At 36.6% G+C, this 576,716-nt stretch overlaps 3 protein-coding genes and 1 long non-coding RNA gene across 8 annotated transcripts; 3 read left to right on the top strand and 1 right to left on the bottom strand.

The window, feature by feature from the left end:
* Positions 1-324,268: 324,268 nt before the first annotated feature.
* G2E3 (G2/M-phase specific E3 ubiquitin protein ligase) lies at positions 324,269-375,841 on the top strand. 3 transcript variants are annotated; one of them, XM_010963019.3, is made up of 15 exons: positions 324,269-324,663; positions 337,758-337,798; positions 342,375-342,472; positions 344,806-344,907; positions 347,538-347,662; positions 348,709-348,874; positions 351,895-352,001; positions 352,695-352,811; positions 355,807-355,931; positions 356,037-356,166; positions 357,057-357,364; positions 359,136-359,317; positions 362,567-362,739; positions 369,874-370,064; positions 370,946-375,841. In XM_010963019.3, the coding sequence occupies exons 1-15, from the start codon at positions 324,593-324,595 to the stop codon at positions 371,200-371,202; spliced, it is 2,193 nt and encodes a 730-aa protein (XP_010961321.1). In that variant the 5' UTR covers positions 324,269-324,592; the 3' UTR covers positions 371,203-375,841. The 3 variants fall into 3 exon arrangements, with proteins under 3 accessions (XP_010961321.1, XP_045378624.1, XP_045378625.1); XM_045522668.2 differs by lacking the exon at positions 337,758-337,798 and having other exon boundaries at positions 324,272-324,663; XM_045522669.2 differs by lacking the exons at positions 342,375-342,472; positions 344,806-344,907 and having other exon boundaries at positions 324,272-324,663.
* Positions 375,842-376,636: 795 nt separating this feature from the next.
* Positions 376,637-464,738, top strand: SCFD1 (sec1 family domain containing 1). The gene is made up of 25 exons (XM_010963018.3): positions 376,637-376,732; positions 381,346-381,416; positions 383,935-384,023; positions 386,445-386,535; positions 390,517-390,639; positions 392,050-392,137; positions 396,420-396,509; positions 397,580-397,635; positions 398,586-398,671; positions 401,029-401,128; positions 408,079-408,218; positions 410,885-410,975; positions 411,567-411,640; positions 412,337-412,418; positions 428,154-428,250; positions 432,916-432,986; positions 435,613-435,692; positions 438,069-438,131; positions 439,857-439,932; positions 447,265-447,318; positions 450,791-450,843; positions 452,991-453,024; positions 453,524-453,589; positions 460,330-460,398; positions 464,520-464,738. Exons 1-25 carry the CDS (start codon positions 376,675-376,677, stop codon positions 464,541-464,543), a joined length of 1,926 nt encoding a protein of 641 aa, XP_010961320.1. The 5' UTR covers positions 376,637-376,674; the 3' UTR covers positions 464,544-464,738.
* Positions 454,981-562,619, bottom strand: LOC123619144 (uncharacterized). The gene is made up of 3 exons (XR_006727690.2): positions 562,479-562,619; positions 498,320-498,383; positions 454,981-455,405 (listed from the first exon to the last, which is right to left on the bottom strand). It is a non-coding gene; the product is annotated as an uncharacterized LOC123619144 (long non-coding RNA).
* Positions 562,494-576,493, top strand: COCH (cochlin). Of its 3 annotated transcripts, none has more exons than XM_045522671.2 (12): positions 562,494-562,623; positions 563,444-563,500; positions 563,589-563,636; positions 565,710-565,866; positions 566,737-566,870; positions 567,495-567,557; positions 568,235-568,279; positions 568,560-568,707; positions 571,192-571,295; positions 572,001-572,227; positions 572,399-572,915; positions 575,501-576,493. In XM_045522671.2, the coding sequence occupies exons 2-12, from the start codon at positions 563,467-563,469 to the stop codon at positions 575,674-575,676; spliced, it is 1,653 nt and encodes a 550-aa protein (XP_045378627.1). In that variant the 5' UTR covers positions 562,494-562,623; positions 563,444-563,466; the 3' UTR covers positions 575,677-576,493. The 3 variants fall into 3 exon arrangements, with proteins under 3 accessions (XP_045378627.1, XP_010961319.2, XP_045378626.1); XM_010963017.3 differs by lacking the exon at positions 562,494-562,623 and adding an exon at positions 562,633-563,094; XM_045522670.2 differs by lacking the exon at positions 562,494-562,623 and adding an exon at positions 563,168-563,347.
* The last annotated feature ends 223 nt before the right edge of the window (positions 576,494-576,716 follow it).

The raw sequence follows: 576,716 nt of genomic DNA, 5'->3' as shown, positions 1-576,716 counted from the left end.
AAAGAAACAAAGATAAAATCAAGGGAGAGATGGGTGGAATGTACAGCTAGAAAAATATAGATGGAAGAGTTAGCAAGAGAAGGGAAGGGGGTAGGGTGGGAACCAACTCTGGATCAGGGAATTGAATTTATGCAGCAGGAACAAATGGTAAAAAGAATGCAGTCCAAAGAAAAGAATTAGAAATTGTCATAGTTTCAAAAGGAAATTTTTCAGGAGTACAAAACCAACCTATGTGTACAACATTTAGACTGGTATTAAGTACAAGTGGGTGTTTAATAAATCCTGCTCAATATCAATGATTCTTGATTATATCTTAATGCATTTCCAGTACTTGTCTCTGCTTAGAGTTTCCTGTTAGATCTTACTGGGTTGTCAATGAGTTTGATTATGTCAAGCCCTGTTTCTTAGAGATTTGGTTTTAAGGTTCTGCTCCAATAATTTCAATGTAGGGGGAAGTTTTTTTCTCACACCACCAAGCAATTCTCAGACACCAGCTATGTAACCTACAATTCAACACAATTTTCACACTCTCTTCCTGGAGATAGAGTCAGATCCCACAGGTTAAGGTCTCAGTCGTACAAGACTGCTCCCTCCACCACTTCAGATGCCAGCCACAAGTCCAGGTTGTCACCTGTGCTTCTAACTGACTGACCATACATAGATCAAGGGTTCCACGTCACCCATGGCTTAGATTTAACTAATCTGCTAGAGAGGCTCACAAAACTCAGAGAAACATTTTACTCACCAGATTACCAGTTCATCATAAAAGGATACAACTCAAAAACATCCAGATGGAAGAGATGCATAAAGCAAGGTCTGTGGGGAGAGGCATGTACCTCCCTGCCCTCTCCAGGCGTGCCACTCTCCCCACACCTCCACGTGTTCACCACTAGGATGCTCTCAAAACCCTATCTCTCCCCTCCCCAGAGGTTGGGGAGTGGGGGTTGGGGACTGAAAGTTCCAACCTCTAATCAGCTGGTTGGCTCCCCCTGCAACTAGCCTCAATCCTTAGGAGAGCTAGGAGCATTCCAAAAGTCACCTCAATGACTTAACAACAGACACCTTTGTCTCTCTCATCGGTTAGGAAAGTCCAAGGAGCTCTGTGCTAGGAATGCCATAAAGACCAAGTACCTATTTTTATTATAAATCACAGTGTCACAGGCCTCCTTTTCCTAGTCCTCTAAAACAACACTTTGACACACAAAAAATGGGTACCCCAACAGAGGAATCTAGTTTGAAGTTCAAAAGGAAACTCATCAATACAGTTAGAACTTCTCCAAAAGGCACCAACGTTTCATGACTTGATTCTCAGCAAGGAGTTTCCTGGTAATAAATAAACCCAAGAATGCATTTGAAAATATCCCAGACTTCCACTAAAATTCACTTACCGAAATCCATTTACCACTGAAAAGGCAAAATTGTTTACAGCAGCTGTGAGCATAAACTGATAGTCATATTTTCAGCTTGGCATTCACATGACTAATTTTTATACCACCCAAGTTTTGAAACAAATGTAGTAGTCAACTCTCAGCGCCATGTACAGTGAGACCTTTCCCCCTTTATTTTACATTGTGCCAAACATATAAAAATGACTTGGTTGTAGAAGAATGACTTTTATAAATAAGATTTATTTAAAATTCTCATAGCTGAACTCACGCATATGCAGCAAATATTTTCATTTTAGAATTGATGCTGTCGCTCGCTCTGGGGTTTCATGATCACTTTGGAGAATGAAACCATGTTTCTATGACTCATCACAGTGGTATTTGGAAATGCACAGTATTTGAATTTTATTTATATAGTATTTGAATGTTATTGCCACTCAAATAAAAAGAGTTCCCAGGATAGAATCTTCCTCATACTTAATTTGTCCTTGAGAAAAGTGCACTCCATTTTTCAGGCCACTGAAAACAAGCTGTCAGCTACTGAGATCTAATTATTTATCATCTCAACTCCTTCCAAAGAGGGTGGGTCCCATTACAGGCAGGGCTTGTTTTACAGAGTGTGTTGGGTGTGGGTCTGAAAATTTTGGGGGGTAGGGTATGGACTGATTGGAGATGAATTCTCTGTAGAGCAGAATGGAGAGGAAATTAAGATTTCTGGTGGAAAATCCAGGAGAGAGGAGTTAGGATTCTGAATACCACAGGAAGTGTCAATGCAAATGAGAGCAACTAGAAAAAATGTTGAAAAGTAACTATTATTTTTTTGCACGGGTTGAGGAATTTGAACTCTAAACTCATTTCCTAAGACATGTGGTTTCATTTTGAATAAAAAAAAGATGGCTTTCATTGTTTTGTATATTCTGTTAAAGAAAAACACTGTATATTTTTTAATACTTAAGATAATTATTTTTAAAAGATGTTTTTAGTCAAAATAGAATCATAAACTTTCCCAAATGCAGAAATGTCTCATTCCTTCCAAGGAATGAAAGGCCTTGTACCTTATAATAAGAGTCATCATTTCCTTGTATTTACCTCTCAGAGAATAAGGCACACACTGAACTCTACTGCCTCGTTCACCAGCTAGAATTTGTCCTTGGCAAACAAAAGGTCTGAAAAAAATGAATCCTGCTTATGATACTAGAGTGGATTACATTTTAAGTAAAAAAAATTTCAGATATAATATTCTGTTCTTTTAGCAAGGTTCTGACATGTTTGCATAAACAAATGGATATTCTTGTTTACATAGTTCTATAAAACAGGGAGGAAAGGTAGACTTATCCTATAAGACCCCCAAAGGGGAAAGTGATCCATTTCAGCCACTTAGTCTTTAAACCTGCTTTGTAGCTATACCTAAGTTTCCCATTGCATCAAATTGGAATAATGCCTGCCTCTATAATATTCACAGGAATATTATGAAGATAGAAGATAAAGAGAACATTTGCAGTTCTGTTCATTCGTTGAAGGAACAACTTGCTAATTGCTTTGTCTTTTATAAATCTTTATTTTTTAACTACAGAGGTAATATTACAAAAGTCTCAGTGAAGAGGCATAACTTTTATGAGAAATTAAAAACCCATTGTACCTCCCCCTTACCCACCAAATTCTCCTCTGTTCTTCAGAAGTAATTACTTTCAATTATTAGAGATCCTTTTCTCTATCCTTCTGTTGTTAATTTCTAATTTTATTGCATTGTGATCAGAGCATGGGCCTGAACTATTTCAGTTTTTTGGAATATACTGAAATTGGAGGGGAGGGGAGCTCTATTAAGGTTCTTTTTTTGCATATGTTTCATGAAGGTTTGAAAAGGATGCAGATTTTCTGTATGTAGGTTACAAAGATAGAGGCCATTAAATCAAGCTTGTTGATTGTTTTTGAAATCTTATTTATTTTTACCTATCCTTTTGTCTAATTGATCTTTCAAATCCTGAGAAAAGTATATTAAGTTTCCAACTGTGGTTTCAGATAAGTTATTTTCTCTTTGTACTCTGCTAGCAGCTTTTTCCTTTATGGCTATTGTATCTTCTCTGAGCTGTTCCTATAAAATAATCGCTTTTTCAGTCAAATATTTTTGGCCTTACATCTACTTTTTGATGTCTTGCCTTCCATGCTTTAGTTTTCTTAGATTATCTTACATACGCAATTTTTGCAGCCTTTCTGTACCATTTTGTTTTACTGTTGTCTCTAAGCCATAACTAAATATTGTTGTTCACCCAATCTGAAAATCTCCTTTCTTTAATAGAGAAATTATACCCATTAATAAATAACTTACTAATAAATATAACTAAATAATATTAAAATTATTATTCATTTAAAATCACAACAAATACCACAAATAATGACTTCTTTGTTCTTATTCATACTACCTAGTTTATATTTTCTATGATGATGCTTTCTTGTTCTCTCTTTTGCCTTCCTTTGTCCCACCAAACTTTTTGAGCTATTATTCTTCTGTTTTATTCCTTTTCTTCTATTTGGAAGTTACAGAACTTATTAATTATTATTCAATGATTACTCCTACATTTTTGTCACACATATTTATACTTATATTTTTCAAACACATGTAAATTAGTATCTATTTTCTCTTGCTGTACAAGAGAAAACCTTAGCATTCTCTTAAGTTTGCTTGATGCATCACATGATGTGATCATCTAATAATTCAGTTGCAAACTAATTTATTTGTATTATGCAACAGTAATTATTTAACAACTGAAAGTTTTACTGGACTTCACTCACTGGAACTTCTTGTATCCCATATCTTCTTCTTTCTGCAAAATATCCTTGAGGTTCTATGGCCCACTTGAAGCTTTATGCCTGAAAATGTTTTAATTTTACCCTCACATTTGAATTATAGTTAGGCTGTGCATAGACTTGTAAATTAAAAGTTATTTTCAATCACAAAATAGTATGCAGCCTTAAACAAAGAAGGTGACCCTGTCACATACTACAACATGATGAACCTTGAGAATATGTTAAGTGAAATAAGCCTGTCACAAAAACACAACTATTGTATAATTTCACTCATATGAAGTACTGAAAGTAGTTAAAAATCACAGAAACAGAAAGTAAAAGGGTGGTTGCTGAGGGCTGGAGGAAGACGAGAGGAGGAATCCGGGTTTAACTGGTAGGGTTTCAGTTTTGCAAGATGAAAAAGTTCTAGAGATCTTTTGCATAATAATGTGAATATACTTAACAGTACTTAATTGTACACACAAAAATGATTAAGGTACTAAACTTAATGTTATGTGCTTTTTATCACAATAAAAATTATTTTTACTCACTAGTTTGAAGATACTGCTCAATTGTCTTCTTACATTCTGGGTGGTTGATTAGAAAAACAAGTCTGATGCGAATCTGTTTCTCCTTCCTTAGTAGTTAACAGTCTATTCCTTTATTCGAATTTTTGCCTTATCCTTGGTACTCTAATCTTACCGTGCTCTGTCTAAGTGGGTGTCTTTTTCATGCATCACGTTCAGGACTTGCTGCTTCTTTCAGTATGAGGAATAAGATCTTTCTTCAGTTCTGGGATATTCTCTCCTATTACTAATTTGAGTATTCATTCCCTCCCTCTAGAACTTCTTTGGACCTTCAATTTATTCCTTCATGTCTCTTAACTTTTCTCTTTTAGATACCATGTCTTTATAATGTTGGTCTCTATCATGGGCAATGCTCTTATCTTTATTTTCCAGACCATTAATTTGTTCTTTATGTATGCCCATTTTATGGTTCTGCCCATCTACAGGACTTCATTTTGCAAGGATACTTTTCATTTCTATACATTATTTTTTATTTTAAATTGTTCTTTTTCCATAGCAGCTTCTTCTTGATTTCTGAATGCCTTTTGAGTATCTCTAATGGTACTAAGATAATTTTTTAAATTCCTTTTTACGTTCTTAAACATTTCTTTTAAGTCTCATGTCACTGGATTTCACCACTCATTACTCCTTTATCATTGTTGTAATTATTGTCCTCCAGATCACCCAGTCTCATTTTAAATAAACATCTGGTTCATTGTCACTCTAGCCAACAGTCTTGTTTCCATATCTACAACAGTTTCCATGTCTACACGGATGAACTTCTCAAAGCCTTGCACTCCACCTTACCTCAGCCATCAACACTTCTAGTCATGCCTTAGACCTTGCTAACAATTTCAACTCCTCCATGATCTTGATTTAACATATTCCATTCTCAAACGAGCATTTTGGGGTCCTTTCTCTACTATCCCAACTCCAACAATACCTCATCCAACGTGGATCTCCAGTCCATTAACCCTGCCATATTTTTGCTTTCCTTCACTCCCATGGAAGCTTTTCTTCCCTCCTAAACCACCTTAAACTTCATAATCAATCATTATATTAACTCCTTGCATATGCTTTCAATTCTTTTGCCTCACTGTCACTTCATTATAGTCATTTGACCAAATATTAAAATGTATGAATCCAATTTTCTTCCTACTTCAAACCTACAGCTAGGCAATTGAACCTGGGTGAATGAGCTCACTGTCAATTTAAATGGGTCCTTAATAGCGCCCAGCAATCATACTATAGTTCCCTAGTCCATTTGTTCTCCTACGCACAGATAACTATCTCATTCTTCTCAAATATTTCAGCACATCCACCCACATCCTCACTCTCAGCTGATGACTCTGTCTCTTATCTCCCTGAGAAAACTTAAGCAATCATAAGAGAACTTCCACACATTCTCTTCCTACTTACCAGAATATTTCCACCAGCAGAACTTCCTAATTACCAATGCCTATACCATATACTTTGCTTTTCTACCTTTTACCATAAATAAATTATTCACATTCCTATTTAAAGCCATGCCTCCTCTTGGACAACACGTCTAATCTTTCAAGGACAAAATTCAGAACTCTCCCCGTCTCTTCTATATTGTGCCTTTATCATCAGCAGACAAACATATATTTGTCTCCCATCTTTCAAAACAAACGTATTTTTCTCTAGGAATTTGTTATGTGGCACTAGATAACTAATACATTGACAATATGTTCTACATAAATAAATGCTCCAGATTTATTGCAATAAATATTAACTTTCATTATTTTAACCATTTTAATGGATTACTTGAGAACTAGGAGAAAACAGAAGGGAATTTCAAACATAAAGTGTTTGCTTTCAAAAGACGTAAAAGTGGAAATAACATGAACACCAAAAGAGGGCTTTGAACTCACTGTTCTTGGAACAGTCAGAGCAGCCAACCTGGTGGGTAAGAATTAAGGCAGTAAACTGGTCCAAGGCATCTTGTGAAGCACATAAAAGCCTGAGGTGACAATCCCAGACTTCATCCACTATGAGACAGACGTCATCATGAATTTTTCCACATGGAAACTGGCATGATCAAAATGCTTGACAGGAAAGGTAACCTCAAGTTCAAGTGGAGACAGACTGCTGATTACAGAGCTAAGAAGGTATATTACTGAAGCAAAGGAATAACTAAGGATAATGTTACTGGACCAGAAAAGTAGAAAGAAAGGAAGAATCTTAAGCGATGGTGGAAGAGGGTAGAAAGAACAATCAATACATTCTATTGTAAGTTTTTGAGACACAGTTTAGACAATTTCTTTGTAATGATTATGTTATTTTGTGACGTAAGACCTGGATATGATTGGCTCAATTTGTATTTTCATTTCCTGAAAGATTTCCAAAATATTCCTTCAAAATTTGTGCATTTAATGAAGGCTCCAGTTCTCAGAGCCACCCATGGCTTTCAACTGCTTTCTCTGCTTGGTTGAGTCAGTTTATCAACTCTCTCTTCCACTTGTATGGTCTCTATTCATACCATATTGACATAGATATGGAACTTAGCCCCTTCCTTGGTTTCCTATCCTTCTAAAATACACTAAATATTTTATCCCCTTATATCAGGCTTTCAGGTGGCATAGACTTTACTAAAGTTTTAGGAGAGGTGACAATAGTTTATACCATAAAACATTAAACATTAGTTAGCCCTGTTCTTTAAAAAGTCACTCAGCTAATTTTATCCATTGGACTCCAGATTCTTGCCATATTACCTTGCTTCTTTTTTTTTTCTTTTCTTTCACCTCCTCTCCCTCTTGTTCCATCCCAAGCAATTTATCCTGGTATTTTCATAAACATAGATTGATCTCTGCCTCAGAGGAATTTTGGTGCCAGGTGTTAAGATAATTGGGTTTTACTTTGCTGCACTTGATTGGCTGATTGGTGTAAGAAATCAGTTACAGGTTTGTGTGGAAGATCATTACACAATTCCTTGATACAGAAGGGGTAACACATTAAAGGCTGAGAGTTTTTACGGCCAAAATGGAAGATGGAACATTATATTATGTAGCAAGGACACTGCAATAATACTAAATTCAAAAATAAATATGTACACTGGATACCACTGAAAGGAATTAGTATATCAATTCTTTGTTCTAAAATTTGCCAACAAATAATTAAGCATTATTTTGCCTTTCCTGTAAGAACTGTATTTCAGATAACCAAATTGCCATATTTGATGAGCAAAAGGTTTTGTTTTTTAAAGAATTCTAGCTAATAAATGTGCAATGAATGATAGAATTTTAAAAACCATTCTGTAATAGCTAATGAAATAACTGAAATCATTTGAAGAAAGGTTGATGAGGAACTTTAAATGGAAGTTCGAGTTATCATTATCTGAATCCTCAGTCTTAGTATCAGTCTTAGATCAGTCTTGATCAGTCTTAGTATCACTCAAACTGGCACAAACAGCCATTATGTACTTTCTGAGTTGGAGTATATAGGCCAGTATGAACATGATTTTGTTTGGGGAGGCATGAATTATTTCACACTCTAAACTCAAGACTATAAAATAATAAACATGCTGAGTTAGGTTTACTTTACTTTCTGAATGAATTCAAAATTATTCTTTCCATTCAAAAAATACTTACTGAGTATCTCTTATAGGCACTGTGCTAGGTTTTGTTTTTAAAAGAATTCTAGCTAATTCTTCAAAGGTAAAAGGCTCCAAACCCTATTTTCCAGGAGATTACAGTTTCATGAATGAACAAACTCTCCCAGTCAACATCATAAGAGGTAAATGTAACAGAGGAAGCTACACAAGTGGCCACTTGGTCCCCTGGGGCTAACAGAGCAGACTTCAGAGAGGAATGGATGCCAGATACCAGATACAAATAATTAGCATCTCACCAAGCTGACAACGGAGAAAATGCCATTACACAAGGAATAACAAGTATCAAAAATAAGAGCAGTAAGAACATGTAGCATATTCATGAAATGTCCAGTCATCTGGCTTGGCTAAAATAAAGGGTGCTTGATGTGGTGAGAAGGCAGTGGGTTTTCAGAAGATATGACTTGAAAATTATGTGGGGCTGAGGGTAGATTATGAAGTACTTTTTAGGTTATAAAAGATTTTTAATTTTATATGACAGATGTTGGGTTGCTACTGCCATTTTTTTAAGCAGAGGAATGACAGAGAATATCTGCTGATGATTGAGATCACCAAGAAGTCTTATGGAAGATGAATTGAAGAGACAGCAAGGCAACAAGAGTGGGGCCAAACAGGAAGGGGTGGATGGGAGGTTTAGAACAGAGAGAAGCTAATATCCAAATTTTAAACACAGATGACGGAGTGTGTCAGATTTTTTTTTTTAAATGTGTAGAGAAAACGTCTCTTCCCAGAGCTTTGTCATCTACTTGGTATGCAGCAATTAAACAATAAAGATTCCTAGAACATTATTGAAATATCATAGCTTAGAAATGTCATTCTCTCACAATAAAAAGTAGAACAGGAATCTAGCAGGATCTTCTCTGGTCTGAGAACCAAACTTTGTTTCAGAGTTTCTTTACAGACAGAATAAGATTGGGTTATTTACACTCATTCAGCATGAGGAAAGAAGAGAAGGAAACTGGATGACAAGGGATGTGTTGATATATGTTGGGATGAGCCCTGCATTCTAATGACATCTTTTAACAGAGTTCTTTTATAGCAGCACACTTGTACCAGCTGTTGAGTGGTTTTACTTATATTCATTTTAGCCTGTGCATTTAGATAACACATACCATCAAGTTTCCTATTTTTAGAACATTATTTGGGCCTGTAAGTTATACAATATTCTGAAGTACATTCTTCAACATCAAGTACAAAGACCAAATGGATGGAAACTATTTCTTGCACTCAATTATTAATTTAAGACTCCACCTGGGTCTTGAATGTGTATGTAGTATTTAAATCTGGATAATATAACAAAACCATAGCTGACTCTAAAACATATCCATGAGCTTAGGAAACAGGCAGTGTAATAGAAAGACCATACACACACCAGCATTTCCTATAGATAGCTTGACAACAAACATGGCTGTATTTCCCCAACTCTACCGATTCCTACCCCAAAATACATTTATGGCCCTGGAGAATGTCATTCTAAGTGAAGTAAGCCAAAAAGAGAAAGAAAAATACTATATAATATCACTTATATGCGGAATCTAAAAAAAAAAAAAAAGACAAACGAACTTATTTACAAAACAGAAACAGACTAATAGACATAGAAAACAAACTTATGGTTGCCAGGGCAGAAGAGGGTGGGAAAGGATAAATTGGGAGTTCGAGATTTGCAGACACTAACTAATATATATAAAATAGATAAACAACAAGTTTATATTGTATAGCACAGGGAACTATATTCAATGTATTATAGTAACTTATGGTGAAAAAGAATATGAAAACGAATATATGTATATTCCTGTATGACTGAAGCATTGTGTTGTATACCAGAAACTGACACAACACTGTAAACTGACTATATTTTAATAAAAATATACTTTTTAAATGTGTTTTCGTGTTTCTTCTTAGCACATTTCTTTGGAGTCGAATAGAACTAAGGGGTAGAGATGATAAGCAAGTGAAGAGAATGAGTGTTAGGCAGGAAAGACTAGCAGTAAAAGCACAAAGGAAGGTGGAGAAATAAAGAGAAGAGACTATGTATCTCCCCTTGAATATAAATGAGGGTGCTTGGAGGCCAAGGTCCACAATTTCTACATTTATCAAGAACAAAATTCCAAAGGAGAGACTTATCAATGAGTCACTAAACTGGAAAATAATTGTGGAAAGTCAGCCAGAGTGAACAAAATGGCCATTACCTTAAAAGGAGACGAACAAAATTAAATGAACTGCAAAGGACTTACTCTGTGTGGTGAAACTCCAGTACAGCATGAAAGACAAAGGTTTTGGGGCCACAGAGGCCTGGATTTCAAACTTCCACTCTGCCACTTTCCAGCCTCGTAACTTTAAGCAAGTCATCCTCTAAGCCCTGAGTTTACAAGGAAATAAGAATACCTAACTCAGGGCTGTGGTGAGAATTAGATGAAAAATGTTTGAGAAGCACTCGCTGTGCCCTTAGTTCACTACTAAATGGTAACTATCAAGCAATAGGCACAAATGGTGAGTGAGAGGCCCTAGTATACTCAATAAGACATGAGCAAGTTGCCTTTGCAGGAGCTGTTAGAAGACAGGCAGGGTAAACTGGAAAAACTAAAAGTAAAAGGCCATAAATGTTTATGATTGGGTGAAAACAAAAAGAAAATTGATGCTTTGGATAAAAAGGGGGAAGTATGACATCAGTTCATAAAAGCAAAATCAGTCTTCTTTCGTGGGAATAAATGATCATGATTCCTCTAAAGCTATGAAAAAAAAAAAAGGCTTTGGACCCAGTTGTTCAGGACAATGTTAGATGCTGATATTGATGGTTTCTTGATCGTGACCTGCTAGACATTTCTGGAGAAGTTAAACCACCCAAACCATTTTCACTCATCTATCTTTTTCCCTTATTCAATACATGTGTTAGATGAATGAATGAGTGAATCAACCAATCAATAGATCAATCAATTAATCAATCAATTCCTAGATTAGAAACCCAAAGTACCCACCTTAATGTATGGAATAAAGCCCAGTGTTACTGTATCAGTAAAATCACTGGCCAAAGATACCCACCTTAATTATGGAATAAAGCCCAGTGTTACTCTATCAATAAAATCACTGGACAAAGAAAGTCACAGCTATTAGACATCGCATTTTTCAACAACCTACTCTGAATTAAATGAGCTCTATTTTCCTTTGGCCCGTTATTTAAATATGCCATAAGCTCCAGCTGCAGAAATGTTCAAAAGGCAAGTAACTTTCACTCTGTGTCTAACGCTTACCATTCATTATCTAAAGCTATTCCAACAGCAAAGATAATAGCCCAGCTCTTGGTGACCTGGAAGCCCTCTGGGAATCAATCTGCACCAGCAAAGCTTTGCTCACCTCCCATTGTTTGCTTCTTCTCAAAGCCCCTCTACACTGCCCTGATTAGCAATCCATTTCTTTGGTATGAATCTGATCCCAACCCTCAAATTTCCTACACTCCCTCGCTGCAAAAGACATAAAGTGACTCTATCTGAAATACAGTAAAACATCATTAGGGGTTCTTCGCAATGCCAAATTTGGTTACACTGAATGTCAAGTCACAGTATGTCAGGGTAGGGAAAGCATTGCTTGGCATGCCATCCTGTCTCCTCCCATCCATATTTTACTGGGGCCACCGTCGAACGTGCTAATGATCCGAATGATCTTAAGATAGTTTCCTTTTGTCCAGAATTATCAAGACATTGTGTCATCTCAGGAGCAGGTGGCCTCTGTGTCTGATACCACGAAAGGCATTCCTAAACTCAGGCTCTCTACTGCCTAACACTAATCCACAATGTCCTAGAAGGCCTAGAACCAACCCTCACACTAATAGTTGAGTCAATGTAGTAAAGTTACTTGAGTTATTTGCCCTTCGGTTTCTTCATTTATAAAGTAGAGATAATAATGGCACCCATCTCTGAGGGTTGTATTGAGGACTAAGTGAGTTAATACATATAAAACCTTAAAACAGGGTTTGGCACATAGTAAGAATTCAGGAGGAAAACAGCTGAGAGGAATTTTGCATTCTATCTAACTGAAGAGCCACATAAGGATGTGGGGTTACTGCCACTCACATTTAATGAATTCTTTGGCTCTGAAGTGCAGCTTACTTAGAAAGTTGCATAAATCAAACCATGTCATCCATAGCCTAAAAAGAATGTGATAGGGTGGGAGACTTCTCCATCTCTGTTGAAGACAATCCAGCTTTCAAGTATGTATTCCTAGCAGAATCTGTAAGTATTTATTATCTGCAAGAAAGTTATATGCCACCAGGGAGCACTGACATTCTTTCTCTTCATTCACAGTGATGGAGCTTGAACTTCCACACCACAGGTCACCTTGTCCCTTGGTATTGATGTCTCAGCCCATTGCTGTGATAATGTTTATTCCTGATGATGGGCTTTGCATGAGTCTTAGCTATTAGCTCCCAAAGCCTCTGATCTGGCTAAATGAGAGTAACTGGCATTGCTTGTTAAACATATAGATCCTGAGGTCTATTTCTGAACATTTGGATTCAGAAAGTCTTCGGAGAGCACTTGGGAATCTGGGAATTCTGAGGCATAGGCTAGGTTTGGGAATTACCCCCTGCCAAACAAGATAACATTTTTTTCCTTCAAGAATAAATAGCCACTTTCTCTGAGAATATTTAACTTATTTTCTTCATCCAATTACACTAATGAGTCTTGGAGTTACTTAGTTTGTTGAGTCTCTTCATCATGTTTCAAAGGGACCACTCCAAACTCTTCATCCTCCTCAACCACATGTTGCATTTAACACAAGAAGTCTAGCTACCTTACAGACCACAGTGGATCGCCACAGCTTCCATTTTCTTCTTCCCTCTAACCTCATAGTCACAAATTGCGGCAGAATTGACCCATCTCCAGCTTCAGTGTTGTTGTGGGGAAGGTAATAAATGGGTCCAGCCAATCTTGTCCAGTCTCTCATTTTCTTGGCCACAAGGATGATATGAATTTAATTCAGGCAAATGTGATGAGGGATTCTTGGAGCCTTCTTAGAAAGGAGCTTTCTCTCTGTCTCTGTTTGTCTGTCTCTTTCTCGATGTCTCTATCTCTTATGGGAACTGCCAGATAAGAATTCTCTCTGTCCTACCAAAAATGAATAATGAAGTATTTAACATCAACCTGGGTGCTGTTGACAGGGGTTTTGAAACTATGAGGGAAGCCAGCTTTAGAATGAAACCCATATTGTGGAAAACCAAATACAGAGACAGAAAAAACTCACATACGAAGTGACATCATTCAGCAACCGGATCAAATCTCACCTAAAGCTCACCTTACCACTGAATGTTTTAGATATATAAACCAAAAGACCTCCTCCATTGTTGAAGCTAGTATGAGTAAACCAAAAGCATCTTACTGATTCATAGCCCATAACGAATAGTTAGAAGTTCATAATGTTGTTCTTGCTCTCAACATCACAATGAATCCAAAAGCCCTCGCTGTATTGAAGAACAGTATCCCACCCTATTCTTATAACTCATATTCAGGGTTGCACCTCTGATCTTCTCAACTCCTTAGGTAGGTCTCAGAGACAGTTAGGGTACCAAACTTTCTTAGTTTTCCTCCTACTTTACTGATTGCTCCTTCTCAGGCTTCTTTACCAATTCTTCCTCTTCTCTCTGACCACCTCCCCATTTAGTCAGTAGACCAATTTTCTCCTCTGTTTTCACTCACTTCCTCAATGATCTCATTCAATCCCATTTATGCGCTAACTACCAAACAAATAATTCCATTCTACTTTCCTGAACTCCACATTCATACACAAAATTGCTTACTTGACATATATGCTTAGATGTCTATTAGACACCTCAAACTCAATGTTATGAAACTATTCAACACCTGGTCTTCTCCCACCCCAATGTGGAAATCATCTCTACCTGAAGCTTTCTCCATCTCTGTTGATGACAATCCAGCATTTCAGGTTGCTCAGGTCAACAACTATACAGGCATCCTAGGCTTCAGTCTTTTTCTCATATTCTAACATCCAAAACTATCAGTGAGTTCTATCCGTCCTACCTCCAAAATATATACAGAATTCAACCACTTCTCACCACTTCCACTGCCATCACCCTGGAATGAGCCAATGGGGAATCCTATAGCTAGAGTTGCCAGTCAAAGGAGTCTGGTATCTTCTAAGAACAGGCCTATCAGGAAAAGATTCATTTTGTAATCCTGCACTACTCTTTTACTGTCTGGAAGTAGTCTGTCCAAAAAGTGGTTTCAGGGTGAATGTAGTGACAAGTTTTAGAATGTAGCGGCTGAGGCAGTCAGTGATGCTCCCTGTAGCCAGAGATTGGAGAAGTGCATTTTTTATGGCCACCACATCCTTTTGGTTTCAGTTTTTTGGTTTTTGGGTTTTGGGTTTTGGTTGTGTGTGTGTGTGTGTGTGTGTGTGTGTGTGTGTGTGTTTGCTTCTTCATTTGTACTAACATTACAGAATTACTGTCCTCTAAATTCCTTACCTGTTTTAATTGCCTTGATTATATATTAGCCTCAGGGGCCCGCTAACCTGGATAAGAACTTCCTTCTCTAATCTCAGTCCAGCCAAACCTCACTCCATGACCAGTGAAGAAAGGGGGTAAAGTTGAAAGCAACAAGGCATAACACTTCTACATATGAGGAAACAGGGGCACAGGATAGTGGGCAGAACACTGAACTAGATGATAGCAGACTTGCTCCAAATTTTACCTAACTGGCATAGTCCTGATCAATAATTTAGCCTATATAAGCCCCACTTTTCTCACCTGTAAAATGAAGATAATGCCTTTTTTAATAAAATAAGGATAATAAAATTACATTTACTTAAACAAATGGATTGCTACCAAGATCAAAACAGCCACTATAATAAACTGAAATATCTTACACAAATATAAGAAAAGCCCTATTCAAAAATACTATATAAATTTTAAAAAAGGACCCTTATCCTGATGATAAGGTTAAAATAATTTTTTAGGGTTCATATCTTCATTCCTAATGTCACTACCAAAATTATTTAATATCTTGTATTTTTATTTAAGCATATCTGAGAAAAATGATAAAATCACATAGTCATGTTTATCTGTTTCACTTTGGAGAGAATTTCATGTTCCTATGTTATGCCTACATCAATGTATGTATGTGCCACATGTTTATCTGAACTAAATTTAAACTGAAGATGTCTGCCTACAATTAAATTTTGCAAAGAATATTCACTATTATTTCTAAATTATTACCACCAAAGTCTATTAGTTGTTAGCTGTAGTATACATATGTGCAAGAAGGCATGCACATGTGAATTTCAGTCTGTCTAAGACAGCAGAGTATCTGCTATTTATAAAGCATAAAATCAGCCTTTTTTTGACATCAGCCATATAGTCCTTATCTTGTACGGATATTAATTCTTTAACACAAATTACAACTGTTCATATTTGGTGCCTTATTTTAAAATATGTATTTATATAATCAAATATGATAATTGAGATATTTTTGAGCCTTGATAAGGCACTGAGTGGACTCTCAGGATTTTGTATATGGGAGACGCAATCCTAAATGACTAACAAATGGTCATACTACCCTCTCTCCAGTTAGGTTTACCTTGTAACCGAGTAACTAAATCATCCATTTGAAAATACGGGAAGCATATTTTCCAGAAAATGAAAAGATATTTTATTTGTTAATTATTTATTTATAATTTGCCTTGTTCCAAAAAGTAATACGCGATGAATCTAAGCAATAGGATTACTGACTGTGCCCTTAGATTAATAAGTGTGGCACTTACACAAGATAATATTACAGCCTATGTGCAAATTATTTTGAGAGAAGAGATGAAATAATTTATGCTCTGAAAGAATTTATGTTACAAAATAAGTATTCTCAAATTCAAATTTCAACTATTTACGGAAAAAAATTTCCTTTCCACATAATTATGTAGAAATTGGTCAGATGCAGAATCAGAACGCTACTTTTGGAAAGTATATCTAATAGTCAGGGTTTAATTAGGAAAAGTGAAGACACCCTAGGCATTCTGATTAGACAGAAATTCAATACAGAGAATTATACACTTACTGAACTATTAAGAGGGCTGGAGGAATGAAGGTGAGAAGGTTATTTTCAGAAATTCTAGAAGTGAGATGATGGAAGAGAAGTTGCAGCCATAACCTGAGCTGTCTGCAGCACCAAAATCGGTGATTCTTAGGAGAAGCGCCAAAGCCAAAGAAAATCAGCATTGATAACCTTGGTTAACTACTCACAGCTCTCTACTGAGTTGAGCATAAACCACAACAGAAAGGAACTGCGAGGTGGCAGTAGGTGCACTTTAAGCCATTTTGCTTAGGAAATAAAATAGTAATGCTCACAGAATCCCTTCAAGTCGAGGAAATCACGCATTTTCTAGGATTGTGGCACCAGTTTCCGTGGATGCTTCTGGAAGTTCTACATCCTGTGGAAAACTGTACAACCTGATGTGACCTTGGTAATAAACAAGCTTGCATCGCATTAAGTGGAAAATCCAAAGTCTTAATCAGATCAGAGCCAGATGATCTTATTGTCTCACCAGGATCATTTGGATTCAATTTATTTGCCTCCTGTCAACATATACTCAGTATTTCCAGAGTGAGCCTATGTCAACTTCACTTCAGGATCCTTTCTTAATGTGTTTCCCCCACATCTTGTGATCACTTGAATATCCCTATCTCTGGACCTTTTTGCCTTACTACGAGCTTAACTTTGCTGTCTGTTCCAATGTGAGTAGGGATGAAAAAAATGCTGATGGCTCAATATTTTGTGTATGCTGTGCAAATTTATGTGTGACAAATCCATCAGGGACTGCAGGCAGGGGATGTGATAAAAATTCTCATTCCTTGAATGTACTAAAGCGGAAAAAGTACCAGAATGTGGCAAATAAGAGAAGCCGCAATAGTTAATTATCATGACACACAGCTCATCTGTAATTAATCCTTTTCTTCAGCAGGATTCTGCAACTGTAGCATAAAAAAAAAAAACAGGTCAGATGATGCTTTAATTAAGGCTGTACAGTGTTGCTGCTTCTACAGCAACAAGAACTGTTTTTTGTATATAGGTGTGTGTGAAGCACTACAAATATTTTCTTAACATCTTTACAGAGTGCTGTTTAAGCATCTTTGCTAGCATTATGTCTGGAGACAGACTGATTACAATTCAAAGGAGTTTTTCCGTTCTCCTCACACCCATCTTAGGAGCCACTAAAACAATCTAAATGTCATGCCAGTGGGAGGAGACACTCTCACCAAGGAGCTAGCAATGAAACATGAGGTGCCACTGCAATTGGGAATGGCACTGTCTTGAAATTCACGACCCTCTTAACCAGCTACCCAGGCTCAGATCAAGAGCCTGTGGGGCATGCTTACTTGACAAGATCTGACTGGTAGTGAATCCACCAGTGTCACCCTGAAATATTGATCCCCAGCTGTGATAGTGGTGGAATGTATATTGTGAGACGGTAAAAACAAAAGGAAAACTTTACAGTCACCCTATTGTGCCTGAAATTCTTTTACAAATTATTACATGAAATAAGGCTGGCAGTATACTCTAGCTAGATCTCATAACAACAGCAACAAAAGAGGCTTGTCCTCTGTCTATAATGACATTGCAATTGCCAAAGCAGAGAGCTGCACTGTGATAGACAGCAAGTGCTCACCTTATCTGTGCTCTTTTCTCTGGTGAATGATTGGTCACATGTCCCAGACCCACTGCCATTAGATAGGGTCATGTGTCTTGTTCTCACAATGACACCTGAGAAGAAGCAATATGTCACCTCTGTGCCAAGGCCGTTTAGAATGGTTGTACCTTCTTCATGTTCTCTTTCTTCTTTGTTAACTGATTTCAGAGAATCCAACGGAGTACTTCAAGGCCCTAGATGTAAGAACTTTGTGTGGAAGACCCCCACCTACTCCCCTGTCCTGCATTAAACTATGGCTTGAGAAGTAGAAGTAGTGAATCCTCACTGTGTTGAGCCAATGAGAGTTGGGTTTTTTGTTCTAGTGCTTCACCTATGCCGACTGATACATGTCCTGTATTACTACATATACAGTCAGCCCCTTGAATCTGTGGGTTCCACAGCCACCAATTCAACCAACCACAGATCAAAAATATTTAAAAAAAAATCCAGAAACTTCCAAAAAGCAAAACCTGAATTTGCCACATACCAGCAACTACTTACATATTATTTACACTGTATTTACAACTATTTACATAGCATTTACATTGTATTAGGTATTATAAATAATCTAAATAAAGAGGATTTGACATTTATCAGAGGATGTTCATAGGTTATATGCAAATACTTATGCCGTTTTATATAACAGACTTGAGCACCATTGGATTTTGGTTATCTGTGCTGGGTCGGGGAGGGGTTCTGGAACCAATCCCCCACAGATACCGAGGGACAACTACATTTGCATTAGTTCCCTAGTTCCTTCTGTGATTAGTAATACGTATTTGCAAGACACCTGGCTAAATACCAGGATCTGGCGAGACTTTTGTCCCATAATTTATGTGAATAGCATTTTTCTCTATACTTTAGCAAAATAATTACATTGGTCTTTAAAAACCTTCATTTTCCCTTGACCAAGGTAATCAACTTGAATAATTTAAGAAGTAACAAAGACCTGGCATTACACAGTCTAATTCTAAATCCTAGGAAAAATACCTAATTAACTCAGTACTATAGACTTCAGTACATTTACTGGTAAAATATGCTGCTCCATCCAGGATGGAGTAGCCAGAAAAAGTCCTCCCTTGTTTGGAAGATTCTGGAGGCAGTCACTGTAGGCCTGTCATCCTACATTGTCTACAGACAGTGGGCTGTCATTCTCGCACTGTAAACTGCATTATACATTTTAAAATGCACTTTGACTTCCACCTGCTTTATTTGCTGGAATGATGTATCTATAACCTGTAGAGCATTTGAAAGGCAGTGGAGGAGAGATTTTGGTTAGTGCAGCTTATAAGCAAAGGAATTTGCTTACTGCTTGCCCAAATAATATTATACTATTCTCCTTAGTGGAAATCCCTGAGGCTCTGATGAATGACTCTCTCAAACAGGTCTTGCTGCGTCTGTACACAAATACACTGTAAATATCAGCCTTCTGGGGAAACAGGTGGGGTGGGGCATGTGAGGCAGTGGAAAGACGGAAAGAATAAGGAATAAACATTAAAGGCTTGATCCTTTCCATTTCATCTCCCAAAAAAACTAAATTAAGCCAAGGTAGCTCTTGACAGATTATTTCCACTTTTGTACCCTTCTATAATACATGGTGATAAGCACTGCAATGTCTTTGCTTTCCTTCCAAAGCAACTGGACATAAAAAGTTAAGCCAGCCTCTTTCAGTTCTTTGCCTCAGATCTCATAATAGAGAGGCTGCACTGGCTTAGGAAATTATCGGAGAAGCAGAAACCCAGAGGCAGTCCTTCTCTTCTATACCAACTCTGCCCCTCCAGGCCCGGCACTAAAGTCCTGCTGAGGCTGGCGCAGGTATGTGGCAACTGCCTTCACCGCTGGAAGTAAATGAAGTTACATTTCATAGAAGACTTACTGCCTCTGTTCAGAAATCAGAGCCATTTGGCCATTCATCCCATGGCAGGTCTGTGGTCTGTGCAGTATGCACGGAACAGCAAGGGCCTTCCCTGTGACGTTGCCTCTTAGCCTTACAGCCCCATCTGAATGGACTCTGGAAGAGAGATATAAGTGGGATGTACAAACTAGAAGGCAAAGACCTGTTATTAGTGTTAAACTGTTTCAGGCCCTGGAAATTGACTTGACTGCCTTTGACTTTTTGCAAACGTATGTAAGGTCAGCAATGTTTTAGCGAAGCCCACATTTCTGCCAGGCTGAGCCATATGGGAAGTGTGCCCACGGTGCTCCGGCCGTCTGCTGTTGGTAAACAGAAGCCACATTACAGTACTTTCTATAGTGTGTGGACTGGCTCACGGAACTCCAGTGTTAGGGTAGTGTGAGGTTGGTGGTTGCTGAATGGAGACGTGGGAGCTGTTAGGAATATTTTTTCAGTTGTCATCGTGACCGAGACCAGCAGAACAGAACTGGCCCACTTGTGACATACACGCCTCTTCCCAACTCCTTCTATTTCCCTCCACCCATCACCTTTAGCAGTATAGAAAGAGAGAAAGAGAGACAGGGAGATGGAGGGAGGGAGAGAGAAAGAGAGCATTTAACTGGTTCCACCAATTATATAGTCTTGATTTTTTTTTCCCTCTCCTCCTTATTAGCAATAATAAAGCAAATTCCTAAACTTGGAATTAGTTATGCAAATATTCTTTACTTTCCTTGTTTGAACATTCTTAGCAGCTGCTACTAGGACAGCAGAAGCCAAGTAGCATCAGGTGTGTGTTATTATACCCAGCCAAACAGCTGCAGCACTTACATTTCATTCCATATGTTATACGTAACCCTTACCTCCCTGTAATAATGGCGGTTCTTTGTAAAGTTTTCATGAAGATCTCTCCAGGAGCCCTTGCCAATAGCAATAAAGAACGCACGGATAATTGAAAAACCATGGAGAACTTAAAAATTCTAGGCAACAATTTCTCAAATTCTCTTTCATCAAAGAGTAGACCAGGAGACCAGATTACCTTTTCTCTATCCTGTCCATTGATTGTTTGGTGGAAGTGTGTGGAGCTGTAAAATAGGTAAAGTGGTGGAGGAAGAAGAAAAAGCAAGAGATCCAAATGTGGCAGTCCACATTTTAGATAATTACTTCCTTGATAATAAAATCACCAATGCCATCCACCAATCAATAAACATTTTCATTGTAGAATATATAACAGAAAAAAAAACATGGTAAGGACCCTACACACGTACAGCTGGATATCTAGTTGGAGGAATGTTATTAATATTGAAGAAATCATTTCAGAATGTGTAACTCTAATGGCAGTCAGAGTTCACAAAGGCAAGAGATGGTTATGTACCTGCACAAAAATGAGAGTTTGTTATGGACTGGCATAGAAAATTTAAGCTAGGCCTTTGAAGGATAATTTTTATGTTAGTGTGAAGACTTAGAGTTCCTGAAAGTCTTGCTGTAAGTCATGTAGTTACTCAGTGGAACCATAAGGCTGGAGCCCAGAATTCAAAGTTCCCACAGTGGACATAAGAAAATGTTTCCTCACATTGGAAATATGTGCTGTTTGGGGCCATTTTGTTACTATGTGTTAGCTTTATTTGGAAAATAAAGTGAATTTTTTGTGAGGATGACAAAAAGAGGATTATATTATGGTTTCTAAAGTGAGAAGGAGAAAAGGCAAGGGCTAAGCCATTGTTTCTGCTCGATATGCCAGGGAGGAAGAGAAAGTCCATTTGTTGGACACCTGCTAAATGACAGGCCATATGCTAAACATCTGTCTTGAGATGCCTAGTTTCTCCCTCATCTACTATCTGAGGTAGTTACAGAGCTGGGATGTATCCGGGCCAGAATACCAAGCCCCAAAGCCTAGGCCCTTTTATTACCCTATGCTATCTTGCCTGGACCACATATTGATCTATCAACATTTGAGCTACCTGGTAAAACTAAACAGCAGACTAAATTAATTCAAGGCACAGTTTAGTCCAGCTTTCATTTGACCCAGCTGCAGATACTTGGAAATGTTAATAATATAAGTGAACAATTTGCCTAAAACCATACAATAATATTATTCCCATTAACTCCCTTAAACTGTGGAATATAAGGTTCAGCATCCATACATATGCACAGACACACACACACACACACACACACACACACACACACACACACACACTCATATACTCCACACCACACATACCACCATGCCACACCATACACACAAATACACACAATCCTTTGATTCTCACTCCTGTCCCTAAAACAGTCCAGCACCAGGCACATCACCAAAGGCAAAGCTGGTTATCCAGCAGTTGAGGTGGTTTAGCCCGAGTCACTTTAATGGATCTGGAGCCTTAAAGAGTCACTACTTAATGAGCCCTGCAGACCTTTTAATTCTATAGATGTGTTGCCTATATATAACTTATCAGGTTTTCCATGGCTGTTGTAACAAACACAAAATGATAAAACACAGGCAAACATCTCAAAGACTGAAAGAACCTAGGACACTGGACCCAGGTTGCAGGACTTCCCCTCACCCCCACTCTGGTTGCTGTGTCCTCTCCTGAGCAGAGTTTCCATGAGAACAGGTACTTCCCTGGACCTCTGGCTCTATCCCAGGGCTGAAAGCAGTAACAGAAGGGTTTGGAAGGATTTGATAGGAGGGCCATCAACCAATAAACGCGTAGGTGCTGATCAGACCTGAGACGGAACACACCCTTACCTGAAACCTCAGCCCAACCTGGCAGGACACTGACTGAGAATGTGGAATTGGGATTCTGCCCCTCCTCCCTTCGCCAGACCCCATTAGATTAAAAAAAATAATATACTTCTGGTTCCTTCAGACTTTTGATTTTTTTAATCTCTGGTCTCAAAAAACTTTTCATCGTTTACAAAAGCAGGAACTAAAGCTGAGTGTCAGCTTCAGGTGCAATCATTTTGCAGCCTAGTTATCTGCACTGTCGGGTTTAATCTGGCTTATTCTGTGGGAAACTCCCGGGTTTAATCTGGCTTATTCTGTGGGAAACTCCCTTTGCCTCTCTTCTGACTGCAGGTACACACTTGCTCTCTCTCTTTCAGCTTTGGGGACTCATTTACTGAAATGCTTTTGTCATCTGGTAGAATCTGAAACTTAAAAGGGTCCTGGAGATTTAAAGACACTTAGAAGCAGAAAAGAAAGAACTTGTACACCTCTTTCTGGGAACGAGCTATGTATGGGGATCCTGCATCCCTGCTCTGGGAACACCGACCCTCGGCCTGGATTTCTGTGTCTCTTTTCACTGACTTGGATCTCTGATCACTGTAGGATGTGGAAGTACTCCCACCTTCACGTGGCCATCCCTAAGCCTCAGGAGGAATTCTGAATCATTTTCTGTCAAAAATTGTAACACTAACATGGGAAGGGGAAAATTAACATTTAAAGTTTTCTCACCAGAAGATGAGAATGTTCCTTTTGGTGTTTCCAAATTTTCATTGACTCTAACTTTAATTATAAACTGAATAAAGAATGTTTTAGAATTTTCTACCCCTGAATAGTGAGTTTTTTCCTTCGTGCCCTCCTATGTATTCTATGTGTTTTGGTCAGGGGTGGGGCCTGTGGGATGGAGGTGGTAGGTAGGGGGAGTGGTGGTGTAAACGCTGAGTGAAAATTAAATTACCTAATGAATTACTCTTTATTAGTAATGTCTAAGGTCTCTGCCAGGGAATATCCATTTCCATAGAAATCTTCTGGAGGTGATGCCTTATCCAAAACAAACGATACCAGGGGGTGTACTATAGTAGGCTAGCAGGGGGAACATTTGTGGATTCTGTAGTGTACTTCAAATCCTACCATACAGGTAGCAACATATTGCCTATAGATAAGCCAAATGTGAACTTACACACACAGAAAGCAGAGGAGGGAAAAAACTTCATTGATCTCTATGCTGAAAGCTTGTTTTAAAAAAAAAATCACTGAGTATTTAAATGATTCATTCCACTGAATGCTGCGAGGAAATCAGCCTACTTTTTTATGGTCTTTGCTTCTGATTTACATCACAGGCTGTAAGTTTCAAGCCCACCAGCCTCTAACTGAAGCTATACCTGGCATTTGCTCATCTCTTGGGTAATGTGATCCAATTTGGGTTGTGGTTGTTTACAACTGGCCCTTTGTGACTAGCTAAAAAAGAGATGATGGACCTAGATCACTAAAATGGGCAATCAGCAGGCTCTGGGAATAAAGCAAAACAGCCTCTTTGTTGGTTTGAGTGCCCACACTGAAAAAGGATGATTTCACCTGGTGCAGCACCCACCCCCCCAGCAAGATAACATCTCTACCTCCATGCTTATGCGCCAGTGTCTGTAGATGGGATTAGACTGGAATGTGCCACCACAGAAAGGCATGACCACACAGAATTTACAGACTTAAGTAGGCAAAATGTTGTGAGAAGCAGGGAAACTGATATTATGCGATGACAAGCACTACCCTTCTAGACCTGACACTCTGGTTGGGGAAACATGACTCACTCACATGAAACAACTGGAGAACAATACAAGAAAACCTAAAAAGAACTGGTAGATCCTGTGGCAATGGACTGCACGCTATTGGAGAGATTTACAGAGAGCTTTGATTCATAGATAAGATTTGAGGTAAGTTTTGACCTTAAAATGGAGAGATCCTCTGGAAAGAGGCAGAAGGCTGGCTGGGCTAGACCAAGTGAGGCCAATAGATGCAGACTCCATTTTCATTCACTCCATTCATTCAACAAATAAACGAGAAACCACTAAATAGCAGACGGTCTGCAAAACACTAAGTATATTGTACAGAGCAAAATAGAAACCCTGGGGAAACAATGAGGGAAATGAGAGAAATTTAGGTGTAAAAAGTAAAGAAATGACATCTGGAAAACAAAACCCTTTCCAACACCAAAAGAAGTCTGTATGGCCATGTAATTTAAAAAAAAAAAAAAAAAAGATTGCTATTGAAAAGAGCATTTGTCCTAGCTATAAACAAGCAATAAAACAACAACAAACCAAGGTGGAACAGACTTCCTTAACGCCCTACTTTTTTTTTAATTCCACAGTTAGTAGAACACTTCTTTATTTCTAAACATCATTTACTAAATAATCACATAGCACTTTAATTCAAATCTTTGATTTAGATTTCATACATTTCTAAGATAAGAAATGCTTTCAAGAGGAGAAGAGCTTGAAATGGTATAAACTATGAAGCATTTTCTTTATAGTTGTATGGTATAGTGGAAAGAGTTCAAGAAGGGAAGTCAAAAGACTGGCTTCAAGTCCCATTAGTACCACTTACTGGCTATGATCTTAGCAAACTGCTAATTCCAAACTTCAGTTTCCTCACCTATAAAAAGATCCAAACTACAGGGTTATTGTGAGACCCAAATAAGATATTGTGTATATGTGTGTCATGAACTATAAACCATTATGCCAGTAGAATAACTATTATTATCAATCTCTTTGTAATAAAGAAGATGTATATTGTGTTACAACCTGTTTGGGGGTTTTGGGGGTTTTTTAGATCTCTTTCATTGGTACAATGCTTGGCACATACCAGATAATGTTTGTTGAATGAAAGAGTGAAAAAATAATGCTTCTGGCCATCCTGATAGAGTCTGTGCTCTGAATTACTTTTCCAGAATTGGTTAAGAATCTTTATTCCACTGGCTGGGTGAGGTTCACCATGTATGGCCTGGTTTTTGCTTCCTTCTCTGCAGCACGTCACCTGGCCCTTACTGGTTTCAAATCCATGTCCTTGGCATCTCAGACCTTGTCCTGACCAAGAAAATGGCACAGTCTAAATGACAGAGAAAAGATAACAGTGTGTGTGGAGTCCATTCCTATAGGCTAAGATGTCTGCAGGCTGAAGAGGCCCATTTTCTAAATGATGAGTGGAACTAAGAGAATGAAAAGGCATGATCTGTGTCCTTTTTAAAGAAAAACAGATCGAAGGTGCTCACACTTTCAGCATCAACCCATCAAAACAGCAAGTTAGGAAACCACAGAACAAGTGTCTCCTCGAATTCCCTGTAACCAGACTTTAAGACATTTCGTTCCCCTCACTTGCTCAGATTTTCACCCCTGTGCACTGCGTCCAGGCATATGGGCAAATCAATAACAAGCCTCAAAGAAGCTATAACCACCCAGTATGTACATTTTGCAACTCCTTCAATTTGCTTCCCATCCTACCCATCCCCTGCACAAATCAGGTTTGAATGCCCGAGCTTGTCGTCACCTGGTACACAAAAATGCAGTCTAACACTGTATTTATTAGCAAACCCTTTCCCTTATGTTTAATTTATTGTTACATTTTTTAAATGTACAAACAGTTATACCAGTTTTATACACAAAACCACAGGTACCGTTTTGTAGCTGTCAAAATTCCAGCAGCCTGTGGAGAGAGACAATTGAATAGATGTCCTCTGCTGCCATCTAGTGCTTTCACTAAGACATGGGCTTGTTCATTTTTCTGGAAATAAGGAAACAAAGGCAGCTTAAGGCGCCCAGATTCTGGAACAGCTACTGATATGCATTATTAAACAGATGTATTTATGACACTTGGACCATTTTCCCTGCAACCAAGCAACTTAACTTGTTTTCACACAACGGCAGCTTACATCCCCGCTCTTGACTGGCAAAGCTCTGGCCTTCTACCCTAGAGGCACCTGGTTTAAATCCAAACTGACTGGGCAACAAAATGCCCCTCTGAGCCTCTTTCCACAGCTCCCATCTGGCCAAGGTTCTGTTGGCATGTCTCACCCTCCAGGGGGAACGGCATGATCTGTATGCTTTGCCTATTACTTCAGTTTGGGGAGAAGATACAAAGAAGCCAGTCAGCTTTATTTATTTTTTAATCATTTATCTTTAACATTGTCTAAAATGGCAGCCATTTTCTTTTTAATGGCCCAAAGTGATGCTTCTGAATTTTTTCCTGCTCCTTGACTCACACGATTTGTATCACTAGTTAGATCTCATGTCTGATTTTGAATTCCTCCTTTTTATCTTTTCCCAGATCTCAAAAATATTTTTCTTCTCATTTAATCCATCGGCACATCTCTCTCCCGCGCACATGCTATACTAAAAGCACTGAGTTAGGCACTGGTTAGTAGGTGGATAAATAAAAAGAAGATAACCTTTCCATCTGTGTCTCTGATCACTTCCTGCCTCCGGCTTGTAGGAGGCTTTACCATCCTTCTCTCCCTAGACTCTTTAATACTTCTTTTTCTTGTCCTTTAATATGTACAAGCCTCTCTTCTAGTTAAAATAAATAGAGGGACTGGATCCTTCCGTACTTTCCTGCTACCAGCAAATTTCCACTTTCTGTGCTTGTAGCTTTTCATATTTTATCTCAGTGAAATGAAGAATTCATTGAGCAAGTATCCCAGTGTTCAAACATGGAATCAACTGCCTGACAAATTAGGGAGTGCCATTCTACCAAGGGAAGTGAACACCTGTTAGGGCTGCAGATCCTGAAAGTGATTCCTGAAATGGAGAAGTCGCAACAGATGACCTCTAGATTCCTTCCAACTTTGATTCTGCCCTTTTCAAACTTAGTTCTATCACAATCTCTACTTCTTCTCCAGCCACTCCCTATTTCACCCCGTCTGTAAACTCATTACTTCCCCAAAAGGAAGTTAGCCTCTCTAGGTCACATAGTTGAATTCTGTCTCCACTTTCTGAATTCACTGCTTCATCATGGCACCCTCACTGCACCACTTTCTTGAAACACTCTCCTCTCTTCTCTAATTTGTTTATTCTGTTTTTTTGAAATAACTCATTGTCTTCAATTTTTCATGGTTTTCTTGTCTCCCTCTCTGGGGACTTTATCATCCTTGGATTTTGTTCATAAGCATGGTCGTGAATTTACAAATACATTTACTCACCCCCACTATACCCTTACACAATGTTTCATGACGATGGCAATGGTGACGATGACAGTGATGACAATGATTTGCTCACATGAATTTAGCTACCACCTCTGCAATGATGGTCTCCAGTTCCTCCATTTCTACCATGATTTTTCAACCTCTTTTCAGACCCATTTTACTATTTACCTTTGCAGCAGTATAGTTCTTGGCTGTCCCATCAACACTATGTTAAGTAAGTAAACTCTGGGCTCTGACTTTCACCCCCAGACAGACATGTTTCCCAAGTCCCTCTATTATCATATCAATGGCGACAGTATTCCCCATCTTCAACTGGATTTATCCTTCCTTTACCCTCAATGTTTAATCTTGCCCAAGACTTGGAAATTCCTTCTTCTTGATTTCTTTCAAATATATACGTTCGTTTCCACTTCTGCAGCCACTGCACAATGAGTTTAAATCCTCACTGCCTTATACCTAGAGTAACTTGAGGGGCAGCTCTTTTGGCTTCTGATTCCACTCCTGTACCAGTTCATCTCACAAAAGAGATTTGGGGAGTCTTTCAATCACTATGCTGTCCAGTAACTCGCCTGTTAAAATACCATAATATGTTTTTATTGCCTCTCAGTACCACAGCAAGTTTCTGTAGCCTCACACACTCAGGCCCTTTCCCAATTCTATCCTACTCTCTTCAAACACACGCTCCCTGACATGTCCCAAGTTTCAGTCAAACTTATCTCTTTGGCATTCTTGAAAAAGGATTATTTTGCACACAACAGTTTCCCCCTGGAATGCCTTGTTCACTCCTTCCAAAAACCAGGTCTTATTAAAATCTCAAAATATGCTTGTCCCTGATCACAGTCTAAGATGGGTCATACCTATCTCTGTTCTAGTCTCTACTCTGAGATCCTCCCTGAGTGATCTTGCCTTCAGGGAAAGATGCTCACAAAAACCTTGCCAACAGGCCGTGGCCTGACAGCCTCAGCACACCTGTAGCTGCTCCCTGCTCTCTGACGCAGGTGCATGATGATATAACTCAGCAAGAGAGCCTCATGATGTCTGATCTGTGTGATCTGTTGCTGAGGCTGGATGCTCATACCATTTCCAGACTAAAGAGTTTCCTGGAATAGGCCTCCTCCATTATGTCCTGGATAAGCAGTGAAGAAATGAGGACAATCCAAGAACTTTTGACGATGTGATTTGATGCACTCACTTTGACATAATCATTTTGATGTAGCTGTTTTGACACCAAATGGCACTTTCAACATACAAAATTACTGTTTTCTTTGTTGTGTCATTAACGATTAACATGTGAAATCAACATCCTCGACTCTTACTACACCTTTAACTCTCACCATAATGCATATTTTAAAACACTGAAAGTCAGAAATTAAAATATTATGTCAAAGCTATGTTTCCATGTTGAAAAATTCCTGGCATCAAAATGGCTATGCCAAAGCAGCTGGGTCTCCATGTCAGGACACAACTGGCAACTTTGATGTGAGCTGGTGATCAGACAACAGAGTGACAACAGAGCTCCGAGGGAAAGGCTCTCACCTATTCATGGGTCTCAGGTTGGTAGAACAGATACCCTAGAGGAATCAAGGCCAGAAGCTGGGTTCCCAATGAAAAAGTCATTAGGGGCAGATGTATAAGTCACTGGTCCCTCTAGCAGGAAGTATTTGTCATGAGCATACAATGGACGGGTAATTGGGCCCTCAAGCAAGTGCTTAAGTTGCCTAATGGTCCTGCATCTCTCACAGGCCAAACCTGGGGCTGGGTGTTCACTAATTCCTCTTTCCTTCAGAACTAGAAGTGAAGCTGTAACAGGAGAGAGAACATGGTTTAGAGGGTCCCAAGAGCATGATCTGTAGTTTTGTCAAGAGTGCAGTTTATATTTTTTAAAAGGAAAGTTCTCTGCAGACAGCTAGTTTATTCTTCACCTTGTGGTGTTCCATCATGTCTGACTCTACTTCAGTATTCCGCACCCCATAACTGCTTAATGTTAACTGTTCACATATGAGTGACTTGACCCTGGCAATTCAAAAAAGGTTACTGTAGTTTGAAGAGATAAATCTCCTTTCTCTCTGACAGAAAAACGGTGTATATCCGTGGGGAGGGAACCTTGTGTATCAAAAGTGTCATTTTCTTGTCCATTTAGCTCTTCACTTGTTTCCTGTCCACCTCCCTGTACCTCACCACTCACTAGAATGTAGGTTCCCTGAGAACCGGAATATTGCTTCCATTCATTGATGTGGTCCCCTGCTTTTGTACAGTGATAGGCACATTGTAGATACTCAGCAAATATCTAATAAAGAAATTAGATTACTTTTTTCATTAGGAAAATAAGTTCCCAAAGAGGAGTGGTTTGGTCTGTTCCAAAACAGCTTTGTGATTAGCTATGTTTTTCTCTGGGCCTTTTACTGCTCAGAATCCCTGCCAGGAAAGAAATGCTAAAGCGCCCATCTTTTAAATATGTAGATCCCTGACATTTGGTTGCTTCATGAATTTTGCATTGCATAATGACAAGTGTTTAATTTTATAAACTGCTCCTGTAATAGATCATCTTCAAGGAGAAGCATAATCTGGAAATGCAGTGTAAAGTACTGCTGCTGAATTAGACAAATGTCTTCCCCGAGCCAGCGATCCCCTCCGTAGTAAATGTTTTCAAGCACTGACGGATTGGGAGCCATGGAAATAGTCTCAACACCCAGCTGGCTGACTGAGTCAGAAATGAGATGGTCCGTGGATCCTTCTTTCTTCCAGGCTGGTGTGTACCAACCCTCAGAATATCTCTGGAGTGAAGGGAACACAAACAACTGACTTGTTTTCTGAGGACCAAATGGCCTCACTAGGTTTGATTTTTACTTCTTTTTTCCTTTTCCACAAAAATGGAAGGGAGAGAGGTAGGGAGAAGAAACTATTATTTCTGGGTTCTAAAAAGGGAGTTTAGTGCTTTATGGTCTCCCTTAAGCAGATATCTAGGCAACGCCATCAGGCCTCTAGATCAGCTCGTGTTGGTCTGAGGTTTAACTGGAAGAGAAGCCACACTGATGTGTCAAGCTGTGGATAATCCATGCTTCATGCCCCACATATCTGTCACTGTTTGGCCTCAGGAAACTCACTGATCCTCTCTGATCCTTGTTTTCCTTGTCAAAAAATATCTCAATAGTGTTCCCTTTTAAACAGAATTCTGATTAAGAAAGTTGGGATTAGTCTTCAAAAGTGAGTTGTAAAAGATATATGGCCAGAAAAATGGGACTGGCTTCATAAATTACATACAAAGATTATTCATTACATATATTTCAAGCAAGATCATCCCTATCGTGAAGCCACTGTGCAAATTCAATGGGAACACTGAAAAAAAATTTGGTGGGTCAGGGTTAAGGATGCAAATTCATAAGAAACATGGGCCCAATAGATTTCATATGGTTTATAAAGAAAAGAGCTGCACCAAATGAGACATACAGTCAGTGACCCACAGTCAGTCCTCAAGGGGGTCTGTTAGTCAACAAGCCAGCTCCACATAGCAGACAGAACAGACAAGAATCAGGAGACCCGAGTCTGGAAAACGTTTATGGAGTGAATACTACAACTTGAGCACTGGATAAGTTTTATACAGGTTAAGAAACCTGTCCAAAGTCACACAGCTGGGATTCAGACCCCAAAAGTAAGATCCTGGTGCTACACTCTTAACAATTACCCACAGTGCCTCCTAGTAAAATAATCTCTGGCCAGTTACACTCAGTTCTCACATTTAAGTTTGGGTTGAACTAGATGAGCTCTACAGTCCTTTCCAGGTATAACATGATCCTAGATTGGGCAAGCTATTCTGCTTCTTTGACACACTATAAATCTGTGTGTGTGTGTGTATACACACACACACACACACACACATATATATATATCTCCTTAGCTTTCAAGGTCTGTCCTCCTCCTCCATTGAGAGCCCATCTGTGTAGCCTAAAGCCTTGCACAGCACTGATAAGTGCTCCATAAATGGAACTGACCAGTGACCCTTTGGGCTCATGCTCTCTGATGCCTTGCTAATTTTGTCAACAGCAAACTCATGCCATCCAGGTTTCACTAAGCAACTCTTAGTTTACATCTAAGCAACTCTTCTATTGTTCTGTTGATTCCCTGCCCCAATACCCATAGCAGTTGTTCCAAATATTATCCATTCCCTTCCAGCACCCAGCCCCATTTTTACATTCCTTCCCTGGCCCCTACACCCAGAAGATAATCTTTCTTCCAATGTTTCTGAGATTGCTGCTCCTAAAACCCCTATTCTTCAATTGACAGAATTTATTTAAATTTTCACTATTCTTTTTCTCCTCTCTAACTATTTAAAGGGAAGAATTATTGTCAATCTTTTTTTTTTTTTTTCAAAAACACTTCCTCTGCTGCTCTGTCTTATGGAAACTTGTTCTATAATTTCTCCCTTCTCTTATGTTTTCCACCTCTCAATCTCCTCCCCATTTGTCTAGAGACATCTTCAAGGCCTGGACATGAATTAGCATTGTTGAAGATCTATGTGCCAGACATTGTGTTAGACAATTTGCACATCATGTTTCCCTTAGTCCTCGCAGGAACCTCAAAAGGTTGATTTGATTGTTGGTGTGTTATATGATGGAAAATAATGCTTACAAACACAGAGTGACTTGGCCAAGGTCATGTAGAAAATAAATTGGTAATGCCAGGATTTAAGACAGGTTTAACTCCAACTTGGATGTTCTTTCTCCCATACCTTCTGTGGCTCCCTGCTGCCCAATAAGTAGGAATAAATTCATTAATTCATTAACTTGACCCTCAACAATCATAGGCCCACCTATGGAGTTGTTATAAAGATCAAATATATGGGTCAAAGATGTGATAACCATACTCTTTAGAGATATGCTACTATTAATATTATTATGTACTTTATACTTGGGCCAGTGTCTGTTCCCTGAACTCACCCCTGGCTTTATTTAGCCCATGTCATCCCTGTTCCTATAATGTCTTTCCTCCTCATTTCTAATTCTAAAATTCTACATTATATCTCTCAAGGCTTAATAATCATAAAAGCTACAGTGTGAAGAAAGCATTTTCTGACCTCTCAATGAAAATTTCCTCTGACTTCTCCGAACATCCAGAGAGCTTTACTTCCAACTCTGCCAATGCATATGTCACACACAGCAAGCCAAGTATCACAGAGAGCCGAATATATGTCATAGCTTCCCTGTCAACTGCACGGCAAAGACCACTCCATCTTAGAAGGTTTGTGTGACTAGCACAGTGTTTTATGTCAAGTAGGTACTCAAATCTCTGTTGAACAGACTATAAAATGGAGGTTATGTTACACTGAATTGAAATAATTTTAACAGAAACAAAGGTAGAAATTTTTCGTACATCCTTTGCTGGGACTTAAGGGAGGGCACGAGGATACAGAAGATACACATCTTTACAAAATGGCAGTGATCATTATGGAAAGAAGAAAAACCAAAAATGACCCAGCCCCAATTCTGTGCCTGCCCTTCCAATTCTAATTTTCCAGTACCAGTGAGCCACTGAAGAGCTTAAATGGCAATCATTAGATTTGACATCTTTCTCCTAGAAATTCAGAATTCAGAAATGGGGGGCTAATTTGAAAATCAAAATGAGTAGCTTAAAGTCTCAGCTAAAAGCACAAGTTTTTTATATTACTCTCTCTCAGTTCTCTCTCTCTCATTCCCTCTGTGCTGTTTATGTCAAGTAACTATGTCAAGTAGTTTAAGTGACACCTTATTATAAACAGTTAAGTCTAACGATGCTGCTAGAAGAAGGATGGGCCCAAGGAGATCTGGGACCATGGTCAAAACCAAAGGCCTCCTCTGTCTGGTGTTGTCCAGAGAGCTCAGTCTGGTTGGCCTCTCCAAAATCAGGCAGGAAGCCAAAGGCTTTCTGAACTCTGACTCATGTACACAGGGGACAAAGCCAAAGGCCTCCAGCCAGCAACAGGTGTACAGACTGCAGACATGCGTTCACCTCTCACTGATGCCCACCTGCCATTCCTATTGCCACAGCGGCACGGTATCTGCAGAGCAGGTAAGCCTTCTCCCTGCTGTCACTTGGAATTCACATGAGGACTGAAAAGGATGGCTGATCAGGCTAGGCAATGGGACCCTCAATTCTAGCCAGACTTTCTAGATTGATCTCAGCTTTTATTACCTTCTCATTTGCTCTCAGGGAATTCAAAACATTTCTCAGATGTCCCGATCCCACTTATTTTACTTCCTGGTAATCTCCAGCAAATCACTCATATCTATAAAATGTTCTCTTTTCCTCTGCAGAAACTGGTAAGAGGGTCAGGGATGGTGTGCAGTTCTCTTCTTTTTCTGTCCATATTTTTTAAAGTCAAATTAGACGTCAAAGATGGACATAACTGCACACCTGGGACCAGAGCCAATGTAAGGAAACAGAATGTTTGTCTAGGCTCCTTTTTGTTTACCTGGACTCCCATTTTCCATGCTCAAAAGAAAAAAAGTTCCCAATCAGCTTCTTGTCAGAACCCTAGTACAGGGCAGGAATCAGGACGTGAGCAGAGCCAGAGCCACTTTCTGGGCCCATGTTTGCAATCTGATGGCATTATTCCTGTCTTCCCAACAGGCAACAATTGCATACATAGACCTGTATTGTTGTGAAAGGCTTAAATGTTTGCCAGGCATGCAAGGGAGGAAACGGAAGCTCACTGAACCTAAGGTCACTGGTCCTAAAACTGATAGATTTGCCAACTTCCTGAGATCCCTACCGCCTAAAATGTCCTGGCCTAGACTGCTGGTCCCTGGGTCACACACACTTCTTCGGCCTCTGACGCTTCTGGGAACCCTGATATCAACTGTTCTACCTAAACCATGAAACCTCTGGGAATGGATATTAGAAGATTTGGCCTTAATATATATCCAATGTGACCAGCAGGCTTTTTTACCCTCCCCTACCCCAAGAAGGTGATCAAAACAACGAATGATCTGAACAAGAGCTGTTTTTTAAATATTTAGGCAGTTACTTATTAGCTGGTTTCTAGTTGAACTGGTTATCTATCTAGTTACCAACACTGCAGTCCTGAAGTCACCTATACATTATTTAAATGTATTTAGCTATTAAATGCACTCTCCACCAATAATAAAATAGACCTTTATGAAACTGTGTAGGAAAAAAAAAAAAAAAAACCCTGCCCCTGGAGACAGTAGTGACCATCCAGCTCTCTCTTCCATCAGCCAGCCCACTGCTCACTCTCCTCGGGGTTGTTCCAACCTAATGCAGGCATCAAGTGTCTGGCTCTGCCTCCTTTCTCTTGCTGGAGATTTTCCTTCTGTAAGGAACACCGAGCCATAAATCATGGAGACCAAGCAGCTCTAAGCTTCCTGTCATCTCTTTTTTAGAGAACTTATACAGTTGGAATTCATTCAAAATACCCTAAAACATTTCTTAAGACTTCTGGTATCCAACATGGGGAGGGGGAAAGACTGGAATTCACTCACTTGGGCTCAGAGCACCTTTTCCTCTTGGACATCTGAGTAGAATATCCTGTCACGATGACAGAAGCCCTGGTGCCCAGGGATGAGGTTTATGTCTGCCATGCAGCCTGGCAGCTCTAAGGTGCTCTGCCTTGGCTCTGTGTGAAATAACCCAGGTACTCCTGAGCATCCACAGAATGCTCTTCCTTGCTATTAATTTGCTTGTTTATAACTATTGCTATCTATTTTGAAAAGGATATGAGATAGACTCAAAAATACATATGTAAATCATGTTAAATAAGATGTGGGTGAAAAAAGAAAAAATAGAAAAATAAAATACAGCCAGAAGAAAGATTAGCACAAAGAAATGCAGGCTATAAAGTTTGCATTGCTCCTACAAGTGGGCTACAGATTTGACTGTGAGCTTGTGAGCAGCCAAACAGAAAACTATGATATGATTGGTAGTATTATGATATAAAAATAACACAGTTGTTATTAAAAAGCCAAACCTTTCTTAGTATTGAGACCAGAGAGGAGTATCTCTCTTGCATCCATAAAGAGAACACCGTATAATGCCATGGACTTTGGAGCAACACCACTGTGACAAACAGCAAGTTTCATGTGACCTTGTCTCCCAACTTCCCTCAACCTGGAATATGACACAACAGCAAACCACAGCTCAATAAAAGCCTCTATCCAAAAACATTCTTGAATAAGAGCAATAAACTAGTAAACAAAATTCTGAAAAAAATTACCTCCTGAGAGAGTGAAATTAAATGCTTAAACTACCCAGCTCTCTGGTGCTTTAAATTGATCCTAAAAGTAAATATTTAAATATCTGGAGAAATGAGTTATCTGGAAACCCTTCAAGCCATTCTGTATGACTACAATTTTTTTCCAGCTGAGAATTTGCTAAGAGCTGGGCAACAGAAAACTAGGGATTGTTTTCAGCACCAACCTAAAAAGCCAATAGCTGCAAATTAAGAGCAGAGCCATAGACTTTGGCTATCAACTAAGCAGGAAGAAGGATCAGATCACCTTGTTAAAAGAGGAAGAGGAGGAGGAAAAGAAGGAAAGCGGGGGGAGGGAATCTTTCCTAGGATACATGGTAGACCAGATGGCCATAATGAGGTGCCAAGGAAGAGTGGAGATAGAACCAAAATAATTGTGAATTTGATGTCTGTATCTTTAAACAATCTCCTTAAATCCAAAATCCTTGATTAATTCCAGCTCCAACCAAGAAGATAATACTTTTCATTTTCTATGTCTATGTTTTAAGAATGACTGTATTTTAATTATAGGCAAGATGATATTTCAGGACATTTAAGGAAAGATATCTACATCAATTCAAGAGAATTTCAAAGTATTTTAGGTTCCTTTAGTATGAAAGTATTGAAGGTGCTATGTAAATGTAGGTTATTATTATAATTTGATGACATTCTCCTCAGGCAAAAACTGCTAAAATCCACAAAGTACAGAATAAAGCACACATACTTCTTATTATGGGGGTAATTAATTAGCAAGCACATAAACAATTTACTCGGTCACAGGAAGATAGAGTCATACTATTAATCATGTGGGTCTAGATATCTAATTCTGATAGCTATCTTAAGTGCCTCATTGAGGAGGAAAAACTCCAGAACTGACCCATTTCCCCCCAGCTGCCTGCCAGGGATCCTGCCTCCCTCCGCACCCACAACAGACACACACACACACACATCACACACACCTCTAATAATAAAGTGCAGACTCTTTAGGAACCAACATTTTCCTCTAGAACAGCTACAAATAAAGTCCACATTGAACTATGAATTCAACCCTTCCAGAAACGTGCTTTTGTCTGTGAAAGTGCTGAAATAAAATCATACATGCTGCACACTGGCCACTATGCACCATCATTACTAACCATGCAAGAGGAGGGCAGACTGCAAATATGAAATAAAAAAAAATTAATTTGTCAACTTGTATTAGATTGGAATGCAGGAGTTTTAGAGTTTAGTTTAGAATTGTTTTATCCTAGGTACAGTATGTAACTAGAAAAGACAAACTGGAATTACAATGCACAGAGTGAAATAACCAGCCTTAGATTTGCCAGTTAATCTACATAGTAGATAATCAAACTTCGTAGAAAATGGAGAGCCACTTCTGTTTAAGAATCCATGCAAATAGACTTACCATATGACCCAGCAATCCCACTCTTGGGCATGTATCAGGAAGGAACCCTAATTTAAAAAGACATCAACACCCCAATGTTCACAGCAGCACTATATACGATAGCCAAGACATGGAAACAACCTAAATGTCCATCGACAGATGACTGGATAAAGAAGTAGTGGTATATTGATACAATGGAATATTATTCAGCCATAAAAAGGACAACATAATGCCATTTGCAGCAACATGGATGTCTCTGGAGAATGTCATTCTAAGTGAAGAAAGCCAGAAAGAGAAAGAAAAATACCATATGATATCACTTACATGTGGAATCTAAAAAAAAAAAAAGACAAATGAACTTAAATATAAAACAAAAACAGACTCATAGACATAGAATATGAACTTGTGGTTGCCAGGGGGTGGAGGGTTGGGAAAGGACAGACTAGGAGTTCAAGATTTGTGGATACTAACAGGTACATATAGAATAGATAAACAAGTTTATACTGTACAGCACAGGGAAATATATTCAAGATCTTGTAGTAGCTCACAGTGAAAAATAATATGAAAATGAATATTTGTATATTCATGTATGACTGAAAAACTGTGCTGTACACCAGAAACTGACACAACATTGTAAACTGACTATAACTCAACAACAAAAAACCCATGCAAAGTTACACAAAGACCTGCAATCATGCAGGTATAAATGGAAGTCAGTTATAGCTCCATTTGAGTTTGTCTCTAAAATTGTAATGTCTTTCTCCAAATCTAGTTTTTCCAAATGTGCTCATCACTGGTAACGTTTTCCCCCTCTATTTTGAATGTGTCTATAATAGCTGGAACTGGTTTAGTGGTCACCACACATTAATCCAAGAATGAAAAACAAAAAGAATGATTCATTTCCTATTCTATAATTTTAAATACAAATTAACAACAACAACAAAAAAGCTTCTCTAAATCTCCCTTATGGATTTTGATGGTTCAGAAATATGTAGAGCACTTGAAAGCAATAAAAGAAATAACCTAAGAAAATTAAGCAAAATGAATTTGCAATTAGTTTGTGAAATTGCGATAAATGCATTTTGAAAGCAAAGAGTAAAATGTAACTTTGTTCAGTATAATTTGAAATTGCCTTTTGTGCTTAATATAGTTCACTTATAATTAGATGAAGATTTTGTTCTGGTTTGAAACATTCAAAGTTCCATCTTGAGATTGCTATGTACTATGTACACAGAACTTTTCAGCAAGAAAGTCTGCTGCTGCTGCTGCTGGGTTTGCTTTGACAGCCTTTATCCTAGTTTTATAGAAATGAAAGAGTGAAAGAACACAGCTGGTTTGAACAATAGAGCATGTTCAACATTAGGCCAAACACTTTAGATATTGCAAAATATTGCAGGCTATATTTATAGCTCGTAGAAGGTTTCAGAAATTCATGCTGATACTGCCTTACTCCTGCTTATTGTACCAAATTTCCACTTAATGACTAAATTATCTTTTGGTTAAAATTTTTGCTTTCAAAGGCAATGACACTTAGACTAACCTCTTGGCAATATCAAAACAGTGATGACTTGAAACCCTTTCTAAAGTATTTCAAGAGGTCTTAAAAATTCAGTATCATTCTAGTTACTGAGAAGAGTTTAAGACTTTTGTTGATTTGACTTATTTTTTTCCCTAAAGAAAAAGAATATCCTGCCTTTGATAACCTCCCTTCCAGTCATGAAATTGTGCACTGACTCATATGCCAGCACCTTCCGGAAATCTGCCCAAGGTAAATCAGGAACAGGCCTTCAGGTAATTGCCGATACTCAATTTAAATTTCTGTGGCAGTTGTTTTTAATAGAACTCTCTTGTTTTTTAATAGAATCCTGTGACTTTGGAGGGTACAGCAGGGGCTCATATTCTTTTACGTTAATAGCACAAGAAGCACTAAAAAAGAAGTAGGCAGTGGTTACACGTTTAGTGACCATAAGCTGAGGCAGGTGGTGTTTTGCAGGACAATGTGATTTCTACAGATTTATCAGCTGCTGCAGAGTTGTAGGGGCCAAGGCCAATGCTACCCTATCTTTCCAGTCCAAACTGAATGTCCCCTAAATTCCCACAGCATCTGTTTGTTTAACTCATTGTCATTTATCATCGTTGCTGTTAGCAGATCTTTACGTTTGTGTGCTTTGCCTCCTAATCTAATGATAATGACAATAAGAATGACCATTTAATGAATATCTACCGTGTGCCAAGCAATATACTATATATTTTATATACATTTTCTAGAAAAGTGGTTAAAAGCAAGAACTTTGGTCTCTGTTTCAGTCATGTATTAGTATTATTATGTATTAATTTCACCAATGTAGTAATGCATAACAAACCACCCCAAAGCTCAGTGGCTTGTTATTTCCCACAATTTCTCAGTGGCTGGTGGATGGTTCTTCTACTGCTCTCTTCAGGGATCACTCATGTGCATGGAGTCATCTGACAGACTGACTAGGGCTGATGGATCTAAAATAGTCTCATTCACATGTACTGAACTAGTTAAAGAAGGGAAAATATGCAACAAATTTTGCAGGAAATTTGTGTAGGAAATCTTGTTTTTCTTGTTTTGTACAAATAAATTGCAAAAAGATATCAAAATGTTGATACTGCAGGACAGGGTTCTAGACTACAATCTGTGAAGGCTGAAAGGAGGAAGACTGAAAACACACATATTCATCTATATATTCATATATTGAAAAAAATTAATTGTTTTTAAAATCTAATTTAATTCACACTTATTCATTCCAAAACTAAGGTCTTTAAATATTATCAGGGTTTACTCCTCAGTACTGATGCTGTTGTTCACATAAGAGCATCATTACATCATTCACTCACTGCTTGAGGGAATAACTTAGTTGAATTATTTTCCCTGTTTCATTTAAGTGGGGGAAATTGTGCACACCATTTCTATTTACTTTATACTCACAGCATAATAATTTAGCAATCCTACAAACCATGAAATAGAAGTGTATTTTCAAAAGTGAATGTCCTTGGGAAAAGAAAAAAGATCCCTATGTGATAATCCATATTCAACACTACTGTCTTAAAAAGACACCCTTCTTTAAGAGATCAAAATACAGGAGAGATTCACTTTAATATCAACAAGCCGTTACAAATGCTGTTCCCATTACCTCAACTGTTTCTCAGCCACTTTCTGCCTTCAAGACCCAGACTAAATGCCATGTTTTCTGATAAATATTATCTGACTTTTACTCTCCACTCAAAAACAATTCATTGTTTTCTCAATGGTCCTGTGTCATATTTTCCATGCTTTTATTATAGAACTTCATTAATTAATGTATCCCTTTAGTCAACAAGCAGAAAGTGGCTTACCATTTGTCAGGCATCCCACTGGGCATCAGGAATATGGAGAGAAGCATGAGCTAGTTCATCCAATGGCGTCATTATCTCTCTCTGACTGTCCAATTACTCTATGTCCCTCCAATACTGTGAGCTCCCTGAGGTATGAAGGGTTTGTTTGATCAGTTGAGCAAGCCAAGGGCAGCAGATGACAAGACCACCAAAAGTATTGTGAAGCCCACAGCCCTTCCAATAAAGCCTCTGGCTTCTCTTCCTGGGTTCCTTTTTCTCCCTCTGCTTTAAAGTCAACATTTCCCCTCCCCCCACCCTCCTCTTTCACTGGTTCCTACTATACTTCGATCCTCCATGCATAAATTGATCCCATAACTTTCTTTACCCAAGCATCTACCATCTCCCAGATTCCCAAGATAGAAACCTGAGAGTCACCTTCAACGTCCCCCTTTCCCTGGCCTCCAACATGTAGAAAACAACTAAAAACTGGTGGTCCCATGCCCTAAATTACTATTACAGTCATCACCCTCTCCCTCTCAATCTTCACTTATCTTACTTTAGCTTCCTTTTCATCTTCTGTCTGGACCATTTCCATAGCATCTTAACTGGTTGCCACTTACTGTGGGCTATCCTTACACCAATTTGTTCTCTACTTTGTGCCAGAGTTTCCTCTCTAAAATACAAATCAGATCATTTCTTTCTCACCATCTCTCCTCTCATTAAAAGTTACTGATGCTTTTCACCACCTTCCTAATAAGGTGGTAAGAGGTCCAAGCCTTTCTCGTATAGCATACAAGACTCTCTGTGAGCTGTCTCGCTTTTTGCTGAGCTCTCTGAACTCACTGGGGCTCATCTCTCCACTCCAGAACACACACTAAGGTGACCATGGTTTCTCTTACAAAAACATGAATGTGAAATATAGAAAGCTAAACTCTCTCCCTCATCACATACTGTGCTGCTTAAGGAACTAGCATAGACGATAAGAACTTTATGAAGTTCTGTCCAAGGGAGAGCGACTCTGTTCCTCATAGACATGGATATTCCAATGTCTATATCAGGACAAGATAAATAATGAACATCACAAAGTAAGTTAGGGGATCTTCTGAAAACTTTGCTTCCTCCCAGGGCACTCAGCTCTTATGCAGAATGTTTCTAATACTTCTATGACTGAATCACAGAATTTTAAAACTAGAGGATATACTAGAATAATCTAATCCAATGTCACTTGACAGATGAGAAAACTCAAGCTGAGAACAATAAGACATTTGTCCAAGTTCACACAACTAGTAAATATCCATTCCCTTACCTCCTCCCAATAAAAAAGGAAATTTTATAATATTAAACAATAGGTTCATTTATGCATTTTTCTGAGGAGCAAACTCATTCACATGCCAGAGCCTCTGTTCCACTGTGGTTTCATCTTTAAAGCTCACTTCTTATTTTGCATTTTCAATTAGACACAAGGTGAAATGTCTCTTTATGGAAATCTTGACTCACTTTTACCTGTCGCTGTGGGTGTATTAAAGTATATGAAGTTATAAAAAGATGTGAAATATGAATATAATCTAGTTTAATTATTTCCATCCTCCAAAGGCTATGATTGCACTTAGATGTCAGTAAAATCTCCCGTGGTTGAACTTCCTGCTTAGAAAAATAGTGAGTAGAAAGGAAGGCTAGAAGCTGAGTGAAGAGTACCAAAAAAGAGCATGTTTCTCCACCAAAAGAGCCCATGATGGAAAACTGTAGCTTCGCATAGCATCAGTGAGTCAACAATGACAACACTTGGCAAAGATAAACCAAGCCAAGTTCAGTCAATTTATAGATCGCTGAGCTACTCTTTAAGTGAAAAATATGTGAAACATTTCTATTTGGTATCTTAATTGTACTTTCTGTCTGTTCCTTTTTATTAGCCAGGGGCTAAATCTCTTGGCAAATAACTCAGAACTGCACTTGAGGCAAACTGGCCACTGAGGTACAATTCTTTGAACAGGCTGCTGTCAGCTGCCGTCTCTAACTTTCAGGACGATTAATCTGCATTAATATAATTGGCACCTGAGTTTTAAACATCAGTCTTTGCACTCATCATTTTTATCATGCGGATATAATTTGATCCCTGGTTTTTGCATGCTGGAAGCCAAGACTCTTCAAAATTCTGAATGAGTCCATACTGTGGACAGGAAATTCTGCATCTCTCAGGTTGCTCTCAAGTTGGGTTTGACCTGGAAAGGAATAGAAGGCTTTTTGTCTATTTCCCCTGGCTGAACGTTGTTTCCCTGGCCAAACAATTCCCTTGACCAAATATTTCTGAAGAATCAACTTCAATGTCCTAAGGATCTCGTCTAGTTTCTATTTCCTGTGGTATTTCCCTTTCCTGTGCTGCATGCCTATTCATCCTTCTCTTTCGGCTGCGTCTCCTGGCCCTGAGAATTTTTCCATGCATCCACATACTCTTACCACCATCCTCACTCCCCTATGCAAAGCACATGCCTAAGAAGAAGGCCTTATTTGCCATCCCACATAGTCCTATCTGCTAAGACAAGTAGTTACTCACAGCACTGTCCCCAAGTCCTGACCAAGACAGAAACTTGGCAAGTAAGTATATCAATAACCAAAGTATACAACTGGGAAAGAGGAAGGAGGAGCTGAGCTATTATCTGAACTCCAAACTTTGAAGGGAGCATGATCTATCAAAACTTATTACTGCCTTGAGGAGCCAACTGACTGGGGGCAAATGAGGGAGTTTATCTACAGATATTATAATGACTTGAGCCTCAAATGCATACCCACAACTGACATACAACTCCTCTATCATCCCCAAGGCAAAATGATAGTACTTTCATATCTCCATTCCATATTCTTCCTCTTAAATGACTGACTATTTTGACTTCTTTTTTTCCCTGCAAGGCTTCCCTCCTTGTTTACTTTAGTCACTTCATGTGTATAAAAAAATGTTGATGGGTTGGCAATCCAGGAGCATAACCTTCCTGGATTGTGTACATTTCCATGGATGATCATGGCAAGTGGAATATCTAAACCGTCCCCCTCTGTATTCTTCCCTGGCACAATATGATACAGCTCCTCCAAGGGGAGCTGGATGAATGCAAACAGGGTCTAAATCCAGTCAGTGTGGCTTCAAGCCCTATGGCGTGTCAGGAAATGGAAAACTCAAGATAAAGAGTCAAGAGTATTTTTATTAAGTGTATAATCCATGTTTTAAATAAAAAAGGTAAATATGCTTCTGATTCCTCATTGCTGATTCCTTGTTTCTGAAACAAGGAAAATGGTATTTGCCTCACAGCACTGTTATAAATGTTAAATGAGATAATATATTTAAAGTGCTAGTGCTTAGCATTGAGCCCAGAATTTTAAAGATACTCATTAAATATCACGAATTATTATTGGATCCGAGATCTTGATGGTATTTGTTGTCTACATATAACACAAATAATGGATTTCCATGGTTTATGCTTAACACTTAGAATGGAACATTGATGACTTTTCATTGGGCATCAAAATAGCTAGAGGATTGACATAATTTTTCATTTTTCAATGAGTTGATATGGCATTATGCAGACCCAGCCTAAGTGGACCATTAATTCCAAAATAACTAAAGGATGTGCCCATACATTTGACCTGTTTCCAGCCTGTCCGTTGAGAGTGACAGCAGAGAGTTTAGAGTTGAGTTCCTTTGGCATTCAGGCACTCACAAACAGTAAAGAACTGTAACCGAATCACATCATTACTTATCAGTCTGTAAGTGAGTCTAGGGGATTATTAGCTCTGCTCTCAGTGACACAAAAGTTGTTTGGAAACTAAACGGCTGCAAATTCCCTCATTCTAATAGGGTTCAGATCCTTTATATTGTACAATGAAGCAGCTTATCTCACAGCGCTGTTTCTAAGGAGAATTTATTCTATAATAAAAGCTCTGCAAAGCAAAAACTATTAATATTCGATAATGAAAATGCTAAAGGCTAGCATAACACAAGTTGTACCTTCAGTGATACCAAAAAAGTTTGTATGACCTTGGGAAGACACTCCTCTTTCCTTCCTCCCTCCTTCCCTCCCTTCCCTTCTTCTTTCTCTCTCACTCTCTCTCTGTCTCTGTCTCTGTCTCTGACTCTCCGTCATGTAGAAAGATCAGGCTGGATCTGGATGGCAAATAGTCTTCACCTTGCTTATCAATTCTGATCAATTGGGAGTATCTTTCTGGAGGGTATCCATCAGGAAGGATTTCAAGATAGAAAAGTTTCATCAGGAAAGAATTCTATGATTGACTAGTGAGATATGACATGGAAGAAGAAATTAGCATCACTCTGAAGTCTTATTTGCTAGCCCTAGATTGGAAAATCTCCAGATTTCTTCAACTAAAAATACTCTATCAACCATTCTTATAAAGAGCCACCAAAATTGAGAAGCCCTGGCTCACAGAAGAACTTTAAATTTGATGTCTACTCAAGGGATTTCAAGGCAATACTAACAAAATTGCCCATGGAGGTTCCTAAAGTAGAAGGATAGTCTGCTGAAATTTGGACTTTTTTCCTAAGCTGTAATGAGGAGAGATACAGAAAAAGTCTCTTTTGTAATCCTTATGAGGCTAATTCACCTCTCAGTCACAAAATTTAGCTTTAGCCTCCCACCTTCAGAAATGATGAAAGTATGCAGGACCTGAACCCTCCTTGGGAACCTGGATGGTTAGCTTTGAAAGAAAGGGATATAAGGAGACTTTGGGACTTTCAAGAACTGAAAAGGAAGAATTACCCAACAGTAAGGGGACAGACCCACATAATGGACAGACAGGTATATCAGGCTGTTGGCAGGAGGGGCTGACTAGACTGTCTCTGACGCAGTGTGCCTGGGGTTGTGAGTGCCTTGGGGGAAATCTGTGTACTTGATTGAAAGAGCTGAGCTCTAAGAGCAATGACTCTGGGATGATCCAAGACAATCCTGGGCATTTTAAGCTTAGCCATTCTCCCTCCATCTTCCCTGCATCCTCTCTACACCCTGACCATCCTCCACTCCAGGACCATGGAGACTGATGAAAGGACTTAGCGAACAGGTATCAGCACCACGACAGTTTGTGTGGGATTTGCTAACAGCCATACCATGTAGCATCACAGGAACGAAATTCCAGATTTATCCTCATTGGACATAGAATTCAAACCTGTAACTTCATTATGCTATGTAAATTCCCAGAAGAGGACACAAAAGAGAAATGCAGGGCTTGCTGAAGAAAAAAGAGATATGGCCATTTTTGTCCCCAGAATTTTTGAAACAGCTTCTATGGCTTACACTAGAACCACAACTTAGGGATAGCTCCGGGTATATCTTATAGTACTGTTTCAACAATTACTGTGGAAAAGCAAACCTGAAGGCCAAAAGGGACATGGCTTTATGAGACACAGAAGGATATGGAGGTTCCACTTCATTTCCTTAGTTACCCCACATCAATGGATAAATTCATTCCTTCCCCTTCCTTCACTCTCCCCCTCCCCTTCACTCTCTCGCTCTTGTGCTCTCTTGCTCTCTCTTCTAAAATCCTTAAATTCTCCTAGCCTTGACTAAGTGCTTTCAACAAATCCAGTCTCCCTTCCTTCCTCCTTCTCTCCTGCTGTTGGCACCTCCACCTGCCCTCACTCCATCCCCTCCTCTCAGAATTTTCACCAGGTTCTATCAAAGCCTATACTTCAAATGAATCTGCTCAGCTCTCTCCTTTAAAGGTTTTCTTCATTCATAAGGCTTGACATGCTGACTCTCCCAAGGGTATCTGCATTTTCACAGGTGGCAAAATCTTAAGTAAAAAGGAATTAAAGGTGTAATGGTAAATTTTCAGTTACTGGAAAACTAATGGAGGGAGCTGTTGAGATATCAGAGGAGTCTTCCCAAAGCCCCTAAAAACAGCAGTATCTTCAATTCCGTAATACAGAGCACTTCTCAGTCTTCTAAGAGGTACCTGCTGGAATTTCTTGGCCCTGATTTGGATACTACCCTGTAATTTTTCTGTGGTGGTGTTTCTCATCAGAACCAGAGCCGCTGGTACCCAGGACTCAGTAGCAATAATTCTCCTGAACACTCAAAAACTTTAGAGCCTGGAATGTCTTGGGGATGAGGGAGTTAATGCTCTGAAGTGCCCATCAGGGCAGAGTTAATGGGTCTTAACAGAAACCTGAGCAGGAGACCAATCACCTGCATTCAGACTGACCACTTTTCTGTGGAATCCTAGGTGGTCTGTCAAGCAGGTTTCCCCATGCCCTGGGGGACCAGAGGATCTGAGAAGAATCCAGTTCAATAGTGAGTAAAAGAATGATTAATAGTGCTTCCAGCCCTCAGTTAGAGATGGGTGGGCAGCAGGGTGCTGGAAGAAGAGCAAACAGCTGAATATTAGATTGCAATGTGGACAGAAACCACTTAAATTCGATCCCATTCTGGTGATTGGGGAATGCAACCGAAGACCACTCAATGTGACAAAGAGTAAGGTGCTGTGCCATTTTTATTTATTTTTATTAATTTGTTCACTTATCATTAAAGACCCTTTTAAAACTCAGTAGCACTGTGTTCTTTATTTTCTGAAAATGTATAGTAATTATTTAGTACCACATTTACACTTGTAAGGAAAAAGGAAATTTCATGTGTGGGCCTTCTTACTGGGTGCATATTATATATGCATACATAGAATATATGTACATGTGTGCATATATGTGTGTGTGTGTGTGTGTGTATAAATAAAATATCCAGAGTATAAAACACTAATGAATTGATACCATGAAGTGAATTTGCACAGCCCTGTTTCTCAACATAGGGGTTTGGAATGGTGCAGAGTGTAACAACAGTGTGGGCTCTGTGGGAGGGACTGAGGGGGTGAGAAGAGATAGAGGACTGATGAGTGAGACTCAAAGTCATTCCTCTAGTTCCGCCTCCAGTGCCCTCCCATGAATCAGGGTTGCTTGTGACATTACAGTTGTCAGTTTAAACAGTCATAAAAGAAAACAGATGGAAGACAAAGTTGACATTCCAGAAGCAAAATTTAAACTGGAAATTAAATGTAAACACAACAATAACTCTCAGTACATATCCCGAGAGCACAAATCCTACCTAGGTCAGTGTTTGTGCTGGTTACCTGTGTATCTGTGCACACATATACATGCAACAGACATGTGTGAGAGACAGAATTCCTGAATTCAGATCTGGCTCTGCTGCTGACTAGTAAGTGAAGTAATCAGGCAACTCATGTCAACTCTAATTCTCTATCTGCTTATCAATAAAATGAAGGAGTTAGATATCTCGGGGTCCTTTACAACTTTAAGATTTCTAAACATTTATGTATAGAAGGTCATTATTAAGCAATCAGGTGAATATTAAGCAATCAGGTGAAACTCTCGTTCTTTGATCTGACCCCCAACCCCAAATTCACTGGAATGCAGTGAGTAGAAAAAAGCCACCCACAGGAAGGTAGAAGAGAGTTCAGGACCATTCTGACAAAGTGCAGGCATGTCCCTTACTAGAATCCCCTTTGGGGCATATAGTAGGTGGGGAGGCAGGGCCTTTCTCTCTCCCTGGCTCAAAAATGATGGTTAAAAGCATAGACTTCAAATCTGATGGGTTCGTGTTCATATCCAGCAATACTAGTCATGATCTATGTCTCTCTGGCAAGTTACTATACGGTTAACTCTCTATATCCAAGGATTCCGCATCTGCGAGGTTGGATGAAGCTGATGGTACTACACCATTTTATAAAAGGGGCTTGAGCATCATGGATTTAGTGTCTGTGGGGCGTTCTGTAACCTGAGGGATGATGGTACTATTCTAACCCTCAGTTCTTCTCCCCTGGAAAATGAAGATCATAATGTCCACCTCAGCAAGCTCTATTCAGGCTTAAGTGAGAATTTGGATGACATTTTTGGCATGATGCTCAGCATATAATAAATATTCAAAAAGATTGTGTGTGTTGATATACAATATGCATATCAATACATATTTCACATATTACATATTTATTATCAAATGTCTGGTAAGCTTGATTTATACCGATTTATGGATAAAAGATCATTGTTATTTGGCAGTGGGAAAATAGAAACTAATTATTCATGAAGGCTAAGGTTTTCATTTTCTATAGAAAAGAGTATTTGGAAGTCAGAAAAAAATAAGTATGATGAGAAGAAATGAATAGACAACTGAACACTACATTTTAGATACCTGGTCAGCCACTGAGAATTATTCCATGAACTTTTGTATACATGTCCCATTGACTGCCTGTAACATGGATGGCTGGAGCTGTCTCTTAATAATCCCAGTGCTAAAGCCTCAGAGATTAAACACTGTATCCACGTATTCATGTATTTACTAAATACTTCCTTAGGATTTTTCCAGAATGAAGGCCCCAGGAGAGCAGGGGCCATGCCTGTTTTGTCCAGTGCTGGATCTCAAAAGCCTACAACAATGCCTGGCACATGAAAGGTGTGCAAAAAATACCATATTATAGACATTTTATTTATTTGTTCTGTTCATTGTTTCCTATCTGTCTCCTCCTGCTAAAATGTAAGCTCTGCAAGGCAGTAAATATTGCTTTGTTCACTGATGTGTCCCATGTGCCTAGAACAGTGCCTGGCACATTATGGAGGCTTCCTAAATGTTTTTAGAATGATGACTGAAGGGAGTAGGGTGAATGATTTAGAAACAGTGAAGTCTCAATATCCTAGGCTGCATGAGGAGCTTCTTAAGCTTTAGTTTCAGATGGAGGTTTCAAGGAAAATGGCTTCCAATGCCCCTTAAACACGGAGCATTCAGCTAAATAACCAGACCTTTCAGGAGTTTCTGAGACAAGTTTCCCTGAAGACAAGGGAAAAAAGTCAGTTCCATATCCAAGGTTGCAAAAGCTGTTCCACATTCATCCAAACTCACGCTCTCCTACACTGGTTTGTCAAATCCTTTATTTAAATATCTCATTATCTAAGACAATTTTGTACTTACTGTCATGAAGGCTTATGAAACCTGCAAACCTGTCTTGCTGGAACAGGTACAATTTAAGCCAGTGATTGTTCAAAAGGGAAAGGAAAGGTGAAGAATGGCACCATTGTGAAGATTTAGAGCAAGAAGGTAGACAGCCCTAGGATCTAACCTCTGTTCTCCGGGGTGTTTGTTTAGGTTCCTTAGACAATGCATGTAGCCTAAAGATAGAGGGGGAAAAATTGTAAGTCTTTATGTATAATTTTTGTTGTTATCTCTAAACTGATAGTTGAGGGCTAGGAGCTGAAACAATATTTTATAGAAGTATCATGTTGAAGTTTTTGCAGGTTTCAAAATATTTAAATATGTAAATTTCAATGAAGAGATGTTCAGATTTTTTGATAGTCTAATGATTTTAAGCATCTCATTTCTAGTCACACACTGACAAAAGATGTTCAGATTGCAGTGTGAGATGGTTTCTATGGTTACAGTTGTTTCCTAGCATTTTAGTGACATCTTTTGTGAGCATTGGCTGCTTCACTTATTTGTCACTAATGTATGTGTAGAACTATAGTTAATAGCCTTGGGCGGACAAAAATTTTTTTTTCTGAATGGCTGTATTGTTTTTTAGCAGCATTTTTCAATAAGGTGACAATGCATTAGAATACTAATGGTATGTATGGTATTTTAAGATGTCAAGTTTTCAATAAAATGATAATGAAAATTTTGCATTTCATTTAATAGCTAAATATTCATGAATTTTCACAGCATGATGAACTGAGTGAAAAATAAAGAAACTGTATAATGTATAATACTAAACATCATAAATTAAGTTTCTTTTCATAGAAGCTATTCAAGAGTGTTTAATATATGGTTCTTCGTGGATTTAGACCAATCTGAGCTAAATTAAAGGCATCTGAAAAGGAAACTTGTTTAAACCAATTTAACATATTTTAACACAGCATGTTTACAATGTAACAATATAAAGGAAAATGACACATTACAAACAATATATACATTATATAAAAATGATGATGACTAAATGGGGGGAATATAATCATCAGGCAACAATATTTTAAAGAAAGTAATTTTGAAGTAGGAGATGGAGGAACGCATAGGAGTAGAGCCTTGTGCCATAACCATGAGTAACAGGATGAAATTAAGCAGTAGACATTAAGAATCTAAAAGTTTCATCCAACAGTGAGCTGTATCAGGCATCAGACTGATTTCTAGAGAACCTAGGCATGAACATCATGTCTTCCCTCTGGCCCTGGACTGATCCAGTTCTAATACAAATGTTAGAGTAAGGAAAAAACATTGCCCAATATTAAAACTTAAAAGACTTTTCGTCCAAATTGAAATATCATTTGTTTTGCAGCAGCATCCACTACAACTGCCTGTTATAAAGGATGCACCTATGGTGAGTATTTGGAGATGCTGTGTATAAAGTTGAGCTACCAGAGAGGAAGTGACTAATGGGATTCTCATTACTGATTGTTTTGATGTGGAAGACTGAAAAGAAGTCATCATTTGACTCCTTATCAGAGAGATATTGTCAATCACTGAACAACCCACGACCTCTTCTGCCAACCTCATGGCTAAGAATTATTCAGTTACACTCTCCTGACTGACCAGCCATTACACTGACCAACCCTATTAGGACTTAAGTTAGATGGGACTGAAAGAACCTTAAGACTGAAACACAGAAGGCAGACTTGGCTTCTGTTGATGAGCAAATCAAGAACAGAACCAAAATAAAGTAGACAGAAAATCACAGCCTGATAGGTGCTGCTGATCTGTCTGAGAATGTGGACTTAGAATGCAAAACTTTACATTATTGTAGGTGAAAAGCATCATTCGAGTATTGCTTTTCCCAGACTGGTGGTTACCTTGGTACTATACGTCTCTTGTAGGTATTATTGTCGCTAATTTCTTTAATGCCTAACATGCAAGTGTAATAATATTTACAGATACATACATTCAGATGGTAATCAAACAAAGTTCTTTTTAAAAGTGTTTTATACATGAGAATGTTATTGCAAATTCCATTATTTAACTAATTTAGCATTATCCTTGATCATGCTAAATGGGTAATCATTTTACTTACTAAGGAACTAAATTACCAATGAAAATAAAATAATTGACAAAAGTAAAAAACAGAAATTTCATACAAGGTTTCCTTAGTTTTAATAGACTGCCCAACTCTAGTTCATTTTAACAAAATGATTCTAGCTTATTAAATATCACCCAGGTAAATTTTGTTATTCAGTGTCCCAGCTCCACCACTTACTAACTGCACAACCCAGTGGAGGCAACCTCACCTTTTATGCTTCAGTTTCTTCATCTGTATAAGAGGATGACTGGAGTACCTACCTTGTGAAATGTTGTGCAGACTCAATGAGATCAACACATACATAACACTTAGCATTAAGCCTGTCAAGCAATAAGCACACAATAGATACTAGCTATCTTCAACATCATTCTAACTAATGTTAATTTATTTAGAGAAAGCATAATATAGGACCAGCAGAGAGATGGTAGGCAAAAGATGCTAAAGCACGTATGTCATGAAAGTGAATATAGGTACAAATAGAGTTTTAATGGAATATCTTAAACTGGATAAAATGTTGTAAGCTAGAAGTCAGCAGAGCAAATCAGCTAACTTTCTGGTAAACGGCTCCCTTATCCATGGAAGTAGGTTGGCATAATTCATCTCCTCCTGGTCTAAATTGTGATGACTGCATGACTTTATGAAAGTAGATGCTTAAAAAATTTATAATGCAAAAGGAAAGGACAAATACTGTATGATTCTACTATACGTGGTACCGAGACTAGTCAAATTCCTAGAGACAGAAAGTAGAATAGTGGTTATCAGAGTGGAAGAGAGAGAAGAATGGGAAGGTATTATCTAATGGATACAGAGTTTCAGTTTAGGGCAATGAAATTGTTCTGGAGATGCAGAGTTGATGGCTGCACAATAATGTGATGTACTTAAGGCCAAAGACCTGAACACTTAAAATGGTTAAAGTAGTAAATTTTACATGATGTATATTTTACCACAACAGAAAAAGACAAATAAATACGAATGGACAATAAACACTGGGGAGGGGGGACAAAAATAAAAACAAAAGAAATATATAGAGATAATCTAATTTACTAAGGTAAAAAAAATGACCGTTGTCCATAATTTCAGGCACTCAGTCAAATAACACATGATTCTAGTCTCAGTTTGCAGGATTCCCAAGATTCTAAGACTTTGATTTTAAATATTATCTTATCAAAAAGTCCCTCGTTAACTTTAGATAAACTCTTAGGCTTCAGACTTAAGAATAAAACAATTACATCACATCACTATCAAAAGTGTCCACTCTGGTGCCTCAGGAAGTCTAATGAGACCACTGTGATCAGCACTCCTAGCAAGGCGATCTTCTTTAGAATACATCAGTGTCTTGTATAGAACAAGTGACGAGAGCATTATCAAGAGAACTTGTGGCTAATGCATTCTCCCTTATGCATTTCTGGGCTGACGACCAGCCCCATTAAACATCACCCCAAATGGATTGGGAACGCTACTGAACAGGAAAAAGAAGACATTTTCCTCCTGCGTAAGTACAGCCAACAAAAACATCGCCCAACACGAGTGCTGCTTTGGCATTTCTTCTTCATTTTTAGGTGTTCCTTGTTTGTATGTCTCAGGAGATAGGAAACTAATATCCTGTCTGCAGAGATTCCAATCAAGCAAACGCTGATTATTATTAGCTAGGATGAGACTAATAGCAAATTTGATCTTTGGTTTCAAGGCCTTATCCTTTCACCTCAAAGTGCCCTTATTTCAAATAGCTCCATTTCTCTGTTTTATCACGAAGTAGCAACAATCTACTACCACCACTGTTATTATGGCATTTCAATCAACTCATTTCATTGTGGTTTGAGAAAACACTTTGTTGAAACCCAAAGGAAAATTTGCCACGTTTCCATTCAGACATATGGCAGAGGAAAAAAAGCTTAATAACCAGTAATCAGAGTCTGCCTTCTTGGGGTAGAATCCACTATGGACAAAAACAATTTATGCTGCATTGGGCGAAAATAGTTCATCGATGTCATTCTCCAAGAGATAGTAAAATAACACTTTCTCATCTGATATCCTAAAACTAAGGGGGAAAGAGTTCAGATAATGTCGGGATCGATAAAGTCACAAAAGCAGAGTCATGTAGGAAATACATCTTGAAATTACTGTCTTGTTCTTTTTATCACAGAACTAGCAAAGAATAGTCAGGGCCATTATGAAGGGTAGCATTACAATAAGTTTTAGTTCATGGAATCATTGAACTTAAAGACAACAAAGATATAATATGTATCTACCTAGAGTAGAGATTGCAATGATCAACAATCTGAAGTATTTTCCCCTTTCAGAAACTAGACCTCTGATTATTCTCCAAGGCTTAAAAAATTCAAAATAGTGAATCATCAAAATTTATCTTTTAATATATTTTGAACTGACATTTGAATATGGACATTTATTTTATAGAAGATTAATATAAACAAATTAACAGGGCCTCATTAAAGCCCAAACTCAGGTGAAAGAGAGAAATATCCCTTTTCTTCATTATGTATCAAAACCCTTTAACTCTTTTCCATGCTGAGAATAGTCTCGTTTTAGTCCATGCCTTGTGATAAACCCTCTCAGGCAAAAGTGCCCCTCTATACAAACTACCCTTTCTGCAACGGGCATGTGTTTTAATATCAAAGAGTTTCTCTGGCTGCACAGTGAATAGTGGGAGTTCTTACATCAATAAAACAAAAAGTAGGTAATACTTATTTTCATTGGCAACACAGTGATTCCTAAACTTTGTTGCATATTAGAATGGCCCATAAAGTCTTTTAAAAACCTGATGCTCAGCTCATATCCCATGCCAATGAAATCAAAATGTCTGGGAGTGGGAGACAGACATAGTATGTTCTAAAGATCCCCAGATAATTCCAATGTGCAGCAAAGTTTGGGAAACATTACAGTACAAAATGGAAGTCAAAGTTTGTTATTAACTATATGCCAAGAAATCATCACTTCACACCAATAATCAAGAATTTGCAATATATGCAGAAAACTAACATGGTTATCAAAAGGGAAAGGGTGATGGATAAATTAGGTGTTTGGGATTAGCAGATACACACTACTATATATAAAATAGATAAACAACAAAGACCTACTGTATCACACAGGGAAGTATATTCAATATCTTATAATAATCTATAACAGAAGATAATCTGAGAAAGAATAAATATATATATATGCATAAATGAATCACTTTGCAGTACACTAGAAAATAACACAACATTGTAAATCAACTCTACTTTAAAAAATTGCCATTGTTTTAATTTCTTAGCTTTATACAATCTTTAATAACCCTAGAAAAGTCAATCCAAAGTGAAGCTGTCAGGATAAATAATAAAAAGAAAAAATTTTTAATCATTATTAAATCAATACTATACTATGTTCTCACTAAACATTTTCTTCTTAAGTTTTTATTTTTATGGTTTTATTTCTACTATCATTTACTTAACAAGTTTGGCATAGACTCTACACATGGGGAAAGGTGTGTTCACTGCCTATAAGGGATAGATTTCTCCAGGAAGGCTGCACATCATAAATGTGGTTTGGTTTTCCAATACGGTTTAGGTTCTGTGATATAAGAGAGAAAGACTCAAGCCACACCTGTTGTAATCTCTTACTTTTTGTCCTCAGACTCCAAAGAACGTACTTCCACCTGGAAACATTGTGCTAAATCCTTATTTTGAAAACCTTCCATTTGTAGATAATTTGAAAATCTTGTCACTCAAAACCCTTGTTCTCCATATTTTCATTAATGATTTACATCAGCAGAAAATTTTAAAATCTATTTCCATCACCTACTAATTTTTCTAAGAAAAATAATTTCTATATTCTGATGGGAAAACTGAAGAAGTTACTAGATAATCCATGCTTATTTTGACCACTGTTTAACCAGACCATTGTCTTTGTCTAAATGCCACTGCGCATTTTAATGTATGAGTCCTCAGACATCTGACTCCTTCTTTTAGGCTTTTTAGACTAAGAAAAATCCCGGAAACAGTCAATTTCATTAAAAATATTTTTGTCTTCACAGACATAGAAAACAAACTACGGTTACTAAAAGGAAAAGGGGTGGAGGGAAGGAATAAATTATGAGTTTGGGATTAATATATATATATTACCACATATAAAATAGATAAACAACAAGGACCTGCTGTATAGCACCGGGAACTATATTAAATATCTTGTAATAACATATAATGGAAAAGAATCTGAAAAAGAATATACATATGTATATCTTTAATTGAATCACTTTGCTATACACCCAAAACTAACACAACATTGTAAATCAATTATACTTCAATAAAAAATGTATAGAGTCTAGATGGCTTTACTATCTGAATGTTTCCTTCTCTCTTCACTTTTTTTGCCTAATAATTGACATATTAACACATAGGAATACAAATGGAAGGAAAATTAAATAGCCCCGTTCAAAAATTCCTTTGGTGTCATACAGCTAATGAATAATAGATTTTTTTTTAATATTAAGACAACCCAGCGAATTCTTGCTCACACTCTGATTTCTGCGTATATTTATTAGTCTCCATAAGAGATTTTGGAAGTCTCCTTGAAGCTCAAAATATTATCATTTCTAAGTCTTTATACAATTCCTTATTTATGAACCTACCTAACATGATCCTAACTGGAGTTAACAATAATTCAACAAGTATTTGCTAAAGGCCTACTACATGCCTGGCACTGTGCAAGGCATTATAAAGAATATAGAAGGAAAGGAGCCAGAGAGTCACCCTGGGAATGTGTAAACCTGGTTCAGGAGGGGAGATGCTATTGGTTGCAAAACACAGCTATTTCCTGAAACACTAAGAAAGGAAAAACATGTACCTGATTAAATTTTGACATATGTCATCATGTACGTCAAGGAGCATTGACATTTTAAGATGTGTTCTGATTTTAGAGATGGAAAAATGCAAAAAATAAATTTTAAAAAGTGCATCTTAGAATCAAATGCAATAGGGTACATACTATAACAACCAGGAAATAATACACAACAACATTAAATACAGGAGAGGTTGTACATACAGTGATGGGCAGAGGGTTGCTGTAGGAGATATCATTGCAACCACTTGGACAGTTTGCACAATGACTAAAGCTAAATGGAAACAAAAAATCAAAAGCACTCATAAAGTTCCTGGAGTTTTCTATCACGTCAGGGTGGCTAATTTCTACTTACTTTTTTGAGAAAGGCACACTGAATACCATACTCACATCTGATCCATTGCCATGTCCTACTTATTCTATACCCCAAATCTTTCACATCTATCCCCTTTTTCTCCTTTCATACTTGCCACTACACTGTTTCCTCTCACTATTTTCTCTACCAAATCTCTCTAAGCAGTATGTAATTTAATCTTCCCTATCCACGTTTCTGAGCACAACGATCCTAATGCTGTGAAGATGGCAACAATGGCTAATCAATGACAACTAAACCACTTAGCTTGGCATTCAAGGCCCTAGCAGATCTGACCCCAGTATATGTTATCTCCTGTTTTTCCATTGCAAAAGCATTTCTCTTAAAACATTTCTATTTAATTGACTTGTCAGATCAATGCTCTCTATTCCCTGTGTAAAAATATGGCCTCTGTAAAACATGGATGATTAAACACTCCAGGCTAGCAAGTAATACAGTACATCTGTGCCCTTCTCCCACCAATTAGCTGTACGCTTGTCCAAACCTATTTATTGCCAGTCTTACTTGTAATTCTTTCAATTATGTGATTTAATTAAATATAAAAACTGATAAAATACAAGTATAGAAAGAAAACTGTTTCTATGAAAACTAAATTATATGCTTGATTTAAAAAATAGCAAGCCAATAAAAGAATGATGTCAAATTAAAAATGGGTGATACAGCTATAACAGACTGAGAAAGTAAATAATAAAAATCCAGAAAGATACTGGACTCAGATTGCTCTCAAGTGCCTCCCAGTTTTGCTCCACCCTAAATAAATCAAACTGGTTTATATCAAATCGGGCATAAAATGTTGTAGGGTCTCCTCCAATCAGCAGATTCATATTCCAAGAAAATATCTGGTTCCTCAGGAAAAGATTGGCAAATAAATGTATGCCTGTACATTTTATGTTAAAATAAAGGCCCTACATGTGTTGTTCTTTTAAATGACTCCACCACTTTTACTAAGCTTTCAATTTACAAACTAGCTATAGGTCCCAACTCAATAGAGAGAAGAAACTCTGCTCCTACCATGGGCTCCAACCAAACTTTAACACCTAGGCCCATATTATTTCTTCTTCAAAAACTGAGCTTTTCTCACATCTCTCATTTTTCAAATTTACCTAATCTTCAAGAATCTGTGCAAATGCCTCTAACCTTGTGAAGTATTTCCTGAAGCCTTCCTGCCAGAAATCAGAGTCAGCGTTACGCAAGGGTTCCAACATCGTCCCTACCATCTATTGTCGGGACCTAATCAAATGGATTAACCAGTAAATCTCAATGTCTTCATCTATAAAATGGAGACAATATCTACCACATAGGGTTGTAAAAGGATCTAACGTGTAAAACACTAAGCATGATACCTGTAATGAAGGTGGGTTCAAAAAATGAGACACCAATCTCCACCCACGTGGAGATCCTTCTTTTGGATGCTGACAGCCCCTTGCCCTGCTTTCGTGCTGCCTCTTCTTTTCTATCTTGTATAGTAATAGTTTCAGTACTGTCTCTTCCCCTCTACTAGATTATATATTCCTTAACTGCTAAGCAGTACAGCCAATACATTTTTGTGATCACCTGCCTTGCTCTTAAATAAATAAAGCATGAAATGAAAAACTGAATGATTGATGAATTTTTGTTCTGGTCAGATAAATAAATAGAGGTCTGGCAAAAGACGAAGACAAAGAGAAATAGTTCAGAGTATTTTATACGTTTTACATTTGACTTTCTATAAACCTTTACTCAATAGAATAGATAAAACGCTTAATTGTAGCAAATTACAGCAGCTTAAAGACAGGTGCTTCTATCTCTCTTTTTTCAATGGCTTCATCTTTTGTTTTCATGTGGATTCTGCCTCTCTCCTAAAAATGCTGAAAGGCTCGATTACACCTGACAGTAGTCTTGGCAGCCCCTGGAGAATTCCAATCTCTGCAGTGCAACATTCTTTGGGAGAAAACTTTTGCCTGTTTCCCCCTCAAAAGGATTGAAATTCTGCATTCTTTTTAGTTGACAATTGACTGGAACATTTTGCAAAAAAGTGCCAGGCCTCGATGAGGTGCAAAATACTGACTGTATTAGCTAGTTATTCAGAGACATGTGAAGATGCTCTTGCCAACATACATTCAATTTAGGCTTTGGATGCTTTGCATGATCTCCCAGGCAGCACTTGTTTGAAAATGTTGGAATTTAATTTTAAAGTTTTTATATTTTTTTTTTTGTTCTTATTTTTAAAAGCAGCAATAACTTTAGTTCTTTAGAGTAGACTCTAGGGTTGATCTTTATATATGTGTGTATATTTTATACATACATATGTAAAACTGAAAAAAAATTTGCTATGCTTTCTTATTCTTTTGCTCTCTTCTAATTTTTGTCACTGAATTTAAATGTTCTCAGTCTCAGAATACTGAAAATGGAACAGCAACACTGTTTCTCTATAAATGATCATTTTAGGTCCACACCCTTCTTGGGTTAACTATGTAAGTCCATATGTAATTTCATAGCCACAGGCTACAAGGTTGTTAAGGTGCAATGAAAGGTCTTTTATCTACCAACCACATGAGACATGTGACAGAACTCACTGAAGTCACATATGACCAAGAATCTCTCCTCAACCAGGAGAAACTATGTTCCTTGACAAAGCTCATTCTAAATTGTCAAATTAATTATAAATTATTATTTATAATAGTAACAATAATTTATTTTGTATATATAGAAAACATTCATCACCTCTGCTGTCCTAGTGGGAGGTTCAAACATGTCTGGACATGTTTAGCAAACTAGTAGGTTAGGCTTAACTAAGGCTTTGTCATACATGCCCAGGTTATGCACTTCACAGCTCTAGGGGAACCATTCGCACAGACTACTTCATTATGACAAGCAGGGAACCCTGTCCTAGGGTGAAACATAGGCTCTGGGTAGAGAAAAATATCAGAAACAGGATCAGAAGCTTGGGGAAGGGCAACAATAGAATCAGAAGTCCAGCTATAGTCTTCACCAAAAGAGCATGAAAAGAAAACTGTACTCAAGGCTGATCACAATCAAATAAGACTTCCCCTGGGGACTCCCAGAAATACTCGGAAGAGAGGGAGTTTTTGAAGGGCTATAGTTCCTACATGAGAAGGAAATGAGGTTCAAAAATATAAATGACTTGCCCAAGGTCATGTAGGTAGGCAAAGCAGGATCAGAAGTCACTGGGAGTTTTACAGTCATGTAGGACCACAAATAGTCTGTAAACCATGACTCTGTGAATGACATACTTTACATTCAATGGAAGACTGAAAGAAGGGCCACCTCTGAGAATGTGCAGTAATGTTATTAACATTATCCTTATAGGACTGGTCTGAGAATTGCTTAATAGCCATGTGCTTTGAGATATCAATAAACAAGGAAAAATACAGACTTGCATCCTGTCCTGATATAATTATTTCATTAAAAAATCCCTCTGTTATGGCAATGACTAAACACTGTCAGATGTAGTCTACAACCATCCACCTGATACCAAAAGCTGTAGGTAGAAAACAGCACTGAAAGTGAAGTTTCAGAACTATTTTTGATATTCCCCGGTGCAAACTGCTACAATGACTAATAGCTGTACTTAGGTCCCATGTTAGGAAGTTTTAAAATCTAATATTGCTACAGATGTCTTCTACTGTTTACTTACAATTGCATGGGTTTTGAAACCAACAGACCTGGCTGGGAGTTCCAACTTGACACTACAAACTGTGTGGCCTTGGATCAGTCATTGAGCCTTTCTGAAGACACTTCCTCATGTGTAAAATACGATTGTAACATCTATCTAGCATAACTATACTCAGGCATGGAGATGTTATCTGACATAGTATTTCACAGATGGTATCGGTACCTAATATTATTTTTGTTATCTAAATGACTAAAATCCTGTTAATGCTTAAAGATTGTTGAAACAGAAGTCCGTTTCTTTAGTCCTCAAGAACTAAAAATTTAGTACACTGTAACCAAATGAAGAACATAAGATCTTCACAAAGAAGATAAGATCATAAGATAAGATGATCTAGATCTGTTCACACACTGACATGTGTAAATCTGTTAGTATATCACAGGATATGGAACCAAATTAGCCTTCTTCATAATATTTATAAAATAATTATATTGAGTCTTAAAATTTTACCAGTGTAATACTTTTACAGAATAATTCAACCAATAATAAACAAAAAATTCAGTCTTCCACTTTCCCTCATTCAATCCCATTCCCCTGAGAAAATCAGCACTTCCTGTTTGATGAATGTCCTTCCTCGTATTACTCTATGATTATACCAATGTATACTGGTATCTAACTTGTCAATCTTATCACTATCACTCCAGCAACAAAGCACTTTAGAAATGTTAACTTTTGTCGTTCTCCTGTATGTGAGCACTCTCCCTCTCCATGCCTAAACTATGGCATGTCATGACTGGATAGAGGGCTTTCTACTAAGAAAAAATCTTAAATGTTCACAGGAGCCTGGTGGAGTCCTTGTGAATGGGAGCTCTGTTCACCCAAGAGACGGCTAATGCGGCCCGCTAATTAGGGTGATTTTTACTGTGCAAATCAGGATACCTGTGAGAGAGAAACGGCACCCTGTTAGTAGTTACAGCTAGGTAACAGGCCTAAACCAGGACTGGACACTAACTGGTATACACTGTGTCCTTACATTTAATTCCCACTCACTCCTCTGCCTTCTCAAACTCCCTCAAAGCATGGGTTTAATAATATATCCATGTCAAAATTCTTCAATGACACTCCACTTTCTAGAACAGTATTTCTAAAACTCTTTGTCTCAGGATTTTAATGCCCAGGGGCAGTTTTTTACCTCAGAAGTGCAAATTGGTGGCCTGCAGATGCCACTGCTCCCTACTGTCTTCACACTACACAACATTCACAGGACCAGCCTGGCCTCTGAAGGTATTTGAGCTTAGGATCCCTGCTAACTTAACAATCCCAAACTTATTTAATGACAAAGTCCTTCCTTCTCTCCCATACCCTGACCCTATCCCAGTGTGTATGACTTGTCTTACAACTAGGTTGTTAGCTCCCTATTATTTTTATGCTATGCTATATACTCAGAACAGATTCTCAATAAATACATACTGAGAGGAGGAAGGGAAGAAATATGGGGAGGGAGGGAGGGAGATTTACTTGACTAAGTCAATGGATCCTTTCCACATATTCTGCTTAATCTGTTTGCTTCCAGTGTTACTGAGACATAACTGACATACAATATCGTATGAGTTTAAGGTGTACATAATGACTTGATATGTGTATGTATTGTGAAATAATCACCACAGTAAATTTAGTAAACATCCATCACCTCACATAGTTACAAATATTTTTCCTTATGATGAGAACTTTTAAGATCTACTCTCTTCCTGAGAGTTCAAATATGCTGTACAACCCCATAACTTATTTATCTTATAACTGAAAATCTGTACCTTTTGACCACCTTTACCCAATATCCCCTTGCTACTTTCATCTGCTGTCTGGAGTCAGCCTGTCTTTTGGCAGCCCAGTGGATACTGCTGATATGAAGGGTACACAAATTTCTGTCTACCCCTATATATTGCCCTGCCACTGGAGTCACTAACGGGGAAAATGATAAAAGCCTGAGTCCTATCCTTAAAAAGTAACCTTGACTTGAGTAGGAAAGTACCGGCCCTGATCTGGGTAGGAAATCCTTTCGCTCTAACCCTTTTCCATGCAAACTAACCAGTTAGTTGTAAAACATAAGCAGAGAGTCCAAAGGATCCCCCAGAAAGTGGGCAAGCCCAGTGGCTGGGCAGCTGCACAGAAGTGTAAAGGGCACTATGAAATATAGGATTAAGGACTGAGTGATGGGACTCCTTGAAGAAACAACAAAGGTAGGACTAAGTTGCTTAAGACTAATTATTCTGAGTTGCTAATTTTGCCATAAAAATTTTCACTGGGACCAAAACATGTCACCAATTTCTTCAGATGTTTTAGGAAATATGGTTTGGGGACACATTAAATGCCAATCCTGCTGTTGACTGCTACTAAGCTGTTAATGGTAGGATGGGGTCCCTAAAAGACAGTTAGGAGTAGTCATCTTCCCTGCAGTCACCTCACTAAACATGCTAGGCAACCAAGAGGCAAGAGTGGGGAAGATAAAAGTAGTTTGTTGGAATAATGGTACAGTGAGATAGATGCTGTTACACATCGAGATCTGCTGGTCTTGAAGAAGGTATAATAGTCAGAGAAAAAGTGATGATGATGGTGGTGGTGGTGGCAACAATGATGACTGTAATGATGTGATGATGATTTTATGGGGTGAAAGGAGTACACAACCAAGAGTGAGAAAGCCTGTGTACCAGCTCAGCTCTATTCTATATCAGCTCCATGGCTCTGAACAAATCACTTAATTATTCTAAGACATTGCTTTCCCATCTCTATGATGGGAGGATTAAGACTTTTCTGTGTGCCTCTTAAGGCTGTTACATGGGCAAAGCAAGAAATAGGTGAAATCACTCTGTAATCAGCAACGTGCTTAAAGTAATTAGTGACATGGATTTGCTCGACTGCCTTTGCCACCAAGTTATCATGATGAGCTGCTAGCCAGGTTCCCTAGCTTTCAGATGGGATCATGTGAGGAGAAAAAGAAAAACCTACAGTGCAGAGGCTGTTGGACTTTGGGAGCTTTGTGTGAAAGACGCAACTAAATATGTGAAATTTTAATAAGTATAAGGAGTGCAGTCCTAATCCAATGTAACTTTTTTTATACAAATATTTTTGAATAACACATTTTTATGGCATGTATATTTTCAAACTGTCTTCTAAAATAGCTGACCCATAATAGAAAAGTAGTATTCTTAAAGATGAAAGAGAAAACACTACAGCTGAGAAGGAAGTGTTGGCCTGGCACTTAGAAAAATCTAAATTCTCGTCTACTATTATTGTAGGGCTCTGAGCAAGAACCTCAATTTCCCCATTTGTCAGTTGAGGATGAGGAACTGGATGATTTCCACTGTCCCTACTATCTCTAACATTCGATAATTTCTATGAAATTACCTACGCTTTCCCATGTTTCCAAATGGAGACGACACTGACTGAATGGCATTCTCTTTTGAGCCAGCCCTGCTGTCAACTCTGGAAGCATTGGTTCTCCTAATATCAATGGGATGTGACAAGCAAAGAAGGAATGGAAAAATGTGCCTTGAAAACCAAGTATGATATACATTTCTATCTCAAAATATCTATCTACACTTTGCATGCAATTTGTAGGCCATAAATAACAAAGCGAAAGTATGATAAAGTTAGCATACAAGTAGTTGGGTTAAACTGAAAACTAGACATGAAGTGAATGAACCACTAGTGAATTCACAGGCTGGATCTGAGCCCTCCAGGTCACAAATGGCTGAAGACAACCTATAAGGTGGGGGAGTCTTGGAAGTCAGCCCCTATTACTGAAGACCAACTAAATGTCCATAAAAATCTGGGCTTTCTTCAGTGCACAGTTTTCTGACCTGAGTGAATTACTGCGTCTAAAAGTTGCAAGGAAAGCACGATAGGATTTACTGTAAACAGTTCAGAAGCTTTAGAATTATTAACTAATTTTAGTCCCTTATGCCACAATCATTATCTTGACACTGAAATGCCCCTAAACAAGATTCCATAATGCTTGCCTGCCCCTAATATTTTGCAGTATTTTGCAATTGCATTCCACATAGTGTCATTCCCCTTCATTAATCTTTCCTACATCTTTTAGTTGGTTTTGGAAACAAAGAAAAATCCCAGACTTGAGGGAACTCTTGATTAGTTTCCTTACTTTCTATACCATTTCTTTCAGAGAAGGAAATCTCTTAATCTTCCCCTATAACTTCCTCTAAGGTCTCACAAGTTTTGTATCAGGAAATGCATTATATAAAAATGTGACTCTGTTTTGCCATGAAAGAACTTGACCTCTTAGTTCTGAATATTCTATTATCAATAAAGACCCCAAAAAGGTACTATTGAATAAGGCATTTGGCAGTTTTTGATTTCAATGTCTCTACCATACCTCCCAGCACTAATGACACCAGGTACTCCATCAGTGTCCCTTTTATGAATCTTAGCTCTTGCATCTGTCTTTATCTCCAACAGGAATGCTCACCTATCCAACCCACTCACCCCTTCCTCTAATTCATCCTTACTTATCCTATAATAGCTAATTCAAAAAGTCTCTTCTCCTGGAAGCTTTCTTTGACCAACACCACCTTTCATACAAGCATATACACATGCATGTGTGCATGCGCGCGCGCACACACACACACACACACACACACAGAGTTAGATATGCTCTTTATCTCAGCTCCCATAGCAACCTTTACTCAATTCCTACCTATTACCACAGCACACTGTAACTGTTGGCTTCCTTCCCACTCCTGACGTAGGTAATAACCCTTTTGCAGGCAGGGACTGTCTTATTCATGTCCGTATCTTTGTCACCTAGCATAGTACCTGGACTGCAGAAAGTTGTCAAGAAATATTCAGTAAATGAATAAATGTATCCATCTCAAGTACTGGTCCCTCCCACTACTTCTCTAAAGCAATCTTTTTTGCTTCCATATTAAAATTATGAAAATTTAACAAGCTCTTGATGACAATTTGGAAGCCTCACTAGGACCTCTCAGACGGCAGGCATTTCTCTTGTGTTTCAAAATGTGTCTGCTTTGCATGACAGTCCAGATGTCAGCCTTTCCACATTTCCCCAGAATTACCTTGAGTCGAATATGTGCCTCCCGTGTAGTTCCAAACCTTCTATCCGGGCAGGCAGCTCTGTTGTTAGCTAACTGTCGGTGTTATACTGCTGTATTCATAAAGGACTGTCAGCACGGTGCAGCATTACTATGCGAGATCATTTGCTCATGTAAAGACACATTAAACCTAGCAGTTGCTTTGTCTCTTGTCAAGGAAATTGTGCACCGTTACATTTGAGATGAGAGTTTGCAGTGTCAACCTGCTACTGCTGTTTTTGCTATCCACTTTGGGAGAATCAACAATTCATGCTCGTTTCCTTGTTTTTCTTCTCTGGTAACAACTTAGCCACTATCCAAACAGGAATCCTATCTGTGCCAGGAAAATAAAATCCCTCAGGGCAGGGGTCATTTCACGCAAGTTTCTCTATTGAGGGCTTGAGTCCTGTTCTCTATCCTCGGTCCAGGGTTGGGCACTGCCTCTCTTTGCTAAGAGACTTCCCACCACCTACCATATGAGCTTCCAAACTGGCATTCCGGATTTCCTATTGTCCCATTTTACCAGGCTGCGTATTGAATGCCCCTCCAGTACCGGCTTCTTATTGGAATTACCACCTGTTTGTTGCCCAAACTTTTAGAAACCTGCTCTGCTGGCTGGGCTAAATCATTACCTACACATGCAGCAAGGTGCCCCTCCAGAACCGCACAACCCCAGGAGTCCTGCTCCTCCCAGTCTGCCCCCTTCTATAGACATCAGTTGTACCCTATCTGTCATATCCTGAAACGTTACATAGGACAGGATTTGATATATTGTATATTTCCATTAAAAAAAGAAGAAAAGATTAGTGAAATAAACACAAAATGTAGCTTCCTGCCTGTTTCCCCAAGATTTTCTCCCCCCTTTCTTTTATTCCTTGTTTCCAGAATCCCTAGCAAAAAATGAAATAACTGGCAAAAACAGTAAGAAGCAAAAGTTTAAAGAACCAGAGGCTCTTGGGGAAAGCTGGAGTCTTTGTAAGTAGAAGGTGTTAATGTCAGCTTAATCATTGGCCAGGCCTACTTTTTCACAAGCTCACTTTGGTAGCTTCTGTTATGAAGAAACAGCACATTTTCAACACTGCATTTTGCCTCAGCAGGCTCTTTCAACAATATGTTACGGCTCTGTTATAGACTCACCAAATTGCATTAACTTTCTTCAAGATGCAGGCTGTAGCGGATAATACATTTTTAAGTTGACTTTGCTGTGAGAACTTTCTGACAATGGGGTAACCTGTAAAGAGCCATCCCTCTCTCTTCTGAGACCAACAATGCAATATATTCCCCTCTTCTTTTAACTGTCCCCTGCTTTTGGTTGTACACATCCTTAGCACTTTCTGGTCGTGTTCTTTGTCTCAGGTTCCTTAAGGATTCAGCCAGTATAATAATCTGTCTGACTAGCCATCTTTCTGTCTGTCTACATTTTAATGCATCAAATAAACAGTGCCACATAATTATTTTATTCCTTTTTGGTTAAACTCATGGAACGCTGAAATTTTACAAATAAGAAACTCTCGTTTTCACAAGGACGTGTCTGACAGCAAGTGGCTTTCAAAGAGAAAAAAATATGAAGTAGAGTGGGTCCTACCTTTGTCATTCCTCCAGAGTATGGCTCAGTTTAAAAAATCTTATGCAATATGTGTTCACTTTTAGAAATTAAAGTGTTATAAATGACTACATGCATCTCAATCTAATATTGAAGCACAAATTCACTTCAAATATCTATAGTCTATAAATGCTGTGGTTTTAATGAAATTCTAGGCACAAATTTATATTTTCTGAAGAATTTTTTAAATGTTTATTTAACAAAATTATTTTGAACATCTATTCCTTAAAGTTATTTTCCTTATCCCTTAAGTCCTCTTTTAAAAGGTCAGTTCTTCTCTTCCCAGAAGTACCATCATTTTTATGAGAAAAAGTCAACTTTAAATGGTCTATTCTTAATTTTCTCTTGTCAGTTTCCTTGCCCAAGTCCTGTGATCTTGGCTGATTATTGGATTGAATAATTAAAGCTTGCCGGTAGCATGGTACTTGGTTATATTCAGCCTGCAAAAGAATTCCAAAGGCAACGGGGACAGAAACAAAGCAGAAGTCTAGATAGATATGATGATAGAAAAAGTAAACAATGCATTACATTGCAAAATAAAAATGGAGAATTGTATGCAGTTTCTCTAAAACAGAGAGATTGTAGGCATGTAAGCCGTATTTCAACAGCTGATAACAAAAATGAGATTTAAACATAGTTGGCCCTCGGTGTCTACAGGGGACTGGTTCCAGGACATGGCACAGATACCAAAATCCACGCATGCTCAAGTCCCATAGTCAGCCCTCCATACTTGTGGTGTCTGATTCCAAACATTCAATCACCGTGTATTAAGTCTGTGATCAGATTAAGGTCCCTGGATACAGAAGGCAACTGTATGTATTTTGAAAAAAAAATCTGTGTATGAGTGGACCCTCAGAGTTCAAATCCATGTTGTTCAAAGATCAACTGAATACATTTTATTACTAAAAAAGTGAAATTGTTAAAGAAATGGACAAAAGTATAGAGAAAATCGTGCTTTTGTTTTCTGCACCTGGAAGTATTAACTGACAAAATGTATTAGAGGGCAATTTGAAAATACATGTTTAAGTTCAAATATTGCATGTCCTTTGACTCAGAAATTTCACCTTTTTTACTGAAGCATAATTGACATACAGTGTTAGTTTCAGGTGTAGAACATAGTGATTCAACATTTTTATACATTACAAGACAGTCACCAGAATAAGTATAGAGCCCATCTGTCACAATTTAAAGTTATTACAATATTATTGACTATATTCCCTATTCTGTATATTATATTCCCAAGATTTATTTATAACTGGAAGTTTGTGCCTCTTAAGTGCCTTCATCTACTTCACCCAACACCACCCTCCAACTCCCTGGAAACCACCAGTTTGTTCTCTGTATCTATGAGTCTCTTTCTGTTTTATTTGTTCATTTGTTTTGTGTTTTAGAGTCCATATATAAGTTCAATCATACAGTATTTGTCTTTCTCTGTCTGCTTATTTCACCTATCATAATACCCTAGAGGTCCATCCTTGTTGCAATGAATGGAAAGATTTCATTCCTTTTTACAACTGAGTAGTAATCCATTGTGTGTGTGTGTGTGTGTGTGTGCGCGCGCGCGCGCGCACATATCCCACATCTTCTTTTATCCATTCATCTGTTGATGGACACTTAGGTTGCTTTCATAAAAAAAAGCTATTATAAATAATGTAGCAATGAACATAGGGCTGCATATATATTTTTAAATTAGTGTTTTCATTTCCTTCAGGTAAATACCCAGAAGTAGAACTGCTAGATCATATGGCAGTTGTATTTTTAATTTTTTGAGGAACCTCCAAACTGTTTTCCATAGTGGCCGCACTAATTTACATTCCCACCAACAGCACATGAGAGTTCCCTTTTCCCCACATCTTTACCAACTCTTGTTATTTGTAGCCTTTTTGATAATAGTCACTCCGACAGGTTTGATGTGATATCTCATTGTGGTCCTGATTTGCATTTCTCTGATGATTAATGATATTGAGCATCTTTTCATGTGGCCATTGCCCTTCTACATGTCTTCTTCGGAAAAAAAAAAAAAAAGTCTGTTCAGGTCCTCTGACCATTTTTCAATCAGATTTTTTTCATATTAAGGTGTATGTGTTTTTTATATATTCTGGATATTAACTCCTTATTGGATACATGATTTCAAACATCTTCTCCCATTTAGTAAATTGCCTTATCATTTTGTTGATGGTTTTCATTTTCTTCACAGTGCAAAACCTTTTTAGTTTGATGTAGTCCCATTTGTTTATTTTCACTTTTGTTTTTCTTGTCTGAAGAGACAGATCCAAAAAAATATCTCAAAGATCAATGTCAAACAGCTGACTTCCTCTTTTTAAGGATTTTTAAGATTTCAGGTCTGACATTCAAGTCTTTAAGTCATTTTGACTTCCATTTTGTATATGTTATAAGACAGTGGTTCAGATTCATTCTTTTGCATTCAGCTCTGAAGTTTTCACAGCACCATTTCCCCTTTGTATATTCTTGCCTCCCATGTCATAGATCAATTGACCATATAAACATGGGTTTATTTCTGAGCTCTCTATTCTGTCCCATTGAGGTATGTGCCTGTTTTTATGCCAGTACCATACTGCTTTGATTACTATAGCTTTGCAGTATAGTTTGAAATCAGGCAGTGTGTGTCCTCCAGTTTTACTCTTCTTTCTCAATATTGCATTGGCTATTTGGCATTTTTTTCCCTGTGGTTCCATACAAATTTTAGGATTATTTGTTCCAGTTCTCTGACAAATGCCATTGGTATTTTGATAGGGGTTGCACTGAATCTGTAGACTGGTTTTGGTGGTATGAACATTTTAACAGTATTAATTCTTCCAGCCCATGAGTACAGTATATCTTTACATTTATCTGTATCATCTTTGATTTCTTTCATCAATTGTTACAGTTTTCAAAGTACGTATCTTTCACTTTTTTGTTTAAGTTTATTGCTAGGAATTTTATTCTCTTTGGTGCACTCATAAATGGGACTGTTTTCTTAATTTCTCTTTATGATAGTTTGTTCTTAGTGCCTAAAACTGCAACAGACTTCTGCAAGTTAATTTTGTATCCTGCAACTTCACTGAATTAATTTACTAGTTCTAATAGTCTTCTGGTAAAGTTTTTAATGCCTCCTACATATAATGTTACGTCACCTGCAAATAGTGACAGTTTTACTTCTTTCTTTCCAGGTTGTAGCCTTTTATTTCTTTTTCTTGTTTAACTGCTGTGACTAGGACTTCCAATATTATTTTGAATAAAAGTGGCAAGAGTGGGTATTTGTGGCTTATTTCTTACTTCAAAGAAAAGCTTTCCATTTTTCACCATTGAATATGTTATCTGTGGATTTGTCATATATGGCCCCTCTATTATGTTGAAGTACATTCTCTCTATACTCACTACACTGAGAGTTTTTATTGTAAATGAATGTTGAATTTTTGTCAAATGCCTTTTCTACACCTATTGAGATTTTTATCCTTCATTTTGTTAATGTGGTGTATCATACTGGTTGATTTCTGGATGTTAAACCATCCTTGCATTCCTGGAATAAATTCCACTTGATCGTGGTGTTTGATCATTTTAATGTATTGCTGAATTTGGCTTGTTAATATTTTGTTGAGAATTTTTGCATCTATGTTCATCAAAGATGTTGCCTTGTAATTTTCTTTTTTTGTGGTGGCGGGGGAGGGTGTCTTTGGTTTTGGTATTCAGGTAATGTTAGCCTCCTAGAATAAGTTTGGAAGCTTTCCTTCCTCTTCAATTTTTTGGGAAGTTTGAGAAAGAAAGGTATCAAGTCTTCTTTAAGTGTTTGGTAGAATTCACCTGTGAAGCTGTCTGACACTGGAGTTTTGTTTGTTGAAATTTTTTTGATCACTGATTCAATTTCATCACTAGTAATCAGTCTATTCAGATTTTCTCTTTCTTTCTGATTCAGTCTTGGAAGAGTGTATTTTTCTAGGGATTTATCCATTTCTTCAAGATTTTCCAATTTGTTGGTGTGTAATTGTTCACAGTAATCTCTTATGATCCTTTGTATCTCCGTGGTATCAGTTATAACTTCTCCTCTTTTATTTTTGATTTTATTTATTTGGGCCCTCCCTTATTTCTTGATGAGTCTGGCTAACAATTTGTCAATTTTATTTACCTTTTCAAAGGACAAGCTCTTAGTTTCATTAATCTTTCACTTTTTCTTAGTCTCTATTTCATTTAATTCCACTCTGATCTTTATTTTTTACTTCCTTCTACTAACTTCAGGCTTTGCTTGCTCTTCTTTTCCCAGTTCCTTTAGGTGTAAGCTTACATTGTTCATGTGCACTTTTCTTATTTCTTGAGGTAATCCTGTATAATCGTTATAAACTTCCCTCTTAAAACTACTTTTGCTGTGTCCCATAGATTTTAGAAGGTTGTGTTTCCATTTTAACTTGTCTCAAGATATTTTTTGATTTCCTCTTTGATTTCTTCATTGACCCGCTGGTTGTTCAGTAGCATGCTGCTTAGTCTCCATGTGTTCATGTTTTTTCATTTTCTTCTCATAGTTGATTCTTAGTTTCATATCATTGTGGTTGGTAAAGATGCTTGATATGATTTCTGTATTCTTTAATTTATTAAGACTCGTTTTGTGGCCTAATTTGATTTATCCCCGGGAATGTTCCATGTACACTTGGAAAGAATTTATATTCTACTATTTTGGGATGAAATGTTCTGTATTTATCTATTGAGTCTATTTGCCTAATGTGTCATTTTAGGCCAGTGTTTCCTTATTGATTTTCTGTCTGGATGATATATCCATTGCTGTAAATGGGGTGTTAAAATCCCCTATTATTATGCTATTACTGTCAATTTCTCTTTGTATGTCTGTTAATATTTGCTTTATATATTTAGGTGTTCCCAAGTTGGGTGCATAAATATTTACAAGCGTAATGTCGTCTTGTTGTGTTTATCCCTTTATCATTATGTAATGTCCTTCTTTGTCTTTTGTTACAGCCTTTGTTTTAAGTCTGTTTCATCTGATGTAAGTATTGCTACTCCAGCTTTATTTTCATTTCCATTTAAATGGGATATCTTTTTCCATCCCTTCACTTTCAGCCTGTGTCTTTAGATCTGAAATGAGTCTCTTATAGGCAGCATACAGATGGTTTCTTTATCCATTTAGCTATCCTATGTGTTTTGATTAGAGCATTTTGTCCACTTGAAGTAATTATTATAAGTGTGTGCTTACTGCCATTTTGCTCATTGTTTTCTAGTTGTTTTTATAGTTCTTTTCTGTTTTCTTCTTCTCTTGCTCTCTTCCTTTGTGATTTGATGACATTTTTAAATGTTATGTTTGATTCCTTTCTCTTTATTTCTTGTGTATCTATTACAGGTTTTTGGTTTGTGGTTATCATGAGGTTCATGTATAACAAACTATGTATATAGCAGTCTATTTTAATGGTCACTGAAGTTTAGATGCATTCTAAAAACACTACATTTTTACTCCCCTCATCTTTCTTTTGGTTGCCTGATCAAAAATGAGGACAAATCAAGGCTATTTGATGTCTTTGTGTTAACTTTACCTATGAAAAACTGAAAAAGTACAGAACACTTTCTCAAAATATAAACCAGATAAGAATACCATTATGAATTTGAAAGCTTGGGCCCCCCCTTTGAAGGGCTTTCTCAATCATCTTCTTCTGTCCATTCAAACAAAATCCTTTTTAGTCATTATTTAATAGCACTTCTTCTGCCTTAGCTATGGCAGCACTTGTCACAGGGGAGATAAAATGTCAAAGCTCAAGAAAGGTAAACGGCTGGAATGAAAAATCCAAGCACAGGGGATAAATAGGCAATACCAACCACAAAGAAAGTGAACTCTGAGCAGTGGTAGGAATTTAACTTAGTTGAATTTAGTTAACATAGTGGCAAATGTGAGCCTGGCACAATACATGAGATTTTTATGAGAACTGATATTTTCCCCCTAGAGTCTAGTCCATCTAAATTTAAGCAGGCAGAAGGGTGATTTATTCAACAATATATCTTTTACTTAATCCAGTCCCAGTTAAGTTTTTCCCCCTATTACCATGTTACACAAGGGCAACCCTACACTGGCAGTTGGTTGTTAATTACATTTGATGTGCCGTAACACAAGAGAGCTAATTAACTTGCATCAAAAAAGCTTTATTTACTGTGACAAATTAAACAAACACATAAAGTGTTCAGCCACAATGGCTCTCAATTATCATGCAGTCCAAGTAATGTGGTGCAAACATATTCCCAGGCCTCTCTCAGGTATCACTTCAGTCTTGCAGCCCTTCTGCACATGTATGATTATAAATGGATCTTTTTCATGAATAGAACTGCAAGTCAACTGCTCTTTGTTTTGCTGTTTTATGTATGTGTATGAATGTGTGTGTTGAGTGTGTATATGTTCTCAAAGGTACCGCTGGATACGTTGATCATATTCAATTTCTTAATCCTTGCTTACTTCACAGTTCAACAGAATTTTTCCTGGACTTTAATCAGAGAACTGCCATAAAGCAAAAAGGGAAAAATGTTTATTGCTCCAGAGCCCACACCCTGTGTTAACCATGACTGTCTAAAACTGGTCATCTTTAGACTCTTCTTCTAGATCGTGTTGACTCTTTACTAGAAGTAGCACTACTCCATGATGACTCACATACAGGAGGTATAAAACAGTGCCTTTCTGTTTTAGTAGAGTAAAAGGATCAGATTTGCTCCCTTAACCAACAGAAAACAACAAAAGTACTAAGTATCTTTGAAGCAAGTTTTCTTGCTTTGGAAAAACTAGTTATAATTTCTACCATTCTTTGCAAAACAGGGTCTAAAATTCATTACCTGTGATGTGTATTTAAGAAAATATATTCCCTTTCTTTCTATTTAGTTACTTTGTAAGGTAACGATCTGAGGTTGGTAGCACAGTAAAGTGGAAAAAACACTGAACTTGAAACCAGATGAAGAATAATAACAGTGACAGCTCATGCAGCTAATAAGAGGCAGAACCTGGACTATATAACTCTAAAGCTTGCTCTCAACTACTGTCAACAAACTTGCATTTCCTTATGGGCAAAATGTAGATAACATTTGAGAATGTTTTATAAATGGAACCCACAATAAACAAAACTGTAAATTGCTGATGTCATTATGAATATTTGTTGATTGGCTTCACCCAAAAATTTCATAATGAAAGTCTCCCAAATGCCATCTTTTAATAGTAGAGTTCTATACCTATGGGCCAATAAAGGGAAAAGAACTTTCTTGAAGGACAAAATGTTTCCTTATCTATATGACAACCAGTATCTCTTGACGAGATTGCTTTTCTGTGCACTCTGAGCAAAGAGGAGAAGCACTGAGAAACAGGAACAAGGTCTAAGGAAACTGCCTGCTCTTTAATAACCTCCCCCAGCATTTCTGAAAGTGAGCCATCCTTGAGTCCCTAATAGAACTTTCTATGAGAAATAAAGACAAAAGACTACCTTAGAATTGATTCTCTTTTAAAACTGAACCAGAGTGGCCTCTACAAATTTAGCCCAGGAGTCATGTTTGGTCATTTCCCGATATACTTCAATCCAAAAGGAATTCGTGCTTCCCAGAGATGGATAGGAAGGCACCTTCAAGACAGGATGTCTTTATGAATAAGCTGCTGTTTGTAGCTGAGGTCCAGAGTCACTCTGTTCCTGAAGGACTTTTATCCTCCTTCTACCTAATCAGTGTTTTTGTCTTCTGGACAGACATCAAGTTCAAGTAAAAAAGGCTCATCAATAATGCACTGTATTTGGCAATAGGTCACAGCAGGGTCTGGTAAAGAAATCACAGTAGGAAATGCAGCTGAGTGTGGGCATAACAAAATGTCCTTTATTTACAGGAGCATAACCTGTAATACGCAATTTCAACATTGAGGTACACCATAGTGAGTCTAAAAGACTGCTGATTCTCTAATGAAAAATTTGAGTGATTCCAAAGCTCTAGGGTCTTGTGCACTGAGTGATTATTAGGCACTAACAAGGCAATGTGATTATTCCGCCTCAGAATATTCATAAAAATCAATGGCACACTTCTACCTCTGCCAACATTTCCTGTCCAGGGCACTATGGTTCACAACTGTCACATAGATCTCCTAACTGAAAAGATGACAAAAGACTTAACAATTTTGTTTTTTACTTATTGGCTTCTTCATAAACTACATCTCACTTAAATGGCTTCCAAAAACCTATACTTCACAAGCAGAATCATTGGCCACCCATCCCCTAGGACAATTATGGGATAAAATGGAAACAAAGACTCAAAACAGAAATAAAGCCTGAAATAAATCATTTGTGCAAATGGAGAGATACAACTAGTGATGCTGAAAATCATATAGCCTAGTCTACAAGAAACAATCTAATAGTTCCCTATCCCATCAGGAAAGATAGGCACATAAGAGGCTGACCAATTTATTATAAACAGGCCTTTTTATGCTAGACTGATTGCAGAGATGCTACTATAATGGAGAATTCTGAAGAGGACATTAAAATACAGCTACAATGCCAAATGGAGTAGTTGATTTTTAGAGCTTTATTCAGACTGAACGTGACACTCCCTTCTGCGTATGGAGATGTCCATGGGTGGCCATTAAATCAAGCTGAGCATCTTACAAGCCTATTCATATTGACCAGAGTATGGTGGCTCATTTAACCAATTCTGCAAGTGCATATTGCAGTGAGCTAGAGGAGATGTAAAGACCCTTCTGACACTGCTCAGAGCTCTTTGATTACAGTGCTCCCTGTGGGACTACAGGAGTTACTTACCACTCCCCACCCTCCATTTTGAATGCTAAGAAATTCTGAACCAAGCAAGCGACAGTGCATTCCTTTCTGCTCAGATCATTTCAGGGAGATTCAAAGAAGTCAGTCAAATCACTACCAGTTTGAAATTTCCCCCTTGTATATTAGGGGAGGAAATTGCAAGAACCACAAATCTGATTCTGCCCTGCTTTTTGGCACAAAACTTGCTGACTCTATTGTGAAGATGTGCCTTAAGCTGCAGTGGACATCCTGACTTCTTAGGGTCAGGGACTTGAAAAGAACTCCATGATTTTGGCTTTTTTGACCATAAGAGTCTATAAGGCTTTCCACTGTTGATAAAACAGGAGGTGTCAATGTTCTTTCTCTTTCAAAATTTCAAATTCGGTAATTTTCCTAATCTGAAACATTCTTAAGGATGAGAATAGGGCTCTTATCTTCCTCTTTTTCTCATCTTAATGGGCTATGGTGTATTAATCTACAATTACAATTGTAATTGTACTTCAGGTGAAAAGTAGACAAGGAAATGGAATAGCTTGTTTACTTTTAGGACCTCCTAGAATTTAAAAGTTTAACGAAGTACTGGAATATAGTCTCTATCAGAGAACTACAGTGAGAGAATATAAACTCACTCTATGCCTGCAGTCACTACTGAATTCATTTTGGGAAATGCCTTTGAATATTTTCAGTGATACCCAAGTTTTCATACAGGACAAACTTTTAAACCAATTTTAATACACTGATTATCAATTTTAATGGATTAGATAATGAATTGATTGTCCTAGAGAATGTTATTTTTATTTGGAAAAAAAAGAGATGGGACTATAATATTCTAATGCTAATTTTATGAGGTTCTAGAACTGATTCTGAAAGCCATATTAAAACTTGCTTAAGAAAAAGTTATACATCATGCAAAATGTCTAGTTCTTTGAAAAATACTCATTCAAGGTCCTATATATTTATTAAAAATTGGTCAGTGACCAGACTGCAGAATAGTTTACAACAAACGGCCACTTGTTCGAGAGATATTGACTGAGCACCAACTACATGGCTGTCAGACATTGTGTTAGGCTGAGGATCCAAAGATGACAAATATATAATCCTCAAAAGGATTATAATATAGTAAGGAAAAAGCCATGGAAACAAACAATATCATAATGTGATAAGAGAGAGAGCTGAACAAAGTGTAGAGGCACGATTGGAAAGGGAGTGCTTAATAACAATAGCTAACATTTACATAATGTCTTCTATGTGCCCAGCTTATATTAAACTCATTTAATCCTCATAGCAACCTTATAAGGTCAGCACTATGTATCTGAAAGAGGCAAGACTTCTCTGAGGAGAAACATTCAAGCTGAGGCACGGTGATTTGTGTTAGTGAGATAAAATTGAGATTACAAGTAATGCATCACTAATGGTGAGTGAAGTACTGGGTAGAGGTGGAATGGGAGCCAGAATGAGGCTGTATATAGATACATATTTGAAGGCTCCAGGTCACTGAGGGCCTTAGGTGACATCCAGAGACTAGGATTATCCTACAGATGATGAGGAACTCTTAGAGAATTCTGAACACTTATTTGCACTAAATCTCACCTAATACAGTCAATCAACCAGAGGGGAGGCTTACTAGGACAAAGGTAAGAATTAAGTACTGAAAATGTCCTTCAAGACATCAGCAAAATGGAGTAAGCTGCAAGACCTCTGAACACAACTGTTTTGCCTAGAAAGGTGTAATGAGTATCTGAAGTCTTGGCTCTCCTGGTAACCTGAGATAGTCCATTTAATTCTCCTGAGAGGGCCAGGCAAGACTTAGCCTCGGCACTCCACAGAGGGCCGTGGCCTAAACATGGGAACTAATCTCAGTCAAAAGCTTGTGCAGTTAAATGAATGTGTTTAAACCTGGGTTCTGACTTCTTATCAGGCTGTGTTGCTAAAATACCAAAGAGTAATTATAATAGGATTTCTAGATAATGATTTTTTGTCTGCTATAACATTTAAATTAGACTAAATTCAGCTGTTTGAGTGCCCTCTGACAATATTTTTTCTCTCAGTTCCATGACTGTTTTATCACTCCATACACACTTGACCTAATCGGCACCATTCTGCACTCTAAAATGTTTATACTGTTAAATGAATTTTTAATCTAACTTTTACAGCATTCAATTTCAGTTTCATCAGCCATCCACAGTGTAATATCTAATGTTTTAAAATAATCTAGACAGTTAAAAAAAAAAAGCAGGGGGAGGGGAAAAGATTCCCCATGTTACGAAGCAAATGATTAATTAAAGCAAATGAGATTCTGGCAGCTCCTGCTATCATTATCATGTGTTCCCCGAGTCGACTAATAAATCTTTGTTGAGAACGTATGCTTTCACAAGGTTCAAGAGTCACCTGGGAAAAGGACATTACTGACTAATATTTTTGTGTTGCTGTTAGTTTTATATTCTATTATCCTGTGGAATAACGACTATTACTTTTCAGACATTTAGAGCGCATTCAAGAGTCTGGCTCTGCTCACTGTTTAGAGGCAGGTTTGAGAGAGGGGGAAACCCAGCAATTTCTGTATATGCTTGAGTAAATTACAATTAACCGATACAGCTAATATGTCGGCAAATGCTAGAGAATCTGAAATATGCACACCGCAAGCTTCCGCCGCCCAGTAACGTCCTCGCTGTGGCACAGCCCCGGGGTTTCAGCAGCTGTAAATGCTCTCTAAACTACACAGCGCAGCGCAGCGAGAACTGCACAGCTCTCCTCTGCTCCAGAGGTTTGTCTTCTTTCCTTTCCCGGTATCTGGCGCTTCCACATTGAGGAAAGTAACAATGCGGGGGTAAACAGCTCTCCAAACGCAACCAAACGCTGCTGCCACGCAACTGCAACTAGGCAGTCTTTGCGTTGTTTCTGAGGGCACAGAAGGGAGATATTGACCATTGTTTCAAGAAAGGGGCCACATACTCGCCTTTATTTAGACTGCTCCAAGTGTTCTCACCTCAATCAACCTTAAATAATTTTTTTCTACAATAAATTGTTGCATTTTTCAAACTCGTACTGTTTATCGCCTAATTCTTACGTTTGAGAGTCTCTTTCCTACAACTTCCCCGTTTGCTTTACCTCAAGCTTAGCCAGTTGCGTCCTTTTTGCCTAAATCCAGGCCGATGCCTGTGTAAGCTCAGCTCTCTGCAGTGTCTAGTCATCCCATGTCATACTGTCTTAAAACTTACCAGGAGAAAGCCCACGTTTATTTGAAGTCTGTGATATTGTGACAGAAAAAGAAAAAATCTTTTTATCACAATAATGTAAATACCAGGAATAAACTGTTCCCGAGAGTTGTTAAATCAGGGGGAGGACATAATCCCCAAAAGTGAAATTTTGCTTATAATAAATAACCACATGCTATTAAAATATTTGTACTGGTATCAAAATAGTATGGCCCATAAAACTCTGAGATACGGTCAAACGAATTAATATTGCTCCTCGCAATTCTGTATGTGTTTAACCTCTACTCCCTGCCACAGCTCTGTTCATTTTCATTCCTGAGTGGGGTATGACCATCAAAAAGTAACCATAATTTAAATATGTGCATTGTAAGTATTCCTTTTTTGTTCCTCTTAGCTGAAGATTATGAAGTAAGCTGTGACTACCCACCAAAGCAATTTCCTCTACCCACTCCCTCTCATCCTCCCACCCTCTGCATTTGAACACGTTTCTCTGTTTCTCTTTTCCTTGGGGCTCCTTTTCCTTTCTCAGCAGCACAGCTCCCCCGTGCCTTGGCCAGCCTAGAAAACAGCCCACCGTGCTGCTTAGTGTGGCAGCACAGCTCCACGGCCTGGGGTTTTTTTCAGACAGTTTCAAAATGATCTGGTATTGCATGAGTTAAAAAAAATTCCCCCTGGAAAAGCTAATTATTGCATGCAGATACTTCTTTGTGTGATCAAGGAGGGGACAATTTAATAGGCTCTGTAATACAACCAAGAACAAAATTGCTTTAAAGGAAGTCTCTTGTTGAGTGACAACTCTGTTGCCTGAGCCAATTAGGTCCCAATAAAGAGTGTTGAATTGGCTCCTGCTTTCTCATTAATTATGTTCTGTCACAGACATGGGGCTTGATTTAGCAATTTTGTATTACATTAAGATACTGAAAGGCCGGGAACAAATGGCTCACTCTGATAATAGGCATTCTCTACACGGTGTGACATTTACTATCCAGCTGTCCGTAAGGCAGCCTAGCACTTCAGTTCAGGGGTTTATTTGTCATTGCTTCAAAGGGACACTCAGCTTTTCACAAAAAAAGAAACAGAGAGGCTAATAGATAGGACAAAATGTACTGCTGATATGCTTTATTAGAGATAGGATGCTAGGGTTTTGCTAACAAGCTCATCCGTTGGGACTCAGCCGAGTTTGCTGCCAATCATCCTACACACAAAGGCACACTAGTTAACAAGGAGAAATGAATTACAGACACTTATTCTGCCGGTGGGATCACAAATACACCAATCTGTGAAAGAGGCACAAACTCTAGAGACAAACTACATATTTGTCAATAACCTCCTAGAAAGAACCCTAGTAATTCTTTGAAGACCTTTGATTTAGATTCCCTCTAAAATACATGTATAGGAAATGTTTTCATTACCATGACATTCTTTCTTTGTTATTTGTACAAATTTTCATCACATTAAAAACAGAAAACTGAGGAGGTCTGCAAATGTTTTAGTAGGTATCTATACACTACTTTTCATATCCCACCACAGGGAGCTGTTGCTTTGGTTATTTCATTAAGAACAACAGAAAATTAAACCTTTAAACTTTAGGTTTGAGCTGTAATCTACCAATGCAATAGGAAATAATCTATAACTCGGAATCTAACATATAACAAATTAAAAGAACAGGTGGGAAATGAAAACCAAATCCTTCTGGTTAAAGAATTAGATGCCTTGTTATCATAAATATGTATACATGTACCACTATATATACACACACAGATATGTCTATAAAATCTTTATATAATATACATATTTATACATACATATGTGATTTCATAACATAAACATGAACCTAAATCAATGTCTTTCTATATTAAATAGAGTAAAACATTTTATACACTGTTTATGAAACTGAGATCTCTGACCATGGTACTGATCAACATTTTTGCCACTTCTATTATTATTTAAACATTCTCCTGCAAACACATCACAGAGAAAGGCCTACTGTTGATTATAAAAAATGATAACCTTCAACTCAAGCTTACCTACTGACCACAAGAGATTAATCAAATCTGAATATGTCATTTGCAGGTTAATTACAAAACAGCTCTTCAAAATACTGTCCTAGAGACACTACACTGTTCATCTGATTGCAGTCTGCATCAATTTATTTAATTTACCTTTCCCACCATCTTGGATTATGGGATAAAAAGGATACAAGGAGATTTACCAGACTCCCTTTCCTTAGGCAGAAGCTCAGAGAATGTGAAGATCTGTTGGGTTCAGTTTCAACCTCAGGGAGAACAGTCCATCCCTCCATCGCTGCTGTTTTTACTCTTTCATGAGACTTAAAGTATCATCTACCAATCAGTAAAGGCATCAAGAGAGCAGCTTTTTAGGAAAAGCTTCTTTCATCTTTTCCTAGCATATTCCCCACATGATCCTTGGACTCCTCTATTCTCCTCTACTCTCTTTAATTCCTCTGAATCTCAGATCCTAAATAATTCTTTATCTTTGTTGACCTACTAATAATTTCAGGGAAAGGAGGCCATGAAGCTGAGATGTAGGATGGCTATATGTTCCAGTTGCATATATGATACATCCCTTTCTTCCTTTAGCCCTCATTAGCAGAAAGAAATGGGTAAAAATAATTTGTTTAGAGAAGCAGGTCTTAATGAATATAATCCCTAACCGTTTTTCCCAATTTCTAAGTATTAAAAAAATCATTTTTGATAAGGCATGCTCCAAATCATCTCCTTCACTTTAAAATAATGCCTTAAAAATGGAAGAGGAGGGAAAAAAAAATCATGCGGAAATACACTGTCAATTTTTCTTCCATCTCTCCACCCTCCCAAGGAAACATCGTATGCAAAAAAGCACTTGCACATTATTTCTCAACACCAATAATACCTGTGAATTATATATATTTTTAAAAGCATGTATTGAACACAGACCTGGCTGAAAGAGCTTACAACCTAAGAGAACCATGAAATACTTTACTTCCTCTCTAAAATTTGCCATGTTTCTATTTTAGAAATGCCTTTGCAATAAATAATATACATAATAGAGGCAAGAATCATTTTATCCTCCCTTAGCAGGAGCCTTATCTTCTCTATTCTGGTACTCCATAAGGCTGAAATCTTTCAAAAAGCCTGAGGCCCCCTCAGGCTGTAGCAAAGGTATTTATATAGACATTAAGTATTTATGCAGCAATTTATATTTTCAAAGCCCTTTGTAACCATTCATTAGTTCATCCAAATAACTTCTTTCTAAAGTATGTGAGTGCTTTGTTTCCCAGGCACAGAGAGCCAGGTTCAGGGAGGTGACTGACAGAGGGGACGAAGGACTTAGGTTGCACATAAAGAATGACTGAATCTCAGAATGGATTTCCTAAGGGTTTTGTGGAAACTTCACTTCTTCAAGTCTTTAAAAATAAGTTGGACCCCTTTTGAAACGCTTACTTATGACTTTGTTATGGTTTATCTGCAGGCAGAGGAACTGAGTAAGTGATACTGGATCTTGTAGTCCTAGCTCTTTACACTCCTAGGGTATTTATGCCCACAGGACAGCTCATTAGCAGGCTGCAAATCAGAGACTAAAACTACTATCCCCACCTAAGAAATCATGTATGCCAACATGAAATATTACGAAGGGATAGCTGGAAAAGCTGTGTCTTTGAAAAGATTTTCTTGAAAATCCACTCTATGGCTATACCAAGGCACTTATGGAGAACACACTCAATGTTTAAGACTGTGTTCATCCTGAAAGACCCTACTTCGTCAGACCCATTAGTTCCCTGCTAATATGGCTGATTCTATCTCAACTTCCTCACTTAACACTGTGGTAGCTTGATTTCAAAGATGGCCTCCACTATTACTTTCTTCCACCAATACTCATGTGGTCTCTAGAATCTGGGATGCTACAACTGCCTTGACTACCAGATATGGAATAAGTGATACTGTCCCTTTAGAAGAACTGGCAACTTCCTCCTCCTCTCTCTTGGAATGCTGACTCTTGGGGCACTCCCTTGTGGAGCCCCAAGCCTCTATGTAGGAAGATCAGGCTCCTCTGCTGGAGAGAGACCACATGGAAAAGCACTGAGGCACAAGATATGTAAGTAGATAAGAAGATATGTAAGTAAGATAAGATACGAAGATAAGAAGATATGTAAGTAAGATAAGATATGAAGAAACTACGTGGGATGTTCAGCTCTGTCAAACCTTCAAATGACTCCATCCCAGCCACCATCTTATGGCAATCACATGAGAGACACTCAAGTTAGACCCCAGCTGAGCCTAGTCAATTCCTAGAATGATGAGACCATAATAAATTGTTATTGTAAGCCACTAAATTTTGGAGTGGTTGGAAATAGATAAGCAGAATAACCACTATTAGTGTTGTCTTCTCCATTTCCCTGTGTCCTCACAGAGTTAAGACAGAAAGCTAGAGGCTGGGCTGATCTATGCTCAACTAGGATAGGGCTCTTGAGAACTGGCAGGATAGTATAGAGGACTAGAGTCAGTCTTGTGAAATCTTGGGCAAGTTGTTTAACCTCTTGGAGAATCAATCATATAAAAGGAATTACACAATATGTGGTCTTTTGTGACTAGTTTCTTTCTATTAGCATAATGTTTTCAAGGTTCATCTATGTTGTAACATGTTATCAGTACTTCATTTTTATTGATGAATAATATTCTATTGTATAGCTATTCCTCATTTTATTTATCTATTCATCAGTTGATGAATATTTGGTTTGTTTCTACTCTTTGCTATGAACATTCATGTACAAGTTCTTGTATGGATATGTTTTCATTTCTCTTCAGTATACACGAATACAATAGCTGAGTCATATGGTAACTCCATGTTTAACAACCAGACTGTTTTTCAAAGTAAAGGCACTATTTTATTTATTTTATTTTATTTTTATTTTATTTTATTGAAGTATTGTTGATTTACAATGTTGTGTTAGTTTCTAGTGTACAGCACAGTGATTTAGTTACACATATATACATTCTTTTTCATTATAGGTTATTATAGGCTATTGAATATAGTTCCTTATGCTATACAATAGAATCTTGTTGTTTATCTCACCATTTTATATTCACCCCAGCAGCATACATAGAAGGTTCCAATTTCTCCACATTCTCACCAATATTTGCTATTATTTGTTTGTTTAATTATAACCATTCCAGTGTGTGAGAAGTGGTATCTCACTAGGTTTTATTTGCATTTCCCTGGTGACTAATGATGTTGAGAATCTTCTTATGTGCTTATTGGCCATTTGTGTATCTTCTTTTGAGAAATGTCTATTCAGATCCTTTGTCTATTTTTTAATTGGGATGTTTGTCTTTTTGTTGTTGAATTGTAAGAATTCCTTTTATATTGTAGTTACATATCCCTTATCAGATACACGATTTGTAAATATCTTCTCCCAAACATTGGGTTGTATTCACTTTCTTGATGATGTCCTTTGAAGCAAAAAAAGTTTTAATTTTGATAAAGTCCAATTTATCTATTTTTTTGGTTGCTTGTTCTTTTTGTGTCATATCTAAGAAATCATTGCCAAAATCAAAGTCATGAAGATTTATCCCTGTTTTAACATTTTTATAGTTTTAGCTAATAAAACTTCCAGTCTTTGATCCAACTTGAATTAACTTTTTTATGTGAAGATAGGGATCCAACTTCATTCTTTTGCTTGTGGACATCTAGCTGTCTCAACGCCACTTGTTGAGAAGACTATTCTTTCTTATGTTGAATTGTATTGGCACCCTTGTCAAAAATCAACTGACCATAAATGTGTTTATTTCTGGACTCTTAATTCTGTTTCATCAATTTATAGATCTTCTTTATGCCAGTACCACACTATCTTGGTAACTGTAGTTTTATAGTAAGTTTTGAAATTGAGAAATATGAGTCCTGCAACACTCATCTTCTTTTTCAAGTGTTTGGCTTTTCCAGGTTTCTAGAATTTCCATATAAATTTTAGGATCAGTATGTCAATTTGTGCAAAGAAGTTAACTGGGATTTTGATAGGGACTGTGTCGAATCTATAAATCAATTTAGATAGTACTGCCATCATAACAGTATTAAATCTTCCAATCTATGAACATGGGATGTCTTTCCGTTTATTTAGGTCTTCTTTAATTTCTTTCACAATGCTTTGTGGTTTTCAGAATTTAGTTTTGCTTTTATTTTGTTAAATTTATTCCTAAGTATTCTTTTCTGATGCTATTGTAAATGGAATTATTTTGTTAATTTCATTTTCAGATTATTTATTACAAGTATATAAAAATACAACCAATTTATGTATACTGATCTTGTATACTACAACTTTACTGAGCTTGTTTATTAGTTCTAATAGTTTTCAGTAAATTCCTCATGATTTTCCACATATAGGATTATATCATCTAAAAATAGAGATAGTTTTACATTTTCCTTTCCAATCTGGAAGCCTTTTATTTCATTTTCTTGCCTAACTACCCTGGCTAGAACCTCCAGTAAAATACTAAATTGAAGTAATGAGAGCACTAGTCCTTGTCTTGTTCTTGGTCTTGGGGGAAAGCACTCAGTATTTCACAGTTAAGTATGATGTTAGCTGTTAGTTTCCACTGTCCTCTTGGTCACTAAATATTCCGGTCACATTTTTTAGATGTTGCTATCAAATCTTCATGTTTAAAAATACGACTAAACATAGTGCACTTTTTATGGAATCTTTAAAAAAAAAAAGTTAACATACCATATTCCACCATATTCATAGTGGTGAATGATGGATTCAATGATATAACAGCAGCAGTTTACACTGGGTTGTGAGAAGTATATTGGAGTCTCATAATACAGTCCTGGATGTTACCTTAAATCTTGGGCCTATTCTAAACCTCATTCTTCTACAAATTGAAGAAAACTGCCCTGGTTCCTACTACCTTTCTGAGAACCATGTGAGTAAATATGAGAAGTACTTTGGAAATGCAACACTTTTATGCAAAGAGATCATTGTTTAATCCTCCTAAATATATAAAGCTTTTCCTCATATATATCTACCAAATATTGTTAAACATATCAACTCATTTTCTCCCTTACTTGTATAATTGATGATTCTACATTGTGATTAATACAGAAAGTTTTTTTCAATTTCAAACTACATAAAAGAAATTTTTTTAAAAACTAACCTTATTTTAGGTATACTACATTTACAATATTATATTAGTTTCAGGTGTACAACACAGTGATTTAAAATTTTTATAAGTTATTCTCCATTTAAAGTTATCATAAAACATTAGCTACATTCCCTGTGCTGCACAATATATCCTTATAGCTTACTTATTTTATACATAGTAGTTTATAACTCAATCCCCTATTCCTATCTTGTCCCTCCCCTCTACATTCCCCACACTGGTAATGACTAGTTTGTTCTCTACATTTGTGAGTCTGTTTCTGTTTCATTATGTTCACTCACTTTATTTTTTATACTTCATATGTAAGTGATAACATACAATGTTTGCATTTCTCTAAGTCCATTTTTAATGTAGAACTAGAATTCAGACTCAATCTCTGAACATTTTTCTATAGATCTTAAAAGATGAAGCTTTTTACATAAATCAGGATTTATTTTTAAATGATTCACCAATTATTTTTTTCCTGATAGACTTGTGTTACTGCTACAAACATGTCAGTTAAAATATATGCCCCTCAGTTTCATCATTTGTAAACTGAGGGAATTAAAGAGCACAACTACAAAATTCCTTCCAATGATAAAATTCGTAACTCTCAGATTCTATGAAGAAGCCTACCTACATGAGGTTTTTAAGATGATGTTAAATTTTTCTAAGGACTAATTCAAGTAGCTGTTTGCTTTGTTATATTGTCTTTTTATTTCAAATACTTTTGATTCTCTATTAAACAGTGTTTTTTATTTTTTTCAGAAATCATCATCATTTTTTCCTTTGATGTTAAACAGATTACTTGCTTTCCAGCAATTAATTATCTTTATCATAAGAAAATTTTTTCATTTAGTGGAATTACTTAAATAATGATATATTAATGGAAAACATTATTCTCAAGATTAATTCCTAAAGGCCTCTGATATGTACTTACTTGCATTTACCATAATGCATGCTACTATCTTATGGTACTACAGTCTATAGAGCATTTATCAAAATGTGGATTTATGTTGTATATTTCCATAAATTAAGAAATGACAACATCACTCTCTCTGAGAAGTTTTCCCTGATTCATCAGGCTAGATCCAAACCCTCTGACACATGTTTACACAGCTGTATACTTTTCCTTCACAGTATTAAGTACCTAATGTCATACCTCTCTGAGTATTATAATTATTTGGATTAGTCTACCCACCAGAGGACCACTGCTTCTCCAGTGCTTGGTATGAATGAATCATTGAAGTAATGCATCATTGCTAGAGTGTATTTCTACTATAATTCCACTTATTTCCTTCTCTTTCATCAGTAAATAAAAATTTATAAGATCCTCAATGATTGAGGTTAGATGTTATTTTTCTTTAGGACCAACATAGCGCCTGGCATTTAAGGATGAAGGGAAGGGAGGAGGGAGAAATGGTTTTAGCTGAACAGTCTGTATCCTTGCCCAGCTCCACTGGAATAGGCTATTTAGAGCTGGGCAGAGTCAGCCAGGGAGTCCTGAGCCACTGCCACAAAAGGGTTCACCTCACTTCCAGATTCAGTGAAAGTTTTCACTTCCACTTATGTCCTCCTTCCTTGCTTCTATTTTGATTTCTAGGATCCAGGTCACCTGGGTTTGGCAACTTTTTAATGACATCTTTCCCCAGACTTTGGTTCCTCTCACCTCTCTACTTTTGACCCTTCTGTCCTATTAACTAGCCATTTTTCCATGGAAGAAGGTTTTCCCAAGCCTCCTAGGCTCTAATTCTCTGCTACCCCACCAGGTTTTAATTTTTTTTTTTTTTTTGAGTGATAGCCTCTCCATTTATTTATTTATTTTTAAATTTTATTGAAGTGGTCAGTTACAATGTGTCAATTTCTGGTACACAGTATAATGTCCTAGTCATGCATATATATATATTCATTTTCATATTCTTTTTCATTAAAGGTTATTACAAGATATTGAATATAGTTCCCTGTGCTATACAGAAGAAATTTCATTTTTTTATCTATTTTTATATATAGTGGTTAACCTTTGCAAATCTCAAACTCCCAAATTTATCCCTTCCTACCCCCTTTTCCCTGGTAACCATAAAATTGTTTACTATGCCTGAGAGTCTGTTTCTGTTTTGTAGATGAGTTCATTAGTGTCCTCTTTTTTCTTTCTCTCTCTCTTTTTTTTTAGATTCCACATATGTGATATCATGTGATATTTTTCTTCCTCTGGCTTACTTCACTTAGAATGACAATCTCTAGGTCCATCCATGTTACTGCAAATGACATTATTTTAGTCTTTTTTATTGCTGAGTAGTATTCTATTGTATAAACATACTACAACTTCTTTATCCAGTCATCTGTCAACAGACATTTACATTGCTTCCATGTTTTGGCTATTATAAGTAGTGTTGCTGTGAACATTGGGGTGTATGTATCTTTTTGAATTAGAGTTCCGTCCACATATATGGCCAGGAGTGGGATTGCTGGATCATATGGTAAGTCTATTTTCAGTTTTTTGAGGAATCTCCATACTATTTACCATAATGGCTGCACTAAACTATATTCCCATCAACAGTGTAGGAGGGTTCCCTTTTCTCCACACCCTAACCAGCATTTATCATTTGCAGACTCTTTAATGATGGCCATTCTGACTGGTATGAGGTGATACCTCATTGTAGCTTCTGATTTGGCTCAAGATAGAGTCAATGCTTCCAACTTGTTTGCATATATAAAAACCATATTTAACTCAAATTCTACATGTTATTTTTAGTCAGTTTAAGCAGAATAATAAGGGTTAGAAAGAGACCCATTGTGACTTTGAACCCACTGAATAGTCTAGATTTACAACGCAATCACTAAGATACTATTTCCTCCAGAGACTATTTTTCCTATCCAAGTAAAGGCATGCTGGCAATAGTCAATTAAGATAATATATGTCCATTGATGGATTTTGTGTCAGCCTAACTGGAGTCATAAAAATTAAAATGCACACTTTAAGTCTGAACACATTGTATTTGTCTGGGAAAAAGTTCTTTATTAAAATAACAGAATCCATATTACTGAAATGCAAATTACACATGTATATTATCATTTAATGTAAATTAAGAGATCACCAAAAATCAACAGTAGTTAATCTGGGGGAAAAAGATTATAGTTGGAAAATGGGAAGTAGGGACAGGCTGTCAATATGTAATTCGTATCATCCTGATCATTTTGAAATTTCTAAACATGCACATCTACAACTTTTATTTTTCTTAAATATCAGCAAGGGCCATCTAGGTAGAGAGATTATGGAGCATACTTTCTGGAGCATATTTTCAGTATCTTCTTTATAGTTTTATATTTAAGAAACTAATATTCCTTTTAATAAAGAAGGAACTCTCCTATACTGCTGGTGGGAATGCAGTTTGGTGCAGCCACTGTGAAAAACAGTATGGAGATTCCTTAAAAGATTAGGAATAGACTTACCATATGACCCAGGAATCCCGCTCCTGGGCATATATCCAGAAGGAACCCTACTTCAAAAAGACACCTGCACCCCAATGTTCATAGCAGCACTATTTACAATAGCCAAGACATGGAAACAGCCTAAATGTCCATCAACAGATGACTGGATAAAGACGAGGTGGTATATTTATACAATGGAATACTATTCAGCCATAAAAACTGACAACATAATGCCATTTGCAGCAACATGGATGTTCCTGGAATATGTCATTCTAAGTGAAGTAAACCAGAAAGAGAAAGAAAAATACCATATGAGATCACTCATATGTGGAATCAAAAAAAAAAAAAAAAGAACATAAATACAAAAGAGAAGCAGACTCATAGACAGAACACAAACTTGTGGTTGCCAAGGGGGCAGGGGGTGGGAAGGGACAGACTGAGATTTCAAAATGTAGAACAGATAAACAAGATTACATTGTATAGCACAGGGAAATATATACAAGATCTTGTGGTAGCTCACAGCAAAAAAAAAAAAAATGTGACAATGGATATATGTATATTCATGTATAACTGAAAAATTGTGCTCTACACTGGAATTTTACAAAACATTGTAAAATGACTATAACTCAGTAAAAAAAAGTTTAAAAAAAAAGAAGGCACAGATTTTTTTAAATTAAGAAAATAACATTTAAAGGAATAGCAAAGTAATAAAACTACCTAGGTATAGATCAGGTATGTCCCAGCCAATTTAAAATGTGTTTATTCATTGTCCAATGATCAAATATTGAAGACTTAGCTTACATGTCTTCCATCAAAATACTGCAAAGCAGACCTAGGCCTCATACAGGTCTCACTGAGAGGGACTTGACTCCTCTTGCTCCAGGGAAGCAGTTGTGTACCCAGAAGCAAGCACTGAGCTGGGGGTTTGTTATGTGCTATTTTTACAAATGTGATTCGGTGATAGTCATTGCCTCCAAGTTACCTACAGTCTAGTGGAGTAAGAGATATGTAAAACAAATAACTAAAATATTCTATGACAATTCTTTATCATTGAATACAATTAAAATATTCTAGGTACAACATGCCAAGGGTGCACAGAAGGAAGAGAGATGTTTCATTGAAAAGATGTTCAACATCCTATGATGAGGCTGGAAATCAAACCACTTGATCAGGAAACAGTTCAAAATGTGCTAGCATAAGAGCATGACACTCAAAATATTCCCCACACCAGTCCCAAGCTCTGTTGCCAACCTCATCTCCTACTGCATGTGCCCCTAATTACTATGTTCTCGCCATATGCAAAACCAAGGGTCACCCAATGTGCCACACATTTTCAGGGGATTCTTCTGCTGGTGCTCTTTCCTATGGGTTGACTGTCCTTATTTTTTCCAGTCTGTTAAAATCCTAATTATCCTTTAATTAATTTCATCTAAATGCCACCCTACCTGATACTGCTGATTAGAGTTTCTCCCTTCTTCCTCTAATATTTATTATATTTGCCACATGCCAGGCATTGTTCTAAATCCTTTACATGTATTGATGGATTTAATTCTCAAAACAATGATTTTAAAGAAGTATTAATATTGGTCCTATTCACCAATGATGTAACCGACATACAGCAAGTTTAAATAAATTGCTCAAGGTCATACAATAATGGCTACAGTTTGCTGAGAAGCAACTGCTTTACAGAGCTGGTTCATTTACTACCCCTAATAATTTTGTGAAAGAGTTTATTACTTTATCCTACTAAAGGTGAGGGAAGGAGGGTTAAAGAGGTTAATAATAAGTAAGCCCCCACTGCAATAAGTGTGTGGGGCCAGGATTCAAACTCAGTCAGTTTAACAATCTCAACCCCATCACCCACCTCAATCCCACCACTGCTGTGATACTCTTTTTTTTAATCCCACTTCCTAGTTAGGTTCAAAGGAACAATGGCCTCCTCATTATATGAAAGTGGAAACTGAGATCCAGAGACTTACTCAGGTCTCATTCACATAAATGAGTAAATAAGGCTTTTGCTAAGCCAATTTAAAATAGAGAATATGCCCAACACAATGAAAGAGATCAGAAGTTATCATCTGCATATGCCTCAGTTTCATGTGAGTTAAACTGCAAATCTTACTGATTCTGTCACCCTGTAAAAATCATTTTAATTTTTTACGCCTCCTTCCTCTAACATAATGCCTTATTTTTAAAATGGGTAGTTTTTAATGATTTCAAAAAAAGTATAGTTCATTGAATGTTATTTTATACATGTGAACGACTAAATGGAATACTAGTGTTAAACTCTCAGAAGATCTTCAAATCTCTTTTCATCAGACTTTGCATGAATTTATTGCACCTTATGATGCATAGGATGGTATTTCACTATTTGTCAGAGGTGTTGCTTGACACCTTAATATGTCCATGAACTTGTTTTAAAATGAACATATTTTGATAAAGTGAGAATGGTTGAATCTTAGTTCCTCAGATACTATCTAATATCACATTCCAGTTACACAAATAATATGAATATGTGGTTAGGAGAATAAATGTAAAATTTTATAGCATCTTAATTTTGCAAAGCACTTCACAGTTTATGAAATACTTTCATAAACATTATTTCAATTTGATTATCCCAACAAACCTATAAGGTACAGAAAATAGGATTCATATTCCAATGTAACATTATGTACGTGTGTGTATGTGTGTTTGTATAATGATTGCCTAGATTTACACAGCTAACAAAGTGGCAAAGCCACTTGAGACTGCTTTAAGCCAAATTTGTTTCCAGGTACTGTTTATCTTTCTAGTGGCCATGAGGATTTTTAGAAATTATCTAATCCAGTTCCCACAGGTTAAAGATGAAGGAACAACCCCCAAGAGGTATACTGATTAATACAAGGTTATTGATCAGTTAGTGGTAAAATTCTAGAAACCAAAGCCTCCCGCCTTTGAACATTTTTTTCACTAAGCCGTATTAACTCAAGTGGTGGGCATCCTACTCTGAGAGAAAGTAGAGTGCTGCTAACTTGGTTATGCATTGCCTTAGAGCTCCCCCCAGCCCCCCGGGACAAGTCTTCGGGTGTGACTACACTTCACACAGAGTCCTAGTCCTGTTGGGCTTCTCCTAATGGTGCTAAAGATCCAAGTATGTCAGGAGAGAAATAGCACTGCAACCAGCCTCTTCCACCCTGCACCACCACCCTTGTGAAATTCTAGGCCCCAGCCTCACCTCTACAGCACTACATTAATGCAGAAGGAGCCACCACTTAAAGAGGTACAGCAAGAAAAGGTATGGTAAGGCTGGAAGGTGGCTTTAAAAACTTAGGGAGAAAAAAAAAAAGCAATTGTCTTGGTTGTGCTTATGGACATGTCTCCACACAAACCTCACGTCTCCACATAAACCTAAATGCCCACGACGAGCCCCGCTCTTCAGCAAGTGTGCCTGGGCCCACCACCCCCACCACACTCCTCTGCTGCCCAGCTACATTTACACTCCTGTCCAGCACTGTGGGAATGAGATCATGGCCTGCCCTGTCCGACCAGATGGGTTGAAAGTCTCTGTCAACACCAATACTATTTTGTTCCACTGACTGAAATAATTTCCACATTATCCTTAGCAACTTTTTTTATTATAGAAGTAAAACTCTGAAAACTTAATAAACTGTTTCTTCAAAGTTATTGGCCTTTTCTCAAAGAGTCTTAACCACTATTCTATATAGCAGTCAAGAAAATGTGCTTTGGAGTTTGACAACCCTGGCTCTAAATCCTGTATCTTACATTTACCTGCTATGGGATCTTAGACAATTTACTGGACTTTGCTAAACTTTATCATCTGTGAAATAATATCTGCCTTTCAGGATTATTGTGAAGATTAAATAAGATTATATACTTAAAGCTATTAGCATAGTGCCTGTCACTGGATGAACACCAAATAAATAATAACTATTGCCTTTATTTTTCTATAAAAAGTATCAGGGTTCACAAAGATATAACGATTTTTGGTTTTACAAATGACTGAGGCAAAATATGCCCACTGGGTAGTTAACTGATGTTTATTTATTCTCTTATTTGGCAAGCACTTATTGAGAACCTGGCATGTACTAAATGTTGTATTCGCTACAATGACAGCCAAAACTCCCTCCAGTGACAAGGGGTTCAGAGACTAATGGATATTTAATTCAATTACATACATTGATAACAAATTCCTTGTGCATGGCTCATATGTGTTATAAATGTTGGCTTCCTTCCCTAATGCAAAGTTGCTGATGACAGAGACTATGTCTTAATCGCTAAGCATCACAGTACCTACTTAATACACTACCTGGCACTTATTCAGACCTCAAAAAATATGGGCTAAATTGACTTGAATGAAATGAAATCATTATTCCAAGAAGCATTTGTATTTATGATTAAAATATTTAGGTAATATTTTGGTTCCATATAACATTTTTAAGGTTCACCATCTTATTTCATTTATTCAAATAATTGTCTCTTTAGGAAAAATAGAAGTTGATATTATTATATTATATATAGCATATATATTCCTATATAAAATTAATAAATAAAATTAAATTAGCAAAGAAACTGAGATATTTAACTTGATAACACAGAAAAACATGAAACTTCATTGTAGGGTATTAGACTGTTCAAATATTGTAATGGCATACTGACCAACAACCAAATGGCACTCTGAACTGGGCATGACATCTGTCATCTACTGATGATCTAATTTGATTCTACTGACATAACTGACCAAAAAGAGCCCTTCATCCAGTCATACATGGATATCGTACTGCAATCTATGGACTCCATTGTAAGGGAAGACTTCCCCAAACAGGTGGATTATTCAACAAAGAACTACACCTGGCCATAAACTCTCCCCTCAATTCTCTTACAGGTCTTGGTCTTTAAAGGTCTCTTTCTCTTCTTCCATCAGTACTACCGTTTCACACAATTTCAGCCAAAAAAGCCTATGAATGAGAGACTATGAGATAATCTTCAGTTTTAAAGTTGAGTCAATAACGCAATTTCTAAGAAGGGGATTCACCTTCTATTATAAATGTTGCCTGGTTCACGACAGCCAGAGTTCACATACACACTCTACTATACAAATAAATTTTTTTTAATTAGAAATTAAAATCCACTGATAAAAGAATATAATTCCTCTAGATACTCAGACCCTCTAGCAATTGATTTCAAGTAGGTGCTGCCTGATTGCTTACCTTATTTATATGCAGAAATCTCAACTTCAACTTGTATTAGCAATCTTATTAGCACAACTGTCCATTCTACATTAGTGACTGTCTTCTCTACTCACTGTGCATTTAAGGCTAACTTCATAATCCACAAAGTGGAGCATGGGACTGAGGAAATGGTCCCACTGATTCTTGTAACATCCCAAATATTTGCCACTTTCATTGCAGAATGTGTGACAAACAGACATATACACATTTGGATTACCTGAAGAAATAGTTCCAGGAAGAAAATCCACAGCTGAATGTTAATTTTACAATAAGAGAAATGGGGAGATAGGATGAAGATCTGGGGCAAATCCCACAAAATGAAGCCTTATCTTTTGGAAGATTGGGCATCCTCTTCTAAACTGATTCCTGGTTCTCTGACATTTTCTATCTTTGTCCTAGACTGAGGGCTTAAATTGAACCTAAAGACTAGGGGCCCAGTAATGAGTTTGTAGGTGGTTCACTATGTTCATGGTGACACCTGAAGTAAAAACCTTTCTGTTTATTCAGTTTTATACCCAAACAAGTGTAAATACTTGTTGCACTGAACCCCTCTTTTTAAAAGTGTGTTTCAAGGGACTAGAAGATAGGAACAAGACTGTGGGTAAGCATTACAAAGCAAAGGAATAGAATACCTAAAACAAAGGACAAGTCAAATGCTTAATCCATCCTGTAGCTTTTCATAGAAGGGTTTCCAGCATGCTTTATTTGAAGTTTATGCAAAGGTGTAAAGTTTAGCAAGGTTTAACAAAAAACACAATAAACCACCCTTGTTTTTATATTCATAATTTTGAACTGCTAAATAACTCTGGTATGGAATTAAAAATCAAAACATGTTGAAGTTCAATATAAAGTAATGCTAAAAGTCTGCCTTAAACAGATATCAACTATACCATATTACAAACAATTTTGAATTTTTCAAAAAGTGCATTAAACATTTTAGTTTATCTGACTTGATTTGGAGGCTTGGGAATGAGTCTTTTACTGATTTCAGGTACATTAATTCTAATAAACATTAATTAAATACTGGACATTTCTTTGTTAGATGCTTCAAGACAAAGGATTATGACCTCCTTGAGAGCAAGAGCAGGTCCTTATTTATTGAGTTGAAGAATAAAAATAGTAGAGAAAGCAAATTATCATTCATGGTATATATAGTGGGAGAAATGTGGAAAACAAATTGTTATGCTGTTCAAAGCAGACGAAAACCATCACTATTTGTGTAGACCAAAATAGGCATCATTGAAGAAGCAGCATTTTTATGCGCCCTGATGGATAATGAGGATTTTGATGGGCGCAGAGGCATGGTTAGGAATTTGACAAGAGAAGCAAAGAACATAGTGACGAAGAGCATAGGATCTGCCAGGGTTCCAGTTCAGATTCTACTATCAGTTAGCTGGGTGATTTAGGGCAAATCACTTAAAACTCTCTTATCTTGATCTCCTTATTGAAAAATGGAGCTAGTGATAATACATACCTCTTAGGATAGTTGTAATAATTTAATAAATTACTAAAACAAAGTGCTTAGATTATAGTCTGGAATATAGTAAATCCTGTAAAAGACTTGGTTATTAACATTCTGTATAGAGCAAAGGCATGATAAAAGAAAATGTGTACATAATGATGAATAACTGGCTGGAGTGAAGGGCAAAAACTGGGTAGTAGTAGAAGGTAAAACTAGACAGATAAATTGATAGTCAATTGTAGAGAGCATCAAATACCAGAGAGTGTATTCCAAATTATGTAGGAAGTAGGGAGCCAACGAAGTTTTGCTTTTGTTTTTACTTTTTGTTCTTGCCTTTAACCTGGGTACCAGGTTAAATTAAAGTTGTACTTTAGGAGAATTAATCTGGCCTTGGTGCAAAGGATCGATTAATGGCAGGGCAGACAAGATGTGAGGAAAAGCTAATGCAAAAAAGCAGACCAGAGGTAACAACAGACTTAGCTAGGGTATCAGCAGTAGAAATAGAAAAGAGAAGACAGGTTCTAACATCTGTTTATGACAAAAATTAAACAACTTAGATATCAGGGAGAATTTTTAAAAGGTTACCAATGACTCTATTTTAAGTCTAGGAGACTTTGATATCATTAAATAAAATAGGAAATCAAGATAAGCAATTCTCATGCAGTGACAATGAGTAGCTTGCCTTTGGATATGTTGAGTCTAAGATGTGTGGAGGACCTCCTACTGGCACTTAAAACTCTGTATCGGGAGATAACTATCTGAGATCATCTGTGTAGAGATAATAGGTGAGAAATAAGAGCAGATGAAGACTTCTGGGAAAGAAGAGGAAAGAGAAATAACTCCAAGAATGAAACGTAAGAAATCCCATTGTATAAGGAGCACAAACAATTAGAAAGTAGACAGGGACCAATGGCATGAGAAGTGGACAAGATCACATCAGAGTCACCCAGGCCTAGTAAGTCCATGAGTTCTTTATCACTACCTTGTTTCCTAGGGAAACAATCCCACCTAATTGAAGGTCCACAGCTTTAAGAGAAAGAAATATTCTTCCTTCTGTTGCTATGCTTTGCATGACTTTTTCTCGCTATGGAGAAGTCATAAATACCCTCTCTGAATGCAAGACTTAACTTAGTCTTAAGTTCACACTCTGAACCTATGAAAATTAAATTTTAGAAGTATCTCTTGTGCTTATGGTTAAGGACATAGAGATTTCTCTCTTTGCTCTGACTTATGTTTATTACCAAATAATGATGATGATGATGATGATGGTGATGATGATATCTAGAGAGAATATATGCCTTGTATGTATCTCTTTTTACAGTCACTGCATATTAACCCTTTGAAAAGAAAATATTTCCTACACCTTAATCCTCTACCTTTTCAATAGGAGAAATGTTCTCATATCCCCAAAGTAGAGCCTGCAGAGTTAAGGGAACATGAAATTGACAAAAATCATTTTCTTCAATGAAATCAAATTGGATGTGTCAATTTCAAATTGGCGATGGTAATCCCTGCATTCTATCTCCCTCCTTCTACATATTCAGCTTTCTTCTTGACACCACATTGATGCCATTGCTTAGGCTTCTTATTAACCTCTCTTCATATCCCACCAATGTTTACCTGCCATTTCCAGCCCACTTGTTTTCATTGTCTCATTACCTCTAGCATCCCTGAAGCATTCAGCCCATAGCCCCAGAGTTTATGCTGAAAACAATCAAAACTGTTGTCTTTTTCCCTTCCCCTTTCTCGTTTTTACCACTAGGAAAAGAGTTTCCATTATAATATGTCCCTTGGATCATCTTATAAACTGAATCCTTGCTAAATCCCCACAACCTTTGATCAATTCCTATTTGTGTAATTTTTTAACTTACTTTTCTGTTTATTCTTTCATTTTTACTCAACTAGAATTTATTCAGCATCTATTGTAGTAGACATTTACTGTTTTTACATCAATTTATTCACTTTTGGGTCCCCTCATTTTGCTTTGAGAGAACTTCTTCATTCCCACTCTTAGTAAAGACAGTTTGGATTGGGTCCCAGGGGTGGAATATGTGACACGGGCATAAGGAACTCACAGCATTTCATAACCTGGAACCACAATCACTGGTAGAGGGATGAGTAAATAAACCAACTTAGGCCAATGAAAGTGGATCCAAAAACTTCTGCAAGAGCTAAAAGAGAGTCTTTTCTTAGGGGCTGAATGCTCTGATCATAGAAGCCTGACGTTTCTGGGGATTACTTCTGAAATTTCAGGTAAATCAACCAATACATCCCTTTAAAAATGAATCCAGTTTGAGTTGCTTTTCTGTCATCTTACATCCATTCCCACTTCTGTATCTACTATGGGTCAAGCTTTGTCTAAGATGCTAGAAAAATAGAAAAGACATAGACATATTTCTGCCCACAAAGAACTCACATCTAGTAGATTAAAAAGACATATGTAAAGATCACAAATCACCAAAAAGCAAGGACTAGAAGGCATCTTGGAATGTATGGTTTAAAGAATTCATTGAACAACTTTGTTTTCCAGATGAAGAGGTTAGGATATATACACATGCAAGAGTTTCTCTGATTAGTACCATCAAAAATCAATCACTCAATCCCCAAACTGGACAGGCGAATGAATAAACTGTAATATAGTCATAAAATGGACTATAATTCAACAGAGAATTCGTAACTATGTGAGTAATACTGAATGAAAAGTACATCACAGAAGAATGCATATACTATAATATCATTTATAGCAATGTTCAAAAACAAGCAAACTCTAAAAATAAGTTATGAATAAATACATATGTATTAAAATTATTTTTAAAGCACAATTCAGTATAGTGGTTACCAGGGTAAAGGACAGACGGCAGTCAGCGGTTTGCAAAGGACAATTGACCTAAAGGAAGCTTCAATAACACTGGTAATGTTCTGCTAAGTGTAATGGTGACCTCTTTGGTGTCCAGTTTTGTAACTGTGCTTTATATAACTTACACACAATATACATTGTTATGTAGTGAATACTTCTTTAAATATACTTTTAAAAACCATCTCCCAAATACGCTTCCTCCCTCATATTTACTTTTTCTTTTTCTTTGCTTTATTTTTATACAATTTTAAAGGTTATTTTCCATTTACAGTTATTACCAAGTATTGGCTTTATTTCCCATGTTGTACAATACAGCCTTTTTTTTTAATTGAAGTATAGGTGATTTACAATGTTGTATTACTTTCAGGTGTACAACAAAGTGATTCAGACATATATACCTATCTATTCTCTTTCATATTCTTTTCCATTATAGGTTATCAACTTTAATTTCTTTCGTCAGCATCTTACAGTTTTCAGAGTACAGGTATTTTGCCTCCTTGGGTAGGTTTATTCCTAGATATTTTTCTCTTTTTGATGTAACGGCAAATGGAATTATTTCCTTAATTTCTCTTTCTGATATTTCATTGTTAGTATATAGAAATGCAACTGATTTCTGTTTTAATTTTGTATCCTGTAACTTTACCATTCATTGATGAGCTCTTACAGTTTTTTGGTAGTGACTTCAGGATTTTCTATGTATAGTAACATGTCATCTTCAAACAGTGACAGTTTTACTACTTCTTTTCCAATTTAGAGTCCTTTTATTTTTTTTTCTTCTCTGATTGCTGTGGCCTCATATTTACTTTCAATGTTTATAATTTAAAAACCTATCACTAGACATGTTGACTCATATACCAGCAGGGTTTCAACAAGTCTTACTGTGATTAATTCTCTGAATTCCCTCTTGTAGATTTATGCAACTACAGTAGAGGATGAGTTTAATTTTAAATTAATATTTTTTGTGTGGTTCCATATTTCTACAGTGTGATTCATATTTTCAGGATGATTCCATTTTGAATGTTGAAAAGGAGATTCAGAAAATGACATTCACATCATTAATTCACATATACATATAAACTTCCCCAAAATACTTGTCCATGAGTTGTAAAATCCCTCCAATAAAAATAAAAGAATGATTTGATGACAGCCACAGATGCAGTTCTGTTGAATTCCTGGGTTTGTTGCATTTGAGTTTAATTATTTCTAATGAAACCTCTCTCTCTGTTTGGCCCTAACCAAGGTGTAGGATCATTTGAGCTGTGCCGGCAGGTCTTAGCCTGTAAGCACAAGTGGCCTCTTTAGCCCACAGGTGGTCTGCCTTACACCTGGTACAGGCAGACAGAGAGAGATTAGGGCCTGTGGGTGTAACTCAGTTGTGTCTGTCAACATCAGTCAACTCCAAGCCGCGGGGACAATTGTCAAAAATGTAGGATCAGGTCCTACGCATGAATTACCTTTTCATCCCATTATCATGTTACCAAGTACCTACCACAGACAAGGCACTCAACCAGGTGTCTGAAGTAATTAAAAGGATGAAACTCAATTCCTGCTTTGAGGAATTATTCCCAAGGTGTATGTTAAAGCAGTGGTTCTCAAACATTAACTTGTATCAGAAACACCTAGAGGATTTATAAACAGATTCCTGCACCCCACCATCATAGTTTCTGATTCAGTAGGTCTGGGATGGGACTCAAAAATTTGCATTTCTCACATATTCTCAAGTGATGCTGATGTAGCAGGTTCGGGGACCACATTATGAGTACTGTGACTGTTTCGGAGGTCCAGGAAGACTCTCAAGTTGTTGGCATACTTATTGAACATTGGAAAAATGATTTGAAAGAAATTTTCTTCCAAGTGTACAGCAAATACTTTTAAAATATTTTTAGCACTATTAATTTTTAAGTTAATGATTACTACCGACACTTAGAGAGTCTTTATTACATTCCAGGCAGTGCTAGCTGCTTTACATGCATTGCCTCAATGGATTCTCACAAAAACTCAGTTAGGCTGGTATCAAAGTCTCCATTTTACAGATGAAGAAACTAAGAATTAGAGATGTTAAGGAACTTGCCCTAGAGCAAGATTTCTCAACCTAAGCACTTGACATTTGGGCCTGAATTTTTTTTTTTTTTTTTTTTTTTTTTTTTTTTTTTTTTTTTGGTGGTGGGGTGGGAGGCACAGCACTGTCCTGTGCATTTTAGGATGTTTAGCAGCATTTCTGGCCTCTATCCATTAAATTCCAGTAGCACTCTTCCTCAGTGTGACAACCAAAAATGTCTCCAGACATTGTCAACTGTCCCTGCCTCTGGTTGAGAACTATTGCCTCAGACATTAAAGAAAGGCCTAACCATTTAGCATCCTCATCTATCAGACGTTCATATGTATTTTCACTGCAGAAGCATAGAATTTTAGAGCTGGAAAGAAAGTTAGAGATGATCTGAATGGATCTGCTCACTTTCAGAGAAGGAACACACGGTCCATAAAGTTATTACAGCACTCTACCAGGAACCTGGAGGAACTCAGATCAATACCCACTTCTTCAACCATGCACAAACTTTTTCTCATTTTGCTTCCCCATTTACTCTCAAGAAACATTCCCAGCCGATGCGTACTCATGACAAGTGTGTTTTACTCTATGCCAGCAAGTGTCCAAAAAGCAAGTGGCCTGGCTCCTTCCCATTGCATGCCACAGAATGGATGAGAAAATGTATTGGGATCGCTGGGGAAGGATCAAGGGTAGGTTCAAAGAGAACAAATTGAGGTGGGGGCCGAAGACACTTATGTAAACCTGCTTGGGTTTGCCTTTCAAATAGACAGCTCTGCCAGTGAAAAGATAGAGTTTGCCCAATATGTAGAAATCTGGTAATCATATACAATTACAAAACTTATAAATGTTAGCAAGTTGAGTCACTCATCCAAGTAGTTGTCCTTGTCCAGAGTGCAAATTGCCATAATTGGATGGAGACACCAGCACTATTTTAACCTGTCATGTTAAATCTCTGTATTTTGTAACTCATCTTGATAGCTAATTTTCATGGAAATATGTGTTAATTGAGCCAAAAAGACATCTTTAAGATGGTTATCATAATATAATCACACCCTAGGGCATTGTGAGGCAAGAGGTACTGCTCTGGATCTGTGATTCTCTAAGGATATGATTATCACATGATAGCTGCTATCCTCTGCACACCTCCTGAAGCGCTACCTCTCTGGGCTGCCTCCATCTGACTCAGGTGGCTGGTGTTGAGTCCCTCTGCTTCTCACAACATCACATTTATCTCTTTCCCAGAGACTGTGTGGTTTCTCAAAAATAATACCTTAAGGCAAGATACAGACAACAAAATAGTGCCCTCTAGAACAAGATGAACAAAGGGAAAGTCAAACTTTTTTGTGTGGAAAACACACATGCACACACATATTCAGATTAAGATCCTATTTCAGTGACCATTGTTTCCAAACCCCAAATGGACACTCTTCCTCTATGTACTTCCATTCCTCCTTAGCTTTTACCAGGTCATTGCTACCCTATCACCCCTCTGCTTATACAATATATGCCTTCTGTAATAAAAAAAATCTGTTTATTTTTATCTAGCCATGCATTGCCCACGTGACTAGCCAAGTATCAGGGTTTTATTTCCATCCAAACACTCTTGCTTAATACAGTGCATTCCTCCTGTTCTAGGAACATGATGCAAAAGACAATTTAATAAATCAAATCAAATATATCAATTTGCAGTACTGAAAATGACCTTTATTCAGTTATGACAATTAATTCCTACAACTAGCCAATCTGTATATAAGATTTCGAGGTGTTAGCAGGTTACTGGGTTATACACTCTGACAAGCAACAACAGATCTGTTCTACTGACAGTTACACCAGACTTAGGAGTTCTAAAATTAACATAAAAGCCATAGCAATATTTGTTAAAGGTGGTGCTACAGAAGCCAATATGGAATGAAAACTACATTTTCTTTATTTAAGCCTTTCATGTTTTCAAATGAAGAGTAGCTATTATTGTAATGTTTACTTTTGAATACATAAACTGTGAAATAATGGGGAAAACACTTGAAAAGTAGCCAAAAGATAAGAGAAGAAACTATCAACTGTATCCTAGATTTTTTTTTTAATGTGAAGTGCTGCAAGGCTGTTCTTTAAAACTCCAGTTAGAGAAAAGAAGGAGCCTGCCAATCTGCAGTAATGTATAAAGATTTGAGGTTCTGATGCATTTTCCTGCTTTGAGTGCATGAAGTAGTCTTTGTTTCAGGTTTCCTTGGCAACCCTTCTCAAAGTGTGTACAGGAAGAGCAGGTCCTAAATGGAGTCTGGTCTGAAGAGGGGCCATAAAAAAAAAGAGTCTAAGTTACCTATTTTTATTCCTTTAGAAGTGCATGTGTGTAATGAAGGATGTACAAGAAAGAAGAACACATGATTTTCCACAGTCATGGCTACCCATCTGAGAGTGAGATAACAATGATTTTTGAAAGCCTGTTTTGTTTTCCGGGCTATGAGACATCCAAGGAGACATGGACTTCCTAGAAAGTTTCTTTCAAAGACCATTTTCATCTCAGAGCTGCCTCAATAGCCAAGATGAGTAGGAGCTATTTACTTTTGGTGATGCTCTAAGTCCCAGTGATTTCTCTCCTTAAAAAGTTTCATGATATCATCCTTAAGGACAAAAGCTTATTGGGATTGTTAACAATTGACTTTCTCATTTATAAAAGTAATACCTTGCTTAATCCTTGTTTTTATCCGTGGCGTCTACTTCCTAACTACTCATTTAGACTTTACCTTTACTAGATTACTACTATTAGTACCACAACTTGCCCAGCACAAGACCCCATGAACTCTGCTGAGACCATACCCTATGCTATCTCCATTGATGTCCTTCTTAAAACTTTCCTCTTACTTGGCTTTGTGACTCTGCTGTTTTCTCTTTTTTCATTTTCTTATTTTTGCTGGCAGAGCTGAGACAAGGGTAAGGCAAGTGAGGCACTTGCCTTGGGCACAAAATTTAAGAGAGCACCAAAACACTTGGTAATAAAAATAAGTGATATTTGATGCAATTTTTTAAAATAATTATTACATGCCAAAATTAATGATGAACAAACGTCAAAATTATAAATAAAACAAGATCCTGGTGATTAGATTAAATCACTATTCATTAGAATGACTTTCCTTCCCTTTTTTTCCACCACACCATGCCAGGCCCCAATCCTAAAGTTTGCATTATTAGTCATATTACTTCTATTTCAAGAATCTTTATTTAGCACTTACATTATATGCTCCCATCATGCTACCATAATACACACACACACACACGTTTACACATATCATTTATCATCTTTTCTCATTCAATTATTCAATTATTTATTAGAGATTTTCTTGAATAATCTCCCCAGATATACTATGTAGATAATACATTCTCTGAATCCTTTTGCATCCTCAAATTTTTTCTCCCAAACAAGTAAGGAGTATCTTGGCTGGATGCAGAAATCTTGGATTGCCTTCTTTTCTCTTGGTACTCTCTGGATTTCACTCTCTCACCTTCTATTTTCCAGTGTTGTAGATAAGAGATCTAATTGCCAGTTTGAGCCTTATTTATTTTAAAAACAGTTTGTTCCTTCTCTCTGGGAATCTATACAGTTTCCTTTTTATCCTTTGCACTCAGAGAGATTCTTGCGCTATGCCTAGATTGCTTTTTTCTTGATAATCATGCCAGGAACTCAGTAAGCCCTTTGAATCTCTGGCTCATATCTTCCTTCAGTACAGGGAAATTGTCTTCTATTATTTGCCTAATTATTGCCTCTTCTGCATTGATTCCTACTTCTCCTTATGGGACTCCTATTTGTATCTTGAGTGCCCTATACCTGTCCTCCAAAATCATTTATCTTTTCCCTCCTGTTTTCTCTAGCTTCTCATTTCTATTCTGAGGTGTTTTTCATTTTCCTACTTAATTTTCCAGCCCACTGATTCAGAATTCAATGATGACTAACCTCTCCTCCAATTCATGTACTGATTTTTTTAATCCAAAAATTATAAATTTTTTAGTTCCAATCATTTGAGAGGTTTTATACTACATTTGAATCTCAAGTTCTCCTATCAATTTTTGTTCAAGTTGTTCTCAGTCTTCCCCAGCAGCTCTGGTTCTTTTAGGAGCTACATATTCTGCATGCTGTTCTTCTATCATTGCTGGATCCCCTAGTTTTCTTTGCCATCTTCTGACTCATTCTCAGACCTCACATCCAGAGTTTGGGGTGCCCTAAAGAGCATTCTGCCACCGACCTTCTCCAGCAATCAACTTGCCTGTGTGCTACCTGATCATTGGAAGGAAGCCCCTCATCTCCCCACTCTCCCCTGCAGTCAAGGCTGGGATTCCTCAAGCCTCCACAGTAAGGGGCCTACATTCACCTGATCCACTTCCCCTCAGCTCCTGGGAGCCAGTAAGGCCACTTCCTTAGGAGTGCTGCTATTCCACAGGACACACAGCATTCTGGTCCTCACACCTGAGTGTTCTGCTGCAGTTTGTAGGGGCTGTTCAGGCCCAGAAAACATAAGACTTTGTGCTTGCCCTTCCTCCGACCCTGGTAGAGGCCTTACTCACACCCTCCACATTCTGCGTGCAGCCAAGCAACTACTCAGTGTGGCAGGGGTGACTGGGACTTAGGGGTGGACCTGGACAAGTAACAAGTACATATTGATTCAAGTTCTATATTTCCAGAATTGAATAAGTATCCCATTTTTCCAACCCCTGAAACTTCCCTTTCTTTTCTTCCTTATTTCAGTTAGTCATTGGGAACGCATATTGTTCTGGTATAAAATAACAGTCATTTTTGATAACTCCTCTTCTTTATTACCCTCTTTCAATTGGCCTACAAATATTTTTTAATTGTAAACCCTACTTGAATCCACTTCCTCCTTTACATTTCCAGCTGCCATGTCATTTCTCAGGTCTTTATTACCTCCAGATTAAATTTATGCATTAACTTTGTAACTGACTTCTCTCTCTGTATTTAACTCTGTATACTGTTGGCAGGTACAACACTAAAACATACTTGCGACTGAATGATTCTTATTATAATATTATAATATTGTATTATTATATTATATTATATTATAAAATCAAATCATCCGAGGTTTTCTCCTGTGTATCTTCATGAATTTATCATACATATGCACTCACTCATGCACACGTGTGAGCACACACACACATCACACACATATACCCACATCTCTCCTCTTAAGACACTGTTGAATTATGGCCTAGCACTTTCCCAAGTCCAGGTTAGGCTCATCTTGTTATTTTCTTCTCTTTCACACTCCATCTCCTGTCCAACTCCTATTTATCCTCCAGGGCTCAGCTCAGATGTCTTTACCATGAAGTCTTCCCCTGTCCTTTGTTTGATTTAGTGAATTTAGAGGAATTCACTTTCATTCCCCTGAAACACTTTTTTCCGAACCTTTATTATAATTTGCATTTAAATCACTAGAAATCTGTAAACTCTTTGAATGCACTGGTTCCAACACTAGCCCTGATTGTGTCCTGCTATCCAGCACACATACCCAGGCAGTGATCAATGTTTCCTTCAGTCCCTTTAGACTGAGAAATTCAAGATGTCCTGGGTTAATTGCCAATCTCCCCATCATTTCCTATCTGCTACCCTGATTCACAATCTTTTGTCTAGATCTATGGCTGGTACCCAAGTGCACAGGATGCACCTATCTGCCGATCATCATTGCTCTAAGTTGGCAGGCCCACTGAGAGTCTGTATTGGTTCCTGATTCTGGCCCCATACTGCTAGCCAGACAAAATCGTGCATATATCGAGATGGACAGTCCAACACACATTTAGTTTCTGAGATCTCAGAAGAAAATCAGGACTTTGAAGAAGTAAGAGTCAGGACAAAATACCCTCTTGCTGATATCATCAGAGACAAACTATAGGCCTTGATAATACTTAGATCTGACCCAATAAAGAGTGTTATATTAGTGCTTTCCAAAAAGTAATAGCATGGAAATTCATAAACTCCTGCTTGAGAGGAGTTAATGATGTGCCAAGTTCTATACTACATGGTATGACTTAGAATCACTTCCTAATGAGCCATCTGATTTGGGGCAAAATATTTAATCTGTCTGGTTTCAGTCTTCCATTTGGTAAGAAGGAGGACTATAACTATTGTCCTTTAGCTATATAGAGTGATAGGCTGTGATTCTATAATATGTTCCAGAATTAGAAATTGCTAGTTAAACATGAATCTGCTGAAGACAATAGAAGAGAAGGACAAAGTCAAAATTCCATTTCAGAGACTTGAGAGGAAGTCAGTTTTGAGGCAGCTTGTTAATCACTCGTCAGTCACAGGAGACAGAATTCTGCATTCTTTTATTTGCCATCTACTGCCTAGTGCACCAGGCTATTTAGCTGAACATACATTGATTATTTCTCTAAATTCACTCAAGCAGACATGATTGACAACGATTCCATAAGTACCATAACTACATTTGTCAAGAAAGAAATGGGTTAATGTCAAGAAGCCACTGACTCTTTTGAATTTCAGTATCTAAATGGCTATTGTTCCTCTCAGCATAGAATTTTCTAGAAGGCAAAACACATACTAAAGCTCTAAAAAAAAAAAAATCCATTAAAAACACAAAAAGAATGGGGTGCCACTAATGTAATATGAAAATTCAACTTGCAAGTGAGATGCCAGAGTTGAACTGATTGCTGTGTACAACAGTGACAAGAATATAAAGACTCCCTAAGGTTAAATTGGGCTCCTGTATTGAAATTCTAATTAGAAATATGAGTGCCCCAACTCTGTGAAAGTACATGTGTGTTTAATCATTATTCTTTTTCACCTTATCTCTTCTATTATTTTATACCCTTTTCCCGCCTCCTTTCTTGCTGTTCTCAAGCAAGCCCTGCTCCTCACTTAATCTAAGTGTAGTGCCTTTCTTTAAGTTGGCATTAATTGACAAGCAGTGTTTAATTATTATTTTTCATGTCTGAAGAGGGCTAATGTTAACTCTCCATGGGCCTGAAGGCGACCTCGGCCCCCTTGTTTCTGGTGGCGCTGCTCTTTCATCACTGGCGTTTCTTTAGTCAGACAGACATGCCACATATTCTTCTTCCCCTTAATGGTATGTACCTTCATTTGTGCTAATTGAGGCTGCTGGTCACCTCACTTGTCTACCATTGCAATTGGCACTTTGGACAACTGAAGATTAAGTCATCTTTATGTGATATGAAAGGTATATGGAAAAAAACAGCCTCAAGGACTATGAGGCTGAAATCTTCTTAATGCCAGGAATGTGCCTTGTCAGAATGGCATCCTCAGTTGGCATCCAGCATCTAATATTGCTCTTTGTTTGACTGAACAGTAATTAATAACTCAAAGATATTGACTCTGTAAACCATATGCTTACACACTGGTGCTCTGTGCTAAGAGTGGGGACCTTGCATATTGCCATAATCATGATGATCTGATTTCCCTAAATACATCAGTCACACCAAAAATCTATCTAGTCCACTGGCATAATGATCAACTTTCTGAATTAAAGCTGGAGAAACACTTGTTAATATTTAGTGTAAGATAATCTGTGTTTCAAGAAGAAACATTCTATTCAGCTTTTCTTATCATTCTGTGTTGAGCTTGACCTCTTGGGTTAAAACAGAGCCTGAATGGCAGACAGGAAAGGTAAATGAAAATTACGTCAGTAAGCTACAGGTTAAATCCAGAAAGGACAGCTGAAGTAGAGAAGTATCAAGGATTAGGTACAAAGGAACAAGTAGGAATTCTAGGTCCAAGATCAATAGGTGCTAAGCCAGGAAATTCAGCTTAAAAGAGTGAAAAACCAGACTTAGGTTCAGTGATTGAGGCTTCCAGGCCCAGACTCTCAAGGTCCTAGGTAACACTTGGAAGTATCTCCAAGCCCAGACTCTCAAGGTCCTAGGTAACACTTGGAAGTATCATGACAAATGGAAAGGGCACAGGATCCAATCCTGACTCCACCATATACTGATTGTATGACCTTAGGCAGAGTGTTCTGCCTATAAACCTTTGTAGTTTAAAGGTTATTAACCTTTAAAGTTATTACAATGAAAATCCTTCTTATAGAATCGTTGTGAGGATTAAATGAGGCAATACATATGAAAGCACTTTGGACACTTTAAGTTGCTTTATAAATTTTAATTATTATTAACTTGAGACACGTATTTCCTTACAAGTAGTGGGAAACAAGACTTCAAGTGGTACTGTAGTTCAGCCATATATGGATTTAATAGGCATTTTTTTTTTCTAGTTAGTTATGCCATCGGTGGAACATTCAAAAAGAAACAACGAACTTTGGAAAACAAGCCATTCATAAACCAGGAACTGCCCATATACACTTTGTGACTAAAAGCCCTTGACTTACTAATGCCCATAAGGGGCAGAACTTGGAAGGAATCCTATGTTGAACATTCTTCTTCCAATCTAGATTTATTAACTTACTATATTAGTCATCAAGTAAATAAATCACAGACTCAACTGACCTCTTTCAGGCTCCACAAATACCAACTTGTGTGCTAATAACATCAAAGAAAACAGTAACTGTGTTTCCAAAAAAAAAAAATTCATCAGTGGTTCTCAACGTGTGATCCCAGAGCTGCAACAACAGTCTAACAAACCTGGAAACTTGCTAGAAACACCCTATTCTTGAGCCCCATCCAGACCTACCAAATCAGAACTTCTGGGGATGGGGTTCAGCAATCTGCATTTTAATAAGCCCTCCAAGTGATGTTGATGCTCTTTGGGAGTTTGAGAGCCACTACATTTGACTGAGAACAGAAGTAGCAACATAAGTACAGTGGCTTTATTTGTAGATTACTGAGGGACCTTAACTAGTTTTAACATGTTTCAAAATGGCTGAAGTTTTGATACAATATGTGCAATTAAAAATCACAACCAGTAAATGCATGACCAAGATAATACAGATCTTTAATTTGTATTTATAGGTTTATTATTTAACAAAGTTCATTTTTCCAACCTTAGTATCTTGGTCAAGTCTAATTTCCTGTGATACTTGAGCAATTCAAACACTCAAAAAAACTGAGCATATTTTTCTTTATTAAAGAATCTAATTAAGGTGGAAGCTCTTACAATTAGTCTTGGTAGTAGAAATGTATATTAAACTCGGTTCATTAATTCTAGCAATATCCCTGCTTGTTTGGCTCTTAATAGAATGTAGGTCTAGCTATTATGTTAATATCTTGCCTTGTAAAGCTTATGATATACTTTAATAATATAGACAATAAAATTTACAATTTTATATGGTAAGGCAAGAACAAAATAGATTTTCAGAAAAAAAAAAGAGGCTAGGATTTTTTCTCCTCTTATTCATTTTAACAAAGGAAGCAACACAAGTGTCAATAAGTCTATAAAAATCTCCTATGAACCAGTCAACCATTTCCTCTCTCATAAATACAATAATTTTTAAATATTATGTAAAAATAAAGTTTTATTGCACACATTACAACAATGTTCATTTTGCATCCTGTTAAGGCATGAGGGTAAGGACCCAGAGTTCTCTGCTTGAGAATTCCACCAGCCTCTGTTACACTTTTGGGTCACTGGAAACGGTGCCTAGGTAGCTACTGAGGAAGTACTATATAAGTCTTTGCAAATGACTTGGATTTTCCTGCAAATGCTTATCAACAATTACCAACGTTAAGCGCAATCTTCCTGCTGCAAACCGTAGTTTGTGGAATTAAAAATAAACGAAGACTAGAGCAATTATGTCCTTCACTTATTCTCACCCACCCTCTTTGTGATAGCTGGAACTAGCATCAGGGCTTTCTTCTGTTTCGTATTCTTCAGTGTGCCGTAGCATCCTCCTGGGAGAACCCAGCCACACCCACCAGCCCGAACATCATTTTGTCTCCAGTGAAACTGCAGTAGAATTTCTAGCCTTTCTCTGCTCCCTTTTATTTAAAACATTGCTCCACACAGCTTGGCATGACACTTCTTGCTTAAGAGAAAGTTCTGTCTCTTCGCAAATGAAAAGTGAAAACCACTGAATAAGATTTCTAGCCTGAGGGAGTCTACTGATGACAAAAATGGAGACCCAAAATTTAACACAAAAATCTTGGAATTATGGGAATGAGACAAGGGGAACAAGCTGCCAAATTTATGAGAACACCATATACCATGAATCAAGTAGGTATAAAACTTAACACATCTAAATATTTTTAAATAGCCCTTTATAATAGCATTTTATAATTACAGTGGGACCCTCTGGTGTGTGAATTATGGTGTATTCATGTTTAGTTGCACTGACTGCACCCAGCTTTTAGCCATGTGCCTAGCAACACACTGGGTATGAATTAATGTGCAGTAATTCATGGCCTGTTGTGTCTTATTAAATATAGCATTGATTCAATTTTAGAACTGCAACATAATGACTCAAATATTTTTCAGAATGCTAAGTGCCCTATACGATTTTTATTTGAGAGCCTGTCTTCACATTTGCAACCCTCACTTACAACAGTAACATTTTCCTACTGCAGAGAAATAAAATGCAATTGCCCACCAAAAAAAAAAAAAAAATACCATGAGGAATTACCTCCTGAATAACCCTGTTTACCCTAACAAATATGAGTCCCAAAAAATCTGCTTTAAATGGGAAAAAACACATTTTTGTCTTTCAGGCCATTTAAAAAACTACTTTAAAGGATTCAATTTCCTTGTTCTCCATTATTCTGTAATTCAAAGCAAAATAATAATATGTCACATTAAACAGGAAAGTACCTGCCTAACAGGAGAGCTGTAGCCCAGTTCTGATTCTGCTAATTTACTCTGCAATTACCAATAAGTCACGTATCACTCTGGACCTCAGTTTCCTCATCTGTAAAATAGGTTTGATGCTGCCTCTTTTCCTATTGCAGGTGTTGTGAGAATAAAACAACATAAATCTGTAAAAATGCTATATAGCTCTAAATTAGTAGAAGCATTGTGTCCAGCCCAACACCAGGTATACTTTGAGCTAGTTAAAGAGCTTTCCTATCCACTGTCTCATTGAAAACTCCCAACAATGCTGTGAGTGGATAGGTACTATTATTCCCATTTCACAGCTGAGCTTTGGCCATAGGATACTCTTCCTCTCAGTGGCAGATGCACATGAAGCAGTGAAAGATCTGAAGTGAATAAACCACGACTTCCAAAGTCACAGTTAGAGTGCCCTCACACCCACCAGACAGAGGAAAAAATAGGAAACTGACAAATGTAACTTAGTGGAAAAGTTATAACTCAAATCATGGTCTGCTGACTTTCAGGCAGACCAGATACGACCTTTATGATGAAAAGGCTGAGCAACTATCTCGCCTCATAATTTCTGCTTGAGCCAGTGAGACGCCTCTTGCCACAACCTCAGACAGCACTGGACACAACTAAATCACAGTTACAAATGCTAGTGTTCAGTCAATCCAAATCTCGTACTGTAATACTTTTCCAGTGGACATCCTTTCACATCTTCATGTTCAGAATTACATTTTTAGATAGATGACTTTTGACTTGTTTTAATCAAATTAGAAGGAGATTATGTAACTTTCCTTTTGTTATTAGCTACCATATTGTTTGCTGTATACCCTACTTCTTCCAGAATTCCCTTCATGCTAAACCTTGTGCTCACCCTTGTGCTCTCTTGCCTGCACTGAGTTATGCTAACTCTGCATTTTTGTAAAAGAATGTTGCCCCTAGCCTGAAATAGACCTGATAGCCCATTCTCAAGGCTCTCAAGTGTTAAAGGTTTAACACTATCCCATTCATATAGAGATAAAAAGTTGCAGAAGTTGTCTTGTTGGAAGTTTATAGGAACAGTGTGAACAGACCTACATGGACAGCTGCAAGAACAAAGGATTCCTGCACCAAGAAGTTTGCAGCAATTAGCAACACCCTCCTCCTCTCTTAGGATAAAAGAAGCCTGAATTCTATCTCAGGTAAGATGGTTCTTTGGGACACTAATCTACCATCTTCTAGGTCTGCTGGCTTTCCAAATAAACCTGCTATTCCTTGCTCCAATACTCTGTGTCTCAATTTATTGGCCTGTGGTGGAACAAGCAGTACAAGGCTGGACTCAGTCACAGTATCCCAAACCTAGCTCATGCGCATGCATCTGACAGCGCCATTTCTAGCATAAGGGCACCCCTGGTACCAATACTGCCAAAAAATAATGTAAAATTTTGGCCCAAGACAATTCATTTCTTTTGTGATATGAGGAAACCTGAGGAAAAATAGTTTGGTCTCAGAACTCTGACAAGCATCATATACTGTCCCCCAGTAAAGGACAGAATGTATTATACACTAGAGATAAGTGTGTCTTGGTACATCCATTCCATATATACAGACATGGAACATAGCAACATGGAGTTCTTTCAGAGTAAGTCAAACCCAGTTTCTAACTCCAGCTTCACCATTACTAACACGTGGCACTGGAGACTGATTTCATCTTGCTCAGCTCTTTATTTAATTGTAAATGGAGCAAACAACAGTTTCGATCTCATAAAGCATGAGAATTGAATGGAATATTCTATATAAGCCACAGACGGCTGGACCTGACACATAATAAGCACTCAAAAGTGCTAATGTTAGGTTAAAGCAATTATTGTGGGTCCATATCCTAATTAAGATTTGAACCCAATGCTAGTCATTATAGGCCAAACACATCTTAAGCTTCATCTTTGCTTCCATTTATAGGTCCATCATCACAGAATTTTATTAACTATATGAATACTCCTAGCACTTGCTTATATTATCACTACACATAATTCTCCCTGCACTCAGCAAGTAACTACATTGCAGTTCATTCTGCCTTATGCCAAAATTACTTGTACATTTATCTCCTTCCCTGCACAGTCAGCATGAGAGAGCAGGAAGCACAACTGGCTCTCTATCCTGTTCAAGGACTAAGACAGTGCCATGCATCTATCCAGCTGGAGTCCAATAAAAGTCAGTTGGACTGTCTTTATTCCATTGTATGTTCTTGCCTCCTTTGTCGAAGATTAATTGACCCAAAGTTTGTGGGTACATTTCTGGGCTATTTTGTTCCATTGGTCTATATGTCTGTTTTTGTACCAATACCATGCTGTTTTGATTACTGTAGCTCTGCAGTATTGTCTGAAGTCTGGAAGGGCTATTCCTCCAGCCTCTTTCTTTTTCTTCAGTGATGCTTTGGCAATTCTGGGTCTTTTATGATTCCATATAAATTTTATTATGATTTGTTCTAGTTCTGTGAAATATGTCCTGGGTGATTTGATATGTACTGCATTAAATCTGTAGATTGCCTTGGGCAGTGTGACCATTTTAACAACATTGATTCTTCCAATTCAGGAGCATGGGATATCTTTCCATTTTTTTAAGCCTTCTTTAATTTCCTTAATCAATGTTTTATAGTTCTCCATGTATAAGTCTCTCACCTCCTTGGTTAGATTTATTCCTAGGTATTTTATTACCCTGGGTGTTGTTTTAAAAGGGATTGTTTCTTTACTTTCTTTTCCTGTTGATTCATCATTAGTGTAAAGAAATGCAACTGATTTTTATACGTTAATCTTGTAACCTGCTACCTTGCTGAATTCTTTTATTAGTTCTAGTGGTTTTTGTGTGGAACTTTTTGGGTTTTCTATATATAGTATCATGTCATCTGCATATAGTGACAAGTTTACCTCTTCTTTTCCAATTTGGATCCCTTTTATTTCTTTCTGTTGACTGATTGCTGTGGCTAGGACTTCCAAGACTATGCTGAATAGAAGTGGTGACAATGGACAGCCTTGTCCCAGATTTTAGTGGGAAGTTTTTCAGTTTTTCACCATTGAGTACTATGCTGGCTGTAGGTTTGTCATATACAGTTTTTATTATGTTGAGATATGTTCCCTCTAAGTGAAGTAAGCCAGAAAGAGAAAGAAAAATACCATATGATATTGCTCATAAGTGGAATCTAAAAAAAAAAAAAAGAAGAAGAAGATCACAAATGAACTAAAATATATAAACAGAAACAGACTCATAGACATAGAATACAAACTTGTGGTTGCCAGGTGGGGAGAGGGGTGGGAAGGGACAGACTGGGAGTTCGAAATTTGTAGATACTGACAGGTATATATAGAATAGGTAAACAAGTTTATACTGTATAGCACAGGGAAATATATACAAGATCTTGTGGTAGCTCAGATGAAAAAGAATGTAACAATGAATATATGTGTGTTCATCTATGATTGAAAATTTGTGCTCTACACTGGAAATTGACACAACATTTTAAACTGACTATAACTCAATAAAATAAAATTTTTTTAAAAAGTCAGTTGAACTATACTGAAGAAACTAGTCTAAGTGAGGATTCTGTTGCAAGACTTGGCCACCACAGAGGAAGGCATTCACTTGCTCATCATATCAAAGCACATGCTGTTGGGGAATGCAATTACTGCTTTCTGTTAGGAGTAGTACCAGAGGCTCAAGTGAAGACTATCTATGAACAGAAGAAACGTAGGGAAAATTAGATGGCCATCCCAGTACAACCTCAAGTGAATAGTGAATGATATTTTGGGTCCGGCTTTATAGAATTCCAAAAGAGTCTTCTGCACACTGGAAGACAAAGAGTTATGATTCTGAAACACCAATGGCTTTTTTACTCTTCAATGTAAAATAAAAGCCCATTTAGACTTTCTCTTGCAATTATCACCTATTTGAATTCTGGTAACACTTAGTTAGCAATCTAGTTCTTTTCCCTGTTTAAAAAAAAAATAACTGAGTAGTTTTTTTCTTTCATACATTGATACGAGGAGACCATGATTTTGATCTTCCTTGATATGGGAGTAGAGACTTGTTTAGCTGCAGCAAGTCTTCCAAGGCCTGATCTTTCCTCTCTACAAGCTGACTGAGCAGAAGAAAAGAGAAGACAGTCAGATCTCTTGGCATCAGGACTAGGGTAGCAGGCCTTGCTTCTGAGAGCTCAGGTAGGTGGACTCCATCCTTCCTGCCCAGTCACAGTGAGAGAGACTAACAGTGTGGACAATTGTAGGAGGGGTGATATCAATCCCAGAACAAGTGGATACCCCTGGTTTCTCCTTTATTGGAACTCCCTACTATTCTTCTAGCCCTCTTTCTTACCAATCTTATCAACCTGCTGGTTTGATAACCACATCAAAATAGAACCACAAAGTTTTTTTTGTGGATCATGCTTAGATACTTTCAGAAGAAAGCAAGATGGACCAAGCTGTCAGTATTATTCCTGTCTCAGATATGCATGTAACATGGAAATTTGGCTGTCATCACCCTGCCTCCTTAGAAAAGTCTGTACCCTTCAAAGCACTGGAGCAAATATTAGGCAGAGCTAGTAGAGTTACTAAAACAGCCTGACGGGTGTAGACAGATACTACTGCTTCTCTACATCACACACACACACACACACACACACACACACCCCTCTTACCCCTTCAGAGATCTCTAATCATTGAAAAGATTTTCCAGTCTTCTCTGTCATCAAATCTCAGAGATCGTACTTCCACCTCCATTGCAACTTTACCATTCTCCTGACCTTCAACTGGACGCCAAAGCCAATACCATTTCATGTTTCTTTTTGAGGTTGTCCTATGGGCTACCAGAGGCAATGAAACATACAGGTTATGCATGTGGTCTCCACAGCCAGACAGCTAGATCCAAATCCTGGCTTAATCACTAACAAGCTATTTGTTTTAGAACAAGTTTCTTAATCTGTCAGTGCTACAGTTTCCTCATTTGGGATGATAGTTATAATGCCTATGTCAGGATACTGTAAATAAATATTAAATAAATTAATTCATGCTAAGTATTTAGAAAGTGCCTGGTACATAGTAAGTACTTAATAAATGTTCACTCTTAACAATGGTCTACCCTCCATCATCCCCATATACTACTTGATATGATTCTGTTCTTTGCTTATTACTAATCTTAATGTAAACTCTGAACTTCAGGTTTCTTTTCCCTGTTTGATATTTTTCTAAGAGGACTCCTCTTTTTTCTTTTCAGTTCAAGGTACTTAAGTTGTATAGACTTCTTAAGATGAAAACAGGAGAAAGAGAGACAAGTAAAATTGCCCTGAAACCTTGATTTTCAGACCTAATTCACATAATTATTATTTTGAGGATTAAACAGTACATGGTACATAACTGGCTTTCTAAAAGTGCTAAAATAAACAAACATATTTGCTCTCTTTTCTCATTGAGCACAAGGTGGCTAATCCCAGAAGGGGGAAAAACTCTCTTCTTTCTATCTTACTTTCCCCAGGCAATTTCTCCACCATAACTTTCAAGGAATACTCTAAACAGCCAAATGTGGGTGACTTATCTCCCCAAACAGGCTCAGGGACACAACAGCATGTTTTATAACTCTTTGGGTTATTTGAGTATTTCAGAGACTGTGAGACCTAATTCATTTGTTCAGCTCCAGACAGAGACGCTTTTTCCCTGTTTCTTGGAACAATGTTTCTTCTGGGCTCCTAGCCACCAAACTCTCCTGCTCTTCCTCCTACCTCCAAGCTATTCCTTTTCAGTCTCTTTTTCAGATCTTTCCTCCTCTATTCAAACCCTAAGTGATGATGTGCCCAAGAGCTTGGTCTTTGGCACTCTTAACTTCACATCCCTGCATGCTTCCTGCATGATCATCTCCCACCCCAGGGCTCCAAAGGCAGGCCACACCTCCAGGACGGGCCTCTTCCTTGAGATCTGGACTTCTATATTTAACGACCCTCTCATCCTCTCCAGTCAGATATCAAACACACAGTTTAAGCTCAACACCTCTGAAACACAAGTCCTTATTTCAAACTCAAACCTGCTCCTTCCTCAAGCTTCCCACTTAGTACATGGAAACACCATTCTCACAGTTACTTGGACTCAAAACTTAGGCCTCATTGCTGATTTCTCTCTCACACATACCCCACTACCACATCAATCAGCAAGTTCTGTTACCTCCACCTTCAGTATACATCACAAACCTAAACTCTCCTCACTGTCTCCTCTTCCAGCCTAGTCCAACCCACCACCAGATCTTACCCAAGCTGATGCGATTGGCTTTCTACCTGGTCGCTGCTGCCACCCTTCCCTTCTCCCACCCTAGCGGTCCATTCAATGCAGCAGCCACAGTGATATTTTTAAAACAAAAATCAGATCAGGTTACATCCCTGTTAAAACACCTTTTAGATTTTCCTACTTGAGTAGAAGCTCCATGAGGGCAAAGATTTTCCCTGTCCTGGTCCCTGCTTATCCCTGGCATAGTTGCACTTGGCACATGAAAGGTACTTAAACGTTTGTTGAATGAATACTAATTAAATATTCAACAAGAGTCTATTTTGTGCTTGATCATGTGCTGAGTTCTGGAAACATATCAAAAACATAACAAACACAGTTCATGTCCTCATGTCTAGTGAGGAATGCAAACATTCATATACATAAACATTTACAGATTGGACAGTGTTATGTGGATCTGATGGTTAAGTTTATGTGTCAACCTGGCTGGGCCACGGTACCCAGGTATTTGGTCAAACATTATTCTGGATGTTTCTGTAGGGATGTGCTTTGGATGAGATTAACATTTAAATTAGTGAACTTTTAGCAAAGCATATTACCCTCTGTAATTCAGATGGGTCTCATCCAATCCACTGAAAGCCTTAATAGAACAAAGACTGACTTCCCTCCAAGAATTAATTTTGCCAACAGGCAGCCTTTGGACTTGAACTGCAACAATGGCTCTTCCCTGGGTCTTCAGCCTGCCAGCAGCCCCATGAGATTTTGGATTCTCTAAGCCTCCATAATTGTATAAACCAACTCCATAAAGTCAATCTCTCTCTCTCTCAACCCCCACCAAATCCCAGTCCTGCCTCTCTTTTGCCATATAAATGGATATATGGATTTACACACACACACACACACACACACACACACACACACACACATACACACACATATCCTGTTGGTCCTATTTTTCTGGAGAACCCTAATGACTACAATAGGGAAGTGAACAGTGGTATGGGTGCATGTATCAGAGAGTCCTCCTAACTTAGTTTAAGAAATCAGTGAAAGCCTCCTGAAGAAACAACATTTAGGCCAAGATTTACACCATGGGCAGGTGTCAGACAGCACAGTATAAAGGGGGAGCCAGAACTATTTCAGCCAAAGGAAATAGCATTTTCAGTGGCCCTAGTGTAAAAGAAGTGCTTTCCAGGCACTAAGAAGAGCAGCATCGGTTGACTGTCCTTATATGAGAGGTACAACCTAGGTGCTTTATTTGGCAGGCCTCATGCTAAGGAAGTCAAGTGCACTGTCACACAGTCCCTCTCAGCAGAGGTCGCAGTCAGCCTGATCCAAAGAAAAACACCATACATATTCATCCCTCCTGTTGGCAAAGTTCATGCCCTCCCTCTCTGCACAGGGATATAATCAGTGAAGTCTGACGTGACTCCAGGCAGCAGACACCCAAGAAAACAGCAAAATCCTTATGAGGAGAGACCTAATTCAGCCTCAGAGCAGTCCAGTCAGCAGTCACTCCATTCTGAAACCTGTCAGACTGCGATGCTGCTCAAGGCTGTTGTTTTGACATTAGCTTGACACATTCACATGTCGCCCTCATTGTGTGAACTCCTACTCAGTGTTTTGTAATAACAGCAAAGGCATCAATATTTAAAAACAATCAAATGTATGTTTGGTTTAAATAGGCAGTTGAGCCACGATCGCTTACAAAAAGTCTTCTTTGTGTACTTGCTTGTGTATGTGTGTGTCTGTGTGTGGGTATATATATATATTAAGTTAACCTTTTGTATGGACAGTCTCTTACCTGCATTAACTACAAACGGTCAGTAATTTCATGGATCCTGGGTTCTACTCTCCTCTCTAAAATAAGATAATCTAAGTCCCTTTCCCACTTTACATCCTGTTTCCATCATCACTCTAAAGATGACATGAGATTCTATAGGTATATACTAGTAGATGAATGTCTTCAAAACCGTCTATAAGGTACAAACACCTTAACAGACATCTCCTTGATGGAGGCAAACTGCTGAACTCATTCATTTGTTTTCATTCTTCTATTTGGCAAATGTAGATGACAACTTACACCAGGTGCCTATGAAAGTGGCTGAAGTGACACTCTACATTTCATTATAATGGTATATTTCTTTTTGCTAAGAGATTGATAAATAAGGTCTTATCTGGGAGTTGTCCCATAGGCTGAATTAGCCCACGCAGCTCACTAACATTGGGTAGAACCTGTTTAATCCAATAGGGACCCCAAAAGGGAGTCAGCTAAACAATCAGTCTTGTGGGTTGCTTGAAAACAGCCATTGGCTCTTTAAAAAAAACTTCTGAAACAAAACTTCTGAACCAGAACATTTCTGAGGAGTAGGTGTATACCTCCATCATTCATCCTAAAATGTTGCTAAATTCCAAAAGCCCCAAAGTCTCCAAAAGCACGATATGGCTCTCCATAAATCAACTCTGGTAGACAGACCCCAGAAAGTTTTTCTATCCTGTTCTCCTAAATTTTGGCATTTTTCAAGGATTGAGTAAAGGCAGTAACAGACACCTGTGAATTATGTTTAGTATTTTGAAAACCTACTGGAAAACATACATATCACTAAAATAAACACAAATATACACACTAGGTTTTCTTTTGTTTTAATTTTCATGGCATTGTATCAAATCAATAACACGGGTTATCATATGTCAAGCAAAACCTCTGATTGGCAGTTATCCCTAGATCATCTAAATAAAGAAGAAAAATAAAGCAATTATTACTGGATCAATGCTATTTGGTAAATAAAATTGTCAAAGTGTGACGTCCTTGAGGGGGAAAAAAACATTTTTAAAAAGACCTTATTAATGACAAAAGGAGGAACCCTGGCCCTGACTGTACTTATGTCTCCAACTGTCTGCACAACCTCCCTGGATTCACTTCATTGGAAAAGATTCAGAGTCAAGCCAAGTGACTCTGAGTGAGGCACAGGCCAGCCTTGAATAAGACCTTCCTGGTCTCCACATGCGTCATCTCCACCACCCCTACAGCAGCCAAGCCTAGAGCTGAAGTGACCTAGACATCAGAAAAATAGATTTCAGAGAAGGACCACAGTGTTCCCTTCAGTCAAAATCACAGAAAGCCTTTGCAGCTCTCCTCTGAAACACACCTCCAGACAAGACCTGTGGCATCAGAGGTGGAAATGTATGACTTTCCTTTGAGAGGACACTGCTTATAATATGCAAATGAGAGGTAATCAGTTTCTGACTAAGGATTTCCATATCAATTTTTCAAAGGAGGTCTTGATTCAGACCCAGTGTTAGAAATGCCATACACCAAAGCAGAACACACACAGTGGCTGACTCAAATGAAAATGATCGGACCTAATTTTCCTTTCATTATTTGGTCTACATTAGCTACAGTTACCCAGCTCATTCCTGACTTCTCTTAAATTTTGCTAATAGTGAGAGTGAGCATGGCTATCTTAGAGTACAACTGTGAAGTCATCAAAGCTGGATGTGATACCCTCAACATTTTGCCCCTCCACTCCAGTCTTTTCCATGTCAGGAGAGCCATGTTCTCCAGCTCCTCTCCTACCCAGTGTGCTCCTAGAAAAGAATCTTAGAAACTTATACATGTGAAGGTATAAATGATAGATAGCACTTAATCTGTTTTTCATCCTAGGGGTGCTCTTCTTTGCACTGGAGCCTGGAACCAGATGCTTTGGGCAAATGGAGCTGGATGATCTTCTCCATTCTGCCAATGTTTATGTGCATGAGTACTATTCCTGGGGACTTCCTAGAGTCCCTGGGAGAAGTCAGATGAAGTCAATGCAAGGAATGACATGGTCTCTATTTTCACCTGCCTTCCTGCCCTATATACACAAAACCCAGCCTGATGGCCTGATTTTGAGATTCTCTAAGAGAGGAGTTACTATAAGATATGAGGTGATCTATTTATGAAAGACTGTGTGATGGAGACTACTATGCCAGTTCTGCCACAAATCATAGCCCGCATGGTCAAGACAGCCCCCCAGGGAAAGTTGTACTGGCAAGGCAGCATTCCTACAGAGGCCACCAGGACAGAGTCAATGTCAAGGCCCTTTTACAAGGAGACAAACATCCAAGGTGGCTCATTCTAGGGCACACAGGAAATACCAATTGGCCTGAGGACCCCAGAAATAACTAAAGCATTTGGGGGTGAGGGTAGGGTGAGGGTTAAAGCCTACTGAAGCTTAATTAAAATTATACCCAATGAACCTTCCCCCTTAATTGTGCAACTTAGGAGACATATTTGAGAGCCACTGGCTCATCTTGCAGCTTATGTTCAGCCCTTGTGGGCTGACACCTTCAGGAAATCTCCCTTCACTAATTGTGCCTTACAAATAAACTATGTGACTGGTGGCTATCATCATTAGTTAGCATTTAGAGTTTCATCTTATTTTTCATATCTTCTTTCTCTTTTTCAGCTACTAGATGGTATGGCAGTAAGTACCTTTGAAATTGGCATATCACTTTCCTTCTGCAGCATTTTAGTTGCCTGGCATCAAAGTCTGAATTTAAATAAAGTAACTATGACTGTACACTGGCCCTGTCCATTAATGCCAAATGAATGCACTGCTGTATCAGTAAATAGCAAATTCATTATGGAGTGTTACTCAAGCTCTTACAAATGAGCCACTTGAGTCAGATCGTTCCTCCATCTCTGTGCCTGCCTTTGCGTGTCATCCACCTAGGAAGGTGATGCTTTGAAATCGTGTTAAGAATTTTAATCAGAGATATTCTCTGTACACTGTGTAATATAGGAGAAAAAGGGGGGATCCTGCTTCCCCAGACTTCTGTTCAACCCCTGCAGTTTTCCTCACCTTGGATGAGGAGACTTTGATTCATTTTTCCATATTATAACCATCTCTTTCACAGCTGGAGTGAAGGGAAGGAGAGAGAGTGTTAGATAGCTACAGGACAAGTCATAATTCAAGGGTCAGAAACCTTTTAAAAGTGGTATACTGAGGTTTGGGGTTCTTTTCCTCTACTGTGTCCAAGAGAGCGAGCCCTTCGGTCCATCGTGCCAAGTAAAATCTGGCCATATGCTAGCATAGCTTGGCTAAAATTGAGCTGCTCACTCTGGCCTTAAAACCATCATTATTCATTCAAAAATTATTGAGTACTAATAGGAATTATTTCATTTAATTCTTTCAGCAGCACTAAGAAAAGCAGACACTATTATTAGTCCCTACTTTACACAGAAGAAAATGGGAGCTTGGAGAGCAAAAATAACCTCATCTATGGTCACATTGGCAATAGGCAGGAGACTTTCAGCCCTGAGTCTGTGTGCCTCCACGCCCAAGTGCTAAAACCTGTGCTGCTCAGTTGCCCAGCAGCTCTTGCAAGGGGAATGAAATCCAGGACCCTCCTCATCACTGGAGCATCAGGCTGATTGACTGTCCTGCAGGTCTAATTCTCCCCCAAAACTGGGGGCCTGTTTTGGATGTCTTCAGTTCACGTTTTTAAAGTAGCAGTCTCAGGACTTGTACTTGCCCAATAGATCAGCTCCCAAAACTTGAACCTTCATGTGGTGTTCCTGAAACCTACCATACCTCAGTCTCTCAAAAGAGGGTAATTTTTGAGCCATTCCTTTTCTCTCCTCCTGCGTATTCTTTATGAAAACCTATGTGTTACAGCTTTATAAGAGCAGGGATTTGCTGGTGGTAAAATGCTTTTCTAAGGGTTAAATCTATAGTAAATACAAAAATTATGACAACGGTTGTTACATAGATGTACTATTCCATTTAGCTAGAATAATACCCCCATACTCACTATGGTGAGTACCATTAGTGTCTGTATCAATAATACTCAAACTCTAGTCTACAAATTGCTAATGGTGTCAGTCCACAAATTATTACTGTTCTGCTACAAAAACTCCAGAAATTGAGAATAAATATTCAGAAGATTTAACAGCAATATGACAGAGTAATTTTATGTCTTGTGAACCCTAAGAATAAAAAAAATAATTCTAGGAATTCATTTTTATCGTATTATACGAAAGCATCAGTCTAAAGACAGACTGGAAATTTTTTTTAAATCTGGTCCTTCAGCACAGACAGTCTGAGAAACACTGGAATTTACTTCACAGCTATGAAAACCAAAGTTTAATTACAGAGCTGAAGTTAATTTCCCAAATATACACAGCCTAAGAAAAGGAGAGCCATACCCACCTTCCTCTTAAGCCCGGGGGACTGGAACTGCAGAACTCTGCTGTGGGTTTCTCTCTTTGAGAGTCTTGTCAGGGGCCTGGGACATAAAACTCTAGGTTGTTTTTTTTTAACATTTTTTTATTGATTTATAATCATTTTACAATGTTGTGTCAAATTCCAGTGTTCAGCACAATTTTTCAGTCATTCATGGACATATACACACTCACTGTCACATTTTTTTCTCTGTGAGTTATCATAACATTTTGTGTATATTCCCCTGTGCTATACAGTATAATCTTGTTTATCTATTCTACAATTTTGAAATCCCAGTCTATCCCTTCCCACCCTCCACCCCCCTGGCAACCACAAGTCTGTATTCTCTGTCTATGAGTCTATTTCTGTCCTGTATTTACGCTTTGTTTTGTTTGTTTGTTTGTTTTTGTTTTTGTTTTTCAGATCCACATATGAGCGATCTCATATGGTATTTTTCTTTCTCTTTCTGGCTTACTTCACTTAGAATGACATTCTCCAGGAACATCCATGTTGCTGCAAACGGCATTATGTTGTCGGTTTTTATGGCTGAGTAGTATTCCATTGTATAAATATACCACCTCTTCTTTATCCAGTCACCTGTTGATGGACATTTAGGCTGTTTCCATGTTTTGGCTATTGTAAATAGTGCTGCTATGAACATTGGGGTGCAAGTGTCATCCTGAAGTAGGGTTCCTTCTGGATACAAGCCCAGGAGTGGGATTCCTGGGTCATAAGGTAAGTCTATTCCTAGTATTTTGAGGAATCTCCACACTGTTTTCCATAGTGGCTGCACCAAACTGCATTCCCAGCAGTAGTGTAGGAGGGTTCCCCTTTCTCCACAGCCTCTCCAGCATTTGTCATTTGTGGATTTTTGCATGATGGTCATTCTGACTGGTGTGAAGTGATAACTCATTGTAATTTTGATTTGCATTTCTCTGATAATTAGTGATATTGAGCATTTTTTCATGTGCCTTTTGATCATTTGTATGTCTTCCTTGGAGAATTGCTTGTTTAGGTCTTCCGCCCATTTTTGGATTGGGTTGTTTATTTTTTTCTTATTGAGTCGTATGAGCTGCTTATATATTCTGGAGATCAAGCCTTTGTCGGTTTCATTTGCAAAAATTTTCTCCCATTCCGTAGGTTGTCTTCTTGTTTTACTTCTGGTTTCCTTTGCTGTACAGAAGCTTGTAAGTTTCATTTAGGTCCCATTTGTTTATTCTTGCTTTTATTTCTTCTAGGAGAAAATTTTTGAAATGTATGTCAGATAATGTTTTGCCTATGTTTTCCTCTAGGAGGTTTATTGTATCTTGTCTTATGTTTAAGTCTTTGATCCATTTTGAGTTGATTTTTGTATATGGTGTAAGGGAGTGTTTCTAGCTTTTAACTTGGCTACTTTGACTAGCTCAGGGCCAGGAGGTAAAGAACCAGCAGCCCAGTGTCGTATTTATGTCAGCATCCCCTCTGCAGTTCCCTCTCTCTGTCATAAGACCCCACGCACTCAGGGACAATTTCCATCTACCTTGGGGTCAGGGGTCATCACCTATGCAGGACTTCCAGTTATACTCCTTGAGTGGGAATTATTTCCAGCAGTTGGAAATCCATATGTCAATTAAGGGACAACTGAGGAAATCTCTACACAAGCCACATCAAAACTTTACAGGGCATGAGACAGAGGCCGTGCCATGGTGACACTGTCCCATCCCCTGCCTCACCAAGAGCAATTTATCAAGGGCAAAACAATCTTTCCTAATCAGATGGGATATGTTGCAAAGAGTCTGCATTCTAAGAGCATCCTAGTTCCAACCTCATCCCTGCTTTGACATTGTACTTTGACAAAGTACAAACATGGCTAATGTTATTCAACATCAGTAGAGCTATGTTTTAAGACTGGTACTTGTCCTCTTGATCTGAAAGTCCTTAGAGAAAATCTGCCTAGGAGAAACTTTACCACCAACAGAAATAAAACTTGCAGACAGACTTGTCTATCTTCAGAACCCCTACTCCCAAACACTGGGCAAAGCAGAGAGAACTGAACTATCAGGGTATAAACATGTCTATCTCCTGTCTACTCAGCTGACAGGATTAATGCTCTATGCATGAAAAGTGCCTTTTTATTTTTCACTTCTTAAACAGATTCACAGATCAAACCAAAGCAACACCTAGACTAGGGGAACCCAAATTGTGCAAACTGTGTTTCTGGGAACACTGGGGATTCTGGGAAGGTGTCATACGATCATGGGAGATGGAGGAGGGAAGGAAGGACAAGTTAGGTGGGTAAAGGGTAGGCCTCTCCCTTCTTTCTTCAACTAGAGTAACCTTGTTTCTGTCTATTTCTCATTTTAGACTTCTCTGTAAGATTCAATTCAAGGAAAAGATTCTACTCCTTTAATTTTTCTTCAAAACCACTTATTTAACTACAGTTTTGTTTCTAAACATTTTGGTTTGATTTAAATCAGCAAGTTTTAAGCCTATTTCAGAATTAAAATGGATTTTTTTGTAACTCCAAACTTTTATTTCAGAAATATTTGGCTGTAGAAATGAGTCAGACATCTCATTTAAACTGAGACATTTTTGCCAAGTAAATTGAAAAAAATATTCTCTCCCCTTGAAAGAGAGACGCTGCTACAGGTTCTGATTTTCTTCTTTGTAAGAATTTCTTGACGACTTCTTGGGGGAAAATTTAATGCTGAAATTTTTATTTGCATTTTAAAAGATGTATTTAAATATTTCACAACTGAAGCTATTCTCTAAGGTCTTGGTCTATAGTTAAGGAAAAACTTCTAACCATGGAAGCGACATTCCCTTGGGCTCTAGAATTAAGGAAGGCCTTAGGTTGGCAACACTAGGAATCTTATAAAATCCATTCAGAGATACAAGTGGGACAAACTAACCTATGATAATCTAGGTTTGCACCTAGAAACTAACCAATCCAAGTATAAAGGGGAATGGTATAGCTCAAGTGGTAGAGCACATGCTTGGCATGCCCGAGGTCCTAGGTTCCATCCCCAGCACCTCCATTAAATAAATAATAAAATAAATGAACCCAATTACCCTACACACACCCCAAAAAAAACAAGTGTAAAGGAGCCATGCCCAAGGATATTTGCCATCTTGAAAAATTGCCAAGTTGCCATTTAAAATTTTGTCAACTTTAAAATGCAAGTATTAGTACACATTAAGCTTAATATCATCTTTGTAGAACCATCTGGACCTAATTAAAAGGCCTTTATCCTCTAAGATTCCTTTCTATAATAATCATAATTATTGCTCTAAATTCTTTACGTATAGTACTTATAATATTCATGGTAATCTGGGAAGAGAAGTATTATTATACCCACTTTACAAAGAAGGAAGTCAGGACTCTACAAGTTAAATGACTTGGCTAGGACGATTATAGCCAAATAAATGGTAGAACATAGCTCCAACTCCTTCGAATATCTCACATTGCAGCCCATGAGATTGGAATCCATGTATCTACCTTGAGGGTATGAAGAACAGTATGTATGAGTTGGTATCACTTTTATTGGTGCTTACCATATGCCAGGCACTGGGTATATACACTACCTTCTTTAATCCTCACAATGCTGTAGCTACTATAATTATCTCCATTTTACAGATGAGAAAACTGAGGATTAACATGGTTAAGTAACCCAGGTCACACATCTGAAATATATATGAAGCCGGATCTAAAGCCCAGATCTGTTTTTAAAACACAAACAAGACCAAACTCATACTTTCAAATGGAGAATTCTTCTCAAGGAATTACATATCTAGTCTCTGATGCTTCCATTGTTTATAATTTGTCCAAAGCCCATCTTTTGAAATTGCCTTCTGAGAATGAGTTTGTAAGCCACTTGGGAAAAATTGCCCCCTTAAGTCCACTTTATAGGAACACTACATTCCAGATGACTTTTGGATTTTTTTTAAAAAATCAAATTTTCTCTCAACTAAGGAGTTGATATCACTGAGAATTTCCCCCTAAAAATGTGCTCCTGACTTCAAATTAACTCTAAGAATGTTCTGAATAATTATAGCATCATTGGATTAAGTTTATAGTTTCCCTGGGTACCTACTGTGAAGGAACAATGCTTCCTTGGGGACATAATTTCTATATGTTCTTTAAAAAAAAAAAATCAGTACCCCACAGTTCATGATTATCTCTCAGTCCCATTGTTCAACCAGCCTTCAGCCCTATTCCCACACTATGTCTATCCCCAAACATGTTTTCTATGCCTCCCCACACATAATGATTCATTGAAGAAAGTCAGACATCCCTATACGAAAGGGGAACCAACTTACAGAAAGGAATCGGGGCAGGGATTCTTGAGGAGAATTCCTAATCACCCAGAATTCTCTCCATGACAACTTAGAACCTTTCCCTTCCTTTTCCCAAAGATGAAAAGTCTAACCTGACAAAATGGTCCCACATTCCCCTGGAAACGACAGATCATTTTCAATATTTGACTCCATTTTGTGGAAACTCTCTCAAAGAGACAGATAAAGCCTGTATACCTGTAGCTATTGAGCATTTTGATTAAAATCAGTTTAACTTTGAAGTTCCAAATCACTTATAGAATACCAGTTTTGAGCTAAAATCCTACTAAGTTGGAGAGAGATTGGCATTTAAACAGATGTCACCAGTGTTTTGGGAAATGTAAATTGAGGTACAGATGGTGACTGCTAGGGAGTTAAGAGCATCTGTGTTCTATGAAAAAAAAACTATATTTGTGAAAATTTTTAAAATAATAACTGAAACTCCCAACTTGATTTTGAGAGAAGACAAGAAAATATCCTCGTTGGATGGCACTGTTTGATAAGTTTCTTATCATATCAAAGATGACTGAAATTTCTGGATATTAATAAGATTTGAGATGGGAAATTTTACCCTACATCTTAAGTAAGCCAAAATTAGAATATCTATCCAAAAGAACAAGTCTATAACCTTGGAAAAGACTGTTGATTCTTCTGTTACAGCCAGTTTTGTATCTCAATGTAAGTTCTAAGGAAAATATATCAGTTATCTGCCATACAGTGGTAAAGAACAGGGAATCTGGATTCAGAGCACCTGAGTTCAAATTCTGGCACTGCTGCTTTGTAGCTGTGTGACCTTAAGACACATTCCATAACTTCTCTAAGCCTTGGTTTCCTCATTTGTAAAATAAAGATAAAAATCATAGTACCTGCCTTCATAGAATTATTGTGAGGATTAGTGCTTAGAGCCGATCATAAACATCAGTAAATATTACCTATTATTATTATAGGCTTTATTCCTAATCCTGGAAGATCTATACAGGTCTGAGTATCACTGACCTACCATCTCCCCAGGTCCCACAATATCATCCCTGTCTTGACCTAGCATAAACAATGACCTAGAAATCTGGATGTCAATGAACTAGTAAACCCAAAGTTCATGCAAATCATCAATGGTCTAACAAAGGACCTTTGTTAGCCTTTCTAACAGGGCTCCAGACATTTCCCATCAAAGAATCAGCCACTCCAAATGCAGACACTTACAGTTTTTAGGATAGGCCCTTTCGCAAGATGCAGAAAGCTTTTCAGGTCACCAGAATAATTCAAAAAGTTAACATCCCCATTAATGTGATTAGCGTTCTAAAAACCTGAGTGTACTAAACAGTTTTCCACTAAAAACCTAATTTACAACCAGGAAGAGACTGAATCAACATCTCTCTATTCTGTGTATTTGTTTGTTTATTTGCCTTTAAGGATTCTTACGCTCAGTTTTTCAATGAGTTTCCTCCTCCCGTGAAAATCAAGAAACCAAAAGGTTAATCAATTCTGTCATATTAAGAAACCATGTAGGAACCATAAAGGAATCCAGACTCCCAGGTTAGAGTTTAATGTACTATACACCCTATCTGATTGGAATGAGTTTATGAATTAGATCCCATATACAAATGGATGCATTTAGCTTCGTTCACAGCACATCCGCAAACTCATTTACCAGATCCATAAGCACTTGTAAACATTGCTAATGGAGTTTGCTAAATGAATATTATAAACGTAATCCAAATGAGCTCTCCATGGAAATTGCAAATCATATGAAAAATATAGTGCATTTGGTTGTAGCACATTTCAGGAACGGTGTATTTTAGTTAATTGTGTTAGTATATCATACGTGGCTAAACGTCAGCACTAGCACCTAGAAAAAAATTAGTTCTTTGCACTGGCTTAAAACCATTCAACCTAGGATACTGAATATTGTAAAATTCATCAGTCAAAGGTTCTTTATTGCTAAAGCAAGTCATCCTGGTTCACGCTGTATCCTCAAAGGAAGCTAGGGCTCTTAAACTATGTAGGCTCCTTTGGCCTGTTGGAATATCAATAGCAACCTTCCAAAATGGTGCCCTAGTGGCCTGACTTTGTTACTACAACTTTCAAGACAGCCTTATTCACACTGGGACTTAACTCAAAAGTTATCCTCTTTAATTAATAAAAGAGGAAGTTTTAAACATAGGGTAATCTTTTTTCCTTATTTTTTAAAGTATGGTCATTTTTTTAAATTGAATTCTATAATTCAGAGTTTCCTTATTTGAATGAAAGTTCTGAATTCATGTCATTTCTTGCCCAGAGTATAAGCAAGGCATAATCTGAGACTCCCAAAGGTTTTCTTCTCTTAGTGATGATTTATTTTAGGCATTAGAAAACTAAAAACGCTATTCAAAAATGGAAGTCTGGGGAAGGGTATAGCTCAGTGGTAGAGTGTGTGTTTAGCATGCGTAAGGTTCTGGGTTCAATCCCTCGTACCTCCATTTAAAAATAGATAAATAAATATACCTAATTACCTCCCTCTGCAAAAATGAAATTTTTTTTAAAATGGAAGTCTGATGCTTTCAAGAGTTAAATCTTCTCAAAATCTGAACTTCATTTTTGTTTTATGGAGAGAGAGACTTGAATATACAAATGGACAAAGGCCAGACCATATATAAAAACAGAACTCTGGCCCACAACTTGAAGCAACTTGCCCAGAAAACCAACTCATTATCTATAATAGCTGGCCTCCTACAAATCAGACTTGTAGGAAATCAGGTTGTTATCTCTAGTAACAATCTAGGAAACCAAACAATAAGCCTTAGAACAGGCAGCCCCAAACATGCAGGTCTTAATAACTGACAGCTTCTCTAATTTTTGTCCCTGCTTCCATCTTAGAACTAACCAGAGGAAAACAAATACGTACCCCTAACCAATCACATAGGATGTCCCACATCTAGTTTGTCCATCTACAGCATCTCCATGCCAACAGCCTGCAATCAGAACACACCTGAAACCTTCCATTTTTTTCTACTATAAAGCTTTCCCATTCCTCTACCTGCCTTTGTATCTTTGCTAAAGCACACAGAAGTGGTTGACTCTCTCGCTATAGCATGCTCTGAATAAATGGCCTTTGCTTGCTCTCATTTGGCTGGTCTTTGTTATTTCTACAAGAGCAACCCAGATGATTTTTCAGAGACAAAAGAAGAATGCTGAAATACATTCCATCTAGTTTATGGAAAGGACTGTTGGGGGTTATACTGGGTAGAGATTATCCTTTGATGCATTAAAGAGTCTATGTCATTCTGGCAGAAACAATTCCCAAGATGTCACTCATCATATAAATAGACTTCCCAGGAAAAGAAATCATGAGCCAAGCTAGCGTAGACAATCATAACATTTCTTAAGTCAGCCTAACTTGGTTATTACTCTCACTACCAAATACTAGATTCAATTCTTTTTGAGTGTATCTTGCACATTATTTCTCAGTTCCTTCTCCAAAGCAAATTCTACCAGTCAGGGAGGGTGAGTACATACAAAGAAAATAATGGAGATACAAACCCTGACTCTCCAACATCCACCCGCATTCCCAAGTCCCCAGGCAACAAGAGAGAAGAGGGTCAGTACCTCACCTTTCTTTTTTTTTTTAGTATCATTCGTTGTTTCATCATTATTTCATTTTTACTGTTAACCTGGATGGAGTTGTCAAGCTAAATAGAGACTGGTAAGCAACTATAATAACTTATCTTTGGTGGCCAAGGGTGGAATGTGCTGAGTAAATAGATATTATAGTTAGTAAATTAATATACTGACCAAAAATCAATGCCCAAGTTTTAGGAAAATAGATCAAATTTTATTCATTCAGTTTTATTGAATAAAATTTGTTTGTGTGTTTTGTGTGTTTGTTAAGGGTTTTTTTCTGATTTTGAAAGTGTTTAAAGAATCATGCAGTGACTTGGAATTATCATTATCAACATCAATTATCACTAAAGATGTGAAGCACAGACAAGCATCAGATCTGGCCCAGATAAAAGAGTTTTTCCAAGGAGATGTTCTTTTTTTTCCCTAAAAGATGCCACCAACTTATACTACTCTCAGTGGACTCAAGACACTATTTGAGGATAAAAATGTCTTGATTACTCAAGTCTAGAAACTACAGTGCAAAATGTAAGTGCTTATTTTCTCTTTAATGGGCATACCTCAGATGCTATTGAGAGTCATAAATGCCTGTCTTTTATATCACTACAGGATTTTTGCAACAGGAGGTCTTTAAATGCAGCATAAAAATATTTCCTTCATAATGAAGCTTCTCCTAAATTTCTAATCAGTTTAGCTGGCCTTCAGAGCATTTTTCTGTTTCTTTCATTCCATTTTTATTACGAGGTGACAAAAACTCAACATAATATTCTAGACAAGACTGTCAATTTATATAATGGCACCTTAATATTTTCCACATTATTCTCACTCCTCTTCCAGTGCCTTATTTTTAGGACTGTTGCACATTGAGCAAAGCTCATGATCTTTTTCTTGGAAGGTTATGGCTAATTCAATATCCATCACTGTGTATGATTAGCTTAAATTGTTCTTTCAGGTGTGCATCACCTCACACTTGCCTGTTTCAAATTTCATCTTCATCATATTGTCCAATTACCTAGTTTTGTTAAGTCTTGCTGGAGTCCCTTGTGGTTCTTATTGGACTGAAAATGTAGGGTCATTGAATAATATCACTTCTTTATTCACCTCATCTTATAAGTGGTTAATAAATATATTCAACAACAAAAATCTTTTCTAGTACAGATCTCCAGGGCATTCTGCTATTAACCTCATTCTGCATCCACAACTGGACCCGACCTCCATTCTCCCAGGGTTCTTTCTGGTCTTTTTAGTCCCTGGTCTGACTTTTACCTCAAAGGCTAAGATGACAAAGTTTTGTCTTATCAGGTGCTTGGAAGGTAATTTATCAAAATGCCTGTACAGGTCAAAAAAGTGCACATGCACTCCCAGCAGTGTTCATGTGATCAAAATTTAAGTAGCAACCAAGGCATACAGTATTGTAGCCAAAGTTATGCTGATGAGTCATTTTGTATTCTGCTCACCTTATTCTTTTTTTTTTCCTGTTTTATGAATAAAATGCTTACTTTCTTTTAGTTATTTATAAGCCCTCTGGGCTCCTCTTATTACAGGTTTTATAGTCTTTGGACCTACCATCTGCCCACCTTATCTCCTTATCTGTTTAGAATTGTAACTGACTTGCAACTTACATGGCTTTGAATTGGTTTACAATTCATACAGAGTGCATTATTTACCTTCTTCTATGGAAGCTATACATCCTAAAGAAAAGAATAAAGTTTCAATGTCATATTGGGAATGATTCATACTCTTGAATGATTCAATATGAGAAGTCAATCCAAACTACATTCTTATATACACTGGTGAATCAAGGGGATAAAATGTCTCTTAAATAGTTGGTTATTCACTCTCAAGGCATAGTCTAACTTTATATATACATGTAAGTTTCTAGCAGGATACTCTTAACTACAGAGACCCAGGAGTATCTCTGTGGGTGTGTTTGGCTCTCTATAGATGTGAACTCTAAATTTAGATTCACTGGCATTACAACTTTGTCATCCTGACTGCAGAATTTAGCACTGTAGCCATATCTAGCATCACTCCCTCCTGAGTCCTTCTAGACAAATTCTAAAATGCCCTTCTGGTGCTCTAAAGTAAGCAGTATCTCATTTAATCACACAACTTTGTGATTTAAAATCACATAAATGAAGTAATAGATTCCATTTATCTTTTAGATTCTACCAGCAGTTAAAAGAACTGAGAGGAAGAAGCAGTTTTCTGGACAGGGTGTCCATTTCAAAATATGTATTACACTTTTAAAAATACTAAGATGGTTAATGATAAGTCATTTAGTTGCACAAACTCTCTTTCTCACAAAGGAATATTCCCTTCATCTCCCTAGTTTGTCATCCTGTGAAATAAAATGCATGGAAACAATGGAAGGTTGCCCTTTTAAATTATGAAAATAAAGCAGGGCAAGAGCAGATAAAATAATAATGCTTCATCAAGAAAAGGTACATTCCATGGTTCTCAAATCCCCATCCAAACCTAAAATTGAGAGTTCATTTCCATTTCTATTTAATGTGTAGATTCAGGCCAATGTGTGTCTGCTATTTCAAAGCTGTATTGTGTTGTGAAATCCTCCTTAATATCTTAATAAATACATTTGTGGGTGGTTTTGGAGAAATGGCCATTTAGCACAAGCATTGCCACTACTCGCATAAATCAAGTACTTCTGGATGGTCGCAAAGAGAGTGAAAAAAATCAAATCAAGCAAAGACATCAGACCACCAAAGGAAAGTGAATTTCTCAGAAGAGGATATTAACTTGAAGGAAGATACCACATCTTACATTTATTTTCTTCATTTCTCTGTAGCTCCAGGCAATTTCTCTGCTGTTTGGCTTAACAAACAGCTCCTTTGGTGAGTGAGACAAGCTTGTGTCCCAGCTTGGTCATTCATTTATTCATTCAACAAAGATTAATGACTGCCACTATATGGCCTTATTCATGAAGCTCAAGGGTCAACAGGTGTCAGAAGTGAATAAATGTCCACCCTTAGAGCCTACATTGTCTAGGTTTCTCACTCTAATTTTGCTTTGATGTTTCTATGATTTTTCTATGATTATATATCCTGAAGATTGTTATCTTACAGAGGACAGTGGTCAAATACTTTGTTTCCCCTTGTTGGATTTTCCCTTGCCTTCTCTACCTCTTTTATAGAGCATCTAGTTATGCTAACCAAACATAAAAATGCAACAGCATGGAGAACATGTTTTGGCTTTGGCTAAACCCCAAAAGCTTGAACAGCCATTGACGATATTCACACAAAAACCTGGCTGATGACACCCATGCTTGGCATCAGGATCCCTGAAATTATCAGTTCTAGTGAATTTCTACTTTCAAATCTATTTAGAGAAATGAAAAGTGTTTCACCATCAGTGCATTATTCTTTAATTTTAAGGTCCTACTGAGTTTCAGGTGTCATCTCAAAAAGATGGGGGAAGGGAAAGAAGCAAAATTCTAAGTTAATACTTTCCATGTTGCTGGAGAGCTAGGAATTAGGAGGTGAATCCATTTTCCCTTTGTGATGATATATTTTAGCATAAATGCTTCATTTTTTGTTTTTAATTTGAATTGACGGCATACAAAATAATTTGGATTATTGATCCTACTAAGCTATTTCTTTTCTGTGAAACATATGTTGTCATATTAAGGCCTTCAAAATTTTTTTCTGATTATTCCATAAATCTCTGGTACTTATAATGGAGTTCATGCCATTTATTCCCATTGCTAACAGATGTTTTGATTATATTTTGTCATGTTAATATATCAAACTATAGTATTTTATTTTTTATGAAAAAAAGTCCAACATTTTCCAAACATTAAGATGTATCACTACTCCCAAAGTCCTAAGTAAAATAGTTCCACGTACTGAAGCCACTATTTCTTCCCTGACTCAAAATCTAAGAGGGATTCACGAATTGTGCTTCTCTCATTTATCTCTTTCCTAATCTCTGGCCATACTTTTCACCTTCTTGCTCTTAAAAATTCACCTTACTGAGTTTTTTTAGCCCTTTCCAACTCAAGCAACCTGCATATTAGACAGAATAGGATAAGGGGAAATAAAGAGTACCTGCCAAAAAATGAGGAATGGGTAAAAAGGAAAAGAAGCAAGAACAGACAAAAAATTTTGAAAGCTTGTTTCTGGGGGCTTTGATGAGTACTTAAGAATACTGACTTTGCTCACAAACAATAACTGGTAGAGAGGGTGTGGAGAAAAGGGAAACTTCCTACACTGTTGGTGAATGCAGTTTGGTGCATCCATTATGGAAAACAGTACGGAGACTCCTCAAAAAAACTAAAAATAGACTTACCACATGATCCAGCAATCCCACTTCTGGGCATATATCCAGAGTGAACCTTAATTCAAACAGATACATGTACCCCAATGTGCACAGCAGCACTATTTACAATAGCCAAGACATGGAAGTAACCTAAATGTCCATTTACAGATGACTGGATAAAGAACTTGTGGTATATTGCTACAATGGAATACTACTCAGCCATTAAAAAGAATAAAATAATGCCATTTGCAGCCACGTGGATGGACCTGGAGATCATCATTCTAAATGAAGTAAACCAAAAAGAGAAAGAAAAATACTGTACGATATATCACTTAAATGTGGAACTAGAAAAAAGCTGACACAAATGAACTTATTTACAAAACAGAAACAGACTCACAGACATAGAAAACAAACATGGTTATCAGGGGAGAAAGGGGGTGGGAAGGGAAAAATTGGGAGTTAGAGATTTGCAGATACTAACTACTATATATCTATTGATAAGCAACAAGTTTCTTCTGTATAACACAGGGAACTATATTCAATATCTTGTAGTAACCTATAGTGAAAAATATGAAAATGAATATGTGTATATGTATGACTGAAACATGTTGTACACCAGAAATTGACACAACATTGTAAACTGATTATACTTCAATTAAAAAAAAATTTAGAAAGAATACTGACTTTGTGCTTCTGGATTTGTAGAGTTTCTTGACAAGAACAGGTGTAGTTCAGGAAGGAGCCACTGGGCCTCCAGTTCTCTGCTTATCTATTACTGTATATATGCAGAGTGCTGAAGCGATGTTATTGAACACTTAAAAATCTTCTTTCATTCTCCTCATCCTATTGCCTCAATTTTGAATCCGAAAAGGTAGGAGAAAGGAGAGACTAGGAAGTACAAAATGGGGGAAAAACGCATTAAATGGACCTTTACCATTTAAAATCATCATGAAGGGTTCTGCCTATGGTATCTTGAAGTCTGTTAATTATTCCTTCAGAAACTCATTTTCAAAAAAAAAAAAAAAGAAATTTATTTTCAAATAAAGATGTAAACCAGTAGAACATTCCGCTGGTTTCCTAGAACTTAGCACAAATCCTGGTACAATCTAATCCTGGGAAAAAAATAATATAAGGAAGCATATAAAGCTTCAAACATAATATGAAACTGTAATAATATAAACTATGTCAACAGGTTCTCCATGCTTAGTGATACAGAAATATATCATCCTTTTTCTAAAGCTCTGTGAAATTGAGATAAAATTCCTCCCCAAAACAACAGAAAAAGTAAATGATGACTAACTACAGTCATTTGCTCCCAATTTTCTGACCAGCCTGTACTGTGTTGGAGTCCCACCCCACCCCCACCTCAGGTGTTGGAATCAAGAATGACTCTGCAGGCAGCCGCTGTTCCCTAGAAACCACGTCAAGGTGTCAAGTGTCATAAAGCAAGCCAGCTTATATCCTTGCATTTGTCTCTCAAACATCCTCAGTTTTATCACCCATAGAAATCATCTCATGACAGCAAAGAGAAGAGAAGTATAGGGTTTTTTTCATCAGGCAGCACTGAATGAGCTAAATATTGAACAATTAAGCAGCAAAAGTCAATGATATGCATGATAAGAATTTTAAAAGCTGTGAAAAAAGTGTTTGTTAAATGATCCTACTCTAAATAACCCTACTCTAGTTGCAAGAAAATAATAAATAAAACAATTTGCAGTGTTTTCCTTTATCTCTAACACTGTCCAGAATGGATAAATTGTCCTCTTTTAAAGTTGGGTCACTTACTAAAGAAGCCAAAAGTCTAACTGTAGGCTTGATGGTAAGCACATGAAATAATGGGTTAACTGATACCTAGTAAAGACTTGGTGAGCTAAGCCATTAAGTTACCTTATATCAAAGACCCCTAAATATCTGGCCTATCCTGAAAAACAAATTTTTTTTTTCAGAAAAAGAAACTATTATAAAATATACACTGAATGTGAGTAAGTTTGACTAGGGAAAAACAAAAGTGACATTAATTAAGCCCATTAGCTCAGACATTCATCCACCTAACTAGAATTGTCTGAATTCACTTTTTTAATGAATCCAAGAGGCTTTCATTAAAGCTTCAAAACACCATCAAATACTTATTGTCTTTCAGATTTTTAGAAACTAATTTCTAACATGTTCTCCTCCTGAAATATTGTACATTTGAATTAAAATAAACAAAAAAATTTCAGTATATTATAAACTGGTTCGGTGAAGGTTATTTTAAGGCTCTGAAATTAATGATCATTTGCCTTGGCTATCAATGTGCTGACCCAGTGCCCGGATTTTGGTCATTATCTCACAAAAAGCCAATTTGGTTACTTGATTTAAAAAAAAAATTTCAACTACAGAGTCTGAATAGTAAATATTCCTATTCAAAGTGTGAACACAAACATACTTTCTTAACAGTTTACCTACTGGGAAATATTTTTAGAGATGGGTGATGCTGTTCTTGCTCTAAGTGCTCCTAGAGCAAAACTGTGTGTGATTTCTTTCAAAATTCAAGAAACAGCATTAATTAAAAAACCAGGTGCCAAAAACCTGACAAAATTAAACTGTGCCTCCAGTGAACTTTTTTCATTATGTTTTATCTTCCATGAGCTGTTCTGGCCTATGTTGAGTCCCTCAGGGCTCCGCCTGTTGTCCGTTGCTTTCACTGTATGTTACACCATACATAAGCCCACATCATTGTCCACTTAAGCCCAGAGCAATTTTAATTAGTGAAAAAAAGAGCACCCAAAAGTTGAAAATCAGACTTTAAAATGCACAGAGTAGTAATTCCAAAAGAAGCATCGTTTCCTTCTGTTGCTGGATGCCAGGTAAAGTAGAGCATTGTGGTTGTTGGTGATTTGAGACTTGGACAGTGAAAAGGTCAAAAATTAAAACATCTACAAGTCTCTGTTGAAAATGACAAGTAGGAGCCGGGGGGGAACCAGCCAAATGAATAAGTCTAAAAGCTGGGGTCTATCATGTTATTAAGAAAACTCTAAGGGAATCTAAAATCTGAATGGGAAAACCTTTAATGAAACAAAGAAATGTACCTCATTAGCTATAAACTTAAAATGAGCTTCTCAGGCCATAAATATAATTTCCTTATGACAGGGTTAGGGCTTGGAGCCACGCCAGACTAGGCCACACACATGTCCAGGTAGATAAAACAGAGAGGAGACACCCAGCGGCAAAGCAGGGCACGATGGCCACCTTAACAATTGCTGCACTGTGCTGCATGTTCAGCGCAGTGACTCCTTCCCTACAAAGGGGATAATAATAACTAACACTTTTTTTCTCAACTAAGTATAAGTATTTTTAAGGATTATGGCACTTTCAAAAATTTGCTAGGGTCAAGAGAATGTAGGAATTCCAAATATTTTAATATTTTTGTTCCTATTCCAGGAAGGAAGTACTGGCTGCACTTGCTCGATGTCGTTCAGTCGTCCCAGAGCTCTCCAGGGTAGGGGCTGTCTTACACAGTAACTGTCCTGTTCAAGGCCTGTCAGAAGCAGGTCCAGGACTAGGACCCAGATGTTTTTGCTTCTATAACTTAATATTACACTTCAGGCTATAAGTGCCAGAAGCAACAGGCTTCACAATTGTAGGAGAAAAGCTTAGTAAGAAAGCCTGCACGTACAGTTGCAGTAAAAATGGGAGCTCTAAATGTGGGTGTTTTTATCAAAGTACATTAAACAGGAGTTCTCTAATTTATTCATCATTTGATTCTGGGTGGACAGTATTTTCAGCCACCCAGTATTGTAACATAAAACTCGTCATCCTATTACCTATGTAATGCCAAACATGCCAAATCAATGAAATGAATTGAAATAAAAATCCATTTTAATCCTTCTTGGATGGATAGTGAGACAGATTTAGAGAAAAACAGGGCCACTTCAAGACCACTCTTTCCATCCTGAACCTAGCTACCACTGGCTCGTGGTACCAGCAAGAAGAACAGCATTATTTGTGGGAAGAACACAGTCAAACATTTCTACCATCTTTAAAATGTGCCATTTTGCTGATGGGCATCTGAGAGTTGAGTAATGTGTTAGGAACATAAAGTCATCTGCATTGTTTATTGGACTTGATATGGTCTTTAGTAATCCTTGTAATTTAATCAATTTTTAAAACATTTTTGAGTTATATGTTTGGCAAATTACTCCTTTTTCCCTAAAACATTACAGCTGGTATTCAGACAGTTCAAACTCAAATGGCCATGCCAGCTGTTTGCCACTGGCATCCATTCTGATTAGTCAGAATTAGTGCCTGAGTTGACCAGCTGGTGAATATTTTGATTATCAACCTCTGTGCCCAAAGTCAGTATCTATATTCACTTTTTCTATTATTTGTGTTCATTGTTGGACCAGATGGATCTGACAGGAAAGACAGACTTATCTTTTACTGCCTAGAGTTTAATCCTGGCTCCATCTCTTAATTAGCTATGTAACTGATTTCTGGACATCAGTTTCCCCATCTGTAAAATAGAGGCAATAATACATGTCATCATATATATGTATATACACAAATATATGTGTATATGTGTGTATATATATATATATCATAGGTTTATCAAGAAGATTAAATTAATTGTTGGGGAGTGCTTTGATCAGTGCTAGCTTATGGCAAAACATTCAATTATTGGCAGCTATTATTATTAGGCATTTAAAAGATAAACCTCTAGCTGCCTGCACTCTTCCCACACACTTTCAACTTTTCCCCTACTGATAAAATAAAGGAAGGGAGGATGTAAGACTAACTTCATGATAACCAGAGCAGATTATCTGGAACAGAAAAAGGGCACAGCGAAATATAATTTTAAGACAGCCTCTTGGGGCTCAGGACAGACTTCTTGTAGAGACACTCCCTGCCTGGAGATAATGTACAGATATCAAACATGAATTCAAGATGATATATACTGTGCTTTCAAGTTATTTCATTCTAAGAGCATTAGTTTGTATTCTGTGAGAAAATCTAGTCTCTCAATTTACTTACTTAGTATTTATATAATACAAGTCCTGGTAGAAATTTGTGAGCTAGTTCTTTCCTTCCTGTGATACATGTCCATCTAGGCTAAACTATAGTTAACATTTATTGAGTGCTTATGAAGAATCTGACACTATTTTGAGTGCTTTGTGTATATTAACTCACTTAATTCTCCCAACAAATTTATGAAGTATAGGTACTATAATTATTCCCATCTTACAGAAGACTAAGGTAAGCCACAGAAGATTTAAAATTCCACCATGGATTATATACATACCAATGATGGAACTGGGATGCAACCTAAACCATCTGGCCCTAGAGCTCTTGCATTAACAACTGTACTTATACAAACTCTCTTTGGGATATAATGTATGTGTAACTTCCAAAAATCTCATACAGGCCGAATTATTGTTTTTTGACATTCAGCTCTGAATTAACAATTGGAACCTATCATTTACCACTTCCTACATAGGCTGCCCCAAACAAGTGTTTTGAATTGAATTGAGTACAAAGGTCCTTGAAACTGGAAATGAGACAGCTGACCAAGTAAATTTAACAGGTAACACTCAAAAAGGAAGGGACACTGCTCAAGCAAGGTGTGCTTATTTGGTTTACTAATGGTATCCAAAAAGGACATAACAAATTACATTTCAGGTAGCTCTCCATAATGATACCTTAGAAAAAGTGATCTATGATCATCATAGAAAAATAGAAAATACAAAGGGCACAAAGGAGAAACTAAAAGTCACACATTATCCTACCTCCTTGAAATAATCATTCTACTTAGTTGGATTCTTTAAACTAACAACTTTCTAGGGAACAAAAACATTATTTCTTTGAATACTGTTATAATTAATTACATATAATAACATATTTTTAAATTGATAATCTTATTAACATTTTTGTTATTTTATAATTAGCTTAGAAGACCTGAATTTACATTAACAAATCAAGTATATAGGTTTAAGAAAGAACTACTGTATCCATAAATATACATATGCAAGAAAATATAAATAACATATAGGCATAATTAAGAGTATGGACTTTAGAATCATGAGTTCAAAGAGCTGGTTATGCTCCTCGCCAAACTGTGGAACTTTGGTCAAGATATATAAGCTCTCTATGCCTCAGATTCCTTGTGTGTAAAGTGGTAATCTATGTATTGTGGGCCTTTGGAGGGCATTACAAGCAGAGATATACGAAAAACTCCTAGAGCCATTCCTGACATATAAGGAGAACTTAAATTTATCTCCCCTTTTCCTCATTCTCTGCTATTGGTCTAGAAGCACAATCATGTCTTCAATAGTAGGTGACATTTATTTACATATTTACTTACTTATTTAGTAAGTAATAGTGAGTTTAGCAAATATTGACCTCAACTTAAGCATGAGTAATCTCTACCAAAGATTGATTTATGCTAACTTTGCTTCATTTCACAATCATTTATAATATCCAACTTTCATAATATGTTAGTAGGGACTTAAACCTGAACAACTCACAAGTGTATAACTGACGACTCTGGCTTCAATTACAATTATTGATCTAAGCCTTCTGTGTAAAACCCAGCAGTAGTCAGCTTTTTGCTAAGCATGTCAGCTGGTTAGGAAGGAGAAATTAGGTAATTAGGGAAAAATCATTTTGTTTTCTTCAAAATCTCAGGTGAACTGCAACTCAATTTCAGACAGGATTAATTTGATTCACAGGCCATATGTTGGACAGCCATGGTTTTAAAAAACTCGTGGCTGAGAATGGCCAGTTAATGTCTATCACGGCCCTGCTTTAAGCATTTTCTTTTTTGACCTGTTAGTCCTGTGAGGTCCTGAGTCCTCCTCCTCTGTTTCATCCTGGTTGGTTTTTGGTCAGTTTTTTTTTTATCAGAGCTGACTTTCTAATTGCAGAGTTCCCAGGTGCTCTGCCTGAAATTACTAAAATCTAGCATTAGGGCTTTCTACAACTGCACAGATTTGGTCGGCCATATTCCTATTGTTCTGACAATTTCTGATTCTATTTGCTGTTATACAACTTCCTGCAACAGTAAATTCTTGAAGCATGACACTCTTCAAGTGCAAACTTACCCTGTTAATTTTATATACAAAATCACTCCTTTTGCCAGTAAATGGAATCTGTAGATGAGAAAAATGTAATATTTCCCCTATCTTTAAGAAGGGAATGAAGGAGTGCCAAGCTGTGTTTTCTCGAAGATTTTTCTGTTGCTCCAAGTTTCCTCTAGAATTATTTGTTTTTGCTATCAAATATTTCCCCCTGCCCCCCAACCCGTTCAATGGTGGGGTTAAATCTTGTCCTTTTGCTACCTCATGAGAGTTTTCCATTTATTGTATGTATATGTATATATGCATATATACGTACATATATAAAGCACACATTACATAATTTGCATACTATATACATATATGTATATATTTACATATCATTAAATTTTACCATAAGAAACAGTGACACTTGTGGGAACTGAAATAATGGCAAAATTGGTTTTCTAATTAAGTCACTGCATGTTGTTTTTCTCAGCAGCTCTGCTCTCATATGAATCCTTTCCTCTCCTGAATCCCACGCACCATCCATAGCTTCCTTTTCTTCCCACTGTGCCATCCTTTATCAACAGGAGCAGTCAAATCAACCCTTGGAGTGTTCTTAAAAGCACCATATGCCCAACAGAAGAGCACTTGAATTACTCTGTATACCAGAACCTGCTGTACATCACAACAGATTAGTAGCAGAGACCAAAAACTAGGACATGATGTGATCTTGTAACCCATCAGAAACTGTCACCTAAGAGCACTCCTTGGCCCGTTTATTATATCTCCCAGAATCTCATTCCCACCAACTGTACTAGTCAGACATTTACAGGGTTCTTAAATGCAAATGACTTCTGACCTAAAGCCAGCCATCCTGCTTCTTTCTTTACAGGCACCGTATATTTTTTAAAGAGAGAGTACTTGTGAGAAACCTAGCTCCTCCATAATGAAAAAAAAGAAAGAAAGAAAGCAAAGAAACTTCTCTAAGTAACTTATTTGAGTGACTTTCTTTGTGGAGTTTCCTGACAAAGAAAGAGGTAGTAACAGAGTAGAGATAATTAGTTTAAGAACTTAAGCAAGTAACATAAATTTAATACAGAAGTACTCTTGAAAGATTTTTTTTTTCAGTTCTGATTTACCTTTTACATTCAAGGCTAACCCTGCCTTGTGAAAACTTTTCAAGTTGCCCCCACTGTATTTTTAAACTCTCCTAGGCTTAAAAATTGTATCTTTTTTCATGGGGGCCTAAAATAGCCTAAAGAAGGATGTATTTCATTTTCACATCAAATAGTTTAGGGTCAGAAGGACTGAGTAGCCTCCCTTCACACTTATCTGCCTTCAGAAGGAAGTCACTTTGAAAGAATGTAGGAATGATAAACCGCGTATCAATGTGCTTGCCCTACAGGCCAAGTATGTGATAAGCGAGATTAGACAGCAGAAACTACTAAAATGCAGTTGGATCTTACAAGATGTGGCAGGTGAGAAGAAACTGTACATGGTGATATCAAAGGCAGGATTGGAGGCAGGTATGTAGAGCAGCACTGAAAGGAATAGTTGCATATGGAATACAAACATGGGGATGAGCCTACTACAATGAGAGGTATGATTAAAAACATTCTAACTCCATGCTTTATACACATATATTCTTCCTACAAAAGACATATTTCCATAAGAATGAACAGTTGATCTAAAGTGGCTATTAAAATACCGTATCTAAACAGACATTATACTTCAAAATAGGTTAAAAACTCAAAAGATGCAAGAGTCATATAACTATCCCTCTGCCAGTTATATAAAATTGCAAAAGTTAAGCTAAATGCTTAATATTTAGCATATGTTAACCTATATTGTTATGGGGATTTGTCTTCAGCCACTTCATATTTTCTAAATGGACTGAAGATTTGGCTACAAATTATTAGTGTGTACTAACATTCCTCTAAGAAGAAGAGTATTGATCTTTCTTAGTGTAGCAGAAAAAAAATTTTATTGAGTTCAAAGGCCTGGGTTTGAGTTCCACTCTGCACCATGCCATGACTGAAACATGTTGTGACTATGCTGATCCTGTCACCTGTGCTTACAAGGATGCCTTGGTAATCAAAAACTCTGCAGGGCACCATACAAATGACAGATATCAGTACACAAACTTTGGGTATTCAAGAAAAGTTAGGTATTTTACCTACGTGGCCATAATGGATGGATTACAGAGTCACAATATTTTTCAATGCTGTGTTTTTACTTCTTTGCTTCCCACTGAATTAACTTTTTTTTTTTTCAGGATGGTACAGATGTTGCTCTCAACTTCAGATTAAGAGCACATTCATGCCTAGATATATAATATTTGGGTAATATATTCATATATATTTCCTTATTTTGCATTTTCTTTTTGCTCTAAGTTAAGTGGCATTAATTGAATTTTAGCAATAGTAAGCTGTTTCATGAAATATACAAAGTTAGTCCCTATTAATTCAGGTAATAATAGATTAAAGACAGGAAATATCCTCCTTTTTGTGAAAGATAAAAACAGGAATAGATGCAAAGATCTAAGTAATTTAGTGACATCAAGTTGCTCTAGAACTAAAATTAAATTCCTGTGCAAAATGATTTGCTAAGGAGAAAGGAGAAATTAAATATAAGAAGCTAGAATTATCATTACCTAGTAGAAGTCAGAGATCAAATCCCCTAGAGTCCTGGCATATCTTTTAAGAAAAGCCAGCTCCATAAATTTGCCTGTTATCCTGTGAACAAGTTCTGTATCTCCTCATAGTGAGACTCCAATAAGGACAGAGAGAGCAGGAAGGTTTCAACAAGGATATACTTTCCATGTATGTTCTGACTTTGTATGCCTTCCCAGACCAAAAACTACATCTCTCAGACTTCTTTGAAGCCAGAATTCTGCATACAAATTACATTTCTCCAAATTAAATCATTTATGTGCAATCTAAAAGGAGGCAAGCAAGGGCATAGTGGCAGGTTTTCTGCTTTGTGTCCAGAATTCAGTTCCCAGCTTCCTGGGTGTCAAGAGGCAGCTGCATGAGTGGTGGGAGCAGCCATATTCTGTGTTCCCCATCCAGTCAACTGCCTCCTGGGTGGCGCTGGAGGCTTCAAGATCCAGCTTTCTGATCCTTGGGTTGCAGCTACAGTAGTGTGCTCTGGAACTACAGAATTTCACCTCCAGCTTCCTGATTCCTTCCATTCCTAATAGCAACAGTAGAACTGGGAACGCAGCTCTGTAGAGGTCTGAGAGTCATTCCTGGAGATCAAGCCTCAAGTCAGCTCCTCTGGTCTTCCAGCAACTATGTAAGCACCTAATTCCCTGCATTACATCCCATTCAGCTGAAAATATTTAAAGCAGGTTCTATTTTATGAACTAACTGCTATGATGAAGGTTTTGACTCAAATGTCTACTTCAATTAATTGGTAATGGCTGCCCAGGGCAACGTGTTGAGAACTTTGAGATGGAAGTCCAAACTCTGGGAGACTTCTCTATACCTGGCATGGGAGCATTACACATTTGCCACCTCAATATACATCTGCCTCACTTAACAAATTACTCAGGAGCTGTGGGGGCAGGGGTATGAATAAACACAAAAGTTGAAAAGATAGATAAAATTTCAAAATTTCATTTTTATTCAAACAGAGATGCAGTGAAAATGAATTAGGCATACCAAATTAAACTAAGATTGCATAAAAGAAAATGTTAGATTTATTCACAGGAATGCTAATTGAACCATATATGACTTATAATTTATTATACTTGAAATAGCAAAAGTTACTTCAATACAATCCCACAAGTCTAAATCCAATCTTCAAGGATACAAAGGACTGGCCATTTTGTTCTCTGAACTTGCTGAATTGCTCACTGTTGGAAACGATTTTAAAGGATTAATTTTAAAGAAACTTCAAATTGAAAACCAAACTATTAGAAAAGAATATAACAACAAAAACAACAACAACAAAAAAACCCTCTGTTCCTGTTACTTTGTAGCCATTTGCCTTGGTAAGGTAGGTTAGTGAGGGTTTTTTTTCCCTCCATTCTGAAAGGCAATCATTTTTTTTCCTGAGAGTGTTAATACTTCAGTCATTTAAGCTCCCTAATTTGATGCTTTTTGGTTAAGAAGGAAACCTTAAGTGAGGAAAGGAAATGCTGAGAGGAAATTACTTGAACAGAACTTAATAGTTTTGTGATATGAAGCTGTGATCACATTTTTTTCACAGTATGAATCAGTCTTATAAATGTTTGGTTTACTTAGTTTCTGAATTTGATATAGACTATACTGGGCAAAACTCGTCAGCAAAATGTTATTTTTCATGAGTTAAACTATATTGATTTCATTATTAATATATCATCTCATATTTGTAAGTGAAACTGGTTTAAGTGGGCTTTTGGTCAGCATAAAGCTCATTTTTAAAAGTATGTTTTTAAATGATTCACTGGCCCATGCTATAATTTCAATAACCCTGCCTCCTACATGGGGATTTGAAGATCACGGTTATAGTTACTATTAGTGTCAACACAATGTAAGTAGGGTTCATTATGAAACTCTCTGGGGATTTCTAAAGTGATTACATTCTCTTTATAATCCACAAAAAGGAACTCTTCAAAAGATAACAATTCAATAAGATGAGATCAGAACCATCTGGTTCACTTATAAATCATATCCTTATCTTTTGTGGAATGTCATTGCTATTCTGTCCTGTTAGCATCAGAAAATGAAATTCAGGAAGGTTGGTTTTTATGATTTTTTATCCTACAAAAATGGAAAAGGGGTTGAACATCAACTATTAGAGTAGCCTCTTGTCCAATCTCTGGCAAAGGCCCCCATCAAACCCAATTCCTCAAACCACCTTTCTTCATGCCATCAGCTATGTTCCCTAATGGTTTTGTGTTATGAGCAAATCCCCAATATGAATTTTTTTCTTTTGAATTTTGTACCAATCTTTTCATGTTTTTATTACCCACATGTTTTCCTAAAGCATACAGAATAGGTGGTAACCAACCTGGTACCTGGAAGGCTCCAAGAACCAAGAATATCCCCTGACTCAAGTGCCATAATGATTGAAAGTCTACTATTACAACAAATTTAGCTCATGATAACAAATGCCAACTTATATTGCCCTGATTAGCTTCTCATCAATTTAAAAAACTAAGAAATCCAGAAGTTTGGGTTATGGCACCCTCTTTTTACATGTAAAACTCTTGGGAGGAGCAGCATATTGAGGCCCTACAGCTCAGAAGGAATTGGCTTAGTAAATCTCTTTCCAAGCAGGAACAGGACAACATATGATACAGGATCTCTAGGGTCCCTGAGGCCTTAGGAAAGAAGATAGAGCTTTACTTAAGTCTCAGACTTGATTCCCTGCTTCTAAACTAACTTTTCCCTCAGAGAAGTTAATTTCCTCTTTTCAAGTGTAAATCCATTTCTTCTTCCAAAGGAACATTTCCAATAGAATCCAATTCCCTGGTTCTCTGCCCTGCCTCTTCTGAGAATTCTCCTGCAAGTTTCTGTTCCAGCCCCCACCCCACCAGATCCCACGCCCAAGCCCACCAGCAGCATGCTACCTTATGGCTTGAAATTGTGTGGCACAGTAGGAAATGCCTGGGCTTCAGAGACAGATGGACCTGGACTGGAGTCTCAACCTTATCACACACTGTATGACCTGAAGCAAGTTATTAACTTCTCTGAGACTCAATTTATTCTTCTGTGACTCAATTTCTTCTTCTTTGTAATAGGGTTAATAGTATCTACCTTACAGAACTTGTGGTAGGCAGAATAGGGCCCTCAAAGACGTCCACATGCTAAGCCTGATAATCTGTAAATATGTTATTTTCCAGGTAAAAGAGACTGCAGGGTAGAAACTCTTTATCCTGGGAGATTATTCTGGGCCCAATCTAATTATGAGTTCTTCAACATAGAGACCCTTTCCAAGCTGTGTCACAAGATGTGACAGTGAAACAAGAAACAGAGAGATGGCAGCATGAGAAAGATTTGACCTGCCATTGCTGGCTTTGATGATGGTGGAAGGGGGCCACAAGCCAAGGAATACAGGAGGCTTTCAGGAGCTGGGAAAGGCAAGGAAACAAACTCTTCCTCAGAAACTCCAGAAAGAAACACAGCCTTGCTGACCTCTTGATTTTTGGCCCAGTGAGATGTATCAGATTTCCGACCTACAGAACCATAATACTAAAAATGTATATTGTTTTAAGCTACTATTTGTGTGATAATTTGTTCCAGTGGCAATAAAAAACTGCTACAGAGGTACTGTAAGAAAGCATGAGTACAGGGTCTACTCTACTGTGCCTGGCACAGATTAAGCCCTAAACAATTATCAGTTTCCTCCCACAATTTATCTAGGAAATTCTAATTCATTTATTCACAAAAAGAAAACAAAACAAACACATTCAACATGACAGACACCATTCTAGGAACTTGTGAAGGTTACAGCCTAATCAAAGGGAGCAAAATTGTTTCACATACTACAGTAATTTTTCACTTTCTACACATACCAGACTGAAGTAGGCATTTGTTTTTCTCAACCATTGTGTCACAAGCTCCCACACTTTCACACTCATACACAGCAGCAAGACCCACCAACGGACACACATCTCCTAGTCTTTGACCTGGTGAACTTGTTTCTTTGGAATTCCAAAAAAAAAAAAAAGTTTATGTTTTATTTTGCATTCAGAAAGCAGATGGAAACTGAATGTTACTGACAGGTTTGGTCTTAGCGTGCTTGTCTCTGATCATAGGACCACACAAAATCCAAAGACCCCGCCAAAAATACCACTGCAACCTCACAATGGCCACAATGCAGAGAGGCACAAATCAATTTATTTCGAGGGTCAGATGGGAGAGGGAGAGGGGAGGGGAAAAAATAGCATTGCTGCTATTCCCCTTATAGCTTTCATAGATGGAAACACTGAATTAAACATCTATTTTGGTAAGTTCAGATTCACACCATTGAGTGCAGGTGAGCCAAGGCATAAGCTGTTCTTCCAAAAGAGGGAGCACCACAGAAGAGTCTGCTTAGACCAGCAGAGCTGCCTGGCCTTGTCTGCCCCACTCCACCTTCCCCAGAGCACTTGCAATTTTATATAATGAACTCAAGGTGCTCAGACCCACAGTGGAGGTGATACAGTTCTCTGACCACTCCTTGAGACAAAATGCTTCTGGATGCAAGGGATTAAGAAGTCCTTCATTATCTTGCTCATATTGAAAGTTGCAGGGTCTTCTAACCCTGAACAACTCCTCCTGGTAGAACTAACATGATTCTGCTTCTAGATGTCAAAATTAAGATCCCCTTTCCAAAGGCAGGTATCCCAGCCCAGACTTGAGCAGCTGAGAGCTAGTACCCCCTGAGGAGCACTCAGAGAACACATTCTCACCTTGTGATGACCTTTATAGTTTTACTCTACTTCCAAGTGTCCTTTGTAGCTTTATTTGAATCCCAGTGACTACAGGAAGACCTACTAGGGAGGTGCAGGCTTTTATTAGAGCACGGTCCCTGGCTCCATAGGTTAGGATTTTCAGCAGGGGATTCGCCAGCCTCACAAAATGATGTTTGCCCTATAATTGCAGCATCTCACTGTCAGAGAAGGAATCTAATCATTCCACTCTGGAATGATTCTGGGAGTATGATGGATTGGTGGAGCTCTCCTTGTTGCTTCCCTTTCCTCTCTGTGTGTAAACGTTTGTGTCATTTTTTTTTAATGTTTTTATTGATGTCAAGACGTTGACACAAAAACAAGACAAACAGCGTATGTTTGGGCTCCTAGTTTCCCACATCTCCCCATCTCCTTGAGCAGCTGGCATAGCTGGAGGACTGTTTACTCTATGGCTTATTTCCCCTTTATCTTTGATGTCCCAGGATGTCAAAGGTTGTAAATTTAATATTGATTTTATAAAGTAGTTTTACTCTAACATGTCAGATATGATTAGCTTCAACCTGGAAGAAGCTCAGCCACTGATCTGGATTTGCACGCAATGTGGCTCCCCAGCTCTCAGACTCTCTGAGTGAATGCTTTATTTATTAGAGTGGCAACGGTTTGTAAAGGCCAGGACAGCCCCCAGCCCCCAGCCCTCAGCTCTCTCTGCTCTGAGCCTCCAGCACCTGGGCCCTTACATTAAGCTTGAAAATCTAAGTAGATCAGAGAGACGTATCATTTGCTGGCATGTCAACAGACAGAAGAGTTTATAGATCACATTATACCCCAGTGGCCATAACCAGAGAGAGAGGAATGAGAAGTCTTACTTGGGTTTTCCACCCCTCCCTTTCTTTAGTCCCCCAGTGCCCTCATGTTCCACTACCAGGGCGGGGGCTGTTGCCATAATAACAGTGATAAAAGCTGACATTTATTGAACACTTTCTATGTAATGATCACTTACTAAGTGTCAGGCACTGTACTAACAGTTTTCCATGCATCATCTCATTTAATGTTCACATGAGTCCCACGGTGTGAGTATATAGTATCATCATCATTGTTATTTAATACTGTTATTACTCTTATTGTACAGATAAAGGAACAAAAGAATGCCCAGGATCACACACTGTTGCAACTTTTGAGGTTGGAATTTAACTCCAAGCAGTATGACCACCCCTCCCCCAGAGTCCACATTCTCATCTCCAATACCATAATGAGTGATTTATCACAAAACTGGGAAAAGACACTTTTGCACCAATCATGCTGTGGCAACACCTTGGTTTAAGTTAAAGTTCTCTGTTCTTATCTTTTGATACAAAGCAATCTTGAAGCAAAATAGTAGAATTTATCCCCAAATTCCACTTCCCCTCTTAAAAAGAGGTAGGCAACTGGTGTGTTCATCCCGCTCCACTGACCCTCTCTCCCTCCTCACACCTTGGAAAAACTCCTCCTTGGAAGATGAAGCTAAGGATGCTCACCACTTTGTGGCCAAAAGCTCCTCCTGAAGCCATGTGGCCATGTTCCTGCACACCAGCTGCTCAGTGCAGGTGCCGCAAAGGGGCCACACAGCCTTCCATCTGTGAGTGGGACACCAATATACCAAAGGATTAATCCTTCATTAACAATGTGTAATCAGTTGGGAAGACTTGCAAGTAAAGGAACTGGATCACAGCATTCTCACCTTGGGAAATCGCCACTCATTGTATTTTAACATTTCAGAGGCTAGTTCACCAGGAAGCTGATAGAGGGCACTTGGACATTTTATCTCCCAAGTTAAATACACTGCTTGAGCTTACCTGTGTGCCGAAGTCCTCCATTCTTTCCCCAAGGCTGAGATGGTCTGGGCAAGAAGCCTTCTGAGACTGCTTTTCCCAATATTTTCCTTCTTCCCTCTTCCTTGATTTTAACAGTAGGGGAAAGAACACATTAAGGCAAATTAAAGATAGTACCAAATTCTTTGACATGACTCCCATTAAGAGGTAAGATCTCTACCCCAACCCTGTGACTCTGCGTGGGCTCTTAAGACTGCTCTGACCAACAAAATACAGTAGAAGTAATGCTGAGCCCATTTCTGGGCCCAGACCTTAAGAGACCGACCAGCAGCATCCACCTCCACTTACTTGTCACACATAAGTCCAACTACTCTGATGCAAAGATCATATGGCAAGGCCCTGAGACTGTGTGGAGGGGGAGAGGGACCAAATATGTAAGTAAAGTTGTCTTGAACGTTTCAGAGTAGCCCAGACACCAGCTGAATGTCATCAAGTGATGCCAATCAAAGAACAGAAGAAATGCCTGAATTCCTGACCCATAAAATTGTGAGATATAATAAAATGAAAGCTGTTTTACAGTAGTGGGTCAGGCAGCAGTAGAAAACAGGTACAGGCAGAGTTGCCAGAGAGGGATCACTTCAGCTTTTAAAGCTCCTGGACTTCCGGCACACACTCACAGATGGAAGACTGCTCCGTTCAGCCTGACTCAAATGCATTCAAGCATAGAGAAGAGCATATTGTCTTCTCCAAATAACTCTTAATTTATGACTTGAGACCATTTCTGCAAGATAACCACTGGTGTGCTGCCCTGTGGCACAAGTACTCCCAACTGATTACACATTGTTAATGAAGGATTAATCCTTTGGTATACTAATGTCCCATAATTCACGGACCAGTTGGAACCCAGGACTAAGCAAAGCACACGGAGACCACGCTTTGTTTTTCCCTTTAATTTCCTGTTACCACATCATTTTCAATAGTCAGAAGGTAAATCTCATCACTTCAGAAGAGGCACATAGAAAGCCCTGCTCCCAGGTAGCTAAAGAAACACATTCTTTGTTGCAAGGTCTAAGAATTATGATGAAAAACATAAAGGTAGGCTTTTTAGCTAATAGTTTCCAAATATAATTTCATTCTTCTATTTAATTATATGTGTTTCAATGTATACTCTACTTTAAATGACTGTGAGAAGACAGTATATTTTGGAAACATAATGCACTTTTTTGAGTATTCGGTCTATTTGTCAAATCATAATATACTTTAATGGAAATGAGACAAATAGAAAACAATCCCAGAAAGAGAAATAAGGGAGAATTGATAAGTAGTCGATTTGGTTTCATCCTCAAACTACACTGGCCCAAAGTCTTTTTTGAAGGGCAGCTACTGTGGATGTGCTTATTTTCTACACTAAAGTTTCTGTTGTTTGTTTGTTGTCCAACAGAAACAAAACACAAAAGCTGGAGAGAAAACGTCTTTCAAGAGAATTCTGTCCTTGAATTTGAGAGACAGATGTGCCAGCCCTTGACTACCCACACGCAGGTTATCACGGCTAGAAGTTTAGAGAAGAGACATTTACCTGCCTTTTATTTCAGACTTAACCTGACAATCACAGATCACAGAACTCAGAGATCTCTGCTGGCACTGAGAGATCAGTTTCTACATCAGTAAAATGAGGTTGATATGCTTTGTTTTAGGAATTAAATTAGATATAGGGAGGAAGAAGAGGAGTTACCCAAAAGACAAGGAAGGGAGAAGAACCACAAAAACACAATGTCACATCAAAGGCAGAGGAGAGAAAAACATTTTATCTGGGTGGTGGGATTTGGGGTGCTTTTTGTGTTCTTTGTACTTTTATATGGATTTTTTGTCTTTAACATGTGTCATCTTTTTTAAAAATAAAAAACTAGGAAGTCAGAAAAAGAATATATTTCAAAGAAGAAGTAGTCAAGGCAGGAAATCCCTCCATCCATCCCAAACCTTTGTATGGTGCATTGTTCTGTTGAGAGGAAACCTCCCAAGCACCAAAAAAAAAAAAAAAAAAAAAAAAAAGACTGGAAATACTGGTTCCTAGGAGTCCCCTCTAATAATTAATTGCTGAACTTTAAACCCATGGAGCTTCCTGATTTTCCCCCATTTTAAACAAATCTCTGTATTGAGAAACTTGCCCAATGTTGGAATATTCTGAATTCAGAACTGAAGCAGTTTAGGGTAGTGATGCTGATTCCTTTAAATGTAACTGGAATGTTTTCAAGATTTTTCTAAGCTATACTGGATAAAATCTACAGATAAAACCTTATACAATTTTTTTTCATGGTCAGTGAGTGCTAATCAATACGGAGTTAAGACTCATTTTAGCATATCATAATACAAACAGCCTAAGTGTACTAAGTGTAGCCTATCTTCACCTCATTTCACTTTATAAAATACTTAGTATTTCCTTCTTTATATTAAAAAATAAGGTTTCAAACTTAGGATGAACAAGCTTACATATTCTGCTTTATAAAGTGTGCAAGTTTTACCAAATTCCTTTAGGCTGTATATGAGAAAAAAATTAAGACCACTGGTTTAATGGAAGACACAGAAGTTTCAGAGGCATCAAAACCCGGTTTAACTGCCAAATTTGCCATGTATTATTAGGTGTGTGACTTGACGAAATTACTTCAACAGCATCCCCTGAAAAGTACAGAATGAACATCCTTTAAGTGGCAGACGCTGCGCTCACCACTGGGAATACAAAGAACACGGTACGAAAAGTCTCTCCCTTGTCGTCTCTCTGGGCCTGCCTGTCCCCTACGTCAAATACCTACCTCACAAGCCTGCCGCAAAGATGCACCAATACCTCTGATACTGTCACAACACAGAGTAAGAATCTGTCCGTTGCAGGAAAAACGAGGAAAGCAGGGGTTACTTTCTCTACCGGGGGCCTTACTTTCTCAGTCCACTTTTCACCTCAGCCACACCAGCGGCGGCAACTCCAGCAGCGTGGGTGGGGCGGGGCCACGCCTGCCCGCGGCACCGACTTCCGGTCTGCACCCGCGCACTCGCAGCCTGCTGACGATGACGCCGCCGCCGCGGAGGTTTGCCCTGAGCAGCCATTCCTGGCCAAGCGAGATGTGGGCCCAAGGATGAAAGCCCAAGGTTCACTCAGTAAGGCCCCTCAGACAAGAATCTGGTGGCCCACCCAGCCACCAACCCGGTGAAGTACGTTTGCATTGACTTTCCTGCCTTCTTGGTTTCCTTTCCCGGGTCTCACTCCTCGTCCCTGGATCACTTCCCCCATGGGCAGCAGGCATACGAGCCTTTGTCTGGGGCTTTGCTTTCGAGGGGAAACTACCTGTAGAAGAAAAATATTAACTAGGCAGAATTTTGTCATTGGAGTATGTAAAAGAAACCATACGATGAAATAGTATGCAACTATTAAAAAGAATGAGGTAAGTCATTCCAGTTAATGTGAGAAATTTCCATGACTTACTGTTTGGTAAAAGCAAGATGCAGAGCAGTTATGTAATACGAAATAAAACAACAACAACAACAAAAAAATAGCCTCCCCCAAATCCTCCAATCTATATGTAAATACAATTATTTGAAAATGCATCTGTATGCATTTATTTTTAAATTATACATAAGCTTTTTAAAGGATACATACTAGTTCATTAAATGTGATTGAGTGTAGGAATGGAAGGGAGGAGGTTAGTGAAATAAGGAAAAAGAGGTCCTCATTTTAAAAATCACCTGTAGGAGGTAATATTCCATTCAGGTAAAACCATACAAATATGAGTACGTGCCTATAATGGACAGAAAAATGACTGTCACCAGCGAGCTAAGGGTAATCATCTCTGGGATATCAAATTTCAGGTAGCATTTTACTTTCTTTCTCACACTTTTTTTTTGTTTTAAATTTTACAATAAACATAGATTAATTATATAATCAGAAAAACATTATAGTAATAAATACCAAAACAAAACAAAAAATGAAAAGGCAGTTTGACATATTGGTTAAGACTGCAGACTCTGGAGCCAGACAACTATATTCACATCTTGGCTCTGTCACTTATGATTGCATGACCTTGGGCAGGTTATTTCATTTCTTGGTGCTCCAGTTTCCCTATCTGTAAAATGCAGTACCTACTTCATTGGGCTGTTAAGAAAATTAAATCGGAAATACAGGTAAGGCTTTCACAGTGGTGCCTAGCATCTAGTAAATGCTATATAAAGTTACTATCCTTTCTTTATAATTGATTATAGAAAGAAAAGTAGCTGAGGTCTTAAATGTTATAGCCTTTAGTTAGGCAGGAGGAGATATGCTTCACTGTTGTCATGGCTGGGTGACCATTCACACACAGCCACTCCACTTCTGCAGCTAAGGAAGAAAGAAAAAAATAGAAGAGAGGAAGGAAAAAAAGGAGGGAGACAGAGAGGAAGAAGGAGAACAAGGACAAGGAAAGAAGAAAAAGGAAAGAGAGAAAATAGCCCCCATAGATTCCACTTGGATGCTGGTGGGACAGGGTAGGCCTGGCAAACTTTGTCCTTTTCCCAAGCTTGGCCTGAAGGATTCTCTCCACAGCTTCCTGGTCACCTCATTTCTTCCAAAAGGATGCAAGTTCATGTTGGTAATCTAGTTGTTTCTTAATTGAGATGCAACTGTTAGTATAGTACATTTTGCTGACATTTATGTCACACTTCCTAGATACCAGATAAAAAATACTTATAATTAGTTATAAATGAGAATGTATACACAACCATTCTGAAGCTGTTTTCATCAAAGTTTTCTCCCAAGTATGATACACGTGGCTTTAGTGCCAAGTCTTATTAACTGTGCAGTGCAGTGTTCTGACACCGATGACACATTTCCCCATATCCAGTCACAAAAATACTTCTAATTAGCCATAAATGAGAATGTACACACAACATTTCTAGTAGCCACTCTGTTCCTATCAAAGTTCACATCGGAGAAAACTTAAACTGTTGCCACTGAGCTGCCTTGCTCCAAATCCAGCAACTCCTATTTCAGAAATGCTTGGAAAATGGAATCTTTAGATCTTGCTGGGTAAACAGATCTGAGGTAGATTTATTTCAACCCAAGTTCTTTATTTGAGGTACGTGTGCTCCTGAACCCAACTAAAATGCATACCATAAGCCATTTCAAAGGCAGTGATAATATTACTTGGTTAAATATTTTGGCTAGATTTCCTGTTTCCAAAGGCCTGGGCTTTGTATTCTGCGGCTTCTGCCTTTGCACGTGGCAGTGGGGGTAGTATTAAGTGACACCACATCTGCCAACCTCCATAAGAGCCAGGCCCCATAGAGAAGGCCCCCAGGCACCCATCCACCACTGTAAGCCATACAGATTGAGAACTCCAAACATCAGTAACCGCCTTCAGATTCCTGGACCTTGAACTTTCTTCAGGAATCCAGGCTGTAAGCCTCTTAAGATGATCACAGGCCTTCACGTACCTCCCCCAGTTCAAAGTGTGGAGTCTATAAAATCACTTATAGTTATAATTGAGATATTTTCCAAACTCAAGGCTGTGAAACATTCTGATCTGCTGTTAGGTTTCTGTATAATCTCTCCATCATTTTATAACAGGCTTTGTCTTCGGTTGCTCTTTGCAAGTGGCAATCCTTTACAAGTCATAAGGCCATGATTTATGCATGGTACGTCACAGTGAAAGGGGGCTTTATGTGAGGGGAGGAAAAACAGTTCTGTTAAACTTTGCTTACTTTCACCACCTTTAAAAATTCACTAAATAGGATTCTGCCTTTTACTTGCCGAAGTGTTTAAAACCCTTTTTAATGAAAAATTCTAATCCTATATAATCACACCATAAGTACTTTCTGTTCAAAGAGGAAACAGTGTTAAATTTTAATGCATACCTCTGGCAGGCTATAATAAAAGTGTTCAGTCAGTTTTAAATCCGATTAGTGTAACTGTTACAGATTAGAGAAAAATCCCAAGTGATCGGAGCAAGTCCCAAACTCAAGGGAACTAATTTAGGGTCTGGGCCTGATCATGCCAGACTCCGAGAGAACATCAAGACTTGTATTCAATTTGCCCAAAATTTGTTCAGAAGCTAATAAAATAAGATCCTGTACCAGGTATTGCAGGGATATAAAAACAAGCTTTCACATAGGAGGCAAATGGGCCAGAATGCAACCCCTTGTCTGTTACCCAAATGACACTTACTGTATCCTGGTTTATATTCTTTTCTCATGAAAACATTTACCTCATGCTTCCTAATAGGTAGGTTCAGCTGTGTAGAGCAGGAATATCAAAAACATCTGAGAAGAAACACACACACACACACACACACACACACACACACACACACTTAAATTTGTATTTATGAGACTTCCTTTCTACCCACCTCACTTCACCCTCCTCCATAGTCTAAAACGTGTGGAGGAGGGCATCATTATCTAAAGCCTATGAGTACATGCCAGAATGTATGAAGGCACCTGCAATGAGCATTTTAAACTATTACCTCAGTATTTGTAATCCCCACTTCATTCCAGGTGAGAACCATTAAGTTGGCTGGACTCAAAAATCAAGTGATTTGACATCAGGTCCTAGCTTTGCCACTTCCTAGTTGTATGATCTTTGCCCTCTATAAGACTCAGTTTTTCATCTATAAGTTAAAAATCATTGTATCTACTTTTCCTGCATTTTAGGATTATTGTGAGCATCAAATTAATAAATCTGCAAAGTCTCATACAATGACATGGTATTAATATATCGGGATTAGAACTCTTTGAAAGCAATACTGTTCATCTTGCTTTTATATACGTATCTTAAGTGATTGCATAGTGGATATTTAATGATAAATGTTGATTCATATATGGATCCCTAAAACCTTGGGGAAATAACAACATAACCAACTAAGTTGTCAGGAAAAGTACTGAAATGTCCTCCACCTGAGATAACATTTGCCTACCAACTGCCTCCACTACCTGGACACATTTTAAAGACAATTCCTCTTGGAAAGGGCTGTGTGGGCTTTAATACCTCTGAAATGAGAGGCTTTGGGCTCCAGATGTGATTATTCACCAACTTTCTTCTTTCATGTTCTCTGATCTGTGCCTCCAAATCAAGATGCTCACCTATACTTCTTCAAAGTCAAGAAGATATAACTCTGCCTCAGATAAATTAATGATTACTTATGAATAGAGACTACTTTTCACCTTTCAAACAAATCTAATGACTGATAAGAAAATAATTGATTCCTCATTAAAAAAGGACCAGGAAGGGGAAATGAAAGCCAAACACAAAGCCCCCACAGTAAGAAAAAAGACAGCAAAAAAATAAAAACAAGGATTCATGAATGCAGAAAGAAATTAAAACAAACCTGCAAGCCCTCATAAATACAGCAATCAGGCAGCTCCATGCATGCATCCCATATTTGAATTTTTATTTTACATAAAGTATTTTTGTATCTGCTTTGCCTAAATTTGGCCTCTTACCAAAGCCTAATGACTCTACTTTATGTTAAGCTTTTCGAAAGATCTAAACTTAAAACTAGAAAAAAAAAACTGTTAATTTATCTTAGAGGAAAAGGTGTTATAATTTGAATGAAAAACAGCAAGCAGACAGATGAAAAGGAGCTGGCACAAAGCTCAGGCAATCAGTAACATTTTTTGTACCTGCAGGCTGAGAAATTGTCTCCAGTGTTGTACGATGTTATTACCATCGCCTATTTTCACTTGTACATTAGGTTCAGGCGTAATTGTGTGAAGATTTGAATGTTCTCCACAGATGTACTATTTTAATAAGCTCATAATGTTAAAACACTATATGTGTTGACAGTGGTACTTACACTGTATTAAGCAAACAAATTAAGTCATTTTCTTTAAAATGTTAAGCAGACTAATTTGACCTTTCTATAGGCCCTGGTCAGTTCTGAAATGTTCCCTTATAATAGTCTTCTCTCTGACCTTTCTCTATTTTATTCCATCCATCAACAAAGGTACTATCCTCACAGATCATATGACCTTATTTTTCCAGAAACTGCCCTTGTTGTTTTGAAGGCTATGGAGGAGAGTGGGACTACTGTGAGCTATACTCATGAATATTCATGGTAACCAAAAATATGCTCAGGTACCAGAAAGCATGTGTGATATCTAGTTCATAAATCTATTTTATGAAGTAAAATTCAGGGCTGAGTAGGATGTGGATGTATTAAAATAACAGGAGATATTAAATCCATGCACAAGTAAAAGGGAAAATTATTGGTATAAGTAATGCCAAGGTCAGAGGCACCTATAGGTTGACATTGAGTTCAGCATGGAAACAGAGGGTAGCATCTCCAATTTTAGCAGATCCTTTAGGTCTCTTTATTTTAAGAAATCATTAAATAGCATTTTAAAAAATCTGGGTTTGTTGTAAAAAAAAAATACAAGCATGAAGGAAAAAAAATCAATGATTCTGCTATCTCTCAGAAATGATTTTTTGTTATTGATTTTATATCTTATTATTCCAGGCTGCTTCTTTGCGTGTTTGAATGAGTTAATCTGGCACATACTGGTTTTTAAGTTTCTTTTTTTCACTTAATGTCTTATTAACATCTTTCCATGTGATTAAGTTTTCTCCAACTACAATAACACTTTAATAACAGTATAATATTGCATTAAGGAACACTGTGTTGCCTGTGATTGGACATTAAGGTTGCCTCTACAACCCAGTTACAGCAAATTCTTTTTGAATAACTAAGTCTATTCATCTAGACTCCTCACAAGACATTTTGCAGCTCTTAAAGCCTCTGACTCTTGTGAATTTAGTGACTCAGACTTTTCTGTTGACTTCTATTTAATTTTAAGAATATATTACACACATACACACCTTTAGCCTCAAAACCCCTCAAAATAATTGCATCTATATCAATTAACATTTTACTTCTGTAAGTCCATAATGTACACTTCATGTAATTTGTTTCTGGAACATCATCCTGAGAATAAATATATGAAATAATATACACATTTAAGAAACACTGCACAGTTACTTCCACCCAATCCAAAAACGTTTCATTTATTGATTGGTTCATTCAACAAGTACTTACTGAGCACCTACTATATAATTTGCACTATGCCGTATGCCATGGCAGAAATATTTAAGACTGGGTATGTCTTTATTTCAAAGCCAGAGCCATCAGGAAATGTTTATGTTTTTCCTGTATCTTCCTCAAATATCAGAAGCAATACTTAATTTATATTGTGTAAAGATGTCACTCTACTTTTGAGTGGCATAAGAACCTTTTCAGCTTGTTGGCCAATTAATTAATAACAAGAAATTTTAACAAATCTCTCTTGGCAAAAGTATACTCTGTACCAATCTGAGCCAAATCACAAGGATTTTCAGCAGTTCTATACTTCTGTGGGCCCTTAGATAACAGCCAGTAGGTATCAGTTATGCCTAGAGGCTAATCTTGATAAATGAGATGGGCAAACGATCAGTTATATTAACAATCTTTAAGAGTCTCGTCACCTCCCCTTGAAGTTTTAGGACCTGTCCATCAAGAGCATCCAATATGACTCTTGCATATCTTCATGCTAAACTGTCTTCCTTTCTTCCATCATTTCACTTTTTAGTATGTCTACCTTTATCTTCTCAGTTCTTCACTGATTCAGCTCTAAATCTAAGATTCCACCCATCCTATCTCCCAGCCTTCAGACAGCCTTCCAAATTCCCATCAGACTAAACAATGGCCCTCTCCCAGTGAATACTTCAAAGAACACTCAAAGCTGGCCACCTTCTCAAAATCATTCCTGACTGATTAGAATGAAAAGCAGCTTTCCAAAGAGTTCCATCTCAACAGCATGCCATTCCCCATGGAAAGTGTATTTGGCTATAGATAGTGTTGTTACATATGTATGAGAATATGTTTTACTTATTCACCTGCCTTTTTTCAGCCTGATTGTGAGCCCCTAAAGACTGAGAACATGTTTTTCCTGCGTTCTATAATAATCCCACCCCCACAGAGTCACACTGCTAAATGTTGGTGCTGCCTTTCTTCAAGGCAGCTATCAGTAATTAACAACATTTTAACTGGCTAGGTCTAAATACAGATTTTTAGAGGTGGGAGGCAACATTAGAGGTTACCTAGTCCATTACCTTCTTTTTTTCTTAAGGCACACATTTATTTAATATTTAGTACATGCCAGACACTGTGCTGAGCTCTTTATGTGAATTATCTCACATGATCCTCACAAAAGCTCGTGGGGTAGGAACTCCAAATATCCCTATTTTTTGTGTCCATATCAAAATCTTCCTTATGCCTTTTCACAATAAAGTATGCATAAATGAATGGATAATAATAGTTCAATTTAGAATCAGGACTAGAGTAGAACAGGAGAGGCACCTGGGAAACAAAATTTAAGGAAGCACTCTCAGGGTTTTATAAGCACCTCCTTAAATTTCTCACTCTAGGTGCCTGTCTTGTCTCACCCTAATATCAGCCCTAGCCAAAACCTTATTGCATGTTGATTTCTGCTCTAACTATATTTATATGTTTAATACTCACAATAGCTCTATGAGATAGGTAGTATTATCCTTATTTACAAATGAGGAAGCATAACTAATATGCCTAAGGCCTCACAGTTAGTCAGTTTGCGGGGATGGGATTCAAATCCAAGTAGCTTGGTTAGAGATAGATAGATAATTGAATAAATAAATGAATGAAAGAAGGAATGAATGACTATCAAGGCAACACTGAAAGTTCTAAGCAGACCTGATCCCTCAATCCTGATTTTCTGATCTTAGTCTAGTACAGTTATCCCATACCTCTGAACATCATCAACCCATCTTTGGTGGGTTATCAAATTAAATGTGAGCAATTATTGACTTTTCTCCAATTGTGCAAACGATAATTTTCATAAAACAGGTAATAAAAATAGTTGAATCAAATACATGTCTATAATTTCTAACATTAATGAAATTTTTTCTCCAAATTATTTAATCTCCACAGTTGGGTCAAAGTCAAATTTTCAAACTATTAAAAAAAATTATGAACTATATGTACAATTGTATGCTACCAAGCCCATTTTCTACCAAAAGTCATAGGTCCAGGTATCTGCTCAGATCCTTTCCTGGCCCACTTTCTAGGCTGTGGTAATATTTTAGCAGATTCATATCTCAGAGCAGTAGAGAATGTCTTCATCTAATGTTTCTAATGGGATCTAATGCTCCACAGAATATAAGGTTGTTGCCACATCTTCCATGGAATCTTTTTGCTGCACCTTAAAGCTTTCTGCTCTCAGTAAGAACATCCCTTCCCTGGCTTTCTATTACCCTTGCACATTGCAGGAATCCTATCCACATTCCTGGATAATGAAGTTTATAATACTTGTTTCTCCATAAAAATCAGGCAGTTAGATAAGTTCTCCTATACAAGTTATCATCAGTACTGGCTTAGATTTTTTAATTTCCTAATCTTTGACTCCTAGAAATGAATCTGATTGGCCCAGATCATTTTTCCATCCAGGCCAAAGTCACCTATGACTAGATGACTATGGACTTACTCCCCTTAAATTAAGGGTCCACCTCTTATCTAATCAAATGAGGCCAGGGACAGGGTACCATAAGTGAGAACTTGGCAATTTAGGGCAGCTTCATACCAAATGGTACAGATTAGGAAAGTGAAATATGTAAAGCAGAGTAAGGGATTTTTTTTTAATACTTTGGTGTGTTATTTCAGGAACATTTTGGTGGTAGAGGGAGCCTGTGTGAATGAATTAATAATAAGTTGATTTTTAAAAACTCCTCAGTGACTGTTACTCTTTAAACAAAAAACTAGATCAATGGATAGACTTAGAGATACCAGAAAAATATTGTCATCAGAAAAATGTGAAGAAGGCTTCTGTAGCACAACTGTCATAAATGGGTTAGAACACATGATATGCTGTGTATTATAGCACCTAGATACGAACACATGAAACTGACGTCAGTCCTAAGAGTACATCCAAGAAGTTCTTAGACAAATGTGTCAAAATTTCATAGTTAGATTGATCATTTAAAATATCAGCCATTTTATGTGAATGCATTTATATATGTTTCATGTCTTCTTCCTAGAATAACAGTGTCTGAAGACAATGCTTTGCTTTCCAAGGTTAGCCTTATATAGCATCTAACCCCACACATCAATCCAGACAGTAAATAAATGGAATACTATAAAATGTTAAGAAATACAAATATCTTTACTTTCCATGTTTACTTTTTATACTTTTATTTTTTAACACATTTCACTATTTCAGGCAATAAATAGTGAGCCAGTACAGTGAAATAGAACAAGTATGAATTTTGGAGCTAGACAGAACTGATTTTGAACAATACTCCTGTGTGGTCTTTAGAAATCACTTACCTGCTTTAATCTAAGTGATCTCATTTTTGTAAATTTTTATGAGGATTAGCCATATTGTAGGTAAAAATTATTCAATGACAGCATTTGTCACACACTCAGTGTGTAGTAACTTTTATGATTTTATCAGGAATATGTTTGGAACAGAATCATCATAGTGTAGAAATTATGACAACTTGATATAGCATCACAAATCTAATTAAAATGTGGCCAACTTAAACAAATCAAGTATTGAAGAGTCATGTATCAGCCAGGATAGGCTAAATTATGCTGAGGTAACAAATGAAAAACCCAGCTTGTGGAAGCTCAACTTCAGCTACTCAGGGATTGGGGCTGACAGAGGCACTACCTTCTAATATCTGCTCCTTCTGGAACATGCAAACTCCTTCGTCACCAGCAGGGTCAGAGAGCCCTAGGAGGTCTCAACATTGTTAAGAACATATTGGCAAAGGAAATGATATCCATCACTTTCACCTACAACCAGTTGCAAAAACTAGTCAGCCAGGCCCTCTCTAACTGCAAGATGGTAGAGAAATGTAATCCTCCCATTTACTTGGATGAAAAGGAGATTCAGACATTGTGAGCACTAAAAGGCTCTATCATAAGACATGTCTCTTTGTCTAGAAGTCTGTTAGAAAGTTCAGTTCTGCAGACAACTGAATGGCTATTTCCCCAAGCTGGTTTTATTCTCATTGTTAAAGAAACCATAGAAATAAGTTTATAATTAATTCTTTTTAAATTTTTAAAGAAATACATTTTATCCTCATTCTGACTTAGCCCAGGCTGATCTGGTACTTGGTCAGTTTGGGTGAGGAAAAGAATTACAAATAATCATTGCTGGAGTTGCCTTGAGTATGCCAAAATGAAAGAAATTGTCATCCGGAAAGAAACTTTGCACAACAAAGTGTTAAGTGAAATACTACCAGGCAAAATAAGGTAATGCTCTTTTGCTGTCTAGCACCACATAAGATGCTAACTGAAAGAGTAAATAAAAACACTCAACGTGCATTTAGCTTTCATAACTTACCTTCTGCAAGGTTGATTTAGAGTATGCAGAATATGCCACATTATTTAGGCTGTAAAAAGGAGCTGCTTTACACTACCTGCCATGTACAATTATAATAATCTGTCAGACAAATATAATTACAGAGTGTGATGTCTGTTTGAGTGTGAAGGCTTTGATTGTGTGGTATTGTCTGCACTACACAGTGGCACAGCATAAACAATTGTACTCTGTGGTAACTCTCAGCCAGGACTAATGCTCTGCATCAGGAACGCCCCATCTAACAGCACAGATGGTTGGGTTTGGGTTTAAGATTGTTGGCTTTGTTTGTTTGTTTTTTCCCCCAGGGCTTTTTCAAGGGCAAACTTGACCACAGTAAGCCTTATGCAATACAATGTGGTAGGTCTCTGAGATATTGTTAATAAATCATAAAAGTGAATAAGAATGGGAGACTAAGGCAGGGTATGGTCAATTAACAAGTACAAGCCATTTTAATGATGAAAAGTAGGTTGAGAAAGGAAAGCATGGATCACTTTGATGATTTAAAAATAATTAGGTGACACTCCATGGATTTAAAAGTTAAAGTTATTTTACAGAGTAAGTTGTGATTGTAATTTTTTATTAGGCTCTCAACACCAGCTGGTAAACTAGAAAAGGTAACCCATCATTAGAGTCTTACATAATGGTACTTATTAGTAAAAGAAATTTGAGGTATGTTCCATTTTAAATTAGTTAATGATCTCCTTGCCATACCATCTATACTAAGTTAGATCAGGCTCTCTTAAATTTATTTTTCAACTGATGATCTTCTGATCAGCATTACCTTATTACCCAGAGATTTTGCTGTGGAATTTGTCCACAGAGGACCTCTTTTGCTCTTTAAAATGAGACCTGCCTAGATGAGATTAAGAAGTATTCATTTACCAGATTCTGCTCTGTTGTAATTCATGTGGTAGAGAAGTTTAATATTGTAATCCAAAACAGCGCACCTAAATAAGTGGTCAGCCCAAAGGGACAATCTGAATTTGGCATCTTGTTTTCTTTGAAATTATAAATATGTAATGTTCTGATGATGTCTGAACCAGCTCAGAAAGATCAGCTTTGCACTAGGAGCATGAGTTTCTCTCATCTCTAGAAGAGTACTAATATTCTATCCCTTCTGGCAATATGGAAAAAGAATTCCAGACATTAGTTCTTATACAGCTCATAACCTTCATGCTATAGATGTGAAAGAATTTTCTTGATAAATCCATCATTGAAAAGGAATATTATTTTCATAATGTTTCAGTGTTTGAGCCTTCCAATATAGGTTCCATGGAATATAACAAATCTATCATAAAATAATCACAGAATCATGAAATCTTTGCAATTGAAAAGACCTCTCTCTCTGCCCAAGTAGAAAAGATTACTTCATCTCTTAGACCACACTGTACCCCGTATAGCATTTTCTCATGGTTGTTCCAAGGATAATATGCCTACCTCTGCTGGTCTACAAATTCTTTGAGACCAGAGATTAAACTCTGTTCCTCTTTGCCTTCATAATGCTTTAAATAGTACCTAGGATAGCATAAATAGCTGAACTGATAGATGGATAGATGAAAGAAGAAAATCCTATATTGTAATGGTGGATATTTGTTAGACCCTTTCCAGCATCCATTTCTTCTCTTCCTTTCTTTCTTCTCCAACAATTTTAATTTCTTTTTGAAGATTCAAGTGGAATATATAATTTGGGTTAAACCAATCAGCACTTTCCATCCAGCTAAAGCAAGTTTTTGGCTCTGCCTTAAGCACATGACCCAACTAAATATTTCCATTCAGGATGAATTTCAGGATTATTTCTGGGAAGGAATAGACAACGATGGCTTTTGCTGGGTGTAAATGTGGAAACGTGCAGTCCTGGCAGCCATCTCAGGACCAACAGGAGACCAAGTTTTAGGATGAAGCCAGCATTAAGAAAGATATAACAGAGACAGAAAGAAAACCTCTGGGTTTTTCACCTACAGAAAAAGAAACAAAGAAGAAGAAAAGAAAATTCCCTTTCATGTAATCTTGGATCAAATTTTCTGTTTCCTACAATACAGAACATCCTGATACAATCGGAAATATTATCATTGAACAAATGTGAGTTGAACAAACACAGGGTACTTCAGAAATATTGGCAAGCCCGAATGCAAACCCTTCCATAAACCACAAATTGAAAGTGATGACCACCCCTGATTTCCATTTCCCACTAAAAGGCACCAGGGCTTCCTAAAGAAATGGTTGATTCCAGGCCTTGTGTAAGAAATGTACAAGTTGAGTCTGGGACATCCAGTTATGCCCAAAGGCAGGAAAGTTCTTAAAAGCTACAGCATCAAAGAACTAAGGAGCCAATTTGGAAAGTCTCCCTCTAGCCAAAAATGAGACAACCTGAGCATCAAAAATAATAATGGTGATGATGATGATAAGTGCTATGGATTGAAAGGAATCAAATATGTTAAAATCCATGCATTTGTAATGGTACTAGAGGAAACAAACCTCATAGAACTTAGAGACCATTGGGAGACCACCCAAATAAAGAGAAACAATCAAGCATTTAATTTGCCTTTCTTGTGTGAACTGTGCCTCAGGGAGAAATAATTGTTGTTGAGGAAAAGTTCCTCTCTATAGACATATTCCAGCCAATAAATGAAGAAAATCCCATGTTGCAAACCCTTAATGAAGTAATGGATCTAGGCAAAAACATGCGTGGCTGCTAACATTTCCCAAAATAGAAATAGCCATACATTATGTGTCTCTTCATGGAAGTGTGCTATACCATGTATGGTGTATTGTTGCCAAATAATCAAACCTGAGTCAGATCAAACCTCTTAACCTAACCACTATTTCATAGGAAATTAAAAAAAGATACAATCAACAAAATCCAAAATGTTGGAAGCCGTATAGAGAAAATGACTCATTTTTGTAAACAAATCACAGGGAAAAAAAAAACATAACTTAAGGATTAAAAAGTTCTTAAGAGACATAAATGTAATGTGCAGACTTTGTTGACATTCTGATTTGAACAAACTAATCATAAAAAATGTGAGACAATCAGAAATTTGGAGGCTGACTGGATGTTTGATGATAGTAAGAGATTAATTTTATAGGTGTGACATGGTACCATCATTATGATTTTTTAAAGATTCTTTGTCTTTTATAGATTCATGCAGAAGTAGATACGGATGCAAAGATGCAGTGTGTTTAATACAGTAGTAATGGGGGAGAGGGAAAGTGAAGATGCAGCAAGGTAGACTATGAGTTCATTGTTGAAGCTAAGTGATTGGTATATGAGGATTTGTTACACCGTTCTTCTACTCTTGGGTAATATTTAGGATTTTCCACAATAAGAAATTTTAAAATACATAATTTCATCATTATTCAAGATCATACACACTTGCCAGCCTTCGTTGTTCTCGCATAAACAGGCTATTAGCCTTCAATCACATTCTAATTTCTCCACATTCTAATTCACCCACATACCTAACCACAGTCACCCATATCTGCATACCTTTTTCCCAGACAATGGGCATTATCCCACACATGCACACTCATCCTCATGGAGGTGTCACAGCAAATCCATCATTCTCCCAGCCAACACACAAAGACTTCATTTTTATAGACATGGTTTTCTTCCATTCATTGTATTATACCTCTGTTCTACTTCCCCAGCACCGTTCATTCCAGTTCCCATAATCCCTCTTTAGAAACAAACCATATCCCGTAACTCATGCACATATGCATATAGCCAGCGCAAGGTTGAAGCGTTCCAACATCCACCTTTCTTTGGGCCTCTATACATAATCTGGCTCAGTCTAAACCTCTTAAGTGAAATGCTCTCCTGGAAATAAAACCTGCTTTCTATGTTCTTCTATTTTATTTAAAACTCAATACAAAGCAGTGGTCCCCAAAGTAAAGTTATGCTGGAATTAGGTTCACACAATTTCCCTGAAATGTAATACGAGATTTAAACACAGATGATATGACTGGTTAATAAATGTCACCATTGAGTGGCTTTGTTCACCTAATAATATCATTCAGATCATTATAAACAAATTGAAGGGGTTCTTATGTGAAACAAACACGGCAGGACTTATTTCTGCGTAACACAAGACGGAGGCAGGGCAGCCAATCCTAACGTCCTGAGAGAAGGGGCAAGGCCTGCGTGCAGCTTTGTGGTATCCCGGGAGGATTTTCTTTCCAAATATAAAATTCATGCCATGCTCACAGGCAGAACCTTAGAATAGTCATAATGATCTAATGGCAGCATTACTATGGAAGGCTGCTACTAATACTTTGAACTACTGACGTTCTATACAGATCCAAGGATATGATTTCAAAGCTCATGTGGAATGAAGACTGCCCCAACTGAAAGCAATCCACCTGAGTAAAAAAGAGGGGAAAGAAAAGAACAGAGCAGAATGCAACTGAAGCCCCCAATTTAGGATTTCTAGGATGAAGAGGTCGGAGTTGGCTCTTTGATTGTGGGGTTTCTTTTATTACTGTTGTAGTTTGGGGAGGCAGTGGAAAAGAAAGAGAAAATGTCTCTAAATTAGAAGGCATTGCCTGCCTCTGACTTTTTGAATTACCTCTAACTTAAAGATTATAATGTGTTTATTTCCCTTTTCTGAGGAGAGAGAGATAGTAATTGCCTCCATCAGCCTCACACTCTCCTCCTTCTGCTATATGGGGGACAAGAGCTCGTTGGTGACAACTTCCTTGTATTCAGTCTTGCTTCAGCACGGATGGCAAAAAGAAAAGGAAAGAAATACTATTTTAACTGCAGAAGAGTTGGGAACCCCCTATAAGTCCAACCTAATAAACATCCAAGGCTTGTTGGGCCTGTCACTTGACATTTAGACAGAAAGACTATTGTTGTATTTCTAGAAATCAAAGGAAACATCAGATCCTTTGCAAACAAGAAAACTAACATTTCAAATAACAGTTAAGTGCCTGTATTTATAGGTAACGTTCACTGTTTCAAATCTAACCCTACAATTCTTTTGGAAAGAGGTTCTGACAGAGCTAACAGGACTGGAAAAAAACACATCATATATATATGTACAATTTTTAAGTGATGCTGAAATTTCCTTTCATTCTTTGAATGATTTGCAGTTGGAATTCATAATTTTAGCACTATTTCTCACATATAATGCCAAATTTGGTAACATCAATTTAAGGAGCATTATAACATGTGTTTAAGATACATTGAGCTCTTTGGAGAAAAAGTGCTATAGAAATCTAATAAATAGTAAGTAGATGATTGACAAAGGATAGTATTAGGAGCTCGTTTTTGAAACTTTATAAAAATACATGTATTTGAGTTCATTCTCAGCTAGTTTAGTCTCCTTGGCAGGTGATATGTAGGGATCCCATATGCCACAGATTTTAAGATTCTGGAGTGTATGAAGAAAAAGGTCATGGCCTACAGAAGCTCATTCTGAGATTGGAATAGTTCTTAACAAGAATCCAAGCAGGAATCCCAGTTTTGGCCTTGAAAATGCATTCACTTATGCTTTTTGGAATGTGAAAGAAATTTAAAATATATAAAAAGTAGTTATAAAGGGCGGCTGGATTCAACCACATGGCCAAATTTGAATCAGCAAACTGACATTCTCTGAGATAACACACATTATGTCCTTTAAAATTAAAAAAGGAAAGCAAGAGCCAAGTATCATTACTCATTTGTTATTTTGTGAGCTGGTTCAGCTCAAGAGTGCATAATTTTCTGGTTATAATGCAAACTAAGGAAGGATGAGAGCCAGATATAAACAATCTCCTCCTTCTGGAGTAAAATATATAGCTATCCAGGGATTCAGTGTGATTATGAAAAGAGATCAGATGCTTTGATTCTTGGCTGCTACAGGACCTGGCTTAGCAACCTATAGGATGATCATCAGAGAGGTAAAGATGAAAGGATGAAAATAAAGTGCTTTGTAAGTAAGCAAAAGTGAGGACAAGTTTATCATAAGCAAAGTAAACCGATGAGGGTGTGGGAAAAGGTTTCTCCAGAAAACCAGTGTTCTGTCATTCAAACTAAAGCATGACATTTGAACCTTCACATAGAAGCATGAGTTTCTAATGCATTAGGCTTTGAGGTTATATATTAAACAAGTTCTTACCCTTTTTTTTCCTTCAGTAATTTTGTTGACTATTATGTATTACCAGTGTGTACACACAGCATTTATAGCAATTGATTAACACATGTATTTTGCAGAGATGTTTTATGTAAGCCAGCTAAATAATACCCTTCGTACATGACTCTAAATTTAAAGACAAATCTAGAAATGTTGTTCATGTTAGTGTCATTTGTTATATTGAAGTTGTCCTGATCTTTTAATTTGCCTGTTTGCTAGGGTTATAAACATTTTATATACAATCACACCGTGGATGGCTTGATCCTACAGCATCTTTTTATTCTAAAGAGGCATATAATATTTATTCCTCCCTAATGATAAGAGAGAGAGGCACCCATCTTGAGACCATAAGGAAACAAGTTTGAAAACCAAGCCAATATACAAAGGATGAGGGAGCAGAGAGAAGGAAAGACCCTGAATCATCACTGACATTGCTATGCTATAAACCAACCCAAGAATTGTCTCGTACCCCTGAACCTTCTCTTATATGAGATCAACAGACCCTTTTATTGTGGGGGCTACTTTCTAGTTAGGTATTCTGTTTTTTTGCAGTAGAAAGCGTCAGAACCAATTAGGATTGGGGTTTCAAAACCCTAATCTCTGAAAGACTCAGAGCATAAAGTTTATGCCAAAAGATTTAGGAACAAAGTTTAAAGTCAGTTTGATCTAAAAACTGATCCCTTGGGGCAGAGAAAGAGAGAAATAAAGTAAATAAATAAATAAATAATAAAAGTAAAATAGAGAAAACTAAGACATTGATATTTCCTGAGAAAAGGTCTGCTCAACCCCTGTCCTAATCTCAGAGAGGAAAGGGAACAAGAGAAATTCCAGTTAAATGTTTCCTGAGGGTGGGTAGAAGTAGTCAAGAGAAAGCCAAGTCAGAGTAGCTTGTGGTCTTGATCAGGAGGGTGTAGCCATTTGAATGCACAGTAAATAGAGCCCAGGCAGGAATGAGGAGTCTTAGAGGTGCAGTCTGGGCAACTTGAGACCAGACATATCCCATGCCCCACCACCACCAGCATCAGCACTTCATAACCTGCCTGGACTCTACACACAACCTTCGGGGGGTGGGGTGGAGGTGGAAGTTGGGTAAGAGATCCAATTTGATTAAATTTAGTTTCTGATGAAATAAGAGCTAAAAATTGAAATTTTAGAAAAATAAATGTCCAGACCTGAGATTATGTTTTGACAGTTATACTCACTACTTAGTTAATTAATTGCTGATAATAGTGATTGAATACCAGTTTCTTTAGAAGTTCTATTTTATGAGAGAAGTAGAAGTTAATGGTCATTTTTGAGAGTGAGAGAGGCAGACCAGGGTTTTAAGGAGGAGAGTTACATGGCCTGATTTGTATTTTAAAACACTTTCTCTGGTAGAGATTCAAGGATTGGATTAAAGAGAGAAGACTGGAAAAGCTGAGAGACATATTAAGAGATTACTGGAGTCATTCAGGGGAAAAATCATGAATCACTGAATTAGAACTGTGACAGCAGAAGGGAGTAAAAGGGTCGGTTTCCATTGATGTTTATAAGCCAAGTCATTCTAAGAAGTGACTGTTTAGATACCAGCAATGAGTGAGAAAGAGAGAAGGAGGATGATAATACAGGACTGAACGTTTGGTTTATTAGAAACCTCAGCAAGAAGGAGAGGCTTTTGGAAGAAGATAATGAGTTAACTTTGAACACACTGAAATATAAAGATATTGATAAGGCTGTCGATTTAGACAGAAATTGGTATAGATATAGAAGGCAGTTGGCTCTGTGGATCTGGAGTTATTGAGAGAAGGTCTGACCGGGTAGAAATCTGCTCCCATAAGAATGATGGTTGAAACAGTGGCTGTAGATGAGCAACTCATGACCATAATCCATTACTGCAATTCGCCAATTTGATAACCTTCACTATCTTCAGTGATTTCTAAATATCTATCCTACATTTACACTTTGAGTTAACATTATTTCTTCTCATTTAGTGTTCACAGTAGACAAGGAAGCCCTGAAAAGCCCACATAGACTATGGGAACTAAGATCCACTATAGTCATGTTCTGTTATCATGAATTCATTAGCTATAGTTGTACAGTGAAGGCTTTAAGATTATTAAGTGAATGATTCTTTATAGCAGAACGTGTTCTAAGCTAAGAGTGAGAATCCCCTTTTGTCAGCTCTGACATTAGTTATAAACATTTAGACAAATTAATGCTATTTCTTGCTACCAATTTCAATGCTCTTATTATGAATACAGTATAATGTTTTAGTTTATTCTTAAAATTATCTTACATACACAGATAAATACAACACATAAAATTACAAAAAATGCCTTTAACCCATTTTTCATAAACTACAATACACAGAATGAATATATCTTCACTTTTTCCCTGCAGAAAGACAAAAGGTCTGTTTTTCTTGTATCTCTTGAATGACCTTAGTACTGACCCAAATATAACCTACTAATTACCCTCTGTGTACCTTCCAGGCCCTCATTAATTGTATTTAGCATTTGTGTAAGACTGATTCTACTCTGGAAATCTTCCTTATAGCTTGTAATTCCCAGTGGAAAAAAAAATTGCTGTGACCTATACAGTTGGAGAAAAGAAAACACAGCTACACTTTTCCAAAAGCAGAACAAAGCAATGAAATAACATACCTTTCACTAAGGACTTGGTGTTATCTGAAACCCTATAATCCACGTCCCATTCTGCTTCTTCAATAGGTTGGATGATTTCAGTGGGTGGGTCAAAGAACTAATCAATTTTGAAACAGCATCTGTAAAAATAGATAACGTTCTTCTAAAGGACAACCTAGTCATAAAGCCTTACAGGAGTGAGTAAATAAACACACGGGTTTCGTATAAAGGAGTTTCCCTAGATGGATAGGCAGTGCAGTATTGGCAGTACATTCTATGAATACCATCTAAAGAATTTGTCAAGCACCAACATTAGGATGAACTATATGATTAAACTGACATAGCTTCTGAACTCCTAGAATTTATAATGTAATCTAACTCTGTACCCATAATGGGATACTTAAGAACCTGAAACTTATTGGGTCCAAAACTAACCTTTTCTCCCAAATTTCTTTTTCTTCTGTGCTTCCTATGCTGGTGGAGAAATCCAAGACATCCAAGATTCCTCGCTGTCCCTCACCCACCTGTAACCAGTCCATCTAAGGCTTGTTGGTTCCGTCTCCTGATTACACCTGAACCATTCATTTTCTTTCCCTTCATCTCTATAGCCATCACCCTGTTTGCTAAGACAATTGCAAGATCATCTGCTCTGAATCCCCTGCTCCAAACTATCCCCCACGCTGCCATTGGAATGATCTCACTTCAGATCTCAATATATCACTCGTCTGCTCAAAATCCACAAATGCCTCCCAATCACCTGTCATGTTAAAAATCTCTACTTCTTTCTTGATACTCCTATTTTTATTTTAAGCCTCAACTCAAATATAACGTTTCTATGAAGGATTCTCAGATTCAATCAACTATTCATTTGCTCAATAAATATTTATTAATCACAAACTTTATGCTATACATGGTGCTAACACTGGAAATAGATAATGATATACTTCTGGCCTCACAAAGTTTACAGTAGCAGGAAAGACAATGAAATAACAATGAAGCGTGATGAATATTGTGAGGAACTAACCTGGGTACAGACAGTAATAAGAGAGAGCTCCAGGGACCCCAATATTTAGGATGTGGGTAAAGGTTTATATGTATTAATATTTTTCAGCCTATTCAGACTAACTCTATTTAGAAATAAACTCTCCTTCTGTGCTGGTTGGGTCCTCTAGGACCAAGACAAAAGTTTGAAATGCAAGAGATATGCCTGTGAAAGATAAAGGGAGACAGGCATAGGCCAAGTTTGAATGTACTGTGCAAAAGGTGGAGGACATGCCAATTATCCAGATCAAAGAATTTGGAGAGGAGAAGCCAGTGAAGATTATGCAAGGACTAAAGCCACCCCTTGACAGCCATTGACTTAAGCACAGAGTGGTTGTTCAATTAATACTAGTTCATTTGAAACTTAGTTGACCAACAGCAGAGTTAAGCTCATGCAAGGTCACTCTGTGTCATAAGCAGTTTTGAGCACCCTCAATTTAAGGAAGGCAATCTAAGGCACAGTCCATGGACAGAGCCAGGAACAGAGCCCAGAGATCTGCCCTCTAATCGATGATCCTAACCCAGTGGCATTCACTTTCCTCCCCCTCCCCCTGCTCCAAAGCTTGATATGTGTTGAATACACTCAGTAGTTCTCAACATGTTTTTTCCTTACAGTTCTTTATTAACAACATTCGTTTAGGTTTTGGACTCTTGTCAAGTGTAATGTGAATGGAGACCAGATGCCTTTTCTGAACTCAACAGAACAAGAGGAGAGTCACAGAGCCCATCTTGCCACAATCAAAACTAGTGCTTACAACAACACCCACTGTTGGTGACAGGCTGTGTGGAACAGGGCCAGTGCTGATCTAGCAGTATATGCCAGCTCAGTGAGTCAGAAAAATGTTTCAGATGTGCCAGGTTGTTCAGAAATCCCCATCAATTCCTGGGCAGAATAATTGTTGTGTTCCCCAAGAGTAAGGACTGGAGATGAGAAGAAGCAACATCACTAGGACGGTGTGTGTTATTCACATCCCTTGCTGGCGGCAGAGCACCACTGCTTTTTAAAGGGCACCACAGACTTGCATGCGGGGCTACAGAGGCTAGGGTGGCTGGCAGCAGTTCAGAAACACAAGGATAAGGGAGAAGCAATTGTGGGAAGAAATTCAAAGTGGACAAAAGGATTAACAGCAAAAAGATGAGGGTGTAGGGGGATGGATGATTATCGTTTGCTATGGGTTTAGCAACACTGACATGTTTTTATGAATATTTACAAGAACATTTGGAAGCTGTATCTTTTGCCCACACAGCCTCCACCCCCAGCCCTCTTCATAGGAACGGCACCATATTTAATGAGGCCAGGGGTGGGAGGGGGGAACGAGGCCTTCTTTGCTTCCAGGTTGCTATCACCTTGCCTAGTTGCCAAGACTCCTGGAGGCAAATGTAAATGAAGGAAAGTTCTAAGAAGAGAATCCAGGCCTGGTTTTCTCTGCTTATAATATGAAGCCTGGTGATTAAAGGGAATGACAAGTGAAAGGAATGGTAGTCAAAAAACATGAAAGGGATGAAGTGAGACTCAGGAGAAAGATCTGTTTTGATGCCAATGTTCTTGCCCTCTTCAGTTAGGGTAAAGGAATTTTTCAGCCTCTCTCTCTTAAGTTAAATGAATCATAAATATTCACATCAATTCTTAATTCTTACGAGTGGACTGACAGGTCAGCCTCCTGTCCTGCCTGACTCCTGCTATCTGACCTTAGTCCACTTCATTCTACCACCACTTCTGCCAGAGAAGCCATCTTTCTGCCTTGATTTCCTAAGTATACATTTCTTCAGCTTTTCTTAGAAACTGTGCATTGAGGCAGAAGAGAGCAGCAGTCAAGAAAACAGGATCTGGAACTACACTGCCTGCTTTCTAATCCAAGCCCTGTCACACTGGGAAAGTTACCTAACCTCTTTAAATCTCAATTTCTTCATCTGTAAAATGGAGCTCACAATAAACAAGGATCAATGGAGACAAACCAGGAGAGCATTTGGTATGCAGTAAGGGATCAATAAATGTTAGTATTATTATTAGAGACTATCCTCAACTTTCATACAATAATCATCTTATATGATAATGCTTTCATACATTACACATGGATATGCCTAAAATGCTGGCTTACAGTGATGTCCGGTTAATCAAGATGCTTGACTACAGCTACTGAGAGAGGACGGAGGTTTCACATGTAGGGATCTAAGGCAGTATGAACCCTTGGGCTGATGGAAAGCAAACTTTCTGGCAGATCTGTGTTGCCTCTTCAGTCAGATGCCATGATCAGCCAAGTAGAAAATCACGGTTACATTTTTTTTCTAATAGTTTTTTTGGTTATTCTTTTTCCTGGAATTAATATTTACATGGTATTTTTTGTTTGCTTGATTTTCTGTGTACGTTTCTCTAAGTCTCTCCAAATCCTTTATAAGAGTTGTAAAATCTTCTGATCAATGTTTTCTACATAATTGAGTGATCAGATTCATTTTTTTCTATTGAAGACACACTTTCTGGAACCTTCCATCCTCCTGCTCTGATCTGTACTAGAGGCTGTCCTCATTCATACAAAATTTGCTCTTAACTATCATCTGAGAGGTTCTCTTCAGCACTCTGTCACACACTGGATCTCCTTTTTCCTGTATCCCAGATATTCCTCTGGTTCACTCCTTTCCTGTACACCAGTAGCTTCGTGGGAAAGAGTACATGGAAAGTAAGTCTTTTGAGAATTTGCATGCCGTAGAATTCTTTACTCCTTCTTTACATTCAATTGATAATTTGGCTGGGTGAATAATTCTAGGTTGGAATAGTATTTCTTGAGAATTTTGAATTCATTTCTCCATTGTCTTCTACCTTCTGGTGTTGCCGCCCAAAAGTCAGAGACCATGTTCATTCCTGACCCTTTTATATGAATCTATTTTTTTCTCCTTAGAAGCACTTGAAATCTTTTCTGTATTTCTTGTGTTCTTCAATTTTAGGATACTGTCCTTTCATGTGAGTCTTTCTGTTGTTCTTATTTTGCTGGATATTCAGAGGCAATTTCCCATTTTTAGGCTTCAATTTAAAAGAACTTTTTTTTCTTGCAGTTTTATTTATTTTTCAAGACATGAACATATTGTCATAGGCCTTACTTTGTCTTCTTTTCTGTACTTTTTTTATTGAAGTATGATTGATATAAATGTTATTTAAGTTACAAGTGTACAGTATAGTGATTCACAATTTTTAAAGGTCATATTTCATTTGTAATTATTATAAAATATTGGCTGTATTCCTGTGTTGCACAATATATCCTTGTAACTTATTTTATACATAATGGTTTTTACCTCTTAATCCCCTACCCCTAAATTGCCCCTCCCCCTTCCTTCTCCCACTGATCACCACTAGTTTGTTCTCTATATCTGTGAGTCTATTTCTTTTTTGTATATTCACAAGTTTGTTATATTTTGTAGATTCCATATATAAATGATATCATACAGTATTAGTCTTTCTCTATCTGACTTATTTCACTTAATATAATGCCCAAGTCCATCCATGTTGCTGCAAATGGAAAAAATTCATTCTTTTTTGTAACTAAGTAGTGTTCCATTGTGTGTGTGTGTGTGTGTGTGTGTGTGTGTGTGTGTATCACACATTCTTTATGCATTTATCTGTTGAGGGACACTTAGGTTTCTTCCATTATCTCGGTCATTGTAAATAATGCTGCTATGAACATCGGGGTGCATGTATCTTTTTGAATTAGTGTTTTTGTTTTTTTCGGATATATACCCAGGAGTGGAATTGCTGAGTCATATCGTAATTCTGTTTTTAGTTTTGTGAGAAACCTCCATACCATTTTCTACAGTGGCTGCACTAATTTGCATTCCCACCAACAGTATATGAGGGTTCTCTTTTCTCCAAACCCTCACCAGCATTTGTTATTTGTGGTTTTTTTGATGAAAGCTATTCTGACAGGTGTGAGGTCATATTTCATTGTGGCATCATGATCCCTGCCTTCAGACTATACTACAAAGCTAGTTATCAAAACAGTATGGTACTGGCACAAAAACACAGTGGAACAGAATAGAAGCCCAGAAATAAAACCATACACTTACGGTCAATCTACAACAAAGTAGGCAAGAATATATAGTGGAGAAAAGACAGACTCTTCAGTAAGTGGTGCTGGGAAAATGAGAGCTACTTGTAAAAGAATGAAATTAGAATGTTCTCTAACATCATATACAAAAATAAACTCAAAATGGATTAAAGACCTAAATATAAGACCAGAAACCATAAGAATCCTGGAGGAAAATATAGGCTGAACACTCTCACATAAATCACAGCAATATTTTTTTGGATCTGCTTCCTAAAGCAAAGGAGATAAAAGCAAATATAACAAAACAGGATGTAATTGAACTTAAAAGCTTTTACACAGCAAACGAAAACCATCACCAAAATGAAAAGACAACCTACTGAGCAGAAGAAATGCTATGACCAATAAACAGCCCAATTTAAAAATGGGCAGAAGACCTGATTTTTTCCAAAGATGGCCAACAGGCACATGAAAAGATACTCTATTCTATTCCATATAATTATATGCCAGTCTTTCTACCAATACCACACCGTCTTGATTACTGTAGCTTTATAATAAATCTTGAAATCAGGTGGTGTGAATACTTCAACTTTGTTCTTTTTTGGGGGGAAGTGCTATTCTAGGCCCTTTGCATTTCCATACAGATTTTGGAATCAGCTTGTCAATTTGTACCAAAAGCCTCTTAGAATTTTAATTCTGTGGAATATATGTATAAATATGGGGATAAATGACATCTTAATAATATTAAGTCTTCTGATAAATGAAGACAATACACCTAACAATTTAGGCTCTCAACAGTGTTTTGTAGTTTCCTTTGTACGTGTCTTGTACAAATTTTGTCATAGTTATCCCTAAGCATTTCATATATTTGATGCTGTGAAACATGATATTATTTTTATTTTTACTTCAATTTCTGATTGATTACTGATAGTATATAGAGATACAAATGGTTTTTATGTATTGATTTTATATCCTGTAACTTTTCTGAACTTACTTACTTGTTCTAGTGGCTTTTTTAAAAATTTGGTCAATTCCATAGGATTTTTAATATGGATGATCATGTCATCTGTGAATACAAACAGTTTTATTTCTCCGTTTCCAATTTGCATGTTTTTCCCCCCTTGCCTGCCTAGAGTTTCTGGTTCAGTGTTAAAGAGAACTGATAAGGGGGCTGGGAATTTTAACTTAGGTAGGCAGAACTTACAAGTTGGGAATTTTCCCAAATATAAAAAGATAACTTAAAAGTGGATGGAGAAGGTCAGTGGTAGAGAGTATGCTTAGCATGCACGTGGTCCTGGGTTCAATCCCCAGTACCTCCACTTAATTAATTAATTACTAATTACTTCCCCCCAAAAAAAATTAAAATAAAATAAACTATTTTTTAAAAAGTGGATGGAGAATCACAAATATGACAACCACTCAGAGAGAAAAGAGATAGACAGGGACAGTGAGAGGAGAGTGAAAGAAACAAATAAAAAATATCTTTGTTGTACACCTGAAACTAATACAATATTATAAGTCAACCAAACCTCAATCAAAAATTTCAAAAACACTCTCCAGATTGGGTCTTTCTACAGTAGATTAAGAAAATGGACCCAATTAAGACATAAAAAATATAATCCTAAAGATCGGAAAGTGAACTAAACCACACATGAAATTTACTTTTCCTTAGGAAAATTGAATTAATTTTCTTCACAAACTTCTATGATACTCAATGACTACTGATTCACTTTATTGCTAATTAGGCTATAATGAACAATTTTGATTTTTTGGCCCGTTAGGCAATTTAATATGTTTAAAGTTCTCTGGGTTGAAGAGTGTCCTCCTAAAATTCATGTTCACCCAGAATCTCAGAACATGATCTTATTTTGTCTTTGCAGATATAATTAGTTAAGACAAAGTCATACTGGATTAGGGTGAGTCCTAAATCAAATAACTAGTATCCTTATAACAAGGTCATGTGGAGAGACAGAGGAAGAAAAGCATATGATAACAGAGGCAGAGATTGGAGTGATAATAGGAATAAGCCAAGAAATGCCAAAGATTGCCAGTAAACACCAGAAGCTAGAAAGAGGCAAGGTAGGGACTCCCTTTAGAAGGAGCACTGTCCTGCTGACACCTGGATTTTGGACTTCTATCCTCCATAACTGTGAGAGAATATATTTCTATTATTTTAAGCTATCTGTTACAGAGCCCTAGGAAACTAAGACAGATTTTGGTACTAAGAAGTGGGTACTGCTGTAGCAAAAACCTAAAACTGTGAAAGTGATTTTGGAATTGGGTAGTGGGCAGAGGCTGAAAGAATTTTGAGATGCATGATAGAAAAAGCCTAGATTGCCTCAAAGAGATGATTGGTAGAAATATGAACCTTAAAGGTTTGATTATATTGTAGAAAGAAATGAAGAACATGTTATTGGAACTGGAGTAGAGACAATCCTCATTATAAAGTGACAAAATTTGCATGATTTGTGTTCTAGTGTTGAGTGGAAAGTAGTACTTGTACATGATAAACTTGGATATTTAGCTAAGGAGATTTCCAAGCAAAGTATGGAAGGTGCAGCCTGGTTTCTCCTCACTGCTTATTGGAAAATGCGAGAGGTGAAAGATATATTGAAAAAGGAACTCTTAAGCAAAATGGAATCAGTACTTCATGATTTGGAAAATTCTTAACCTATGCATATAGCAAAAGATGAAAAAGGGTTCTCTGGAGAGAATACTAGTGGTATAGCTAGAAAGACTTTTGCTAAAGAGATTAGACATGTCACCCATGGATCCAAACAACCATCTCAGCAGAAGTTGGGAATAAAGATGGGGTTATCCAAGGAGGATCTTTGGAAGACCTTGTGTGATGTCTTAGATCCCCATGAATTGCACAGAAGACCAACAAGACCTTCGAAAATGTTATACCAGCAAAAACACTGCCAGCCTGGATTGAACAAACATAGCTGGGAGAAAATGAAGGAAGAATAAATCCAAGATAAAGCCATGGATGTAGAGGGCATCCTGAGGCTCCAGAGGTAGAACATTAAGCCACAGATGACTTCTCTCAGTCCTTGAACCTAATGGAATTTGCTATGCTATTGTTAAGCACTGGACCCTAGTGGCAGTTTCCCATGATATGTTCTTTAATGAATTTATTTTGTGCATGTTTGTGATATATGCACATTATCAAATATAGGCCCCAGCGCTGGTCCCCTTTTGCAAGAATGGAAGTCTAGTGTTCATAAATTTTTAGTAAAGGCAAAATGGCAGTGATTTATATTTATATTTTATTATAATATATAATATATTTATATTATATTATACACACACACACACACACACACACACAGGCTCGTTCCTCATCTGGTTTATCCTTAGCTCAAGCCATTGTCATAAGTCAGCAGTTTAATTCTTGCTGTAATCTCCATTTCGACTTATTTATAAAAATCCAGTGCTAAATTTTTACCTTTTTAATATGTTGACAACTAAGCAATTTTACATGGCTTTTATGGAAGCCAGATGAGTCATTTGATTTATTTCTGATTTTGTTTGCTTGTCAGTTATCAGTTGACACAAAAGTTAGAGCTATTAATTTCATATTTTTTAAAAAAGGATTGTGTCAATTGATTAACTGATAATTATACGATGGCAGCACATTTACTTATGGTAATGATTAAAGTTATATGACTAACAAAGTCAGAACTAATACATGTGATAAGATGAAGAAATGAAAAGAGAGGAAACCAGCCTCTGTTTTATCTCATTTACTCCAAAATAATATTTTTAAAACTGTATCTGATTAAATAGAACTACAACCCAGAAAGGTAAGTTCAAAGGGAGTTCAGGGTCCAGGCTCCTGACACTCAAACAGGCCAAAGCATTTGAGAAAATTAGTGCTTCTCCAAGGGATAAGCCACGACAGGTTGATCGTGACTGAATTTTTCAATACACCAAAGGCACTTACAATGTTTCAATGAATTTTAACATTGTGAATTGAAATCTGTGTTGTTAATAGTTTGACTGTATAATATCCACAGAGAGGCCTTGATAGTGAGCAAATGATCAAAATCAATGTCAATGTGCAAAATAATTTAAGTCAAAATACACATGACCCAAGCCTTTAGCAGGTAATGGGTTGTTTTAATCATTTCAAATTATACTTTAAAAAGTTATTCGAAATTCTGAGTGAATAAAATACCTCTTTTCTTCCAAAATCTTTTTTTTAATTAGCTTGTCAAGGCCAAAATGATATATCATTGCACACCTCCAGTATGATTGCTTTTGAAACACAACATGTCCATAAAGAAAATCAAATTTATTTGTTTAAAATAATTCTAGGCCTTTATGGAGAAATTTTTTTTAATAAAGGACATTTTAAAATATAGTCACTTGTTTCACACCAGACACTTTCTATAAAATCAACACATTTCAAATAAAAATATTGAAGTATTATATTCCTAAACTCAGCTTAAATGAATTTGGATTTTTTGTTAAAGTTGTGCTCCCAAATTATAGGTGGATAATCATTTGGCCAGTGTGAAGGCCGGTCCTAGAAAAAAATCCTTTATATAGTCACAATGGTTCTAAAAATGGGAAAGCTGAGTTTCCACCGATATTGAATCTTTCTCTATCTCTACAATAGCCATGGACATTCTAAGAACTGTATTTCCCCAGGTATGGAGACAAAGGAGGTGGCCTGCCCTTGTCCTAATTGATCTTGACCAAATCAAAGCTGTTGCTCCTGCTGCTGCTGTAACAATACAGTGCTTTATGCAGTCACAGGTATTTATAAAGCAGGGAGTCCTATGAGATTTTTTTGTTGTAAGAAGTTTAGTTAGTAAATACACAAATAATGTAGGAAAAAGAAGCATAAAATAGAAAGTCAGGAGAGAAGAGTTAAGGGGAGGGGGGAATTAATTTCTAAAAAACACCATAACAAATAGCTTAGAAAAATATAAACATATGCTTCTCATATATATTTTAATTTTTAAATTGTTTTAACTGTGATGGCTTGAGAAAGAAAACGTAATATGTAAACTGTATGCCTTTTTGTTACCAAACTCCTCGTGGGCAGAGGGTGTTCACACCAGGGCCAGGGGTTTTATAGGCTAACAGATAAAAAGAAAATAATAAGCACGCACAGTCCTACAACCAGAGATAATATTGTGCTACTTAATTTCTGTTGGCATCTCTAGATCCACTTTTCACAGTCCTCTGCCCGGTTCTGCAGGCCAGGAGGCTGATCTCTAGGGCCTGCATTAGCAGGCTTCACGTGTGATGTGCCCAGTGGGAGATCAGATCACCGAGTAGGAAAAGAACTAGGTTAGGCTCTTCCACAGCTTCAGCTCTCTCCAAGCGCTGTCGCCATTCCTTGCTCTTGCCTTCCTGGGAACTAGAGCTGGTAACACCACCCTCTGCTGCTGAGTCCTTGAGTGAGTGGCTCCTATAACCCTGCCCATACCTCTGTAGAACATCTATACCTTCCTTAAACTTTCTTGGCCTAAACTCTGCTGGGTGCACCTTCTGTGTCCTACTAGGACCCTGACTAGTAGATCACTGTCAATATTTTGTTTTATTTCCATTTAGTTTTTAAGCATATGCTTTCGTTTTGCTTAATATAAGAATTTCTCCATATTACTGAAAACTTTTTGCAAACATCATGTACAACCTAATTCATTTAACTTCTTGTTGGACTATCCAGATTTCGATAACATAAACAATGCTGCAAAGAACATCTTTAGATATAAATTATTGTATGGATTTCTGATTCTTTCCATGGGATGAATTCCTAGACTTTAGTAACTAGATCAAGACTAAGCACACATTTAAAATTCTTGATGTGTGCTTTCCAAATTGTACAAATTTTCAGTTACCAGCATAAGTGCTCACTATGCTACACCCTTGACATCACTGAGTATTATCATTTTCCATCTTTACTAATTTCATAAGTAAAAAGGCATCTATTTTTTCTATTTGCATTATATTATTTATAAGGATAAACTTTAAAACTGGTTATAAATTTTCCTTTATTTTTGTGACCAGTCTGGCTTGCATTTTAATTTTTTTAACTGCTTAAAAATAGTTTATTTTGGAAATTTATAAATATGTTATTTTTTAAATACAGAAAATGTTACAATGAACCTCCATGAATGCATTATCCAGCTCTAACAATCATCAACACCTACACTGCCTTTAGAAAAGTTTTTAGCAAAAAGGTAAACAGTGCAGAATAGGATTCTATAAAAAGTCAGTGTTGTCCCCATTTCTGATGCCCAGGCCCCAGCACTGCTTGCTTTCTACCAGACAGTCTGCTTTAGTGCTACTCCCAGTTAATCCCTTTATGCCCAGCAAGATCACACATTCTGAAGGAAGCAGGTCAGAAGGATAAAAAGCAGCCCCAATGGCTTCCTGGCCTTGCCTTGCCTTGCCCTCCAAGTGAGATCTGACATCTTTCCAGGTGACTGTGGAAAATGCCAGGCAGTAGAAGTGGCTGGACCCAAGAGGAAAGAGAAAGCTCTGACTGAAGGTTTTTTTCCCAGTACCTGGGAAAGGAGAGGAAGGCAGATGTCCCAGGGTCAGGCCCATTAGTTCCAGGCTGGAATGCCAGGAGACCTTTCTTATACTAATTATTTGCTCAAATTCTTCCTTCCTCAGAGGGGAGAAAAATGGCTACCAGGAGGAACAGAACCCTCCACCTTTATTTGCCAGCTTTATTTACAGGATGTCTTAAGGATAGTTAAAGAGGACCTTGGACCCTGTGACCTGGGGAAGCCAGGATTCTGGAGAGGTCCCTACTGGAAACAAGCAAGAATGCTCTCCCCAAGGGCCTCAAGTTCAGGCTCAGGTGCAAGTTTCCCATCCTCAGCTCCCTATTATAACTTGTGTGATCTTGAGCAGTTGCTTGGAAACCCACACCTCAAAAAGTGGTAGAGAGGGCTCAAGAAGATAGATAGGTAAAATGACTAGCACAGACAAGGTCTAGCAGGTAGGAAGCACTCCATAAGGTCGGAGCTGTTGTTACATTATTTATTGAATATGGTATTTATTCTTTGTACCCCAGACCTAGCTGGGTACAGATCAAATGTTAGAGTTGATGGCAGGTACTTCAAGATGGTTTCTTACGTATTCTGAAAAAGGAGTGAAAGGAAGTCTAACAAAAGGCTCCCCTTCCCCCACCAGATCCCCCTAGCCAGGCTGTGCTGGACGCCCAGAGTGGACACTAGAGTGGCTCCTGCCTCCCCAGGAATCCGATCTTGAACTCTGACCCTCCTGCCTCACAGAGAGGAAGGCAGAGTGGAGTGTGGGGTCCAAGGCCTTTCTCAGATGGAAATGAGGGTAGACAGAGTTCGACAACTTGTTGGGGAAGCCGGGAAACTACTGAGAGTAAGAACCCACTGAAAGGCTGTTTTACTTCAAGATGCAGCACTGCTGGGGCTGACCACACATTCTGAAGGTGACCATCCTGAGTTCTACAGGAGCTCAGCCACTTAGTGGCTGCATGGTTCTGGGGCAAATCTCTACTTTTCAGGCCTGTGCTTCCTCTCAAGTGTGGCCCTGGACCAGACCTGATGGGGCTGCCAGCTGTAAGAGAAGTACACAGTGAGTCCTTCTGGGCTGTGGTGCCAGACTTGGACACCAAGATCCTGGATCCTTTGTTCCAACCTTTGCTAGTAGGAGGCAAGAACCACTGCTTGGAGGTAGCAATGCTATGGCGATTCAGGAACGATCCAGCAGGTAGACTACCAGGTGCTGGATCGTGGGGCAGAATTGGCAGTGGCTACTCTGTAGGGTCAAGATGTTGACAGAAAAACCATGGCTCTTCAGGAGTGGGGAGTGGACGGCAGCTTCAGCACCAGGTTGGAGGTCCGAGGGGATGCATCCTTCCCACCACGTCTCATCTATCATCACATACACAGCATCACAATCTGAGGTTCCCGGGTCTCAGGGTGCACTACAGCCCTCTCGGGGGGCTAGGGGGCGCTGCAAGTGCCTGGCCCCTCTCAGGGCTGTCCTGAGATGGCAGTGTCCTGAGTACCTGCAGGCGCTTGGGCCTCACTCAGGGTGTTCCATGCTCTTCTAGCCACCACCACACTCAGGCTTTCACCAGTATCCTTTATTTACCTGCTGCAATTTGTATGAGCTCTTCATATTTACAACTTTGATTATATCTGCCTTATGTCACTTTTATTGCCAATATTTCCCTAGCCTGTATTTTTTCTTTTAATTTTGCCAGTGATTTTACAGAAGCTTTCTTTTTAATGTGGTCAAATCTATCAGTTATTTTGTGTTATGATTTATTTCTTTTTTAAAGCTCACAAGGTCCATCTTCACTGGAAATTGAAAATATATTCACTTACATACTATTTATAACTTTTTATTTTGAAATAATTTCAAACTCGGAAAAGTTGCATGAATAACTTGAACTCTCATATACCCTTTGCCAAGATTCATCAATATTTAACATTTTGCCACATTTGCTTTTTTGCTGTTATCTCTCTCTTGCATGCTCCCTCACTCACTCTTTCTATATCTCTGTCTCATATGTGTGCATGTATGTAATTTATTTATTTTTTCTACAGTATTTGAGGGTGGATTATATAAATTATGACCCTTTACTCCTTAATATTGCAATGTGCATTTCCTAAGACCAAGAATAGTTCATCTATAGTCCCACAGTACAGTGATGGAGTCAGGGAATGTAATATTGTTACAAGACTTCATCTAATCTGTGGTCTATACTCCAATCTTTTTAAATGTCCCAATAAGGTGCCCTATAGCATTTTCCCCCTGAAGTACAGGATCCAGTCAAGTATCATGTATTGCATTTAGTTGTCCTGTCTCTTTAGTTTCATTTAATCTGAAGCAGTTTCTCAGTCTTTCATTTCTCAGTCTGACATTTTAATTTTTCAAAAACACAAGTTAGTGTTTCTATTTTACAGAATACCCCTCAATTTGAGTTTCTCTAATGTTTTCCCCTAAGTAGATTCAGGTTATGCATCCTCAGGGTTGTGTCTTTCTCGTGGTATCATATCTAGAGGCAAATAATATCCATTGACCCTCATTGGTAATTTTAATTTTGATTACATAGTCATGGTACTGTACAATTTTCCTACCGTGTAATGTTTGATTTTTCTTTTGCAATGAGTAACAATCTGTGAAGACATTGAGACCAAGCAAATACCATTGTCATCAAACTTTCCCCCTGGATGTAGCATCCACTGATGACTCTTGCTCTAGTCAGTCCTTACCATGTGGTTGCAAAATGCTGATTTTCCAACTCTACTGCTCCCTCTACACTCATTGGTGAATGGAAGAATCCTGTTTTCTCCTGTTCATTTACTCATTTATCTATTTATATTAGTATATCTTAATATATTTCTTTTTTATTTAATGTTTATTCTAATAGCTTGGTTTTAAACCTTTTACCTGCTTTGTTAATTTTTAGAGCAGTTGATTTTATTATTTATTATGAAAAAGCTTTACTCTTAAAGATTTGCATAGGTATTACTATAATTTCAGAATACTTTTATAATCATTATCTATTTTATCTCCTTTTGAATTATCTACTGCTGTTTAATAAAGAACCCCAAACACAACAGTTAATCATTTTTTATAATCCTCTGGGTTGATGGGCAGTTCTGTCTCTTTGGCTCTATCATGTGGCTTCATTCAGCTGAAAGGACGATCCTGGATGGCCTCACTCATCACATCTGGGTCATCAGCTGGGTCTCTTGTCTCCACCAGTTCTAGCCCCTTCTTCACATGGTAGCTTCAGGGTTCCACGAGGGCAAGAATGGAAACTGCAAGTCTAGTTAAGGTCTTGCTTGGAAGTCACGTGTCACGTTTACCGTATGTTATTTGTCAGAGCAAGTCACCAAACCAGCCCAGATTCAAGAGGCAAGGAAATAAACTGTTTCTCTTTATCGGAGGACCTGCAAAGTGTTTGTAGCCATGTTTAATTCACCACAATCCCAGTTGCAACTCTGAGAGATAAAAGGAGCCAGTTATTATCATCTCTCTTTTTCAGATGAGGAAACTATGGTTCAAAGAAGTACACTGGTATAGTATAAAGCAGTGCTACTTTTAAAATGGGCCATAGACCTGCACCATTAATAGCACCTGGGTGGTTGTTAGAATTGTAGACTCTCACATCCCACCCCAGACCGACTAAATTAATATACACTATCTATGTAATAGAGTTATTACAGTGAAAGATATCATTAATATTATTCTATAGTAATATACATTTTATACCTTGGAGTAGGTCCCAGGAATATGTTTGAATAAAGTCTCCAGGTGATGGTCACGCACCCTGGAGTTGGAGAAGCAGTGACATTAGAACAAATTGATTTGAAGTGAGTCGAACCACACTTCATATCCAAGTTTTGTCACACGCTAACTGGGTGACCCTGAGTAGATCACTTATCCTTTTGGAACTTCAGTATTTGTTACCAGAAAAAAATGCTAATAATATCTACTTTGCCTACTCCAGCAGCCTGTTCTGAATAGCAAAAGAATATGTTGCGTGGAAAAGCAGGCAATAAGATAATTATGAATATGGTAATGTTGTCCAAGATCACAAAATTTATTAGTGATAGAATCAAGACTAAAACAGCTGGGTTCCTGGTCTTAAACCTCTTTAGGGACAAACACTAACTGAGCCAGCAGCAGATTTTCAGCCTTTTCCAGATCTTCAGAGCTACACCAAAATGCAATACTGATTACAAAGCACATGCAAACGGTGGAGTGTGATGTGCTCTCAGTGAAGCAAAGAGCCCCTTCTCTCTCCTCTATCCTTCCTCAGCGGCATGGACCCCTCCATTCTCTAAACAAGCTCACACAAGGCCATAGCAGCAGGGCATGGCCGTCTTCCTTCTTTTTCATAGGAAAGAATTATTGAGTGGGAAGTGTTCAGGATGAGTGAGTGTTACTGAGGAGTGGGAGGTGGAGTGACAATCCTGGCCTAGATTGTGTTTTTCAAGTTTGATACATGTCAGTGGAATGGCATCTACAGCCTGCTGAAGCTTTTGGAGAGTCAGAATTTGAGAGCTGGTGGGTGAGAAATTGCAATCTCTCCCTGATTATTCACCTCCTCCAACCTATATTTTTAATTCACCCACTCTTAATTCTAATCTTCCCTCCAAGCAATCTTCTAAAATTCAAGAAGCCAATTGCTGTTTTATTGGCTTTCTCAGTCTTTCTCAAACTCAGTCTAATGTAGAAAGGAGAGAGTAAAGTCTAAATAATCCCTTTTTCCACTTAACCATAAACCCAATTTTCCAACAAAGTTGACAGGAAAAAAAGGAGCCATATCTAGATATTAAAAGGGATAGTTCAACCTGTAAAAAGAGGTAGCACAGACTTCCTTGGTTCAAAGCTCAGCTCCATCCTTTACTGACCTTGAACACTTCCTCTGTTTCTCATTTCCTCTTCTGTGAAATGCAAATAATGGTTATAACACATAGGTATTATGAGGGCTACATGTGATAATACCTGTAAATCCCTAGAACAGTGCCTGGCACATACAACTACATAGAACATTACAGATTTTGCCACACCAGACTAGATTACTACAACAACTGCCTACCTGATCTCCTACCCTTAACCTTTCCTTGCGTTTAATCCATCCTGCTATCATTAACCTTTCTCAGTACTGTGAAGTCCCCCTTCTCCCACCTTAAAGAATGTTTTACTGTTGCACAAACTCTAAACTTCCTATTTTAGCATTTAAGACACTTCTCATCAGTTCCTTTCAACTCTATCTGAGCACATTACTTAATACCTCTAGAACAGGATTTCTTATACATGGCACTACAGACATTTTGGGCTGGATAATTCTTTGTTGTGGGAGGCTATCCTCTACACTGTAGGGTATTTAGCAGCAACTGTGTCCTTCACCCACAAGATGCCAGTAGCAGCTCTTCATTTGTGACAACCAAAAATGTCCTCTGGAGGATAAAAGTCTCCTATAGTTGTGAACCACTGCTCTACAAAGACTCCTTTTCTCTTGCTATGCTTTCCTTACTATTTCTCAAACGTGCCTGGATCAATCTAACTTTGTTTCTTTTACTCAAAGTTATTAAATTTTTTATCATGGTAAAATATGTATAACATAAAATTTACCATTGTAAGTATACATTTCAGTAGCATTAAGTATATTTGCATTGCTGTGAAACCATCACCACCAACCACCTCCATAACTGTTTCATCTTCCTAAATTTAAACTCTACTTGTTAAATAATAACTCACATTCTTTCCTCCCCCAACCCCTGGCAACAACAGTTCTACTTTCTGACTCTGAATTTGACTACACTAAGTACCTCATAGAAGTGGAATCACAGAATCTTTGTCCTTTTATATCTGGCTTATTTCACTTGGCATAGCATCTTCAGGGTTCATACATGTTCTATTATATGTTAGAATTTCCTTCTTTTTTAAGGCTGAATAATATTCCATTATATGTATATACCACATGTTATTTATCCATCAATGGACATTTGGGTTGTTTCTACCTTTTAGTTCTCATGAATAATGTTCTTATGAACATGGGTGTACATTTATCTGTTCAAGTCCCTGCTTTCAATCTTTTAGGTATATACTCAAGAGTGAATATTCCAGACCATATAATTCTGTATAATTTTTTGAGGAAGCACCATGCTGTTTTCCACAGAAGCTGCACTATTTTACATTTCCCCCAGTAATGCACAAGGATTCCAATTTCTTCACATCTTCACCATTGCCTACTCTTTTCTGGGTTTTATTTTTTGTTTGTTTGTTTTTTGTTTTGTTTTATTTTGTTTTGTTTTTGATAAGAGGCATCCTAATAGTATAAATAGTGATTTTGACTTGCATTTCCATAGTGATTAGTGATGTTAAGCATCTTTTCATGTCCTTTTTGGTCATTTGTGTATCTTCTTTGGAGAAATATCTATTCAAGCCTTTTCCCCATTTTTAATGGGTTTTTTGTTGTTTGTTGAATCGTAGGAGTTCTTTATATATTTTGGATATTAATCCCTTATTGGATATATGATTTGCAGATATTTTGTACCATTCTGTGGGTTGCCTTTTCACTCTGTGAAGAGTGTCCTTTGATGCACCAAGTTCAAAGTATATTAACGTTTAATTAAAAAATTACATGCCATAAGGTCTTGGAAAGAGGCATCCCAAAACAAATGTAAACCTACAATGTGTAATTTAGAACTATACACATAAAATGTATTCTATAGTTGCTGTAACAAAGTACCACAAACTCAGTGGCTTAACATAATACAAATTTATTATTTTATAGATCTGTAGATCAGAGTTCTGAAATGGGTCTCAAAGGGCTAAAATTAAGGTGTCAGCAAGGCTGCATTCCTTTGGGGGGGTCTAGAGGAGAACATATTCCTTTGCCTTTTCCAGCTCCTAGAGGCCAGCCACATTCCTTGGCTCACGGCTCTCTTCTACCATTTTCAAAGCTAGCAACACTTCATCACCCTCTGACCATTCTTTCATAGACACATCTCCCTCTCTTTCTCTCATCTCAGTTAGTAAAGGTTCTGTTAAGGATTCATTTGATTAAGTTGGACTCACTCAGATAATCCAGGACAATCTGCCCATCCCAAGGTCCTTAACCTTAATCGTATCTTCAAAGTTCCTTTTGCCATGTAAGGTAACAGTAACCAATTCCAGAGATTAGAGATCTTTGGAGGGCCATTATTCTACCTATCAAAAATAGTTTTAAAAATGTGAAACATAAGTAAACCTGGCATTGGTATTGTTATAGGACTTTCTAAACACATTTCCTCCCTCTCATCTTAGCCAAGCAGGATGATAACTCTTCATGCTCTGGACTTTGGGATGCTAACTGAATTTCTATAGACTCTTATGACCATCTGCTTTACTGACCAAGATATTTCATGAATTCACACTCTTTTTTCTGGTTTAGAATAATTGATACAAGAAACAGATGGGGTGAAATCTTTCGAAGTTTTGTCATAACTTTAGCAAAGAAATTAGAAAATCTAGCAAACTTGAAATGCTACCTCCATATTAAGTATTAGCATTAGTATGTACACTATATTTAAATTAAGTATACATATTAGTAAGTGTGCTAGTTATTCCTGTACTTATGTAAGTATGTAATAGGTGTTCAGCCAGAAATGGGCAATGGGATTCTCTCTTAAGTATCAGTGCCCTGGAGATGCCTGACACTAGATAATGGAGGCAGGGCTATCATATATAATCATATAGTTGATTTTCAGCACAAAGTATGCCAAATCAGTCATCTTGTGCTCTATCCTCAATCCATGTTCCCTGGACTACATCCATCTAAAAGGAGGGAGACTTTTTTTCTCATTTTACAAAGGTGTCTGTCATATGATCTAGTTGTGGCCTGGCCTGGAAAGCATTCAGAAGGAGAGAGGATGCACCTTTGGCTTACTGGGTCACAGTTAATCTTGCATACCTAGGACACTGACAAACGTCACACACACAGTCTTCAAAGCATTCTGGTTCACTGCTGGAAAAGTATTGAACAGCCAATATAAAACACCTACCCCTAAATGAACAGCTGAAATGTTCTGTACCAATAGAATGTGACCAGGACAGAGTCAAGCTCTGACAGAGTTCATATATAAATATCAATCTGTCATGGCCTCTACCTTACCTTCTATCCTCCCATTCTATATCCATTTTCAGCCAGGTCTGCTCTGAACTGTTCATTTTAACTCAGTGGATCCTTTATCAGTCAGTATACATAGAACATCATATACAGCTGCTTTCTGACAGAGATATAAAAATATCAGCCTTTGCCTAAAATACCTCCCCAAAGTGATCAGGTGCTCTACCAAGTAAACGCTACTTAAATAGAATCAATTATTTTTAAGCATGTCATCATATTTAATATCAAAATATATTTGACTATAATAATCTTGACATCAGGCAGTTTGGAACTATGCTGTAGCCATCAAGCTGGAGACATAGCTTCATAGAGGATTTTCTGACATTACAATTCATAAGAAAATAATATGAGTATTTTACAGATGTTATGGCCACTGTGTAGACAAGTAGATAGGTAGAGAGACAGAGAGACAAGCAGGAGGGCAGAAAAGCAGAGAGAGAAAGATGCATTCGAAATCACCCAGCATAACCCCATATACAAAGATAAAATTCATCATCATCAAAAGAGTTCTCTGAGAAGCTTTTTGTTGAGAGCCCACAATTTGCTCGTTCCCATGCAAAAATGCACTATTCAAACACTGACAAACACTATCTAAGAATTCCTAGTAGAGATAATGCTATACCATTGGCTTGTCATTCATTTTAAGGACTTTCTGTTGTGGAATAGGGAAGATCTGATAGAAATGATTATGATTCTGTAGAAATATATATTTCAGTAAAATCACACACATTTCTACAGATCCATACACTGAATGTCTGTTTCTTTTAGAAAATCAAATACAAATGAATGTTGTTGGAAAGAAATTTATTGGAATTCATTCTCAAAATCTTTCTTTCCGTTTTGTATACATCTTAGAAGAAAGGAAATGCAATCCTTTACAGAAGCAATGAAGTGAGAGCTTATCCCACAACTCCAGGATTTTGAATAAAACTACATTCTAGCTCAATACTCAGTGGACAAATAAATATGCAGTTCACAGCCTGCCCACAGCTTATCAGGATGGAATTTCCAAGCTCCTATACACCTTCTTCCCTTTCATGTGGCCGTATCTCTAGGCACACTGAATTTCTCACTGTTCCCTGAATTTTTTTCCCACTGTCTGGAATCTCCTTGCCCCCTTATCTACCTGACAGACTCCTATTCATCAATTAAGGTCCAGCTGAAATGCCATCCCTTATAGTTTCCCTGACCTTTCTCATCCCATTCCCCCTAATGCAAATAACTAACTTTGCATTTGTGTTTCCAAAGCACTTATATATTATACATGTGTCTCTATCACAGCACACATCACAATGCATTATTTGTGCACATGTACTTCTATGCCTCTCTCCTCTAAACAGAGCTTCCTGAAGACTAGGTTTGTTCCTCATCTTTTTGGTATTCAGATATTCAGAGGCCAGCAGGTTACATGGCATAGTCTGTTGAACAGAATTGAATAGAGGAAACACATAAGAGATGAACTTTCTTTTCCCGAGATGATATCTGTCCCAGAGAATATAGAAATATCTTTACAAGACCAATAATGAGCTTAATGGTACTTAATATCAATTATGTTCAATCTTCAATTTCAGAAATAGCTTCAGATTTAGGGATTTTTACCAATGGCAGTTAAACAAAGATATTAAAGGAAATTTTATTGCAGCAATTGCTCAAGTTGAAACAGGTTTGAGAACAAATTCAATTTAAATACATGTCATTTACTTCTATTTACCTATAAGATGTTTAAAATGGAACACTTTGGGGCAGAATTATAAAAGTCTCCATCTTCAATTGTGAATTATGAGGAAGTCTTTTTTTTACAGCTTTTCAAACACTGTACTGTAGTTGGTTAGTCAGAAGTTCAAATTATCTCAGATTGTTCACTGCCGTAGATTGCTAACTATAATGTTCATTTAAATGAACCCGTGCTCTATGGAAAGCCTTAGTTCCAGTGGATTGGCTGTAGACTTCCCCAAGATGGCACAAATTCGGACAGTTTCCCTAGGTCCTGCTCTATACAACTCGTGCTCCCATTGTCATGGGCAGCGACTCGGGGTACCACTGATGAGGAAAGCTATACCTCCTCCAGCTGGGTTGGTTTGGTTGGGTTTTTTTTGTTTTGTTTTGTTTCAAAGGCCTAAAGCCAGCAAAGATCTTTGAAATGATAATACCCAGTTAGTAAAGTTGTGGAGAAACTAGCATTCTCATAACATTTTGATAAGCTTTGGTAGCATAAAATAATAAAAACTAGTTTGGAGGGCAAATCCAAGAATATATATTAAGAGTCTTTTAAATTTCCTGACTCCTATTTCATCCCTCAAGCTCCCCCACAAAGATCTGAATGATGATGTTTCTAGCTGATGCCTGAGTCCTTGCTGTGAGACACTTGGACTTTTTGTGCCGTTTCCTTTCCCAAGAGTAAATTCATTCTCCATTTACCGAAAGGATCTTGGAGCAGGGCCTGTTATTTATGGGGCTAGCACAGCTGCTTTTCCTCTGGAGTCAGTTTTTCTCCCACTTGAATGGTTATGTGAATATATTTAGTCATTATTTGAATATCTTGATCATATTTTCTTACACGTTTAGAATAATGTATTCTGTGTTGTATCATTTGTAGCACTAAATATAAAACCAGGTTTGATTTCAGAGTAAATTCAGTTGAGTCGTTCAGCTGATGGTATTTGTGAAAAAAAGAAAGGAACTGGACTTAGAAATTGGCCCTCATTTTTCAAGCTGCATAACCCTTTGTTCAAAGGAAATCTTACACATGTGAAAGTAAATGCTTTTTTTAAAGGAGCAGAGCATCTAGGATAGGAGTCAAGGGTCCCCAAACATCATGTAAGTCCCACCTTATCCCTTTACCTGCTCCTGGGCCACCCCTGAACCAGTATGAAAAACATTGTCTTATTGTCTGTCTTTAAGTTCTTGATCAAGAATTGAAACATCTTGTTTCAAGTTCTCTATGTTTAAGTACAAAAAACTTGCAATTCAAAGAGCACTTCTTATTTAGAAAGCAAGAGGGGTGTGTAAATGGACATATAGTATGCGAGTATGTGCCACTTTTATTTTCAGCTATTTGAGTTCTTAAACAGAATGCTATTTCTCTTTATGCATAGTTTCAGTTTGTCCAGCAATTGGATCTTCTGAGATACTCATTCCCCTTGCCAGGTCATGAGAGAAAAAGAACAGAGCAGGACAAAGATATATGTGGTCAGAAGACCAGCATGGAAACCCTGGCTTCACCTTTATCACCATGTGACCTTTACTGAGTGTCCACCTCCTTGTGTGTTAATGAAAAGCAATATCCACATCACGGGGTTGGTGTTTGTACTTGATTAAATTAAATCATATAGAAAGTCCTCAGTAGAAGTGCATTTCTGCTGTCCACAGAGATCATAGAGTTGGAGAGTCTTATGGCAGGTGTAAGAGATACAAGACCATACCTAACAACCGTTGTTTCTACCACCACCACCTAGTTATCTTTTAAGAGACAAAAGACCTAGCATTTTTCTTCCCCTCATTTCCTGGGGAGGTTCGCTTTCTTGAGAACCCAGGGCTGATTCACGACACCAAAACTTGTGAACCAAATGCACCTCTCGAAATTGCAGAAGTCAAATTATGAAATAGCATTGGTCATCCAAGGGTCCCATCATCATTAGGACATTTGCCCACCCTCAAATCTCCCCTTCTCTCCACTATGTATGCACAGGGGAGCTTACCTATCCATTATCTCATCTCTTCAGGGTACCTTGATGTTGCCTAAATTAATGAAGAATCCATCTATTTAAAAAGTGGTTCACTTATACACTTACCTGCTGTCCTCTTTTTATCCCTATCTTCAGGTCAACCTTTCTCATCATCAAATTACTTAACCTGCTCAAAAGCCTTTCATTTCTTCTTACTTTAATTCTAATTCTAATGCTCTTGACTCCTGGCATTACTCCCACTGCTCCTGGTGGGTTCCTGCCATTCAAGTCACCACCCTGCAACATGGCAGCTTCCCAGGACGACCTCTCTGCTTCCAACCACCCCTTTAAATTATACGCTTTCTCAAGAACTACTCATCAGGCCCTGAAACCTTCCTGCTAGTCCAGTCCTTCTAGCTGTCTCCTCAAACTTTCTACAAATCCTGGAAACAATAACACACAATTTCATTCTTAATTAACTACGACTTTGTCTTTATTGTTTTGTATTACTGTCTTATATCCAACTTCTCTCTCCAGCTGCATTACAAACTCTTTGAGACAGGAGTAATATATATCTGTGTCTCTCATCCCTCCTAGCACATGGTGGGAAATGTTGGTGGCCTATGTGGCTCTCCAGGCCTAGTACTTTATTATAAAAGTCATAATAACTCCACCAATGGAGGAAATTGCAGACTGACAGGGAATGCTTGGGGAATGGATGACATGGCCTTCAACTCCCTCCGTGCAGGCTGTGTCCTTTTCTTTCCTAATAGACATCAGCCCTGGACACAAACTGACATTTCTATGACCCTGTGAATCACCATGCATTAACTCAGTGCTCCATCTCCCTGAAAGTTTCCTGGAAGAGGTGAGATTTGCTTGATTGGTAGACAGTAATGACTCAGCTATCTAGAATACATGGGTAACAAATGAGACACCAGAGTTATATACTCCTGAATTTAAAGTATCATAATCTTTTATATTTTAACCATTTAATGGAAATTTTTGCTACATTCTAGAATGCATAATATACTTCTCTGTTTTCTCAAATACACCAACATAGACTTGATTTAACAATGATAGAAACCATCACTCAAATTTTTCTTCACAACTTTAACCAGCAGAAGAGAGTGAACATTTCTGTCCAAGAGAATAGGCATGAAATGCTCCCGTTTTTATCTTAAATCATTATCTAAATTTTGTATTCTATTATATGCCTTTGTTTAAAAATGAAGTTAATTATTTAAATCAGTGTTTCCCTAACACTGGCTCATAGATTTGACAAAGTGTTCACTTTGCTAAATGACCTCTTTTTGGAAGGTTCGTGTTCCTCCTATTTGGTTAATGTTAAAATAGCCTTCCTTTATGAAATGATGTTGATAAATTAATTGCCAAAAAAAAATGCAGAGCCCCTCCTCTTTTATTTTGTTTTACTTGCCATAAAATTCAAAAGCCTGGACCTACTATTTTAGTTTACCATAAAGTCTAAAAAGGAAGTTTAACAGTCCAAAAAGACGACCCATATTTCCTCTGCCTATTCTAGCATGCTACATAATGCTTCAAGAGTATGCATCTTTATAAATCTCTGTTTTGGGGCCATGCTGGAAAGTAGTGATGCTCTCAGGGCCTGCAGAATTAGGTTGGTTTCTGACCCCACACTGAAAATTCCAGACTACTATACTTGCCATGTTTTCCCACTTGCTATCAAGCCATACACTATCTGTGTCTTTCGTTTCAGGTGCCTGATGTAAAAGCCTTTATCTGACATTTATATTGCTTCTTATACTTTCTCATAACTAGGACACCATATTAGCAAAGATTTTATATTGAATATAAAAATTAGAATAAGTATATCTGAATAAGTGTCTGAAGAATTCTACAAATAAATATGTTAGTGTTAGTATATGGACATTTTATCTATTTTGGCCACTAGGAGATCTCTCTTTCTCTCTTCTGTGTTCTTGGCTGCATTATAGATAAATGAGGTTTCTGGCAGCCAAATTCTGACTAGATGGATTGCCACTAAACTTAAGTGATAGCCCTAATCATCATAGAAATGCAAAGCAAAACCACAATGAAATAACACCTCACACCTGTCAGAATGGCTGTCATCAAAAAGAACACAAGTAACAAATGTTGGCAAGGATGTGGAGAAAAGGGAACTCTCCTACACTGTTGGTGAGAATGTAAATTGGTGCAGCCACTGTGGAAAACAGTATGGCAGTTTCGCAAAAAACTAAAAATAGAACTATTGTATGGCCTAGTATTCCACTCTTGGGTATATATCCGAAAAAACAAAAACACTAATTCAAAAAGATGCATGCACCCCAGTGTTCTTAGTAGCATTATTTGCAGTTGCCAAGATATGGAAACAACTTAAGTGTCCATCAACAGATGACTGGATAATGGGGAAAAGGGAACCCTCCTACATTGCTGGTGGGAATGCAGTTTGGTACAGCCACTGTGAAAAACAGTATGGAGATTCCTCAAAAGACTAGGAATAGATTTACCATATGACCCAGAAATCCCGCTCCTGGGCATATATCCAGAATGAACCCTACTTCAAAATGACACCTGCACCCCAATGTTCATAGCAGCACTATTTACAATAGCCAAGACATGGAAACAGCCTAAATGTCCATCAACAGATGACTGGATAAAGACGAGGTGGTATATTTATACAATGGAATACTACTCAGCCATGAAAACCGACAACATAACGCCATTTGCAGCAACATGGCTGTTCCTGGAGAATGTCATTTTAAGTGAAGTAAGCCAGAAAGAGAAAGAAAAATACCATATGAGATCGCTTATATGTGGAATCTAAAAACAAACAAACAAACAAAATATAAATACAAAAGAGAAACAGACTCATAGATATAGAATACAAACTTGTGGTTGCCAAGGGGGTGGGGGGTGGGAAGGGATAGACTGGGATTTCAAAATGTAGAATAGATAAACAAGATTATACTGTATAGCACAGGGAAATATATACAAGATCTTATGGTAGCTCACAGAGAAAAAAATATGACAATGAATTATATATATGTTCATGTACAATTTAAAAATTGTGCTCTACACTGAAATTTGACACAACATTGTAAAATGATTATAAATCAATAAAAAAATGTTTTAAAAAAGAAAACAGATGACTGGATAAAAAATATGTGGTATATACATACAATGGAATACTACTCAGTCATAAAAAAGTGAAAATTTTCCATTCAGAACAACATGGATGGGCTTGGAGGGTATTATGCTAAGTGAAATAAATTAGACAGAGAAAGACAAATACTGTATAATGTCACTTATATGTGGAGTCTAAAAACTACAACAAACTAATGAATATAACAAAAAAGAAACAAACTCACAGATATAGAGAACAAACTAGTGGTTACCAGTGGGGAGGGTGCGAAAGGAGTAATACTGGGGTGAGAGAGTGGGAGGTACAAACTGTTAGGTGTAATGCAGAATCTAAGAATATATTGTACAACGCAAGGAATATAGCCAGTATTTTGTAATAACTGTAAATGGAGTGTAACCTTTAAAAATTGTATAAAAAATAAAAACAAATACATTTTAAAAGCTTGAGCAATAGACAGTAGACAGTAAAATCCCATATATTTTAAGAAGTAGTATTTGATAGGAAAAGCTGTGTTGTTATCTATTGCTACATTAAAAAGTCAGCCCCAAAATGCAATGGCGTACAGCAACAGACGTTTATTCTCACGCTCACAGGATTCAGCTCATCCAAGCCAGGCTCAGCAGGCAACTTTGCTTCAGGTTATGAGTCAGACTGGATGTGACCCCCTGCTGCAGGTTGGGCTCAGTTCTGTTCATGTGTGTTCATTCTGGGATCCAGGATGAAAGAGCAAACAGCTATGTGAGAAAGCTCTTCTCATGGTGATGCACAAGAAGGTAGGCCCATCTACATTAGCACTTTTCAAGCCTCTGCTTATGGCACCTCTGTTAACATCATAACAGTCTACTGCAGGCTGGGTGACTTCTGACCACAGCTACTAATCACAATGAACTTTCTAGAAAAAAAGGAAAAATCAATCTTTAAGGCAATTTCTGAAAGTGAAGGAAGGTACCTTGTTGTACATACTGTGAGAACTTTCAAATATAATTCATTGTATAAAGGGCATGATGAAAGAAATGGAAAGAAGTGCTTCCTAATGTGGCAGTTGCATTAAGATGCATGTAAAACTGAGTTTGCTATAGGCTGGTTTTATAAGTGATAATTGATTGCAAATTATATTGACAGTTATTGAACATAATTATTCACCACAGGAACCGTCTTAATCAATTAATCAGGGCACAATTCAACTTCACTTCTTGCACATGGCATCAGCGAATCTTTTTTTTTTTTGCTTCGCTTTTTTTCCCTTTACCTACTTTGTTTGCTGTTGTTGAAACATTTATCAAATTAATTAGATGTTAATTCTTAGCAATAAATGAAACCCTTAAGGTGCTTAAATTGTAAACTCCACAACAAAACCTGTTTTTCCCAAAGATTTTCCTCAGACTCTTGAGTAAACACAGATTTTCTCCAGAGATTGCATTCAGTGAAGGTTGGAAGGCCCTCCTCACTGCTACCAGCCGGGAGAGACATATCCAAGGACACACTTGAGGTCTAGCTTTGTTCTATTCAGATTTAATCAAATGTTTAAATAAAGACATCAAATTTTTAGCTGAACTAACAATGAAAAGGGTAGGTAGGTACCATATCAGACACACACTCAAACTTCTGAGAGGCTGAGTCATGTAGAGAAGCTTATAGGATAAAACTTACTAGGGAGAAAAGTAACGCCATGTTCTCAGTGGTGGCATATAACCAAAGGCCCCTGACAGGATGGGGGATGTATAGAATGAGAGCAGCTCACATGAAAAGAATCCAGCTGTTTTGGTTAAAACCAAGTAATAGAAATCAACACTGAAATGTAACTCCAAAAACACTGGTGAATACTTGTGTACTGAGCTGTAAAGAGTCCAAAATAAGAAAAAGTAATTTTCCCCTTGCCCTCTGTCCTGGTCAGACTCCAGGGAGAGTATCGTGTTTATCACCAGTGTTATAGTCTTCAAGGGAGATTAAAATACAGGAGTGTATATACAGAGGACTGTGATTAGGGTAGAGAAGCATTTCAACACCAGATCATATGAAGAATGATGGGAGAAAGAAAATATAGCCTGAGGTAGGGAGAAGTTAGGAGAGACACAAGAATTTCCTCTAAATATTTGTAGGATTGGCCTGAGGGGAAAGGACAAAGATGGATTCTGAGCAGCATCTACAAAAACCTGAAAGAGGGTTAATTGACAAAAACTTCAGAAAGGCAGCTGTCAGCTCCCTACCAATCTTAGATACCCGCTGCCCAAACTCTTGTCTCATGGAGGTGGTTCTCTGTTACATCCAGTCTGGGACCTAAAGAGCATTTCAGCCCCACAGTTCTAGGATTCTGTACGGGAAGAACAGATGTGTCAAATTTGTTATTACACTGAATTTTTTATATCCTTTCTTCTATTGAAAAATCAAGTACATCTTTGCAAAATAAAAATAGAATTTTATTATAGCAGTACAAACATTTTATGCCATTCTTTATAGTTTCAAAACTATGAATATCCAATCAAACTTCATAATTGCTTTCATAAATGCCTGATTAAACTATAAATATTATTAAATATATCCATGTACAATAAGGAATGGAAACATCTGGATGAAAAATGAAAAATTTAGACAAGCAGCTGGATATTTTACCTACACAATGCTAGACACCAAGATATTCAGAAACATCAAATGGCTGATAAATTTTGACATGTCATCTGGATATTTGACTCTATCTTTGACTTGATTTCAAATTGCTTCTTAGTTTCTCAGTTTCTCTATTTTTTAATGGGAATATTTTATATACTCCTCCTACTGAATAGCATTATCCAGTCACAGATAAAACAGTTTCCCCTTCCCTGCCAGCTGTCTCTACTCTGACCTCACCCCCTTTACTTCAGTATCTACAGGAATATCAGAAATTTGGAGAAAATTATGAGAGGTGGGCTTTTGGAATACATTCCTTCCATCTGTCCTCCCCTTTTCAGCCTTTAAGGATGATCAGAAAGTCCACCAGTCTGGCTTCAGAATCATCCACTGTGAAATGTTCCTCAAACTGCCCCTCGCCATCCTCCTCCCCCCAACCCCATCATGTTCTACCTTAGTATCTTCTCTGACCTCAGTGTCCAGGGCACCAACTCCCTTGGTTTGCGTGATGGCCTCTATCTTCAAAGTGCTTCCAGTCAACAGTGATGAAAATACTAATTCCATCTTAATGAGCACTTATCACGTTCAGGCATTGCTTTAAGTGGTTTCCATGAATCAATTCATTTAATATTCACAATAGCCCTATGAAGCAGGTACTATAATTATCCTCATTTTAGAGATGAGGAAATTGAGGCAAGTAAATTTAATGATTTGCCCAAATTGTCACAGACACAGCACCCTGGACCCCCGAACACATTCAGGTTTTCTCACTTTGGAGCCTCTCTCTTAACCTCTATGCGATACTGCCTGTCTAGCCTGTCTACTCTGATTTCCAAACATTTTGCCAAAGTTTAAGTGTTCTCAAACTCAAAGAATGTGGCTATAATGGATTCCTTCCATGTTTCAAGCAGGATCCGAAACCCTGCCTCTTTTTAGAAGCCTGTGTTTACTTGGTATCAGGAAGATGATATTTTTGTCCTAATGAAGGAATTCCAACAATTGCCTTCCTAGAATAAAAACACTTGACCTTTGCTTGTTCACACTGTTCTCACTACAATGTAAATACATGAATCTTATACTATTTAAATACTTGTACATGTTTTATAAAGGTTAATCCACATGAATGAAATATTTCATTCTTTCATTCATTCATTTAACAAATGTTTACTCAATTGTTCTAGGCACTGATGACACAATAATGAATAACACAGACAACAATCTCTGCCTTCCTGGAACTTACATTCTTGCCGAGGAGACATGGTAAGCAAGATAAATATATAATTTATATGGTATATTAAACGATGACAAGTACAGAAAGAGAAGAGTCAAGAAAGACAGAGTTTGGGTCTGGACGAATAGAAGAGGGCTGATTAAAAACTTGAAGAGAGAACAAGCCACACATATTCACTTAATACATAATTAATGTAAATTTTAAAATAGTAAAATGAGTTGAAATTCCTCTGGAAAGTGTTAAGTATGTGTAAAGCAAAAACAGGATAATATGAAGGTGTGTTATTAAAATACATCATATTTCTCCATTTAAATATGACACTGATAGTCCCTCGTACCCAATAAATAAAAAGAAAGGCTTAATTCTTTCCACAGTGATGTTCAGATAGCAGATACTGAACACAGCATTAAATATTTGCCAGAATATCTGATAGTCAGATTTTGATATTTATTAAGGACTTTCCATATTAGGTTTAATTAAGGATTTGATTATGAATTCTACCTTGAAGGCATGATTACTACTTATCTCTTCACTCTTGGGCCAAAGAGAATTACAGATGCTGAATCTCTCTCCACTGCATCTATGAAATAGTCATTAGTTTGAAAAGGCATCTCTTTTCTTGGTGTTGAAAATTGCCTAGAGAAATTTAACTCATTCAGCTTTTGTAGTACTCTTGTAAGAAATAGTGGTCGTATTTTTAATATTATAACCAAGAAGATAGATGAATCATCACAACTAGTTTCCTGATAAATATGCAATTGCCTTTTATTACCCTTTTATTATCACATATTAGGCTTTTATTCCTGTTAATACTGTGAAATATGACAGAGAAGTAATGCTGATTTCTTAGAGGGTGTTTATAAAACTCACTACTCACTTTCATTACTTAGTGTCTTTTTTCCTAATTTTCCCATTTCCAGTATGTGAATGGTAAAGTATCACCATGGAGTCGGAGACTCACTTTTTAAAGAACTCTGTCATTAGCTCAATATTATGGGTATCATAAAGAGCTGAAGGGTTGTTATAACCCAGGTTAACTCTTAGAAACTTTTGAAACACAGTTAAAAATGTACAAGGAGTCATATGGCTCTTCAACAAAGAAGGAGCTCCTAGGATGTAGGTAGTGTCTCTTCCCTAAGGAATTGAAAGGCTAGAATACCGTACACTGGCAATGCATGGCAGCCCCACAATCCTCCAAAAAGTAATGGTGCACTGCCTTCTTCTAATTGAACATTCCTATCTTATCTCCTCTCCACTTCATTTCACCTGGGATTTACTATTGCCCATTCTTAGCCTCAGAAATACTTAGAAATCCTTGTTCCTTTTGAAGATGTAAGAATGATTAGAAAAGCAATAATCATATTGTACAATCAAGCAGTAGGAGGGGAAAACAAGCAAGGATGACCACCCATCCTTGCTCTCCCTTTGCAAATGATCTAGGAAAACTAACCCAGATGCTAATGAATTTTAAGAGCATCTTGTGAAATGATTGACCAAGAAGGCAATGATCAAAATTTGGTTTAATCCATTTTCAGCAGATACAAAGTTCAAGCCCTGTACTCAGATGTGTAAAAATTTTAACTTTATTTATTTTATTGTGTTAACACCCCACTTTCTGTTCAGATACTCTCCCCCAGTGGTATGACAGAATGGGCTGGTACTGGCTCAAAAGCTGATTGTGTTCATCCCTTCCCGGGTCCATACTCAGTGACATCAGGTTGCTGGTTTGAAATTGGCTGTGGAGGGAGTATTTACACCATGGAAATCAGCAAATGTTACAAATCTGTGTTTTGTTTTATTTTGTTTTGTTGCCGGAGAGCCAGCTGTTAAACATTTACCAGCATACTGCTGCTCTCCCCTATGACAGAAATGTGATCCTAGTCAATAATGGATAAATTTTCCCTCCCTCTTCTTCTCCTTGGAGGAACATTTACATTCTAAGGACCTTCTACATCATTCATGCCTCTGAGAAAGAGTCCTATTTCTTCCAGCATCTGTCCACTGTGGCATCCTCTGACATGTTCACACAACCCCATCTAGTCCTCAGCTGGCATCTCCTTCCGTGACAGAAACCACCAAGATATCTCCAGCTGCCCCCACTCCTAAATTGTGTGGTCCAATCTGCATTCCATTATAGCATTCCTATGTCACAATCGTGAGGTCCCTTAGGTTCACCTGCTGTCCATCAACTAACTTCTACACAGTCCTCTCAGGGAACGGGATAATGTGGCAATTCCAGCATGTTACTCTTTGTCTGGGAAGTGCAAATTTTGATGGACTATCTACAGACACTTTCAGGCCAGACATAACTTGTTATCTTAGCCACTCTGTTGCTACTATATCACATCAGGGGTGTGGAGAAACTCTGGACCTTGTCATTTCTTGAGGCACTGCCTAGAAGATAAGGCATGCATCTCCATTGCTCAGACTGCCAAGTCTTCAGAGGACTTGAATCCTTTGCCTTGGGACTCTGCCTGAGAAGGAGGCATGAGGCAGGGTCCCCTCTCAGTGACCTGTAGCTCTCTGGCTTTCTCTCTAACCCTCACTCTCTCTTCCCCAGCCCAAAGAAGGTTTTTATTTTCCCCTTGTGTAGGGGAGTAGGGGCAGGTGGAGGGAGCAGAGAACCTAGCTTGGTAAATATTTTTCCGTATCTGTCATTTATACCAAGATCTTGGCCTTGAGTTCACCTGGCTTGTGCATGGCCTCCTCAGTTATGTATATCACCCTTGCTTGATTTGGTGAAGAAGGAATAGAGAGAAACTGAATAGCTATTCCCACTTCTTTCTTCCTTAAATACCCAAAATAAACGTATCAATTTTTCAGGAAGGAAAAAAAAGACAGTGTTATTACATCCATCACCAGTGTCAAGATAAAACATGAAAGTTTGTCTTTCTACTTAAAATAAAGAAATATGAAGAGGGGGTATTTTCTCTAATGTTTTTCTCACATTATTCTTGACCACTTCAGGTTTTATTCGCTACTCCATTCTTTATATTTGTCCATGGGTTAAGTGTCATTTTTAGCGACATATCCCTCCATTGTAGACAATGTCAGTCATGACTGTAACCCTAGGTAACCTGCTCCTGCAGAACGATAGCCTAGTTTTAATCTTCACTCCTCAGTATACCTGCTGGGAGCTAACACATATTCATATAGTTTTTCTAGTCTCCACATTAATGGTTGGTTTCTATAATATTCCTTTTAAAAAGACAGCCTTATCATAATATTGGAAATAACTGTGTTTTCAGACTTTTCTAATTGTCTTGCATATAATAATATATATAATTAAAAGAATAATAATAAATTACAGTGCATTTATTTTGAGTATTAAAATTAGTAGAGTCAGTTCTCCTACCAATATTCTTCTTTGAGAATCACATTAAGAACTTACAAACTGAAAACACTTATTTTTATGAAGAAAGATAGGAGGTTTGCTAAACATTATTTAATATCAGGAATAAATATAAAATTGTGAGAGAGAACTGATTTAGTGCCAATCGTGTGTCATTGTTTTAAAGGTAAACTAGAGCACTTTTCCCAAAACAAATTTGAATAAAGTAAAAGCCTACCTCTCTCTCTCTTAGACAAACACTTATAAATATGCAGAACAAGGGCTCCACTTTCATCTGGGTAAAAGGGCTGAAAAAATTATTAAGGGTAAGAGTATGTATATTCTATGCTAAGTGCCAAATGTTTGGTAGCAACAACAGAAAGTGTAAGACTACAGGAGTTTAAAGGAAGAAGGACCACTCTAGGCTAAGACTATCAATGAAGGTTTCAAAAGGAAGGCAGAATTTGAGGTGGGCTTTTTAGGATAGATAGGATTTAGATAGTTGAGGAGGAAACAGGAAGCATATTTCAGTGAAGAGAGTGGCATTAGCATGGTGAGCATACTGAGCTGTTTTTTAAAAGTTGGAAGTGAATGCATCTGGTTAGAATGGGTAGAATGACAGATTAAGAAAGATAAGACTAGAAGATAGATTGGGACCAGATCCTGGAGGACTTTAGATGGCCCAGAAATGTGAACTTCAAAGGACAATATCCAGGAAGTGAAAAGACAACCCACAAAGTGGGAGAAAATATTTGTAAATCATTTATCTGATGAGTGTCTGGTATCAAGAATATACAAAGAGCTCATACAACTCAACAATAAAAAGACAAATAGCTCAATTTAAAAATGGGAAAACTATTTGAATAGACAATTCTCCATATAAGATACACAAATAGCCGATAAGCACATGAAAAGATGTTCAGTATCATTGGGAATTAGAGGAATGCCAATCAGAACCACAATGAGATACCACTTCACACACACTAGGATGTTTATGATCAAAAAGATAAATAATAACAGATGTTGGGATAGGAGAAATCAAAACCCATATGCATTTGCTGACAGTGATGTAAAATGGTACACCTGCTGTGGAAAACAGTTTGGTGTGGGCATGGGGTTGGTCAGGATGAAGTCAGAACTTTAGGCATCTGGGGGTCATTATCTCCCTCGCCAACCTCTTCCATCCCTCTGGCCCTGAGCATCTCAGTTCCATGCCTCCCATTTCGGTCCCTCAGCCAGACTCATTCAACCCCCCGTTCTGCTGCAAATCCTTCTCTGGACACAGGAGCCACCACTTTTAACTTCAGTCCTCAGCATTCCAAGTCCTTTGGTCACAGATGGGGGAGAGGATGTTCCTGCTCCTACTTGAGATCTGGAGAATGACCTGCCCTGACATTCTAGGGTGCTCTGAATATATTTTCTTGTAGAAATAATACTTAAAATAATAATTACCTCCTGCAATTCAAATACAATTCACATGCAAACCATAAAACTCAATAACCATTTATTACAGTGTTTTCATGGGAAAATGGCTTCTGAATTTTAAACACGAATTTACAAGTGAAGTAATTATAGAATTAGCATTAATATATTGGGACTTGGATTTACCCTTTAATAGAAAGTCATTTTTTTTTTTTATTAAACCTAAACTCTGGTCCTTGTTTTGTTGCTGTCAGCTCAAGAGATGAAATCAAAGCAATCCAATAAAGATCCCTCTGGTTAAATTAACTTTTAGAGATGAAATTTGGGAAGCTGTGCCTTAGGCTTTTTCAAGTAAAGTGAACAAACATTTTGGGTGAAACCCAAATGGATGCTTGATTTTCCAACTAACTTAGATGTGTGAAGCTTTGTAGGTGAAGTCAGTCAAGGTTTTAATATTAAAATGATGAGAACTTTTTAGTCACCCTTCAATCTGCTTCAGATTTCGCCCCATCACCTTGGGAAGATGTTATACTGCTGACAACTAGGTGTGATTTTGTCACATCAAAATACCTATACACCTGTGCTTAAAAGACAGAAAGGTGATTGCGAATAAGGCTTACAGTCTGAAGGTACAGCAGGATGGTACAGAGCAGAAGGTTTGATAATGAGAAATTACAGCTTCCTGCAATTCTTGAGGACTGGAGGGAGGGAATTATTTGCTTTATGCTGGCAGCAATTTCCCTAAACCCTGTGAGATGGCATAGCTCAAGCTGTTGCAAGTGTAGATAGAGGAGCTACCAGCCACAGCTCTTGGTTGGAGCAAGATTCCCTGGGCCATGAAACATATTGAAAAATCCTTTCTAAATAGGTTGATCACTTAATTTGAATGTTTTAGAGAAAATCCTATATAGTCTTCAATTTCTAGCATTTGTTCACAGCTCCTTGGAAGCTTAATAATCACTTCTACCATATATGCGTGTGTATATATATTTATGTGTAGTTTAATTAGATAATCTATTCACAGAGATAATCATAAATATACTGTATTAAAAGTGTTAGACACTAGTTATAGAATATCCCTTAGCTTGGCTTTTACAATATAGTACCATAAGCATTTTTTCTCTTCCTCTGAGAAAAAATATTAAATCTTTAGAAGCAGTTTCTGTCATTTTTCCAAAATAAGGTATGGTGACATCGACTATTGCTACCAGTCCTCAAAACAAAACAACCAGGAGCACAAAGAGGACCATCATGTTTAAAAACACCTGATAGCTGGTTTGTTAGCCATACACTTTGTTTTGAGGGGTTAACTTTTGCCTCTTACTTACACTTTTTCTTTCATGAATGAGCAATTAATTACTTTGCTGCTGTCTGCTGTTTTCAGCGCTTCAATTTCTTACAATAGCCTTTTGTTTTCTTGCAAACGAAAAGAGCTTTGAAGGATTTCAATCTTCAGAAACATGGAACACTTTCTTTCTCTTTATTTCTGAACACAAAAAAGTGTCTATTCTTATGTATATTTAATAACAGGCTTGAGAAAGAGCCTATTGTGCACCTTAACATGATCTGATTGATTCCTGCAGCTAAGTCAAAGGAACACACACAAATGCTAGTTCTGGGAAACATTTTCTATTTAAAAATTTTAAAGTGTAAACTTTATAATAAACTAGGGGGAAGATGTAAATATGTTGTATTTCATTTTAAATATAGTTAAGTGCAGTTTAAACACAGCCAACTCTTTACAGATGATAATGGGACTTGGATAATGAAGTGCTTCATCTTAAGTCACAGAAAGTTCAGTGCTGTTACAGTTTAAATTAGAGGGAAAACTCTGTATGTCCTTATTTAAAGATGTTTATCGCTTGGAAACAAGGAAATGCATGTATTTATGTATATATAAATATATGTATTTATATACACACATGTGTATATATAATCTTCATAGGCAAATGAAAATAAAAGGCTGAGGCATTACCTGGCAGAACTAGTAGGTAGTGATGATACCTGAGGCATAAATCCCTAACCTCCCTCTTTAATTTCTTAAAAACAGATGTGGATGGGGCAATTAATTTGGGTAAATAAAATTTCTAGTATCTAGAATGGTTACAGAATTGAAATGTCCTTGTTAACTTAATAGTCTGATTAATTACACATTAACCAGTATATACTTTCTGTTTTAAGCCATGAAATTAAAAATATAAGTAATTCATTTAAATGTATAGAATAATTTACATCCTTAGTAAAGCTGAATTGAATTTGGAATATGTCTTTGTCTTGCTTTTAAAAAAACTGTAATCCTAACACAAGTTTACTGATCGTTAATCACTTCTTTCTCGTAATATTGGTGAGAACGCCCATGAGTATGTGCATGCGTGTGCAAACACACATACACACACACACACCAGTTAAATCAGGACTCTTAAGTAGTTAAACTCTAGTAGGATGAGAATATTCTATAAGTATCTCAGCTTTACATTTAATTTTATATTTTACAAGTACAATATTTTGTGTTTTTAAATATTAATATCTTTTTCCTGGTCTACTGGAGAACTTAATAAGTCATATTCCCAGCATTTATGTCAAAATCATATACAAAATAAGACAACAGGCCAGATGTATGTTACCTGACAGTCCATTACCCAGTCAGCTCTTGTCTCTGGAGGTCAGAAATAGTTTGAACTCTGATAGTCAGGATGACCACTCAGGATGTCCTGGGCTTCGTGTATACCCTCCATCATCCTTCATCCAGTCTAATAGGAATTCAGAGTCAGAATCATCCTATCAAGTGAGGCCTTCAGAGAATACTGGCAATCTAGTTAGTTTTTACAAGAACCCAATTCTTTATTTATGATTACCTGTCTGTACTATAATGCAATTCAGGGCCTTCAGTGGAGACAATTGGAATTCAAGTCATTAAGAGGTTCTACATTGTGGGAGACTGGGAGGATTTTGTCAATTCTGGCCAAATAATCAGATTTCCAATTTTGTGGTTCTGTCTTAATATGGCTGCATTGAAACAGACTCACATAAAATATAATGGACCGTTTGGAATTATCTTATATTTCTGCTTAAATTCCTGCCTGGGACAACTTATATCTAGTATACTTTTTAATATCTGAATATATTATCCCAATATGTGGCTATAGTATAATTTGTATAACCAGTTCCCTGATGCTGGACATTAGGATATTTCCCATTTTTACATGAATAAGCAATTCTTCCATGACTATTCACACAGCTGTACTCATGAGAGGTAATGCTCAATCATTAAGAGCATAATCTTTGGTCCCCAGCAGACTAATGGTGTGATCTTGGATAAATCTCTTAACATCTCAAAGCCTTATTTAGTTTCTTCATCTGTAAAAGGAAGATAATTTTGCCTCATTGCTAGGGATCTTGTTAGGATCCAGTGAGAAAGTATGTAAATTCATAGTGAATAAATGTTAGTTTGCACTTTGTGAACTAGTTAGTTACACTTATTTCCTCGAGACAAGTTCATAGACATGGAATTATTTTGTCCTTTTACATTTTTAAGGTTCTTAATACATGTTGCCTAACTGCCCTAAAGTACACAATTCCCAGTGGCAATATCACATTATATTGTAATTGGTTGTGCATTAGTTTGTATCCAGAATGCACCTGTAAAGTCCTCAAGAAGAGTTCTAGGTCTTATTTTATACCTGTTCTCTGGGTGCCTACTGCAGAGACAGATACAACACATACTCGATCAATGTTTGGTGAATATCTATATCTGTCCTTCAGACATGAATGAGCACATCTATTTTTTTAAAGAGTACCACTTTTCAGAGGCCTCATGAATTCTGGAGGCCACTGTTGGTAAATAGAATCAAACGGGCTGCACAGCCAATGGCAGTAGTTCTCACCTGAAGAGCGCATTTCAAAATGCAGATTCCTATGTTCCACTTGCAGAGTGGATTCAGGATGTTTCAATAGGGGCCCAGGAATCTGAACTTTTACTTATCACCTTCCAACTGCCATCATTCTTGATACAGATAGTTATGTGTTCTGTTTTGATAGACACTGGTCTCTGGAGCCTTTGCCTCATAATAGTGGGAACTCTAGATTCTTTCCAGCCCTGTGACTCTGTAATGCACTAAAAAAAAAAACAATAAATCAAACTTGGAGCCCTTATAATGTATCCATCATTTTTGATGATCAGTAGAAGATGCATTTTTGCTCAGCTAGTCAGACTTTCTATTGATTTGGAGGAAGAACAAAGGAAACAAGGATGAAAAGTTCATCCTGATACTTGCCCCAAAAAAGCCAAGTTTCATCCTGATACCTATTCACAGCATGAGAGAAACTGAGTTGGTCAGTGAGATTTTGACAGAATTTAAAAACCATGTTTTCACTCAGTCTCATTCTATTTGACCCTGAATGCCTGCAGACAGGCTGGGAGCAGTCTCCATACAGAGGGTGCCAAAATCAAAGCCTATGAAGGCAGAGCTAAGCAGCTTCCCTGTCCCTTGCTGTTCCTTAATGGGCAGCCCAAAACCAAAAGACACAGTGAAGGTGAAAGAAGGTGGCCCTCAGATCACTCTTCAGGATCAGCAGGGAAACTGCAAGGGTCACCTGTAAATTTAGCAACTGAGACCTGGATGGCAAGGGTCCTGAGAAAGGAGCACTCAAAGTGAAACTACATATGATACTAGTAAAGATCCAGTCTTTTCTTTGTGGAAGGATAGTTGATTTACAATAGTATATTAGTTTCAGGTGTATAACATAGTAATTTAATATTTTTATGGATTATACTCCATTTAAAACTTATACAAAATAATGGCTGTATTTCTCTGTGCTGTACAATATATCCTTGTTGCTTATTTATTTTGTACATAATAGTTTGTATTTCTTAGTTCCCTACCCCTATCTTGTCCCTCCACCCTTCCCTGTCCCCACTGGTAGCCATTAGTTTGTTCTTTATATCTGTGAGTCTGTTTCTGTTTTGTTAAATTCACTTGTTTGTTTTATTTTTTTTGATTCCACATGTAAGTGATAATATAGAGTATTTGTCTTTCTCTGTCTGACATTTCACTAAGCACAATACCTTCTAGGTCTAGCCACACCATTGCAAATGGCAGAATTCCATTTTTATGACTGAGTAATATTCCTGTGTGTGTGTGTAAAATCTTTATCCATTCGTCTGTTGATGGACACTTAAGTTGTTTCCATGTCTTGGTTATTGTAAATAATACTGTTATGAACATTGAGGGCATATATCTTTTTGAATTAGTGTTTTCATTTTCTGCAGATATATGGGAGTAGGATTGTTAGATCATCAGATAGTTCTATTTTTAGTTCTTTGAGGAACCTCCATACTGTTTTCCATAGCAGCTACACCAATTTACATTCCCTTTAACAGCATACTAGGGTTCTCTTTTCTCCACATCCTCTCCAGCATTGGTTGTTTGTAGACTTTTGACTTTTGTCGTATGATAGACATTTTGACAGGTGTAGGGTGATACCTCATTGTGATTTTGATTTACGTTTCTCTGTTGATTAACAATGTTGAGCATCTTTTCATGTGCCTGTTGTCCACCTATATATCTTCTTTGGAAAAATGTCTATTCAGGCCTTCTGCCCATTTTTTAATTGAGTTGTTTGGGGATTTTTTGATAATGAGTTTTATGAGCGGTTTCTATATGTTGGATATTAACCCCTTATCAGTTAAAAAACAAAACAAAACAAAAACAAAATCCACTCTTAAGCTTGATTGCCAATTCATATAGTTTTGGCTTGTGTAGTTCTTGGCACATCTACATCCAGCTCTTTTCAGAATGGTTCCCAGCTACCTAGCTACCTGAGCTTCAGGTGAGAAAACAAATGCTTTTCTTATATAAAATAAGGATAGGGTCGTTAGGAGGATTACATTAAATGACTTAGCAGAATGCTTGTTACATAGTACAGGGCAATCAATTGTTTTCCTTCTCTTTTCCTCTCTACCTGCCATCACCCCATCCTTACTCCTAATCTCTATCTTTCTGTATCCAAATAGGCTGCTAGTTCATCTATCTGTACGTCTCACATTTTAAATAACCAACAAGAATTTGTTAAAAATGTGATTACATGCCAGCATATTTATTATGAGTTTTTAAAAAAAATATAAATCATGATTCATAACCTCAATAAATTTACAGCCTGATGGGAAAGAGAAAACTAACACACTTTTAACAACTAGAGAATACTGAAAATTTTATTAAATTTTATTTATTAAGTAATTTGATATATTGTTTCATTTTTTTAAGTGGATCTGCTGGATCATCTGTAAGAACTATAGCAATTCAGAGAAAAAAGGAATGTATGGGTCTGAATTTCCAGGGACGGCCTCAAGGAGTGGTCAGGGTTTCATTTTGACTCTGAAATAGAAGCTTTTATACAATACTTACTGTGTGTCAGTTATTACACAAAATAGAGAAAAGTTTATCATTTATCCTTATCACCACTGCCTTCCTCTTTATGAAAGTGCCGTTTAGCTTGCAAAGAGACGAGGACATAGAGTTGTAAGGTATAAGAGACAAGGATGGGAAAGAGGAAACTCTGAGACAAGAGACATGTGGGGATTTGTTCAATGCATTATTCAAGCAACACTACTCTACAGATAAGCCCTTTTGAACCCAGACATACCAGGCTTTCTCCATGCTTTCCTACCCAAGTCAATTATAGTCTATATATCACACCACCTACACAATTCAAGTTCTCATCATTTATTGATAAAACAAAATTGTCCATGGCATTAGAGTCTTAAGAAGCATTCTATGCAAAATCATGGCAAGTTACAAGAGGAATAAGGTAATATTTTATTCTTCAGGTTACATTCATGGAACTCATCTGGCTTTTGTTGACCATGAGAATGTTCCGTGGAGGAAGTGATGCAGCATTGGGTAGTGGAAAGTGTACTGGCTTTGACGACATGTCACCAGAGTTGGAATTCCTCCACTTCCCCAATCCCTGCCACTTGCCATGTGACCTTGGATAAATTTTTAGTCTCTCTGAGTTTGTTACCTTGTGTGTAAACTGAAGGTATAAAAATAATACTTGTAGTACAGGATATTTGTGGGGATCACAGGAAAAATCTAGTTGAATGCCTTTGGAAATTATAAATCATTATAGGAATATTATTTTTGTTGTTGCTGCTTTTATTACCATTCAAAGAACCAAGTATTCTTACATCAGAGAAATAAGCTTAAGTTTACTTAAAAGGAAATGATTCCCATAAAATATATGCTTGTTCCTCCTTCACACCTACTGAACTTCAGCTCTACAGAACAGGCTCACACGTTTAACTGTCTTTTCCACATAAAGCTTGTGATTCACACAGTCAGATCCCTTTGCCTTATGAGGATGTTCAAAACACTTTTATCTATCCTAGAAAATAGAATTTCAGAAGCGGTTGCTTTTTTCTCCAAGCCTAAGTGTATTTTTTCATTTATCAAAGAAAGATTATGTGGCCAGAAGTATTAGTCTACTGCTGCCTCTTTAAAAGACTCTCTTCTTGTCATCGTTCCTGGCTTATATTGAAACCAGATGGTAAAACCAAGACTGGAACATCCTTTGGTGTCCAGAAGGAGGCCAGTCTGGCCAAAGCATTGTCATTCTTGTCAGCAACCAGAGTCAAAAACATTTTTATAGTTAATCATCAGGAGTGCCTACTGGCTCTAACAGCCATTTATGCAGTATTTGTCAGCAAGAAGGTTCCATCCACACCACAGATGACGCCATGTCGGCAAGAAATGTGTTTCAATATCCTTCGGTAATGAGCTGAGCACATTTTCATGGCTGACTCCCAAAACGAGCAATGATAAAAAATTTAGTGCTGGTCTTCTTTTTCACCAAATTGTGTGGATACCAATACCTTTCATTGCTTAAAACTAACTCCCTGGGAGTGAGTTTGCCCTGGAGAATTCATTAAACATGGGAAGTTAAAGATATACAGGAAATTACCACAAATATTTTTAAAGGAATTAACCCCCTCTAAAATGAACTTCTATTTCAAAAGATGTGAACTGGCAGTCTTAGACTCTGAGAAGCCAGAGTAATTTCATGGATGCAAGCCCACCAGTAAATTCCTGTCTCAACCTACATTTCAGTAATCAGCTGTAGCAAGGAGACAGTGAATATGAAGATAACATAATTAGAATAAATGCACTATGCCTTGAAGCTAAAATAGAGTTCAGGTGGCCACAGAAAAGAAAGGCACTGAATAGTAGTATTTTAAAACATGTCAAGGGAGTGAGCTTATCAGACCTTGTATATAGCTGATGGAAGCTATTCATTTTTCAAGTACTGTAGAGAAGCAAATCCGGATATCTGGAGAGCAACGTCCAAGAACAGCTTCTCCACGGTACAGCTGAGGCTTGTCACCATATCAGAGGGACTCAGATGAATATTTCATATGAAGGTACAAGTGGAAAATTTTGAAGGAAATGCCTAGGGCAGCAGGACTAAATTGCAATTATGTACTACAATATTGCAAGAGGATCTAACACAGATCTGACTTCTTTGTGTGATCAAACAGTACATGTGTAATCAGTGAAACAGTGTGAAGGGAGCGAACCACAGAAGTTTCAGGTCATAACTGATGAACACTTGCAGAAACTAGAATCCCATAATACTGAGGTGATTCTCCCTGCCACAGTATTTATATCCATAGTGTTCACAATTCATAGATTTTGCACAAAACAAAGTAAGATAAAATTTGCTATGCTAACCCTAATATTCTCATTAATAGAAGTTAAGATCTCTGATGAAATGAAGATTTATTTACTTTGGGTTGATAATATTTGAAATGTGATAATCAATGTCACGTATCCTTTTTTTTCTTTAAAAATGTTTCAGAAATTGTCTGAGATATGTGGATGATGATAGGAGGTGGCTGGTTTAGTTTGGTTTTGTGTCCTTTTGAAATCAAGAGTGGCTATTTTCCCATAAGTAAACTCATAGTAATCATCAGTAATGCTCACTTTGTTATTTTTGAATTTTTACACTGAGAATGTGGTATAATAGTTATTAAGAGGGACAGAGGAAATTTAAAATAGCTATCAGTCAGAAATATTTAAAACTGTGAAAAGATATTAGCCTGTGCCATTTTAAAAGGGTAACAATTGAAAAAAAAATTAAAGAAGGAACCTGAGAAATTTGGTCAGACTTTTGTTTACAAACTGTTGTGTTATGCCTTGTCGCCCCATGGTGAAGCAAGAGAAAAATAATGTATCACATCTTAAAAAGCCAAACACCACAGTAGAGAGCAATAATGTAGGAGACAGTACATGGATTTCTTTCCAAGAGCCCACTGCCTAATTTAATGTCTTTTGATTGGCCAATCATTTTCATTTCCAGGCCAAAATGATTGGAAAAGAGCTTCCTCCAACCCCCTACTTTAGCTGTTAACTGAGCCAATCAGGAAAAAGACCAGTTTTGAACCTACAAAGTAAACAGGCTGATACATTTAAAGAAACATGGCTTTTTAGCTGCCCTTTGTTGAATTAGAGAAGAGATGGCTTATTTCATTCCTCAAGGAAAAGTTACTTGTTTTGCCTTCTGAAACATTAAGTGAGCTATAAACAGCTTTACAGTAAATTAAAATGTCATGAAAATCATCTCAACACTAAAAGGTAACAGTATTTCTATTCATTAACCAAGGAGCTAGATACTTTGTGATAGAAGCTGTGTTCAGTTAAAAAACATTGTTCAGAAAGGAGTTTCAAAATTCTGACCTCCTTTTGTTGCACATATTATATAAAAAGAGAGCGTGAAATCACCTGGAAATAACAAAAAAAAATTTTTTTAACAGGGTGCCTGATATCAATTTTCTTCTCACATTTATATTAAGCTAATAAAATATAGATTAAATAAAGCTAAAGGATCCATATGTAAGCCCTCACTTGTTATGTAAGGGGCCAGAACCTTATGTAATATGCATTTTCTTACTGATTCTTCAAATTTTGAATGCTTTGTGTGATACCAAGGAATACTGAATAATAGGGTTTTAAATGTTTTTAAAAGCTGTTTGAACATGTGCAGAGTATTTGAGCTACTTTTGTCAGTAGTTTGGTGACATCTAGTGGAAATAGTGATTTGCAGCCTACAGTACTGAGTAAAGTTCAAATCCTATAGCAAAAGGGAATTGTTAAGGATCAAGAACACAATAAACAATTGAAGACATTTACCTACCTTCTGTCCTAAGTAACAAGAGTGAGCAAGTTTAGGTAATCCTTCTGAAGAAAAATAACTTGACATCCATGTCAATTACTGTAAAAATGTTTTTCTGATCATGAAACACGTGGTCTTTGTAAAGAATTTGGAATAGAAACCACAAGAAAACAAAAATTATTCACAATTCTTTCACCCACCAGTAAACACCACTGATATGTATGGTTTTTCTTCCAGGTTTATATATTCTTGTTGATCTTGTTTTTTACTAAATTTGGATATTTCAAATATACAATTTTATATCCTAATTTTTTAACACTGTGAGGGATTTTTTTGCATGTTATTGGATATAAAAATTATTTTAATTGTGAGAAGCAGAGAGCTATAATATTACTTATTTTCAGAGTAGGATACTATAAGCCTATCATTTTGTGAATTTTATCTGAGGATCCAGGAATGATGTAAACACGTGGTTCCAATAAAGTTCTTTCATTAGCAGGCCTTTTTTAAAAAAAAAACTATGCTACCCATAAAAATGTGAGATGCATTTACATCAACGACATTTTATTTAGGACTTATTTACTACATTACCAGACCCTAAGGGTATCAAAAATGATTGAGATCCAGACCTTACCTGGAAGAAAAAAAAAATAGTCCAATAGGGAAGAATAATGTATTTTTTATGAAAGTATTATAATCAATGTGGAGAACTATAACAAAGAAGGGAGCTATGATGTCTAGGGGAAAAGGAAATGGAAAAAAATCCTTAAAGAAGAGATGACAGCTGTGCAGGACTTTGAGACATGAATAAGGATGAAGGGTGTTTCATATAGAAGTAAGCCCAGGCCAACGCAAGAGGCATGGAATGGCTTGGTGTAGGTTGGTGTCCCTGGAGAAAAGTCATAACGATGGCAGATGTGACTAGAGAGGTGAGCAGAAGCAGATGGCTAAGGATCTTTATCACAGAGGTTATGAAAACCCACTAAAAGTTCTTTTTTAAGGACAGTAACATGATTACATTAGCATTTTATAAAATCATGCTGACTGAAGCATGGAAAATGAGTAAGGGAGAAGGAGACCAGCTTGTAGACTGTCACAGCAATTCAGGAGGGAGATGAGGCCTGAACCAAGAAAAAGCAGTGTGTTTAGACAGAAAACAGAGAGTCAAAGGCTTTTTAAGAGGGGACAAACCACGGAATTTAAATATGATGGGTGATGGAGATACAGATACCAAGAATGACCCTGGGGTCTGCTTTAGGTGACTAATATCTAGAACAGCATTCAGACAATTTTTAGTTAATTAGGAAATGTTTGTGATTTTTAGATTGTGCAGTGCAACATGGTTTAGGATTGGACAAATCCTAATTTATCTTACCACTATATGATATAGAGCAGCCTTATATATAAGGCTGGTTCTGGTTATTGAATAGGTTTTCTTTGGTATATAGGTCAAAGAAAAAGGAAATTTGGCATGTCCTCACCACCCCGATGATTAAGAAAACATGCCTCCACTGTCGGCATAGAGTGGTTAACATCTCTAATTGGCCTCAGCACAGTGCCAAGACTCAGAGGGTGAGAGGAGTGCTAAAGAGGTTAGAGACATAATCAAGGAGATTCAAAAGAAGAACTAATTTCAGCTGTCGCAGAGATTTGCCTATATGGCGCGTCATTAGAAAGAGTAAATGACCTGCTGAACTCTTTAGTATTGAGAATACATTTCTAAAATGGAGAGATCAAAATTGTATCATTCGAAGGCTGTGTCTGTATGCCTCTGTGCATATGCCTCCACACATACAAAATAAAGTGGAGAGAAAGCTTGTAGAGCATGTAATTTGGAGACCTGGATTCCCTGAGCAGTGGTCCACGAGTGATCTAATTCACAAAGTCAACAAGCGCATTGTATTTGTACCCTTGCTATGTGCTCAATTCACCTGCTGCCTGGCAGCTGACGTTTATAGCTACCACTGATGGAGTGCTCACCTTGGGCTAAGTACTTCACAAACATTATCCAGTTTAATCCTTTCAACAACCTGTGAGTTTAACCCTATGATGCTTAGGGAGGTTAAGCCATTGCCCAGGGTCACTCAGCCAGTAAGTGGAGAAGCTTGGATTCAACCCCAGTTTCCTCCAACTCCAGAGCTTAGCCACTATGCTGTGCTAGGTCAGCGCTGTTCATTCATTGTTAAAAAGAAATCAAATTCTCCTAAGTTTTATTGTTATTTAATGCTTTCATGAACACAATGAACCACGCATGTCACCAGCTGAATTCTGAGTATCAACATAGAATTTTATTCCTACTTCCAACTTGTGGCTCTGCAACTGCCTTTGCAATGTGCTCTTATTCTGTTCAGGGCATACAGAGCTGGTGTGTGAGAGACAGGTGGCAGCCGGTTGCTATGGCAATTGCCTGTCATTAATGATAAAGGGTAATTACTGCAGCAAATTTCTGTTTAGCTTGAAAATCTGATTTGCCCCCTCCCCACAGGGGACACAACCCCGTATATCTTCTGCTTAAAATGGCCTACCATCTTGTGTAAGCTCTGCCTGGACCATTCCACTTAACCGCAAAGAGCTAAGTAAAGCCTAAGGAAATGAGTCACAGAAAGAAAAAAGCTAAAAAAAAAAAAAATTGTTTTCCTCCTATGCAGACTGTCTAAACTTGTTTTCCCTTAATTAAAGTGTGAAGGAAAAAATTCCAAATACTGCACATTCATGGACCAAGTTCAATGGTTTTTGAATGGCTACATGTGGTTAATTACTAGATGCTAAGACTATAAGAACAAATAATGTTTTTAAACTGACTTAGACAACATGAAAAAGATGAAGATGTCCTAGAGGAAGTGATTCTGACAGATCCATACAGTGATTCTTACAAATCTTTCCAGGTCAGCTAACAGCCCTTTTAAAAGGAGAACTGTGTTTAGTATGTCAGGGCAAAGTAGAGTGAAAAACTTCATTAGTACCTTTTAATTCAGTGCTCTATATGAGTTTTAAAGGATAATTTCTATTCATAATACATTATAGACTATGGTAGGTAAATATCATAAAAATAAATGCCAAAGTAAAACGCCTAGAAACTGAGACTCAACATAAAATTAAATACCTGTTTCAGCTCTCATTTCTTCCCACTCCTAAACCCAGAGTACAAATACTGCTCCTTCCTTTAAGTTTCTTTTGACATACAGCCCATTATTGCTTGACACACCATTCTCACAAACAGGAAGTCTAGTCTAAGGCCTGTTTTGTAATTGTCTTTTTCTTTTTTAATACAGTTCTCACATTTCATACCCAGCCTACAGAGAAGTGGACAAGCTTTTGATCCAAAATAACAGACCATTCTCCATAAGAATATATGCTATTCCTTGGAGATTAAGGTCTGGAATCCTCTCCTCAGAGTCTGGCTCATTAACAAGGGCCATATTTTGCTCTGTTAGAACTTTTCTACATGGCCATAGAGTAGCTGGAGCAGAGGAGTTTGCATAGGAAACAGCCCAAGGGCGAGCTCACCCATGCAGGCTGTATGACACAGGTGGGAAGAGGGAAGGTCAGCAGTACTCATGATCCTCCAAACTGTGACCGTGAGGGTCGCAGAGATTCAGGCACCCCGGAGCCTATGGCATAGTGACCAGGCTTTCAACCCAGGAGCATACATCTCTTTTGATCAAGACAGGATGACTGTTTTTCATTTTGAGAGCCTGCAACTGACAGGAAAAAAGATTGGGAGTTACATACAAAAAGCCACATTCTACTCACCTATTGCACTTCTGTTCCATGGTATGGAAAATGACAGGCAGGAAATCTGGAGGAGAAAGAAAGTCGACAGCAGAATGGAAGTGAAAGAGAAAAAGGGAATCAATCAGGGTTGAGGTGGTTTAGCCTGTAGGCATATATTTGTTCAGTGGGGCTGTTACTGCCCTAAAAAATTGGTAGCTAGTTTCCAGGAGGTAGGGGAGTTTCACCTGCTTTGTTCCCTGATAAATCCCAAACCTCTCGAACAGTGCCTATCCCATGGTAAACTCTCAATGAATATTTGTTTAATATATGAATAAAGCCACTTAGCTCCTTTTTCTGCCATTTTAACCCTTAAAATCTTTCCGCCTTTGTTTAAATTAGAATAAACAAGGTTTCTTGCCCTCAGCAGCACTGACATTTGGGTCTGTATCATTCTGTGGTGCGGATGTCCTCTTCACTTGTAAGATGTTGAGCAACATCCTTCGTCTCCACCCACCAGATAACCTGTCAGGGTATAAATTAGTAGCCGGACCATAGTAGCAGTAACAAGAGTAAGCAAATCCAAATAAACTGAGACTGAAATTTTAAGATTTGGCCCTGATTTCCTTACCTGCTTCCAAAAAGGGTTTAAGACTGAGGCTAGTGATTTCACTCTTGCAATTTGCTTTGACAGTTGAGGTGAAAGGCACAGGTCTTATTGGGCAGGCCTTCCCCTAACAGGGGATGCTCTCTGGAACCAGGGGACAGGAACTCAGGAGGCCCCCATCAACCAGTAGGAAAGTTAGTGAGAGGGACAGAGCTATGAAACATCCTCATATCTCTAAACTCTGCAACTGCAGACCTCTAGAGAGCTCCTAGGAACTTGGGACAAACTGGTCACAATAATTGCTTCCTTTGACTTCATTCCTCCCCTTTCCTCTTCTCCTTGATAGCAGGCTGGCTTTGTCAAAGAGGAAAATCGTATGTGGATATTCCTGTTTCCTAATATTCTCCCTCTCCCTCAACCAGGAGTAAGTTCTTCTCTGTCCTCCAGGAAACATTTGGCAATGTTCTGGAGGTATTTTTCATTGTGACAGTTACAGGGAAGCCATCCAGTAGCATCCAGTGGTTGGAGGCCAGGGATATTACTAAACATTCTGTAGCCCTCCCACAACAAAGAATTGTCTGACCAAAATGTCGATAGTACTAAGGTTGAGAAACAATGTTCTCCATTATCTGGCACTCACACTGTGCCAGGTGCTAATGCTCAGTGCTCCTTATGTCTGATTTTATTATCTTAAGAATCTCTGAGGTGGACTTTATTATTATCTTCATTTACAGATGAAGACAATATAGGCTTAGGTGATTTAAGGAATTTTTCTAAGGTCACACAGCCCATGAGTGGCAGAGCCTGTCTCCAAGCCCAGATGGACCTGCCTCAGAAAGCACGCACTGCTGCCTCTCACAAGTTGCAGGCTTCTCTTAGCAGATTGTAATGCTGGCCATAGACACTACTGACTCGCAGAAAGTAATTCCAGCCAGGGGCATGTTTAGGTACTTTCATTTGTTCACGTTTAAAAAGTCATAGCTCAAGTGTTAATAATGGGCACGCAGCCCTTGGTTTGTGTCAGGCACTGTTTTAAGGGCTTCACTTCATGTGTATTAACACACTGAATCTTCCACATCGTATGAGGTAGGAATTGGTATTGTTCTCTTACAGACGAGGAAACGGATGTTTAGAGAGTTGAGGTCACACCGCCAGTGAGGTGCAGAGGTGGGACATGTTGCAAGAAGTCTGATTTCAGTTTTTATAATCCTTACCCATTATTCTGTTTTGCTAGTATACCTACAAAGCTGGGGAAGTGGTGGCATCAACCACTCAGTGGATCCTGACCCTTCTTCACAGCCTGTCCCCCAAGTACCTCGGCAGGAACTGAGCTTTGCTCCCTCTGCTGCTCTTTACAGAGTTGCAAAGACCTCAGTAGAGCATGATACTGAAAGTAGGAAGATCAGAAATAAACTCCTCCTCGCCTGTTTACTAGCCCCTGAAGGCAAACCAGCATCACCCTCACTTACTGCTTTGAAATTCTCTTTCATTGTTTGCATAAAATTTCCTTCTATTAAGTGTGGGATTCAAAAAGGTTTTCAAATAATTACTACAGTTAGTCTAAATGTAAAAAAGCTAAAAGGAAAACTGTTTGCAATTAGGATTTGCATAATTTCTTTAACGCTGCCTAAGTTATCTACATTTGCAGCTAAAAGTAGGGCAGTATTTTGGATGAAACAAAATCCGTTTGCAAAGCTGGCCTTGACCTTCATTTCTTTTAAGCACCTCAGCTTGTTATGGAACCCATGTAAGTAGATACTTGAGCACTTTTTCAGAGGATTTTTTTTTTAAATCCTTGCTTATATGTCTTAAGTGAGCTTTTTAAAAGCAAGAAGGTTACTTTACAGGCTTTCAAACATGAGTCAGTAGATCTTGTTAATCACTTTTCCTCATAGATGGCCCTCACATTCTCACAAACCCCATTAGAAAAACATTCAACTCTTCTAACTCAAAAAAATGCATGTTTTATGAGTACCTATATATTATAAATTAACATAAGTATATACATCGCTTACTGCCAATTAATATGCATTTACAAGCAACGTCCAATAACCCTGATGATAAGTGAAAATACATCAGCGATGAGATGTCCCTGGGAAACGAATGGGAATCTCAGCAAGTATTTAACTTAAGAGTAGGTGGGGGAGACTCATTACTGGCCTGGCTTGTTGCCTTGTTCTGTTTGAAACCTTGATTAAAGAAATAACAAGCATGGAATGCTAATTAAACTGTTTGACCAATCTCAGTAAACAAGCAGGTCTAATTTGGGGAGGGAAGAGAGGGGATAAAACACTACAGATCTGCTGTTCTTTTTCCTATATCAGTTTTTCTTATTCCTGCTACAAGAGTTCATGTCCCTGAAGGCCTCCAGATCAGCAGGGTAGTTAATTCGAGGGTAAAGAGAGAGGAAAATGTGTCACCTTGGTGAAGCTCTCTACAAGCTATGGCTTGCACGCCTCCCTGAGATTGCAGCCCATGATTGCAGCCTTTCCAGCTCACGGACCTTCGCCTAGTAGGGCATGATGTAAGTCGTGATGACTGTTTAAGTATAAATAGTTTTGCCTGGCTTGAGCAAGCAAAACTGTTCCTTTAGTTCAGTGCACACACAGCTTGGAGGCCAGTGTCCTGGGTGTACCAGTTGTATCTCCACGTAAAATGAATGTCAGCAATACCCTAGTATATAATCTTGTCTATTAGACAGTGCATAAAGGCCTACACTGTGTGTGCATACCATAGCCACACAGAAAACATTACCAAATGAGCCTGCTTTTAGCCCACTGCCTCATACAGTGGTAATTAAGGAGAACTGCTTTTTGATTTGCAACTATTTGCTGTTCTGCGGGAAAAACAGAGCTTAGACCATCTTGTTCCATTTGTTGTTGCCATGCTTAATCTTCTGATTCATGAGGAATTATTATACCCAAGACCTATGGGGAATTTAATTGTTTGGCTCCTACTCCTCTGGCAAGTGTAATTATGGAGGAGGAGGATCTATAAATTAACATTTTTTTAAAGGCTTCATCCAAGAAAAAATAAATAAAAGGAGGTGGAGTTTTTTGTAAAACCACATATTGACTAACACCCAGGGTTGGAACAATGCCAGTACTGAGCTTAAGAGGAAATGTCAATGCCTAAATGGGAGGTCAAACCAGGGCCACACGGCCCAGAAGTTTGATCCCATCACCATTAACTTGGAGATCAGCACACCCCATCTATTCCTTAGATATTTGTAAATAATTGGGATACATTTTTGCATAGTGCATAAAAATATAAAATGAAGTGGTTTTGAATGAATTGGGGAGGGGAATCTTTTAAGTCTGTTTCCATTTCTCTTTACTGATAAAGTTCTATTTTTCTGCAACCATAGATGAGTAGGAAACCTGTATTCCCCCAATAATTTGAAAGGCAGGAAAGATGTGATATTTTGTATTGTGACACTAAACTTTGGGCACTGCTAAGCAGTTGGCGTTCAAACAGATGAATGAGGGCCACAGCAAACACTGTAAGAGTTCCACCCATATTCCTGGGACCCTCCCATTTCAGCTGCAAATCTCTAGACACCAGTATCAGCACCTCCATACCTGAGGACTTTTTCTAGAACTGTGGAAAGCCACACTGACTGTAGTGGTGGGCCAGTGACTCTAAAGAGTTGGTGAATATTTACCCCAGCTCCCTTACCCCTCAGGTGGGATAATTTGCAACATGTGTTTCATACCTTCCCAGATTCTCACCATAGGATTAAGCTCCAGTTGCCCACAGTGGTCCTGGCTTAATACCACATCCTTTATTGTCCACCTTGCCTTCCTTGAGTCACTTCCTTACTCCTCAACAGGTATTCTCTGCACCTGGACTCCTTGTCTCAGAGTCTACTTTGGGGGAACCCAAATAAAAATGAAGTGCTCGCCTTCAAAGAGCACAAAGTCTGGTGGGAGAAATGAGATTAGAAGAGAACAGGAGAGGAGCCAAGAAGAGAGAGGGAGGGAAGGGAGGGAGATGAGGGAAAAGTGGGGGAACGGAGGAGAGGGGAAACGGTAGACTGATTGTATGGTAAATATGACTATGTAGGTCAGAGGTACCATATGCTAAGAAATGTGGTGTTTTGTTTCTTAGTTTATGATATCTTACCCCTAGGCAAGCCCATTTAATTCCATCCAACAAATATTTATTGCATGCCTACCACATGCCAGGCAATGGCACTGCAACAAATCATAAAGTCCCAGTATACGTTCTAGTATATATATAATCACTAGTAAGTCATATGGTAATAAGTGTTGCAAGGAAAAGTAAAGTAGGATATATTAGTCTGCTCAGGCTGTCATAAGATACCAAAGACTGGGTGGCTTAAATAACAGAAATCTATTTTCTTATAGTTCTGGAGGCTAGAAGTCCAAGATCAAGGTGCTATCAGGACTAATTCCTGGTTAGATTTCTCTTCCTGGCTTGACCTCTCATGGCCTCATCTCTGTGAACATGGAGAAGAAGAGCTCTGATGTCTCTTCCTCTTCTTGTAAGGACACCAGTCCTATAGGATTAAAGCCCTACTCTTATGACCTCATTTAACCTTTATTGCCTCCATATAGTCCCTATCTCCAAATACAGTCATATTGGGGCTTAAAGCATCAATGTATAAATTTGGTGGCTGTACAGTTCAGTCCATAACACAGGGTAAAGGAATGGGTAGTAACCATTGAAACTCAGCTTATACTGTTCAGATCAGTGAGGAATTTAGCCCTAAAATGTATTCAGTATCTTCTTGGAACAGGTGTGGCTATGTAGTAGCTATTATCATTACTGTAGATTTTAATATGATGAATTTATGATTAAGACTCCAAAGTAATATAGAGTATATATTTTACTCATATAGAGTACAATGCTTTCTCCTTCATTTTTATCTCTATGATTTATCTATATCATGTAGCTATGGCCTCTAAAAACTGAAGTTATCATGTACAGAGTTTCCAGGTGATGGCAAAAGAAGTCAATGTTGTCTTTAAAGACATGTTCCTAAATAGAAGGAGTAAGTGAAGCCATGGTGTGGAAACCCTAAGCCACCTGTAGGAGAGCAGGAGGCCTTCAGAGCTGCCATACCGTATCCTGATGGGCTTCAGAGAACACTGATCTTTTAGAAGAAGGAAAGTTTCCATGTTAATTGCTAAGCTGTTTTCAAGAGCTGCCTGCTTTCTCCGGAACATGTTTGGCTTTCCTTCAAACATTTTTCAACCTGACCAAATCAGGGAGCTGTGTATAAACCAGACATTTAAAAAAAAAAAAAAAAACACAGTCCATGCCTTCAGTATAATTATATGGTACAAATAATAGAGTTTTTGTTAACTACCAGGTCTTTTTGCAAAGCCTATCAAATATCAGAGACGGTATAATGCTATAATTGCATCTATGAACCTGTGTAACACTTAGACAATGAGTTCCAAAGGTCAAGGTACATAATACATATCCAGTATATTTCTCTGATGAGCCCAAGAAGTTTAATATGATGTAAAATAAAACTAAGAAAAGAACATATGTTTCTCTGTAAGAGACATTAACTTCTTTAGCTATTACCAAATGCCAAAATATTGTTTATTTTGAAAGAATCTTGTATTAATTGCTTATTTACAATTTTAATTACTGAAGTTACAAAAGGATTTGATTCAACATATGCTTGGTTTAACTTTTTTAGTCAATAATAAGTGGTTCAAAAATCTCTATGTTTTTGCTACTGATACTGAGATCAAACTTCAGTTGATACTATCAGACACAGGGTGCTTGTTCATACCAAGAAATGACTTTTTAATGTTGGAGGGCCACAGGGCTCAATCCTTCATTCTCTACCTGCAATTTTTCATCCAGTCTCTTGGCTTTAAATCCCATCGGTAGTCCAGTGACTCTCAAGTCTGCATCTTCAACACGGCCCTTACTCCTGAACTTGGGACTCACATATCCAATTGCCTACTTGAAATTTCCACTTGGAAGTCTATTAACCACCTCAAGGAGAACAGCTCCCAAGACTGAACTCTTGATTTTATCCCACCAAACCTGTTCTACCCACAGTCTTCCACATCCCACTTGATGGTGACTTCATCCTTCCAGTGGCCAGAACCAAAACTCCATCAGTCTTATTTTGCTCCTCTCTTTACCCATCATATCTAATCTTTGAGAAAACCAAACGATTCTACATTCAAAAAGATATCACCAATCCAATGTTTTCTTACTTTCTCTGCTATTACCACTGTAGACCAAGCCACTAAAATCTCTTTCCTGGATTATTTCAATAGCCTTTCAACTAGTTTCCCTGTTTCTACTTTTGAACCCCCTCCCTAAGTCTGTTTTCACCATCACAACCAAAGAGATCCTTTCAAATATGTCAGATCATGTCACTCATCTCCCCATCTTACTCTAAGTAAAACACAAAGTTCTAACATAGGCTGCAAGTCTCTACGTGGTAAGGCCTGTAACCTCCTCTCTAACTAACTTCATTCCAACCACATTGGTCTATGTGATGGTCTTCAAACAGCCTTGGCAAATTCTCTCATTCAGGCTTTGGTACTGCTATGTGTTCTGCCAAAAGTGCTCTTGCCCCAGACACCTATATGGCTGACTTCATCTCCTTCAACCCTTTGCTGAAATGTCACCTTCTCAATGAAGCTTACCCTCACCAACCTATGTAAAATTGCAACTCTCAATACTGCCCCTCACACCCTGATCTGTTTTGTCTTTTATCACCTCCTAGATACCGTAAACTTTATTTATTATGTTTATTGTTATATTGATCTTATCCAGACAGACTGTAAGGCCCATGAAGACAGAGATCTTTCTCTGTTTTGTTCACTGCTGTATCCGGAAACCTAGAACGGTGCTCAAGATAATAAATAGTTGTTGAAAGGATGCAGTGTCTTTCTTAATTTCTTTGTCCATCCAGGAAGTATCACTAGGGTTTCATCATAAGAAAAAATGAATCATCAAAGAGAAAGGACCACCTATGCTGACTGTAAAACAATAACAATAATAATAATAATAATAATAATAATAATAATAATAATAATAATAATAATAATAATAATAATAGTAAAGTCAGCCAAATGAATTTTTAATATTAAAATCCAACAATTTCATTTAACAATATATTTGTCAGAAAAAGAGATTTTCTAAAACTTGGAAATAGGCTAAAGAGATGAGTGTTCTTTTGGTGCAAGACTGGGCTTGGCTTTATATTGCATGGGTTATTTTCCAACTCTGTAGGGTAGAAATTAACATGTAGGTATTTTATCTAGTAAATATGCAAATAAGTTCTTCCAGTAGAACAGATGACCACAAAGGCTTATGATCCTATTGGACATTAATTTCTTATCTATCCCAGCAAAATTTCCAAGAGGTTCCTAGCTTCTCAAAGCTCGTGGACTAATGTACATCTTACTGGTTCCCTCAAATTATGTGATGAATAATGTCTTTGACACGTTTTCATTCTACCTATCCATGGAAAGTTATGATTTAGCCTTTTTGAAAATTATATTTTAACATGTTCACTGGTCAGTTATCTTTTTCAGTATTTTGACAACTAGAGTGAAATATCTCTAGAGCCTGGAAAAGAGAGAAATAAGATAATCAGGTAGAACATAAAATAAGACAATAGCCTCTTCATTGACAAAAAGATTCAATGTGATAAAATTATCATTTTTCATAAGTTAATTTATAAATTTATCAGAATCCTAACAAAGCACCATCAAGTTTTTCTTGTTTTTATTTGTTTTTATTTCATTTCTGAAATACCTCTAAGTTCATTTGGAAAAAATAAACAAGAATAGTCAGGAAACCAATGAAAGGGAAGAACTATGAGTATTAAACTGTGAATATTAAATCATATTATAAACCCTCAATAATTTAAAATATTTGATACTGGTCACAAATAAATAGATTTAACAATGAGATGAATAGAAATAGACCCAGATACATAAGGGAATTAAACAACTTAAAATATAGCAAAAGTAACACCTCAAATCTGTGGCTCATTAAATAAATGGAGCTGTGATAAACCTGGGGGAGGTATTATGCTGGATTCATACCTCAGACTTTAAACCAAATAGCTTTAAGATTTCACTGCAAGAGTGGAAATCATATATACTAGAAGAAAATCTAGAAGAGTTCTTTCATATCCCTGAAGGCAGAGGGCCTTTCTAACTATGACGCAAAATCCAGAAGCTCCTCCCTAAAATAAATGATAAATTTAAAAGTCTTAAAAGTATGTATATACTATGTGTATATATTCCTCCCATGTGTATACACAAAGTAGAAAGACAACAATGGAACTTGGAAAAGTATTCACAACTTATATCATAGATAAAGGGCTAATCAAATGCATATATGTATTTTTTAAGCTCACATAAATCAATAAGAAAAACGCAAACAATCCAACAGAAAAACAGGCAAATTATAAGAACAGCCAGATCACATAAAATAAATTACAAATAATCTGTCTTTAGGAAAAGAGTAAGAAGATCACATAGGAAGATCCTGAACTCACCTCCTCCCAATGACACAACAAACTTTCAGCAATATATGGGGTAGAAAGAAAGATCAAACAAACAAGCTTTTTTTTCCAAGCTTTTTTTTTCCAAGCTTTTTTCCAAGGCAGAGGAAACAGTACTCAAAGGACTTTAGGTAGTCTGGTCCCACTGGTGAAACCAACCCTCCCATAAGAAGGATGGCTCAGGATATCTTCCTGCTGCCATTAAACATTAAATAACTTCATTCCATTTAGTTGATACTCTACCCACCAAGCAACCTTGTAATGATAAATTGGGTTCCCACATAGTTCTGCCAATAGGAAGAAGCTGATAATTTCTAAAGAAAAAAAAAATTGTATTGTATTTTACAAGAGTATGAAAAACACTGTATTTAACACTCTTTAGTTTATTTAAATTGTGCCATTCTTTTTACTCACTACCCATTTCTAGAAATGCTTGTATTTACTTCATTTTCATTCTCTAGCTGTCTAGAGATGTTCCAATCAAAAATTAACTGTAGAGGTCCCCGCTTATGTTACCAAATTCAGGTTCAGCTTCTAGCCACTCAAAAGCCAATAGACGTGGGGCAAGTGTTGATAGAAGGGAAAGTTGCTTTAATCAGAAAAGCTGGCAATCTGGGGAGAAGGTGCACTCATGTCCCAGGATCAACTCCAAAAAGTCTGCTCAGTTATGACAGTTTCTAAAGGGAAATAAGGGGAAAGGATCTCAGTGAATCAGCAAGGTAAGAAGTTGGATTCTGCATTGTGTGCAGGCTGGCCGACTCTTTCGTCAGACGTTATATTGTCCATGTGATCTGCCAATAGCATTGCTAAGGGGGCAGCTGGGTGTAGAAAGCTAGTCATTATTTAACTGCTTAATTCTTCATTCTTACTTCTTTCAATATAGGAAAAGAATCAACAGGTTAGGCAAGTCATGGTGTGCATTCAGGAGATCCTAAGTCAGGAATTAGGTTAAATTGCCTAGTGATCTCATTCCTATAATTAGGTTCTTTTAAGGTTAGAGGGGAACAGAAATGGGCAAACAGGAAAGAGGCAAAAGAGCTATTTTCACTTATAGCTTTGCTGCCAACCTTATTTTGCCAAAACAGTCAATAGAAAACCAGATTTAATAAAGTAGAAGTGCCACGGATTTCTAATTCTATTAAAGAATATAAGCCCCATGTAGTTGACTGGGTACTAGAACTATTTTAAAGTGCGCATTACTTTTAATTATCTGGTATCATTGCCATGAGGTCACAGAAAGAACAGTAGGCACTATTTTAGAGGATCTCTTCTCATGGGATATTTTAAATCAAACGGCTAGTTATATTTTACTATATAGTCTTCATTCTATGGATTGCCTTTAGTTAGCTATTGCACATGCCTTGTAATAGCAAATATACAATCAATGGTCATTTTTCTAGTTGACTTTGCAGAATAATGAGTAAAGTCTAGCCACTAAGCTTTAATCAATTCCAACTTTATTCTATTGCTTAAAACATTGGTGTTGCAAAATATTGCTCTCTGGTGCAACAAAAAATATTACATTTAATGATTTCTTGGGCCATTACTCCAAATCTTCAGAGGATTTACATGACTTTGTTTCCTCTATAGACAAGTGAACATAAAAATGATGTACTTCATTGTATAATTGAATTTGAAAGGAGAGAAGAGGGGGAAGATTTCAATATACTTTAAGTATGCTTTTTATTCTGAATATTTAAAATGAAACCCATGATATGGGATAGAATTCCTATGAAAGTACTGTTCTCATTATGTCTTCAGTTTGTATGCAAGCCTCAGCTGTGTTACTTTTATTGCCGTTTTCAGCAAGAATTCAGGAGAGAATGAAAGGATGGAAACTCAAACAGAATGACTAAACTGTAATTCAAAGATAATGAACTCCAGTGCAACAGGACAGCAAATTAGAAGGCTGGGAAGTTGTTAGCCATAAAAAAGAAAAAGAAAAAGAGCTTTATCTTCACACTTTTGAAGCATTCTTTGGAAACCAGAAAAATCCAGCAATACAGTTAACCCAGTTACTGTCAGTGCAATTCTACTTTCAAAAGAAAGCCAGGCTAACATTTTTAAACAACAATTATATTTTATGAAAAGGAAAGAAGAGGGAATGAGAGGAACATTAAACACTACCCCTCACCAAAGCATGCCTATGACAAACCAATCCAAAAACAGTTTATCTCCATTCACCTTAGATTTTTGAAATAAGCATTTCCTACCCATAGCAACCTCCACTTCATCAGACTGACCAAGAACTTAGGGATATCAGCATTTGCTGCCAAAGGGATTCATATGCTAAACTGAAACTCCTTGTTTTCCAAACCAAAGGAAAACGAAGTAAAACAAGGACCACCCACCCAGTCAGGAAACAATGTAGTTTGAATTACATTTCTTTTATGCCCTTCTCTTCCTAGGTGACTCACTGGGAATCTTGGAGAGGATGGGTCACCTAGAGTTTGCCATAGCAGAGCTTCCCTCCAATAAGTTTTAATCTTCCAAGTCACTAAATTAAGAACCAAGTCTCTTGCGAGTTAAGGATGTCATGATGTGCTGGCGCGTGACTACATGTGGAGCATTTCAAAATGAAAAACAAATAAACCAAACTCTGGGATGGCCTTTCAGAGCTGCAAAACCCAAATCAGAGGCCACTCTGAATATTCCAATTGATTTTTTTGAGATCCCAAACAATTTTCCTGAAGGAGGACAAAAAGCCTCAAAGTCCATAAGATGATCTTAACACATACTTCAGCTAAGATTTAAAATCTGATCAAATATAGTTAATGAAAATAATTACTTTTTATTTTTATTTTCTTGTCATCATAAAGGTGTTTTGAGAAAATTGTTTATAAAACTTTTTTGTTGTTGTTCTAACCCAGCAAGTTAAACATGTTTCATTTATTTTTAAATGAAGTGAAAATTAGCCAGGTGTGTTAGATAAGCTTTCTATACACAGGTCTAAATATTGACAAAGGGAGATGTGTCACTGGTAAAATCATCAGTCTGGCAATTATCACGTTAGCATGTTAAGTGGAAAAAGATGTGAAACTTCCAAATGTGTCAATACAGATTATATCATTTCCACTAGCTATACTGTGAACATCAGTTCTTTAATGTACACTGAGCAAGCAATTCAGCTAAAGAAATTTCTCCTCTGTGCTGGGAAAAAAAAAATCACAAAATCTCATGTGAAATCACATATGTTTCTAAATACTGCTTCAGATGACCTAAAAGAGAAGAAGGGAGTACAAATGATGACAAAAGTACCTTTCTGTGTTTTCTTTTTGTAAGAACTGTGTTTGCACTCCTCTTTCATTAGTTTATATGGGTGATCCCCACTGTTCTCATTGGTCCCAAGCCCACAGCCCTTCCAAATAATAGCAGCATTTGCAAAGCCAGATGATATTACTAAACTTATGGTGCTGAGAAAATAGAGTATCTCAGCAATAAATGTCTTGTTGCACACTTTAGATTCCTATGAACTGCATTTGAAAATGAGAGAAAGTGCTATTAATTTGTGGTATTCATAAGAAAGAATCAACTGTATATAAAAGTAAATCCTGGCAATATGAAAATTCCATCTTAGAATCACTAGGTGATTAAGTAACCAACCAGATAGGACAATAAGGTCCCTGGGAGAACATCCCTAAATATATCCCTCAAAGGCACATTTTGGTCCCTTTTCTTTCTCCTTTTTCTATCTTTTTACTCACATTTTTTTTCTTTCTGTGCACTCAGTGGGATTTTTATTTACTAAACTACTGCTCCATTTCTTGCTTGCTATTCATTGGTCCTTGCCTTGCAGCTAATCACATCTTCTCTGGCTTCACCTAACTCCCAGATACTAGCTTTTCAAACTCCAGAAAAATATGGAGTTAGTTCTCTCTGTTCAGGGGTGACATGTTTAAACTCCCATTGATTTTTCAGGATAGCCTTTTTTTTTTTTTTTTTTTTTTTTTTCTGAAATCCCATTTATTTCCTATTTGGAAACCATTTACTCGCTCTTTAAACTTATAATCTTGCTTCTGCCTGCCAACTTGGCTAAAATTTCTCTTTTAAAAGTCACGAGAATCCTCATCACAGAATCTAATGACAGTGGAAGGCTCTCATCTTTTTCTGCAGGCTTGGACCCTCTTGGCTCTTTGTTGACCCCTTCTCTTCCTTTCCACACTGTAACACTGCACTCTACTGGCCCCTTCTGTTTCCTATTTCTCCCAAGTCCAGAAGGTAAAAATCTCCACAGTTCTGTTCTTTGCTTGGGCCTTAGAGTCCCACTGCAGCTTCAACCATTCCCACAGCCTCAAGTTCACTTCTATCATGATAGCTTCAAAACTTCCATTTCTGACCCCAGCTTCTCATAGATAAGAAGCCACATTTTCAAATGTTTGCTGATAATCTTCACTTATGTCCAAAATAAACTCATCATCAACCTGCCTCTCCAGAATACCTTGTACAACTGTCTCTATTAATAAGACTACCAAACATCCAAGTCTGAATTCCGTCATCTTGAAACTTCATCCTCCATATCCCATAGATTACTGGGGCATGTGGACTTTTTCACTCTGATATCCTTCCATCCTGACGCCAACATTCTAGTTCAAGTCTTTATTTCCTTTTCTTGGATAGGTGGCCCTCAAAGTGAACCAACAGCTTCAGAATCACCTGGAAATATGTTAAAAATAAAAATTCTCAAACACCACAGCAGACCTATTTAATCCAAATCTCTGATAGTGAGGCCAGCAGTCTATTTTAACAAGACCTCCATGTGATTTTGATGTGTGCTAAAATTTGAGAAGTATCTGGTCTGGATTATTGCAAATGACTTTTTTGATCTTCCTAATCTCCAGTCTTTCTTTTTCATGCCTTCCCACATATTATTACTCTAAGAATATCTTTATAAAGAATAACTCTGTTTATACTGCTTTCTTGATAAAAACATTTGATTCTGTAGTGTCATCGAATAAAAGTCAAACTCATCATGCCATATGTAGATTTCCAGAGAATATAAAGGAGTTATAATCAAACAGAAATGAAGTAAACTATATCAAGTTACCCATCTTAAGTTGATTCTAAAGTTAAATCTGTTTCTCTACTCTTTTCTCCACATTAGCCACTATTAGATTCCTCCTACCACTCTTATTTGTTAAAAAAGAACAGAGTAAAACCAGTAAATGGATTAAAAGGACCAAAAGCCCACAACAATGATATCGAAGTGAAAACATTTGAGCTACAAGATGCAAAAGGAAATCTTATCTGAACCTCTCTTATCTGACTAACAGTAAAAAGCTCTGCAGAACTTTCTAAGAGTCAGCTACCACAAACTGCCTCCCCAACCTAGAGGTCTGCAGTCAGGAAGGCAGCTGACCTTGGGCAGCAGGACATTCCAAACAAAATTGTATAAACAAGCATAATCAAAAACTTCTATCATTTGAAGCCCTAGTGCCTCTCTCCACTCCCCACTTTTTTAAGCTGGTATATAAACCTTTAATCCTAACTATTCAGGGAGCTATCTCTCTATAGCATAATCCTGCATACATAATAAACTTTTCTTCATTTATTCTGTCTGTTGTCAGTTAATTCATAGGCCCCAAGCACCGGGACCTAAATTGATAGAGGGAAAGTTTTCCACCCAAAAGAATATTCATTTCATCCATTGGTTTTGGTCATGAGGGGAGGATTCTAATGAACTCTAAGGCTAGCTAATCTTAGAGCCAAAATTTTGAAAGTGATTTTTCACTTGTGAAAAAAAATTTAGTGCTCATGAAAAGGGCATGTCTATATCTGTCTTAAGTTACCAGGAATATGTTCAAAGAATGTTTTAAAAACTGAAGCAAACAATTTCAAAAAAGAATGATATATAAAAAGTCTCTTATCCGATATAATAGAGACTTGGAGAAGAGTGGTAGCTCTGACTGTGCATCCCTCAGTAACACAAGTCAGAGAGTCAGAGGCATATATGCCTTATTGAATCCTCATTCCACTCTTGTATACAAATGTTCATGCCAAACCTATCAAGAACATATAATGGAACCTCCAGCTACAGAGGAGTGAAGAAGTCAACAAATCCTCTCCCCCAGAGCAACTGTTAAACTGGACAACATTGTCAGAAACAGACATTTCAGGGCTCTAGAAATTCACCAAAGACAAATTAAACGGAAGTATATACTCAGGAAAAAAGAAATGCTAAACATTGTAAGAACCATGGGAGACAGTGGTGTTCTTGCCTAGGGCTTCTTGTATCTCTTCCACCATCCCCATCTCTGCTAATGAGGTAGTTCTTCCTGGGCATGGCTGGTGGTGAAAAAGCAGTTTCACTGCTGGTATGGGGGAGGGGAGGTGATAAGGCTGATTTAATTTGGACCTGAGAATGGAAAATCCATGTCCTGTGGCAATGACAAAAGCCCTCAGCTCTCTTAGCCCCAGGTTGCTGTCTGGAAGACTGCTTGTAAGGTCAGTGGAAACCTGTGAGGGCTCATTAAAAAGTAAAATCTGGAGCAGACTTCACTGCTTGGACTGGTTGTCAACCCAAACCAAACACAAATCCACAAGCAGAGGATGGAAGCCATAAGGGCTCAAGCTATTTGAGCACACCTTCTGACCAAACATTAGCTGAAAATAAGTTATGCAGACACAGAGGCTAAAAAAATAAAAATAAGGCTTTTTAAAAAAAAAAAAAAAACTGAGTATCAGCAGCCACATACCACAGGAATGGCAAATTCCACAGATAAAGTCCAGGAGAGTTATTTATAAAAACAAAATAAAATCAACAATAACAAAACTCTCAGAGAAAAAGATAAAGAAAATCAAATTTTAGAATTGCTACAAAATGTAATTTAAAATATCCACTTTGAAAAAAATATAAACCATCAAAAAACCAGAAAATCTGACCTATATTTGAGGTTTAAGGAGGTAGGGGGCAGCTAATGGAAACTATTCTTGATTGGACTCAGTTGTTAGAGTTAGCAGATAAAAACTTTAATGAAACTATTTTAAATTTCAAAAAAATGAAGCACACTATTTTTAAAGATCTCAAGGAAAGAATTATAACAATTATTCAACAAAAAGAGGTTATCAATAGAGAAACAGAATCTATTAAAAAGAACCAAACAAATTCTAGAGTTAAAAAAGTACAATAAACAAAATGAAAAATTCCTAGGTTGACCCAACAACAGTTATAACAGAAGTAATGATCAGTGAACTTGAAGATAGATCAATCTATTAGATCCATTCTGAAGAACAGAGAAAAATTATTAAAGAAAAATGGTCGAAGCACTAGAGACCTGTAGACAACATCAAGCATACTAAAGACAAACAATGACATCCAAGAAAAGAAAACTACAGGCTAATACCTCTCATGAATACTGATAGAAAAATTCTTACCAATTTATTAGAAAATCAAATCTAAGAACAGATAAAAAGGATTATACCCTGTGACCAAGTGGAATTTATCCCAGGAATGCTAAGCTGGTTTAATATCTAAAGATCAGTTGATTGATAAATAATATTAATTTTTAAAAGGACAAAAACACATGATTATCTCAACAGATGCCAGAAGAGTATTGACAACCCAACACCCATTTACAATAAAAACTCTCAGCAAGTTAGGAAAAGAAAGGAACTTCCTCATCTTGACAAAGAGCATCAGGAGAAACTTAAAGCTAACATTATATTCAGTGGTAAAAGATTGAATGCTTTTCCACAAAATCAAGATCTAGGTAAGATATTCCCTCTCACTACTCCTATTCAACATCATACAGTAGGTTCTATCTAGTACAGTCAGGCAAGAAAAAGCAATTAAAGGAATATAGATGGAAAAGAAAGAAGTAAAGCTGTTTTTATTCACAAATGACAGGATCCTAAGGAATCTACTAAAAAAAAAAAAAACTATTAGTGCTAATAAATTTAACAAGTTTACAAGATATAAGATTAATGTACAAAAATTGTTTTATTGGTGATTGTTTTCTTAGCAAAATAAAAATCCAAAAAGAAAAGTTAAGAAACAATTCCATTCTCAATAAAATCAACAAAAAATAAAATAGTTAGGAATACATTTAACAAGAGAGCTGGGAGGCCTATACTCTGAAAACTACAAAACATTACTAAGAGAAATTAAAATTCTAAATAAAGGAATCATATTCCATGTTCATGGACTAGAAGCCTCAATATTATTCAGATGGTAGTTTTTCCCGAGTTGATCTATAGATTCAATGCAATTCCAGGCAAGATCACAGGAGTCACTTTTGTAGAGCTAAGCTGATCCTAAAATTTATATGGAAATGTAAAGGACCTAGAACAGTTAAAATAATTTTTAAAAAGAACAAATTTAGAGGATTTATGCTAGCCGATTTCCAAACTTACCATAACACTAGAATAATAAAGACACTGTGGTAAGTGTAAAGACAGACATGTAAATCAATGGAAAAGAATTCAAAATCCAGAAATAAACCTGTATATTTATGGTCACTTGATTCAGTGGGAACACTATGATTTTTCTCAACACATGTTGCTGGGGCAATTGGATACACATCTGTAACAAAATGAATTTAGACCCTTACTTTATGCTATACACAAAAATTAACTTAAAACAGATCATATACATAATTGTAAGAGCTAAAGTTATAAAACTACTAGAAGAAACCACAGAAGAAAACCTTGGATTAGGGAAGGATTCCTTAGACATACCAAAAGCATGATACATAAAAGATAAAAATGATAAATTGGACTTCACCAAAATGGAAAACTATGGTTTCAAAAGTCACCAATAAGAAAATGAAACGATAAATTACCGACTGGAGAAAGTATATGCAGATCATATGCCTGAAAAAGGACTTGTATCCAGGATATATAAAGAACTTTTACCATCCAATAATAAGAAGTAAATTAACCCAATTAAAAATAATCGAAAGATTTTAATAAACATCTTACCAAAGAATATGTGCAAATGACTACTAAGCAAATAAAAACATTCTCAAATAAACCACTAAGGAAATACAAATTAAAACCACAGTGAAATACCATATCCACACATTAAAATGATTTTAATCAAAGAGTGACTAAACTAGATGTTGGAAAGGATATTGAAAAATTGGAACCCTCATGCATTGCTGGTAAGAGTGTAAAATGGTATAGCCATTTGGAAAACAGGTTGGGAGTTTATTAAAAGATCAAGCCTAGAGTTACCAAATGATCTAGCAATGCCACTCCTAGATAGATACTAGAAGAAATGAAAGCATATGTCTACACAAAAACTTTTACACATATGTTCACAGCAGCGTTATTCATAATAACCAAAAACTGGAAGCAATACAAATGTCCGTTGGCTGGTAAATGGTAAAATCAAATGTGTTATATTCATATGATGAAATACTGCTGAGCATTAAAAGGAATGAACTTCTGATACATTCTACAACTTGGATGAACCCCCAAAACAGTATGCTAAGTGAAATAAGCCAAACAACAAAAGACTACAATTAAAACAATAATTATATTGTTTCACTCATATGAAATTTCCAGAAAAGGCAAATTTATAGAGAGCAGATGAACAGCTGCCTAAGGCTGGGAAGGACTGACTGCAAATTACATTGAGGAAACTTTTAGGGGGTAAGAAAAGTGTTCTATTAACTGAGTCACAATAAAACTTACTCCACATTCTATAAATTTGCTAAAAAATAGAATTGTAAACTTACAATGGGTAAATTTTATGGCATATAAATTATATCTCAATGTAGCTATTTTTAAAAGACTTATTTTTAAAACCCTAGAACACATACACATGAAACCAGCTACAAAATTATGCATCATAAGTTTGGTTCTATTTAATTCTGCAACAGTATAAAAATCACACATTTTATCAAGATTAAATAAATATGGAGAAAATTAAAAACATTTGGTTATAAATCAACCAATGATGACACTTCAGTTGATGCAATCGTTATCCAGTTATTTTTCTGTTTAACTGCTTATACAAGCTAATATATCATGCCCATACCTAAGCAGCTTTTCATCACTTGGTAGAAAATGTTCTTGCCATAAATATTTTAGCCATAGTCAATTAAGCTTTCTTTCTTAATAATTACAATTCTTTGGGGGAAAAAGCCTAAAACAAGTCTCTTTTCTCTGTGATAATCTCCCTGGAACAATGTCCCATACTCTCTGTGCCTCTGTGCCTTGCTCTTTGTTCCCTTTTTCTGTCCTACTGCCTCCCTTTTCACCCAGTTCAGAATTTCCTGAGGTGTAAAGAAAGAACCAATAATGTCCTCAAGTTAGAGGAAACAGCTATGCTTTAGCAGTTTTCTTTCCACTACACCACACTACCAATATGAAGACTAGAGGCCAATTGTAGTAAAATTAGTAATAAGTGAGATCTAAAAATTTAATCACGTAAAATGTATCTTGCATTGTGAGATAAATGAAATGAGAGGTTCCTAGAAATCTGACTGTGTATTCCAAATCCACCCTAGTCCTAGCTGTATTCTGTCACCAGGTGGTTGTAGTTTTCTACCTCACTTTTTTTTTTAATTTGTTATTACTTTTTTGGTGGTTTGGGGGGGGGGGGGTAATTAGGTTTATTTCTTTATTAAGGAGGCACTGGGAATTGAACCCAGGACCTTGTACATGCTAAGTATGTGCTCTACCACTGAGCTATACCCTCCTCCAATCTGCTTCACTTTAGATTTTAGTGGAAACAATTTCAGGCTCTGTGGCTAGCTGGAGTTTACAGTTAGAGTGGCAGTGATTCCAGGAATATCCTGATTGTTTAGTACCCATATCATCAGCCTGACCTAAAGAGAGGAGGTAGAAGGAATAACGAACATGCAGTGGTTTACCTTTTGTCTCCACTTCCCAAGAAGTACTGCCTGAATATCTCCATCCAATCTGGCCCTTCCACGTACCTTACATCCTTCTTCCCTCCTCAGAGATAAGAATGTAACCCACTCAAGTTGAGAACGGGGGCTAAGGACAGGAGCCAATTGCCAATTGTTCTATATCTAAATTCACATTATTATCAAGTATATAATTGCAGGATTTTACTAGGTCTAACAATCAAAAGAGAGTTTTGAATTCTGTACAGAAAGTTACAGAATTTCTAATTCAGATTGAGACAGAAGGCATGCTTCTAGTGGTGGTCATTGTGGTTGACTTAGCAAGATGATGCGTCTGTCAGTTATGCTAACCCATTTCTCATTTCAGTTATTGATTGGAAGTGGGCACATGATCCAATTTAGCTATTGAGACATGAGAGAAGTGGGGTGAAAGTTTCTGGAAAAGCATTCCTCGTATCTAAGAAGGAGTCTCAAGAAAGAAACAGTTTCTCACTTTCCCCTGGAGGTTACTAGGTCTGGATAGAAAGCTTGGAATTCTTGAAGCCATCTTGTGAATATAAAGGGAAACAGTAAGAAAGATTCTTTGACCTTCTGAGTCCTCTGCTGGACTAGGCCCAAACTTGGCCTTCCATATCCATCCTTGTAGAGACCAGTCTCAGTAAGAATCCTACTTAGTTTAGTCAGAATCCCCTACCCCTTATACCTTCTCATCATTGATATCTTATATCAATATCTAACCAAATTCTTCATCTCCCAAGTAATACCTGATCACCTTAGCCTGCCTTCAGCAAGAATCCTGTTAGGTCAGTTTAGCCAAGAATTAGCCTATTCTCTTAGTAATGTTCCACTAACCCCTCCCCCACAACCCTGCTCCTTGGCTATAAATCCCCACTCTTCCTTGTTGTATTCAAAACTGACCCCAAGTCTTTATTGAAGTCTCTTTTCCCTATTTCATTAGTTTCTGATTAAAATTTGCTTTTACCACTTTAACTGCTTGTCCAGCTCTAGTTTTCTTTTGACCCCAGCCTCCTCAGGAAGCCAGTGGTGAGGATAGCAGAACAGGGAAATAAAAGGGATTTGGGTCATGAATGACCTTTGCTAGCTGCTAATCATATAATAACCTGTTTTAGTCAGAGTTTTTTGTTTTTATTTGTTTGGGTTTATGTTGTTGTTGTTTTGGTTTGGGTTTGGTTTGATTTAGTTTTCTAATTTCCTGTTAAAAGTATCTTACAGTGCTTTTCTGTGATTGTTGAAGCTGCTCATTCCATCCTAGACTACAGGCCTTTTTATACGCTTGATTATATGGAAGCAGTATCATTTCAGAAGAAGGTGGTAAAGGGGAAGAAGACTAGGAAGAGGTGGTTCAGGATGAAGGATGACTTTCTGCTTAATCATATGTTATCCTTTCCCCCTACTTTTTTTCAAGAGTAAGAACTGCATTAACAGATGTTCTGAAATCAAGAAAAAACAAAACAATGAAGTAATAAACTTGCCTATAGCCATAGAGGTCCCAGGTGCCAGGATGAAGCACATGTAATTTCACTTTACCTGGCTAACCACACCCAGGGATCTCTGTGGGAAATTGCCACTGATCGTGGCCCAGCAGGGTGCCCAAAAGACTCCCCTCCCACCCATGAGAATAGCACAGAGCCCTTGAAGAATAATGTTAAATGCTTTGCCTTTGTAGGACATTTTTAACTTGCTGCAGTACTTTCAAATCCATTAGCTAATTGCAATCTTCAAAACAGTTCACTAAGGTAGACATTACCCCCATTTGATGAATGACAAGTGCAGAGTGCATGGAGAAGGTGAAAACATTTGCTTAAAATAACTCAACTAACTTTACGTGAATAGCCCACAGCCTGAGAGTGCTTGCTCAGAAAGCATATATTCTCTGGCCTTGTTATAAATAGGTTCTGCTCAAGATTTCCCAAGGGCCAGAAGGGCCATAGTGTCTGAGTGTACTGAGTATACACTGAATAATACTTACCTATGTTTAGCCTCTGCTGCATCCAGTTTCTCTTTCGGCCTTATCACTTTCTGGTGGTGGTTTTTTTTTTTCCCCTATTGCTTTTCACCCACTCACCATGATTAATAATGCAAAAACTCTATTTGGGAAATGTTTAACATATAAGCCAGAAAAAGACCTCCTGGGAAAAGTGAGGAGAAAAAAATGGACCACAGAGATCAGCTACAATTGGAGAAGATGCATCTTATGTATTATTCTAACCAAAGGAAAGCAGTAATGACTAACTTGATTCAATTTTTAGAGTTCAAAATAAGAGCAAACTGTCAAAAGCAAGACAACAGGCCCAAAATGGAATCATTTATGCTAAGATTTAATTTAATAACAGTTTTAGCTCTCCCAGAAATGGAATCTTAGACTGGTCAATCAAGAATTGCCTGATACAGCACCAGTTAGGTCAACTGCCTGATAGACTCCTGCCAGCCCCCAAAAGAAAGTAACCTTGCAAAAACCAACCCGCTTATTTGCCTAGTGTAACTTCCTCATTCCTGCTCCCTTCTGCCTATAAAAAGTCTTTCATTTTCTATAGTTCCTCAGAGCTCATTTCTGTCTGCAAGATTGGATGCTGCCTGGTTGATGAATAATTAAATAAAGCCAATAAGGTCTTTAAAACTCAGTTGAATTTTTTTTTTAAATAAAGCCCTTATGAAAGGAAAATTCACAGTTTTCCTCTACTCCTCTACACATGTATGTGACAATAAGTTTGGTTTTTCACGCCAAGCAATTCTCCATTTCTCTGCAGATACCAACTGAATGACCTGCAATTCAGTTCAGTTACTGACACAGTCAACCTGGAATTAGCATAGGATCCCATAGGTTAAGGGCTCAGTCCCACAGGACTGCTCCTACTTCAGATGCCAATTGCAAGTCTTAGGTTGTCACCGGTACTTCTGACTGACTGGTTATAAATTGTATTTCTACAGCACTATCCTTGGGTTTGATAATTTGCCAGAATGGCTCACAGAACTCAGGAAGACATTCTACTTACTATATTACCAGTTTGTTATAAAAATACAACTCAGGATAGCTAGATGGAAGTGATGCATGGGACAAGGTTTGTGGAAAGGAACACAGAGCTTCCATGCCCTTTTCAGGAACACCACACCCAGCACCTCGAGCTCCAACCCAGAAGTTCTCCAAACCCAATGCATGCTTTAGGGACTTTTATGGAGGCTTCATCACATAAGCATGATCAATTATTAACTCAATCTCTAGCCCCTTTCCCTCCCTTGAGAATGGGAGGTGGAACTTCCAATCATGACTTGGTCTTTTTGGTGACCAGCCCCCACCCAGGGACTATTCAGGAGCCCACCAAGGATTACCCCTTTAGAACAAAAATTGTTTCTGTCATCCAGGAAATTCCAAGGGATTTAGGAGCTCTATTTCAGGAACCCCTGTCAAAAACCAAATATTAGAACAAAAATTTCTCCTGGCACCTTTATTGCTTAGGAAATTACAAAGGCTTTAGGAGCTCTGGCCAGAGTCTAGGGATGAAGACCAATGTGTATATTTCTTATTGTATCACAATAATCACATACCTTAATGTCACACATTTACAAAGGAGTCACTTGTAGCCCTATCAAAACAACTAATGAAAGAAAAGGGAAATTGGTCTCTACTTTCTTGAAAGTTTAAAAATGAATATCAAAGGGCTAAATAGTCAGTTTCAAAATATTTGTTGTTAAATTTAATCCTTTTAAAGATGGGGCTCAAACTGTTAAGTCCAAGTACTAGAAAAAAAATTGCAAGTGATTGCCACTACTCTGAATCTATTCTTTCTTTGATTACTATTATAGCACATACTATTTTAAAATACTTTTCCCCCCAGAATTTCATTAAGCCACAAAGAATAAAATTTGTAAGTTAGATTAGAGTGTATTTTCCCCCTGTTTTGTGTAATAAAAGCCACAATTAATCTGTTCATTCTGCAGACTTACTGAAGACAGGTATTTTTACATTTAAGAGTACCTTAATAATGTTTTATTATAATGACTCCTATAGGAAATATTTCTTTTCATATTCAGTTATATGAAGATTTATAACTGGTTTGCCCTGACCACCTTCTTGGATATTACATAATATGTTAGAAAGAGGTTGGCCAGGGAAATACCTTTGGAAATGAGAAGGTAGAGGAAGAACCAGTAAAAATTCTCAGCACAGACTTTGAACAGGAAGCTTTGGAATGAGACCTAGGAAATGAAGACTTTTTTAAAAAATTAAGTAGTGGGCAGAGAGTACTATTTGAAAGTTACTGGAAAACTGGCTAACCAATTTCTGATGCAATAGCTTTTCTACTTCAATAAGACTTCTGTCAAAGTGTATAGAACCTTATAAGCATATTTAAAGGTTTATTTGCATACATGGATTGTAGGAAATAAAATGCTTAACACTGCTAACTTTATGAAGAAGTTTCTTGAACATATTTCAATAGTGAAGCATTTTTCTGTCATAATGTTAAATAAGAATATATGAACTCAAATCTCATAATTCTATATTTTTTATTTTCAAAAGCATTTGGAGTTTCTCACTGATAACATAAGAATTTGAAGCAAATGGGGACAATGCACACAAATGAAAAAAAGCTTTAGAAATTATAATCAACATATTTAAGGAAACAAAAAAAGATTGTACATCTAAGAAATAGGAATAGGAGTCCATAAAAAGGGGGGAAGCAGAAAATAATTAGAGAATTTCTTAGGAATTAAACCAGATTTTTAATATTTAGTAGTAAGAAAGATAAAATTGGATAAATCTCCCAGAGGTTATTTCAGAGGGAACAGAGAAAACCAAGGGGAGTAAATTCCCAAAGATGTAACAAGAAACTTTCTCGGAATTGAAGAACATGAATCTCTATAGAGAAAAAGGGCTCACATAAGGAATGAAGTAAGTTTCTCACCAATTCACTATTGTAAAATTTCAAAACACCAGTATAAAGAAAAGGTTGTTCAGTAGCAATATGAATGCTAGACAATAGTGTAGCAATGCCTTCAAAACTCTGAAAGAAAATTATTTTCAACTAAAAATTGTATACCCAGTCTCTTAATCAAATGTGAGATGAAATTAAAGCCAATTCAAACATAGAAGAATTTAAAATGTTTGCCTCCTATGCACTGTTTTCTAGGGAGCCACTGGAGGATATCGTTCAGCAACATGAGAAAAAGGAAGATACGGATTTCAGAAAGCAAAGACTCCAACCCAGGAGAACAGTGAAAGGAAGTCCAGGTGGACCAGGTGGACAGCTATGCAAAAGCCTAGAAAGCAGCTAGTCCAGGTGGAAACAAGAGGAAAGGTGGCTTCAGGGGGGATGTCTCAGGTCAGGAGCTTTAACTGCCCTAGGGTTTATAATTGTGTTTCATATATTGTTTTTTAATTGATAAATGTATGACCAAAAAAAGATAGTGATAAATACATAGAAAATTAAAAAATTTTAAAGGAGGCAATTATTAACTTTAGGAAGAATAAAAAGGAATTTACCTGTTTCTGTCAATAATAATTTTGTAAGATCATGATTTCATAAATTTGATTATTGAGGTAACTAAACTTTAGCATTATACAATTAGTTGGAAAGTATGAGGGAAAAGAAAAGGGGAAGAAGGGAGTATTAAAGAGTTAGAATTTCCATTACCATTATAAGAAATCAGTAGATAATACCAAATTTTGAAAAATTGACATTGGCAGAAGTTGGGGAAGGGTCAGGAACTGATCATTTTATTATAAAATTTTGAGTTCACTTTAGGGGCATTGGTGGGTGAGTTAATGTATTAAACCAAACATAATTTAATTTTCTAAAAAGTGACTAATCTGTGGGAAAACTCTATATAGTGTGGTGGTACAACGCAAGGCAAGAAACCTAGGTCTAATCCTAGCCCTGCCCACTCCAAAAGACCATGAGCAAGTCTCTTCACTTCGATTTCCAGGCCAGGACTTCAAAATCTTCTTTCAATTTTACATTTACTTGGTCAAAACTGCCCTTCTTTAGTGAGGCTATTTCTAGTGTCTTCCTTACAATCATTCATTGGCTAATCATAAAAAAATCTCAAATGAACAGCTTCTTTTCCAGGATTTTAGATAGCCAGAAATAAACACATTCTTCTCTGACACAGAGATTTTACATGCTAGAGAGCTACAAGAAATAAAGCATAACCAGGTAGTAAAAGGAATGCAATGCTCTGACAAGATCTTAATTGACTCACTAAGTTATGAAGATTTTAGGCAACAATTTACTCTGTTCTTAAATTTTAGAAGGAGTTGCCATAGGAACGCCTAGACACAGCATATGGTATGTCTGGTACCTCCAAGATAACAGAGCAGATTCTTGATGGATTTTCCTTACAATATGTTGTGAACTTTTGTTCTTTTTAGTGTTTCAGTGGCCAGTGTTATAAGGTACTAGCATTCTTTAGTGTTATCTATATAATTTGAAGCCTATTTTAAAGCATTTTTCATTTGCAAAAAAAAAATTTTTTTAATGCTTCCCATATCCCTTAATAGCTTTTCCGCCATAAAAAATAGTAATAACTACAAACTAGTAGAAAAACAAACAAATTAGCAGGTAATCATAAAAGAATAAGTGTAAATGGAGAATAAGTCGTATGGCAAATGTTCGGCTCACTTATAGGGAAAGGAAGGGAAATCAGAATTAGATACTATTTTTCCACTTGTCAGATTAGGGGAATGGGAGAAGTTTAAATTGGTGCTGCCATTCTGGTGGGTAATTTGGGATTATAAATTCAAAGGCTTTAAGATGTTCTTGCTATTCAACCTAGGAATTTCACTGCTATAAATCTATCCTAAAGAGCTGGGTTTTTTTTAAATATGCAAAAATTTCTATAGAAAAATTACTTATAATAGTTAAAAATTAGAAATACTCTTAATATACAATAAGGAGATTTGAAACTTTAAATTATGTAAGCATTCTCTTATTGTTTTGATGTAATATTTTTCTATTATAAATGCTATTACTATAAGTTATGATATATTTTTATTATAAATTATGGTGATATTATAAATTACAATGCGTATGAATATATATGTGTTGTATATACATATAGTAAATAAAAAACAGGTTTTTAAAGAATGTTGGCAAAATGAAAAAATCGGTTTGCACTGTTTTTGTAATGTACTGTATATATGCAATCATAGGGAAAACATACAGAAGGATGTATCTCCCCCTAAAATAAAGTGGCTGTGGTGGACACCATAAACTGACCCCCAGTAAGTCATGCCCTTGTATAACGCCGTATCCTTGAGTGCAGACAGAGCTGATGACTTGCTTCTAACCAACAGAATATGGCAAAGGCGATGGATGTGATGTCATTCTCATGATTTTGTTGTATCATAGATGGTTCCATTTTAGTAAACTGGAAAGAGAAAGATTATCCTGCTGGCTTTGACGATTCAAGTTGCCATGTAGTAAAGAACTGTGGGCAGACTTTAGGAGCTACAGGCAGTCTCTGGGGCCTGAAGGAAGACTCTACCCAACAGTTAGTAAGAAGCCAGGACCCTGGGTCATACAGCTGCAAAGAAGCAAATCCTGCTAACAGCCTAAATAAACCTGGAACCAGATTTTTCCCCTAGATGAGCCTTCAGATGAGAGCACAACCCAGCCAATGCTTTGCAGCCTGGTGAGACCCTAAAGCAGAGAATCCAGCTGTGCTGTGCAAGGACTTCTGACCTACAGGAAGGGTGAGATGGTAAATGTGTTGTTTTAAACTGCTGTGTTTGTGGTAATTTATTATGCAGCATAGAAAACTAATACAGTGGCTGTCTCTAGAAAGTAGCTTTTTCTTTTTCTTTTTTTTTTTTATAAATTTGCCTTTCTTATTTGTACTTTGCTAAATTTTCTAAAATGTTATAATAAGAATTTCATTGCTTTTAAAATCAAAAGATGTTATTTTCAACAAATCATCTGGAAGCAAAAAATAAGTATGCTCTGCAATTTTTTAACTGATTTTGAATTTGGCAAAAGTACATTTTTTAAAGTGTACAATGAAAATATAGCACCAAGATTACCCCAGATTTCTATTTTTTAAATGATCTTAACAGAATATTTTATTTAAATCATGTTAACATAGACTGTTTCTGAAATTTTAAGCTTTCTATATTTAATAATGCCTGCTGGGAGAAAAAAAGAAATCATACTTTTAAATTTCCTTTCCAATTTTGACCATGATTTAAAATGGAAAAAGTTATGTTGATTGTGGCTAAATGTTCTCGTTTTTATAGACCATTATGCACTTTAAATTCTCTGTTGGCATTTTAATTTCATTTTACAAAATAAATCCCAACTGACAACAGAATAAAGCAAATTCTAAGTCAACTAAGCAAAAAAGTGTCACTGCAAACAGAAAGAACTTTGCAAACTGAAGCAACATTTCATATGGCTCCTGAACCTAAATTTCCAAAGTTTCAACAGGAAAAAAAAATGCCTATGTGTATGTTAAGGGGGGTAAGTATTAACAAATGAAACCATCTCTACAACTTACTGTCTACAACATGACGTTAATGTTTAACTGTGTGCATTTACATAAATTTACTATCATAAGAAGTTTTTGCACAAAAAGATGAAAATTGCAACAACTATAGTTTGTTTTAGAAACTTACCAAAATTCCATTTATCTGACCACTAGACTGCTCAACTTACTGTCATTAGAATAAATACCCCCTTCTCAAGACAATGAACTTTTCAACATTTGTTTTGAAATCCCTTCCTTACTAATTTGAAACTGTTGTATCATGAATTTTGGCCAGCCCTTATCAAGCATTAAAAATCTATCTTAAATCCCACGCATAAAACTTCACAAATAAGCCATTGTTATTTTCCCCTTAGAGATGTTACTATGACTCTGTCAAGGTAGTGATCTCCTTTACTGTGGTAAACAATAAACCTGGCTTTGCTTTATTAACAGACTTATTTTGATGGTATTTCAGGGAGCCAGCATTCAACAATGTTGGAGGTTTCATCAAGATACAATACAGATCTGCTCAGCACAGTGGCTTAACCCTCCACAAGGAAACAGAGTGCTCTTCAAAGTCCCCTTGAGTCTCTTCCTCAGAAGTCTCCATGACGATAGTGCTGAGGTAAGTCCACATCGGGTTTAAGCTTCAGTTTCTTTCTTTCCTTTTTTTTTTTTTTTAATTTCCCAAAATGATGAGTTTATTTTGACTCTTTGGAATATAAAACTGTTTTTCAGAGTTCTTTGATTATCGATAACATTTGCAAATTTTTTCCTAAGTGGAAACCTAATTACTAATAACTGTTATTATTTATCTTTATCTGTCTTTATCATTTTTATCTTGTATATCTTTAAGTGAAAGTTTATAGAGAAGTAGAAGGGCATGGGTCCATGTAAGATCATTTATTAAACTACCCTGGGAATGAATGGAGAATTTACAGTTTCTTCTCAGATTAGTGTCTTTTGGACAAATTCTGCCCTCGTTCAATTATCAAAACATCATGAAAACTTTCCTCGGGCTTGAGATGTCTCTGAGATTCTGGTTCTGGAAGACTTTTCCTCTCTAAAGCTTTCCATCAACCAGGAACTATATATAAGTTGAGTTTTCAGTTGGTGTAAAGGAAAAATTCAGCTTTTTCCACCTTCTTGTGTAGGGAAAAACCCAGTTCTTCCCTACTGAGTGTTTCTTTCCTGTGTATTTACTACTCATAGAAAACACTTCACTTCTGACACTTCTGGTCACCAAATGTGTGAAGGTTTTTCCCCACACCAAGCAATTCTCTGTGACACCAGCTGGGTATCCTACAGTTTAACTCAATTCTGACACTACCTGGATGGTGTCAGATCCCACAGGTTAAGGACTCAGCCCCCTAAGACTGCCTGCCCCTCACCCTGCCTCCCCTCCAATGTACACACACACACGCTTTAGACACCAGTCACAAGCCCAGGTTCTGACCAACTGGCTATAGATCAAAGGTTCCAAAGAACCCCCTCCTTGGGTTTGATTAATTTGCAAGAATGGCTCACAGAACTCAAGGATATATCATTTATGTTTACCAGTTTATTAAAGGATTTGATAAAGGATACAAGTGAACAGCCAGATGAAGAGATACATAGGGCAGGGTCTGGGAGGGTCTGAGTACAAGAGCTACGTCCCTGTGGAGTTGGGGTGCATCACCCTTCAATGTGGATGTGTTCACCAACCTGGAAGCTCTCCAAACCCCATACTTTTGGGATTTATGGAAGCTTCATCACATAGACATGATATATCACTAACTCCATTTTCAGTTCTTATCCCTTCTCAAGAGAACAGGGAGCAGGGCTGAAAATTCCAAGCTTCTAATCATGACTTAGTCTTTCCAATGACCATACCTTATCCAGGAGCCATCCAGGAGTCAATCCAGAGTTGCCTCATTAGAACAAAAGACATTGCTATCACCCAGGAAATTACAAGAGTTTCAAGAGCTCTGTGCCAGGAACTGGGGGCAGAGACTAATATATGTTTTCTATTATCTCACAGTTGGACATGGCATGGCCATGAGGCTGGGGATCTAATTCACAAAGTGCATGAGCCACAATTTTGACTGTCCCAGACTCTCGTGGATTAGTTGCAGTCTTACTCTATGTTCTCACCTACTCTGGGCTGGACTCCCCCTTCTCACATGTATTTATGCTACATTTCAAATTCTTCAGCTTATGTTTCTAAGTAATATAATTTCACCAATATAGAATTTAGAGTGGCCACTTTGCTGACCTTTAGGTACAAATAAAATTGTTCATTTGAAGGGCCTCATAGAGCCAAAAGGGAACAGAATGCCAAAGTGCCAAAGCTCTGCATGTATGTATTGGCATCAAGAAGCATGCCAGAGGAACTCAGATTCCAGAATTGCTTCATTAAGAGATTTCTTGGCCAGGGTGGAAGAAAAATTTGAAAAACTTACAACTAGCTCTCTTCAAGATATCCCAAATCTCAACTTGAAGTGATGACTTTTATCCTAATGTTCTTCCTCTATCCTATGCTCCTACATTATCATTCTGTCCCTGTCTCTCTTTCTGACCTACTTCCCTTCCTTTCTGGTCAGCCAATAACATCTAAATCTCAATTACCTCTTAACACTAAACCTCCCTCAGAACAGGAAAACCCTTCATGGTTGATTATATATTCTGATAATATTTTAAATGAAGAAGAACCATTGTCAAAGGTTTCCCAAAGCCTAGTTAAGATGGAAAGAAATATAAAGAGGAGTTTAAGATAGTTTTGGAAATATAAACTTCATAGCTTCCAGATCTATAACAATTGGTTTAGGTATTTGTGAAAACTTCATATGCAAAAAAAAAAAAAAAAAAAAAGATGGAAAAGTACAATGAGAAGACCCTGAGGGTAACTTAAGGACTTTTAACTTCATAGGTAACCCAAGAAGTTTAGAAAATCTGTAGGTGTTGGAGAAGATTTTTTGGAGACTTAAAAACATTTCATGTGAAAACAGAGTGGACTCTAATTCAATCCTGTAAGCAAAGTAAAGATGAGTAAATTGAAGAGTGTACATATAAGTCTGAGGAAGATCTCTTGGTGGCACCAGAGGTTCTCAACTTGAACCTTACAACATTTTCATGTGAAATTACCCACCATGGTTAGGATAAAATTTACTGTGTAATACAGCGGTTAATGGTGGGGGCTGATAGTCAGCCAGATGGAGGTTTGACCTCTATGCTTGCACTTATTAGAAGTGTGGCTGGGAACATCTCACCCTTTCACTCCACCTTCCAGACACTATCAAGACTCTGTTAAGGTAGTGATCATTCTTCCTATAATAAACTCAGCTGTGTTTTATTAATAGTCTGTTTTGGTTGTATTTGGGGGGAACCAACATTCAAGTATCTTGAAGCTTGCTAGTTTGTTTTAGCAAAATAGAAGTGTATGATACAGGTATGAAAGGTGATCTCTGCTCTCCTCCTGGTACAGGCCCCTTTCAAATGTAAATTTCTCTTACTAAAGAGTAACTTACACTGTTTTCAGGGCTTCTCCCACGTCTGCAGTTTCTCAAAATAATCAGCTCAAAATAATTTTTACGTCAAAGAGGCATATTTTGGGGTGTCATACTCTACTCCCCTTCAGCTCGGAGGCCAGAAACCTAGCCACCTGAGGAGATCAATCACTACAATAAAGGTCAACAAAGTGAAACTATTGGAAGAGACATATCAAGAAGGTAAAATAAATATAATAAATATACTTTATAAGATAAAGTGATAAATAATATAAAACAGGAACAAGAAGTTACTTTTTAAAAAGAGCTGCACTGGTGCCTTAAAAATGAACATTAGAGGTTTGCTGAAAATATGACCAACATTAGCTCCTTAAAGATCAATTCCACATTAGGGGGAAGGCGGACAGAAGCACAGTTTTTTACTTTTTATCTAGTCACATTGTGGTGTTATGGATAATTTGGTTGGGAGATAAAGTTTTAAAACAACTAGAATTGTGGGTCAGACAGGACTGAGATGCTGTTTAGATTCTTTTTGTTTCCCACTCCCTGTATATCTTTAAAAAGGAAAGGAGGGGAGGAGAGGAGAGGAAGAAAGAAGGAAGAAGGGAAGGAAGGAAAGTTGGGCAAAGAACAGTGTCTGCCTTTTGAGTAAACAAAGGGTTTTTTGCCCATAAAGCCATCAGTCACCGCAGCCTGAGGGAAACTCAGGATGGAGGAAAAACAGGATACTGGTCCTAGATAGTTAAGATCTATATCAAAGGAATAATTTCAATAAGCCTCGACTCTTGCATCTTCCTATACTGAGAAAAGCACTAAATTCACTAACTTGAGATGTCTAGTTTTCTTTGATTAGCAATAATCTTTCGATGTTTGACTGCCTGGGTTTTGGGGGGTTTTGTTTTTTGGGTTTTTTTACACAGGCTCCTGTATATCCTGGCTCCTCCCTTACCATTTTGGAACAGTCCCTCAGAGCCATCTGAGAGGATGATGTATCACAGGCTCAAGTCCTCAGTAAGTTTGCCGAATGAAACATTATCCTCAACAGGTTGTACATTTTTTTAGTCAAAGAAAGGAAGGGAGGGAGGGAGGAAAAGAAAGAAAAGCCTTGCTGACATGTATCTGAAAGAAAGAGGAATCAAAAAACTTTTGTTTTCCATATCTTCTGTATTGAAAGCATATTGCTTTTATAAGAAAAGAAAATTTTATTTTTAGAAAAGAATCAGGATTTCTCCTCCTCCCTTGGAAAGGAGACAGACCATTTAGTTGTAACAGTCCATTGATCACAGATTTTATCTAAACCTGCTGCTACTATAAATCAATGCTAAATGAGCAATAGGTAATGTTTCCCCATGCCCATATTTGATTTCTACAATTACATTCATGTAAACCAATATTCACACATTGCAATGCACCAATGTAAGGAAGCCTTTGCTTTTTGTTTTGTTTTTTGAATTGAACTCTCAGTATGTGCTCCACTTTGTGTAAATGATCCTGCAAAACCACACAAAACCATTATACATAAATTCTTTAAAATGTGATTTGAAATGACTGTAATTGTTATCAGTGGAAAATGCCAACAGGATTACCCAAGGAGAATCTAGGGAGATATGTAATAAATAAATCAAGAGCGTTAGGTAGGAAAAACTGTTCATCTGATGACTCTGAAATATGATAGAAATAAAAACCTAGTTCTGTTCAGGAATTTTTCTTTAAAAAGCTTCCGATTCCCGTACAAATTATTTGGATGATGATAAAGCAACACTGAACTCCAATCTGGGCCTCTTTCAGGGTTCCCCACCTTAGTGACTGACATAACCGTCCCCTCAAGGCTCAAAGTCATCTGTGATTCTCCCCTTTACCCCCATATCCAATCCATCCTCAAGCCCTGTTGGTTTGCCCCCTGGATCTTGCAAATGTTCATTTGCTGTCTCTCTCCACTGCCACCATTCTAGATCAAGCTGTAACCATTTCTGGCCTGGACTACTGCAGTAATCTAAATTGTCTCCTGGAAATCACTGATTCATTCTTCAACCCATTTCTCTAAACTGCAACCAGAGAGGATTTTTTCCTGATTCAAATCTGATATGATCCATCTCCCCATATCTTGCTGTCAAAAACTGTGTTTTAAAAAAAAAAAGGCATTTAAGCTAAGAAAAGCTAAGTCTTTCCTTTCCAGGCAAGGAAACACCTCCCAGTAAAGAAATCCACTGGGGAAGGATGGGGGGAGGGGTTGGAATCAGAAGCAGCAGAAAGAACTCATAGTGTTTATACTAATTAAGGTTTGAAAACTAGCACTGTTAATTGTATAAAATGAGTCTGTAAATGTTTAGATAGTTGGTTAAAACAAGTGAGTTCCATTCATTGTTTACTAATCAGGAAAGAGTCTCCAGTTAGATCCAGGAAGGAGCTGATATCCTAGGGGAGGCCTCTCAAGTTCATGGTCCTCTATCAGCTTCACCCAGTTAGAACAGCCGTGCCAGTATTGCTACTTGAGGAAAAATTTCCTTTTATATTACTCCTCCATTCCCACTCCCAGTATTGCAGTCTTCTCATTATTCTACAATCTGATTCTTCTTTCTTCTTCAGTCTAATCATGGTCCTCTTTAAGCCCTGCCCACACTGTTCCTTGAATAAATTGTGATCTTCTTACTGTGCTGGTAAGAACTGTTATCATCATCCCAGTACCCCTTTAGCTTAATTAATTGGCATCTTGGGACCTTAAGATCTCAGCTGAACTGTCATTTCCCTCCAGAAGTTTTCCCTGGTTCCCCAGTGCAGGTAAGACTTATTACACACCTGCCAACAAAACTTAGTTTTTTTTCTTCAGGACATTTGTCTCATAGGTTTAGTTAATTAGTGTCTGTCTCCTCTCCTTGGCTAAAAGCTACCTGACAACATTGTTTTCTTTTGCTCATTATTGTATCTACCAATATCTTCAAATATGCCAAACAGAATTGGTGCTCAAAAAATTAGTGCTTATTGTTTCTTGAATGAATAAATGAATGAGTGAATTGATGGAGGACTAAATAAACTATCTTTACTAGTTGGATTCAGGACTACAAACTAACAGAAGTAAGGAAACTTTTATGAAAGTCTTATTTTGTTCTCTTTTTCATAAAGTTTAACTATGAATATATGAAGAAATACAATCTGTACCTCAAAGAAAGCATTTGGTAAAATGGGAGAGGAAAGGGGGAGGAAAAAAAGACATAGAATCTTCAATTATTTTCTTTTTTTTCTCTCCCAGTTTTATTGAGATATGCACTATATAAGTTTAAGGTGTACAGTGTAATGATTTGACTTACATACATGAAATGATTATCACAGTAAGTTTAGTGAACATTCATCATCCCATATAGATACAAAAATCAAAGAAATAGAAAAAATAATTTTGTCCTTGTGATGAGAACTCTTAGGATTTATTTTCTTAACAACTTTCCCATATAGCATACAGTACTGTTAATTATATTTATCATGTTGTACATTACATCCTTACGAATAATTTATGTTAAACTGGGAGTTTGTACCTTTTGACTGCCTTCATCCGCTTCCCCCGCTCCTTAACTTTTGGTAATCATAAATCTGATCTCTTTTTCTGAGTTTGTTTGTTTTGAAGTATAATTGATCTACAACACAGTTACATAGTTATTGACTATATTCCCCACACTGTACATTTAATACCCGATTCACTTATTTTTAAAAGGAAGTTTGTACCTCTTAATCTCCTTCACCCATATATTTCCTTCTCCTAACCTCCTCCCCTCTGGCAACCCCCCCCCTTTTTTCCTCACTATATTACTATTTCTCTTTTGTTATGTTTGTTCATTTGTTTTGTTTTTTTAGAGTCCACATATAAATGAAATCATGTAGTATTTATCTGTCTGACTTATTTCACTTAGCATAGTACCCTCTAGGTCCATCCACATTGTCACAAATGACAAGATTTCATTCTTTTTTTATGAAAAAAGAATACTGAATAATATTCCATTGTGTATATATGTACCATACCCTTTTTTTAAATTGAAGTAGAGTCGATTTACAGTGTGTTAATTTCTGATGTGCGGCAGAGTGATTCAGTTATACATGTATATATTTTTCATATTCTTTTTCATTATAGTCGAATATAGTTTCCTGTGCCATACAGTAGGACCTTGCTGTTTATCTATTTTATATATAGTAGTTAGTATCTGCAAATCCCAAATTCCCAATTTATCCCTCCAGCCCCTCCTTTTCCCCCCTGGTAACCACAAGTTTGTTTTCTTTGTCTGTGCATCACATCTTCTTAATCCATTCATCTATTGATGGGCATTTAAGCTGCTTCCATATCTTGGCTATTGCAAATAATGCTGCAGTGAACATAGGGGTGCATATAGCTTTTCAAGTTAATGTTTTCATTTTCTTCAGGTAAATACCCAGGAGTGGAATTGCTGGGTCATATGGTAGTTCTATATGCATTTTTTTTTAGGAATTTCCATACTGTTTTCCATAGTGGCTGTACCAATTTACATTCCCACCAATTGTGCAGGAGGGTTCCGTTTCCTTGCCCACACTGGTTAGTTGTTGTCTTTTTGATAATAGCCATCCTGACAGGTGTGAGGTTATAGCTCATTGTGGTTTTGATTTCCATTTCCCTGATGATTAGTGATGTTGAGCACCCTTTCATATGCCTGCCGGCTATCTGCATATCTCCTTTGGGAAAATGTCTATTCAGATCCTCTGCCCATTTTTTAATTGGGCTGTTTTTTTTGAATATTAAGTTGTATGAGTTCTTTATATTTTGGATGTTAACACCTTATTGGATATATTATTTGCAAATGTATTCTCCCATTCAGTAGGTGGCCTTTTTGTTTTGTTGATAGTTTCCTTTGCTATGCAAAAGCTTTTTAGTTTGATTTAGTCCCATTTGTTTATTTTTTCTGTTTGTTTTTTTTGCCTGAGGAGAGATCCAAAAAAATATTATTAAGACCAATGTCAAATGGCACATTGCCTATATTTTCTTCTAGGAGTTTTATGGTTTCAGGTCTTTCATGGTTAAGTCTTTAATCTATTTTGAATTTATTTTTATGCATGATATGAGAAAGTAGTTCAGTTTGTTTCTTTTGCATGTAACTTTCCAGTTTTCCCATTATCATTTATTGAAGAAGCTATCTTTTTCCTATTGTATATTCTTGCCTCCTTTGTCATAGATCAATTGCCCATAAGTGTAGGCATCTCAGAGCTGGTGTCAGCTGGCTGGTGGGTGGGGCTGGGGGGCTTGTGGGGTATTAAGGTGGCCAGCCAGTCGGTGGATGAGGCTGTGTCCTTGCCCAGCTAGTTGCCTGGGCTGGCCTGTGGTGTCCCATACTGGTGCAGCAGGCTGGTGAGCAGGGCCAGCTCCTGGTGCTGATAAGTTAGAGGGAGGATTCCAAAATGGTGCTTGCCAGCACCAGTGTCTTCATGATAGAAGAAGCCCCCCAAAATGACTGCCACCAGTGTCTCTGACCCCAGGGGGAGTTCCAGTTGCCTCCTGGCTCTCTGGGCCGCTCTCCATGATTAGCAGATGGGTCTGATCCAGGCCCCTTTCAAATTAGTACTTCCACCCTGGGTCTTGGAGTGTGGGAGATTTTGTGTGTGCTTTGTAAGGTGAAGTCTCTATTTCCCACAGCCCTTTGGCTCTCTTGAAAGTAAGCCACTGGTCTTAAAAGCCAAATATTCTGGGAGTCATCTTCCCAGTGCAGGACCCCTGGGCTGGGGAGCCCTATGTGGCGTTTGGATCTTTCGATCCTTGGGGGAGAATATCTGCAGTTGTGATTATCCTCCTGAGTATGGATTGCCCACTCAGGGTTGTGGGTCTTGACTATACCTTGTATCTGCCCCTCCTACCTATCTCATTGTGCTTCCTTCTTTATATCTTTAGTTGTAGAAGATTTTTTCTGCTAGATTCGTCTTTCTCCTCAATTAGTTGCTCTGTATATAGTTGTAATGTTAGTGTGCCTAAGGGAGAAGGTAAGCTCAGATCTTCCTACTCTGCCATCTTGGCCACACCCCTTCAATTATTTTCTTAAAGCTGCCATTAACTTGAGATCTTGAGAAGTCATTCTTAGCCTATCCCACCACCAACATTACCTGATACCATCATTCCAAGTCATGTCCTCAAGCATAGGGTAGTTATACTTAAGTCCATGGTACCAGCCTAAATTCCCAATTTCATTATTTTTCATCAGTTGACTTCACAAATTTAATGTTAATTAAATGTAGCTATTTTTGTCCTTGGATCCTTGGTCTCTAAAAGCTTTAGCTTCTTTTTTAACCAAAGTAGTCCCGTTCTGTAAAAACAGTTTTATGTAAATGTGCTTTCATTAATTTAGTGATTATCTGATGCAAATGGTCTTAAGAGAGAAGAAGGATGCCTAAAAGTTTATAAGGCACTAATGGCACTAAAACAACTGTAAAATAACTGAAACTCAAAATACTGTCTGGGTTTGTGGAGTAGTTCTTTATAATAACAATTACATTATAGGAGGGATTAGAGTATATACTTTGTTAAACTATCTTCCAGTACTTACTATTGTTTTAGTTAGGCACATTTTAGAAATTGCATTACTGTTACACATGACAAATTAAATTCAAGTTTATTCCAACTCCCTCCTGAGTGACAGTGTCTTAGTCCATTTGGGCTGCCATAACAAAATGCCACACTAGGTAGTTTCTAAACAACAGAAATTTATTTCTCAGTTCTGGAGAATAGAAGTCTGAGAACAGGTTGCCAGCATGGTCAGGTGAGTGCCCTCTTCTGGGTTGCAGACTTCTTGTGTCCTTGGGTGACTGAATGGGCTAGGGAGCTTTATGAGGTCTCTTTTATAAGAGCAGTAATCCCATTCATGAGGGCTTCATGATCTAATCACCTCCCAAAGTTCCCACCTCCTAATACCATCACATTGGGCATTAAGATTTCAACTTATGAATTGGAGGGAAGGGGCCCAAACACTGAGAACATAGCAGACAGTGAAGGAAGATAGCATGCAAAGATGAAGAGTACAGAAGAAGCAGAAGAGAATTTGAAAGCTGAAAAGAAAGTGGATGATGATACTGATCTAGCAGGCCAGGGAAAGTCTAAATTAAGCTTGGAGGAGGAAGCCCATAAGCAGCAATCTGGTTCTGAACTCCCCTCAGAACCCTTGATAGGCTTGGAAATTAGAAGCACCTGGAACTTTGCAAGTGGCAAGTGGTACAGTATAAGGCTGAGAATTGGGGAATTTGTTGAAGAATAAATAGGAATAAGACTCCCAGATCCCTTCCCCAAGGAAAAGGTGAGTTCTTCTCTCCTAGCTTGGCAGAAATTACTCTCTGGGAAAGTTAAAGGTAAAGAACTCCAGTCTTGGGTCATCAGATACTGCTAAGGACAGAGGCACTATAATTAAAACAGAGAAATCAACTGCAAGTCCATGTACAGAACTGTAAAACCCATAACTCCCCTTCCCCATTAGATTCCCAGAACATGGGTGGCCAACTTTGAAACCTCAAGGCAGGAAATTGGAAAAAAGTGACCAGCCCAAAAGAAAAAAATCTATAGAAACTGTCACTTGAGGAGCCCTCAAAGAAAGGGTCAAGCACACTCTACTTTCTTACTTTAGTCAGTAAACACCAACCTCAAAATTGAAAACATCCTATCAACATTAGAGTGTATCATTCTCAAATGTGGACAACCAAGCAGCATTCGTCAAAATTGTGTCACTCTTGTAAGGACCTCTCAAGTGTCACTTTGTCCATGAGGTTTTCCCTGAGCCATCAGTTTAAAGTGGCAATAACTATAATCTACCTTGTTGTGTAGTGATTCTGTGTTTTAACACTTGTTGGATGTGTGCTCTCCTTGACAGCAGCTACCTGTACGTATATCCAGTTACCTCCTACCCAGTAACTTAGATATCCCTATTTTCCTCAAACTTAAAATGTTCAAAACTGAACTCATCATCCTGGCTTTCAAACCTGTGTTCCCTCTCTCACCAAGTAACACTTTCATCTACCCAATTACCCTTGTCAGAAATCTAGCCTCTCCTCTACTTGTTCATATACAAAATCTTTCCAAAAATTCCACTCATTCTACTTTCTATGTGTGTCTCATACACATTTCTATCTCCACTCCCTTACTGAAAGTACTTCAGTGGCTCCCCATCTCACTTAGATTAAAATCTGAATTTCTTTAAAAGGCTGATGATACCCTGCACAATCTGATTTCTGCCTTCCTTTTCAATTTCAGAGACCCCACACCCTGTCAAGAAATGGAAACTTGGCAAGACTTCTTCCCTCTACCCAAAATGCTTTCCTTTGCACTCCTCCTCTGCCTGACTACTACTCCTCCCTTTGGTCTCACCGAAGTATATCAGGTACACCTATTATCTTTTGCATTGCACCCCATACTTTTCCTTCATAGCATTTATATTTTGTAGATAATATGTGTACTATAAGATTATTTGTTTATTTTCTGCCTCATCTATGTCTCTGTAAACTCCATGAAAGCAGGACGATAGATGTTTTCCTTGTTATTGTATTCCCAGCACAGAGCATAGTCTGTAATAGGCACTCAAGTATTTGTTGAGTAAACAAGTAACTACTCATTGAATAAACTGATGATGATTTTTAATTTACTTGAAAGCCTAGTGCCTGGTGAGTACAGAAATGGAAAAAAAAATCATCAGACAGGAGAGACATTATCAGAATAGAATCTCTTATACATGGCAGCAGAATGGATGTGAAAAAAAATGAAGGAATGAAAGATGGATTTTATGTCTGATGATGACTCAGATGTAAGTGGCTGGGAGAAGGACAGAGACACTAAAAGAAGTGGGAAAGCTGGAAAGAAGTATTGCTTGGCTACGGACATGCTGAATTTGGATTTAGACATGTTGGGTTAGAGGAGCCAATTTTGTCTAGTTTGAAACTACAAGCATGTAATTGAATATAGGTCTGTAACACTGGAAGGAGTTTGAGATTAGAGACAGACCCACTTTGGAGTCCTTTTAATGGTGTCAGATGCTCCATCTACAACTCTTCCAAGCAGATGCATACTCTCAGTGCATCCTGGGCTTAACTGTTGTGTATCTTCTCACACTTACAATAGCTTGTTCAGTGCTGGCCTTCCCCTACTTAACTATAAGTTCCATGAAGACAGTATTGCTCTGTTCTTAGGAAAGGCCCAGCAGACTTCCTACAGTGTAGGGACTCTGGGAAGAAAGTAATCAGGAAAGCCAGACCTCAAGTCGTTGAATAGAGAAATGTCCTTTTTCTCCAGCCACAGTGATGGCAATCACACCGGAGCAATTTCTGTTGCGCGGTGGCCCAGCATTGTTCCACCAGAACAATGAACAAATTGTTTTGAATCATTCAGTTGGCTTCTAGCACAGTTGTAATCCAAATTTGTGGTTCTCAGTACAATGGCTTCTTTCTCTGTCGTACAACTGCAGTATACACTTCTACTAAATATATACCTCAACTTGCCCTAATATGATTCAGATTATCTCAGGTATATTATGGCTATAAATTTGCTAATTTTGAAAGTGCTTCAGAGCTTTGAGATATAACATGATGCGCAGAATCCCAGAGAGGCTTAGACTTTGAAAGCATCCACCCAACAGAGGTCTGCTGAGATCTTCTCCCACCATTCTTGTGCAGAAAGATTTATATCTTGTCAAGGTCATTAAAATTGGTTCTGAAGTTCAAGCTGGAAACTATCTGATCGTGTTATATGTATGTAGCTCAAAGAACTTCCCCAGAAGTTCTAAACGGCAGGGGCAATAGGCAGTCTTTATGAATAATACATCTGCTGTGTATAGATATGCGAACACTGTGACCTTATTTTTAAATTATTTAATTTGATGAAAACATCAACATTATTTCCCTTTATTAATGATTCTGCTTCTTGACCTCAATTAAATTCACTGAAACATGTACTTGAAGCATACAGGTGCTGAACAAATACTTCCTAAAATGAACTGAGAAGTACGGTGTTACAGCATTCCCTGCTAATGGGAGATAAAGTAGTCTGGAACCCAACTTTAAACAAAAATCCAAGATTTCTACCATTAACATTAATGCAGTGCTGATCTACTTCTCTTTCTGTTTTACTTCTTGTGAACTGTGCTATATTGTGAAACTTACAAATCAATATTGAAAAACTAAATTATATGCCTACATTTATACAAATTGTGTAATTGTTCATATAGTAGATTATTACAGATTACCAATTCATTAGCTACAATAAACTTATTTTCCAAAGTGTTATATAAAACACACATAGAATTACTTCATTTTTAGTTTTTCCCCCACAGTATAAATCATTTTTCTCTGCCTAAGATGTCACTATCTCTCCAGCAGGTTAATCCCAGGAGGTTTAGCAACTGCAATTACTACATTTAAATATTCCACATATCTGTCAAGGCTTAAAAGAATTCTGTGGTGTCAGTTTAAATATAAATATATATAATTCCAGTTAATCATCACTTAAGGCAGTTTTGAAAACCACATTACTTAGTGCTGCAAATTTCAATGTTATATTGTATGTGTTGTGTGGTTTGCCATATTGCAACTCTCTCTATTGATTTATTGGTTAAGAAAATGTCCATACTGACTCTGCCAGGCATAAGCATTCTCTTTATACAGAAAATACATAGTTTCTTACTGAGGTAAACTTGTCAAGATCATTTCATCTAATCGTTGAAGGGAAAAGAACACCAGAAAAATCACTTTGTGCTTTACATAGTGCTCAGAGTGAGGTTGGAAATCTCATATAAATACAGTATTTCAAGAAAATGCCAGCAAAACATATTACAAGCTTTTCATTTGTTTCCTCTGCTTCTAAGGGAAACCTTTATATTTACCAGTGACCATACTAACGGTCAATAGCTTTCATTCTTCTTTTGCCTTTTAATGTAAGTGCAGATTTTGTGCATTTTGTAATTTCATCTTATAAACAGCTTCAATGACCCTGCAATGAAAATCAAGCATTTTGATGGTATGGTAACCACAGCTACATAATTTTACACTGGGATGGGTTATAGGGTTGCTATATTTACCTTTAAGTCAGATTTGTTCCTGTGTCTGTATTTATTTATCCTACTTGAATAGCCCTTACAGTGAAGATAAAAGTGTAATTATTTTTACAACAATGAAAGATTCAGGGTGCCAGAACCTAATATCCTAGTGCCCAGCAACCATAACTAGCACCAGTAAATAGCACTTCAAGGCTTTTAATCTCCATGACAACCTACCTTGCATTCTTCAATAAAATACCACTTTGCATGCATACAAACATATTCTTTATGCACACAGTCTGCTTGTTAATAAATATCACCTGGACTAAATACCAAAAAAAATAAATAAATAAACCCTTCCTTTTAAATAACTCTGAGTTCTCCCTTTAAAACTAATTAATTGAACTGAGAAAGAACTTAATTTATATCTTTACATCCATAGCACACCCACACAATAAGCCACTAAAGATTTTCTGAAATAGGTGTTGAAACTGATACCTTCTTCAACGTGAAATGCTGCAGAGACACTACCCCCAAAACCCTCTTGGCTGTTGTATCAGTAATACTTTCTTGTGGTGAGCAGGTAATTTCACTTCAGACCTAGTCACTGCTGATGCTCTGCTGTTGGGGAAAATATGCTGCTATCAGTTTATGATTTCCTGTTTTATTATCTCAGTTGTTAAAGATAACGCTCTAATTTTTAGGGTGAAACTGACAGGTTTGTTGACTGTTCTTGACGCCTATCTTAGGACACAGCTTTTGTTCATTTTGCTCTTTATTAGTTTTTTTTACAATTAGGAATAGATCAGGAAGAACTGGAAGAGAAAACCTGAAACTTTCAGGGGGTGATTTTCCCTGCCCACTTCACTTAAACGTGCCAGGGTAGAGGATAAAAGTAGTATCTAAAGTGAGATTTGAGAGTCTCTATTGGTTTGGTTTATCCGCATTTCATTTTTCAGAAGGAACAGAGCTGGCTTATTGCATAAAACCTTACTTTCTTTTTAAGCTAGCAGTCTGGGGTGGCTTCTGTAAAGATCAGAGGATCATCAGAAGGGAAAGATCTTTGAAATCAGAGAACTTCTTGTTCACAACATGCAGGCCATTGAAAGTTCTGACCAAGATACATTATAATTTTCTTTTTAGATGATGCTTTACTTTCTTATGAAAATTATTTCTCCTTTCTTGTCTCTCTTTCCTTTTTTAAATGATTTCTTTACTCTCTTACTTAGCAGACTAAGGTGGTGTTAATTACTGTACAGATCACATAAAACTCTTAGTATATTTGGAAAAAATACTTTGCGGTCAAATGCTCTACCACTGAGCTATACCCCCATGCCTGGAAAAAATATTTTCAATATAATAACCCCTATCTAAACAAAACAACTTTTAAAAAGACACCATAATCTCAGCTCTTAAGCTAAAATATTATGGAAGCAAAGTCTAGCCACGACTCCTCCTGTCTAGATAATTTCAAATAGGTTGTGCTCATCATGTACACAGGCCACTCATTTTGCCTTTACCTGCACGGGATGGCATGTCTATTTTCCTGTCTTCTCTACCACAATGGCTGTATTTTCAGGATCCTGAAGGTTCACTCTACTCATTATGTCAAATAGCCAGTACAGAATCAGAAAAACCGTTATGCAGATACTCTAACAAACTCTAATGAACATTTAAATAAATCAATTCATTGTTTTCTTTGAATTTTACAAAACAACCAATGTCAGTAATATTTTTTATTGTACCATATAACTGGATTGTTTCTCCTGAGTTGACCAATTACTTTGGCATAAAAAATACTTTCAAGTGTAGTAGTTATTAAATGATAATGGTAGACAACCAGGAAATCTGTTTTTTCAGGGTTCTGAGAGCTTAGGCAAATAGACACACTTTACAGAAATGAATCTAGTGCTTTGGGGATCTGGGTAAGTCTCTAACAATGGTGCCTTTTTTGTTTACATGACAGCACCTTCAACTAGTCTTCGACCTCCTTGAGAGTCAGCGCTGTATGTCTCCCCAGTATTCTCTAGTTTCAAAAGAGTGGACACCACATTTACAAAACAAACAAACAAAAAACTTACAATTTCTGTTTATCTAACCAAATTAAATTCCAAGTTTGATCACTTCCAAGCACAACATTCTGATCATTAGGCTCTAGCACATTTCTTGCTTAGTATTGAGTTAGAAGTCTTCTGCATTTAGAATCAAAATTGGTCCACTTAAGCAATTTCCAATCGTTTTGATTAGTACGTTAAAACTGAGTATCAACATTTCTATTTTTGTGTCATTAAATATTGCTATGAATAATAATAATGCATCCTCAGCAATAATCTTTTTCCCTGATACTACGATGGTGAGAAAAGCACCAGAATAAGACCCAGTAACTCTGATTAAGCAGAAAACATCATTTCTCTCACTATTTTTAAGTAAATATAATTCTTACAAAAATATGTCTACCAAAAACAGTTTTTATAGGCACAAAAGCCTGAAGGAAATCATGAAAATACCATGTAATTTACCTTCTGCCTTCAGGAAGAATAAAGCCAAACCAAAAATCCAGCATTCTGTTACCTAAAAAGCTGCCAAAGAAGGAGACTTTAGGTGATAAATTTTGTCACATTCTAGTGATTCACAACACTAATATATAATCTAAATCACAAATAAAGCTAAAATATAAACTTATGTTTTCTGGTTATACTTCAATAAAGATGGTAAGATTTCTTAGGTAAGGAACAAAATAATTCTCAGGTCTTTTGGTAGCTTCGTTTACAGTGAGCCAATGAATGGAGAGCTGCAATTGCTCTTCTCATCCCAGAATTTGCTACCCAGTCAGCCAACATATTCATGTTTTCATTTCCAGTGAGCCATACACCAAAGTCACTTGTGGTTGATTTTTGCCAAAATGAGTGATATATAATGGCAACCCTGCTCCAACTCTTGAGTTTCTATGAACTTTCTAGTTGTTTAAAGAGCCAACTGACCACCATTTCAGTTCATATAGAGATGCTGGTTGCATATGGTGTACTGGTAAGCAGAATCTCTATAACTAAAGCCCTGATTTTTAATGTGGCCAATTTCCATGGGGTTAATGCTCCCAAGGCTGATTTCAGCCTACCAACGTAAGATCACTCTCAGAAATTGAGAAGGGCACATAATCTGCTCCCCCATCTAGTAAGAGCAGTTCCAACATATCACAACTGCTGGCTGACTATGTTTTAGCAACTTTTTTGTCTGATTATAAAGATAATTGGCATGCAAAATTGGAAATGGTTAATAGTAAAAAGGAGGAGAGAAAATAGCCTAGAATTCTAAGAGCCAGAAATGGTCATTGTTAATATGGTATATGGTACTATTGCCTACTACAAGTAACCCTTATGTGTAATTCTAGAATATCTGGGTTTATTTTAACATACCTTTCTGAAAACCGTAGAAATTTCAATACATATTCGAACTGGAGTCACTCTGAATGGGAATATCAGAAAAAGAAGGATTTGGAACTCAAAAGGAAAGTAAATAATTTGCTAAGAATCAGTAGAGAATTTAGCAATTAATTCTTAGACAGCTAAAGCTGGAAGAAAATAAATTCAGAAAGTAGAGCTGTAGCCCTGCAGCTATTGGCTCAGGGGAACTAATGATGAAAGAGGAGCTGAAGGCTTGTGCTTTGGCAAAATATCATTAAGCGAAACATCAGATAACCTTGTGTATTGAGGAGGAGGCTTGAAAAATAGCCAGCTAAACTGAGTTAATTAAATAATGATCACCCAAAAATTTTTCTGTCTCAAACATGCAAATAATTATAGATCTCTGACACCAAAAACATGAACTTAGAAATGGGAGTTGACAGTTCTGAGTCATAATATCACAAAGACATTAGGCACAGAAAAATGTAATGCTTCTTATTATGCATATTATCTGCAACAGTGCAAATTTACAAGTGGTTTGCAAAAGAATGTAGAAAGAAGGCAATCTTGAAGAGCAAGGATGGTAATAAAAATATTATTACAAATTCAAGATATATAAAATTAAATTGATCTTCTTATTTATGGTACTATTTTTTTTGTAATGAACTTCAGAAACATTTACAAAGGATTCTATAGCATAACCCATAATTGAGTTTCACTATCCATAGCTTCAAACTATGGAGATTTTCAAAAACTTGATTTTTTTAGTTGTACATTGCTTTTAATTATTTGCCTTAAAGTATACCCTTTCTTTGCACTGATATGCTTTTCTTAGTGAAATGAATCATTAATTGTATAGTATCTTTCTAGATTACATAGCTTGATCCTGGCCTATTTTTATAAATAAACATTATTATTGAAGTATAATATGAAAGGAGAAGAGTATACAAATCTTAAGTGTTTCATAAATTATCACAAAGATCATGAAAAAAATCATCCATAAAAAGAGCACCCAGGTCAAGAAAGGAGAATTTTATTCAGCATTGCAAAGGTTCCCTTATGCCCTCATCCAGCTCTATTCCCACCCTCCTCCCCAAAGATAATCACTGTGCTGAAAACAAACATCATTTTTTTCATGTGACTGGCTTTTCATTCAACATTTTTTGTGAGAGACATCCATATTGTTACACATAGTAATTTTGTTTTCATTGCTATGTAATATTCCATTAGACACTATTTCTATCACTGTTTTTACCCAACATACATTTTATGCTTATTGTTTGCCTGATATATACTTTCCCCATCCTTTCTTTGCAAATTATTTGTTTTTCTTTTTTAAAGCGTATCTCTTATGGATAGCATATAATAGGATCTTCATTTTTTTAACCAGTCTGACAAGCTTAGTTTTTTAACAGGAGTATTTAGCCCAATAAGGATATTTAATGCTAGACCTAAATCCAACCATACTTAGTATAATTATTCACATGCTTGGACTTACAGCTACCATTCTGATATTTGTTTTCCAGCTATAACTCTATTTCTAGTGGTTGATCTAGGAATATACATCTTTAATTTATCACATTCTATTTTGAGTCAGTATCATATTTCATGTAAAAAGTGGGGATCTTGCAAAAATATAGTTTTATTTACCCCCTTATCCTTTTGCTATAGTTGTTATAAAAGACAATAACACAGAAAGAGGTACAATAATTTTTGCTTTTAATAATGTCTGAAAAAAAATACATATAGCCTTTTATATATACTCAAATATTTCTCATTTCGAATGCTCTTCATCTGTTCCTATAAATGCATGTTACGATGCTGTCATTTCCCTTCAACATAAAGAACTTTCTTTAGCAGTTCTATAGTGCAGTCTTGTGGTAGCAAATTCTCTGTTTTTATCCTCAAATGTCTTTATTTCACCTTTATTTCTGATGGGTAGTTTCTCTAGCTTTACAATTCCTGGCTGAGTATTTCTTTTTCTTCTTTCAGTGCTTTTAAGATATTGTTCCATTGTCAGATGATCTCAGTTGTTATAGATGAGAAGGTAGTAAAATGAGAATGCTTATTGTTGTATAAAAAAAAAAAAAGAAGTGTTTATCATTGTTTCCCTGATTATATTATTCTTCTCTGGCTACTTTCAAGATTTTCTGTTTATCTTTGTAGTTCATCAGTTTGACTATGATGTCCCTTGATGTAGTTTTCTTTTTAACAGTGTTTTATGGGGTTTCTTTTTTCTTGGATCTAGCTACAAGTTCATGTTTTTTAAAATTTTGTAAATTTTAACCATTAATCTTCAAAGTGGTTTTTTGTTTTTGTTCTTGTTTTCTGCTTCAGTTTCATTCTCACCTTCTGGAACTTTAGTTGCATGTATGTTAGACCTTTTATATTGTTTTACTTGCTCTTGTTCATTTTCCTTTAATCTGCTTTTCCCTGCCCTTCAAATTAATAACTTCTATTACTATGTCCTCAAGTACTTTTTTTATGACACTTCTAATCTGCTTTTAACCTTATCCAGCGAATTTTTAATTTTAGTTAATGTATTTTCCAGTTCTATCATTTTTATTTGGTTCTTTTTTTGTTTTTTTGGGTTTTTTTTGGTTTCTAGTTCTCTGCTAAAATTTCTCATTTGTTAACCAATTATATTTTCCTCTAAATTTAATGTATTTGTAACCGCAGCTGTAAAATCTTTTTTTTTAAGTGCAGCATCTGAATCATTATGGGACTAGATTTTAATAACTGCTTTTTCTTTTGACTGTGGATTACATTTCCCTATATTTCTGCAAATATGGTGTTTTTATTGTATACTGGACATTATGGAAAACTATATTGTAGGGACTGTACTCAGCTATATTCCTCTGGGGAGTATTAATTTTGTTCTAGCAGGTAGTTAACTTGGCTGGACTTAAAATTCAAACTGTAGCTCCCTTATAATGGGCAGCAGCTAGAACCTCTTCCCATGTCTTTCCTCTTCCAGCTGCTGCTTTTTCATTAGGCTCAGCAGGGGAGGTGCAGTTTAGTGGTCAAACAGGTGGAGTTTGTACACAGATTCTGAGATTCACTTTCTCTGTACCTCTGTCTCTTCCAGGATTCCCCTGCCCTGAATTTTCCATCTTGTCTGCTAGCTTAGAACTCTGTCCTCTTTTATCCCAAGCCAGTAAAATTGCAAATTTCTGTTACCCACAGCCTGGTGCAGATTGGGATGTACTCTAAGACAAAAAGGTACATACTCACAAATATCACTGATGGCAGTTTTATCTTTCAAGAGTAGATGCCTTCCAGTATCTGAGAGCTTTGTTGTTCTCCAGTACTTTCAAATAGTTAGGGAGGTTAAGTATATTTGTTCATACATATTATAGTTGTTATCTGCAAGAGATTATGCTGGCAAAGTTACTCTGCCATTTCTAGAAGCCTAAATCTAATATATATTCTTACATTTTCCTTTTTTCCAGTTAGTATTATATCATTGTTTTTGCATGGCTAGTTACTGTGCGATGTGTTTTATGTGCTCTGATAGGTATATTCATTACCTGTAGGTTATCTGGACTCAGAGCCTTTAATTTAATTTAGCCTACAATTTAAGAGAGTCTCTCAAATTGTAACATTATTTTGTGCTGTTAGCTCCGTCTGTAAAACCTGGTAAAGCATTATTAGAAGGTAAAAAATCATTTATTTTATAAGGTCAAATTGAGTCTTTTAATGAATTCAACTTTAGCAATGTAATTTTTTTATTTAAAAAATTTATTAAGGTATAGTTGATTTATAATAGCATATTAGTTTCAGATGTATAACATAGTGATTCAAAATTTTTATAGGTTATACTCCATTTAAAGTTCTTATAAAATATTGGCTACATTCCATGTGCTGTACAATATATCCCTGTTGCTCATTTATTTTATAAACAGTAGTTTGTACCTCTTAATCCTCTACCCTATCTTGCCCCTCTCTCCCCCCAACAGTTTGTTCTCTAGATCTATGAGTCTGTTTCTGTTTTGTTATATTCATTCATTTGTTTATTTTTTAGATTCCCTACATAAGTGATACCATACAGTATTTGTCCTTCTCTTTCAGACTTACTTCACTAAGCATAATACCCTTTAGATTCATCTGTTTGTGCAAATGGCAAAATTTCATTCTTTTTATGGCTAAGTAATATTCCTTTATATATATATCTCACACCTTCTTTATCTATTCATGTGTTGATGGGCACTTAGGTTGCTTCCATATATTGGCTATTGTAAATAATACTGCTATGAACATTGGGATCCATGTATTTTTTCAAATTATTGGGGGGTGTTTTGTCAGATATATACCCAGGAGTGGAATTGCTTAGTCATATGGTAGTTCTGTTTTTAGTTTTTTGCGGAAACTCCATACTGTTTTCCACAGTTGCTGCACCAATATACATTTCCACCAAAAATGTGTGAGGGTTCTCTTTTCTCTACACCCTTACCAACATTTGTTATGGCATTCTTTTTGATGGTAGCCATTTTGACAGATACGAGGTGATAACTGTTTATGGATTTGATTTCCATCTCTCTGATAATTAGCAATGTTTGCATCTTTTCATGTGCCTGTTGGCCATTTTTGTGTCTTCTCTATTCCAGTCAGTCTTCCGTCCATTTTTAATCAGGTTTTTTTTGTTGGGTTTTTTTTTTTATATTGACTTGTATCAGCTGTTTATATAGACTTGTATGAGCTGTTTATATATTTTGAATATTAACCCCTTTATCAATCATACTATTTGCTAATGTTTTCTCCCATTCAGTACATTGTCTTTTCATTTTGTTGATGGTTTCCTTTGCTATGCAAAACTTTTGGGTTAAATTAGGTCTCATTTGTTTATTTTTGCTTCTGTTTCCTTTACCTTAGGAGATGGATCCAAAAAAATTGCTTTAATTTATGTAATAGAGTGTTCTGCCTATGTTTTCTTTTATGGTTTCAGGTCTTACATTGAGATCTTTATCTATTTTAAGTTTATTTTTGTATATGGTGTGAGATAATGTTCTAATCTCGTTGTTTTACATGTAGCTGTCCAGTTTTCCCAGCACCACTTATTGAAGAGACTGTCTTTTCTCCAGTTGTATATTCTTGCCTCCCTTGTTATGTATTAATTGACCATAAGTGCATGGGTTTATTTCTGGACTTTCTATCCTGTTCCGTTGATCTATGTGTCTGTTTTTTGTGTCAGTACCATGCTGTTTGATGACAGTAGCTTTGTGGTATAGTCTGAAGTCAGGTAGTGTGACACTTCCAGCTTTATTTAATTAATTAAATAATAGTATGTTTATAGTCACAATCAATAACAAAACCATTTCCTTGCTTTTATCATTAAAATTTTTTTTCATTCTTCTGATTTTAAAAAATTGATTTTTATTTCTGCTACATAAATTTATGAAAAAGTGTGGTGTTTTCATTTTACTTTTACAATCATCAGCAAATTTTGGCATAAAAACATTCAGTAGTGTTTTCAGGTTTTTGTGGGGAAAAGTTCTCTTTTCCACAGATTACACTAAAGTTTATTCAAGGAAGATTCAACTAAAGTTTCTACATTCATTTATTCAGCAAGTGTTTCATAACTTTATTATATTTAAGGCACTGCATGAGGCACAAGGGGTACTAGAATAAACCATCCTGATCCTCCAAAGGCTCAGAGTCTATTAGGGAAGACAAAGAGGTAATTAAAAACAACAAATTAAAATAAGTGCTACTGGTGATAAGTATTAAAACAAATGATAAATTCATAGAAAGGATTTATTTCTCCTTTGAGTAATCGAGAAGTCTACTTAAGGATCAACAGTTATGCATGAGTTTGAAAGATGGCTGTCTTTGCCAGAAGTAAGAACTTGAGGAAAAACATCTCAAGTCCAGGGCATTGCAAGTACTTTATTATAACAGAATACAGTAAGGAAGTAGAGAAATGACAGAAAATGAGACTAGAAAAGTAGACAGGGGCCAAAAAATAATGTTCTTGTGAATTATACTTGATATACAAGTATCTGAATTATATTCCGTGGATTATGGGAAGTTAGTGGCAAGATTTTAAGCAGGAGCAATGATCATATTTGAGTTTTTGAAATATCACTCTGGCTGCAGAGTGGAGAAGGATTAATCAGAGATTAGCAAACTTTATAAAGGACCAGATGGTAAATATTTTGGGTTTTATGGGCCTTGCAGTCTTTCTCTTAGCTACTCAACTGTGCCATTGTAGCTTGAAAGCAGCAATAGACAACAGGTAAATGAATAGTCATGGCTATATTCCAATAAAGCTTTATTTAAAAAAAAAAAAGACAACAAGCTGTATTTGGCCCATGAGATATATAGTTTTCCAATCCCTGCATTAGATGATTGTCCCAAAGAAATAAGATCAGTTAGGATGCGACTGCAATAGCCTAAGCAAGTGATAATAAGAGCTTGAACTGGAGCAGTGGATATGAAATTAAAGAGAAAGACACAATTTCAGAAACATTAAGAAGGTAGAAATATCAGGACTTAGTGACCAGTTGGATGTTGTGACTGAGGGGGCAGAAATTTGGGAGGACTCCTAAGTTTATGGTTTTAGTAATTGGCAAGATCATGTTGCCACCAATAAAAATGGAAAAAACGAAGGGTCAGAAGATTCAATGATGCAAAGATTTCACCAGGTCATGAATTACACCTTTTTTCCCAATTGTTGTAAAACATTAAGTGTTTTTAATCACAAAATATGCAATAAACATTTTTAAGATAAATTGTACTTTTCCACATAATCTGTAGATTATGTTTGTTCTGGGAAATTAAGTTTGCTCGCTTAAGCTGTAAGTGAACTAATTTACCAGTCCTGTATTACTTAGTTTCCCTTGATAAACAGAAAACTTCAGACTCTCTTGGTTTAGCTTTCTCCTTGCAAAGTATTTGAGATAACGAATACTTCTAGCAGTTTCAAATCTACTAAACACAGTGTGAAAACACTTTCTCCTATACCTTGGAGGCACCATTTAAACAAAACACTGAGTTGATGGACCATAAATCTCACCTAGTGTGGTAATTCCTAAGTTCCTATATAGCACAGTTTTTTTTCTTTTTTTTTAAATTAAAATTTAGTTGATTTACAATTTTGTGTTACTTTCTAGTGTATAGCATAGTGGTTCAGTTGTATATTTCTTTTTTAGATTCCACATATAAGTGATATCATATATTTGTCTTTCTCTGTATGAATTACTTCACTTAGAATGATGATCTCCAGGTCCATCCATGTTGCTGCAGAAGGCATTATTTCATTCTTTTTTTACGGCTGAGTATGTATTCCATTGTATAAATATACTACAGCTTCTTTATCCAGTCTTTTGTCAATGAACATTGAAGTTGCTTTGATGTCTTGGCTATTGTAAATAGTGCTGCTATGAACATTGGGATGCATGTATCTTTTCAAATCAGAGTTTTCTTTGGATATTTGCCCAGGAGTGGGATTGCTGGATCATATGGTAACTCTATTTTTAGTTTTTTAAGGAAACTTATACTGTTCTCTATAGTGGCTGCCCCAGTTTATGATCCCACCAACAGTGTAAGAGGGTTCCCTTTTCTCCACACCCTCTCCAGCATTTATTATTTGCATGCTTCTTAATGATGGCCATTCTGACCAGCGTGAGATGATACCTCATTGTAGTTTTGGCTTGTATTGTTTGTTTTATGAGAGGGAGGTAATTAGGTTTCTTCATTGATTTCCGCTTGGAGGCGTTACTGGGGATTGAACCCCTGACCTCTTGGGTGCTGAGCATGTGCTCTACCACTTGAGCTATACCCTTCCTCCTCATTGTAGTTTCAATTTGCATTTCTTTGATAATTAGCAATATTGAGCATCTTTTCGTGTACCATCTGTATAGCACACTTGATCTCTATTGCTTTAGTATGAATGAGTATCAGATCACATGAGAGGGTAGTGTGTATGGTGTAAAACAGAGAGGATAAAACTCACAAAGGAATAAAGCCCCCTAAAATAAATCATTGCACTATGTATCCTACTTATAGTAGTAGATTGTAAGTGATGGAAGTCAGTTGTCCGTAATTATTTATGAAGCCAGTTGATATTTTATCCATCCTCACTTCTTCTCTTGCCTTTCTTTTTTCTGTTCTCTGCTAATTCCTTAATTTTCTATTTCTCTTCTGCCTTATATTCTTCTCCTTTTCAAATTTCACTCTCTCTCTTTTTATCTTCCCATCATCTTCCTCATTTCTAGTTGTACTTTTAGCTCCCCTTCTTCACCCAGTCAAACACACGTCTTTGTGAGGGACTATGACAACTTTTTTTAAAGTTAACTATTATCAACTAAATGTTCCTTTTAAATGGAGGGAGACAAAGACAGACAAATGGAATTGTTTTCTGATTTTTTAACCTAAAGCATGTTAGATCAATATAATGGAATATACAAAAGAATGCCATTTTAATTCATTTTATAAGCAGTATATAAGGGATAAATCCAGGTTTTGAGGTGCCTAAAGCTAAACAGTACAAAATTAAATATGAAGTCAATATTTATTTTTAACAAAAACAATCAAACAGGTTGAAAAAAATTTAAAGCTCACAAATGCTATAAATATATATATATCAAATACCAGAAAAATAGTATTTTTTAAATTAACTAGCTGACATATCTCTATGATACTTTTCCCCCACATCTTTTGGCTTCATATTCTTTGAATCCTTCTTCATATGGCAATTATTTTACAATATTCTCTGTAAAAAGAATAACAGTACTGATACAAGGTTGTGCCCTACAAACAAGAATATGAAACGAGTCCTATCTCATGCAATTTCTATTAGTAAAGAACAAAATGAGTGGTACATTTGCAATTGTCTCTGCTCCATTTTCAAATATATTCCTGACAAGTGAAAAATTTCGTTTTGATTGGAGTCAGTGAGAACCAAATCCTACCATTTTCCACATATGATGATTGGAAGAATTTTCCACAGATAAGTTCTAGTCGATACATTTCCAGTATGTTTCTCCTCCACTCCCCACATATTACTGGTAGAAGCTTTCCATGATTATCCCAAGCAGAGCGGAAACACTGCAGGCTGAAAGAGAAAGGGCACTGAGGACTCTGACTAGTGCTTACTCATCTAATTAATATTTCAAAGAAAATTGATAGCAGGAAATCATACTGTCCTGATGATTTACTGAAAATAGTTTGCCAGGAGCAATGTACTACTGAGAATCTACTAAACTAAACTTCTCAAAAGGCAAATCATTTTCATCCTGAGGAAGGTTTTATTTTTTTAATGGTGTTTTGATGTCAGCAAAATTGTAGGGAAACAGTCTCCAGTAATTCCAGGTAACAAACTTTGCCTATTTTCCCCCTTTCCTTTGAAAATCCTGTTGACAGATAACAATTATCAATTAGTACACACCAAATTCTAAATGACTGAGAAGAGCATTTCTCACTCTGAGTTCCTTGGAACACTAGTTTCTAGTCTTTAGCTGTGTTATATGAAATGCTGCATACTCTCTCTTCTTCGAGAGTCAAAAGACATATTTGTATGTGAAAGACTGTGAATTTTGCATAAACAAACTTATTTAACATTACTTGATGAAGTGTTTCCCAAATTTATATGACTGTGGAATCACATACATGTATATGTTTGTGTGTGTGTGTGTGTGTGTGTGTGTGTGTGTGTGTGTGTGCGCGTGCGTGCATATTTAGGGGGTGGTTTTTAGGAGATAGCTAAAGCAATGTTCTATGGAACATGGTTTAGAAAGTGACCTCTCCCAAAGAAACAAAACCAAAGCTAAAAGAACAACACTTCAGGCCTAGAATTTTAAGCACATAGAGACAGTAGGCATTTTCATCACTCCTAAAATCATACCAGTAGGCAGTCATTTGTCATTATTCAGTATGAAGACCCTGATCAAGCCTGTTGCTTTGTCATTAACTGTGAAAAGGTATGTACAGTAATTCAGTCCATCTGATTTCCCAGGCCTTGGGAGTATCTGCTCCAATGTAGTACACAGAAAAGCTGTAGCAAATTAGGCATATTTTGAGCTACAGGCAAAATATTCTAAATTCAAGCATTTATTGAATTTTACTTGCCAGTTTTCATGGCATGTGTGATATTTTTAGTTGACTAGTGACAGTCATTCAGTCCCACAATAGTATACATTTGAAATGAGAAATGCACTAGTACATTGACAAAGACTCTCTCCTTGACCAAACCTTAGTCAGGCTCCCCTGAACTCTCTTCTCAAGTAGGGCCTCAACCTTTGCCTTCCCTGTCTATCTTTATGTCTCCCAACTTTAGCAAAAACTCTATTCAGTCAGTTTTGTAAGAATCTCCACCCTCAATATTTGATCAAATTCCTATTCCCCCTACTTTCCCCAGGTGATATCTGACCACCCTGGCCTGTCTTAAGAATACTACCAAGTCGGTTTAGCCAAAATTGTCCCTTACCCTCAATGTTTCCTTTAAGTAATTTTCCATCTACTGACCCTCCACTCTTCTCCTTGGCTGTAAATTCTTACTTCCCCATGCTGTAGTTAAACTTGAGCCCAGTTCTATATTGAGGTCTCATTTCCCATATTGCAGTAGTTCCTGAATAAAATCTGTTTCTACTGCTTTAAATAGTCTCCATCTCTAGTTTTTCCTTAACAGTATGTGAGATTAGAATCATTAATTTTAAGCAAAAGGCAAGGAACATTTGCATCAACTTGGGAAGGCCTTATTAAAACTACTTGAGTATATTGAAAAATTAGACTGACAGCTTTGAAACACAAAGTCCTCTGTTTATCCATAAAACATATATATATGTATACGATTCCCACCAGCAATTCTAAGCTTCCTTTATGAGTGAACCTCTGTCTACCCCTCTAGAGAGTGAGAAACGGGTTCAGATTCCAGGCCCTTTCAATTTTTGGCTCCTCTGCTAAGACTGCCAATTAGAGCATTTTGTGATATGAACATCTGTCCCCTGGACCAAGACCAGCTCATTTCACAAAGCAGTTGTCAAATGTTATCAACTTTCTATGGCAACCTGTGTTGGATTGAAACCCATGTCCTTGGAGGTTACATGGCTTCCTTTGCTATCACTAAATTCTTTAAATGACCAGAACTTAGGCACACTAATTTTCAACCAATACTTGCATTTATTGTAAAAAAAAAAAAAAAAAAGATCCCCTAAGTAAATTTTTATTCTTGAAAATCTTGGTATTTTTCAATTCATTTAGAAAGAAATGTGTATATTTAACATTGTTTCAATGAGTGCTTTTTGAGCACCTACTACCTGGTAGGCAATATGAAAATGCTACCAGTTTCCCCTTTTTTTTTTCCTGAACATATCTGCTGAACAGCTGCGAAATTCATTTTATCTCTTCGCTGTAATTAGTTTTTTTTTTTTTTAATTCAGTGTAGTGCAGGATAAGAGGAGCAAAAAGTTTTATAAGGGGAAAGGTAATGTTTGAAGTTACATTAGTTTGAATGTAGTTTAGTTTCTTAACTGTATATAATTACTTTGAAGAGGAAAAAATCATAAGAATAGCTTTATTGTTATATTTTTGCCAGTGGGTGTGTGAAGTGATTTAACTTACAGGTAATGATTATGTAATTGTATTGATACAGGGCATACAGCCTCCCAAGCTTAGTGAGTCATCCAAAGTGACAAGAGGAGGTGTAAAACTTCTGCCTGCTTCTTTTCTGTTTCACATCCCTGTCTTTACAAAGGAGAGAAGTCTTTCTCACAAGTGAGGGAGGGTGGTGGTAAGTGAGGCATCAGAGCTCCAAGATCACAGCTATAAATGCATCAAGACAATGTGTCAATTTCTTGTGGTATAATTTAAAAAGTACTTGGGTGGTGGTGAAAGTACCCAGCCCAAATGATGACTCTGCCATAAGAGACACAATGCAAATGGCTGTCAAAAGCTACCTACCATTCAGAAATGAAGTGCTAAACTTTACAGAGCTGAATTAAGATACAGATTAGTCTCACTGAACTGTTCCATGTTGTTTGTCCCTGTTTTACCTCTTTAGGACACATTTGTTGCATAAACCAAACCATTTATTTGGACAGGAAAAGGAGACACAAAAATATAAAGGTCTAGTGGTAGCACTGTGTTCTGAGGTAATTAAAATTTCTATTTTTGCAGCCAATGGCCCCTGCAGCCACAGCTGATTAAAAGTACAAAAATGTAGATCTGGAGAATAATTGTGCCAAGGACAATGCTTGACCAAATGTAATTAGCTGAATTTAGATAAATTCTCAATCTGGCTTTCTTTAACTTGAATAGAAAAATCACACACTTCATTGAACATGAATGGATTTGAAAATGAACATTTGGATTATATGTGAGGATATTTTCCCTGAATAATAGGCCCAAGATTTTTCGATGTGCTAAGTAGAACCTCTTTGTTGACCCAAAGACTATATCAGCCTTCTGTTTTTACTCTCTAGTTCTCTTTGCTGATTTTTGTTAATATTTATCATCACAGAAATAGTAGGTAAGGGAAAGCAGGAGAATAACAGATCCATTTAAATCTTTACTCTTTGTTTTTTCCGTGCTTCTTGTTCTTTTTCTTAGGGATAATTAGAGATAAATGGTATGGTATTATATTTGCTCAGATAGCAACACAAAAATGCCTATTTCCATCATTTTCAGTAATAGACTTTCAAGCTATATTTCCCTCAAACTTGATCCTCATTATTCCAGTAATATTTAAGCTATTAATTTCTCAAGAGAGTGCTTTTTGAAAATGGTAAATTATAAGACAAATCCCAAAATTACATTTTCTTTAATTTACAGTATTGTTCAAGCTCTACTGTTAGCATAAATGAATAGTCTGAGCTGCAGTCTGAAATAAAGCCTTGCGCATTAAACAGTTGGCTTGGAAACAGAAACATTAAGAATATGATTGAAATTTTTTACAGAAGATGAAATAACAGCATGCGCAAAAGCTCATTTATGATAATTCTAACAATTCTGCTAGAGTTATATAAAAGTAACAACATTTACCAAAAGAAAAAAGGAGGAAAGAGAGAAAGGTGAAGGGTTTCACTTTCTAACCAGTTGCAATGATATCAATTTTGCCCTTAGTGAAAAGTGATTTTCAGTTATATAGATTTCATTTTTTTCTAAGTTGCAAGTTTACCCTCCTGAAGGAATACAAAGGGTTTTTCAAAACAAAAGTCAATTGAAGCAAAAGTTGTCGTGTTTGATGTCTAAAATGCTGTCATATTATAAACACGCAACAATAGCAATAAATACAGTCAAACAGCATGTTGCCCTGAAAGACTTGGAAAGGTCTAGAAATGTCAGCACATTTGTCTTATCTTGTTGTAAAAAAATGTTAATTATGCTAATGTGCAATGAAATCATCTGAAATTTCTCCTGGAGTCTACAGGTAAATATATATATATTTTTTAAATTTTTTTGAGGGGGGAGGTGATTAGGTTTATTTATTTTAATGGAGGTACTGGGGATTGAATCCAAGACCTTGGGCATGCTAAGCATGCGCTCTACCACTGAGCTATACCCTCCCCGCCAAAAGTATATTTTAAATCACTTATTATAGGCAATCTTATTTCACCCTAGTACTTATATTTGTTTGCTTTATTTTTAGTTTGCCTTTGTTAGGAGTGGGGTTTGAGAAAGAAGATAAAAAATACTTTTCATTAAATTATGAAGGCTAGTCTTCTATTGATAATCTGATAAATTGCCAGTGATAACCACCTGAGGTCTGAACAAACATTCATAATTCTTCAAATGAAAAACTTTAAATTCACTCAGACTAAGAAAATCACTTCCTCCATCTAGTGGTAACTGATTGTAACTTCTCCCAAATTCTAAAATACATTTCAAAAATTTTTTTTAATGTCCTTTTGTTTTTATATCCACGCCTGTGTCAGATAATTGTATTTTTGCAGAAAAATAAGCTAAATTTTGCCAGTTTTCTGAAAAACTTTACTACAGTCTGAAGAAATGTGGCTTTACTGTCTGCAATATTTCACCCTTGAGCCAAAAGGAATAAACATAGACCTGTTTACAGTCTAGTCAGAGAGACCCGACATAAATGTATTAATGGAGGGTTGGGGAGGGGAGGAAGAGAGTAAGTATTAATTATCAAATGAGTGATTAATGTAGAATACTACAAGAACGCTGAGAAAGGTGTGGTTTTTGATGGTCACCATAGATTGAATAAGTCTTTTCATCATGGAATGATGGAATATATGGGATTGAAATGGTCTTTAAAGAGATGGTAGGAGTTACATAACCAGTTAATAGGCAAATATTAAAGGTTTTGGACAGCACACTGGCATATTGAGCTTTGGGAAGATCCTCTGGCATTGGTGTGTAGGATAGTTTGATGTAGGCAGAGAACTTTTTATTCATATTTGAGCCCATAAATTCCCCCAGCACAAGCAATACTAAGACATCTACTGTCCTGGTTCCATGGTAGTTTGTTCCTCCCCTCTCTGGGCACATAATCCTTCCTTATGAGATGTTATAAGTCTAGAATTAGCTCTATGATAATTTAGACTCGTAAGTGATCTCTTCAAAAAATACCCATAAGCATGTCTAAAATTTAGGGTTAGTAAGTGTATCTTCCTCAACACTGATCCCTGTTCTGACCACATTTATATTTGGGATTCAGACCTCATAATGATAGTAGTAATTATAAAATTTTCCATTTGTTGAGGATTATATACCAGGCACTAAACTAGGTGCATTTGTTCAGTGAATACTTACTGAGTGCTTATTTTGTGCCAGGTAGGTTGTTAGTAGTCCTTAAAATGATAATATAATGAGTTAGTTATATTTCTCCAATTTTATAGATGAAGAAACTGAAGATTAAAGGTTAAGTGACATTCCCCATAGTCACCTTGTTAACTAGTACAACTCTAATTTCAACCCAGATCTCTCTGATTCAGTAAGTTGTATCAAAGGTGGAACTGAAAAAGTATTTGGCCAGGATGCAAGATTTCTGAATGCCTGTATCCTTCCATAGCCATACTGTACCTTTCCCTTCCATTCCCTCCATCCAAACTACCCTAGCCCTGGCATGGGAGTATAGCTCAGTGGTAGAGCATTTGACTGCAAACTACCCTAGCCCCCTTGCAAGATGCCCAAGGGATATAGACACAGAGCTCAAAGCCAGATAAATGTGCCTTTTTTATTACTAAGAAGCTTTTGTCCAAAGCCCCAGAATATGAGCTAAACAGGAAACAGTAGCCAAGTCCCTTCTCATAGCTTCATGTTTCTCAAACTCTTTTCCTAAGAAACTGTTTAAAGGATGTTAATTGGTATGCCATATTAAAGTATCCTGTGACCAAAAATATCACAGAAATACTGCATTGTATATTTTCCTCTTGGCATTTAAAATTGCACATTAACAGATTAAAAACTGAGAAGTCTCGTAGGAAAGAAAAGATTGGATAAGTCTGCCCAAGACAGTTTTTCTCAAACTTATTTGCCCAAGAACACTCTTAGAAAGCTACTAATGCAGTGTGGAACAGTGTCCCATGTTTGGCAAACACTAGCTATCACAGTGACAGGCTTAAGCAAGCTACAATGCTAAAAATAGATCCCCTCCAATCTTCCATTGGAATTAATGTAGCTCCTTTAGCACGTACAAAATTGTCTCTGACCCCAAACATTTCATGTACTGACTTTTCCTAAATACCAGTGGTGCCGCATGGTGCATAAAGAATATGATTGCAAGCCTCACACTCACAAAAAATTACAAAACACAATTAAATTCCAGAATTAATGTGACCACTCCTTCAGCAACTTACAATATAAGCATCAATTACTTTTAAATAGCATTTCCCAAACAAAACCAACGCAATCAAATCAGGAAATACTAAAATCTAGACCTATATGATTCTTACCAGCCACAAACTATAACAAAGAAAACAGCAGAGAGGAAAAGAAAAAATGCTTCTTGGTTTCAGCTTCACTGAGATGCTAGTCAATCCATGTCAGTTGTCTCAAGTTTCCCATCTGTGAACTTAAATTTCACTTGGGAGAAAGAGCCCGTGGGGTTAACTATGACCCTAGAATTCCATTTCCTGAGGGGAAGGAGCAGCAAATGGGAAATCCATCATTCATGCATGCTTCCACACTGCGTCTCTCAGAGAGTAGTTGAAACACTCCTGTTTTCTTTCACATTTTAGAATTGCATTTTGGGCACCGCCACTCATAAAGTCTTTTCTGAAGCCCCATTCTCCACCTATCATCTATTCTGTGTATCTAAAATCCCAAATTTTCACTTTCTACCTCTCTTTCTTTGGTCCCCTTATTCCTGGCAACCAAATCTGAATTGACAGCGGTCTCCCTCTGGACAACAGGTTCCGAGCCTTCTTATGTTTATAGCATGCAATCCAAATGGTCCTAATCGCCTATACTTCCTCCTGTGTTTCTTCATTCCCAATGAGATTGCACAATGTTAATAGCCTAGGGCTGCCAAGAGGCTGCTCTCCCTGCCTTCTCCTTAAAAATTCCTCAGGCCAGTCCTTCCATCATTCTAGCAGAGGAAGCTCTTTTTTCCCCATGTTTGCTCCAGCTGTGAAGAATCACTTAGCAGTTTTCAGAACTGGACCTGCTTGTGGTGATGCAGCTTAAGGGGTCTAATGACATATAATATCCGTGTGCTTATAATACTACCTAGACCTGAATTGCTATTTCCACCTTAAGTCCATAACAGAAATCATCTGGAGAAAGCAGGTAGATCCAGAAAAATGAAAGAGAAACATAACAAAAAACTTCACACTTTCAAGCTTACCAAACTATTTGTCAAGTTAGCCTGGAGAAACAAACATCTTTGTGGTGAGAAACTCTCGAAGGAATTTACCATGAAAGTATTTTTATTTACCATTATTTGGTAACTTGATGGACAATGCTTTGATTTCTTGTTTTGTAGAGAACACAAAAAGAGCTGATGAGGTTCTCAGCTTTAAAAGACATGGTCTCCCACCTTCTGTAATTTATTTTGATACTTACATGAGTCCTACAATATTTGCTGCTAACACTCCATAATGAGTGGCAAGCTCAAAGTTACAACAAATTCTGCATGATTTACTCTCTTGGAAGGTCTATAAATACAGTGTGAAGTGTTCAGCTTGTTATTTGATGCAACATCTGAAATCAGATTGCTTTGATGCAAATGTTTATCTCAGTATTATAATTGTGGCATGAATTCTTCTGAATTTATTTTGTTTGTTAAGAGCATTTATTAATTAGTTACACCAGTCTCAAGGGTATTAGATTTTTCTGAAGACATCAGTGTCAAAACTTCTGCAAATATAGAATAATAACTCATTTTCAGAAGTGAAGTTTCTTTGTTAAGTGATTTAAAAAATTCATTTGGAGAATGTAAGTACTCCTAGGGGTATATTTTCCAAATATTTCTAGGCATTGAATAATTTGCTGTTTTTATTATTTATTGCTTCTCATTATCATCCCATGTAATTTCTTTTTAACAAAATCGGGAAACAGGGATCTTATTTTTGTGTTCAGTTGTTATAAACTAAAATATTCAAGAATTTTACTTTATTTTCTGATAAAATTATCTGCAATTCTTTCTTCTCTCCCATTCATATATATTGTCAAACTACTGATTGAGATGAATCTTTGTATAGGACAATATGACTTCCATTTGTTCCCATTTAAGAGTATGACTTTCATTCTTGAAAGGCAAATACTTCACGTGTTTTCTGATTTTTTTAAATTGCAAATCCATGTTATTGAACCTTATATGTGATATTTATTTGAGGACTGAATTTAAGATAAATTTCTTCCAAAAGATTTGGATTTGCATCTAAAAAGTATCTTCAGGAACTATCAACCTAGAAGCACTTTTTAAAAATTCTCACCTTGGATTTTAGGGGAGGGGGGACATAGTTGGAATTCCTACTCTTTAACTCCACTCTCAGTATCACTTGTATCAGTTCAGGTCTTCCAAAAGTCAAATGCCCAAACAGAATTAGACACATAAGAAATTTGTTAGAAACTGAAACAAAAAACAAACAAAAAGACCTGTGGGAACAAGAATGGGGGGTAAATGAGGAGAGCCTTCAGAACACAATGCCAGAAGATTTCAGATTACAGTGTCATTCTGAGAAAGCCTTGGGTAAGCCAATGGAGTGTCCCTGAGCAACAGTTGCCATTAGAGGAGTCCCGTGTTGGGCATAAGTAGCTCAGCTCTGGTAGGTACCTCTGCTATGCACAGCCTTTGACTAAAAGCAGCCCTTAGGGAACATGACCTCATCATAAATGCCACAGTGGATCCAAAAGTGCAGCAAATAGAGGCTGTCAGTCAACTAAGCACCCAACAGCAGCTTCTCTTTAAGGGATATCTGAGAAGTGTACCTCCTTGGCCACCTCACAAGTGCTAGCGACTTGTTTTTCTTATTTTTTTTTTTATGATGGTGTCTCCAGAATTAGAATGGAAGAACAGCTATGCTATCTTCAGAAATTTTAGAATTGTCATCTCAGCATTGTCATGGGAGCCCAGTGAGGTCCCCATAAGAGATGTGAAAAATCAAGAAATAGTACCAAAATAGGAGCTGTCTTCAAGAGTCAGTGCTCTACCAGGAGGCCAGTTCATGATACTGGTGGAAGCAGGGAAGAAAGGAAAAATGCTGTAGGACAGAAGTAGGTGATTACCACCATGTGCTAGGACACATGAAACAGCTCAGAAATATCATTGAATCAGGAAGGAACAATATGGGGCTAGATTATGCAGCTAGTTAGGTAAGATCCAATTTTAAGTCTCTTGTTTGAATGTTATTTTATGAGCCAGGGTGTGGGCTAGGAAAACTTGGGCGACACAAAGCTCTAAATGTAAACCAGTCATCTCCCACTCAAGGACCTAGTATATAATGAAGTATAGAACTGAAGAGATTATATTTCACACCCACACAAAACATGCAAAATGTATCCTGACCCCTATATTTTCTATTTCATTTGATGGCATAATTATCATAATCATCATCTAGTTGCCCAGCTAGAAAACTAAGAAGTCTTTTTCTCTCCTTCGCTTTTACTGCCCATAATTTAATCAAATTATCAAATCTTCTTAGTTCTGCCATCAAAACTATCTTTTTTGTCTGCTCTCTCTTCCTCTACTTTACTGTCTTACTTTACTCTTGAAGTAGCTTCCAAACTGGTCTAGCCTACCAGGGTTCAGTCTTCCCCACCTCAATCCCTTCTTGTTGTTACTGCAAGAGTTTTCTCTCTTAAGCACACCTCCAGTTACAACATTTTCCTTTGTAAAATGTCATATAGCTCAAAAACACATGCAGAACCCACTTCAGCATTCTTTACATGGCATAAACTCAACATAAACCTCATTTTTCTAGGCTAACCATCCAACACTCTTCCTTCATTCATTAGCAAATACTTTTTGAGTACCTAGTCTGTGTCAAGGATATGTTTTAGCCAGAGTTGTCTGAACTGGCCATTCTCTTAATCAGTCATAATCTTTCATGCTTCTGTGTCTGTGCACATGATATTTCTGATGCTCCTGACTTAACACAATCTCTGCAAAACCTTCCATGACTCCTTTGTACCCCCTTAAATATTTGTACATAACTTAATATAATACATTGCAATAGAATATTCAACTGCCCAGTGTTCATTAAGTGTCATCTATGTTGCAGGAACGCTGCTAGGCACTGAGAATACATGAGTGAGACATGGGCCCTTCTATTGAAGACCTCAGGATCTGTTTGTGTGTTTTTCCATCGTTTGACCATGAGCTCCACAAGGACTTGCATTTACTGGTTCCTGAAATGTGACAAGGATTCAGCCAAAATTTGTTGGGGAAACAAATGATCAGGTTTGGTTCTGACACTTTTTTTTTTTAATCTTGTATTTCACATGCTTTTCTTTGAAAACTCTGTGTTCTCTTGAAGCCAGGCAAAGAAAGTTTGTCCTTTCAAGGCTGAGAGATATTACTGAGGCCATCCAGTCTGCCAGCTCATTTTGCCTCAGAGTGAGGTTTGACTTTCTTCCTATCAAAAAGTTGCGGCCAATTCTCTGCCTCTTGAATATAGGCCACCCTTACAAACCTGCTTCTAATGAATAGAAAGTAGCAGAAGGGATGCTGTATGACTTCCAAGATTAGGTTAGAAAAGGTGATATTGCTTCTACCTGGCTCACTCTTGGAACCCAGCCACCACTGGGATACTGGCTCTTAGAACTAAGCCACCATGCTGTGAGGAAGCCAAGGAGCAACATAGAAAGATCACATGTAAGCATTCTGACTACAGCCACAGCCAAGGACCCAGCTAACAGACAGCCTCAAATGCCAGATGTGAGTGAACTCCATCTTCAGATGATTCTAGCCCTCTTAGCTGATGCCAAGTGAAGCAGAAGAGATCTGAACTGGTTAGCTCTGCCAAAATGGCAGATTCATGAGCAAAACAAATGTCATTATTTTAAGCCACTAAATTTGAGAGATGTTTACTAGGTAGCAAAAAATAACTGTAACAACAGTGAAATTAATTGCAACCCAAATGCTAAGAGAAGCTCCTCAGAAAAGCTGCCAAATGGACACAAAGGCCATTTTGCAGAGCTGCAAACCCAGAAAGCTCCAAAGTAGCATGGGTTCAGTTACTCCTTAAATTTACGCTTGAATTATATTATCAGCAGAACACAAGATACATAGAGTTGATCTAAAGCTTTTCTGAGTTATGTTATTTATCTTTGTAACAGGTCTTCCTGCTTCTTCTCTTGACGCCCATGCACTCTATTCTCAATGCAGCAGCCATAGTTATATATTTAAAACATTAGTCAGATACAATGTCCCTTTCCAGCCCCAAACCCTTCAGCAGCTTTCCATCTCACACAAAATAAAACTCAAATCATTATTATGACCAAAAGGTCTATGTAATCGACCTCCCAACTACTTTGTCTCCTCCAACTCTGTCTCATTCACTCTATTTCAGCCAGTTGACACCCTTCCTACTCCTACAACTTGCCAACACATTTCTGTCTCAGAATCTCATCCCCTTACGTTATTCATATCTGATCGCTTTATCAGAGAGGACTTCAATGATCTCTCAATGTAAAATAAAACTCCCTCCTCTCTATTAATTTGCTCTGTTATATTTTTCTTCACTGCACTTACCATCATCTGACATATTACACATGTATTTGTTTTCTTGTTTATTTTATGTCTCCTTCCACTAGAATGTGAAGCTTCATGAGAATAGGGGCTTTGTTTACTACTCTGTCCTCAGAGTTTAGAACAATACCTGGCACTTAGTAATCACTGCTGACTATATGAATGAATGCATATTTATAAAGAGGAGAGCCAAGACATAAATAGCTTTAAACCATGAATTATTAGATTTTGTTCCATGTATACTTACTCTGATTTTCACCAGGTTATTAGTAAATGATGTTAGTCGTAAGACTTATATTTCTGTTTTCTGAAACACAGGGACTTATAAAGTGATTTTAATAGGAAACATTGACTATGAATTACATATATGAGATGAAAAATATCACATACTTAAAAGATACAGCTTGAAAAAGCTGAGGTGTAGAAAAATTAATTGGCAATATTTCAGAGGATATCATAGGAAATGTTTTTTCATTTATTTTATCTATCATAAATTTGTTCAAAGATAATTAAAATTTTATACTATGGTTAAAGGCTGAAGAGGCACAAGTAATGGACAGTTCCTGAAAACACTCATAATGCTGTGTTCATTCTTGACACTGTTTTACCCATTTTCAGAGCTTTTCACCTCTTTGCATAGATCCAAATTTCCATCTGGTATCATGTTCATGTTCTTTCTGTCTAAAAGAGTTCCTTTAACATTTCTTATAGTTAAAGTCTGAAAAGCTTAGAAGTATTTTTATTTCTCTTTCATTTTTGAAAAAGATTTTCATGGAGTATAGAACTCTAGGTTGATAGTTGTTTTTTCATTCAGTATGTAAAAGATGTTGCTCCATTGACTTCTGGCATGTGTAATTTCTGTGGAAAAGTAAAAAGATAGAAATAGCTGTATCATGTTTACAATGAGCAAACAAACAAACAAAAAAGCTATAGTAGCTAGACTAACATATTAATAGCATCTAGAGTATATTTCAGAACAAAGATTACTAGAGATATAGAAGACCATTTTGTGAAGGAAAAGCCCAGATGGGCTAATGAGCTAAGTCACAAATCTAAGCGTGATAAGTATCAGTTTACTGATATAAGTTCTGCCGGGCTAACTCGTAAATCTGAAGTTTAGTGTCAGTTTACTGGGCTAACAAGCTAACTCGTAAATCCAAGCTCAACAAGTGTCAGTAACGTGATCTGTTCCGAATTGATAAGCTTCAGTGTACTGATTCCTTGCTTTTTGTTGTTTGAACCTTATTGGCTAATAGCCCCATACTTGTAATTAACCCTATAAAACCTCATGCGCACGTCTTGGAGGTGCTCAGAGCTTCGGAGCAGAAGCCCCTCTGAGCCCGCCGGCATAATAAATCTGAGTACTCCAACTCTCTGAGTGGTGCTTGTTTCTTGGCTGGCCTGTCATTTCCGTAACATTTCTGGAGGCCCCAGCGAGATACAACCACGCCGGCCCCTTGAGCCGCTGGACTGGTGGCTCCGGCCAACCGGGGGACGGGACTCCGGCAGCGAACGAGGTGGCGCCGCCCGACGGTATTCCGGGTTCTCTTCGTGACAGCAACTCGGCCCCCGGGTGGCTGGGCTACAACCAGAGCCAGACTCCGTGGAGGGACGGACAGACTCACCAGGTGGCCGTCCGGACAAGGTAGGAACCCCCGGGAGGTATCAGGTCCTGTCCCTTTGGACAGAAGAGGAGGCGGATCCCCTCCTACAGGAAATAGGATATTGGTATTGGTGGGAGGAATGTTGTTAACCTCTGTGTGTGTGTGTGTGTGTGTGTGAATGAATGAGCGGCCTGTGAAGCATGCGATCAGGCTTGAGTTTGTAGCTCCACGGCATTCTGCTACGGAGTTCGAGTGAGTCCCAACCTGCGGTTCCGTGGTGACCTCATACGGCTCAGGGCGGTATCAGTCCCTCAGGGTCCCGATCAGAGTCAGCTGCTTATACTGACCCGCCAAAGCTAAGAGGCACCTTCGTCCCCGTAAGGGGAGCGGCCAGGCGGACGCAACGAAAACACTCCCTTGTCTTGTCTGCGACACCAGTACAGGGTAGCTACACTGGGAGGGAAAAGGACATAGACAGCCAATGAGTCATCGCCCCTGTGCCCTCGGAGGCTAGGATGCTATTTCTGTGAGAAAGTCTCCTACCTGATTCTGTCACAGAACACCCGAGACTTATTGTTCCCCTACTGAACAGACCCACGTAGTGCCCCTTTTGCCTAGCCCCAGGCCCCCAGGACTCAAATTTAGAAGACGAATTCCTTCAGGACCGGGCTCACCCGGCCTCGGAGGTCCCTTTTCTAGTCCATTTGTTTTACCATCTGTCGTCAGTCCCATGCCCCTGATACGTTAGTTCTGGATATAGAGAAAATTTAATAAAGAAAGTCCCTGGAACTGCTTGAGGCCTTGGGCTCCAGAGACATCAGCTGTGACTGGAACCCAGAGTCCCTGACCAAGTTAGCCTTAAAACAACTCATAGACCCAGCAAGAGAGCAGTCTCTCTGGGAACTCCAGTGTTTTGAAGAGTAAAGAAAAAAGATATAAAGGCTACCTTCCTAAACATCTAAAGCAACAGATCTGTTATCCTTAAACATCTAAAACAATGGGAGGCTCTAAGTCAAAACCCACCACTCTAGACTGCATGATTAAGAATTTCAAAAAGGGGTTCTCAGGAGACTATGAAATTCAAATGATCCCCGGCAGGCTCCGCACTTTTTGTGAGCTTGAATGGCCAGCCTTTGGAGTCGGGTGGCCCTCAGGAGAAACTCTGGACCTAGCAACAGTGCGAGCAGTCTATCAAATAATCACTGGAACCCCAGGCCACCCAGATCAATTCCCTTACATTGACTCCTGGCTAAATATCGCCCAGACTCTACCCCCATGGATTTGGTTTTGCTCAAATGGACCTGGACAATACAAGATATTAGCAGCTCAGCCGGTCCAGGCCAAAAAGACAGTCAAATACTTGGAATTTATTATCTCAGAGGGACACCGAGCCCTAGGACCAGAACGAAAACAAGTTATTTGCACCATACCCAGACCAGAAACAAAAAGAAAACTGTGAGAGTTCCTGGGTGCAGCTGGGTTTTGCCGTATCTGGATCCCCGGGTTTTCAAAAATAGCCAAGCCCCTGTACGAAGCAACTGCTGGATCAGGAAAAGAAACCCTCAAGTGGGAAACTAAACAAGAAAATGCCTTTAGGCAATTGAAGGAACTGCTAACCCAAGCCCCAGCACTAGGCTTACCAGATGTAACACGAGAGATTAATCTGTTTGTACATAAAAGAGACCAAACTGCTCTTGGAGTCCTGACTCAGAATGTGCGGCCATGGCAGTGACCTGTGGCCTATTTGTCTAAAAGACTGGGCCCTGTAGCATCAGGTTGGCCACCCTGTTTACGGGCCCTCGCTGCCACAGCCCTCCTGGTCAACGAGGCAGACAAACTCACACTGGGACAGACTTTAAATGTAAAAGTGCCCCATTCTGTGGTGGCCCTGATAAACGGCCCAGGTTACAAATGGATAACTAACACAAGGATGACCCACTACCAGGGGCTGCTATGTGAAAATCCAAGAGTCCGTCTAGAGACTGTGCGAACCTTAAACCCAGCCACATATTTGCCTGAGGGGGAAGGGCAGCCTGACCATGACTGCGAAAAAATCATCAAAGAGGTGTATGCAAGCAGGCCTGATCTAACCGACAAGCCCCTGCAAAACCCAGACCTGGAACTTTTCACAGACGGCAGCAGGTACATGCAAGATGGACAACGGCGAGCAGGTTACGCTGTAACAACAACCCGAGAGGTAATGAAGACAGAGTCGCTTCCCCCAGGATGGTCTGCTCAGCGAGCAGAGATCTGGGCACTGTTCCAGGCACTAAGGGAAGGGAGAGGAAAACGAGTCAATATATATACACCGATTCCAAATATGCATTTGCAACCTTGCATGTACATGGAGCCATCTATAAGGAGAGAGGACTTTTGACTGCTGGGGGAAAAGAAATCAAAAACAAAGAAGAAATTTTACAGTTACTGGAGGCAATATGGGATCCAAAGGAAGTGGCCATTATTCACTGTAAGGGACACCAAAGAGGAAATGACCCTGTGACCCAGTGGAACAGGCTAGCTGATCAAAAGGCAAGAGAAGCAGCCGCCTGGGAACACTCAGTAATTAAAGTTATGGCAGCGTCAGAGCCACCCACTGCCCCAGAATATAGCCACGACGAAAACAAGTGGGCACAGGCTGAACGAGGAAAGAAAGGAAAGGACGGATGGTGGATCATGACGGATGGAAGGGTTTTCATCCCAGAACGACTAGCTTATTGTCTAGTCCAACAACAACACGAAGCCACACATATGGGAAAAACGGCTTTGGAGGCCCTCTTAAAGCGATATTTCCTAATTTCTCGTCTCCCTACTCTGTGTGCATCAGTTTCGCAACGCTGCTTGCTCTGTGCACAAAACAATCCAAAACAAGGGCTAACTGGGCCAATGGGAATACAACGATGCGGATTGGCTCCCTTTGAAGATTTAGAAGTGGACTTTACTGAACTTGGGCCCAGAAAGGGATATAAGTACCTGCTGGTTTTCATCTGTACCTTCACAGAGTGGGTAAAGGCCTACCCCACCAGGACAGAGAAAATAAAGAAAAATGACAAAGGCTCTCCTCAGGGATGTTATCCCTCGATTTGGAATGCCTACCTCCATCGGGTCTGACAATGGACCCGCCTTTGTGGCAGAAATTGTACAGCAAGTGGCAAAGGCACTGAGCATCCGCTGGAACCTGCACACAGCATACCGGCCTCAAAGCTCAGGGAAGGTAGAACGAATGAACAGAATTCTAAAACAAATGATAGCTAAAATCAGCCAAGAAACCCAGCTCCCCTGGGTGGACATTCTACCCCTGGCTCTGTTGCAAATTAGATGCACCCCAAGATTTAATATTGGGTACTCTTCCTTTGAAATCCTCTATGGGCAACTGCCACCTTTAGTCAGTATAAAAAATCCCACCCCAGAAATAGAAAATTTAGGTCTCCAACAACAACTGTTGGGACTAGGAAAAGTACTACGAGAAGTTTGGGGTTGGGTAATAGAAAAAACCCCATTTCATTAGGGGTCCAAGTACATCCCCATAAACCAGGTAACCAGGTATGGGTAAAAGATTGAAAAAAAAACCTCTCAAACCAACATGAAAGGGACCATATTTAGTGGTATTAACTACCCCTACAGCTGTTAAAGTTGCAAAAATCATCCCTTGGATCCACAACTCCAGGGTCAAGAGAGCGACTGCACCTCAGACGGAGGGTCCCTGGAAAATTGAGAGTGTCCGGGAGACCCGCTCAAGATCAAGATCAAGAGGAACCAGAAAAGGATCGACGAGCCCTGCTCTAGCCACACCCGGAAGCTGGCTAGTCAACGCATGGCCGAAGCTTGAGGAAAGCTCAACGCAGCTGTTAAATGTATTTCTTTTGTGCTCCCTTGCCTCTTTCCTTGTTTTCTATACCAGTCTGCATACTAGCAGTGGGGCTAGCTAGCGCCGCCCCACCTGACTGGAACATAGGCCATAGAATCCTGATAGCTATTTTATACCTTGTTATAATTAGTGCCATCACCGCAGCATCATGTCTAAGATAATCATAAGGCTGATGCTACTGACGCTAATGCCCTCACTCCCCTTGGCTTTACAATGCACCTGCATGGAACCGGGTGACAAGTGGTCCATGTACCAACCTGTATTTTCAGCTTACAGGTGAATTCAGCCACGATCTCCAACAAATAACAAAAACCCTGGAAACTCTGCAAAATCAGATTGATTCTCTGGCCAAGGTGGTCTTACAAAACAGAAGGGGTCTGGACTTACTCACGGCCAAAGAGGGGGGACTATGCCTCTTACTAAACAAAGAGTGTTGTTTTTATGCCAATTAATCAGGAGTTGTCAGAGAAATGGTTCAAGAGTTACCAGACCGTGTGAAAAAGAAAAAACATATTTTAGATAAGAGCCCATGGACAGGCTCCTGGGGCTGGATCTCCTGGCTGGCACCATTCATAGGTCCCTTACTCCTGATTTTTGCAGTTCTGCTAATTGGGCCCTGTGTCCTAAACTTCCTGACCCGCTTTGTCAGTGAGCAAATAGAGGCTATAAAACTTCAGATGTTAGCCTCCAATTATGAGCCCCTGCAACAGGTAAATGATGATGCTTACTCCAACAAGGGTTGTGAAAGCATCAAGAGGGGGGAATGTGAAGGAAAAGTCCAGATGGGCTAATGAGCTAAGTCACAAATCTAAGTGTGATAAGTGTCAGTTTACTGATATAAGTTCTGCCGGGCTAACTCGTAAATCTGAAGTTTAGTGTCAGTTTACTGGGCTAACAAGCTAACTCGTAAATCCAAGCTCAACAAGTGTCAGTAACGTGATCTGTTCCGAATTGATAAGCTTCAGTGTACTGATTCCTTGCTTTTTGTTGTTTGAACCTTATTGGCTAATAGCCCCATACTTGTAATTAACCCTATAAAACCTCATGCGCACGTCTTGGAGGTGCTCAGAGCTTCGGAGCAGAAGCCCCTCTGAGCCCGCCGGCATAATAAATCTGAGTACTCCAACTCTCTGAGTGGTGCTTGTTTCTTGGCTGGCCTGTCATTTCCGTAACAATTTCTTAAAGATAAAGGGATCAATGATAAAGGTGACATAACAATGCTAAACATGTTTGTACCTAATAACAGAGTCTCAAAATAAATGAAGGAAAAACTGATAGAACAAAAAGGAGAAATAGACAAACTGATAATAATTGAGGATTCAGTACCCTAGTTTCAATAGAGAATGTACGCAAAAAATTAGTAAGGATATGGAAGACTTGAACAATATAATCAGTTGACTTGACCTGATTGATTTTATAAAAACACACTACCAAAGAAGAGTAGAATACATATTCTTTACAAGTACACATGAAACATTTACCATGATAGACCACATTCTGGGGCATGATAAAAGTCTCAGTGAATTCTAAATGGTTCATGTTATGTAAAACGTATTCTCTGACCACAGTGGAACTTAATTAGAAATTAATTAACAGAAAGATTTCTGGAAACTCCCCCAAGTAGTTGAAAATTAAATGGAAAAATTCTAAATAACCCATGTCAAAGAATAAGTCATAAAAAAAATTAGAAAAGATTTTAATTGAATGAAAATGAAATTGTATGTATTAAATTTTGTGGGAAGCCATTAAAGCAGTACATAGGGAGAAATTTATAAAACTAAACAACTATATTAAAAAAGAAGAAATGTCTCAAATGGCCTCAATTTGTACCTTAAGAAATTAAAAAAAGAGATCAAAGAAACACAAAGGAAGCAGAAGAAAGGAAATAATCAAGAAAAGAGCTGAAATTAATGAAATAATAACAGAAAAACAGTAGAGAAAAAATTAATGAAACAAAAAAATGATTATTTAAGATCAATAAAACTGACAAACCTCTAGCAAGACTGACAAGGAATAAAGAAAGAAGATACATATTACCAATATCAGAATATCTTTAGGTTACATCACTAAAGGTACTAGAGGTACATAAAGAAATACTATGAACACCACTATGAAATAAATTTTACAATTTATACAGAATAGACAAATTCCTTGAAAAATACAAATGACAAAAACTCATTCAGTAAGAGATAAATAGCCCCAATAGTCTCATGTTTATTAAAGAAATTGAAATTGAGGTTGAGAATTTCCCAGAAATGAAACTCAAAGCCCAGTTAGCATCACTAGTGAATTCTATCCGACATTTATAGACTTAATATCAATTCTATAAAAACTTTTATAAAATTGAAAGGGGGAATATTCCAAAATGGAGGTCTATCAGAGACCAACATTACCCTGAAACCAAAATCTAACAAAGACATTACTGTGGGAGCCCATGATTGGGTTAACAAATTGTAACAGATCCCAGCCACTTATCTCCTTAAATATGTGCTTAGTAACTGCCTTGAGGGTTTAGCAATGACCCAGGCCCCTGGCTATAAACGCTGGGCGTGCCTGCTGTTAGTCTTCTATCCCCAAAACAGCCTTGGGCTGGAATGGTAAACAACTTATAAAAAGCTGCAGACTCAGAGGTGAGAAGGCTGGTTAGCCAATGACGGGTAAGATCCCCTGAGGGAGGCAACTTATGACAGGCACAGCCGCCTGAGTCCAAGTTGTTAAGCAGCTGATTCTCATACGTTCCTCCCTGATAAGCTGAAAGGCTCAGCACAAACATGATTCACCAAAAAGGGTCTTCTGACCTTGAGCTGAACACCAACAATAAACAAAGCCTTTGTACTCATTGTGATCCCACCCTGTCCTTCCCTAAATTCCTGCATTCCTCCTTTGACTGTACTCAATAAATATGGGAGCATTTGAGAGGCTCCTGGAGTTGGCTCCCGACTCCCTCTCTTGACTTTTCCACAGAGTCTTGAGTAATTCATTCCGTCTCAGTGGGACTTCTGCTGGCCAGAACCCACAACTGGTGACGAACCCACACATTACAAGAAAATAAAACTATAGACCAATAGGTCTCATGAACATAGATGTAAAAATTTTAAATAAAATTTTAGCAAATCAAATTAAACAATATATAAAAAGAATTAGAAAGTAAGGTTTTCCTAGGAATGTAAAGTTTTAACATTAAAAATCAATCAGTCTAATCCAGTATATTAATAAATTTAAAAAGAAAACCATCCCATCATCTAAACAGATCATGAAAAGGCATTTGACAAGATCAAACATCCATTCCTGATCAAAACTCTCAGCAAATTAGGAATAAAGGAGAACTTCTTTAGCCTGATAAAAAGCATTTACCAAAAAAAAGTCATCTGACATCATATTTGATGGTGAAGGACTGAATGCTTTTTGCAGGATACAAAATTGATACACACACAAAAATTATATCTCTATACACTGGAAATAAAAAATTGGAAATTAGAATAAAAATAATACCATTAAAGTAACAAAAAGTATGAAATACTAAGGGTAAATCTGAAAAAAAAAATGTGCAAAACTTGTACACTAAAAACTATAAAACATCCCGAGATATAGTAACTAAAACCCAAATATGTAGAGATATATATTGTGTTCTGTCTTCGTAGTCAGAAGACTCAGTATTGTTATTATGACCACTCTCCCCAGTTTGATCTATAGATTCAATGCAATCTCAACCAAAATCCCAAAAGGCTTTTTTGCAGCTATTAGCAAGCTTATTCTGAAATTCATATGGAAATGAAAAGATCAAGCAAAAATAGCCAAAACTACTTTGTGAAAAAGAACAAAGTTGGCAGACAAAAATTACATTATTTCACAAGTTGCTATAAAGCTGCAGTAATCAAGAGAATGTGGTACTGCCATCAAGTTAGACCAATAGATCAGTGGAATAGAATAAAGAGTCTAGATTAGAACCATATCTGTATTGAAAACTGATTTTTTATTGAAGTATAGTTGATTTACAATGTTGTGTTAGTTTCCAGTGTACAGCAAAGTGAGTCTATGCATATACATCTTTTTCAGATTCATTTCCATTATGTTATTACAGATATTGAATAAAGTTCCCTGTGCTATACAGTAAGTCCTTGTTGTTTATTTTATATATAGTAGTGTGTATCTGTTAGCCCCAAACTTCTAATTTACCCCTCCACCCCCCTACCCCTTTCCTCTTTGGTAACCATAGCTTGTTTTCTATGTCTGTGAGTCTATTTCTAGTTTGTAAATAAGTCCATTTGTATCAGTTTTTTAGATTCCCCATATAAGTGATATCATATGATAAAAATTTGTCTTTCGCTGTCTGACTTACTTGACTTAATATGATAATTTCTAGGTCCATCCATGTTGCTTTAAATGGCATTATTTAATTCTTTTTTTATGGCTGAGTAATATTTCATTGTGTGTGTGTGTGTGTGTGTGTTTGTGTGTGTGTGTGTGTGTGTATGTGTATGTGTGTGTGTATACATATATCTCCCCCACATATTTATCCATTCATCTGTTGATGGAGAGTTAGGTTGCTTCCATGTCTTGGCTATTGTAAATAGTGCTGCTATGAACATTGGGGTGCATGTACATTTTTGAGTTAGAGTTTTATCTGTATATATACCAAGAAGTGGGATTGCTGGATCATATGGTAACTTTATTTTTAGTTTTTAAAGGAACCTCCATACTGTTTTCCATAAAGGCTGCACAAATTTATATTCTCACCAACAGTGTAGGAGGGTTGCTTTTTCTTCACACCCTCTCCACCATTTATTATTTGTAGACTTTTTAATAATGGCCATTCTGACAGGTGTAAGGTGATACCTCATGGTAGTTTTGATTTGCATTTCTCTAATAATTAGTAATGTTTAGCATCTTTTCATGTGCCTGTTGGCCATCTACATGCCTTCTTTGGAGAAATGTCTGTTTAGGTCTTCTGCCCATTTTTTGATTGGTCGTTTGCTTCTTTGATATTGAGCTATAGGAGCTGTTTGTATATTTTGGAAATTAATCTCTTGTTGGTCTCATCATTTGCAAATATTTTCTCTCATTCTGTACATTGTCTTTTCATTTTGTTTATGGTTTCCTTTGCTGTGCAAATGCTTTGAAGTTTAATTAGGTCCCATTTGCTTACTTTTGCTTTTATTTCCATTACTCTAGGAGATGGATCAAAAAAAATATTGCTGAAATTTATGTCAGAGTGTTCTGCCTATGTGTTTTCCTCTAGGAGTTTTAGAGTATCTGGTCTTTGCATTTAGGTCTTTAATCCGTTTTGAGTTTACTTTTTGTATATGGTGTGAGAAAATGTTCTCATGCTCTATGAATATCAATTAAATCCATATGGCCTAATGTGTCATTTAAGGCCTGTGTTTCTTTATTGATTTTTTTGTCTGGATGATCTGTACATTGATGTAAGTGGAGTATTAAAGTCCCCCACTATTATTGTGTTACTGATAATCTCCCCTTTGTGTCTGTTAACATTTGCCTTATATATTGAGGTGCTCCTATGTTAGGTGCATATATACTTAGAATTGCTATATCTCCTTCCTGGATTGATCCCTTGATCATTATATAGTGTCCTTCTTTGTCTCTTATAACAGTCTTTGTTTTAAAGTCTATTTTGTCTGGTGTAAGTATTGCTGCTCCAGCTTTCTTTTGATTTCCATTTTCGTGAAATGTCTTTTTCCATCCCCCCACTTTCAGTAATTATTGATATGTATGTTCTTATTGCCATTTTGTTAATTGTTTTGGATTTGTTTTTGTAGGTCTTTTTTTTTTTTTTCTTTTCCTCTTTTGTTCTCTTCTCTTACAATTTGGTGACTATCTTCAGTGTTATGTTTGGCTTCCTTTTTCTTTTTTGTGATTATGTGTTATAGATTTTTGGTTTGCAGTTACCATGAGGTTTTGGTATAGCAGTCTGTATATGTGTGTGTGTGATTGCTTTAGGTTGCTGATCTCTTAATTTTTTAATTTCAAATGCGTTTTAAATGCACTGTATTTGTACTCTCCTTCCCTCATGATTACTATTTTTGATGTCATATTTTACGTTTAATTGTTTTGTATATCATTTAACTGCTTATTGTAGATACAGATGATTTTACTATTTTGCCTTTGTTAAAAGAACTTCCTCCTAGTTTGTGTGTGGGCAGTTTCCTTCCTAATATATGTTTGCCTTTACCAGTGAGCTTTGCCATTTTGCAGTTTTCTTGTTTCTAGTTGTGGCGTTTTCTTTTCCATCTAGAGAAGTTCCTTTAGCATTTGTTGTAAAGTTGACTTGGTGGTGCTGAATTCTTTTAGCTTTTGCTTTTCTGTAAAGGTTTTGATTTCTCCATCAAATTTGAGTGAGAGCTTTTCTGGGTAGAGTATTCTTGGGTGTAGGGTTTTCCCCTTCATCACGTTCAATATATTGTACCACTCCCTTCTGGCCTGCAGACTTTCTCCTGAAAAATCAGCTGATAACCTTAGAGAAATTCCCTTTTATGTTATTTGTTGCTTTTCCAGTGTTGCTTTTAATATTCTCTCTTCATCTTTAACTTTTGTCATTTTAATTATGATATGCCTGGGTGTGTTTCTCTAGAGTTAATCCTGTGTGGGACTCTCTGTGCTTCCTGGACTTGGGTGATTGTTTCCCTTCCCAAGTTAGGGAAGTTTTTGGCTATTATCTCTTCAAATATTTTCTCAGAACTTTTCTCTCTTTCTTCTTCTTCTGGGACCCCTATAATGTGAATATTAGTGCACTTAATGTTGTCCCAGTGGTCTCTTAAACTATTGTCCTTTCTTTTCCTTTTTTTTTTTTTTTCTGTTCTGCCATAGTGATTTCCACTACTCTGTCTTCTAGCTCACTGATCCATTCTTCTGCTTCATTTAGTCTACTATTGCTCCCTTCTAGTGTATTATTCATTCAGGTTACTGTATTTTTCAACTCTGTTATTTATATTTTATCACTCTTTGCTGAAAACTTCTAATTTCTCACTAACTTTTCCTCCCGAGTTCTCTGATCATCTTTATGATCATTATTCTGAACTCTTTCTCAGGTAGATTGCCTATCTCCACATCACTTGGTTCTTCTGGGATTTTATCATGTTCCTTTGTCTGAAATATATTCCTCTGCCACCTCATTTTGTCTAAATTTCTATTTGTATTTTTATATATGTGGTAGGTTAGTTACTTTTCTTGACCTTGGAGATGTGACTCTCTGAGGAGAAGTCCTGTGCATCCCAGCAGTGCACTCCTGTCTTGTCATCCAAGGGCCAGGAGCCATCTGGTCCCAGGGTAGAGTCTGACCTGCATTTGTGGACTCATTCCACAGGCTAAGGGATCATAGTTTTCCTACTTCTGATATCTTCCCTCTGGTGGGTAAGGCTGGTCTAGAGGCTTGTGTAGGTTTCCTGGTGGGAGGAGCTGATGCCTTCCCACTGGTGGGTGGAGTTGGGTCTTAGCCCTCTGGTGGACAGGACTGTGTCTAGGTGTATCTGGAGGTGGCTGTGGGCTCAGGAAGTCTTTAGGCAACCTGCCTACTGATAGGTGGGGAGGTGTTCCTACCCATTAATTGTTTGGCCTGGGGCCCCACAGTACTGGATCCTACAGGCTGTTGAGTGGGGCCAGGTCTTGGTGCTAATGACCCAAGCAAGATATCTGCCTTCAGGAAGGAGTGTTCATGCAGATGAATGCCCCCTGATCTGTCTACCACTATGTCATCTCCCCAGGGTGAACCATAGCTGTACCTCAGCCTTCCCAAGAGACCCTCCAAGAATAGCAGGTAGGCCTGGCCCAGGCTTCTATGAAATTACTACTTTTGCCATTGATCCTAGTGAGTGTGGTATTTTGCATGCGTCCCTTAAGAGTAAAGTCTTTTATTTCCCTTAGTCTTGTGGAATTCCTGCATTTAAGCCCTGCTGCCCTTCAAAGCCAAATACTCTAGGGGCTCCTCTTCCCAGTGCCACACCCCTGGGCTAGGGAGCCTGATTTGGGGCTCAGAACTCTCACTCCTGTGGGAGAACCTGTGCAATATAATTATTCTCCAGTTTGTGGGGCACCCACCCAGGGGCGTAGGATTTGATTATACCACAAGTCAGCCCCTCCTACCCATTTTGTTATGCTTTCTTCTTTATGTCTTCAGTCATTGGAAGATCTTTTCTGGTAGGCTCTGGTCTTTTTTATTGATAATTGTTCTGTAGTTAGTGGTGATTTTGGTGTGTTCATGAGAGGAGGTGAGCTCCAGCTTCTTCTATTCTGCCATCTTCCTAAGCTCTTAATAACTCTGAAAACTGATTTCTGACAAAAGCGCAAAGGCAGTTCTGTGGAGAATGGATAATCTTTTCAACAAATGGTACTAGAACAATTAAATATCCATATGTAAAAAAAAATGAAATTCAGTCCATATTTCTCACCATGTATAAAAACTAGCTAAAAAGTAAATTATAGAAAAAAATGCAAAACCTAAAAGTATAAAATTTCTAGAAGAAAATATAGAAAAAAATATTAGTGATGTTGGGTTAGACAAAGATTACTTTGATACAGCACCAAAAGCACAGTCTATTAAAACAAATTGATGAATTGGTGGGGAGGGTATAGTTCAAGTGGTAGAGTGCATGTCTAGTATGCCTGAGGTCCTGGGTTCAATCCCCAGTACCGCCACTGAAAAATCAAATAAATAAATAAACTTAATTACCTCTCCCCCTGCAAAAAAAAAAAAAAAAAAATTGATGAATTGGACATGGTCAAAATTTAAAATTCTGTTTTTCAAAAGACACTGCTAGAATTAAAAGGCAAGCTATGGCCTGGGAGAAAATATTTGTCTGATAAAATTTGTCTGAGAAAATTTTATGTCTGATAAAATCTTAAGCCCAGAATATATAAAAACTTCTCAAAACTCAGAAATAAGAAAATAAACAATTTGATAAAAATAGATGAAAGATTTAAACATGTACATACAGTCAAAGTAAGTACATACATGTAAAGATTCTCAACATTATTAGTTGTCAGAGAAGTGAAATTTAAAACCACAGTGAGATGTCACTACATACCTACTAGAATGACTATAATTTTAAAAGACTGGAGTAACTGGAACTTTAACTTCTACACACCTACTATAATAGGTAATATTTAAAAGCCTAGTCATACCAAGTGTTGGCAAGAATATAGAAGAACTGGAACTGTCATACACTGCTGATGGAATGTAAAAAAGTACAACCATTTTGAAAAACTTAAAAAGTTAAACATACACCTACAATATCCTAGGTTTTTACTGTAGAGGAATGAAACCTCATGTCCATACTTGTGAGTTGCACATAAATGTTATAGCAGCTTTATTTGTAATAGCCAAAAATTGGAAAATGTAAACGCCTATTAGTAGGGTAAATTGTATATCCATACAGCAAAAATACACACACAAAAAAATGCATGCATCTCCAAATAATTATGCTAAGTGAAAGAAACAAAACAAAAAAGAGTATACTCTATGATTCCATTCTTATAAAATTCTGGAAAACATGAACAGTGATAGGAAGCAGATCAGTGGTGCCTTGAGACAGGGTAGGGCAGGAGAACAGGGTGGAACAGAGGGGAAGGATTACAAAGGGTGTAAGAGGAAACTTAGATGGTGCTTATTTTCATGCTATGTTAATACCTGATTGTGATGATGGTTTCACAAGTGTATACATCATATGTACAATTTATTGTATGTCAATTATATCTCAATAAGCTATTAAAATGGATTTATCAAGACAAATAATAGCTTGGCTATTTAAAACAATTTTTTCCAGATTTATTGAAATATAATTGACATATAATGCTTGGATATTATCTAAAGAAATATTATTTTGAAAGCTTGTAAAGTGATTGAAGATGGAATTTCTAAAATTAAGGTAATTAATGTGTGTTTGACAAAAAATAGATACAGATATAAATGTTTATTATTCACTATAAAATTTTATTTATTTATTTTTATTATATTGCCAGCCCCTCAAGAGAAAATCATGAACATTAATAATTCACTTTAATTTTATCTTTGACGTTTTCCTCTTAGTCATACCAAAATAATAACTTTACACATTTAAAAATGTTTGTTGTAATGGAGGTGTATTTTTCAAGGAGGTTATAACATACTTTCCTTAACACATTTCTGTTGACAATATACCAGAAACACTTGTGCTGTGTGAGGTCCAGGGCCATGGCCTCTTTCAGTCACACCTATTAGGTAGAATGAGATTGAGAAATGGCCCCCAAACACCTACTCCTATTGTCACAGCTACACTTCCTTGCCAAAGTCCCTAGGGATGTATATGCAGAGAGGATGATATCAGACAAACATACACTCTTGCTCCCATGAGGCTTTTGCTCCAAACTCAAAAGACCTCAGCTGAGATGGGCATGACCCCTAATGTCATCTTTTGCTTAGGCTAGAAGCAAACTTATAATAATTATGATTTATAATAAGAAATATATATTTGGTGTTCCTCTCGTTTCTTGCACAAAGCTCCTAAATCCTTGGCGTTTTCTAAGTGATGAGAGCTTAAAGGCATCTTTTGTTATTTTAATGGGGTGACTTTTGGACTCCCACCTAAGGAGGGCTGGTTACCAGGAGATCCAATCAATCATGTGATTTGAGGGAAGGGGAGAGAGCGTGGAGTTTGAATGATTGATGCCTAAGTAATGAAAACGTCCATAAAAACCCAAAACAATGGGGTTTGGAGAGCTTCCTGGTTGGTGAACACGTAGAGGTTCCTGGAGTGGTGCCTGGAGAGGCATGGAAGTTCCAGGACGTTTCCTCATAGCTTGCCCTATGCGTCTCTTCCGTCTGGCTGTTCCTGAGTTATAACCTTTTATAGTAAAATAATTATCTAGTGAGTAAACAGATGTCCTGAGTTCTGTGAGCTGTAGGAACCTCTGTCTTATAGCCAATTGATCGGAAGCACAGATGGTAACCTGGGCTTGCAACTGTTATCCAGCATTGGATCTTGTGACACAGAGCCCTTAACCTGTGGGAGCTGATGCTCTCTCCACATAGGTAGTGTCAGTATTGAGTTGAATTGCAGGGCACCGAGCTGCTTCTGAAAGTTGTTTGATTGTGTGGGAAACCACCCCCATGTACACACGCACATTGGAGTTGGGTCCAGAAACTTTGGGCCACGTTGGATATCCTGTATGTCTCATCTTAAGTCCTCTCGGCTCACTTGGGTTCCAGAACTGTTGCCACAGCAAGCTGTAAGGTGTAGCCTGTCAGCACCTTGTCTGGGCTGCAACCAAGCTCTGATGCTTTCTGCCAGACTTTCTTCTGTCACCAAGTGGGATGCCTTTGGGAGCCCTCTTAGCCATTCTGGTGTACGTAAAAGAACCCTTGATAAATGGGAGGACAGGAGTTTGAGGGTAAATACCCTTCTCTTCTGTCTCTCCAGCAGGTAATTCTAAGGCACATTCTACACAGTTCTTGTCTCACCTGCCACATGGTGGAGAGAAAAAGCTCAGAGAAACTAAAACTCAGGAGAAACTGAGGTGGGGTAAGGCATGAAGATGAGGAAGAGGAGAGGAGTCTGGCATTCCCTCTAGGCTATGCCCAAATTTTATACATCTTCACATTTCTCTAATAGTCGGCTGGGTGTAGCTGTTTAATAACTATGTGATGAAAAAGATGAGCATGTGTAGTACAGTACAGGGAAAATAAAGGAATATTTTTCTGGCATGTATTTGACTAAATTCCTATGGAAGATCTAATGCATTAGCTGTCTAGAGAAATCTGCTTTAAATTTTCACTTAAAATTAGGAGCCTTGAAAAATACCATGTGTAGTATTTGGCCTCTAATCAGAATTTTTATTGGAATAAGCCTATTATTTCTTCTACAATGAAAATTTTTGTTTACATCTTCTTTCTGCAAACAGAATGCTACCAAGAGTTAGCAAGGGTTGATTGGAGGCAAGCGAAGGATAGCAGGAGGGAACCTGAATAAATGCTGGCAAGGACTTCCCTCCTGCTGGTTTGACTGTTTTCAAAAGGCAAATAAGGAAGTATGGAATTTATTTCGTGGAATGTTAAACAGTTTTTAAAGAGCTTACTTTCAGTGTAAAAACATTGACAAGGGCTATTGACATTAATTTACTTGAATAGGTGGAAACGTAGTGAAACTTTTATTCCAGAATATAATAAACAATAAATTTCATGAATATTTATTGCAAAATCTACCAAATTATAATTCTTTACAGTGCATTGTTCACCTAAAATTTCACTGTCATCGAGTCCTAGCATAGTCAGAGCCTGGAATGCCTGGTGTAAATATTTACTAAATGAGTTAGAAACTGGGGAGGTTTCCCCACTATTCTGACCCCTCTGATACCACCAGGGCTTCTGCTTCTATACCCATCACACCCAGAGAAACTTTAGGAGGTAAAGAATCCCATCTTCCAGTAGAGGAAGGAGCTTACTGGTGTTTTGTTAATATGAGGAAAATGTTTATAGTGTGTTAGACTGGATCTTCAACAAAGTCTCAGAGCAGAAGTAGGTGTCCTGAGGAGGTGGCAAGGGGACTCAGAAGAGATTAAGTATATCTACATCGCCTGTTTTTTATCTTTGTTTTGGCACTAATTATGTGTTTCTATTATTTCAGGACCCTGATATTTTATTCTCAAGAGACTTAGCTGAAGTCTGAATATAATGAAACTTGCGTTGATTTCTGCTATAACAATTTAGATTTTCCCCAAGTAATAAAGATAACACTCTCAACTAGAGAACAAGTTAGGAAGTTCAAGAAAAAAAAGAAGAACACAAGGAAGTAATCCATAAGTCAGAGAATCATAAAATCTTTGTGTCGGAAGATGCTGTAAAATAGTGGTTCCTAACTGCTGGTCAGCGGGCCAATGCAGAAGAGTGAGAAAGTTTTCACCAACCTTTGGTTAATGAGAGAGAGAAGGAAAGAAATAGGAGGAGAGTGTCAAGAGGAGTCATGTTATTTACAGGGTTTCTTTTTGAGGTAATCAAAATGTCCTAAAATTGGATTTTGGTGATTTTTTTTTTTTTTTTGTAGTGGATTGTGGTGATTTTTGAGCAAATCTGTAAGTACACTATCATTACATTGTATACCTAACATGAGTGAATTTTACAGTTATGTAAATTACAGCTCAATCAAAAAAATTTTTTTAAAGTTAAAAAATAAACAAAGACAGACTGAAAAATTCAAAGAGTTTGCTGAGCTCTGACAAAGTAGTGAAATGAATTGTTCTGCTGTTTGGAGAGATGGGTGGATATTAAAGAGTTAATTTAGGGTCTTAAAAATGTATTAACTAACAAAAAGCTCCCCACTTGCACTAGCTATTTCCTTTGCTGGAGTGCTCTTCCCATTCCTCCACCCACCCCCACCTCCACAGTCACAAGGCTGGCTCCTCTTTATCATTTGTATCTCTGGTTTAATATCACCTTTTCATAAAAGTCTTCTCTGAATGCTAATCCAGACTACCTACCCATTCATTCTCTGCCGCATACTATATTTTAATTCTTTCACTGCTGTTTTAACTTTCTGGTATGTTTATGATGTTAAAAATTCTGTTGGTTTTAGAAACTGAAACCATATACACCCATAAGTTACTGTCTAAATAATATGATTTTACTATTCTGCTGTCTTCACTAACAAAACTTTATTCCTCCATCTTTATTGACACGGTCTATTCTTCCAGGAAATGCTTATCCAAAAAGTTAAAGTTACAAACAATATTTGTAAAGTAGTTTTATTGAGGTATAATTTATGTACCATGAAATTCACCCATGCTAGATCTACAATGCAATGGCTGTTATATTTATAGACTTGTACAAAAATCACCACAATCTAATTTTAGGTTATTTTGATTACTCCCAAAAGAAACCTTGTACCCATTAGTAGTCAATCCCCATCTCCTCCTGACAGTCTTAAGTAACCACTAATTGCTTTAGGTCTCTATAGATTGGCCTATTCTGGACATTTCATATAAATAGAATCATACCTATGTGATCTTTTGTGTCTTTTTTCTTTCATTAAAGATAATGTTTTTTGAGTCCCATCTCGTGGTATAAAATGTATGAGCGCTTCATCCCTTTTAATTGCTAAATACTATTCTTTGTTTGGATATACTAAATTTTCTTTATCCATTCACCAGTTGATGAGCATTGAGATTGTTTCTACTTTTTGGTTATTATGAATAACATTGCTGTTAACATTTGTGTGTAAGCCTCTCTGTGAGCATGTAATCTCATTTTTCTTATGGAAATTCCTAGGAGTAGAATTGTTGGTAACTCTATGTTTAACACTTTAGGAAACTGCCAAACTCTTCCAAGAAGGCTGCACCATTTTACATTCCTACCAGCAATGCATAGGGGTTCTGATTTCTCCATGTCTTTGCCAACACTTGTTCTTTTCTGTTTGTTTTTTGATTATCACTATTCTAGCGGCTCTATTTCTTGTGGTATTGTTGCCAAAAGATCGGCCCCTGTCCCTGATGAGCCAAATAACCCAGAGACAAAGTCTTGGAGCTTAGAAGAAAAGAGGCAATTTTATTGCTTTGCCGGGCAAAGGGGACTCACAGCAGGCTAGTGCCTTCAAAACTGTGAACCCACCTTGGGTTCTATAGAGGCTAGCTGTTAGATCTCTTTATCTCATAAGCACTCAAGGTGTGGTCTTCTTGGTAATTCAGACTATTTTGTAAGGTTATAGTCCTGTGACCTTCTCCTTGGAGAATGACTCAGAGACCAAGCATGATTATTACTTTCAATTACTGGAATAAAGTAGAAATAGTAAGATCAATAGCTTTAGTTTTAACAATCGGCCTGAAACTGTGAGTAGCAACCAGTCAGTCACGTCAGTTGACCGTTTTAAGGGCAAGCGTAAGAATAAGCAATCTGTTAGCCTAAGTGCGGCCATTTTATTAACCTCCTTCAGTAGCTTTTGTGGTTTTAATCAGCATTTCCCTACTGCCTAATGATACTGAGCATTCCTTCATGTGCATGTTGACTGTGTATCTTCTTTAGAGAATTGTTCTTTCAAATCTCTTATTCATCTTTTAATTGGATTATGCCTTCTTATTTTTGAGTTATAGGTTCTTCATATATTCTAGATACAAGTCCCATATCAAATGATATGATTTGTAAATACTTTCTTCTAGTTTGTGGGTTTGTCTTTTGCCTTTCTTGTGGTATTCTTTGAAGTGCAAATGTTTTTAATGATAAAGTTCAGTTTATAAAATTTTCCTTTTATCATTTATACTTCAGTGTTGAATCTAAGAAATTACTACTTACCTTGGTAATTTTATAAATTTTGATTTCTAATTATTCATTGCTAAAATATAAAAATACAGCTAATTTTTGTGTACTGATTTTATAGCCAAAGATCTTCTTAAATTCATGTATTACCTCCAGTTGCTTGTTTGTAGATGCCTGCAAAATTTTACAGAGACAGTCATGTCATCTACAAATGAAATTTTATCTTTCTTTTCTATTTTAATGCCTTTTATTTTTCTTTAAAGCCCTTTTTCTTACTATTAGTTTTTGTACTTTTAGTCACTTGCTTGGTGTGAATCTAACATCTGGCTGCAATTTACTTAGGCGTTGACTAAAGCATACAATCTTACTGACTCGGGTTTGTATACATTTTCCATTGCAAGACACTCAGCTTTCCTTGGCACTAGTTTATTGCAATGAATCAGATGGTTTCCTGGGCAACTGGACTCAATCATTATGTGAATATTTACATGGTAAGCAATATAATAGGCCAGACAGCCATAAATCTAAAATCTCCCATCATGTCATTCCTATGAAAAGAATGGGGTGCTGTATCTTTGCTGAAATAATAATTAGGGTACTTTCATAGGAGTTAGCTTTTGTAATCAATTAATTACAGAAAAAAAACTTCAAAGAACTCTAAGGAGCAAATAGTGTATATTTGGAGGCTGTCTCACTGCCACAGATTCTACAGATAAGATACATCACCTCTCTTTGGCTTTAGATCTACAATGCCTAAATAGGCCCAGCAAATTGAGGCACTCACTACTGTATACATTATTCATTTATATAGTCATATTGCTGTACATGGGAATTAATGGTAATTTTTTTTAGAATGCTTAATGTTAACATTCTGTGGTAAATTTAGAGCCTAATTCTTGTGCAAAATGTGATTTCACCATATTGAATTTTTCCTAAAAAGTAAGCATAACAAAATATGGTCTTCTTAATCAGTTCTCTCCAACTTTTTTGATGGTAAAATACCCTGTATTTTGTGAAAGTATGCTCCTGATAATGATGGAAGAAGTTTCTTTTCTTTTTAATATTCTCACTTAGTGTTTTGGGGTGAATCGTATGCCCTCAAAAACAATATGTTGGAGTCTTAACTCCCTACATCACAGAATGTTACCTTATTTGTATCTAGGATCTTTACAGACCAATAAATCTGTAATCAAGTAAAAATGAGATCATTAAGGGTGGGGCCAAATCCAACATACCAGGTGTCCTTATAAAAAGGGAAATTTTGTTTACAGACATGAACAAAGGGAGAATGCCATCTGAAGATGAAAGCAGAGATACTTCCACAAACCTAGGAATGCAAAAGATTGCCAGTAAATCGCCAGAAACTGGGGTATAGTCATAGGATAGATTCTTCCTCACAGCCCTTAGGAGAAACCAACTCTGCCAACACCTTGATCTCAGATTTCCAGCTACCAGAATGGTGAAATAGTGTCTGTTGTCTAAGCCTCTCAGTTTATAGTACTTTTGAACCATAGCCCAAGGAATCTCATAACACTTGGAAAAATAGTGTCGGCCCTCAAAATTTGGGGAATATTTTTTGCCTTCTTTTTCTTGTGTTTATTGGCCCTTAAAAATTAAAAACCTAGAAATTAAGCTTTAGATATTATCTAATTCTGAAGCTCTCAAACTTTTTGGATTTATTTATGCTTTTAAAAACTGGGGCCCCTAAAAGTTTTTATTTATGTAGTTTACATCTATTGACATTTATCATATTAGAAATTAAAACTGAGAAGTTTTTCAAAGTTTTTTAAATGGATATTTAATTCATTTAATAATAATAATAAAAAACCCACTACGTGTTAACATAAATATTTTTACTTTCCAAAACAAAAATAATTTAGTGCCAGTCATGGTATATGTTGTATATTTATGCATTAATGTATAACTTAGTAAAAACAACTAGCTTCTCATATCCATTTTTGCATTTAGTATGTCACAATATCACGCCTCATGTAGCCTCCAGAAAACTCCACTGTACACCTATGAAAGAATTCAAGTGAAAAAAGGAAATAAACTTAGAATCATTATGTAAGTGATTTGATCTCATGGACCACATTTTAAAAATTGCCAATATAATTCAAACTCTAACCTAGTACTGAAATATTCTCTGAACTAATATTAAGAACGATTTTACCTATCTATAGATTGCTATATGTAAACCTTGTGGTATCACAAACCAAAAATCTCATACAACTCAATATCAAAAAATCAAACAACCCAAGTTTAAAAATGGGCAGAAGACCTGAATAGACAGAGTAGACATACAGATGGCTAACAGGCACAGGAAAAGATGCACAAAATCACTAATCACCAATCACCAGAGAAATACAAATTAAAACCACAAAGAAATACCACCTCCCATCTGTCAGAATGGCTATCATCAAAAAGACCATAAATAACAAATGTTGATGAGGATGTAGAGAAAAGGGAACCCTCATACACTTTTGATGGGAATGTAAATTGGTGCAGCCACTGTGGAAAACAGTGTGAAATTTCCTCAAAAAACTAAAAGTAGAACCACCACATTGATCTAGCAGTTCCACTTCTACCAGAGAAAATGAAAACACTAATTTGAAAATATACATGCACTCCAGTGTTCATAGTAGCATTATTTACGATATCCAAGGTATGGAAGCAACCTAAGTGTCCATCAACAGATGATATAGATGATGTGGTAATGGTATACTACTCAGCCATTAAAAATAATGAAAATTTGCCATTTCCAACAGCATGGATGAACTTGGAGGATATTATGCTAAGTGAAATAAGTCGGACAAGAAAGATAAATAATATATGTTATCACATATATATGGAATCTAAAAAATAAAACAAATGAATATAACAAAACAGAAGCAGACTAACAGATATAGAGAGCAAACTGTTACCGAGTCCAAATTCATTCTGCTTGCCACAGGACAGGCCAATAAATCAGGAGACCAGGTGTTGGGGCAAGGAATAGTGACTTTATTTGGAAAGACAGCCAACCAAGAGGATGGCAGACTAATGTCTTGGAGAACCATCCTGCTCCAGTGAGAATACAGGCTCCTTTTATACAGAAAAAAGCAGGGGACTGGGTGAGACTGGTTGTTGTAAAATTCTTGGTGTAGGAAGTCTTTGTTCCTGCAGCTGTCCACTTGGCCAGGTCCCGTGCTCCTGTAAAACCCCCAACAAAACAAAGGCTACCCTCTATTCTGCAACTTGTTATCTTTGTATAAGTGCAGAAGTGTTAATATCCTTAAAGGTCAGAGCCTTGAGAAAAGGCTCTTCTGTTTATCAGACAGACTAAAGGCAACATTCATATACAAATGTTGCAGAGCTAGCAAGAATGAACCGAGAAAAAAGGGCACAGTGGTTAAAACCAAAGGAACAGATCCAATATGGAGTCAGATCTGTTCTCCTCTATTATAAAACTAGTAGTTACTGATGGGGAGAGGGAAGGAGACGAGACAAGATAGGGCTTGGGGATTATGAGGTACAAACTACCATATATAAAATAAATAAGCTACAAGGATATATTGTACAGCACATGGAATATAGTGAATATCTTATAATAACTTAAAATGGAGTATAACCTATAAAAATTATGAACCACAATGTTGTACTCCTGAAAATAATATAATATTGTAAATCAACTACACCTCAATTTAAAAAATATATAATTAATTAATTAAAGAATAGATTATATCTAAGGTCCTTTACCAAATTAACACTCTACAATTCTATAGATGAGTAAACAGACTTCCTATAAAATCCAAACTATACTATAGTTTGAGGCTAATGTTAGGTTTCTTATAGTTGTTCATCTCTCTCTTGGGCTGTATGAATTAAAATACTGTGGTGGAAAAAAAAATAGGCTTTGTATGCAAACGAGCTAGAGTTAAAATACCAGTTTTGGGGGGAAGGATAAAAAAAATATCAGTTCTGCCTACTGTGACCTTGCGCATATTACTTACTCAAATGAAATGCTAGTTTCATCACCTAGCATATTATTCAGTATTAAGTAAATCAGCTTTGGATAGTTTTAGCACAATGTTTGGAATATAGAAAGTATTGAATAAATGTTAGTTCCCTTTCTCTTTTCCAATTTCTTTTCATTAGTTAATCTCATTAATGGGAAATCTGATTGCCATTTATGATCACTGTCCACATAATAAAATTTAGTATCTTTTACTGTACAAATAACCAAAGAAGACATAAGCCACTTCTGACATACTGAAATTGCAAACTGAAATTAGTGGAAAAAGGAGTAGGAAGGTTTGGATAGCAAACATAACATCTGATTCCCCCCAAATTCTCACTATCTGTTGGAGCTGCAGATATAGCTTGTTAACGCTAATCTATTATTAGCTCTGTATATTAACATTGTTAAACTTTTCAGGTTAGCTGCTAAAGTGGAAAGTGGAGGGCGATTCACTGAGGAATATATTGTAGGCACTGAAGAGAAGAAGGGAGCAAGAGGCTAAGATCCACTTGAGAACAAAGTCCTGTGCGACTTTAAAGTGGAGCACCAGCCAAAAGGAACTGGACATGAAATGCTACACGCCACGGAGACGAGAAGGAAGGGGATATTGGCTGCATGTTTTGCCTAATCATAATTACCATTAAAAGCATTCTCTCATTTAAAGTTCACAACAAACCTATGAGGTAGAATTTACATTTTTTTAAACTAATAGTGACACTCAGAGGGTTGGCATCTTCATACATAGCTTGTAGGTAATAGTACTAATATTTAAATTTCAGCCTTTCTAGATCTAAAGTCCAGGCTCTTAACTTTGTACTATTTGGTGTCCTTGAAGAATTTTCCCTAAAGAACAGCCATAAAAGTCGAAGCCAAGATTTAAGTGCCTACTTCCTAAATGGCAATTCTGTGCCCTGACACTTTGTGAGAATTTGCTTTTCTTCCACCACTATCAAGATACGTAGGTGAGAATCGGGCTCATTATAACTGAATCACTTTATCATTTCACTTGAGAAGTCATTTTCCTGGAGTATTCTGGGAGGGATTAAAAAATCAAAGTACACAATATAAACAGAAAATAGTTTTGATTGCCAGCAATTGTATCCAAGAATTTTAAGATTCAGTTCAAACATGTTGTTCCTGACTTGATTTATTCTGGGTGATATTACCAGTGTGTATGCCTGCATTTGGAGTTGCTCTTAACTGGAAAGAGGTTCTGATTTCTACATAAACACTTCAGGCCAAAAGACAGCAATTAAGAAGAGCAATCCAGACAGCCTTTTGTTTGAAACATCAAGCTGGAGAGGAGGAAAGTTAATGTAAACATATCATACCTTTGACCTATAATAGAGCACCGTGTTTTCATACTGGCTACAAGCAGCCTTTGAGCCCTTCTTGCTAAAATCGTGCAGTTACCCAGCAAGAACGGTATCATTCCAAATAACTACTGTTAATAAACCTACTTATTATTCAAACGACCCTGAAACAAAAGACCTGAAATTGTTGTTTTGGGGTGGTGTGTTTGACTTAAAAGATGCTGAACCAGAGTTAGATTAAAAGTTTAGATCAAAACATTCATGTGACTGAGACTTTGAGAAGAGGAATACTGTTTGGTAGCAAACAACAGCCTGCTTTTCCTAAAATCTGTTTTGATTCAAGTTCAAAATTCACATAAAAAATTGACACAACATTGTAAACTGACTATACTATAAAAAGTAAGAAAGAAAAAAAAAGATTGGTCAGGCAAACTATCCATCCAAAAAAAAAAAAAAAGAATGGGGGCAAGAGTTTTACGGGAAATCTCTGTACCTTCTGCTTAATATTGCTGTGAACCTAAAGCTACTCCAAAAATAAAGTGTATTTAAAAAAAGAAGAAAAAAGATTGTAGAAGTGGGTCAGGCTATTTATGAATAAAAATATTTGGATATTTTTCTGGGAAAAAGACTGGTCAGGCAAACTAATATAAAGAACATTTTAGTGTACACAGTGAAAACTCCATTCAGAAATTCATTAGCACTACTCATAGCATAGTAGATACTTGACAAATTCCTATCAATCATGTAGACAGACACTAATAATGGTCATATGCTTATTTTGTACAATATTCTTATTATAATTTGTAGACGAGATGATCAATTAAATGGACTAATTTGTTTTACAACCATGGGATAAAAGCATTATATGTAGCATTAATGCCATAATTACAGATATTAAGTATATTCCAAAGCATTCAAATATTGCTGCGAAGTATAGAAGAAAGCCTAAGGAATAGACAAGGAAAGTAAGAATAGAGAGTGTAAGAAAAAATTTCATTAAAGGAGGAAGTGAAAAAAACCAAATCTGAGGTAAATATGGAAGCAGTGACATGATCATGGATAGAGTAGGAATAGTTAAGATATAAAGTTAGTTCGGGAAAAAAATTATTTCTCCTTCATGCTTTCAAATGTTTGTTAGAAGTTGGTGAAATAGAATTTTGGGAATAGAATCCCATGGTAGCCTATATTCTTAGGAGAGAATAATTGAGACATATTTTAAACTGTGCTGACCAGTATGATAGCCATTAAATGTATGTGGCTAATGAACACTTGAAATGTGGCTAGTACAAATTGAGATGTGCTGTAAATGTAAAATATATACTAATTTCAAAGACTCAGTACAAAATAAAATGTCAAGTATCTCAATCTATTTCATTGATTATATGTTAAAATCATAGTACTTTAGATACATTGGGTTAAATAAAATATATTACTTCAATTAACTTTACCTTTAAAAAAATTTAATATGATTACTAGATAATTGAAAACTATATATGTGGCTAACATTTGTATTGGGCAGTGATGGTCTAAAAAATTGCTAAAGAGAGACTAAATGGACTCTATTCTAGAGTTCCTGAAAGGAGAAACAGACACCTTGCCTACATTTTTTTTTTCCTCCTTTTAGTTATTTTAGCACCATTGTACATAGTAAACTAGTAACTGGAAGAGAGAAAAAGTGGCATATAGGGATAGGAGTAGAGGGGAATAGAGGATCTATTTGTTGCCTCAGTAGTATAACCTCCAAAAAAGTACATATTTTATAAAGGCACTTTGTTGACATCAGTTGTCTAAAATGATAACAATAAACGATGTTGAAGAAAGAAGTGTGAAAGCAAAAGTGGGAGATACAGAAGTGTTTTTACATGTTTGCTCACTTCCCAGATGTCTACCAACAACCCTCTCCCTGTCCCCCTCCCCCTTCCAACACATACCCATGCCCCACTTCTAGGTCAACTGTCTTATTATTGGACCCTGAATAGGCCTCTGATTAGACTTTTTGAATAGTCCCTTTTAAAAGTGTTTTTTTCTTTGTATGGCTCTGCTAGGGTTCTGAGTAGCAGGAAACTTAATATAATAAAAAGTTTTGTTCCAAGATCTTAGGGGTGGTCACTAATTAGGGGAGGAGATAGGTGAGGTGACCTTGGGAACTAGACAGAATATTGATAGGAATTGATAAGGAGTGCTTTAAGGGCAAAAAGCTAGAAATTTATCGTCAAGGTGGACAGACATTCAGGAACCTATCTGGGCTTAAAAAGGGGAGACCAAGATTTGCCAAAAATATGGGTCAAATATTTGTTTCAAGTATGTGTAGGAGATGAGGATCAAGAAAATCTGAGTCAAATGAAAGACAGAAAGGGTTAGCAGAAGTTCAGTATGGCTAACCCAGTGGGAGGATGAGTTGCTATAAAGGGCAATTTATAGTCTACAATGTGTATTGATTCTAGGTGAGTGGTAATGTAAGAATTAGTGCCATGCTGCAGGGCCAGGTGTATCAGCATTACTGTCTGGCAGAATATTGTTACTTTTCTGATAAAATAATACCATTCTTCATTTTCATTTGTATGTCTTTGGGGATTCAACAGCCCTAACTTTGGGGGCACCAGTTTAGGGGGCAAAGCAACACAGCTTTGTGAAGTCTCCTTAAATAGTATGGATATACCCTAACTTATTCAAAAACCTCTCCTGATAGACAGTTGTTGCTAATTAGAAGTGCTTCAAAAGCACTCGCATGTTTATTTCTATAGGAGGGCCTCAAAGTTGAGAAGATTTGGTCAAAGAATTGTTTTCCAGAAGAGCTGTAGCAGTGCGTGCTCCCATTAGTACGAGTATGTACGTTTTACTACCACACCCTCCCAGTATTGGATGTTGTAACTTGTTTTAATTTTGGCCAATCCAAGAAAGGAAAATTAGTTTTTTCGTTGTGTAGTAGTGAGGTTGAGTATTTTTTTGTTTATTGTCCATTCTCATTTCCTCTGCAATGAATTACTTGTTTCTTTTGACCATTTTTATTACTTTTTGAAGAAATCAAATTGTAAAAAAGCATTTACATTTGAGTTGTTAACTTTGTATCATATGTACTATAATTGTTTTTCACAGTCTCTCATTTCTTTTTTGATGTTTCATGGTAAATCTTGCCAAAGAAATACTTTAATACTTCAAACTTTAACATAGTCATGTGTCTTTATAGGGGAGGAAAAATATTTCCTCTGCCTGCTTTTGTGTAGTACTTGGGAGTTCTGCAAATTAAACGGACAAAAGACAAATTAACAGGAGAAAAGATGTATACTTTTTTGTGTGTGTGTGGTAATTTTACATTCACAAAAAAGAAGTGAAAACCCAAAGAAGTGGTTGTGCTTGAAAGCTTATATACCATTTTAACATAGGGCAGTACTTGTGAAGTGACTAGACAAAAAAGAAGGGTTTGGGTTTCTAGGAGCAGTAAATTGTAGGAAAGTAAATATATGAGGGAAACTAATGGTAAATAAGTGTTTTTTAGTAAGGCTTTTTTATGCAGACTTATCTCGGTGCCATCATCATCTCTGATGATAAGGTGTGTTTTTCTCTTCATGGTATAAAAGAGAGAAGAGGGGACACTTTCAGTGAAGGAAATTTATGCCCTGCTCTTAGTTAGAGACGGGGCAGAGACTTAGTTAGAGACTGTGTCTGCTTTTTCTCAATTGTCTTCAACTTAAAATAATCCTTATGCCAAAGTAGCATATTTTGGAGTGGCATATACATCTCTTATTTTATTGCTTCAGTTTCCTTCCTTCTGTAAGACGTCTCCTCTCACCTAAAGTCACAATTATTCTTCTAATATTTCTCCTATTACATGTTTATTATATTTTTTATGTTTCAATCTGTAATCCTTCTAGAATTTATTTTTGCATATGGTGCAAGGGAGAGGCCTAACTTTGTGTCTTCCATATAGATAGCTAGTTATTACCATTTGTCATTGATTTATGAGCGAAAACATCCTTCTCCCACTAAACTGAAATGCCACCTTTATATCAATATTTCATGTATAATTGAATTTTTCTGGATTCTGTCTGTATTTGAATTTTTTTCATTATCACTCTTTGATCATAGTAGCTTTGTGGTAAGTTTTACTATCTAGTAGTATCTAGTTTACTCCCAGCCTCTGCTAATTGTCTTTTTTTTCCAAACGTCTTAACAGTTCTTAAATACTAATTCTCCATTTACAAATACTGAAATTACTTGTGTTCTCTACTTACTTTTTAAAGAGTATCAGGTCATATACTTTTCTTTAAAATTTATTTCTAGGCATTTTATTGTTATTGTAATTCGTGTTGGTTGCGGTAAGAACCTTTCGAAGTAGGGTCTAGGAGCTCTTCTGCCAAAGCACTTTGTATTGACTCTTGTGTGTGAGCTGATGACCACTGGTCCCAAGAGTATTTCTGTTTCATTTTCTGCTGTTTAAGGAGTGAATGGGAGGAGGAAAGCAGGGAAGAGAGAAAGTTACATTAGCTATGACTCAGATTTTCTATAAATTCAGTTTTCAGCTAGTTCAGATTACTGAGAGGGTATCAGAAACTAAAATTCTTTGTCCTTTTTTTTTCTTCAGTCTTTGTAGTTTTTATTAAGTAAAACACTCACATTGATGTATTTCAGTTAATTTAAAATCTTACTAGGCTGTCAGGAATGTCCAGTCTGGTGGCTGGATTTGTTAGATTTAAATATGTCCTGTAGTGAATGTTTCTTTAAAAAGTCCAGGTTTACTCTGGCTCCTCAATATAGTCAGTGGTATTTATTGCAGATCTTCTTTGTTCTTGCAATGCTGTAGCATTACTTGAATACTGATTGTATTCAAATTCACCTGTACTCACCCTGGGGTGGGGGAAAAGAATAACTGTTTAAATATGCAAATAAGCTGATTTTCCATTCAATAAACACTATCCGTAGGCAACTTATACTTTAAGCCTGACGAGTCTCATGAGAAAAATGTCAGTGACTTTAAGTAGCTCTCCACTGTTAATAAGAAATTAATCTCATTGGACTGACTGATGGCAGAGCTGCTGGGTGATAATTTTGTCAGCACTTTGGTGGAAGAAATTGAAGAATTCATTAAAGGTCCTAAAGAAGAACTAACTAAAAAAAAGCTCAGAGGACAAACATTAAAAAAACAAAACAAAACAAAACAAAAACTTGCCTATAAGTCATATTTAAAAAATCACATATATATTTTATTATTGTTTTAGGAGCTTTTCAAGGGCAATTTGAGTATATTTAACTTTTTGAGAATTTAATTCCTGTGAAGGATAAAACTTAATGGTGGGAAGGTGCCAAGAATTATGAAAGACACAGGAAAATAAATGACATAGTTTCTGCCTTCAAGGAACTTGAAGGAGCAATATATTTAATGGGGCAATATTAGAAATGTGGGACATTAAATAATACAGCATATCATGAATGACAAAATGTGTGGTCAAACCATTACTATATAACTGCTGAATGAATCGATGAATGAATGAATGGATACAGACTATTCAAACATTATACATTTATACATTTATTAAACCTGATTTTGTATCTAGAATACACTTAATTTTTAACAATTTTCTTTTAAAAACAATTAAAATTGCAAGAATAAACATGCTTATTATTTTAGAAATTCAACTGGTCATAAAGCAAAAGATTAAAAAGTTTCTTCCCATCCCCATTCACCAGTATGACTCCCACAGATAACTTTTTAGTCTTTGCATTCATACAGAAACTTTGTGTGCCATTCAGGGACACACACTTTGAAATGATATTATATATAGTCCTTTGAAGCTGATTTTTTTCATTATTTCATGTGAGTACCCACTGCTTTACATCATTATTTTTCATGCCTGCACAGCGTCAGTATATCAGATACTAAGTATATCAGATACTGTCATAAGTTATCCTATTTTACAGTTCAAAACAGCTCATCAGTCAAAAGCTTTACATCCCTTTATGTCAGATTATCTATACTATAAATTCCTAGAAATCTAGAAGCCTTTCAAATCGCAGTTTTGATGGAAACTGAAGGTGTTCTATCGGGGCTTACTGATAAGTTTAGATAAATCAAATCAATGCTATTAGATGTGAGGATGATCTGGTGGCAACCTCAAGATCAGAGTTGTATAGTTTCCTTTTTTTTTTTCCTTTTTTGCCTAAGAACATGTTCAGTCCTTCCTTTCTTAAAGTTTCCAGATGTATACCTTAAGAAGTTTGAGATTTTTGGTATTGAGTATATATTGGTCCTTAGTAAAGGAAAATTACACTGTTGTCCCAAGAATCTCACAGGACAACTACGTAGTAATCTTGTAAAATTGTCTATCAGAGGAGAAAAAAAGTCACTTTCTAACACTTAACCTCAGAAATATTACTTGGCACCAGGAACTTTTACAACCACTTATTTTCAATTTGTGGCTGGAAAAAGTGTGATGGCTGCACTTGGCATTTTGTCTTTCTCAAACAGGGGAGAGAAAGAGGTTAAAAGTCCTGACTGTGCCCGGACAGGTCCAAGGAGGCCCAGGGAACCCCGTACTAAGTCTGTGGACGGCTTGTTCTTTGCTCCTGGCAGTGTCTGGTGTTTACGCGAGGACCAGGGGAGGGGTAAGAACGTCCGGGCTCGGTTCGTGCTTTTATTCTCTCCTTTCCTTGAAGGGATGAAAATTCAGTAAGTCTCAATCCATCTCACAAACAAGAGGATCCTCTCATGAGCCACCGGGCAGAAACCAAACCCGCGCCCGCACTTCTCTGTGGACCTATGTGAGGAGAGGGACAAAAGAAACTAAAGCGAAGAGCATACAGCAGAGAGAGAACCCAGGGGCGTGTAAAGGGCAGCAGCGCACCTCGCTCTCCCCCACCTCCCGCGTCGCCGCGTCCAGCGGGCGGGGCTGAGCGCCCCTTCCGGGTTGCGGGCGGAAGTGGGCGAGTTTGAATCGTGTGGGCCGTTGCATGGGGCAGCTCGCGGATGGCGTGTGGCGCTGCGCGGGAAGGGAAAAGTGACGCGGCCGCCCTGGAACTTCTGCCCAGCGCGCCTCGGTGAGTGGATGGGTAACGAGAAGAAACGGAGTGTTACAGGGAAAGAAGCAGGATCGTTGGATGAGACTGGGAGGCGGGACAGGATACCTGGGCCTCGGTGTGCCTTTGCGGGGGTCGGGTGGAGGGGCCGGACATGGGGACTTTGGGAAGTCTGGGCGGGGGGAGCCTCTCCCGGGCCAGCGCTCCCGACGGTAGGCGCTCAGAAGCTAACTCTTGAGTATTGGGGGTTTGGAGGCCCGACCGCCCCCAAGGTTAAACGTTGTTAAACTTTCTGGTAATCGTAGTTGAGTATTTCCGCCAGTTCGGTTGGAATGCTGACGCTTCAACAGTTACTGCGAAAGCGTTACCATAAGCAAAAGAATCTTTCTTTATTAAAGGTGGAAGGTTGGGAGCAGGTTTAGAATGAAGAGATGCTCTTCGTGGCTCCGAGTTCCTACCCGGAGTAGATTTTATTACTCTGGACCGCAGGGAATTGACAGTCCTTGAAATGCCTGGTGGGGATTTAAACTGAAATCTGAGTATCCTTTGTATTCAAAACCCGGATATTTTTCTTTCACGGTTGACATTTTTCCTGTGCCGCAAAAATCCGAGACTCTTGCTTATTTAAACTGGCTATAGTAACAGCGGTTTTCACAAGGGTCTTAGTTTGCTAACAACAGACCTGCCTTTTCACCCCTTTCATTCATTGGCCAGCTAGGTTATTGTGGAGTCATTTTGAAAGTACTCTACTAATGTTTCCAGCGTCGGGTTTTCTTTGTTTTGATTTTTTGATGCCTTTGTTTTGTTTGGTTTTTGTTATATTTACTAATAATGACTAACTACCTTAAATATCAAGCTCTATCTAACCTCCTAACAAAGTCATGCCTTCTGGAATAAATTAAATGTGTACCCTACCTGTAAAATACAAGTGAGCATTCAAATGTGTAGAAGTTTTATATCTTGCCTTATTGAAAACTCTCGGACTAATTTTGTGCTGCTTTATAGGATAAGATATTTTATGTTTCTCTTAAGATTTTAACACCAGGTTATCATACCATATAACTGTATGAATTTTTTTTTTTAAAGTAGAAGTTAATAATATTCAAAATAGACATTCCTTCATCCAGTGCTGGCCACTCCTACTCTCCCATCCCTGCTAACAAACTTCTGCTTCATTAGCCACACTTGGTGGCTGTGTGACTCTAAGCAAGTTGCTTAACCTTTCAGTGTTTTAATTCCCTGAACTATACCTATCTTGTAGGATTGTGAGAATAAAATGAATCAGTACATACAAAAACGTTAGACTAGTATGTGGCACATAGTAAATGATACATATATCTCCTCTTGAGTTATTAAGCATTGTGCAAACTGTATTATGTACATTATTTCATTAATTGTCACAACACTGTGATACATACTGGTAATTTCAGGTAAGAAAATGGAGGCTGAGGGGGGTTCAGTCATGTTTTCACACGCTAATGTTTCAGCTAGGGTCAGAAACTAGGTTTAGTTAGAAAGTTTATACCTCTTATTGGTTAACTGACTGATTATAATGCTTCCTGCCTCTCTGCAGTCTCTCCAAATATTGCTCCATAAAAATCTCTGATGACTTCCCATTGTCTACCGTGTATAATTCAAATTTCTTTGCTCTTTCTTTCCTTCTTTCTTTCTTTCTCTTTTTCACAAAGCCCTTCTCAGTCTGGTTCCAACTTGTGTTCAAGAATCATCTTCATAATATTCCACCATTTTCCAGCCTGTAATGTTTGTCATACTACTACAATTCTCCAGATCTATTCTCTATTATATTTATGCATGCTTAGCCATTGACCTTTTTTATTTCTCCTTAAATCTTTACCAAGTGGGTTTCAGATACCTTCCAAGACTTCCCCAAGCCGACTGCTTCTTCCTCAGTGCAGTTTAATTGTAAACAAACTAGCACTAGACTGAGAGCTCTTGTCCTCTTTGTCTTTGTATTTGCAAATCTAGGTGCAGAACAGTGAGTATCTGAAACTGTGTATGTTCAAGTGCTTGTTATTTTAACAGTTTAACACATTATATCTTATTAAGCTGAAAAAGTTAAAAATTAAAAGATGATAGAATATACTTCTATGCAGCTTAGTAGAGAGATTTTAGTGATACATAGTTTGTAAATTTCACAGAATATGGAAAAATAAGTATTGGAATTGTGAGGCTCAGAAGACATTTCATATGAGAAAAAAAGATTAATATTTGCTGATATTCACAGAACTTCAAATGCTTTACACATAAAATCTTTACTTAACCTTTATAGCCATTTTATTATTATCCCTATATTAAGGTGAAGAAACTGAGGCACTGAAAGATTTATTACTTAAAAAAAAAGTTCGTGGCTTTTTTTTGCATTTAATTTCCTCCTGTGCAGTATTTATTTTTACTATTAAATAATATATGTTAAGTGTAAGTTAAAAATAATGTTGTAACAAAATTAACCTTATTTTTACATGAATGTTGACTTCTACATTAATTCAATTCTAAATTAAGAAAATATCGGGAAATTAAAAACAGAAGTTTGCCTTTTCAATTAGAACAGTTAAGACTGTTACCTGATTTCCTTGCCCACAACCTTTTTAGAAACCTGTCAGTGTTGTAAGCATATCATTCTAAGGACCAGTGAGTAAGGGTTTGGACCAAGGAGCATGTGATCCTGATATGTTCTCATCCTTCATACCTTCTCCAGCCAAAGTTGTACCAGGTATTTGAATCAGAGCTGAATATCTGATGCAGGCTAGAGTATTCACAGTATTTCTTTCTGAGTTTTGGAGTTGGAATACCAAGAGACTATTGGGAACCAAGCTGGTAAGGTGCTGAGATGACAATAGAATGATGAAGAAATGTGAACAACGGACATAGGGAGCCAAAACCTAGAGAGGGAGGGAAAAACCTATTGCCAGAGGACTAGTTATAAAATAAGTCAGTGTAAACTTATAATTTTATTGCTTTTCCTTTTTTAAAAACTATTTTTTAGAGCAGTTTTAGGTTTACAGCAAAATTGAGGAGAACATAATAGAGATTTCCAACGTACTGCTACCCCAACACATGCGTAGCCTCTCCCATTATCAACATCCCCCACTAGAGTGATACATTTGTTACAATTGATGAACTTACATTGACACATGATAATCACTCAAAGTCTAAATTTAAATTATGGTTCACTCTTGGTGTACATTCTATGGGTGTGATGTCCTAACAGTGTTTTCACTGTTTTAAAATTCCTCTGCTCCACCTATTCATCCCTCCTCTGCCCTTTGTAACTGGTGATCTTTTTATTGTCTCCATAGTTTTGCCTTTTCCAGAATATTATATAGTTGGAATTGTATAGTATGTAGCCTTTCTATTTGGCTTCTTTAACTTAGTAATATGCATTTAAGTTTCTTCCATGTTTTTTCATGGCTTGATAGCTTTTTTTTTTTTCCCTCTTAGCATTAGCATTGGATAATATTCCATTGTCTGGATGTATAGTTTATTTATGTGTTCATCTATGAAGGACATCATAATTGCTTCCAGGTTTTGGCAATTGTGAATAAAAATGCTGTAAATATCCATGAGAAGGTTTTGAGGTAGACTTAAGTTTTTACCACCTTTGGGTAAATACCAACATGATTTCATAACAGGTATGCATAATTTTCATAACAGGTTTGCATACTGTTACGCAGGTATGCATAACAGATAATGCATGATTGCATAATAAATAAATCGTGCTTGGTTGTGTATAATTCTTTTTATAAAATGTTGAATTTGATTTGCTATTATTTTGTTGTGGCATTTATGTTCATGAAAGATACTGGTCTGTAATTTTCCTGTGATGTCTTTGGTTTCAGTATTAGAGGAATGCTGGCCTAATGGAATGAGTTAGGAAGTATTCCCTCTGCATCTGTCTTCTCAAGAGATTGTAGAGAATCGGTATAATTTCTTCCTTAAATGTTTGTTAGGATTTACCAGTGAACCCATCTTGGTCTGGTGATATCTGTTTTAAAAGGCTGTTAATTATTGATTCCATATCTTTGATACTGGTCAATTCAGATTGTTTTTTATTGTGTTAGTTTTGGCAAAAAATTGTATCCTTCAGGAAACTGGTCCTTTTTATCTAGATTATCAAATTTGTGGGCAGAGTTGTTCATAGTATTGCTTTAGTATACTTTTAATGTCTGTAGGATATGTTGTGATACCACTTTTTTCATTTCTGGTATTAATAATTCATGTCCTTTCTCATTTTTTCTTAGCCTGCCTGGAGGCTTCCTGATCTTTTTGGTCTTTCCAAGGAACCAGCTTTTGGTTTTGTTGATTTTCTCTATCGATTTCTTATTTTAATTTTCATTGATTTCTGCTCTAATCCTTGTTGGATTTAATTTGCTCTTTTTCTAGTTTCCTAAAATAGAAACTTAGATAATTGATTTCAGATCTTTTCTTATGCATTTAATGCTATAAATTTGCCCCTAAGCATTACTTCCACAGCATCCCTCAAATTTTGATAACTTGTTTTTTTCATTTTTTTTTAGTTCAAAATATTTTGTATTTTCTCTTGAGGTTGATTCTTTGACATTTGTGTTACTTAAAAGCGTGTTTAATCTCTATGTATTTTGGGATTTTCCAGTTATCTTTCTGTTACTGGTTTCTAGTTTAATTCTAGTCTAGGAGCAGACAGTGTATGATTGTTATTCCTTTAAATTTGTTAAGATCTGTTTTATGGCCCAGAATGTGGTCTATCTTGGTGAATGTTGCCTGGGAAACTTGAGAGGAATGTATTCTGCTGTTGTTGGATGAAGTAGATTATTACATCCAGTTGATTGATGATGTTGTTGAATTCAACTGTGTCCTTGCTGATTTTCTATCTTCTGGATCTGCCCATTTCTGATAGAGAGTTGTTGAAATCTCCAACTGTGGGAGTGGATTCATCCGTTTCTCTTTGCAGTTCTATTAGTTGTTTTTGTTGTTTGTTTTTGTTTTTTTAAGTATAGTTGACTTACAGTGTGTGTTAATTTCATATTACGGATCCAAGAAGCATTGATTTTTCAGTCTTTCCAGCTTTTTTTCTTAGGTTGGAGGGGCAACTTACAAGTTTCTCAAATGCTGGTTTTCTTTTCAATTTAAATAGATATTTTTATTTTTTAATGAAGGTTATTAACTTTTGAATATCTGTCTAGTGATATAATTATATAGAATAAAATGCACCCATTTTAGAAGTACAGTTCAATGAGTTTTAGTAAATGTATTTCACTATATGAATATTCCATAGTTTGTTTTGTCAGTTCTTGATGGACATTTAGGTTGTTTTTAGTTTTTTGCTATTATAGATAAAGCAGCCATGCACATTTGTGTACAATGGACATATGCCTTTCTTTTTCTTGGTTGCATCATATGGAAGGTGTACATTTAACTTTTTTGTGGAAAAAAAGTTCACGTTCATGAAATTAACCATTTTAAAGTGTACAATTCAGTGACATTTAGTACATGCACAGTGTTGTGCAGCCATCATTTCTATCTAGTTCCAAAACATTTTCATCACCCCGAAAGGAAAACTCATACCTATTAGGCAGTCACTTTGCACTTCCTATTTCCACATCCCTGGAAACCGCAAATCTGCTTTCTGTCTCTATGAATTTATCCAAGGTCATGAAGATTTATTTAATCCTATGTTTTCTTATAAGATTTTTATAGTTTTGGCTCTTGCATACTCAGTCCTGGATCCTTTTTTAATTAATTTTTGTATATAGTGCAAGGTAGACGCCCAACTCCATTCCTTTGCATGTGGCTGCCTGGTTGTCCCAGCACCTTTTGTTGAGGTGACTGTTCTTTCCACATTGAACAGTTTTTACATTCTTGTTAAAAATTAATTGATCATAGATACATGGGTTTATTTCTTGACTCATAACTTCTTTTCTATTTCTGTGTTTATCTTTATACCATTAGGAGCTTTCTTTGATTACTCTAGTTTTGTAGTAAGTTTTCAAACTGGGAAGTGTGACTCTTTCAGCTTTTTCTTTTCTGCATTGTTTTGACTATTCGAGGTCCCTTGTAATTTTGATTGAATTTTAGGATCAGGCTTTCCATTTTTACAAAAATGGCCCTTGGGTTTTGATAGGGATTGAATCGAATCTGTAGATAGCTTTGGGGAGTATTGCCATCTTTACAATATTAAGTCTTCCAACTATGAACAGAGAGTTCCTTCCATGTATTTTGGTTTTTTAATTTCTTTTTGCAGTTTTTAGTGGCTTTCAGTGTACAAATCTTGCACCTCTTTGTTACATCTCTTCCTAAGTAGTTCATTCTTTTTGATGGTATTGTAAATGGAATTGATTTCTTGATTTCATTTATGGATTGTTCTTTGCTATTATATAGGTATTTTGCTGATTTTTTTTGTCTTGACCTTATGTTCTATGACTTTGCTGAATTTATTAGCTCTAACAGTATTTTATGAATTCATTAGGATTTCCTATGAAGATTAAGATTATGTAAGATTATATATATTATTATATATATATATTATATATTATATATATTATGTAAGATTATGTCTTCTGCAAATAAAGCTACTTCTTGCTTTCAATTTCGAAGCCTTTTATTTATTTTCTTGCCTGATTATTCTGGCTAGAACTTCTCATACAATGTTGAGTAGATGTGGTAAGAGTGCACATTGTTTTGCTCCAGATCTTATGTGGGAGGCTTTCGTTTTTTCACCATTGAGTTTGATGTTAACCATGGGTTTTTCACAGATGCTCTTTATCATGCTGAGGAAGTTCCTCTCTATTCCTAGATTGATTAGTGTTTTTATCATGAACAAGTGTTGGATTTTGTCAAATGGCTTGTCTAAGGGTTAGTCAATTTTGTTGATCTTTTTGAAGAACCAACTTTTGATTTTATTCTCCATTGTTTTCCTATTCACATTTTCTCTTCTCTAGTCTTTATGAATTCTTTCCTTTTACTAGGTTTGGTTTCAGTTTGCTTTTTTTCTAGTTCCTTCAGGTATAAAGTTAGGTTATTGTTTTGGGATCTTCTTTTTTAATGTCTGCATTTACAGCTATAAATTTCCCTCTGATCACTTTTTGCTGTATACCATAGTTTAGCATGTTGTATTTTTATTTTCATTCATCTCTGAGTATTTTCTAATTTCCCTTGTGGTTTCTTCACTCTTTTGCTTATTAAATATTGTGCTGTTTAATCTCTACGTTTTTGTGAATTTTCCACCATTCCTTCTTTCATTTGCTTGTTGGCCATATTGTATTTCTTTTCTAAAAAGTGTTCAACTCCCAAGCTCATTTTTTGAGGCCAGCATTACCCTGATATCAAAGCCAGATAAGGACACTACAGGAAAAGAAAACTATAGGCCAATATCCCTGATGAATGTAGATGCAAAAATTGTCAGCAAATCACTAGCAAACTGAATTCAGCCCATGAAAAGGATCATATATTATCATCATGTGGGATTCATCCCTGTATGCACAGATGGATCAATATATGCAAATCAGCAAATGTGACACATCACCCTAATAGAAGGAGAAAAAAATTAATCATCTCAAAAGTTGCATACTCAAAAGTGTTTAACAAAATCCTTTCACGGTAAAAATTCTCAACAAATTGTGTATAGAAAGAATATATCTCAATATCATAAAGGTTGTACCATGACAAGCCCACAGCTAACATACTCAATGGTGAAAGGTTGGGATCAAGACAAGGGTGCCTACTCTCACCACTCCTATTCAGCATAGTACTAGAAGTCCTAACCAGAGCAATCAGGCAAGAGAAAGAAAGAAAAGGCATCCATATCAGAAAGGAGTAAGTAAAATTGTCTGTTTGCATGTGACATGATCTTACATACTAAAAATCCTAAAGATCCCACCAAAAACTGTTAGACCAGCTACCCAGTTAGAATGAGAGGGAGTTCTGGCTTAACTTTATTGTATTAGTTATCTATTGCTGTATAACAAATCACTCCAAAACTTGATTCTTTAAACAACAAACATTTATTATCTGACAGTTTCTGTGGATAAGAAATTCAGAAGCAGCATAGCTGGGTGGTTCTGACTTAGGGTCTCCCATGAAGTTGCTCTCAGACTGTCAGAGAGGCTGCAGTCATGTGAAGGCCTGAGTGGTGCTGAATGATTTACTTCTAAAATGGCTCATTCACATGGCTGTGGGTAAATGCCTCAGTTCTTTGCGAAGTGGACCTGTCCAGGGAGCATCTTTAAAGTCCTTATGGCACAGCAGCCAGCTTCCTGCAGTGCAGGTGATCCATGACAGAGAGCAAGGAGGACGTCATAATGCCTTTTATGACCTAGTTACACATTGTCATTTCTGCCAGGCTTTTTGGTGGATGTTACTAAGCAGGGCCATAATCAGGGAGAAGGAAATCAGGCTCCACTTTTTGAAGGAAGGCATATCAAACTGAGTGTCACTGACTGAGCAAGTGGAGGTAAGTAGTGCAGAAGACTCAGAATAGCTCTTGACAGTGCCATACTGGAGCTCTTCATCAAGTTGTTAATGATTTCTCAAGGAAAGGGGGAATACTTGGATATTATTTCTAAGACCAAGAGTATTGTTAAGATTTAAGCTGTTACTGAGATATATACTTACGTAGCATTATTTTCCTCCTTCCTCTTAGGAAGTCTTAAAATTCATATACTAGAAAGAAAACAAATGATAAAAATCCAACTGAAAATATGTGAATTTTTTTCTGTAGTTGTGTTTTGTAGACTGTTGTTTGAAATAAAGCAATCATCAGTGAGGATTTAGAAACAAAAGTTTTCTTTCAGGTGTTGTGGATTAGGAAGAAACCTGATGTGAACCGGTCAAAAATATGATTTTTATTACATCTTTAGAACATTATCTGATTTGGGGGTTAACTTTTAATTTTGATATAATTTTAAACTTAGAGGAAGGTTATAAGAATAGTAAAGGGAACTCCTGTATACACTTTATCCATCCATATTCACCAATTATTAATGTTTTGTGACATTTGCTTTCTTTTAACAATCCTACTCCAGTCAGCCTAAAACCACCAGGGATAAGGAACCTGCAGTGTGATAAAGTTAGGTTTATTGATTCATTGCAATGAGAGAAATTGCAGACCAGAAGAACCACAGTGGGCTTTTCACCAGGCAAAGGATAAAATAGATTTTTTTTATAGCATTTGGATAAGGGTGGCATTGAGGTGAAATTTAAATGAAATAGTGTTTTGATAGAGTCAAAGCAAAGCTAAGGCTGTGTGTAAGAGTCAACATCAAGTCTGAGCTACAAAGTGGGCCTAGAGTGGTATTTCTTTGAAAATTACAAAATTAAGAGGAGGAATGCTGTGTTAGGAAGTCAGTATCTATAGCTCTGTACCTCAGTTGGAAATTGAGATTTCTTCTCTGTATCAACGTTGCTTACTTAGATAATCCTAGCAAAAGTAGGATATTTCAGAAAGTTTACTTAAGTCCCTTCGAGTCATCTCCCCACCTGAGAGACAAGCACTGTTTTGATAATTTTCATGATGGATTAGTTTTATCTGTCATAGAACTTCGTATGAATGGAATAATGTGGATGAGAATAGGATGTAGTTTCTTTCACTCAGCATAATATTTGTGAGATTAATCTGTTTTGTTGCATCTTGCAGCACTTACTGTCTTTTCATTGCTGAATAGTATTGCATTTTATTAATATACTGCGATTTGTTTATGCACTTCCTTGGTGATGGACTTGTAGGCTTCCAGTTTTAGAATATCATGAAAAAGGCTGCTATGAACATTTTTGTATAAAATTTTTTATCTGTATATGTTTTAACTTCCCTTGGATGAATATCTGGGTGTGAAATTCCTGCATCAAAGGCTACATGCATGAGTATATATATTTAACTTTTAAGAAACTTGAAAACTTTTCAAAGTGATTATTTCATTTTGCATTCTAATCAACAATTTATGAGAGTTCCCTGGTTGCTTCATGTCCTTTGCAATGTTTGGTGTTGATAGTCTTTTTAATCTTAGCCATTATTACAGGTTTAAAGTAAAGTTGTTTTTCATAGTCCTTTTAACGTTCATTATCTTAGTTACCAGTGATATTGAACATCTTTTCATGTGTTTATTGGCTATTCATGTATCTTCCTTCATGAAGTATCTGTTTATGTCTTTTGCCCATCTCATTATTGAATTGTTTGCTTCATATTATTCTAGGAGTTCTCTATGTACTGTGGATCCAAGTCTTGTCAGGCACATCATTTGCAAATATTTTCTCCCAGTGTGTGACATGCATAATTCACTTTCTTAATGGTGTTTTTTGCTGAGTAGAAGTTTTAATTTCGATGAAGTATAATGCATTATTTTTCTTTTAAAACTTTTACAGTTTTAGCTTTTATAGTAAGATCTATAATCCACTTCAAATTAATTTTTGTTTATGGTGTAAAGTATGAGTCAAGGTTTATTTGTTTTCTGTATGGATATCCATTTTTTTCAGCACCGTTCTTTGGAATGATTTCTCTTTTTCTCATTGAATTGCTTAGGTGCCTTTTTTGTAAAGCAAGTAACTGGAAAAGTGTGGAACTGTTTCTGGGTTTTTTATTCTTGTTCCATTGGTCTATCTGGAATATTGTGTATTAATACACTTTGAAAAACTGAGTGAAGTACTTATTAGATTGGTAAACAGGAAAAACCTTTCCTGTACATGTTCTGATAGCACTGGAGATCTTTCTTAACGATCAGCTTGTAGTCATTGATACTTGGAGGGTTTTTAGTATTGTCTTTTCCATATTCCTGTGCCACTTTTTTTGTGACATGTGAGATTGATGTTCATTTGTATTATTTTCTATTTATTTTTAAAGATAAGAAAGCACTGTGTAATACAGAATTCTGAGCCTGGTAATTAAGAAACTTCAGGTACCTTCTTTAAATAGCATACTTGTACATGTATTATAAAGATTTAGACAGAACTTCATTATGTTGTCCAACCAAGAGAGATAGCCTTGGGTCCTTGTAGTGGGAAGGGGAAGAGGGGAAGACATAGCTGCATAGAAATTGTGCTTTCTTTATAAAGAAAAATTAGTCTAGAACCAAGTTACCTCTGTGGAGCTGTCATTATTCTGAATTACAGTGAGTCTAAAAGTAAGTAGTAGTTGCAATTCACCTACAGAGGAGAAAGCTTAAGGAATTATAAACTGGAGAGATTGGATTTCAAATATAAATCTGTATTGTTGGGATGCTGACTATGTAAGTTAAAACTTTTATGTTTAGGTTAAGTACTCTTATCCTGAGTTTATAGAATTTTCTGCAGTGAGTTCTTACCTATGTATAGTTTGTGATATGCTGAATTCATCATCAGAAGTTGAATTATAAAGAAGTCCTAATAAAAGAGGCATTTTATCTTTCTATTTATTGTATTTCATCAGTTTTAAGATGGGCCCTGCCCCAACGCCCTGATATACCTTAGCATGTTTAAAGTCAGTTGTGATCCTCAGTCAATTTTGACCAAGTAGGACAGTCCACAATCATTTCATGAACATGTATAAACATCAAAAGTGTTGTTATATGTGCCTATGGAGTATAATCAGTACCTCTAAAAAACAAACAAAAAATCCAGGAAACACTAAAGGAGGACTCCTTTAACTGTACATTAATGGTTGTGGGGAGGGAATGGGAAAGGTAAGCCAGATCACTTAATTGCAGAGCCTGCTTAAAGTGGGGCTCTTCAGTTGTTTTACAGATTCTTTTAAGAAATACCTATCTTTATGGCACAGATGATTTTGTAAGAAAGAAGCAGAAACTACTGAAGGCTTGGAGTAAAAGTGATTCAAAAGACTTGGACTGTGACTTTCTATGAAAGCACAAAAATGATAATATGAGAAGACCAATGGTTAAACCCAAAACAGTTCTTAAAATTAGAATGAAATATGAATTCTAAATTGTAAGAAAGCATTGATACAGTTTGATAGTAATCTTATAGGGTACCTTTGTCCTTTCTTTGATATTTAATATATTTATTTATTGTGTTTTAATTATTTTCATGTGAAGTGGCATAGTCACTCAGTTATGAGTTAGTTGATTCCCACCCATGAGCTCTGTGACCTTGTACAAGTATTTAAATTCTCTGAGCATAGGTTTTGCAACTATAAAATGAGGCTACATTTATCTAGCAGCATTAATTATTATGTTTACCCATTTCCACTTAAATTCCAAGAGCTTACACATGTTATCATACTTGGATCTCATAACGAACATTTAAGCAGGCTGTTCACATATCCTTGGTAAAGTGAAACTTTAATGTTATTAAGATACTATTCTTCCTCCAGTTGATCTTTTGGCTCTGGAGAACAGTTAGAATAAAAGTTGTATTTCAGTAATGAATACAAATAATTTTATTTGTTAGCTAGTAGGGAGTGAGGAAACAGAGGCAGCTCATGTCTTTCAATCTGTAAATAGTTTTGAGCACTGTGCTAGAAGATACAATGTAGCAGTCAGATGTTTGCAGCTTTATATAGAATCCCTGCAGATGCAACAGCGGCAAATATAGCCTGATAAAGGATTGTTTTGTAAGCTGCTTAAATATGAATGACATTGCTATTGATGATGTTTTGTTGTTGATTTTTCCTGAACAATGAACAATTCTTGGTAAGTTATGAAAAAAATAGACAAATTTCCTTGACTTACATAGGAACTGTCGTTTAGAAAGAATTCATTTTGTCCTAAAATAGCAAGGGGAAAAAAAAAAGACTTGATCTTTATATGTAAAATGGGCTTAAGTTCTAGGTTAATGTATTTGTAGGTAGGTTTTTTTTTTTAACCTACTTGAATGACCAGCTAGAAATTTGAAAGTCTAGGTCTGTTTTTTTCTTGGTATATCCCCCCTGGCTTCTTCCTACTGAATGCCAGTAGTCATCTTAATCTTTTTGATAACTAAAAAACATTACCTTCAATTTCGACACTGTCCCCAGACTTGACCACCCTTGATGAGAACTACTGGTCTTAAATGTGTGAGAGGTGAGGAAATTAAGTACTAGAGTGAGAAATGATCATGCAGCTTATTTGTAATCATGTATGGACTGAATTTAATTAAAATGGATAACTTGAAAATTTTAAAGTTAAGATGGCTGTATTATTTATTCTTATTTTTCCTAGTACAATGAATGAAAATAAACCTGGTGGGTCACAGAATCTTGGTAAGTAACCGTATTTAAAATATTTTCAAATACAATTTAAAATATTAAGATATTTTACTCTTGCTTTTTCATTACTATTAATCTTTTTAGACTGTTACTCAAACATTAGGAATGAATTCCCTGATCCTTAGTTCATGTTTCTATGCACTATAGTATTGTATGTATTCATATTAATGAAAGTCTTCTAGAAGAGGATAATATGCCAAATTTTATTTGTATTCTCTGTGTATTTATCAGGTATTGTTTGTATCTGAATAACAGTATTATTTAATAAATATGGTTTTTTCCATCTTTTTGTATGTGTGTTTTTTTTTTACAAAAGATAAAATGCAGATGAGAATAATTTAAACAATACACAGAAGTTTAGCATGAAAAGGAAAACTTGCTTGTAAGCGCTCACAGCAGTCTCAGAGATATAGACCTTTGCTTTTTGTTCATTGATTGGTTATAAACAGTATATATTGACTTGCTATTATGGAAGATAAAAATTTTAAATTGTTACTGTATACTCTTTTGTTACTACTTCTTCATCTATCCTTTGTAAGATTTATTTTTTGATTCTCAAAATATTACACTTAAAACCCTATATCTTAACTCGCACTGCGGAGAGTATCTGATAACTCCACAGTCATGTTGGATAAGGAAATTTGTGCTCTTAAATCTCTCTCTCCTTTGCTTTCCTGCTTTTACCTACAGACTTGTGTCAGCTGTGTTATTAGTTGTGAAACGTAGTAATTTGCAGACTACATTCATGTATTTGCCAAATGCAGATACTACCTGTACTGTTATTAGTATTTGTCTTAAGATTGACTCTGTTTTTTACTTACATGAATGTGTTCATTTTCATAACATAATAGTATCATTTGCTATAGTGTAATAGAAGGTGGTCTTAATAAATACGATACAGTCAGAACAACTTTACTGAATTTTAAACATTAAAATTAAAAAACAGTAAAGTACAAATAAAAAAAGTAACCTGCTTATAAAAATGCATGCCTGAAACCTGTCTGTCATGTGTCCAAGGTCTCCATACTGGGCAAAGGGAGGAGGGGAACAAATGGAAAGCACAGGTCCACAGCATACAACATATAGCCTATGCAGCTGCATCCAGCATTCACCTTGAGGACTCCTCTTCTGTTGTCTTGGCTAATTTCTTGTTTTCCTCTTCCTCTTGATAGCTGCATGCACTTAATGGCTTAAAGTATAGGCATTAGGGGTGAACAAGTTAATGCAGGAGCTCCTGGTGTAATATGTCCAGTAAACAACAGCAATTTGCTAGAATTTATGTGGTCAGTTAATTTGTGTGAGGACAGAAGGGGAGCTGAAAGTTTTTAAAAGATCGGGGAAAGGGACTTTCAGTTATTGTTTATTTCATTAAACAAGTGAGGGAGGGCAAATATAGGGGGCATATTTCACAACATTAAATATTAACTCATACTGTTTCTTTCCAGTCCTGGAATCTATTTGGTGACAATATAGTACCTTTTCCAACAGATAGCATCCATTCTTTTTTGTTTTTTTTCTTTTTTGTGGGGGGAGATAATCAGGTTTTATATTATCGTTTTACATTAATTGATTGATCTTTCATAGGAGGTACTGGGGATTGAACCCAGGACCTTGTACATGCTAAGCACGGCACTCTACCACTGAACTATATCCTTCTCCAACATCCATTCTTGAGTACATGTACTAGTTAACGTAAATAAGACTAGCTTCTGTAATAGGTAAACCCTGAAGTCTTAATGGTTTAACATAATAAAAGTTTATTACTTGCTCATGTTACAGTCCAGTGTGGATTGGTTAGGGGCAATTGGACAAAGAGTTTCTGCTCCATGAATTCATTTAGAGATTCAGGTTCATTCCAAGTTATGTTGATCTACCACCTTGAGATGCTCAGTCTTTTCTCTTCAGCTAATGATTTTCTTATTTTATTAGAATTGGAATTTTGCTGTACAAGTAAGTATCGTAAGATAGAATGGATAGGTGATTATAGTACTAACATTCAGTTCTACCTGTGTGCCATACCCATTTAATTATATTACTGTATACTATCTCATTTAATCCTCATTAGCATATTTTGAGGTAAGTAATGTTGTCCTCTTTTTTAAGATGAGGAAACAGAGCCATAATGTGTTTATAAGACCTGTCCAAGGTTACAGAGCAAAAGTGTGGTGCTGAGTCTTAACTCAGATTTCCCTGACTCCACAATTTGCCTTTTTAAAATTATTATAATTGTGATAAAATACATATAACATGGAATTTCATCATTTTAACTAATTTGAGTGTATAATTTGGTGGCAGTTAGTACATCACAATTTTGTTCAGCCATTACTGCTATCTAGTTCCAAAACATTTTCATCACCTCCAAAGGAAACTATATCCATTAGGCAGTCACTTCTCATTGCTCCTGTCCTCAGCCCCTGGAAACTACCAATCTACTTTTTGTCTGTCTCTGTGGATTTACCTATTTTTCATAATGTAATCTGTTGTATAAATGGAATTGTATAATATGTGACCCTTTGTCTTTGATTCTTTGACTTAGCATAATGTTTCTAGGCTCATCCATGTTGTAGCATGTATTTCATTCTTTTTTAGAGCTGAATGACATTTTGTTGTATGGATATACTATATTTGTTTATCCATTTATCCATCCATTGATGGCCATTTAATTTGTTTTCCCTTTTTGGCTATTGTGAACAGTGCTGCTGTGAATATTAGTGCACAAGTATTTATTTGAACATTTGTTTTCATTCCAAGAGTGGAATTGTTGCATCATACAGTAACTGTTTAACTTTTTGAGGAACTGCTATTTTCCAAAGTGGCTGTACCATTTTACATTTTACATTTCAACCAGCAGTATATAAGGGTTCTCATTTCACCACATCCTTGCCAACATTTGGTATTATCTGACATTTTGATTATAGCCATCTTAGTGGCTGTGAAGTGGTATCTCATTGTGGGATTTGCATTTCCTTGATAACTAATAATATTAAGCATCTTTTAATGTGTTTATTGGCTATTTATAGATCTTTGGAGAAGTCTCTATTCAGATCCTTTGTCCCATTTTAAAATTGACTTATGTTTTTATTGTTGAGTTGTAAAACTTACACATTTTGGACACTAGACCCTTAGAAGGTATGTGATTTCCAAATAAATTTTCCCATTCTGTAGAATTTTGTTGTCTTGCATGTGGCTATCCAGTCATCCCAGCCCTGTTTGTTAAAGAGATTGTTCTTTCCCCATTTAGTGATCTTGGCGTCCTTGTTCAAAATTAATTGACCATAGATGTACTAGTTTTATTTCTGGACTCTTTTACTGACATAAGGATAGACATATAGATCAATGAAAATTCGTCTATTGATCTATATGCCTATCCTTATACCAGTACCACACTGTTCTGATTTCTATAGCTTTGTCAGAAGTTTTGAGTCTTCTCTCTTTTCTCTCTCTTTTCTAGCTAAAGGTTTGTCAGCTTTGTTGACTTTTTCAAAGAAATAACTTTGTTTTCATTCTATTTTTCCATTCTCTATTTCACTTATTTCTGCTCTGGTCTTTATTTCCTTTCCTCTGTTAATTTTGGGGTTTGTTTGCTCTTCTTTTTCTAGTTCTTTAAGGTTAAAAATGACTGATTTAGGATCTTTCCTTTTTCATATAGCCTTGCTATATGAGCATACAAGCCTAAAGATGAGCCAGAGGCGAAAGCTTAGGGTTTCTAAGGTTGCTTCTGAGCATGCATCCAGCCCTGGGCATGTATTGTCCTTCTATATTCTCTGGTATATATGGGAGCTTTTCAAAGCCTTTATCTCTGTATCCCCCTTTCCCAGCCTCTTCTTTCCTAGACTCTTAGATCTGTTACCTGCTTGCCCTGTTTGTTATCCTTTGTTCCAAGCTGCTGCAGCCAGAGTAGTTGTCTTAAACGCTTTTGACAGTCAAGCTCCAGCCCTGAGAAAGTTCTGCGGCAGGTGAAACAGGGCAAGCATCTGAGCCCAACCCTTGGAGAGTCACCCCGTAGGTCAAAACACTCAATCAGACTTCTTTCAACAAGGTCCGTATTACCTCTTCTTAGACAATTCACACCAGGAACGTGGGCCTTAGGAACATCACACATTGAACACGGCCTAAGGCCTTTGCCTAACTAGAGAGTGGGGGATGGTAGGAAATTAAAATGCCACAAATCTCTCATCAAAATTTGGCAACTTGTTTCTTTATTAAGCATTCTTCTCGTTTTAAGCTTTTAAATCAGATTTCTGAGTTTCTGAAAAGTTAATTCTGATGATTTTGGCAGCTTAAACATTGCTGTAGTGGAGAGATGGAGTTTCCCAATCTGTTATTTTCAGTGTGTTATCCTACACGTTGCTATTTTAACTACATGCTAGAATTCATCATTGAGGATTCATGGAAAAAATGTAAAGTCACATTGTTTAGAAGTAGGTATTGGAAGATATAATTTACTGATAACAGTATAATGTGATTTGCTTTCTCAGAAGGAATTGAACACATCAGATGAGAGGAGCACTAATTCCATAGTTATTTTTAAATTTAAAAATATTTACTATTTACTTTTTTTTACTGTTAGCTTGTGTTTTCTGTCGAAAAAATGATGACTGTCCTATTAAATATGGAGAAAAGAAAACTAATGAGAAATGGGATCTCACTGTACATTACTATTGTTTGGTGAGTATAAATTTTAATTAAATCCTAGAAATTTGATTTTCTTCTAAAGAAGAGAATTAGATCCTGATGACTGGTTTCTGAGAAATGGATAAGTCATTTAACTTCTCTGGATCTCATTTTGCCAATGTAAAAATAAGATTTTTCATTTATCAAATTCTAAGAGTCTGAAATTACTTGGTATGTAGAAATACCTGTCATCATTACCTGTTTATTTTTGCCTAACCCTTTAGAGCCTAAGTGGAAAAAGGAAAAAATGGTTAGGTTTCTAATGGAATTGTTCTTTTTATCATTTTGTTGTTTCCATTGTTGCTGGTGATAAATCTTAGAAAAGACTTGCTTGAAAGTTCAGGAACTAAAAGAAAAGTATTTTATTTCACAGAGAACCTAGAAAGTTCTATCTAAAGGTAATACATACTTGGGGAAAAGAAAAGTTAATTTTTGGGTCACTCAGAAGGAAGAAAAAGTGGTGTCACTTTGAGAATTAGTTCTCATTTGTTCCCCATTCCCTCCACAGACTTCTCACCTCACTGAATCCACCTTAAGATATTAGTGGCACCATCACTGCCTTAGCATGCCAGGGTTGCATGAGTACACACAATATTTCTTGGCACTTGTCTTAGTTATATATTGCTGCTTAACTAATTATCCTGGAATACAGAAGCGTACACATTTATTATCTCATAGTTTCTGAGGGACAGGAATCTGGTATTGGCTAAGCTGGGTGGTTCTGTCTCAATGTCTTTCAAGAGGTTGCAATTGATATGTCAGCCATGGTTCAGCCATCTGAAGGTTTGATGGACTGGAGGATCTACCTCCAGTGACTGACGTAGCTTTTGGCCTCATTTACTCCTACTTTTGGCTGGAGGCCTCAGTTGCTTACTTCTTGGGCACCTCTGTAGGACTGCTGACAGTGTGACATCTGGCTTCTCCCAGAGCAAATGATAAAGGAGAGAGAGAAATAAATATGCACCTAGACAGAACCTTATGATCTAGTTTTCATAGTCATATAACATTGTCACCTTTGCTTTATTCTGTTAGAAGTGAATCATTAATTCTAGCCTGCACTCAAGGGGAAGGGAATTAGGCCCCACCTCTTTGTGGACGTATTTTTATGCCCACAGCAGCATTCATGTTAAAACTCTTTAGATGCTTCCTTGAGAAATCATCTAACATATTTCTTGGTGGTTCGCTAAGATTTGTAGATTGGTCTAGGAACCTAACTATTTTGTACTAAGATTTAAGGGAACATGAAATTGGCATTCCAGATTTATTTGTAAGGTGGAGTCTTACAGTTTGTATCACAAAAGAAAACCTTTTTATTTTTCTAAAGAGTTTATTTTACTTTCCATGCAGTAGAGTTAGGAGAACTGTTTTATTAGTGGGTTATTTTTTCATATTTCTTAAGTAATAGATACCACTTTGGGTTTTCTTTAGGGTATATTATACTGATTAAAATAAGTTTCTATCACAAATTGGAAGTATTTTTGAATTATTTAATATATTTCAGTTGGTCATATCAGAATTTCCCTTATATTTTGCCTTATTTCATTACTGAGTAATAACCTAAAAACATACTGATCCTACCTAGGCTCAGCATTTATAAGGTTCTATTTTCTTGTGAATAGGGAAGTATAGTAATGTTGTAAATGATAATGGAATGTTAGAACTGAAAAATTTGGAGACAGTCTAGCCCAGTGTTTTTATTTTTTTGCATTTAATATCAGAAATACGAAATTACTTGCCTAGGGTTCCAGAAAGTTGGACACAGAGCTGAGTTTGCAATCCAGAATTTCGTATTCATAGTCTCATGCTTTTTCTTGATTCATGCTTCCTTAACATATTTAAACTGAGGTTAAAACAGATTTTTAAAAATTGAAACATTTTCCTTAAGTAAAATTTAGTAGATTTCCCTGTAAATATGCCTTTTATGATTCAGAATCCAGCTAAATTTAAAGTTAGTGTGAAATATCACTGATAATCTGAATTGTCCCTGTAGTATTTATTATTGTTACATTCACATTTCAGTATTTACCACTTTTTTTTTAAGCTTGATTATAAGTGTTTTATGCTTTACTTCCTTTTTTTGTTGTTATTTTCTGGAATGCTTTTAGAAGCCAGTTTGGTTGTATGAACTGTTACTATCCAGTGTCTTCCCAATCAAAGAATGTGAGTAGTGTCTTACTTGGACCATGAAAAATAGCTATTATAGATAAGAGATACTTGAAATTTGAGTTGTTTTATGTCCCATTTTTTATTGGAATATTATAGATATATATTTTTTATTCCATACTAGTTTCTTAGAGTTTATTTTCTAATTGAGAATATATTCATAGTTGATGTCAAGTGGAATTTGGCAGAGGGGTAAAGAAGAAGAAGGAGTTTATGGTTTTCTAATAGAAGATATCAGGAAAGAAGTGACTAGGGCTTCTAAACTGGTAAGTAAATTATTTTACTCATTATGCTAAATACCACAAATATTGTCAATACTAGGGAAGTCTTTTCCATCACTTTTTCTACTAGAAATTTATAAGACATTGATTTTATGTTCCAATGCTTACTTTGTCACATCCAGTACATTTTAGAAAGAATACTTCGTATTTTTCCAGGTGAAAGAGCTCAACTGATCCTGGATAAGTTATGTGACAATAGTGATTTCAATTCCTTATCTTATTCCAACCTAACCATCATTCCAGCCGCTCTTACCATCAGAATTATGACCGTATTTCCACTGTGCTTTTCTTCAAACCTTCGATCCTCAGTCAACCCAACTGTTCACTTTTTATTCTTATACCTCAGTTGCTGGGTTGGAATGATGGATTGAGGTGGAAATTACACAATTACTGTGAAGACCAGTAATTTATGAACTCCACGTCTCTTGTGGCTCTTCTGTGGCATGGTGTGATTATGTTGAGTGCCTTCTCATGTTCTCCAGAAAAAGTATTCTAAACCTTAACTCCCTGTTCATTCAGTTATAATTTGTGGATCTTCTGTGTGATAGTTATTATATCACATGCAAGGAATGGACTGTTGTAGGTCTCTGTGTGGTGTGAGTATAAATAATGAGAGTTAGAGAACGAGAAGATTGGAAGTCTAGGGGGTTTGGTCCAGAGAATGTGATACTGGAATTGAGTTCCGTGGAGGAGCAGTTTTGGGTGATGAGAGGATTCTTTGTTACACTGGCATGGATGAAGTGCCTTGACACATTTTAGTTGAGGAAGTGAAAGGATTGTCCTATTGATGCTAAAGTTGTTTAGAATGATAGCAAGAATTAAAATACAGAGAAGGATGCCAAAATCTGGAGGTAGAATGACCAGGAAAGTAGTAGGTGACAGAGGGTAGACGTCATTAGGCTCAAAGGACTAGATCTTTTTAAGTATGAATATAGAGTGGTGGCCTACAGTCTGTAATATGGAACTAAAATAATGTTCTGTTTTTCCCCTTTCCTGCTTCTGTCCATATCCCACTCCTACTCCTTGCTAAGTCTGGAATTTAAGGAGGATGGAGAAATAAGCAGCGTCAGTCAAGAAATTCTGTAAGGAAAGCATTCAGAGAACTTTATTTTAGTTGAGGCAAAGTGATGGAGGCAATTATTTTTAAAGTTGTTGAAGATGCAGGGGAGTTAATGGTAAAATAGAGGCTCTAAGGCAGAAGGGAAAACCTTGGGGAAAAGTTTAGCAGCGGCATTTTATCTAAGGACCATGTGAGAATATTAGTATCAATATTCCTTAACCTCCTGATAATAATGAAAGATAGATGGCCTCCAGATATCCCTGTCAGATTTGGAAATGTTATCTTAAAATATCTGTATCCTCTCTGAATATATTGTGAACGTTTGAGAATATCTTAATCCTGAAGAGGTGCTCTATTTGTGACCTTAAAACTGGAATTCCAAATGTCAGTTTACTGGGACAGCCTCAGGTTGGCAAGATATCCTCCTACAGCCTGATGATAATTGAGGAGGCAGCAGTAAGACTGAATAATCTTTTCATCTGTGTCCATTGTAATGGTCATCTCAAGGGTTCCAAGATGCTTTAGGTACTGTTTTGTATTTTAGTAATGATTGGTGCATCTAATAGTCTTTGTTTATATACCACTGTTAAGTTAGTGGCAGTGGCATTGCCACTGAATTCATTTCAAGGACTGCTTTAATAGATTACCACAGACTGAGTCACTTAAAACAGAAATTTATTCTTTCACAATTCTGGAGAATAGAAGTTCCGAATCAAGCTGTCAGGATTGATTCCTTCTGGAAGCTCTGAGGAAGAATCTGTTCGATGCTTCTCTTTGAACTTCTGATGGCTGCTGGAAACCTTTGGCATTCTTTGGTTTGTGGCAGCATAACTTCAGTATCTGTTTCCATCTTCATGTGGTTTTCCCCTATGTGTCTTAAGTTTTCCTCCCCTTTCACTTATAAGGACACCTGTCTTTTGATGTAAGGATGGGACTACCCTAAATCCAGGATGAACTCATCTTGAGATCTTTAACTTACATCTACAAAGACCTTCTTTCCAAATAAGTTCACATTCATAGGTAGCAGGAATTAGGACTTGAGCATATCTTTTGGGGAATCACTACTTAACCTTCTCTGAGTATCTAACACTTTTTCATTTGGTTAGGATAGTGATCCTAGCAAGTTTTTTACAGGTTGGTTTTCAATATTGTTGCTGTTCTCCTTAATAAATGTTTCCTAATTATGTGTTTTCTATTGAAATTTGAATGAGACTTTCATGTACAACCACTATGTGTACAAACCCTGCAGTTTAAAATATTTTAGCAGGTAGGAAGGAAAGGAAACTTCATTGTCTCACCCACATGTTAGGTTATAGATGTTTCCTTTCTCAGAAATTGTTATAGAAGTGAATCCTTAGTGGTCTTTAGATCATTTCTGAGTAGAATCATTTTTTTTAGGAAATTTCTTTAATATACCATCATCACAGCTATTGTATGATAAAAATATTCTTCAGACTCCCCACAATGAACATTCATCTATACCTTGGTCTTATATATATATATAGTACTCAAATTTTGTATATGTTGTAACTCCTATTTTTATATTTTCTTCTAGAAATGCAGTGTTTGCAAGAAAACTGGTGCTTCAATTGGATGTGTTGCACCCCGATGTAAACGAAGTTATCATTTCCCATGTGGACTTCAGAAAGAATGTATTTTCCAGTTCACTGGCAATTTTGCGTGAGTTAATTAACTATTGAATATGAAAGATAAATGTTAAAGTGGGAAATGGATATGGGTCTCCCAATGATACAGTTCCTTTGTAAAATTTCCTTTCAAAGCTACACTGAGTTTATGCATATACATTGTGTGTGTGTGTGTGTGTGTGTGTGTGTGTGTGTGTGTGTGTGTGTGTGTGTTATGATTTCTCCCCCCTTCTTTATGGTCATATCTATCTTCAAAGTCTTGAGAATTGCAGTGTCTATAATGGGCTTAATGATTAGTATTCACCTCTAGCTTTCAGCTCTAGAATGTAATATGGAACTGTTAATTTGTTCATAGTCAGTGAAAATTTCCACCTTACACAGTTCTAGATTTTATGTCGCTCTTTAGATTTAATAATCCACTTTTCTTTCACAGGGCCATATATGTTTCTCATTGAGTAAACTGAAGGAGTCATATAAATTTGGTGGAGTCCAAAAAATTAATAGCATTTCCTGAGATGCCCCTAAAAATACTTGCTTCTTAAGTTCAGCTTTAAATACCAAAATTTTATGAATTTTAGTATTTGATATCATGAGTGTTTTATTTCTTTTAGTCTTTGTGTTCTTGACGTATTTAATGGATTGCTATGATGTATGAAACTGCAGTTTAGAAAATACAAATGGAAATGAATTTAGTGGGTTAGGAATAAGTTATTTGCATTTCATTATATGATTAAAATATTTATTATTTTTAAGTGTAAGTTTGTTCCTTTAGTTTGTGCAAGGTTGAGTACAATGGTGTATATACTCTGTTGCAAATAATATTACGTAGGATTCTCAACATAATGTTACTGAAATTCTGTGAGGTAAGTCTCACTACCAAAAGGTTCACAATTTGGAAGTCCAGCTCTCCTTGGTCATAGGTTTTAAAACTGATTTATAGTGCCGTTGTTCCAGTCTACTGTAGGTTAATTATGAAAGAAAGATGAATGAATTTTCTCTTATAAATGTGACTTGCAAGGCTAACCTAGCTGTGCTTTATACTTTATTAGATGTTGTTTTTAAAATAATTTATATTTTTAGGTCATTTTGTTGGAACCATCGACCTGTTCAAATAATTACATCTAATAATTATAGAGACTCCTTACCGTGCACCATTTGCTTGGAATTTATTGCACCTACTCCAACTTACAGTGTATTACGAAGTCCTTGTTGTAAGAATGCTTGGTTTCATAGAGACTGTTTACAGGTAAGATGTTTTGTAAGCTTCTCCTGATAAAAAATTTGTTGCTTGCTAATTTGAATGTTAAATTAGAAAGAATTGACATGTATATTTTAGCTCTTACTACTTGCAACTTTTTAAAACAGCTTTATTGAATCAAAATTTTACTACAGTAAACACTTTATCGTAACTTTTTGACAGTGAACTGATTGTTGTCTAATGAATTGAAATTAATATTAGCTGTTTGAGAAGCTACCTTGTATGTTAAACCTGATGACAAGTTTTCTAGTAAATGAAACATCATAAAACATATGTTAAACAATTTACTGTTTTTTCAATTCATAAGATAATTTAAAAATTTTTTAAAGATCCCAGTTATTTATAACATCCAATATGTAGTATACATGTGTGAAAGTACCAATTGATAGACAATTAGAATTAATAGAATGCCAAATAACAAAGGTTTCAGTTAAGTTTATACTGTTTCCTTAAAAGCTTGGCTTTAATTATTGGTTAGTAAAATGAAATGTTATTATTGATTACAGGTTATCTGCAAAAGTTTTTTTTAAACTAGGAGATACTGTAAATCCTCTTATATTTCAATAGTCTTGAAAGTACTAACAATTGTCAAAGTAGTAAAGCTTTATTATTAAATACTTTCTAATTTTTTGTATGAACCTTGAACTCTTATTTTTAGGATTATTCAGTTAAAAGTGGCAGGATAGTCTATTTTGTTGGGTAAATGTTAGAAATCCTGTTAATTCTTACAAAGAAGTGTTTATAAAAGGATCCAGAGAGTGCAGTTCATAAACATGAAGTGCCATCTTTACCTATTGAGGAAGAAGTTCACAGTATATGAGAATCTTTAAGTAATTTATCTTAATTAAGGGTTTATATTTGAATGAATGTAATTGCAGGCAACTGTATCATTTTACAAACTTTGTTTAACAGTATGTTATTTTTCAAGACAAATAAGATTTGCTTCATTATGCATTAATAATGAAACAGAGGTTCTCAAACTAGACCTAGGATTTGTAGGATTTTTTGTGAATACTGAAAATACTAGGTTTCTAATTCTGTCATTAAAAATGAGAAATAGTACTACTAACAAAAATATAGGTCTACTTTATGCAAATATAATTAAAGATCATGGCCGCTTGGATACCTGTCTATGATATAAACATAGATGAGCAGTTATTGCTGTGCCTATTAAAATATTTAACAACCAATTACCACACCAAGGCAGCTCATTCTGAGTCATGTTCCTTAAAGGAGCTCCAGTGACTTTTCCACTCTGGTAAAATTCTTAACTGAAATAGTAAATGGAGTCTACCCTGTTTAGGTAGCTACAGTAATACCTGAAAAATACATATATTTTAATCTCTGAACTCCATTAATATAAAAAGAGTTGAAGGAAGAACAAATCCATGCAGTAGAATGAGAATTGTATGTGGTTAAGCAAATTGTCTTTGTGACCACTACGGACGAGATCAGGCGCGTTCAGGGTGGTATGGCCGTAGACTCTTTGTGACCACTACAAATGCTAAATACATTGGGATTTTTGTGAGGAGAGACTACAAATTAATATCATAGAAGTTGATGGAAACTTTCATTCTGTGTATGCAGAGGATTATCACTATTCTTGTTCAGTTTGGATTTCTCTGTCATTACTGTGGTCTTGTTGATATCTTTCATATGACCTATGCTGGTTTTCTTTCTTCCTCCATACTAGATACTTCCTTGTATCATATGCTGTATTTAGTAAGATCTTGGTATCACTTTACAATTGCTCAAAGATCCTTTAGGTTCAGAGATTTCAATAACTTGTTGCTTCCCTCTCACATGCTGTGTGTGTGCAACCTGCTAGTTCATTGAACCTGGGTTCCTCTTAGTTCACTTCTTTCTTCACCATTCACAAGTCATTCCCCAAGTCTGTGAGGTCTGCTTAATAGATATTTTGTGTATATCCTTTTTTGTAGCTACCCTCTACCTTTTAAATAGATTTTTGCTGGAGCTTACTAACTAGTCTTTCTTTTGCATGCCTTATTCCCCATCAATTCTTCACACTAATAGCTTTGCTCTATTCTCATTACTTAGTGCATTATGTTCAGCTTGTAATCCCTAAGTATATTATTAATTAGTTTCCTAATCATATGTACTCTCTCTTGCCACTGAGACTTGATATATGTGCTGTTCCCTGTCCTTGTAGTGTCTTTTGTCCTATTTTCCTGACAAACCCCTGCTTCTTCCAACTTTGGCTTTAACCTTATCATCCCTGTGACATTTTTGTCAGGCTCTTTAAACTTCAGTGCTACTTCCTCTCTCGATGTATATCCTTTTCTTAAAAGAAGTACAGTAAAAACACTTTTATAATTGTATGTACATATGCCTACTCACAAGAATTTCTTGAAATAGGATCTAAGTCACTTAATGTTTCTGTTTTGGTACTAGCATAGTGTTTGGCACCTGTATAGTAAAGATGCATATTTATTAAATGACTGTGTGCTACTAGCTTTTTAAATTAGAGATTAGCTACCCTTTCCCTCTCTTTCTGGATACTCTCTGCCTGCTGCTTCTGTATTTCTCTTTGCTGAGGCAATGAGAATACTTTTTAAGGTTCTCTCTTAGGATGAAAACTGACTTAGACATTGAATTAAAAACAGAACCAAGGATACTTTTTATGTAACATTTATTTAAACATCCTTCCTAGATGAAGTAACTGAAGATTTTTACTGTTCTATTCACAGAGAGTAATGAACAACACAGTATTTGGGAACAGAAATGACATTAGATACAAAAGGTTGAGAAATATATATGAGTGATGTAAAGAACAGTCAGTTCATTGACTTAATTTTTTTTCCTTTGGGAAAAATATCTCCAAATTTTAGCAGTGGGATAACTTAGTTTATCAAAGTTTGTGAACCACTAGCATAGAAAAATAACTTTCCGTAATATGTGAAAAATAACACATGTTCTATTAGCTATATAATTCATAACTTGATAACCTATTAAATTATTAACAATAGATTTTCTATTTTCCACTGTAGGTTCAAGCAATAAATGCAGGAGTGTTTTTCTTTAGGTGCACAGTATGCAATAATAGTGATATATTTCAGAAAGAGATGTTGAGAATGGGAATTCATATTCCTGAAAAGTGAGTAGCATTTAGCCATTTGACAAAAAGATATTTTAAATGTAGGATTTAATAGCAAACCCCTACTTCTGGAAATAAGCATGTATGTCTGATTAAGTACTCACAGACAAGCAGCCATTTCAAATAGGAAAATGTGAAGCCTCCCTCCCCACCCCTTCCTCCTCCTCCTCAGATTGCTAGTTGTTAAGACCAGGCACTGTGACTTAAATGTCTCATTAGTGGTTTATACTCTCTTAATAATTGTACACCTCACTTATGTACAATATTAATTGGTTGATTTATACACAAGTATAATAGGTTTCAAAGTGGTATGTGTAAATTGTCTTAAGAGAATCAAGATGTGGTTAAAAATATATAAGGATTTTCTTAATACTTAAAGATGAGGAATCCAGAAGTAATGGTATTAAAATCAAAATTTTAAAAATAGGAAATGAAATATTAGGAAAAATGTAAATTTTAGAAAATTTCTGCTTGATTTTTCATTTAGCATTTGAAATTCACTGTGAGAATGATTAACTGTAGGGTAAAATGACACTAATGGATTTATATCTTGAAGTGAATGATTAATCCTAAAGAAGAACAAGTTTTATCCTTGTTCCTAAGTTTGTGAAGTTTTTATTTTTAGATTGATTACCAATCCTTTTATGTAACATTTTAAACCAAAGTATATTTTATATTTTGCTTCATTTACAGAGATGCGTCTTGGGAATTAGAGGAAAATGCTTATCAAGACCTTCTGCAGCACTATGAGCATTGTGATGTCCGAAGATGCCGTTGCAAAGAAGGGCGAGACTATAATGTGCCTGATAGGTATATGGAGAAGTTCATATGCTTAGTGTGGTTAATGTCCTTTTTTAGACCTTCAGCTGAGAAAGTAGGTGTTCTAGTTAGTGAAATATAGTTTTGCTCTTGGGGTGTTTGAAGTTGTAACTTGAGATAAAGGTATGTTTATTAAATGTATATTTACATCTGTTTACAGAGAAATTATTGCAGTTTGCATAATTGTGACTTTTGTGGTGTATTTTCATGAGGCTTTGTTTTCTAGAGCTCTGCTGTTCTGTATGGTAACCACTAGCCACAGGCGAATATTGAGCACTTGAAATGTGGCTATTCCAAATTGAGAGATATTGTAAGTGTAAAATACACACCAAAGACTTATATGTGTCTTAGTTTGCTAGGACTGCCATAACAAAATATCACAAAGTGGGTGGCTTAAGCAACGGAAATTTGTCTTTTTGCATTCCTGGAGGCTAGAAATCTAAGAGGAAAGTATTGTGTGTTTTTTTTTTTGAAGCCTCTGTGTGGCTCACACATGGCTCCCTTCTAGCTGTATGCTCACTTGACTATTCCTCTGTCTGTGTCCTTGTCTTTTTTTCTTATTAGGACACTAGTCATATTGGATTACGGCCCTCCCCATATGTGACCTCGTTTTATCTTAATTATCTCTTTAAAGGGCTTATCTCCAAATACAGTTTACATTGTGAAGTACTGCGTATTAGGCCTTCATCATACGAATTTTGGGGGTGACACAGTTTAGCCCACAACATTAAGAAAAAACTTTAAAATGTCTTGTTAATATTTTTTTATATTGATTACATGTCAAACAAAATGACTATTTTGGAAATATTTAAATTTATTTCACTTGTTTCTTTTACCTTTTAAAATCTGGTTACTAGAAAAGTTTAAATTACATGTATGATTTGCATTATATTTGTGTTGGATGACACTCTTCTAGAAATTAAGAAACTGGATTAATCTATCAGTGTTTCTTTTGGATCACCATAAAAAGGGTTTGGCATCTGAAATTTATTGATTACTCTTATAGTATCAGTAGACATCGGCTGTAATCTTAATGATCATTTTGTGCCTTCTATGTACACTGTAATGTGTGGAATATTAGAAATTGAGAGTATTTTCATTTTTTAAGATGCAGAATAAAAAGTAACAAATCTATATATAGGAAACTTATATAGGAAATCTTGATAAAGTTTTATCCCTGTTGTGGAGTATTAATTAACATGGTAAACTGAAACTTAAAGTGCAGAGCAGAGTATTGGGAGCCTTATTTCTCATGGAAAGTGTGATTTGGCTAGGTGAGCTACTGCTAATTTTCAGCGACTTAGCTAAAGTCTTGCCAGCTTTGGAAAGTGTCCCCTAAGCAACTCTTAACTATTCCTGATTCCCCATTCTGGGCTGGGTTTTCCCTTCATTGTGCTTATTACAATATAATTGACATTATTTAAATTTGTCTTTGCCATTAGAGTATATGATCTTTTAAGGGTAGAGATCTCATTAAAGACGTAAAGTAATGTGTATCCTTGCCTGTGTTACTTGATCTGGTGACCCTGAGTATTCATTTGTAAAGACTAATAAATACCCTGCTCAAGGGTTGTGCTGAGGAACAGATGAGATAATATATATAAATGTGTTTTGTAAACAGTAAACCACTTTAGAGTTCCAAGAAACAGTGTATTCATTAATGCTGATATTTTCTAAATTCATTTTAGGCTATTTTGATTAATCAATATATATTTCTTGTGTACCACTGGTCACCTAATCATTTGCTACTAAACTCCCTTTTCTTTCTGGCAGTTACTTTGCCTTTTCTCTTGGGACACAGATACCTGATATCTGAATGCTTTTTCTGTAATCTCACTGCCTCTCATCCTAGTGATAGGAAGGTAATTTTGCTGAAAGGCAGCATGGTGTAGTGGTTAGGAGGATGAGTCTGAAGCCAGGTAAAGTGGGTTGGAAGCCTCACTCTTTGAACTTGATTGGACAAGTTCTGCCCCTCTCTGCCTTGGTTTCCTCTTCTTTAAAATGGGGGAAACTGGTTTTCCAGCCTTCCAAAATTGTGAGGATTAAACTTTACACCTAAGGAGTGGGAACTGGGCCTGGTGTATAAGCACTCATGTTAGCTGTTATCTTTCTTTCTCATCATCAGTTGGCAGAACTATCTGGTGCAGAGAGGGAGACACAGAGAGAGCACCTACCTACATGCCTTTATCCACATAGAGAGATTCTCCCACACCTACCAGAAGGGAGGTTATCCAGCTACCTCTCATCACCCACATATCCATACACTCAGGGAGTATATCCATTTCTATACAGAGGGTGTACTCATAACGAAACAAAGAGAAGGCCACACATCATAACCCACACCCGTGTCACCCACACCCTTACAGAAGATGTGAATGCGGACTGGCACATGTCACACACTGCAGTGGGGAAACATTGGAAATAGGATTCTGAGGGGAACAGATGGCAGAGAATATGAATATGAGTCAGGTAGTAGGTCTAGATCCTGCTGAGATGCACAGTAACTGAGGTATGTGAGCGAGCTCATTATAGGAAATGATTCCTCACCTTGAATGGGAAAGAGTGTTTTAGGTAAGAATGTATTTACTGAATGCTGCTTTCATATCAGACACACTGACACAGCAATCTTCCTTTGAGCGTGGTCATCTCCAAATATAAAAGAAATTTTTTTTTCTTAACCATGTTCTTTCTGGTATTTATATTCTTTGGGTGTATGTGCAATTACATTTTGATATTTAGTTGAATTATTTTAAGATAGAGAATATTTAAAGGAGGTGGTTGCAAACATAATAAATGAAGTAGGAAAAAAAACTAGTTTAGGAAAATGCAATGCAATATTAAAGCAGTTAATTTATTTTCTCTCCTTTGGTAAAAGGGTTGGTCGTGTGTGTGTGAGGTGGACAGTGAGGCCTGTGGCAGTGCTGGTGATTGGACTTAGACTAAGTTAATACCAGATGTAAACATCTGCTTCTCTTTATGTCCTCAGCAAATGGGAAATAAAGCGCTGTCAGTGTTGTGGTTCTAGCGGAACACATTTAGCCTGTTCCTCACTACAATCCTGGGAACAGAATTGGGAGTGTTTGGAATGTAGAAGTATTCTCTACAATTCAGGTAATACTTCGTAATTTTGAGTAAAGTTTTTATTCAAATGCATATTATTAAAAAGTTTCTATCTATATTTCTATTATGCTAACATTGGGTTTTAAATTTCTGCAGGTGATTTCCAAAAACCCAAAAAACACACATTACCCAACACTAATGTGGGAATAACTGATTGTTTGTTAGAGGAATCCTCACCTAAATTACCCAGACAGTCACCTGGAGCCCAGCGTAAAGATCTGCTGAGGTTTGTATTTTGAATTGGAGAAAAATATAAAACTCATGCTTTGAGAAAATTACAACAGAAAGTGGCTATGTACATTTAGAGTATTAGCTCATCTTACAGTAGTTTTGGAAGAGGGTTTTTCAAACTGCAGTTTCCAACTTGATGTAGAAAGATGATCCCATGAACCTTGCCCCAACAGGATTATTTTGAGTTCATTAATTCCAATTACAGATGGAGAAACTGAGGCATAGAACAATTGAGTTAGTCCATAAAATGGTGTGGAAATCCTGTTAAAACACAGATTGCTTGGCCTCCTGCTCAGAGGTTCTGATTCTGTTTATCTGCTGTGGGGCTCAAGAATTTGCATTTCTGACAAGTTTCCAGATGCTGCTGCTGCTGCTGATCTGGGACCACAGTTTAAGGGTGACTGGTATAGACTAAAAAGTACTATTTAAAGGACTGTGAGTTCTGTTTATATCATGTCATCTCTTAAAACTATATTTCTCTTGTATAGAAAGCAGACATTACATTTGCTTTATTTTTAAAGGATTTAGTGAACATGAAATAAAATACAGTTAAGCAAGTATGGCCAGGGAGATGAGAGTTTGAGCTTTTGAATCGGCTGAATTGATCAAATTTGAGATAATCATCTGTCACCATTTTTATAAATAATTTATGATATTAGATGATTTTAATTTGATAGAAGATTAGGAAGGGGGAATCAATTTAGAACAAAGGTTATCAAATAACTATTTTTAGTTCTAGTGGCAGCCATTGTCTGCCTTTGGGTGGGTGTTGGGGAAGAATTTCCTTCTAATCTTCTTTTCTATTTTTTGATTGGCTTTGTAACTGCTGTGTGACATAAAGTACTTTAGAGTACTTACTTCTATGTTTAAATTCATGTTTTATAGGCAAGGCAGCAAATTTAAAAGAGATATTTCGACTCTAATAATAGAGTTAGGATTCCAAATTAAAAAAAAAGCTAAAAGATTATATATCAACAAAGCTAATATTTGGAATAGTGCCTTAGATGGATTCAGAAATCAAAACTTTAATCCTTCGTACTCAATTGAAGTAGTGTATGTTAATGAAAATGATCATTTTGGAAGAGAGCATCCTGGATCAAAGCAAGAATTCCTGTGTCTCTTAATGCAGCAACTTGAGAACTCACCGTTGTTTGAAGGGTCCTTGTCAAAGAACTTGTCTCTAAATTCTCAAGGTAATTATTTTCTTTATTATTGTGCATACTGAATATGCCATGTGTAAAGAAAGAGATAGCTGGTTAGAATTGATATTCAATACCTGTGGTCAAAATGATAATCACTTTGTTAATAAAATAATGATAGAATCATAGAAAAGAGGGGAAGTAATTTTTTAAATTGAATTTTTTAGTGAAACATTTTATAGAATATCCTTAATTTATTTATAACAATATCTTCCTTGAAGCGATTCCCGTAATTAATTATAACTTCTTTAAAATGTGCTTTATATTCATTTTAATTCGTTTGAATAGAGTGACCGAATGGGATGGATGATTATTTGAGCACTGCTTGTTCATATATTTGAAATTTGGAATTGTCATGTTTCTTTACAACTTAGGATTTTTATAACATAATTTTTTGGTCCACATGTAACAGTTTTAACATACTTTTGCATTCAGAATTTTTTTTCTTGATTCTTCTCTGTCTTTACTTCTGGTGAGGAACTAATGTGATTAAAACAGGCATCTCAAAACAGTGGTTAATTCTAGCATTATTTTTTATACACTTTTATACCACTTTTGCTGTCGTGGGCAATCTGAAATGGAGTGAGAAGACTTACTTTATTCCACTTGATTTCCTTTTATATTTTCTTTAGAATTCCTCACCATTGCCTGAAATATCATTGAAATAATTGAGAAAACTCCCAAGGAGCGTTTGTACTATGTACAGGATATACAGTCTTAATTCTAAACTCCCTTTGGAAAAAAAAACTCAAAATAATCAGTATGTTAACTCAAGACAGTTTTGTTACAGTGGAGAGTACATGATTTAAGTCACAAAATGTGAATTCAGTTTGTATGCATCTAGTTCAGTAGCTTTATATCCTTAGGTGAATGACAAAGCCTTTCTGGATCTCAGTTTCTTAATCTGTAAGATGTGACTACTAATATGTAGTATATAAGGTTATTGTTGAGGGGATTTAATTATTATTTCAAGTATTGTTAATGTTATTTATTAATAAGTTACTTTGAACAATTTTTAAAAAAAATAAAGGAAAATTTATATATCTTTTTACTTACCAAAGTAGCTGAAACCCTTTCAATGACAAATTGAAAAGTTCTGAAAGCTGTGATGGTGTAGTAAGACAGCATATATATTGAGAGCCATAAATTTGTGCCATTTTGTATATCAACAACCTTAAAATTATTCATCACCTTTGGACCACAATACCATATGTAGGAGTCTATCCTAATAGTCAAAGATATATAAATAAGAATATGTAACTAGATATTGATTATAACGTCATCAGCCAGGGTAGCTAGTAATTAGTCTTAATGCATTCAACAACTGTAGATTTGAATACTTTCAAATGATACTTTAAAAGTTTACAATACTGTAAGTGGAAAAAAGCAGAAGTCAAACTTTTATATATTTATATACACACAAGACATAAATACACCCAAATGTGTACACTGGTTATTATGGTGGTAGGATTATAGGTGATTTTATAAAAAGATCTTCTGTATTCACATTTTTTCCTATAATAGGTTGTTACTTTTTATTCAGAAAAATATTTTTCATAAAATTGTATATTTTAGTTGAAATCTGTTTTTTACATTATTATAGCTTCTATGAGTTAGGCTATTTTACATTTGTCTAATGCATAGATTTTAAGTTTTAATTTGTTATATGTTTTACCTTATTATATATGTGTTTATTACATATGGTGGTTATCATAGTAAAAAACAGTGCATTTATGTATTTGATTTTTTTTTAATCTATTTACAGCTCTGAAAGAGAATCTTTACTATGAGGCTGGCAAAATGCTTGCCATTTCTTTGGTTCATGGTGGTCCTTCACCTGGTTTCTTTTCTAAAACCTTATTTAACTGCCTTGTTTATGGACCAGAAAATACCCAACCAATTTTAGACGATGTTTCAGACTTTGATGTGGCACAGATTATAATCAGGGTAAGAAATGTACCTGTTTGTTCAGATATAGACTATGTTCTAGGTATATTTACTATAAATGATGGATCTGCAATAGAATAATACTCTTTGTAGAGAGTAAAGGGTGTCAGTATTTTTGTTTACTAGCAATGTTAAAAACCACTTGAAAGATAAATGTAAAGGTCAGACAGCTAGAGATCAAAGTGCCCAGTTTAATGTTGATAAAGCCAATTAGATAATGTGACTTAGATCTGTGGTCAGAATGGCTTGCTAACACTCCTAAAAACTAGATGAATTTATCTGCCCTGCCAGACAATATAAGGCAGATTCCTTGTTGCATGTTAGGGAGCAGATGAAAGTACTCTTTCCTTTATGCAGGTGGATCTCAAGAGTGGAAGGTTACCAGCAGAATATTATCCTTTCTCCTACAGGGAGATACGATTGATAGGTGGAGAAAAAGCCCAAGCTGAATTTCTTCTCTATGGAAACAACTGGGGAGACTTAATGTTCATGCCTAAAAATAGTTACCATTTTTTGAGCCCTGTACTACACATGTTTAATTTACAAACTCAATTTAGTTATAATATTCTGAGATAAGTATCATTACCTATATGTTACTGATTTAGAAACTGAGACAGTGAAATCCATTCAGTCGTTCTTCTCTTAACCTCCCACCTAGGTAAGCCTACTCTAGCCATTGTCTTAATGAATAGGCAGTATAGTTTAATGGTTAAAAACAAATGCTCCAAAGTCACATTTTAATTTGAAATAACTGATATAAGCTATGTGACCTTGGGAATGTTGGTTAATCTTTTTAAGCCTCAGTTTCTAAACCACCAAGTCAGAAAGATGGAATTGTGTTACAGCAATTTTACCTATTTTGCCCAAGAGTCCTCATTCTAAAATGGTATTTAAAATAGACCTTTTGACTCTTTTATTTTTCCTTTTCTCCTCTTTACCAAAAAAATGTAATTTAGCGTCATTGTCTCTACTTCCTCTTCCCTACTCATTTCTTAACTTATAGTCAGGCTTTTGTTTCTACCACAACTCATCCAAATTAGCTGGTTCATGGCTGATGTCCAGAGATCTAAATCTCCACGGACAGAGGCCTTTCCTTCCTACTTCCTCATCTCCTCTGACTTACACAATCACCACTGTCTTTGAATTCCTCTCTCCTGTTTTAATACTCTCCTTCCTTCTACTTTTGACTACTACTGTCTTTTTCTTTTTTAGGGTTTTTTTTTTTTATTGAGGTATAGTCAGTTTGCAATGTTGTGTCAACTACTGTCTTTTCTAATGCTGTTTCTTCTTACCAGTGAAACTTAGATAATTTTTAGTGTTGTCTTAACAGTCTTTTTTCTATACTATTTGGAAAGCTTCTTCTCATCCATAACCTTTCTGATTCACAGACCTGTATTTTTGACCCCCTACACTTTAATATCTAGGTAAAATCTGGATCTTCTTACTACACTATACTTAATACAGAACTAATTTTTTTCCTAGAATTTTTTTTTTTTTTTGCCTGATTTTCCTTTTCTTTTCAAGAGATTTCTTATTTCCAAGTTATTCTAGAGACAAGGTCATTTTTATTCTTCCATACTCCATTTATCAGTATGTGTCAAGTCATCTGTCTCTAAGAGTGGCCTTTCCTTCTTATTTTCAGTATGCCTACTTTAGCAAACTCAGATTATGTCTAGGTTTAAACAGTTAAGATATTCTAATCTTCTTATTCAGGGTGATTCTCTCACAGGTAGTTTTAACCACACTGCTTTTTTCCTCAGAAATCCTCAATGGATTCTCATTGCCTGTTGATCAGTTTGAGCTCTTCATTAGGGCACTTAAGACTTTCAGCTCTCCTGATGGCTTTATCTCTCCAGTTTCTGTACTCCTGTCCAATGTTTCTTCATTGATTTACTTAGCAAATGCTTTGGTACCCCTTACTGTTTTATCACTGAAGATAAACTGAACCAAACAAATTCCTTGGAATTCACATTTTAGAGGAAAGGCAAGATAAACAAATATATAATATACTGTTATGTAATAAAATTTATTATAAAAATGCAACAAAATAAGAGGGAGAATATCTCTTTCAAGATAATACTAAGGGTATAGTAAGTTAGAGCTTAGGCTAAGGTTCTATAACAGAGAGACCCAAAAAGACAATGGCTCAAAAAAGAAATTAATTTTTCTCTAAAGTCTAGATTTTATAGTCAGGGTTGGCAAATTATAGCTGAAGGCCAAGTCTTGCCTGCTGCCTTTTTCAAGTTTTATTGGAACACAACCACACCTATTTGTTACGTGTCTATGACTGCTTTTACACTATAATGGTGGAGTTTAGTTGTGACAAGCGCCATATGGCCCACAAAGCATAAAATGCTATCTGGCCTCTACAGAAATGGCTCCTCCTGTTTTAGAGGTATAATTGTGATACACCAAGTCATCCAGAGTATTGGATTCCTTCCTCTCATTGTATTATTACTTAGGATATTGTTTTCATAGCTGAAGCACTCTTAAGGGAGAAGGTAGAAGTGGAGTGCAGGGAAATTTAACAAACTTTCACTCATCCCGTTGGATAGCTCTTAGTCACATAAGGCCATGTCTAGCTGCAAGGAAGGTTTGGCTATGTGCCCAGCTAAAACTGAAGGTGGTAGGTTTGGGAGGATGACACAACATATATGCAACTATCAGACAGAGTGTAAAGGTAGTTTGAACAGAGTAGAAAGGAAGAAACCTCAGAGAGCTGAGTAGAGATTTGAAATAAATGAGGGAATCATGTAAATACCTAGGAGAAGAGGTTTTTTTGAAAAAAAAATAACAAGGAAATTTTCCATTCAAGTGGACTCTTGACTGCCTCCTATTTTTATCTCATTTTTATCTGTAACTTTGTTCAAGAGCTAACCTGTATGAAAGTGTCTGACACATAAATAAAGTCAAGTATCTTTGCTTATACTGTTCCCTGAAATACTCTTGAGTCTATCCAGGTTTTTAAGTCTCAGCTGTTCTTTCTCTTTCATGAAATCTCCACAGGTCATCTTTCTTGCCTCTCTAATGCTAGGTAACTTGTCTATGTCAATTACTGCCTTTTATGTAAATAGCTTTTTGTATTAAAGTAGTGTTATATTCTGTTTCTTGAAGGCAGAAGTATACAGTATTTATTAAATTGGATTTTCATTTATTGTAGAAAAATAATTCTTGGTGTACTTTCACTTTACCCTAGTATACTGAAGGGTTGATTATAAAGTAATGTGTTATTCATTATCTTCATTACAGATAAATACTGCAACAAATGTGGCTGACTTAAACTCTTTAGTAAATGAATGTTATAACTACCTGGAGCTTATTGGATGTCTAAGACTTATAACATCAATAAGTGATAAATATATGTTGGCAAAAGACATACTTGTTTATCATGTAATAAAGAGAGTCCAAGCACCTTTTGAAAGGTAAGTTGTTTATATGTGAAAAATTCTCTCAAATTACATGTTAAAAGTGGTTGTCTCATAATGTTAGAGAGATTTGACAAAATTTAGATGTTATTTTAAAATAATACTTTGATAAGTTCAGTTCTGTATGGTATGACAAGGTGTTTTAGGTTCCTTTTGTACATTGTGGCCTAAGGATTTGTTTCTTTGAATGGGAAATGGTATTTCAAAAATCACAATCTGGGTGTTAGGGATGCTTACTTTTGCCAGATTGGTCATTGTTTCTAGGCTTTTCCAGTGGACTAAAACTAGGAGATTTAGGGAGGTTTTTGTTTTTGTTTATTTTGTTTTTTTAAGATAAAATACATCATGAGTTTATAATGATACTTCAAACTCACTAGTGTAAGATTGTTAACTTTTTCTTCTTCCCATGTTGAGAATCTCAGTTCTCAAAGACACTAGAGAATTAGAGTATGAAGTAATTACTTGATTTATTCCACATTTCATAAATAATAGTTACAGACTAACAATACCCTCATTATCATTAACATAATATTGAAAACAGGTTAAAATTTCTTTCGTATTTTTGTTTTAGGGCTATACGGTCAGAGTACTGTGTTTTAAAGTCAGTTTGGCATAGTTATTCTCTGTTATTATACTACAACTGGGTATACATTTTATTTATTTTTTAATTTTTAGTGATTTTTATTAATTTCATTTTATTTTAAAATTATGTAAAGTATTTGCATGATTCCAAAGTCAACTCCATAATGAAAGTACATTTCAGCTCTGTTGTATAAATTGTATTCAAATAAGTTTATTCACCTTTATATCCACCTTCCATCCCCTTATGAAGTAATTATTTTGGTGACTTTTATTGTTTATCCTTCCTTTTTTTTTAAAAGGACAGCAGATTGAGTATATGTGTGTATGTGTACTCATTTCTTTTATTAGATGAATAGTAACATATTATCCACCCTTTTTTCTACTCAGTTTTTACTTGACAGTATATTCTGGAGATCCCTCCATGATAGTATATAGACATGGTCCTCATTCTTTTTTAGAGCTCTACAGAATTCCAGCCCTCTTCCAAATTAAAATATGACATAAGTTTAAATGCCTGTAAATGATACAATTCCCAATATATTTTTAATACTGAAATTTAAAATAATACTGTTAGATATAACTCTTTAAAAAGTATCTTCTGACTGTAAGACTCTTCAACAGTAAAATTTTATTACAGTTAGAATTACCATTTATAGTTATGATGAATGTACAAAGTAATCCAAACATTTTGTATTTTGGTATGATTGTCTAAGAAATTATTTGAAATATATCTCTTAATGACATAGATATACACAATATTTTTCCCCAAAATAGCTCAAATATCTACAGATAATTTTTTTTGTTGTTGCTAAGTCATAATTCATTGCTGTTTGTTTATTAGTTTATTTATTTTTATAGATATGAATAGTTTAGATGTTAGGAAAGGCTTCCCTATCTATGTAAGTAGTGTTTAAATTACAACCTGTATTATAAATAAGAGTTAGGCAGATTAAGATGAACAGGGCAAGAGAATAGAAAGTGAAGACTAAAACCTCTTTTTATGTAAAAGATAAATCATGCAGCAAAAACTATGTTAAATATATCTGAGTTCATAAGAAAAGAGTCCTATAGATGTCAGAAATAAGGAAATCAGAAGCCACAGTACCCCAGATATCATATGAAATCAGAATCTTTGCACCAAAGTTGGATTTGGCATCCTACATAGACTCCAGTGTGAAGCAAAGTTATTAACAAAGTAATTTGTCTTGGGATTCAAAGTACTTAAAGATTACCAGGCAAAAGCAAACACATAGGGAAGCTTCTGCATTCTACAGGCTGAGCCTAATGGAAATACTGAAGATACAATGCTAAAGAAGAGGAGTTACCAATAAAAGACAAACCATACAACCATTCACAACAGCAAGTATTGGGAAATAGCACATCAAGAATTTAAATAGCAGAACAAATTAAATGAGACAAAAAAGTGCTATTACAGTTACTTAAAAGAGAAAAAAACAAAACAAAACATAAAATGTGAACTGTGAAATGAATCAAATAGTGCTTCTAAGTTGCAAAATGAACACAGACTTCAGTTCTGGATGATGTGAAATAGACACACTTCTCTCTATTCTTTCTGATAAGTACAGTTAAAAACCCTAGACACTATGTGTAAAACAGACTTAAGACTTTTGAAAAGTGGAAGGATGAAGGCAGACCAGCTGGGGATCTCAGAAAGGACATAGCAGAGAGAAGATGTCTAGACAGTCTTAAATGAAGGAAAACTAAGAGCATTTGTCACCAGCAGACCTACCCTAAAAGGATAGCTATGGGAATTTTTTAAAACAGAAAAAGATTAACGTGGAATGTTGGAACATGAGGAAGGAAGAAAGGATAATGAAAAGAATAAAAGCATGTTTTCCCCTCTTGTGTTTGCTAAATTGTGTTTGATGATTGAGACAGAAATTGTAACATTCTATAATGTGGTTCACAATGGATATAAAAGATATGTTTAGGAATTATAAACAGCATAAAGGCAAAGGGACTTAAAGGAAAGTGATGTTTTATACTTGAACTGATAAAATGTTGTCACCAGTGGACTATCATATTTTTTAAAAATCTGTACAAAGAAATACACTCAAAACACTATAAATAAAAATGGAGTCCAAAAAATATTCAAGTAACCCACAGGAAAATAAGGAAGAGGAAACAAAAATGATCATGGAAATGAAAACTTTGTGATTGTTTAAATGCTAGGCAGTTGAAGAGAAAACTAGTGATCTTCCAGAGGATCTTAGTAAGAGGATCTTCTCATAAAAGAGAAAGAAATTGAAAAGAATTGTCATGAAAGTTAGGATAAGAGCACGCATACATATATTTAACTAAAAAAGATGAAGGTAGATTGATATTATGGAAAATACTGCTTGAGAAGCTCCTCAGGTTCCCAGGACTTAATTTGCTGAAATGTAGTGTACTTTGTGATAAAACTGCATTCTGAGGAAAAAAATGTTGTAAAGGTGAGCATCAATTATACTGAAAGCCTTTTTTTCCAGTCACATCAACGTTTAAAACAGATAGGCAAAATAATAACTTCACAGACCTGTTTACATTATCATTCAAGAGAGAGGAAGAAATAAAGACATTTTGGGACAGGTTTACTTCTTTCCTAAGGAGATTAATAAAATACATACTTAAGGAAGACGGAAACTGAACCCAGAAGGAGAAAGATACAAGCAGCAACAGTAAGGAAAGAAATGAAAAAAACCTGGTTAAGTAAAAATAAGCATTGGCTATTAACTAAATTTTGGTAGGAAATGATTAAAATAATTAAAATATTAGAGAAAGGTTAATCTGTAAGGAGAAAAGGGACATCATATTTATTATTTTAAAGGACTTGTATTACTCAGATAGTAGTAGGAAAGCATTAATTAGAGTCTTAAAACAAGTATTTATCTTATAAGAGAAAATTCTAAAATAACAGTAACAAAATATGTAACTTTCAAACCAGTTTCGATGGGGTAGAAATAAAACGTTTAATTATAGTGAACAGAAAAAGGGATTAAAAACAAGGAAGGGGAAACATGTTCGGAGAAAGCATAATATAAGGTAGAAAAATAATTAAATATAGGTAATTATAATACATGTAAATAGCTCAAATTCTTGTATTAGAGACAGGATCTTAAATTGCATTTTAAATAAATGACTTTAAAGCAGAAAAAAGGGATTGTAATAATCTTTTTTTTTAGTCTTATCCTTTAAAGACCTTAATAGTATTAAAAAGAACAAATTCTTTAGGAAGATTGAACAATCTTGAATCTATTTGTATCTAACAACATGAGTTCAAAATTTAAATTCTGTGGAGGGTTTTAAAAGGAAGCAAGGCAAGTACAACATCACAAAAACCTTGCTTTAGTGCACTCCACTAATAGATTACAGGAGAAACTAATCACAATCTTGATACAAGTATAGAAAAAAAAGGTTTGATACATTTAAACATTTATATATTATTTTAAACTGACAATTTGAAATATCCTTACAAAAATCTTCTGTACATTCAGCAAACATTATCCTTAATGGTGAAGTATGAGAGACATTTCTCTTAGGGTTGTGACAAGCCTAGGATACATATAATTATCCCCTTCATTTCTACAATATGCTGGAAGTCCTAGCAGACCAATAGGACTAAATGAATAAGTGAATGTCATTAAGGATTGGAAGAACTAAAATTATCATTGGTAGTCTATATGCTTGACCGACAAATAATGCAAGAAATTCTTCTATAAAGCATATAGCAAGGTTACTGTATACAAGAGGTTAAGGATTCTAGCAGGGAGGTTTGCAAGTGATAAGAAATGATAAAGAAAGAAATTGGTTAGTATTAGAGTAACTAAACACTGATTGTACAAAAAGTTAATGTTTAATTTGGAGATTTACATCACAAAGTGGCACTAAGAGTGTTTAACTAGCATAGGAAGAGTGAGAGCTACGTGTTCTAGAGTCTGTATATTGGCCAGGAAGAGGAACTCGAGATTTCAAATTTGCCAATTAAAATTTTGAGGTTACCATCAAAAAAACAGGAATTAGTATAACTTTTTGAATAGAAGGTAAATTAAAATTTTAGAAAATAGAAAAATTGGCATGAAGGTATTTCAGTACAATTGCCCAAAACAAAGTGATGAAACTAGTTTCCTAATACAATAATAGTTTTAACTAGAGAAAATTACTCTCCAAAAGGCAAATTGCAGCAAAATATACAGTATGGCACCATTTATAGAAAATTTCAAAATAAGCAGAGCAATACTAATTATTTAGGGAGACACATAAAATCAAACAAATGAAATGCAAGCTATAGTAAAAATTTCTGAATGATTAACAGTTTCAAGTGGCTTCCTTTGTAGAAGAAGAAAAGAGAAAGTTATGATTGGGTGGATTTAGTTGAGTGAATAGAATATTTTTTCTTAAAAATAATCTCAGCAAACATCAAAATATTAATATATTTTTAAAATCAAGTGACTCTGGTTTTCTGTTATTTCCTGGATTTTTATATAAGCTGGAAATACTTCACTGTAATTAAAAGTAAAATTTTAAAAGTGAACTTAAGTTTGGCTGAAATTTGCTTCAAAGGTAAGCAGACCATGAAAGTTAAAAGCAAGAAGGATAGGCAAGTGCTGTGGAGGATCTTAAAAGCCATGTTAAGGAGTTTGGACTCTATTCCATGGAGTGTGTATTGTTAGTTTCTGGGGACTGCTGTAAAAAAAAAAAACAAAAAAAAACTGTCAGAAACTGAGTGGCTTAAAAGAACAGAAATTTATTCTTCCATAGTTTTGGAGGCTACAAGCCCAAAGTCCTGGTGTTGGCAGGGCTTCACTCTTTCTGGGAATGGAGGAGGAGAATCCATTATTCTTTGCTTCCTTTAGCTTCTGGTGACTCCAGGGATTATTTGTCTTATGGTTGCATGATTCCAGTCCCTGAATTTATATCATATGGGTTTTTCCTCTCTGAATGTGTCTTATAAAGACACTTGTTACTGAATTTAGGGCCAGCCCAGGTAATCTAAATAGAGTGATCTCAAGATCTTTAACTTAATTACGTGTGTCTGGACCCTTTTTCCAAATAAGATCACATTCACAGGTTCCAGGGAATAGGATGTAGACATATCTTTTGGGGGCCTCCATCCAACCTACCTCAGGATGAATGACAGTATTGGGGTTTATTTCTGGCACATCCCTGTGGCTACAGCATGGAAAACGAACTTGGAGACCTACACACCTGGTATAAGAGTTCCTCTCCAGGTGATATGTAATAAGATGGTAACATGTGTATGGAGAAATAGGCAGATAAAAGGGATTTCAGAAGAAGAAAATCATAGGACTTGGTAATTAGGAATGGAAGAGGGAAGAGTGAAGAATGACATTCAGATTTAGCTATACCAATAGGATGGATAACGAAGGCATTTATTATCACTTATGGTTCAGACTTTGGTAGTTAGGTGATTAGCTTTCTTTTGGACTTAATAAGTTTGGGTGCTTGGAATATATGTTTACCCAGTAGTCTGCTGGGTATATTTCTGGGCTGCAGATAATAGATGGGATAGGGTAAGAGAGAAGAGAAATTGACCTTGTTACAGATTGATGAGGGACAGACAGTAACATTTAAGGCAAAGCAAAGAAGGAAGCTTGGTAAGAGACTCAAATTCTGGCCAGAGAAATAAGGGAAAACCAGAAGACTAGTGCCATAGGTCATTCATGAACTTAGGGCAGTTATACCTGAGACAAAAGAGTGGAGGGAAAGTGAATAGGAAATTAAGAAAAGGAGACAGTTACTGTAGATAAGTCTTTCATGTAGGTTGTCTTGAAAGAAAACAGATAGGATTGAGTGAACGTTTTCCTTACTCTAAAATGGGAAAGACAGCACATTTCTGTGTTCTTGAGGAAGAGCTAATAGAAGGGAAGGTGAGTCAGTGTAGCAGGGTGCCTGAGGAGGTGGGTAGGGAATCCAAAGCTACAGCTAGGATTTAGTCAGTCTGCTACGCGCCTAAGAATGGTACCTCCATTCTTCATAGTGAGAATGTGCGTTTTTCAAATTAATCTGTTACTTGTATTTTGTTGATAATGCTTTCATATTTTGTTCATTTCCCATTGGATTGTTCTTTTAGAAAAATGATTTGTATTTTGGTTTATTAGAGAAATTATTTTTCTATCTTGTATACTAAAAATATTTTCCCTCTGTTTTGTCCTTATTAATTTCTTTTTAGCAGTACATATGTTTTAAAATTTTATGTTGCTAAAATGTATCACTCCTTTGCAATCTCTAAGAAACTTCATTTTTATATGGATTAGCTTTGAAGTGTAAAATTTTAAATGTCTACTTTTTCCTCTTAATAAAAAATTGTTAGCTTAATTTTCAAATTATTCTATAAAGCCAAACAATGTAGGCATGTAAAATACTCATTTTATATTAATATTTGCTTGTTATTAATTTGAAAGTATCATACCCCATATAGTATATCCATATTCTGTCTTTTTCCTCACATCTAAGTGTGATAGTAAATTAGCTAGAAATGTTATTCCAAGATGTGTATGAATGTTGGCTCATTATTTATCTTCTATTAAGTTTTAAACAGGGTCTGAAAACTCTTGGTGTTTTGGAGAAAATTCAGACTTACCCAGAAGCATTTTGTAGCATCTTCTGTCATAAACCTGAGAATCTTTCTGCAAAAATTCTTAGTGATCTTTTTACAGTACGCACATTATCTGACGTACAGGCCTTGGGATTTTGGAATAGTTACTTACAGGCTGTGGAGGGTATGTGGATATTTTATTTTTATTTAACTGTCTTAGAATGTTTGTTTTGGGTTATTAGTTAATTTCATTGAGTTTTGCTTTTTGATAATAAGACTTTTGTCTGCTAACTACATATTTACAAAACTTATTTCCAAACAACTTTATATGACTGAGTTGAAGGTGGTGAAGAAAGGTTACAGAGTAGTTATGATTCTCAGTTGTTTTCCTCTAGGTAATTTGAGGTGGAAGGCATTCTCTTAGAAAACTTTAAATATTTGGGTGATTGCAACAGCATAGAGTAGTCTTAAAGCTAGTCATCTACTTTGTCTTTTTTAAATTTTAAGTTAAATTGAATTATTCCTCTTCCCTTGGTCAGAGCATGATAATGATATTTATCACTGAGCATTAGCAATGTAAATTCATTCCATATAGTAGGGTGTAAAAACAATTAAGTTTCAGTTAAAAAAAATTTTAGCTAGGTGGTTTGGATGTTCTACACCATTTAGTTTTCACTCTGCATTTACTGAGCTAGTTTATCAAATAGTGATGATGTAGAAGTGATTTTAAATTGTATTACATATCATCAAAAGATGGAGTTTTAAAACCCACTGAACGCCTTGGACTATATGATAATTTTAAATTAAGCAAGGCATTCAAATACACAGTGAGTAGGTCAACCAAGTGATTTTATAAATCCTACTTAGAGATACAAATAAACGTTTATTGAATGTACTGTTTTCCTGTTAATTACTCTTGACTTAGTGATTTGGTTTGCTGAGGATCAACATGGGAGGCTCTCTCTTTTGACATTTTTAGTCTAGTTGGGGAAGAATCTACGTTGGTATCAATACATAACATGACTTTTTCCCCCCCTCTTTTTTTTTTTTTGGTATACTTTCCAGATGGTAAATCTACAGTAACAATGGAAGACATTCTTATTTTTGCAACTGGTTGCAATTCCATTCCACCTGCTGGATTTAAACCCACTCCTTCAATTGAGTGCCTTCATATGGACTTTCCTGTTGGAAACAACTGTAATAACTCTTTAGCTCTTCCAATCACCAGTACATATAAAGAATTTCAAGAAAATATGGACTTTGCCATAAAAAACACGCTAAGATTAGAAAAGGAAGAAAATTCTCACTTCATTGGACATTAAGTGTTTTGAACAAAGAGGTGTTTCTTTAAAAGCTGCTTGCTATTGATACTTTTTGTTTAAGAAGTCTGTTTCATCATTACTGTTAAACAAAGTTGTCAGCTTCTTGGCCCAATAAAATTTATGATATAAGCATAAGGAATGTTTTAGCCATTTAAGCTAAAAAGTTTTTTTGTTAAGGTATACCAGTCAGAGTTAATATTTTTCTATTTCTTAATATACATGCTTCATAAATCTCAATATAAATACTTTTAGAACATATATGTACAGACTTTCTTCAAGTATAGTAGCATGGTATATAAGAAGAAAACTTGAACTCACTGTTTTTGTAAACTAGCATTAGCTATAGGTTGCCACAGTGATTTTCCTTGTTTTATGCAATTTTCAAATTATTACTTATTTTAAAGCATTAAATAGGAAAGCTAAATGATAAATCTTGTTATATAAATCAAAGGCATATATTTTGGGGTATCTGTTTATGTATCCTTTTCTAGGATAGCACTAAATTAGCTTAAAATGTTTTTAGATGATTGATTTGTATTAAAATAGACCCACGCTGCAGTTAGACTTTGCCTAATGGGAAGTATTATATAAAAAGCAGAATTGCACAAATATTCTAGAATCTATGGACATTCCGTAGTATTAAAACACTTCTGAGGTGGATAAAATATAGTTGAAGATTCTTAAGTGTCTTCTTTAAAACCTTGGCTGTAATCATGGGATTTTTTTCCCCCCCTGTATCTCATATGTGATATTAAATCATGTTATGTCTGATTCAGAATCATTTTAGGTATCTGAATGGAGTGATCTCTGTAGATTGACATTTGGTAGGTTTGGCTATTTGACATTTATTATCAGAATTGTTGTATGATAGTTAAGTTGGCTCCATTGCATTATACAGTTATCTTATTTGCTTTTGAAAGATATATAAACAATATAGAAATGTGTAAGAATTACAAATAGAATGAAAAACCCACTCTAATCTCACCATGCAGAATTAACTAATGTGTCCCTGTATATTCTTTTATAAACTCTCAATGTTTCCTTTCCTTTTTAATGGTCTAAAAATCAAAAAATCTCTAAAAGTAACAATTTGTAATAACAATTTGAAGATACATAATCCCATAGTTGTATCTCCAAATTTATACTCTTGCAAAGGAAGAAATTGGAGAAGTCTAATGTCCCTAATCTATTATCAAATATAAATGGGTTTTTCACCAGAATAAGTCAAATGAGAGGTAAATTGCTTGGTTTTAAGCACATTTTTCTTGCTACACAAAGCAGATATCAGCCATTGTCATATTCTCGTCGTCCCCAAGAAGTATCCTTAAATTACTGATAATTTTAAAGACAAAAGACAGGATTGATATGATACTGGTAATATGTCTCTGAATACCAAAGGAAAAATGAAACATAATCCTAGTATAATTTTCTTTGTTACATTTACTAACAGACCCCACAAATTAAAATTTCACTTTAACTTGGAAGATTTTAAAACATTAAACAAGTCATTTCTTTGTCTTGTGTTGAATTCTGTTAAATTATCAAAAGTAATTAAAGGATCAGTAAAAAAGAGATTTAATATATAAGATAAACCTCGGCCTCACCATAATAGCTTTTCTTCCAGATGTATTGATAAATTGGGTATTTTATTTCTTAATCTAAATAGTTTTTGTAAAATTAAAAAGCCATTAAACCAATACAAACCAAAAAACCCTAATTAAACCTTTTTTCTAGTTATTTGTTGTTTGAATTAGTTTTCCCTACAGTAGTAAGTAAAGGTGTTAAACACATAATTTGAGAGTGGAGAGGGCTGGTAGGAAAGCAGTGTGCTTCAGTGGCTACAGTTAAAAGCAGTGTTTCAAATCTTTTATTTTATGTGTAAACAGGGCCTTAGGGATAAGGTGGTGTAAATAATAACTTAGGATATTCACGTTTTAAAGTGAAGCATATATATTCATATTGCAAAATATTTTCTGGTTTTAAGAATGTTCCATTAGTATGATTTTTAGATTAATGTGTATCATCAAGGTATATCAGAGAGTCCTATAGGTTATCTTTTGCAGTGTTGCTGTGTCAAATGATTGGTATTATGTTTGTTCTTTTTCTATTCATTGTTACAGCCAATGCACAGTTCTTACTGACATTGATTTAAAAAAGGAATTATGCTATAAACCTTTATAAATATGTACATGTATTTCTTAAATATTTCAATTGTCTAAATGCTGTATATTTCAAGCATGTTTCTGTTGCTCTATCAAGAAAAAGTACAAACTTGCCTCTTACACATCTACTATTAATGGTCTTAACGTTAGTTTTATATTCATTGTTTTTAAACAATTTTTAAACTTTTTGGTGTGGGAACTTCATCTGAAGGCATTTTATATAATTCTCTACTATTCTTGTACTTAGTCATTTTACTATCTTAGTATTTAAGATAAAGATTCTTCAAATATCAGAAACTAGCTCATGATTTTATACTTTGTAATATTTAATTTCCATATGGGTTTGAGTCAAGTAAAAAGCCTTCATTTGATTACTAACTTGAGAATTCCCTTTGGCTTTTACTTTATTCCAAACTTACTATAATTTGTTCCCCTAACTATATGGAAGCTGTTGGAACTTTTATACTCAATGCTAAATATGTAGGAAAGGAGAGTATATAATAGGTAAGTTTTCTCAGTGACTTTGCCTTTTACATTCCTTGGTTATAAGAAAATGATGAGAGCAAGATTCTATTTATAAATGTGATTCTTGTATATAGTGATTATCACATGCTTCATTTTGTTACTTTTGCAATAAGCTATTAAACTAGGTTTTATGCTCTAAGTAATGCAATGTAAAGGATAAAAACAAATTGATGGATTACTTGAAATGTGTATTACCTATAGTTTAGAAAAATTTGGATTGCTTTGAAGAAACCCAATTTTCAGGTTCTCATTTTGACTGTTATCTTTTCAAATTGCCGTATTCCAGTGTCTACTGTATGCCAGGTATTAAGTGATAGTCTTTGTCAGCCTGGTTCCCCTTTTTTAAAAAGACCTCAGAAATAACCAAAAAACATAACACTTACAATGAAGTTTTCTAAATAAAGATGCTACTAAATGTGAAGTGCTTACATAAACTAAATTAAGTAACTTGTTAGGATTTAACAAGGTTACGATTCTGATAATTCTAAGTAGTTAAAAGATTCTTTCCTCTCCACATCTGAGAGATCCTGCAAGCAATTGGTGGCCAACAACTTCTCTTGAATGAGCTGTTCTGAGGTATTCTGTGTTAAAACTATCTACCCCCTAATGTAAAATAATAGTTTGCTGGAATAAATTATTTAAACCAAAAATCTGGTTAAGTAGAATCAGTTAAAAGGTTATACATTAAACTAGGTTAACTAACACTCTGACAGCCATAGTTTATTTTGATTCTTCCTTATTCTAATATGTAACAAATACCCTATGCAAGTTTCAGCCTTACAGGGACTATTTGTTTACAGCCACTGTTCTTCTGTGGGGTATATTTGTCTGTACATTTGCCCACACTTTGTGCACTCCTTGGTCAGGACAGGTTTTACCATTTCATACATATATACTACACATAAATGTTAAACCTGTCTTTCTTAGCATTTTATATCATTATGACTCACATAGTTTTAGGAAGTCTGTGATGGAGTCGAAATGGTTAGCTAATAGATTTGCATTTGAGAGTGGAAGTACCCAAATTAACAAGATTGGGCTCTAAGATGTTGAAAGTGGGAAAGCCTGTTTATTTTATTTCCATGAAGACAAAAAATGAAGTAGAACTTTCCAATAGGACAGGAACTGTCATTTTTGTTAAATTATAACATCTAGATCATTGATGATTCCTTCAAAATATTAGTGATAACAATGAATAAAACAGTAAATATTACAGTTAGTTTCTTAGTGACTAGAATGATAATTATAAAAATAATGCCTATCTTAAAAGAATGTAGGTTCGTAATCCTAGTAACCTCTTCTCTCTCTTTCCATGAGTTTGATTTTTTTTTTTTTTTTGGATTCCATCATATGATGCAGTAAAAAGCTTTCAGCTGTAAGATGAGTAAGGGCTGAGGGTCTAATTATATAACATGGTGACTACAGGTGATAACTTTTGTGTAGTTGAAATTTGCTAAAAGTATAGAACTCAGAAGTTTTCACCAAAAAATAAATATGTGAGGTGATGATGTGGTAATTAACTAGTTGGGGGCAGTCCTTTCACAACATATACATAAAATCATCATAATGTACATTTCAAGTATCTTCCCAATTTTGTCAGTTATACCTCAATAAAGCTGACAAAGTTTAGACAAGGAGAAAATGTAGGTTTGGTTTGGGGTGTTTCATGATGACATTAAGAATAAGATCACTTATGTTTCAAAAAAATTTTGTAAAATAGAGCAGTGTTACATAATTTTGCTTTTTATGTAATTGTTTAGGATAACGTCATAAATTTGAAAAGCTAAGTTTTCAAACCAATTTTGAGGCACAGTATAATTTCAGAATTTGATACAGCGTCAGAATTAACATTAAATAGCTAATACAGTATCAGTGAATTCTGTTGAACATATGGGAAATGGGTTGTGTATTCATTTTTGACATCCAATAAATATCTGTGGATTAAATTAGAAGTCATCAATATCGGATATATTTTTGTCATCACGTGGCTTCAAGTGTACGTTAAGACATTTGCATTATCCACTTACCCCTATCCCACAAATAATGCTTGTAATTTTGCAGTTACTACAAGGGGGAAAATACCAGTTTGCCATTTTCCACCTTCCTGGCTCCGGTGTCCATGTAGGCAAAACAACACCGTAAAGCCGGACCATTTTGCCTGAGATGAGACTGAGAAATCTTCCAGGTTAAAGTATCGCTCCAGAACCACCTGTTTCCCAGAAAAAAAAGAACAAAGGGGAGACCTGACTTGCTGCGCTGGGAAAGCAGAAGAGGGAGCAAGCATTTACGCGTCGTTTTTGTTTCAGGAGCTTCGTTTACTTTAGTCCTGTGATCTTTAAGCCCCTAGAGTATTAACACCACTTACGTCATCTTCAGACAACCAAACTAACAGTTCAGATCATTAGGTTCTTAGCACTACACCACGTTCCTTGCCCTAAGAGCTCAATTTAAGCGCTACGTTTTGGAAAGCTGTGGCTTGATTAGATAGGATAAAAATTCCTACTATTCCGCCAAACAATAGTGACCACGAAGACACTTTTTTCTTGGATCTGTAGTAGAAACCTTAGCAGCAGACATTAACTGCCCCAAACCTGTCATAAATGCTTAACACTACTAGGTTTTATTCCCTCATTGGGTCTACAAGTTTCGCGTAGAAAGGTTAAGGAGGGTCACCCTGGAGAAGGCGGGGTCCGGCCTCCTACGGCCCCGCCCCTCCGATCTTTGCTTCCGGGGCGGTCGGGGCCGCCACGTCATCGTCGGGCTCTGCTCGCCAGCCGGGCAGTGGATGGTGGGAGTCAAGATGGCGGCGGCCGCAGCAGCTAGCATTCGAGAGAGACAAACAGGTACTGATCTTTCCCTTCTCCCTGCGGTTTTGTGCTTGCCCTGAGGACATCTGCTTGTCGCCCTCACTCGGTCGCGGTGCGTGCAGCTCGGAGACGGACCTCCAGCAGTTTAACCCGGTTCTCAGAGCATCGAGAGCCCGTCCCCTTTTGAGTTTTTAGGGTAGAGATGCCATTAGCTTGACAACTCGGCCCGTAAGATGTGGTGCCGAAGGGTCTTCAGGGGTGAGCGAGAACGGGTGCTACAGTCCCGTTCTTGTCTCTTTCCTACTGGTCCTCAAAAGGCCATTACCACAAGATTGGCATTCTTCCCCATGTTGCCACCTCTCAGGTGTTCAGGTTTCTTTCTGTGCGTGGTTCAGTTCTCTCCCAGTTTTAATATTGAGAGTTTCATCTTCTGGCACTTCCACTACAATTACAAAATACAGGTATTTTTTAAAGAGTAGGTTACCTTCTGCCATTTCTCTCCTTGTGACAAATCTTTGGGGGTACCTAAAGAGAAGATGCCTGGTGATGAAGATTTCATTTTCAGCATGCTGGTGTGGAATATAAGAATGGCCAAACAAATTAACAGCTTTTAATTATTTGGCAAATCAGTGTTTTAAAACTATGGATTATTACTTTCAGGTTTAATAGAGCATGGTTATGTAGCTTCCATTTATACCGTGAAATATTTTTCCATCTCAGGTAATTTTATTTGGCGTTTTTTGGAAACTTGTGATGACAATGTGATTAATACCTGTTAGCTACAAATAATGGTTTACACCTGTTAGCTAATTGTCTTGAAAGTTGGCAAGCTATTAATTCTGAGGAGCTAATAGAAACAAGACATCTAGAATATGCATATTTGGAAATTCTGTCTCTTGTAATTTTGTTCTTTTGCATATAAATCTGAATCAGAAAATAATTGATTACAATTAATATGATCTACATAAAGGATTTTGGCTGTGCTTGATTCATTCCTTTGGAATTCAAAGGAAAAGTTAATGAGAGACTTTAGTCGAGTAAAGACACAGTGCATAATGAGTTGTATTCAGCTTTTCCCCAATCAATAATTCAGTGTAGGCTATCAGATAAAGTCAGGATAACTTAAATATATGAAAGTCCAAATAAAATGAATGGCAGGTATTCCCCAAATTTTATCTGTGTAAGCAAATAGAAGCACCACGTATCTTTGCAGTATGATTCTGACAGCTTAATGAATCTCAAGGAATTAGGTCATACTACAGATTAAAGAAAATAACATGTCAAGGAAGGCTCTGTACCAATACAGAGGAGCTTTTTGAAAAAATGAAATTTATATGATGTAACTTTTATATGAAGAAACTGTAGAATATTAAAGCTAATAGTTTAATTTTGATTTCTGCACAAACTTCATTATAGCAAGATTTCACATCATTACTGCAGTGGTTATGCCAGATTAATCATTTATCAAATTAGTACTCTAGTTGAATTCTGTCTTATGTTGGGAGAAGAGTAAACCACCTTTGTATGTGCCATAGTAGCAGAAGTAGACATTTCCCTGATGCCTATTGAGAATGTTTTGGGAAATAAATCAGTTGGTTCGTAAATATTCTAGGTACAAGATACTGTGATACAGAGAAGTTTGCAATCTATTTGGGTAGATAACAGCTGATACGTATTGAGCATTTAGTGTTGCCGTAGAGTGTTTTAAGTGACTTTTATATGTGTTGTTACCTCCATTTCGCAAAATAGGTAACTAAGGTATAGAGAGGTTAACTAGCATGCCTGTTTTTGTCTTTGCTTGCCTGAACAGTCTTTACTCATCTTTTAAAGGTTACCTCAAAAATAATCTCTTTGGTGATGATTTCTTGAATCATTCTTCTCTCTAGACTGAACTTTAGTTCAATAGGCAGAATCCTGTGTTTCTATTGACCTTCATACTTGCCTCTCCATTGCAGGTTGTTGGCCAGTTCCCCCACTTCTCAACATTGGAGAGCCCCAAATCAACTACTTTCTCTCTTACAGGGATCTTCATGTAGCCTCTTGGCTTTAGATACTTTCTATATGCTGATGATCGCCATGTTTGTATCTGTAGCCTGGACCTCTCCTCATCTCAGCCTTCCCATATCAGTTAATAGCAACTCCATCCTTGCAGTTGCTCAGGTCAGAAACCGTGAAATTTCCTTGACTTCTGTCTTTTATGTCCCAAATCAGATCTGTCAGTAAATCTTGCCAGCTCTACTCTGAAAAATATATCCAGGATCTGACAATTATCCTTGCTAACACCCAGGTGCAAGCTATCATGAGTTTCTGCAGTAACCTCCTATTTGATCTCCTTGCCTTTGTTTCCTGTTCTCTTTCCTTTTTCTTCGCACAGTACGCAAAGTGACCGTGTCACATATTTGCTCAAAACCCTCTGGCAGCTTCCTGTTTCAATCATGGTAAAAACCAAAGTGATCTCACAGTGGTCTACAAGGTACTTTATGATTTGCTTCCTACTTAACTTTCTGACCTCATTCTCTATTACTCTCCCCTTGAACACACCAGAATTCTTCAACATCAGAGCCTTTTTATTTCCTCTTTCTGAAATATTCTTTGCAAGATATTTGCATGGCTCACTCCCTAACCTCCTTTAAGTCTTTAATGTTACCTTCTTAGGAGAGCTTTCCTGACTATTGTGTTTAAAATTACACCACAACTCCCTCTTCCCCATTCTCTCTGTGTTTTTCCGCCACAGCGCTTAGCATGATCTCACATCCCTGTTTTACTTATTTTGTTGTCTTTCTCCCTCAACTAGAATGAAAGCTGCTTGAGGATAGGTAATTTTATTCTGTCTATTTTGTTTAGTGCCAGCAGCGAGAGCAGTGTCTGGCAGTGTTTGTTGAGTGAATAATAAATATAGGTGAATATATAATGAGCAAAGAAAACATTCCAGGTAAGGGTGAAACAGCATTAGCCAGGTCAAAGACTGTGGATAGTATGTTTGTTTATTTCAGTTAAAAGTAGCGATTTAAGCAGTGATTAAAAAAGTAAAATCACATTCTTATATATTCTTGAACATAAGCCATGTACTTTATTAACAAACCCAGTGTGTCAGAATTCCCGTTAATAAGTTAGCCCAGGCTCAGAATGAGGGAGATCACCTAGATGTTGCTGAGAAGGTAATTGTGGGAATTATTTGCTGATACTGGCCTCTTTCAGTTAGTGAAGGCCTAGCTCTAGAGAATACTGTACACCTGGGGCTTATATGTAGCCCAAGCTCTGCTGCTTCCTAGTTCTCCTCTGTCAAGAGTGCAAACAGCTGTTCCTAGAAACAAAATTTCCTCTCCTTTGGGCTATGAGTGTCAGCGTGGCGGTGTCTGTGGTGGGAGGAAGAGCTTTGCTAAAGCACAGTAGGAGAGTTAATTCTGGAGACCCTCTATGCCTCCTGTGTTATTTCAGTTTTAATTACCAAAGTTTTTTTTTTTGTTAATATTTTTGTTATATCATAACACCTGTGAGTAAAGTAGGTGTAAATTACTGGCAATGTGTATTACTGGCTGGACATTAGGTACTAACATTTTACCAAGAAATCATCTTTGTATTGTATAAATATACAAATATGTCATTGAAGTGTAATCTCTTATTATTTTACCCACCGCAAGAAACAAGCATTTAATAGAAGTTTTTCAAGTGAATGAATGACTATGCTATAAATTGATACCCAGGTGATTTGAATTTTACAAAGTTCTCTGGTAGGAGTTTAGCTTGCAGATTATTCTGTTTTACTTAATAAAACCTAATCTAGTTGCCTTTAAAAATCAACCAAGTACGTTTTAAGGTTGCCAATCTTTTAAAAATTAAATCGGCTAATTCCTTCCCTTGAATATTTGGCCATCTCACTTTCACATAAAAGTATGAGATTTTTATTTTCCTTAGAAATACTTCTGAGTCTGCTGTAACATGTAAATAGATGAGCAATGAAAACCACAAAATACTGTAACATATAGAGCATAACTACTGTGATTATGGAATTGTATATTTTTTTAGCAGGAGTTATCATTTATCCACCTTACCTATAAGGAAGTCTCACTTTTTCCATGGGGCATATAATATTAAGCATTATACTTCATAGTGAATCTGATAGGATAAGTCAGTCCTAGAATGCATGCCAGGATAACTGAAAACTAGATGTGCTGTATTAAGTTTTTGTATATGAACCAATTAAATATATCATAGACGATACTTGTTTTTAGAAAGCCTGAACTTAATCTATGCTTTCAGCCACACAGATAATAGACAACAGCAGCAGTTATCTATTGAGGCCACTGCAAGTTCATGATTGGCAAAATTTCTTTTTTCATGTATATAAAATGTAGTTTGGTATCATCAGGATTTATAGAAAATTGGCTTCTTCCTGAACATTTTTCATATTTTCATCTGGAGACAGATGCTAATAGTAAGTTAGAAAGTCTCTCAAACACATGCCCATTAGCTGTTAATGAAATAGTCTTAAAAAGTCTGACCCTGCTTTTACATACCCAGTTATTTGATTAATCACTTTTACTAGAGTGACTTACTCATTTTGTTTTGAGGTAGTAAGTAATAAATATGGCAGGGGGTGAGGGGATGAAATCCTAAAAACCTTATAATAAGGCTGTTTTCATTTTCAGTGGCTTTGAAGCGTATGTTGAATTTTAATGTGCCTCATGTTAAAAACAGCACTGGAGAACCAGTATGGAAGGTAAGAAAGTTTATTAATGGGGACTTTTCTTTTTCTAAGCCCTTATTGGTGGTGATTGGAGGGAATTTCTTGCTAATATTAAACAGTAACACATTTTAGTTGTACTGTATGAATGTTTCACTTTTATTTAACATGGCTTTTTAACATGAATCTTTTTTTAATTGAAGTATAGTTGATTTACAAAATTGTTAGTTTCACAAATACAGTAATGTGATTAAGTTGTATATGTATTTTTTTCAGATTATTTTCCATTATAGGTTATTATGAGATATTGAATATCCCAGTATTACACAGTAAATCCTTGTTACATATCTGTTTTATGTATAGTAGTTTGTATCTGTTAATCCCATCCTCCTAGTTTGTACTCCCCTTCCCATTAAGTAACCATAAGTTTGTTTTCTATGCCTGTGAGTCTTTTTCTGTTTTGTATATAGATTCATTTATATTATTTTTTAGAGTCCACATATAAGTGATATCATATAATGTTTGTCTTTCTCTGTCTGACTGACTTCACTTAGTATGATATTATCTAGGTTCATCCATATTTCTGTAAGTAGCAATATTTCACTCTTTTTTGTGGCTGAGTAATAGGCCATTTATATATATATATATATATATATATATATATATATATATATATATATATATATATATGCATGCCATGTCTTCTTAAACCAGTCTTCTGTTGATGGACACTTAGGCTGTTTCCACGTCTTGGCTATTGTAAATAGTGCTGCTGTGAGCATATCTTTTCGAATTAGGATGCACATACCTTTTCAAATTAGAATTTTCAGCTTTTCTGGATATGTGCCCAGGAATGGAATTGCTGGATCATATGGTAAGTCTATTTTTAGTTTTTCAAGGAATCTCCATACTGTTTTCCATAGTGGCTGCCCCAATTTACATTCCCACCAACAGTGTAGGAGTGTTCCTTTTCTCCACACCCTCTCCAGCATTTATCATTGTGGACTTTTGAATGATGGCCATTCTGACTGGTGTGAGGTGATACCTCATTGTAGTTTTGATTTGCAGTTCTCTGATAATTAGTGATACTGAGAATCCTTTCATGTGCCTATTGGCCATTTGTATGTCTTCATTAGAGAAATGTCTGTTTAGGTCTTCTGCTTGTTTTTTGATTGAGTTGTTTGTTTTTTTGTTATTGAGTTGTATGAGCTGTTTGTATATTCTGGAGGTTAAGCCCCTTTGTCAGTCACATCACTTGCAGATATTTTCTTCCAGTCTGTGGGTTGCCTTTTCATTTTGCTTATGGTTTCCTTTGCTATGCAAAAGCTTATAAGCTTGATTAGATCCCATTTTAGTTTTTTTTTGCTTTTATTTGTATTGCTTTGGTGGACTGATCTATAAAAACATTTCTACAATTTATGTTAGAGAATGTTTTGCCTATGTTGTCTTCTAAGAGATTTATGATGTCCTATCTTATGTTTAAGTCTTTAAACCATTTTGAGTTTATTTTTGTGTATAGTGTGAGGGAGTGTTCTAATTTCATTGATCTATATGTGGCTGTCCAGCTTTCCCAACACCACTTGCCAAAGAGACTGTCTTTTATCCATTAAACATTCTTGCCTCCTTTGTTGAAGATTAATTGACCATAGGTGTGTGGGTTTATTTCTGGGCTCTCTATTCTATTCCACTGACCCATATGTCTAAGAAGACGACTTCTAAAGGATGCAGCATCCAACCTTTTGTAACTAGAGCAGGAAGATTTGTAGCTTTTCTAAAGGAAATGCTGGCATTCAAGAAAACTGTGTTTTTATGTAACAGCATGTTTTATCCTCTCATTAGCAATTTCTTACTCCATAAAGAATTATTGACGCAGTTGTGAAAAACACCTGTTAGTTGAAGTGTCTATTTTATTTGCCTTAACTCTAAAACTAATTTTGAGTTAGAAGATCCAGTTGGAATTCTTACTTCTCATCAAAGTTGTCCATTTTAATACTTTTAGAATATGAAGAAATGCACATGACAGAACAAGGATAGCAGGTCTTTTTTAGGGACTTAATTTTTAAAATGAGTATCTTACTAACCTGAGATGCTTAAGTTACTAAATTTTCTTTACAGTCTTGGAACTTGTTAAGCATTAGTTTTGAGAGTGACTAATTTTTACTTCTCTCTTTTTAGAAAGGATATGTATGAACTGGGTAGGGGAGTGTATGTGACTTTGCTGTATGTTCAAAGTCGTTTATTACAGCTTAAGATGAAGATTCTCTAGTCTCAAGTATGTTATTTAACCTAGTAAAAGTATTTTGTAAGAAGCTTATATAATTATCTTAGCCTAAGTAATAATGCTTTTAAGAGTAATGCTTTTAAGAAGGATTACTAAATGAATGGACATTTTGGTAAATAATTATGGAAAATATTAGATAAAGGTAAGTATAAGAATTTAGTATATTAAAATAAAATGTACTTCAACATTATCTTAATATTGGATTCTGTACTGGCTGTTCACTGTTCTTTATTAATGATATTTAAGAAACACATAATTTTTTTTTTTACGTAGGTGCTCATTTATGACAGATTTGGCCAAGATATCATCTCTCCTCTTCTGTCTGTGAAGGAGCTAAGAGACATGGGAATCACTCTGCATCTGTGAGTTTTAATGTATTTCCAGTAATGGCTTTTGTTTTCAAATACATTGTTAAAATTTTATTTCTCCCCTCTGAAATCAAATTAAGGGATTTTTATAAAGAAAATAGTGTTAGGCTATATATTACTTGTATATGTAGAACAACATTTTTTCCCTTATCTTCTTATATTCAACCTTTACTTCTGAAGTTAAAAATAATCCTCAGTCTGAGGCTTTAAAATTACAGAATTTAAATTTTCTCCCTTGTGTCTTTTCCTACAGACCAGTTTACCCTCTTATGTAAAGGAAAATAACTGGTTGTCTCAAGGTTTCTTTCTGCTCTGAAAAATTTTTATTCCCTTAATTCAGATTTACTTTTTAAAAAGGAGAATATCTAAATTAGTTTATCATTAATATCAAAAATTTAAGTAACTGAAGTAATGACTGTTAATCACCATAGGAGGCTATCTATGTTGTCTTCTTAACTGCTATATTTATTTGATTATACTGCTTATATGTCTGATGTATAAAACAAATTGCATTACTTTGTAGACTTGGCCTAATAGAACATTTGGAGAGGGTCTATATTTAGGAACAGATGCCAATACTTTTATGTACTGAAAGAGTCCAGTTTTATGGTGTTCTAACCTATTTGCATTTTGTTCTTTTTATGATGTTATAACCAATTTTTATTCTGTAATATTATAACATACTGAATTATAATGTGCTCTTTTATTGGGAATGTGGTTTTAGATTTCCAGTGAGTAACATACCAGAATCTGGTTAAATTCTTCAATTTTATATTGAATATTGGTTTTAAATTAGTAGAATATTGCATTACTTCTATTTTTCTGCATGTTGTAAATAATAGTATGTTTTAAAATTGATAGCACCTTAGGTTTGATGAAATATGGCATTCAACATGTTTTTCCTTTCATTTTTATGTCAGTCTTGAAACACAAATTTGTTGTTGGTGACATGTTAATTAATGCTTATGATCTAAACTGAAGTTAAGCTTGATGCCATCCTTCAAAATAATGGTTTATTATAAGCATTGGTTACTGTTGCTACCTTACCGATTAACTCCTTTATTTTGTTTTACTAATGAAAAGACTAAAGTTTATAGAGTTTAAGAGATTGTCCCACAATTATACAGGTAATTAAGAGCATAGTTGTGGCCAGATTGCTTGACCACTAATTCTGGGCTGTTTGTCTTCTGAACCATAGTGGCTCAGTAACAGTGACTAACAAAAGTGAGGCCTAACTCATTACTTCCTTAAGGAGTGACACGATAGTCTGCCAGATTAAGAGTTGTGTGTTCTCTCTGCCCGCCTGTTGCTGTTGCCACCAGAGCGTGAAAAGATTACATGGCTACTCTGGTAAATTCCTGCACACCCTACCTCTGAATATTCTTCCCTGTTTGCTAGAGAATACTTCATCAATATATATTGTGCAGGCTGGTTTAGGCTGATTTGTATGAAATGGTGGTTGTAGCCCTTTAGGTAGTTGGACAGCCAGGGCAAGAAAACAATAGCCAATGACTGCCATCACATTATAATCTTTCTGGTGTCAGTTAGCAGCAGCCAAACAGATGGAAAGAAGTTATTAAATGCAGACTCACTGGAAGTATGTGCCTCTTTCTCTCTCTTTTTTATAGAAGGATGACTGAAATATTGTATATATAGGAGGTTGAATATAGAAGGTTGTATACAGAATATTGCTTATAGGAGGATAACTGGAATAATGTAAAAATTGAACATTGGTTGTATTTCCTGATGTAAGCTTGGTAAAATCTTACAGTGGAGAATAAAGACATCTTGTCATTTGATACTGGGATACTTGAATGAAATGCTTCCTGAATTATAAAAGAGGAAACTGTCAAGTGATGTAATCTATGAAATGCTTAGATGATCTCTTGTGTATTCTCTTATGAAGCAATAAATAAAAAAATACAGATTCTCTTAAAATTTTAAGGAAGCTATCATATACCTTTCATTTAAAAATTATATTTGATTTTATTTATGGTTAATTTTTTTTTATTGTTTCTAAAGATAGTTCTAGCTTTCTGTTTTCCCTCTCTTGGGGAACTACACTTTCCTCCCACTTACCACCCCCTACCATAGGAATAAAACTGACTTTAAATGTGCTTTAGTTCTCACCCAAGGAGAATATTGGTTAAGGAGACTGTCTGACCATAAGTGGTATTAGAAGTAAGGTGATTGGAGTAGAAGAAAAGAAGATTGAGATTTAGGATATTACTAATAAATAATATTAACATTGATATAAGGAGAAAGCTGTATTAAATGATTGTCACAAGAGCTTTTAGAGTACTGGTCACTGTCCTTGAACTGTTCAACTCCTAGTTTGAGAAATACTGTTTTAAACTTTCATTTTAGATAAGTGACTAAGAAAAAAGTGAGTTTTATATTCTTTATGTCTTCTAGGCTTTTGCACTCTGATCGAGATCCTATTCCGGATGTTCCTGCAGTGTACTTTGTAATGCCAACCGAGGAAAATATTGACAGAATGTGCCAGGTAATATGAGTTCATATTTTCCTGATTCTTGAAGGTGGAAACAGAATTTTTCCAAAAAAATTGTTAGATGTCCTGGGCAAAAAAATCAGAAATCTGCTTATTCAATTTCCCACTTTGATTTTTGAGACTAGCTTTGAATTTTAAATAGATTGAAAGATTTAAATTTTTTTTGGCTGAGAAACATTATATTGATTAAGACTGAGTCCAGCTTTAAAAAAAAAAACAAAAAAACAGAAAACCTAACTATATTACCTTTGTATTATTCTAAGATAATGGGAAGTCAGAGTAGGAGTCCAAGTTGGTATAACAGCTCTATAAAGTAATCAAAGACTCAGGCTCCCTCTGTCTTTTTGATATGTCATCTTTAGTTTGTTGTTTTTTATTGTCTTGCTTGTTGCTTCATGGATGCAAGATGGTAGCTGCAGCTGTAGACATCACATCTGTGTTCAAGGCGAGAAGAAGGGGGAAATGGATTGTGCCAGCCCTGACTGTTCATTTTTATTAGGAAAGCTAAACTTTTCCAGAAACTCCCAGAAGACTTCCATTAATGTCTCACTGCATAGAATTAGCTTCAAGGGAGATCGCGAAAGTTAGTATTTAGAGTGTTTTGCCACCCAAATAAAATCTGTATTATTTTAGTAAGGAAGAAGGGGAAAATAGACATTGGATAGGTAGCTACAGTGTCTGCCACAGGTCACAAGCATCTTTACTTGTTATTGACTGTTGAATCAAATTGCTTTTTGTTAATGAAGGTCACATATTTTGTGTCCTGCATAGCTAATGATGCCCATCTTTCTCTTTTACCCTGCATAAACAAAACTGCCATTTTTTTTAAAAGAGGTGCAATTTATCATCCCTTCATCTTTCCTTTATTTATAACTGCTTTATTGAAATGTAATTCACATACCATACAACCCACCCAAAGTGTACAAAGTATACAATTCAGTGGTTTTAGTATAATTCTCAGAGTTGCGCACCCATCACTGTAATAACCTTCTAACATTTTCATCACCGTAACTATTACATACTCAACCCCTGCACCCTCACCCCTAAGGTACTTTTTGTTTCTATGTATTTGCCTGTTCAGAATACTACATATGAATGGAATTATATACATGGTCTGTTATATCTGACTTCTTTCTCTTAGCATAATATTTTCAGGATTCATCCATATTGTAGATGTATCAGTATTCTTTCCTTTTTATTGCTGAATAATATTCTGTTGTAGGGATATACCAAATTTTGTTTATTCATTTATCATTTGTGTTGCTTTTGATGGCTGTTACAAACAATACTATTATAAACATTTGTGTACAAGTTTCCATATAGACATATGTTTTCATTCTTCCTATGTCCATGAACACGTAGGAGTGGAACTGCTGGGTCGGATGATAACACCATGGCTAACCTTTTGAGGAACTGACAGACTATTTTCCAAAGTGATTGCATCATTTTCTATTCCCTCTACCAGTGTTTGAGGGTTCCAGTTTCTCCAGGTCCTTGCCAATACTTTTTATTATCCAACATTTTGATTGTCACCGTCCTAGTGAGTACAAAATGATATCTAACTGGTTGTGATTTCATTTCCCTGATGACTAAAGATATTAAGCATCTTTTCATGTGCTTATTGGCCATAATTATCTTTAGAGAAATGTCTATTCAGAACACTTGTCCAGGTTTTAATTGGGTTGTCTTTATTTTTGAGTTGTTAAAGTGCTTTATATTTTTTTAATACTAGACTCTTATCAAGTATATTATTTGTAAATATTTTCTTCCCTCCTGTGGTGGGTTAGCGTTTCACTTTCTTAATAGTATCCTTTGGAACACAAAAAAATTTTTAATTTTGATTTTAAACTTTATTTTTTCTGTAGTTGTTTGTTCCTTTGGTGTCATATATAAGAAATTATTGCCAAATCTCTGTTTTCTTTGAAGATTTTTATAGTTTTGGCTCTTGTGTTTAGGTCTTTGATGCATTTTGAGTTAATTTTTATATGCTGTAAGGTAGATGTCCAACTTCATTCTTTTGCATGGGGCTGTCCAGTTGTCCCAGCATGATTTGTTGGACAGATTATTCTTTCCCCAATGAACAGTCTTGACAGCTTTGTCAAAAATTAATTAACAATAGATAAGTTGCTTTATTTCTGGACTTTCAGTTTTTTTTCCATTGATCTCTGTGTCTGTCCTTATGCCAGTATGACACTGTCTTGATTACTCTTGCTCTGTAGCAAGTTTTGAAATTGGGAACTTGAGCTCTCCAACTTTATACTTTGTTTTCAAGATTGTTTTGACTTTTCTGGATATTTTGGATTTTCATATTAATTTTAAGATTAGCTTGTGAGTTTCCATAAAGAAACACCTGGAGTTGCGATAGCAATTGCACTGAACCTGTAGATCAGTTTGGAGAGTATTGCCATCTTAACAATATTAAATTTTCTGATCCATGAGCATGGAATAGCTTTTCATTTATTTAGATCTTTTAACATTCCTTTCAGTAATGTTTTGTAGTGTGCAGAATGTAAGTTACACACTTCCTTTGCTAAATGCATTCCTTTGTATTTTTGTAAATGCTATTGTGAATGGAATTGTTTTCTTAATTTCATTTTTAGGATTACTCATTGCAAGTCTGTAGATACCTAGTTGACTCCTTTATATTAATCTTGTATCCTGCAACATTTCTGAACTTCTGTGTCCTTTTGAAATGTCTCCATCATTCTTTGATCATTTCCTTACTTTTTGGTGTGATAAGTTATTCTAGTCTCATCTTTTACTTTCTCTGTCCCAATTCAAGTTTCAGCCATTTGTCTAAGGAGCCCTGGTTGCTTTTTGGTAGAGAATAGTATTTAGAAATCAGTGTCTGAGCATTAGGTACTCAATGCTACTAGAGGGTCACAGTTCTTAGGCCCTCTCAATGAACAGAGCTAGGAAATATATATATGTACATATGTGTATGTTTATATCAATACTTAATGCTATAAATCTTCCAACTTATCTCACTAGATATGTAGACAAACAGATAACCTCCAAAATTGTTTCAGTTAAAAAATGCAGGATTCATTCTAGCTTTTTGTTTTTGTTTTTGGTTTTTTTTTTTTCAAATCTGTAACTCCTTTCTCTGACAACGAAAACCATGGCTTCCAATAGCCTCAGCATAATTACTTATTTTCTCAGTTCTCTCAATCCTCATTCCTTTAATCAGTCTCCCAGGATTTATTGAACCACTGTCCTGATCAGTCACCTTCCTCACACAGGCTCCAGACCCTCAGGTTTTCACATTTCAACATCTCTGAAACCATATGCATCTTAAAATTGATGGTGTGTTATAAAATTTTATTGGCAGCATTAATTCTTTCTTAGCGTTACTTAAATAACACTACCTGTTACAATTGATATTATCTTAGATTTGAAGAAATATGCTTATTTAGAGACCTATTTGGATAGAATTAAAGAAGATAAGTAAATTTCATTGAAGAGTTAACATAACTTTAAGTGACTCTGTTTTTGGATGGTCGAGAAGGAATACTTCTAGAATCAGTCATTGGAATTATAACATGTCTGTGTACAATGAAGGAAGTATTTGTTGTATTGTCACATGACTGCAGCAGTAGAAGGTAGTATCTGCCAAATATATTTAGCATTTAAACTATATAAGAGAACCACTTCTGGATACTTTTAAGAAAACCTAGATAAGCTGTTTCAAAGCAGTTTTATGCAGTATTGTAATTAATAAGATTTTATTGATAATACAATTGTAATATCATAACTTTAATTATTAAAATATATGTCAGTTACTTCTGTAACCAAATAACCAGTACCTCTTCATAACTTTGTTCTCTGGGGATACTTTTTTTGTATCATTTGTAAAACCTGTCTTTTAAATATGTATATTCTTTAAAACCTTGTTCTTATTGTATCTAAAAGGTTTTTATTTGTCATCATCCTTCATGCTATCCTGTAAGAATGAAATATTCATTGTATTTATAGGATCTTCGAAACCAACTCTATGAATCATATTATTTAAATTTTATTTCTGCCATCTCAAGAGGTAAACTGGAAGATATTGCAAATGCAGCCTTAGCAGCTAGTGCAGTAACACAAGTAGCCAAGGTAAGAGATTTGGTTGCACTCAAAATTTTGTCAATGTAAAGTTTAGCAATATTCTGAAACCTGTTAATCAACATAGGTGTCTGATTTACAGAGGACCAGAACAACCTAAGAAATATTTAGACTCAGTACTTTTAGAAAGAGTTCTGTTAATGTAAATTATCTTCAACTTGAACTAGGCCAAATAAACCAAACTAAAGGAACTTATAATTCAATGAATTTGAAAGACAAAAATAAAAAGATGAATCAATTTTTGTTTTAGGCCGGGATTTGTATAAACTTCTTAGCTCAGCTTAGAAATAGTTTGACAATCGTGTTATCATAAGTTATACTTAGAATATTTTGACTTTGTTTTGTCTATAATCACTATAGTCACCGTACTATCTTCACATGTTTTTTTAGTTAGGAGAGTATCCAAAGGTGCTATGTTGCATATTATAAGAAAGAAGGAATTCACAGCAGGCCAGCAATTCTATATCACAGTGACTTTTAGTCAGGTTTAGCTTAATTATAAATAAATCTGTAAAATATATTTTTGGTTATAGGCCTGTTTTGCCCTGTGCTTCTTGAAATTTGGACAAGTTATAAGTGAAAATTCTACAGAATGATATAGAGCAAATAAAAGACTAAACAACCATGCACTTACTTTCCATTTTTCACCACTAATAGATTTTTTATTCTTAGATTTACATGGTTCACTACTACTTCTGATTAGTTCTTGAGGCTTACATCTTCTTTCTCTTCCAAAATTTATCATTAATTTTATATGAAATAATAGAAGTTTTCAATTTAATTAAATTTAACATATCTCAAACAGATTTCTTAATTTTTCTCCTAATTTGCACTAGTAAAGAACTAGTATAACCCTTCCCCACCTAGTGGGGAGGATATAGTCAGTGGTAGAGCACATGTTTAGCATGCATAAGGTTCTGGGTTTAATCCCCAGTACCTCCATTAAAAATTTTTTAATTTTAATTTAGAAAAGGAATATTGTTTTAAAAACCAAAAAACTTTTCCCCTCCTCTAAATATGGTTCACAGTGCAAAAATAGTTACTGTGACTTAGGAAAGTGTGATTAAAATGAATATAAAAAATAAAATTGTGGCTTCTCTTCAAAATTGATATCCTTCTCCATCCCAACCACAATTTTAAAAAAATTTTTATATATTCCTAAATTTTATTTCCTGAAAATGTTACTCTCCTTGATAATTTATTTCCTAAAGGCTTGTTTTTTATTGCTTTTTAATGTTAACTTCTCATTCTTGCCAAATAGGCAATCTGATACATGGTATAATTCTTAGTTATTGCATGTAATTGTAATTTTTTACATTTTACCGTTTGTAGATTAAATCAAACTACATGTGCATTCAATATTGTAAAACTGACTTGAAACCCTTTTCTTTTTGTTTCTAGGTTTTTGATCAGTATCTGAATTTTATTACTTTGGAAGATGATATGTTTGTATTATGTAATCAAAATAAGGAGCTTGTTTCATATCGTGGTATGTAAAAATAGGAATATTGTAATTCATTGTTAACAAAATGAACAGTGTACTGTAAAAAAAAAAGAACATGTTTAGTGTACTCCAAAAGCAGCTTTGTTTACAGCAGTAGAGCTATGAAAGATTTTTTTAAAGCACACAAGGAAAACAAGTTTCAGACTGAATTCTGTCACGTATAGATAACATTCACTGAATCTGTTTTGTAAGCTCAATGCAGTACCAATTATCTGGCCTTTTAGGTACCCCACAGCAACTTGAGTGAATGGTTCACTCATGGCAAGAAAGACAGTATTTTAGTGGTAGGATGTAGTCAGTCTTTTAATACTTTGACTCTTGGGTAAGAACAAGTTTACTCTGCTTTAGTTTCCTCATCTGTAAAATGAGAATAATAGTGCTACCTACCTCAGAGTTTTTGTGGAAATTAAATGGATTAATGTGTGTCAAATGCCTAGAACAGTTACTGGCATATAATAAGCATTCAGAAAAGTTGGTTAATGTTGCTTTTTGTTAAGATCAGACAACAGAGTCAGCAGCTACTAAAGCACTGTTACAGAATGAAATATAAGTGCCATTCCCAAGTGTTAGACTCCCTTGATTTCTTATAGTAGTATGATTGGGTATTGGTATTTGATAAAATGTTATTGGACCACCTCTGAAGTTTGTGTTTCCAGTTTTGGTAAACAGACCATCCTTGAATGTAGATTAAAATTTACAGACATGCATGTGCACACACATGCATACACCCACACCACATTTTATTGTCTGTGTTGATTTTTTTTTTTTTTTTGTAAAAACACATAACTTGAGATCTACCCTCTTAACATGTTTAAGTATACAATACAGTATTATTGACTTAGGTACAATTTTGTATAGCAGATCTCTAGAACTTAATCATTTTACTTAACTGAAAATCTATGCCCATTGATTAGTTATTTAAATATTTTAAAGAAAATTACAGACCACAGATGTGATCAGCCAATTCAGTGAAATAATTATTAACTTCATACTTAGGAATTGAGATGTTTGGGGATGCCTAAAATTTCAGTGGTTTTAAAGTAGGGGGTATGTCCCCACCATGGGGCATTTGGAAATGTGTGAGGACAGTTTTTTATTGTCACAATTAGCACTAGCATTTAGTGAACAGGGACTTGGGATGCTAGATGTTTTGCAGTGTGTAAACCATACTCAAACAGAAAATTGTTCTGCAAAAAATGCCAGTGGTATCCTATTATAAAACACTGGACCAGATGGTAAACTCCCTAAGAGAAGAGAACATGAATCTTTTGATTTCATTGAGCTCCACAGCATGCCTTTTGTTGAAATTAAGCAGCGTCTCTAAATGGGTGTACGTATTTGCTGAATTGACTATGTAAGAGATTTTTGACAGTACTGTAGTTACTAACAGACATCTATTTACAGTTAATTGACTTTTAAATTAATTAGCTACTTAAGTTACATGTTTAAAACCTAGTTTCCCTTAAGCTTTTAAGCTAAATTTATAAATTTTGTTACCTTATTTCTAAATCTAGTTACATAGAGATAAGCACCTTTACTTTTTCTTTAATCGATTAACTCAGATTGAACAGCTAAATCCTAATCAGTCCCATTTAACAAACTTAGTCAACAAGCTTAGCTTGTTAAATTCCCTTAAACAGTTTAGTTGCATTTATAAATTCAGTATATTAATTTTTTAATTTGTTTAAATTGATGAATAGTTAATGTAAGTTACAGGTATACAATATAATGATTCATACTTTTAAAAGGTTATATTCCATTTATATTTATTGTAAAATATTGACTGTTTTACCTGTATTGTACAATATATCCTTGTAGCTTATTTAATAAGTAATAGTTTGTTCCTCTTAATCCCTCCCTCTATGTGCCCACCCCCACCCCCACTGGAAACCACTCATTTGTTCTCTGTAGCTGTGAGTCTGCCTCTTTTTTGTTACATTCACTAGTTTGTTGTATTTTTTAGATTCCACATATAAGTAACATACAGTATTTGTCTTTCTGTCTCGACTTATTTCACTTAGTGTAATACCCTCCAAGTCCATGTTGCTGCAAACAGCAGAATTTCATGACTTTAATGGCTGAATAGTTTTAAGTACTTCAAATACCAGACCAGGCAAATTTACAAATCTAACAAACAAAATCTACCCAAATATTCAAATAATTATTTAAAATAATTAAATTTACATTGAGTCTAAATTCATTAAATATTTAAGTATTTATAAATGTATTTTCTGATCTCTCAACTTAAAAATCACAAGTCTGAAATTATTAATTATTGAGTTTAAAGTATAAATTTAATTTATTAATTTTATAGTATAATCACATGATTAATCGCCCAGATTCTCAATAGTATAATTATAATAATAGATTGCCCTGTACATACTTCACAATATAAGTTCATTTACTCCTCAGAATACCTTTATGAAGTAGGTTTTAATATTATTTCTATTTTCTAGATGAAAAAACTGAGGCACAGATGTTAAGTAACTTAATAAGGAAATGGTAGAACCAGGTTACAAAACCCAGGCATTCATTCTAGAGATAGTGCTCTTAACAATTATGTAATTATGTGCCACATCCTTTCAAACATTCCAAGTACTTTAACTAATAATCTTAAACAGATAATTCTAAACATAAATCAAATATATTAATACCATGGATTCAATTTGTATCACCTTATTTCCATGGATTGGGAATTTATTTATCCAGGAAAAGAACCAGATTTGTCACCTCAGTTAGACTTAGGCTAATGTCTCAGGCAAACCAGGTTATCGAAAGTGAGGTGAAGTTATTGATGGACAGTGTTTGACTGTTCAGGTCAGTGTGGGACTAGGGTGTAGGACCTGAAGGCTTCAGGCTTTGTATAGATTTTACCTGAACCAGTGATTGACAGAATGAGCTGAGTATTTCTCTGGTTTGGTGTCCCCTGAATTTATATCATTCACATTGTATTCTTATGCCATTTCTATTATCTGATTTGGATAGATGGCAGTCTGCAATGCTGAATAGCGGCACATTTCCTCGTCCAGATTCTCTGTTGCCTGGTTAAGGTCATTGTTATTTTTATGTTCTCTGCATGTGCCATACTTTCTTTGAATACTTTGATATATCTAATTGGATTCTGCTTTCCTCTCATGCTAATCACAAGTTGTAGTGAATTTTATATTTATTTTTGCATTCAGGATTCTGGGAAATTAAAAATATTATACAGACAATATTTTAGTCCAGTCAGTCTTTTAACAAATAGCTACTGAACATCTACTTGTCAGACACTGGGCCTAGGTACTGTGAGAGATAGGAAGATGAATAAGGCAAGGTCTTTGACTGTCAAGGACAGCCTTCACAGCAATGTTTCTAAAAGTGTAGCCCAACAAACTGTGTTTCAAATGTGGAAGCCAGGGTACAGTAAAGTAGACAAGATAGCAAAGTCACTGATTATCAGCTTAGTAAGTCGGCCTGCCACCTCCCCATTTATTCTTCCTTCCTGACTAGTGTCCGTTATTACTCTTACCTTTTAAAACATTTGAAATGTTGGTTCTTAAAGTTCCAAGAAAGAAATGGGACAAAAAAGAAAAAAAATGTAGCCCCAAGAATCACCCGAAGTCTTTGTCAAAATTGCAGATTTCCTAGAATTGTCCCAAATCTATTGAATTGAATCCCTGAGGGAAAGGGCTAAGAACCTTTCATTTTTAATAGCTTCCAGAAAAGCTTTTTTCTCTTCTCTCATATTCTTAGAGTGACCCTTATACTCACTAAAGTTTGAGGACCACTCCATGCAGTTTCACAGATCAGAAAAAGAAATTCAAATAATTTGTTATAATACAAAGAAAATGTATATGATATTGGTCTTGCGATAACTGATTTATATTATCCTTTTCTGACAGGAGTTGGATAATAAGATCAGTAGTTTCTTGAGGCCATCTAATGTTTGTGAATAAAATTATGGACTATGATACTTATTTTCCTATTTGCTCTAGCAAAAATTCTGTATAATTTTTGTGGTGGGTTTTCTTATTACTACTCTAATATTGATACTACTCATTATTACTACTGATACAGAGGTGGTTTTTTTTTTTTCCTGAGGTATTACAATTTTAAGTGGATAGTTGTTCACTTAAGGTTTACAGCATAAAAATTTTTACTTATTTGAATATTATAAATATTATCAACCTGCAAATTGATAGGTATTTGATAATAATTTTAAGTTTATTAAAAACAAGGCATAAATTTTAATTGCTTTTTTTTCCCGCTCCCCATGTCACTTTAGCCATTAACAGACCAGATATCACAGACACGGAAATGGAAACTGTTATGGACACTATTGTTGATAGCCTCTTCTGCTTTTTTGTTACACTGGGTAAGTTTTCAAATCTTTCTATTTATTTCTTCAAGGCAAATTAATTATTTAACAACTCATTTAACCTGTTATACTGTAATATGATCCTCAGTTATCTATCTGGATCTCTGCAGGCCCTCTTTCCACAGTTGTGATAAAATACACATTCTGTACTATATAAAACCACAATTCTCTTAATAATTTAATGTAGTTATCATTTAGCAGATCTGTTGTCACCCAAGTCATCTCTGGCAATTGTAACTTTCTAATATATTGTTTGTATGTTTGTTGGTGACTTTACCTATGTGCCTGCTAATTTTCTTTTAATATTTCATTATGAAAAATCTCAAAATACATGTTTAATTAGAGAGATACATGCCTGGTACTATTAAGGCAAATTCCCAAGGCACCAGAAAACATGAAATTTACATATGATATTAATCCAGCATACTCTGAAAATTTTAAACATGTCTTTGGAATATCTAAATTTACTTATAAATTGTGTTTAGTAATTTAATGTATGACTTTATTCTTTACTATTAATAATAGATCTGTTTAAAAACCTAATTGCAGTTTTAATTTTGCAGACACCTTTCAGTTAAAACAAACTTCACACTAGATTAGTAAAATTTCTCTCCATTTCACAAATGAGAAAATTAAAGGAGATACATGTGTAGTTTAGGATACAGACAAAAGTTTGAGGAGAATTTGTGTGTAGATTTTGGGGCTCCCTCCTTTTCAGGGATTTTTCCCTTTAATTTTGAGCCCAGAAATGAAATCTTTGATTTCCCAGCTCAGTAAATCTGTTTTCTGCTTGAGCTTTTTCTCCTGTGTACCATGCAGACTGGAAAGTACCCTTAGGAGGAAAACTGGTTAAAAGTATCTCTTACTTTTCAAGTGTGTATCTCTTCTTTCAAGAGTTTTACCCTCCCCCACTTACTGCCTGCTTTTGATTGCTCTCAGTACCTTCAAACGGGATTCTTGTTGTTTTTTTAAAGAAAATGTGTGTTATTATTTGACGGTGATATATATAAGTATCCATTGTAATTATTAAGAGCTGAAATCATTGCCGACATCTATTGTTAAAATAGGTGCTGTTCCTATCATCAGGTGTTCAAGAGGAACAGCAGCAGAAATGGTAGCAGTGGTGAGTTCATGCAAATATCCATTGGGGATAAATAACTGTGTCAATTGTTTTCCCTAAGTACATGAAGTGTACTTTCTGTTAATAGAAAGTATGTATACAATTGTTATGGGTTCTATATTGAAGTACCAAAGGCAACTATTTTTATTTTATAACATCGGGATTCCAAAAATAAAAAATAATCATTGTATCCTTCCATGTGATGGGGTAAAATGATATACTCCAATGTGAATGTGCTATTCCAGGCTGTTTCTTTTTTACTAAAATGTATGTTCCTCATTCATCTTTGTCTTACACTTATTTGATCCCGCAAGTCATTTAATATTTAACTTTATTTAGCAAACATTTATTAACAATCATAATCATTTTTAAAATGGTGAAGTATATTTTGCTATCCCACAATACTGGAGTAAAGCATTCAGTCTAAAATGACTATTCAAAATTTTGCTTTAAAGATTAAAAAATAAAGAGATTTGAGAAATTATAGTCACTGAAAAGAAGGTAAATGGTATGGAAATATGGAGGAAGATACACTAGCAATTTTGAGTTTTATTAGCCCAGATGAATCTGACTGATAGAGGGCTGGTTTCTTTCACATATTCCGTTTGTATTCTGGAGCCTCATACTGCCAGCACTATTTAGATCACTTCCTTGGTAAAGCAGAGTTATGCTTTGGGAGAGAGGGTGGGTTATTACTGCAAAAGGTTTCCTGTACCTAAAGTAAAAGTAGTCAACAAAAGTGATTGTTAGTGAAATCAGGTCTGAGTCACAATAGAAAAAGCATTGGTCTTTTCAAGTCCAAGTTAGGATGAGAAGCAAAAATATTAGAATTGCTGTTTTATAAAGAAATTCCAAGTTTTTAGTTATGAAATTAAGAACACACTGTGTATTACCCTGTATACAAGTTCTCTGAAACTGTTCTTTAAGAATTAATGTAAAACTTCATTTTTCAGAAATTAGATAAGAAACTTCGGGAAAATCTAAGAGATGCAAGAAACAGTCTTTTTACAGGTGACACACTTGGAGCTGGCCAATTCAGGTATTATGTTAGTTAATACACACTTCAAAATGAAACATCTGTAGAGTTTTGGGGGTTGTTTTTCTTCTCTGATAGAAAACCCTTATACTTGTAATTGAAATTTGTTTCTTTTTAATGAGAAAATCAGAATCAGGGCTTTGACTCAAATTGTTCTTGAAAATACAAATGGAATATTTTATTTAATTTACTTTCTTTTGTTAGAATTTTGTTTTGTATTTTTATCATCTGTAGGAGAAAATTTTCTGTTATATATGGCTTTAACAGTCAGAAGCCATTTCCTTTTAATTATCATTCAGCCTCTTGGTAATGAGAAAAAAGTAAGTGAAAAACCTGTGATACCTGTATCTGTTTCTACTTATCCATTTACTGGTTTCCATTTTTGCATTAAAATACCAACAAAGTATTATCGTCTTTGTTACCATGTCTAGCATGAGTAGGTAATTCCAAAGTTACTGACTGCTCAATTATTAAGGAATAGAAATACTTAAAAAAGATCTATTACAGTATATTTAACTTTTGATTATTAAAGATAATAATCTTTACAATATTGGGACAATATTGGGATGAAAAAGTAAAGAAACCCACACCAGTGGCTGAAAATTATTTCAAGGAGACTAGACTGTATTTTGGAAAATTAATTATTATCCCTAGTTTAGGTGAATTAATAAATAAAGCCTGTGAAAATAAATTGATACTCAGAGAGTGTAGCTGCCTTCTGGGAATAATAATTATATGGTAACCTTCCACCGACTTCATTTCAAGTCAATTTTAATGGCTCCTATAGTCTTATATACAATTTCTATAATTTGGAGTTAACACTAAAGTTGTGTTTCAATTATCGAACTATTTCACCTCCCATGTTACTTTAAATTGTTCTATGATTTCATTACTGGTCTTAAATATTTTTCAAAATATTTCTTATTAAGTAGAGCAGAAACATCAAATTCTCACCTGACTTTTTGCTTTTTTAACAGAAGCAACCACTATGTCATACCTTACTTAGTAGTTCCCTCTTTATTGTGCTCTGGTGTATATAGGCCTTAGAAATCAATACAAAGACATTATTTTAATTGGATAATTTTTAAATGTATTTACATAAGCATAATATAGTTGTCTTATTTCTAGTTTGTTGGATGCATTTCTAAATTATTTTAATTAAGAGCCAGCAACCATTGTTGACTATTGTAAAATATGTTTGAATCCAGTTGTGGGCTAATGATTCTCAACAAAAATTTGGTAATGTCTAGAGACATGTCAGTTGTCACAATTGGGTAGATGCTACTGGAATCTGGCGGGGTGCGTTACAAGATACTGCTGCACATCCTACACTGCCCAGGACAACTCCCCAAAATAAGGAATTAACCAGCCCCAGATGTCGATAGTGCTGACTTAATAAACCCTGTCATAGGCTGTCCTCCCTGCCTTCCACCTAGCTCTGGAGTAATAAATGCTAGTAGGTGGTAAGGGTGCCACTCCTACTTTTTATCACCAAATCTTATAATCAGTGCAGTTGGGAGTTCACTGTCTTACACCCATTAGGATGTAATGAATTACTGAAATGGTCTTAGTTCTCTTGCAGGAGAAAATAGATATAGTTAATATTATCAGGTAGCAATGCCTATTGAAAATTGATGTGTACTCTTGATACAGTAGTGCCACTAAAGCAAAACCTCTAACATTTGTGCAGACATGATAATCAGATGACTGTGCCTCAGTTCGCTTTAAATGTGTTTTATTTCACGTCTAAATGATAATGATGGGGTTAAACAATATATGAAGTGTCTGGTAAGTGAATAATTATATAATTAGTTACCATTGTGGCATGATGTTTTAGTTTTATATGTTATAATGGGATAGGGTGTTGTGAGGCTCTTCTTTTGTCTGCTTCTTTGAATTTGTGTTTACAGGAAAGAATTGAAATTTGTTATTTATGTAAGCTATCAAATATTTGTATAAATTTGTAAGATTCTACTCCCTGTAATTGTTTTCTCTGAAGCTGACAATGGCTTTTCTTTTTTTCCTTTTATTCAAAAATGTAAAATATAAATCTGAGTAGAAACAACTGATTCTTACTATAAAAATTATTCTGTGAAAGTATTTGTATAGATTTCTTTCCTTTAAGAAAGTTTCCTAGGTGAGACTTATAATCTAGCATCATATACAGGCTCTAAATAGTCCAAAGCATTACTTTACTTGACTGACTGTACTTGAAAATTTTTTAGAAAGCAAAGTATTATGGAATGTCAGCATTAGCATACTTATTGTTCATATCAAAATGACATATACTGAAAGTATTAGATGCATTTAGATGTGTACACTGGCATTAAGAGTTACATTTTTTTTCAATATATTTACAGCTTCCAAAGGCCTTTATTAGTCCTTGTTGACAGAAACATAGATTTGGCAACTCCTTTACACCATACTTGGACGTATCAAGCATTGGTGCATGATGTACTGGTAAGAGGCTAAGCATACCACTTTTTACTAAAATGTAGTAACATTCAGAGGTCTGACCTTTATTTAAAATTAACATGGCTACAGAAACACAGATGAGAAGGATGGAGCTGAGAAACTGGAACAAAAGTAGTGATGGACTTTAGTATCCACTTGATGTAGATGCTGGAGAATAGTGAAACCTTGAAGTTTAAAGTTCCAAATTTATGGCCTTTAAATTATAGGATAAATCAGTGGTATTGTTGGAAAGATGAGAAAAAAAGAAAGGAAGAAAATGAGTGGCTTTTTTTTTTTTCATACTAAGTAAATAAATTTGTTTTCCCTTGGGAGAAAAGCTATAATTTCTCCCTTTTTTTCTAGGAATCAGTTAAGCCTCATTTTATGGTAAAAATAAATAGTATGTTTTATATTACACAGTATGTTTGCTGAAGTAATTCCACATAGGTAATTTCATGCTTAAAACTAAAATCTGTATCCGTGCATATATTCAGCTACTAGCCTATATTCATCTACCAAATACTGTAAATAGCATGTGATAGGCACAGATAAATAAAAGCAGCCCCAGTCTTCAAAGGCAATGGGAAGAAAAGATGTACTCAAATAATTTCTGTACAAGACTTATGTAATAGGGCCAGAATTGTCCCCATTTGTAAGATAGAAAAATTGAGACGTAGAAGTTAAAGGATTTGAACCCGAATTATTGGCTCTGCCAAGACTAGCACTCACTGACTCCTAGCCCAGGCCTGTAAGGGTTATAGTGTAAAATAGCATCATTATTGCAAAGATTGCCTGAACTGTCGTACAGAAAGAAAATGAAAGACATACAGTAGAGGGTTTTGGTTGAATGGTTTATTTCTTTAAAACCCAGACTCTAGCTGTAAAGTAGTTAAATAAATCAGATTTCAGGATTACTGATGGAAATTGGCGGTTCTGCACACTTCTTAATCCTAGAGTCCTGTGCCATTCTGGACTCTAGGATAAGTGTCAATGATAGTAGGCAACTCTGATTTCAGCAGAGAGAGCGAGAAGAATTGGGGACCACTGAATTAAACCCTGAGTAATGGAACATGGAAGCTAGTTTTAGGAGGTTAGTAAGAGGCGGAAGAACCACTGTTGGAGTGCGTGCTTTCTGACAGAACGTTCTAGACCCTGGTTTTAGCAATACATAAAGCAAATGAAAATATTCCTTTCTTCCTATAGCTTACATTTTGGTAGTAGAGACAGGCAATATATAACATTTCAGAAGGTAGAAAGTACTCGAGAAAAATAAAGTAGGTAATGATGAACAGGATTGCAGGGTTTTTTTTTTTTTTCTTTTTTAGTTTTATTAGGTAGAATTATTACAGTTTGCACATATACATTATATTGCATGTGAATTAAAAATAGAGAAGACCTCCCTGAAAAAGACATTTGAGGAAAGGTCTAAAGGAGAGAAGGTAGTGAATTACATAGCTACATGGGAGAATAGCATTCCAGGCAGAAGGATGCCTGATATTTTTAAAAGATGGCAAGGCAGCCAAGGTGGCCAGAGCAAGTAAGGCGAGGGAAAGCGGCAGGAGATGAAGTTAAATGGGACACGGGATGCAGTGTCCACTGTAAGCACACTGATTTTTAATTTAAAAGACATGGAGAGCCACACACAGTTTAGAGTAAAGGAGTGATGCCTGTTATACATTTTAAGAGTATCATTCTAGCTACTATGTTGAAAAAGACTCCTTGGGGGCGTGGAATAGTCAAGGAGACCGATTAGGAGTTGCAGTTATCTTAGTGAGAGATGATCGTGATTTATAGCAAGGTGAAAATGGTGATGGTTGTGATAATCTATTCAATGTGGAGTGTAAGACTGCCTGATGAATTGGATGTAAGATGTAAGAGAGGGGAGTCAAAGATGACTCCAAAGTTTTGGCCTTTGCAAATGAACAGTTACTCTTTATTGAGACGGAAAAGATGTGAAAGGAGCAGTTAGGGGAGAGGGGAGACCAGAGATTAAGTTTTGGACATGTTAACTGTGAGATGCTTATTAAGATACTCAAATATAGATATCAAATAGGTGGTTAGGTATATGAGCTTGGATTTAAGGAGAAGCATCTGGTCTAGAGAAATAAAGTTAAGAATAGCCCATATATAGGAAGTATTTAAAGCCATTTTAAAGCCAAGAGATAAGACAAGGTCACCAAGGGAATGAGTATAGATGGAAGAGAGAAGAGGTCTAAGAACTGAACTCTGAGGCATTTCAGCAGTAAGAGGTTGAGGTGATGCATAGCAACAAACGGTATAATGTAGGAAGTAGCAACCAATGAGGCATGAGAACTAGGTCTGTATTGTTTTAGAAGCCAGTGAATTAAATATTTCAAAGAGAAAGCAGGAATTAACTTGTTCAAATGCTGAGGACTAAGAAGTAATCATTGTGTGTGGCAGTGTTGAGGTTTATTAGTGAATTTAGTAAGAGCAGCTTCCATAGAGTAGGGACTGAACACTGAAGTAGGTTTAAGAGATTGGAAGGGAGTGAATATAGACAGACCTGAAAAGAGTTTAGCTATATAGGAGAGCTGAGAAAAGGGGTGACTTCTGGAAGGGGACTTGGGATCAAAAAAATTCTTAAATGAGAGACAGTACAGCAAGTTTGTGTGTTCCACATTGCGGAATGACAGAAAGAGAAAAGTTGATTATGGACACAGGAGTGTCCTGCAGGCCTTTAGGAGTCGTTAATGACCAGAATAGACAAGGAGTTCTCAACCTTGGCATTATTGACATTTTGGGCCTGATAATCCTTTGTTGTAGGAGGGTGTCCTGTGCATTGCAGGATATTTAGCGGCATCCCTGGCCACTGCCCTCTGGATACCAGTAGCAACCCTTAATTCTGACAACCAAAATGTCTTCACATATTGCCGAATATACCCAGGGGGTGGAGAGGGGCAAAACTGCCTCTGATTAAGAACTACTGTTATAGGCTGAAGACAGGAGTTTCAAAGCTGAAGTTGTTTTAGGAAAGAGGACAAGTAAAGAGTCTGGGAACAGCAAGGAAGATACTAGCCCAATCCCAGGTCCGGTAGTGTGAGATGTGTGACAAGTTAAAAAAAAAAAAAAAGTAACCATCTGAGAAGGCTATAGGGGCTAGCAGTTGGAGTTCAACTGAAGCAAGAAAGTACAGTGGAAATTGATAGTAGATGTTCAGAACAGGAGATTTTGCTGATGACTGAGCATGAGTTCCAAATGACACCCAGAATGGTTTCAGGAACCCAGTAAGAATGAGCGATGGCATCTGAGGGGGTGAGGGATGGAGAGGAGGCAGTAGTGGTATAAAGAGCCAAACAGGGATTAATGGGCACAATGAGATAGTTTTGATAGTTTCAGATTTGGTTGGTAGAGCCCTAACTGTTGGGTGGCAGCCAGGGGCAAGGGTCTTAGTAAGAGCATATAGGTCAGGGGTCACCTCTGCACTCCTACCAGTGGTGTGTGGAGGATATATAGAGCATGAAATACTGGGATCCTTTCTAATTCCTGAACTTGAAGATTTGCTAGAGGAAATTAAAGTACATGATGCTTTGAGTGCAGGAGATACGACATACGTACAAGTCATTGTGGGATGAAGGAATATGCTGAATCTCCGTGTTAGAAGAGAAATTGGGAGACATAACCTAGGGCAGACACTCCGCCATACTAGACAAGGCTAATGTAGGTTTTTGAAGTTTTCACTGTTCCAGAGTGAAACAAAGTGCCTTCTCTCTAGCAGACACTGCTGGTCACTGGGATACAAGGTAAACAAAGCAGATGTGATCCCTGCTTGCTTAGAGTTTAGAGTAGTGGATTCCTGTGGACATTTAGATTATTACTGTTTCTGTTTTTTGTATTTTTATAAATAATATATCAATGCACATCTCTAGTTAACTTACTTAGGTTAATGTCTCAGATTCCCTATTACTCTTTAAGCAGTCTTTTCTCAGTAACATTATCATTAGAATATTTAAGTCTTAGGAAAATAGTCTCTTTAAAAAGATTGGTTATAATAACCTAGACAACTTACATTGACTTACTCTGTTAATTAATTTTAATACAGTTTCTAGATGTGAAAAAACTACAACTGAGATACAAATTGTAACCAAGCTATTTTTTGTTGATGATTAAAACTGCTGCTTATAAGTTCCGAGCTTTTAAAATTCTTAATAATTATACCCTTTATCTCCACAAGATGGAGTAAAAGTTCTAGATAGGAGCTGTTAACTTGTAATTGGAACTTGCTTTTTATATTAAATATCTGCCCTGAAAATCCAGAACGTTGGTAATATTTATATTATCAGACCTTGGAAATGACTACGAAAATTCATACAGCTTCCCTGTGTGTCAGGAAGGTGATTGTTGTCATTTAACATGGGAAATATACTCTTCCGATGAAAACCTTTGCAGTGTCCTCTTTTAAAATCAGAATATAAGAAGCAAAATTAGTAACTAGAAAGTCATGATTCCTTTTTACTGTGTCTTGGTTGCAGGAGGGGTGGATTTGATTGTTCAACTACAGTGAGTAGTTATAGGCAAAGGGATGGAAATTATTTCATCACAATATCTTGTCCTTCAGTTGGCCTTTGTTTTTTCTAATCTTTAGTGCCCTTTTTGTGCCTTTGGTCCTCTTCTGACTCTCATTATTTAAAACACGAAATCAGAATTTATACTAATATGCATAAGAACTTAAAGTTTATTTTTTTCTTACCACTCAAGAAAAAACAGTGGTTTCCAAGTTCATATATGCTTTTTAAAGGTTATTAGAAAAACATTTTAGAAGTACTTGTTCCCTTAAAGACGTATGACATTTCTGTGTTTGATTGACTGTATCTTTGCGGGGTACAATTTCACATGTTTCTCTTAACTAATAGATCTAGAGACTTAATTAGATTTGGCTCAATTCCTTCTCAAAATAAAAGTTACTTTTACTTTACATGACTTTTTTCTCACGTGAATATAAATCTTAGCTCTGCATAAATAGGTGTCACCTATATTACCCAAATGCAATTTTGTTAACATTGGCTCTGTCTACCTCTGCTGATCCGCTTTAACTTATGAAAGGCAAACAAGACTGCTGAAATAGGTTTTATTTATACCTGGTGATTTGGTACACCATTGTCCAGTCTTCTGAGTCAGTGGAAATAGATTAGACTCTACCATGTTAAAACTAATTCTGTTGTATTTTATTTGTGTATAACTGTTCAATTTCTTTAACATGATTCAGTACAGCACAGAATGTTCTGATTTCCCAATATTCAAGACTGCAATTACTTTTCTTTATTTGCCTGGCTATTATGCAAACAATGAGAATGTTCTTGTTGCTATTATGATGTTATTTCTCAAAACTCTGTAACATCTTTTATTCCTTTATCATTTTAAGTATTCCATCAATATTTTCGTAAAAATATGCTCTCCTATTTTTAGAGCAGTAATTTTGCTAGCAAATTAGTTTTCAGTGATCTGTGTCATTACTATGGAAATACTACTTCACTAGAAATTCCAGTTAATAAAGATTAGCTATTTTAAAATCTTCTTTAGTATATTTGTTTTGTTAGATAATTTTTAAAAACAAAGATTCTTCTCAGATGTAGCTATTAATATCTATGTATTTTACTTTCTTCCTGTATAGATGAGTTTTGTGGAGAAGTGAGGTTAAGATATGGGGAAAAGGAATTAAATAGGGTTATGTTATGTTTAACCAATGATAATATGAAGAATGTATAGGAAAACATAATATTAACAGATTGAAATATAATATAGCATCCTATTCTTTGTCAGTAGACTTGTTACTTTACTAGCTGTTAGACATCTATATATTTTACTCTCTTGTTTTTAACATCATGGGGAAAAATGGCAAGAAAATAAGCTATTGTAAAGGATTTATTTGAGAAAGTTACACAGTATAGTCTAACAATTCAGACTCAGTATTAATGACCTTTTTTATCAAGAGGAGATTAAATTGTATTCAGTACATTTAATTTCCTAAGACCTAGAAGTTTAATCATTAAGAACTTTTATCTTAAAATCAAGATGATTGTATCACAGTCATGCTAGATGATTTCTCCATGCAGTTTCTTTCTTGCTCATTCATTAACTCATTTGTTAACATTAATGTTTTATCTCTACCTCACTATTCAGAGTAGAGCTGAACCATATGTTGCTATTACATGAAGGAACCCACGAGTCTAATGCAAGGAGGGAAAAAGAATAGAAAAGATAACTCACTTTTATTTTGTTTATTGTACGTTTGTTTTTTGAGAAAGGGCAAAAAAAAAATCAAGCCTCACATGAGTAAAATTATGACTAGGGCAGAAAATTTTACCAACTATTGGCTCTTAGAATTTATGTGAAAGGGAGTGCTATTATTATTGTAGCTTCTATTGCATCTATATTTAATGCAGTCTATCCAAGTAACAGATCAGAGTTTGACTAAAAGTTTAAAAATTACATTTAAGATTATATTTTTTACTGGAAACAACTAAGCATCAAAAAACTTGCTCAGATAAATATAGCCAGATATTGGATTACTATGTAGCCATGATAAAAATGAAGTAGACAGACATATACAGATAGAGGAAGAGCTCTAAATACATTATTAAATAAGAAAAGTGAAGTACAAAGTATGTGTAGTGTAATCCCATTTTAAAATGTAAGGGAGATGTGTTTGCTGACATATGCAAAAATATTTTTCTAGAAGGATACAGAAGAACCTTAACATGGTTTTATGTATTTTTAAAAACTGTAGTCATATGCATCTACTACTTTAATTAAAATACGTAGTTAAAAATACCTTTATGTAACAAAATGTTGGAAAGAGTTCTTTTAACTTTGAGATCTGTATTTTGTCCTTTGAAATAGTGGAAAAGGCAGCAAGAATCCATGTATTTTTCTTGTAGGAAATGTTATGGTTCTTAAGTTAAAAAAACTCTTATTTAAAACAGGATTGCTTTTCCTAGGATTTCCACTTGAACAGAGTTAATTTGGAAGAGTCTTCAGGAGTGGAGAATTCCCCCGCTGGTGCTAGACCAAAGAGAAAAAACAAGAAGTCTTATGATTTAACTCCAGTTGATAAGTTTTGGCAGAAACATAAAGGAAGGTAAGTATGAAAAACATTAATAAGTAAAAGATTCACCCCATAAAAAAAAATGAAGATGTCATCTGATTTAATGAATTTGATTTTTTTTTTAAAAAATCGAAACAAATCATGGTGGTTCATCTACACAATGAATAAGAACTATAATTAGTCTATGGGGCTGTGTCATTATTGCTTGATTTTCTAATTTCTGTGCTGTTTTTATTAGTTGTTTTGTAGGAACCACTTTCCTTTTCAGTAAGTTCATGCCATATGGTTTTGTAGATTTTACAGATAATCTTTCTGAATTTCATTTGTATCCCCATTGACCCTCTGCAGCACCATTTCTGCATTTCGCTAAAATCAGTTTTCGTGACAGGGAAACATCAAGATGATTTTTCCCTTTTTGTTCCATGTTTTCTTCATGTAAACTCAGTTTTAGATATCTGTGGGGAAAATACCTAAGCCTGAAAAGCAGATTTATTCAAGATATGCTAGAAGTAATAGGTGAAAAAATTGTAATAGTTTGCCATGTGATTTATTGTAGGTAGACATAAATCCTATGTATTGCTACATCCCCTAAAATTTAGGGTACTTTGTGAGCTCAGTAATTGATAGAAAAGTTCTCTAGTGGTCATTATGGCTAGAGAAATCATTCTAAACCCCCAAAAATCATTCCTCTGAGAGAAGAATGTTTCTCATCAACAGTTATGGGAATACAATGTTACTATTTTGACTGTTTCAACTGTTATGTGTCTGTGTCATTGATAAAGATGTTCTTTTTGGTTTCATTTATGTTTAAAGAGAAGTAAGATATAGACTTGGTTCAACATGCTTGTTTTTGTGTCTGTTTCACTTTTTTTTTTATTTATAACTTTTTTTTGAACACTGGAAAATCACATGGCTATAACAGAATTTAAGTTTGTCTGTAGTGAAAAGTCACTATCTTCCTTTCTCTTACTGTAGCAATTTTGGGTGCTGTTATAACTTATTTTAAATGATTTTCTTCTTCTTAGTATTCCATAGTCTACATTTCCCTTTAGAATGGTGAAGTACAAGAATTTACATTATTTATAGAGCATGCAGGATATTTTAAAGTTCACATTCCCTAATAAAAAAAAAGCTTAGGAAAACAATTTTTTATTCAAATATGGAAATTTTTGAATGTTGTCTTTAAACCATGTGTTTAGGAACAGGAGAACCATGAGGTCAGTTGATAGTAAGAACTTTAATTTTTTGTTTGTTAAGTAGGAATAGCCCTGAATAGTCTTCACTCTGAGTATCATGCTCCAGTAGTAAAGTGGGCACAGACACTGGGAGGTGACATAGAGTTAAAGAAGCGACTTAAGTCTCTCTGAGCTTCATTTTCCTCATCAGTAAAATGTGGGATGATAATTCTACCTATTGTCCTATTTCAGAAGGTTATTGTGAAGACTGAGATAATACAAAAAAGTAACTTGCCCAGAGTCATCCAGCTTTCTTTGGCAAAATCCAGTTCTGGCAGATTCCAAAGTCTCTGATCTTAACTATTGATGGTGTGTATGTCCCTCACCAAGACTAGTCAGGGTTAAATGAGACGGTAGAGACAGATTCTTAGCATAGTGTTTGGCATATAATAAGCTCTCAATAAATGTCAGCAGTTACTGTTGTCTGTTAGCTCTGAGACCTGAAGATCTGTAGATTTTAAGGATCATTTAGTTCAACCAGCACATTTTACATGCTCAGTGCTATCTTTTGCCAGCATAGACTCTGCTGGACCTGGGGTTAGGGCCTACAGTTGACATGTAAAACTGGATTATGTTCCTCAAAATCCTTTCTGGAACTTCGGTCATTTCTGTGCTAATCAATGGTGAAGTGTTATCAAGTGTCAGAGTGGAGGAAGGGAGGAAAGCTTTCATTGCTGGTGAGATGCAACCATTTCTTTCTTAAAGGAGAAAAGCTTCTGGCCTCCCCAAATGTTATAGATGAAAAATACTCATGTTAGGAACCATTTCATGGTCAACGTATATTCATCTAGAATTATTCAAGGTTAATGTTTCAGGACACTTCTTCTACCAAGCTGCTCGATATTGCAGATCAGTTGTGTCTGAAGTCTATGGAAATCACTGCTAAACTGCACTCACAGGGAAGAGATCAGGGGTTGGACCAACAAAACTGTGGCCTATGTTCTATTTTTACCAGTGGTGTTCTATCAGGTGTACAGAATTAAGATTTTTTTTCACAGTTATTTACATGTAGTATTTTAAAATACATCTTTATAGTTACATGGACCCTTTGACACCATATGTTAGTTATTTGGGTGGTAATATTTAATTGATGTTTGATATACCATGGCTTCTGTTCCTTTTTTTTCAGTCACTTAAGTATTTTTTTTCCTGATAGCTTATAGGTGAAGAGAAAATGTAATACAGTTAATGGAAAGAATAGACATAAAATTTAAATGTGTTTACATGTATAAATACTATGATATGCATTTTAAAGAAATAGTATTTTCAATATAAATAGATATCACAAGGATATAGATGTATTCAGCCTAAATGTTTCCTGCCTGTATTATATATAAAATACATTCAAATCCAAATAAGTACATTTAAAATAATAAATTCTCATTGTATATATTTCAAAAATCACACAAAAGTCAATCTTTTAATCTCATACTCAACAGTTCCTCTTGTACAATACTGTTTCAGTCCATTCCCAGAAGTTGCAGAATCAGTTCAGCAAGAACTAGAATCTTACAGAGCACAGGAAGATGAGGTTAAACGACTTAAAAGCATTATGGTAAGATTCTGTTTGCTTTCTTGGAAATACAGGGAAATGGAAGGACAACTAGAGGGAGAAAGAGGTTAACATTTTTTTCCTTAAAAAAAATTCAAGGCCATTCACTGCTTTAATAACAGCAAAAACATTGTCAACTTATATAAAAGATCATTTTAAAAAAGAAACCTAAGTTCTGAGAAGAAAAAACATTTTTAAAAGAATAATACGGATTTATGATTAGAAAAATACAGAATGTGACTTATTTTGGAGATAGATGTTCCAGTGCTGCTCATTGTACTATACTGTGATCTAACTTCAAATTTCAGTTCTACTGTTTATTACTGTGTGGCTTGTGGCAAGTCTTTGGGCCTATTTCCTTATCTGAGAATGTAAGATCCATTTTTGTAGTCATCCAACCATTCATTAGATTTGTGGTGACTAGAACTTTTCCATAACTGTCAAAACTGCCGATGCTTGCTCCTTGGAGGGGAAGAATTACTGTTCTGGGTGACCTAAATCTTACTGTTTATCAGTGATCTCAGGAATATATTGATTTTTATGCTTGATCTTGGAATTTCTCAGTAGTTACTGGGACCTTCTTTTCCTTCCCAGGGACTAGAAGGGGAAGATGAAGGAGCCATAAGTATGCTTTCTGACAATACCGCTAAGCTCACATCAGCTGTTAGGTAAGTCAGCAGTGTATCCTCTTCAGAATCATTCTGTTGATTAGATTTATTTTGGAGGTTAAAAAATTGGTTAATATTTTTCATGATAGGAAATAATAGTAATAGCATATACCTTTAAGTCTAAAGAACTAAATTTTGTTAGCATATTCAAGCTGATTTAAGTTCCCTCCTTTACAGAGCAGATCATTTGTTTCTTTTGCTAGTTAGGATTATGTAATGGGGGTAATTTTACCAACAGGATAGTATTAGTGATAAAGTAATGTGAGATACTGGTAATTTTATCTTTGCTGCTATTATTTTATTAGGTAAAGTTTAAGCGGTATCTTTTTTAATACTTTAATTGCCATCAAGGAGAGAGAGTTTCATGTTTTAGAAATACAGGTAAAATTTTTCCATTAATCTAATTTTATTCTAAACCTCCAAATTTTAGAATCAGGAAGTGAAATGGTGGAATAATGATACTTGGGAGGCAGATTATTTTAAAATTGGAAGCATTTCAACAGTATCAAAGTAGTAAATACTGTTGGTGTTCAAGCCTAGAGATTAAATTCAGTTGATAGTTTAATATGTCATTTTGTTACTATTTTACTGTTCCAAGTTTCCTCAGAGGAAACACCCATATGTGGATTTTATTAAAATTTATGTCATTTCCTTAGAAAACTTAATGGTTAATTTTCAATTTTTTGATGCTTGTAGTTCTTTGCCAGAACTCCTTGAAAAAAAAAGACTTATTGATCTCCATACAAATGTTGCCACAGCTGTTTTAGAACACATAAAGGTAAGTTTAACTTTTCCCTCCCCGCAATATAACTACTATTTTTGTAGGGTTTCAGACTTTGTAAGATTCTTTCATAGTCATTATCTCATTGAGCCCTCACTGTAATGTTATGAGGTATAATTATTGAAGGCAGCATTATTACCTGCATTTTTGTAAATAAGGAAACTAATCCAGGAAGATTAGTGATTTGCCAAAGATCACATGTTCAGTAAAGAGAAGTTAACATCTGTGATATTTTCGTTGTTTTACTGCCTCAGTACTGCCTCTGCACTTATTCCTTTGTTAACAGTACACCTGTAAACATCAGTAATACAGATTTAGATACCCATTTTACTGTAGTACTATCTGAAATATCTATTAATAACATTATTTCATTATGTAATTTGGGTCTGAACTTTTTAGTTTTAGCTTAGTCTGTTAGTATTACAGCTTCTTGTTGTCTTCCACTATATTGTGATTTTGAAACAAATATGTTGGATCTATATGTTGTTACCATAATTCTTTTTTCTCATTACTTTATTCTTGACTACTCCGAATCAGTTTTTCTTAATCCGTTCTTCGGTATTTTACTGTCGTTTATTCTCTGGACATGGAACTGAATTCTGGTGACAGATTGACAGTATGCTAGAATATGGTTGTTACTGACCCCTACTTTCCATTTGAGATGACATATTTGAAAAAGCAGTGTAAAAAAGCTGAATATGTTTGCTGGCTGTCAAAGATGTTGATAACAACTTGGATTTCTGGAAAAGGGATCTAAATATTTTTCTTTTTTAATGATTTAGAAAGTCATAGAACATTAAAAAGGAGCTCCTATAATATAGATAGTTAATGAGTACAACCATGAAGTTTAAACTACATAATTTCTATTAGGCTGACAACCTGATCTTTTCCTTTGTTTGCACATCTTGATATGGGTACTTGTTATTTTCATGTGACAGGAATAGACACATAATTGTGCAGTCTGTAGATGATTTCTGCTGATATTTTCACTTCCATATGTAGCATCTCTGTGAAGTGGAAAAAGACTGCTCAGATTTGTTTACCGGAGGTCGATGTCTCCCATGGAGATAATATACATAACCAGGTGAAATGCCGGAGAGCTATACAGAGAATTTCCTTCAGAAGGAGGGAAAAGGCTTTGCTTACAAGGCCAAATATGAAGACTATGAATCTAATATAAAAGGTTAAATAAAAATTTTTTGCCCTAAAATAAAATATAGGTTCTAAGTTTACATCTACCAAACTATAATTATGTAATCAAGATCTTATGATCCATTAAACAAATGTTTTTGAAGTTTTGTTTATGACAGTTGTTAATAGTCCTATGTGTGCTTTGAGATTTAAGCTGTTCTGTGGATTTTTTTTTAACATTTTTTTATTGAGTTATAGTCATTTTACAATGTTGTGTCAAATTCCAGTGTAGAGCACAATTTTTCAGTTATACATGAACATACCTATATTCATTGTCACATTTTTTTTTGCTGTGAGCTACCACAAGATCTTGTATATATTTCCCTGTTCTATACAGTATAATCTTGTTTATCTATTCTGCATATGCCTGTCAGTATCTACAAATTTTGAATGTTCATAGATTTTTTTGACACATAGTTTTTTGGGATTTTTTTTTCATTATTAAAAGTTTATTAATTCTTAGATTTTACTTTCTGACTTCAGTTCTCATAGCTAGAAACCAGAAAGCTCAGTTCCTCCTTCCAAACTGAATTGTGTAACCCAAAGTAACTAATTATTGTACCTGTGGAAAGTACCTAGGTTCATCTTGTTCATAAAACTTAACAAACATTATCCTGCCACAAATTTATATGAATATACTCTAGGCCAGAGACTAGAGTTTATGACTGGAGAAAATTCTGGTTAAAGTAATTTATTCAGTTACGTTTATCAAGTGGCTCTGTGGGTGTTGTGCTGGGCCCTAGAGGTTCTGTAGTAAACAGGGCAGACAAATTCTTTGTTCTTTCGGAGATAATATTGTAGTGACAATAAACAAAGTAAGCAAATTAGAAAGCAGCGTAACTTCAGGCATTTAGGTGATATGAAGTGATAGACAGTGGCTCAGAGGGCTGTTCTAGAGTAAGTGGAATCACCATCAGAGGAAATCACCTTTGATGAGGTAATGATTGAGTTGAGACCTGAATCACAAGAGGCCAATTAATGAAACTCAGGGCCAGACATTCCAGGAGGGACTAGTAACTGCTGCAGAGGCCTTAAAACAGGAACAAGTTGAGTACTGGAGGACCTGGAATAAGACTGATGTGCTTAAAGAGTGATAGACTGTGAGGTCAAGAGAAACAGGGATTTAAGTATGATGGGAGGTTGGTGGAGGTTAATGCCATGGTCTGATTTGTTTTAACTGGAGAATAGCCTGAGGAGTGTGAGGGATAGGTAAGCTCTGGAAATTAGTGGACAACTGGAAGATGGCTGTTATAGCCATCGAGGTGAAAAATGGTGTTTTTTAAGGCAAAATTTACCTATGAACCTGTTTGTGATGCTTATTTATAATTTTATATTAATGATTTTATATGAGTTTTTGAGAATCAGTTTGTCCTAATGGATGCCATCTGTCTGAGATAGTTTGTTATACCATCATGCCTGGCCCGGAAATTCTGCTTTAAGCCCTGGCCCCTTGGCTCTTTATAACAGATCTTGTTTCTTCCAGGGCTGCTTATTGTCTGGCAGAGCATCTTATGCTAAGAAACTAATTTGCCATTCAAGGTGTTCAGTAGTTGTATGTAAAAGCTATACATTTTGAAATAATTGTTTTGCTGTAACTTAAGGAAGACACTGTTTTCCTAATAGGATCTGATATTAAAAAAAAACTATAAAGGGCTTTACATAAAGGTCATTCACTTGCAGAGGTAAAATAATGTCATGTATAGGACACAGTATTCCTCACTGGGTCATTCTAGGAAACTCAGTTAATATCATAAGGGTTTTTAATAATCAAAAGGCATATTTTAAATATTTATGTATAAATTATAGTTATATTTAATAAACCACATACTCTAAGAATTACCCTGATATAAGAAATTCTATTAGTATAAAAAAATTGGAATATTTTCTGTGAAGAGTCCTCTTTTAAGGTTGACTGTCTTTAAGTTGTTTTCCCTTGTCAGAACTAGTGTTTAAACTGTTGTTTCCGTTTTTTTCTCATTACTCCTACTTATAAATTTTTTCTTACAGTTTTTAATAACTATTACATTTGCAACTTTAAAATATTTACTTTTAAGTCACATGTTTATTTGTGCCATTTGTTACACCATCTACCTTTGGCTATATGTTAATAATTAAAGAAGCATTTTTCTTCATTATCTGTTACTCTTTTCACTAGAATTTGCTGACCATCTAAGCTTTACTTCTTTGTAAACATTTATTCACCTAAGCAGTAAATATTATTATTATTCTTAGCAAGAATATTATGACTTTTTTATGCAGAGCTCTTAGAACTCTTCTCTTGGTATTTGTTACTGTTTTGCATATTTCTTCTTTTGGGATGTTTAGATTATAGATGCTGCTTATATTTCCTTAGATCATTTAGAAGTCCTGGCATTTATCCAGCAGTTGATGTTTCATTGAAAAGTTAGAAGGAGCATCACAATTTGCAACAACTTTGGCAGATATTATCATGTAAATTGATTGATACTTAAGGATTTTAGTGGCTTGGGTTGTTAACAGTTTACTCTTAATCTATTAGACCAAAGTTGAATCCTTTATTGTTTAAAGTAATCCGTATCTTTTGAAACCTCTTCTTTAGCAGTTTTTTCATTTCTAATACAAATGAAACTTTTCCCCACTTGCTGGTTGTAGGGGTATAGATTCTAAGATTACTTAAATAATTTGGAGGCAAATTTTAATTTATTTGAATTATTATTCCACCTGCATAGTCAAACTGAAGTAATTGTTCTCTACATCAGAAACCTAAGAAAAGGAAAAATCACCAAGTGTAAGTCATAGTAGATGAGAGAGAGAAGTGGCCTTGTGTGCACTTTCCCTCAGTGCTCCCACCCGAGAGGAGGAGCTCTCACATCTGAAAGCTCCATCCCCAGGTAGCTGGCAGAGAACTAGCTGTTAATAAGCTGTTGGGGATCATGGCTTCACTGGTGCTGAATCTTCATTTTTGTTTTGCTTTCTGTGAAGAAAGTTGAGGTACTGAATTAGATCTAAGGACATCATCTGATCGAGCAAACATGTCCTGCCTTAGGTCTACATTCTGAACAAGGCTTAGCCGTTGCTAGCAATGCTAGCTTTTGACTGCAGCCCCTCCTTCAAGGGGCTAATTTTTCTTTGGTTCAACTTCTTTATCTTTCTTAGGGGAAAATGAGCTTTCAGAATAAAGTAGAAACTGAACTCATCTTCACCTGTCAACGCATCAGATTAACCAAAGCCCTTTATTCCCTCAGTAAAACGAGTTGCTTGTCACATTATTGACATGCTGACAGTTGACAGCTAGAATGTTCACAAGCTGAATTTTTTGCTTACCAACGAGTTATTTGTATTTGATTCCAATCTGTTTGTGTCAATTTTATGAGTAGGAAAGGATTGTTTCTGGAAAACTAAGTGATACGCCTTAGACTCAAAGAAGATGGTCATTTAATTATTGCTTAAGTTAGTAGCAGGTTAAAAAAAGACTTAACTGTTAAAATGTTGGAAAACCTTGAAAAATACTAAAATCGCTTTGTAAATGTATATAAAATTTTGAATTTCACTTCGAAGAAACAAACTGGAAATTATAGGTTTCCCTTATAGGTGTGCATTATGCAAGACAAAAAAAAAATTTCAGTCAGTGAACCTCAGTACTAAATTAAGGAAAAGTCTTGGAGCTACCTCAGGATTGACAGAAAATTGTACATTTTAGGTCTTAAGTTAAAAAGTAGTGACTAAAATGTATATATACCACACAGATCCTTTTTTATTCTTTGCAATAACTGGCTTTGATTAACTAATCACTACTCCCCTGATCAAGTAGGGAAGAAATTTTACTGCACTATAAATTAGAACATTTCTCTGGCTGGATTTTGACTGATCTGTTTAAAATGACCTCTTATCCAGTACACATACCAAGTGAATGTTCATATGACCTTGGTGTCTTTTCTTCAAGGCAGGGGAGAATATATCTTGTAGCAGGAAGTCCCCAGTGGACACACTATCACTGTCTTCTACCTCTTTTCATCCCAAATAAGATTAGTCACTATCAGAACTTGAAGAAGTTTTCTTTACTTCAAGTATGATCAAAGACAGCTCTTGAATTAGTGAAATACCCTACAGTTTCTCACTTACTATGAATTTTTGGAGACTATTTCCACATTTTCAAAAAACGATTGTGAAATGACCTTTCTCTAGTTCTTTGCTCTCACTTTTCTGCCATCTGCTTTATGAAGATGAAGCATTGTCATTTAGCGAGACCCAGTTTAATAGGCTCATAAGGGCTAAATTCAAAGAAATAAAGACTTCTCAAAACCTAATAAAAAAGAATGTGACCAACTCAGTTTTTAAAAGGGCAAAAGATTTGACTAAAAAAGATATACAGATGACAGATAAGTTCAACATCAGTAGTCATTAGAAAAATGCAAACTGAAACTGTAGTGAGACACCACAACACATCTATTAATATGTGTAAAATTTAAAATATTGATTATGCCAACCTTTGGCAAGGATGCAGAGGAACTAGAACTCTCATATACTGCTGATAAAAATGTAAAATGGTACACTCATTTTGAAAAACTATCTCTGTTCCTTAGAATGTTAAACACAAGCTCATTATATGCTTGTTATTCCACTCCTAGGTATTTACTCAAGATAAATGAAAGCATATGTGTTTATTGTACATGAATATTCATAGCAGCTCTTTCTAAGAGCCAAAAACTAGAAACAACCAAAATGTCTATCAACAGGTGAATTGATGAACAAATTATGAGCTATCCATACAATGGACTACTATTCTACAGTTAAAAGAGAAGTACTATTAATACATACAACAATATGGATGAATGTCAGAGTAATTACACTGAGTGAAAGAAGCCACACACACAGCAAAAGTGTAATAATCTATAATTGCATTTACATAACATTCATGAAGATGCAAGCTAATCTATAGTGACAGAAAGCAGATCAGTGATTGCCTAGTGACATGGAGAAGGCTGTTGGAGGGCCAAAAGGAAGACATTACAAGGAAGTTTTCATGAGTGAATGATATATTTACTATCTGGATTGTGTTCGTAGTTTCATGAGCATATACACATGTTAAAACTAAGCAAATTATATGTCATTGTACTTGAATAAAACTAAAAAATTCAAACAAAGCTTACTGTTCATCTATTCAGATCTTTTATTTTATAGATAAGAAAACAGATTTTTATTAAGTCATTGAGAAAGCCAAAGACTAATTTTGGTAATGTGAATTTTTGGCTTTACTTTTTAAGTGACATAGAATAGCAAGAAACAGAGATTATAGTGCATAATTTGTGAGTGGGTAAACCTGGGAGATTTTACAGATTTTTCCCTTTTAGGAATATCAGTAGGATAAATGCAGAGAATGGAAGCAGAATTGAGGCGCGTAAAATGTTTAAAATAAAAGGAGAGGACACATGCATTCCTTATTTTTTAAAATAAAATTCTCACATTTTATTTATTTATACCTTGATTTGTTCTACAGAATTTGAGGTCACTTACAATGACAACACACAGAATAGCAGAATAGAGAATAATTAGTTAGTTCCAGGGACACACGAGTGAGTGTAAAAACTAAAACAAAATCAAACATAGCCCTTATAATTCCTCAGTGCTGTGGCCCCCACTTTCCAGAGTCCTTTGTGAACTTCCTGTGAAACTTAGGACTTACACACTAGGAGGAACCTTGGAACAGAGTTCTAAGTAGATATCACAGATAAGTGAGGTTTCTTCCTTGGTCAAATAAGATTAGAAATAAAATTTGCTGTATCATCCTCTTGGAGATTCATAATGCAGTATAATGTATGCATTTTTAAAACTTACTTAACCAGTGTTTCTCAGAACCCCTTTGACTTTGAAATACTTCTAGGGATTATTTCTTATAACCAACTCTGAGAACTAGCATTCTGCATAACATCTATTGTGAAATAATCTTCATTTAATGAGTGAAGGAACTAAGATACCCCTCTCATCAAAAAAGGCTAAATGTCCCCCAGTTACTGGCAGAGTCGAAACTTAAACCTGGAACTTTTTGTATTGTGTTGTGCTATCTTTTTGCCATGCCGTTTATCATTTTTATTCAGTTTCAGTCCAATTCATCAGGTGAAATCAAGAATATCTCATTTAAAGAAATGCCTTAAAGAATTTTTCGTTCTTTTACCTGACTCCTTCTGATAGTGCATTTTTGCTTTATTTCCTATATATTTATTGATTACCTACAATGTACAATTCCATAAATGGTTCTTATTTTAATCTTAGTGAAAATATTCACACCCTGATTGTCACGTGAGTGTTAGAGTACCTTAAAAATAGCATGTACTTTAAGATGCAATGTAAGTGAGCTTCTTTATGCTACACTGCCTTCTAGAGTGCGTTATACTTCACAAATATTTTATTATCAAGCATAGCATACTCAGATCATAATCCTTGGCTGAAAAGTATGAATGTGCGATGTATTTTTTTCTTTTAAAAAGAAAAAACTTTTTATGTGCATTTGTATATTAGATAATTTAACATAATAGTATGTTCACTAATTCTGTAGAGAAAAACAGATCTCAGAGGTACTGAATACTTGACTTGAGACCAACTGCCAGAGCCTGAAATTGAACTTTGTCTTTTGACTATTAAGAGTTCTTTGTATTTTTGAGGGAAAAAAATCCTTTAATGGATGTGTCTTTTGCAAGTATCTTATCCCAGTCTGTGGTTTGTCTTCTCATTCTCTTGGTAGTGTCTTTCATAGAAAAGAGGCTTCTAATTTTAATCAAGTCCAGCTTATTAATTATTTCTTCCATGGATCATGCCTTTGGTGTTGTTTCTAAAAAGTCATCACTATACTCAAGGTCATCTAAATTTTTTCATAGTATCTTCTAGGAGTTTTAGTTTTGCATTTTACATTTAGGTCTGTGATCTGTTTTGAGTTAATTTTTATAAAAGGTGTAGGGTATGCATCTAGATTCACTTTTTTTGCACGTGAATGTCCAGTTGTTCCAGCACCATTTGTTGAAAAGACTGTCCTCCCACCACTGAATTGCATTTGCTCTTCTGTCAAAGATTAGTCGATTGTATTTGTGTGGGGCTCATTGATATATATGTCTTTTTTTTTTTCATAAACACAACACTGCCTTAATTACTGTACCTTTTAAGTTAAATATTAAAATCAGGTGTTGTCAGCCCTCCATATTTTTTCTTCAACATTGTGTTGGCTATTTTGGGTCTTTCATGTCTCCATATAAACCTTAGGAAGAATTTGTCAATATCTACAAAATAACTTGCTGAGATTTTGATTGGGATTGTGTTGAATCTGTAGATCAAGTGGGAAGAACCAATATCTTGACAATGTTGAGTCTACTTATTCATAAATAAGAAATATAGCTTCATTTTATTTACTTTTTTTATTTCTTTCATCAGAGTTTTGTAGTTTCCCTTGTGTAGATTGTGTACATATTTTGTTAGATTTATAACTATTTCGTTCATTTATTTTTTGAGTACTAACAAAACTGGCACTGTGCTTTAATTTCAAATTTCAGTTGTTTGGTTGTATTGCTAGTATATTAGAAAGCAGTTGACTTTTGTATATTAACCTAGTATCCTACAGCCTTGCTCTAATCACTTATTATTAGTTCCAGGAGGGGTTTTTTTTGTGTTTCTTTGCAATTCTCTACAGAGATAATTGTGTCATTTGCAGATGAAGACAGTTTTATTCTTCCTGCCCAATCTGTATGCTTTTTATTTCCTTGTCTTGTTTATTGCATAAGCTAGGACTTCTAGGGCAGTTTTGAAGAGGAGTGTGATAGGAAACATCTTTACTTTGTTCCTGATCTTAGCAGGAAAGCATCTAGTTCATTTGCATTTTGTGTTCTGAAAGAGATTGTGGAGAATCAAATGATATCTTTCTTTAATGTTTGGTAGAATTCACTAGTAAAGTCACCTAGACATGCTTTCTGTTTTGGAAGGCTATTATTAATCAATTTCTTAATAGATACAGGCCTCTTTAGATTATTTCTCCATAAGAGAGTTTTTATAGATTGTGTCTTTCAGGGAATTGGTTCATTTCATCTAGTTATCAAGTTTGTGGGCCCAGAGTTGTTTAAAATACTTATTTATCATCCTTTAATATCATGGGATCATGAGTGATGGCCCCTTTTTCATTTCTGAAGTTAATTATTTGTATCTTCTCTTGTTTTTTTCTTAGTTAACCTGGCTAGAAGTTTATCGATTTTATTGATGGTTTCAAAGAACTAGTTTTGGATTCTAGTGATTTTCTCTAGTGATTTCTTGTTTTTAATTTCATTGATTTCTGCTTTTATTTTATCATTTCCTTTCTACCGTTTACTTTGGATTTAATTTGCTCTTTTTTCTGGGTATGTCTTTTAAGAGTTCAGCACATTGGTGGTATAAATTAAATAGGTCTGAGTGTTATGATAAAATAAGACATAATAGTTTACAAGTGCCATATAAACCTCTCTTTTCTCCAGAAATATTATAGGTAAAGCATTTTTAGGTATTTCATTATAATAAGGTTGCTGATGTTAGTATTTTTAGTATTTGTCATCTATAAAGATCACTTCATATACATTTAAAAATGTTTACTACATAGATAATTTTAGTCAAAATTTAAATATTCTTAATAGGAGTCAATATATCAGATAACTTTATAGATTAAATGAAGTTGTTCTCTTATTCTAAAAGAGATTTAAGGCAGCTTCCACAAATAGCACATACAACAGAAACCGTGAAATAAAAACTCAGAATAGTTGCTGTGTAGTCATAATGGTAATTTTCAAATTTGGCTTCGAATTTTCTGGCAACCAAGGTTAAAAAAAAAGATATATTTAATTTTTAAAAAAAAACTTACCAGAAAGGAGAATTTGTTCTTTATTCTAAGCAAAATGTTCCTTAGTGTCATATTACAACAGACATTGCTCATATTGGGCATTATATAGAGTAAATTGAGTGATGTAATATTTTAATATCAAGTTACTATCATGGGTTTCAAGTCATGGTCAAGGGTGTAATATTAAAATATAATTCAATGAAGGCAGTTTTATGAGTAACCAAAGCAATAAGATTCTAAGTTTATAGCGTTCCAGTGTTTTATCTTAAACTACAAATAGAATTTTTAGTATCTAGAGTAGAAAGATTTCATAGTCTTTAAATAATATATTAATATGGCTTTTTAAGATTAGGCTTTTGATAGGAGTTACGTAGCATAGAAGCTGAGATTACACATTCTGATTTGGGCCTGGTATGCTAGAAAGTCATTGTTCTTGGTTGAGAGAAAAATGCACATATTTCAAATGAGATAACCAGCTAGTAAGGTTGATAGCCTGTTGAAGAAGTTGAAGATTCTCATCAGGTTCCGTATGCTGTCCCATTTCTACACAGAACTGAGGTAGAGTTATAATGATGAATTCTATTCAAGATTTCTAAGTCATTCTGGCATATGAGCAAGTGCTCCAGAATATTTTCAGCCACCTGTGTTATAGAACACTCCGGGTATATTTTCATGGATCATCCAGTTTTTTTGTGCAACATAATTTTTCATGTTAGTAAGCCCATACAAACCCACTGGTATGAAATTCAGCAAAATATTCACCTAAATAACTGGAAATATATTAACATGCTATTTTGTTATATTATAAAAAGCAATTGAGTTTTGGAGAACTCCAGTCATCTTGTAGCACACAAGGTGTACAGTAATGAACAGGTAGCCTAGTATAAACTAAACTTTATACTCTAGTGACATATACAGACCTCAGACTGTTATAATACAGCATACAGATGCTACCCAACGGGAGGAAGAGGTATCCAGATACAGCCCTGAATGATGATAGGCACTAAACATGTAATGAAGAAAAGACGAGCAAGAAAGGCTAGAGTATAAATGAACTTCAACTTAGGTACAGATTATATCCTTAAAAGTATAGTTCTAAGTTTGTTTTAGCCTAGGGATATACTTTCCTATAGATAGTAACATGATAGATAGGTCCCTGTCCTACAAACCCTAATTTGATTCATAATCTCAGATATTCTTAATGTTGTGTTGCAGCAGAGAAGGGTTTATCATCCCCTTTCCCTCCTGTAAGAAGTGCAGAGAGAAGAATATTCGGATTCTTAATAGTAAAAGGAAGTTTTAAGTGTCTAATCCCTTCTTGTCTTTACTTACGCTGCTGCCAAGGGAATAGAATTGGGGCTTGGAGGAGAGGGAAGGTCAAGAAATACTGCTGTAGTCTTTGTCATCATCCAGTCACAGACTGAGGTGAGAAATGAGAATTGTAGCTAGCAGTGAATAGGGAGGCCCCCAATATGGCGATGTCTGTAGCTAGAATAGATGGAGGAGTGGTAAAGAGAAGGAAAAACCCCCACAGGTATAGGAAGGAAAAGGAAATTTCTTTTGTGTCTTGTCTGGGTCATCAGTAAATCTTCCTAAGTGATGGGTTTTCGGAAGGCAAGATAGGCATACTACTTACACATCCCAGATGACTCTTAAGAGTTTTTAGAAGTGCTCCCTTCTTTTGTTCTTTATAAACCCAGTAGGCTGTCAGCTGTCGCCAGTCAAAAAAAAAGCCATATATATAATGTGTATATATACACATATAGACACATACATGTATATATACACAAGCACATATATAATACTTTATACTTTATTTAAAATTAACAAAATGATAAACAAAGTTACAGGTAAATGACAATTCAGTACAATTACTTGGTAATTGTAAAATATATATATGGTAAATTTGATGTAAATGTTGAGGTAGTGCACTGAAAACAGAAAAACATCAGCATGACTGTCCACTGATAGCTCTGAAATTTGGAGAAAAACACTAGAATTTTTAAAAACCAGATTCTTTCCCCTTAGCTCTTCTAAAGGGATTTTTAAGAAGTTCATGGCTCTCAGTTTATATTCACTAGATATAATTTTTATTCCATACGTAGTCCTTTGTGTTTCTATAATATTCCCTTAGTCATTTATTCTTGATATTTATTGAAGCTACCAAAAATCTGTTTATTATCTTGACCTTGTTATTTTGTTTTATATTTTTAATTTGTCTGTTTTCCATGAAACTCTTGTTATCCAATTTGTATTCTCCCTTGAACCCATATTATACAAGAATAATCAGTCTTTTTTTTTTTTTTTAAGAATAATCAGTCTTTGGGATGGAAATTGTTTCTCTTAGTATTTTCCCTTATTTCAATAAATTAAGAAAAACCTGTAGATATTATATCTCTGAGTAAAATACCCATTTACCACATATACATAAATTATGTGTATACCAAAAAAACCAAATATGTGCTAATTGACAAATATACTTTCTTTCATAAAGCATATACAAAGGAAGCAATAAATTGTTCTTGAGGAAAATGTAATTTTCCCTACTCTTTATCTGTGGTGTACATTGGAGTCTGACCTGGATTTGAATCTCAACTCTCTACTACTTCTACTCTGGTAACCTTGAATAAATTTATGTTTCTTTGTGTCTGTTTCTTTATCTTTAAAATGTGACTAATAATTCCTACCTCAGAGTGTTATCTGGAGAATTAAATGAGATAATCTAACTTGGTATTTGTTAAACACTGTTCTCTGGTACCTTAGAGCTCTACAGAGACATTTAATGGGTCACTTGTATCTATTTTATGTTTAGGGGTCTGCAGAAGATTTGGTTTGAGAAAGAGGGTCCTGAGGTTCTGTTTAAAAACATATGAAAGCCATAGTTGTAAGTAAAGTGCCTTGCACATAATAGACACTGAACAGATACTAGTTCTCCTATGCTGGTTAGAAAATCTCTACTTCACTCCTTTCCCTCCTACATGGAGCTGCCTCCCAGTCAGTATTTTGAAATGCTACGTTACTTCTATTTAACTCCTTTATTGAGATACAATTCACATACCATACTATTCACCTATTTAAAGTATACAATTCAGTGGCTTTTAATATATTCAGAGAGTTATGCAACCACAGTCACAATGCAATTTTAGAACATTTTCGTCACCTCCAAAAGAAACTCCGTTAGCAATCAGATTAACTTGCTTTTGAATTCTATTCCCATTGTTCATTAGAAGTTAAACTGTGGGTAAGTTAATACATCAAGAAGAGCAAAATGAATCTAATATCTGTACCTACGTTCATCAGTGAACCATGTTTTTTCATTGATTTATGTAGGTACAGGCATTAGATCCCATTATGGTATTTAGCATACTTAATTTTATATGTTAAATCACTGAAGACTTAATTCTTTACCTTTTTTGCTTCTAGAAGTTCACTTATCTACATTCACAATCTTTAAAGATGACTACTTCATCTGTATATGTCCTGCTTTTAGCTTAGAAATTTAACAGGTATTTTGTGAAGTACCTGTTATGAGCCAGGTGCTATGTTAGACTCCTAGGGTTAAACGATTAATTAGACACACTCCAAGGAGTTAGTTTTAGAAGGGTACATGTAAACCAAAGAGAAATGTTGTGTGATCATTGTTATCATGGAGAAGTGTATATATTAACTCCTATCAGTACATACTTAAGGGAGTAATAAATTCTCCCAGTGAAGAAGATTGAGAGAGGGGCAGGAAGGGGAAAGAACAGAGATTGAAAAGTTCAGAGAAGCTGCAGAGATGCTGTACCTTGAAAAATGAATAGAATTCGTTTTGGCAGGTGATGAAAGAGACATACCTTCTCAAAAAGCTAAGGGAGCCTAAGCCTTGAGGATTAAAGGCATATGCTATGTTTAATGAAAAGCCAGTAAATAAATTGACCTGACTGGAGGGAACTAAATCTAGTGAATAATGGTGAAACAGAAAAGTAGGCTGGAACAGATTGTGAGGGCCTGGGAGTCAGCGCGACACCTTATTTTATCACCTTCCCCCTTCCATTCCTAGCTTACAGAGTAAATGAATATTTATGTTAACATAGTCCCTAGTGCCATCATCCTAGTTCCCCAGGAGTTATCTTAGACTCTTTTCACTATTTTGCTTCCATATACATTCTCATGTTAATTATTAAGTCCCTTCCTTTCCATTCCCACAGTTATGGCCATGGTCTCTTTCCTAGGATCTCCTTTCTATTTCTTTTGTTCCTTTTTTGTTTTTCCATTCCTATGACTTCACTTCTTACCTATTTTGTTATTCAAAGTAGCTTTCTAGGGTAGTTAAAATAGTTCTTATATCAGTGAATCTGAAGAATATGAAAGGCCAAAGAGTTTATAAAAAGGAAGACTTTTTTAGAGTTGATTAACTCTTATCTAGAACTCACTGTTAAGGAAATTCTCTGTGTACTGGTATAGAATATATTGTTGAGTGCGCAGAAGAAATAGTGTATTATTACCTTTGTGTCAGAAAACAGAGGGATATTAGGATATAGATACTATTTGCTTACATTTGCATAAAGAAACTGAAAAACCATAGAAGAAATAAAGTACTGAATATCCAAAGAAGCAGGTGGAAATGGGGTGGGAAAGCACAGGGGTGAGGACAGGTCTCAATCTGTATACCTTTTTATGTTGTTTTGATTTTTAAACCCTATGTTTCATCTGTTTAAAGCTCTGGCCTTGTGTGCCACTGCAGGGGAGTGGGATTGAGGGACTCTGATTGGTTGCCTGTTGCCTAATATGTGAAATCACTCCTTAGTCTACCATTCTGGTATCTCCACTCTGATTATGCCTTGGTCTGATCCGTTTAACTGAAATGAACTTTGTCTGTCCATGTCCCCAAATCACTTTTAAAACAACTCAGAACTCATCACTTCCTTCTCCACATTGGTTAACTATGTATTTCAATGTATCATCTTAGCTTAATATATTTATCTATAGTCTGTATTTATATTTTGGTTTTTTGTTGGTATCTCTAAGTATTCTTATTTATTTCATGAATTGTTTCTACTTTGGCTTAGGTTGTTAATACCTTCAATAATAAAGCATGTTCTTTTCTCTCTTTTATCTTATCCTGAAACATAATTTAATAGATACTTGATAGTAATTTTTATTTACCTTGGCATGTCCTAACCCATTAATTTCACTTGGATAATTTTAAATTAGAAAAACTGCCATACAGAAAAGCAAAGTTTGACAACTTTTCCATTATATAAGTTTCAAAATATTTAATAGGTAAATTAATGAGGAAAATAATTTATTTTAAAACCATTGAAAATAATTGAATTAGGGTAACTTTCTGTCCAGTTAGGATGAAAATATGTGGATTTACCCACTAAAAAAGTAAACATAACATGACTACCTGACATTAATTTGCATGAAATACAGTGTGATTTGTATGCTGTTTGCTAATTAATACAATAATTGAGATTTGTATGATTTTTATCTTTGCTAATATATAGGACATGAAGAGTTCATTCTGAATTTATAAGTCAAATATGGTAAAATACTCAATCTGTTGTTTTTATATTAAGTGTATGATCAAAAGTAAGAAACTTTTAATTCTATTAGGAAATGAACATTTGTTTTTAAAATTGATCATAGAAAATAGAAACTTGTAAGCTGAGTGACCTTTAGTGTGTTTTTATTACTTGATGTATTCTAATCAGATACTTACTTTGAAACAGGCAAGAAAATTGGATGTATATTTTGAATATGAAGAAAAAATAATGAGCAAAACTACTCTGGATAAATCTCTTCTAGATATTATATCAGACCCTGATGGTACGTACCATAAATTTGAGGTTAATGTAAGTTTTACATCTGACGAATCCAGGATTTCCAATTTGAGTAAAATCTGAATAGAATTACTATTTTTCTCACAATCTTTGCTATTAATGAGATAGTTAAATGAGCTATTCCTGTTGAGAAGTTTGTAACATAGCAGTTCCTAATGTAGAAAAATTATTTGCATTTTATTTTATTGTACTTTGGGGTCCAAGGGCTTTTTTTAGGGGGTGGTATTTAAGTGCTTTTTATATTCATTTAAAGTGATACAATTGAAGCTCAGTTTCTGCTGGTTCCAGCAAGATTTGAAGGTGTAACATTCAAAGCAAGCATCTCTAATTGATACACTTTCTAATAACTTTGGTTTAACCCTCTGTAGAGTTTCCTAAAAAGATGTACTAAAGCTGAATTGTTTTAAATATTTAGGGAATTCACTTTTAAAGAAACTCTGTAGTTATCCCTTTATATTTATAGTTATCTAAATATATGTATGTTAGATTTTCTTAAGACAAGATGTAACTATTTGTACTTTGGAAATATAATCTAATCATTGCTTTCAATTATGATTATAAGATTTACATAGAGTTTTAGGCTCTAAAATTCTCTAAACCCTAGAGAGTTGTTGATAATTTCAGAACAGTTTTCAATTCAAATCTCAGCTCTTTTCCAAAATGAATAAAAAACATATAAGCTATTCAACTTATATTTTATGTACAAGATCTTCAGTTGAATGATGGTGGGTTTTGAGTTATACTTTTGGTATGACTTTTAGGTTTTATTCCAATTTGGAAAGTAATAGAGAAAATCCAAATTGTTTGTAGTTAAAGAATTGTATTCATAAAAACATCTGAGAAGCAATAGTATTGCTCACATTTTTTAAAAGCTAGATTTGTGGGGAGAACATAGCATTTTGAAGGCGTATGCACTTCACAATGAGAAAAATGCAAAATACATTTGAGTCTATCACTTCAGAGCTATTCCTTGTTATTTATAATGAGTTTTGAATAAAGTTGAAGCAAATAAGTATGTTGATTAAAAAAGCAATCAGAACTTTTCCATTTCCTTCCCTTTACGTTCTCAAACCGTTTATTTTTAAAGATGTAAAGTAGAGAAGAGCAAGGTAGGCGTTCATGCAGAATGGCACTGTCATACCACTTGAGCCCAGAACAAGAGTCAGAACCTGAGCAGGATGAGAAGGACATGCATATGTTGGGTTAGAGGGAGGGTTGGTAATCTAGCATGAGGTATCAGAGTCCAGGTGGAGTGAGCAGAGTGTCCACGTGTGGGAGCAGTTCAGCCCAAAGTATAAGAGCCTTATCAGATTAAGAAGGGTGACCCTGCACAGGACAAATCAAGCATCGACTCAGGTTGGGTGAAAATTATAGCCAGGCATGTGGGTGGGTCCATTGTGGGGGATCAGAGACCAAGTGGAATGACATGACATCCATGCAGGCAAGGGGACATAGTAGAGATAGGATATTGGTTACATACATGAGACTGGTTAAATAAGTAAATAAATCAGATAATATAAGGAGAGCCAGGTAGCCTATGATCAGAGAAGGAAGTTACAAATATGAAAAAGGAGAAAACTAGAATGACCCCTGTATTATTGGATTGGAATTGGAGGTACTGATGTGGACTTGGTATTTTTGTTAAGTATTTGTCAAATAGAGAAACAAATATAGATACACGTGTGTGTATGTATACACATCTATATGTATTCCCTAGCTCTGCCAACTGAGCAGAGCTAAGGGCAACATGCATACCCCAAGATAAAGATCTTAACTTATAAATTCCACTTTCTACTAGGACTCATTGGAGAAGTAGTTGATTCCAGGGAGAGAAAGTACAAAATAAGCCTGGAACATTTTGTTGTGTCAGAAAGTAAGGAAAGTACTAAAAACATGATGAAACATGTCAAAGGACCCAGAAGTCAGCTTGAAGAGGCCCCCAGTGGCCAGATCAGGACTGTATCAAAATAAATAATGACAATAACAGATGATAACATCCTGAATGAAATAGAAAGCCATGAGTCCATGTGGATAAAATAAATGAATGAAGAAATTTTACAGGTTACTTACAGTTTCAAAATACCTCCGTACAAAATACTTATTCATTATAGAGGAAGAAAAACTAACTTGACAGTGAAGAAGCCTCATAGATCCCTTATTAGACAGTCACAGTGGACATACTGAAATATACCACCCAATAGGATGCAATACAAAGAAATACAGTATCACTTTTCGTTATGTTCCTGCCGACGATGTACAACCTGAATTTAATTATGAGGAAAATCAGACAAAACTTAAATTATGGAGTATTCAAAAAAAAAAACAAAAAACAAAAACCCTGTAATCTTTATCAAGGCCATGAAGTCAAGGAAAGACTTGAGGAACTATTTCATACAGAAGAAGACAACTGTATGTAAGGGATGACGGCTCTTTGAAACACAATTCTGAAATTGATCCTTTTCCCATAGAGGATATTGTAGAGATAATAGGTGAAACTTGAAATGGCATCTGAGCATTAGATGGTAGTAATGTATCAACGCTAATTTTCTGATTTTGATAGTTATTATATTGAAATTATTTTATTGGAGACTATTTGACGTTTGGAAATAATGGGACAGCAGATCAACAACCTTCAAATTATCCGGGGAGAAAAACTCACTGAATTATTCTTGCAACTTTTCTCTGAGATTATTCAGTGAGTAACTTCTGACTTTAAAATAGCAGTTGCAGTAGACAGTTATGTGTGACAAGAGGATCCAGGCTGTAGCTGCAGGCTCTAGAGTACTCACAGTTGTAAAGGATACATTTTGACAATTTCCGTTAGGTTCCCCTGTGATTGATGTCATTATAAACATCTAATGCCCTCACTTCTTAGCATCATATAACTCTTAAAAACCTTAGCAGAGGTTTTAGGGCACTTATTAACACTGTAGCAATTATAAAATACGTTTCTCCTTGAAGGAGAGTGGGAACTGTTCCTTCTTTAAGCAGAGTAATCTCCTAGTCTTAGAAAAGGCTATGCTGGATACTGAGGATATTAAAAACAACAGCAAGACCCACAGGCCCCTAAAACAATAAGGGAGGGGGAACCCTTTCCCTTATATCTTAGAAACCATTGTCCCAAGAGCCAACAGCAAGCCCCGTTCCTCTTTTTCTTTGTCCTCTAGCTGCTTGGTCATAGTTGCAGGAAATGCACAACGGAGCGGGGTAACGAAAATCAAAGCTTTCTGGCTGGAGCACCAAAAAGAGAAGGCCAAGGAAACCAGAAAGTACCAGGAGATTGCAGAAGGAAGGAGCTTAGGAAAGCAACTCCATAAAGTTGTTTATGAATTCCTGGGCTTACCTCTGAGTTGTATATGCATGAATCTGATCCTAACAGCATTCCAAAGACTGAGAGGTGAAGGCCCAGATGACCTCCCACTTCCCATATTGGCCACTGAGCAATGGGACAGATCCCAGTAGCACTGCAAACGTTTTGAAGATAGAATCCATGATGGAACCACAACTCACAGAGGCTGGTAGGAACTTTGGCCTGAACCTAGCCAGGTGAATTACCTAGTAAAACAAAAATAATCAGCTTTCTCCTAGGATGTAACAAGACCCTGAATCCCATAACCTATTTCAGAGTGTCTAAAATAAAATATTTATTTGTAAACATGAGGTCTTTGCAGAACCTGTCACTGATCTTTACTACCAGTCTGTCATATTTAACAGATAAGGAAAATTTGAAGATAAAAAATCAGTGATTCATCACTCATTATGTTTTTTAAAAATTATCCTTGTTTTTATTCTATGATAAAGTATAACAATTCTGAGTTCTTACATGTTAGGATGCACTTTAAAATGAGAGTACATGTTGATATTTGTTGAATAGTGAAACTGAGTTACTCCTGACCAGTGCTTTATCACTTTGCACCAGCGTGTACCTAGTAACTGAGGGGAGAATAAGTTTCTCCAGACAGTCTTGGGCTTTGAGTAATAGGAGTAGTAGCTCAAAGCACCCATTGAAAGCAAGAAATCTCTCTGAAATCTTATATATTGTCTTAAATTCAAACAAATACAGTCTGCATAATATAACAGTGTTTGTTTTACTGTAAACCCATGGTTTTTTCCAAATCTTCATAGACCCTTCAGAAAGAAGAAAAATGTATATTCAGTGGCTCCCATATGAGAAGTATGACCTCAGGCTCAGCTAGATGGTTTTAGCCAGCAAGGTTTCATAACCCAGTACCTACGGGGACCACACAGCTGGTTTCTCAGGATAGTCCCATTTTTATACCAGTTGTCTTTAACGTAATTATTACTAGCATCCCCTTTTTACCTCAGAAGTATGCTATTTTAGAATTGTATGATTATCCTACCTGTACCTTTCTTTTCTTTGTGTGTTTATATCTGAAAGGTGAGTCTCAACATTACAGACGGTTTGGAAGATAGAGTGGAGATACTTCCATAGCTCATCCCTGTCGTCCCATAGCATGTGCTCTTTTTCCCTGTTGTAATTTAGTGCCTATTACCTTAAATCAGTTGAATCAAGAACCTTATTTTGTCTTGTCACATTTATATATGCCTTCTGTTCAGTGTTGACTATAATAGATAACAGCCAGAATTATGAAAGTCTTTTTTTTAATTTAATTTATTTTCCCCTTTGTAGCAGGAACTCCGGAAGATAAAATGAGGCTGTTTCTTATCTATTATATAAGTGCACAGCAAGCACCTTCTGAGGTATGTCCTCTGAATTCAGTTATTGGGAGGAAGAGGGAGTACTCATTTGTTTTGAAAATAGAAGTAAAACTCACTGTGGCCAAATAACTACTTCATTCCTTTGTTTAAAAGAAAAACAATTTGTTAAGGCTGGTTCTATTTACTGCTAACTTTTATAGCATTATTTTTTCTCACCAAGAGAACTATCTCCTCATGAAATGACTTTTAAGTGTTTGGAATATGAACTGAATTCAGTGGCCAAAATTCTTCTGGAAAATAACTATTCTAAACTAAGTAAACCAAGTTTACTTTGCTTTTTGAAAGGTTGGTTTTATCATTTCTCATCATCTGATAACCTTAGAAGTTCCATTTCTTTAAGCTGTAGCCATTAATACATATTTTCCTTCCAAGGAATTTATCTTTAACCTGAAATAGAAATTTGGTAATATTTTGTGGTTAAATTTTAAGACTAATGTCCACTATAGAATATAGAGAAGTCACTTGGAGGAAAATACCTAAAGTTCTAAAAGTTAAATAAATATTTTAATTTGATAAAATTAAACTTCAAATTCACAAATGTCATGATTCATATAAAAATAAAATTGAGATACTTTGTATTATGATAAAATAGCTACTTTTATATCAGAATAAATTTCTAAGAATTATTGGAAAATGACAAATTTTCCTTTCTGTAAGATTTCTTTCTCACTGGAAGAGTAGATATTGGTTGTTTTCTTTTTTTGTATTGAGCCATCAATTGCTTTGGGGGAAAAAAATTAAGTGTATATAGGTAATTGACTTACTGTGAAGGAAAGCAGTGATTTTGGTATCAGTCTTGTTGGTGGGTTAGAGACCTTTTAACTCTTTCTAATGTTAACTTAGTATAATTTTACTGGATGAGCAACAAGCATAAGGACCTCAGGGATGACATCTAGAATGATATAGCTGTTAGCAAACACCTTTCCTTTGCTGGTAGCAATTATTTTTCTCATGTCCAGTAAGTTGTAAGTCTTCTTTTTGTTTGGCGTGTTAAAACAGCAAACTAAATCCAGTATTTGCCTTAGGTCAGTTTTGCTTTATCCTGGGAATACATCTCTTCACTTTTAACTCGGTAAGAAAGTATAGCAGTCACCCCTTATCCAAGGGGATATGTCCCAAACCCCCACGGATGCCTGAAACCATGGATAGTACTAGACCCTATATATCCTGTTTGTTTTCTGTACATAAATACATACCTATGATAAAGTTTAATTTCTAGATTAGGCACAGTAAGAGATTAACAACAATAACAAATAATAAAATAGAATAATTATAACAATATGCTATAATAAAAGTTATGTGAATGTGGGCTCTCTCATCCTTCTTCTGACGATTGAGGATGTGAGCTGATAATATTCCTCTGTGATGAAGTGAAGCGAGTGACATAGCATTGTGATGTAGCATTAGGCTACTGTTGATCTTCTGACTTGAAGAAGGATCACCTGCTTCAGGTGATTCTGTATCATTAAGCCATGATGATGTCGATGGTTAGACATCAGGAGCAGATGATGTCAGTGATTGGGGCAGGACTGAGTGGGAAGGGGCAAGATTTCATCATGCTACTCAAAATGGCATGCAACTTAAGGCTTATGCATTGTTTATTTCTAGGAATTTCCATTTAGTATTTTCAGATCTTGGTTAACCACAGGTAAACCATGAAAAGTGAAACTGCTGATGAGAAGAGGCTGTTTCTAGAGTCTTCTTTCTAGAACTATCTCTTTCATTAATGAGGGTGTACCTTCATCTTAAGGGATCCTTAAAGCCTATTTATATTTCCTTAGGAATATATGATTTTAAAACTTAATTGAGTTTCCCTTAACTTAATCACTTTCTTTTCTTTTCTTTTCTTTTATTATTTTTTCTTGGTAAAAATGATGTCTTTTCATAAGTTTAAGTGATCATTAAGAGGCTTGAAGCAAATTATGACTACTGATGTCAGATTAATAGCCCCCAAAATGCAAAGTAGTGAACATCTCTGATTATGGTGAGCTTAAAAGTTTCTTTCTTATAAAATTTTTATAATGGAGCCACTATGATGATAGGCTCCTGTAACATACATGAATTCAACTAGACTTTACTCATCAAGAAATAAAAAAGAGTAAGAACAAGAAAACAAACAAACAAAAAGAACAAGAAAATGATCTAAAAATTATAGGACACCTGCTATTCAGTTAATAAATTTGGACCTCTACAGTGAATATGAAATGGGATAACCTGAATCTGTACTTCCCCTAAACTGATGTCATTCTCCTTGTATTTCCAGTTTTGAAATATTCTTGGTCAAGCCAAATCTTTCATTTAATGCTTGTCCCAAGGACAGGCAATCTCTGTCAACAGTGGAGGAAAAACTGCCTCTGTTGGCCTTACTGAGGGATGGCAAAGTACTGTAACTTATAGGTGATTTGGGAGCCTATCGAAGGGAATTTTCATATATGTGATTTTTATCTTAGGTGTTCATTTGGGTACTCACTGAAGATAATCACGCCACTCTGTTTAGGTGCTCATGCCTTTGGTCTAACTTCTTAATTAATCAAATGACAACAAACAAAATGGTCTTCTCTTTCATGAAAGTAAAATTTTCTGTCATATCATTCTTTTCTTATTTCAGGCTGATTTGGAGCAATACAAAAAAGCTTTAACTGATGCAGGATGCAACCTTAATCCCTTACAATATATCAAACAGTGGAAGTAAGTTTTATTTTATTTTTCAGGTCTTATCATTTAAGAGAATATAGTGGAAGTCAGTTTCCCAAGAAAATGGGAATGTTACTAAGAAAATTGAACAGTTAGTATTTTTTTATTCAGTGGTATAAGTATTTCCTTATCTCCCCAACCTTATCTACAACTTTATATAAAATAATGATGCCTTTCTTTCGTAGACATGTTTTTTCATATGTTTTCACTGATGTGATGAGAAAGCCAAAGATTGAAATGTTTTGGGTCAAATGTTTCAAAAACATTTAAAATTTTTTAAAATTTTACTAGTAATCAGAGAAATGCAGATTCATATAATGCAAAGATTTAGACAATATTGTGTCAAGGATCCAGGAAATTAACTGATGCATTCATACTCTACCAAAATTTTGCTGGATGGTATAAAAGGTTTTTTTAAAGATTAGCTTTGACCTAGCACTTCTGTTAAAAATTAATCCCAAAGAAGTAACTGAAGTTGTAAAATCTTAGAAGCAATTGTAATAAAATTTTGAGAATCAACCTGAATGTCCAGCAATAAGATCGAAATTATGTCATTTCCATAAAAGAATGCAACTGAGTAGTTAAAAATCATGTTGTGGAAGACTTATTTAGTGACCATTGGGAAATGGCCATGTTAGGTTGTAAAATGAAAATATAGTTTACTTCAGTGATTTGTTTGGTAAGTATTTTCTTTGTCTTAGTGATGAGGGACTCTTGTAGATATTAAGAATACAGTAGTGAACATGCCATGGAAGGCCCCTAAACTCATTGAATTTACATTTGTGTTAAGGGAACAGTAAATCAACAAATAAGCAAACTTTCATCGTGCCAGTTTTTGATTGTCTTAAATACAGCTGACCTTTAAACATCCAACCCTCCACCCAGTCAAAAAATCTGAATATTACATTACAGTTGTCCGATCTTCTGTATTCCTGATTCTGTATCTGCGGATTCAACCAACTGCAGATCGTGTAGTACTGTAGTACATATTTATTGGTTAAAGTATGAGTTTAAATGAACCCACACAGTTCAAACCCATGTTGCTCAAGGATCAACAGTAGCCTCAATGGTAGTATTTAGTGTTTGTGTAATATTCAGCCATATAAATATTCTTTATTTAACCCTTCTTTATTATTTAGATATACGTTATTTAAACATTTTTTTCTGATGAAAAGTAAATTCTTGTTAAAGGCAGAAATTTCAGTCTACTGCTGAAAACAATTGACGTCTTCCTTTCTGAACAAAACTGATTTTTGTGTTTGAGATTTCTCTATGGTATTATCAGCAAATTTTGTCCAGAATGAAATAGGATATTTTTAGCATTTCATCTTCCACGTCTTAGTGATTCCCATTCTTTTTCTATGCTTGTAGGATTTTCTTGTATTTAGGTAGTTTCTTTTTCCATTGACAAAAGCATTTGAAATAACTAGGAATCATTATAAAAGAATATTCACATAAAAATGTTGATGGCATACTATTAAAATGTTATATTACAGTGTGTATAATATGTTACTCATTTTGTTTTAAAATTATACATGTTGTATATACACATATCCAAAGATTAGAAGAATATATCCCAGAATCCTATCAGTGGTTACCTGTAAGTGGTAGAGTTCTTCTGGGAGCATTCTGTTTTCTGGGTTCTTTACAGTGAATGTATTCCCAGAAGGAAAATATTTTTTAAAATGTAGCTAAGTGCCATATTTTTGCTCAGGCTTCAAGATCTCTATGGTTTAATTGAAGACCTTTTGGATGTTTAGAAAGATATGAAAGTAAATAACTATAAGCAATTCAGTATAAAAGTGTGTATATAACTAAAAGGAAAAATTATTGAGCAATAGAATTAGGATAGCATTAATGAAGAAAGTGATTTTGAGCTGAATCTTAAAAGGAAATGCACAGTTTTTATTGGAGAAGACAGTGAGTTTATACCCCCAGAGGCCAGCATGAGCAGAGGCATGCGTCTGGGAATGAGGGAGTAAGGAATGTGGAAAACAGTGAAGAGACTAAACTTAATGAGTACATGATTGTTCTTTTAAAACAGAAAGTGTCTATTTCATGTTAATGATCAGATATTTTAAAAAAGGAAAAAGAAAAATTGTAAACTTTGGGGAACTAATGCATTTGTGTTTTTTAAAGAATCTCAGTGTTTTCAGTACTAATTGCTCTGTACTTTGGACATTATTTTACATGGTTACAAATTACATAATATGGATTATATCAATGAATTATATTAATTGAAAAGGTATTTCTTTTCATCAACTGTCTGCGTAGTAAAAGTTATGGTTAGTCAAATAGATATTTTAATGCCATGATAACAAATGTTGGCTCAAATAGTCAGCTTTTAAATATAACTTTTTTATTTCATAGAGCTTTTGCCAAGATGGCTTCAGCTCCTACCAGCTATGGCAGCACTACCACTAAACCAATGGGGTGAGTATTTTTAATAATTCTGATTGAATAAGTCTGGTACTCCAGACCATAACTGGGCTTTCACACCTTCAAAACACAATGTGTGACACTTTGAATGCAGAATGTGTTCGTTGTATTACAGAACAAGCCAGCATGCCTTTGACTTCCTGAGATAGTTAAATTTCTCATTTAAAAATGTCAGTTAGTGTATTTTACATGGTATGGCTTCATGTGCTTCCTTGTTCTTAAAACATTATGTTTTTCATTCTCAGAATATACATGAAATTTAAAACTCTGTTATCAATGGTGATAATACAGACTTGAAGCTAGACACACAAGACCTAGCTTCAGGATGGAACTAAGCATGCTGCTGAATGATAGGTAGAGAGGAGGTCCTCGGGGCTGGGTATGACTTCTGACTCCAGAGAACCCTCTAGAGTGTGTGTGATCTTCAAAGTCGCGGAACAAAGTGATTCCACCTGCTCTTTTCCCACCATTCTAGTGTCAAATTCCTAGCTTATTTTTTTTAGAATTTAGACCAAAAGCATGAAGCCCAGAGGAAAATAGGTTTATCCTGGCCCTACCCTGCTGCTGATTGTAATGAAACAGTTTCCAAAAACGAAAGCACTGGACCCAAGGCAGGACCTTGTAAGCACAAGGCAAAATGAATCCCACTGGGCTCGCCTTCAGACAGTGCTGTGCAGGTTTGCGCTCTCACTGCCTGGAGTTACCTGGTGCTGGGGGATCGCCTCAGAACTGTCCACTGCAACAGAGATTACTTTCTCTTCTTTCTGTTAAGGAAATGATTTTCATCCTGTCCATCTCTTCTTTTCAGAGGGGAGTAGGACAAGGTAGGAAAAATGAAAATATATTTGGAAAGTTTTCTCAGTGATTTAATAAAATGGACTTTTCAGTTTTATATCTTAAAATCTTACTGAATCTTAAAGATCTATTAGATTTCTTATGGATTTTGTAGTTCAGGATTTTAATAAAATGTGTTATAAGACAATCTTGGATGATTTGAAGGCTTTCCCTAGCCTTCTGATATCAACATGCGAGACCACAAAGCATCCTTTGATCCCATGTGAGAGACTGTTTGAGCCACAAATGTAAGCCCAATATGGCAAGTCATTTGTGTGTGTTATTTTTGTTAAAAATTCAGACCATAAACATTCTCCAGAGTTGAGGTAAAATTCAGTAGGTGTGCTGTGCTTCTCATTTGTACGTGATAGACTGTGTATGGGAGGAGAGAGCACACAGCGCAGGGTTGGATCTAGCTGCTGTGATACAGAGAACGTAGTGACTGTCGACCTACTTGTAATACTTACAGGCACATATATTTTCAATATGTTAGTGTGTTTTGAACTCCTAAAGCAAGTCATCTGAATTACTGTCTTTATTGTTTTAGCATTAATCAGGAAAGCAAGGAATTCTCTTCAAAAAATAATTTCCCTTAAAACTATAGCTAAGGCTTAGCAATTAAAATATTTATTTTGAGGGCAGCTCTCTATTTTTACATTTTATGACTAATGACTAGTCAGAATGTCTCATCACTATTTTATTGTTAAATAAAATTGTGGTGATATCCATGGAAGCAGAAATTTTCAGGTTACTTCTGCTTAGTGAAAACAAAGGTGGTAGGCACAGAGAGCACCAGCACGCCTGGTGTAGTCAGACAAGTATTTGATCTGTAATAAGTTGGAGAGAGAATTTGTACACAGTGTGATCCTCTTCTTTTGCCCCTAGTCTCTTGTCACGAGTCATGAATACAGGATCACAGTTTGTGATGGAAGGAGTGAAGAACCTGGTTTTGAAACAGCAAGTAAGTACACTTGTTAGGAAACACACTGTTTTTGTCCTTTGAACATAAATGTTAACAGGTTGGTTGATTGCTCAGCTAGAGCAACTTCTAAATGTATTCAAGTTGTAAATATTAAGAATTAAAGTAAAATCAAAGGGTCTTTACTGGTTTAAGAATATGAGGGTATTTTGACATGTGTAGTTCAGAACTCTGTAATTTTATGGTTTTTTTTTAATTTGCTCATTGGACTTTATATTCCAATTTCCTTTACTATGAGGTTTATGAACGTATAATAATTGAGAAAAGTGACCTTAACCCTAGAGTAATGAACTGCTACATAGATGCATATCATTTAAGTTTTAACATATATTAAGAGAATATTAACAAGCTAATGTCTTAGTAGTCTAAAGGCCTGGGTAAATTAAATATTTTAAGTAGAATTTACGAGCTTGATTTCACACTTCATTTTGGAATAACAGTCTTAGTTTTAAACATAAGACTTCTTTTTTAATGTTATTGTATTTCTGCTGTTTTCTGTTATTCTAATTTGTAGGTATTTCTGCTTCAGAGGCATCATTAATTTTGATTTCGTTTCTTTTCAAAAAGGACTTGTTTTTTACTTTTTGTTACAGAAAGTTTAAATACACATTAGTATGTGAGACTCCCCTGAACCCTTCACCAAGCTTCAGCACTCAGCATCCTGCCATTTTTGTTCCATCTTCCTCACTTGTATTATTTTATTTAGTTTTACTAGGATATTTTAAGGCAAATCTGAGACATATTATTTCACACATAAATACTTCAGTTTGTAATGAGGATTTTAAGGGCCAGATTAAGAAAAGAAGTGGAGTTAATTGTTAGTTATTTAGACTGAATATTAAGTGTTTACTTACTTGTTTTTGGAAAAAACTAGATCTTTTCTTTCTCTGAGTTTCCTCCGTAGCTTTTATCTTTCTTACGATGTTTACCTGTGGTATTTTGTATTGACATTATTTATTTATGTATTACTTCTGTTTTCCAGTTTTATTGATATATAATTGACATATATTGTTTTACTGCTTGATGATAAGTTCCTTGAGGGCAAGGAATTTTTTTCCCCATCTTTGAATTTTTCATGGCACTTTGCTTGAAGTAGGTACTCTATTTTTATTTGAATAAGTAGATAAAATTTCATTGTAAAAATCATGTAATGTATAAAGGATAGTGAAAAATCCTAATTTGCTGTCTATAACTAAAAGGCTGATTGCTTCCTAGCTTTTCTTCAGACGTTGTAGGTTGCATCATTTCCTGAGTACTTGGGAAGACATTTTAGCTTTATTATCCCTCTTAGAAATTATTTTCACTCCTTCCCATTCTGTCTCTCTGCTGGTAAAGGGCTACTACTAAATACTTAATCCACATTTTTGCTGGTTCGCAGTATTTCCTTGAGGCAGTTTATCTTTACTCTCTTGGACTGCTAAAGGTAAAGAGGCACAAAAATAGGAGGTTGGGGACACAGCAGAGACCCACATACTGTACTTTACAGTTTAACCTAGCACATGTTATAGAAACAATGACTCATGACACTCACAGTAAGGCAGACTTTATTCAGGAGGACCATTGTGAAAGGTGTCGGGACCACCACAGTGAGGTTTAGCAGTCTGGGAGAGAGCTCGGGCTTAACTCCAAATATGTCAGGGAAAAGTGGGAATTTATAGCCAAGGAGCAGGGTGTAGGGATCAGTGGATGGAACATTACTAAGAGGAAACATAAGGGATGAAGGGGGAGGATTCTGGCTAAACCAACTAACAGGAGTCTTGCTGAAGGCAGGCTAGTGTGATTGGACATCACCTGGAAGATGAGATGGTAGAAGCTGAGGAACCTGACACCAGAGATACCAAAGAGAGCCGGGGCAGGGGTTCTGGCTAAACTGACTTAGCAGGATTCTTTCTAAAATGGGGCAATGCAGAGACAGACATGGAAGTCCAAAAGTCGAGACCCACTTGAAAAAGAGCTCAGAAGAGCCTGAGCAGTGTAGAGTCTGGGAGAGAATCTTTGTCACACCACTCTATTTATCAGCTATGGACAAGATGATGTTTTATGTGAGACAAAGGGGGACCACCAGTTCCTAAGATTTTGTCTGCCTTTTGCTAGACAGACTGGCTATTTTATAACTACATGTAATTAAATGTATATTTAAGGAGAATTATATATTTTACTTAATATATCACTATTAGAAGGAAATCCCAGAAGTAAGATTCCCTAAATAAAGGATTCCTTATCACAAATAACTGATTGCATTGAGAAAGTACAGGCTTTAATCTGAAATGGTCATACTTACTTTTTGAACTTACTACCTTAGAGTCACATGATGTATGTCCCTGAATGATGTTTATAAGAAGTATCTGAACTGATTGACTTAAATATTATATTGTGCTAACACAAAGGTTTGTTTGGTTTAGGGTTAAGTTTATAAAATATAAAAACAGATTATCCTCTGTGACCTCAAATCCCTTTGATTTTATTATCATTGCAGATAACATACTGCTTTGCAATAGGCTGTTTCTCACTTACAGAAGGCAAATTTGAAATGATTGGTGGTTACCTCTCTCTGTATCACACTTTTGTCACCACTACTAGACGAGAAGAGCCAGGCTGTTTTGGGGTTTTGTTTTCTGTTTTTTAATGGATGTTAATTAAGACTTTCTAGGTTCAAAATTAGAGGAATTATATTTATTGATTGGGGGAAAGTGGTTCATTTTATATTGTGAAGTAAAAGTAAAAGTCTTTATAAAGTAGTAAATTCAATATGATCTCTTTGTTGTTGTTTAAAAAAAAGAAAAAATAGAGGATATACAACTAGGTTTGACGTGTTCGTTTTTTTCTGAATGAGAGTATTTATCTCTGATTACTTCCATATGATAAATTACTAGAATTGAATTATGGAATCAAAAAGGTGAACATTTCTAATTATTCTTAGTAAATATTGCCAAGTTGCTGTCCAGGAAAGTTGTATCAATATGCAGTGATTTACAGTGCCTGTTTATCTACGTCCTTCCCAAACATGGACCTGTGTGTATGTGTATGTGTGTAATCTTTGTTAATTTGATACTTTCCAAAAAGTTTCTTGTTCTTCTAGAAATATTTAAACTCAGAGAAGGCCATTTTAAAAGTTATATTGTCTTAATGTTGTAAAGTTTAGAGAAACTGCTATGGGGAGATCTGAGGCATGTTGGGAACTGAAAAAAAGATGTCGGAAAAGAGACTGGTAGAGAGGAATTCTGTCTGTGTGATGCTCGTAACATTCTGATTAGTTTATGCCTCTTAAATCTCTTATCTGAATAAATATTTTAAGCTATAAATAATTTAGACAGAATAGGATGTCTTGTCATGTCCAGCTTTGTAGGTCACTTATAAGAGCTGCTTATACTTTTTTGTTTTTTGGGAAGCATAAATTTTCTGCATCACAAGTATCAGCTATCACATAAAACCATTTGAATGATATTCACAGATTTAGAATATATTTATGTGAGGATAATTGTACAAGAATGTGATGATGAATAATGTAGTGCAAAGTTGCATAATTTAGAAGTCATCTATTTCACGTTCTTTGACTTGTTTGCTAAAATAATCCCTCTTTTAGGGGAGGGTATATAGCTCAGTGGTGGAGTGTGTGCTTAGCATGCACAAGGTCCTGGGTTCAATCCCAGTCCCTCCACTGAAATAATCCCTCTTTTAAAAATGAATTAAAAAAATAAATTGCAAGCAGTGGAATTTAGTAGATTAAAAAAGACTTAGAAGCTATATCACCTAATTACAGTGATATAGCCCTTACTAGGATTATAATTTGAACAAGGAAACTAAAAAATTAGAGAGCAGGAAATTTTGATCCTGACTGGATATTGAGCTGTATTAAGAAATTATTGTTGATTTTATTAAGTGTGATAGTAGTATAATTTTTTTAAGGTATTCTTATATTTTGGGGATATATACTGAAATATTTATTGCTAAAATGATTTGCTATTAGGAACTTGTTTTAAACAGCCTAGTGGGGGAAGGGAGTAGGTGAGAGTATAGATAAAATAAGAATTTGCCATGAGTTGGTAATTGTTCAAGCTGAATGATAGAAGATTGGATGTATTTTATTGGGTCCATGTAATCCTGTTTCTTGATCTTATTGCCATTAATATGGTATGATTTGGGGAAAAAATACTACTTTATATATTTTATTCTTTCTTCATCTGTAAGATGTGGATGTTGGATGCACTCTGTAGATCCCTTTCTGATTTATAATCTTAAAATTTTAGAAATAGATGATCCATCTTAATCCGCTTCCTCCTAACTACTTCACTGACAACTTTCCAGTATCTGCATACTTCATCTTATTCTTCCCTTAGCTAATACAGTCTTCAGTGTAAGTATTCTCTTCAAGGAGATCCACATACTGCTTTTCCTTCCTCAGGGCTTTGATAATCAAGACAGCAGCAACTCTTGTCCTAACTTCACTGTCTAGTTCAGCATCAGAGTATCATCTTAAGCCCACAGTCACATGGGGTGAGGGGAGTTGGAAATAGTCACTGTAGACCAGATGACAATATAGGGCAACAAGTGGCTTATTCTAGGAGAACTAAAGAGGAAAAATGGTTTTAACTGTTTTAAATATAGGGCTGTATTACTTTTCTTTAGATTGTCTGTTTTTTAATTTCTGTGCATATTTTATTTCAGTTTTGTCTTTAAGCAATTATACCATCAGAGACAAAATTAACATTGTTCTTATTTAAACTTTTCCAGTGACTAAAATAATAAAACATGACTATGGTCATAAAACCATTTAGGACTTTTACAAATGGATTTCTCCCTGTATTTTTTCCTCCAAGTAATATTTCTAGTTCTTATATTTGAATGTTGAAGATCTTAGAAATAGTGATCCTTAATTTAGGATATTCATGTGTATGGGACTCTGTCTCTAAAATCTATATATAGACTTTCTACTAATAAAAATTTAGTTACTAACCTATACAGTAATGTTTTTTATTTTATTTCTAAAAGTTTCCAAAAATAATGAAAAATATGCTTGGGAATTTTGAAAACAATTAATGGGCTTCTTTATTTGATTAACTTTATACCTCTTACTGAGATGCGTAATTTTTGTGTGTTTGTAAAGACGAGCAAAGTAACAGACCATTTGTTGAGCAAAGAAAATTGTGTGGTTTTGTTCATATGTTTTCTCTGCTGCCACAGTTCTGTCTTTTCAATCAGTAGAAGTTAATTATCTTGTATATAAATTGTTATTAATATAAAATTGTTTTTTAAATGATTAACTCATTTCAAGTCCCCATTTAGGCTAGGTGATGCATTAGTTGGTGACAGATCTCAAAAGCTGCTTTATGAAGTATTCTTTCTTAGGCCTTTAAAGACATTATCTATTTCTTTTATCATTCTCTACAGTGCAAGTTTTCCTTAACGTGTGACGGTATGTGTATATGGTGTAATGTGGCAGTGGTAGGTAATTCTTCTGGTGTTAACTGGTCTTAAGGACCAAACAAAGACATAAAGAATTGTCTCTGGGCTCTTAAGTTTTTGAACTATTCTGCTAGAAAGAAATGTTTCTTATGTTGCTTAATGACCTATTCACTGGCAGGCTTATCTTCAGATACAGCAGAGCTATATAATACAAAGTAAAATTTAATTGTGCATTTCAGAAAAATCTTATTTTTATACTAAATGAAGAATTATCATGAGATATTGATATAAATACTCAAATTTCCAGTTATTTTCACAAGTACAATAAAAGTAATATGACTCCTATGGCTTTATCATTACATAAAATCTTTTCTGAATTTTTCTCCATTGCACATATCTACTAGTACAATTTAGGTAGCAAGCCAGAGAGTTAAATATAAATAGAAAAATGAATATAAAGTAAGTTTTAGTAAAATGTTGTAATTTATAATGTTCCCTTGTTCCAGAATTTTTTTTATTATTTCTTCCTATTGTGTTGTAAAGTATTTCATCTTTTGTTAGTGTAACTTGGTACAAATATATAACTAGTTTTTTCTTTTGGATAAAGCATTCTTACAGATATAAATCTGCATCCAGTTATTTAGATAAACTTATGGTTTAGACTTATTCTTACATGAACTAACTCAAGCTTATTTAAAACAAAACTTAAAGGGCAAAATTTTGAGCTACCTTTTAAAAAATTCTAAGTAGAGCTCAGGAAGTACATTCAGTCAGCTTGAACATGTGGTGCTTGTGTTTACATTAAGAAATTCCTGGCCAACAAATATCCAGGAATAATGAAATAGCTTTAATTTTACTTACCTAAGATTATCTTTAAAGATTTTTACTTGCCAATTTAGAGAAAGAGAAAGAAAAAAAGAAGTGCATATTTTCTGTCTGGCCAAAGCAGTGTTTTCCTTAATGGTAGTTCATTTTAGTAACAATAAAATGTTTTATGACCTAAAGAAAGTAAAATTGTAAAATAGTAATGTGCTATCTACAGTTATTTGAATAATCACATTTAATGTTGCCTCTGTTGTATGAAATCTCTAAGATACGAAACTGTTCTTTCCAGAATATTCTGTACAGTTCACTAAGGAAATATGAATTCAGAGCAGACAGAATACCATTCCAGTAGGAATGTACTTTGAATAGGCATAATAGTCAGTCAGTTTTCTGTACACCATTTATCATTATATTCAAAATAATGATTTAAATGGTCAGACTGAAATGTAACAATAACATTTCTTATCCCAAGGCATGTAAGCATGTCGGGAGCCAATCTTCTGCCAACACTGGTTTCATATTCAAAGTGGAATTTGTTCTGTAAGAAGACAATGTACTGTGTCACTGTGTCACTGAAGAGTTGTGTATGCATCCACTTCCCCATTTTTTCAAAGAGCACAAGTATCTTTTTGGCTGGAAGAATATATACATTAGAAATGAAAAAAACTGTTAGATCATTTAATCTCATGTATTTTTACAAACTTTTTAAGTACTATGTTTTTAAAGAAACTCTTAAATCAGCAGAATGGAAATGGAAAAAAATGGCATTCTTATTCAATCAAAACAAAAACTTACAATTACTATTATTAAAAAGCAAACATCCAACAAAGTAAAAAGCCCAATTTGTACTAAAACCTGTATACACGTGCACATTTCTTAAAATTATATTTTTTTTCTATGGAAACTTGAGCAGGCCAGGGGTATTTACATCTCTGACACCTTTCACAGAATACTTAATCTGGAGTGTATTTAATTGAAAAGTAGGGATACTTAACTATAGAATGATTAGGTTTTGTTACTAGAGAAGGATTTTTATTTGTTATTTCTCCTAATAGTTAACAAAATAATCACTAATCTCTTCCACAGAATCTACCTGTTACTCGTATTTTAGACAATCTGATGGAGATGAAGTCAAACCCTGTGAGTAATATAATGTTTTACTTGTAAATTCTTGTACGTGCCAAAAGGACTATAGGAAAGGTAATAACGTCAGTTTGTCATAGGCTTAATCACAGCGGATGGCATGAGAAAAGGAAGGAGTCCATCTTCTCAAGCAGCCTTTTTTAGCCATTATCACAGATCATGGGAATTGGTTTCTCGGCTGCTACATCCATTCTGGCCAGCTCCCATCCAAAGTAAATGTAGCTTATATCCCATGTATATCCTAAGGAGCAAGTTTCTATAAATACAAAAAACTAGTGCGCCTCAGTTGATGTACTATGAAGAATACCAGATCAGTTTAATTTTGTGAAAATTAAATTAGGAGAGGAATACACAGTAAAAACTCTTAAGTGCATGTGTTCAGATGGCACTAAATTCTTTTAGGCTAAAAAAGTGAGAGATGAATTGTTTGATGAAGAGACAAATGGGTAAATATTGTTAGCATTTACTTAAAGAATGGGCTTTCAAGCTATCTGTTTATAATTCAAGAAAAGAATGTAAAAATCATCACAATCTGTTTCATGAAACAGCCCATCCTGTTACTGTGGCAACTAGAGAGAGGGTGGTTATCTGGAATAGAGAAAGGCCACATGCTTCTCCATCAGAACCCTAGTTTGGGTTGATCTGGATCACTACAGACTTGGCATCCAGACTTAGAATTCCACGCTAAGAAAAAATGAGAACAGAATCTTCAGATTATGATGTGTCTTTTTTTGGTCATTGTTAAAACATGATTATGATAACACTAAAGGAAATTTGCAAAAAGAAATTTTAAAGTCTGCCCGTGTAAAAACAAAGATACGGTTTTATGAAAAAGCCCCCAAAGGGGCGATTGCAGTTATGAAAGGAATGAGAGAATTGTCTATAATGATAAGCTAAAAAAGAACTGGATTCTTCTATCTGTGAATCAGTACAGAAAAAGCAGTATACAATGTAGTAATAGTAGACTTTGTTATTACTACAGCCTAGAATGTATGAAGAAGGAGCTCTTCGTGAAAAGCCTGAGAGAAATACACATTTATGACTAATCATTTTAGAGAAAACTACTTCATAGTAGGCAGTAAATTCTGGAAGACACTACCCAAACAATAAAAAAGATTAAAAATATAAATAAATGCAAAGTTTTGGATCCCAGATCCACAAGTGTTAAGGAAGGTCAGGGTATTTTGTTACTGTCCCTAATCTAGAAGTTGAGATGATGAGAAGTGACAGTAATGATAATAACTAACATTTATTGTGTACTTCTTTGTGCCAGGAACCATTCAAAACATTTTTCACATGTTATTTAATCCTCATTGGAAACTTCTAAAAAAAAAAAATTTTTTTTTTTTTATTATTCTCATTTAATGGATGAGGAAACTGTGGCACAGTGAGGTCAGTTAAATTGCCCAAGGACACACAGCTAATAAATGGCAGAGCTGGGCAGGCCACATTTTCACCATCATACTCTGTTGATTAGGGCAAGAGCCATACCCTTCATGGAATCTTAGAACTTGAGGGTTTAAGGAAACTTTAGAAGTAATTTTAACAGTGAAGGAGAGGAAACCAAGAGAAGTTGAGTGACTTGTCCCAAAGCATACTATTTAGTAGCAGAATTAGAACCAAAAAACCCACTACTCCTGTATTCGTGCCTACTGCTTATTCCAAAATACACATGCCCTCCTCACTTCTGTCATAGACATGGATGACTAAATTATGGGTCTGATTCAGATGTTTCTCCAAGTTGTCAGCTCTCTTGACTTTCATTCTATAACTGAAGGCACATTGCTACAGACCAATTTTTTTAGTTAATTAGAAAAAGTAAAAATTTTCTGCTTTAAAAGCATTTTTTCATCCATCTTGCTAGATGAGGCAGATGCATGCAGCCTGTTATCCCTGTCTTGTTCCCGTATTGACAGATTGATTTGAAGGCATTGAAGAGGTTAGCAAAGTGTACTAAATTAGACCTGACTAGTAATCTTGAATATATATTATCTCAAAGACTTCAAAGTGCTATAACCTAATTCTAGATGCATTCTTACCACTTTATTGAAAGTGTTCTCCTTTGATTTGTCTTGATTGAATAAATTGAAAGAAAGGGATTAGGCAAGGTACTAGACAGGTTTCATCTTGCCTTGTATATCTGGCTAGTAGTGGTTTCCTGGAGCAAAGTGTTGAAAGATTATGACACTGCATTTGGGTTCAGTGAAAGTTCTCTGATTGATTAGCACTGTCCACCACTGAGTACAGGACTAGGTAGTGGCAACAATGCATAGTTTGTCATTGATCACGTTTGGGTAGGTTCAACCGGAAAAGAACCAGAAAACATTCCACACAAGAATTGAGTTCCTTTGGCTGACTGTGCTATGAAAGGAGAGGGAGGCCGAGAGTAGGAGGTGATTATATTACAAGCAGTAAGGCCATACTTTCCAACTCCTTTAATATCAAGAAGTTAGTTTCCAATTTAATATAGAAGTCAGCAACCCTTTATCCACAACTTCGGAAATCCAAGAAGTTCTGAAAACTAGAAGATTTTGTATAACTCATTTGGTGGCAAAACCTAACCTTCACTCAAGTTGAGGCTCTTTATAGTTTTTATTTACCCTGCTTTATGTTGATAATCATATATTTGACGCCAGAAATATTAATGTGTTAGATGATGTGTGCTGCCCAGTGGGAATATTGTATTATCTACAGTTTATGCATGATAGTATCTATCTACAGTTTTTCAAATTCAAAATTCTAAAATACATCTAACTCCAGAGGGTTTCAGTTAAGAGGGATTATGAACCTGTACTAGGTATTCTGCACATTCAGTAGAATCATGGCCATATAATAATAATATAATAAAATTCTAAAAACAAAAATACTTAAGTACATTAGCTTATAAAACAGATTTTTTTTTCATTTTTCAGTTTTATTAGGTAGAATTGTTACAGTTTGACTGCACATGTATAGTACGTTGCATGTAAATACATATACACAATATACTGCACATATTTTAAAAATTTACATATATGTACTGTTTATTGTTTTTAAGAACATTTCCAGCTTTGGCTTGAAACACGTATTTTTTGAGAAAACAGTGTGCATAGTGGTTAAGAGCTTGGGTATTGAAACTAGACTACCCAGGTTCATATCCTGGAGTTCTCACACTTACTTGTCAATACTACTTTAGGAAAGTTATATAACCTCTCTGTACCCCAACTTATCCATCTGAAAATCAGGGATAACAATAATAACTACCTCATAGATATTAGGGGGTTATGTAATTTCATCTAAAGCTTGTAGCATAATGTTTAACACATAGTAAATGCTCAGTAAATGGTGGTGGTGGTTACCCACTCTGACAAATTAATAGATTCATCAGTGGATTCATCAAGTATTCTCAAAATACTCCAAGCCAAACTTTAACTTTCAAAAGAGAAATTCCATAGTCATGGTAAATAAAGTTCTTTATTTTTTTTAATAGGAAACTGATGACTATAGATATTTTGATCCCAAAATGCTGCGGGGCAATGACAGGTAAGCAGCTCTTGTGAAGTTGTTAATAGGTTTTCCCACTCCCACCAAAAATGAAAATAACTTTATTTTTTGTTATAAATCAATAACTACTTATTATTAAAAATTCAAACTACATAGAAAACTGGCAAGTAAACAGTATGTATAAACTCATGACCCAGAGATAATCAGTAGTAATTATGCTTAACATTTTGATGCTTTTCCTTCCAAGCATATACCACAAAAAGATACATTTAAATGTTTGTTGTTTTTAATGAAATGATGAGGGTGTTACAAACTATGTGTTTTAAATGAATATTGTTATTGGACCAAATGAAAAGATGGGAGCTTTGTTGTTTATGTTTTACATTTTAACTGGTCCATAAAATCTCGTCCCCTTGAGAGTCATTGCTTTAATAGTTCTTTATACCAAAGAAACATTCTGCAAATAATTCTATATTTTATGATAAACATGGTATGATAAGGTATTTGTTACCTTTATTATAATAGATAATATTTTTCAAGATTTAGTCCATGGTGGTATGGAAAAAATAGCCTACAAGATACAGAGAAAGAATAGGCAGAATTAGGGAAAAAACCTTTTGGATGGATAGTCTTTAGCAACAAAACTCGGGTGAAGCTGGTTTCCTGCCTATACCTTTTGTTTAGGATCTTTAGACCTTTGTCTTTGCTTTATGGCAAGCTTTCACATCTTCGTAGTTAGAACAGATAATCTTGTCATTAGATAGTTGATAATTAGATTGTTTCGGTAACCTAAAAGGGTATTCTCTTTTCTGAACTTACGAGAAATACTGCCAAATTTGCAAGAGCTACTGATGGCAACTGCAGCTGGAAAGAGAGGATTTGACAGAGAATAAATTATAGAAGGGAGAGAACAAGGGGTGACAGCTAATGGGTATGGGGCTTCTTTTGGGGTGAGTAAAATGCTCGGAAATTAGTGGTGACGGCTGTACAGCTCTGCAAATGTACTTAAAACTGTGGATTTACAACTCTTTTCCTATCTTAATGTTCTCCAGCTTACAATTTTTCCTTCCTTGCATTTGCATAGGTAGATACATTTTACTTCTTAGAAACATCTGAGGAATTCTTTTAATCCCCCCTGTAGTTTATGCATGATAATGAGGAGGAATATTAGCACTGATAAGACAGAGAAACACAGAATTTCATCTGTAATAGATTCAGCCTTCTGAGCTGTCTCATCACAATTAGATCTTGGTTTTTAATAACTGGTAATGCTGTACTATTTAAGTCTCACCTCTCCTCATCTCATGTCTACTCTTAGCGGAACCCAAAGCACTTGAGAAGGAAGTTAAACACTGATGAGGTGTTTTAATCAGGGCAGCTACTGGCCCCTTCTGGGGAATATGCAGACAGGCCACAGAAATGAGGAAAAGATACAACTGTGGAATCAGCCTCAGAATAATTGAGAGGTTATAAGAGCTCTCTCTCCTCTTGGCCAAGATTTTCAAAAATGGCTTGTGAGGAAAACCTGTGTTATCTTTGTGTGGATGATTTTAGCACTCAAAACAAATACATATCTGACTCAAAAAAGCTTTGAAATTTTTCTTTGTTAAAAGATCTCTTCAATACCAAGAAAGTATTTTTGAAATATATTATAAATTATAAGTATGTAATCAATATAGGTAGTATTAATATAATATATAAATATAAAGAAACTACAGCAAAATACAGACCCCTCCTACCATCCCCCTTTCCTTCCTAAATTGTTATTCTCTCCACGCATGTGTTTGTGTAGTTTTTTCACAAATGTAAATGTCCACTAGCTATAATATGTTCAGTTTGGTAAAAATTTTACATAATTTACCACTAAAGTATATATTTTATAAATTTAACTTCTACCCAGATTTCTACTCCCCATGGGAGCCGCTGCTCAGTCTTTCCTTTTCCCTCTCCGTCTTCTGGAATTTTATTTTAATGTCAGCAGGTTGCCCCATTCCCTTTTAGACACTGAGACGTGTACCTTGTCTAGCGTGTTGCTCTGCATCCTCACTCACTACCTGGCTCAAAGAACATGAAGGAAGAATTGTAAACACACAGCTAATTGTGTGTGTGTGTGTTTCTCATGCCTATTTTTATCCATAAGAAAAGCTTTGGGTGAAATTTTCAGTATGGTTCTTTTGTTGTTACAGCTCAGTTCCAAGGAACAAAAATCCATTCCAAGAGGTAAGTTCATGTAAAAATTCTCTGCCCCTAAAATGGAAAGGTGAAAAGACCATGCAGTTTTGAAGAATATCTTTGTCCTAAATGTGGTTTTATGGTGATTATTCTGTGGCAGTCTTGATAAATCCAATTCTGTGTATCCAGGATACTTTATAAATAACATCAAATTCAAAAATGACTTTTGGAGAAGGCCCTCTGGATTTATTTGGTATTATTTAATTGAAGGATGAGGTTTATTGTCCTGAATTGTTTCTGAAAAATCTAAATTCATTTTACTAGTCAATAGACATTAGAAATTTATAAGTGTATAGACTTTTTTAGAAATAAATTTCTTTATAATTGAAGTAGCACCAGGGACTTAGGCAGAAAAAAACTAGCCAGCAAAAGGTCACATCGTAAGTTGTGGTATGGGCTCCGCACTAAACACCGTGTTGCTTGAAAGCTAAAATACTGCTTAACTGTTTGTTTCAACTTACCTATTTTTTTCTCTTTGCATTTTTAGGCAATTGTTTTTGTGGTAGGAGGAGGCAACTACATTGAATATCAAAATCTTGTTGACTACATAAAGGTACATTTGGCCTTTATATTCTTTTATCATGAGGTTTCAGTTGTTCCATGTCTTTTAAATACTAGCATTCTCTGGTGGCTCTCCGGATTCTTACATAACCCATTTTCTACAGGTAGGTTAAAAATCCAGCAGAGAGGGGGAAATGCCCCTGTATGTTCATTGTCTTCCTATTCCTATCACATTTCTGGCCTAAAATTGTACTTGATCTGGAAAGCAATGTATCTTATTGAAACAATGTGCTTTTGCATCTGTCTTAATTTGACTTTAAATGTTTAGAGACCTCAAATAAGCTTCTCTTCCAAAAACATCTCCCTTGGTGAAATTACTGAACCCCCCTTTACTAAGCACTTTTCTGTCATCTTATTGACCTAAGTCAGCAACATACTTCTAACAAAGTTGGAATGTCTGGTGTTTCAGCAAACAGGAGCTTTAGAGGTAGCCTGTTAGAAGTGGAGTGCTATTCAGAGATCACAGCGGCAGGGAAGACAGACAGTTCAGCAAGAGTATGAAGGGAAGGGTGTGACGTGAAGAGCAGAAACACCAGTGGGGCAATAGAATTAGCGATTGTTAGAATGACATTTTGTAATCTTTAGTTATTCACTTAACATTAAATAATGATTATTCCTTATGTTTTATATTACATAAGGCTTCAATAAAGACAGAGTTTTTGATACAGCAGGAGGAAAAAATACATAGTTAGATGTCACAGAGCTTCAAAATTAGCAGGCACAGCTCCGGGGATCCTATCTCACTTGCACAGAACATGCTTCATCTTCAGAATGGGAACCACTACTAAGACCTGTGTAAGATACCCTGTCTCAGGGGAGCATCTGTATTGTGCAAGGAGAGGTCTTTTACACCCCTCTCTGGCCGTATAGCCAGCATCGGGCTGCGTGACTAGGCTCAGGAGCAGAAACCAGGTGCAAACCATCAATCTGTACAGTTTCTATAAACAGTGCTGACAAGCTAGGGCAAGCTGTCCCTTAGTCTGTTTTTGGCCTTTGCGCAGGACTGTGTTCATCATTTTCATTCAGATTTGGCCAAGGGTTAATAGCATGACTGGTTCCAGGTGTTGCCAGTGCTAAACACAGGGTTGTAGCAGACTGTACTTACACTCCATCCTTGGTTGAGCTTCCTTAATTACCTTTGTCAGCATTCTTTCTGGTTTTTTTTTTTTTTTTTTTTTTTACATATAGAACAGAAAAACAAGAAGGATTTAAAAAAAAAAAGCAAAATACTAATCGTTTGTGTACTGTAATGACTATAATGCAGGTATAACTTTAAAGACGCAGTTTACCAAATATTCCAGTGAAAACTTGTTTCTAATCATGCAAAAGCCTCACAACTTATACCTCTTTCCACCACAGAAATTTTAATTTTGTGAAGTGTGTTTATAAATTGATTCAGTGTAACACTTAACATTTATTAAGTCTAGTTCTTTCTCTGATCAGTCACCTCCATCAGAAGAGCATCAGGGTTATCAGTGACAGATATGTAAGCCCACCAACTTACCCTTTACTTGGTTTCCATTTACGAAGTTTTTTTTTAACCTTGATTATTACCCTCCACCAACAAAAACATGGTGTATACAGGCAGTAGGGCACATGACACTATGACTGATCAGGCATGGAGCAGATGTTTTATGTCCCTGTATCCAGGCAGCTTTCTTAACATCATCACTTAGGTTCATAGTTACATAATGTCTTTGACTCTTTTGTTGAGCAAATTCTTCTGTCTGCATTTGAGCAGCAACCATATTGTGGTTTTGCCTCCCAAAAGGAGTCCTCTGGAATATGTAAAACCTTTAAACGAGAATCTGTAAAACAAAAAGAAGCATTAAAATTATTCCTAAGTGTTTATCCCCTAGATGTTATTAGCATCACCAAGATATAACACATGGATAAGTACAGATTAAATCCTAGATGACCCCCCTGGAACCCATCTTGGACCTTCAGCTTCAACTAAAGGAGGTGATTTCTGCAGGTCTTAAGGGCATCTATAAATACAGCTAAGAGTATCATTCTTGCTCTCAGCCTCTTACAAGGCACCAAAATAATGTTTGCTTCATTTATTTTTGTATTATTCACTTAATGGCTCCCTTTCTGAGAATCAAGACTTCTCCATCTTTCCATGTGTCAATTTTTACCCAGAATTTGGTTTAGAAGATCATCAGATTCAGAAGGACAACTGAACCATAGAGCTGGCAGCAGCGTGAGACTGGCTGGTACTCTGCCCTTTGTCCCCTCCCAGTCGTAGGAAGTAGGGTTAGTTAAGTGCAAGTTTATAGGACTGTGTTGTCCACTGGTTAGTAAAGATGCAGAAACTATTCATGATAGTTTACACAGGTGAAAAGAAGAAACAGCCCATTCCTTCCTTAGACAGATTTCAAGGTATTGTCTTGATGTCCTGTTTGTAGTTAATCCCTTCTTCAGACCTTGTAAATGTAATTCATATCCCTGTGCTACGGGATCGGGCAGAGAAAAAGAGAAATTTTTAGAAATGCAGAGGAAATTTGTATTGGTTCCTATGTTATTACCCCACTTCCTCCCTGCCGTTTTTCCTACAGTATCTCAGCAATCTCTCCACTGTTGATTCCTCCTTTAATTAAACGCATGTTACGTTTTAACACACATTATATCATGCAAGCCACTCTTTCTCTCCTATTAGAAAGAGATGTGCCTAATTAAAAAAGTAGATGTTTCCACTGTCAGTTTCATCTTCAGCCAGTCCACTACTTTGTGTTTGGTAAGGTGTACGATGCCAGTCTATTGTATAGGATGCTGCCTAGCATGTTGTTGAACTGCACCTGCAGCAAAATGGGTTTCTTTATCAAGTGACATATATAAAGGGAGTCCAAATTGAAACCGTTACTCCTATGGCTCCTAACAGTGTTAAAGGTATTTGCTTTAGTCACCAGGTGTATAAATTCAAACCCAAAGTGAGTGTCTATTCTGGATAAAACCTAGTGCTGTCCACCTGGAACCATAGGTAATAATAGGCCATTGTAATTCTGTGTGAACATATATTTTCATTTCTCTTAGGTATGTACCTAGGAGTGAAATTGCTGGGTCATCCTAACCGTTTAACCATGTAAGGAACTGCCAGATTATTTCTAAAGTGAATGTACCTTTTTGCATTCCCACCAGTAGTGTATGAGGGTTCTGATTTCTCCACATCATTGCCAACACTTGTTATCTGACTGATTCTGGCTATCCTAGTGGGTGTGAAGTCGTGTCATTGTGGCTCTGATTACACTTTCCTGATAACATGATGTCAAGCATCTTTTCATGTGCTTATTGGCTATTTGTATATCTTCTTTGGAGAAATGTCTATTCAGATCCTTTGCCAATTTTTTAATTAATTGAATTATTTTGCCTTTTTACTAGAAAGTTGTAAGAATTCTTTATATAATCTAGATACAAGTCCCTTATCTTGATACATGATTACAAATATTTTCTCCCATTCTTTTCACCTTCTACTTGGTGTCCTTTAAATTACAGACCTTTATCTATTTTGTCTTTTGTTGCTTGTGCTTTTGGTGTCATATCTAACAATTCTTTACCAAAGCCAGGGTCATGAAGATTTACCCCTATGGTACATTTGGGTCTTTGATCCATTTTGAGCAAATTTTTTTTTTTAATAGTTTGAAGTAAGGTCCAGCTTCATTCTTTTACATATGGCTACCCAGGTTGTCCCACTACTGTTTTTTGAAAAGATTATTTTTCCCCACTGAATGGTCTTGGCAGCCTTGCTGGAAATCAGTTGACCATACATTTTTGGGTTTACTTCTGGACTCTCAGTTCTGTCCCACTGATCCATAGGTCTGTCCTTGATCATCACAATGTTGATCATCATTGCTTTGTACTAAGTTTGGTAATCAGGATCTATGAGTCCTCCTACTTCATCCTTCTTTTTCAAGATTGTTTTGGATTTTCTGGGTCCCTTGCCATTCTTTATGAATTTTAGAATCAGCAGTCAGTGTCAGTTGGATTCTGACAGGGATTGCATTGAACCTATAGATAAGTTTGGGGGAGTATTTTCATCTGAACACTGAAGTCTTCTAATTCATGGCATTGAATGTCTCTATTTGTTTAGTAGATCTTTCATTTCTTTAAATTTTGTTGCATTGCAGTTTGTTGTTGTTTTCAGAGTATAAGCTTGTATTTCTTTCATTAGGTTTACTCCTATGTATTTTTATGCTATTATGAATGAAACTGTTTTAATTTCATTTTTAGACTGTTTATTCCAAGTGTATAGAAATTTGATCTTGTGTCCTGCAAACCTGTTGAACCCATTTATTAGTTCTAATTGTTTAATGGATTTTCAGGATTTTCTGTATACCTGATCATGTATGTTATCTGTGAATAGAGTTAGTTTAACTTCCTAATGTATCTGGAATGTTTTTCCTACTTTTTCTTGACTAACCACTTTGGCTAGAGCCTCCAGTACAGTGTTTAATGTAAGAGTCAAGAACATACCCCCTAATTTTCTTCCTGATCTTAGGGGCAGAGCATCCAATCTTTCACCATTAAGTTTGATGTTAACTCTGGGTTTTTAATAGATTCCCTTTAGAACTATGAATGTTTAGTAGCTAGTAAGACACCCAGTTCAATTATCCTAAGAAGTTTTTTGTTAATCCCTTTTGGTCTTACTGTTTCCTTTCTTCTGAATAATCCTCACCTTTTTCCTATCATTCCGCCCTGTTCAGGGGAAACTGAGCTAGAAGGTCTATGACAGCTTCCCTCATGATGTTAGAAACCCAAGTTAGTACAACCTTGTAGTATGAAACAAAACATATGGCTATGCCTACAAGACACTTGTAATCGAGAATTACCTAACACGACACTTGACTGACACCAGTTCATAAAACAGTGGGCAAGTGCCACCTTTGTTGGGAAGGCAAAGAAAATACTAAAATAATTCCAGCTGATTTATTTAGTAATGATGTTAACCTAACTCATAATGTAACTGCTATTTGGCATAACACTGATATATTTGATAAAATTACTTTGGTTGATTTTAACAAGACATTTGATAATACTGATAACAATGAGCAGATGTTTTGGGAATTTGACTTAAAGCCACCACAAGTTGTTCTTTTGATGGAAGGTGACTGGCTAGAGAATGAACTAGATTTAGTTAATAATTGTTACGCTGAATCCAAATATTGGGACATTTCATAAAGTTCAATTTTTAATGGAAGGAGAAAATACCAGGTTTGTGCATAATTAAGTTTACATAACTGCAGTATTAAAAATTAAACCTACACTTCACTGGATGATACAAAAGATTAGAATTTTTGTGTTTATCCTTGTTTTTGTATTCTATAAATGCTATAAAAGATGAAAAATAATGACAAATGATTAGAATTAAGAAAGCTTGATGAAGAGTGGAGTGGGGGTGGAGGAAATGTGGATTATATAAGTACAGGATTAATCTCAGCTAGTGAATATCCTGTGCTGATGTTTGGCCAACCCTGAGTGAAATGTACTAACTAGTCATTAATACAGGCCTGTACTTGGGTCCAAGATAGACAAGGGGGCAACTTGCACTTGCTTGTTGACATTTTTTAACAGAAAATGTACAGATTGATTGATGGCTTGTACCTGGTTTATGTCATGTTTTCTTGTTTCTGCTGTTAAGCAGGGTCCTACAACCTGATTCTGGCTGTGTGGTCAGTGAGATATAAAAGACCCCTCCTTGGACAGGACTGTGGCTCCCCTGAGACCAAGGTTATCTCCACTGTATCTTAGTGGTTCACAACTGAAAATGAAATGTCTTGTGTTACTAAGATAGGGTCCTGGGATCTGTGGCTAGAAGTTTCAAATCCCTCTACTGTTTCCCTGTGTACTGTGACCTCTACCATTACGTGATCATAGCTTCAAGAATCCCAGTTATATGACCCTATATAATTGCTACACTCACCGTCTCATTTTGAAAAAGAGATGAGTGAGGTGTAACTTTTGTTTTATTTATTCTCAGAGAAGGCCAGCTAGGACGTCCAGCCAGCAATATTTATTCAGCTTATATATCACAGAGAGATGTTCTGCTCTTGTATTACAAAGCCATAATTCTTTTTGTTCCTTGATGAATTATCGTATTTGCTTTGTTATGGAATAAACTTTTGACATTACAAAAGAAATCTTACAAATCTTACAAAGGTATTCCAGTTCACAATACATATATAAATTTCAGCATTAAAGAGTTACCAAATTCTCCAGTCAAAAAGTTTTGACCGCTGTAATTGGGTCCCAACATTCTCAAAATTAAGTATGAAATTCTCAAAATTAAGAATGAAATTCACAGGAATGGGGTATATTAACACACAAATACTGTACTGTCACAAATGAGCCTGAAGTGACAGTCTGCGCTGCTTGTGCCGTCTCCTGCTTTCAGCATGACCAAACCCTAGGAATACTTCAAGTAGTTACAGATCCTCATTGACCTAAGATTTTATAAATAATTTTTGCTCCCATGAAATGTATCGGTCATGACATTCCTTCTATTTTCAGTGTAAATGGCATTAGAAGTGTACCTAACATATTTTGAAGTAAAAAAAAAAACTATGCCCATTTCACTACTTTATTCCATGCAATTTTAGGATAGACATGTGTACACTAAAATCCAGTATTCCCCTAAAAAAAAAAAAACTAACAAAAAGTCTTACTAGGTTTAATCCCTCTTCTTGGGAACACTGAAAATATTACTTGTATCTGAGTTCTGTCTCTGATTTTTTACAGGGGAAACAAGGCAAGCACATTTTGTATGGCTGCAGTGAACTTTTTAATGCTACTCAGTTCATAAAACAGGTAAAGTGCACCTTTTAGTTTGTTTCTTAGCATACCCCAAGTTGCTGTTGCTACTTTTCAAAAGGGAGTAAGGTAATCATATTCATCTGAACCAGCTCAACTAAAAGCCATAAAGTTATGAGAATGTAAGGTTTTGCCCATGGACAACTATGAAGAAAACTCTTATAAGTAACATTATTTCCCTTATCCCAAATCTATGAGAAGGTAAATTCAGAAAATTTTAAATTGGGGTAGTTGCCGTGGCTCCCATAAAAATCATAACTGTACCCAGTACTTGTTTTTAGCAGCTCTTCCTAGTGTCTTTTTCCAGTACAACCTTCTTACCCACGTAATACGGTTCTTGTACTTTCAACCTCAGTGTAGTGGTCCAGTGGTATTATAAGAATTTCAACATACAGAAAACTGAAGAGAATTTGCAGTGAACACATGTACACTCCCCACTAACATTTTATTGTACTTGCTTTATACAATAGCCTGTCCATCTTCCCATTCTTCATTCTATTCTTTGCTCCAGCTTGCTTTATTAATTTCAAAGTAAGTAGTAGTTATCAGTACACTTCCCCCTTAATACTTCAGTGCCATTATTATTAACTAGATTTCATTACTGGTTTAGTTTGTCGTCGTTGTATTACTCTTTGGACGTAAAATTTACAGTGAAATACATATATCTTAAGTGTACATTCCTGAATTTTGTCAGATGTCTTGTTCACCTGAGTATTAACCCAAACCCCCATCAAGACAGAGAACCATCACATCACAAAGCTCCTTTATGGCCTTTGCCAGTCAATCCTTGCTCCTAGTCAAAGCCTGCCCCCCAGACACTGTCTTGATGCTTTTCCCCATAGATTAGCCTTGCCTACTCTAGAACATCACATAAATGGAATTTTTCTTGGTTAGGTTAATTAGAGGTTAATCTTTTTTAATGAACCAGATGGTGTTTGTGTTGATTTTCTCTTTTTTTGTTTTTTATTCATTGGTTTTTACTCTTGATTATTCCTCTGTTTTGATTACTTTAGGGTTACTTTGTTCTTTTCCTAGCTCCTAATATTGGAAAATTACTAGTCCTTAACTTTAGTTTTCTTTTCTAAAATAAGCATTTAAAGCCATAAAATTAAAACTCTTGCCATTCACTGCTTTAGCCACATTCCACAAATGTTGATACATTTCTTATCATTGTTTGAACTATTTTTAATTTACCTGGTGGTTTATTCTTTAGCACATGTGTGGAGATCTTTTGTTGTTTCAAGTATTTGTGGATTTTCTAGACACCTTATTCTTAACTGATTTCTAATTTAATTCTCTTGTCATAGGACATTCTATACATAGGTTTATTGTTTCAAAATTTATTTAAATTCCTTTTCTGGCCCAACATATGATCTGTCTTGCTAAGGACTCCATATGCAGTTAAAAAAAGAATGTATATTATGCAGAAGTTGTGGGGAAGGGTTCTAAAATACTAATTTGGTCAAAGTCGTTGATAGCATTACTTAGCTCCTGTATGTCTTAACAGAACTAGACCAAAAGAAAAATCAATGAAGTACTGAAAGACTGGTATCAAAATCTCCAACTGTGATTATGGAATTGTCTTTTACTTTAGTTCTGTCATTTCCTACTTTTTGTATTTTTAAGCTCTATTATTTAGGTATATACAAATCTATGACTGTTGTATCTTCCTGATGAATGGACCTTTTTATCATTATGCAGTATTCCTGTACTTTCTGGTAATGCTCTTTGTCTTGAAGTCTATTTTATCTAATATTCAGATAGCCATCCTAGCCTTCAGTTACTTACAGTTTACAAGTTAAAACTTTTCCATTTGTTTACTTTCAGCTTGTCTATGAATTTATATTTAAAGTGTATATTTGGTAGGTAGAATATAGTTGGATCTTTTTTTTTTTTTAACCATTCTGACAATCTCTGTCTTTTAATTGGAGTCTATTGGTCTATTAATATCTAATGTAATTATTAACATGATTGGATTGAGGTCTACCATTTTACTGTTTCCTGTTCCTCCTTTCCTGCCTTTCTTTGTATTTGAACACTTTTTAGAATTCCACTTTGATTTATCCACAGATTTGTTTTAGGTATATCTCTGCATTATTTTGGGGTTGCAGATCACATTATATACATCTTAACTGTTCATAGACTAATTAATATTATGCCACTTGTATTAAATGTAGAAAACTTGCAAACATGTAGACCCTCAGCATTTATGCTGTGATTGTCATATTTTATATCTATATACATTATTAACCTCAAGACAGTGGACAGTGTTATTTGTGTTTTAGACAGTTGTGTGTGAAATAAAGACATAATTCTTTTGCATTTTTATGGATATGATTTCCAGTACTCTTCATCCCTACTTACAGATTTTAATTTCCATCTATTGACTGAAAAACTTCTTTTCAGCATTCATTGTAGCTCAGGTATGCTATTGGGGAGTTCCCTTAATTTTCTTTTAGATGAAAATGTCTATCTCACCTGTATTTTTAAATGATATTTTTGCTGGATACAGAATTCTGGATTGACAGGTTTTCAGCACTTTAAAGATGTTAGTCCACTGTCTTCTGACCTTCATTGTTTTTGGTAGGAAGTCGGCAGTCATTCAGATTGATATAGTAACTTTATATGTAATGTGTAATCTCTCCCTGGGGCTTTCAAGATTTTCTCATTATCTTTGGTTTTCAGCAGTTTAATTACAGTGTATCAATACAAGACTTCTGTGTATCTTGCTTGGGGATCACTGAGCTTCCTCACTCTATAAGTTTATACCTTCACCAAATATAGAGAATTTTCAGCTGTTACTTCTTCAAATATTTTTATGCCCACTTTTCTCTCTCCTGTCCTTTTATATATAATGTTTAACTTTTTTATAGTGTCCCCCAAGCCCCTAAGGATTCTGTTCCTTAAAGTCTGTAACTTAAGTTGCACTGTCTTCAGATTCACTAAGTCTTTCTCATGCTATCTCCATGCTGCTATTTGAATATTAGTGTATTTACCAGTTGTTCTAGAATTTTCATTTGGGTTTTTAAAAAATAGTTTGTATTTTTCTGTTAAGATTTCTTATTTTTCACTTTTCCATTATTTCATTGTTCTAGCTGCTTTTTAAAACCTTGTACTATTAACTACCACACATGGATCATTTCACTGATGGTCTCCATTGTCTGTCCTCCTAGAGAATGGGTCCCATTTTCCTGTTTCTTCATATATTGACTGATTTTAGGTTGTATCCTTTACATTGTGAATGCTGTGTTTTGGAAACTGAGTTCTTTTTTCCCCAGAGATTGTTGGTCAGGCCCAAAGTTCAAACTGTCTCTTGGGCAGCAGCTGAAATCCCACTTTCACCAGAGATTCAGAGAAAAGTCTATACACAGAATTTGGGGTCTGTCGCACTGGCTCTCTCCAGGATCTCCGCCTCACCTTTCAGTAGCTTTAGTTGCCCCCAGACTCACTCTTCTGGTTCTTCAGGCCAGAAAGACTGCAGGTTCTCTGTAAGTTTTAGTCTAGTATAGCACCCACTGTGGCCTGCCTTCAGGCTGAGAGCCGTAGAATCAGAGAACTCAGCCAGCGCTATTCCCTCCTTCCACGTGATCTCACTTGTTCTTCTTTGCCTTCAGGTAGTTGGTTTTCGTGTTCTGTTTAAAGTTTATAATTTCTATCTCTGGTAGACTTGGTCCAATAGGAGTTTATCCAGCCTTCCAGAATTGAAAATCTTATTATATTTCTAATTTCTATTAGAATTTGTATTAGAAATATATTAAAATATATATAAAAGTGAACTGTCAGCAGTGAAGCCACACGTGACATTTTTCTTTATATTTTAATACTGAGTTAATACTAATTTTCTTTAGTCTCAGGTTTTTGTTTTCCATTAATTTGCAACTAGAATGTTTATACATCTTTGTGCCATGACAGTTTTTAAATATTTACAAATCATAAACATTTGAGATGATGGTGAAAATTGAGTGAAAGTATATTGTTCTAAAAATACAGTGAATGAAACTGAAAGCCTGAATTTTACCATGAAAAAAGTGTGCATTTAAACTGTTTACAAATATGATTGAATACATAAGTTTATTTTGTGATTTAAAAAAAATATTTGATTTTTTGTTTTGTTTTAGCTGTCACAACTTGGACAAAAATAACACAGAAGAACATTAACATGAAAATCTACTTAGAAGTTGGATAAATGTAAAAAGTCAAAAGAGCCAGATGTTTCCTTCTCCATATCAATGTCCTAACAGTAAAACTTAGTTATTTGTTAATTTTTAAGGAAATTCTATACTTAATATAATGTGTACTGATTAAAAGAATAAAAGCATTTCAGAAATAAATTTTAACATTGTGCAGTCTCTCTCCTGTTATGTTTGACGAATGAGAAAGTACTTTGGAAGGAAGGAAAGCTCTGTCTGAATATGGATATTATGTTAAAATATTAATATAATAACTAATGTTATGATTGAAGCTAGTGAAAGTTTGAGCAGATGTGTTATTTGATTGGTTCATGAATCTCCTACTTGTATACATTTTAATTGTAAAATTACCTTCCCATACTTTCCCACATTGCCTCTAGATTTTAAGTGGAGATTTTAAAAAGCCGCTTGAATGTCTCTTCTCCATGTGACACACCTATGTACATTTTTCCTACATAAAATCCCTCCTTGACATAGTAGCAAAAGTCAGGCATTAACAGTGTCTAGAATAGACAAATACAAAACATTTATCCTGTAAAGTTCTAAATAATATGAAAGAGTAAGTGTTAAATTTGGTTCTAACCTTCCTATCAGCCTGGCGTGCAGCATTAAGAAGAGATGCTAGTCAATCATATCCCTCAAGGCAGCAGAAAGATAAAAGCAAACCCATTGCTCCAGAGAGAACATAATTTTTCCTGTAAAGGCCAGGGACTTTTCCTCCTAATGAGCCTCATCGAGAGCAATCTGTAGCGTTACAGACAACAGACACACTGAAGATAGAGAAAACAGCAGGATTGGCAGCACTGTTTGTTTCTGCACCTCCACCCGCCACGGGTCAGTGCCCTCACACCAAGTCACAGGTCAAGAAAAATAACTCTGCTTGGGTGGTGGCTGGCTAACCTGATTTAGTCCTGGGATATAATTTAAAATACGTTTGGGCTCCTGTAACAAATAATCATAGACTGGGTGGCTTAAACATGTATTTCTCACAATTCTGGATGCTGGGAATTCTAAGATCAAGGTGCCGGCAGATCCAGCGTCTGGTGAGAATCTTCCTGGTTTGTAGACAGCCACCTTCTTGTATCCTCACACGGCACAGGATAGAGAGCAGCTCTGGTCCCTTAATCCCCTATTAAGGGCACTAATCTCATCATGGGGGCTCCACCCCCACGGCCTCATCCAAACCCAGTTACCTCCCAGCAGCCTCACCTGCAAATACCATAACATTGGGGGTTAGGGCTTCAGTGTGTGAACTTGTGGGAGACACGTTCAGTCCCTACACTACGTCTGTCAAAGTGATCAAAGTGGCTGGCACTCACGGCTTCAGGAGAGAACAGTCTGTGGAGACAAGACTGATCAAGGTGATAAGCTCCAGAGAAGAAAAAGTGACACCCCTGTCTCCTCAGTAATGGGGAAGGCAGACCTTAATGTTCAGAAAATTGTCACTAGATTAAAACTACGAAAGACAAAAGGAGGTGGTCTTTCATGTTATCTCTGCATTTAAAAATGAGTTAGAAAAGTCAGTCTTATCGATGAATGTACAATAATTTCTTTCAGGCTTGCCTTAAGTTCACATAAAAAGTCACTGCCAGGGTTCTGAGACAGAAACCCTTCTGTGAGACTGTGAAGGTTTTGGGCCTTAAAAAAAAAGTCTCTGGGGAAACCTTGGCCTTTCTCCCACCGTCCGTGGCTCCAGCCCAGCCACCCTGGTGTGGGTTACCCGGCACGGCCACCCGCAGCACTGCCAGGGGCACAGGTGCTGCTGCCTCGGGCTGGGCAGCTCAGCAAGTCTGGACCAGCAGGCCCACAGCTTGGCTGATTCAGAAACCAGTTTTATCTAAGTCTCCATAAGGGTGATCCTCTTCAGAGGAATGAATTCCTACCCTTAGAAAAGTCAGGTGAGAGATAAAGGTCCACAGGAAAGGGAACTGCTCTGCCAGGTGATCTACCAAAATTGCATCAACTAACCCTCACAATAGCACTGTCGGCTGGGTGGTACAGCTCCAATTTTACAGATGCAAACAAAGCTCAGAAGGTTAAGTACCCTGCTCAAAGTCATGGCTGGTACACGGTGGGGCCAAAGACAGAATGCACATCTGTCTGCTCCAAGTCCCACTACTCAGAATCACCTGGCTGAGGAAGCCGGAAGCTTGGGGTCTAAGCCAAGCCACTCCTCACTGGTCCACCTACATCAGTGACTTGACCCCACCTTTTCCTCGTGTGTGTAACGAGTGGTACAGAGTAGGGGCATCGAACGTGGGGCCCTCCAGGCAATGCAGCGCACCTGAACCAGCCAGCTCAGGATGTTCAATAAAACAAACACCTTCCCAAGGAGCTCACACACAGGAACCGGAAGGTTCGGCCACCTGTCTGAAAGAATTTGAGTAGTTTGGCATAAACATAGGAAAGTTCAGCTCACTTGGCATAGATGGGGCTCTACAATGGAAAGGCAAAATAAAAAAGGACTGAGAGGAAATTCAAGTCAAAACGGAAGTTTGCCCTGAACCCGAAGCTTACATTTGATCACCGCCAGGTAATTTTGTACAGCAACAAACTGCAAGACAGCCTGCCGTCCCAGTGTGATCAACATCGTGAATGTTCAACTCATGCCCTTAAAATGTAGAGTTTTTTGGGTATAATCAAAGGACGCTGAAGCTATGTGATTTTAATTTACTTAAATATACTCAGATCATTACACTGGACGTTTGGAGAAATTTTTTCAGTTTTTGAAAGTTGCGAGGCACGGAGCAACCTGACTCCAGGGGCTGATGACACTGTACTGAGGTGACATGTTCCTAAAGAAAACCGGAAACTGAATTGCTGTTTGTCGTAGTGACCACATCCCGGTAGACACAGACTTAGAGAGAACTAGGGGCTTTTTCAACTTCACTTTGTTGAATTGCCCTGGTTTCGACAGAATTGTGAATCTCAAAAGTTTATATCCAAAGAAATTTCTGGATGTTAATGAGTGTGTACTAGGCTTTAAATGTTTGTAGCTGCTTTTGTAATGGAAACCTCAGGATGATTCTAAATTATCAAGCATGAACCCCATCAGCGTGGCTCTATTTCAAGAGGAATACCTGACTCTGCTTAAAGCAGACTCTCTGTACCAAGATGACATGGTATCCTAAGACTCCAGAGACAGCTCCATCAACTCTAGGACTCTCCTGAAGTCAATGTGACTCTAACAACATACACTGGTTTTTCTGCCAGCATAATTTCCCCTGACTTTTGTCACCCCAACCTTATGTTCTTTCACCATTCCTGACAACAGTGAATGGTTAAGCAATAGGTAAGTAGACAAACCCAGCCAAGAGGTGGCACTTAGACTCCTGCTGAGGCCATTCCTTGAGGTCACAACAGGGCCATTCTCTTTTCTGCCGGACTTAAACTGGGGGGCCTTCAACATGAGGTTGTAGACATTGCCACAAGATGCATGAGAATGAAGCCAATGCAGAGCCCAGAAACATCCTAATGACATCATCTGAACCCCCGGGTCTTCGGTGTAATCTGAATATTGGAGCCAGAGGCGAAAACAGTAAAATCCAATGGATGATTTAAACATTCTATGAGAGCCAAAAAAATGTAAACCAGACAAAACATAAGAAATAATGATTTTCAGACAATGGGTGTCGAGAGCACTGGACAGCGATCCCTAAGAGCAGAGAAACAAATGAGATGAGCCCTGCCCCTGGCCCAGCTTACTTCCAGGAGAGCCTGTGCAGGCTGCAGCGCAGGCAGGGCTCGTCCAAAGGTCTCTCTGAGTTGAGGGGACAGAGCTGGGCATCTGGGAAGGTCAAGGCAGCTCAAGGTCACAGGGTAGAGAACGGAAAGAGAGAGCTACACAGGGAAAGTTCTAGAGATCTGCAGAGGGTCAGATGAATGCTAATCAGTGTGTGTATGTGAGGAAATTACCCAAGGCCCGGGAAAGAACTCCCTAAGAGGGTTATACAGGGAGCAAGAATAATTTTCTTTGCTCATTCGGGGCCAGAAAGAGTGCCTGTTCCCATCAACCAATTACCTCATAATTCAAGGGAGATTGGCAGAGTACTCAAAAGTACTCAGTAATGGGGAAAATTAGCCTGACTAAATGCTATTTTTTTTTTTTAGCCTCACCTAACAAGCAAGCAAGACTCGAATGGATTAAATTGTTTCTAAGTAACTTAACCATATACAAGAAAACTCAAGAATATAGAAATACATACTCAGCCATAAAAAAGAATGAAATAGCCATTTGCAGCAATATGGATGGACCAAGAGATTATCATACTAAGTGAAGTCAGACAGAGAAAAATACCATATGATATCACGTGTGTGGAATCTAAAAAAATGATACAAAAGAACTTATTTACAAAACAGAAACAGACTCACAGATGTAGAAAACAAACTTATGGTTACCAAGGAAAAGTTGGTCGGGGAAGGGTAAATTAGGAGTTTGGGATTTGCAGACACAAACTACTGCATATAAAATAGATAAATCAGGTCCTACTGTATAGCACAGGGGACAATATTCAATATCTTGTAATAATCTATGATGAAAAAAATATGAAAGAATATATATATATATATATATAACTGAATCACTAAGCTGTACACCAGAAACTAAACACAACATTGTAAATCAACTATACTTCAATAGAAAAAAAAATAGAGAAATCCAAAAATATCTAAGCCCAGAACATAAAAGTTACAGTGTCTAAAATCCAATCAAGACTTACTGGATAAGGTGTGGAGAGGGTATAGCTCAGTCGTAGAGTGCTTGCTTAACATGCATGAGGTCCTGGGTTCAATCCCCAGTACCTGCACTAAATAATAAATAAATAAACCTAATTACACACCCACCCCTGAAAAAAACCAAGCAAACAAACAAAAGAAAAAACCTTACCAGATAAGATATAGGACAATAAAGAACACAACGAAGCAAAAAATTCTCAATAGAAACAGATCCAGAAATGCCATTGATGATGGAATTAAGATGTTAAAACAATTATTATAACTATATTCCATATACTCAAGAAGGTAAAAGAAAGTTTAAGCATTTTTAAGTAGAGATGTAGAAGATATAAAAAGGCCCCAAGTTAAATTCTAGAAATAAAAAAATTCAAAGTCCAACATTAAAACTTCACTAGAAATATTTATAGAATAATAATATTTATAAGTTGAACTTAAAGCTTAAGAAGACCTGGGTTTCTTCAGTTTAGGGTTAATGAACCAAAAATCAACTTTTTAAACAAAAATAACTTCTAAATATTTGGTAACCAAAACTTTAACTGACAGCATCAAGAAATACTTGAAGCTCTTTTTCCCCCCGCCAATGACCTGAGTCAATAAATTAACTTTTTGGCTTAAGACAGTATGAAAAGATACCTGTCATTTGCAAAAAATATTTGTGAAATAGATGCTGGGAAGTATATAGTTTAACCAATTCTGAGAAAAACACATTCTCTTTCACAGAACTGCTAAAACCACTGCTGACACCTAGTCTGAGCAGACTCAGAACTGAGACATGCAGAACACAAGCCACAGTTCAAGAACCCCCTCACCTGTTACACATCAGACTCACTGATTTCTTCATTTGACCAGTTACTTACACTAGGCCTACAACTATGAACCTCTGTGAGAATAAAAATGACTCAACTGTTTATGGGCTACTCTCTCTTTGTGCTGCTAAAATGTTTTTAGTGGTTAATTCTGAGTGATTTTTTTACATTATGCAGTTTATACACAAATGAATTTCTGATCATGTATTCTCTACTTAAACAAAAACTTGGATTAGACAATCTTCAAGTGCTCTACACATCATTAATATTCAAAGATTACAACCAAACTCACAGAAAAGGTATTTATAAACCTGTAGTCCAGTTTATTTATAAGGTAACACATACTAAAAATCAGCATTGGTCGACTGCATGGGTCATACCTTATGAGAGGCAGAAGAGCAAAGAAGAGGAAATTAACAGCTTTAAACTTATGTTATCTGACAAGGACTTTGTTAGCTGTTTTAAATATTAGCTCATTTAATTCTAATAAAACCCCTCAGAAAATAGGTAATGCTATTCCTGCTTTGCAAATAAGGAAATGCAAATTCAGAGTTCAGCCACTATCCAAGGTCATTCACAATTACTAAGTGGTGGAACTTGTACTGATCAGATCTGAGACAAGAAACTTTCCCAACTGACATAAGGAATTAGAGGATATTCTGATTAGGATATTAGAAATTAGAGAAAGTAGAGGTTAGAGATGCTAAGAGCTATTTCAGCCTGATGACTTGCCTAGGGGGATTGGTTCCAAGACCCCCCACAGACACCAAAAATCAGCAGACGCTTAGGTCCCTTATGTGAATATTTGCATATACCCTATGCAAGTCCTCCTGTATACTTTAAAATCATCTCTAAATTACTTACAACACATTATACAATGTAAAGGCTATATAAATAGCTGCTGTTATGCAGCAAATTCAAGTTCTGCTTTTTGAAATTTTCCAGAATTTTTTAAAAATATATTTTTTGTCCACAATTGGCTGAATTCACAGATGTGGAATCTGAGGATATGGAGGGCCAGCTGTTTGCTCAATAGCCAGGACTGATTAGCAGACTCTGGTACTTAAAGTAATTGCTGGATAGAAGGACAGATGATAGATGAATGCACAGACCCTCATTCACTGACTCTACTTCAGAAATCCAACGTGGCCATGTGCCCTCATTCATTCATTCAAGTAAACAAACACTTGCTAAAAGCTGCTTATGTCCAAGATACTCTGGGGACACTAGAGTTACAAACTCAAAGAGACAGAATTATTACTTCCCTCATTTCCCAAAAGATTGGAGACGGTATCTGGACTTCTTCTAGCCAACGTAGGAGAAGTTACACCATTTTCAGAAATGAAGTTTCTAAATCATGGTGCAGGGAGGTAGGCTGTAAGAAAACTCCTCAGAAGTAAGCTAGTCCTTGTTGGGTTCAACTGGACCCAGGACAGGTACCACTTAACACGTGAACGGTCCTCAGCTCTATCTACTTCCTTCAGATAGTACCTTTCTGTTCTCAAAAGAAAAAGCCCTTTCCAGTATCTTTCCTAGATATTGGTGCTTTTCTTTTTAGGGCCAAATAAAAACTCTTCTTTATTAAATACATTAGAATACATCCATACCATGGAACCCTGTGCAGCTGCAAAAAGTAGTAAAGAAACTCCAGCTGTACTATTATGGGACAGTCTACAAGACTACAGATATATTGTTAAGTTAAAAAAAAAAAAAGGTGCAGAACACTGCATATAGTATAATAGTCTATTGTGAAAAAGAAAAAAAGTATATACACTTATTTATTGTATGTGCATAGAGTAGCTCAGGAAGGAGCCACAATAAACTGGTAGCAGCGTTTGCTTTCTGGAAAGGAGACTGGGTGCCTGGTGTTTGGGAGGGAGACCCATCTAGGGATGGGAGAGCTTTTCCTTGTCTATGTTCTATATGTTTGAATATAGTACCATGTGTATATTATTTATTTCAAAAAAGACCTTTTTTGGTATTCCAGGAGACAATAGATTGTTTCGACTCACAAAATCTAATTGCAAATCTGATGGAATCTTTTAAGTTCCCATTTTACATCCTCTCGCTGTAGCATTTAACAGTGTTGTCTACTCCCTTCTTGAAATCCTCCTCCTTTAGCCTCTTTGACTTAAAATACCAAGAGTCATTTGATTTGCAGTCTGTTTCTGTCATTCCTGAGATTCAGACATTCTGGGTAAGAATCAAGGTAAGAAAATGTCATTGGGTTTGCCACAGAATATTTTGTGTAGGAACAGCTGGTTTCTACCCTATCTTGCCAGTAGTGAAAAAATAACAACAGCTATTCTACACTACACAGATTGATACTAATGTCTGTATTTTAAAATATTTGGTGGGGGGCGGGAAGAGCTCATTGGTAGAGTGTGTGCTTAGCATGCATGAGGTCCTGGGTTCAATCCCCTATACCTCCATTGAAAAAATGTATTAATCTACAACTGAGCATTGGAGCCAGACTGCTGAATTCAATCCCAGTCTCTTCTTATCAACGGTGTGACTGCAAACAGGGTACTTGATTTCTGTAAGCTTCAACCTCCTCATCTCTACAAAGGAGAAATAAATTTACAACCTCATGAGATTGTTGTGCAGATTAAATGACATAATCCACGAAGGTGCTAGTTACAAAGCCCGCAGCGCCTGTCAGCTAAGACTAAGCCCTGCACTGTAAGTTTCTCAAGGGCAGGACACTGCAGTCCACTCAGAGGGCTGCTAACTGACCCAGCAGAGACCTTTCCCGCCACAAGGCGCTCTGAGTGCCTTGGGAGTGGTTCTCACAGACAAGGACGCAGGAGCCAGGCCCTCAGCTCTGCACACTTTGAGGCTTCAATGGCTACATCGGACGTGCCTGAGACCTTCCTAAAGACTCTGGTGTCACTCTGCTGTTCCAGAAGGCTGCTATAGCCAAGACACAAGCCCTCAGGCACAGGCGCAAGATTCTGTAGACAGCAAAGCAAAGTTCTCTGCCCTCTTCTGCACCTCTCCCAGCTACTAAAACTTGGTGTCAAAGGCACAGCTCTCCTCTGTGTACACGATCCTATTCCTCCAGTCAGGAAGGTAAGACCCTCACTAGTCTCTCTGTAGGCAGCTGTTCAAGTATCTCCTCTTGGAGAACCACAAAATGCCCCAAGTTGTCCCCATGATGTAGTAACATGAAGGGAAAGAAATAAGTCAACATATTTTCTCGTTCCTCAGGTGTCATCTCTGATTTGCTCTGCCTCCCTCCTGGCACAGGGTCTGACGTGATCCCCCCAGTGTGGTTTTCGTGTGCAGAATGAGTGCCAGAGGTCACCTCTCTCCTGGCTGCTCGTGTGGCCAAACCTGCCAGCGTCTACACCCCATGGACCTGCCTTGGCATGGACTCTGAATCCTAACAGGACATCAACCCTGGTTCTCAACAAAGACCAGGACTCAGCCTCACGATCCCCGGCATTCAGGCGCCCTGAATTCAGAGAACTGTGTGGTGGTCCAAGCCCCTGATGCTGACATCAGGATCCAGCCCCAGAGGCAATCCTTTGGCTCGAAAGCGCTTGGTGCTCAGGTTTCTAATAAACTGCTTGTGTTTAGAAGGAAAGCCATCCAAGGGCGAGAATGAAAGAGACCACTTTGAATTTGAAGTTGGTGAAAAATAAGGAAAATAGTTTGCAAAACATAGAAGTAACTTCCCACATCAAGGAGACCTTTGTCCTTTGCCCTCTTTAGGCAAACGCCCTTCTCCACTGACGTTTTCTTTCCTTCCTCTACCTCCTCACATCCTCCACCTTTCAAAGCAACAGGGAAACTCCACGGTTGATAGATTTACCCCCAAATATATCCAGAAAACACATGCCCAAGGATAAGCAAAATTAAAGGAGCTTTTCCCAACTGCTTTTAAATACTCCAATTCACTTTTCCTTCCAACCTAGGACGGACCTCGTGCACACTTACCAAGGAGCTAGAGCATCATATCATCTGACCTCAGGCTGTGTCCTCATCTCTGCCTGTGGGACTGCATGTCCTGTTTTCAAAAATTATAGTGAAATTACTTAATTTTGACAGAGGGAAGAAGAGAGGATGGTAATAAGTGAATAAAGAGCATCGGGGTTTGGGAGCCATCGCCTTGTTCATTCTCTCAAACAAAAACTTTGAAACTGTAAGACTGAAGAAGCTCAGGATGGAAGGGACCCCCAAGTGGCCCAGTGTAACTGCTCAACTCCCCGCTATTAAGCCTCCACCAACCCACCCCTACCCAGGCCAGCAGTCCTTCAGTACCTTCTTCCTGAGGCAACCAGAGACATCCTCAAACAGATCCAGACTATAAGAAAGCTCAGGAAATGCCGCCTTCACATGTGCATGAGCAGGTCAGACTTCTGACACCATGCTTCTCTTCCTCACCTAACTATAAAGGTACCAAGTGGGCTTGAAGGAAATGCTTGTCCATCAGCCATCAGAGAGCAGGTGATCCTAGAACTGCTGCCGCACTGTAAGCACAAGTCTTCCTAAAGAGGGAAGCCTGCCTGGTCCTCTGACAGTCTTCATGCTCACAGCCACCCTGGATCCTGACGCAGTGTTTACCAGCCCCACTTACTGAAAGCAGAGTAACATGGGGATGCGTGAAGAGCAGCGCCCACAAGCATACTCACACGGTCAACAGGTCTGCTGGCATCCTCCCAGGTGAAAGGCACTCCCCACGAGGAATGCTTCGTCAGCATGGGAAAACTCAGGCATCAGATTGCAGCCAACCTTCCTCTGATCTGACTTGGGTTTTCCCTGGTGCCCCAAGTACCTAAAGAAATGGGCCTTGTGGTCATCAGCAGGCAAAGGCCACATGGGCTCAGCACTTCACACAATGTGAGTTTCGGTGGAGATGTTCAGTCGTGTGCAAAGGAGAACAGAAAGAGGAAATTCCAGACGCCCTGGGAAAGTTCTGCCTCATCTCTACTCCAAGGTACAAGGTTCTGTCAGTAGAAATTATACCAACTACATACACATACAAAATAAATGATGAAGATCTTTCACTTATTTCCTCCTTAAAAAACTTCTGCCTCATATAAGAGCTGCTGAAGTAACAAAAGCTTCATACGAGGAGGCAAGAAAATACAAAGGAATAAAGACAGTCTCTTCAGCAAATGGTGTTGGGAAAACTGGACAGCAGCATGTAAATCAATGAAGCTAGAACACTCCCTTACACCATACACAAAAATAAACTCAAAATGGATCAAAGACTTAAACATAAGACAAGATACAATAAACCTCCTAGAAGAAAATATAGGCAAAACATTATCTCACACACATCTCAAAAAATGTTCTCCTAGGACAGTCTACCCGAGCAATAGAAATAAAAGCAAGAATAAACAAATGGGACCTAATTAAACTTACAAGCTTCTGCATGGCAAAGGAAACCAGAAGTAAAACAAAGCGACAACCTACGGAATGGGAGAAAAGTTTTGCAAATGAAACCAACAAAGGCTTGATCTCCAGAATATATAAGCAGCTCATACGACTTAATAAGAAAAAAACAAACAACCCAATCCAAAAATGGGCAGAAGACCTAAACAAGCAATTCTTCAAGAAAGAAATACAAATGATCCATAGGCACATGAAAAAATGCTCAATATCACTAATTATCAGAGAAATGCAAATCAAAACTACAATGAGGTACCACCTCACACCAGTCAGAATGGCATCATTCAAACGTCCACAAATGACAAACGCTAGAGAGGCTGTGGAGAAAAGGGAACCCTCCTACACTGCTGGTGGGAATGCAGTTCAGTGCAGCCACTATGGAAAACAGTATGGAGATTCCTCAAAAGACTAGCAATAGACTTACCATATGACCCAGGAATCCCGCTCCTGGGCATATATCCAGAAGGAATCCTTCTTCAGTAAGACACCTGCACCCCAATGTTCACAGCAGCACTATTTACAATAGCCAAGACATGGAGACAGCCTAAATGTCCATCAACAGATGACTGGATAAAGAAGATGTGGTATATTTATACAATGGAATACTATTCAGCCATAAAAACCGATAACATAATGCCATTTGTAGCAACATGGATGTTCCTGGAAAATGTCATTCTAAGTGAAGTAAGCCAGAAAGAGAAAGAAAAATACCATATGAGATCGCTCATATGTGGAATCAAAAAAAAAAAAAAAAAAGCTTCATACAGACCACCTAGAAAGCCATGAAAATACCAAGTATGAGGAATCAGCAGGAGTGGCAGTTATTTCAAAGAAGAACTGATTACATATAGCTGTGTATGCATGTAACTTTATATATATATGCCGGAGCCAGCCGGCAAAACGAACTGGTCTGAAGACGCGGTCGCCACAACTAGGAAAAAAGAACAGACACACACACACAAAGAATGGGATCGAGAGGGACGGGTCTTGCATCCTGCCGAGGCAAAGACCAGACACCGCCGCCGTGGTTTATTCAGCAATTCTTTTTATAATGCTTAAGAAGAAAAAATATTGCATACCAAGGAGGATTACATAGTGTGCCTCAAAATCTTTTACAATGCTGTTTTGGACATATTTATTGTAGTCATAAAGTTAAGATGTCAAGCTTTCCTTATCTTGTCTTCCTTGGGCAAGGAACAAAGTCCAGATCCTCTTCCAGGACAAACACCTGTTAATCTACAATCTTTAAGGTGGGGTGGCGGGACAGGGAATCCTTGCAGAGCAAGTTTCCCAGGGCTATGTCTTGCAAACAGGGTTGCTAACCCCTGAGTGCTCGACCCTCAGTCTTTGAGGCAGCTCCCCGCATATATATATATATTATTTATTTTATATATACATATAAAATGTGTCTGTGTGTGTGTTCTGGAGATACAGATATAGATATACACACACATACCAGATAGCATGATGGTTAATTTTGTGTCAGCCTGACTCTGCCATGGGGTGTCCAGATTAAACATTATTTCTGGTGTATCTCCGAATGTGTTTCCTGATGAGATGACCATTTGAATCTGTGGGTTCAGTAAAGCAGATTGCCCTCTCCAGTGTGGAGGGTGGGGCATCACCTAATCCCTTGAGGGCATGAATAGAACAAAAGGCAGAGCAAGAAGAATTTGCCCCTTTTTCTCCCTGTCTGCTTGAGCAGGGACATTGGTCCTCTCCTGTCCTTGGACTGAGACTGACACCACCAGCTCCCCTGTCTTCAGACTCAGACTGGAACGACACCACCAGCTTGCCAGGGTCTCCAGCTTACAGACAGCAGATCATGGGGCTTCTCAGCCCCTGTAATCATGTGATCCTGTTCCTCATAACAGTAATACACCCACATACATACACATGTATATGGAAATATATATGGAAGAATATATCACATACAAATATACACTATATATATATACACACACACACCTTGGAGATACTGCTTGTCCAGTTCCAGAACACCATAGCAGAGCAAATATCACAATAGAGCAAGTCAGATTGAATCTTTTGGTTTCTCAGAGCATATAAAAGTTTACACTATGCTGTGATCTACTAAGTGTGTAATAGCATTATGTCTGAAAAAAAGTACACATTGTAATTTAAAAATATAAAACAAAAAATTACAATAACATCAAAAATCACTAATCACAGATCACCATAACAATATAATAATAATTTAAAAGTTTGAAATATTGCAATTACCAAAATGTGACCCAGAGACACAAAGGGAGCAAACACTGTTAGAAAAATGGTGCCAAGAGACTTACGTGACACAGAGTTGCCACAAGCCTTCAATCTGTTGAAAAATGCAATGTCTGCAAAGCACAATTTTTAAAAGTGCAATAAAACAATGTATGCCTTTACATACACACATTTATATGAATAAAGATAAATATATATAGGTGATATACATACATATATATATTGTCGATTCTGTTTCCTGCTTCTCTGGAGAACCCTAATACAGATAGTTGATGGATGGATACATAGACAAACAGAGAGACAGAAAGATATGACCAGAGAGAAATAATTTCAAAGCAGGCCTGGGGCATCAATAAAAATAATGATTGTAACAACTATTGACTGAGCATCTCCCCTGGGCTGGGACCTGGCCATGCATTTTGCACACGCACCCAGAGGTTGCAGCTGGGCAGGAGAGGATTTAAAGGCGCTGGCTGTGAAGTTAAAGCACCACTATTCAAGAGTTCTCCTGGGTGCACAACACAGCCAAAGATTCCTTGCCTATGTGGGGCACCTCCTTGGTTTTCTCTGAGCCACATGAGACAGAAGCGTATCCTTGTCCATCACTTGAATTCTGAAATGGCTAATGAACAAGGGAGAGAGCCAAGAGAAGTTACTTGAGGAAGGAAATCACCAATTCATGAGGAAGAGATACAGGCAAAGCAGCCCTCTGGGGACTCTCCAGGGGTGCTGGAAAGGAAGGATCCTGGGGTCAGAGGAAACTATGCCACTAAAGGCCAACCTTTACCACTGCTGTTGGAAGTGCCTCATTTCAAGGTGAGGTGGGTGGGAAAAGCTGCTACCACTGTAGGTCCTGCATCTCCCAACTAAAACCGGACATAAAAGAGGGACGGTATCTTCCTTCTGGTTGGAGAGAGAGTTCAGGGGGAAAATGGCCAGGTGGCTGGCAAAAAAGACACTAAAATAACTGTCATATCAAAAAGAATTACAGATTCACAGGAAGTAATCTAGACAGGGTGGATGAGCAGGTGACATTGGAGGCATTAAACAGCAAACTATGTTTCGCACTATGCTGGTGAGCCTGGAACATTCGAAATATATACTTTTGGGGGTGAATATAGCTCAGTGGTAGAGCATGTGTTTAGCATGCTCAAGGTCCTGGGTTCCATCCCCACTACCTCCATTTAAAAAACACACACACACACACACACACACACTCTTTGTCTCCTCTGGCCTCACTACAACTCCATGAGGCAGGTACTCATATACCCACTTTACAAGTGAGAAAAACTGAGGCATAGGGAGGTTTTCTAGCATCACAGGCATAGAAGGACAAGTCACAGTTGCCTTTCCACAGTCCCAAAGGCTGGGTTAGGAGACAAGACTATGATTCCAAAGCTTCCCTTCACCTCACTTTGCCACTTGTCCTCTTAGCATCTGGACTATCTGGATGAAGGCTCAGACATGTTTAGGGAGACTAGTGGTCTGTTAGCATGAATTCAGCCCTATCACAGCTTGTTCATGACCAGCAGGGTGGGGTCTGACTCCTGGCCATCCCAGGTCCTTGGTATGTGAGCTCCTCCCTCCAACCCTGGGCACAAGACTATGGCTAGTTGCCTTCCAGTCACAACGAAATGGCTCCATCAAGAAACTTGAGCACCGATTTCTTGCTTGGCTCTTTCAGAGGGAGACTGCCATGTTTACAGGCCCTGCTACCCTGCACACATTCTGTAGTACATGACCTACCACCTTGGCCATCAGTGATTGGGTTGGAGTGGCCTCAACACATAAGCTGGCAGAGGGCAACCCAGTCCAAGAAGGGAATCCCATATTGGATGGTGGGTGAACCAAACGATCCTCCCTCTTAAGAGTTTTGTAGAAAGAAGGCGCAGTTGGTAGCAGGTGCAAAAGCAGAGTGACGTTCAGAGGCAGTCAGAACAAAGAGCTGGAGGGGCTGAGTGCGGGCGGGCGGTGGCAGAGAACGGGAGTTGATCTAGTGAAGTCCTGATAGTGAAGGGAGAAGGAAAGACTCTGCCACTGGAGTCACATGGCATCCTGACGGACTTTTCGGGGACTGAACTATTTTCCAGACTCAGGAGGCCTGGCTACAGGACAGTTCCTGGGTCTCCACGGGCCTGGTGTTGTGACTACACTCTGCTGAGTCTGTGTGAATCCTCAGGGTGAAGCCATCCATTCTGTAAGTTAGTCTGAGTGAGTCTCCAATCATGCAGCTAGCAACCATCAAAAGAACAATACTGTTAAATCAACATTCTTCAGAGACAGTTTATAATTCAATAAAAATATGTGGGGAACGGTCACTTTCTTCCAAAGCAACCTTAAGACTCAGCAGTGGCAAAGCCAGAAGCAATCAATAGCTGTGGACGGTGTGATTTACGGGCAACGCGTCTGGTTCGGCTTTTCCATGCTGTTACTGCCTTGTTAGCTTCCTGGTCTGCATCCCAAATCTCATGAGCACTTCTCTTTAGCCCCCATATCTCCATCAACTTATCCACACTCATAACCTTGCTTTCTATCTGACTATGAGATTCTGACGCTCCTGGGAGCTGGGCAGTGAAAAGCACTGGGAAACAAAGCAAAAAAACAACTATTACATTAGCTGGAGTCTTTTACAGCCACCTCCTTCTTAAGAACATATCCCTGTCTTTGTTGGCTTTTGTCTACATCCCTGGGCCAATCGACGACCAAACAAAGGCAACAGTGGTCTGGCCTCCTTTCCAGGCCCTGCAGAACATGTCATGCTAGTCAAGTTTTGCCACTGAAGTATTTATTTTCTTCTGAATCTTAACAAACATGACAGCCGTCCCACCTCCAAGGCACACTGCTGGCCTCAACCAAGAAACATGTGGTGCTTTACTCATGCCCGGGACTTTGGAGAGCTAGGAAAATCTCAGTGACCCCTTAGTCTGGACTCTGATTTGTTGCTGTTATTAGGAAGGCCTGAAAGTATTTAAAATTTTATTTTGAAGAAAATAATGTATCTTCAGGTGTGAAACTGTTAATGTACTATTCCTAAGTCTCTTTCCAGCATGCCAGATCTTGACAATGCCTGTTACAGTGGCAAGCAATAAAAGTCTGCAATATCCAAACATACCTACCCATTTAAACCATAAAGTGTTACTACACTGTGAGCCCCTCTAGTATAGAGTCAAAGTTTAATTCGTCTCAGTCTCCCCACCAGCATGATGCCTGTCACATAAAAAAGGCTCAGAAGCGATGGAATGATGGAGGGAGAGAGAAAAGGAAGAGGAGAGAGGGCTGAATGAATGCAAATGAATGAACGAACTTTAGAAGCACACATCAAAACTGCAAATTTCATACTATAAAGTCTCCTGAACACATCCATCACCAGGTGAAAAGTTGATGAAGTACAAAATGCCTGTCTTAGGCCTGACCCCTCCCCTCACCCCGTAGTCTTCTTTCAGGTCAAATTATCCTTTGAATGTGTAAATTTTGTGATATAAAAAAACAAGCTAAATCATCAAAACTCCTCAGAGTCTAAGCAGGACCAGAACTGAGCTGTTTGTGTCTATAACAACGGGGCTATTCTCTTCATGTTTTGAAGGAAATGTTTGGAGATGTCACTGGGCTTACTGGGTGTCCTCTTAAATGCCCCCCACTGAGAGTTACTCTAGAACTGAGCTACACTCGCTATAATAAGCACATGAATTACTTTTAAGCTAAAATTTAAATGTTAAATTATGTAGCTAAAACTTCAACAACAACAAAAAAGACTCTTACTAGCCAAACAAGCTCTATTTTAAGAATTGGCAACATTTTAATCTAGTTTTTCCAATGCGGTTGAAAATTAGTACATACTGCACTTTCAACTATTTCCCTGAAGTTCAAAATCAACATTATTAACATGGAAAAGAAAAGCTAATTTTTATTGAGATTTCCACAGAAGTCAGATATCTGTGAACTGGGTTTTCGGCAGGACTGACTTTGGTGAGGTGAATAGTGAGAATGGTATCCCTGGGGCTAACGTAGCAAGATGGCATCAAGGAGGTAAAGTCATCTCTAAGTTGGCAGAAGGCCAATGCAACGTACACGGAGAAGGATACCAATCCCTCGTAAGTGAAGGATCACCCTCGTGGAGTCGGTATCCCAGAGAGGGGACGTAGAAGATAAACCATGGGATGAAGTATCTATGATGTTAAGAGATGACCAGTTCCATTGGAAAAAGAAAAGGTGCTGCAGGGTTGGGAATGGAAAACACATTGGGAAGAGTAGTATTAAGTAGTCAGGGATGGTCAGTCAAACAAAGACTTGAAGGAGATGAAGCTTTCAAGAAATGCTGTGAGATCTCTTCGTGAAATGAGTCTCCACCATGACCTAGACACCCAGGATAAACTGACCCTTGGGATTCCAATGGAGACTCTGGGGGTGATGACAAGAAGACAGGTGAACAATTCTAGCATTCCTCTGCTCTTCATGAGGGTAAGATGCTGGCCCTGTTCCAACCATGCCTGTCAGAGTTGTTAGTGAGCTGGGCTGCCAGCAGGTGTTCAGTGACAAAGTCTCCTCTCTGCCCACTGCTCCCAGCTGCCTCTGTAGTACGTTTGGGTCTCTAGCATCATCCTCCATAGACAAGTGTAAGAGGATCTTTATACTAGGCCCATTCTTATTAAACAAACTTGTATATCCATACTTGAAATATAGTAATGATGAAAACGGATAATCAGGTCCTATTTACAGATTCACAAAACTGAATTTTGACCTCAGAATTTTGCCATTGAAGAGACTTAAACCACACCCATAGTTGATAATGCTTAGTAGACTGAGTGATCACTCAAGTCTGTCTTGTCTGTTGGGCTGCTAGAACAGATTACCACAGACTGGGTGGCTTAAACAACAAGCACTGATTTCTCACAGTTCTGGAGGTTGGGAAGCCCAGATCAAAGTGCTGGCAAATCTGGTGTCTAACAGGGGTCCGCTTCCTAATTTGCAGATGACTGTCTTTTTATTGTATTCTCAGATGGTGAAGAGCAGAGAGGAAGCCAGCTCTCTCAAGTCTCTTCTTATGAGGGCACTAATCTCATCCAGGAGGGGTCCACCCTCATTCCCTAATTATCTCCCATTTACTAACACCACAAAGGGGATTAGGATTTCAACATACGAATTTTGAGGAGACACAAACATTCAGTTCATAACACTACAAAAATTATTTTTAACATCATAAACTTAGATTAATAGTAAATCTATAAATGTCTATACACTTTGGATTTCATTATACTACATATCATTCAGATGTTGTTTGCACTTTCAAATTTAAAAAACCCTCTGTAATGTTCTCCTTTCTCTTTGGGTCTCCATTAGAGCTGCCACAGATCTGGTTAACCTTGGCTCAAACCCCATTGCCTTAGGCTGAAATGGTCAAAAGTTCTCCACCTCTTTCTAGGTGTTCTTGAAGTCTACTTCTTCTCGATGATTCTACATTACTTCGTCTGTCCTGGCTGGCCTCTCCAACCCATGTGCCTTCAGAGCCTAGCCACTACATTATTTATGTGTGTGTGTTAAAATACACAACACAAAATTTACCATTTTAAAGTGTACAATTCATGGTATTAAGTACATTCCCAATGTTGTGCAACTATCATCACTATTTAGTTCCAGAATTTTTTCACCACTCTAAATAGAAATCCCATAACCATTAAGCAGTCAGTCCACATTACACACTAGTAACCAACAGTAACCTCCTTTCCATCTCTACAAATTTGCCTACTTTGGTTATCTCATATAAATGGAATGACAGATGTGGCCTTTTGTGTCTGGCTTCTTTCACTTAGCATAGTGTTTTCATGGTTCCTCCATGTTGTAGCATGTAATAGAACTTCATTATTTTCAATGGCTTAATAATATTCCATTGTATGGATATACCACATTTATTTGTCCATTCATCCATTGATGGACATCTGGGTTACTTCCAACATTCATGCACAAGTTTTTTGTTTGAACACCTGTTTTCAGTTCTTTCCTTTACTACTTGTTTTTGTGTTTAAAGCCTCTCATTCCAAGCACAATATGAAATTGGTAACTTTGCTGATGACATGGGAGATCAGGAGGAGGAGTCATGAAGAGTCACACTGAAAAGCAAGCGGCTTCCTACCAACTCTCTGGCTCCAGAATCTTGGTCTCCTGCAGGGACCACAGACAAATCTCCCATCTTTCCACTCAGATTTGTTCTTTTCCCAATGAGGTTCCTTGAGGTCTTTTTTTTTTTTTTTTTTTTTTAACACCAAGAAAGTTTGTCAAGGAAATTCTTCTAAACAAAACATCCCTCTTGCTGAAAGGAATTCTGCTGAATAGAATTACTTCTTTTTGTTACATAAGAACCTCTGCAGAACTGGCGTGGGGCAACAGACTGATAAACTCAAGAAGCCAGAAATCACACAATCTTCATGGGCTCCCTATGATGAGGAAAAACACTCACAGACCATACTAATTTCTGTCCCTCAGGTCACCCATTAGTTAATTGTGCACTATGAGTCAATGAAATTGGGACTTAAGAAAAGGTTCTTTGGGGAATCTGGCATACCTGAGTATAAGGTTCCCAAACAAAACAGTGGGATAGTCTAGCTGTTTGGTTTGAGCCTACGTCCCCAACATATTTCACAATTAGCCTCTATCCCCTCCTTGCTTTTCCTATAGAACACCAGAGATGGGACAAGATCACCAGAGATGGGACGAGATCACCAGAAAGCCTAGAATCTAACTAGAATTAAAATGGAAGAGTTACTCAGTTTGACACGGCTATTGGGATGGAAATATTCCAAGAATTGTACAGACAACTACAATCTTAACAGTGGTTGTGGTAGCAAGAAAGAAAACAATACAAATTTCTTCTCGAGTTTAATACAACAAACTTGTTGATGCGATTATATGCTGGACACTGTATGAAGCACTAATAAATCAGACTTGGCTCATCCCGCAAAGATTTCTCATCTAGCAGACACAGAAAGACATCCAAACAATTATAACGTTATGTGATACCAGACTGGACAGAAGTTAATGGAGAAGTTAGAGAGGTAGAGAGAAGATGGAAGACACATGACATCACACAAGAGGACTGTGGATTACTGAGTCCATCTCCTCCGTTTCCTTTCTCATAGCCCTATTTCAACCCCTCATGACTCTCATCTGATCTTCTAATTTATTCGCTAACTGAACTTCTAACCTCTTAGGCTCTCCTTCCTACAGGCTACTCTCTACTCTGTCTCCAGACTTCTTCATAAAAATTCAAATCTGATAATAATGGCCACTCACTCAGCACTTTATATGGGCCAGGAGTTGTGTTAAGCATTTCATATACCTACTTCACGCCATCCTTACCTTACAAATGAGGAGACTGACAGAGTTAAATAATTTGCTTAAGATCACCTAGCAAGTAAAGTTAGTGATAAGGTAAGTGGTAGAGACGGGATTCAAAACCAACTGTGTCTGAACCCACTGTTTCATTTGACCTTAACTACTACCATACATTGCCTCCTCTATTAGCCAAAATTATTAGTTGCATAGAACTGATTTAAACAGAAAAATGGTTTATTAAGAGAATATTAAGTTTAGTTTTGCTTCCACTTAAGATGTAGAAAATCACAAGACACTAACAATATAGAAAACTGAATAGTGTCATGGACAAAACCAACTTTTGTTGAGACTATCAAATCAAAAGGGCCTGCTAAAAGCTGCAGGTAGAGGACACACACTAAGAAAAGTCCTCCAGAATCCTAGGCCATTTAACAAGGCATAAGTAACGGTAGCCCACCACTAGAGGACTTTGAAGACTGTGGCGCATTCAGTGTAACCACAGAAACAACAAAACTCAAATTCATCTAAACCACTGACTAGACTGACTCAATCCTCCACAGCAGTGGACTGAAAGAACAAAAACTATACTTGATTCTAGTTTATCTCACTCTCTACTGTTCTATACACAGTGTCCGGGATCCAGTGAAAATTACAAGCATTACAAAAAGCATAAGCCATTTTCAAGATACAAAGCAACAAACAGAACCAGACTTTTAAGCCAGATCCAGTTCACCAGATATTAAAACTATCAGAAAGAAAATTGAAAACATCTATAATTAATTTGTTAAAACACCTACTGGAAAAAGTGAACAACATGCATAAACAGATGTAGAATTTCAGCCAAGAGATAGAAATTAATTTTTAAAAGACAGAAATTCTGGGGAAAAAAAAAACCCATGATATATTCCTTTAATGGGTTTATCAGCCTACTAAACACAACTAGAGAAGAATTTGTGAACTTGAAGATAGGTAAACAAGAATTATGCAAACTGAAGCACAAGGAGAAAAAAAGGTGAGGGGAAAAAAAGCATTCAAGATATTGTAGAACATCAAATAGGAGTAACTGAATGTACAAAAAGAGAAGGCATAAAGAATGGGGCAGAAGAAATATCTGAAGAGGTTATGGTCATAGACTTCCAAAATTAATGACCCACAGAACCAAGGAGCTCAGAAAACCCCAAACAGAATAAATTTAAAATGTACACAATGCAAGCACACACACAGTTTGATATCTAGACACATCAAACTGCTGGAAATCAAAGAGAAAAGCTAGATAGCAGCCAGAGAAATAAGAAACATTACATAGTAAGAAAGAAAGACAAAATATACAGCAAACTCTCGTCAGAAAATATGAAAGCCAGAAGACAACAGAAGTGAAAATGTGTTTTTTGTACTGAAAAACAAAAGCAAAAAAAAGTCTACTGAGAATCTTATATCCAGCAAAAATCTTTCAAAGGTCATGATTAAATAAAGACTTTTTTCAGACAAACGGAAACAGATTTCATTGCTAGCACCAATGTACTACAATGTTAAAGTATGTTTTTTAGGCAGAAAGATTGAAACCAGATGAAAATTTGGATTTATACAAAGAACTGAAAAGTCCTGAAGATGGTAAAAAATGGAGGCAAATTTTTAAAAGTTTTTCCTTACTTTTAAACTTTTTAAAAGATTATTGGCTGTCTAAAGTATAAATAGAAACTATATATTTTGGGGTTAATAACATATGTAGAAGCAAAAAGCAAAACAATAGCACAAAGGATGGAAGAGAAGAAATGAAAGTATACTGTTACATTATTTGAAGGTAAACTGTGAAAAGTTAAAGATGTATTTTGTGAACCCAAGAGTAAATCTTTTTAAAAATACAAGTAACTAATAAGCCAATAGTAGAGACAAATGGAATTTTTTAAAATACCCAATAAATTTGAATTCGAAATTTGAACCTCTTGAGGAATGATGGAAATATTAGCTATCTTGATTGTAGTGGTGGTTTCATCGGTGTACATACATCTATCAAAACTCATCAAATTGTTCATCTCAAATATGTGTAGTTTACTGTAAGGAATCATATCATAATAAAGGTGTTAAAATATCCGATAAATTTGGAAGAACACAGGAAAAGAGAATAAAAACAAAGAATAAATTGGACAAGTGGAAAATAACTAGCAAGATGATAGATGTAAATCCAACCATATCAATTATTACATAAAATGTACATGGTCTACCATACTTAAAAGGCAGAGATCGTCACACTGAAAGAAAAAGCCATCAAAAAGTATGCCACTTTAAATATAAAGACATAGATACATTAAAAGTAAAAGAATGGGAAAAGATACACTATAATGTGAGTACTTCTCAAAAGGAAGCTAGAGAGAATATATTATTGTCCTACAAAGTAGACTTCACAAAAAACAATATTTCCAGAGGTAAAGAGAAGCATTATCTATTGATAATGGAGTTAATTAATCAAGAAGACATAACAATCCTAAATGATTTTGCACCTAATAACAAAGCCTTCAAAATAACATGAGGGACAACTGACAGAGCTAAAAGGAAGACAAACAAATCCTCAATTATATACAAAGACTTCAACAAACTTTTCTCTTAGTATTTGATAGCAAGTACAAAAAAAAAAAAAAACTAATGATAAACAATTGAACAACAGCATCACTAACTTGACTTCATTGATCTTAACAGAGTGGTCTACCCAGAAGCAGCAGGATAAACATTTTTCCCATCCAAGTACTAACCAGGCCCGACCCTGCTTAGCTTCCGAGATCAAACGAGATTGGGTTCGTTCAGGGTGGTATGGCCAAAGACAGAATAAATATTTTTCAAGTGAACATAGAACATTCATCAGGATGGACCATATTTGGGGACATAAAACAGATTTTAACAAATTTAAAAGCATTCAAATTACAGAAAGTATGTTCTCTGAACAGATAGGAATTAAATGAGAAATCAATAATAGAATGATCCCTGAAGATTTAAAAACTAAACAGTTGACTCCTAGATAACCCTTGATCCAAAGAAGAAATCATATGAGAAATTAGTAAATATTTTTAATAGAATGAAAATGAAAACACAATGTATCAAAATTTGTTGAATGCAAAACAGCACTTGGAGAGAAATTTATAGCATTAAATGCTTATATTAGGAAAAAAGAAAAGGCTTAAATTCTATATTTAAAACTAGGAAGAGTATGTTATATCAAAATAAGCAGAATGAAGCAAATGATAAAGAACAGAAACCGAAGAAATAAAAAAGAGAAAATTAATACAGAAAATTCATAAAACCAAAAGATACTTCCGTGAAAGGTTCAATAAAATGTATAAATCTTCAGCCAGACTAATCAAGAAAAAAGAAGGAAAATACAAATTATCAATATTAGGAATGAAAGAAGAAACATCACCACAGATCTTATGAATATTATAAGGATAATAAGAAAAAATTAGGAACAATTAAGGCAAATAAATTTGATAACAGATAAATTGGATAATTTACATAATTTACTTGACAGTCCACTTTAAAAAAGATAATATGAATAATTCTATATTATTAAAGAAATTGGAGCCCTAGTTTTAAAACTTCCCACCAAGAAAACTTCATGCCCAGATGAGTTCGTTGATGAATTGTACCAAACATTAAAGGAAGAAATAATACCAATTCTACAGTCTCTTCCATAGAATGAATTAATGCTATGAAGCCAGCATTGCCTTGATACCAAAATCAGACAAAGACACTACAAGAAAAGAAAACTAAATATTAGTATCACTCACAAAATATTAACAAATTGAATCCAGCCCAATAAAGAAAGGATAATACATCATGACCAAGTAAGGTCAATGCACAGTTGGTTCAACATTTGAAAAAAATCAATCATTGTAATTCACCATATTAACAGAAAGAAAAAGTCCCAGGATGATCTCAATAAAATGCAGGAAAAACATTTGACAACATTCAACATCCATTCATGATAAAAACTATCAGCAAAGTAGTATCACTGGCATGTCTGAAACTGGTAGAGAACACATGAAAACCTACAATTAACATCATACTTAGTGGTGAGAAGCCAAATGCTTTCCCTTTAAATTAAGTCAGCTCCCTGTCAGCAGCTCTCATACGTCTCATGGGTACCACTCTCCACTCAAAGGAGGGGCACTAAGTCCGTATCTTGGGGGAAAATAAACCAGGTTAGATGGCACTGGAACATCTTCTTGTTGTCAGAAAGCCACAGGGCTTTAAAGAACATCCGCTTTGCTAACAGGACAAAACAACCAACCTCTCACTACAGCATCAGTAATAACATGGTCCTTGTTTTCTTTTCGTTATTGTCATAGTTATTGGAACAAGTTGAACCTGTGAAAGACCATGAGTTAATGATGACAATCCAAAAAGAAAAGTTCCAAATAGAAAAAGAATGCAAAAAGGTAGCTGAAACACACAAGAATGATGACTACAGCAGGACAGATTTAACCTTTTTTATTTTGACAAATAATGTTAACACATATGAGTACTTGGCTTCTTTTGTTAAGTAGACATCTGTTTATAAAGTATATGTACTTAGTTGCTCTCACCGGGGTAAGGAAAGCAACTCACAGACTTGCTGGAAGTCAGAGTCCCCAACGGGAACTGTGAGCAGAACAAGGAGGACTCAAGGACTGAGCTGCTCGCATGCAATAACCAAGTATCAGGTGAGGACACCAGCACATTCCAAGAACAAATTAACCAACTGTCCTGGAGTCCTGCTAACTCCACAGGCACAGTTCCTCCTCTTCCAGGAAGTAAAGCCTTCAGATGGCCCAATAAATATAACAATAATATAGCAATAGGAATACATGAATTCTCAAAATTGCAAACGACCCCATCAATGTATCAAATAGGACAACAGGTTATATAATGCTGCCCAAGTGAGACTGAAAGCCCATAATTTTGAGGGAGGACATCAGGTTGCAAAAAATTAAAACCTCAGAGAAAGGTATGACTTAAAATGTCTAATAGACAGAACAAAAGGGAAGCTCAGCTGGCGAGCTGTGGCCTGGTGACAGTCCCCTTGGACCACACAAGCAAGTTTTGAGTCCTGACTAAGAATCAATTGCTTGAACATCCAGGTTCAGTAACTTTAACTGGACTAAGATGACATTTCTTTTTTTTTTTTTTTTCAGTCTGATCAGATTTTTGAAAGCCCAGAAAAGAATAAAAAAGAACATTACAGAAAGCCTAAAAGTATAACAAAATAAAGAAAGCAATGATCCAAGGAAGCAGAGGGCAGGAGGCTCCAGATTTTGGGGGACTTGAAGCTTCAACAGTTTGTCTTCTTTTTCTGAAACAGGGTCACACAAAGTAAGGTATAAAAGTAAATGTGTATCTAGACAAAAGGGGTCTTATATGAAGCTGTGCAAGTGAGGGGTCCTGAAGCTTAAACTTCATTAGCTTCACAGTCCTTCATTTTTGCCCGTTTTATCTGCTCTTTAAGATATCTGAAGTATTCGTAAGAATCAGTCATACTAAAACTTTAATTGCAGCTTAAAATTTTAAGGATTTTTTAAGTTTGTAAATTATGTTTAAATACTAAAAAGACTAATTTCAAGTTTTACTACTAAATAAACATTAAACAACAACAAAAATGAAGTCTACTCTCACTGATTGCATTCAACAACCTTCAAGAGGTGGTCGCCAGATCAATAAAAAAATAAAAACCTTACAGATTACAAAGGAGCAAGTGTAACCATCTTTATTCACAGTTGACAAGATTATCAGCACAGATAATCTTAAAGACACTACAGAAAAGAGCTGCAAGAATTGATAGGTGACTGCAGCAAGGAGGTAAGACACAAAGTCAACATACAATGTGTGACTGGGACATTGTGCTGTGCACCAGAAACTGACACATTGTAACTGACTATACTTCAATTAAAAAAAAAAATTTTTAAAGAAAACATTAAATAATAAATAAAATTTTTAAATTTTAAAGGTCAGTATACAAAAATCAATTGTATATATGAGTCATGGACACTGCAAACTGAAATTTTAAAACTGTATCATTTACAAGCACGTTATAAAACATAAAAAATTAACACTATCATGAGATACCATCACATACCTACTAAATGGTTAAAATTAATAAGACTGACAATATCAAGTGCTATAGAACATGCAGAGCAACTGGAAATTTCATGTTTTGCTGATGGGAATGCAAAATGGTAAAACCAATTTGGAAAGCAATTTGGCAGTTTCTTATAAAGTTTAACATGTACTTACTATATGACCCAGTTATCTTATTCCTAGGTATTTACTAAGAAAAACAAAAACATGTCTGCACAAGGACTTGTACGTGATCATTCACAGCTTTATATGTAAGAGGCAAAAACTGGAAAGAAATCAAATGTCTATCAACTGGTGAACTGATAAACTGTGATAAAACCAAATATTCAAATATTATTCAACAGTAAAAAAGAAATGGATTGTTACACACAACAACATAGATGAATCTCAAAAGCATTATATACTATGTGAAAAAAAGTCAGACACAAAAGCTTCATAATCTATTTAAATGAGAATTTGGAGAAGGCAAAATTCCAAGGACAAAAAGTCAGATCAGAGGAGGGGCTGGTAACAGGGAGAGGGGGCTGACTACCAAGGGCCACAAGGGAACTTTCTGGGGGGATGGGAACAGTCTATGCCTTATGGGACTGGTTACACACCTGAATACACTTGGCAAAACTCATCGAATTATACACTTTAGAAGGTATATATCTTATTGCCAGTAAGTTATACCTCAACGCATGACAAGGAAGGAAAAAAGGAAAGAAATAAGAAAGGAACCAAGGAAGAAGAGAGAAAGAAGAGGAAAGGAAAATAGAAAAGGAAAGAAAGAAAACTGGATTACACAGTTCACAGTATCTCTTGGAATGTCAGAGAACCAGGTCTGGAGGCAATGTAGCCAGTGACAGTGAGGTAGAGACCATCGCTGCTGCCAAGCAGAGACACCACAGCTCCCACCACTGCCCCAAACCAGGGGACGCTTGGCCCTGACCCTCAAGTGCTTGCCCCCTGCTGCCTCTGTAAACTGAAGGCTCCACCTCCAGGAGTGGATTTTTCTTGCGGTTCCTGCTTCTTCATGTCCCTATTTAAGGTCTGAAGTGGAGGTGTCTGATTGGCAGAGCCCAGATCATAAGTCCATTATTCCTCAACTGCAAGTGAGACTGAGAAAGAGAGGACCCAACATTTTCAGCTTCTACAGTGAGGCTGACTCTGCGTCCTAAGGGCGGGGAGAGGATTCCTCTCACACACGAAGCAGGCTCCCCACCATCTCTCCAGCGTAATTCTCTGCTTGGCAGCCAAGAGGAGTAAAACAATGTCCACCACACTTCCCACATAGTGACTCTAAGGATTTTAGATGAAAGCCCAGTGCCTGACGCTGATCTGTCTTCCTGTCACCTTACCACCTGACAGGCTCTAATCGCTCAGGAATGGTCACTGCCCCTTGCAGGTCATTCATTACCATGGACTCTGCTGTGCTTGAAGGATCCTCCTCCCCCATCCCTGTCTGAGGAGCTCCTACTCATTTCTCAAAGCCCACTTCAGGGAAGCCTTACCCAAATCTATGGTCAACACAAACTAGGCCCTCTCTATACTCTGCTCTACAGTAGCATTTAGTAGGTATGAAATTAATAAATGCTTGACAAATGAGAACCATCCTCCAAAATCAAAAAAAGAGAAAGATGTACTTTAAAAATAAAATTAAATAACATTTAAAACTCATGTAGTCAAAAGTAATAAATTTTTTTATATTTTCCAAAATTTCTGAACCAACAGATGACCTTTGACCCAATATCCGTATTCCTCACTGTGTCCTGAAGAATCTCCCTGAGTAAATGAGTAAAGTTAAGGCATATCTGAAAACTCTTACTAAGCCAAGAAACACAGAGAAACGAAACACCCTCAGATCCCTGAGGGGCCAAGACCAGGTCCAGTCTAAGCCTGAAGCCCAGATGGGAACATGGTATATAGTTGAAAATTGTTGTGAAATCCTTCTCACTGATAACTAGCAAAGTCAACAATTTGATTGGAGATCCTAAATTACTCCTTGCAAAAGAAACAAACAAAATGTAGCTAATAGGTAACAGCTGACCTAAAACGGAAATGGCTGCCTTAGCCATTTCTGCCCCCACCGACTGACCCAGGAAACTAGCATGAAGGGGCTGGTTGGGGTGGGGGGACTCCCAGGGCACAGCTTCTGGGGACGGAAGACCCCACTGGCAGCTCATGAATGCCTGGTTTGGGGCCGGATCCCATGGCCTCCCCGACTTCACAGCCCCAGCCTGTGCCACTGGGCCTTGGGCTACGTGGGAAGCCATGGGCCGATCAGCTCCATTTCACCTGGACCTCGCGTCAGCCTTGTATTCCTCTTTCTGTTTGGACTTCTTCCCTCTACAAAGATCCCTTCACTGCAATTTATTCTGCCTTCCTTGTTTAAGATGGCAGTGCGCCCTTTGCTCTCTTTCATCTTTGCTTTTCCCTCTGCAGTAGCCTTCTGAGCACATAAGGCTTTTGAATCTCTTATTTGTGCATTTTTACATTTCCAATTCCATTTTTAAGGCTTCTTGAAAGCTATTATGGAGACCTTCCCTCCCCCAACACATTGTGTGTTGCCCGCTTTCCAGGTGAGCTTCGGTCAGGCTAATTTCAACAACTACTAGTGGAAGCTGATGGCCAAGGAGCAGTGAGAAAAGGGAAACCTGAAAGAGAAACGTGTTCAGCCCAGGTTACGTGAGTCATGTTGGGCTTCCAGAGAGGCGGGAGGCACCAGGCCAGGAACAGCTGAAACCTCCCTGCCACACCTCTTCCCACCTTCGACAAAGATCACCCCTGCCTGTCCACCTCGTGGGGCCCGAGAACAGCTCTCAGGGGCAAAAGAGGAGATCCAGCCTACCCAGCTCCCAGCAACCATTCCTCAGAACTTTTCAGAGCTGAACCTTAAAAAAAATTTTTTTTTCCCCACAGGGGAGAGAGGCTGAAATCATTAGCAAAGGAAAATCCCAAGAGATATCATGCTTTCCCAATCTCCGCAGGCTTGGGAACACATACCGTACCCATTTTGTACCCAGAGAGAAAAACTTTTTATAACCTTACAAAAAAGTTACGTAAACAACACTATCCCCTTTGTTGGTTTCTTTTTTCTTTTCTTTTTTTTTTTTAAGAGTGTTTTGAAAATAGATAATTTTACTGATCCGGGAGCCAAGAATTGTTGTTCTGCCTGGAGAAGCTGTTGGATGCCCCTTCTGGCGGGACTGTTTGTTTGCCTAAGATTATGCGCATTCACTGGGGACATCAAAATCAGCTCCCCCGTGCGCTCGGGATTGGACGGAGCTGCACCTGCGTGGAGCTGGGCACGTGTTGGCCCTGGCTCTCAAGGAGCACCAGCTTGCTCTCATCCATTCACTTAGGATCTCTTCAAATCAAAGCTCTTTCTTACTAAGGACACAAAGGCAGATGGGAGTGCAGGGTTGAGGGTGACTTTACAGGCAAGCTGACCAAGTAAATGATACTCAGAAAAGGAACATACAGCCTGACAGCATTAAAGGCAATCAGGCAAAGGGAAGAAAAGATGAAATAGTCAACGGCCAGGTAAAACACATCAAATTGCCTTGAGGCTAGTATTTCCGGTAAAAGGACATACCAAAAAAAGAAACGAAGAAAGCTCCAAGAGAACAGCGGTTTTAGAGAGGTACACTCCACAGAAATTTGGTTCAATTCCTACTTAATCTCAAATGAGATGTTTCAGATGAACCCGAGCAAACAGTTCTAAAATCCATGCTGCTCTAAAATGTAGTTGCTCTTTTGCAAAATAATTCAGTACAATCTAGTGGGAAGGAAACTTGAACAGTGCATAAAGCTTACGTTTTGTGTATGTAAATCTGCTTGAAATATAAGTATAGAAACTTTCCCTACAAATGGCTGCTTCTCAATCCAAAAACACAGACTAACTCAGAGGACCAAAGTTAAAATTCCTTCCAATAAGAATGTGTCCACAGATGTGCTTTGTGAGCAGAAATCGGGGAGGGAGGGGATTCTCTTGCTACAATCACAAGCCTCTGCAGTTTAAGTTTTCTACTCTTTAATTATGGCTGCTCAGAATAGTAATTTTGATATTAAATATTCTTCCCCGAAAAAACAATGAGAAGAAAGCCTTTGAAAATTTTTAGTGTATAATGCCACACAACACTCTTAAACCCACACTGTCAATGTTCAGTTTTTCTATGCAATACTTACCTCAAAAATAACCTTTCCCCGAACACTGAAGCTTCTTGGCTTAGAGACTCGTTCACCACTCTAATCAGTACCACCCGCAGATCCAGGCTCATAGTGGTGCTCAAGAAATAGTAGTTGAATTATCGCTAATATGAATAAACGTACACAAAGTTACAACTATCTACTTCCACTTTCTGGACAACGCCCTTCCTGCAAACACAGTCAGCAGAGTAATTTTCTGAGCAGTGGGGAATGTTTTTAAATTGGCACATTGCCATTTAAAGAAGGAGTGGAGGGTCTGTACTTGTTGATTTACAAAAACACATCGATTTTACTCATTTCGAGCTGAGAATCAGCTTGGGAACATGAGAGGAGGCAGCAATGTGGGCATGTTGATTCTTGAGAGACTCTGCCAGTCAGCAACTCCTGCACCTCAACACAAGTGCATTCTTTGCTATTTTTCTTGGAAAACTATGAGAGAGTGCAGTAAGTATGTCTTATCAGCTTCCAGGTGTAGGCAGTCCGCCCAGCCACTTCAAACAGGGAAGCAGGGAGGGGCAGGGACAGCCGGTAATGGAACCCAGGATGCGCCCGCTGGGGCAGGAGCCTTTTCAGATACAATCCCCCATTATTTCCATGTCACCTGGACTTCCCACTGTTCCCTTTGATTTTTAAAAGATCCCGAGTAGCACGTATAAGGAAAGGCTTTGTTTACCACTGTAGAGGAAATAACTGAAAACAAATAGACTGCACTACTTCTCACTCTTTTAAATGTGTTAACCCTTTGTGATCACATTGATTGAAACTAAAAAAAAAAAAAAACAAAACCCAAAGGAGGGGGAAGAGCAGAAGCAGAAGCAGAAGAACAATCATCCTCCAGTCTAAAGCAGATGCGCCTTCTAAGAGGATTTTATCTTTACATGGTGTTTCAAAGTCCCTTACACTGATCGGAAATCATCCTTCTCTCCCTTTCTTCCCAAGTGTGCGGGATCAACATTTCTTCCTGTGTCCCTTTCATATGTAGTAAACTTGTTGGGGAAGAAGGCACGTTCAGACTCTTCCCTGTCGCCTCATATTTGTTTGGTCCTCATTTCTTCCATCACTGCTACTGATGCACTGGCTTTTCCCTAGAAACTGCTCTTCTGAACATGTTATTTTTCTGAAACCTTTTAAGTGGCTGTGCCCTTTCTCACTGAGAGAAATCTCTTCCTGCAGCCTTTCTCTCCAACAGCTTCAATATCTATAGCAATCTTCTGAAAACAACAATATTTTCCTTGATATGCCAATAAAGTCTAGCAGTGACATGCATATGGTACTGAATTCTGTGCTGATGATTCCCATGTGTGACTTACTACTGAACCTTACTCTCTTGAGTTTTCAGAGCTATTTTGTTCTCTTCTGCAGCTTTGATATGAGTAGCCCTCTCCCAACCTCAGGTAAATCCTCAGAAGGCACTGGAAGTCATGCACCTTCCCTCTCTAAAAACCCCAGGAAAAGGTCTCCTGGATTAGTTTCTCAACATCAGTGGCTGAGAAACATTCTGTAGCTTCGGACTACAAAATAGTTGGGGCAATATGATATTTGCTAAATAACAGGTAGAAGAAAATGGCAAGGAACAACATCAAGGCTTTCTGGAAGCTTTTAATACAAATACAATAATTTGCAGAACAAGACTGAGAGCTACTAATTAAATTTGTTTGTTGATTTGTTCATACATCTATTCACACGTATTTTGAGTGCACATTCATTGTCACACATTGTGCTAGGAACTGGTAAACAGCTTCTGTGATTCACTTACCAGCATAACAATCTTCCCCAGCATTGTCTGCACATGTGAAACTCTCTAGCTTCATCAGCATACACAATGACACTGCGGTGTAATAGATTTTATGTAACAAACGCGACGCCATCTCCCTTGGGAGTACAAGTTCGCACATATTGAGACCCTAGGAAAACAGCTTTCTCCTTAACCTGAGATTGTCAAGACACTGAAACTGCCTTGTTTTGTTGACTGTATACGGATGACAATACCAACAATTGATCCAGGTCCATTTGGAGCATCAGTTTGGTAACAAGGACTGAAGCCTAAGGCCAACTATGGTCATGCAGCACCCAGCCCATGTAAGGCCCTGGTCAGCAGTGTTTTCTGGTAACACAGAACTCAACAGCACCACTAAACTCTGCCATACAGGCAGTATACTGTCCAAAATACATGGGTCATCTAAAAAATATGAAGCCAAATTAATAAGGCTAGAATTCACTTTGAAAGGCCAGCAGACAGCGTGGCGCCAGCACGTCATCACACGCCAGACCAACATCAACTTCTATCACATCAGTGGTAGCATCTAACCTCTTCTGGTACAGGGCAAAACTTGGACCTGCCACAGATGCCACATCTGCCTTCTTCAGCAGTTCCACCAGTGTTACCTTTCAGCACCCTGAATGTGAGAACCAGGACAGATCCAAAGTCACGTAAGGACTGGGCTGTGATCGGTCTACCAAAATTAAAGCCACATTTACTGCAGTGTGAGCCCACAGACTGGACAGCTACAACATTGACTCATTCCAGCATCACCTTTGGGGGACTTGTTAGCTGGGAGAGGGCATGAGCAAGCCTTCCAGATGGTGGATACGGCAGTGACACACACAAACACACACATATGCGATTTCTCACCAGCACAACAACAATTTCACATTAATTGTTGTTTCTCAGAAAGAGAACTAGAAAGTTTGGGTTGGGTTTCCTGGTAGATTTTTTTTTAGGGGTGGTGGATGAATCTTAATCTCTTACTCAACACCATAATTCTACTAAACGCCTCCTCGTCCTCCTCCTCTACACCTCACGGAAACAGCAAATAAGTGAAAGCAAATTCTGACCAAACCAACAACAGTACTGTCACATCATGTGAACACGAGCATAAGAGCATCTCTCTTTTCCTCAAAGAAGCTAGAAAATAGTCACTCACTTACCATAACAGAGCAGGAGCTCCTCTCCAAGTTTTCAAGTCTTCACCTAAAGGCGCTTCTGGGGATTCTGGGAAAGGAAACAGATTTAAAGCTAAGCCAGGTTGAACTGCTTTACTGATGAGCATTCCAGGATGCAGCCTATAACATTGAATCGTAGTTTACAAACCAGGTAATTAAGGACTCTCAGCTCAGTGTATCTGGGGGTAAAAGAAAGCACACCAATTAGACGTAATGCCCGATTGTGTTCAGGTGCTCTATGTAGGAATCACAGTCCTTAATTAAAAAGTGAGGGGGATGTGTTTTCAGAAAGTCAGTTCAACAGAGTTAAGCTCAGCACAGAAAAGAGATGGGGAAAACAGAAAAACAAGTTCACAAGCTTGGTGGTTTTAGCTTGTATTGAATTCATAATTTTGAAAAACCGAAGTATGACAATTCACTACATAAATCAAAAAATGATAACGACGTTACTAAGTTCGCAGTGAAAAAGTCTCAAGGAAAGAGTGAGCTGTAAATTCCATTAGAGTTCATCTACTCCATCCACCCTCGTGTATCTGTGGATCAGTGCAAACCACGGGCAATGCAGGCTGTTATCAAGCAAACGGCTAACCCTAATCCTGCACACAACCTGAGGACAGCCTCCCCACTACACTAGCTTTGCCATCTTTCCAGAACTACATACACCTGGTTTGTGGAAGCCTTGAATATAGTTTCGAGCAGAGGAATGGAAAGAGGGGCCACAAACAAAGATGAGAAACAAATGGAAGCAGAGCAGAGTGCTGCAGGGGATGAGGTTGCTGGGTAATGGGTAATGGCTTCTCTGATATCCCCACAGGGTAAAGACATGCATCTCTATGCATGGAAGTTTTTAACCCTCTGAAATATTTTTACATGTATTCTCCAGTAGCACTAAGTACATTCACACTGTTGTGCTATAATCACTACCATTCAACCACAGAACTCTTTTCACCTTGCAAAACTGAAACTCTGTATCCATCACTGACTCCCCATCACCCACTCCCCCTCGGCCCTGGCAACCACCATTCTACCTTCTGCCTTCTGAGTCTGACTATTCTAGGTACCTCACTGAAGTAGAATCATATAATGTTTGTCCTCTGTAAGTGGCTTATTTCATGTAGCATGATGTCCTCAAGCTAAAGGATGATTTTAAAGAATGCATTTAACAAGTATTAGCTAAGAATACTGACCAGCTGTTTTCCATCTTCCAGAAGAACAAAGAAAACGAGAGAAATTAGTTTAATTGGCAAGGATCAAAAAAGCTGTCAGATGCTGGAGTATAACCTCATTCAAAGAAGTGTCATTTCTTTAGCACTTATAGAAGTGCTTTAAACAATGTGTTAACATATTTTAAGTTGACGTATTTCCTTATGATAAGATCTCTTAAAATTATTAAATTAATTCAACAAGCCCTAATGGAGCCTCTGATTGTAATGGTGTGGAAAGTACTAAAGAAATAGAACATGTTCTTTTCCTTGAAAAACACACAATTTAGGAAACCAGATAACTTTCTTTACTTTCTTATGGTTCTCACCATTTTTGCCATAAACTAGGGATGGTCAATAGCTTTCAACTCAAGCACCAACTCTAATAAACCGTTAGAGATTGCTGAACGCCCTGGAATGAATTATGTACCAAAGACTGGGCCCCAGAAAAGACACTGTGGTTAGTTAGTTATTGTTGTTTGCTGAGGGTCAAGAAGGGACAAGTAAGGGTAAGAGTGTCACATTCTGGCTGTTCCTGTCAAAACTCTTGTACTGGGTTATGCATTCTTCACTGCTTAGCACTGATCAATATTTGTTTCATGTTTGTCTCATCAGCTAAAAAGAGCTTCACAAGTCATCAGCACGGTATCTTCTACTTATTTAGCCTTCCCCCAAAATAGCACAGTACTAGGAACTATATGAACACACAATAATGTGACAAGAAGTAGCCAGGGAGAAGGCTTCTGGGAAGAGGGCAAAGTAGGAGGCACCAGGAATCTGTCTCCCTACCTAGACAATAATTATGCTGGCAGAATCTGTCTGATGTAACTATTTTGGAATCCTGGAGTCTGCTGAAGGTTTGCAACCTCCAGGGGAAAACCTGGATGGTAAATTTTGATTCATTTCAGTCCACTGCAATTCTCACCACAGTAGTAGCCACCTATCCCCCACCCCCAGCCATGTGTCAGGCAGCTGTGCATGTGTTCCTGGAGTGGCTTGCAGGAGTTAAGTGGGCAAAAAGGATCCTGTCCTCCAAATGTCAGTGACTGGTGCTCTGACTGACTGCTGATGTGCAGAGAGGTGGGCAGCCCCTGTTGTCGCCCATCCCCTCATTGTTGCAAGCCTCACTCCCTATGGCTGAAGTGATTCCCAGGGGATTTTAAATGCTGGTGCCCATCCCCTTACCGCTGTCATTTGTCTTTAACTCTTTTGGAAACCAAGCATTACCAAACTAAGATATTCAAGAACAACTGCATATATGAAGAAAATTAGAAAGTGACTACACATGCCCAGGGAAAGGCTCAGAAAAGACCTGAAAACCTTGAGAGAGAGAGAGAAAAAAAGGCTGAGAGAATATTTGAAAAAATAATGGCTGAAAACTTAACAAATATGATGCAAGACATAAACATCCAAGAATCTTAACAAACTCCAAGTAAAATGAACTCAAAAAGACCTATACCAAGATGCATTATAATCAAACTTCTAAAAGACAGAGACAAAGAGAGAATCTTGAAAGCAGCAAGAGAGAAGCACTCATCACATTCAACGGCTCATTAGTAAGATTATTAGCAGATTTCTCATCAGAAACTTTGGAGGCCAGAAGACACTGGGCCAGTATATTTAAAGTGCTCAAAGAAAAAAAAAAAACTCATTCAAGAATCCTATGACTGGCAAAACTGTCCTTCAAAAGTGAGGGGAACTACAGACTCAAAGCAATCCCTGTCAAAATCCCATGAAGTTTTTTTTTAGAAATAGAGAAAACCATCCTAAAATTCATATGGAATCTCAAGGGACCCTGAATAACCAAAATTATTTTTGCAAAAGAAGAACAAAGCTGGGGACTCACACCTGCTGGTTTCAAACTTACTGATCAAAACAAAGCTATACTAATCAAAACAGTGTGGTACTGACATAAAGACAAACATACAGACCAATGGAATAGAACAGAGAGCCCAGAAACAAATCCTCCCATATATGGTCAAATGATTTTAGACAAGAGTGCCAAGACCATTCAATGGAGAAAGAACATTCTTTTCAACAAATTGTGCTGGGAAAACTGGATATCCACATTCAAGAAAATGAAGTTGGACCCTTAACCTAACACCATACACAAAAATTAACTTAAAATAGGTTAAAGACCTATATGCAAGAACTAAAATTATAAGACTCTTAAAAGAAAACAAGGGAAAACTTCATAACATTGGATTTGGCAATAATTTTTTGGATATGACACCAAAAGCACAGGCAACAACAACAAAAAATAGACAAATTGGACTTCATGAAAAATTTTAAATGTTGTGCATCAAAAGACACTATCAACGGAATAAAAAGGCAACCCTCAGAATGGGAGAAAATATTAGCAAACATCTCATAAGGGAGTTAATATTCTGAATATAGAGTGAACTAAAACTCAGTAACAGCAAAACTTGATTCAGAAATGGACAAAAGACTTGAATAGACATTTCTCCAAAGAATATATACAAATGGACATAAGCACAGGAAAAGATGCTAAATATCACTAATTATTAGGGAAATATAAGTCAAAACTACAATGAGATATACCTCATACCCATTAAGATGGCTACTATCAGAACAACAGAAAATAACAAGCACTGGACAGGATGTGGAGAAACTGGAGCCCTTGTGCACTGCTGATGGGAATGTAAAATGGTACAACTGCTGGAAAAGTTGGCAGTTCCTCAAAATATTAAAAATAGAATTAACATATGGCCCAGCAATTCCACTTCTGGATATGCACCCAAAAGAACTGAAATCAGGGTCCTGAAGAGATGGTTGTATACCCATGTCCACAGCAGCATTATTCACAGTAGCTAAAATTTGAAAGAAACCCAAGTGTCTATAAAGCAAAATATGATGTATACATATATTAAAATATTATTCAGCCTTAAAAAGGAGGGAAATTCTAACATATATTACAACATGGATGAACCTTGAGGACATTACGCCAAGTGAAATAAGCCAATCAGAAAAAGTAATTTAATGATTCCACTTATATGAGATACTCAGAGTAGTCTAAATCATAGACAGAAAAAAGAATGGTGGTTGCCAGGGGCTGGGAGCAGTGGGGAATAGGGAGTTATTGTTTAACGGTTATAGTGTTTCTGTTTCACAAGATGAAGAGTTATGGATATTGACAGTGGTGATGTACAACATTATGAATGTATTTAATCACAGTAAACTGTACCCTTAAAAATGATTGTGATGGTATATTTTATGTCCTGTGTATTTTACCACATTTTTTTTAAACTGGAAGAAAAAAGAAACCAGGCAACAACCTCATCCACTACTCATCCATTTGCCTGTTCTCTGAATCCCCACTTCCAACCCGTCCTTTTGGTCCTTGCTCCACTAATACTCCTTCTCTTTCCTTCATCTTCAGCCTGTTCTTCTCCACTGACTCTCTTCCTAGCACTTGAATATGCTAAATCGCTTCCATAAGTGAAAACTACCATTCCTAGGCCTGTGTGCTCCCAATTTCTAGGCTGTCTTTTCACTTGTCTTTCACAGTGAATCAGAGAAAAAGTGGTCAAAAATGGCTGCCTCATCTCCCAGTCCTCTTTGGAGCTCTGAATCTGGGCCTTTCCTTCATGTAGCCTCCTGAAACCATGTTTTTGCACTGACCACCAGTTGTTGTAGTGAACAGTTTCAGTGCACTCTTCAGCGCTTACAAAGCTTGCCCTCTCTAGAGTATCAAACACCCTTAATCTCCCCATCCTTCTTAGAATTATTTCATCTCTTGATTTTGGTTATTACCTCCCCCTGGTTATTTCTCCCCTCTTTCCGGCCACTCCTTCTTCCCACAATTTTAAATGGCTGTGACCCCATGTGACCCCATAGGTCAGGACCTCTTCTTTTCTCACCACACAAACTCTGAGTATTCTCTTTAACAACCATGATTTATATCTAATTACCCAACTGCCTCCTGCATAAGCTAACCAAATAACCCCCATGCACCTCTAATTCAACATATCCAAACTTAAACTCATTGTCTTTTTTTCCGTTGTCCTTCCTCTCCACATATATCCCTCCACACACATACCTTATTTCCTATCTAGATGATTAGCACCTTCATCCATACAGCTGCCCAAGCCAGAACACCGAGGGACATCCAGATTCCTCCCTGTTCTCTTATTCTCCCATCTAGTCACTCTTTATCACTGTTACTTCTTCCTCCCTGACATTTGTCATATATATTCTCTTCTCTTCATTTCCACTGTCAGGATCCTAGCTCAGGCTTTCATCATCTCTCACCTAGACAACAGCAACTAATCTATAACTGGCATTCTTACCTCCATTTCTGGTCCCTTTTTGCCACCATTAGAACAAGCATCCTAGCCCACTGATCTGTTCATATTGTTCTTTTAATGACTCCTCATTGCCTACAGAATAAAATCTAAGCACCTTAGAAGGGCATGTAATATGATCCAGCAATCCCACTGCTGGGCATATATCCAGAGGGAACCTTAATTCAAAGAGATACACGCACCCCAATGTTCATAGCAGCACTATTTACAATAGCCAAGACATGGAAACAACCTAAATGTCCATCGACAGAAGACTGGATAAAGAAGTTGTCATATATTTATATAATGGAATACTACTCAGCCATAAAAAAACTTAATAAAATAATGCCATTTGCAGCAACATGGATGGACCAGGAGATTGTCATTCTAAGTGAAATAAGACAGAAGGGGAAAGAAAAATACCATATGATATCACTTACATGTGGAATCTAAAAAAAAAAAAAAAAAAAAGACAAACTTATTTTCAAAACAGAAACAAACTCTCAGACATAGAGAACAAACTTGTGGTTACCAGGAGGGAAGGGGGTGGGAAGGGATTTGCAGATACTAACTGATATATATAAAATAGATAAACAACAAGTTCATTCTGTATAGCACAGGGAACTATATTCAATATCTTGTAGTAACTTATGGTGAAAAAGAACATGAAAATGAATATATGTATATTTGTGTATGACTGAAGCATTGTGCTGTACACCAGAAATTGACACAACATTGTAAAATTGACTATACTTCAATAAATATCTATATATGTGTGTGTGTATATACATACACACACAGAAAAGAAGGGCATGTAAGGTCCTTCATGACTTGGTCTGCATATCCAGCCTCATCTCCTACATCTGTCTCTTTCTACTTTAATCTCCAGCAATAATAAAGTCTTTGTCATTCCCATAACACACAATTTTCTCATTTACTTCCATGTTCTGTACCTTGTGCCTGCCCTTTCCTCTGCCTGGACCCTTGCCCGCCTACTATCCTTCAAATCTCAATGCCAGTATGAAATCCTCTGTGTTAGCTAGGACTCTTTAAGCTGAAATAAATGCATCTTAACTGCGTCTTAAGCCCAAGAGGAATTTACTGGGGTTATGTTGCTAGAAAGGATACCAGGGAAGATCACAGATGTGGTTCAGCAATTTCTTAAAACCATGCCCCAGCCCAGCCTCTCAACCCAAAGGGTTATTCACCTCATGCTTCTGCTTTACTCTAAATTTGATTCAGTTAATCAGCTTAAAGAGTATTTCATAGACAACAGTTGTAGTAATCTAGATGTAGGAATGAGGTGTAGGACACCCCTAGTTGGATGTCCTATTATGTATATCAATAAACAGAATCATTTTATGATACTCTAAGAGAAATAAGAGAAGCACATGAAAGAGTTTAAACTGATCGAAAATAACTGATGAAATTAATGGAGTAAGTAAGTAAATGCTTCTGTGATCTCTGACTTAAAAAAAAAGTAGTCAATAACGAAAATAAATTGTTTCTAAAAATAACTGATGAAATTAATGGAATGCGTAAATAAATATTTCTATGATCTCAGACTTTTTAAAAAAAGTAGTCAATAATGAAAATAAGTTGTTCCTAAAGGTTCTCTCTGATCTAGTTTTAAATGCCTCAAAGATACTATTCTAGCAATAAAAAATAAAATTTAAAAGGGAAAGAGACAAACAACTGCTGCAAAATCAATCAATTGGCCCACCCAGACTAGTAAGAAGCCAAGTGCAGCTGTAAAACACATGTGCAGGAAAAATAAAAAAGCATCCTCTCGCTCATTTTCAAAGTTACTATGGAAACAGATCTTCCCAAGGATCCCTCCTTTCTTCTACATCAGAGATCTGCAAACTAGAACCCATGGACCAAATTCAGCTCAATGTATCTTTTTATAAATAAAGCTTTATTAGACAGACCACAACCACCTCTGTTTGTTTATGTGTTGTCTATGGCTCCCTTTGCACTACAGCTGCAGGGGTCGGTAACAAAAACAGAAACTCTATGATTTACAAAGCTATAAATATTTACTATCCAGGCTTTTGTAGAATAAGCTTGCTGATCCCTGCCTACACAAATAGAAGAAGAAATTTCTTTATTTACTAGTGACCACGAAGAGAGGCTTTTGATCTATGATTCAAGGTTTCTACAATAATACAAGATTGTATTTATTTTTTCAAACCAAGTCATGAATTTCTACGGAGTCTCTTACTGAGGTACCAACCCCCCTTTTTGTCTTTTTCATTTTCATAATTTTGGGCAGTGTGTTAGTGATGTAATATGTAGTGACATGTGGTCAATATGTGTATTAGATTGGAAACAATGACATAGAATACAAATTGACGAGATTACAGAGGCTGAAGGGAATGAGTAAGTCCATTTGCCTTCACTGTTTGTGTCCATTTCAGGGAGACCTTGAAGGTTAAGGCAAATGCACTCCAACAGCAACATGCTAATAGGCCATTTTCAGATGGTTTTCTATCTTTAAAATTCCCAGATCCTGTCTGTACTTCGCTGAGATTTTAAAAAGTGTTGGTTAATGCTCAACATTATCACATCAAGAAATGCAATCAAAACTACAGTGAGATACCACTTCACACCCACAAGCCTGCTTATAAAAAAAAAAAAAAAGACAGACAATAACAAATATTGGAACTGTTGTGGAGAACCTGGAACCCTTGTATGCTGCTGGTGGAATTGTAAAATGGTTCAGCTACTTTGGAAAACTGTTTGGCAGTTTCTTAAAAGGTTAAACATACAGTTACTGTACGACCCAGCAATTCCACTGTTAGGTATATACCCAGGAGAAGTGAAAACATACATCCACACAAAAACTTGTACGTGAATGTTAATAGTAGCATCATTTATAAAAGTCAAAAAACAGAAACAATCCAACTGCCCAAACAGTGGAAAAATAAAATCTGGTTTATCTGTGCAATGGGATATTATTCAGCAATAAAAAAGAACGAAGTACTAACACATGCCACACCACGGATGAAATTTGAAACACCATGCTAAGCAAAAGACACTCTCCTTGACCAAATTTATTCAGGCTCCTCTAAGCCTTTTCTCAACTAGGCTTCATCTTAGGACCTTGTCCTTATAACCCAGTGTTAGACAGAATCCTGCTAAGTCATTTTAGCAAGAATTCCCACCCTCAATATCTGGTCCCCGTCAATATCTGATCAACTTTCTCATTCCTCTCCTTCCTCCATGTGGTATTTGGTCACCCCGGCCTGACTTCAGGCAATCTTGTTAGTTCGGTTTAGTAAGAAACTCCTCTACCCTTGATGACTACTCTTAGTAATTTTCCATCCAAATTCTCCCCACCACCACCACAACCTTCTCCTCAGCCATAAATCCCCACTTGTCCCTGCTGTATTCAGAATTCAGCCCAGATCTATACTGAGGCCTTTTTCCCTCTATTGCAATAGTTCCTGAATCAAAGCTATTTTTACCGCTTTAACTACCGTCTCTGGTTTTCTTTAAGAGAAACCAGTCACAAAATATCATATATTGTATGATTCCACTTATATGAAATATCCAAAATAGGCAAATCTATAGAGACAGAAAGTCAATTAGTTATTGCCTAGGGATAGGGGACTTGGGGAGTAATGGAGAATCTACTAATGGGCAGAGTTCCTTTTAGGGGTGATGAAAATGTTCTACAATTGATTATGATGATGGTTGCATAAGTCTGAGAATATATTAAAAACCATTAAACTGTACACTTTAAAATGGGTGAATTATAAAGTATGTGAATCATGTCTTAATAAATCTGTTTTTTTTTTTAAAGCATTGGATTCTTGGATTCTTTGGTTATGAAAAAGGAGGAAAATTCCAATACTTTATGAGCAAGATTTTCAGGATTTTAAAAAATTAAAATAGGACAATATATTACATACACATTATGGTTCCAAAAAATACTAAGTAGTACAAATAATATATTCTACAGAGCGTAACAGTTTACAAAATATTTTCAGACCTTTGTCTGATTGTGACCACTATAACTACAAGTTCTGTTTTAGAGCACATACAATGGACCAGACAGTATACTGGGTGCTTTGCCACATGATTTTTTACAACACCCTGCCCCCCAAATTGGTAATGATTACTCCTACTTTACAAGTGAGATTACAGGTAAAACAAGGTAAGTGGCTTGCCCATAACTAATAAGTTGTAGAATCCAAGTTTAATACAACTTCTCATCTCTAAATCCTACGCTACACTCTCTGAATCGGTATTTTAGAGGTATGGGGTGGGGGAGTGCTGATATCAAAATTTAAAAAAAAGAAGCTAATCTCCATCTATTTACTGAAACTAGAAATGAGATCACACTTAGTACTGGGTCTGGCATAAAATAAGCATTCAATAAAAATCAGTCATCAGTTATCATCATCATCATTATTATTCTCCAAATTTAGTGATCTTTTTACCTCATTCATCCTTTCTGAATCTTTTTCTGGTTTTGGTACTAGTGATTACCCTCCTTCTTCCTAAAACTTTATTTCCCCTAGGGTTTCATGACATTATGCTTTCTTAGTTTTTTTTTTTTTACCCTCTGACAGTTCTTCAATTTCTTAGATATGACTCCAAAAGCATGATCCATAAAGGAAAAAAATAATAAATTGGACTTTATCAAAATTATAGACATTTGTTCTCCAAAAGATACCATTAAGAAAATGAAAAGGTAGAGAAAATGCTTGCAAATCCTGTATTTCATAAAGGATATATAACCAGTATATGTGTGTGTGTGTATATATATATTGTAATTCAATAAGAAGATGAAAAAAAACAATTAATAAATGGGCAAATGACTTGAAATGACACTTCACCAGAGATGACACATGAATAGCTAATAAGTATATAAAAAGATGCTCAACATTATTTGTCATTAGTAAAACGCAAATTAAAACCACAGTAAAATAACATTACTCATGTGTTAGAATGGCTATTAAAAAGACAATAACAATTGTCAGCAAGGATGTGGAGAATGCTCCTTCATCGCTGGTGGGAATGTAAATCAGTACAGCTGCTTTGGAAAACAGTGTGATATTTTCTTACAAAGTTAAGCATAAACTTCAAGCATAATCACCCAGCAATTCCACTCCTACAAATCTACCCCCAGAGAAACAAATTCAAATGTCTACACAGAGACTTTTACATAAATGCAGCTTATTCAGAAAAGCCCCAAACTGGAGATGATCCAAATGTCCATCACTGATGACTGGATGAACACAATGTGAGATAGAACAGGATACTATTCAGCAACGTAATGGAGCAAATTACTGCTACAGATACACAGATATAGACACAGATACAGACATATGCAATGACATCAATGAGCCTCAAAAACATTATACTGAGTGAAAGAAGCTGGACACAAGAGACCACATACCTCATTCCTATCATCCATTTATAGGAAAGTTGTAGAAAAGGCCAAAATAGAATCAGAAATCAGATGAGTGGTTGCCTGCAGCTGGAGGCAGGAGTGGGGACTGACTACCAACGGGCAAAAGGGCACTTCTTGAGATGATGGACATGTTCTGAAACTAGATTATGTTGATGGTTCCACAACGGCATAAGTTTACTAAATATCAATTTGTACAGTCACAGTGGCTGAACTTTATAGTATATAAGTTATACCTCAATACAGCTGTTAAGTAATTTTTAAGAAGTTAGAATTTTTTACTGCTATATGAACATTTTAATTACTGAACTATTTTAGGGACTAAAGTGACCAGAAGACTTCATTACCTGAAGACAACTAGCAAAGACAGAGAATTGATTGTGATTTCATCCAAGGGGCAGAGAAGAACTAGCCCAGCAGAAAGTAACAGAAAGTATAGTCATATTTCAGAATGAGGGGAAAGAGAGAATGGGGCAGAAGCAGTATTTGAAGAGATAATGGCTGAGAACTTTCCAAGCCAGCAGAGGATTCAGGACCTGTGACCAACCCCAAAATACACCTTAGTAAAACTTCTAAGAACCAAAGACAAACAGAAAATCCTCTTTTAAAAAAACAGCCAGGTATATAAATTCAAAAAGAAGCAAAACTAAACTATGTTGTTTAGGGATGCATACCTACGAAGTGTATCTTTTTAAAAAGCAAGGAATTATTATTTAAAAATTTAAGATATCTGCTCTCTCCAGAGAGGAGGATGAGGGGATGTGATCAGGAAGAGAGAGACACAGGAACTTCTTTGCGTTGGTAGTGTTCAATTTCTTCAGCAGAACGGTGGTTACCTGAGTCATTGCCTTATAATTATTCATCAAGCTGTACACACATATTGTGTGTGCTTTTCTCTATATATTTTATATTGCACAATAAAGGGAAAAAATTAAGCAATGCTTTTGTAACTATGTTTTATAAGAGTTGTTATTTTTTTCTTTAGAGACTAATCACAAAAAGTACTGTCTGGGGAAATGTTTGTCACGTTGGTGGCTTTCTTAGCGTCATCACAGTGTTATTTTGACCTGTACAAGCTTTTTCCCATAACTTAGAAATATCTACTTTTGGTAGACAACACCAATGAAGAAACTTGACCAAAGACAGTATTTTCAAAATTAAGACAACAGTTGGTGAAAAAAATGACTACCAAATATAATTGCATAACCAACAGAAATCTATGCTGTAGATAAAGGATAATATTTTGTGGTGAGTGGATGGGCAATTTTTTATCTTTTTTGGCACTGAAATCAGTTAATTTCAGTGCCTGCCTAAAAGCTATTTATTTTTTTAAATCAAAACAGATTTTTAATGCATAATATATTTTTGTTGTTATTTGAGCCTGCATAATTAGTCTCTGATTTTTTCTTTCTCAAACCAGCAGAAAACTGTTTTTGTATAATAAACCTTCAGGTTCTACATGTAAACATTCTATTTGAGCCGGTGCTACAGTGGATCACAGCATAGTTAGTGCCTTTTGTTGTTGGGTTTTGTTTTTTGTTTTTTGGTGGGGGGAGGTAATTAGGTTTATTTATTTTTCAGAGGGGGTACTGGGGATTGAACCCAGGACCTTACGCATGCTAAGCATGCCCTCTACCACTTGAGCTATCCCCTCCTCCCTAGTTAGTGCCTTTGAATTTTATCTCTGAATTGGATCTGGTTGCAAGCTAGCCCCCCATCCTTGAGGTCTGCCCAGTTCCGAGTTTGCCCAGTTCCTATGGCTTTGGTGATGAAGTCAAGCTTCTGATACTCAGTTTTGGTTGGGGCAGGCAGATAGAAGGTAGAAAATGATACCTCAGGAGCCATTGAACAGAATTATTAGGGTTGTCTTTATATCACAAGAGTAATTGGACCTGGAGAATTATCAAACGCCTAGATTTCTTCTGTGAACTGAACATACACTGAAATGTCAAGAAATAAATAATCCGTTTTTTTTTCTCCTAGCCATGTATGAAAATTCAACTATAATTTGAGGGAGCAAACTATTATTACTCCTGCAATCCCACTCTCTCCTCAACAAGGAGAGTTGCTTTCACCGGGAAGAATATTCCCCAAGCATCCCCACCACTTGGTTAAATTTAATCTGCCTTCATTATGTGTATAATACTAAACTCTACTAAACTTCCTGGAATGTCCTCTTTGGTGCTCTGAGGAAAGATGTTTTACAGACAAAAGTTGGTCTTAAAAACAATAACACACCAGACTTATTAGTAGCGAGAGTTAGAGGAGACACCACAAATATTGTTCCAATGTTTCCCAAATGCAGATTCTCAGATCTGCCCCAGCTGGGGACTGATTTAGTGCCAGTTACATCAAAACCGTCCACTGTCCTATGATTATGATCTTCTAAATTTATGTTAAGAAGTTTCTTTTTCCTTTTATGAAAATGAGGTTGATAAGGGATTGTGATGTTTTTCATGGTCTTACTTAGTTCCCTTAAGTAGTTTTTGAAATATTATTGGTTTGTGAAATCTAAAAGTCTGGGAACCACACTTTCTACAAGACTTCTTCTTAATCCTATGGCTTTTTCATTGAATCACAGAATATTACAACCACCCAGGGCCAGCTGTCATTCTCTTTAACCGACTCTATTATATTCACTGTATTCAACCATCCTCTCTTTTCTAAAACTCCCCTTAATAAACAGGCTTCATTGGCACAAAAAAAGCAAAACAACCAAGAACCCAAAAGGCAGTTTTTCTCCTCTAATTGCTCCTCTATTGCTTTCCTTGTTGGCAGTTATATTTCACCAAATGAAAAATTGTTAAGTGGGAGCATTTCTAAGGATACTTTTTCTCTGTCTCTCTCTCTCTGTCTCTCTATCCTTCTCTGTCTCTCTGTCTCTGTCTCTCTTCCCCACCCTCCCTCCTTCCCTCATCTCTCCATCCCTCCCCGCCTTCTCATTAAATTGTGGTCAGAATATTTACCACGAAATCTATCCTCTTAACACATTTTAAAGTGCACAATGTCTGCTCCTCTCTGTATTTCTACTCATTCCTTCTGGGAGCTGCTGTCTTCAGATTTTCATCACTACCTCTATGCTGATGACCTTCAACACTTTAGATCTGAGAGTTCCAACAATGTACAAATTTCCATCTTCCACAATGAACTCATTTTAGTCTCCACCAAACTAGCTTAACCTCACAAATTTCCAGTTTCCATCAAGCACTTTACTGGTAAACAAAAACTCACTGTTCTTTTATTCTTCCTTCTCTTTCACCTTCTAAATCCAACCACTCCTCAAGTCCATTTTTCAAAATTTCAACACAAGCTTTGGAGTAAAAAAGATCTAGATTTGATCGCAGGCTAAGGCAGTTAATAGCTATGAGAACATTGGACAAACTACTTACTGTTATGGACTAAATGTTTGCCCCCCCCCCCCCAGTTCATGTTGAAGCCCTGCAGTGTTTTGTTTTTAGTTACAAAATGTTTCAACCATATAGCAAACTCTAGAGAATAACAACAAACATCCTGATTATTAACTTGTTACGTTTGCTTCCAAAATTTTAAGGAAATAATACTTTGCAGATGCTGCTGAAGTCTTCTGTACCTCTCCCCAATCCCATTTCCATCCTCTTTTCCTAAAGGTATTTATTTAGATATGTGTCTTTATCATTAATGTTTTAATACTTTAATGACTCAAGTATCTGGCCATAGATGATTCTTCTTGTGTTCTTAAAATGTGTATAAATGTTTATACCGCATTTACCCATCTGCAAATTGCTCTTTTCGACTCATTATTAGATTTTTATTATTATTATTATTTTTACTTTTTTTTATTGAGATATAGTCAGTTTAAAATGTTGTGTCCATTTCTGGTGTACAGCACAATGCTTCAGTTATCTAAGAACATATATATATTCCTTTTCATATTCTCTTTCACCGTAATTTACAATAAGATATTGAATATAGTTCCCAGTATAAACTCTTTTATCTATTTTTTATATATTAGTTAGTATCTGGAAATCTCAAACTCCCAATTTATCCCTTCCCACTCCCTTCCCCCCTGGTAACCATAAGTTTGTCTTCTACATCTGTGAGTCTGTTTCTGTTTTGTAAATAAGTTTGTCTTTTTTTTTTTTTTTAGATTCCACATATAAGTGATATCATATGGTATTTTTCTTTCTCTTTCTGGCTTCACTTAGAATGACATTCTCCAGGAACATCCATATTGCTGCAAATGGCATTATTTTATTATTTTTGTGGCTGAGTAGTATTCCACTGTGTAAATATACCACCTCTTCTTTATCCAGTCATCTGTCGATGGACATTTAGGTTGCTTCCATGTCTCAGCTATTGTAAATCATGCCACTATGAACATTGGGGTGCATGTGTCTTTTTGAATTAAGGTTCCCTCTGGATATATGCCCAGGAGTGGGATTGCTGGATCATATGGTAAGTCTATTTTTAGTTTTTTGAAGATAATTATTGGATTTTGAGATCTATTCACACTGATAAATTGAATCTATTTAGTCATTTTACTGCTCCACAATGCTCCACTGTATGACTATACAATAATGTGTTTATCTATTCCCATACTGATGAACATTTAAGTTGTTTCCAATTGTTTGCTGTCAAAGGCAATATTGCAATGAACATTCTTGAGAGTGTGAGGCAGTCTACTTCCAAAACAAATAAGCCCACACACAGAGTCTGTAATTTCTCAACAATGGTTCACACGTGTTCTCTAACTCTTACACTTGCAAATATTCTAATCAGGCCCTTAGGCTGGTTCATAATATTCCACAGCTGACATAGCATCAAGACCAGGACCCAGTTTCCCAGTCTCAGTATAGCTGCTTATTCCTTTTTTTTGACGTTCACCAAACTCTAAATATTAGTAATTACTATATCCCTCATTATCAGTACACTATAGCTAATATCCACCAACAACGTAAAAATGAGCACACTATGTCTCAGTAAACATTTTTCTTCCCAGACCAAAGCTTTTTAATGTCTGATCAGCCATTATTGAATAAATATTGATTGAACTCAGCAGTGTCAGCCACCGTTCTGGGTACTGAGAATCAAGTGGTGGAACAGGATCTGCTCCCACAGAGCTTGAATTCCAAAAGGATAAGACAGGCAATAAATAAACAAATAAGTGAACATAAACTGTATCAACAGGGACAAGTGCTATGACAAAAATTTAAATTGTAATATGAGAGAATATAATTAGAAAGGAGATCTTAAATGTTCTCACCACAAAAAACAAAGGGTGATTATGTGATGTGACAGAGGTGTTAGCTAATGCTAGGGTGGTAATCATTTTGCAATAGGTAAGTGTATTGAATCAATACATTGTATACCTTAAACTTAATGTTATATGTCAACTATATCCCAATAAAGCTGGAAAAAATAAATAATTTTGCAATTTGTAAAAATAAACTTTAAAAAGTTTTTTTAAAGACTAAATGTTCTAGACCAGTGGTGTGCAACAGAACTTTTGCAATGATGGAACAGTTCTACAGATGCACTGTCTAACATGGTAGCCACTAGCCACACTGTGGCTAGTTCCTCTGAAGAACTAAATTTTTAAGTATACTGAATTTTAATTAACGTACACTTAAATGTAAATAGCCACATGTAGCTAGTGGCTACCGAACTGGACAGGGTCGCTTGCCGAGGGTCACAATACTACTAAGCGGTAGAGATAAAATTTGAACACAGGGAATCCAGCATCAGAATTTATGTTCCTAACCACTACATCCTATTGCCTCTACTGGGATATTAGCTGGAAGGAGAGACCCTAAGAGGCTTTGCTTATTTGTCAGTTTGTAATAGAGCCTGTGTTTATGCTGATGGAAATTAGTCAGTGGAAAGTGAAAAGTTAGTGATGTAGCTGAGAGAGAATGCAGTAGGAGACATCTTGAAAAGATGAGAGGGAATGAAGCCCAGAACACAAGGAAGGAGTTGGCCTGTGACAGCCAGGCAGAGGGCGGGGGTAGCAACTGGCACTGTCGTGGTAGGTAGATTTGGAGAGAGGATAATCAAAGAGTTTCTGTTGATTGCTCTGACTTCTCAGTGAAGTGAGGCAAGACTATCAGCTGGGAGCAAAAAAAGGAGAGACAGCAATAGGAAGGAATAGGTTTGAGAAGACAGGGAGAGGTAGGATAGAGGTAATTTTGGAGAACGGTTAAGTGCAGAAAAACGTTAGATGGTACTGAGTGCTTATTTGAAACTTGTGGTCATGAACTTTAAGTGAAACCACTCAGTATAGTTATTTGTTTTTCTCCAGCAATTATAGCTGATTGGGTACAGGCATAGAGAAAGCAATTATGTGGTAGAAGCCTAAAGAAGGGGAGAGGGACAAGGGAGTTAAGGGTGTTTGCAAGTGAGTGATGACTGCACATGAAATCCAAGCTGGGTGAGGAAGGAAATGAGAACATGAGAATGACTGACAGTGAAAATGTAGTAAAGACTGTAACTGCAGTCAAAACACAAATCAGAGTCGTTTGTTTTCTTTCATTTTTATGGAAACTGACAGGCTGATTCTAAAGTTTGTATGAAAGCACAAAGGGTCAGGAAGATCTAGTGCAGTCCTGAAAACCACGCTGGGGGACTTGCCAAAGCAGATAACAGGATTCATGTTAAAGATGTATAATTAAAGCGATATGGTATTGATCACAGAGACCAATGTAGAATTGGTCACAGCTTACAGGATAGAGAGCTCATGAATATATGGAAACCTGATTTAAGGCAGAGCTGACATTGTACATAGTGTTGAATGAGGCTGGTAAAATAGGTTATCCATATTAAAGAAATGATAATTGATCCTTAACTCACACCATGCTTATGGATTAATGGCTTCAATATGAAAATCAAACTATAGAGCTTTCAGAGAAAATAAATATATTTATGATCTCAGAGTAAAGAAGAATTTCTTTAAAAGGAAACAAAAAAAGCACAATCACAAAAGGAACTGACAAATTTGAATATATTAAAATTAATAACATCTGGTCAAACAACATGATAAAGAAAATGAAAAGATAAGCCACAAACTACGGAAAGGTATTTTCAACACATACTACCTAAAAAGGATTATAATCCAGAATACATGGCTACAAATCCACTGGAATCGATCCAATTAAGGAAAATAAGCAAACAACATAAATAGGTATTTTACAGAATAAAAAATATGAATTACTCAGAAACATAAAAAGATATTCAAATTCATTAGTATTTATGGTAGTCAGAGAAATGCAAATTAAAACCACAATAAAATATCACTTTGTAACTTAAGATCATCTTTGGACCCCCAAACTTCTCTACGGGTGCAGGCTGAGAAAACTATTTCATTGCAAACATGAGCCATTCTTATAAAAAAGGAAGGATGACAGAGTTCAGAGCCAAGAGCCATGTTAAATTATCCCCAGGGAGCAGGATGGACCCACTTAAAGAAACAGGTGACATGTGCTTCAGCTGGACTTCAGAATTAGACCAGTAACTACTATGTCCTTTTGCCAGGAGTGTTAATTTATGGTATAGTTATCCAATCTTGTATCACCATAGTATCTTGGGTGTGCAGAGGGCAGACACACTTCTCTCTTTACCTCAAGTTCTTCATGTTAACAGACACTATACTCAAGGTGTGGTACCCAAAGAATTACATCTGTACCTGATTAGATGAGCAGATCCTGGACTTTGACCTAATGCTGAAATAAAAAGCTTTGTGGATCTTGGAAGAGAATGAATGTAACTTTGCATGTAGGATGTGAATTGCGGCAAGAATGGAGAAAATGAAGAGAGTCAAAGATGCCACCATCAATTCCTTCCCTACTCACATATGCGTGCTGTTTAAGTCAAAAGGTGGAGTCCAATTTCCTGCCCTTTGAATAGGGGATGGCTTTAATGACTTGCCTTAACAGAATACAATGAAAACGAAGTTCCAGGACATCCAGGGATAAGTGATAAAAAGCCTCAGCCTCTGCTTTAGAATATGTGCTCTCAGTCTGTTCCTCTTAGAGCCCTCAACCACCATGTAAAACGTCCAGGCTACTCTTCTGAAATAGAGGCGTGTGGAGGAGCACTGAGGTTACCAGACACGCAACTATCCTGCCCAGTCAAGCCTGCAGATGACTCAGACCCAGCCAGTATCTGACTACAACTGAGTGAGAGATCCCCAAGACAGAACAGCCCAGCTAAGGACAGTCAACTCTCAGAATCATAGAAAAAGTCATAAATTCTTGTTTTAAGCTGCCCCATTTTGGGATATTTTTTACACAGTAGCAGATAACCAGACAATATAGTTTTGAGCCTCTGCATCATCTTCATTCTCTTCCATGCATGCTCTAGTTTTTTTCATCTAAGTCAATGCCATAATGAAAATCTCTTTTTCTTTATAATCCTGCCTGCTTTCCAAAGAAGGTATATCCTGTTACTCTAGAGAGTTCCTAGTTTTGAAAAATGCCATGATGGATTTGGATACATAAACTTGGAGGTAGGCACCAGCAGTAGAGAGTAGGCTCAAGTTGAACTTCTCTGCTTTATAAAGGAATTTGAAATGCCTAGGGAAAATTGAGGAGAGGGGAAAAACAAGAGCCAGGAATGCTGGGCAACATATCAGAACTAATGCAGAGAAAGAAGTCTCAGAGGTGACCCAGAAGCAAAGAGATAATAAGACTCAGAAAAGTCTGATAGAAGGAATAAGTTGTTAAGTTTGGAGTATGCAATGTAAAACCTCTCCTCTGACTTATGAATCTTCAGTAAAATCTACATTGCTCACTTTCCGGGGTGAGTGGATTCTTTATCATCAGTGTGCAAGCATGATGGAACAGAAGAATGATGGGGCAGTCAGTATCTGGGTTACATTTTAGAAAAATGTGGACTACAACAGATATATAGACCTCTAACCTGGCATTAAAAAAGTCTCCCAAACTAAAACTGATCCATTAATATGCATTTCGGGATATAGTTGCTCAATAATTTTAAGTTGTTAAACTTACTCTTTCTTATCTAGCCTGTTTCTCTCCATGTTACTTAAAAGAATAGCACAGGATACAGGTAAACATCTTGATGAAATCCACATTCTATATATATACATACCACTCCTCTTAACTGCCAGATTAGCAACCTGTTTAAAAAAAAAACTAATTCAATTCATTTGACATCGTATGTTCTTACAATCATGCATCTTCCTTGTGTGCTCAAGAAATCCATCCTTTTAATCCATCATTCTACAGTCTTGACAGGAAGTGACATTAACCCCATCAGTAGTTGCCTCTTAGAAGGTATTCGTTGCTGCCTGAAACCTGGAGTGCTTATTAATCCAGCCATATTTGGGAGAAAAATTTCCCTGAATCAGGGTACTACCTGACTTTCCCTGGTGACTCCTGTATATCCCTGTGTATTATTATACCAATGGTAATGTGTACAGATACATGGCATGAGTCTGAACCTTCAAGGTGTTGCCTCCCTCCAACTTATTGGCTACCTCTAAGGATTCTAAACCTTGGTTCTATATGAATAAGGCAGTATCCTAAAAGTAAATGCCCCTGGGAAATATCTAACCCTGAAGTCTCTAATTAGAGGTTTTGACAGATACAGTGTCAAAGGCTAGCTACCTGTTAGTAGATCAGCCTTGCAAAGTTTTAAGAGGATCATAGTGCTCCATCAGCAATTTTTGTTTAAGAATAGAGAAGTGAAAAGCTACAATGGCAGGGACTGAGCCATTTGTTAGCAGAGTAGTAGGGTACAAGTTCAAATGTGCATTTGAGAAAGAAAGGGTGATGACTAAAGTTGCTGACCTAAGAAAAAGGAATTGGACTCTGAAATAAAGCTGCAAAGGCAGAACTGGGGCAAGTGTCTGGGCATGATGTCTGGACATGATGACAGATTTAGAAATTCAAATGAAAAGTGAATAAAGAAGTTTTAAAAAGCTGGCATTAAGGCTAGGAATGTCCCTGCATGTCTGGAACTTCCTTCCTGTCAATACACAGACCTTAGTGATCCTTTCCCTTACATCTCTTATTACTTTCTAAAGATAAACTATTTCAAACAGTTTGGCTCTGTGAGTGGTAAGATGAATAAACAAGCTTTCCAAGCTTTCCAGATTTAACGAAGGTATAGAGACTGTGGGGAGTGAATCACCACTTTGAAAAATGAAGATATTCCCATTGGTATAAAAAAATGTGTTCTAAGAGGGATGCAGTGTAACCCGAGAATAACTGAATGTGTTTTAGGTGCTGATCAGACATCACAGGGTGGCTCATTTATGTCCATTCCCAGCCTCCCCGACTCCTTGCCTACCTCTTCTATAGAGGAGGATGTACAGGTCAGAGAATCTCTTTCCAACCTTACCTTGCAGCAAGTGTGTTTGTGTTTGTGTGTGTGTGTGTGTGCACGCGCATGTGTGTGAGTGCCCACTGTAAACTAAAACCTGGAACATTCCTTGTTATTTAAGTTGTTAGACAAAGGACAAGAGCTGAAATAGATTCTTACTGTAAACTCTGTAATGCACTCCACAAGCACTCATTAAACTCTTTTAAACCATTACTACATATCAGATACTATGATAGTTGTTGGAGCCAGAATGATGAGCAAGACAAAGTCCCAGCCCCCAAGGAACTCATAGTTTATTCTGAAAATCAGAATTGTGAATGTTAGGATAAAAGCAATAAGAGGAGTGTATTCCAGAGTTCTGTGCTGGAAAGAAGGAACCTTCACAAAGATGGTGACAGCTAAGCTGACTCTTAAAAAAGGAATTAAAGTTCACCAGAGGGACAAGAAAGGGTATGGCTTTGGAAAACACCATGGTCACGATGAAATCATTTTCAGTTTTTCCTACTTACTAATTTTTACAGACCAGACCAATATATCCCAGTATTTCATCACTCATCAATCATTTCCCACACTACTGCTGCAGTTACTTTAATCTAAAGAAACGTGTATGTATTGCTTTCTCCAAAGACAATGCTGCAGTTTGGCCTTCACATATTAAGACAACATTGGGATAGCTGCCATTGACCTCAGGTTCCTTTGCTCAGGCATGGTTCAAGTCACTGACAGAAAAATCATTGGCTAATGAAGAATAAATGTAGAAATGTTCTATCACTCCTTTTTTATTCCATTGACTCTGAAAAATTATATAACCGGCCTGGAGCTATGTTTAGACAACCATAATGCATCCTACACAGAAAAGTTAGAATCCCCATTGATCAAAATGACATTTTCCTATAATGGAAAGAAAATGCAAACAGGCTAGGTACCCAACAATTTGGTTTAGTAAATTATGGTGCATCAACATGACAGAAAATTATTCATCCTCTAAAAATGGTAATTAAAATGATTATATGTGGTATGTGGGAAAAGAAAATGCAAAATAGTTTATACACACGATTGCATTAAAATGCATCTGCTTGTGAAATGTTACTTGGAAATAACATAAAAAATTAAAATCAGTAATTGCAGTGGGGAAATTTCCGGCATGTTTTTCTTTTCAAATTTTTCTTCAATGCTATCAATGGGTCATCTTTCAATTTTTTAAAGTTTGGTGTTTTTAAAGCATACTCCAAGTGTGATGTGACTAGTCGTTGAATTTGGTAAGTCTGCCATCTTTGTACTTCAAACACTGTTACAATTAACACAGCCCAAGACAGGAGCTGTTTCATGCTGCCTTCACTGAACTTAGTGAGAGCAACAGAAACATCTTATCTTACAATTTGTGATCAAAACATTTTTAATATAGAACCTTTCCTTTAACTCTACTAAATTTTTCTTTGTTAGAATAGAGCCATCATTACTTCTTCCTCTTCTTCCTCTTTTTCTTTTATTTAATAAAGTTTTCTTTTTCAAGATGCACAGCTGGTGCAGCCTGTTCAGGCATCTTCCCCAGCAGCTGGGGCATCTTCCCCCTGGTGGCTGTGTGCTTTGAAACCAGTTTACTAAGTCATTCACTAGAGAGCTCCTGAAGAGCTGCCCTGGCCAGAAAATTGTAAATCTTCTGTCTGTCAGAGATGTGTGTGAGGCTATGCATTTATGGTTGGCAACTTTCTTACAGAGTTTGCCATGTCTCTTTGTCAAACAAGACTAGCTTATTGAGCTTGTCCCGAACTCTGCCTTTGGACAACTTCTTCTCTTTGGTCTTGCCCCCAGATTTGTTCACTGGATATTTGTTTTTCTTTGCTGACTTTGCAGCATCTTTCTTTCTCTTCTTGTCCTTGGGCAGAATAGTGAAGTTTGAAGAGCAGCTGTTACCACTGCAGCCTTGCTAAGACGTCAGGCAAAAAGCCCATCACTTCTGTCTGTTGGCAAATTCTTGGCTCTTGGAAAAAGAATAGTGTAATAATTAAGAGTATGGCCAGTCTTCTTCCTTCTGCTTACATTATCTTGGAACAAGTTACTTACCCTCTCTATACTTCACTTTCTTGTCAGTAAAATAAGATGATAATAATTGTGATAATATTTCCAATTGAATATTGAATTCTTTTTTAATTGAAATATGGTCAGTTTACAATGTTTCAGGTGTACAGCAAAGAGATTCAGTTATATATGTGTATATATACATATTCTTTTTCAAATTATTTTCCATTATAGGTTATTACAAGATACTGAATATAACTCCCTGTGCTATACAGTAGGTCCTTGTTGTCTACCTATTTTATACACAGTAATATGTATATGTTAATCCCAAATTCCTAATTTATCCCTCTCACTGACCTATTTTCCCCTTTGGTAACCATGAGTTCGTTTTCTATGTCTGTGAGTCTATTTCTGTTTTGTAAATAAATTCATTTGTATCATTTTTCTCTTTAGATTCCACATACAAGTGATATCATATGACATTTGTCTTTCTCTGACTGACTGACTTCACTTCGTACAATAATCTCTAGGTCCATCCATGTTGGTGCAAATGGCATTATTTCATTCTGTTTTTGTGGCTGAGAAGTATTCCATATATATATATGACCACAACTTCTTTATCCATTCATCTGCCATTAGACATTTAGGTTGCTTCCATGTCTTGGCTACTGTAAAGAGTGCTGCTACAAACATTGAGGTGCACATATCTTTTCTAATTACAGAGTTTCCATCATCTGGAAAAGATAACTATTGAATTCTAATGGTGATAAAAATTCATGAGGTTGTTGTAAAGATCCAGTGGGATGATCTATGCAAAGTTTGGCCCATGTGCTCAATAACCGGTAGCTATTTATTGTCCTTACACCTGCACAAGTATCCTTACACTGACTCACAGTGGGGAGCGACTCTTCCTAACACCATTCATGCTGTTCTGGGCCACTCTCTAAACTTCTCTCGGCATATGCCCTCCTTTTCATCTTTTATTCACATCCTTTTAAAATCCGAGTTTACCAGAGAGCTCTCTAGAAGTGATACCTTCTCCTTTTCCTTGTTTTTTAACTGGATCATTTGTGATTACAAAGTCAGAATTATATGGTGTAAAGAATCCTGTCCTGTTTGAACCCCATTTTCTTTGAAGGGTCTCACATCACAGAATCATGCCCACCTTTTGTGTGAACTTTTCCAAACCTGTATTCCTGCATGCTAAAATTCATATGGAGTGATTCTGGCCTTCATCCTCTCTAGCTATATTTAACCAAGGTGATACTATATAGTTTTTAATTCTTCTAGATTACAAAAAAGAGAGAAATACACAGTATAAAACAGAGTATAAAAATAAAAACCCAGTTATCCTACTTCTCACAGAAGCAAACATTATGTGTTTGCATATTCTTTGGAAATACTCTGTGCTTTTCAAGCACATTTATATTTATAAACATATACATGTGCACATAATCACATTTTAACCCAAACTGGGTCATGCCATACACACTTCCCTGCAAGTTGCCTTTTACTTAGCAATATACCTTGAAAAATTATTTCATATCAGCACAAATAACACTCCATTTTTGTTTACAATTGTTTGGATAAATTTCTAATTTTCTATTGTTTGAATAAATCCTAATACGTTTTACCAGTTCCATATTGATGTTCCTTTGGGATATTTCTATTCTTGTGTTATTGCAAACATGCTAGAATAAATGCCTTTAACCTATTATATACATATTTATATAGTATATAAATAATCATACAGCATAAATTATCTTATAGTCTCCCTTTTCCACATATCATACATTTCAGAAGTTTTAGAAAATTATTTTTAGTTTTGCTGTTATAGATAAAGCAAAACAGATATCATCCTTAATAAGTCATATGTAATGAGAACTGTCATTTTCATTAATTATGATTCTAACCTTTGTGGATACAGGATATATTTACATTTTCTAAACCAAGCTTTCAGCAGATTACAGAATTCTGCAGAGCCAATGAAATGAGGAAAAACTGATATAAATATTTCTTCTCAGCAAAGTATTTCTGTCAGTGAAAAGTTCCATATTTAGAGCTGTCAAACAAAGAAACTTCAGGTCAACATCTCTGTTATAGCAAATGTGCAAGTAATGTTTGTTAAAGCCCTGGAAATGTAAAAGCTGATTCAAAGAAAATACACATTAATTGAAAAATACAGTCAAACTGTGCCCCAAACATGTTGCACATAGTACCTGTCTCCCTCAAGTTCCTCATCACCTTGTTCATTACCAGTAAATTTTATCTTATGGTCAAAATTTGATCAAGAGCATTAATTTTTCTATTTGTATCCTTAACATCCTGAGAGGTAAGTCAAGAATTATTCTCTGCACTGCTTTTAGCCAAACAGGCCTCTGGGAAAAGTGCAGTTCCATCAGTATCCTTTTCACCAACATTCTGTAAGAATTGACTGTCAGATCCTGGATTGACACCAGTAAACTAGAAGCCCGGGAAATTTAAAATAAGGGTGGCCCTGACTGTGTAGTGTCATTAGTTCATTCTTCTTCTGATTAATCAGCTTAACCACTTGAATCTGATTTGTTTAGTGTCTCTAGGTTGTAATGCAAGTAATGAAATGAAAAATGGATTTCCAGTTCTGTAACCAGCTTCGCTACTTCTTAATACCTTAAGACATAGAAGAGGAGCTTCTAGAGCAGAAAATCAAAGGCTTCTTTGGCTCTTCCTGGACCACAGATCTTACATTCTATAGCACTTCGGAGATAACTGCTGCTGCCAACAGAACTTACCATAAACCAGAGAAGCATTTCTTACTGTAAAGAGTCTCACTTATTCCCCTCTAAGTGTACAATGTCACTGCACTAAATCATCCCTCATACAGAATCCAGTGTAAGAGACTATACAATTCATTCATTAACTCAACAAAAAAGTGTAAGTATCCAATCAATCTGACTTTGTCCCAGGTTCTAAGATGGTGGTATGAAAAAAAGGGACAAAAATTACTACCCTCCTGGAGCTCACATTCTACTGAGGTGCAATAAGTCAATAAACAAAATGCATAAAATATCAAATATATTGGATGGTAAGAAGTGCTACAGAAAAAAATGAATTACACTTTAAAAATTAAAATGGAAAACCCAAACAAGATGGATAGATTGTGTCAATGTCAACATCCTGGTTGTGATATTATACTATAGTTTAGCAACATATTACCTTTAGGGGAAACTGGGTAAAAGGTATAGGGGGGGTCTCTTTGTTTTATTTCTTACCAGTGTGTGAATCTAGTTATCCCAATAAAATTTTTCATTAAAAAATTTTAAATGGAAGGTCCACTTTTAAATAGAGTGATCAGACAAGGGTTTACTAAAAAGACAACACAGAGTAAAGGCTTGAAATTGGTAGAAAGAGCAAGACATCGCAATATGGGGTCAGAGTGCTCCAGACAGAGAGACCAGCGGAACCAGACAGAGCTGGCCAGCAGGGTTCAAGAAATGGCTGTCTATGAGGGGAGTGGCCAGAAAGTAGTGAAAGGGAAGAGCAGAATGAGGGGAGAGGTCACTGTGGCTTTTACTCTGAATGAGAGGGGAAGGTTCTGGGCAGAGAAGCAGCAGAATCTGGCTTGGTTTTACGAGATTCATTCTGGCCTCTGCATTACTATTAGATAGTAGAAATCAACAGATAAATTGCAGAATCAAAACATGCCTGGCATTCTGCTAAATCCCTCAGATGCCAAGGTAAAATGCTTTTGTCCACTCATTCTGAAGGAATTCATTGATTCAGTGAGCTTTCTCATATTCATAAGAAATATTTTGATAGAAGTTTCCCCAGCAGTTCTGTAGAAAACTACAAAATAAATCAGTGTCTGACCTCTGTGCATGAACCCTCCCATGAAGCTTTGCTTAAATTTTTTATACCATCAATATTCAGATTCTATAGGAGAGTAGCTCCAAGAAGTTACAATGGGTAAATGTTCCACTGAAAAACTAGTATGTTTCTTCTATTCCCAGAAACACTTCCTTTTTATTTTTAAGGGGGGTAATTAATTAGGTTTACTTATTTATTTATTTACATTTTAGAGGAGGTACAGGGATTGAAACCAGGACCTCGTGCATGCAAAGCATGTACTCTACCACATGAGCTATATCCTCCCCCAGAAATACTTTTAATAATTTTTTTTTTTTTTGCTTTTCATATTGTAATAGTACCTCCTGAATTTGACAACTAGAGAATCATCTATGGTCTTTAGGCATTAGGTATTATATAAAATAAAGAAATAAAGAGAGTCTTTTCCTTTGAGACTGATAACTTAAAATTTAAAAAGAAAGTGGTAATCGATACTTTAAAGATTCTGCAAGAGGTTGGTCTGCACCAGTAGTTGTTCTTCAAGATTGGGGGCATCTTGAAATTACTGAAAACAAAAGGATATAAAAGGTGGCTTATACAAGATTCTAGCAACTAGAAATCTCAACTGGGACTTCTATAAGCCGAAAGTACAATGATAATTCACGTCTGTGACAGTTGCTATGAGGAACTGCAATCCTGAAACACCTTCTGAGTCACGTAAGGTAAACTGTATTCAATACAGCATTTTGAATATGTTATTAATTCTGCAGGTTCTAGGTTTTCAAATCGTGTGTGGCATGTTTGATGATAAGCTATAACCAGAATACGTTACTACTCAGAACTTCCTACTATCCCTCATCTTGCTGGTTTACTGTATAAAATTTCAGAGGCAGAATTTCTAGACTCAAGATGTAAAATCTAGTCATTGACTATGTGTACTGAAAACTTCTTAAAACTCATCATTCTAGAGGCAATCATTGAATTTCTGTAAGGAACTTTAGAGATTATCTAATCTAATTCAACAAACCCACATATTATATATGAGAAAATCAATGCCAAAAAAGGTTAATAGATGTAATTACCAGTAGATACCCCAAAAGAGCAGTTTTTTTGCCAAACTGAGGAAAGAAATGGTAGAAGGCAAAGCAACTAAGGCTCCAGAAACCTGCAGGACAGGGGCTCAGAGAAAAGAGAGCAGAATAGAGAAGGAGTGCAGACATTTAAATAGGATCCCTTGAGTTTGGGGCCAAATAGTAACTGTACATGGACAGGGTGAGACCTTCCAAGGCTGGGCTGAGACAAAACACCAAGGAAAGAACAACTCGTGGGAAAAGGACCATGACTTGGAGCCGAACAAATGCTGGAGCTCACACAGGGTTAGGAGAGTCTCTAGTTATGATCAACCAGAGAGCTGAGCCCTCAAGAAAGGATCAGTGCCCTTATTAGTGCCCTTGTAAGAAGAGGAGACAACATAGCTTCTCTGCCATGTGAGGATACAGAGAGAAGGTGGCCATCTACAAGCCAGAAAGAGGGCCCGCACCAAGAACTGAATCTTGATCGTGGACTTCCCAGTCTCTAACTGTGAGAAATGAATGTCTGTTGTTTGAGCCACCCAGTCTATGGCATTTTGTTATCGCAGCCCAAGCTGACTAAGACGGCTCTCTGCCCACTTCTTCCATCTCCTCCACAGCCTCAGCCTCCTTGACTTCACGTTGAGATGTAGAGCTCCACACACAGTGGCCTCCCTCCTGCCCCCATATTCACCAGGCCCCTTCCAACCAACTCAGGGCCTTTGTACACACTGTCCTCTTTGTTAGGAAAGTCCCTTCCTCTTTCTCAGCAGCTTAAATACATATACTTCTTTCACATCTTAAGTCAGTCATCACTTCTTCAGGGATCCCTTCTCCTATTTATCTGACTAGGTCAAATCCCCCTGTTATACAACACTTCCTTAATACTATGTTATTCTCATGAATACTAACCACTGTAGCAATTTATATCAAACTTTTTTTACTTGGTGTTTGCCCTTTATACCAGACTGTGAGCTCCTGGAGGATACACTAAAAGCCCTGAGTAAGTATTTATAAAAAAAAAAAAATGAGTTCCTTCCCCAAATAATGATTTTATAAATTGTTTGCAACAAATTTTTCTAATGGTCGATAAGTATTTGTTGAAAGAATGAATCGCCCTATGCCCACTGCTTCACCTATAAATAGCTGCCTACCCTGCTTACCACATAGGGGTTATAAACATATAACAAATAATTGAAGTATTTGAGATTAAAACTTTAAATGTCATCTGTATTAGTTTGGGTAGGCTAAACAAACTGCTGAATCAACTGGATGCAAACATGTAGTGGCTTGAATACACCAGAAGGTTATTTCTTGTTTATATAATAGTTCAGAACAGATGTTCAGGTCAGCAGGTAGCTCTTCTCCATGCATTGATTTAGGAATCAAAGCTTCTTCCATCCTGTGGCATCCCTGTGGTCTTGTTATCATCTGCATTCAGCCAATAAAAGAGAATGGAAGAAGAATTCCTATAATTCTCCAAAAGCCCTGGTCCAGAAGTAGCACACATCACTTCAATTCATCAGGTAACTGACTATAATGCCATTATAGTGGGAGAAGGAAAGAATGAATTTTGCAGGCAGCAAATGGTCTCTGCTACTACCATCCAAACTCCAAGTCCCTTATTGTTTTAGCTTTGCTGTGCCTTTTGAACGGGTGGAAAATACAAGTAGTAACAACACTCTGGGCTAAAATTAGAGGAGACCAAATGGCAATAATAACCCCCTCTTTTCATTTCCTATTGGCAATGGCACTCCAGGTTTGTTCCACAATAATTTGGTTGTGGAAGTTAAGTCTTTTCTCATTCTAGGTATTCCAAAGTAAGAAAAGGAAAAGGAAACTGAGGAAAACATACCTAGGGTACTATTTATTCACAGGTAATTCACAAAATCTCTTCCAGTGACATTTTAATGTTATTAGGGCTAAGAGCTGGCTTCCTCTTCCAACATAATTAGGTCTTAATTCTTTATATGCTGGATCTCATCTGTTTGACCCTTCAGGTCTCTCCTCCACCGTTTTCTGTGCCTCAAGAGGCTGACCGTATAGACTAAATCAAGTGCCTCCCCTACCCTCCAGCACCCTTTAGGGTGTAGCCAAAGAAAATCAGCAACAGGGGATCAAAGAAAGAAGGGTCACCATGGACTGGCTACATCCATAGCTCATCCAAAGACCACAGGAAGGAAGTCCCTTCCACGTAGCTCTCCCACAACAAGTGCTGGGAATAATTTCCTTCCCTGCCCCTTTAGAACCAGAGGAGGTATCTCATTGGTGGCCAGCCCCAGGGTATTCCAATACCACTTGAGATTTCTCTAGATTCTATCCACACTTTGCAAATAATTTCTTCATTAAAATCTCCTCAAATTACTCCTCTGTTTTCTGCTGGGGCCATGATTTCTCGAAGTGGTTCCACAGAATCCTAATTCTAATGTTAAAATATACATTAGGTAAAATAAAAATTTAATTCAGCTATTAAAAATTTTGTAAACAGTAGATGAAACAAAAAATTACATGCTGCATTTCTGAGACCTGTTTTGATCATATAACTTCTCCCTTGCTTTGAGAGCATTTGGGGAAACTGGTATTCTACAGAATATATCTAGGAAATTCTGGTTTATACCAATAGAAATAAGACAACAAGGCCACATTTAACTCTATACAATTTCTAAGAAGCTCTAATTGTTTACATTTGGCTTCAAAATATGGCAAGTCACTCACTTGATGATGGCACAGCACACACACACACACACACACACACAGTGTCATCCTCCCACAAACATGCACATATTCTGTGCACCTGCCCTGAGTCCACTGCTAAGATCCCAGGATCCACCTCTCTGACTTCAAAATCATCATGCAGGTCACTGGACATAGTCCACCAAGGAAGTCTGTCCTCAGAGATATGCAGCCTTCAACCACTACAGCCTGCAAGAGACCCACTGTATTAGGGGAAAACAAATAAACTGTAGATAAATTTTATCACAAAGAGCACGGAAACTACACAATTGTTGGAATCATCTCATTTCATGAACTGTACTGTACATGCGATACCTTTATAAAGAAATTACTAATTTTCAGAGGCGAGGGGGGTTTGGAAGGGATAGACTGGGAGTTTGGGATTTGTAGATACTGACATATATATATATATAGAATAGATAAACAAGTTTATACTGTATAGCACAGGGAAATATATACAAGATCTTGTAGTAGCTTACAGTGAAAAAGAATATGAAAATGAATATACGTATATTCATGTATGACTGAAAAATTGTGCTGTAAATCAGAAATTGACACGATATTGTGAACTGGCTATAACTCAATTTAAAAAAACTAAATGAATTTTTTTAAAAAGAAATTACTAATTTTTAAATTGAGGATTTCAGAAACATTGACCTTGGAAAAACCCTGAAAGATGAGCTGTCTCACCTTCAAGACTACACCTGACTCATCCCAGATCATCAATAGCCTAATTTTTAAAAAATGTAACCCTTCAAGCAGACCACGCTGCCCTTTCCCTTCTTTGTTCTCCCTGATTATATCCTTGATAGCACCTGCCATATTGCATCACAATTGTTACTTTAATCTTCTGCCTCTTAAAGCACAGTGTAGGCTTTGAGGGAAGAAAACAAGCCTTATTTTCAAAGCCTTCACACTTGACACAGTTTGTGCTTAACTGACATTTTTGAGCAAATGGAAAAATATTGGCTGAATGAATAAATGTGTCCTCGATAAACTATTTCACTATCAATCCTGTCATAAAGTGTTTCTTCATACCAACTTGAACGCCTTCTTGTGATTAGAAGAATTCCTAAAAGATACTAGAGGCTTCCCTGCTCTACGCTGAAGTACAACTTAAAAAATAAGATATTCTTGGCTTTTGTTCATTGTATTCATTTTTAATCTTCAGAGAAGAAAACTATACAACCATTCTTGCCAATGTATTTCAATTTCACAAACTGTTAGGGTTAGAAAAATTCCTCCTTCTCACTACAGGGCTGGGCAAGCTGAGTAAATGAGTGAAGCATGGTGTTTGGTGGAAGGCCTAAAACTAAGGCCCAGCATTATGAGTGGCCTTGACCTCTGGTGAAATCAGGAGGGCTCCAAATGGCCTACCCAGAAGTTCTCCTCCCCACTCTGCCCCATGGGTAAGGTCTCCTAGCCAGCAACCTTCCTTATCAAGCCCACCAGGTACAGATCCTGCTTATTCCTGAGTAGCAGGTTTCAGTTTCCTGCCAGCCTGCAGAATTATTCAAACAAGCTAATCATACCTTCCCACGGGAACCAGGGGTGGCCTCATCCTTTTGACACTTAAAAGCATGCTTGTGCACTCTGTTCCTGAGTGCAACCGTCATGTGGCCTTGCATGGCATGCAGTGGACTCCTCGCCCCAGGCTGACTGTATGTGTGATTAATAAACTGCGGTCATCTCATCTGTCCAGTGTCAGGTGTCCTGTGTTCCCATATTCCTAGGATGGGAATCCCTTCCTCAACAACGGGGTGAATACAAGGCTACAAAAACAGGTTATAGACCTGGTACAGTAAAACATCTGGAGAAAGAACAGTACCTGGCTTTAGTGCCATAGAGCTAGGGGCTGGGGGACGTGGAGGACAGGGCAGGACATGCCCCAACTTAAGTAGGCAGCTGCTAGTCAGTACCAGTCTATTGTTGACAGGCAGGAATGAGGACCCAGAATTGCCAAATTTTCAAGTTTTTGAAAATTTTACGTCCAAATCTCCCACCTTTTAAAGGTCTTTTTTTCACTCAAATAAAACCCATCTGGAGAGGTTTTGCGGTTTTGTGAGGTGCCAGGTTGTAACTTCTGTCCTAGAATTTAAGTCTAGTCCCCAGTACAGCACTGACACAACATTCTACCATACGCTTTTTACTATTGTGTGCTTTTCCTTCTAATATGTCCTACTAACATTGCTGATTCAAGTTAGGTGTACCATACCCTTAAAATTCAAAATTTTAGCCATATTTGTGTAAGTCCTCATTATATAGTGGAGTATTGTTTTCCCTCCCAGCAACAATTAACTGCACTGAATTGTATTCTGACCACATTTCGCACTCCTTCAATTACTAAGTCCATGTTGGATTCTAATAATAGTTTCCAGGTACTTCCCAACCGATTCAGCTTATGCTGTTCTCTCCACTAAATCATTGCAAATATGAATAAAAATACCAAGGATCACAACTTTAAAATAAGACCTCTAAATCACTTGTTATGTTCCTCCCAGACTGACATAATACAAACAACTTTCTTAATTACTTCCAGGAAATGTAATAGAGCATTTTTTTTTTTTTACAAATGTCACTTTTCAAAGACTGGTAAACAGTAGTTTCAGAAGAATTAATAGAGTTACTATGAGGAAAATCAACAGTAGTCTTTAACCATGCCACAACAGTTTAATGTGATTGATGTTTTTAAAAGCATATTTAAAAGAAACACTTTTGGTCCACAAATGACAAATGCTGGAGAGGCTGTGGAGAAAAGGGAACCCTCCTACACTGCTGATGGGAATGCAGTTTGGTGCAGCCACTGTGGAAAACAGTATGGAGATTCCTCAAAAGACTAGGAATAGACTTAACCATATGACCCAGGAATCCCACTCCTGGGCATATATCCAGAAGGAACTCTCCTTCAAAAAGACACCTGCACCCCAATGTTCACAGCAGCACTATTTGTAATAGCCAAGACAATGGAAACAGCCTAAATACCCATCAACAGATGACTGGATAAAGAAGATGTGGTATATTTATATAATGGAATACTATTCAGCCATAAAAAATGACACCATAATGCCATTTGCAGCGATATGGATTTTCCTGGAGAATGTCTTTCTGAGTGAAGTAAGCCAGAAAGAGAAAGAAAAATACCATATGAGATCACTCATATGTGGAATCTAAAAAAAAAAACAAAACATAAATACAAAACAGAAACAGACTCATAGACACAGAATACAAACTTGTGGTTGCCAAGTTGGGGAGGTGGGAAGGGACAGACTGAGAGTTCAAAATTTATAGATACTGACAGGCATATGTAGAATAGATAAACAAGATTATATGGTATAGCACAGGGAAATATATACAAGATCTTGTGGTAGTTCACAGAAAAAAAAATGTGACAATGAATATATATATATATGTTCACATATAACTGAAAAATTGTGCTCTACACTGGAATTTGATACAACATTGTAAAATGACTATAACTCAATAAAAAAAAGTTTAAAAAATAAATAAATAAAAGTAACACTTTTGAAGCATAGTCATCCATTTATTCATTCAACAAACATTTGTTGAGCAGCTACTATGTGCCAGTCACTGAGACACTAGGAATATATTAGTGAATAAAACAGAATAAAATTTCTATTCCCATGGAGTTCAAATTTCATTGTTCAGGTAGAATATAAAATCGACTGTACCTGTTGATTACAGCTAGGTAAAACTATGTAAGCTGATGGACAGAATCAGAAGGGAATACACAAAAATTAAAATAGTATGTGGATATATTAGAGAATGTACTGATTATTTCTTTCTCTATTCAACATAAAATCCATAAATTTAAGGGGAGTGTATGGCTCAGTGGTAGAGTGCCTGCTTAGTATTCACAAGTACCTCTAGGCTCAATTTCTGGTACCTCCATTTAAAATAAATAAATAAATAAATAAACTGAATTATCTCCCCCCCACACACAAAAAACCCTATAAATTCATAATAAAACAAATCAAAATAAAAATAAATAACTTATTGGTCACTTATGAAGATTGATAATGTACCAACTCATTCTGAAAATTGATAAATAAATAGAATGACCATTGTTTTAGTCTGTTTGGGCTCCTATAATGAAACACCACAGCCCAGATAGATTATAAACAACAGAAATTTATTTCTTGTAGTTCTGGAGGCTGGAAGACCAACAAGGAGTATAAATAAAACCAGATGTGACACCCATCTTTAACATCACTATGAAATAGAGAATACCATGAATTTTAAATCACCTGAAAGAAAAGAAATAAAACTTAAATTCCAACATAGTTCCCATCATCAATGCAAACCTATGGATGTAGAGAGCAGTGGCACAGGAACCTTAACCCACTCTGTAAAGAAGAGGAGAAGATAGTTAAGGACTTAAAACACAAAGAAAATTACTTCAGGAAAAGAAAATCAAACATAAGCACCAAAATACTGAACACAGGTTCAAGAGTTGGGAGTACATGGAACCTAATATAGGAAAGGAGATTGAAAGTGAATAGAACCAGAAGAGGCAGAAGAGGAAATTTTATTTATGGGAGAGAAAGCAATAAATAAGGAAGAGGTGAGGACCCTTGGAAGGTGGCAGTGATATCACCACCAATATCATCATCTACTAGGGAAAAAAATGCATTTCACTAAAACAAGAGAAAAGGATGCTCATGAACCAGAAACTGTCCAGGAAATGCCTCTGAATACCAAGCAAAATCAAACAAATTCCATAAAAAGCTATTTTAAGGAAGAAAATAAAACAGGTAAATCAAAACATTTCAATTGGAGAAGATTTTCCTAAAAATGCCAACCAAAACGTAATAGACTCAAACAGATTTTTAAAATGCAAAGCAAACATTTGGAAATAGTAAAAAGTCTAGAATCAAAAATCTAAAAAAAACCAAAAAAACAAAAAAACAATAGAAATAGACCCAGAAAGATCTATGCAAAAGAAGAAATGCAATGAGAGCAGAATGGACTGAAAAAAAAAAGACGAAATTATCTCATAAATAAAGAATAAATTACAAGGTGTCCCAGGGAGAATATTGAAAATGGAAATCTAATTTAATGGAAACCTAATAAAAACCCATGAACATGAGAATAAGATTAGGAAAGAAACAAAAAGCGTCAAAGAAAGTGGAAAGTGGTTAAAATGGAAAGCATGCGAAGAAGGTCTAATACGTGTATAACCAGAATTACACATAATTTTTGTCAATCTTCCCGATAAAGGAAAACAAAACAGTGGTACCTCACTAGTATTTAATACTATAATTCAAGAAAAATTTCTGAAAATAAGAGAAAACTTAAACATATTGAAATGGCCCTCTATTTACCTGAGGATACCACAACTAAGAGGGGGCACTGACAGTCCTAAAAGGCCATGCTTTCTGTTTGAACCAGAACTTGTTTCAAATATAGAAAGAAGGAAATGGCATTCTAAGAAACAAAGACTCAGGAAATCTATCATGTCCTTTCTTATTTGTGTTACTTCCTTGTGTTAGCCAACCACTTAAAGTGAAAACAGCGACAGAGAAGGAAAGGGAAAACGGCAATCTATGCTGTTTTTGCTTTCAGTCTTTGCCATCAGTTAGCAGAAGTGTTGTAAAGAGTGTAAAGGGTGCTGGTAAAATCTGAGCGTATCAAGAAGCCAAATAAAAAGAGCTGAGTTAGCTGTGTGCAATGTTTTCAATATTCTGTAAGAATGAAACATATATGCATATATGAGCCATAAAATACAAACTGTGAAACGTCAGATGACTCCACATATGTGTTATATGCTCTTACATTTTAAACGGGCACTGCACAATATAAAGATGAACAGGAAATTTTACGCTAATAATTTAAGTTTTTATTTTTTCTTTAGAATGACATTAGATAGCAAATAAAAAAATACGAAGAAAGGAAAAGCTTTAGTAACTATATAATTACTAAACCACAGAAACCACAGAATTCCCTAACCAGGGGGATCAAAATTGACATTACCAATTAGAGGAGGATGCAACATTACTGATGTAGTATTCCAAGTGGAAATAAATACTCTGAATCTAATCATGAGGGGAAAACAGACAAATCTAAGTGAAGAAAATTTGTTAATATAATTTGCCTGTTTTCTCCAAAACTGTCAATGTCATGAAAGACAAAGAAAGGTTAAAGCACTGTGCCATAAAGGAGATTAAAAAGACATGACAGCTAAATACACTGTGTCATCCTAGACTGGATCCTGTACCAAAGGGGGAGGGGTGGGGTGGAAATATGCTGCATAAAGGACATTATGGAACAAGTGACAAAATTGGAATATGGACTGATAAAAAATACTGTATCAATGCTAGATTTCCTGAATTAGATAACTGTACTGCAGCTACATGGTAGCTACACACTGACAGTATATAAGATTGACATACATATTTATATCTGCTATATATACCAATCTATATATATAGAGAGAGAGGAAAATGAGAACGCAAATGTGGCAAAAGATTAAAAAATTGGTAAATCTGGAGAAAGGTCTAGGGTATTTCTCTGTACTATTTTTGAAACTGAAATATTTCAAAATAAAAGCAGATATTAGATCATATCCTTTCTCCTCTCAAACCCTTCTCATGATTTTCTATCACAGTTTAAAGTGAATGCAAAACTCTTACCCTGATCCTTATCATCTAACTGCCCCGCCTCTATTTTTCCACTACCTTCCCCAGCTCCCTGGGATTCAGTTCCGCTAGCTTCTTGCTATTCTTCTCATATACCCAACAAGTTTCACCTTGGGGTCCTCAAAGCAGCTGCTCATTCTCTGTAACACTGTGCCCTGATCTTCACAAGGCTAACTCCTTTGTCTTAACCAAGCATCAACTCACACATCCTTCCTCTGGAGTGTCCTTTTCTGAGAAAATATAAAGTACCTGACTCCCAGCCCAGCCCCTTTCTATCTCTTCCCTCTCTTTTATTTTATTTTGACATTTATCACTATCCCATGTCTCATGTTTTTCTTAGACTGTTGTCTGTTTTGCTAAAATGGAAGCTCCATGAGAACTTTTTGTCTATTTTTCACTGTATTTCCAGCACCTCGAAAAGTGGAACACAGTGAACACACTGAAATGTTTGCTGAATGAACAGACGTTACAATAAACATCCTTGTAGATATCTATATCTCTATATAAATCTTTGTCCATTTTTTGGCATGTTTTAGTGTAAACTTCCCGAAGTGAACTTCCTGGATCAAAGCATGCATATAAATTTAAATTGCCAAAATCCCTTCAAAATTATTGCACCAATTTACCTTCTCAGCAACCCATGAAAGTGTCTATACTGTTCATTTTCTAAAAAATGTAAATATAGTTACAAGGGTATTCAATCAATAATAATTCATTATGTTATATACTTGTTCCATGCAATTTCTGTATCTGTCTTATACAATAAAACAGTTTTTAAATATTTCAGTATTATGGCAATAGAGAATGTCCTTGGAGAAATTCAGCAACTAAAGTAAGAGCTGGAGTAATTATTGGATACAATAGGTATCCAATGTTACTCTTAAATAAGTAAAAGTATTTCTGTAATCTTTTTGATCATCTTGAGGAAAGGGTTAGATGGTAGAGGATCAGAAAATATGTGAAGTGTCCTAAAATTGCTTATATTTAATCCAAAACTAGCAAGATCTTAGTATACACTTTCTAACAAAAGCTTTAAAGGAAACCCCTTTAAAAATTCTAATTGTTTTAATGTATCTTTCTTATGGGTCTTATGACTTTGTAATAACTTCTTCTGAAATAAAAAAATGCAAGAGTATATTAATTGGCAAATTAAAATGCTTAATTTCTAAGGACTAAAGCACTAAAACTTTGTTACAATGACTTCAATAATATTAACAATTCAACAATATTAAACATGATTTTAAAAAACCCCAAACATCAGAGAGGATAAAACTCAGAAGAAGATATATGGACAAAGTAAAGGACAAAATGAGAATCTCAATACTTTGGGGTCTAATTACGCTTCAGCTACATGAATAACATCTGTCCTCTTAGACAAGGTAGTGAAGCTTGCCCTTCTTTTTGTTTTGTTTGCTTTAGGTTCTGTATTTGATTAAATTCATGGCCACAGTTGATATATTTGCAAAAATATTATAGTGGATATTTGAATTCAGCAAGCTCTCTTTAATTTTCTACAGTTCTTATAAAATCTTCAAAGAGAAAACAATAAGCAGACTGGCACCCCTGTGAATGCTCAGTGAAATGAAAACTAAAAGTTTTGCTAGAGGGAGACCCATGAGGAAAGCAAATTCAACCATCTGGTACCAAGACTTAGGCTGCAGGATTCAGTCCTAATAGTCAGATCTGAGCCACAGAACCCATTCCAGAAGCACAAATCAGGACTTCAAGGGATCATTTATCAGCATCATTTCTCAGTTTGCTGGCAGTATCAGAATTCTAGTAAATTAGTTCAAAAGTTCTTTGAACAAGTTCTTCAGCCAATACATCTGAACAGTTACCTCCCACAGCTACTAACAAGTGCTGAACATGCAAAACAGCCCAAGTCTATTGAAAAAATATTTTTCCTTTATGTATTTATATGTACACAAACACACAGACATTTTATATATAACGGTTTAGGGAAGTTAATGCTTTTGTTGTTATATACTGTAAATTTATTTACTGAAAGCTTACTATGTACCATGTTTTAAATTAAGGGCTTTACATACTTATTTAACCCACAGAAACTCTGGTAAGTAAGAATTATTTCCCCCATTTCACAGTCAAGAAATCAATGCTAATGGTAAAAAAAACAAAACAGGTCTCCTCCTAACCATGTAGTTTGCAAATACACAAGCTTTGAATTTACTTGGTTTGTCTGAGAGAGGGGGAGTTCTGGAGGAGAATGAAATGCCTCATGAGTTTGACATAGTGTTGAAGGGTTATTTTATCACTTGATATTAGATTGCATAATTTTATACCAAGTATGTAGCACAATCTTAAAGAGTAATCACCATGCCAAGAGAATGAGCTGGATTCTTCTGTATCCTGGAGCCCCAATCCACAGAATTTTTAATATTCATTAAAAAGCTCCATGGCAGTTTGTCGCATTCATATTGAAAACAGAGATGTACAGAACACTTCAATGGGACATTGGACTACAGGTGATGGGTGTCATTGAGAATGGCTGAACATTTAGAAAACACAAGATGTGATCTGACGGATTTCTGGGTTGTACCACAAACCCATCTTTTTTTTTTTTTTTTTTTGCCAAGAGTTAGTCTATACTATCCTACTGTCTTCCAAAATCAGTTCACGTTATGATGGACTTACCTTTCTCTACTCTAAGAATGTCACAGACAAACAGCCATGGAGCTTCTCAGTGAAGATCACTGGTTATACCATAGACTATTATTCTCTTTAAAAATATGTAAAACTTCTGGTTGAATTACACCACTAATTTTGTTTAATCTTGGAACTGAATAGAAAGATGTTTAAAAATAAAACTGACATTAAAAAAAGAAATCAATGCTAAGAGAAAGTGAGACTCGCTCAAGGTCACACGGATAATAAGCAGTGGACCTAGACTCCTTACCCACTACTCCAGTTCAGCTCTTCTCCCCCCACTGAAGCAAACCTGAACAAGTACAAAGGAGCTGTCAGCTCAGCAGAAAATGGCAAGAAGGTACCGCACACTTTCCCTTCCAGCCATACTCTCATGGCCTACAAAGGCCACATTCAGGTTTGTAACGGGGAGAGGTACTTCCACTGTGATACTCTCTCCCACAAACCGCTCACACACAGTCTTGATCACTGTGAATTAGGGCTGTGAGTCTCACAGAAAAGAGAAGACACACACAAAAAGCAATGAAGATGGATGGACTTGGAGGACATTACGCTAAGTGAAATAAATCAGTCAGAAAAAGGCACATACTGTATGGCATCACTTCTACATGGAATCTAAAAGCAATACAAAAAAACTAGTGAACATAACAAAAAAGCAGCAGACTCACAGATATAGAGAAGAAACTAGTTGCCAGAGGGGAAAGGGAAGACAAGAGGTGCAATGTAGGGGTAAAGGATTAAGACGTACAAACTATTATGCATAAAATAAGCTACAAGGATATATTGTACAACACAAGGAACACAGCCAATATTCTATAATAACTCTAAATAGAGTATAACCTTTAAAAATTACAAATCACTATATTGTATACCTACAACTTTTATAATATTGCACAGCAACTATACTTCAATCTAAAAAAAAAATCAGTGAAGATATGTAAACATATTGGAAAAGTTCTCCAAGAGACTCTGATACCCTGTCCCAAAGCTGAGAATCATTGGACAAGGAACATTAGAAGTGTTTAGAGAATTTCTTTCATCTATTTTCTCTAACACTGCATTTTATCTCTTAAAAAGGCAGTTGAGTATTAGTTTGTTTGCTGCAACTTCCATTGCCTGGGTCCAAACTGTATTTTAACTGCTTGAAATTCTCAAAACTACATGGCTTATGTTTAGCATTTCTTAGTTTCAAAGCCAATGAAGTTTTGTTCTATTTACTTCTTTTTGGCCATTTTGCTCTATTATAAGTTTATTTTTATTCCATCACCTTTCCATTGAAAAAAATGATATATATACATAATATGATACACACATATATGTATCGATATTCATAATTCTTAGTATATTCAAAAGAGTATATGTAATATATATGTAAGCTTTAAACAAAATAAAGAACACCCGTATGACTGACAATCAAAGAATAGAACATTGTCAAAAATTTGTACCTACTTATGTGCCCTCCCCTTATGGGGCCATGCCCCCCCTTATAAGCAGAAGTTCACAGACTATTCCTGGCAATGTTTTCTAATTTCCATGCTGGTGAGTTCTATTCTTGTTTTTTCTTCTCTTAGCCATTTCATTCAGTTTGAGTCCTTTGGGTATTCATTACCGACTGATGGATTCAGTCTGTAATTATGTTAATAATTATGTACTAAGATTGACATGTAATTTCCTTTTTCATATTCAAACTTGCCTGGATTTGGTATCAAGGCAACAGTGTCCTCATAGAATGAGTCTATTTTCTGAAAGAATCTGTGTAAGTTTACACCTTGAAAATTTGGTAGGACTTGCTTGTAAAATAACCTGGGTCTGGAGTTTTCCTCATGGAAAAATATCAACTGCTAACTGAATTTTTAAATAGTTTTTTAATAGAACTATTTAAAACTAGCCAAATAGAACTATTTGGGCTTTCTATTCCTTTTGAAACAGTTTGTTTGTAGGATCTGTGGAAGAGGTTAATTCTGGAAAACTTAAAGCCTGTATCTTTTCTAATATTACCCAACCACTCTCACTCTATTCTCACTTCCTGGGACTCCAATGAGATACATTTAAGATTTCCTCATTTATCTACTTCTTTTTCCTATTTTCCAATTTCTTTTATCCCTCTGTTGTGATTATGGCTGTACCAAATCTGCTGTTAAACCCACTCTCTTGAGTTTTAAAATTTTGAACAATTGTATTTTCTATTTCCAGAAATGCCCTCTTATTTTCAAGCCTACTTATTCATTCCTCGCAGTCTTTTGTTTATTCATCTTCGCAACCGCTTACATTATTTCTTTAAACATTTTTAACACAGATGCCCTATATTCTGTAACTGACAATTCTGACAACTGCAGTCTCGGGGGCCCAAATCTGTTTATTTTTTCTGCTGACTCTCATTCGTAATGGCTTAGCTTTCAATGTGCAGAGTGATCTTTGTGAAATGACTGCTTAACTTGCAAACTCCAAAAGAGACAATTGCTTCTGCTTCTGTGTATGCTAGATGTCCCAGGCTCAAATCCTCACCTGGCCACCAGACCAAGGCCCAGTATCTTGGTAGCACTGTGGCTATGCTTTCATTGCCCGCTGATCTACTGGTTGTTGTATTTGTGGAGAGAGGGTCTTTGAAGACTTCTAATGCCTCTTATGAGACCAGAGATGCCTCAAAGAGTGTGTCCTAGAGAGCCACACTACTAGAAGCAGAAACCTGTGACGGTTTGCATGGGGTTAACATGGTTAAGCTGGAACTATGTTAACCCTAAGCCCTTTCCTCTGTGGTTGTGGGCTTGAGTTGACCAAGAGGAACTTGTGTCAGATTAAGAAGGCACAGTGATGCACTGGTCATTACTCTCAGAAAGCTGCTGGAGTCAGACCTGGTGACAGAAATACGCAAAGATGCCCTGCAGAATGGAGCTTGTCCTTGCTCTCCCCTGTTCCATGCCCAGTTCTTCCCAAATTCTGACCCTGTTGACCAACAGCAGCCACACACTATGGCCAGACACACCACAGTAGTAGTAGCCAGACAGCTTCCCACAGACCAGACCAAGAGGCTCCCCATCACTGGACCTGCTTGACTTTAAATGTTAGAACTTGCACAGACTCAGGAGAAGGGCATCCAATTTCGCTGTTTGTCAGAGAAGACTTTCAAATGAAGTAACCCTTGAAACAGAATCTAAAGTCTCTCAAGCTTGAGAAATGTAGGGCCTCTTCTTCAAGAGAGTTTGGTCCCTTTGTGAGCTACATATTGACAATTCTTCACCACTTTTCCCTATCCTAACTCAAAATATACTGCACTGTAGCAGTCTGTGCTATATTTAGTTCGTGAGTAGTGGTTTAGTTTTTTCACAACAATATCATTTGTTGTATAACACTAAAGTTGTTAATTTTAAATTAACTGGTTTTATAAATCTTTATATTTAATTTATAAATATGTTTTGGTTTTATAAGACTAATAAAAGAAATTTATACCTAATTTACGTATACACATATATAAGTAACATTATCATACAATTAATTCAAGTCAACATCAGATGCTGTGAAAATTTTTTTTCTTTAGGGGAAATCTCTCTGTTGCTCAGGATTGAGAAACATGAGGAATCATCCTTAACTATTTCCTCTCCCTTACCATCCTAACCCTCCTCCCACAGAGACAATACCAAGTCATGAAGATTTAACATCATGAACCTTTCCTCTCCTCCTTTCCATCTTCACTACCTCGACCTTTTCTGAGTCCCATCAGTGGTTCGTCATCACAGGATCTACAGGATCAGATGCAAGCTCCTTCACGTGGGGTCTCTGCACTGTGTTCCGATCCTCACTTGGCACAAGCATGTCGTTATATATCAACCTGTCACTGTTCTTTTCTCATCACATGCATGACAGTTTACCATAAATGCATGACCCCAACACAACCATCGTAAACACAGATGCACATGTGGGCACTGAAATAGGCTGGGAGAACTTAGTTTTAAGGTGATCAGCCTCATGACCTAGGATATGTTTCCATGACATTTTTTAAAATGTTTACCTCTCCCAGTTTATCTCCCTCCCTTCTCATTCACATAGTCTAGGTTAGGTTACTCCAGCAGGACAAGTTCTTCCCTTCATCATGACAACTAACCTGCCTTTTCTTTTGCTTAGAACACTCTAATTCCCACTCTACCTTACTGGCTCTTTCTCATCATCCACCAACCTATTATTTAAAGAAGAGGAAACGCAAGGACTCTCTTGTTTTATTCATTACCAAAAAGTGTCTCATTATAACAGATATACTATGCCTACCAAATAAAATACAGTGTTGAATATTATTGAGCTATAAAAACTGAAATATTGCCATTTGCAACAACATGGATGGAGCTTGAAGGCATTATGCTAAGTAAAATAAGGTAGACAGAAAAAAAAATGTTTAATCTCACTTTTATGTGGAATCTTAAAAACAAAAACCAAAGTTATAGATACAGAGGTGGGGGACCAGTGGCAGAGGAAATGGATGAAGGGGGTTCAAAAGTACAAATGCCCAGTTATAAAATAAACAAGTTCTGGGGATGTAACATACAGCATGGCAACTATAGCTAATAACACTGTATTGCATAATGGAAAGTTCCTAAGAGAGTAGATCTTAAAAGTTCTCATCACAAGAAAAAAAACCTGTAAATATGCGTGGTGATTTTAACTAGACTTATTACAGTGATAATTTTGCAATATATACATATATCAAATTATAATGTTGTACACCTGAAACTAATGTAATATTATCTGTCAATTATATCTCAAGAAAAGGTAAATTAAATAAAATAAGGTCCCAACTACAAGCATATCTCATTTTATTGTCATCGCTTTGTTGCACTTTGCAGTGTTGTTTACAAACTGAAGATTCGTGGCAACTCTCTATTATCAGCTGACAGTTAGCAATTCTTGGCAATAAAGTGTATTTTTTAATTAAGATATATATTGTCTTTTTAGACATAATTCTATTGCACACTTAGTGGACTACAGTACAAATATAACTTTTATATGCACTGGGAAACCAAAAAATTCACACAACTCACTTTATTGCAATGGCCGCTTTACTTCAGTGATCTGGAGCTGTACCAGCAGTATCTCCGGCTATGCCTGTATGAGGTCTCATCTCATTAGGTTCAACAGTGATTGAGATGTGGGGATCCAGTCTGTAGGATTAGTCAAAAGTTGTCTGAGTGTGATGAGATATTCCAGTCTAACTCTGACCCTGGCAATGCCAGGTCTTCCCAGGACATTGACAAACTCTAAAAACAATGACAAATTCCAAGGTATAGTTACTATCATGTGGTCAACATAGGTTCTTAAAATCCTTCCACGGAGATGTTCCTAGGGTCTGGCAGCTTATGAACTGATAAGAGTTCCTCTAACTTATAGTATTGTATTTCCTAACCCTTATTAAGACTAGAGGCTAATCTCAGGAGCTAATTAAGATATTCAATTGGCATAGGAGGGATATAGCTCAGTGGTAGAGTGGGTGCTTAGTATGCACTGGGCTAAATCCCCAGTACCGCCATTAAAAAAGAAAGAAAGAAAGAAAGTCAGTTAGAAGGCTGGGACTAATATCTAAAGTAGTGTTCTCAAAATGTGATCCCCAGTCTAATGGCATCAACATTATCTGAGTATCTGTTAGAAATGCAAATAATGGGACCCTGCCCCCACACACTGAATCAGAAATTATGGGGGTGAGGCCCAGCAATCTGTATTTAACAAGACTTCCAAGTAATTCTGATGCACAATAATGGTTGAGAACCACTGATCAAAGACACGCTAAAAAGACATAGTCAGTATTACGAAGAAGCAGCATAACAGTAAACAACCTGGTAGACCACACATCTAAAAATTCCAAGAATATGGCAAACTGATGGAAAAAGTAATCATTAGACGCTACTTTGTTTGTTTCTTTTCTAAGAATTGTGTGCCAGGAACACATGGAACCACTTAGTTCTCTGGTCTAAGTAGCTGGCGAGAATCTGGGTCCAAATCTGGACAGAAGGCAGGGGTGTTAACAGAGGCCAGAGAAGTGACCACCAAAAAAAAAAGTTCCAGAACACCATCAGATTTTAATATTTTATGGTAGAACTGGCCATTCTCATGCTCCACCCCATAACAAGACACACTGAAAACATATCCATCTGCTTTAAGTCCAATCCTACCCTGCCTGTGAATTTTTTTCTTGCCCCCCAAATATGGTACACATTTAAAAAGACGTCATTGCAGTTTATGGACCTGTGTTTTGTGCAAATGCAAGGGCCATTAACTGCATTCACAGCTGTGGACTTCCCCCTTCTAGAACTTATTATTAGGCTGCCAGTAACACATTCTCTGTGAGAACCACGGGAAAAGCCTTGTTTTGCCCCGCTTTATGTAGTGGATTCCATAAGCTTTCGGACTCCAGTAGCACAGGAAATCTGTTCCCTTGGTACTCTGTCAATGAAAACAGGAAAAGAAAAATAACAAACAAAAAACAAGAAATTACATCCTTCAAGATAACCATCATTACTAACTAAAAGAGAATGGGTGATGCACTTGGCAGAGAAATACTGAAGTTATAATCAAACACACCCGTGGCCCCAACAGCAGAACCCTGGACTTAGCTACAAGAAAAGTCCCTTTCTAGATTAATTCCAAAGAAAACCAAAGGATTAGGTTCTACAGCTTCAGGCAGCTGTGCACTCAACTGACGGGCAAAATGGGAAAGGCAGTAAAGTGCACCTTTGGTGCCCCATGACCCCCCCCACTTCTTTCTGTAACCCTCTCCCACCTCCAGGTAAACCTTCTTCACCACCTACATTCAGTCAAGTCATTCTGCCTTTGCAACGTCTCACTCATTACCTTGACCCAAATGTCTAAGGCCGTGTAAAAACAGCATTGTCAGATTTCATAAAAGTGCAATGATGACTCAGACTGAAAAGAGACATTCTGTCACAAGGGAAACATAGCTTGTCAAAGAAACTCATATTAAAATTGGGTAGCTCTCCAGTCTACACAGGCAATGGAAATAAGAGCGAAAATAAACAAATGGGACCTAATTAAACTCCTAAGTTTTTGCACAGCAAAGGAAACCATAAGCAAAACAAAATGACAACCTATGGAATGGGAGAAAATATTTGCGAATGATGCGAATGACAAAGGCTTAATCTCCAGAGTATATAAACAGCTCGTACAACTTAATAACAACAAAACAAACAACCCAATCCAAAAATGCGCAGAAGATCTAAACAAGCATTTCTCCAGTGAAGACATACGATGGCCAATAGACATATGAAAAAATGCTCAATATCACTAATTATCAGAGAAATGTAAATCAAAACTACCATGAGGTATCACCTCATAACAGTAAGAATGGCCATCACCCAAAAGTCCAAGAACGATAAATACTAGAGAAGGTGTGGAGAAAAGGTGTGCAAATAGTGAGAAAATAGTGTGGGAATGTAGGTTGTGAGAAAATAGTGTGGGAATGTAGGTTGATGCAGCCATTATGGAAAACAGTATAGAGGTTTCTCAAAAAAGCTAAAAATAGACTTACCATATGATCCAGCAATCCCACTTCTGGGTATATATCCAGAGGGAACTCTAAGTCAAAAGGACACATGCACCCCAGTGCTCATAGCAGCTCTATATACAATAGCCAAGACATGGAAATAACCTAAATGTCCATCGACAGATGACTGGATAAAGAAGTTGTAGTATATTTATACAATGGAATACTACTCAGCCACAAAAAAGAATAAAACAATGCCAATTGCAACAACAAGGATGGACCTAGAGATTGTCATTCTAAGCGAAGTAAGCCATAAAGAGTAAAAAAAATACCATATGATATCACTCATATGTGGTATCTAAAAAAAAAGGGGAACACTATGAACTCATCTACAAAACAGAAACAGACTCACAGACTTAGTTTACAATCTCATGGTTACCGGGGAAAGGGGATGGGAGAGGATAAATTTGGGAGTTTGAGATTTACAAATGTTACCCAGTATACATAAAATAGATTTTAAAAAAAAGACCTATAATTTCCATAGTAGCCTACAGGTGATTGTGAACATCAACACAATGTTCAAATACAATGTTCAAATAGTATAAAGAAATTTGCCAGGCTGTGCCATCAAGGGAGGTGATCCATCAAGGAGTTTCTAGTTTTAAAGAATTTTAATTTTTAAACTCTATTCTGCTTACTCTTGAAATTAAATAGCAGTTAATTTTTTTGCCCCATAGAGCACTTCATTCTTTTGACATCTCTGAAATAAACCTATTTATATGTCTTTTATGTTCAAATACCAGTCACTTGACAGTTGGTAAAACTGGGTGCAATGCCTTCAGTATAGTCATTCTCAACATTGCTTAAATATCTATCTTTGAATCATCTACTCCTGGGAGTCAAGTTCCCAAGTTTTCTTTGAACTTTCCTCTTGCCTCATCTCTTCTCTTCTTTCTCATTCTGTTTTTCCCTGACAAAAAAACGTCTAAGGAAAATAACCGAAGGGTGAAAATATTTACAGGGTGTGATTCAGAGAATTCCTATTTGGGATGCCTACTTGAAGAAAAGTGTGAGATTCAGGACTTCCGGTCACTAATTTTGCTTTCTCCCTTGCCAGGTGTGGACATCCCCTCAGTGTTCTCATCTTTATCATCTTGCTAGTGACGGTCACACCCCTGTGTGGTAAACTCCAGGCTGCCCCAGGAGGAGAAAGATCAGCTTCTGAGGACAGGCTCCCACAGGCCCCCAGAGTCCTGCCAGGGGAAGCAGACAGCACCCCAGCCAGCCTTAGCCCTCTCCTGTCCCTCCAGATTACACCCTCAGATAATGTTAAGAGGGAGGGAGTTAAAGGCCCTTGGACAGAACTTGGCTGATGTGCCCTGGCCTTTTCCCACCAAGACCTAATAAGAGGAAGGCTTCCCAGCAGTGAGGCATCCCTGCCCAGAGTCAGGTGGGGGGCAGCAGTGGGGCGGGGGGCTGGTAAGAATTGACAGCCCCCAGCATTTTATGTAACTGGTAGTTTTCCATCAGACAACAAGGGGCCCTCCCCCAAGTGGCCCAGCCATGTGCAGCCCATTACACTGGAAAAATAACAGGTTACAATTCACTGGTGTAAAAAGATATCAGCACAACTTTCTGGGAAGGAAAGACTCCTTTACAGAGAAAAGAGAGGAAGCTACAAAGACAACAAGCAAGAAAAAAGAACTAGGAGGAAAAGTTCAGGAGACTTGGAGGGAAATTTATAAACCTTAGAACTTTGAAAGGATAGAAAACTGTATACAAGATATGGTGTAACTATGACTTAAAAAATGAGTGACTGTCCAAGTCTTTGAGAACTGTGTCACAATTCACTCAAATAAAGTAAGAAGGCATGGGGGTAAAGAATGAAAGGCTTAGGGATGATACAGGGAAAAGAACCTTCTGACAGTACAAGCTGATATACATCAAAATGAGTTGTTGAGTAGTTGTGGAATTTAATTACTCACAGAAGCACAAAAAGTGAATTTTAAAAATCTTTATCGTATAGCACCTACTGTTTGTCTAGTACTTTATTGTTATCCAACCTGATTACTTTGTAGAGTTGTTACAAGTATCAAAATAACATACCTGGTCTAGACAGGGAAAGAGCTCTCTGGTCCTTTCCATTCAGGCAGATGTGTCGAATAGATATTACCCACTCTCAACTATTCTATAAACGGCATCTAGTTTAACCCCCACAACATTCCTGTGAAGTCGGAAGGAAACATAATGGTGCTCTATTGTACACTAAGGCCCATGGAAGCAGCTCTAGGTACAGGGGTAGCCATTCAGATGGGTGATGCACAACACTGTAAACTGATCATGTTTCAATTTTAAAAAAGATGGCGTGACACGTAAACTCCCTAGAAAAGCATTTTCGAATGATATGTGTGCTGGTTCCCACTTCAGAAAACTCACTCACAAGTTGCTTTATTGTAATAAGGGGAAGGAAGGAGAGAAACTGAAAACCTCTTTAATCTGGTTTACTTGGAAGACTGATTATATCCTATGACATCTTCCTAACGTTTGAGAATCTGGGGCACTTGCTATATTTGGGAATAGATGCCCAAGTGTTTTCATATAACCCCGCTCAACCAACAGCGCTGATAAACTAAAACATACTGTGTTGCACTGATTACACTGAAACAAAAAGCTGCCTTTTTCACCATGACAGATAATTGAAAAGAAATGTTTTCTGAATAAATGTTTTTGGTTTGTTAAGTCACACAGTCAGCTCTTTCATATTATGCATCAAAACAAAGAGTCTTCCCCGAGTTAAAAAAAAAAAAAAACAGCTATGTCGTAACAAAACATTAAGCAAATGTGAACCTGTATCTCTGAAGGGCTAGCTTAAGACCAAGTTTTGATGACTGATTCTAAATTCATCTGTTATAATCGATAAGGGCAATGTGAACGATGCAACTGAAATTTCTTATATAATAGTTAACTCTGGATTATTCAGCTTTTGATTATTTAGATTTTAAGAAACTTCCACCTAAGATAATGGGAGAAGGCAAAGAAGACCAATGTGAAATACTCATTCAGGTAGACAATATCAATAGTTCTGAATGAAAATGCAGGAAGAGAACAGAAAGCACATGGTGGACAGAAAGGAACAGACACTACTGCTTTGGTTTGCACGAGAGAGAATTTTACCTTTATTTTAGTGCAATGGAAACTGATCCACAATGAAATGAAGTGACATGTCCAAGATCATAAATAAGAGAAGGAACGATCTGAGTCCAGGTCTCTCAAGATTCCAGATCTCAAATAACTGAGTGCATGAGCTTGTGTTTGCCTACCTCTCCCAGCTCATCTCCCTCCCTCCTCACTCACGTTGTCTAGCTTCAGTTACTCCAGCAGGACAAGTTCTTCCCTTCATCATGACAACTAACCTGCCTTTTCTTTTGCTTAGAAAACTCCTATTCCCACTCTACATTGCTGGCTTTTTCTCATCTTTCAGTTCTCAGATAAATATCGCTTCCTCAGAAAGTAGTATCACAACGTAAGATACCATCCCTTGGTATACATCTTCATAGCATCCAAGACTTTTCCAGTTCATCTGTCATGTTTTATAATTACACATTTAATTGTGTTTCCTCCTTTGATGCTACCTCGGCCACTAAAATACAAGCCCCAGCAGTGCAGATACCACATCTGTTGGCTCCTTACGACCTAGCACAGTGCCCAACACACAGAACGTAGTCAACAAATATTTCTGCATGAATGAGAAAGTGAGATATAGGAATTGTCTAAAGTTAGCCATTATCAGGGGATGGGGATAGCTCAGTGGTAGGGTGCATGTTTAGCATGCATGAGGTCCTGGGTTCAATCCCTGGTACCTCCATTAAAAAACAAAATAAAATAAAATTAGCCATTATCTAAGATTATGCTCCTAATTCTAGTCTATCTAGTAAGGTTAAGTTAGCCAAGAGCATTTAGAATTTATGATGGTGAGGGATTTCTCAGGCCATTACTGGTGTGCCAAAATGGGATATTAGTAAGGAGAAAAGAGACTATTACCCACTTCATCAAAAACTCACTAATCAAAATACACATGAGAAAGCCATGGAAAACCTCATGGCCCTGCAGCCCCTCACCTTGCTGGAAAATCAGCATTGTCCTGGGGACCGACAGTCACTCCCTCAACCAAGAAGACATGCTTTTCCTCATTAGTGTCACAGTGGTCATAGTGTGGCTGTTCTGGGTTCCCAAAAGACAGACAGATTAAACCACATGCCTAGTCTCATTACCAGCTCTTCAACATTAATTACTGAAAACTAATTTAGGCTTAATCCTTTCAGATCCAAGCTTGACTTTCCAATGACGTTCCTGATTTTTATTCTGGGCTTCACTTACAACAAAATTTGCTTAGGTAACTTTCTGTGGGTAAAAAGCTAATGTATTCTAGTTAAGCAAAGATTGAACAGCAAGTCAAAACACCTCAGTTTCCATTCAGTTCTGTAACTACCCAGCTGTGCACACTGGAAGGCCAGTTTTAACCCCTCTAACTTAACTATCTTAATTTTTCCATCTGTAAAATTATAATCATCACTCTGAGAGAACATATAGGCAGTCTTGGGGCTTGTAAGATTCTCAGAAACATCTGGGTGACTGACTTTTGCTCTGATTCTGCAGCTGTAAGATCAGGAAAGATCCCTGACCGGACTGTGCCAGCCTGGAGAGAATGAGTATGTTAAAGAGGGTGTGGGGCTTCCTCCAGCAGCACATATACTAAAACTGGAACTATACAGAGAAGATTGGAAGATTCTTATCCAAGGAATGAGCATATAAAGCCTTTATCCTGATACTCATCTAGACCATAATTATTTGGACTTTGGGGGAAAAATCAATTTTTAAACTTTTTAAATTTCTTAAGCAAACTTCACTTGTGCCTTTCTTGTAATGCCCATCCCTGGACATTTTGTATCCCAAAAGTTTGTGATGCTGAGAAATGAAGTTCATTTTATGTGACCTTCATGTACTGTAATCTACTTTTGGTAGATATTTAAGAATATTAAACCCTCATTTAAATGTCACACACACACACACACACACACAAATACTTGTGTGTCATCCTTGGCCCTGGCACAAGGATGACACACAAATCATGAAGCATTCCCTGTTTTTAAATCTAGAAGAAAAAAAAAAGAGGGTGTGTAGATGCTTGTGTATGCTATATGACACCAGTCCCCACCGCCATACTGTATAACACCGAGAGGGACCATCTGATCATAAAGGCCCAGCTAGGTTTGGATGGGCAGGGATGGAGGGTGGTTCTGCCTATGGCTCAGTGACACTTCCCACAAGTCCTCAGACTTAATCATACACAATGATGTTGAAGCCCTCTTTGGGAGACCCAGAGGCTTAGACATCGTGTCTGTCACCGGAGAACACTGTTGATATCACTACTGTGTATTTTTTTTTTCACTACTGTGTATTTTGATAGCACTTTCTTCCATCTATTTTTTTTTTTTTTTGATAAAAACTCCTTGCCTCATTTCCCAGGTAGTATCTCTATCTGGCTTCTGTATCAGTCAGAAACTACTTTTGATACTTGTCAACATGGTGGTAACATTGGTTCAAATGTGCTTTGGAAAAATCAAAAGTCTTTCATAAGTCTCTGTGATTATTGCCAACTACCTGCAAAGCTGAAGTTTTTGAGCTCTGATTTCTTTTCTATAAGAAATAGATACAATACGGTATTAGCAATAGGCTCAAATTCAGACTCTACTGCTGCCCACAAGCTTCGTGTCTTTAGAGAAGTCACAGGTTCTCTCAGAACATGACTATCTTCACCTGAAAGCTGGAAAGTCAATCATAGCAGTATCTCTTTCATAAGGTCTTTGGGAAGGCAAACATTAACATAGGAAGAACCTCACGCTGGGTCAGCACTGAAGGTACTAATATTTGAATCTGAAGCCAGAAATCCAAATTTTGGGAGAAGTAAATGAATTTAAAAGCTCTGTGTCTATCCAAATATTTTATGATGAACATAACAGAAAACTGAATTCAAACCAGCTCAAGGAATAACGGGGATTCGCCGGCACCTGCAACTGAAAGGTCTGCAGGAAATGTCAGCATCGGGCATTGTTCATGTGAGGGAGGGTGGAGGCGAGCACAGTAGTTGTTACATTGTTTGCTTCCATATTTTCAGCAACTTCTGAGTACATTTAAAGTCTGATTCTTATTTAATGTCTGAGGCAACATGTTTTTTATTTCTCAGGGGACGAAGCCCATCCTATTTGTCCCCGTTACAATGAGGCAAAAATGGCAACACCAAAACAAATTTTAAAAACAAAAACAAAAAAGCCAACCTTACTACCAAAATGATTGAAAGAAAGAAGTCAGAGAAAAAAATTAAAACACAAACACCAAATAGCAAAATTAGTCTGTCAAACATGGTAATGTGTGATTAACACACCACAGTTAAATTACTTAAACTCAATTACTAGCCAGTTGAAGAAAACAAACATCACCGAGTACAGAAATCATCTCAATTATGCCACAATCCAAAACAAATTTTTAGACAGAAGGAAAAGCTTGTTGCTCCAAAAAACAAACAGAAACAGACCAGAAATTGCTTTTAGCCTTTGTAGAAATAAGTTAGGCTAGCAAATGTCCCTTTAATCTTAAACAACTTCTGCCCAAGGGATTCAAATTTACTAGAATAATCTAAAGCAGCCCTTCCCAATCCATTCCCAAACCCTAATGACCAAAGGCATCCATTCAATGTAATGAGCTAATTTTTCTCCTTTGCATCTAGACAAGTACTTGCTATATGTCAACCTTGAGAGAATTGAGAAAATAGTCACTCGAATCGTTTTTTGAAACCTCGATTCAGAAGGGCTGATTAGAGATTTAATATTTCACATTCCTTACACTCCACCTCTTCAACCTCTTCACAGTAGTTTGTGGTTCTCATAAGCCACAGAAATATGCCACGCTGACATAAGTGAAGTACACACCTGCTTCTATAGATTTATTAAACAGTCTTATTGAGCTCCTTTAAACTTAATGTTACACACAGACATATAGCTTTATTTTATTTGTCATACAGTTTTTGCTGAGATTTTGTTTGTCTATTCACAACTTGTTCAAAACTAGTTAACTTTTATAATGCCTAAGATAATGGTGGCACCAATCAAAAAAAAAATCATGAGTTGTGTATTTTAAGTATTATTATTCTGAAACTGCTTTCAGGTATTGTGAGATGCATCAAATTAGTAATTCAAGTAGTGTCCCTGAGAATTGAGGTTTTTTTTAAAATTGAAGGATAGTTGATTTACAATATTATATTAATTTCAGGTGTACAGCATAGGGAGTCAGTATTTTTATAGATTATACTCCATTAAAAGTTAATACAAGATAATGGCTATAATTTCCTGTACTATATAATACATCCTTCTTGCTTATCTATTTTATACATAGTAGTTTCAATAGCTGAAATAAAAAACATTCTAGAAGGAATAGAATAGCAGACTAATGGATACAGAAGAATGCACAAGTGATCTGGAAGATAAACTAACGGAAACCATCCAACCAGAACAGTAGAAAGAGAAACAAATTTTAAAAAATGAAAGCAATCTAAGAAATCTCTGGAATTCTCACATTCACAGTACAGGAGTTCCAGAAGGAGAAGAAAGAAAGAAGGAGACTGAAGATATATTTGAAGAAATTATGGCTGAAAGCTTCCAAACCTGAAGAAGGAAACAGGTATCCAGGTACAGGAAATATAGAGGGTCCCAAACAAGATGAACTCAAACAGACCGAGACCCAGACATAATATAATTTAAATGGCAAAAGTTAAAGAGAGATTTCTAAAGGCATCAAGAGAAAAACAGAGTCTCTTATAAAGGAATTCCCACAAGGCTATCAGCTGATATTCCTGGAGAATTAAGATTTTAAGTCTATTGGAAAAACTTATTTAATAAAGAGGTAAAATGAGTTTAAGTAAACACCCTATAGTCTTAAGCTGGAATTGGAAGTACCCACATGAAACCATGATGTAGTTTATAGAAAAAAAATTATCCCTAGTTCTGTTCACTAAAAAAGGCGTAGAAACAATGACCAACTCAGTATCAATGAGCACGATTAGCACCCAGATTATAATCTCTAAATACCATTTCCCATTAAAAAGAACCAGAGTTCCTAAGTGAACTAGCTAATTCCATGTTTCAGGCAGGAAATTTCCATGATGAGCCTGGAACATCTTATGTCAGAGAGGAAGGAAGCAAACTAGAGTCCATAATAAATACAAGCAAAATGTTTGATTAAAAAAAAAAAAAAAGACTGCTAGAGTCAATGTCAGAAGGACTCAGGAGCAAACTAGAAAAGGCGTGGATCAAAAATGAACCAATCTGAGTATGAATAAGGACAATAACTACAACAGACTGAAACACATCAAATATGCCAAAATCTATGAGTTCTTAAAAACACTTAGAACAAAACAGATAAAACCAAACTCAGTCACCTTTGGAAGGTGTAAGGGAATCAACCTATTTTTTAAAATTTTATTACAGTAAAATACATATAACATAAAATTTACCATTTTAACGGTTTTTTAAGTGTACAGTTCAGTGGCATTAAGTACCCTCACATTGTTGAGAAACCCTCATCACCATCCATCTCCAGAGCTCTTTCATCTTCCCAAGCTGAAACTCTACCCACTAACTCCCCAAACCTCTTCCCTCCGAGCCCTTGTCAATCTCTTATTTTGAACTGATAAATAAAGGTTAAAAATGGAGCATTTATCCTGCCTTTTCTGTATGATCTGGACCTCAGGGTAAAAAAAAAAAAAAAAAAAAAAAAACAGAGAGAGAGAGGATTCTCTTTTTAGAAGTACTCCAGCTAATAAATGAAGAAAGAATGTTAAAATTAAGAATATCACCATTTTGTAAACCCCAATAAATTAATGGATCAAGACAATGATTAGTAATGGCTGATAACTTCCCAAAAGGAAACATTTTAGCTCTGATGCTTCAAAGTATAACTGCCATCTATAAAGTATTTCACACACAACAACAACAAAATTACTTCATTTGATCAAGCCTTTATACTAATTCCCAATTTTATAAGAAATATAGGGGACAGCAGAACATGTTTAATGACACCCTGGAAATACAATCAGCAAAATACAGACCATGAGGAGAGCTACAGAAATCGACCTGATTTTTCAATAAAAAGCAAACAGATAAAGAAAGAAAATTTTAAAAGAAAGATAAAGAGAGAACCTAAATATCAAAAGAGACTTGAGACACATCAAACAACTACAATGTATAAACCTTATTTTGATCTTCATCAGCAAATGATCCATTTAAAAACAAAATTTCTAAGAAAATTGAAGCAATGTAAACCCTAAGTGGCTATGATATTAGAGAATAAATTTTTAGGTATGATAATACTAATTTGATTATATTTAAAGAGAGTTCTTATTTTGGAAAAACATCTTTAGAGATTCAAGATTATAACGTCTGACAATGAATATATGTATGTTCACGTATAACTGAAAATTTGTGCTCTACACTGGAAATTGACACAACATTGTAAACAGACTATAACTCAATAAAATAAGAAATTTTTAAAAAGATTATAACGTCTGAGAGTTCTTCAAAATAATCAAGGGTAAGGCATAGGAGAAAAAAGAATCATAAACTGATCATTGTTCAAACTGGATAATAGAAAAAAAAGGAGTTCATTTCTGCTTTTTGCATATGTTTGAAATTTTTCATAACAAATTTTTCTTTAAAGGAAGAAAACTAAAACCCCAAGTGCAACTCTTGGGCCTAATGCATAATTTGAACACATAGCTTTGGTCACGTAACAGCTTCTATTACAATTTTTAAAACTATTGATCTCAAATAGCTCAGTCTAGAAATAGCTGAAATTTATGCTTTTCTTCTGCTATCCATGAACATGATTTTCAGTATCAATTATATTTCAAGTAATTGTGGCTTTTCAGGGTAATATAAAGCTCAGCAAATCTTACTGCTACATTTGTCACACTTGGCACAGCACTTCTATCACAGATGTTCTTAGAGTGAAATGTTGGTTAAACAATTTAAATAAATTTCATTTAAAAATTTCTAAAGATATTGGACAAATCTTCACTCACGATTTCTGCTTTCAAAGGCTGAAGGAATGGTCAAATGAAAATGTTTCTATGTATTCTTTAAAACTGTTGTTGAAGACAATGTCCTTTACACTGCCTACAGCTCTTCGTGTGTATTTCCAAATCAGAAATTCTTTTCATAACTCAGTTCCAGAAAGAAAGTGTGTCTCTTAAGGGGGATACATCCTTTTAATCATTCAATAATAAATAATATAATGATTTTCCTTTTTTTTTTTTTCTAGCCTTCCAGGCTAGAAAAAAACTGAAAGCTAAATTTAACTACTACTTTGTTTTTTTAATTTGTCCCCCCTTCCCTTTTAAATGGTTTAAATATCTTAATATGAGTAATTTATTATAAAAATTTATCCTTAAGAATTAGTAGTAACAATAACATGTCATTGATATACTTTTTACCTATATCCCTGAAATCAGCCTGCATCTTATAGTTTTTCTTATTTAAAATTACATTAATAATATATTTTATATTTTTTGAAGCTTAGGTTTGACAAAATATGAAAATGTCTTCAACAGTTTTAATTGTAACATGAAAATACTATTGTAGCAAAACAGTAAATATGGAAAAAATAGGAAATGTAATTAAGCCTTATTAAATACTTCAATTTCTCTATACCATAGTTCAAAGAGCCGTTCCTCACCTTTTTAAAGCCCCACCTTTTTAAAATTAATGTGTTTTGAAGGAATTTGACTTTGCTGTACATAATTACTCGGAAATATTTTGTATTCAGCTTCAGAAAATGTTATGTGAGCTTCACATTTTAGCAACACTTTCAACATACAACTCCCCAGAACCATGTGTACAAGATATTTCATTTCATATCTTAATGGCCAACGAAGCATACTGGATCAAAGACTTCAAATAACCACTATTGTCACTATCATTTGACCACCACAGCACAAATCTATCACATCTCCTGGTCTGGGAGGAGAAGAAATAGTCCTACAGTATGTATATAATAAACATCATCTCTAGAGTGGACCTCTGGAGAAAAGGGCTTGGGATCAGCACTAACGCCCATCTATCACATAAGCTAACTGAATCACATTAGGCTTCTGCTCCATATAAATTTATTTTAGAAATAAATTTTATGGAAATATTATTATTTGACCTGAATGTTAATGAACAGAAACAGTTTTATTTGGGTTTGGAATGCATATAATATTTTCTAATTACCTTGTCATGCCTACAAATTAACTGCTTTCTTGAGGATATACTAATTTTATAGCAGATCTCAAGGGCCACACATGCCTAGAAGATGTGATCAGGTACATCCACTGAAGGATTTTTTTTTCCATATTCTTATAGCCCTTGTCATTTCCCTCACCTTCTAGCATTTATTCAAACCTTTCCTTATGGCATTATTTAGTTATTATGAGGGAAAACACAGTATAATCTGGTGGTTAGAGATCCAGAATTGAACCCTGTCTCTGCTCTCTAGTTATGTGATCTGGGACATATCTTTTAATCAATCTGAACATTAGTGTCTTCATTTATGAAATCAGAGTGACATCCATTTTGCAAGTGTGTACAAAGATTCTATGAGAACATGTATAAAGAGCTTGACACCGTGTCAGGATCACTGTTATTTCAGCATTTTGATTACACCTTTGCTGAGAGCCAAATATGCAACTTCCTAGCCCAAATCTTGCAGTGAGAAAGAAGGATAAGCCACCAGCAGAAAATTCCCAGGGCTGGAAGCTATGGACCATCCTTTACACTGGTAACTGGGCATCTGATCTGTACTCCAAAGCATCATGCAGGTCATTGGGAATACTGGGGAGCACATGAAATAGTGTCTGCCTTCAAGGAACTTACAGTCTTTTGGAGAAGTGCCACATCTAAAAAACAAACAGTATAGAAATAAACAGGTGGGAAGAGACAAACCTCCCTTGCAGGAGAATTCCCAATAATTTATGCAGCTATTCTGCCCTAAAGGAGGTTGAATATAACTCCCCACTACTACAGTGTGGGCAACACATAGTGACATCCTTCCAAAGAGGACAACATGGAAAGGAGGAACAAAAAAAGCAACTTTACAGAGGAGAAACCTGACAAACACTACCTCAGCCAGGTGACCGAGTACAGCATCAACAGTGGAGTCATGTTGATAGTATACACCTTGATGTGATGTAATGTGTTACTTCATCTCTATGGTCTTCCTCCCTAAAACACATAACACCAGTCTAATGATGAGAAAAATATCAGACAAATCCAAACTGAGGGACATTGTACAAAATACCTGAACAGCACACTTCAAAACTGTCAAGGTCATCAAAATAAGGAAAGTTTGAGAAAGTGTCACAGTCAGGAGAAGTCTTAGAAGACATGCCAACTAAATGTAATGTGGTATTCAGGATAGGGTCCTGGAACAGAAAAGGGACATTACATAAGAACTAAGGAAATCTAAGTAAAGGGTGGACTTCAGTTAATATTAATGTATTAGTATTGGTTCATTAATTGTGACAACTGTATCATACCAATGTAAGATGTTAACAACAGGGAAAACTGGGTGTGGGGTATACAGAAATTCTACTATCTTACTGTTTTTTCTGTAAACCTAAAACTGTTCTCAAGTTAAAAGTTAAAAAAAAAAAAGTAGTAAATAACAAGACAGAATGGGATTGACTCATTCATTCAACAAATATTTCTCGAGTACCTACTATGTGCTGACACTTCGCTGGAGACTGGGGTTGCAGCAATGAGCAAAAGAGAGAAATACCCGTGATCTTGAGAAGCTTGCACGGGATGTATGCTAGGCCTTGTAGAACTAATTTACATTCCCTGTCATAGCTTTCCTCCCTTAGGATGGAAGTCCCAGTGACATTCCAGTGGCAATGTGACCTCCATTGCTTCTTGTTAAATAAGGGGCAAACATGATCCAGGCCATGGTTCAGCAGAGGGAGGTGAACAGAAAGAGATCTTGCAGAAGAAAGAATGGGCACTAGAAGCCAGCTGGCACAGCCAGTGTATCCTGAGGTTTCCCAAACCCCAGGAAACAGCACAGCCCTTAAATCCTATATATGCCTAGGGAACATCTGCCAAACCATAGAATTTAGCCAGGGGGAGGTCCCCTCAATCACTTGGTCTATCTCCCTCACTTTATACTGAAGGAAACTGAGGCCCAGAAAAAGAAAATGATTGCTAGTGGTTAGAGAGCTATCTCTGAAACAACTTTCTTTTTTTTTTATTTCCTTGGGGCCTGATTAGCAACTTGGAAAAGTATTTTTTCTTTTTTAAAAATATTTCTTTTTATTAAAGTATAGTCAGTTTGCAATGTTGTGAAATGACTTTTCAGTATTTACTTCTTAGAGGCTATGGACATTTATTCTGTTGCTAGGAATCATCAAAAACTGAAAGGCTAGATGTACATACATCCTTAGTATTACATGTGAATAATGGAAAAGACTCAGGAATTCTAGGTACAAAATAAACATCCATGTGGATCAAATAACATAAGTGATAGGAGCTTCCAAACTGATTATCCTCTGTAACTATCCCAGAAACTTACAGTTAATTCACGGTAAACAGTTCACTTCCTAAAAGGAAACAAACTAACTTTAAGATCACTGTAACCAAAATAAAACCAAGTTACTATGTATTGCATTAGCTAAGTAACAGTTTGCAGGGGAACTTAAACCGTGTAGAGCATGGAATAGGACAGACATTTCTTTAAAAAAAATAAAAATAAAAAACAAAATACCAACAACAAAAACATAAAAATCTCAGAGTAACACCAGAGTCACACTCAGGTAAAAACAGAAGAGAGGGGACCTATAAACTATGAAATCCATGTAGGTAGTGAGGTAAATCCACTTAGAGAACCATGCTATTCTTGAGAAACTTTTAGGGCTGTCAGCAGCATCCTGACACCTGAAGATGCCACTGACGGTATCAGTTTTAGAGGCAGCCCACTCCCTTCATGATGCCAGCCCATTCTGCACAAAGTTAGATATGTGACCAGACAGTATGCTCAGGAGAAATTGTTTTTGAAATTGAGTTTTCAACTTTTCTATTAAGGATTGTTTTCAAACAACCATCAGGCCAGGAGATGCTTCCATGTTTTATCAGGGGAACACAGTAGACACATTTAAGGTGGAATTTTAATGAGAAGATAATGAAAGAAGAATGAAAAATTAGAATTATTAGCTTAACCTCTAACATTGACCTAAGAATTATACCCCCCTGGGCATTACATTAGAATCACCTGGAGAGCTTTAAAAACTAATGCCCTGGCCCTGGCCCAGACCAATTACATTAGAGTCTCTAGGGTAGGACTCAAGCTTCAGTACTTTTTAAAGCTCCCCAGGTGATTCCATTGTGCAGCCCAGCTAGGAATCCACTGGTCTACAGGGAGTTAGTCTAAATTTTGAATTATCAAATACTCTTAATTAAAGCAGGATAAACTAACCAGGCATCCTAGCAGTCCAATACCGGGCAATGTTACCCAACTGAATACAAAACTACAACTTAAACAATTTGTCTTTTTAAGTCAAATGTACCCAGACTGCTTTGACTTTCCCTCTCTTCTTCAGATATTTCCACAGCCGAAGCAGCTGCTTCTAAAGTGCAGATATTTTTTTCCTCAAAATACTTATACTGAGCATGAGGTACAAACTAAGTGAGAATGAGAAACATCATTCCCCCCTTCCCTACCATCCTTGGTTGGCCTTTCAAAATAGAAAAATAAAGACTAACTTCTCTTAAATGTTCCAAAACGAAAGAATTAAAATGTATCTTTGGGTAAACAATCCATGAAACTCTATGAGGTATTTCCTTTATTTTTTAATAGTCACAAACTCAGGGTCAATCATGGAAATAGCTGCATAGTTTTGACACTGCCAAATGCTTCAGTAAAATTACATCACAGGAGGGCTGCACCCTCCGGGAGTTCTGAATAGTATGTACCCTTTTGCCATTTGGGCCCCTGCCAGCTGAGCTGTGGAGTGGTAGCCTTTCTTTCCAGGATGTGAACTCTCCCTAATTATACAGCATCATGACAATTTGCCCCATCTAATTGGAAGATGTTATCAAATCTGACTAAGGACACTCAACAAATGATAACGAAAAAGACAGCTTTAATCATCCTGAAGGGTTAAAATTTCTCCCAAGGAAAACATCAGGGGCAGTGGCTAGATCACTGGGTTTCTAAGAAAAGGGTAACTCTCTCTGCCATGCATGAGATTAAATCATTAAGGAAGCCATGAAAATAAGAATCAAAAACCTAGTCTACAAATGTTTTTGGTCTCTTTCTCTCCAACAGACATTCAGGTAGTAAAGGGAAAGAAATCAACACTCTCCTGTTGCCTGATACAGGACTGACTCATTCCATATAGGAAGGATACTTGCAAGACCATCGCAATATTTGGCTTCCAGGTGGTGATGGTATGTTTGCGTCCTAACATAAAACACATGGAAATGCTATTCAGCAATAAAGAGGAAGAAAGTACTCATACACACTACATCATGAATGAAACTCAAAAAAACTATGCTTAGGAAAAGTTATTATTCCACTTATATGAAATATCCATAAAGGTAAACCTTTAGAGACAGGAAAATAGTTTGGTCTTGCCTAGGGCTGAGGTTGAGAAAGGGGACTGCTTGACAAGTCAGAAGGGATCCTTGTGGGGGAGCTGGAAATGTCCTAAAAGTGGATTGTGGTGATGGTTATATAGCTCTTTAAACGCACTAAAAAACCGTGGAAATCACTTAAAAGGGCTAGATTTTTACGGTACATAAATGATTGGTTATTCTTCAGACCTAAAAAAAATCCTATTCTTCGGAATAATAAAACTGTCTGAAAAAAGCGATATGCTGCCATCTCTCCTGAGTCTGGGGGTGGTTCCGCAGAGGCCATGCAGGTCATTTGTTTGTCACGTTTACTCCCCATGAATTCTGCGTTTCCATTTCCACATGGATAAAGTTATCAGGGTGAGAGAGGATCCGAGAGCACATTGCCAAATCAGATTTGTACAATCACCACAGACACCAGATCTGGGAATTCGAAAGGCAATCAAATGTAAATCCTTCCTGATCTATTAGAGAAGGTTAATGTAAGTTGTCACCTCCCAAGCGTGGTCCTACCCATGGCAGTAAATGGAGCAGCCAGGGAAAATCCGACTTCCGCAGAAACGAAGTCGGGAGGCTGGATCCCTAAGGTCCAAAGAATAACCAATCCGTTGATGGGGTTCCTAACCATACGGGGCATGCGTTTATCAAATCCAGGTTGGCTTGACTTTAGAAGTAGGAACTCTGTTTCAACGGGAGCACGAAGTTGGGAAGTTTGTTCCGCGGCCGCGTGTACCTGGTAGCTCTCCTGGGGCCTCTCTGCGCCACGGCGACACCGCGCTCCCTCAGCCGCCTCAGCTCAGGCAGAGCCCCCGTCCGCGACGAGGGGCGCAGCTCCCGCCGGGGGACTGTGCATGGGGGACCACCGCTCCCCAGCTGGGGTGAGGCCCGCTCCCTCGTGGGGTCTGGAATGGCCGGCGCACGTCGGGCAACCTCCCGGCTGGAGCGCGGTCCAGCCCGCGTGCCCTGCGCCTTGGGCTCGGGTCTCGCCCCGCGCGCGGCCCCAGGCACGGCCCAGCGCCGTCCCACACTCGTCCCGACGCCCCTAACCCCGGGTCTGGCGAGGTCCCCCGGCCTCCGCCCCGGGCCTTGGCGCCACCCCCGGGGACAGAATCGGCGTCCAGGTGGTCGAGCCGCTCGCCGCGGGGGTGGTGCCTCCACGAGGCCTCAGCCCGGCGTGAGGAGGGGGTGGGGGCGGAGCCGGACGGCCGCCGCCCGGCCCCGGGAGACACTCTCCCAGCCCCCTCCCCGCGCGCCCCCCGCACAGTGCTCATGCGCGCCGCCCAGCCTTTATAGCCGCGGCGGGAGCGGCGCTTTCAGCACTCGGGCGCAGCCGGGCGGATCCGACTCAGGTGCAGAGCCTCAGGCGTCCGGCGCGGGCGTGCGGGATCCTGATGCCTGCCTATCCGTGTCTCCCCTTTGCCGCTCCCAGCTTGTCTGTCTTCATCGTGCAACCTCTACCCTGGCCCGGGGTTGCACAACTGACTCTGGGTTTGGCTCGATTTGCAGCCGGAGCGTGGCCTCCAGATCGAGAGGGGCGCGAGCTCCGGGAAAGCGGCCCCGTGGTCCCCGCCCTTCCCTCGGCAGCGTCTGGGTTTCTGAGGGGTGTGCGGGATCCCTGAGGGGCCGGCGGACGCCGTGAGGTGGGGACGTAGGGGTCTCCTTTCCTAGGGAGCTTCCCTCATTCTCCCTCTCTCCCAGGTCCGAGCATCCCCTTGGCTACCATGTCTGCCTCCTGGATCCTGGTTCTCTGCCTCGGTGGGTACGCGCCCCTCACTGTCCCCTTCCCCTCGCACCAAGCGGGATGGAGGCTGGGGCCAGCCCTCGCGCTGTCCTCTCTTCGCAGGTGTCTGTCTGCTGCTGCTAACAGAGCCCGCGGGCAGCGAAGGAGCCGGTGAGTGGCGGGTTCCCGGGTAGGAGGGCAGATCTTGGTCCGGGTGGTGGGAGGGGCTGGGGGCCAGCCCTTAGAAACGCGCTCAGATGGAGCCCTTGGCCTTGGCGGGGGGCCGGAGCTGTAGCGCGCGAAGGTTCGAGTGCTGCCTGGTGCACCGCGTTCATACCTACAGCCCATCTACTCCCGCTTACCCATTTCTCCCTCGCGAGGGTGCCCTTGGGGTCCAAAGGGCACGTTCATCTCAAGGTGCGGAAAAGGAATCCTCCTCCCATCCACACCCGTATCTGGGTGAGCCTCCCCTCCCCGCAGTAGCGGCATCAGAAGGTCAAGGCAGCCGGCATTCGTTGAAACCGACCAAAAGGCACACTAGTCCCAGGTGTTCTGCGGCATTTGGGGTCAGGGAGAAGCCTTCAGACTGTCGGAACAGAGACAGAAACAGAGGTTTCCGGGTGAGAGAGGCTTACGTCGTTGTCCCATCTTGTTTGACTCCCTAGCGGTTACTAGGAACGGCCCCTATTTTAAAAAGCAGCATTTATGGGCTCATTTCATATTCGAGAGAGTCTAAAAAGAGTTTGTTCCACATATAGAAGTCTACTAACGGGTGTGTGGTTCGTTGTGTTTTCTACAGTATAAAAACCAAACTCTTTTTACAAAATCTATCCTTGATTTTCCTTGAAAGGAGAAATGAAGGTAAGTATTGCAGCGGGCTGTATTCAGCGCCACCCACTCACCAGGCACACACACCAAAGTCAGTGTTGACAGCTAAAGTCAGAGCCTCTGATGCTTCCGAACATGGGAGGCAGGATTAAGGCTGTTTGCTAACAGGTATGAAGCTCATAGGTATGAGGCTACTGTTTTGGGTAAGGATTTTAACTTGCCCATCCATCTAGAGTGTTTCAGAGCTAAAGAATCAGCCTTGTACCAGGCATGGTGTCTTCCCTTCCACGAACGTGTCCAGTCCAGGTTACAGCTCAATACAGAGGGCTCTCAAGAAGAGGGTCCTTGTTAGAGGCAGACTACTCAGTTGGGCAATACCACCAGACAGCATTACTCTGTCTTGGAAAAAAATTTTTTTAATTATTAACATCTGTTTCAAAAGGGTTTGGATAACCACAATTTCCAGTGTTTGGAGAATGGTATTTAGTAACACTATCCTCAATTTAATATTTACAGTATATTGATGAATTAATATGTTGTACTAAGTTATATTGTTACATGTTGCCAAGGACTTGTCTCTAACGTCTTTTGTAGTAAAATACTGATGATTAGACAGGTTGATCATGTAAAACTTGAGAGTATTAATAGTGCTGTCTAAAAATGCATTCTCTGCCTGGTATATCTCTCTGGACAGATCTGGAGCAAAAATAAGAAATTCAGTTCAGATTGAAATGCTCCATTCTGAAGGGACTAACTTTTCTGTTTCCTGTCCTGCAGGAGCTGTAGAATTTTCCTTGGACTGTGTGACCTTGGGCAAATTAACCCCATGGCTTTAATTACTCCATCTGTAAAATGAGTGATTGAGCTTAATGACCTTCTATAAAGTGAAGCATCTTTACTGGTTTGCTTAAATTAGCATATAATTTTAAGGCACTACATTTGAAAGAAAACTGATATAAATGGTTCTCAGAAGCAAAGGATGACTTAGATTGTGCATGTGTCTATGAAAATGTTCCTCAGAGGTTCAACCCAGATTTAATATCTTCACCTCAGTCAACTATGTACACAGTTGTAATCAGAGTTGAGATTTTTAAAAATATTTCTAGAATAAATTGGTAAGTGATCAATGACTAAGGTTATTTTTGAGTTCTGTTATATTTCCAGTTATATATTTGTAAATTGGTAAGAACTAAGAAAATTCTCCCTTTAGACTCTATAGTGTCTGAGGACTAAATTGGAAAACTGATTTTTGCTTGCTAAAATGTGGAATGGTGTGAAATGGTACCTAAGTCAATATTCTTAACAAGAAGTGTAGAAATTAGGGAAGTAAAATTTCAATCTCATATCTTAGTTCCCCCACCAGCACTCCCCTAAAAGTCCTAAGAATGGTTATTACATTCTGTCCTTTCTCTTCAGTTCCCATTGCTATCACATGCTTTACCAGAGGCCTGGACATTAGGAAAGAGAAAGCAGATGTCCTCTGCCCAGGGGGCTGCTCTCTGGAGGAATTCTCCGTGTTTGGGAACATAGTCTATGCTTCTGTATCAAGCATTTGTGGTGCTGCTATCCACAGGTAAGCCCAGACCTGCCAAGAGGAGGGCACTGCAAGTGTGATTATTTCTTTTCCCTCTTTAGCCACCAGGACACCTCCCACCCTGCCCTTTTCTTTCTTTCGGTGCCTATTTTGGCCGTAAAAAGATGGACACATTTTAAAGATTTTCCCGGATATTCTTGAAACACCAACTACAAAAGGGAAGCCTTCTGACTGAAAGCAAATTGCATTATTTCTTGGTAGCTAGATTCCTGTGATTCTAAAGCATTCCTAATCTTGTAATATATTTCTGAGTTTTTACTATATGACAGCCATTATTTTAACTTCCACAACTCCACAGCTGTACAAGGTAGGTACAATTTTACCCCATTTTACAGATGAGGAAACTGAATTCACAGAGTTGTCAAGTATCTTACCCAAGGCCACCGTGGTTAGCAAGAGCCAGAGCTGGGTCTGAAAACCCAGGTCTGCCTCCAGGGCCCATATTCATCACCACTCTGCTATCATGCGAGAGAATGGCCAATATGACACTTTTTTTTTTTTTAAATCAAGTCTAAGGACATGTATTTAAGGTATTTTAGAAAACTAAGAAAATTGTTTGGCACTCTTAACTCTGATTATCTGAGCGACAGGAAACAAAATACTGCAAGTGTGTCCTTATTAACACTTAAGAAGTTTGACAGCACAAAACCATTTCCCTGGGCAGATTTTATACCCGTGTGAGCAAGTTTCTTAAAAGTTTGGCAGCATCCTTAGGTGGTGAACTATTCTTCCCTGCTGAACTATTTTCTTGATTAATCAGAGTATTAGATGCAACATGGCGGTATAAGTCAAGTCAGATGCCACTGAAAAGGTGTTGATAGGATCTTAGCTATTGTTCTTGCATTGCAGGGGGGTAATCAGCAAGTCGGGGGGACCTGTGCGTATCTATAGCCTACCAGGTCGAGAAAACTATTCCTCAGTAGTTGCCAATGGCATCCAGTCTCAGACGCTTTCCAGATGGTCCGCTTCTTTCACAGTGACAAGTAGGTACAATTAAATTGTTCTTACTTTTGTGTAAATATTGTCTCCCCAACCTCAAAAAAGTTTTCTCCTTTTCTCAGTGCAATCTGTTTGACTCTGATGGAAAAACCTGTGATCAAGACTGAAAGGGTCAACTATGGGTTAGAGTCAGGGGATCCCAAGAGTCAAGGACACACTGAAGCCAAATTTGGTGGAATCGGGGGAGGAATAATCTTGCTGTAAGAAGATGGCACTAGAAACTTGAATTGCCTGCAACCAGAATGCCCTGACATTTACCAAGTACCCTAAATCAAAAAACAAGTGAATGAGAGTGAATTCACTTTTGGGTGATCTTTTAAAAATATGATAGATAAGAATCCATTTTGGTCCTTCAAAACTAGCATGCAGTAGCAGGGAGGGTATAGCTCAGTGGTAGAGTGCGTGCTTAGCATGTGCGAGGTTCTGGGTTCAATCCCCAGTACCTCCATTAAAAAAAATAAAGGTTTTAAAACTAGCATGCAGCAAATACTCATCTAATTGCCATCACTCTATTACATTTATCATCCTATAGAACCCTAAATTAGATTCATTATGCTTTGATGGTAAAAACAGGAGAGGAAAAAATAGTCTTCTCTTTATTTTAACAGAAGGCAAAAGTGGTTCCCAGGAAGCTACAGGACAAGCAGCATCCACAGCACGTCCAGCAACAGGTATGAAATATGGAACCTATCTCCTAGCTGCTTGACACAGATTTAGGAAGTTACAAATAAATGTGTTATTGACAGAAGCTTTCCTTTTTAAAAATATTGATGTTAAACACAAAGCAACTGTCTTAAGTTTACTGGTATATTACATAGGGAAACATTCAACTTCATATTTCAGATTCCTTATTCTATTTTCAAAGATAAGCTCTGCTACCAAACATTCTCTTGAAGTCCTGCCATTTCCCCTTGATTTGATAAATCATGTTTAGAACCTGGTCTAAGTAAAATTACCTGGAACCCCTACTTCCATTTGTCATATAAATCAAAGGAATTAATGCATGTCTATATTAGAAATAGCCAGGGATCTTCCTTTTTAAGACTATGACAATTTTAAAGTTAAAGAAATTGAGAACATTAGAATCTAACTCTGAGTTTCCAATCCTGCTTCAACTGTGGGTTTGGGATATGAAAGTCCTGGATTGGAGGTGTATTAAATATGTAGGCCTACTACAGTCTTGACTTGTTTCTTTGTTGGGGCATTGCTTCGTCAGTCCAGAAAATCATGAGGAAATTAATTTTTTTTAAGTCTTTTCAAGAATGACACTCATGAGCTTTTCCCCATGTGAATTTCTTGTATGAAACTGTCTTGCTTTTGCTAATGCCAAGTGCTTCTTTTGTTTCAGGTAAACGACTAAAGAAAACACCAGAGAAGAAAACTGGCAATAAGGGTGAGAGTCTGGACATCCATTTGGGAATATAACATTTTCTTTCTCCCCTTGTCTCCTCTTTATTTTTATTTAATTTTTTTTAAATTGAAGTATGGTTGATTTACAATATTGTGTTAGCTTCTGGTGTACAGCAAAGTGATTCAGCTATACACACACACACATATATATATATTCTTTTTCATATTCTTTTCCACTATGGTTCATTATAAGATATTGAATATAGCTCTTCCCTCCCTCCTCCTGAAACTGCTAATGGGAGAACTTATTTGGATGTTCACAGACTGTAAAGCAGACATTGCATTTCTGATCGATGGAAGTTTTAATATTGGGCAACGCCGATTTAATCTACAGAAGAATTTTGTTGGGAAAGTGGCCCTAATGTTGGGAATTGGAACAGAAGGGCCGCACGTGGGCCTTGTTCAAGCCAGGTACCAATCTTGTTAAAATGGGAGGAGACTTGAATGATATTTCAAATGATGACAAATGATCACTTCTTTTAGTAGGTACATTCATTTCACTTAAATATAAACATATTGAGTTGTGGACAATCTGGATTTCCAAACTGGAAAGTCAGAATTTAAGACTGCCTGAGCAGACTGGGTAGTGGAAGTGTTTCCTTTTTGGAATGAAAGGATTTAGAGAATTACATGCTATCTATTTGAGAACCAGAAGGTAGGCTAAAAGCCTTGTTGCTCATACAGATTACCTCTGCACATCTACTCTGTTCAATTCCTAATTCCTCTTTGCTGCAAGAGGAAGCAGTGATGGTTATTCCTACCCCCTATTCTGTCGTTATTCTTTTTAGCTCTTTCCATAGTCCATAACTGGAGATCTGAAGCTTAACCTTTTATTCATTTAATAATATGTATTGATGTCTTTTAAAAGATTATAATATGCACGTTATAGAAAGATTGGAAAACATATAAAACACAAAGAAAACAAATTTCCCAAATATACCCCTCAGAGATGATTGCTGTAAGATATTTTATTTCCTTTCAGTATTAAGAAAATATTTGACTATTATGTATTTCTTTTTCCAAAGCTCAAACTATAAAAATGTCTTATATCCTGGGTTTTTAATCCCTTAGTATTTTGAGCATTTTACCATACCACAAATATTCTTCAGAAAATGGTGTTTCAAAAATGATGTTTGATAATGTTCCTTAGCATGATTTATTTAACCATTTTATTTTTTCACCATTACACTGTGATGAACATCCTTATGCCACCCTTATGCCACCTCTGATTAGTCTATTGGGCTAGATTCCTATCAGTGTCAAAGGGTTCTGACATTTTTAAGACTTCTGATCTAAACAGCTAAATTGCTTTCCAGAAATCTGATCCAGTTTAAACTGCTATCAGCAGTGTATGAGTGTCACCAGTAGTATTACAAATATTAATCTACATTTCACTTGTTATTTTTTACAATTGGTTCTTAATTTAGACAGAAATTTTTGGAGTGTGAGAATTTTTAACTTTGTTGTTTCATACATAATTTAATCATCTGTCCCACACCTTAAAAAAAAAAAGAGCTTCTTACTCCATTGATTTGTGATTTATAAGTTTAGACAAATCTGTTTCTTTGATCCATATACTAATTCTTACATCTTTTCTGTACTTTGATTATTGTAGCTTTCTTTAACATTTTAACATCTCATAGGGCAAATTCCCTTCAATATTTTTCTTCTAATATTTTTTGTTTGCTATTTGTATCCAATTCTTTTTCAAGATGAAAGCTACACTACCTTGTAGATTCATACAAAGACTAGCTTCTCTATAAACTTCCTGGCTTACAGTTTTTCTGTTTTAGGAGGAACATTAGAATAGATAAACTATAACCAGGAGTTTAAGTAGAATAGGAGAATATCTCATTAAGGATGCCAAAATAAGATTAAATGTCATAAATCATAATTTGGATAGTTGAAGAGTGACCATAAAAGTGAAAAGGTTATCAACCCATGAAATCTGATTTTGTGACCCAATATTACACAAGGTATGCAGAAATATAATCAGTGCTATACTTGTCCCTCACAAATCCTGACTTAATGGCAATTGATAATGCTAGGATCTTAAAATTTTGCACTTATGAAATTTTCACTTATCTAAAAACTAAACACAACAAATTGTACTTTAACTGTTTTACTCCACGTGGTCTCTAATGAACACAGAGTAGTTGAAATTCTTTTACTATTAAATGTGGAAAGTCCCAAATCTCTTACACATAATTGTAAGGTTGGCAAATGTCAAAATCATTTACTGCAAGAAAATTTCAATGTTGTAATACTTTATAATTTGTTTCCTTATACGTTTTCTCTTTTAAAAAAATGCTGGCCTTAGTGTCACTGAAATTGCCTCTTCTGCCCAGGGACCTGGATTAATAGACAGACTATTCAGGGCTTCCAAGGTCCTCCACTGGAGCAGACCTGGCCTCACACCCAGCTGCCTTCCAACTATCTGGTGCCCAACTGCAGATTTCCATTAAGCCTAGTGCCTTGAGCCAAGCCTGGTTTCAAGTGCTCTATATAGTTTAAGAGCCAGACAAACCAGAATTTAAAATGTGGTTTTGTCAGGCAAATTACCTAAGTGTTCTAGGCCTCAGTTTCTTCATTTATATGACAGGGCTAATAATTTCTACCTGTAGAGTTACGATGAAATGGGATTACACGTGTAGTATGTATTTAGCATATTACCCATAATATAATAAACCCTCAAGGTAGCAGTTATTTTTGTTACATTTCTAAAAATTCAAGTAAGGATGCTATACCTTAATTGGCTGTATGCTGTAGGATTAAGAAAGCAGCTTAGGTGTTGTTCAATTTAAAGACCTTTTTTTTTTGAGGTATGTAATGTTGCTTGTTTGTTTTGCCTTTGCAATTCTCTCTGGATAACCTTTTTTCTTTTTTTTACTTTAGTGAACATCCCAAAATAGAATTTTACTTGAAAAACTTTACATCAGCCAAAGATGTTTTGTTCGCCATAAAGGAAGTAGGTTTCAGAGGGGGTAATTCCAATACAGGTAAGTAGACTTTGGCACCTGGGATGTGACACAGAGTGAGTTATGAATGATCAGACATGTAAGATAGTATTATGCTAGTTTATACAAGCATATGTGAAACTCTTCCTCCTGGCACTGATCTTGGTTAGGTCTGTATTTGATTATCTGAGATATTTGATTGACAATAGAAAATGTACCAAAGGGTTTATTGATATTGCTTATCTTAAAAAAAAATAAAACATTGTGACTTAAAATCCTCATATTGGACAGGGCAGATGCCACTTTAGAGAAGTACCTATTTAGAATGTTTAAAAGAGGCAAAGATCAAGACTCCACTAATGATAGCAGATGTGGCAGAAAGAACTAGAGTAGGTCTCTGGAACTTCTGAAGGGAGATTTCTTGTTCTGAGTCCTTAGAGGTACTAAGCAGTCACTAAGGGGCTGGATAGCACAGGTACAGATGTGGGAGTCAGTTTCATGTTTCTGACTGGTGACTGATGTAAGGAAAGGAAATGTTTCTGGGAGGTGATGGGGGAAGTAATGTGGGTTGAAAGGCAAAAAATAGGCCCGATGGATAATTACACTTTCCCATCTGATGCATCTGTTAAAGAACTTTGTTCTACATAAGTTAAATTCTTAAACTTGGATGCATCAAGTTGGTACAGGGAAATAAAAATGTCTTTTGAGCAGTAGTGCTGTTGTAGTTTGCTTCTTTTTCAAACCTAGGAAAAGCCCTGAAGCATACTGCCCAGAAATTCTTCACAACTGATGCTGGAGTGAGGAAAGGGATTCCCAAAGTGGTGGTGGTATTTATTGATGGCTGGCCTTCTGATGACATCGAGGAAGCAGGCATTGTGGCCAGAGAGTTTGGTGTCAATGTATTTATAGTCTCTGTGGCTAAGCCTATCCCTGAGGAACTGGGGATGGTTCAGGATGTTGCGTTTATTGACAAGGTAAGGAGGTGAGAGGTGTCGTCTTTTGGTAGTGATTCAGTTTTGGACCTCAAGGCATAGTGCTAACTGGCCTCTCTCTGGATTAACTTTGAATATTCAAGATTTAATGTTTTCACAATTTTAAAGAAACTTTTGATTCTTTGGATGTCTTCTTTGTGTTGCCTCCATTAGGCTGTCTGTCGGAGTAACGGCTTCTTCTCTTACCACATGCCCAACTGGTTTGGCACCACAAAGTATGTAAAGCCTTTGGTACAGAAGCTCTGCTCTCATGAGCAAATGATGTGCAGCAAGACCTGTTACAACTCAGTGAACATTGCCTTTCTAATTGATGGCTCCAGTAGTGTTGGGGACAGTAATTTCCGCCTCATGCTTGAATTTGTTTCCAACATAGCTAAGACTTTTGAAATCTCAGACATTGGTGCCAAGATAGCTGCCGTACAGTTCACCTACGATCAGCACATGGAGTTCGGTTTCACTGACTATACCACCAAAGAGAACGTCCTAGCGGTTATCAGAAACATCCGCTATATGAGTGGTGGGACAGCTACTGGTGATGCCATTTCCTTTACTGTCAGAAATGTGTTTGGCCCCGTGAGGGACAGCCCCAACAAGAACTTCCTAGTAATTGTCACAGACGGGCAGTCCTATGATGATGTTCGAGGCCCTGCCGCTGCTGCACACGATGCAGGTAAGGTCCTTGTCTTTCGTCTGGAAAGGGAACTGAAGAGGGGTCAGTGAATTTTAGGAGTAAATATAAACTTATGTATTTATTTTACTGAACAAACACCTATAGTGTGGCAGTTACTGTTTTAAGAGCTTTACCCAATATTCACTGATTTAACTGTCAAAGCAGCCCTACTAATCTCATTCTACAGATAAGGAAACCACCTTCCCCCAAATCACACAGCGAGTAACCTTGTGAGGCCAGTATTCAGACCCATGCAGTTTGGCTGAATCCATACTCCTAATAACTATTTTTGGGAGAACTGTCACGAGAACCATGTCATGTGTCAAGGAAATATGTTACAGGTGTTCATGTTTGGCTCAAACTTGGAGTTTATACCTCCAAAATTACAGATTATTATAATTTACTATGACTCTGCTATTTGATGATTTATCCTAACTTTTTTTTTTCCAGTAGTTTTCAGTCTTGCATGAGTTTTCTAAGATCACCAATAAATACATTAATCCTATTCCATCTAAATTTCCTTTTTAGTGTCTTTTTTCCCCTTGAGATAATGAAACACCAATAAAAGGGTATAAAAAAGTTTTCTCTCTCTAACCCAACTTTAATGTTTATTTTGGCAAAGGCCTCTAGTTTTTGAAGACATTAGCATGTGTGTTGCTAAGATCATATAGGCCCCAAAGAGCTGAGGTTCCCCTCCCTGGAATAAAACTGAGTGGTTGGGAGTCCAATATTTGAAAAAACAAAAATGCTAACTTGGGAGTAGGGGATGAACAACCTTATATTTTTCTATACTCTTCTGTACTTCCTTTTCCCTACTTAATTTCTAATGAATTAACTTTTCCTTTTATACACTCATTACCACCTATGCTAATGCATTTATGGACTTTTATAGATATTGATGGAACACTGTTTTTATTAAGTAGGTCAGAGAACAGATACATGCAGTTTAAGCTATACACTGGTTTATTTTTATACATTTGACTTAATGTATACCTCAGCAACTAACTTATGTTGATAGACCTGTTTGCTATCATACTCCTTTGAAGTGTAGCTTACTGACTTTATGCTTAACAGGATTGGATTCAGGCTAAATAAAGTGAACTAAATAAATTCAAATATATTTTCCCTGTATGATTAATTGAATTTCAGGAGGCTGGGCCACACTATTTTCATGAAAATTATCCTTTAGTGATAGTGAAGTGAAAGTTAACAAAAGCCAAAAAATAGGCTAGGCTTTCAGGGCTAGGTCACAGCTGATTTGTTTGTTAACTGTAATTATATACTGGGCCTGAGCTAGACAATCTGAGCTTGAATGCAGAATTAAAAGTGGAAAAAACTGAGGTGGAGAAATTTGTTTGACAACTTTGCCATGGAGAGGGGAGGACTGGCAAGTGGTGATAGATCAGATATTGTTTCAATTAGCTTTTACATCATCTAAACCTGCTTTATTTATATCTTAAGTATTCACCACTAAGTACTGTCTACGATGAGGAGGAGGATGAAGCTTTGGATAGGAGGGAGGTAGCTATTTCAGAAACTCTAAAAACTTTATGGGGGGTTTCATCTACACTCAGAATCTGCTAAACCACTGCGTCTACAATTGGGATTGAGGTGATGAAATCAATGTAATATCACCCTAATCAAAATGTACAGCTGGAGTAAAAGCCTTCTAGTGGGTCAGGGAATGCAGATGGATGCTTATCTATCCAATAATAAAAAATTATCCCAGTGGGGAGGGTATAGCTCAGTGGTAGGAGTGTGTGCTTAGCATGCACGAGGTCCTGGGTTCAATCCCCAGTACCTCCACTAAAAATAAAGAAACCTAATTACCAGCCCCCCCCCCCCAAATTATTCCAGCTTCAGACTTTTGTCTTTTTTTTTTTTTAATCACCACAAGACTTTTGCTTGGGGATTAAAGACTAACAATTTCTATTGGTCAGTTTGCCAATGTAACATAAAGATTGAAATAGAAGAAACATTTATCATTCACAGAGGACTAGTCATCATTCCCCAGACAATGCAACAGCCTTAGAAAACTTTCACCATTTATGTTCCCATCTTTTGTGTCATTCTTTCTTGCTCTATTATACTGGCTATGACTGCAGTATAACGGTTAATTGAAGTGATGATAGCAGGCAGTCGTTTCTCATGCCAAACTCAGAGGGGAAGTTTTCACCATTTTACTAAGTATGGTTGCTAAGGGTTTATTCATTTGTTTGCTTTTAGGTATTATTATCAGGGTAAGAACGTTTCCTTCTGTTTCTAGCTTACTGTGTTCTATCATGAATGGAAGTTGAACTTTCTCAAATATTTTTTCTTTCAGGAATCATATGATTTATCTGTTAATGTGGTAAATTACACTGATGGCAAAACTCTGGTTTTGTTTTGACCAAACTGTTTAGCCATTTTCATCACAGTGAATGTTAAAACCTACCTAACAATTTGTTACAGGGTATTTAGTACTTCAGGCATTACAAGGCAGTTTTGTCTGAAACTATGCACTGATGTATTAAAAACATACACATGTCATTTTATACATAAGCTGGAACTTAGTTTTAATTCACTTAAAAATACTTGCATTGTAGGTATCACCATCTTCTCTGTTGGCGTGGCTTGGGCACCTCTGGATGACCTGAAAGATATGGCCTCTAAACCAAAGGAGTCACATGCTTTCTTCACAAGAGAGTTCACAGGATTAGAACCAATTGTTTCCGATGTCATCAGAGGCATCTGTAGAGATTTCTTAGAATCCCAGCAATAATGGTGACATTTTGACACTGAAAAAAAAGTGCAAGGGGATATAATATATAAGTTGTATCCTAGTAATACTGAAATACTATATAGCATATTAAGATCACATACAAAACTATTAAAGATGCCAACAAATGTAAACAAATAAGCATTCATTTAAAGCTCTTATCTTTCTAAGTACAATTTAGACTTATTCAAAACACTCTGCTGAGGCTTCAAAATCATGACTCTTAGAAACTCAGGAAAGAGGAGATATTGTAGATTAAAATGTTAAGAGTTCTATTCTAACATGCATATTAAATGTACAGATATGTAAATTCTATAGCTCAATTAAAGAATCTGTTATTTAGACCAAAAGCAACATTCCTTCTCTAATTCTGTGTTAAACATATAAGGAAAGTGAAACAAATAGAAAACAGTTCTTTAACTTAGTTCAAATGTAAATATTTTGACCCAAGTAGATATTATCTTAAAACCAATCAACAATATAGATGTTATTTAATAGGCTAAAAAGTTATTACAGATGAAATAGGTATCAAGCCTCTTGTAGTGTATTTTCATAATAACTTATAACAAATATTACACTGAACAACATAGCAAGACTGCCTGGTATTTTTCTATTTATATCTTTTTATATGTGTATTGATATACTTGGATTATACTCTAAAAGTCATCCACATATTGAAAAAATCTTAAGTTGGTAAATTTTTACTTACCACTTGTACTTTAAACATTTAGCTTTAATGAAAAGCACATCTTTCAAATAGCAGAACTGCAAGAAGAAAAACTGTACTTTGACTAAGCAATAAAACTGCTAGTGACTATTATTCTAAGGTGCCTTAGTTCTTATTATTTCAAGTGTCTATCCCTAGAACATGATAAAAATTCTACATTAGCTACTTTGTGTGGAGTTTTTTCTTAAAATCATGCAGTAAGACGAAGTATATTTATTTTTCTATTACTCAGTGAATGCCTAGGCATTAAGCACTATGCACAGAAAATACGCAGATGCTTTTGGTTACTTGGTTCAACAAAAATTGTTTTGTAATT

The sequence above is a fragment of the Camelus bactrianus genome, chromosome 6 (genome assembly GCF_048773025.1).
Source record: "Camelus bactrianus isolate YW-2024 breed Bactrian camel chromosome 6, ASM4877302v1, whole genome shotgun sequence".
NCBI lineage: Eukaryota > Metazoa > Chordata > Mammalia > Artiodactyla > Camelidae > Camelus > Camelus bactrianus.
This window is presented reverse-complemented; position numbering and strand designations above follow the sequence as displayed.

Bases quoted from the DNA above. Each gene is read 5' to 3' on its own strand.
- G2E3 (XM_010963019.3), top strand. From the start codon at position 324,593: ATGGCGTGTGGCGCTGCGCGGGAAGGGAAAAGTGACGCGGCCGCCCTG. The intron at 342,473-344,805 runs GTGAGTATAAAT...ATATATTCATAG, and splicing joins CTGTACATTACTATTGTTTG to TTGATGTCAAGTGGAATTTG. The intron at 352,812-355,806 runs GTATATGGAGAA...TTATGTCCTCAG, and splicing joins GACTATAATGTGCCTGATAG to CAAATGGGAAATAAAGCGCT.
- SCFD1 (XM_010963018.3), top strand. From the start codon at position 376,675: ATGGTGGGAGTCAAGATGGCGGCGGCCGCAGCAGCTAGCATTCGAGAG. The intron at 390,640-392,049 runs GTAAGAGATTTG...TTTTGTTTCTAG, and splicing joins CAGTAACACAAGTAGCCAAG to GTTTTTGATCAGTATCTGAA. The intron at 396,510-397,579 runs GTAAGTTTTCAA...TTGTTAAAATAG, and splicing joins CTGCTTTTTTGTTACACTGG to GTGCTGTTCCTATCATCAGG.
- COCH (XM_010963017.3), top strand. From the start codon at position 562,653: ATGGCCGGCGCACGTCGGGCAACCTCCCGGCTGGAGCGCGGTCCAGCC. The intron at 563,637-565,709 runs GTGAGTGGCGGG...CTTTCTCTTCAG, and splicing joins CGCGGGCAGCGAAGGAGCCG to TTCCCATTGCTATCACATGC. The intron at 571,296-572,000 runs GTAAGTAGACTT...TTTCAAACCTAG, and splicing joins AGGGGGTAATTCCAATACAG to GAAAAGCCCTGAAGCATACT.